Consider the following 576,716-nt stretch of genomic DNA (forward strand, 5'->3'; position numbering starts at 1 on the left):
ATATACCGGGGGGCAAGTAACACACACATTGTAGTGGAAGGGGAAAATAAGTTACTGCCAAAGTGATTTGGGGGAAAATTCCTTCCCAAACCCACATATAGTGATTTGTTAGGTCCTGAGCATGTGAGCAAGTATCAGGCAGACAGCCACAATGGTCAAGAACTCTTGGCATGATATAGATACTGTGGCAGAACTCTGACTTTGTCCCCATGGGTCCCACGCTTCTAGGCAGTTTATGCTAGCCTCAGAGGCTCACTGCAACCCTCTACATAGCCCTTCTCTCTCTGGGGCCAGGGAATAGTTTACTGAGCCCTTTTTCATTATAAGCCATCAAGGAGGTTGGTGAGAGACTGTTGTCCCTAGGGGCTTATTTCAGAACAGTTTAGCCTCCTGTCCTGAGAGGGGCCTGTTTTCCCCTCCCAGGAGGTGTTTTTGTAGTGGTGGGTTGGGGGGAACCCGGGCCCACCTTCTACCCCGGGTTCCGGCCCAGGGACCCTAATGGTGGCAGCTGACCTTTCACTGCCAGAGTTGCTACATTTCCCTAGGCCACTTCCCCACAGCTCTCCCGCTTCTCTCTTCTTCACCCTTACCTTAGGGCTCCCTTACTGATGGCTTGAGGGTGTCTTCATTAACCAGCCCTTCAGCCACACTTCCTCTCCTCTGGTTCCCAGCTCTCCTCTGCCTGACTGGAGTGAGCCCTTTTATAGTATCAGAAGGGCCTTAATTAGTTAGGTGTTCACATTACCTTAATGGCCTCACCTGACTCTTTGCAGGCTAATTGGAGTCAGGTGTTCTCATTAGCCTGGAGCAGCCCCTGCTCTGGCCAGTCAGGGAACAGAAAACTGCTTATCCAGTGGCCAGTAGATCAGCCTTCGACTCCTCTGCTGAACCCGACTGGCCTGGAGGAAGGAGGGAGACTGCTGCTGCTCCTGGACCGTGGGCCCTTGCTGCTGCTACTACTGCCCCTGCTCCAGCTGCTCCCCTGGCCGGGCCAGATGCCATCTCCCCTTCCCGGTTGCTGGCCAGCTGCTGGACCCACCCACCCTTGGGTGCTGTTGCTTCTATTCCAACTGCAGCCCCTTGGGTTATTGCCGGCCTATTGGCATTTTAATAACAGCTTGTTGGAGGACGTGGGCTTCGTGGCATCCTTCCGGGAGTTCTGGTTGGCCTGGCGAGGGCAGCGACGTGCCTTTCCCTCGGCACGGCGGTGGGGGGACCTAGGGAAGGTGCGCGCCCGGCTCTTCTGCCGTGACTACACCCGGGGCACCAGCCGACGGAGGGATGCGGCGATAGGGCAGTTGGAACGGGAGGTCTTAGAGCTGGAGAGGCGTCTGGCCGCCAGCCCTGAGGATCCATCCCTCTGCGGAGCGTGCCGGGAGAAACGGGAGGAGCTCCGGGCCCTCGAGGACCTTCGGGCCCGGGGTGCTTTTGTTCGATCCCGCATCCGCCTCCTTCGGGAGATGGATCGCGGCTCCCGCTTCTTCTACGCCCTGGAGAAAAAGAGGGGGGCCAAGAAGCAAGTCACTTGCCTCCTCGCAGAGGACGGCACCCCCCTCACGGATCCGGTGGAGATGTGCGGGAGGGCCAGAGCCTTCTACGCAGGCCTTTTCTCCCCGGATCCGACTGATCCTAACGCTTGCAGAGTGCTCTGGGACGAACTCCCGACGGTCAGCGCGGGCGACCGAGACCGGCTAGAGCTGCCTCTCACTCTGGCCGAGTTCTCGGAAGCCCTCCGCCGCATGCCCACCAATAAAACTCCGGGCATGGACGGGCTGACCGTGGAGTTCTACCGCGCGTTCTGGGACGTCCTCGGCCCAGACTTAGTTACCGTCTGGGCCGAGTCTCTGCAGAGCGGGGTCCTCCCTCTTTCGTGCAGGCGAGCCGTGCTCGCCTTATTGCCGAAGAAGGGGGACCTCCGCGATTTACGAAACTGGCGTCCCGTCTCGCTCCTCAGCACGGACTATAAGGTCGTAGCAAAAGCCATCTCGCTGCGGCTGGGGTCCGTGCTGGCGGACGTGATCCACCCAGACCAGACCTACACCGTCCCGGGCCGCACCATCTTCGACAACCTATATCTGGTCCGGGACCTTTTGGAACTCGGGTGTAGGGACGGTCTGTTGTTCGCCTTCCTGTCCCTGGATCAGGAGAAGGCGTTCGACAGGGTGGATCACGGGTATCTCCTGGGCACTCTGCGAGCGTTTGGCTTGGGTCCCCAGTTTGTGGGTTTTCTCCAGGTGCTGTACGCCTCCGCAGAGTGTCTGGTCCGGCTCAACTGGACCCTGACCGAACCGGTCAGCTTCGGGCGAGGAGTACGGCAGGGGTGCCCCCTCTCGGGCCAGCTGTACGCTCTGGCGATCGAGCCCTTCCTCTGTCTCCTCCGCAGGAGGTTGACGGGGTTGGCGCTATGGGAGCCGGAGCTGCGGCTGGTCCTGTCGGCATATGCCGACGATGTACTCCTCGTGGTCCAGGACCCGGGCGACTTGGCGCGGGTGGAGGCTTGCCAGGCTGTGTACTCGGCAGCCTCCTCCGCCCGGGTCAACTGGGTCAAGAGCTCTGGCTTGGTGGTAGGGGACTGGCGGCAGGCGAGCTCCCTCCCACCCGCGCTTCAAGCCATCCGGTGGAGCGCGGGTCCGCTGCTCTATCTCGGCGTTTACCTTTCTGCCACGCATCCGTCTCCGCCGGAGAACTGGCAAGGTTTAGAGGGCAGGATGACAGAGCGGCTCCGGAGATGGACGGGACTGCTCCGGTGTCTGTCCTTTCGAGGGCGGGCACTGGTGCTCAATCAGCTAGTCCTGTCCATGCTCTGGTACCGGCTCAACACCCTGGTGCCGGCCCCGGATTTCCTGGCCAACCTCCGGAAATTGATTCTGGAGTTCTTCTGGTCAGGACTGCACTGGGTCTCTGCAGGGGTTCTCCATCTGCCCCTGGAGGAGGGAGGGCAGGGCCTGAAGTGTCTCCGCACTCAGGTCCATGTCTTCCGCCTCCAAGCCCTGCAGAGGCTCCTTTATGGTGCAGGTAGTCCGGCATGGAGCATATTGGCGCACGCCTTCCTGCGCCGCCTCCGAGGGCTCCGATATGACCGGCAGCTCCTTTATCTCCATCCGAGGGGTCTTCCGCGAGACCTCTCCGGGCTGCTGGTCTTCTACCAGGACCTCCTCCGGACCTGGAAACTCTTTGCAGCGACCAGGTCTGTGGCGGCCTCCGTGGGGGAAGACCTCCTCGCGGAGCCCCTGCTACACAACCCCTACCTGCGTGTGCAGGCGGCGGAGTCCCCCTCGGTGCGCCAGAGGTTGGTCCTGGCAGAACTCACCAAAGTCGGAGACCTCCTGGACTACGACCGGGGAGACTGGCTGGATCCCCTGACGCTCGCTCAGCGCATGGGGCTCTCCAGACCTCGTACTGCCCTGCGCGTACTTCAGGAGGTGAGGGCCGCTTTGCCGCCCGCTGCTCGGGTTTACCTCGACCGGGTCCTGCGAGAGGGCGCGCCCCGCCCACTCTCCACCCCAGGCCCTCCAGACCTTTTCATCGGGCCCCTGCCCCGTGAACCCGACCGACCCCCCCCCCGCCCCTTCACCGTGAGCCAGCTGCACGATCTTCAGCCGGTCCGGTTCCAGACCGCGCCAAAACAACATCTCTACATGCTCGTGCTCCACACCCTTCATGTCCTCACCCTCGCGTCCCGCCCTGACACAAAGTGGCGGGATCTCCTGCCACCTCTAGAGGGTGAGGAGCCCCGGTGGGCCAGCCTCTATTCCACCTTAGTCCCGAGGCCCGCCGGGGATATCAGTTGGCGGCTCCTACACGGGGCTGTGAGCACGGGCGTGTACTTGGCGCGGTTTACCCCAATCCCGGACACCTGCCCCTTTTGCGGCGTGAGGGAAACCCTGGCGCACGTCTACCTGGAGTGCGCCAGGTTGCAGCCCCTATTCCGGCTCCTCACCAATATTTTATTGAAGTTTTGGTTGCACTTTTCTCCTCACCTTCTTATTTACGCACTCCCTGTCCGTGGCCCCACTAAGTCGCGGGACCTCCTGGTCAACCTCCTCCTGGCCCTGGCTAAAGTGGCCATCTATAAAACCAGGGTGAGGAGGTTGGCCGATGGAGTCTCCTGCGACTGCGGGGCCTATTTCCGATCCTCAGTCCGTTCACGCCTCTGGGCAGAGTTCCTCTGGGCGGCGTCCACCGACTCCCTTGACGCCTTTGAGGAGCGGTGGGCGCTGTCCGGGGTCCTCTGCTCGGTGTCCCCGTCCGGTTCCCTTTTTTTGATCCTTTGACCGCACTCCCGTTCCTGTTCTTCATTAGTTGTCCCACGTAATCATTTGGTTTCTAGGTCCTGTGGATCCCCCCCTTAGGCTGGGGGGGATCCTTTAGCAGTGGGCGAGCTTTGCCCGCCCACTTCCTGGATCCCAATAGGACTCCTCTGCTGAACCCGACTGGCCTGGAGGAAGGAGGGAGACTGCTGCAGCTCCTGGACCGTGGGCCCTTGCTGCTGCTGCTGCTGCTGCTACTACTGCCCCTGCTCCAGCTTCTCCCCTGGCCGGGCCAGATGCCATCTCCCCTGCCCGGTTGCTGGCCAGCTGCTGGACCCACCCACCCTTGGGTGCTGTTGCTTCTATTCCAACTGCAGCCCCTTGGGGGGGGGCTGCTGGCCCGCTCCCCAGAGGGGGGGAGTGAGGGACCCCTACCCCAGCCGTTGCGGCTACCGCTGCTGTGGATACCACCACCACCATCAACACCACCGGTGAGGGGTCCTCTCTACCTGCCTGGCCACCGGGCTGCTGCCTGGAGCTGCTGCTGCTGCTGCCTGAGAGCTGCCAGACCCCGAAGGAGGAGGGGACGAGGCCATCTGCTGCTGGGGGAGCGCACAAAGACTCTGTAGACCACCGTGGAGGGGGCCAGAAGAGCTGAGTGACTTTTGGACTGTGCTCTTGTGGTGGGGGTCTTGACTGTGTTTGCGGGGACACAGGGGGTGTGGCGTGGAGCCTGCCCCCTAGTCCATCAGTGTGTCCCCACCCCCAACCACCACCACCACCACCGTCGGCGCTGCCCCCTCCACCACCCCCAGCAAACACTCACCATCTGCCTCAAGCTCCTGCTTCTGGGACTCCGCTGCTTGCTTGGCCTGCTGCCCCCTTTCACCACCTTTGGGCCTGCAGCAGCAGCCAGCCCGCACTGACTTTTTTTCCTTTTTTGCAAGCGCACGTGGGCGCACGTGCCCCCCGCCCCATCCTGGACTGACCCCTTCAGCACCCCCCAGCTTTGTCCCTGGCTCCCTGCCCCATTTTCCCCTAGCAGCCTTTCTGCCCTCCCCTTTACCCCAGCACCTGGCTGACTTCAGTTTGTTTGCCTGCCCCGCCCTTCTCCCTCTGCAGCCCTTGCTTGTTTGCCCCGCCCTTGCCTCTGAAGCCAGCCCCTAGGCTCCCTGTCCTGCCTCCAGCCTGGTTCTCCCCCCTCCCTATGTGATAGCCCTACCCGGGTTGGCCCCTACTCAGTGCGCCCATGTCCCCTCCCATGCGCTTGTGCCCTTCCCCTGTTTGAGTTTGCCCCAACCTCACTGCACTCCCCGAATGTTGTTCTGACCCCCCTCCCCTAGTGCAGCTAGAGGAGCCGGTTTTCTACCCCGAGTCGGTGACTGCCCCCCACAAGCCCTTGAAAGCCCCCTGTCCAGCCCATCCCCTTTGGCGCCCTCCTCCCCTGCCTGCAGCCTAGTGGGGAGGAGTGGTTGACCTGCCTCCCCTTTCCCCTCCTTTCCTGGTGTCCTTCCCTCCCTCCCTACTCATTATGGCGGGGGATACGACGGGTGGGGCCCCTCCAGCAGCCCCAGATACCCCTCCCCCGCCTGCCCCTCCGTCACCCCCCCGAGCCTCTACCTCAGCCGCCGCTGCCGAACCACCTGTCACCGCCCCCGCCAGGGCGCCGGCAGCAGCGGGCACCGGGGTGACCTCCGTTGCTGCCATGTCCCTCCCCCCCTTAGATTCTGGGGGAGCCCCCCCAGCCGGCGGGAAGGGCCAGGGTAGGAAGAAGGGGAAGGGCCCTGCCAAAAAGTCCAGGCCCTCCATGGCAGGGACTGCCCTTACTGCCGCAGCCCCGCCACTGGACGCGGCCTCCCACCCCGCTGCTCCTTCCACCAGCTCTGCGGGTGTCCCTCCCTCGGCCCCCAGGGTGTACGCCCAGGTGGCGGCAGCCCCCCCGCCCGCCGTTCCATCATCTCTCCCGCCCGCCGCCTCCGCTACCATCTATAGCGGCCGGGGCCCCTTTTCCACCATGACCAGGAAGCACGGCGTCCGTTGCCTCCTGGTGCCCGCCTCGCCCCACGTGGAGACGTACGTGCGGGCGTTGGCGAGGGTGGTGGGGCCCACGGCCATTGTGGCGGCCTCCAAAATGTACGGGAAGGTGGTCTTCTTCCTGGCATCGGAGGTCGCCGCCCAGGAGGCGGTGGAGAAGGGCCTGGCGGTGGGGGGCGTGTTCGTCCCCCTCGAGCCGCTGGACGACCTGGGCGTCCGCCTGGTCCTGACTTCTGTCTCTCCCTTCCTTCCAAATGCCGCCCTGTTACCCACCCTCTCTACCCTGGGGAAGCCCATCTCGGTTTTAAGCCCTCTCCCCTTGGGCTGCAAGGACCCCGCCCTCCGTCACGTCCTCTCGTTCCGCCGGCAAGTGCAGCTGCAACTGCCGCCGGCGGCACGTGACGGAGAGGTGCTTGAGGGGTCCTTTTTGATCCCCTACCAGGGGGCCCAATACCGGGTGCATTATTCTATGGGGGAGGCCCGGTGCTACCTCTGCCGGGCGACGGGGCACGTCCGGAGGGACTGCCCCTTGGCCCGGCAAGGAGAGGCATCCGGGACCCCCGAGCCCCGGCAGGGCGCTGGCCCCGTCATCGCCAGCGCCCCTGGCTGCCCGGCGCCCGAAGCCGCCCCTCCTCCCACCCAGTCCATCACTGCTCCCGCTCGGGCCCAAGGGGCGCTCCCCCAAGCACGCCCAGACGAGCGGGAGAGCCCCGCCTCTGCTGCCTGCAACTCGGCGGGGCCCCTTGAGGAGGGTGCGGCAGGGATGCCGCCTAGCGTGGGAGAGGGCCCGCCCCAGGGAGACTCTTCCCTTCCTTTTTCCGCCCCACCATTGCCTCCCACAGTCCCTGAGCCATTATCCTTGGCCCCTGACCCGACCCCTGCTAGCCAGCCCCCCGATGATGCCATGGAGGGCTGGGCCCTAGTCCAGGGGAAGCGGGGCAAGCGGAAGGCTCGAGCTCCGCCCCTCTCCACCGATGCGGAAGCCCCCCGGAAGACCAGGAAGGGGGGCGTTGATGCCTAGCCCTCTGCCTTGCCCGTGGGCGCATACCATCCCCTGGCGCCGGCTGGGGAAGACGTGGCAGCACGGGAGGGCAGTACCGTCCCTCCCTTAGAGTCCCTTCCCCCCAAGGACTCCGATGTAACCCCACCTGCCCCCTTACCATCCACAACCCCTGTGAGCCTCGGGGCGAGTGTCGCCTCGGGCACTAGCGGGGAGACCTCCGGGGTGGTGGAAGGAGAGCTCCCCTCCATTTATGAGGAGATCGAGGCCCTAGGTCTGACCCCAGTCACCCAGGGGGAGGACGACCCTCTGCTAGCGGGCCTCGATCTGAGCGACCTCACCCCGGCCCCGCCTTCCCCATGTCCCCTTCCCCTAACCGCTACCTTTGCTCCCGCCTCCAAGGGTTCCCAGGGCTCCTCCATCTGCCCGGCCGTGGGTGGCACCACGCTGTTAGCCGCCGAGCCCACCGAGGCTACCGCTGGTGCGCTGCGGCTGGGACCCGAGCCCCACGGGTTGCCCCTCGAGGGCGTGGGGCGACCGATCTCTTCCCCGGGCGAGGACCCCACTGACGGTGCTGGGATCATTATGCCGGCCACGGCGCCGGAGCCCAGCAGCATAGAGGGTCCCCTGCCCCACCCCCACCCCCCAGAGCCTGATCGAGAGGGACCTTTTTCCAGTGGCTTGCCTCCTAGGGCCCTGGATTCCACCTTTGCCCCTCTCCCTGGCTCTGCACCCAACCCTTGCCTTGCCCTTACTCCAGATCCCTGCCCTGCCCCTGACGTCAACCCCGCCCCTGTTCCCCCCACTTCCCGTGCTATCATTGCTGCCCCTGGGGCCGTCATCTCCTCGCTCCTCGAGGATAGCCCCCAGGGAGCGGCTTCTGTATTCCCCAGTCCCGACTCACTAGGGGCTGCCACCTTCCCTCCGCCGCCCCCACTCGAGCCAGGGTTTGCGGGGGGCTGCGTGGCGCCAGCCCATCAGGTGCCACGTCGGGGGTCTGCCCCTTGTCTGCCCGTTTCGGTGGGCCACGGGGCTGTGTCGGCAATCCCTCCGGAGGACAGCCGGGGGCTAGTGGCCCCGGCCCCCCATACGCTGCGGGAGGAGCTGCGGCAGTTCCTTGAGGACGTCCGGGGCTCCCGTAATAAGGTGCAGCTCGCCCTGCAGCGATGGGGGGATTTCCATCTCATCCTCCAGGCCGCAAGGGCCCTCATGGGGGAGGGTAAAAGGACCGGGAAGCAGGCTGCCGCGACTTACCAGTGGGTCCGCCTCTTCCGTGACTCCCTAATTACCTACGGGGTAGGTCACGGATTGTTGCGCGGCCCGTCGGGAACCGCGAGCGTCCCTGCCGGTGAGGATCCCCCCCAGCCCTCCTCATGGAGCCCCTTACCATCGTCACGTTAAACACCCGGGGCTGTAGGATGGGTCTCCGCAGGTGCCAGGTACTCTCCTTCCTTCAGGAAGGGGGGTACTCTGTGATTTTCCTGCAGGAGACCCATACGGATCCGGCCGCCGAAGCTAGCTGGCGGCTGGAATGGGGGGACAGGGTCTACTTTAGCCATCTCACACTTCGTAAGGCTGGAGTGGCGACCCTGTTCTCCCCTGACCTACGGCCCGAGGTGCTGGGGGTCGCCGAGGCTGTGCCAGGCCGCCTGCTGCACCTCCGGGTCCGTTTGGAGGGGCTCGTGGTCAATCTTGTCAACATCTATGCCCCGACATCGGGCCCGGAGCGGCTCCGTTTCTTTCAGCAGGCGTCCGCCTTCCTCGGCACTTTGGATCCTCAAGAGTGCCTGGTCCTGGGCGGGGACTTCAATACAACCCTCGAGGAGCGGGACCGCTCGGGGACCGAGCAGTGCCCGGCCGCCGCAGAAGTCCTCCAGGAGATAGTGGACCATCACTCCCTGGTGGACGTCTGGCGCGACCACCACCCGGACGACGCCTCGACGTTCACCTTTGTCCGGGTGGAGGCCCGTCGGTCGCGCTACTCCCGGTTGGACCGCATCTATCTCTCACGTTTCCATCTTTCACAGGCCCACTCCTCCAGCATCCGGCCGGCCCCATTCTCTGATCATCACCTGGCCACCGTGACGGTCTCTCTCTGTGCAGAGAGGCCGGGGCCGGCCTATTGGCATTTTAATAACAGCTTGTTGGAGGACGTGGGCTTCGTGGCATCCTTCCGGGAGTTCTGGTTGGCCTGGCGAGGGCAGCGACGTGCCTTTCCCTCGGCGCGGCGGTGGTGGGACCTAGGGAAGGTGCGCGCCCGGCTCTTCTGCCGTGACTACACCCGGGGCGCCAGCCGACGGAGGGATGCGGCGATAGGGCAGTTGGAACGGGAGGTCTTAGAGCTGGAGAGGCGTCTGGCCGCCAGCCCCGAGGATCCATCCCTCTGCGGAGCGTGCCGGGAGAAACGGGAGGAGCTCCGGGCCCTCGAGGACCTTCGGGCCCGAGGTGCTTTTGTTCGATCCCGCATCCGCCTCCTTCGGGAGATGGATCGCGGCTCCCGCTTCTTCTACGCCCTGGAGAAAAAGAGGGGGGCCAAGAAGCATGTCACTTGCCTCCTCGCAGAGGACGGCACCCCCCTCACGGATCCGGTGGAGATGTGCGGGAGGGCCAGAGCCTTCTACGCAGGCCTTTTCTCCCCGGATCCGACTGATCCTAACGCTTGCAGAGTGCTCTGGGACGAACTCCCGACGGTCACCGCGGGCGACCGAGACCGGCTAGAGCTGCCTCTCACTCTGGCCGAGTTCTCGGAAGCCCTCCACCGCATGCCCACCAATAAAACTCCGGGCATGGACGGGCTGACCGTGGAGTTCTACCGCGCGTTCTGGGACGTCCTCGGGACGTCTTCTGGGACGTCCTTAGTTACCGTCTGGGCCGAGTGTCTGCAGAGCGGGGTCCTCCCTCATTCGTGCAGGCGAGCCGTGCTCGCCTTATTGCCGAAGAAGGGGGACCTCCGCGATTTACGAAACTGGCGTCCCGTCTCGCTCCTCAGCACGGACTATAAGGTCATAGCGAAAGCCATCTCGCTGTGGCTGGGGTCCGTGCTGGCGGACGTGATCCACCCAGACCAGACCTACACCGTCCCGGGCCGCACCATCTTCGACAACCTATATCTGGTCCGGGACCTTTTAGAACTCGGGTGTAAGGACGGTCTGTCGTTCGCCCTCCTGTCCCTGGATCAGGAGAAGGCGTTCGACAGGGTGGATCACGGGTATCTCCTGGGCACTCTGCGAGCGTTTGGCTTGGGTCCCCAGTTTGTGGGTTTTCTCCAGGTGCTGTACGCCTCCGCAGAGTGTCTGGTCCGGCTCAACTGGACCCTGACCGAACCGGTCAGCTTCGGGCGAGGAGTACGGCAGGGGTGCCCCCTCTCGGGCCAGCTGTACGCTCTGGCGATCGAGCCCTTCCTCTGTCTCCTCCGCAGGAGGTTGACGGGGTTGGCGCTATGGGAGCCGGAGCCGCGGCTGGTCCTGTCGGCATACGCCGACGATGTACTCCTCGTGGTCCAGGACGGGGGCGACTTGGCACGGGTGGAGGCTTGCCAGGCTGTGTACTCGGCAGCCTCCTCCGCCCGGGTCAACTGGGTCAAGAGCTCTGGCTTGGTGGTAGGGGACTGGCGGCAGGCGAGCTCCCTCCCACCCGCGCTTCAAGCCATCCGGTGGAGCACGGGTCCGCTGCTCTATCTCGGCGTTTACCTTTCTGCCGCGCATCCGTCTCCGCCGGAGAACTGGCAAGGTTTAGAGGGCAGGGTGACAGAGCGGCTCCGGAGATGGCCGGGACTGCTCCGGTGTCTGTCCTTTCGAGGGCGGGCACTGGTGCTCAATCAGCTAGTCCTGTCCATGCTCTGGTACCGGCTCAACACCCTGGTCCCAGCCCCGGATTTCCTGGCCAACCTCCGGAAATTGATTCTGGAGTTCTTCTGGTCAGGACTGCACTGGGTCTCTGCAGGGGTTCTCCATCTGCCCCTGGAGGAGGGAGGGCAGGGCCTGAAGTGTCTCCGCACTCAGGTCCATGTCTTCCGCCTCCAAGCCCTGCAGAGGCTCCTTTATGGTGCAGGTAGTCCGGCATGGAGCATATTGGCGCACGCCTTCCTGCGCCGCCTCCGAGGGCTCCGATATGACCGGCAGCTCCTTTATCTCCATCCGAGGGGTCTTCCGCGAGACCTCTCCGGGCTGCCGGTCTTCTACCAGGACCTCCTCCGGACCTGGAAACTCTTTGCAGCGACCAGGTCCGTGGCGGCCTCCGTGGGGGAAGACCTCCTCGCGGAGCCCCTGCTACACAACCCCTACCTGCGTGTGCAGGCGGCGGAGTCCCCCTCGGTGCGCCAGAGGTTGGTCCTGGCAGAACTCACCGAAGTCGGAGACCTCCTGGACTACGACCGGGGAGACTGGCTGGATCCCCTGACGCTCGCTCAGTGCATGGGGCTCTCCAGACCTCGTACTGCCCTGCGCGTACTTCAGGAGGTGAGGGCCGCTTTGCCGCCCGCTGCTCGGGTTTACCTCGACCGGGTCCTGCGAGAGGGCGCGCCCCGCCCACCCTCCACCCCAGGCCCTCCAGACCTTTTCATCGGGCCCCTGCCCCATGGACCCGACCGACCCCCCCGCCCCTTCACCGTGAGCCAGCTGCACGATCTGCAGCCGGTCCGGTTCCAGACCGCGCCAAAACAACATCTCTACACGCTCGTGCTCCACACCCTTCATGTCCTCACCCTTGCGTCCCGCCCTGACACAAAGTGGCGGGATCTCCTGCCACCTCTAGAGGGTGAGGAGCCCCGGTGGGCCAGCCTCTATTCCACCTTAGTCCCGAGGCCCGCCGGGGATATCAGTTGGCGGCTCCTACACGGGGCCGTGAGCACGGGCGTGTACTTGGCGCGGTTTACCCCAATCCCGGACACCTGCCCCTTTTGCGGCGTGAGGGAAACCCTGGCGCACGTCTACCTGGAGTGCGCCAGGTTGCAGCCCCTATTCCGGCTCCTCACCAATATTTTGTTAAGGTTTTGGTTGCACTTTTCTCCTCACCTTCTTATTTACGCACTCCCTGTCCATGGCCCCACTAAGTCGCGGGACCTCCTGGTCAACCTCCTCCTGGCCCTGGCTAAAGTGGCCATCTATAAAACCAGGATGAGGAGGTTGGCCGATGGAGTCTCCTGCGACTGCGGGGCCTATTTCCGATCCTCAGTCCGTTCACGCCTCCAGGCAGAGTTCCTCTGGGCGGCGTCCACCGACTCCCTTGACGCCTTTGAGGAACGGTGGGCGCTGTCCGGGGTCCTCTGCTCAGTGTCCCCGTCCGGTTCCCTTTTTTTGACCCTCTGACCGCACTCCCGTTCCTGTTCTTCATTAGTTGTCCCACGTAATCATTTGGTTTCTAGGTCCTGTGGATCCCCCCCTTAGGCTGGGGGGGGATCCTTTAGCAGTGGGCGAGCTTTGCCCGCCCACTTCCTGGATCCCAATAGGACTACTTTGTTTGATTTGTATACATGATTTATCCCTGTCATATGAGATAAACTCACATTCTAGGATCTGTAAATCATGGTTATTCAAGCCATATATAAGCAAATAAAAAATTCCTCTAGTTTATAGAAACTTTTTAATTTTAAGAATAACTGAAATGTACTATCAATTAAATTGAACTGTGCACCAACATTGGGTGGACCAGTATTACAGTAGGTGACAGTCTTAGAATGTTAGCCATAGTCCTTTAGTTCAAAAGGTCACTTTTCTCACCTTTGCCCTCGTGAAGTGAAGCAGGGTCAGAGATCCAAAGACTGGCCAATGGCATTTTCAAGCAATAAAATAGCAAGTGATGTCAGTCTCTCATCGGCCATCGATCGAAGATATGTTTTAATGATCCCTGAGCTTTTAAAACCTGTGCTCACCACCCATGAATGTGACCAGCAGTGTGAACAGAATTCTCAAGACTAGCCACACATTAGGAAAAGTATCCTTCAGCTCTGCATCATGAATGAATTGGAGAACATGAAGTGGCAAGTGCTTCCCGTGTGACAAAATATGATGGATGTTATCCAATTCAACATAGAGGTCCTTGTCATTGACGTCTAAATATTCCCTGTGTCAGGATCCAGTGAAAGTCTGTACAATTGTTCAAGAGTATTTTCCTATCCACTGGCAGCTTACTACAGTCATACAAAAAAAACCAGGTCTTTTCATGGTGCTTCCTTTGTCTAAACCTTTCTTCAAGGGACACTCGAGCTGTGTCAACGAGAGGGCAAAAAAACTCCATCTTTAATTTTTCTTCTGAGCTTCCCATCACCTCATCTCTGCCTTCATAACCAAATGGTCTCTTCTTACAATGAATGAGTTTCCTTGAAGCCAGGCTCAACTCCTAAGTTTTTTCCCATTTTTTTTGGCAGCAGCGATGACACCTTCAAATCCGTTGTCTCTGTAGGCCACAATGAAATCAAGGCAGCTTCTCATCAAAGTAGTAGTGGTCACGATGTCCATCAACTGAGTTTGTAATGTGGTGTTTACAAGGTTTACTTGGAACAGGATATTGTGACATACCACAATTGAGACCAGAAATTTGAAGTTAGTGATCTGGTTTGCCAGGCTTTGTGCCTCATGTCAGATTCCAGCCTCAGCTTTACTCAACTGTACCAGTTCCTTCAGAACATCATAAACCTCAGTCACTTGGTAACTCACTGGCCTGATGGTGTCAATGCGGCTCTTCCAGTGAATGTCACTTTGCAGCTTTACCATCAGATTTGTAACATTGTCTGTGAGGATCTTCCATTTGATGATTGATGCTGAAAACAGGACATATATCATTTGCAGTGCTCCGAAAAGAGATACTGAATCTAAAGATGGTACTGGGTCTGACACAACCAAGGTGATGGAATGACAGCCACAAGGCATGAAGAAAGCTCTTGGATTCAGTGCAAGGATCCTTGCCTGGACACAACTCTTTCTTCCCTTCATGTTGTCATTGTGTGGGCTGCGGCAGTCCTGAAGCTTTAGTTTTCATTGAAAACATTCATCAACAGTTCTGTTAGGCCTTTTCCAGTAGAGTCATTCACAGAACAGAAACCGATTTACTTTACTTGGATACAGCCATTCCCGTCATCAACAAATCTTACCATAAACAGCATAGTTTCACTGTGACTAATATTGGAAGTACAGTTCATTATTAGGGTGTACTACTTCATTTTGCTGAGCTGAATCAATATGTTATCAAGCACCTTCCTTGCCATAAGGTCAATGAATTTGTTTTGAATTGTTTTGCTGCTGTAATGGTCCATGGCTTCTTTACAAACTACTCGACATAGATAGATACTCACAGATGACATCATGTTTCCCAAGGAACTCTGCCAAACCAATGAAATTACTGTTATGTTCCGTGAACAACTTATCTGAGCCCTGGAAAGCCAAATTATTCTTTTCAAGGAAGAGGGTAATTGAGATCAGATATTCAAGCACATTCCTTCAGTGCTGGGTTTCTGCATTAATAATGTACTGGTTTTCTGGGTCTGTGCATTTATTCAGCTTGAACTTGGACTCCACCTCCATCCATTTGGAGTAGGCCATAAGATGGCCAAGCAACTTTTCATGTTGCTTCAGAGCATCAGCTAAATTATGCCAGTAATTGTATCCAGAAAGCGCAAGCAACAATTTGGCAATTCTTGTCACGTATTTGGCAACACAACCAAAATACTTTGTTTTGTTTTTGAGTAAACTAGCCAATGGTGATTCAGTTTCTCTCCATTCTTGAGCACTCTTTTGCAGTGCAACTTTGAGAAGGGTCGCTTCTGTTCATTTACTGGAAACGTCATATCTTCAATTTTGCCCAGCCCATTCAAAATTGTATGATCAATATTGGTAGAGTTTAGAATCACCAGCCATAAAGCAAGATCTGATGGCACACCACGAATCAATTTTTCTCACTGCTGTTTTTGTCATCATGCAATGTTGATTCTCCTTTTATCATTTCTCTCCTTTTCATGTGAGCCACATTCTTCATCATCAATCTTTTATGCTGCCACAAAAACGAGATGATTCTCCATCACTTTCCTCACATTTCTATTCCTTATCTTCAGGAAAATCTGCTAATTACTTAGTAAAAGGATTTCTATCATTTATGCTTCTCTCCTCGGTTTCTTCCATACTGGGACTATCACTGTGTAAGGCAGAGGTTCCCAATCTGTACAGCATGCCCCAAGCGGGGCATCAACGAATGTTTGAGGGACAGAGTTGGGATCTGGGCCAGCCCCCATGAGGGGCGGGGAGGGAGCACCACACTGCTCCACTCCTGGCATCAGTTGACAGCATTGTACCCGGGACCCCAGCTACAGGCTCCGCACCCGCTCTGAGCCAGGGGTTACATGCCCACCCCCAGCTGTGGCCCCAGCCTCGACCCCCCCCCCTTACTCCCATCCACAGCCCTCCTCCCAGAGCCACAGCCCTGATTACATAGATAGGAGTTCAATAGATATCTCTATAATATGTCCTTTATTAGTTGCTACATATGCTCTTCAAGTCTTAAAACACAAGTACACTTTCGCAATTATACAATAAAATGAGGTTCACAATATTGCAGCTGGGCTCTCACTTCACTTTGCTCTTATATCTCACCAACTGACTAACACCTGGCCCCTTATATACCCGTGAGGGCATGGCTGACAATGTTCTAGGAGGCTTGAGAAAAATGTAGTTCTCAAAGTCTAGAATGTTCCACAAGATTCTATAACTCCAAAATATTCTAGCGGCTTAGTGAAAAATAAATCCACATAAGGAATACCTGAAACATTTTACTTCAGACATTCTATTTTCCCTTTTGTTGCTAACAACAAAAACAGCACCCCAAGCCCAGTTGCTTGAGTCTCCTGCCCCTAAATCCGGCCCTGCTTATTGTTAGCTGTACACTCCACAGGTGTAATTCCTAAAGTCACAGTGGCTGAGAACTCAAACAGATGGCAACAGGCCATGAATCCCAGTGGTGATTCAACCTGGTGACATTCTGAACAAAGAGTCCTCAACCATGCTTGTAACTGTTTCCATTTCTTCCTACTGACTCAGACATTTTAGGCTCCAGAGTTAGTGACATTCCTGGAATCTCATTACATAGATAACCGAAAACAAACTGTTCTACACATAGCATGCTGGGTAAACATCATTGCCTTCATTTATCAAAATCAGGATCCTTAGAAATGTATTATACTGTATTTGGGGTTTTGTGATTTCTGGCTTTGTTTCTACTTCCTAAAATAAAAGGTCAGGTGAAAATGGAGATGAAGAACTCATTTCATTTTAATACAGGGGGAAGTATTTCAGACATAAAAGATTATAGTAGCTGTAAAGGGGCTTTTTATTGTAATACATGACACCAGTCAAGTGAATCTTCTATCCACTCCAGAACTTTTGTGTCCTCAGTTCAGTGAACTACATACTGGTACCTGAAATCCACTTTATATTTAGACTTCTTGGGCAAGTGGAGTCAAAGGAGGATGCTTTCTCCTTCCTGCAATTCCATGGAAACCCATCTACATGAGCACTATGTGCTCCATCATGGTGAGTATGTGGGAACGAGGCCGCCATTTGCAGAAGGGATTAAAAACCCAACCCAACAACTCTGTAACCCAAAGAAACATCTTGACACTCCCCTATTTACCAAGATAAGATTATGATATTCTTTGTACAATGTATGCCTTGTGAGGCATCGGTTTGAAAATCTTGATCTGTTGAACATTAATATCCTGTTGGATTATATGTTCTATCATTATGTGCAATTATGCAGTTTTGCTAGTGTATGTTACTGAAATATGTTGTGAAGTTGGAAACACCCACAACCAGCCTTTCAGGCACAACCATGGGGCAGCCAGACACTGATGATAGCCCATTAAGAGGGATATACATTCAGAAGGACTGTCCCATGTACAAAAGTCAATGGAAGACTTCTCAGAGATAGCACATAGGCAATGTAGACTGCTTGACTCACACCATAGCAAAGGATCTTTCCAGCAAGCTGGAAGAAGCTATAAAAGGTGAAAGTGACATCCTCATTTGGCCTCACCTCTCCCCCACAATTCAACACCTGGAAACACATTTGGAGAACAAAGACTGAACTGGGGAGGAGGTCCCAGGCTGGGTATAAAGGAACTATAACAGCAGGGTGAGCGCTGCTTGATTCAAATCCTGTCATTTATAGAACTCAGATTTCCATTTTACTTTTATTTCTTAGGTAACAACTTTGATCTGTATGCTTACTACTTATAAATCACTTAATCTACCTTTCTGTAGTTAATAAACCTAAAGCAGTGTATTTTGCTTGAAGTTCTTGGGGAAATCTACTTAGGAACAAGAGCTGATACATATCCTTTCCACATTGAGGGAGGGATGCGCTGGGTAATAAACCTACGCTGGTCAGGCTTCTGAGCAGGGCAAGACAGTACAGCTCTGGGGTCCTAAGCTGGGAAGCTGTGGGGAATTGGCTGGAGTCTCTCTATTGTTGGTTCATGAGTGGCTAGTGAAAGCATTAATTTAACACAGCTGGGTGTGTCCCTGCCCATGGATGTCTGTGTGTGCAGAACCTGGAGAGATTTGTAGCTTGCCACAGCATTACAATGTGAGAGGGAGCCCAGATTGGAAAGCCAGAGGGCTCAGCAGTATCCCAGTTCCAGGTTGCACTCCAGGGAACCAGTCACAACCACCACCACCCACACACACCATTAGTCAGAGTGGAATCACAGTGCTAGCACAAAAAATTGACAGGGTTTGGTGGAATTAGTTAAATAGGAGCTCTGAGTCAACTGGTGCAGAGGAGCACTGAAATCAGACAAAGATGTGCGTTAGGGATGTTAGTAATACAGAGAGAAAAGGAGGACTTGTGGCACCTTAGAGACTAACAAATTTATTTGAGCATAAGCTTTCGTGAGCTACAGCTCACTTCACTGTATTTTCCACTGAATGCACCACATTAAGTGAGCTGTAGCTCACGAAACCTTATGCTCAAATAAATTTGTTAGCCTCTAAGATGCCACAAGTACTCCTTTTCTTTTTGAGGATACAGACTAACATGGCCGCTACTCTGAAACCAGTAATAGAGGTATATTTATGTCCCATAAAGGATGGGACAGAAATCACAATGAACTGGAAGAGTGGCAGGTTGACATCACAAACAAAGTCTGGAAATATAACAGGGTGTCACATTAGAGAGTTAAGTCGAGTTAGTCAGACAGCCAACAACAGAAGTTATAAACATCTATATACCAGTGTGAGAAGCTTTAAAAAATCTAAGGGCTCAGTTGTTCCACCCTTGCTCACAGTGAGCTGAAATCAGCAAAACTGTATGTGTAATAAGGTGCTGTTCAATGGGAATAAGAGTTGTGCAAGTGGTATCTAGATGAACTAGCATGTCTCGCAATGAAAGAGACCTTGACACAAAAGACATTTTTGAAACATGGTGCAATGACATATTAGATATTGTAGAACTGGCAAACCATACAGGAAGGACAGATTTAGTCATAGAGGTGGAACTGGGGAGAGGACAGGATAATATTATACTTCAGATTCTATGGAATCTTTAATGAGGTAAAATTTCTCAGTGGAAAGACTCACACAGTGAAATATATATTCATCCAAATCACAATTTATAAGTGTAATACTATAGGCTTCCTCCACAGGAAAAAAATATTCTGTGACAAAATATTATACATTTGGAAAAGCTTCCATGTCAAAAGAGACTGAATAGAATGGGACTGTTAAGTGTGTAGAGGAAATTAATAAAAGGGCATTATGATAGCGGTGTACAAATTAATAAGTAAAGTAGGTGGTCCTATTTGCCCTATCTCACATATGAAAACAAGAGGACATTCAATACATTTGAAAGGCATCAAATTTTAGCTGATAAAAGGAAACTTCTCCCTCCGTAAAAAACAAAAAACCACCAATCAAAAATTAGCTTGTGCAATTGATTGCCACTAGATGTTGTTCAGGCCAAGGCTTGATTCAAAAGAGGATTAGCTATTTATCTACTATCACACCAGACAATTTTTTAAAGAAGCGTTATAAACCTCATGCTTCAGAGCCTGAAATAACTTCTAACTGAAGGAGGTTAGGAAGAAATCACCCCATGGGCAGATTATTTCATAATATTCTAGAATGGGTTTCTTGCATTTCCTCAGATGCATCTGGTGTTGACTGACAAATCAGGAAAATGTCTGTATTATTCATGACCATGTTTCCCTGTTCAATTTGATATTCTCACCTTCTTGAATGTCAAATCAAAGGAGGTTGTAAATGTGTGTGGGGGGGAGGGGGGGATTGTTAAGGAACCCAGGAAACGTAAAACAATGACACAGTGAAAGCAGTGAAAGACCCTGGAAGCAGGACGGCAGTGGGGAGCTTTTAACTGAGGCATGAAGCTACACATACCCTACACACTGCAAAAGCATAGACAAGGTGATGCTTGAGATTTAGGGTTTGCAGCAAGTAAACTGTAACCTCGTACCCAAGGAGAATGGAGGACACACAGGCTAAATCATATCTTCCTAGGGGCTTGAGGGGAATGCCAAGGATAGGTAAACAACATGCATATAAGTCTTTTATTTTTAAGTCTACTTCTCTAAGAACTGTGCACCATTTGGGCAAATAAATCATACTTTGTTGGGGAGAAACTGCTTCTTTGTCACTGCATACTCTAACTGTTCAAAGGCCTCCAAAGAAGAACTTTGGCAGGAGACAAACAGTTGTATCTGCTAGGTAGCACGGTTTGTATCCGGGGAGGTGTAATCTGGAGACCCAGTCAGAGAGTGGTTGGATAGTGAGATCCCACCCTGAAGAGCAGAGAAGGCATTAGCCTGCTACTTAAAAGGAGAACTGGAAAAGGGTCACAGAGGGGGCACTGTCAAAGACAGGACGCTGGACTAGATGGACCACTGATCTGATATTGTATTGCAATTCTGTGTCAATGATCCCCTGGCAGCTAATAGTATTTCAGCTGTCCCCCACCTCCAAGGACCTAACACTCCTTCTATGGCAGTAATTTCTACTCTGTGATCAGGGACGGCGAGTTATATGGGCTCATGGTGCCCGGGCTTCACCAATATTCAGGGCCCGGCTCCACCAATGTTTGGGGCCGGGTCTCTCTTCCAGCCCCCACTTGCTGCCCCTGCTCACCTCCCCTAAGTGCAGGGCAGGCTGCCCTTACCCTGCACTTCCTCCATAGCCCTGAGCCTCTCCAACGCCCCAAACCTCTCAACACCAGCCCCAGACAGAGCCCTCACATCCCCCTGCACCCTAACCCTCTGCCCAAGCCCTGAGCCCCCTCCCACACCCCAAACCCCTTATTCTCAGGAACCGCAGCCATCACCCCTGCACCACCTCCTATCCCCAAACTCCATCCCAGAGCCTGGACCCCTCACCCCTTCCTGCACCCCCACCCCTTGCCCCAGCCCAGAGCCTACACCCAAACTCCATCCCAGAGCCCGCACCCCAGACCCCCTCCTCCACCCAAACTCCCTCCCAGGGCCTGCACCCCAGACCTCCTCCCCACACCCAAACTCCCTCCCAGAGCCTTAGGCAGGTGGGGGGCAGAGTTGCAGGGGGGCAGGTTATGGGAACCACCACAATTTCTACAAACCTGCCACCCCTGTCTGTGATGTGTGCCCTCTCCAATGAAGGGACACAGGCACTATTGTAGGACAGTTCCTGAGACAAGCCAGAAAGGATAGGAATCTGGGGAGTCATGCAGAAGAGAAGGGTCTGTAGGGTTACAGCTTGACTGATATATAGATGTCCTCTTCCATGACATGAGCATAAGCCAGAATTTGCACAAGGTAAATCTCATGAAGCTTTATGGGTTCTCTTTCCCCTGAATGCGGGTTTTAAATGAGAACATTCAATATGGACTAAAATAAGAAGAATCTTTTATTAATAGGGGAGATGTCATGCATGCAGAATCCAACCTTAAAACAAGGCCTCCATCCCTACCAATCTAGCAAATAGTCCTGGAGCTGGGTAATATAGACTGCATTTGGTTTGCTTTGAAAACTAAATCAGATCTAGTAATACTTTTGAGACACACACAAATCCTCTTAATGTAGTCTAAGATTGAATTTGATCCCCTTCCTATTAATCTAAGTCATTCTGTACACAGATGAAAGCACACACACCCTAAACCAAAGAAAAGGTAGTTTTGAATTTTGGAGGAAAGCTATTTAACTTAGCTTGTTCCACACAGCAAAACTGCTCACCCTTCCTTCTCATTAGCTAAGATTTATTTCACTTCTGTAGCAGACATATTATAATGTGAGTGACGGAGACTACCAATTTACAGATGGATGGCATGAAAGGAGACACTTAGAAAGTATAAGGTAGGTAGCTAATGAAAACATTTTATGTTGTCATATTATTTTTAAGTAGTGAGTTTGAATATGTGTTTATCCTTAAAGAAAATCAATAGAGAGAGGAGAAAGTGGATCATGTTGCAATGCTTGTTAACACACCATAAAATGTACAACCATGGTCGGTGAACTGATTTCCAAGCAAAACAGTCATGGCTATTAAACACTGTGAGTCAAATCTCTCCAACCAAGATTTTCAAAAGTAGAAGTCAATGTTAGGCTTTTAAGTCCATATGTAGGAACCTAAACAAGCTTTGTCTAGTGGATTTTTAAAGTGCTGAGCATCCAGCATCTCCCCTGTGTATCACGTTTAAATTAAAAAAAAAAAATCAGGCCATTTTTAGGTGCCTGAATATGTATTCAAATGCCTAATATAGCCACCCAGCTTTGCAAATTGTGGCCCAAATCCCAAGAGCTATAGAGAGAACCAAGGGCAAGAAAGGAGGGTATTACTTCCAGAGACAGAACTATCTTTGGAGGAAGCTACATGATTCACACAGGACCATACAAGCACTGGTGAAATATAAGGCTTTGAATCCTGTAAAAATCTATAGTATGTAACCACAAGCTTTATCCTAGCTTGCTAGGCTTCTGCACGGTATCTAGTTTAGTCATGTGTTACTCTTTCACTTTTAATTACTTTGATTTTTCACTTTAGATTCCATTTCAAATAAACTCATATGCCATGGAAGTGAAATCACTGGGTATCTGCATAGCTAGAGAAAGAGAACTGAGTGCAAGACTGGAGCCTCAGTTACCAAAAAGACACTTGAACAAAACTCCTGGAAGAGAATCAAGACTCTTGAGTTCCATTCATGGTGCTACCATTGAATTAAAGTGTGACCATTGAGAATTCAGTTACCATTGTGCCTCCATTTAAAAATATGTACACCGGACCCTCGCTAGAATGTGGGATTTGGAATACATGCCAAGTACCGCGTCATAGCGGGGACCGCGTTAAAATGAAATTACTGTATACAGTAAATGTCACAACCATAAAGTATAGAAAAACCTTAGAAAATAGAACTCTTTTCTACTTGAAGGAAACAATAAATGAGAAAAAAAAGTGTTGCTTTATTAGAGATTTAAGGTAGACATTACAATAAACTAGTCTAGTTTTTCTAAAAAAAAATAATGGGTGAGTTGCTTTGTTTTGCTTCTTGCGGCTGTGCCGCTTCCGCTTAGGAAACTGCAAAAGACTACGTAGCTGCATAATTTTTATAGGCTCAACGTCTTGCATCTCAAACCATCTCAAAGCAGTCTCTAAGCTGGCTATGGTCGCAGTTGACGTTGGAATGACATCCACTTCCTCTTCCTCTCCTTCTTCCAAGGCGAAGGCCAATTCTTCAGCTTCTGTAATGTTGTTTGGTCGTACTGCCTGAAGAATTTGGTCATCCGTTAGACTTTCAGCAACCAGACAAATTTCTTCTGCTTCATTGTCGCCTCTTATCCAGGACTTGATATTTAGTGGCAGAACAGTTTCCCCGAGCCCGGACAGTTGCTGGCACAGCTCCTGCATTCACTCCATGTCTGTTCTTCCAACTTCCTCCTCTGTAAATCCCAAGAAGTCGAATTCCTCGTCAGACTGTGATCTGCTTTCTTCATTTTTTTCCACGAGCGGGTGCCCAAATGACTCTCTCAGTCCCACCATCCAACAGCGGTTTATTGTTTCAGCACGTAATAAATTCCAGGAATCACCACCAATGTAAAAGTAGTCTTTTATAGTCAACTTCTTCAGAAAATCAGTGACAGACAACTCGCTTTCTATCATTTGTCGTACCAAGTTCCGTCGATAGTGCTGCTTCAAAATGGCGAAACTCCTTGATCAAGTGGCTGGATTTTGGAAGTTGTGTTTTTAGGTAAGTATTCAACCCGTACTTTACCGTCATGGGTTCTGAGTCTTTCGGCGAGAGGCTGCGCTGGACAGTTGTCTAGCGAAAGAACGACCTTTTCTTCTAAACGTTTTGTCCGCAAATGCTTTCACACAGAAGGGACAAATTCGGTGAAGAACCATTGTTCAAAAATCTCTCTTGTCATCCAGGAATTCTTGGAGTTCTTGTACGAAAATGGTAGGCAATTCGCATTTACGTGATAAAAGCACCAAGGCATGCAAGACTTTCCAATGCACAATGGTTTTAATTTATGCTTGCCTGTTGCATTCACACAAAACAGTAAAGTAAGGTGATCTTTTGCCTGTTTATATCCTTCTTTCTTATGTTCATCTGTTCTGACAGCCAGGGTTTTATCGGGCAACATTTTATAATGAATTCCTGTTTCGTCTGCATTGTAAACCTGTTCCTCCAAGTAACGCTCTGCCTGTAAAATTTCCCTCAACTTCGCAGGGTATGATTGCATGTCGTCATCGTAGGCAGAGCGTTTTTCTCCCAAAACTGCAATCTGACAGATTCTGTGTCTTTTCTGAAATCGTCATAGCCAACCCGAACTCGCCTTAAAATCGCTGAATTCCCATTAAGTTTCCGGTCGAATTTTTCCGCTTGCATGGCTATAAGTGGACCAGAGATCAGAATGCATTTCTGCTGCTATTGTACAAACCACATGTACACCGCAGAATCAAGATCGGCATCATTCGCTAAATGGGCTCGTTTTCTTTGAAAGCCATGCTCTTCATCCAGGTTATGAATGTAAGTTCTGAGCTTGTCAGCATTCTTTAGCCATCCATGAAAGGTGGACTCATTAATGCCAATATCGCGGCTAATCTTTCACTGGGTTTCGCCATTTCTAAGTTGTTAGATAACGTCCAATTTCTCCTGCACCGAGTAAGCCTTCCTTTTGCCCGACATTTTTGACATCTTTCTCAAGATAAATACTGTACCTGTAAATTTTTATTACATTATATTTGTATGGCGTTCTAGGCCTACAGCAATCGTCTTAGGGCTTGTCTACACTACCACGTGGGGTCGATCCAAGATACACAACTTCAGGTACTTGAAAAGCTGACACTCTCCCGTTGACCGCGCTTGAGCTTCTAATTCTGGGGGAGTACTAGAGTCGACAGGAGAGCGATCAGTGGTCGATTTATTGTGTCTATGCTCAAAAAAATTGTACTGTACAGTACTTAAATTTGGGATCCATGGCCGCGACCGTGTTATATCTGAATTTGCGTTATATAGACTCACATTCTAGCAATGGTCCGGTGCAGTGCAAATATGTAATAGCAGTTTAAACCCACCTAGAGTTAACTAAAAGGATTGTGACATTAAAAGTAGATGTAGTGGCCAAGACCAGTGCGTATTATTTTATTTTATTTTTATTTTTTTGTTATAATGTGTGATGGAATGTATGGAAATAGGGCAGAGGGTGAATTTTAAATCAGACTCAGGATTGAAAGTAAATTAAACTCACCTCTGGAAGTGAGAGCAAAATAAAACAATGGAACACTATTATGAGTAATTAATTACTAACAAAAGGAGCAGAGGGAAGACATAAAAGATGTGGATAGGGAAAAAAAAAAAACTTGTGGGCAAGGAGGAGAGAAACCATAGCACACAGAAAGGTTAGTGTAACAAGAAAAGCAATGGGAATACAGTAATTATACAATGTATGGCAAGCAGTAGAAGCTAAAGTATTGGTGAACTAAAGCAGCAGAATGAAGGCACGGATGTATTAGGGGAATAACAAAACAAAAGCACAGAAGAGGTGCTAAATACAAACAAACAACACAAGGCTTTCAAACTTATAAACTAATGGAAAAGAAAGTGGATGGAGGAGGCATGCCAGCATTGTTCATGTGTTACATGCTGAGCTCTGACAATAAATACATGATACATCAGCATGAAACCAGCAGAAAAAGAAGATGTAACAATTGCCATTGTGCAGTGAATCATTGATCCAATGAAGAACAGCACAACTCAGTTGTTTTTTTGAAAACAAGGGACCAGATTTGCTGGTGTGCTCCACCAGGATTGTGTTATCAGAGCAAAGGGTCCAGGAAAGGTAGTTTAACTGGCCGGTCGAGGATTCCCTAGTCATGGCTACCAATTAAGCCAATATAGGAAGAGAACAACAAGACAGAAGGTTCCCACATAGCTATTATCTGAAACTGGCATGGTTCGCTTAAGAATAATGGTAGAATTCAACATCTGCTAAAGGCTCTTGATATTTCCATAAAATAACATGCAGTAATTCCCAAAGGAAGCAAATAGATGAATGAAACTTAACTTCATGCATACAGAAAGGATAGGTATAGCAGAATAAAAAGTGTTTGAACATACAGGTCACACACAAAAAGCACAACGAATGATCTTGAAATCCTCAGCTACTGTAAGTTGTCTCAGTTCCATCAACATGAATAAAGCTATGCCAGTTTATTCCAGCTGACTTTTGCTTCTGGAAAGTGGAAGATTCTTGAATTTATAGATGAGGCCATGTTTCAGTGAAAGCCAGGCTAGCCTGTTTCATCTAAAGAAACACTAAAATTTTTGACAATAGTTTTAAAAAGGCGATGCTCATTCCACTGTGAAGTGGGTGGTTGTTTTACATAGCACACCTGAAAATGTCCTCAAAGTAATTACAACTTGAAAAAGTCCTACATAGGAAAAAAAATTCTGCAATTTCATTTGGCCAATTCTTATTGTCCTTACTCATGCGAGTAAGGACATTGACTAATGTGGTCATCATTTCTGATAGTACATTGACAATGAAGTTTACTCCAAACCAGCAACCAGAACTGCTCCTTAACCCCTTCTGTGTCAATGTGAGATTCAAGTACCTCATTGCACCAATCCAGCAACTTCATTGGGGCCAGTATTTCACCATCAGACTACAAATATTTAATTCCAGAGGTAAATTAAATGGATTGAATGACAATATTGAGAAACAACTTTGATGGACTAAAAATGTAAAAACCCATGGAAAGCAGAAAAAAATATTTGTTTAGTTTAAAAATCAAACAGATTGAGCATAATCCTGGCCAGGATCTTCAAGAAATGATAGTGTTAGGATGACTGTTTTTGAATGTTACAATTATTGAATATTTTATCATTCAGAAAGTTCCCATACTGATACATCTTTAAGCAACACCAGACTATTCAAAAATGTCTAAATATTACCTTACTACTTAGATACACTGGTTACGCAGTTAGAAATATTCACAGATTTATTTTGGCCCAATCCTCTAATTGGTCTAGGTCCCTGTGTATCCTATCCCTACCCTCCAATGTATCTACCACTCCTCCCAGTTTAGTGTCATCTGCAAACTTGCTGAGGGTGCAATGCACGCCATCCTCCAGATCATTAATGAAGATATTGATCATTACTGGCCCCAGGACCAACCCTTGGGGCACTCCACTTGATATCGGCTGCCAACTAGACATGGAGCCATTGATCACTACCCATTGAGCCCAACGATATAGCCAGCTTTCTATCCACCTTATAGTCCATTCATCCAGCACATACTTCTTTAACTTGCTAGCAAGAATACTGTGGGAGACCATATCAAAAGCTTTGCTAAAGTCAAGGAATAACACGTCCATTGCTTTCCTCTCATCCACAGAGTCAGTTATCTCATCATAGAAGGCAATCAGGTTAGTCAGGCATGACTTTGCAGATGACACTAAACTGGGAGGAGTGGTAGATACGCTGGAGGGTAGGGATAGGATACAGAGGGACCTAGACAAATTGGAGGATTGGGCCAAAAGAAATCTGATGAGGTTCAACAAGGACAAGTGCAGAGTCCTGCACTTAGGATGGAAGAATCCCATGCACCGCTACAGACTAGGGACCGAATGGCTTGGCAGCAGTTCTGCAGAAAAGGACCTAGGGGTTACAGTGGACGAGAAGTTGGATATGAGTCAAGGGTGTGCCCTTGTTGCCAAGAAGGCCAATGGCATTTTGGGCTGTATAAGTAGGGGCATTGCCAGCAGATCGAGGGACGTGATCATTCCCCTCTATTCGACATTGGTGAGGCCTCATCTGGAGCACTGCGTCCAGTTTTGGGCCCCACGCTACAAGAAGGATGTGGAAAAATTGGAAAGCGTCCAGCGGAGGGCAACAAAAATGATTAGGGGACTGGAACACATGACTTATGAGGAGAGGCTGAGGGAACTGGGGATGTTTAGTCTTCAGAAGAGAAGAATGAGGGGGGATTTGATAGCTGCTTTCAACTACCTGAAAGGGGGTTCCAGAGAGGATGGATCTAGACTGTTCTCAGTGGTAGCAGATGACAGAACAAGGAGTAATGGTTGCAGTGGGGGAGATTTAGGTTGGATATTAGGAAAAACTTTTTCACTAGGAGGGTGGTGAAACACTGGAATGCGTTACCTAGGGAGGTGGTGGAATCTCCTTCCCTAGAAGTTTTTAAGGTCAGGCTTGACAAAGCCCTGGCTGGGATGATTTAGTCGGGGATCGGTCCTGCTTTGAGCAGGGGGTTGGACCAGATGACCTCCTGAGGTCCCTTCCAACCCTGATATTCTGTGATTATATGATTCCATGACTTGCCCTTAGTGAATCCATGCTGACTGTTCCTGATCACTTTCCTCTCCTCTAAGTGCTTCAGCATTGATTCCTTGAGGACCTTCTCCAAAAGTGGCATGCTGGGAATGAAAGGAAAGACACCCTAAGAAGAAAGGAATAGAATTTCTTGAAACCACCAAGCAGACCACTGAGAGCTACTGAACTATTTTAACTCTGTCAGGGTTTGTCTACATGATGCATTAGTCTGCACCAGAGGGGTCTAAATTCTAGTGCTCACTAGCATGTTGTGAATTTAGGGTGATCAGGATCCTGGTGGCTCCAGTCAGCACCACTGACTGGGCCATTGACTGTCTGGTTGGCAGCACTGGGCAGCGGGGCTGGCAGGCTCCCTGCTAGCCACCATGCTGTACGGCTCCCTGGAAGCAGCCGGCACAAGCTCATAGGCTTAGGAGTGGCCGTGGCGGGAAGGGTCCGCGTGCTGCCCCGCACCCCCGCCAGCAGGCACAGCTCCCATTGGCCAGGGCAGGAGAGGGGACAAACTAGCGCGCCTAGCAGGTGGCTGTAGAGGGGTCATGACGCATGCCTCTCCCATTGCCGCACCCCCCTCACTGCATCCTCCCTGTCCCACCCCCACCGCACCTCCATCCCTCGTCATTGCATCCCTCCCTGCCCCAACCCCCTCTCACACCCCTATCCCCCCATCATTTCATCCCTCCCCCCAAACCTGCAACACCTGTCATTGAATCCCTCTCCACCCCAACCCCCCCGACACTCCCATCCCTCTCACTGCATCTTTCTCTGCCCCAACCCCCCACAGCCCCATCCCCCTGTCATTGCATCCCTCCTCGTTCCAACCCCCCACACCCCAATCCCTCTCACTGCATCCCACCCCATCCCATCCCACACTCCCCCCACATCTACCCATCCTAGCCCTGTACCCCTTACAGCCTCTCCCACCCACCCTCTCCACCTCCCAGAGCCACCACTCCCATGTCTCTCACCCCTCACAGCCCTGCACCCCATTCAACTCCGTGCACTCCCATTATGTCCCTATACACCCCGTCCCTCCCATCCTCATGCACCTGTAGCCTTTTGCCTCCCCCTGAATCCACATCCACCCCACATACCCCCACACCCCCTCCTCTCTCAATTCACTGCCCCTCTCACCCTCACTCTGCTTTTGTCCTTGGCCTCTTTCCTTCCCCATCCTCTCTTCTCCACCCCCACCCATCTTTTCCCCTCCAGCCCACCCTCCGTCCTTCCTGCATGGGTGTCTCTGTGTAGTCAAATCTAGGTGTGTGTGCATGCATTGAATGTGTGTAAGAGACTGTGTGTCTTTGTGTAGGGAGGTGCGTGTATTACCGCATGTGTATATACCTGTGTGAATAAAATTAGAAGCCTAACTCTTTGACTTTTATTCCTTTTGCTTACTTATGCACAAAAAAATTGATGACATAAAATGTGTGTGTTCATTTCATAACAAGTTTTGAAAAGAGAAGGGAGCTCTAAAAGAAAAGTTTTATTTCTTAAAAAGTGAATGTTGTTGACTAGTAATTGGAGAAGAGCCAATGTACCATACATTTCTCCCCACCTTTGTCTAGCTACATTATAAACTCTTTTTATGTGTATGTCCAGCACCTACCACCCTGGAGCCCTGATTTAGTTGGGGTCTCAGGCACTAAACAACAATTGTAAAAATAAATAATTTGGAAGTATATGTGTTAGTTCATGCGAGATGTGTACACATGAATATAGGCATGCATTGGCATGTAGGTGTGGGTCAGTTTCTATAGATTTATTTATCTAGGTATCTGGACAGGTGTGCATTTCTGTGGTTGTGCTCTATGGGTTTGTATTTGGGCTTTAATGGACCTATTGCAGCTGTGATAATTTGTGGTCCTAATTACAATAACTTTAGCGAACAAAAAACTTGGAGCTGGTTACAAAAACATGAGAAGGGGGGAGGGAAAGAATCATGAAAACCTTTGTGAAATTTCATTTTTTTAAAAATTACCCTTTTTGACTGTTTTGCTGCCAGCTCTAGAGTCCTGTAACAAATACAACCTGAACGTAGCATAATACATCTGCCAAAACAATAAATATGCCTGTTTGGGCCTTGCAGTGAAAATGTGCATGTGAGTGAGGGTGGAGGAGAGCACGCGACGAAGGCAGGGGAGATGGAGTGAACAGGGGGCAGTGCCTCGGGGAAGGGGTGGGGCAGCGGTGTTAGTTTTTCTCGAATTAGAAAATTGGCAACCATATGTGCACTGACCCTACTCATGTGCACGAGAAGGCCCCTAAGGTGCATTGATGTAATCCCCTTTCCAAACATTACTGTATTAACATGCACTACAGAACTTTTAGTATACCCCAGGAGGGTCCGCATGGACCAGTTACTGCACAACATGCTAGTACGTATTAGAATTCCCACCTCTCTGGTACAGCCTAATGCACCATGTAGACAATTCCTGAGTGTGCTGCTAAGTAGGGTAGTGCACTTTGATTATGGAAATTTAATGTGCAGTAGCATGGTCCACATGGTCAGTTAGTGAGTGAGACGCTAGTGCACTGAAAATTAACACCCAAGTTTGCTGCATCCTACGTTTCCATGTAGACAAGGCCTTTTAAGCAATTCTCTTCTCTTCCTCTTCTCTGTGTTTGGACTGTTTTTAGCACTAGAATATGCTGATCCAGATAGAATATAGCCTTCTAATTTCTTGGGTTTGAACTCGTAAAAGGTTATGTATCCCTGACTATCAGTCACAGCCTATGATGATTTGTGTATTGTTTTTTTTAAACTCTGTAACAGGAAATCAAAAGAGGAGGGGAAGATTCTTAACAGAAACTCTCTATAATAAAGCACAGAAAGACAAAGGTGTTTTTAGATTTTTCTTGTTTTGAATCAACCGTTGTATCTGCACCCTGGCTAGAATTAACTTTCATACTTGCTGTCTACTTCAGTTAGGCCATAGAAATGAGAAAGTCAGGAGACACTGTTGCTAAAATAAATCAAAAAGCTCAGCAAGTCATGGCACCTGTTAATAGTTGAGTATGTCTGAGTATAGAACCGACCATAGTTGCTGATTTACCTTAGAAAGTTCAAAGAGTAGAGAGTATCTACTCTGAGTCAGATTCTGGGCCTGATTCTCCTCTTACTCTGATGAGAATGAAACGGGAATCAGGGCCTCAGTTCTCTATTACCCCAGTGTATACAAAGAATAATTCTTTTGAACTCCAGATCTAACACACCAACACATTATACCGCATAATCCTGTATTTTGTTTATGCTACATAGTTTAAAATAAGACTATGATTGAGAAAGTGTCAGACAGTTCAAAAAATTTAATTGTGATTTCATTGTTCTTTTCCAGCTATAAAGCCAGGTTCCCTTACTTTCTGTGACCCAAACTGTACATTATTGTTAAAACAAGATGATGCATCATGGTGGTCTAAACATTGCAGGAGAATGATTCAGTGCTCTGGAGATTTGCTAAAAGAGTGCTGAGGGATTTCCAACTGGACATTACATAACCAGCACTGACTGTTACAGGATTTCTTTGTGATTCCTAACTGTACAGTCCCCTCAGAGCTTCATTAGCATAACTGAAACCAGGATGTAATTAGTGCTTCTCAAGTAGTTTTAAAGGGGCTTATTATGTGCTGTTCCCCTTGAAGCACTAATTCACCCTTTCAGTTCATCAGGGCTGGGAGGTTAATTAAACAGCACCACAAACTGCACTGCTGTGGTTTGTCTAGGAAATGCCCCTATTTAAACTAATAAAGAATGATTGGACCATTTGATATGTTCTTAAATATTGATGAAAACTTCTGTTCTATTTTATTACTAAAATGTAAATAGTGAGTAAATTAGTGACTCTGGCAGATATGTTTATAAGAATCAGCTGGAATATCCTGCTTTTTTGGTGCTTTCTGTTTTTACTTAGTACTTGCACAAAATAATGTGCAGCAATATATTATGCTCTCATAATTAAGTAGTCTTAGGCCAATTGCTCTCCTAAATTTTAAGTGCCCGTATAGAAAAGCAGCTTCCTGTTATCCAGGAGTCCTCTTGTTCTCTCCTAGGATATGGGGGCATGTCTACACTGCATCAGGAAGTGATGCAGGTCCAAAGACTTGCACAAGCACTTTAAAGATAGCTGTGTAGACATGGCTTCAGAGCCTGAACTTCAGCCCAAGCCACAATATCAAAGCCATGTCTGCACAACTATCTTTAGAGCACTAGCAGAATTGCTGCTAACATGACTCTGGAAAGCTCAGTCCCCAGTGGAGTGTAGACGTGCCCTGAGTGACTTTCCCTGAAATCAGTGGGAGTTACCCATATTGCGTCAAACTCATCCATTTTGCAGATGGATCAGCACAAGGCCCATGCATTACTTAAGTTCTCGAAATAGGGCTTAAGTGGCATTAAAGTGCCGGTCTTCTGTGCTGGTCTTCTGCACAGGGTGAATGTCTCCCACTTTGCAAATGTGCAGTCAAGAAGGAGAATAGGGATCCCAATATGGTTGAAGGCACAAAATGTATTCAAGCACATGAAACAAGAGGGTAGTTTTCATAAGGGAGGGCCCTAGGGTTGCCATGCATCCGCTTTTCGACCAGAACTCTCAGTCGAAAAGGGACTCTGGCGGCTCCGGCTGTTAAAAATCAGGTCTGCGATGCAGTGGGCCTAAGGCAGGTTCCCTGTCTGCCCTGGCACCGCGCAGCTCCCGGAAGCGGCCAGCATGTCTGGCCCATTGGCGCAGGGGTGATCAGGGAAACTCTGCATGCTTCCCCTGCCCTCAGTCCTAGCTCCACAGCTCCCATTGGCCGGGAACCACAGCCAATAGAAGCTGCGAGGGCAGCACCTGAGGGCAGCATGCAGAGCCCTCTGGGCTCTGCATTTAGGGTCCAGGTATGCTGGCTGCTTCCAGGAGCTGCACCACCGACTGGGAGCCACCTGAGGTAAGTGCCACCTGGCTGGAGCCTGCACCACAAATCCCCTGCCCTAGGTTGGAAACCCCTCCCTCACCTTAACTCCCTCCCAGAGCCCACACCCCACATCCCTTCCCACACTCCAACCCCCTACCCCAACACTGAGCCTCCTCCCGGAACCCACACCCCATCCTGCATTCCTACCCTGTATCCCAGCCCTGAGCCCCCTCCCGCACCCAAACTCCCTCCCAGAGCCTGCACCCCCTCCTGCATTCCAAACGCCTTGGCCCCAGCTCGTAGCCTCCTTCTGCACCCCAAACCCCTCATCCCTGGCCCCACCCCGGAGCTCACACCCTACCCAGAGCCTGCACCCTCTCCCGCACGCCAACTCCCTGCCCCAGCTCAGAACTCCCTCCTGCTTTGAACTCCTCATTTCTGGCCCCACCCCATAGCCGGCACCCACAGTTGAACCCCTCACCCTCTCTCACACCCCAACCCCCTGCTCCAACCCAGTGAAAGTGAGTGAGGGTGTGGGAGAAGGAGTGACAGAGGGTGGGGGGATGGAGTGAACGGGGGCAGAACCTTTGAGAGGGGGTGAGGCAGGAGGTGGGGCCTTGGGAGGGGGCCTTGGATAGGGGCGGGGCAAGGGTGTTTGGTTTTAAGCAATTAGAAAGTTAGCAAACCTAGAAGGCCCATATTCAGGAAAGCGTTCCTATTCAGGAAGGGAGCTTAAATTCTACAGTAAAGATCAGCTATAACTGGATTTGAGAACATCTTTAACTTCTCTCCTGAAAATGGGCCTAAATATTTGGGACTTCATTCCTCAGTTAGTTACACACCTTTTAATACATGTGACATATAATGATTATGGCATGCACATCTCTTGAGTAATTTAGATGTGAATAAGTTCCAGAGGTTATTTGGGTACCACAGAGAGTCAGATGGAATATGGTTTATAAGGATGGGAATACTGAAGGAGAGAGATGAACTATGACTTGGGGGAAAAATGTTTTTTCATGAACAGAAAAAAAACCCAAGTACTATAGATATAGGTACAAACATTAGACAAGTTTCAGGCAAGTTAAGCCTCCTTTGCTAGCACTTGTCTGGAAAATAATCCAAGCTTTCCATAACAAATCAACACTGAACCATATCAGTCTCTAGGTATTAAAAAAAAAAAAAAAAGTTAGGTTTTGTTTTGGCCACAGGCTTTTGATAAGCTACCTGAGAAAGAGAGTCTCCACTTTGGGCCACTACCCACCAGCTAGCACTTTTCAATGGCAAGATAACTCAAACACCAACTGTACAGACCAGTGAGCTGCCTCAAAGAATTTCAGTTTTATGTGTTTTTTTCCCCTTGCCAAGCTTCTTGTAGCACAGATGGGGACTAGTTAAACTGAGTGTATTGATTTCCTTCCTCCCCTCCAAAAAACAAACAACAAAAGAGACTGTACAGTACATTTTTTGTTCCAATACTGAGCTTAGACTTTTAGTTCTCTAAGGCTCTTATGCTCATTCTCTGATTCTGCAATGTTTTGTTCACTGGCTTTCTGTGTGTATTGTTTTGTCCCTTTTTAATACCTGGGGGCTTTGTAGATTAAATTTCACATGTGATTAACCCTTTCTCAAGGCACAGTAGTTGTATCAGTGTGGTAGTCCTTTCAGCAGTCTGCTTTTTCAGTTTCTTTGTTTTAGCTCTCTAGGCCTTATGTTAATATACATACATATTTTAAATACACACACAGATTTACTCCTTTCACTAGCCTCCTTCCAATACTTGCGAAGCTTTTTTGTATTGTGGTATTAAAATAACCTATTTGCAAGTGTTGGCAGATACCATCCCAGGATGCCCCTTCTTAGTCTCAAGTGACCCTATCAGCACCCTTCCTCAGCTTCCCTCCAAGTCCCCAAAAAATAATTCCTACACACCTAGTGTCTTTGAAACAGTATGCCCCTCTCTTGAGATGGGTATCTAATATATACATATTAAGCACTTCTAGTTTCAGGGGTTATACAACTCACCTTTTCAGGACCTGTATTCCTAGTCCTAGCCTTCTAGGTCTATAGACATTCCCACTCCTTCAGGTTGAGAGGTTTCACAGCCCTCTTTCCTGGGATCTGTGTGTTCTGCTTTCAGTCCTGTCCTGTTGATCACCACTCAAGTCTAAGGTCTTACAGTCCTCCATCCTAGGATTGTGGGTTTCAGTCCTGGCCATCCAGGTTCATAACTCACCACTCAGGTCTAGAGGTTGCAAAGACCTCCTTCAGATGGTGTGTGCGGCTTGATTTCTTTCCACCACCAGCTAGCTTCAGCAGTTCCCCCCAGCTGGCTTTGGAGTCACCTGAGCATTCCAGGTGGCTTTAATAGTCACAAAAACCTGTCTACATTGGCTGGGAGAGGCAGGAGCCTGGCTCTGATCACTCTCCAAGGCTCCTTGTCAAAGGCCTTTAAAGTAACAATGGTCTAGGATGGCCCCAAACCTTTCCTCTCTCAGACAGTTACTATTCCCTGACACCACCTTCCTCTTTCCCAGTAACTATTGCTATTATTCTGGACACCTGAAACGGGATAACTGATCACTCAGACTACCTTAAAGGGCCAATACCCCATTACAGTAAGGAAAATATATTTTAAATGTTTCAACATTTGGTTTCAAGTTTCGTCTATTGCTTGCTTTCTAGCTTTTTTTTTTTTTTTTGGTCATTTAGCAGAGTAACTTACTTGGGTATTGGCCTGTTGCTTTTTTAAATACACAAAATAATCTGCCACAATGGGCCTCCTTTGTGTATTTTTTGTAAGATCTACTTGCAGGACAGTAAAGCCAAGATTTTTAAAACATTGCTGCCTAGTGCTAGGCTTCTAATTCCCTATTTAGGTACTTAGACCAGTGGTCTGATTTAAAAAAAAATTCTGAGTACCCAGAAGCTCCCATCAGTTTCAGGATTATATATGTTTTTATGCCACCTTTACTGGTCTTGTCTAGAGTAGAGGGGTGGAGAGAAAGGTGGGGTTTTTTTGGTCAAGTTAGTTTCATCTAGCTATTTTAGTAAGTCAAGTTAGAGCCACTCTAAGACATCATCCACCCTGTTTACATTGAGATAAGGATGTCAGACTGTCTTAGTGGGTTTTCAAATTAAGCTAGCTCAGTGGAGCTAATTTCAGTTAAGAAGGGATGTATTTTCCTAGTGTAGATGAGATCACTGAGATGAGATACTATCCCAGAATCCTTCAAACTTTTAGTTTTTAAACAAAATATACCCTGATACTATCCCACTCTTCTTTGATTTCCCAGACTGATTTTCAAATTCTAGTTCTGCCCTACTCATTCTCACTGGACTTTTCTAAATTTACATCCATGAAAATAAGAGCAGAATCAGGCCCTTGGGTTGTGTATAGTGGTTTTAATTCAGTTTATGTGGTCTTTTGACATTGTCAGGATGGTTCACCGGCCCAGGCACAAAAAGTCATTTACCCCACCTTCCCAGGAGAAGAGTAACAAATTAACAAGTAATAGTCTTCTCACCATGGAAATGAGGCCAGTGGTTAGACCACTGACTGCAGTGTGCACTGAAGAAGTGAGTTAATACCTCTGTGCCAAAGTAACTAGCACAAAGACATTCTGCATAAGATGAAGCTAATTTTTCGAAGCATGTGTATAATAAAAGTGTACCTTGTAAGAAGTCAATAAATTATTATTTTTTTCATTTTAGGATTCTATACAATGTTTTCTAGGCTTCATTCTATTTGAAAATGTTACTTGATGCTTTATTGGTATGGTTTTGTTACACCTCACTATCCCATCAATACAATTTCAGTTTTCAGTAGTGCCTACTATGGCTCAGATATCACCTTTAAAACCACAAGGAACATTTATAGGGAGAAGGCTGATTGACTGCGCATTTGACCTTCTCATAGTGAAGCAGCTCTTAAATAATGAGCCTTCTGCACTGATTTATACAAGGGCTCTAAACTGTCTTTATTTTAGAAAACATTACGCATCCATTCAGAGGAATATTGAGTTACACAGTTCAGATTCCTCAGATCTGTTTTGTTTGTGCTTTTGTTTACATTTTATACATACTCCCATATTCTGTAGATAGGGTTTGCTACCCTCAGTTATATACAAATGAAATAGAGGGCCAAATCCTAAGTCAGTTTTGACTCAGTTCTTGGCGAAGATGGGGGCATTGCCTGAGCACACATCTCAGGATTTGCCCTGCAATATATAGTATATTTGGCCTACCCCTACAAACGTAGTTAGGCCAGAGGAGGTGCAGAGTGTATGCCTTTAATCCCAGTAGTTAGAGCACTTGCCTGGGAGGTGGGATAATAAGGTTCAATTCCCCACTCAGGCAGACAAGATTTGAACTGGGGTTTCCCTATCTTATAGCCAAGTGCTGTAATCACTAAGCTAAGGGATATTCTGCTAGAGGTATCTCTCAATCTTTCCTGTTGATGCTCTTCCAGTTTGGCTAAATAATGAAAGAGTAGCTGGAGCAGGGGGGGACTAGAGCCTGTGGCTCCTACCACATTGGTGGGTGCCATAACTATTCGGCTATAAAATCACTCTCAAATCCCTTACATTCTAACAGCAGTGTGCCTCTGTGGAGCCTACAGATGTGAAAGAAATTTGGCTCAAAGAAGACCAGATCCAATAACAGACTTCTGCTATTATTTCTTCTTGATAAGACACTTCTACTAGATTCCATAGACTCTTCTCTGGCAGCCAGTTTAACATCCAGGGGGAAAAATATCAAATTAATAAATTTTGCTTTGGCTTAGTTTACTTATTTTGTGTACATAATTGTAGAGGGCTCGAGTGTCTGCATCTAAGCCAAAAAACAAAATAAAAAGGGAATCTGAGATTGCTCAGTGTTGTTTCATCATGTCTATCTTCTACTCTAGGAGAAACACTAGCTAGCTAAGCACTATGTAAAAACAAAATAACCTCACTTAAATGTGATATTGCAATTTACTCACTGCCACACTATACCATTTCTTTCTGTTCTGCTGTTTCAAGACCATCTATTACAAGACACAAGCCATGTGTCCTTTAAATTTCAAAATGCCTCTCCATCGTCTACTACCTTTAGTCTTGAGGCTTTTAGCTGGATTGTCTGAAACAAAACAGTTCCAAAAGACCTTCAGGCAAATAAAGACTTTAGACTTACAAAAACAGCAATACAGTATGATTTATCACATTTATGCTCCCAGAAATCTGGCAAGAAAGAGCACAAAGTAAGAACAGAAATGTAACCACAGCACAAGGTATTAGATTTCCATGTGAGTGGGTAAAACATGATACTACTGTACAATGCAATTGGGGAATAATAATTAATATGATGCTAAAATTCAGGAAACATTACTATAGAAAGATACATATCTTTTATCCAATAAAAAGACACAAAAAGAATAAAGGAACTGTTTTGCCTATAAAAAAGATTGTTAGTATGTTTTTCATCATTCAGCATCTTTGTCTTATAGTAAAAGATTTCTTAACTTGCCAGTATTCTGCTCAAGATAGTTAAGACGAAAGCAGACTGTGAAAACTAAGTAATTGGGCAACAAAATGGCAAATGAAATTTAATGTGGATAAATATAAAGTAATGCACATTGGAAAAAATAACCCCAACTATACATACAATATGATGGGGGCTAATTTTGCTACAACTAATCAGGAAGGAGATCTTGGGTAAAGAATGGTGTCCCTAGTCTCTGTTTGTCAGAGGGTGGAGGTGGATGGTGGGAGAGAGATCACTTGATGATTACCTGTTAGGTTCACTCCCTCTGGGGCACCTGGCATTGGCCACTGTCGGAAAACAGGATACTGGGCTGGATGGACCTTTGGTCTGACCCAGTATGGCCATTCTTATGTTCTTATGTTTGGTTTATAAGTGTAAGGAAAACAAAGAAAACTAGCTGGACATGCAGTAAGTATAGAAGTCTACTATTTTCAGTGTTAACCAGTGATTTTCCTGGTGACCATAAACTACCTGTTCTAAAGCATCTGAGAAGACTTACGTAGACAGGTTCAGTTGAAATACTGAATTGTCTTAAAAAGGGTTCTTTCATCAAACCTTCTGGCATGCAGAACTTTCCTATATTAAAATGAACTTCCATCTAAAGGGCCCAATTCTTCTACCTAACTGAGGAACACCTGACTCAAGTCTAGAGTGGGAGTTGCAAAGATGATTTTAGGTTACTTTTATGTCTCTGTGATCCTGAAGCCACCAAGAGCTCTTCTGGTGCCTGGCATAAATTACAGATCATCTGGTTGCAAAAATGCCTCTTTTCCTGATAATGCCCTCTGTGCTGGCAGGGGGTGGGAAGGTAACTCAAGAACCACTGTGGTTTCTATATACCATCTGAGCACACCTCAGGCTGTGGGAACTCTCCAGTGCTAGAAAAAAAATAGCCATGGAAATGGACCCCAGTGTATACATCACCTTTGATGAAAATTGTAATGTGTTGTCATATTATTTTTCCTCCACCACCTTCAACAACAGACACTAATATCCAGCAATCATGATGGATTCCTAAACGTTTTGCTATTTCTGCCCTTTCAAACTATATCCTGCACCAACTAGTATTAAAACCTATTTATGATTTAAATGGTTTGTGGTAATGTGATTTCAGTAGGCAGAAAGAAGCTCACAAAGAAACATTAAATACTGCAATAAGTTTTTTTTTTAAAATAACAACTGTTAAGCATTTAATCTTTATTCAAAATTTTGAAAAAAAAATATCTAGAGGTCCATGCATGAAATTAACCTAACATTTGAAAACAGAGGCATAGGAATGGAGAAATGAACATAAAGGAATGGAGAAGTAAGCTGTCAAAATAAACCTTAAAATATATACCTGACACTCAATTATTTCTATAATTAAAAACAATAGTAACAGCCACCTCAAAATGAGGAGCTAACAAGATATATAACCATAACTCATGATATTTTCACTGCCAGGGTTAACCCACATCATAAAAAATATTCTATACTATTCTGTTCTTCACTACCTTGCACTTTGTATAGTTATTTACACCTGGGCAAAGGGAGTGTAAATTGGTATAAAGCACTATGAAGTGTTTCTGCATTGGACTTTCAGAGTTTCCGTGGAATTCTTCAGTCTGCAGGGCTAAGGTTGGTTTCCGAAACCCATGAATCACAGATGAAAGAGCTTGGATCAGGAGCAGTACAAGTCCTGTGCTTTAGCACTGGCCTTTTTTTCTGGCCCTCTCTGGCTCTTTGTCAACATGACTACTTCAGGATGGATGCAGTAAAGGGCATCCTAAAAGCTGGTTTCCCACAGTCCCTCCGCTTCAACGAAGGGTTCCAAATTGTAGAGGGAAAAAGCAGGTCAGTTAACAATGACAGCATTCATTTACCTATAAAAGAGATGGATGTGATACAGTATCTGCAGCTGTCTCGCTAGCTCTAACCATGGCAAACCTCTCCAACCCCCAGAAGGATTATGCGGCATTGAGGGAAAGAGAGAATGGATAGTTCACAGGTGATACTCTATTTGCAGCTCTTCTGTGCCAGGATTTCACTAAATCCAAGTGTCCTCTGCATGTGGAGGCAGACGTGAAGATATGGCACATAGATTTTCTTTCAGCTCCTCTTGGCATAAGCCTGCCATTTCTAGTTTACTTGTGAAGTGTCATGCACACCCATAGTGCTGTACAAATAGTAACATCTTAGGGAGGGAAATGCTGAGCTTCAAATAGCTTCAAAAGACTGAAAAGAGAGAAACAGGGCAGAACTGTCACTGGACTATTTTATTTGTGATTTAGTTATTCTTATTTGACCTGTTTAAAAAGGTTAATGGCATATTCGGTTATAGCAGCATGTGATCTGGCAATTTTACAGAGCTGGCAGGGATAAATAATCTCTGAAAAAGGTAATTCTACATGCAAAAGCAAGATGTCCATCTAACTTCCTCATTCATTTGGCACCTGTGACTTTTGGCAAAGGCCTTGCTAACTTGCCAGCAGGCATCATGTCCTCTATTTTGTAGTTTGTGAGTTTGAAGAGACAAGAGAATATATCTGGACCAGAAATAATTTCAGAGAGTTCCATGATATACATTGTTCACTGTGCTCTGGCGGTCTGTCCAAAGATTCTGCAGACCCACTAATCCAGCTCTGAGCTGGATTAATTCTAAACATTGAAAATAATGCTCCTCTGTTGCTGTAAGGTTCATTTTTGATCCAACAGAGTCAGGCAAAGAGCTCCACAGGAGCAGATACTCGTTATAGAGAAGTCTTCCTCCCCTGTTGATTCTCTGAAAAATAGGACATATGGAAAATAAAGCTTGTGCAAGCAGACCGTGTTTTTGCTAAATCATTCAGCTGGATGTATGAGTCTGATCTCCCATTTTCTTTACTGCAGTTCCTTTATATTGAAAAAATATCTCAAATTACAGTGTCTGCAAAGCGATTGCCCTACACTGTATGTTGTAGCTCATTTTGAAATAAGTTTCCCTTGTTTTCAAAGTTCCCCGCACCTGTCTGCGTTCCCCCAGAGAGGGAGGGATGTATTTTTGAAATATATGAGTACCTCTGATGCAGTTCTAATACCATTTTCATTGTTACTCCAAAAATATTTTTTCAAGGAAACAGTCAGTAAAATTATGCATATTTCAAAGGTCTATCATATATCTAAAGTACAGTAATTTTGTGCCTGAATTGCTTTCTGTTTTCTATTGCTAAAATGTTCTCTGAAAGCTATTTGTAAATCAATCATCTTAGATGTTTCTTTAATATTTTACAGAAGTACTGTATATGGGATCACTTGCCTTTTTTTATAAAAATAGCTACAGAATCTAGTAGAAATTATATAAAAAGAGCCTCTGAAGTGGATATACAGACATTTAAAATTACTGCTTCGTTGGAAATTAGAGTTTAGCAGCAATTTTGGGTTTCCTTCTGGAACTGATACATCTAGAAATATTAAGTGATTATTTTAGTTTCAGTAGAAGGCAAGACCTAATTTGTATGCCTTTATGGCTGTTCCTAGGAGTTTATCCACAAAGCAATGTTGACATCAAGCCTGTCTGACATTCTCTCTTCCCAGGCTACTTGGTGTGTAATAACAGGATTGATCCTGCACCCATTGACTTAAATGGGGCAGGACCAGTGACAAAGACTCAGTGAAAGTCAGTGGAATGTAGGCTCGTAAGGCCCAGATTCTCAAAGGTACTTATAGCTCGATACACAAAGGGAGTTAGGCAGTGAGACATTGAGGGTATGTCTACATTACAAAATTAGGTCGATTTTATAGAAGTCAATTTTTAGAAACCGATTTTATACATTTGATTGCGTATGTCCACCCTCAGCGCATTAAGTCGGCAGAGTGTGTCCTCATTACTGTGGCTAGCATCGACTTACAGAGTGGTGCACTGTGGGTAGCTATCCCACAGTTCCTGAAGTCTCCGCTGCCCATTGGAATTCTGGGTTGAGCTCCCAATGCCTGATGGGGCAAAAACATTGTTGCAGGTGGGTTTGGGTACATGTCATCAGGCCCCCCTCCCTCTCTCCCTGCATGAAAACAATGGCAGACAATCGTTTCACGCCTTTTTTCTTGGGTTACCCCTGCAGACGATATACCACGGCAAGCATGGAGCCCACCTCACCGTCACTGTACATCTCCTGGGTGCTGCTGGCAGACACGGTACTGAATTGCTACACATCAGCAGCTCCTTGCCTTCATGGCAGACGTTGCAGTAGGACTGATAGCCGTCATACATCTCCTAGGTGCTCCTGGCAGACCTCAGGGAGGTCGATCAAGGGGCGCCTGGACAGACTTGGCTATTCTCCTTTTAGAACACCGAATGGGAGCCAGAGACTCCAGGTCATTCTCTTCTTTAAGTTTCGTCTCATGGAGATTTAGTCCTGCCTGGAATATCATGCGAGCTGGAGGCTTCTCCCTCCGGCTGCTCTCCCAGCCAGCAGCACCACATGGTCACACCTACCCAGCCTACCCCTTGCTCCCATGGCTCATGAAGCCTGGACAGTAGTAAGGAGCAGTTCAACTATAGGCTGAGCAAGTGCAGAATGGTGGTAGAATGTGCCTTTGGATGTTTAAAAGCTCACTGGCACTGTTTGCTGACTCGGTCAGATCCCAGCGCAACCAATATTCCCATTGTTATTGCTGCTTGGTGTGTGCTCCATAATATCTGTGAGAGTAAGGGGGAGACGTTTATGGCGGGGTGGGAGGTTGAGACAAATCGCCTGGTGTTTGATTTTGAGCAGCCAGACACCAGGGTGATTAGAAGAACACAGCAAGGCGCGCTGCGCATCAGAGAAGCTTTGAAAACCAGTTTCATGACTGGCCAGGCTTCAGTGTGACAGTTTTATGTGTTTCTCCTTGATGCAAATCCGCCCCCTTTATTGATTTTAATTCCCTGTAAGCCAAACACCCTCCCTCCTTCGAAAGAAAGTAACTATTGTTTTGAAACCATGCATTCTTTCTTTATTAATTAAAAAAAAATGAGATAATGGACAAGGTAGCCCGGGTGGGGTGAGGGAGAAGGGAAGGACAAGACCACATTGCTTATTGTAGCCACACTAAAAATCAAACTGTTTGAATGACAGCCTTCTGTTGCTTGGGCCATCCTCTAGAGTGGAGTGCCTGGGTACCCGGAGCCTCCCGGCCCGTGTTCTTGGGTGTCTGGGTGAAGAGGCTATAGAACATGGGGAGGAGGGTAGGCGGTTATACAGTGGATGCAGTGGGGGTCTGTGCTCTTGTTGGCTTTCCTGCAGCTCCAACAGACACTTCATCATGTCCATTTGCTCCCCCAACAGATGCTTCATCATGTCCGTTTGCTCCCCCATTAGCCTCAGCATCTCGTCCTGCCTCCGCTCTTCGCACTCACTTAATTCTTTCCTGGCCTCTGCCACTGAATGCCTCCATGCATTAATCTGTGCCCTATCAGTGCGGGAGGACTGCATGAGCTCGGAAAACATGTCATTGCGAGTGCAGTTTTTTTGCCTTCTAATCTGTGATAACCTCAGGGACGGAGATGATAGGGGGAGCGTAGAAACATTCTATGCTCTACTATTCTGGGGGGACAGCATGGTCACCTGTGCTGCTGAGTTCGCCACACTGACCAAACAGGAAATGAAATTCAAAAGTTCCCGGGGCTTTTCCTGTGTACCTGGCTAGCGCATCAGAGTTCAAAGTGCTGTCCAGAGAGGTCACAATGGAGCACTCTGGGATAGCTCCTGAGGCCAATACTGTTGATTTGCGTCCACACTACCCCAAATTCAATCCAGCAAGGTCGATTTTAGCACTACTCCCCTCATCTGGAGGAGTACAGAAGTCAATTTTAAGACCCCTTTAGGTCATAGAATCATAGAATCATAGAATCATAGAATATCAGGGTTGGAAGGGACCCCAGAAGGTCATCTAGTCCAACCCCCTGCTCGAAGCAGGACCAATTCCCAGTTAAATCATCCCAGCCAGGGCTTTGTCAAGCCTGACCTTAAAAACCTCTAAGGAAGGAGATTCTACCACCTCCCTAGGTAACGCATTCCAGTGTTTCACCACCCTCTTAGTGAAAAAGTTTTTCCTAATATCCAATCTAAACCTCCCCCATTGCAACTTGAGACCATTACTCCTCGTTCTGTCATCTGCTACCATTGAGAACAGTCTAGAGCCATCCTCTTTGGAACCCCCTTTCAGGTAGTTGAAAGCAGCTATCAAATCCCCCCTCATTCTTCTCTTCTGCAGACTAAACAATCCCAGCTCCCTCAGCCTCTCGTCATAAGTCATGTGCTCTAGACCCCTAATCATTTTTGTTGCCCTTCGCTGGACTCTCTCCAATTTATCCACATCCTTCTTGTAGTGTGGGGCCCAAAACTGGACACAGTACTCCAGATGAGGCCTCACCAGTGTCGAATAGAGGGGAACGATCACGTCCCTCGATCTGCTCGCTATGCCCCTACTTATACATCCCAAAATGCCATTGGCCTTCTTGGCAACAAGGGCACACTGTTGACTCATATCCAGCTTCTCGTCCACTGTCACCCCTAGGTCCTTTTCTGCAGAACTGCTGCCTAGCCATTCGGTCCCTAGTCTGTAGCGGTGCATTGGATTCTTCCATCCTAAGTGCAGGACCCTGCACTTATCCTTATTGAACCTCATCAGATTTCTTTTGGCCCAATCCTCCAATTTGTCTAGGTCCTTCTGTATCCTATCCCTCCCCTCCAGCGTATCTACCACTCCTCCCAGTTTAGTATCATCCGCAAATTTGCTGAGAGTGCAATCCACACCATCCTCCAGATCATTTATGAAGATATTGAACAAAACCGGCCCCAGGACCGACCCCTGGGGCACACCACTTGACACCGGCTGCCAACTAGACATGGAGCCATTGATCACTACCCGTTGAGCCCGACAATCTAGCCAGCTTTCTACCCACCTTATAGTGCATTCATCCAGCCCATACTTCCTTAACTTGCTGACAAGAATACTGTGGGAGACCGTGTCAAAAGCTTTGCTAAAGTCAAGAAACAATACATCCACTGCTTTCCCTTCATCCACAGAACCAGTAATCTCATCATAAAAGGCGATTAGATTAGTCAGGCATGACCTTCCCTTGGTGAACCCATGCTGACTGTTCCTGATCACTTTCCTCTCATGTAAGTGCTTCAGGATTGATTCTTTGAGGACCTGCTCCATGATTTTTCCAGGGACTGAGGTGAGGCTGACTGGCCTGTAGTTCCCAGGATCCTCCTTCTTCCCTTTTTTAAAGATTGGCACTACATTAGCCTTTTTCCAGTCATCCGGGACTTCCCCCATTCGCCACGAGTTTTCAAAGATAATGGCCAAGGGCTCTGCAATCACAGCCGCCAATTCCTTCAGCACTCTCGGATGCAACTCGTCCGGCCCCATGGACTTGTGCACGTCCAGCTTTTCTAAATAGTCCCTAACCACCTCTATCTCCACAGAGGGCTGGCCATCTCTTCCCCATTCTGTGATGCCCAGCGCAGCAGTCTGGGAGCTGACCTTGTTAGTGAAAACAGAGGCAAAAAAAGCATTGAGTACATTAGCTTTTTCCACATCCTCTGTCACTAGGTTGCCTCCCTCATTCAGTAAGGGGCCCACACTTTCCTTGGCTTTCTTCTTGTTGCCAACATACCTGAAGAAACCCTTCTTGTTACTCTTGACATCTCTTGCTAGCTGCAGCTCCAGGTGCGATTTGGCCCTTCTGATATCTTTCCTACATGCCCGAGCAATATTTTTATACTCTTCCCTGGTCATATGTCCAACCTTCCACTTCTTGTAAGCTTCTTTTTTATGTTTAAGATCCGCTAGGATTTCACCATTAAGCCAAGCTGGTCGCCTGCCATATTTACTATTCTTTCGACTCATCGGGATGGTTTGTCCCTGTAACCTCAACAGGGATTCCTTGAAATACAGCCAGCTCTCCTGGACTCCCTTCCCCTTCATGTTAGTCCCCCAGGGGATCCTGGCCATCTGTTCCCTGAGGGAGTCGAAGTCTGCTTTCCTGAAGTCCAGGGTCCGTATCCTGCTGCTTACCTTTCTTCCCTGCGTCAGGATCCTGAACTCAACCAACTCATGGTCACTGCCTCCCAGATTCCCATCCACTTTTGCTTCCCCCACTAATTCTACCCGGTTTGTGAGCAGCAGGTCAAGAAACGTTGACTTCCACGATTCGACGGTCCCTACCCAGGCCTTTTCCTTCCACGGGGAGGATGGACGAGAAGACCACTTGCGCCTCCAACTCCTTTATCCTTCTTCCCAGAGCCACATAGTCTGCAGTGATCCGCTCAAGGTCATTCTTGGCAGTATCATTGGTGCCCACGTGGAGAAGTAGGAAGGGGTAGCGATCCGAGGGCTTGATGAGTCTCGGCAGTCTCTCCGTCACATCGCGAATCTTAGCCCCTGGCAAGCAGCAGACTTCTCGGTTTTCCCGGTCAGGGCGGCAGATAGATGACTCAGTCCCCCAGAGGAGAGAGTCCCCGACCACCACCACCCGCCTTCTCCTCTTGGGAGTGGTGGTCGTGGAACCCCCAACCTCAGGACATCGCATCTCATGCCTTCCAGCCAGCGGAGTCTCCTTCTGCTTTCTCCCCCCAGACATATCATCTGGTCCACTCTCCGCAATGGTACCTGTGGAGAGAACATGAAAGCGGTTGGTTACCTGTGTCTGTGTTACTGGAACCCGGACATTCCGCTTACCTCTTCTGGAGGTCACATGTTGCCAAGCTTCTTCACTGGCCTCTTGGCTCCTCTGTGCAACCTGCTCTATATCTTTAGAGCTTTGTGCCCCTAGAAGCCTATCCTGTGTTTTGTCCAGAAAATCCTCAGTTTCTCGTATACAACGCAGGGTCGTTATCTGTTGTTCCAGACCTTCAGTCTTCTCTTCCAATATGGAGACCAGCTTGCACTTTGTACAGACAAAGCCGCTTCTGTCCTGTGGAAGAAAGACAAACATGGCACATCCAGTGCAGGTCACAACAGCTGAACCCCCCCTTCCATATCACCTACCTACTATGAGCTTCCTCAGAGACGTTTGCAAGACGTAAGCCTCACTGGGCTCACTCCAGGTGAACTCCCAGGCAAACTCCTGCTGTGAGCTGCTCTGCTGTCCCCGCTGCTCAGCTGGTTCGCTGCCGCTCAGCTGGTTCGCAAGGCTCTGGCTATTTTTAAACAGCCAGGCTTCCCTGACGCAAACAGACAGACACCCTAATGCCCGCCCCCTGCAGGCTAGCAGCCAATCAGACACTCACTCAGGTCAATGGAACAGGGTTGGTTGCGTGGACACAGTCATTTTTAAATTGACATAACGCACCTAAATTCTACCTAATCCTGCAGTGTAGACCAGGCCTGAGTGTCATAACACCCAAATTTTAGATGCCTAGAAAATCACAGGAACAACACTGTAACCCACAAAGCCTGAGTTAGGTGCCTAGGCTACCTATACAATAAATGGAGAGACAGAGTCATAAAATAACAGAAATATGGGGCTGGAAGGGACCTCAAGATATCATCAAGTCCAGCCCCCTGTGCTGAGGCAGGACCAAGTAAACCTATACCATCCCTGACGGGTGTTTGTCCAACCTGTTCTTAAAAATCTCCAGTGACGGGGATTCCACAACCTCCTTTGGAAGCCTGTTCCAGAGCTTAACTACACTTATAGATAGAAAGTTTTTTTCTTAATATCTAACCTAAATCTCCCTTGCTGCAGATTAAGCCCATTATTTCATCTCCAACCTCCAGTAGACATGAAAAACAGATCACAATAACAGCATTAAACGTATTTGAGAACTGTTATAAGGTTCCACCTCAGTCTTCTTTTCTCAAGACTAAACATGCCCAGTTCTTTAAACTTTTCCTCACAGGTCAGTTTTTTTTTAAATATTTTATCATTTTGTTGCTCTCCTCTAGAATTTCTCCAATTTATGCACACCTTTCCTAAGGTGTGGCACCCAGAATTGGACACAGTACTCTAGCTGGGGCCTCACCAGTGCCAAACAGATCAGGACAGTCACCCCCTGTGTCTTACATATGACACTCCTGTTAATACACCCAGAATGCTATTAGCCTTTTTTTGCAGCTGCATATATTGTTGACTCATCTTCAATTTGTGATCTGCTGTAACCTGCAGACCCCTTTCAGAAGTACTACCACCTATCTTGTTATTTCCCTTTTTGTAGTTGTGCATTTGATTTTTCCTTACTAAGTGAAGTACTTTGCACTTGTCTTTTTTTAATTTGATCCTGTTGAATTCTTCAATTTGTCATGGTCATTTTGAATTCTAATCCTGTCCTCCAAAGTATTTGCAACCCCTCCCAGCTTGGGTGTCATCTTCAGATTTTATAAGCATACTTTCCACTCAATAATCCGAGATATTAATGAAAACATTGAATACTACCCAGTCTAGGACTACCCTGTTGGACTAGATACACCATCCTTATTTGATGGGGAATCATTAATAACTATTCTTTGAGTTCAGTCTTTCAACAAGTTGTGCACCCACATTATAGTAATTTCCTCTAGACCACATTTTGCAAGTTTGCTTATAAGAATGTCATGTGGCACTGTGTCAAAAGCCTTACTAAAATCAAGATATATCATGTCTAGCGCTTCCTCCTATCCAATAGGCCAATAACCAATCAAAGAAGGAAATTAGATTGGTTTGTCATTTGTTGTTCTTGGTTTGTCATTATTTGTTCTTGACAAATCCATGCTGACTATTCCTTGTAATCCTATTATCCTCTAGGTGGTTACAATTAGATTGTTTAATAATTTGTTCCAGTATATTTCCAGGTATCAAAGTTAGACTTTCTGGTCTATAATTCACTGGGTCCTCTTTGCTCCCCTTTTTAAAGATAGGTATTATATTTGTCCTTCTCCAGTCCTCTGGGATCTCACCCAGCCTCCATGGATTCTCAAAGATAATTGCTAACTGTTCAGACATTGCTTCAGATAATCTCTGAAGTGCCTTAGAATAATTTTCATTAGGTCCTGCTGACTTGAATGCATCTAGTTTATCTAAGAATTATTTTACCTATCCTTTCCCTATTTTGGCTTGTGTTCCTTCCCATGGTTATTAATATTAATTGTGCTGAGTATATGGTCACCATTAACCAAAATAGGCCCGAAACACTTCAGTCTTCCTGATGTATTAGCTCTTCTTTCCCACTAAGCACAGGATCAATACTTTCTTTCATCTATCTCTTGCTGCTAATATATTTAAAGAATCTCGTCTTTCATGTCCCTTGCTACTTGTACTTCATTTAGTGCCTTAACCTTTCTGATTTGTATCCATGCATGCTTGTGCTAGTCTTTTGCACGTCTTCTTAGCAATTAGTCGATGTTTCCATTTTTTTAGGATTCCTTTTTGATTTTCAGGTGATTTCATAGCTTCTGATGGATTGATATGAATCTTTTACTATTCTTCCTATCTTTCATTCACACTGGGATATTTTGAAACTGAGACTTTAATATTGTTTCCTTGAGAAACTCCCAACTCTCCTGAACTCCTTTCTCCCTTAGGTTTTCTGCCCATGGGACCTTACTACCAGGTGTTCTTTTTTTAAAGTCCATTGTCCTTCCTCTGTTGCTCTCATCCCTTCCTTTGCTTAGAATCATGAAATCTATCCTTTCATGGTCACTCTCACCCAAATTGCCTTCCACCTTTAGATTCACTCCCAGTTCCTCCCTTTTGGTCAGAATCAAATCTGATTGGCCATCCCTCTGGTTACTTCCTCCACTGTCAGAAACTAAAAGTTGTCTCCAGTACATTCCAAGATTTTATTGCCAATTTTGCATTTTTTGCAACATATTACCTGTTAGACCCTGAAGCAGGAGGACCAGTCATGGATACCACCAATAAATGGGGTTGGGGGCAGAGGGCAGTGCAGTACCTACACAAAAGACAACCAGGAGCACAGGGAAACATAGGGCAAGTATGAGAGAGGTATTGAGCATAAACAGAAAACAGAGATGCATGGTTTCAGCTTCTAGGGCTTGGGCTACCTAACTCCAGGAGAGGGTTTGTGGCTGAGGATCCCAAAGAAGGGATGCACCTATCTCCTTTCAGTAAGCTAGGCACACCAGGTCAACCACTTAGGAACCTAAGCCCTTCTCCTCTCCCCACCATTCTCCCCAGCATTTCACCCCTGTCTACCTTGGACAAGTCCCCGCTCTCTCCATGTACAGTAACTCCTCACTTAATGTTGTAGTTATGTTCCTGAAAAATGCGACTTTAAGTGAAACAATGTTAAGCAAATCCAATTTCCCCATAAGAATTAATGTAAATGGGGGGGTTAGGTTCCAGGAATTGTTTTTTTTTGCCAGACAAAAGACTATATTATATATATACACACACACACACACAGAGAGAGTATAAGTTTTAAACAAACAATTTAATACTGTATACAACTATGATGATTGTGAAGCTTGGTTGAGGTAGTGAAGTCAGAGGGTAGGATATTTCCCAGGGAATGCCTTACTGCTAAATGATGAACTCTAGCAATTGGCTGATCCCTCAAGGGGTTAACTCGTTGTTAATGTAGCCTCACACTCTACAAGGCAGCAGAAATGGAGGGAGGGGAGACAGCATGGCAGACAGAGACAGAGACACACACCCTGTGTGTGAGAATGAGATGTGCATTTCCCCTTTAAGTATGCTGACCCACTCTTAAGTACACTGCCTTGTTAAGTTAATCAGCAAGCTGAGACCACAGCTGCTTCCAGGAAGCTCCCTCCATCCTAAGCCCTGTTGTGTGTCCCCCTGCTCTATGGAGATGGGGTAAGCGGGGTACAGGAGCAAGGGGAAGGGGAACACCTTGACATTAGCCCCCCTCCCTCTTCTTCCCCCCCCCCCCCAGCAAGCAGGAGGCTCGGGGAGCAGCTCCAAGGCAGAGGGCAGGAGCAGCACATGGCAGTGGTGGGAGGGACAGCTGAACTGCAAGCAATTGATAGCCTGCTGGGCAGCTGCTGCACAGGGAACTTAGGGGAGTGGGGAGCTGATGGGTGGCTTCCGGTCCACCCTCGTTCCAAGCCCCCACCAGCTAGATGCAATGGGCTGCTCTTCCTGCAAGCAGTGGACAAAGCAGGCAGCTGCCAAACGACGTTATAAGGGAGCATTGCACAACTTTAAATGAGCATGTTCTGAAATTGCTCAGCAACGTAACAACAAAACAACGTTAACCGGGATGACTTTAAGTGAGGAGTTACTGTATGGTTTGGGAGCCTGGCTGCCTAGCTCAGTGCTGAGGATTCCACTATGTGTCAGGTCTCATAGTGTGCTGCAATGCTGGATGGAGTAGTGTGCTGCAATGCTGAATGGAGCAACACCAAAAAACCTTTAAGGATCTGGGCCTAAGTCACTTTTGAAAATGGAATTTTGCTGTATAAATCGATGAGACCTAGAAATGCTGAGCAGAGCAATGCCTAAACACATTTAAAATTTGGGCCTGAGTGGAGCTAAGCAATTTATATCATCTTAGAATATAAAGAAGGACAAAGGTCATGATCCCATAAGCAACAGGACTCCACACAGGTGACTATGTGGATTCATTGACAGGATTGGGTCCTAAGCCCTTTTACGACTTTAAAGTCACCCAATCTTTTTACTTGTGCAGCTGTTCCCATACATTATTCCTCGGAAAGACTGATGCATAGACATCTCACATTTGCATGCCAAGGCCCTTATCACAATCTCCTTGTAAAATTAAAATCAGTTGGCTACAAAAGTAAAAGTCTAACAAAGAAGAGAAAACACAATCTGTAATTTGTTATACAGATTTAGGTTAGACATTTGACAGGGCTCTTCCCAGGAGGTGTAAAACAGATACTGCCAAGCTTCTGAATTGACTATGAACATCCTTCTAGAGGATCTCTCTTTGTCCAGCTTAGACTGTGATAGATAGCTATGATTTCAAGTGTATTAGATGAAGAGATACAGCCTTAGGGGAACCGTGCTGTATTCGTCATACACAAGCCTTTGAAGAAAGTAAGTACAAAAATAAATTATTTTAACTCGTTCCGTTTCATCTCATAAGAGTGCAAAGAACAATTAGTATAAAAAGATTTGTAATGTGTTCATACTATAATCTTTAGAAGAAATTTTAAAAGGTTAAAGACTACTTACTATGTATGAGTTTCTCTGTACTAGCAAATTAACTACTTATGCAATTAAACAATCTGCTCAGAGTTCTCACTCTGATTTTTGAAGTGCTAATAGGACTAAATTACTCAAATCCAGGAAAGAAATTAAGAGATGTGAAATGTTAATTAGATGCAGAAACTGCAGCGAAAGGGAAAGCAATGTAAAATGAGGATTAAACAAGAGAAAATAAATATTTCAGTTGGGAAAGAAAAAAAGAAATTAAATGGAAACAAATTAAAATATAGATAAATAGATTCCCTCCCCCCAAGAACCATAGAGTATAATATTTTACTGATTTTAATTTTAATGGCTTTTACGAGAGTTAGCAATTAACTGTCCCATTTACTATAACTGTTAGAAATTCTGGAAATCTTATTCAAAATCACTATGCCCACCAAATTATCATTCCCCATCTGCATATACATGTGTAGAGGGGAAGACAATGCTGTAATTTAGTGCAATTGTTTGGCCATATTGTTCCTCTGAACTGTGAGACCAAAGACACGTGGCAAAGGCAAAGTTCATGTCCTGAAATGATAGTTGGTTGGTTGTTGGGTATTCACAGGAAACCTAGCTTCAGCATTTAATGTGCTCCAGGGCTGAGCCCTGACACCTCTAGCCTTGGCAGTCCATAGCCCTGGCACCTCTTGGATTGCTGCATCAGTTATGAAAGTAAAAAAATTGCTTGAGCCCCAGTATCTCTTTCATTACAAATTAAGCACTGCCTAGCTCCAAAACTACACATCCTGAAGAAAAGAAAAAAAAGTATGTATTTGTTGTATTCCTCTCATCTGACCTTTCCATGTGCCACTGTAAGCTTTTGGGGGCCAGGCTCATATTTCAAATGTGTTTGAATAGCAACTAGAACAATGGGGTCTTAATTCTGACTGGAGCCTGTGAACACGACTGTAATATAAGTATAGTTACTCACACACAAAAAAACCCCTATGTTAAAGGAACATTATTAAGGTTGCAAAGTTGAGCACTCAAAAGTTAGGAAAGCCTAGTATTAAGGGAGCTTGTGCAACCTTAATTCGACTCTCTTGCAGGTATCTATGGTGATACATGAGCAGAGACTATTTTTTCAATGAGACTTCTGCCTCATTCAGTGCACAGGCTGGATAGTGCTCACTTAGTGAGCAGCTAGTCAATATTTTGTTTTCTTTTCATTGTTCAGTGTGTGCCCCAAGTCCTTATATAGAGCACACTATTTAAATCTTACTCTGAAGATGGTTTTATTAATTTCCTCATGGACTTTTCTTGGTTCTTATCAATATAGCAGCTCATTGCTTCACAAATAATAACATATTCACTTTCACAACACTTCCCTTGTGAGCTGAGCAGGATATTAACATCCCCATTTTACAGAAGGGGAAAATGAGACACAGAAGATTAAGGTCAAAAATATCTACTAATTTTGGGTCTCCAACCTGAGACATATAAGACCTGATTTTTCAGATTACTTAGCATCATATAGCACTTTATGAGTTCAAAGCACAGATTTCATTGACTTCAGTTGTAGCTTTGAGTGCTCAACACTTCTGCAAATCAGGCCCCAGAGTTTCAAGACCGGCACCCAGAAAATAAGGAAAATCCAAATAGTGACCACCTGTGAAAAGCTGGGTTTAAGTCACTTGCCCAGCATCACAGGAACTCTGTGGCAGAGACATGGATAGAATCCAGTTCTCCAGAGCAGCAATCAACTTTCTTATTCATGAAACCATCCTTTCCCTTCCTGCAGTCTTCTCCTTCATTCAGTGCACACTTTCCAGTGCAAGTAGTCTGGCATGGCGTGTCCTGGCACATACTTTACTCCATCATATCTGAGGGCTCCAATATGACCGGCAGCTCTTTTATCTCCACCTGTAAGGTTTCCCCTGAGACCACTCTGAACTGCCAGTCCCTTGCACAGACCTCATCAGGACCTGAAAGCTGGTTTTGGGGACCACGTCCATAGTGGCTGCAGAAGGGGAGGATTTCCTTGCAGAGCCCCTGCTACACAACCCCCGTCTACATGTGCAGGTGGCAGAGTCCCCCTTGGTGCACCAGAGGTTGGGTCTAGCTGGTATGACCAAAGTCCAAGACCTCCTGGACTCCAATGAGAGGGACTAAGTGGACCCTGTACCATTTAGCCAGAGCATGGGGCTGTCCATGATGCATGTCCCCCATCAGGTGCTTCAGGAGGTGAAGGCAGCCTTTGCCTCCTGCTTCTTTTGCTTTCCTTGATCTGGTTCTAAGGCAGGGAGCTCCCCATCCACCTCTCATCCCTGGATCTCTGAATCTTGTCATCAGGCCCCTGCCCCGCGAGCCTCCACAGCTGCCTCCAACACTCAGTCTGTTGTCTGAGCACCATCCAGTCAGTCCACCTCGGAACCATGCCCAGGAAACATCTGTACACACTCGTGCTTCATACCAGCCACTTCCATGCCCTTGTGTCCCACCTGACTCCAAATGGCACCAGAGGAGGGTGAGGAACACCAGTGGGCTTGTCTGTGCTCCACTCTGGTCTCACAGCCTGCCAGGGACATTAGCTGATGGCTCCTTCAAAAAGCCACGATAAAGGGCATGATAAAGGGCAATTTTGCGATATGGCCAGACTATTCCCATAAAAACAAGACTAAAGTCAAGTCAGTTTCAACTCAGACTCCTGCCAATTATCATGATGATGGGAAGGGAGAGGATCTTGGTATATTAATATAAAGTAAATGGTTCTGTACTTCTTGTGTTTTCAAATCATGGGAAACTTTTTTCTTGTTTTCTTTTTCTTTTTTTTTTTTATGTCCGACATGGAGTATGGAGTACATATGGAGTATCCTATGATTTGCTAAAACAATTAAGGCCAGAAAACAAAAATTAAATTTCATTTTGCAAAAAATATTGAGATTTTGAAATTTCTTTTTATTGTGCTTTTGAATGAAAATTAGACCTTTTTGTGAAAAAAATGAGAAAGACACCATGGAGCATGTGTAATGTGTTTAGTTACTGTTATTTGATATATGGGGTTGTAAAGAAAGTAAAACCTGTAATTGGACCTGGAACAGTGATAAAACATCTGATGCCATTTTGGTCGCGAGGAGTAGCCATGGAATGGCAACAGCCAGAGATGGGACACTAGATTGGGACGTTTCTGAATTACTACAAAGAATTCTTTCCAAAGTGCCTGGCTGATAGTTCTCGCCCACATATTGAGATTATAACTGATAGCCATGTTAGGCATTGGGAAGGAATATTTCCCAGGTCAGGTTGCCAGAGGCCATGGAGATTTTTTCCCACCTTCCTCTGCAGCATGTAGCACAGGTCCTTTGCTGGTTTGAATTAGAGTAAATGGTGAATTTGCTATAATTTGAAGTCTTTAAATCAAGATCTGAAGACCTCAGTAATTCAGCCAGAGGCTTTGGGTCTACTATAGGAGTGAGTCAGTGAGGTTGTGTTGCCTGCAATGTGCAGGAGCTCAGACTAGATGATCATGATAATTTCTTCTGCCCTTAAAGTCTATGAGTCAGAACCCTGGATCATGACACTTTGGTGGTTGCATGGGATACATCTGCAGAAAACCAAAACCCATCTCAGCCAAATATACATTGTTACATGCAAAAAAACAAAACAAAACAAAAAATAAACAAAAACATATGAACTGCTATTTGTGATTAAGAGAGGGAAATAACGCTGGATAACCATGAGCAACAAGTATCATAACCATCAACGACAAACACTGTAACAAGCAGCATAACCATGAGCATCAAGCATCATAACATTCCTATGGGGGGAATGTTACACAAGGAGGGCAGGGAGACTCCCCGACTCCCTCATGGTGACGAGGTACCAGCAGACCAGATTCTGAAAATACTCTGACCAGACAGAGGAATTGGAGAAGAGGGAGGTGACGGAGTTGGAGAGAGAGCAGTTGCTATTTGCAGATCATCAACTCAAAATGGATGTGGAAGAGAAGGAGAGAGACAGATGGAGCAAGCAAGAAATAGGAGAAGGAGAAATAGTGCATGAGGTGAAAGGGATGCACAATGAGCTTGTAACAGAGGCTGGAAGCAGATGGAACCCAAGTGTTACTCTAAACATACTGAGAGGAAGGGTATGAAAGCATTCCTCCAGTTTGAAAAAATCTGTGCAACTAAGGAGGTGCTGAAAGAGAAAAAGATCGGAATTGTGATGGCAATAATAGGAGGTCACATGACAAAAGTATTTACCCCTACAACAAGAGAGGATGCAAACAGCTAGGACAAATTTAATGCCAAAAACAATTTAACCCCTGAAACCTATAGAAAGAAATCAGGATGGATCTGTAAACAGAAGGGCGGAGTTTTTAAGGAAAACAGACCTTTCCTGCCGTACCCCTCTTCTCTCGCCCTCCCCCACCCAAATATTCCATCCTGGACCTGAGAAACTTTCCTGATGAAACTTTCATCCAAACACAAAACATTTTGGTTTAGAAGAAATGGCATTTTCAATGGGAAAAAATGTTTTGTCTAAACATTTTTGCCCAGCTCTACTCTTAAGGTATAATAGTTAAATTAAACAGGTGATATGAATGACAATATGCATGAGGTCCTACTGAATAGTGCTAACCTCAATAGTTCACTAAATCCTATCTGTCCTCTTCCCCCATGGGCTTTCATTTGATCCTGCATGGTCTGTTACATACGGTTATAGAGTCTTGGTATGCTATATATCTTCCTTTATCTGGAGATTCAAATGCATGATATAAATCTCCTGGCATTTCCCTTTTCATATAATTGCTCTTTTTTAAAAAAAGCAACCCGAAGGGAGCAATCAATCTACTGCTTAGTACTCAATATGGATATACAGTACTTGTCTCTAGATTCATAATATCATTGCATTCTTTAAGTAAATAGCTGCTCCCAGCTCATTACCCTGATCTTTCAGCAATACTGGAATTGCTAGATTTCTCTTGAGATTTGGTTGAAGCTACTCGATTATTGCTCTCACAAACTAAATCAACTTCACGTGTGGACGTGCAAGTATAACAAAAAGTCCAACCAAAATTAAGTTCTCTATTGCTTGTTCTTCTAAAGTGAAAGGAGGGGCGGGGATTGGCACCCTTTATATGGCAAACATGTTTTTCATACATGAATTATACATTTTAATTACTTTCACATTTGAGAAAATATAAAGTTTTCACAGAGAAATGATGGCATTTCCCCTTCAAAAAAAAATACATATATGAACACAATCATAGAAATGTTGGGTTGGAAGAGACCTTGAGAAGTCAACAAGTCCAGCCCCTGTATTGAGGCAGGCCCAACTAAACCTAGACCAGCCCTGAGAGATGACATTAAGTCAAAGCTTTTTTGCGCCTAAATAATTAACTTGAACACTTGGAAGGGGACAGTTTTAATGCATATTTTCTCTCTCTCTCTAAAAAAGTAACTAATAAAATAATGTACATTTACTATCTAAAGCTTTATAAGCTAAAGGTAAGAGGGACCATTATTATTTTGCAAAGCGGATGTACTGTTAAATAATTGATTTTCTTAATCTACCAATGAAAAGTGCAGAAAACAGTAAGACAGAGTGAACCCTATACTGCACAGTGAACCCTATACTCACATTTTGGATTTCCAGAGTTGATATGTATTCCTAACACCTCAAGGTAGTTGTGTACTCTATTGGGAGCATAACGGGGAATTATGAGTGTACCCTAAGCAGCAGAGCTCCTTATTCACTCTTCTCTTCCTTGCACACCTGCATGTTAGCATTAGGAGTGCAGCCCGTAATTTAGAAACATATTGGTGGGGAACATGGGTGGCGGATGAACTGTGGGCTTGGGGAACATAACCCCCAGCCCAGCCCTGCCAAGCCTACAGCCTCTCTTCCCTCTCCGGAGGTCAGAGAACCCCCACCCCCCATCCCCGCCAGCCTTGGGCCGCCCTATCATCTCCAGCCCCGGGTTGTGTTGGGTGGGCAGCCTGGCACCCTGCCCAGCCCGAGAGCATCGGGTGGGCAGCACGGACCCCAGTGCTGTCAGCCCCTGAGTGTCAGGTGGGCTGGCAGCATAAGCACCGGCTCCAGATGCCCAGAGTCCCTGGCTGCAGGCTGACCCCCACTAGCCCCAGTCCCAGCCTGGGGCCAGGGAAGAAACAGCCGCAGCACAGTGTGGCTGGAAGCAGGAGGGGGTTTGGAGGTGGAGCATGGGCAGGTCCATGTAGGGCCATTTGGGGAGGGTCAGCCTTTGATACCTGCCCCCTATGGTGGGGACTTAGATTAGATGGCTACATAGGTCTTTTACATTTCTAACTTAGGGACATACATAAACCTTTGTGTCTCTCCGTGGAGAGCACCTGCTGTATTTTCTGGAAGACTTCAACATGCTGACAAGGTCTCAGATGCAAACCATCAACTCATCTTCTCACTTGCCTCCCTAGGACTTTCTCATTTTATCTCCGGTGCAACTCACACAGTCAATAACAAGAGCTGGTTGGAAAATATTTATTTTTTGCACGGAAAACTTTTCAGCAGAATTTTCTCCCAACTCCACTAGAGCAATGTAATCTAGATATAGAATCATAGAAATGTAAGCTGGAAGGGACCTTCAGAGGTCACCAAGTCCAGCCCCCTGTGCCGATGCAGGACTAGTTAGACTATCCCTAACAGGTGTTTGTGCAACCTGTTCTGAAGAACCTCCAATTACAATGATTCCACAAGCTTCCTTGGAAGCCTATTCCACTGCTTAACTATACTTATTGTTATACACTTTTTCCTAATATCTAACCTAAATCTCCCTTGCTGCAGATTAAGCTCATTACTTCTTCTCCTACCTTCTGTGGATCTGGAGAACAATTGATCACAGACCTCTTTTTAACAGCCCTTAACATATTTGAAGACTTATCAGGTCCCCCCACACTCTTATTTTCTCTGGACTAAACATGTTTTTTTTAACCTTCCCTCACAGGTCAAGTTTTCTAAACCTCATTTTTGTTGCTCTCCTCTAGATTCTGTCCGACTTGTCCCTATCTTTCCTAAAGTGTGGCACCCAGAATTGGACACAGTACTCCAGCTGAGGCCTCAACACTGCTGAGTAGAGTGGGACAATTACCCCGCCCCATGTCTCACATACAACACTCCTGTTAATATACCCAAGAATGATATTAGCATTTTTTGACAATTGCATCACACCGTTGACTCATATTCAATTTGTGATCCACTATGATCCCCAAATCCTTTTCAGCAGTACTCCACCTAGCCAGTTATTCCCCTTTTGTAGTTTTGCTTTTGATTTTTTAATCAAAGTACTTCGCACTTGACTTTATTAAATTTCATCTTGTTGAATTTAGACCAGGGTGGGCAAACTTTTTGGCCTGAGGGCCACATCGGGACTGCAAAACTTTATGGAGGGCCGGGTAGGGGAGGCTGTGCCTCCCCAAATAGCCTGGACCCCTCCCCCATCCGCCTCTTCCCACTTCCCACCCCCTGACTGCCCCCCTCAGAACGCCCAATCCATCCAACCCCCCTGCTCCTTGTCCCCTGACCGCCCCCCCCAGACCCTCAGCTCCATCCAACTGCCCCTGCTCCCTATCCCCTGACTGCCCACCAGGACTCCCTGCCCTTTATCTACCCCGCCCCCCCGCCTCCTTACCATGCCGCTAGGAGCAGCAGGAGCTCGCAGCCCCACCGCCCTTCCCGGCAGGAGCGGCGGGCCAGAGCTCTGACAGCACAGTGAGCTGAGGCTGCAGGGGAGGGGGGTCACCAGGGGAAGACTAGCCTCCCCGGTCAGGAGCTCCAGCCTGTGGGCCGTAGTTTGCCCATCTCCGATTTAGACCAATTCTCCAATTTATCTAGGTCATTCTGAATTCTAATAATAAGACTCACTGCTAAATATCATCATCCAAGTGAAGAGAAACTCTTTTTATTACCATTTTTAATTATCCATCCACCGGGCATAGCTACTACAACTAGGATATTGCATCCTTTTACCAGTTTCATTAGAATATCAAATCATGCTGGAGGGCAAGTGGCAACTGCATAGTTGATGGCAAGGCCATTCTGAATTACAGAGAAATGACAGTTTTCAAAAGAGTACCATAGAAATGGAAGTCTTTGGTTTTTGTTTAGTTTAGTTTTGTTGTTGCAAAAGTCTGTTATTTTATCTGTCATATTTTTTCATTGTTAAAGTTATACCTGGTTTTATACAACAGACAGGCATGTAGGACTAGGACCAAGCCTGCACATTGTTAATATAATGTAATACCATTACGCAAAGGTAAAATTTATGCATGATAGCAAGACCTGACTGATTGCCTCATTCTGGACTTTCAAAATACCAGTATCATGACTCAGTAGAGACCATTTATGGCCTGTGGAAGTGCCTGTTGCATCCAGTCCCAGTTGTCATCATGACCATAATGAGGTGACAAGAAGAAATCATTACTGGCACAGGGGCTTCAGCGGGAGAAGGTTTACAGAATTACGGTGTGACCCAAGAACCCCTTAGTTCCAATTGGCAAGAATATCCTATTTCTGGAATGTACAGTTTGATTAGTCAAAAAAGGCCATGTGAGCTCCGAAACGAAAGCTGGGTTCACACTGGTCATGAATATCTTTATGAAATGTATGTACAGATGCTATTTAAGGAGTTATTTATATATATATTGAAAATACAGTTTTAAAGTCTGTATGAAAACAGGTTTTCATCTAGACAGGAAGTAAGAAATGTACCTCTCCCTGTCAGGATGTTAATTAAGCATTGTAAGCTAATACAATAGTTGCCCAGTTACATATGGGAAGTAGCACACAGGAAAAACGAGCCCTGGGTGCCATTCTGAATTACAGAGAAATGGGTACAGAGGTGGTTATCCTGCCTCTGAGTACAGATAATGAAATTTGGAGGCATACGTAGGAGGCAAAGTAGATTCCACTTCATCCTACACCTAGGAAGTAAATGGGCAGCATGTTTATATTAACAGAATTGGGATCTCAACCAACCTTTTGTTGAAAACACTGCAGAATACTGTATGTGATATGCACTTCTTTAGCCAGGAGGTTAACCTGATAGCTAAATTTTATCTCTGGAAAGCATGTTATAATTTTGTTTGATAGGTAACCATTTGTTTCCAGTATTCTTCCTCACTATCATTTGAATCTTGAATACTTGATAATAAACTTATTCTTGGTTTCACTTTAATGATATTTAAGTGCTGTGGTGTTAAGCAAAGCGCTGCTCCTGAGCTGAATCTTGCAAGCTGGAATTCACATTGATTCTTTGGGCACAACTGACCTGGTATTTCTGTGAGCAGCCAGTGTCAAGGGGCTGGATGAATGTTCCAAAGGGAACTGGGGAGTTGGGTGCACATATTGTTAACCTGCAAGTTAAAGTAAGGGCTGTCAGACCCCAGAGAAGAATGTGTGAGTGGCTAACAGGCTGGTGGCGTTAGATAGCTCACACCCAGCTAAGCATTAGCAAGACTCTTTCATGTTGGTGACAAGGTGACTCACAGTCCTGGATACACTGAGAACCATCACAGTGGCATAGCTGGCTGGATAATACACCCAATTTGATTGTTAGTAAATGTTCTCTCTCCAAGCATTTGTGTACTACTTTATAATCACAAGTGAGAAGGTGGGAACAGGAAAAGAAATTGCTATAGTTTGTTATTTTCTGATTGTTTATTTCAGGTAAGGAAAACAGAATAAAAGACAGTATAAAATGAGCAAGTAGGGTAAATGGCCAAAAGATCAGACTAATTCAACAAAAGGGCCTGAGGGCAAATGGGGTGAACCTGTGAAAAACCACCTGATACAGCCCTCAGCAAAACAGCCATGAAGTTGGAGCTCAGTACGATGGAACTAACTAAAGCAGAAAAGTAGCAAAAGCCCTGTGGGTAGGAAGCTGCAGACAAAGCCAAAGAGCAAGAAGCAGAGAGAGAGAGCAGCCATGGAAGCTGAGAAGGAGAAAGAGGCAGCAGAAATAGCAGCCCACTAGAGAGCCCTAGAGCTGGAAGAGTGAAAGCATATGGCCAGGGAGCATTAATGCAAGATGCTGGAGATGTGGATACAAAACCCTCAAGCAGCAAGCAATCCTCTCCAAGAATCACATGGCTGGGACAAATTGTATCCTAATTTCAGGGAAACTGATTGCACTGACGGGTATTTGACCACCTTGAAAAGGATCTGCGGTGTACAGAACATCCCTGCGGGCCAGAGAATGGCTGTTTTGCTCTCCAAGCTGACCAGTAAAGCATTACAAGTATTTAATGATAGGGATATAAATGAAGCCATGAAATATGAGGTTTTTTAAAAAATTTCTGTGGTAAAAAGATTTCAAATTATACCAGAGGCATATCACCTCAAATTCAAGAACCTTAAAAACCTTTATATGTTAGGTCATGGGGGTTACTGTGCATAAAATGGGGTAGATTAAGAGTAAAGGGGCAGGCACCAATGACGATTTGGTGGATTTAATAGCTTAAGAGTAGTTCTTTGAGATTTGCACTGAAGAAGAGAGAACTACCTTATGAGAGAAAATGCCTGTATCTGTAGAAGCAGCTGCAGAAACAGTTGACTTGTACATCAAGCAAGGCTATACAGAGAACACAAGTACCAGAGAATAGGGTGAAAACCTGCCATAAAAGTGGGTCCCCTGTTCTTCCCTGTGAATAAGGAAAGGGGTGGGGCAGTGAAGCCCACACCACCTGAGTACCAGTCTCGTCCTAGTGTCCCTAATTATCAGACCCCCAGCACAAGAAATGGGCTCAGAAATTGTTACTTATATGCTTCTCTTGATCATATGAAAAGGCAGTGTCCTAAGAATGAGGGTCCCAAGTTCATTCCCCAGTTGGTTCAGCTTAATGCATCTGGCCTGGGGTCAGAAACTTAAGTGATGACAGAGGGAGCTCTGGTTAACTTATCAGGTCTGACCTCTTGGAAGTAGACAAAGAGTTTATAAAAATGGCCAAAGAAAATGGTAAGGTCTGCCAAATCTGGTGAGAAATGGGTGCTCAGATCTAACTATTCAGTAGAGATAAGAAAAGGAGTACTTGTGGCACCTTAGAGACTAACCAATTTATTTGAGCATAAGCTTTCATGAGCTACAGCTCACTTCATCAGATTCTGTAGCTCACGAAAGCTTATGCTCAAATAAATTGGTTAGTCTCTAAGGTGCCACAAGTACTCCTATTCTTTTTGTGAATACAGACTAACACAGCTATTACTCTGAAACCTATTCATTAGAGATGTGATTCAGGACAGTTGGATGCTTTCTGGAGAAGAGATGGACCTGCTAGGACACATTAAAATGATGGTGCCTTTAGCATCCACTTAAATTGGAATGGGGAGGTTTAATGGGTAATTTAAAAGTGGGAGTACTTGAGAAATACCTGCTGAGTGGTAATGACTGGCTCTCACTGCAAAAAGCTGGTAGTATTGTGACCTGTGGTAAAAGAAATATGTCTCTGAATTCCCAGAAGTGAACTCTAAGGAAGGAAAGGCAGCTGTTTTGGTGCAGAGGGATTATCACTTTATCAGCAGAAAATAGCTTTGCATATTTGGAGAAGGGGGATGGGGAGCCTCCCTCCGTACCTTAGACAACTCTCCTTCACACCTAGTGTAGTATTAACATCTGGGGGCATGACAAAGGGATGGTGCTTCCTGAGGCACAACATAGCCCCTTTGGGAATGCCAAGTAGACCAAGTTACCAGTGTTTATTCCTTAGTCCTTATCCAATAAATCAGATATGCATGTATATGAATAGTCTCATTAACTCAAATGCTTTGCTGGATCAGGATGCGAGTGGAAAAATTGACAGACTTGAAAATAATCACTTGAAACAATATTATTGCTTTTATTTTCCAGAAGAGAAGGAGAAGGAGAAGGGAGGCATCATTTTGTTTTATAACAGTGCGATGTTTCCAAAAAGAAAAGGAGGACTTGTGGCACCTTAGAGACTAACAAATTTATTTGAGCATAAGCTTTTGTGAGCTACAGCTTATGCTCAAATAAATGTGTTAGTCTGTATTCGCAAAAAGGAAAGGAGTACTTATGGCACCTTAGAGACTAACATGGCTGCTACTCTGAAACAAGTGCAATGTTTGTTACTCCAGGCTTTTTTGTGGGAGAGAGGAAAACTATAGCTTCCATGAGCATATTTATATCTTGGTTAGAATTAGCTGAACGCTTCAGTCTCTGGGCTTGTCTGTATGCAGGCCTGTCAACAGGGAGAACAAAGGGGGCAATTGCCCAGGGGCCTGGGTGGAAGCAGCAGCAGCCACTGGGAGCCCCGGGCCCTAGCCTGGGTGGGCCGCAGGGCTCCTAGGCGTGTGTGACCGCTCCAGGCCCCGCGCTCTGGGGGGCTCGATGGGCTGGCGCGGTTGGTCATGGATGTAAGAGTGTCCCGGAAGTGATGAATCATCATTTCCGTCCCAGGTCCTGCCCCGTCCCCAGGGAGGGCCCTGACCCTGGGCCCTAGAATTGCAGTCAGTGGGCCTGTCCGCATGAACACTTACTTCATGACAAGCAGAGGTGTAAATCCACACAGCACTGGCCTGCCACGCACTAAGTGTCTGTGCAGACCCTGATGCTGCACACTAAAAGTTCCCTTGTGAACTTTGATTTACCATACTTTGACAGAGGAGTAGATTCAAGTGAACTTGGGAAGTTTTAGTGGGTGACAGCAGGGTCCACATGGACCCTTAGGGTACGTGTACGCAGCAAAAAAATACCTGCTGCATCAAGTCCAGGAGCCCAGGTCAACTGACTCAGGCTTGCACTGCAGGGCTAAAAGTACCAGTATAGACGTTCAGTCTCAGGCTGGAGCTCAGGCTCCGAGGCACTCCACCCTCATGGGGTTTAAGAACCAGGGCTCCAGCTCAAGCTGGAAAGTCTACTTTTTAGCCCCACAGCATAAGTACTGGAAGCCTGAGTCAGTTGACCTGGGCTCTGAGAGTCTCTGGCATGGGGATTTTTTTTCCTGTGCAGACATACTCTTTGTGATGTTTCACTCCATATTCTTTATGAAAATATGCTTATGATATGAATATGACATAACTGAGATATACTTTATGCAAGATGGCTCATGTGAGATATCATTGGAAAGGTTATGATTTACTGAATGTGATTAACCAATTTGTATGCCTGTATCCTTTCTGTATCTGAAGTTAGGAATATTAACTATGTATCTGTATTTCGAATATGTTATTTTGAGCATCACCCCCAACCAGTCCTTCAGGTATAACAACGGAAAAGCCAGACAGAGCTAATGGGCCATTAGCAGAGACAATGGACTATGAAAGAGCTTAGTCTTCTTGTGGATGCTGGAGACAGCCTACGACCAATGGCTGCCACAGCCATGCAGAGACATGGGTCCAAGTCACCTGGTACTGGATACCCCTTCCCCCATTTTGGAATGCCAGAGGTTCTCCACTGGAAGACAGAGGGTTCCCGCCTTACACAAGAGCTATATAAGGCAGGGGAGTGACATCATCATTGTTCTCCTCTGCCTCCCTGCCCAAAGAGACACTGAAAAAACACCTGGAAGCAAAAACTGAACTGAAGGAAGAAGGGTTGAACCCAAGCTGGAAGGGCGTCTAAATTGTGAGTAATAATACCTGAGGTCTCAAGGGGGAGACCAGTGCAGCTGCCTTTCAAGACTTTCTGTAATCTTCCTGCAACAATATCTAGGGTGAGAAATTACTATTTGTAAACAATTTCTTTAGTGAAAGTAGCTTAGTTTGCATGTTTGGTTTCATTTGCTTACTAATCTGCTTTGTTCTGTTTGTTACCCTTTTTTCCACGTAAAATCTGCCTTTATAATTAATAAAATTTGTTTTGTTTATTATTAAACCCAGTTGCTATAATTTCTAACTGGGGTGGCAGGGGGCAGGTGGGAATTGTGCATACCTTCCTCCACACTGAGGGCGGAGGCGGATTTCATAATATACCTTTGGGTCTGCACTGCAAGGGAGGTGGACACCTGTGTGCTTGGGCAAGTCCCTTAAGAGGTGTCTTCCCAGAACTGATCTCAGTGTCTGTTTCATTCTGCAGTTGGGTGTGGCGCTGCCTGTGGGTCTGTTGGAGGAGGCTTAATAGCCTGACTCAGCAAGACAGGTAAAAAGGGTGCCCAAACTGGCATAAAGGCGGGTTCAATGGTATCTCAGCACATCAGGTGGCATCCTAAGGGGGGCAACTTGTCATATCCTTAGTGCACAACAGGATAGTGTGGGATAGATTTATACCCCAGCTATCTGTGAACTAAGTGTTCATACAGACAAGCCCTTAGTGCAATTTTAAAAATTAAACAAATATTTATCCCATAAAACTTTCACATAGCTTTATAATTTTACAAGATTAAGGATGAGATTGTGGTCATAATGGGAGTTTTGCCATTGACTACAATGAAGCCAGGATTTCACCCCCCCAAATTAATTGTACATGTTTTTAACTGTAGTCTCCAAGCTTATTTTCAAATATTGTAAAGGGAAACAGGGTCATTAAGGTATTATTTATCTTCTGGGCTGATATGAACTACTATATATTTCTCTAAAGCTAGTGTCCTTTTCCATCTGGAAATACTGAAATATCCTTGATAGTAAAATATTTGCACGGGCATAAAAGCTTTGGGCCTGATTCGTCAGTCTAGATTTATGCTGGTGTGACTCCATAGACTTCACCATGGAAAGTCAGGGCCATTAGTTAGACTAAAAGACATAATACTATTATATGGAACCAAAAACAAAAAACAACCAAATAAAAAACCATAAAAGCTACATTACCAGTCCTATGACTTTCATAATATTCAGACTCTGGTAATGAAACTAGTTGCCAACAGAGAAATCCTTGCCCATTGAGATCAATGCCCAGACTTCCATTGATTTGAATGGGACTAGTATTTAACTGTCAGTGTTTATTATTAATGGGTCAAAGCTTAACATATATAACAGTGTTATATACTTCAGTAATGTAAAAAAAAAAAAAGAGAAATCAAAAAAGCATGAGTCATGCCCATGTGCCATTCTTTGTAATAAAAGTTATTCAGAGAATTGTTCTTAAAACAAGACATATGCCAAAGTACCTACACTTGACTGATAAAGATACTTGAAATCCACAGGTGGGGATACAGATGAACAGCAACATGTTAGGATTCAGGTCCCCTCAGTATTTGCTTCTGTCAGTACTCAGTTCATTTGCACTCAGACAAAGAGGAGTGTCTGTCTGAGCATACTGCTATTAAACAGTGGGGAGTAGAGAAATCTGGCTTCCTCCCTGCTGAAGAAGCTACAGTGCAGGACTGGATGAAGAGAGTGTTCAGAGGGACAGAGAATGGAGTTCTGAAGGAACACACAGTTGGTCCCAACTCTTTCCTCACTCATCAATCTTACAAGCTGCTCTCATATAGAGTCAGGACACTAATGTCAATCGAGGAAGCCTAATTTCTTTGTTCAACAGCAGTGAGGGCAGTTAGAGGAGCTGATATCATTCTCTAGTTGGCTTTCATGCCCCAGGGGTAGGCCTACTAAGCCTTGCCTCTTGAGGAAAGGTCACCAGGAAATCTGGATGAAAAAAAACACCGGGGTGGGGACATTTTCATGAAAACTTTCATTGAAAAAAAAATATTTTCAACACAAAGAGCTATTACCCCCATTGTACAAATGGCAAACTGAGGTATGGAGTGACTAAGTGACTTGCCTAAGGTCACACAGGAAGTCAGTGGTAGAGCAAGGAAGTGAACCCAGGTCTATGATGTCTTAGGTTAGCAGCTTAACTAGTGGAGCATCCTCTCTCTCAGGATTTTTTGCCATTTACTTTCTCCCTGGAGCAGGAGCAAACAGGTGCAACAGTGAATTATCCCCACTTATGGTAGATCACAAAGTGATGATCTCAAGTCCTAAAAAAGTTAGGCTATGAGTGTTGGAATACAGTTTTATAGAATATCTTGCTATACAAGACATTGGACTATATATAGGAAGGACCCCAATGAGGTTACAGCTCAGAACTTCAGAATACCTTTAGCTCCATACTTTTCCAAAGGAAGTGACAAGCTGTTAATGCTTTGTGATGTTCACTTTGTCATATTTTAGCTTCCCTGGCTTCCTCTTTCCTTCTCCAAATTGGAAATAAGTCAGAGGATTTAAGTTTAAATTTAGTATAAAAGAGTTTTCAGAAAAAAGACTATTATGGTTTGAATTTTACAGCTATTTTCCAGGCTCCAACTAAGGTGGAGAGGTAGAGAAAGTCAACACTGTTGCTAAACAATACATAGAAAGAAAAATCTGGAACAAAGTTAAACTTTAGGATTCAGTGGAGGGCCAGCTTGTGCTACTTTGTAACCTTGAAAGAAGCTTCAGTGAAATATTGAGCAAGGTGCTGTCATGAAGTGTGAGGGAGTCTGGCCCCTGCACCCCTCTTCCTGGGATTCACTGTGACTCTCAGCCAGCCAGTAAAATGAAAGGTTTATTGGACATTAGCAACACAGTCTAAAACAGAGCTTAGGGGTACAACCAGGACCCCTCAGTCAAGTCCTTCTGGGGGGCAGTGAGCTTAGACCCCAGCCTTGGGGTTCCCTGCGTTCAACCACCCAGCCCGAAACTGAAACTCTCTCCAGCCCCTCCTCCTCTGGGCTTTGTCCCTTTCCCAGGCCAAGAGATCACCTGATTCCTTTGTTTTCCAACCCTTTAGCTCTCACCTTGCAGGGGGGAAGGGCCAGGACATCAGTTGCCAGGAAACAGGGTGCTGGCCATTCTCTGTGTCCAGACCCCTGCACACACCTGCCCTCTAGGGCTCTGCAATGATCATACACCCTTATCCCACCACCTAGATACTTAAGAACTGCATAGGGGAAACTGAGGCACCCACACACTATTCAGAGAAAACATTAAGAACAGTCTCACTTCATCACAGGTGCCAATCTCATTTGCAGCAAAGCTTCAGGTAATATTAATAGACTAGTATGAATATACACATTTCCTGGAAATTAAAACTAACCAAACAATTATATACAGATTTCTTTTTAAAAGGCCTGATTTGTGTTGGCTTCTGCTAGTACTGATGGAAAAATGAGGAATGCTGTTCTGAGTACAACTGTTTTATGGGACTCTAGGATTTGCAGCTATACATTGATTTGTTGTTGGTTGTGATGGAAGTGTAGAATTAAGAACAAGTTATTCTATTATTAGTATTGACTGTAAGAAGAACTAATATCAATGTAGTTAAAAATATACAGGGTAGACTTAAAGGGCCAGATCTTCAGCTGCTGAAAATTGATATAGTTCCTTTGACTTCAGTGTAGTGCTAATTTACACTAGCTGAAGATCTAGCTCACTGTGGTTACTGTTGCTGTTGCTATGCAGACGGTTCTTTTTCTCTTTCTGATTGAGAGGTTTAGTAGCACAATGTTCCTTGTCAAATCAACCCACGCTCCATCCCTCTTGGCCAAATAAACAGTAAACAGAGTATATTCAAAGACAAAGAACCTTTATTGAAACAGTTAATGTTCTAAATACATATCAGCAATGGCATATGTGAACCTATCTGAATCTCAGTTACCTAGAAAAGTGTTCTAATATTGTAGGATTGAATAAGGTGAGTTCTTACATTGCTAGATCCTGAGACACCCAAATAGACACTTCCCTCTGATCAATATATTGCTGTTTATCATTACCCTTATTTACAAATCTTATGATGTTTTAGAATTATAGAATCATAGACTTTAAGGTCAGAAGGGACCATTATGATCATCTAGTCTGACCTCCTGCACAACGCAGGCCACAGAATCTCACCCACCCACTCCTGTAACAAACCCCTGACCTATGTCTGAGTTATTGAAGTCCTCAAAACGTGGTTTAAAGACTTCAAGGTGCAGAGAATCCTCCAGCAAGTGACCCATGCCCCACGCTGCAGAGGAAGGCAACCCCCCCCCCAGGGCCTCTGCCAATCTATCCTGGAGGAAAATTCCTTCCTGACCCCAAATATGGCAATCAGCTAAACCCTGAGCATGTGGGCAAGATTCACCAGCAAGACACCCAGGAAAGAATTCTCTGTAGTTACTCAGATCCCACCCTATCTAGCGTCCCATCGCAGGCCATTGCGCATATTTACCATGAATAGTCAATTAGTTGCCAAAATTAGGCTATCCCATCATATCATCCCTTCCATAAACTTATCAAGCTTAGTCTTGAAGCCAGATATGTCTTTTGCCTCCACTGCTCCCCTTGGAAGGCTATTCCAGAACTTCACTCCTCTGATGGTTAGAAATCTTCATCTAATTTCAAGTCTAAACTTCCCGATGGCCAGTTTATATCCATTTGTTCTTGTGTCCACATTGGTACTGAGCTTAAATAATTCCTCTCCCTCTCCAGTATTTATCCCTCTGATATATTTATAGAGAGCAATCATATCTCCCCTCAACCTTCTTTTGGTTAGGCTAAACAAGCCAAGCTCTTTGAGTCTCCCTTCATAAGACAGGTTTTCCATTCCTTGGAGCATCCTAGTAGCCCTTCTCTGTACCTGTTCCAGTTTGAATTCATCCTTCTTAAACATGGAAGAGCAGAACTGCACACAATAGTCCAGATGAGGTCTCACCAGTGCCTTGTATAATGGTACTAACACCTCCTTATCTCTATTGGAAATACCTCGCCTGATGCATCCCATGACCGCATTAGCTTTTTTCTCAGCCATATCACATTGGCGGCTCATAGTCGTCCTGTGATCAACCAATACTCCGAGGTCCTTCTCCTCCTCTGCTACTTCAAAGTGATGCGTCCCCAGTTTATAACAAAAATTCTTGTTATTAATCCCTAAATGCATGACCTTGCACTTTTCACTATCAAATTTCATCCTATTACTATTACTCTAGTTTACAAGGTCATCCAGGTCTTCCTGTAGGATATCCTGGTCCCTCTTTGTATTGGCGTCCGGGCACGTCAGAAGGCAGAAGGCGTGACTGATCACTGCAATGTTGCACAGATAGCCATACGAGGGATGTTAGCACTGTCCTTCCTAACCTTTTGTTTTCCTCTTGTATTACTCACCTGGCAAAGGTCTCTGAACTCGCTGCTGCCACCTGTACTTTAAACTGCCCTCACAGAGCTAAATTAATCTTTCTTGGCTTATATCTCCCTCCATTCTTACATTGCTTTCTCCGCACTTCACCGCTATCACAGAAAGAGACAGAGCAACTGGAAAAAACAAATAATCAAAATGATTAAGGTAAAAACTTCACTTTAAATAATTCCAGCAAATTAATAATTTAAGCCTTCATGAATGCAACAGCTGAAGATACTCTTAACTTTCTTGAAGATATGGTTACCATGCAAAAAAAATGCCAACTCTGCCTTTTACTGTAACCACTAACTAATCTATGAAACATGGCTTTTTCTTACTTCTAGACAATGCTAGTCTTAAGATAAAAGTAACATGAAGAAATGGAAACAGCCTTAAATCAATTAAATTAATACAGCAAAGTGGGCAAACCATTTAAAAGGGATTTTTATCAATTCTTATTAAAAGTTTTAAATGGAAATGTAACAACTTGCTTAATTAAATATTTAATTCCTTTGTTTACTTGTTTTTGTTTTTCAAAAATGCATTCCTTTAATATATTTAAGTTCTTAATGCCTTATTTTATATAGTTATAAATGAAATTTTGGCACCATTCATCTTTAATTGTAAGTTTGTGAAATAAGTCATGTATACTGTCCTATGTTGTGGGTGTCACATGAGTAATTTTGTTTTCATTTTGTTGCATCAGAAGCCAGTATTCTCATTGCTTTATTGCTGCTTATACAGTTTGTTAAAACACTTAAAAACATAAGAAATGCCCTCACCACTGCTTCATATATTAATTTGGAAAAGGTGTCACCTTGACTATGACAATCATCAAGGTGTTGTAGCCTGATCTACAGATTATGAATAAAAATTCCCAGTTATCACTTTAAGGGTAGTCAGGTTCTTGTCCCAAGATCAAGTATTAAAATTACTGTGTAGTTGGAAACCCTGATGTGCACAGGTGCAACACTCACACTATAGGAACTCTTTTATATTCACAAATAAATATTATATTAATACATTTAGGAAAGTCACACACACTCTAACTCAGCAAAGTAGACAGAGATAATACAGAAAGTACATCTGAACATCCATACTCACACCATCCCTGGCAGAACAACCTGAAATGTTAGCCTCATCACCATCACCTGCCTCACCTTCACTAGTGGTCCCCATTCTGGCCCCTCCCAGGGCTACATCTCTCTCCTTCTCCTACTGCTCTGGGATGCCACTTTTATAATATGTTATGCTGATGTTACCATTTCTAATGCATATTCAGTAGGGGTTTCTCCCCTCTTTCTTCTTTGTATTTCCTCCCCTTATCAATGTTAAGGTGTCCTTTTTCTATAGGTTAATATATATGATTTCACACCATTATCATACACGTCAATTTGTTTCCATGGCACTCTTGAGGTTGGATGTTCCGTCCAAAACATTTCAGAGGCTGGTGTTAGTTCATGTTTCTATGGTTCACTGATGTCTTTACAGACAAAATTCTCCCTCACAATCTGCTTCCAGCTCCCCAAAACGTACGGGTTACCTACGTTTATCTATGCCAAAGTTCATAGGCCTCAAGCCTCATGTTAACTGCTGAAGCCAAAGTCTTACAGGATACAAGCCCGCAGGTTGCTTGCATTACTGTTGAATATAATAAAGCAAAATGTAATGCAGAGCAGAGACTATAATAGAGGTAACCTAGCCCACTGGGCTACAGTGTCAAGCAGTGGCCTAGTGACTATATATATTCTGGCTAGCGTGTGTTTGTGTGTATATATAAAATGTATGTATGCACTAAGTACCAATAACATTAAGCACAAATATTATAACAGTGATGTAGCCTAAATTGCCCTTTAACATAATCCTGTTCACTTATACTAAATATCTCATAACACCTTGCATTTGCTGTAGTAAGCATTTGGCATAAGCAGATAGGAAACTTGTCGAAATCAAGATACATTCCTTCTATGTTTTAATACAAGATAGGGAAATACTTTCACGGATCAGTACCTAGAATGCTAGTATGCAAAACAAAGATAAGGAAGGAACAGAACCACAAGTCTGGGAACTGGGACAAACTGATGGGCTGGATCTTAGTGATGTGTAACCTGTAAAATCACCATATAAATAATAAAAGCTAAATGTGTAACTTTGGAAGCACACCTTCTGCTTATGGTGAATGAAACATCGCTGCGCAAGATGGCTTCCCAGAGATTTATTGTATAGAACAGTTTTCCTGTACTGATATTATTATTGACTTAGAGCAATAAACCTGACTGAAATTATTTGATCTCTTATATAATTTTATAATGAACCAAGAGTGGTGAAACAATTGACTATACAATTTATCAACAGGTCCCAAAGTAATATCTTTAAAGCAAAGGTATCTGATTATACAGAGGGTATGCACAACAAGCTGGATCCTGGCACCTTTGAAAGTCAATGGAAGTTTTGCATTTGACTTCAATAGGAGAAGGATTAAATTCATTATGGACATTGGCTGAGCTAGGAGTTAATTGTACTATAGTTTTATAGAGGAACTAAACTTCTAGGGGTGACTTTCAAAGACATAAATGGCATCCCCAATGAATTTGGCACCTAAATACTAATTGTGCTTTTTGAGCATCTTCTCAAGAATTATTAGCCTTCCATGGGGAAGCCTAAATGAAGTTCAAGCTTTCTGTATCTCAGTAGAATTAATTTGAATGGCCTATGACAATAACTGAGAGAACAAAAGAAAAGGCTTCCCACACAATTTCCTTCAAATTCCAAAACAAATTTGGATGTGGCTGTTTTTTTTGGTCAGTCCTTTCATGTTTCTTTGCCATGAGTACGTGAGCCTTCATATGAAAAGTTTGGTTATTGAAATATAATTTTGCAAATTTAAACGTACAATTCAGAATTTGAAATATATGCTGTTTTTGCTTGTTAAAGAAGTCTTCAAATCAGGAAACAATATCCTGTGACTTTTGTAGCTATTCTGTTCTATTCTAAACAGGTTCTTATATCACTCACCTCACTGTAGTATCTCAATACCTTCCAGTAGTTAATTGACATGACTTTCCTTAATATTCACCTGTGCTGCTAAAAGTTTCAATATTAAATATTCAAGCTATCTTTATAATGGATATTCACGAAAATTGCAAATAATCCTACATCATCATCATGATAAATGTAATGAATATCATGACCTTGTGATCATTTAAGCACCAGAAAAAAAAAAGTGAAATTGATGGCTTCTTTACTGATTGCAAATGATTTGCTGAGCTCTGCTACTTGCTATTCAAATAGAATTCCTCAGCCAAAAGTACTATTTGCTGAAGATGTTTATTGCACCCTAGACATCCTGCTATAAATATTTATGTTGCTATGGAGATAGCTTGAAAAGTCTCCATATTGACCAGAGAGAAGTGCAGCAATCTAATAAATAGAATTGACATTTGACAGAAACACCCTTATAATGTGAGAGAGTCAGGTCAAGTGCAACTGGAATTAAATTAAAGGCAGTGTTTATTTTGCAAGAGTTTTGAAATCAGATAATTCAAGATGTGATGATTCAGACAGAATATTCAAACTGGGGCGAGAGTTACATGTATGTCAGTAAGCACCAAACCTTGAGTTATACTAATACTAATCAACAGGAACAAGTGCAGAATCAGAATTTGCACAAGCCAGGGTGCCTGGTGAAATAATGTAATAACCTTCTTTAATATTATTGTGCAGTATCAGGGTTTAAAGCTTTGGTTTCTCGAGAAAACTGTTTCATACAGATGCTATTATTTAGGGGGCGCACTGAAAAATATGTCATGTACACAGAGTTAGAAGGAAGGAAATTCCAGTGTTTCGAGTGCCAGTCTTAGACTCAGAAACCTTAAATAACTCACTTAGCCTCTTTGTGCCTCAGTTTCCCCCTCTGGAACTTGCAGAGAATAAATACAGTAATGATTATGAAATGCTAAGTTACTCTAATGTTTGGGACCATAAAAGTATCACAAATAGAAAAGAATGTGTATTGGTTCTAGGTGTAAAAGACTTGTCATGCTGCAGGTGGAATTTCCAAGTTGCTGTAGATTAGCTCTTTGAAACCCCAAGCTCGCCACTCAGTTGTTGGTTCTGGATATTAGATCTAAAAATTCAGAGTTCACGGTTAACTCCTAGGGATCAAGAAATGATAGTATAAAAATAAGCTCATGTATTTACTTATACATACACGCAACAATACTCATGTTTAAAAGAATATTATTGCAAAGTCAAGCACCCAAAAATAAGGAAATTCCAGAATTAAGGTTGCTTGTGCACCCTTAATTTGGCTCCCTTGTGTGTACTCATTATGATACTGTCTTTAATTACCTGATCACATATTATTTTTTCCACCGCACCCCAGTCACTTTCACAGAATGGGCCTGCTCTGGGAATGTATCAAGGTTGTTTGGTAAAGGAACAGGGCCGGATCTAGGATTCTTGCCGCCCCAAGCAAAAAAAATTTTGGCCACCCCCGCTTTTTTTTTTTGTCCCCGGCTCCACCCCAACTCCCCCCCTTCCCAACCCGTTCCCCAAATCCCTGGCCCCGCCTCCTCCCCCCACCCGGGGCGTGCCGCATTTCCCCCCCATTGCTTCCTGAGGCCCCCCCGCAACCCCGCACCCTAGCTCACCTCCACTCCGCCTGCTCCCCTGAACACACCGCCGCTCCGCTTCTCCCCGCCTCCCTCTCAGGCGAGGGAGAGGCAGCGACTTCAGGGGACCAGGCAGAGTGGAGGTGAGTGAGAGTGGGGGGGAGCACAGGAAGTAACGGGGTGGGTAGGGGAACCGCTTCCCACCCCAGCCGGCCATGCTGCCCCAAGAAATGTGCCCCCGCCGCCCCAGCTCGCCTCCGCTCCACCACTGCCGCCTCCCCCGAGCATGCTGCTGATCAGCTTCTACTCCCTCCCTCCCAGGCTTGCTGCGCCAAACAGCTGGAAAACTAAGTTGCATCCCATGAAGTGAGCTGTAGCTCACGAAAGCTCATGCTCAAATAAATTGGTTAGTCTCTAAGGTGCCACAAGTACTCCTTTTCTTTTTGCGAATACAGACTAACACGGCTGTTACTCTGATACACCCACCTTGGAAAACTTTAGCCAGAATGGTTAAAGTTTAGCAAATTTTAAGCAACTGAAAATAGGGTCTTATAATGGGAAGTTTTGGGCAACCTTTATAATAGGCAGTGCTACCAGCCACACCTATAATTAAACCTTGTATCATTATAAAGCAGGAACACAGATTCCTAAGATACGTATGTGAGATTTTACTGAGCAGAATTAAGAATGCTAGCCAAAAAGGGAATCAATAAGTGATGGAACAGTCGACTAATAACAGTAGACTGGAAATTAATACAGAATTCAGCCAATTGAGAAAATCATAGGATGTGGTGACTGAGGAATGTTAAAACATGAAGCTAGAAGTATAAATTTAGAAGCCAAACATAAAGACCATGTGGAAAATAAAATATAGTGTAACGCTTATTGGCTCAATCATGAACTAAACACAGAAGCTTATGTTTCCAGAGTGGACAAAACAAATAAGCTTTCCATTCTCTGGCTCTAGTTGAGACCCCTCCATTGTGCACCTCCTCCACAGAAGACAAGGACTCTTACAGCTGTGGATCCATCAGCCCCACTCATACTCCTCCATGGCCCAACAACCCACACAAGAGGTAGGGAGAAGAGTAGAAGGTGTCCATACATTCCTGCACCACTGTGAGGAGGCTGGACGGGGGCACCAGCTGTACCCCTTTAAAGAGTAGCAAGGTTGGTCCTGCCTCAGACACCTTTGGAATCTCATGAAGACTAAATAATGTAATTTGGACAACATTATACAGATGTGTGTGTTCTCCAAAACAGACAGTTTGTCTATTTAGACTACATACAATCTAAAAACACGTGACTGAGGTAATATCTTTAATTGGACCAACTTCTGTTGGTGAGGGAGACAAGCTTTTGAGCCACAGAGAGCTCTTCTTCTTCTTCTTCCTCCTGTAAGGCTCAAAAGCTTGTGTCTCTCACCAACAGAACTTGGTCCTGTCAAAGCTATAACCTCACACACCTTGTCTCTCTAATATCCTGGGACCACCATGGCTACAACAACACCGCTTACCACAATCTAAAGAGACAACAGTGATGCATGAGTGGGAGAGAGAATGTAACAACTTTTTAAACTCATTGCATATTTTCTCCTATTCTATTTCCTCCCAGTCTTCAATCCTTGCCTTATCTTTCTTTCTTTGACATCTTTTCTTTTCCGTAATTTTATTACCAGCCTCTGATATTTCCCCTAATTCTCTCTCATTCATCCATTACTTTTAACTCTCTCACTTTGCTCTATTCCCCCACTTCTTTTCCTCTGCCTTGTTGTGGTAACTCTCCACCATTCTTTTCCCCAGTGATTCCTAGCCTCCCTTCTCACCCCCACATCTACCAACAATAGTTCTCTTTCCACAGCTCAGATATCCTCTGCATACACACAGAGCTCATAGAACAGTCTCATGTGTAAGTAGGGTGTAAGCAGGGCACAGGAAGGTGGCTGATGCTTCTGCCTATAAATAAACGCACACAGAGAACTGAAGTCAGCCCTATCATCTCACATACCTCAGAATCAATAAAACCATGATCTCACTGAGAACATTCATTTAGCTTTGAGCAGTCTGTTGGCTCAGCTCTCCCACCTGGAGCATTTGGAGTTTTACAATGGCCCCGTTAGCACTACTTTTGGAAACTTTTTTTTTTCTTGAAATACCAAATAACCACAAAACCATTTCAGCGTTTTCTACCAATGAACTCTTCAGACGTATTACGGAGTTAGTTTCAGCTTGACAAGAAGCCATAAATATTTCTGTTTCCTGGTGCTACTCTGACAATTCTGTATTGCAGTAAATATGTGTGAAATGTTTGCAGAGTATAAAAAGAATATAAGTTTGCAGCCTGTGGTATGGAGCCATGGTGAGTTGCCGAAGGGAACAAGATATTTCAAAGTTTGAAGATCTTTAGAAGACCATGCCATAACAGAAGTAGCTTGGGATACGTCTATGCTACAAATGTTACTGCAGCAACAACACTGCTAAAGTACTGTAATGGTGACACTTACTACTGCAACAGAAGGGGTTTGTCTGTCACTGTAGCAAATCCATCTCCTCAAGAGGTGGTAGTAATTCTGATGGAAAAATTCTTCCATTGACTTAGCTGAGTCAACAGTGGGGATTTTTCACAGCCCTGAGCAATGTATGTAGGTCAAACTAAGCTTAGCTGTAGACCAGGCCTTGCTCTTTGAGGGCCAGATCCTCAGTTGTTGTAAATTAACATAGTTCCAATAATGTCAAGGGTTCACTTTCAGCAGTTAAAAAATAATATTTTTGTCTCCAACACACTAGCTAGCATCAATTATTCCTTACCATCATCAGCAACTGTGCTCCATTGTTAACCTGAATTTTCCCCTTGCCATTTCTCTTTTTCTGTGTTTGATATACTTTGAAATCAAAGCAGCTCGGATAATATAAATATTGATTAATAAGTTATTAACCATCATTTTATTGATGCACACAAGAAGTCAATGATTCAGAATCTGACCTTGATAGAATTGTAGCATAGTTCACTTTTTCCATATATATAAAAATATAGTCATCCTCAGTTTGAAGATATAAGGATATACTCAAAATTCTTTTTAAAACATCTTAAATAGCTTTATGCAAATAGTACTTTTGGCCACTTTAATCTTAAAATTTTGCTTGGATAGATGACCACAGTAAGATGAAACATAAAACATGCCCCTTAATTATGTTCCTTTGATGTTCTGACATCCTCATTTTGCCTTAACTGCATTACGAAGCTCAAAGCCACCGGTTGCATGAGAATAATACAAAAATGAGCTATGGCACTCACACTTAAATCTCTTTTCTCCTAAATGAAAAGGACAGGATTTTTTCATTTATTTTTCAATGTCTATATCTCATGAGGGCTGTAGAAGATAAATGTCTCCAAAGTAAACACTTTGTTATTGGTTTTATGTTTTAGGCTTAGCCAGTGTGACTCAGTATTTTCTACAGATTCTAAATAATTTCATGTACATAAAAAATAAATTGCTTAAAAAGTTTAACTGTTTAAGCTAAACAATGCAGGATAATATTACACATTAAGAAGCTATAAGCCAGAAACTCACCTTACTCAAGGAAGTAGTTCCACCAGAGAGGAAATAAATGAGTTCTCTCAAATTCTGCAGTGTCAAGTATCAGTAAATGACATGTCAGTAGACTTTTTAGTGGTGCTAACAGCATACAATATGGGCTAAGGTTCAATGCTAGGAGATAGATTGTATCAAAATGTTTTCTTAGAGATATAAATCAGAAAAAAATATCTTCCCCTATTTTGCATTTGATAATAAGTGTTTGTCTAGTAAACATAAGCCAGTGGATTGTTACATAAGAATATACTGGGTCAGACCAAAGGTCCATATAGCCCAGAATCCTGTCTTCAAGCAGTGGCCAATGCCAGGTGCCCCAGAGGGAATGAACAGAACAGGTAAACATCAAGTGATCCATCCCCTGTCGCGCATTCCCAGCTTCTGGCAAAAAGGCAATATGAAATGATATGATTGTTTTTAAATTAGATTGATTGTTGATTGAATTTTCATTAATTTTGTTATGGTTTTTTTGAGGATGCTGCAAGTTAGCTTGTTGATGGTGATGCTAATACAGTCTCTGTGGTTGTATGGGTTGAGAATATCTCAATTTTTATAGTTTGTAGTACATTAGTCTACTTGATCATTCCTCAAAAGTATCAATGAAACATATAAAACATATTTCAGCACTTGTGTGATGGCCGCTATCTTGGCTAATACCAGAAATTGAAATGGGAACCTCCAGAGCTAAAATCACAAATTGCTACATATTGAGCTAAAGAGACAGACTTTGGAACAGGGGGAGAGATGGGGTGTAACACTCACATCCTATTTGGTTAAAGCACAGAAGAAGATATGTAATACTTACTGACTAGTGGATTACTCTTGTGCTGTGGAATAGCACCCCCTCTGTATTCATAGATGTAATACTTTTCTATTCCCTTCTAACAGTATATAGATGGTACAAAAAAATTTACAACTGAATACCCCAGAATCAGCAATGAAATGGTTTGCAGAAGGGCTAAATCTGCTATTAATAAGAAATCTAGGTCACATAGAGCCAAAGGGTGAAAATAAGATTTGGCATTCATGAAAGGCTTTAAAGGAAGGTGTTACAAAAACACTGAAGAAAGGTGCCGTGGAAGTTGCTTTTTTCTTAGAACACTTAAAGGGCTGGTTCTGCTGCATGTTTCTAGTCCCCACCCTCTCAGATGGACGGCTGCTTGGGCTAGTTTAGAACCTTTCAATATAATAAAAAGTTGAACATGCTTCACAACCTACTTTATAAACAAAAGGCTTCTATTTTCAAAAGTAGGCGATGAGTTAATTCAATGGAATGCTGAATCACTAAACAGCCAGGAGCAGAACTGAATTTATTTTTAGCTGCTGTCCTATTTTCTTAAAAAAAAAAAAAAAATCTACCAAAGTGCCTACTGTCACTGGAAGCTATTGTCCAAAGTGGAAAAACTATAGGTGTCAGGGATTCCCATATGTTGTTGCCATCTCCCAGATAGCTGGGCCACATGTCCTGTATAGGACATAAAGAAGGTATTCTGGGGACAAGGTCTAACCTTATTTCTTCTTTCTGTTCTATGCTCACCTCCTGATTTATTTATTCTCAATATTCTATGCTTTTCTTTTCCTTTTCTTGTTTTCTCTTCTTTTTTTTTTTCTTTTTTTCAACCTAAGCCTGTACCAGTTGATGGTGATGGCTAAATTCCTAGTGAGTTCAGTGTGTACAGAATCAGGTCATTTTCACATTCCTTCTCTGTGTATCTTTCTCTATCAATTTACAGATCTTTTTTCCTTTATGGCCTACCGCCCCATACATTCCTGACTTGTGTTCCTACTCTCCGCACCACCAATCCACATACATTCATCCAGTCTCCCATACCTACGCAACCTCACTTCTTCTCCAACTCTTTTGCCCATTTTTTTCATCTTCCCAACAGCAGCCCCCAGTTCCTTGCCACCCTCCTCTTTTAGGCATGCTGCCTTCTAGTACCATGCAAATATGCTGGGAGCAAACCAGGGGATAGCTTCTCCCTGCTCAAAGCAGCTACTTCTTGCTTTTTCCATTCATTCCATTCTCACCACCACCACCACAAAATTAACTCTCCCTAGATCTCATCTCTTCTCCTCGTCCCTTCCTGCAACTTCACCTAGCTCCACATGATAGGTGGCAAAATTACTACTTATTGTTATACTCTGCAAACATCTCATATATATTTCCTACTATATTGAATTGCCATAATAGCATCAGGAAACAGTAAATATGTATGACTTGTCTTTAGAAGAGTCAAGTTAAAATGATTCCCTAATAAGTCTGGACAAAGATTTAATTCATTGAGAATAAAATTCAAAATTATTTTGTTATTATTATGTTTTCCAAGAAAACCTAAATTCAGAATTTATTTCTGCATATGAATTTGAAATAATTACAGTACGGACACTCCTTCTTGCCCATTCACCTATCCTTCAGCAGACACCTCCTTCCACCATTATGGGCTTCAAGTACCCTGGCAGTATAAACCCTCACTCCCACTGACCTGTCAATCTGAAGTGGGGGAAGAGGAAGTAACAGCGTGATTCTGGCTCGATATAGGTCTATATCAGCCTGTTGAAGTGCCTACTCCTTTTGCCTGCATTTAGCAAGGTGCAGACCCTGCTTTTGAGTTGTTAATCTGAATTGGACTTTCAGATTCTTGTCTTCCTTGTTGCCCACATCTCATAATTAGACTCAGCCTCACAGGAACCCCATAGTGTCAGAAGCTGGTACTGCAATGCAACCAACCGTTATCCAAGATCTACAGTGTACCTTAAAAGTTCCATTACTGTCTCTCCTTCAGGGGGCAGAGCTGCTGAAGTTTTGGGACTGCTGAGATACTGACACTGGGAGTTGAGCAAAATAGCCATCATGAAAGACAAGGATCAACCGCTCAAGGATAAGAGTGTCCTCATATAAGGGTTAGAGGGTGTTTTAGGGATCCAATAAGCCAGAGGTTGAGGAGCAAGCTTAGAATTAAACATATTATTGGCCACAGAGGAGAACAAGCAAGGAGAGAGGGAGAAATTAAAACTAACAAGATTTGGCAGCTAGCACTGTAAAAGGAAGAAAATCAGACAGTTCAATGTCTGCCACTGCCCCCCTTAAAAACAGAGAGAGGGAGAAGAAATTGAGAGAGGAGATACACAGATGAAGGATTTCCACAGTATAGCATATATTAGTAATTCAAAATCTGCCATGCTGAATTATTAGATCTATGAAATATGCAGGGCTTGGAAAAGGTACTAGATGACTGCCAGTGCAAAGTTTGAAATGGCTCCCAAGAAACAGATATGGAAGAGGAGGGTGAGAAGGAAGGATGCCATGATATGAGAATGTCATTCTTCAAGCTGCTCAGGGTGCTGTATTTTTTATATCAGCACCTGGTTGATAAGTGTCTGATCATTTGGAAGCCTCTTATCCCCCTCCTCTGACCACTACCTCACCTATCCACTACCACTGCCGGCTGGAAGGAAGAAGAAAGGTCTTGCTGTCTCTTCTGCAACCCCTATCTCAAATCCTCTTGACACTCTTTTTTTGGGAGGAGGAGGTTACTGTTTATAAGTACCTATATGGAGACGGCATAGAGGGTATCATTAAACACCTTCAACCATAACTCAATGGGGACCACATCCTGAAAGAATTCTTTCCTGAACCACTTTTTCTGGCCTTCAAACAACCCTCCAAGCTAGCTAAGCAAGCTCCCCACAGATCAGCACCCACCAACTCAAAGGGGTACCAGACCCTGCCATAACAATAGATGCAAAACAAATTGACACTACTACAATGATCAATACCGCCTACAACACATCTTTCAAGATCTATGGGTACTACACATGCTTATTACAACATGTGGTGTACCTCATCCAGTGCACTAAATCCCCCAATAATAACTATGTGGGTGAAACCAGACAATCAGCATGCTCTGAAATGAACTCACACAGAAAAATGATAAAAGACAAAAACACCCTATAACCCACAGGTGAACACTTTTCACAAAATGTTCACTCCATATCTGACCTCTCAGTCCTTGTCCTCAAGGGAAACTGCACAACACCTTCAAATTATGAGGCTGGGGGCTTAAATTCATAACTTTGCTAGATACTAAATATCATGGTCGTAATAAAGAGATTGGATTTAAGGTATATTACAGTATATTACAGTAATCTGTAACCCACTAATCTCCCTTTTTTGGCCTCTCACTGTAGAGTTGTTAACAAGCCACTTCACCTTGAATTGTCTCCATAAAATGTGCTAATTACTTATGATAAAAAATGTGTTCCATCTTGAATTATCTGTGATGCCCTGAATACCTTTTCCAAGTTTGAAGAAGAGCTCTGTGTGTACCCAGCTGTACACACACTCTTTTCTCAACCTGTGTATTATATACATTTAACATTAGCTTTAATACAATATTTAAATCGATTGAAAATTTGTCTCTTTCACTAAGAAAATTTGGTTCAATAAAACATATTATCTCATGATCTTTTCCTCTCAAGGAACTATAAAACTTTACACCAGCTGAGGATCTGACCTCATGTCTTCATAAATTGTATTTGTGTCTGTCATATGGTGAAAAACTTTATATACATGTAGGTGCTTATGCAGGATATTAAAATGTGCTAATTAAAATTATTCAAGAAATGTGATGCACTTATGTGTGTGTTCTGTGATTAATGCTCAGTTGAAAAGAATTTTACTTTTCTTGCACTGGAACCTGGCAACACCTAGGGAGGAAGTAATAATCCTATATCCTATGACACAAGGGCAGGAGCGACTTTTGGTTTTTGGTAGATTGAATTTTTTGATAAACTTGCAATTGGGTCAAGTTGGTGAGAAAGGGAGAAGAATGCTAGTTCTACATAGAAGAAAATGGTTTGGGAGACTTTGTGCTAGGAGACAGGTCCTGTAGTTGCATGTAATTTATTATAGCATTTACTTGTGCTAAAGTAGAGTATATGAATTGATTCCCCCAGCAACAATTTTCATTCTCTTTACCTGCATTCCTCTAGAGTACTCATTTTATAAAATGAAATCACATTTATATTTTCACAGAATCTGAAGTTTTAGCATATCCTTCTGAACACCTAGAAACTTTTCTCACACCTATTGCTTAAGCTTAAACACACATTGACTGGCTCCTGGGGCAACAGCAGACTATGATGTTCCAACAAAAATATATATCAGGACAAACACAGCACATATTTCAGCAACTGTGTCATGAATTATGTATTTCTTTTATAAAAAAAGGAAAATACATGTTAATGTAATTGTTCTTTGAGCCTCAGTCTGCATTGCTTTCTAAGTTTTAGGAATGTTTGCGGGGCCGGGGGAATAATTTATTATGAGATAATATATCATCTCCTCAGAAATAAGAAAGGTTTTTTAACTTCTATCATCTTTTACCTTAGATTTTTGCTATCAGTTGGAAAGGAGGAGGATGCAGAAACAGCAACCAGTCACAAAATAAGTACGTTAAATAAACATCTGTTTGTCTCCACCAAATTTAAGGACCAAACCTTTCCTCCCTCTCTCCTCCTCCAGAGAAAGGCACCCTGGGAAGAATTTACTATAAAAGAACAAACCTGAAGTGGGAAGGGTCAGTATGGACCCGCTAGCTATAGAAAAAGGTGCTTGTTACTGTGATCTGAAAACAATGTAATTGTGATAGACCTTCTAAGATTGTGACTAGAACTCCCATGAACACTCTCCCACACCGCATATCTCCTTCCTCCAGGCCAGGTAAGGTCACGAAAGAGCAAGGGGCTGTGTTCTGTTTGGAGGCAGTGGCCGCATGGCTAGCCAGGAGCTGGAGAAAAGCTGAATTCCGAAATTTTCTTGCTCTGTTCTGTTTTTCTGGCTGCTTCTGGAAACCCCCAACCCCAGACACCCTGACTAACACCAGTCTCTGCATTTGCATTCAGTCCAGTCTTTGGGCAGCAGCTTCTGTTGTTTCCACTGTCACTAAACAATGGGGTATTTAATTGTTCTCTCATTTAGATGGAATGAACAGCAGCTAGCATGCACCGATAGCTTCAGCAAGATCTGTGACTACCTAGAGAGCAAAGATGGGAGCCACCCAACCTCCAGCATCACAGCATGTTCAATTTAGGGTTTTTGCAGTTCCAATTTAATAGAGAATATGCAAATCTCTGCCCTTTTCAATTCTCCTTTCTGTACATATGTGTTTGAATGACTTCTGTTCCTGATTCCCTCAGATTACCAAAGAATCATGTCCTGGCTCTTTGATCTAATATTGAGCATAAGTAACTGTTGATGTTCTGCTGATTTATAGTGGGAATGACCAACAAGACACTAAGTCATTGTGACGCTAGGCACCCCTGTGTTTAGACCCAATGCACTACTGCAATGGCATTTGTACAAAATATATGACTTTTGAGAGATCATATGAAAACTAATAACACACTGGTCCACAGTATCATTGTGCAATGTATGTGACGGTGCTGTGTGTGTGGACTTATGCATACTCACTGATAGCATGCTTTAAAGACTGTGACTAAAATGTATTTAAACCAGGCACATCATGGGGTGTTGATAAATAGGTTTTTCTCAAGGCAAAGAAAAGAAGCCAACACCTCAAACCAGGCGTGGCCAAATTCAATAGGTTATTCATTTGCATCAGAAATTTCAGGAAGAGAACATTTACATTGTAAAATTGCAGATGAAGCATCACATTGGAACATACCATGAGGCACTTTAATCGAGATGGAGTTGTCCCCACTCCCCCTGAGGATACAGGAGACTGAACCCATGGGGGATCAATTCGAACCTGGAAACAAAGGCCGATTTTGAGATATAAGAACCAACAGAAATACTTTGGATTATCCTTCTCATAAACAGCATCTTGGACTCTGTGGCGAGCTCCCAGCCGGAGAGGCTAGCCCCGGCCCCTCCCCTGCAGCCACAGGGGCAGCCGCGGGGGCAGCGCTCTCGGCAGCACAGCAGCGTGTCTAGCTCCGGCCAGGCGGCGCGGCTGCCAGACATGCTGCTCTGAGCAGCATGGTAAGGGGACCGGGGGGCGGTTGGATAAGTGTGGGAGTCCCGGCGGACCTGTCAGGGGTGGGGGTGTGGATTGGGGTCGGGGCAGTCCGGGGATAGGGAGATGGGGGGATGGATAGGGGTGGGGGCTCCCGGGAGGGGGCGGTCAGGGGACAAGGGGGGAGGGTTGGATGCGTCGGGGTTCTGAGGGGGACAGTCAGGGGATGGAGGCCAGGCTGTTTGGGGAGACACAGCCTTCCCTACCCGGCCCTCCATACAGTTTTGCAACCCCAATGTGGCCCTCGGGCCAAAAAGTTTCCCCACCCCTGGGTTAGAGCGCTCTACAATTCATACCCCCATAGTCCAGACAGCAGCTCTGTGTTAGGATACGGAAGTAAAATGATAAAACAACAAAAATACACATACTGTGGAGGAGGGTTTTGTGTGTGTGTAAATGTAAAATAGTTCTCAAAATATTTTAGTTACTAGTTATAATTTGCAGTAGGACCCTTTTCTTGTTGGTGTTGTGGGAGGTGGCTAGTGGCCAGGTTTTCTGTGGCTTGGAGGTGGCAACCCTATATTGTGGCTTTCAGGGGCAACTGTGAAGAAACTTTGTATATGATTATAAATTTAAAATATGTCCCTTGAGCCATGCCCTAAGACTTTAAAATAGAAGTGTTTTGAGTCACACCTATTACTACAGGGAGGAAATAGGGGAAGGGGTGCTAGCACAATTTTTTCAGTGAGGGGGATGAGACACATTGACCCAAACTGTTAACCCTGTATGTGATGGAAACCACTTCTAGCTATGGGGTGCACCAGCACCCTTAGTTCCAGCACCTATGAATAGTGGGCCCTGCTTTTCCAATAGCCTCCCATACTTTCCCCGGAACCCCATGCACAGCTGCACTCCCTTTTCTGCTACAACGGCTCAGTAGTTCCCAAATGGCCCCCTGCTGCACCACAGAGAGCTCTGGCTGCTCCATTGTCTCCTTCCCTGCTGGGAACCCCACAGAGCTCATCTGGCTTTGCTTCAGCCTAAAGGAGCACCTGGAAATGGACAGATCCCCTCCCTCTCAAACAACCCAGGAGAGAGGAAAAGAGAAGCTCAGACTCAACAACCAGTTATTGCTCCCTGACTGTCTGCTCCAGCACCAGCCTGGCGGCTCCTCTAACTTGCACCAGTCCATCTGACAATAGCTCCCTATGGCCCATAAGCCAGCTGGTAAATTGCCAGATCATAACACAGCCCACCCACTCTCCCGCTGTACTCCTAATACACACTATGGTTGTGGAGGAAAGTGTAGGAGTAGGTTATGCCACCTTTATGCATTCCTGTGCCAGGGAATTCCCTCAGAGGGGACTTCTGGATGGTTTCCACTGCCTTTGTGACCCAAACTACTGATTTTTGGCCCCTTGACTTTTTGACTGTACAGAGCTCTGGCTTGACATGATGTGTGTGAAAAGATATATCAAAGAGATTTGCCAAAATGAGCCACTTGTGGATTGTGGGTCATTATCTGTTAGTAACCCACCTAGAATCTGTGGGCAAGCAAAGTGTGGTTTGCAGTGTAGAATTAGATTGCTACTTGATGTGTTGTGGGATAGTTCAGTTTTTAAAAAGAGTAGTTCACCAACACAAGAAATAAGCTTTCCCTTTTAATTCAAATCATGCTGTTTCACCTTTGTAGAATGAGTGAACAAGAATCTCATGTGCCTGCAGTAGTTCTTTTGCCAGAGTTTTTGCATATTTTACACTTAGCCATATTATCTTCTGTGGCAGGGTTATTGCTTGGCTACAGTAGAGCATTTCGGGCTCTAATCTTACAATTATCAATGCCCACATGGGCACTGTGGATTATGCTCAATATTTCTGACCTCATGCGATCTGGTATTCTGACATAATGTCCTTTGTGAAGAATCCCATTACGACCTCTTTATGGAGTAATTCCATTTCAGTAGCCCCAATAAAATGTAAACCTTAAACATACCTGGCCTTTTTTCTATTGGCCATCCATCTAGAATTACTCTCAAGCTATTTTAAGGCTGGGTCAAACTTATTTCTACATCGAGCTTGTCAAATTTTGTTTCAGAAATGGGTTGTAGTACGGTCATATTTACTTTGAACTCCTTTTTCTTCAGTTCCTTTCTTGCACTGTTTATAGGCACTTTTGAAAGCACAGCCTCTTTAGGAAAATCCTTACCTGTATTTCACATACATTTTTGCAATATCATGATATTTTTCTGAAAGGAAGTGCTTTGCACAACCATTCTGTAATGGGGTTTCCAAGGATGAAACAAACCTCAAGCAGAAACATTTGCTAGCATTTTGTTTTAAGTTTGATTAGTTCTCTTCATAGTTTTGACAGTGTTCTGGAAGCATATACCACTGTGTGAACATCTTGCAAAAGAACAGCCCTTTAACTCACACAAGCTTTTTGCCTGGTTCGTTTCTGACACCATGCAATAAAGGTGTGATATAGACAAGGCCCTCAGAAAATCAAGGATTTTTTTTTTTAAATGTCACACCAGTATCATAAGTAAAAGTTCACATTTCATAGGCTGTGCAAGGCTGCTGAGCCCCCCGGAACTGCTGTAATTTCTCCAACAGCAGGTAGGCAGAAGCTGGCATCTCAGCTGAGGCCATGGCTGCTCATAAAGGGTACTGGGCCAGTACCATCCTTGAGAGAGGCAGGGAGGTAGCGGGCCAGTCCTCTCCCACAGGCTGTAGGATGTCTTATCACATGGTTCTGGCCAGCCCGGCCTTGGACAAGGATTGGGGCTCAGCTCACTGGATGTGGTGGGTTATGGATTCTGGTCTCAGCTCCGGTGGTGTCTCCGCAAGGCCTGCTAGGAGCTACGGTGGAGTGGGGTGGGCCAGGGCTTCTTATTGCCACCTTGTCAGCCCTGCCCCCTTCTCCCTGGTAGCCAACAGGAAGCAGCAGTGGTGGCCTGGGCCGAAGCTGAGTGTGGAGTGAGCTGGGTCCCAATCCCAGAGCCAGTTCCTTGTGGTTGGATACTACCTCCCCATGCTCCTCGGGATAGTTCCATCCTGCCACTCCCTGTCCTCTCCTGGATGTGACCAGCTCACTTACCCCCCACAAGAAGTCATAGCCTCATTGGGGATGCCCACTTCTGGCTAGCCACTACTGGGGGAAAAAATCAAAGTATTGGGCTAATTTCACTGTTTCCAGGCAGTCCATGAAATAGTGTTATATAAGAGGACCTTACATATATAGAGGAGGGCTGGTAAGAGATGGCTCTTTATTGCCTGTCCTCAGTCATATGACATGGGTCAGACTAACAGAAGGGTTATACAAGCCGGAGTCAGTATCCACTGAATCCAACAGCATCTATTACACACGGCAGAAGGCTTCACAGCTGCCCTCTTTATGTCAATTTAGTCCTTGTGCAGGGTGCTTTAAAAAACATTTTTTGTTTAGCATTATGTAGTATTACTAGCCACATCTAACTAGAAAAGAATAACAAGTTCCTTTTTTGCTTTGAGGAAACTTGCAGTGCAATGATGTGGCAGCCTAACTTAATCTATTCATGATTGCAATATATTGCAGAGAAGAAAACACGTTAAGAATAAATAATATGAAATATAAGAACACTGCATCTGTAAAAGCAGAATAAATTGGCTCTAGGTTGGTACCTTCAGCTAAAACAATTAACATGCCAAAGCATGGCTGTTAGACCAGCAAAAAGAGAAGGCAGCCCTTAGAATAGCGTACTTTTCTGGGATGAGAAACATTCTTGTGTGAATACACCTTCATAGGAACATTTTTTTTAATAGTAAAAGTGGAACAAGAAAAACTGAAGCAGAAACTTTTTATCCAAATCCGTACAATCCAGAATGGATTTGGGGACAAACACAATGGATGTGGCAGGAAAGATCCTTCAGAACACATCTTGAGAGAGCAGTGTCCAATATGACAAGCCAATCACATAAAAGAAGCCTCAAATGAATCAATGAATAACAAGGCTGTGAGTCAGGTACAGAAAAGGATGACAGAAGATATCAAAAGCCAAAGACTACATGTCACTCAGGATGACCTGCCGAAGGATTAGAGGAAAGAAAGAAAGTGATTTTCTTTTTAATTCAGTGTAACTAAAACTAAAGGCCCAGCTTTTTAGAAATATTTAGATGTTGATGTATCAGTGTCGCAATGTCTAATTGATTTAGGAGCTTAAATTTCATTTTCAAAAGGGATTTAGATACTTAAAAGCCAAAATCCTGTTGACAGTTGAAAATCTGGGCTAAAATGACCTGATATAGATTAACTTTGTGGAGTTTCAGACAAGACGGGTTATGCATATGCCTTTGTAGGTTTTAATGTTCTCTCTATATATTCTTAACTAATCTTTGACCAGATCGTTAAAGTAAACATCACTTTGACTTATATGGATTTGCATTAGTTTACCACAGCTTTTGATCAGGCCCCTAGTTTTAAATAGATAACTTCAGTCATGGATCACTTGAGAGGACATGAGGCACCTGAAATGCAGTTCCCACTGTAGCAGCCCTGGCAGGTGGATTTCAACATCAAACTGAACCAAAACAAACTGTCTGAGCTCAGTTCAACACACCAAAACAAAATGTTTAGATATTTCCAATTGAATTTTTTGGGACTTTCCATTCTGCACAAAACTTTGATATGAACTTTTCAGCCTGATTTGTGATGAAAACAGGTGTTGAAATACCAGAATTTCCAGTGGGACAGAAATTTCCAATTTTTGACCAGCTCTACTTATGGCCTTTGGACATACTCACATTTAAGAGGCTTACTGAGTCAAATAACCCCAGGTAAAAACATGAGAAACTATTCTTCATAAATTAAATAATACATTTGCAAAACTACAGAACTGAAACAAGCATATAGCTGCCATAGTACTATTTCATGTGTTGTGTCTATGGTATTAAATACCATGGATTGTCTTAGTCTAGCAAAGTGTAAATAGGAACATACCAGTCTCATTTGTTATATTTCTTAACACTAAAAAGAACTGATATTTGGTTAGCTTCAGAAGGTCATTCATCCCATCTTTTTAGCAGAGAACTGTTTAGCTAGAAATAAGATAATTTACTGAATGATTACTAGATTACTAGAAATTTTGGGTGAACAATTCACAATGAATAATATTTTAGCAATTTCAGCCTCTCTTTCTCTTTCTGAATTGTCTCTGAACAAGCTGTGACTTTCCTGATGTTATTTCTCATACAGATATATTTGCTGAATAATTATTGAGCAGTGAAGTTGTGGCAGTATGGGCTAGATGCTTGAGTACATAGGTACCTAGGTAGTGAACCGGATAGGCCTGTATAGAACATGGTGCCATGGCTTCATTGTTATTGTTATTTGAGCTAGCTAGATCAAAGCTAGCTCAGGTATGTCTACACATACTGCAATCTGATTGCAATGTAGACACGGAGGCAGTAATAATTAATACAGATAGTTTTATCTTAAATCCTAATCTGGGAGACAATTTTTTCATGTTAAACTTTAAATTTACCTGGGAGGCAGTTCAGCTATGCATTCCCTTAGAATACTTTGATCTGTGAGTATGTTAAACACACACAAAACAGAGTTTAATAGAATCCAGAGAGCACAGAGATAAATACATGGCGCTTTCTCTTCCACAATATCTTCACCATCTGAGCGTCAAAGCAGGTGTTCACTCACCTGAGCAATAGGCTTCTAGAGCTTTAATAGCCATGCCAACTCAATATCTTGAAAATGCAACCTCTGCTAATTTAATACTGTTATACTGTATATCAAGGCATCACTTACACTGGATCATTAAAAGGGGATTTAAAAAATATTTTTCTAAAAAAAAAAGGGATGAACATATAATTCTTTGCACAAAACATTAGAAAATACTGTGATATTTTATTATTAAAAATGCTGCTGAAAAGTTTATACATATGTGTCCAGCCATATATATCTTCTATCATTACTTAAGGCAAAAACAAAAAATTGCAAAACAATAACAAAAGAAACCATTAAACCCTGCGTGCCTCTTAAGGTCAAGACTATAAGCCTGGGAAAGTTCTTGTTTTCTTTTCTTTGCCAAGTATATTTTGTTATCATTATTATAGAATTCTATGAAGATTCTATAAATCTTTTCCATTTATAAATCATACGTCAATTCAGATGTATTAAATTATTAAATTGACTTGATCATAATTATTTTTAAAAGCTAAAACCATTCACTAACAGGAACTTTTTTACCCAAATGTCACAAGCCTGACACATTACTGTACATATTGCTAGCAGAAGACAATTGGAAGTACTCAACAAATACTGTAATTCACATTACAAATATACCCAACTGGTTATGATGCCAAGCATCACTGCCTTTTTTTAGGGTCATGAACTACTGCATCTCAGCTGAGGCAATACATAGGTTGTAGAAATGGCCTGGTAAAGAGTCAGCTTTAATAAACTTTATGGGATGGATCAGTGAAGAAGAAATTTTTCCATTTGCTACTAGATGCAGGTTGGGACTGTTGCTTCAACACTTTCTAATCTGTATAACATATCTGTCTTCTTATGTATAAAACATGATTGGTCATATGATGCATTTTTACTGTATTAAATCTCTTTTCATTTCTCTCAGAACCCACTTCTCTGCCATGCACACACAGCAAGGAGTTGTGCAGTGCCCACAGATTTTGTTATCATTGTCTACAATATCATTTCATGGGCTGGTTATTCCAAAGTAGAAGGCATCTTGTGTTAGGTTCTGTATGGGACAGACAATATGACGGTGCCGTGCCCAATTTGGTACTGAAATAAAAATACAAAATACATCTGGGATAATCATGTTCAAGTGCAGAGCAACTTTGTTCAAATATCTTTGGTTACTATCTCTTGATGATGCAGTCACTTTCTAAAGACAAAATATAAACAACCTTCATCTGTTAATAACTCATGTCTAGCTTTTCACACTTGAATCAGCTGTTTAAATGAAACTGCTGAGCCCCTTGTGCGATGGCGCTGTTTTGCCCTTAATTCCCCAGTTAAGGGAGGGCAGGGGAGAATAATAATTTAACCTTTTACTGACAATGAAGCTGTCCAGAATTTTCATATAAATTCACACAGAGCACATTTAGCTACCTCTCTTTTTAGCTCTCAATAATATTGATTGGTTGCGTCACTGCTGTATAATTAACTAGCAAAATTAGAGCTTTCAGACAGGTGCACTCTTGATCACAATAACGGGATACTGGGTGAAAAAGCTCTTTGCATACAGATCAGTCATGACCGTTCCACTTTTAAAAACCCAAACAAACCACCCCCACCCCCTTTCCTCTGTCCAATTTCATTTTGACTCTGTTTGACAAAGCTGAGTGGGTGCTTCCTCAGCAAAAACTCTTCTGCAGCTGCTGGTGAATATTGAGCTAGTTTTCCTCATAAACAACTGACCAAGAGGCAGGTTTTCTTTGCGTTTGTCAGGGCACTAGATTGTGAAGCAAGTCCTCCTAATGTATTAAAATAACAAAGAACTACGAAACTGGACTCATTGTATTGTTGTTTCTTTGCTCAATTGAACAAGCTTAAAACAATAATCATGATTTCCATTTTCTGATCCATCTCTGTGTTGCAATTTAATGACGGCTAACACAAAAATAAAAGGAAAAGAAAAGAAAAGAAAAAAGATCTAAAAAACAACTGTCTCCTAAGAATGCTTTAACATGCACTTCTGCAACCCTTCAGGGAAAATACGCAGGCCACACAGACAACTGTATTCTGTGTATGACACCATGTCCTCCTATAAATGAAACATGTTAGAAAAACCTCATGTCTTTTTTCACCACTAGTAATTAAGAAGAAAATCCTCCTTTTGGTCTGGAGGAAACAGAGGTGATATGACTAATGTATATACACATAGGTCACAACTGAAAGCACAATTTCTAAAAGTTCTTTTCAAACTGAAAACGTCAATAAAAGCTTATTTTTTTTAAACTCACAGCTATGTACACTTTTTACAAAGTTTCTTTAAATATAGTTCAGGCCGGCAAGTCATCTCTTTGCACAGAACTATACGTATTTTACTGCATAGTCCTCTTTTTTTAATAATAAAATCCTATTTCCCCCTTCTGGTTACAGCTTCTTATGCTGGATAAAAGCCCATGGTGATGTCTTTGTTTTAACAAGGGCCCTTCATGGTATGGCACATAAAGAACTGGTGGGTTTTTTTAATTTCATATATTAAAAAAACTGTACAGTCACTGGCTCTGTGTTCCAGAAGATTCTGCTTGTTTGTTACTCTCAAAACATCCTTTCAAGTGATTTCTTCTGGCATCAACTTTCAATCAAAGCGGCTGAGATCTTAAAGCAGTATCATAACAGCAATGTACATGTTTCACATTTCACAGGGTTTGAAGCTGATCTTTAATATCAGAGAGTTTCTATGGGCAGGATCAGTAAGAAAATAACGACTGCCCTTCACGTTTACTTTTTGTCGTTGTTTTTAACAAGTTGTTCAATGGTGAATGCTCTTTTCTCTACTTCTTCTTTTTCTTCCAAGTGGCTTGTGGGGTAAGAGGGGGAAATGGCAGAGCTATACCCTAGTGGTGGAATGTCCATGGGGTAAATTAGTACTGTTTTGTCCTCCACTGAAGGTGTTGAAAGTATGCAAAGGTTGCATTCCTGTTAATGTATTTGGAATCATGGTTATGGTGTTGGGTGTCATTAGTGGAATGTCATCTGGAGACCTCCTCAAAGTAAGAGTGTAGTCAGGTGGGCAGGTTAGTCTCAGGGTGTCATGTGCCTGCAGCGATTCACACTCATGATCATGCTCTAGCTGTTTCATCTGCAATGACATAATCTCTTCATTTTGTATGTGCGCTATATCATTGGTTGTGTTCCTCTGAGGGCTGGGGCGCCTGTGTGTCTCGTGACGTCGCTTGTCTTTCTTGTAATACAATGCAGCAAAAGCTAAAATGTTGAGGAATAACAAGGATGCCCCAACTGCAATGGTGACACTCAGTTCCGTGGAGTAATCTCGTTTGTTTTCTATCAGGACAGTTGTATCCTCTGGGGCTGTTTTGTGGGTGTCCTTTGAATGTTTAGGATTGTTGGCTGGTGTCATTGCTGGGCGTTTGGTCGCTGGCCACAACTTTCCAGGAGAACGTCTTGTGACATAAGGAAATGAGGTCATATCAGGAGGTGGCACCTTAGTTGTTGTGGAAACATACTGAAATATTTCATTTAAGTTGTGCAAGTGTGGTACAAGTTCCAACCAGAAGGCGACTTTTGTTGCTCGATAGTGATCCCGAACTCGGGGTTTCAGACCAATGTGCAGATAGAGCTGGTCTTTAGGGTTATACTTAGACCAGGCCACTTCTTCAAAACGGTTGGGTTTTGTATGGATGAACTTTGTGTCCTGTGGAACAGGCTGGTTTGGATCTCTACAATGGTAAAAACAAAGCAATATTACACTCAATCAAGAAATGAACTCTGTTTTATTCGACAATAATTAACAGAAACTGAAGACAATTAGCTAAATGTAACCCTGCGGCAGTGCCATTAAAAAAACAAAAACATTTAATATACATGAAATATGAGGTATTACAGTAGTTCTCTATATAGAGAATAGAAAATAGGACCTGATCTTACTCCCTCTGAAATCAGCTGAAGTTTTGGCATTGGCTTCAACGATTAGGCACTAAAGATGAATTTTTGAGAGGTACTGAGCACTTTCAGCAGTGGGAGTTGTAGGTGCTCAGGATGACTCAAGATTTGACGTTAGCTGCAGGGCATCCGGTAGCACTGTGTGGTTTTTAAAGATTGACTTTTAACGGCACAAACCCTTTAGGAATAACATGCATGTTCCTTCTTTTGAAACATGAACGTTACACCTAAGTTTAACAGCTACTTAGATATTCCATTTTGGGGGGGGGTTTCAGCCTTCAGAGGGCAAAGAATATTGTCTGTGCTTTACAATATATCATACTAAAGTATATAAAGTATCTTCTATGCTTTATACTGACATTTCTTCTCTCCATTCCCATATGCATTAGTTTTTCTTTTTCAAAAATCAATCTAATCTTTTTCCTTTTCTTCTAATGTGCTCTTATCTAAGTTCCAGGAATTCCCTCATCCAATATTACAGTTTTAAAAGCTTTTTTGTTTTCTTTTTTAAAATGCCCATGAGATGATTATATGTTTCCAAGGTTCTTTTGTTTTTTAAAAGGTGTTATTCCTTAGTGCTAGATCTACACTGGCATTTAGCTTTAATAATCTAAAGATGCTTCTATTCACCTGCTTACCAGGGGGAATTTACCCTTGAATTCAATCAAGTAAAATACAATTAAAAAAATATTCTTAATCTAGTTTTTGTTTGTTTGTTTGTTTGGGGTTTTTTGCATATTATTCTGTACCACATCCCTGCCATCCGCTGAAGATATATATTCGGTATTCCAGAATTTTTTAGATTTTATTCTTTTAAATAATATCTACGAGCCACAATTTGATCCCATATTGTTACTCCTTGTCTGAAGCTAAGGTAGAGCTTTCCCTTTCCAAGCAATACTACAAGAGATTTCAATGTGCTGCCACTCTGAGGAATTCTAACATGTATTTGAAAAGGAAATAAAGTATTCCTTTTGTTCTCAAAGAATAGAGAGGAGGATTTGGCAAATCCAGACAAGTAGGCATTGGCTTGATGCAATATATCTACTACAGTACTTTTGGACACAAGACAAGAATTCTAAAACCTGGATAAACTTACACAGATTATAAAAGCACAAGTCATTTTTCCCCATTAGACACTCTAAAGCCTGGAACAGCTATAGCAGGAAATTAGTGTCATATTTTCTATCCTCTTTGTTAAACACACACTGTTCCAATTCATAGCCCTAAAAACCCTGGGCCATGTTCTGCAGTGTAGGTGCAGAAAGTATATAAATTAAGCCAACAAAGGCAAATTAGTTGTGCTCAAAGAAATAAACCCAAGGGACATGAGAGCACTCAGTACATCTCATGAAACACAGGATCAGGATCATGGGCTGGATACGTTTACTATTCTTCTTCCACTCCATCCCACCCTCTATGTATGTAAATGAAGACACATTCTTTTTATGTGACAAGAAAGTGAAATCCTGACTGCTTTGAAATTAATGGAAATTTTGTCATTGAATTTACATGGGCCAGGATTTTACCCATAAAATTCCAAAATGTCACCAATGATAACTTTACCTCATAGTGTCATATCTGAGGTAATGTTATCATTGTGTAAATGAGCTAAGCTGGCATGTTTTTAGATTTCACTAACCATTCCTTTCCTCACCCCTTCACCCTCCACGAAGAGCTGGACTGTATGTTCAGTAAGGGGAAAACTCCTATACTATCCTCCAACTCCGAATGAAAAGGGTTGGGGAGTATGTAGGGGAGTATTGCCCCTCTCTATAGGAAATCCTTACATGCCAGTGTGAAGGACTCGGGGCTGGGGATGGAAGATCTGTTAATATGAGTATACTCTTGCCCATATCATAAAATAGTCTGAAATAACCTTTGTGAAGCTATTCCGTAGGTTTGGATGGTGGACACAATATCACACATGGGCATAGCTCATAGATCTGCATAGTTGGCTTCACCTGGCAATTAGCCACTTGACTTTGGACCTTTCACTTGGCACTGTCCCTCCACTTCCGGTTTTGTAATTTTAGCCTTTCATTTGACCTTTTGGCCTATAGAAATTCTGGAAGTTCATCCATGTCTTTATGAAACAAAGAAAACTACTGGAATGCTTTGTGAATAATGCACATAATAATGTAATAAAAGAAGAACAATGCTTTTATGCATTTCTATACTTTCTCCAGCCAAGCTCTCAGAACACTTCAATTAATTATGGTTTACAACATCCCTCTGAGTTAATGGTAAGTTATTATCAGTATCCCCGGTGTCTCAGCTGGGGAAAGAGAAGCACGGGCAGGCCAAGTGACTTGCTCCAAGTTCCATACAAAGTCTGTGACAAAGCTGGGAATTCCAGGTTCCCAATCATGTGCTTTAGCCTAGACACCATTCTTCTTTTCATACAATTGCTAGAATACAATTATTGATCAGTGTTTGCTCTCTACTAATGATGCTTATTTTTAAGTGTTTTCACTCTAAATTCTTTCTACACCTAAAATGTTCTCCAAGTGAATCTCTGCCACCAAAGTACCTTCAGGTCAGTATCTGAGAATAGTCTCTCTTGTACCGTCTAGCCATTTTCCTGGAGTCACTGACTCAAACTGTGAACCTTTCCAGAGAGAGAAATCACAGAGAATTCATCCACCACTCTCTTCCACTTTCCTTCTTTGTGAGCTGTGATTCATGCCTTTATGCCCCAGTTATATACGGTAGCTCAGTGATGCTCAACCTACAGTTCTTGATGCACAGCTCTTTAAAGTGCCTCCATGCAGCTTGCTTCTCAAGTGTAGGATGACCAGATGTCCTGATTTTATAGGGACAGACCCAATTTTTGGGTCTTTTTCTTATATAGGCTCCTATAACCCCCCAGCCCCGTCCCAATTTTTCACATTTGCTGTCTGGTCACCCTACTCAAGTGTTATAAAATAAATGTCCTTGCAATGATGTGATGGCTGATTCAGGAGCAAAATAATAACACATGCACACAAGTTGAAGCTCTGGCAGCCAGTTAAGATAATGGAAGGCTTCACAATGAAACACTACTGAATGTCTCTGGGTATTAACACCAATAGAATGAGAACTCCGCAGGGAACCCCATTTCTCACTGAGCTCTACATCATGCTGCTCAAATTGTAACCTTTATCTAGCAGTTTTCATGAATACATTAACTGTTAGCATAATAAACTTATGACGGGCACTTTTATATTCTAAAAATGTTTCATTCTTTTGTGGCACTTTGTGACTTTGCTGGATGACAAAATGCATTTCTGCAACTGAAGTTCAGTGCCACTGTTGCAGTTGCACATACGCTGCAGAAATACTGCACTCTCTTTGTTAATAGAAAAGCAAAAGGCACCCTTGAGAGTGTACTTCCTCTCAACAATGAGTTTTGCTGCAAGTATGTGTGTGTGAAAGAGTTTACTCTTTACACTTCAGATTTTTCCTGTGCAACCTCTTAATAATATATTGTGACAGCTATTGTGTCTGTTTATGAAACCAAAACAATAGTGATTGTACTTTATTTCAATACCACAGACCTGGAATCAACCAATATCTTCAAACAAAGAGAGAAATGAAATATTAGAGGGTAAGCAAAAGATCCAGCCACCTTTTGAAAACCTCCAACAAAGGAGCTACCAAGGCAGTCTTTTCTATTGTCTTACTCTTCTTACAGTTAGAAAGTTTTTCCTGAGATTTAATCTAAATCTGCTATGCTGTAGTTTGAACTCATAACCTCTTGTCCTGCCCTCTGTAGCAAAAGAGAACAACGTTTCTCCATCTTTTTTGTGGCAGCCTTTCAAGTTTCTGAAGACCACTATCATGTCCCCTCTTAATCGCCTCTTTTCTAAACTAAACATACTCAGTCCCTTCAGCCTTTGCTTGTATAGCTTCCATTCCATCCCTTTGATCATCTTTGTCGCTCACCTTTGGATCCTTTCCACTTTCTCTACTTATTTTTTATATATTAGTGTCCTAAACTGGACATGGTACTCCAGCTGAGGCCTTCCCAGAGGCGAGAGGAGTAGTGCCCAGGAAAGGAATGATGTCCCTCTCAGAAACCAACTCAAGCCCTGGTTTCCCACACAACTTCTTAGTACAATTTCAACATTCAGAAAATCCCTCAAAGTAAGACAATTCTCAACCCCCTCAAAGTACAACATGTTAAAATAGAGCAGTCCTCCATCCCCACTTCAGTGTCACCCTCTCCAGGTCCCTCACTTGACAGCCAAAAAGACACTTCATTCCCCTGTTCCTCTTCCCCTATTCCAGGACTGTAACCTCTGGCAATTCCCAGTGCTGCTTGCAATCGTTTTCCTGAAGCCCTCAACTGATAACTTATGCAAGAAGGCTCCCTGTAGTGTTCCACTCCTGAGGTCCCTGTGCCTGCAAGCTCTGTGCATTCTCATGGGAACCTCCAGAATCAACCCTCTAGTTTTCAGACTTGGTTTCCAGTGATTGAGCTGGTTCTTCCCTTTCACCTAGGGTCCTCTTCAAGAGCCTTCTACATGGTTCCCCAGATCTGGCCAGTTCTCTCTGACTGCTCTTGTTCACAGCACTCCCTAAATAGCTCTCATAATCCTGGTCTACACTAGTAGGGGAGAATCATTCTAAGTTACGCAACTTCAGCTACGTGAATAACGTAGCTGAAGTTGACGTACTTAGATCGCCTTACTGTGGTGTCTTCACTGCGGTGAGTCGACTGCTGCCACTCCCCTGTCGACTCTGCCTGAGCCTCCTCACAGTGCTGGAGTACAGGAGTCGATGGGAAAGCGCTCGGGGATCGATTTATCATGTCTAGACTAGACACGATAAATCGATCCCCGCTGGATCGATCGCTGCCCACCGATCCAGTGGGTAGTGAAAACATACCCATACAAAGAAAAGGAATACTTGTGGCACCTTAGAGACTAACAAATTTATTTGAGCATAAGCTTTTGTGAGCTACAGCTCACTTCATCAGATGCATTCATACCCATACTGTCTCTCTCTGCCCCAGTTCTCTTCACTACCAGCTCTCAACTGCAGCTCTCTCGGGTCTCATGTTGCTTCTTCCAGATCCCTTTTCTGAACTACTTCCTGGATCTTTTATAGAGGCCAGATGCCCATGACCAGGCCCCACTGGGAGGCAACTAATTAGTCACAGGTTAATTGGACCCATTCCCTCTTAAAGGAACCAGTCACCTATACGTTCCTCTCCACTAACGTAAGTAGAGAGAAGCAGACAACTATGAGCTGGACAGGTAGGTAAAAATGGGGGGTTCCAATGCTTGTTCCCTGAGGACTCTCCTCTGTGTCATATGTAGTAGGTGGAAATAGTTCCTGAGGGCCAAGAGAGGGCTGCTGGGGAAGGCAGGAGGTAGGCAGTATCACTCAGCAGAATGTGTCCCAATGGATCTCAATCAGCCAATCTGAATGAATATCCTCAAAGAGGAGTACTTTCAGCAAGCTTCTGGGAGGTACCCAAGAGCTCCATGCCTAGAGCTAGGAGATGATTCTTCTTTTTTTTTGCAAATAGTAAATTCATAGAATCATAGAATCATAGAATATCAGGGTTGGAAGGGACCTCAGGAGGTCATCTAGTCCAACCCCCTGCTCAAAGCAGGACCAATCCCCAATTAAATCATCCCAGCCAGGGCTTTGTCAAGCCTGACCTTAAAAACTTCTAAGGAAGGAGATTCCACCACCTCCCTAGGGAACGCATTCCAGTGTTTCACCACCCTCCTAGTGAAAAAGTTTTTCCTAATATCCAACCTAAATCTCCCCCACTGCAACTTGAGACCATTACTCCTTGTCCTGTCCTCTTCTACCACTGAGAATAGTCTAGAACCATCCTCTCTGGAACCACCTCTCAGGTAGTTGAAAGCAGCTATCAAATCCCCCCTCATTCTTCTCTTCTGCAGACTAAACAATCCCAGTTCCCTCAGCCTCTCCTCATAAGTCATGTGTTCCAGACCCCCAATCATTTTTGTTGCCCTTCGCTGGACTCTCTCCAATTTATCCACATCCTTCTTGTAGTGTGGGGCCCAAAACTGGACACAGTACTCCAGATGAGGCCTCACCAATGTCGAATAGAGGGGAACGATCACGTCCCTCGATCTGCTCGCTATGCCCCTACTTATACATCCCAAAATGCCATTGGCCTTCTTGGCAACAAGGGCACACTGCTGACTCATATCCAGCTTCTCGTCCACTGTAACCCCTAGGTCCGTTTCTGCAGAACTGCTGCCGAGCCATTCGGTCCCTAGTCTGTAGCGGTGCATGGGAGTCTTCCGTCCTAAGTGCAGGACTCTGCACTTGTCCTTGTTGAACCTCATCAGATTTCTTTTGGCCCAATCCTCCAATTTGTCTAGGGCCCTCTGTATCCCATCCCTACCCTCCAGCATATCTACCACTCCTCTCAGTTTAGTGTCATCTGCAAACTTGCTGAGGGTTCAATCCACACCATCCTCCACATCATTTATGAAGATATTGAACAAAACCGGCCCCAGGACCGACCCTTGGGGCACTCCGCTTGATATTGGCTGCCAACTAGACATGGAGCCATTGACCACTACCCGTTGAGCCTGACAATCTAGCCAATTTTCTACCCACCTTATAGTGCATTCATCCAGCCCATACTTCTTTAACTTGCTGGCAAGCATACTGTGGGAGACAGTGTCAAAAGCTTTGCTAAAGTCAAGGAACACCACGTCCACTGCTTTCCCTTCATCCACAGAACCAGTTATCTTGTCATAGAAAGCAACTAGATTAGTCAGGCATGACTTGCCCTTGGTGAATCCATGCTGACTGTTCCTGATCACTTTCCTCTCATCTAAGTGCTTCAGAATTGATTCCTTGTGGACCTGCTCCATGATTTTTCCGGGGACTGAGGTGAGGCTGACTGGCCTGTAGTTCCCAAGATCCTCCTTCTTCCCTTTTTTAAAGATGGGCACTACATTAGCCTTTTTCCAGTCGTCCGGGACTTCCCCGGATCGCCCTGAGTTTTCAAAGATAATGGACAATGGCTCTGCAATCACATCCGCTAACTCCTTTAGCACTCTCGGATGCAACGCATCCGGCCCCATGGACTTGTGCACGTCAAGCTTTTCTAAATAGTCCCGAACCACTTCTTTCTCCACAGAGGGCTGGTCACCTCCTCGCCATGCTGTGCTGCCCAGTGCAGTAGTCTGGGAGCTGACCTTGTTCATTAAAAATGCATTTTGGAGGGGCACTGAAACTATTCACAAATCTGGGTTGAATTCAGCAAATAGTTTTGTCTGAAGAGAAAAAAAAACTGAAAATGGCAAAATGGTAAATTTCAACCATTTTGAAATGAAAAGTTTTGTTTTGACCATTCTAAAATTAAACACTTCAACTTTTCATTTTGAAACAGTGTTTTGTTAATAAATTTAGCTAATTTTAAAAAGTGAAAACCAGCTAACCATAACCTAAAGGGAATAGAAACCAATGCATATTTTGTTTTGGATTGGACAAAATATTTTGTTCAGCCTGAAATGCATTTTTTTCTCATTTCAGCAATTAAAAAAAAATAAAGTTTCAGTTCAAACCAAAATGATTTCTTTTTCAGCATGGCGCCTAAACTAAAATATCAACTCAGCTCCATCCATGCCTCTTCTTTGGCACTGCCAACCCTTCCCTGCAGTGGAGCATTCAAAGAAAACTCAGGAAGCTTCTGTGACCTATGTGGTCATTTTCTGCAATATCCTGGGCAAACCTTATTGAACTAAGTTTATGTATCTTGTGAGTTCATTGTATTATAAACTCAAATGCTGATGTATTATTATGGGACTGTATGCAACTTCTTTAAGAGGAGAGATGACTAATGTGAACCCTGGGAAGAGTAATGAGTTTCAAATGACTGTTTTAAACAATGGGTCAGAAAATAATGATTTTTTAATTGAGTGGGTTTCATAAGAAATACTTGGGAGAAAAGGAGTGCAAATTTCTTCTACTGGATCCAAACTTTTGAAGCTATACCCTAAGGAGAAATCCATTGTCTATGAATTACCTATTCCCAAATCAAAGACCCAGGCTGTCTAAAGGAGGCACTAAACTTTTCATTAGTGTTCTTGTTCTGAGCAAAACGTGTTTTGAAATTGTAACCACAGAAAAACCCCTGTGTGGGGCAGGGGGATTGAAGACTATTTACTGACCACAGTCTTTGTTGGAGTTGGAGTGATCTCTGGTATGCTTATTAGCATGTGGGTAGGTTGCTGTATATTTCTTTTCATGTTTTTTCTATAATACTTTTAACCTAAGAATAAAAGTGCTTGCTTAGAAAGAGGTGTGCAGTAACTTAACTATGGTCAATTACAGTGTGTATAGGCTCTGAAGAGAAGGCAAAGCAGATCTGCTTAAGCAGTTTGACTTACTGGGGAATTCACAGTGTAGTGAGGGAACTGAGTAGCCTGGAAGTACCCGGTCAGGAGGGAGGGAGGGAAATGCATGTCTCCACTCAGAGAGCTGATGGCTGAGGAGCCAGAAGCATGAGAATAAGTGGTTTATGGTGGACCATAGAGAGGGAAATAAAGGTGTAGGCTATGCCAGGATCATCTTACAACAATTCCTTTGCCTTCTATCCCACTCCCACTGTTCTTACAGTGGGAGGATGTGATAAAGCCTGAATAATATGACTGATTCCTTTAATATGTAAAATTCCCACTAAAGTTAATGGGAATTCTGATTGTACAAGGACAGCAGGATGAAGCCATAAAAGGAGATCTTAAAGAAAATCTCATGCAAACTGTTTTATATATATATCTTTTATACTGTGTAAGTTAGTTAACATAATATTTAATTGTGATCCCCAAACAAAGCTTCTTGCATATATTCCACAATGCATTCCCCCCACCCCCATTTTTAAAGGAATGTCTTCAGTAAGAGATAGCTTTGGTGAGTAGATTCAGAGGCCAAGATGATGATGAATGAAGGCTAAAAACTATAGTCTTAGCACTGAAAGGCAAATGGACCATCAGAAAACTGCAATTTCCAAGTGTTCATTTCAAGCATGAGCCATTCAACACAAAACAGTCACTTTATTTGTCACTTTTTGTTTTCTAGCTTCAGTTACTGACTTCAAAGTAAAATACAATAAAAGTACAGTGCCTTTCATTGTGTCTTTGACACCTAGTGATTTTACAGGATTGACCTGCCCTCCAAACCTAGCCTTGGCAGTAGACCCATTAAACAGTGTGTGTGTGTTTTTAGCAGCAGGTGGTGTGTGTCAATTAGAAGCTCAGCACAGCCCTTCAGAGCGCTGCACTAACTGAGCAGTAATAGTACAATAAGTTCCTAGATACTGCCTCAGTGTGAGAGTCATCCAGGACTGGAGGAGTGTCAGAAGTTTTTTTTTTTTTTTAAACAGGCTGCAGTTTTAATGTTTAATGTTCAGCTATAGAGAAACCCGCAGTGTTATAGTCTCACAAAGAATACATTTTCAATATCTGTTGCTGTGGGCACAAAAACAAAGCAGCCAAATAATATCAGGATAAAGCAGGAAAACAATGACTGAAAAACAAAAACCTGAAACATATCAGGTGCTTCTGATGTATTAGGCCTGACTGTATACCTTTGTATGTGGGAGGGTGGATAGGAGACTAGTTACCTAAAATAAGTCCCTACATAATCTCAGTTTGAGGTTCTATAGCCTACAAGATCCTTTTTTTCCCTGCCAGAGGAAATTCTCCTTTTTATTTCAGTTGGATGTGTTGGAGGTGCAGAACAAATATAGTCATAGAGCTTAAGATTCCATTTATTCACCAGGAAATTTCTTGTTCTAAAAGGTGGATTCTGTGGAGTAACATTTCTGTTAAAATGAAACAAAGAAGTTCCCCTTCTGCAGGACACCTGGAATTGTATAGCTACAGGGCTGTACTTATAATCCATTTTTCAGACTGTTTGTAAAGGAGCGAATCCACAATGGAATAGATCTTGTATTTTAGTCTCATTTCCATTTACTAAGCATATTACCAGTTGGGTGCTTTGGAAATGATTAATGACCCTTCTGAAGCATTGGTGCACTCTTTAGGAGGTACAGTATGAATCTAAGTCCACAGCCAGAGGACTGGACAATGGTATGCATATTCTGCTAAAATCAGCTCTCCAGCAGCAGTGCGTAGCAACTGCCTTGAAATTATGAGTAATGGTGACAGATGGAGCAGTGAGGAGCTCTTGTAAGGCTTAAATAACCACAAAAGTCTGATTTGTTTGCATTCTATGGAAATAATAATAAAATAATTATAAATAATAACCACACAGACAGGTCTTGACATCCTACATAATAATTCTTCTGAGGTATTTTTCTAAGGGTCTGAATCCTTATATGTATGTGGGCTGTTTTATCCACACTAATAAAGATCTAATCATCAAAAAAATCTGCTTCTGAGCCCTGTCACAAGTTCATGCCATGCAGTGTTCAGTATAGCACACCATCATATAGATTACACAGTCAGTTAAGTCAGTTTTCCCCTTAGTAGCCCATCTATCCTAGTGCCAGTGATTTCTTGTTGCCAGATACACCTTAAATATTTTATCACCTATTCACTGTCACCACAGTTCTGCACAGTCCACACATGCAAAAACATCTGTTTGTCTAGTGAACACTGCAACAAAAGGTTTTGTCTTGTCTTAGCCAGCAAAGCGACCTGAATGCAGCATTTTATTTTTGACTCAGTTCATGCTCCACATTTTTGTTAAGACTGCAAAAATTGCTTTCCCCAGCATGTCATTTGGATTCATTAAAGACCGCCAGAGCTGCTAAGCCGCTGAGTGTTAGAACACTAGGCATCTCTGAGCCTTTCCTATATTGCTGCAAACGGTGCACTGCACTGCAGTAGAATTGCAGTTTCGGGAAACCAATCCTGAATGTTCATTGGAAAAATTTAGAGTGCCACAAGTAGCTATATTTTAATTTAGTACCAAAGAGTCAAAGTTAACATAAAGAGCCTTTGTTTTTTAACTAAAATACTGAAATATTCTTTAAAAGAATGCTACAGGGAGAAGGCTTAGTGCACAGGATTTATTGATAGCCTCTTAAATTAAGTTGCTTTGAAGGTCCTTTCTTCAGTGTTTACAAATGTAATATCTGCATAACGTTGATGCGTTTTTATGTTCTAGTAACCAGCCTTTTTTAAAGCCCTTCACCCCCCCCCGCACCTAAACAGATTTGTGTGAGACTTTTCTTGATGGCTAGATTCCAGTAAATTAACTTTTATTCCATTTCTGACTCCCAAAGAAAAAATCTTCCCAATGGACATCTTCCTGACCCACTTCTCCAATAAGTTCCCTTCCCTTTATGAAAAACCAGAGAATTTCTTAGTGAATAAGTATGATCTACATCACAATTTCTTCTTGCAGTAAAAAAGACAATTCCTCTGATCTACAGCATGTTACTGAGCTCTTTTGACTCAAGGACATTTACCTTTATACTAATTGCCCCATTTTAATAGAAAGTACATCATTCTTCATGTACAATTAGTTTAATAGAGAAAATATTAGTTTAAAAATATATTTAATATAAATAAGCCCTTTTTACAGCAGTATTCTGCATTAGTGATTCCAATTAGTGTTGTAACTCTATTGTAAGATGCATCATTTGGGACCATTACAATGGAATACTTCAGTATTTCAGAACAATCATATGAATGAAAAAGGCTATAAGATGCAAAACATACCCAGTTTTGGCGAAATTTGTCCAGTATGTCATAACTACTGCACTGAGCATGACGTCATTTTTGGAGAAGTTGCAGTTGAACAATTCAGTGGGACCAATCATGGGAATGCCAAATACATAAGGAACTTCATCACCATGCGCTGAATCAGCCCAGCTTGGTTTCATTTCACTTTGGCAGTGGTGATAAAATGCATAGAAATATGTTGGAGAGCCATACTGCGCATGCAGGTCAGCTGTAGCAACAGCTGGGGCAACCCACTGGTGGTCAGTAAACAGAGCTACCAGAGTCTTCCTTCGTGTTTCAGGGTTTTCTTTATCTGCCCAGTCGGTGTACATGAATTTAATGGTCTCTCGGAGTGTATCCTTCCCTTCTGGATAGCCATACAGATTGTCCACAAAATTGGAGACGGAAAAGTCAAAGTCATTTGGGGAAACCCCATCTTCATTGTCCACAATGCCATCCACAAATTTTAAGCCTTCCCCTTGGTTCACACCTAGCATTATGTCATAGTTAAGGAACTCTCCCTGCTCCATTAGAATCTGAGGGTCATCTGGAATCACATCCCCATCAATCACAGGCCCAAAGGCAATGTGGTACGTGGCTGGAGTGATGGTCTGCTGAATGAGTTCTTTGTAGTTCTTATTCCGAAGGCATTCAACTAAGTCAGTGGTATCCAGCATGTCGCAGCCCACTTTATCTGCCAATATCCGAGTGTATTTGGCAGGCTGGTAGTTCACTGCCCAGCTGGACAGGGCTGTTCCACTCTGTATGATTGCCTTTTGGAACAAACCTGCAGGTGCAAATTGTTTAAATGCAAATGAAATTACATATAAGAAAGCTGCTTTTACTAAGCAAAGAATACTTTGATTGTATGATACTGAAAAGATGCAGATTCCTGTATTTCAGTTCTATTTCCACTAATTTAACTTTTTAAATTTAATTTAATTTAAATTTAACTAATTTCTTCCTTTTCACTGTAGCTTTGAATAAGCTTCTAGTTAAAATCTCCCTGGTTCTTGATGGTCATACATGTAAAGCATGAAAGTTTTAGGTTAGCATTTCAAGGACAAAATATATTTTTCACAGTAACCCTACACCTTCAACAAAAATACCCCAGTTTTAGCGCAGTGGTAGTTCTTTAACATTTTTAATCTTTTAAGGAGTGCCAGATACAAACAATCATATACTCTTGTGCATTTAAATGACTCACATAAATATGTTCTTCACTAGTTTAAAGGTCAAAGGAAAATTATGCACTCTTTTTTCCCTTTCACAGAATCCAGGCATCATATAATTTGAAAAAAATATGCTCAGCTAAAATCAGTTTAATAGGCTTGATTTCCAGGATCCTTCTGCACTGACATAATTTTTCATTACCTGCTTACATATATTTTCCTGTTATCATTGACTATTCTGATAAATTAGAATATATTTGCATTTTTCTGAAACGATTTGAAAATACTTGGCGAGATTCACCTGGTGCAACCACAGACCCGGATTTAATGCTGCTGTGTGCCATAGCAAAGCAGTTGAGAACACCAGTGAATCTTCCCCTTAAGTTTTTCTGTTTGCTTGATTGGGTTTTTTTGTTTTGTTTTTCTTCCTGGTGGGAACACTGAAGGGTCCTATTTGAATCTCCAGCTTAAAATGCCTTGTTTTAAAGGATCCCTTTTTACCTTTATTTTACCAAGAGGATTGTTACCTTCTGAATAATGAGATAGTGTTAGCAGACTAACACAGGATGCGCCTGCTCCAGATCCAAAAATAGTAACTCTTTTTGGGTCTCCGCCAAAGGATCCAATATTTTCTTCAATCCATCGTAAAGCTTGGATTTGGTCAAGTAATCCATAATTGCCTTTTGCAGCTTGGTCTCCAGTACTTAGAAAACCTAAAAGGCAAAAGAGACAATTTTAGTTCATCAGCCACAGAATTAGCAATGGGATATTCACATATTCACAACACATATTCCCTTCTTTTCTCCTTCAATTTATATTTATAAAAGGTCATAGTCCTAACTAAATGTCTTCAGTGCAAACGTTAAAACCACAGAACATTTTTCCCCTACTGTAGATGCCATGTGTGATGGTAAAAAAAAATTAAAAATTCTTTTTTTTCAGAATAACCCAATATCCAACAAGCAATGCAGGTTGAAGGTTTCACAAATTTGATAAATCTTTATGTGAGTAACATAAAAAAACCCTCATCCAAATGTTCTGATTGTACTGTGCATCCACAACACACAGGAAGAATTAGGACATCAGTTCTTTCATTGAGGACAATGATCCCTTACACATTCCTTTGGATTCCTTTTGGCATTGCCCAAAATAGTCCAGTACTGAGCAGTTCTGCAATTTATAATCATTGTACAGTACAGAGACAAGTATGTGGCAACAGTTAAAATAAATGAAAAATAAGTAAAACAAAATTGAAAACCCTAACAAAAATTACACTCAAATCAATTCTACAAAGGATATTTACAAGAAAGATAGCAGGTCAATCCTCAGTCATTCAACCCTGAGCATCCAGACTTCATCTGAACAAATTGGATTCCAAATCCTTCCTTGGAGATGTTATGAAAAGTTGTTTTGCTATTTTTTTTCACACCCTATACCATAGTTATTAGATTTTAGAAATAAAGCATGTCATATTTGCTACTTGTCTTGAAACTTAGAATAACATGAACTAAAAAAATAAGGCTCTGATTAGTTTTGCATTTCTGAAATTAGCTTATTCGAAACATCACACTAACCCATGCTGACTGGAACAATTTGGGTTCAAAACTATGCACTATGTCCATATTACCATGGATAGTCATTCATTGCTTTAAAAAAAAATTGCAGAGAGCTTATCCTATCGTGTGACTGGAAATCAGAATTCTAGAATGAACGCTTTAGAACAGCTGAACATTTTCAAGTGGACACCATTAATTTAACACTAACTTACATCAATTCAAAACTGTCCTGAGTTTAAAAAAAGAGTAACACATTGCCATTTCTAAGCTAATAATCAGGGCCAGTTCAGACAATGCTGCCAAATGAGGGCCACAAACCACTGGAGGCCCATCGCCCAGGGACTGATTGAAATGATGAACATTCACCACTTATGATCCAGAGCCCCCTTGGTGTGAGATAAGAGTTGCTGTCTGCTGATAGAGAGCTCTGTGGAGAAAGTTTGAGGCCCCTAGGAAAAAAATAAACACCAGTTTTGGACACATTCCCCGTTAGGCTCACCCTGTGGATCTACAACTCTTGGTCATATGATATGGCAGAGCTGAGGAGGATAAGTAATTCTACTGAATCATGGGCTTTGCAAACATGGCCCATTTGAACTGCTTTGCCAAGGGAGCACAGATATGTTTGTCGTGGCTCTGACTGTTACTTAATTGTCCAGAAGATACTTCTAAATACACATGGCTAGAATAATAACAAAAACAACAACAAAAGAAATTAGACAAGAAATGGCAGTGTTTAAACTCAGTAGCACTTGTATTTCCATGTCATGGTCTATCGTAAAATTCCCAACTGTGTACAGAAAATCTATGTCAAGATTTAAAAGCAACATCACATAACATACTTGAGAGGAATACATTTCAAAAAAGGGACAAAACTCCACATTTAGGTTATATAATTTGAATTAGGATGTCATAAAGGCTGATAATGCTAAAGCAAGATTAGCTACAATTTAGTGCAATGCACTCTCACCAAAATCACTTTCTGATATTTTATTAGCAATTACTAATTAGTATTTAATGCCAACAAGTGCTTTATAAGCACTTGCATTCATCTTGAAACAGTTGCTCTAATTTACTACAAAATGAATCATATTGTCATTGCTAAAAAAGATCCTTTTGTGTTGACTTATTTATGAAAACTTTAGTCAGGACAGGCATGGTAGTTATTAAAGTAGCACTCTCTTTTCTGTTCCGTTTAACACTGAAGAAAGAATCTATTATCCATAAATTCCGGAACAATTTTTTTCAACACCGATCTAGTTCTTTTTTCACACCCCTTTATTATCTTTTTTGGGTTTGTCAAGCAAAGAATAAACCTTGCTGGTTTTGTTTCTGCAGTCCATTGCAAAGGCTCTATAATATTCTGTAATTCATAAGCCTTTATTAAATCAGAACTATGACCTCCCTGGGAAAAAGTGACTGTTGTAACCTTTAAAACAGCAAGGTAATTAATATGCAGAGCCCAAACACATTTTAGTTTTCCTAGCAGCATCAAATTAAAGCTGGTTCATCTTTGTGATTTTGAATTCTTTCTAAATGTACTGAAAGGTGACTGAATGAAACTGCCATCAACGAATATCTGATGTTTAACATATAAAGATTTTTTTTTGTTTCAATAGTTCTCTGCTGATCCTCATTAACTTAAAGAGCAAGGTTTCTTAATTTAAAAACTAATCATAAAGGCAAAACAGCAACCCCCTATGACACAAAATGAATGAATAAATATGTCTATTCTTGATGAGGGTATATATCCTTTCATGCTTTGAATACCAGATCATAATATTTGCCCAAAGCCATTTTTAGATTCAAGGCAAGGGATTATCTGTTTGTACGGAACTGCATAAACCAGCTCAGTTCCTTCTGTGTGGGCTAGTTTATAGATTTCAGAGGGATAAAGTAAAATGTCACTAAATACTCCTTAACATAGATGACTGTGCTTTTGTTTCAAAGATGGGAATTTACAGTGGACTTTCAGGAATCTGGTATATTTTTAAAATGCATTTTGATTTTTTTCCAAATTGCTTTATGACTCTTTTAAAAAGACACTTTATGGGGTTTAGAATACTATGGGTTGGAATTTTTGATAGGATATGGAGGCTGGAACTTTGCAAGGTTCTCCCATCCCTATTAATGAAACAGATGGTTGGAGTGTCTAAAGCTCAGAATAGTAAACACAGAGCTCCTTTCATTTAAAGGCACAGAAAGAAACCAAACTGTAATATTCAGTTCCTGTTTTCACTACTGTTTTTCACCCCTCTAAACCATGACTTCATTAAAAATAAAAAAGTCTCCCATATAATTCCAGGATAACGGGAAGAGCACATAAAGACCCATTGTGATTTGTTATACTATGCAAATTGCAACTGCACACAGTATCACATTTCTCAACCTCTTTTTTAAAAAAAAAAAACCCAACAAATATAAATACATCTCAATGGTCATTATAGTAAAACTGCCTTAAAATAAGGCTTCTAAATTTATATAAACTAAGTTTTCAGCTGTAATTTCTTTGGATCTGCTATGTTTGTGTGAATGGAAAAAGTTTTTCTTTAACATACCAATGGAGCTGAAATCAAGAAGTAAAAATAATATATTATAAGGGGAACAGATTGGGATTTGTCTGCTTCCATAAACTTTTTAAATGAATGTGCTGGGTACTTAGACCCATTCTGTCTGTTTGGTCCATTTTATTGGTGCAGTGCAACCATAAAGCCATGTCAAACAGTTCCTTGGGGATTCAGGTAGTTGTACAGATGGCATACATATCTCTGAAATAACCCCTCCCACCCACTATAATTGGGTACATGGCGAAGGCAAAGGAGCTGTGGCTGGGAGTGTTGCTGCCAGAATGACCCCCTTAGGCAGAGGTCCCCAATTTGTGGGGCACGCCCTTCCCCCCCCCCACGCGGGTGCTGAGGAAAGTTGGGGGGGAGAGGCTTGGGCCTGGGCCATCCCCCCCGAGGGGGCAGGAAGGGAGTGCCATTCCCTTCTGCACCTGACCCTGGCTCTGGCTCCGTGCCTGTGGTCCCATCTGCTGGCCTGGCTGCTGGCCCTGCAGCTGAGGCTCTGCTCCTGGCCCCAGCTGCCGGTCCCATGCCTGGGGCTTTGGCTGCTGGCCCTGTGCTCCGGGTCCAAGCCTCTTCCCCCTTACCCCTGTCCGTATCCCCTGCTCCTGGCCGCAGCCCCAGGGAGTGTGTAGGTGGCTGGGGGGGGGGGAAGGGAGGGCAGACACTACAGGGGTAAGAGGGGGCATGTAAAAAGTTTGGGGACCACTTACCTTAGGGTATTGGCAGCTGGTTGCAATTGGGGAAGCCTGCAGGGGTTTTACCACTAATAAAGTTTGCAGATAAACACAAAGATTGGGAGACTAGTAAATAATGATGAGGACAGAGCAATCTGGATCACTTGGGTGAAAGCAAACACTATGTGTTTTAATACAGTCAAATGTAAAACTATATTATATATCTAGGAACAGAGAATTTAGATCATATTTACAGAATGGGAAAATCTATCCAGAGAAGCAGTGACTTTGAAAAAGACTTGGGGGTCATGGTGAATTATCAGCTAAGCATGAGCTTCCAAAGCAAAGCTGTAGTCAAAATGGCTAACATCATCCTTGGACATATAAACTGGGGGATTTTAAGTAAGAGAAGGGAGGTTATCTGACACCAGTGCAATTGCTACTCGAATACTGTGCCCAGTTCTAGTGTCCACAATTTAAGAAGGATGTTGATAAATTGGAGAGGTTTCAGAGAAGAGTCATAAGAATAATTAAAGTATTGCAAAACATGCCTTATCATGATAGACTCCAGGAATTCAGTCTATTTAGCTTATCAAAGGAAAGATTAAGAGTTGACTTGATCACAGTCTATAACTCCATACATGGGGAACAATAATTTGAAAATGGGTTCTTCTAACTAGTGGACAAAGGTATAACAAGATCCAATGGTTAGAAGTTGAAGCTAGAAAAATTCAGACTGAAAACAAGGCACACATTTTTAACTGTGAGGGTAATAAACCATTGGAATAATTTACCAATGTCCATGGTGGAAGGCCGAGGGTGGATTATCAATCACCAGCAATTTTTATCAAGATTAGATGTTTTTCTAAAAGAGATGTTCTAGTTCAAACAGGAATTAATTCAGGGAAGTTCTATGGCTTTGTTATCGAGAAGATCCGATTAGATGAGTACAGTGATTCCTTTTGGCCTTCAGATCAATGAGGTTTCTCTGAGTTGTGCCAGGGGCTGAAATGGCTTCTTGCCAAGCTGAGAATCAGACAGCATAAATGACATATAAAGCCATCTTTGTGGCCCTCTACTCCCAGCTCAGCCTTGTAAAGTGCTGATGCAGCTGAGGATCTGTCCCAATGAGTATATGTAATTCGGAAGATTTCTAAAGGAATATAAAGTCTTTCCCTTGGATGATTTATTGAAATCTCTTCTAGGTTGGTACTGAGCACAAGCTGATAAGGTCTGACAGCTAAAAAAATGTTTATGTGAACCGAGTTGGTGATTTCAGTCCTGTTTCTAGTTAATTGAATTAAAACTTCAAGAACCACTGCCACAACAGGTACTCTGATTGGGAGTCTTAGCAGAGAACTGCAGGCCTTCATAGACACAAAGAGTAAGCGTCTCGTTTCTAGAGGTGGTCTCTCTGGCCCAAGAGAGAGACACATTGGCAAGCAACAGGCCAGAGCGGAGTCTGTTATAGAGATGTGAATACTCAGTAAATCGATTGACTTCGCTCCAATTATCCTGGATGTACCCCAGTGTAAATGTGGGGAGTATTTGGCTCAATCTGCGGAAATTTTCACTGCTACTGTTCATTCTGTGTCAGACCTGCAGATAAATAGAGGACTTCCCTTCTCAGGTCTATTAGTCTGTCTGTTTTCATGAGCATTACATTCACTTTATAAAAGTATTTATGAACAATTACAATATATGCATTTTGGGAACAGTAAACCCCCCCTCAGAGGTAATATTGTAGTTCATGTCCAGCCTCCAGATCACTGTAGCCTCACCCTTACCAAAAAGCCACAATTACTAATATAATTTGCAACTTGCATTCATTTAATTCCTAAGTTTACATGTCTCATTCTTTTTAAATCATTCCAGTAACAAACTATTATGACAACATTCTCTTGCCATTTCCCAAATGATATAATCCAGTATTTTGTCACTTTTGAGGAACCTATTCTTTATCTTCATGTTATGGCCTCAAAGCCAAATCCATGTCAAATCAATGTTAAGATTGTCTGAAAGCCCAAATTCCAGCTGTGAATAGCTCTTCAATGCTTTATGCTCTTTGTTGTCCTTTATCACGACCCAGAATGATAGACTCCAAACTAAATATTAGTAAGAAACTACAAATTGACCTGTAGTTCCATGTTAATCCCTTTTTGACTGCTTCCTTACTGATCCCTTTTCACAAGTTCCAGCAATGGCATTGGGCAGCCTAATATCAACACCTGCTGTGAATGATAGAGAGCAGCAGCCAACTAAAACAAAGACATATGTGACTTAAGTATGAGGCGAAAAAGCTTTCTGCATTACCCCTGGAAAGCTTTGTCATGACCCCAAGTGGTGATCAAGTAGCATTTAAAGTGAGGAATAGAACAATGCGAAGAAATTGTTTCACTTAACATCGCTTGCACTGCTTGCATACACTGTACTATTTTTTTTAAAATATGGGGAATGTGTCCTATTTTCCTTTTTTTTGGCTCAAATATGAACTGCTGTATGTCAATTTCATCCTCATCTTAAAATCATCCTGTCTGGTACACACAGCCTGCATGATCACAAACATAACCCTTTGTATTTGTGCCAAGGTATAACAGACTTGAAGCTATGAAAAAGATAAGTAGAAGCTAGGGACACCTTCAAATGCAAAGAGTCCTTCTGTTGTGATGTCTAGCAGGTGGGGTCCTTTAATAACCCGTCTGGCTTGAAGTGAAATATTTCCCATCCTGATCTGAAGGACAAATGCTTCCACACACCCTATTAGCCTACAGTTTCAGTTCTTTGTTCTAAATATATATTGTAGTGGATACTGTAAAACCTCCTGCTGCAAGACAAGAATTATGCAGCGTATATAAAAAAGCTGGCATTTTGCCATAGTTTCAAATATCACAGGCATTACAAAATAAAACAAAAGAAAAGTCATCTTTCTTAATAAACTGTATTGAGTTCCCAGGACTGTAAAACACACACACACACACACACCTTAAAATGTAGAAAAGGGAAAGAGGAAACATTTATTTTCCCAGAAATACAAGAACAATAATTTCTAAAACTGAACAATAAATTAGTATAGCACATTTAGTAAAGACCACAATTATACTTCTATTTTTACTTATTAAAAATAAAATTTATTGCACAAGATATTTTAATGGGCACTCTAAGATCTAGAGATCTTTTAATTCTTGAAATCAAATAACACCCTCATCCTTGTTTCTTATTCTCTTCTTGCAGCCTTTTTAAAGCTTAGGTATTACATTCATTACTCAGGAAATGACCTTTCCATAAAGACTAACGTCCAACTTAACAACCCATGCTGAACAGCCAAGACACCATAGTGAGAAATCAATCATCAGGAAATCTGTAGGATAAACAGGCAGACTAGTGTATTTTAGTCCATTTTCCTCCTCTTCTAGCTGCTGCAGTATTTCTATCATCTTTCTGCTTCCATATTGCTTCTGTCTTTATGCCTCTTCACACCTGCTACACAAACCTGCCTTATCTACTGCAATTTGTTTAGAAAGCAAAATGCTCACAAAAATTAACTTGTGCAAGAGCTGACCAGAAATATGACAAAGACAAAAAATAAATTGCAAGAGTCTATGTTCTATGGCATGCTCTTGCCTTTTTGTTTGCATTTGTGAAATGCCAGAAAAGATTACTTTTTCAAAACAACGAGCAGAAAGCATGCATACAGCAGTGCCTTCAAATTTTCTAATGGGTTTTTTGTGTAAACGTCCCATACATGACTTGAAAATTGTACATGGGTTGGTTCCACTACTGAACTCAAAATCCTATCACAGTGTTCATACATGAAATTAAGTGTTTACTTCAGTATCTTATTCATGCAATTGAGCCTGTGCTTAGCCAAGAGCGCCTGCCAGGGGGTAAGTGGGGAAGGGCCCCGAGATGCCAGTTCTGCGGGGAATCTAGACACTAAACTGCTGCCCCAGTTTAAGGAGGGAGGGGATATTGATGCCTACCTCACAGCCTTTGAAAATGCTTGTGATCTGAACCAGATTGACCCCACAGGCAGGCTCTGCTGTCTAACCCCCTGCTGGGTCCCAAGGCCATAGAGGTGTTCAGCCAAATGGATGGTATTGAGAGGGAGGATTATGACATGTTCAAACAGGCTTTGCTGCTGAAGTTTGAACTGACCCCTGAGGCATACAGGAAATGATTCTGGGGTGTATGCAAGACCTCAAGCATCACCAATAGGGAGGTTGCCAACCTGCTGGGGGAATATCTCCGCAAGTGGGGAAAGGGCACAGGGGCCATTCCTGACAGACTATTGTGTACTTTTTTTTTTGGGGGGGGGGGGAGGGGAGAATCAGAATGCCCATAGTCAAACTTTTAACATGAAAAGAATACTGCTGAAAAAAGTAATAGGAAATTTCACCGTGGATGTCCCATGTACACCCTGTTGTGCCACCTGAGCTCTGCCACAGACCTATCATGTGAGTGCATGGTTGCAGGAGAAGAAGTGTATTGGGGCCAATGAATCTCAAAGGCACTGAGGAAGTAGGCTTTGCAATGGCTGTGAGTAAGCTGATGCAGAAGGGCTGTTGGGATAGATCATGGTCAATTCTATCTCCATCGCCAAAGTGAGATAACCAGGCTTATCCCATCTCTGCAAAGTGCTGTGATATTTATGGACAAAATGTGCTTTATATGGCAAGTGCTAAGTCTTATTATTAATATCCATCTTTTTCCAATCCCTGCATAGAGGGCATGGCTGCTATTCTAGTCCATAGGCTGGAGAAGTCGTTATAGAGGGGCTGTGCTTCAACCCCATGATCTTGAGCCTGTGCAACCCCTACAGAATCCTCCATACTGAGGCCTTATATTCATTACAAAAAGGTATACTCTGAATATGAGTTATCTAAGGTGTGTGCGTGCGGGGGGGGGGGGGGGGGGGGAGCAGGGGTAAGGACTATGGAATGGGATCCAGTTACATTTTTAGCTCATTTTTATAGACGTTTTCTAAATAGCGGGGCAGATCCTTAGCTGGTATAAATCAGTAATGTTCCATTGACACAAACAGAGCTATGCCAAATTACTCCAGCTGAGTATCTGTGGTATTTCCACAATAAAAGCTTTTTAATACATGCATAAGGAGAGCTTGTACAAAAGATGTTACAACATCCTTGTAAATATGCATCATTCAACTTAATGTGCTCTTAGAATAGCAGCAGAAATATAATGAATGTAAGATCAGACTGGCGATAAGAGACAGTGCTATAGGTACTATCTAAAGTAGAGCCCTGTGTGTGGCTACTGTGGAGACCTGAAGTGGGACTGGGATCCTGCCGGTCCTACAGGACCCACTGCCATAATAGGGGGAGCAGGTGGGAGCGGGATTAAAGAATAGTTCCACTCAGGGCTCTAATATAAAGTACTGGAGCCTGGGAGTAGGCTTGGCAACAGGTTCTATCACATTTATGCACCTTACCTCCAAAATAGTCCAACTGAGTAAAGTACTAGTCCTTGTGACTAAAGGTGACAGAGTCCTACCTTTGGATAGAAGAGGACACAACAATTTAAAATTCATATGCACACTGGCCAATCCATTGTCTTTTTTGCCTACTATATACCAAATACTCTGAGATTACACATCATTACACCCCCTTTGTACAGTCCTAGGTTAAATCTGTCAGATATGATCAATATCACAGAAGAAGCAACAAGAACGATCAGTGTACCTTGTGTTATAAATTCCCTGATGAAAAAAACAAGCTAAAATCCATCAGCTGTAAGTGTCATTGACAGGAAATAAAGAAACTGTATTTTGTAGATACCTAGTCTATTCAATCCACCCACATTTTTAAAGCACCCATCAAGGTATCTAGTGCTCACATCCGTGGGCTGGGAACATTCAGTGAATGGAGAGTGCACTTTGACCACAATGCCCTCTGCCATCAGTAGCAGTATGGCTTAGAACTCCATTTCAAAAGCATTTGGTCTCCCATAGAAGTAAATTATGAATTGCTCATTTTACATTTAGTGGAATGTGTTTAATTGTTACAGGACAACAATTGGAGTGAATGTGTGGTGAGAACCTTTTGAAACCTGTAAGCTTAAAGCTAAATTCATAAGTCACTGATTTGCAAGGTAATGACCAAACCAGAAGGGAAGAAGAGAGCATCCTTAGAAGGCTACCATTAATAGATTAATAACCAAGTATTAAGGAGGGCAGCATATTTATTGTGAATGCAGAATAGTCCTGTTTATCTCTGATTTCCCCAAAACATAAAAGGTTAACCTGCAAGACACAAATGGCAACCAGTTGTAGAAACAGTGAGTCGGTTTTGACTCTAATTATTAGCTTCAAGGAGAGTGGAATCTTTTGAATAAAAATATTATTGAAGATTATTCATATTGCCAGATGACATTTTTTTCTTATGAAAAGTGCCATAAGTGGCCGAGCAAAGGCAATATTATTACATTAATGTACAGTCACCACGTACCACATATTTAAAGTGAGGACTGAAATGGGTAATAAAGCCCCAGCTTGACTCACTGATGAGAAACTGAGGAGGAGACTGTCTAGGTAGAAATGAGCATCAGTACTATCTAGCCTGCAAATGACTGCTCACTGGTTTGATAGTGTCTAATGAAAATCCTGGGAGTGAAAAATAAAGTTAAAAGGAGGGACTGTTATTAATTATCCTCTTTACACTACATACTCCAAGGATTTCTTGTGAAAATGATTGATGGGAATAGTATACATGTATCTCTAGAAATTTCTTGCAGTTGTAGTAGATGGTTTCTAATCTTGTATCTTAATCCATTGCTTTTTTAGTACCCGACACCTTCATTTGGAAAGCAATGCATACAGGCAGGATTCTGCAAACTCGCTCTGTGTCAGGGAAGGTTTGCACTTCTCTCTTGGTGCAAAGCTGCCCTAAAGGCAGTGTACCTATCCTGCAGAGGATCACCCACCCAACAGGGGGATCACCTGAGTGTAGGAGGATTACTAGATGGTAGAGAACTAGCACAGGGCTCTTATGCTGTTCTGCCATCATACCAGGGAAAAGGAACATGGCTGGAGAAAAATGGATATGCCAGGGACACTCCTCCTATGCCACACCAATTCTGGGCTGCATCTTTGCCCATTATAAATATTTCAGTCCAGCATAAGTCAGAGTAGCCCTAACACTGCTTAATATTAATCGGGGGTGGGGAGGGAGCAGGGATGGCCACACAGAAAACAGCATTACCAATCTCCCTATAGAAGGTGCAGATTATTTGGCCTGGGGAAAGAAGCCCTAGTGATCCTCAACTGCCATAAAACCTCCTTGGAAACACAAGAAATTACAGCAGCCAGGGAGTATTGCCCTGGCATCAGTATCCCATGCTCGGGGAGCTCAAAGGAAAGTTAAAATCATGTCTGCAACCTCCCAACCGGAGCAGCAATGAGTGTTCCTCAGAAGCAGCTGTATTTCTGGCCTTTACATTTACATTCTTCTTGTGTGTATCCATCACGCTCAGGGTAAAACTGTGTATGTGTTTGGTACAAGGGAATGCAGCAAGACTAAACCAGTAATTAAGAAACAGAGGACCAACTAAAATTACATAGGCAACATATCACATAAGAAATCTCATTAGAAGTAATTGATTTCTATTTGTTTAGTTTAAGTGGACTGTTTGTGAAGGTAAATGACTTTCAAATGCTAAGGATGAGTACAAGAGGATGCAGCAGCTAATGAAATACAGTGAAAACTTTTCCTAATAGCCACCATGGGGCTACTTTTTTCATGCCATTATAAAAAGTGGGCGCACACCACACTGGGACTTCAGATGGAAGAATTCTCATGAGGACTGAAATTTTAATGAGCCTTTGGAGGGGGCTGCAATTATCAGGAGACCATTAGCAAGTGTTCCGCCATAGTTCACTCGTCATCTGCTCCATGGAGCTATGTTACCATCTTACACTTTATAGAGCCATTCTCAGTTATAAGAAGACATATTAAACAAAACATTGGCAGGCTGCCTCTCTTGTACCTCATAGTGCTGTGCTGTTCTCCAGTGATGAAGTCCATAATTTTGTCCTACCAAACTGTACATAGCATTTAGATAGCTTAGCTCGGGGTGGGCAAACTTTTTGGCCCGAGGGCCACATCTGGGAATAGAAAGTGTAGAGTGGGCTATGAATGCTCACAAAATTGGGGTTGGGGTATGGGAGAGCGTGAAGGCTCTGTTTGGGGGTGTGGGCTTCAGGGTGGGGCCAGAAATGAGCAGTTCAGGGTGTGGGAGGGGGCTCTGTGCTGAAGATGATGAGTTTGGGGTGTAGGAGGGTGCTCTGGGCTGGGACTGAGGAGTTTGGTGGGTGGGAGGGGGCTCAGGCAGGGGGTTGGGGCATGGGGAGAGGCTCAGAGGTGCAGGCTCCAGGCGGCGCTTACTTCAAGCGGCTCCTGGAAGCAGCAGCATGTCCCCCCCTCCAGTTCCTATGTGGAGGCGCGGCCAGGTGGCTCTGCACGCTGCCCCATCTGCAGGTCCCGCCCCTGCAGCTCCCATTGGAGCACTGGAGGGGGCCATTGGAGTGGGGTCATTGGAGCATGTAGGAGCAGGAGGGGGGCCATGCCGCTGCTTCCAGGAGCCTCTTGGAGAGGCCCCCGACCCTACTCCCTGGCTGGAGTGCCACAGCAGGGCAAGCCCTAGACCCCGCTCCCCAGCAGGAGCTTGAGGGCCGGCTTAAAATGGCTGGTGGGCCAGATCCGGCCCACAGGCTGTACTTTGCCCACCCCGGCTTAGATTTTAAATTTTGAACTGAAATATGCTGTTAGGACAAACACACATTTTTACGTGAGAAAAATAAAATACTAGTGACCTAAACTTGTGTCTTAAATTCCTTCCAAATCAAAATGTCGCACCTTTACTGATGCATTTAAAGCATGCAAATGAGTGAATCATAGTGCTAGAATAGATAATAAAACCTAACTGTTACATAGCACTTTTCCCATCGGTATATCTCAAAGCACTTCACAAGCTTCAAATGTATTTATTCCAATACCCCTGTGAGGTAGAAAAGTATTATCTCAATTTTACTGATGGGAAACTGAGGCACAGAGAGGCTACGTGAAATGCCCAGAAAATCTGTGGTAAAGTAGGGAATTGAACACGTTTCTCAAATCTTGTGTTAGTGTCCTAACTACTAGGTCATCTCTACTCTGTTAGAAACTCAGGGAAAAAAACTATTTGCAATAGAAGACAAATTTGAGATTTTTAAGGAAGCCAAATTGTATGAAGTCAACCAACTACATCACTGTCCAGGTGGAATTATTCTTATTTAAAGTTATGTTTCAGTGTACTTAAGTTAAGGCACAGAGAGAATACAAATGCTTTGACATCTAAAGCACCTGAGACCCTTAATAGGGGCTGCATTTCAACCATTAGCTTGTGTAACAGACAAGTAAGCTTTGTTCAGTTACCAATAAAGAGCTCAGACCTCCTCCTCTGTATCTCCCACAGACCGTGCTGTTATTCTACCAGCTTTTTTCCCCCCACAGAGAAAAATAAATTACATAACTGTAATGCAGTGACTCTACCCTGGCAAATGCACCAGACATTATTCACTCAACAACACTTGAAAGCCAGAAGCTATTCATTACTGCCAGTTAATCTGTGATGAGAGAAGGTGCCAGAGTTAGACCCAATTCTTTTAGGAAGGTGTTATTATGTTTATCATATTTGGTTGGCATGAAGCCTGGCCTGGAGGATCATTGGCATTCATGGAGAAACGGTCAACTGGCTATGGGTCAGTTCTAGATATTGACTTCAACACTGATTTTGAACACTGCTGGGAGGGGCTGAGGGATGCCCGCTGTCGATAGGTAAGTATTTAGAAAACAAACAACTAGTACCAATGTTACAGAATAAAAAGCAAGAAAAACTTGGCATACTCTTAATATAAATGGTGCACTATTTCTCTATCTTCCACTGTAGTTTTAGTCCCAACAGTTTATGCCACATTGTCTGTTTTAAGACTAACAGTCAGAAACCTTGACAAAAAAGGTGTACAAACAGTGGCAGTAGAATTTACAAACATTAATAAGATAAAAGAAAGATGTAAAATGTAATAAACCATGCTATGCAAATAATAATAAACCTGTAAAAAGTCTGACTTATTAGCATTACATATAGGTTTAACTAAGGACTTCTTTGCCCGGCTTACTGTGGGGCTTTAGATCATTTGTGACTCCAGATGGAAGATTTATTATAATGAATAAAGGTTAAACTTACTGTACTGCTTTAATCTTAATGTGGTAGCAATAAAATGTTAATCAACTGCTCAAAAAATGTATTGAACAAATGCTGACTATCCAATGACCGTATACATATTTGTTTGCAATTAGATAATTTTGTGATGGAGACAGTTTCATCCTATCAACAAAATGCACTGTAAAACATCAACACAACAGGGTCACAACTACAACTGGGGCTTGCTGAATGCTTCCCTAACAACAACATACAGGCTCCATCCTGTTAGCTGATGGCATGGTTGGACCTCTGCGCCTGTCCAGAGTCAGCTACAGGAGGAGGGAATAAGGTGGCTACTATATCAGGGACCATAATTTCCAAATAGCTCAGCATCCACAAGTAGGTCAGAATGGGAGGTATCAGGTAGCGAGATCGTCTGAAAATCTGGATGTTTATTTAGATGCCTAATTGGGAGCCATATCTTTGTGAAAAAACTGGCCCCAGTTGTGGATGCTGAGCACTTTAAGATCTACCCTGAGCGCCTTTGAAAATTCGAGTCTAAGTGAATATCTGACTTTTTAAAATGTTATCGTGCTAAATTACCGTACAAGTATCAGTGAATGTATGCCTGCTCTTATTTAATAATGACCATCAAAAGAGATTCAGTTTCTCTGGTCATTATGACTTTCCCAGACAAATCACGAATTGGTGATTTTTTTTTATTACAGAATGCTGTTTGAAGTCCATGTGATACACCTTATCTTCACAGAATGCTTCCCCCACCTTGTATTTCATATGTGTAACGCCAACAGACCCTGGTTGTTGTTGACTGGGATCAAACTTGGAACCTCTGGGACTTACCGCATGTGCCTCTATTCCATGAGCTAAAAGACTCATCTCATTTAGGCAAGGCTGTAGCAGGCTCTAGGTGGTCTACCTACCACTAGAAGGGGCCAGATGCCACACCAAACAAGCACCAGTAAAAGAGTTCAAATCCTGGGACAAGATCAATAATATTGGTATGCCAGTGGTGTTCCAGGAACTGAAAGAGTTCTGGTTCTTTAGCACTAAGATATTTCCCTCTTTGGACACCATTAGAAGTCCTATTCATCACTAGTGGAAAAGGAATAAAGCAAGTTGAAATATTATCCAATAAAACGGAAACAACCATCAGGGTGAGAGCATGAACATTCATGGTTCATTTTAAAATTTAAGGAAAAAAACAATAGACTTCTATGGCTACTTTTCAGAGGACAGCACTGAAAAAAGCTTAATATGTAACTTGTTTCATTAGACACCTGTTGTACTGAAAGCCCTGTATTCCAATGCATTACAGTCTAGTCTTCTGATATTGCCTTTGTGAAATGAAAACCCACTTGACTGTACAGTATGATTTTCTGGGCAACACTGCTCTATTGATAATATCTGACTAGATTCTCTAATGTCCTAGATGCACTCCTAAATGTCTGTCTCATTGATGGGGCACTAAGGAGGAGACTGTCTAGGTAGAAATGAACATCAATACTATCTAGCCTGCAAATGACTGCTCACTGGTTTGACAGTGTCTTTAATGAAAATCCTGGGAGTGAAAAATAAAGTTAAAAGGAGAGATCGTTACTAATTATACTCTTTATACTACATACTCCAAGGATTTCTTGTGAAAATGATTGATGGGAATAGTATACACGTATCTCTAGGGAAGGCACTGCACAAATTTCTTGCAGTTGTCGTAAATGGTTTCTAATCTTGTATCTTAACCCACTGTTTTTTTAGTACCGGACACACTCCTACAAAGTTTTTTCTTGAACACACCCAGACTGTAAGACATATGTTACAGTTGGGACCTCCATTACCCAGTGTTTTTTGTTGATGTAGGCCAGTTCTGTTCTAATTAAAGGGCTAAATAGGGTGCTCTGGAGTCAATGAAGAAAACAGAAGATTTCACAAAAGATAGCCTTATTTCAGTCAAAGTTCCCGTGGCATTAATTGTTTTAAGTGGTCCTGGAAAGAAATCAGATATTTTCTACCCTTCTAGTTCTTGTGTTTCTGTTCCTTTTGGACATGTCCCATGTTGTGATCAAGCCCCCCTTATGTGTAACCCAAGTTAATTGGCACACAAGACTGCAAACTGTATCATGCATATGAGTTTTATCATCAAGCTGGTCACATAGGGTTAACTTATTGTTCAAATGGTCCCCACCAGTCAGATAGGACAAAGGGAAACAGCAGCAAAGTTGGATGGACTTTTGCTGATGAAACAGAAATCAGACTAGAATAAAGGCACCAAGGTTGTTGAATTAATTGAGCCCAATTTTAGGGTCTGGTTGATCTGTGCTCAGAGCAGGATCTGGCAGGGGAGTGAGAAGGGGTTAGGTGCCATTATCCCAACTTTACACCCCCTGCTCTCTGATTTGGGGTTAAGTGGGGCTAGTTAGATAATGATAACACTTATAGAAGATTTGGGATTGCTTTTGCCCAGCTGCAACAGCCTCAAAAGGCCATTCTGGCAGTTGAGGCTTGCCAGAGTGCAGCAACACTCCAACCATGTCCCCTTTCCCCAACTAAACTGGGTGACTAGGCTAACTAATGTATCCAACAAAACAGCTGGAGTGGGGGCCAGAATCTAACCCAGGGTGTTGTAATTTTGTCTTTGTTTCCACCTGCTGTCAGAAAAAATCAAATGTAGCGACCTGAACTTATTCAGGTTTCAGAATAACAGCCGTGTTAGTCTGTATTCGCAAAAAGAACAGGAGGACTTGTGGCACCTTGGAGACTAACCAATTTATTTGAGCATAAGCTTTCATGAGCTACAGCTCACTTCATCGGATGCATACTGCGGAAAGTATAGAAGATCTTTTTGTACACACAAAGCATGAAAAAATGGGTGTTTACCACTACAAAAGGTTTTCTCTTCCCCCACCCCACTCTCCTGCTGGTAATAGCTTATCTAAAGTGATCACTCTCCTTACAATGTGTATGATAATCAAGGTGGGCCATTTCCAGCACAACTTATTCAGTAATGTTGCAGCAATTGCAATTATACATTTCTATAAACCTTTTTAATAGGTTAAAAATACTGATTTTATTTATTTGCCTTCTGCTATTCATAGAAAAAAATCCTCTCTGTACATTGATTTTTTAAGGTGCTTCTGACAAAAGTATCGGTTCTAGGTCTTTTGCACATTCAGCCTACAGACAATATTAAAATAGATTGTCTCAGATTAGTTTTGCACATCGTGAATCCCCTGTGAGAAATAAATGGATTTAAATGATGTGCTTCAGCTTTCACAGTTCTGCAGGCCTGGTAACGAAGTGATCCAAATCAATTCTCCTGCACATTCACACATGAAATATTTTGAGTCAGTATTTCTAAGGAGGAATTTGAAATGACTGTAGAATTACTTTTTTCCATAATTATGTTTTCTAAAAAAATAATAAAAATAAAATAAACCTCTTAATGGCTTATGTCACACAAATGAGTTCAGCTTGATCCTCAATATCTGGAAATATATTGTTTCACTACTGTGTGACCGAGACATATGACAAACTATAATGTATATGTCAAGCTACAATGTTTACCATCTCCTAAAGAACTTGTTATGAGTCATGTTTTTAACTCAATCTTTCATTTGCTTTTATGAGAACAAAACATTACCTTGAAAATATATGTTGCAGTTGATCATCAAATTGTGACTTTTGTTTTAACACCCCAGTTCATGGGATCTTAATGAGGACAGGAACTGGTGTAAGGTGGTGATGACCAGCCTACACTTCCTATATTACTATAGATGTTTCAATCTTCCTGCTATCTTGCCCCAGAATTAACCAACATCTGGTGCATTAAAGGAAGTACAAATTCTCATAATGTACCCACCAATTTTGCAATTCTAATTCTTGAACCAAATTTCCTGATGAGAGATTAAATCACCACATCCAATTAGCCCTATTTTAAAACTCATTATAATTTTCATGGAGTCATAGAAAGAAATTAGAGATGGAAAAATACGTATTAGGTCAGCTAGACCATTCCACCTGCCTGCTCAGGACTATTCCCTACGATATTTATTTTCTAGGGAATAGTCACTATTTTGAATTTCTATTTGTTTCTCCAGTCCTTCTCTTTCAAGTTTTTGCCCTTATTAAAGCTACAATAACAGTGGAGACAAAGTTAAAAGTTAAAAATATGTTACAGGCACATATATCTAAAATTTAAACATTACCAGTAGCCCAGGTTATGTTGAGTTGTAGTGGTATATCAAGTCAAATTTCTTTTCTCAAGTGGGATATAGTGGCTTCCTAACAGAATTATTCTGGGGTCTATGGAGGAACTGAATCTTAAAATGGACATAGTTCATACAATCGCAAAATTTAGAGAAGGAAATGGCTAATAGATTATTTAATCCGTTCCTTCTGAAATGTAGGATTTTTCCCACCAATGTGTTAAATGGTTTGGCCAGACCAGTTTTAAATAACAGAAGTAATGTGGCTACTATCACTTCCCTACTTTAACACTTACACAGAATTTTTTGAGGATAAAATTAGCAATGTTTCTAAAATTCTTGAAAAGGTAAAACACTATATAAATACTATTGCTAATTATTACAATTGTTCCCTACAGAATAGAATTCAGCTAAAAAAATACCTTTCATGATATTGACCCTAAATTTTCTCACCCTTTCTCTTAGTATCACGCCATTCGGCTATCTTATTACCTCTTGTGATGGCAGTGAGCTAGATAAACACTCCAATAAATAATTTTGCCTAGAGAAAGCCTGAACCAAAACTCCTGCTGCTAAGTACCCTCAAATATTGGATGGGCAAATTTGAATCTGGATTCATATTCATTTTCTGGAGATCCCGTGTGACTCTCTTCAAGTCCACAGTCAGTGTTGCTAAATGCTGTGTGGGGCTTCCACTCTTTTGAGCTCTTTAGGGAACACACTGGATAGTTCCTTCCTCCCATTGCTTCCTTAGGAAGGTTGGCAAATTGGTCCACAAGGTCCATAATCCCGTAGGGCTTTAAGGGGTGGAAGTACCTGGCCTGGCACAATTACATACATATAGAGCAGTAAGAAGTAGTATAATGGGATCTCCACTGCTATTGCTATCCACTGGAACTACAGACTCCAGAAGCACGTGCACAATTAGGAAAATTCACAAGGACATCAGGGTTTGTAATTCCTATGAGTGGTGCTAATAGCAAGAAGGAGACTCTACTTTTCTCACTGCCCTGCATGTATATTGGGGGAAAAACCAAGGTAACTGCTGCCATAACCCCATTAGATTTCACCCATCAGCACCCTCCAACCCAAATGAAGCAGTGTGTGTGTGCTGTTGGGGCATGAATGGCAAACTGTTTCTCCTTGAAGAGTTTAGGAGATGGGTCGGAGTGAGTGGGCCTGCTCTGAGAAAACAGTAAAGCCTAACTGGGACCCTAGAAAGAAGGTTGCTGGCAGGGATAGGAAAAATGTGGGCACAGGTAGTAATATCACAAACAGCAATTCTCACAACAATTTTGACCCAAATTTGCATCACTATTTGTGTTCATATAATGGATTTCTAACATCGCAGAATCTGCCCAGCTCTAATTTTGATATAGTTTCAATCAACAGATCGAGCTCTTGATGTTTCCACACTGGAGATATTAGCAGGAAAAGAAGGCTAGAACCTTGACTAATTTCCACACCGAAAGATCCTCAAGATGCTCTTTTCTGATGTTCAGTCAGACCCACTATAAAATCAGCAAGGATATCACACCCTAAATCTTCAGAAGCCAGCAAAACAATTCCAAGGAGAATATCATAATTATCACCCTACAGTACCTGCCATAAATGATAAAGGAAGAATTCTATCTTCAGCTAGAGAGAAGAAAGAAATCTTATATAAAGGCACTGCACTTCATTTTTTCCCCTTAGACTCTGGCTTGGTTAGTCAGGCAGGACAGAGAAAGTTCGGTCTGTTGAAGTGATTCTTTATACATAAAAATGTCCCAAGAAAACCTGGTTTACCTAGCTAAAATCACACTGGATTATAATAACAAAAATATACGTTTTCTGAGATTCTTCCTTTGCCTTCAGGCTTCTTAGAACACTGAAGGTAAAGGTAAAGGTAAAGGTTGAAAATTCTGAAAATGGATGTGGGAGATGCTTACAGCTAGTTATGTTAGGTAATAGTTCAGCCACAATTGCTTCTGGTTTTACATTTTTGTACATTAAACAGTATTGAAATGAAATATATTTTTATTGGTGACATTGCTTATATTGATTTTTATTGATTAATGTACACACTTCCATTGATCATTGTATAGTACTTGTTAGTTACACTTAGATACTATATATATACACATATATATACACTTAGATACTATATATATACATATATATACACTTAGATACTATATATATATACATGAATTATTATTTTTGTTGTGCTTGATGGGTACTGGGTACATTTGGAGTAAAATGCTTACACTAGATTGTTGGTACTTTATGAAAATTCTGAAAATCAGTCATATTGCTGAGCAATCTTACTTAAAGTATTAACAAATATTGGACAGCAAAATGTTTATCGGAGGGGAGGGGGCACTAGACTTTTTTGTGAGAATAGGTATGAATATTCACTATTGAAATGTATGGCAGCCAAAATCAGGAAGCAGAAACTATACCATATGACTTAAGTCACCAGTCATAGGCCGTGATTCAGGAAAGCATTTAATCACAGGCTTAATTTTAAACATGTGCTCATGTCCCATTCAACTGTTATGCCTTAAGTGCTTTCCTATACAGGAGCCACACAAAGCAAATACAAATAACAAATAAGATGAAATTCATTCTTGTTTGCAGAATCAGCACAAAGCCTATCAACCACTTAAGTCTACTTGTTAACTACTTTGGGTGCTTAAGTGGGACATAAGCCGTTCATAGGTTTTGTGCTGGTTCTATACCCGGGGTGAATTTCACCCATAATGAATACTCAAATCAGTGATCAGAGCAAATAGTTTATTGGAACATACTCAGAGACCATTAATCAAATTATGAACACATTTATAAATAGTGAAGTGGATTTTTAGAAATTGTGCAAGCTAAATAAGGAGTTGACAACTTTTCAACACTGGTCATCATTAACCATCTACTCCTCCCACACATATAAGTGTATTTTTGTATAGAAAGAAGAAGTCTTCTATAAGTGGGAGTCTGTAATGTGAAGATTCACTGGAAGTTTTGGCTATCTATAAGTTTTCTTTAAAAAATATTTTGAATATTTCCAAATGTTGTTTGAAATGCTTGTTCATTTTGTATTAATATATTATTTCCTAAAAATAGTACTCTCTTTAGGGCAACAGCACTACTGGAAGTCTGAAGACCCAGGGTTCACACACTACAGCTTTTGTTTTGATTCTGGATATTGATTTTCATGAAAAGCTTTAAGAAGAATATGTTAAACAGCCTCCCAACCTGAAGCAAATACTCACCAGCAACCACACACCACACAACAAAACCACTAACCCAGGAACCTATCCTTGCAACAAAGCCCGTTGCCAACTATGTCCACATATCTATTCACAGGACCATCACAGGGCCTAATCACATCAGCCACACTATCAGAGGCTCGTTCACCTGCACATCTACCAGCGTGATATATGCCATCATGTGCCAGCAATGCCCCTCTGCCATGTACGTTGGCCAAACTGGACAGTCTCTACGTAAAAGGATAAATGGACACAAATCAGACGTCAAGAATTATAACATTCAAAAACCAGTCGGAGAATACTTCAATCTCTTTGGTCACTCGATTACAGACCTAAAAGTGGCAAGTCTTCAACAAAACAACTTCAAAAACAGACTCCAACGAGAGGCTGCTGAATTGGATTTAATTTGCAAACTGGATACAATTAACTTAGGCTTGAATAAAGACTGGGAGTGGATGTGTCATTACACAAAGTAAAACTATTTCCCCATGTTTATTGCCCCCTCCGTCCCCATTGTTCCTCACACGTTCTTGTCAACTGCTGGAAATGGCCCACCTTGATTATCACTACAAAAGTTTTTTCCCCCCCGCTCTCCTGCTGGTAATAGCTCACCTTACCTGATCACTCTTGTTAAAGTGTGTATGGTAACACCCATTGTTTCATGTTCTCTGTGTATATAAATCTCCCCACTGTATTTTCCACTGAATGCATCCGATAAAGTGAGCTGTAGCTTACGAAAGCTTATGCTCAAATAAATTTGTTAGTCTCTCAGGTGCCACAGGTACTCCTTTTCGTTATACTATCCTCTGATTCATGAAAGTATTTGGCTGAATTGCTGGGAGGGGAGAGTAACAGCATTAATACCAAAATATCCTGTCATTACTTTTGCACCCAGTTAGACTGAAAAATACACTCTAGGAACACCCCAGTGAAATCCTGTCCTCAATTAAGTAAATGGGAGTTTCACAATTGACTTCAACCAGGCCAAGATTTCAACCGAAAAATTTGACCTTACCCTAGAAAAGTGCCCCCAGCATACACAGAGGCTCAGAATCCCTCAGAGTGGCCAAGTATACATAGAAATACATAACATAATGTCAGCTATTTTCCCCTCAACCTAACAGGCTGGTATGCAATACTGTGAGCACATTTCTGTACAATGTTAAATAACCTAGAGAAAATATTTGTCATGCATTCGTTATATTGCTTGTTAAAGTCAGAAATAACTATATCCGATCTCTCTACCTACCACTCTGACAGGAATAAAACTATCCTTTCCAGCTATTAGAACTGCAAGGGTAACTTCATGCGAGATGCCTCTTGCTATTATATTGCCAGTGGCAGTTGTAAAAGTCATTTCCATATATTATGGCTGTACTTTCTTAAAATTTCTTAGTAAATTTAATTCTTACTGACCTTTAATTCAAGAGAAATTCCCTTAGCCTTTTTACAGGTAAACCAGCCATGTATCCCTTCTGCTATATGTGCCTTTTAAAATTATGGGGATTTCTTCTTGCCCTTTTCTATTACTATGGAATCAATTTTGATGTTGCTCTCGCGCACACACACGCACACACACACACACACACACACTGCTTGAGATTGCTAATACTCATGACCAAATGAGGTGATCGCAGATGAAAATTAGTAGCACTTACCATACTACTAATTTGTTTTTATTATTTTAAGTTGAAAAAAAATTGTAAAGTTATTTTTAGATTTAATTTTAAGTTTATGTTGTATTTATAACTGGGATACAATTGGGCTGGATGATTGCAGTTCTATTCTTTTGTGGCTGCCATTTTGTGCTCCAAAATCTAACCTGTCATGACCCATAGGTCTCAAATCCATAGGGCTCAAGGGAGCAGACACACCCAAACCCCCCACCTGGCAGCCTGCTGACAATGGCTTACCTGGCAGCCATGAAGCCCAGCCCCCATGTGAGGCTCTGCCACTGAGATCTGATTGGCAAAGTCCCAAAGCAGCTGATTGACCAACTTCCTGGCATCGCAACCCACCTTGACTCCTGGCATCTGATTTGTGATTCCTGACCTTCAGTCCTGCATCTCACACTCTGGTATCCTGACCCAGCCTGAATCTGGTTCCCAACTTTAGTTTCTGATCTTCAGTTTGTCTCCTGTTATCCTGATCCAGCTGACTCTTGACTACTCTCTCATGACTGTGGATTCTGATTCTGACAATTAGGTCTGGTCACTCACAACTTGGCCATGACAGCTTGTTTGGACCAAAATAACACTAAGGGACCGAGCCTGGCTTGGGAAGGATGGACTAAGCAGCACCATCACAGCCACCAGAATCATCAGACTCACCCAAATGGGCCCTTTGTCTCCAGGTGGATAATCAAGCGGTGCAGGCCCAGTTGTGCATGTGACCTTGGACAACCAGTGGCTGCAGGAGCAAGCAAGGCAGCTCAGCACTGAGAATACCGTGCTGAAAACATAGCCTACAGTGCATTGTCCTGAACAGGAGGAGCCTGAGTACCTCTTGCCTGAATGGTTTGACAGGAAACACCAACAGTTCCAGGGTTTCATGAACCAATGCCATCTACAGTTTCTGATGCATCCCCAAATCTATGCCTCTGACCAGGCCAACATGACCTTGGTAATCAGCCTGTTGGCAGGAGATGCATTCGACTGGGCCTCACTCCAGCTGGAAGGGCATAGCCAGTCGATGTCAACCATCTTTGATGGTCCACACTCAGCTGAAATGACTAAGGCCGCTCTGAGGAGACTCTAGCAGGGGCAAGGCACAGTGGCCTCCTATGCAGCACACTTCTGCCTCCTCACAACAGATAAAAAGTGGAACAAAGAAATGCATCTGTATGAGGTCTGATAGGGCTTGCAGGAAGAAATCAAAGATGTACCACCTCACACAGAGATGACTGTGGGCCTAGATGACATTGTGGACCTTACCGTTCTCATGGATGCGAAAACAAAGTGAAGATAAATGAGGTTCCCTAATTGTGTACTGTGACCTCTCCTTCCTTATCGCCCTCCAAACCAATGCAAATGGATCTGGCTCATCACAACTCACACCAGAAGAAAAGGAGTGGTGCCATCAGTGCCACCTGTGCTTCTACTGTGCTGAACCAGGCTACAGCATCTCAGTCTCCCCAGTACGAACACAAAGGAATGCAGGAAAACAAGCCAGTCCAGGCACAGTAGGAGGAACTGGCCTGGGCCTTGAGACAAGAGATCTTCCTTGTATTCTAGCCCTCACTGAGATGCACCCTGAGCCCATCCAGAGGCTGCCAACTTGCAGGTGCCTATCCAGCTGTGCATCCTAGGGGACCCCAATGGATTCCCCTCCAACAGGCCTTCATCGACTCAGGAGCAGTGGACAATTATATGGATGCAGTTACAACTTTGGCCCTACAGATTACCCTGCTATGCAAGGCTGTGCCAGACACAACTGAAACTATTGATGGTTTTCCGCTGTCTTCAGGTGGAGGAGACCGTCCCCCTAAAAGCTGTTAATCAGGGACACAGAGAAATAATACAATTCAGAGTGATCTTGGCATCTCCTGGATGACCCTTCATGATCCCCACATTCAGTGTTGAGAACAGAAGGTCACTTTCCCATCAGAATTCTGCCAACGGAATGGCCAGGGATCAATAAACATTGAACCCAGACCCAAGAAGGCTCAACTAGGTATAGTTGCCCACTTTGAAACATCTACTGGGGAAACTATGGAACTTCTCCTCAGGTACCATGACTACACTGATGTCTTTGAAAAGAAGAATGCAGAAAGCCTCCTTCATACCAGGACTATGATTGCCCCATAGTAATTCAGCCAAGGACAAAGATACCATTTGGGTGGATATATGTAATGTCAGAGTATGAACTGGCTGCATTGTGAGAATATCTCCAAGAGAACCTGGCTTAAGAATTCACCTGGAAGTTGACCTCACCAGCTGATGCCCCAGTCCTTCTTGTAAAAAAGGATGGCAGCCTCCACCTCTTTGTGGATTACCATCCCCTAAATTGGATAACTATCTGGAATTCACTGGATATTCAACTGAATCTCCGGGGCATTTACAATTTTGTCCATATCTAACAGGGAGGATGAATGAAAGAGTGCCTTTTGGACCTGCTATGACTAAGACTAAGTTTTAGTCATGGATATTTTTAGTAAAAGTCATGGACAGGTCACAGGCAGTAATCAAAAATTCATGGGCAGTGACCTGTCCATGACTTTTACTATATACCCCTAACTAAAACTTGGGCAGTGGGCTGGGGTTGCTCGCCGTGTGTGCTGGGGTGTGTGGCCTGGGACCGCCGCTGGTGTTAGGGCAGTGGGTGGGTGGCAGAAAGTCATGGAATCTGTGACTTCCATGACCTCCATGACAGACATGAATATTTGAATATTTAGCTTTGAATATTTAGCTTTGCCATTCAGACCGCTAATGCCCCAGTGACATTTCAGCACTTCATTAACAATCTGCTACAAGAACTACTGGACCATTTTGTCGTGATACATTGATCTTCTCAGATGATCTGGACCAATACACCATTCACATCTGCACAGTCCTGGAGAGACTACAACAATAGAATCTCTACACTAAACTTGAGAAGTGTGCATTGGATCAAAACTCATTCAAGTTCCTGAGTTTCATCCTGTCCCCAAAAGGAATCTAGATGGATCCATACAAAATCCAGGCTGTCTGTAACTGGGAAGCACCCCCACAATGTGCATGACCTACAGCATTTTTAGGCTTTGCTAACTTTTACTGTAGGTTCATTTCAATTTTTTCGAAACAAGCTGATCTCCTCACCACGCTACTCCAGTAAAATGTGCAGTTCGATTGGTCACCGAAGCTTGCCTTCATCACTGCTCCAATTTTGGTCCACCCAGACATGACACAAGCTTTCACTGTGGAAGATGACACCTGTAGTATGACGATTGGGGTATTCTTCTCCCAAAGACATGGGTCTAAGCAAATACTGCAGCCCAATTGCCTACTACTACTTGAAGAAGCTTATCCCTGCTGAGCAAAACTACAAGGTCTTGGGCAAGGCAAGAAACTGCCTTTGAAGAGTAGTAAGGGGCCATCAGCTGGTCCAAGTGTTTACCAATCATAAGGACTTGGAATACCTATGCAGAGCCAAGGCCCTAAACCAAAGGCAGCTCCTGTGGGCTCTATTCTTCTCCAAGTTCAACTTTACATTGACCTACCATCCTGGAATAGAAATGGAAAGGCCAATGTCTTGTTCTGAAGATATGGATCCAACCCAAAAGGCCCCAGTCCAGAACCAGACCACATTCCCAAGTACCATGATTTTCTCATTGCGACTCACCACCAGGACCCACTAATGCTCATCCATTCTGCCTCTGTCTCTGAAATTCAACCAAACAGTTTGTTCATTATCAACCAAGAACCACACAACACCCGGGAGGGGATCACGTTCACAAAGAACAGCATCTATCGTCCTCTAGGAACTGTGAGAGTGGCAGTTCTTCATCTATGCCATAACTCCACCCTGGTTCTTCTGCTGATACCATATGGTACCTCACAATTGAGACCTTTGTCACTTCTTGCCAGGTGTGTGCCTGCACCAAGATTCCATGCCACCAAGATCCCATGCCAGAAACCCAGTAGTCTCCTCCAAACTCTCGGTCATGGGAGGCCATGTTCTTGGACTTTGTGATGGAACTACCAGAATCCAGTGGTTTCATGACCTTCCTGACAGTGACAGATTGCTTTTCTAAGATGTCCCACTTCATTCCATGGACCGATTTATCCCCCATGGGGGAAACGGCTGTATCTGGATAAACAATGTAGTCTATCTTCATGGCCTCCTGCACCATGTCACCTCCAAGTGGGGGCTACAGTTTACTGCTCGCTTGTGGCACAAAGCCTTACATTTATTAGGAATCTACATGCACCTGTCCTCTGCCAACCATCCTCAAACGGCCAAATGGAGAGAATCAACCAGTTCCTAGAACAGTAGTTATGATGCTACGTCAAACATCACCAGTGACTTGTTTTCACTGTTAACAAATGCCAAGTTCTCGTACAATAATGCAGACCATAACCCCATTTTTTGTCAACTCTGGGTACTACCCTCACTTTCACACTCAACTACCCAAATCCTCACCCAGCCCATCTGCCTCAGATCTAGTGCAATATCCATTACATCCAAGACGTAGTGAAGGGAAACATGGAAAAAGCAAAGAAGGACTATGAAAAGCATGCAGACAAGTACAGACAACAGAGACCTGCCTACTCTGTAGGACAAAATATATGGCTTTCTAAAGAACACCTCCACATGGACAGACCCTCTCAGAAACTAGATAACCAGTTCCTTGGCCTGCACTAGATTTGGCAACAAATCAGCCCAGTCACTGATGAGCTCTAACTCCCTCAATCCCTTAGAGTCCAACCTGTATTCCATATCTTACTTCTAGAACCATTCACAGAGAATACATGTCCCCCAAAAGCCCTATCACCGCCCTCACCAGTGCACAAATAATGTCAGGAAGAATACATTGTTTTGCATAAAATAGATACAATATAACATTCCAGGGGTGGGGGAAGGAGAGAAGAACACCGCAGCATCACAACATGGTAGCATTTAATTAATTTCAGAAAGGGGAACTACACACAAATGAGGAATTTATTTAAACAGAAATTAAAAGGTACAGTGCCAAAAGTGAAATCCCTGCAAGCTGCACTGAAACTTTTTAAAGACACCATAATAAAGGCTCAAATTAAAAGTATATCCCAAATTAAAAAAAAAAACATAGTAAGAGAACCAAAAATGTGACATTGTGGCCAAACAACAAAGTAAAAGAATCAGTTAGAGAAAAAAAGACATCCTTTAAAAGTGGAAGTTAAAACCTTTTGAGGAAAATAGAAAAGAGCATAAGCTCTGGAAAGGGAATTGTAAAAATATAATTAGGAAGGCCCCCCCCAATTTTTTTTTGAAGAACAGTTAGCCAAAGACTCAGAAAGTAACAGCAAACATTTTTAAGTACATCAGAAGCAGGAAGCCTGCTAAACAACCAGTGGGGCCACTGGACAATCAAGATGGTAAAGAAGCACGCATGGGGGGAAAGGCCATTGTGGAGAATCTAAATGAATTCTTTGCATCCATCTTCATGGCTGAGAATGTGAAGGAGATTCCCCAACTTGAGACTTCTTTTTAGGTAACAAACCTGAGGAACTGTTCCAGATTGAGATGCCATTAGAGGAGGTTTTGGAACAAATTGATAGGCTAAACAATAATAAGTCACCAGGACCAGATGGTATTCACCCAAGAGTTCTGAAGGAACTCACATGTGAAATTGCAGAACTACTACCTGTAGTTTGTAACCTACCATTTGAATTAGCTTCTGTACCAAATGACTGGAGAATAGCCCAATTTTTTAAAAGGGCTTCAGATACGATCCCAGCAATTACAGGTTGGTAAACCTGACTTCAGTACGAGGAAAAGGTTTTGAAACAATAGTAAGGAACAAAATTGTCAGACACATAGATGAACATAATTTGTTGGGGAAGAGTCAACATGGTTTTTGTAAAGGGAAATTGTGCCTCACTAATCTACTAGAATTCTTTGAGGGGGTTAACAAGCATGTGGGAAAGGGGGATACAGTGGATATAGTGTACTTTTCAGAAAGCCTTTGACAAGGTCCCTTACCACAGACTCTTAAGCAAAGTAATCTGTCATGGGATAAGAGAGATTGATGGATTGATAACTGGTTAAAAGATAGGAAACAAAGGGTAGAAATAAATGGTCAGTTTTCAGAATGGAGAGAGGTAAATAATGGTGTCTCCCAGGGATGTGTACTGGGACCAGTCCTATTCAACATATTCATAAATAATCTGGAAAAAAGGTATAAACAGTGAGGTGGCAAAATTTGCAGATGATACAAAACTACTCAAGATAGTTAAGTCCAAAGCAGACTGCGAAGTGTTACAAAGGGACCTCACCAATCTGGGTGACTGGGCAACTATATGACAGATGAAATTCAATGTTCATAAATGCAAAGTAATGCACATTGGAAAACATAATCTCTGAGTCAAGCAGCAGAGGATATAGTGCTGTTACGGTGCCCAGTTACAGAGCTTTTCAGCTCAAGCTGTAGCAGCTCATGCTTTTAGCACTGGAAGTCCCCAATTTAATCCCTGGTATGCTGGGCAAGAGGGGCGATTGTTTCATCCCCACACCCATTAAAGATGGCCCACATTTCTTTCAGGATTAGGTGAATAGTACAGCTAACCATGAAAATACAAAGTACTCATTACAGGGGACCTTTAACACTCTGTTAGAGCCAGAATTAAATATCCCATGAAACCATTCATTGTAATCAATCCTTTTAGTAAAGATTTAAACTCTGTGGTGCCTTGGAAGCGTCTTTTCCTGTAAGGAAGGGAATTATACTTCTCCTTTCCATGCTGTTTGTACATTAGAATTTGACTCCTTTCTTTTGTATCCACATCTTTCCTGGTAGATATTCTTGTTTCCATAAACACCAATAACTACTATATTGGGGTGCTAGGCACTGGGAGATATTCAGTTCTGCTTCCTGAATCGCACTCTTCTCAATGGAAGCAGGGGAGCAAAATGACAGTGACTCTGCATTGCTGCTGTTTAAGGCACAAAGAGGGAGCTCCTTGTGCCTCCAACCCTCAGCCCCCTTTGAGCACCTGCGGAGCACACAGAGAACAATCTAACCCTTCATCTCATTCTGTGCTGTCGGTATTAAGACAGCCATTCAGTTGGTCTCCTCTACAACATTAAATCAACACTTTCAGAAAAAGGTGAGCCTCTCAGAACATCTTTAAGAAGAGTGATGTACGAGCTTTCATGAATATTGCAACAACAGGAAACAATAGCACCTCTTCAAATGAAAAAAAAAACAAAACTGAAGTAGTGTGCAAAGCTTGCAATTTGTGATTTTTTTTGTGCTCATGATTTTTCTCTAGCTAAATTTATTTGTTTTACAGGTATCCCAGCCTTGCACATGTCAGGAGAATGTAACTTGCAGGGATTTATGCTACTCGCGACATTCATGATTACAAATAGTATTACTTTAATATGAAGGTGTTAGAATTCAGACAAAATAAATAATTGCTCAAATATAGTGGAAAAATTGTAAGGAATAAGTTTATGACACATTCAAAACCCTTTTTGTTTCATATAAGTTATAAATGGTGACTATCTAATTTTTAAAAAATCAAGGTTTTTTTTTTTTTTTTTTAAAGAAAAAAAGTCATTTTAAGTAACAACAAATACAGGAAGTGGAAATCCAAGTACTCTACCAGTGTGACCTGAACATTTGTGTTTGCATTCTCTCCTAATCAAGCACAGCCTCAAGGCAGGAAACAAACTAAACATATTCTGCATATGAATGAGAACAATATCTGGGAAAGAATTGAGAAACAAGAGTAAACACTAAAATCCCTTTCATACAATATGAAATCCTGATGACCATAACTAACTAAACCACACCACGGAATAAGAACATACAGTCCAAATCTGCATCTTAAGTAGGATTTTAGCTAAGCCATTGTGGTGGAGCAAAGGATATACACATACCATGAAGTGAACAACAGGAAAACAGCAACACAGCTGTAAATAACATTTGAAGTATCTTGTTATTAAATTCTAAGGTAAAAGCACAGAGCAGTCTAATATGTCTTTTTTTTTTTTACCAAGCACAATGGCATATGCATATGTTTGCCTATACATTAAACACTTTAAGATGTTTATAAGGAGGAAATTGCAATGAGAATGCAAAGAAATCAAATTGAAACAAAGCAAAACACGAACAAAAAACACCAACTCACTGGTGAGTTCACAGCCATCCTGCAGGAAATGAAAGGAAAATTTGAAAAATTTTCAAAATGATAGAAAAATGAAAGGAAGAATTATTCTAACTCTACTGAACTAATGTGGCTTAAGACAACAAGCTTTTTAAGCAGATATGCGCTAAATGCCTAATTTTTTTTAAATTGATGCATCTGAATAATTTTGCATATGTGAGTAGGTTCACCGATATCGATGGACATACTCATGAACATCGGTATTTGCAAGATTAGGGCCTAATATAGCCTGCACATCCTGTATGAACCATTTCCTTGGTATAAAATCCAGTAGTTGTAAATTTAATTTTTACCATCTGCCAACACAGTAGGCTTTATTTAAAAATACCAAAATGCAATGCAGTTTGCACTAGAGGATTTTTTTTTCTTATTAAAACTAAATGACATGAAAACAAGATTGTCTTCTCCAGTCACAACTTGTGTTCTGTATTCAAGGGGACATATATCCCACAACAGCAGTCAGTGTGTCAAACTCCAAGGTGCAGGGAAGCAGGAGGTACTGTTCCTCCAGAAGTAATCAGACCTATCAAATTCCAGGAAGATCTCCTCAACACACCTTGTTTCACCCAGTATCAGAAAAAACTGCTCAGAGAGATGATATCATGGGAATTAAAGGGTAAAAAAAAAACAAAAAAAACCCCAAAAACAAAAACAGAAAAAGAAATCTAACCAGATATTGAAAGAGAATTAACTCAATATGCCTAAGAGGGTGAAAGTTCCAGACAGGAAGCACAAGTGAAAAAAGCCACCTGCAACTCTCAACTATGGAGAGTCCTCAGGAAGGGATAGAGACTAAACAAAGACTGGAGATGCCAAGTATCCATGAAATCCTAAAGATCTACCATTACCAATAGTAATAAAATTCCATTGGGAATAATGAAATTCTTTCAAGCAATATCAGAAAAGCATGTTTCTGATGTCCACGCAAGACTTGCCATTTCAGAGATGGCTCTGTGTTCATGCATGTGTGTGTGTACCAAGCAAATGAATACTTACAACTCTCCCCACTAGCAATAAGATTAGATTTTCTTTACCACATGTATTTATTATTACAGTATTTTTAGTTCAGTACTTGCTGTTAAGCTCCAGACAGAACAATGAGGAAAAAGGGAAGTGGAAGCAGAATATTCTATGTACAATTTCTTTCAGGCAATTTTAAACTTTATCTATCAGTGTTAATGTCTTTTTAAGATGGTCTCTTTCACCTCTCTCTTTCCTCCTAATGTTGTACCCCAAGAGGTGGCGACAGGGTAACGAAGGGAAGGCAACAGGAAAAAAAATGTGTACCTCCAACGTGTCAGTGATGAAAATGGAAATAGAAAATGTGAGGAGGAAGTTTTCATTCTCGTAATAGTCATCTGTGCATATAACCATATTTATTTCTGTTAAAGAGGTCATGCAATCTATTGAAAAAAGATTTTTTCTCTCAATCTATAGTGACTGTTGCTGCTTCTATGGTATCTCTCGTTACTGTTTTTAATTTATTTATTTTTTCAAAATGTATATGATTAATCTGAATGTAAAGTGTGTCTCTTCATAAAGCTCAGAAAAAATATAGTAATAACCTGGCTATGTCACAAGAACAAGTAAAGGGAACAAAATGACTAACAGGAGTACTGATTAAAGACAATGTAATACTGCACAGAAAACTTGAAGCACTGGCAAACTTTGCAAATCTGTCAATATTCCTAGTTTAGGTAGAACAGTGGTAGGTGCCAACATAAAACCCTAAGACACATTGATAGGTTTTCCTACTAATAAAACTGGAAATGAGATAACAGAAAATGTTTCTGGTTCATGACATTCTCTTCCTGATTTTGAATGTCCTATTCATATCTCTAAGGTTTACTGATATTCTCAAAAAGTCTTCCTCAAATTCCTCTGTCTTTTAAATATACAGTTTTCCTGATTGTAGTAATAGCATTAATGATACACACAAGAGGGGAAAGTACTTCTTGTTTTAAGACCAGACCATAAGTTTCTGCCTGTCCATTATGAGTCTTGCTAAAATTAGATTAGATAAGATGGCAATAAGATTTTGTTCTGTGATCATCAGACTAAGGATTTCTTGCCAATAATAGCTGATCATGATGGATTGCACTGTTTTGTTGTTAGGTTTGTTTATTATTAACAGTGCTTTTTAGATCATTAAAGCTGATATGCCAAAGTGGTAGGATGTTGTTGTTCCTGCTTTCTTTTCTGAAATCTAAGAAACCAGAAATTATAGTTATCTAGGAGAGAGGGAGGGACGGAGAGAGAGAGAGAGAGAGCGCCATAGAGGCTGACCATAGCAAGCCCATTACACTACTCTGGTGCCCAAGAAGAAATGAGGATCAGGCTGTCAATATCCTGAAGGTTTATCTTTATTTATTTATTTTTACACATGATGATCTGAGGTTTTTTTGAAATTCTAGTTAATAGTTTGTTCTTTCTTTAACAACCCTTTTGATCTGGAAGATTTAAGGAGCTATGGGACAATTTCTGAAAACAAAATACTTTAAAAATCTACAGGAAGAAAGTGAAACTGTTTATTAATCAGATTTAATTTTGTTAAAACATATTTTACATATAAATTCTAGAAGCAGTATCACTCTGAAGATCTTTCTCTGCCTTGTCTCCTCAAAAGCTGTAGGAAGAGCTCTTTCAGACAGTGAGGATACAGTATTATGCATGGTCATGACTGGAAGCTGAGAGGGAATTCTTTTGGATAGATAACAGAAAGGATCTCTCTCATAAAGGCATACTGGAATGAAATCCTGAAAAAAGCAATCAGTGTAAGTGATGTATTTAAGGAAAATTGGGTGGAGGGAAGTGTCTCCATCCCATAATATAACTGAGTAAAAAGGAATAGCAGAAAGCATGGTTCCTCTGACAATGGCAAAAAAATAGGTATTAATGGGCACACAGTGTTTTCCATCCTTAGTTTGTTTGTTTGTTTGTTTTTTGTATAAGAGTGATCAGTTTGATAGAACAGTTAAAGTCACAAGACATTAAGAGGCCCATAATCAAAAGTGGTCTCTAAATGTGCATACCCACATTTAAAGAACTAAAAACTTGAATGTCCAAGGTTGCTCGGGAGGACATTTTGAGGACAATGCACTTAAGCCTTCAAGATCGCTATTTCTGGAAGCTATGCATTCAAAGTGTTGGATACATATGAAGAAAAAGGTGTGAGATGTGCAATGCAAATGAAAGCAAGTAAAAAGTAAAATGGAGTATGACAGAGCGCCCAATGTATTATAAAGGTGGCAGTGGCTCTGCATCAGGATTCTACTACCACCAGGCTACTAAAACCCCATTGAACTACCTGTGTTCTATCAAGTTTCCACAGCTCTGAGACGATGAACACAAGAAGGAGCTGCTTTACACAGTATGTGCCACTAGAAGCAGGAGGAAATAGCACTGGAAATCCAGCTTTAAGTCCCTGCTGGAGAGGAACAGTAAGTCATGAGGAACAAGCATTCACCCATTTTAAAAGAAAAGACACCGAAGACACCCCATAATCACAGTGTCAATTATGTGCTAACTTTGAAAATCAAAGAATGATTATTAGTGTTTTATTTTTCTAATCAGCATAAGTAATCCGAGGGGCACAACTAGCTGTATACTACTAGTTAGTTTACCAATAAGAGATACTCTTTGGGGAGAGTAGTAAATACACTGTTCCACTAGACTGTAAAGACATAGAACAAAACAGCTTGAGAATTCCACAGTAAATCTTATCAGAGCAGACTAAACAGAGATCCAGGACTGATTCAGGAAAGCACTTAAATTAGATTTGTTCTTAAATGCTTACCTAGAGTAGTGCCACAGATTGCAGCTTTATAATCTACCTTAAGTAAGTGTTTCTGCATAGTTTCACTGCTCAAGCAACAGACCAGGGACTGAATTGTGACTGAGTTGTGATTCCTACCCTGCTCCTCCCTGTTTCTGAAGAAGGAGTAAGTTACTTCATCACTTTTCTTGGAGCAGTTACTCCACCTCTCCCTCCCCCCATTTACCTAGTAAACTAAATTAAGTTGGCTAGGAATAGGGTGGGGGCAGAGCCCTGGCTCCTCCCACTCCTTTTCCCTCCCATGCTCTTGCTTGCAAAGTGTAGTATCAGTATCCCCAGTGCTCCCCCTCAGCGGTGGAGTCACACGCTCAGCAAAGCCATGCAAGGGGAACCTTGCTCCCTTGCATGACTGAATGAAGAATGTGACAATCAAGCTCAAAATAAAAGTGTGAAAGCCTAGAAAGGGAAAAGAAATCCAACAGGGAATTCAATTAAGTACCAACGTGTAGGTACCATGACATAGTGCTGGAAAGTAAAGTAGGCAATTTGATAACGCAGATAATCTGGTGTCACAAATAATGGGCTAAATTCTGACAGACATGGGGAAAGGGTGTGTAAAGTACAGAGGGTTATGCCATAATCTCTTTCTCACTTCTGACTGTTTAAAATGATAGATAGATAGATAGATAGATAGATAGATAGATAGATAGATAGATAGATAGATAGATAGATAAAATATTACAGAGTAACAATGTTTATGGACCTTAATTATTGGGGCAGGGAGTGGATATGTTACCTTCACGTCTTTCCCCCCATTTTGAATATCTTCAAATACAGATTATGTTTTATTTATTATTGTTATGTGCAACAGTTGTACCACAATTGAGATCCAGACCCCTGTGGGCTAGGCACTGTACAAACACATGGTAAGAGGAAGTCTCTGTACTGAATAGCTCAGAGTCTAAATAGACAGGACAGAGAGAGAACGTAAGTATTATTGTTCCCATATTACAGATGGAGAACTGAGGCTTACAAAGAGAGCAAGCAAATTACCCAAGGTCACAGAAAGTCGGTGGATGTTGGGAATTGAACCCCGATCTCCCGAGCTCTCATCCAGTGCCTTAACCCAAAGACTAGTCTCCTTTTCTAATGACCCAAATGAAAACCCATTCCGGTCAATGGCAAGACTTCCATTGACTTGAGTAGGTTTGGATCTGGGGCTCCACAACTTAATTCTGCAGTCCTCACCCAAGCCAAACTGCCAGCGAAATCAATGGCTGATGCTTAGTCTGTGTAAAGAACTGACCTTTGAAAATGACTGTGAATCTGGGCTTTCACACAGGAAAAGTTTATAACTATTACTTAGCTCTAGGTCTACAAAGAGTTACTGTATATTTTGTACCACTCTAGTCCTTTCAAAATATAAAAATTAGAGCTTTTAACACAGTCAGTTCTGTAACATTTTGTAGAACACTAGATTTCATAAAAGTCTGCACAGCCATTTACATAAGACATAGGAACGAAAAGAGCTAAGTTTTCTACACTAAAATGTCAATGTCAATTTGGAGTCACATTAACATTGGAAAAGTCTTTCTTTGCCATGCATATGTAAAAACATGTCTGTCCAAACTTTAAGTGGATGTTAATTTGTTCTCAGTCATTACTCAGGAAGGTGTTTTTACTGAAAACACTTTCCACAAATCAGATGAAAACCATATTTCAAATTTATTATACATTTTGGAAGGACTTATTCTTTTTGAACCTGACATTTTTGGTTCCCCTCCAGCCCTACCTACCTCTCTTATGTCTAACATATAGAGAGGAAATAAGTTCTAGTCATGCTGGTCTGGGACTTTGGAGATTTAGGTTCAATTCCTTGCTCCATCATGGAGTGTAGGTAGGTCACATAGTGTCTCTGTACCTCAGCTCCTCATCTCTAAAATGGGAATAGCAGTACAGTGGTGTTGTGAGGTGCTCAGATACTAGTAATAGAGGTGGACATCTAGAGATTAGAGTACATTCTCAGTGTGAGGACCGTAAACCGTAGCACCCAACGTTTCATTATTTGTTCTGATGCTAGAAGTTGTAGAAGTGTGATGGGCCAGATTTTGAAAAGATCTCAGCTCCCAGTTAGGCATCAAAATAATCAGCCTTTCAAAATAATCAGTTCTTTCCAAACATATAAATATATCACAACAGTTGCTGATGGGTGCTGAACACTTTGCAAAATCTGGCTCTTATTTAGGTGCCTAAATGGGCGATGAACTCTTTTGAAAATCTAGCTCCCATTGTGTGTGCTCAGCACTTGAACATCCAGCCCAATGCCCTCTCACCTGGAGACAGGACAGAGGACAGATTCTCTGAAGGTTACAAGGCTCCAATATTTTGCAACTGTTGCTAATGGATCAGAGGGCTCTTCTAACATGTGGGGTCACCTAGGGGCAATGGCCATTTCCTTTTGCTATACCCCTATACTCAGGGCCAGGAACAAGTGATGCATAGCTGCCATTATGCTGATCCTAAACCACTGGAGGATTTCACTATGCTGGAAGAGTCCTCCACTAGCTAGTTAAAATGGACAATGCAGCCTTAAGGGACTGAAGAATCTGGACCAGAAAATTTCAATTCATGATCACTCCTGCCCCAGCCATGTCCAGACAACCTGAGAAACACAAGTTGTAAGATCAGGAATTAAGTGTGTCTCCCTTATAGCTGTGGTTAAAAAAAAATCATCTGTACCACTTGCATGAAAATGTCAATCATATTTTGACAGATTTGTGGAATGTGAAACATGAAACTTTTAGGAGTAAATATTTGCTTTGGAGAAAAGCAGTTTTTCAGAGAGGACATAAGATTGTTTCACCTTACTTTATATCCAGGGGGAAAAATTCATGAGGCCTGGAAGACAGAAGAAGAATAAAATGAACAATTTTAAAAATAACATTGTAATAATACTGTTCATCCCAAAGGATTCCAAAGCACTCTATAATCTATGAACAGTATAGTTGAACAACACAGGAATCACTTCATACACCAGTAAAATGTTGCTACTTCTGATGAGGATCATAAGAGCAAACCACAAATAAACCACAGAAGACCCATGCTCCACCATGGCTCACCTATGAGAACTGGCAAGGGTGAAGTTCCACTGAACTGGATCTGCTCATTTCTAGTTAGAGGGAAGGATCTCCACTTGTCTATGTCTCCCCAGCTTCCTGGATGCTGAGACTGGGGTATGTTTCTCTGCCCTCGCTTGCTCAGCTTTCTGTGTGCACAGTGTCTGCAATATTTACCTCTTTCTCATGCCCCATTTTTTAGTCTTCTCTAGCAACTAACTCTAGTGGCTTTCCTGTTACCAACATTAGTATTTCAAGTAATAGGAGAGTGAAATTGATCATGATTCTGATCAGCAGCAGTAGAAATTGACAAGACTCTGGTCAGTTTTCATTCAACTGAAGATTGAAAATGCACTGAGCAGCAGGAGAAGCACTGGAGATGTCTGTCTGAAGACTTAGTAATACAACAATGCTTAGCGACACTCTCTTCACATCTAGAATGTTATTTTTGCAACAATGAAGGTAGAATTTTACGTAAGAAAGAAAGAAAGAAAGAAAGAAAGAAAGAAAGAAAGAAAGAAAGAAAGAAAGAAAGAAAGAAAGAAAATCACCATCCCCACAGCTCTGTTGGTGCCAATGCCACTGTTGTGTGACTGTGAGGCAGTAATTATTCATCAACTTAAACTCACAAAGCATGTCTGCCACCTCATGAAACAGGAAATGGTTGCCAAGTTGAACCTTTTACCAGCAAGTGGGGCATCTGTAAGAGCAGAGAAATGCACTGGTAGCAATTTATGCCCATGGGCCCAGGGAAGCACAGACAGATGCCAGCCTCCAAATTGGGCTGGTCTGCACTTCCTCTTCCCACCTTAAGGAAGAGTGTGCTGTTGCTGCAGCAGCAGAAAGGGTGGTCAGACCATTTTTGTTACTGACAGGTGACAAAGGATGTGTGGCTAGCATTATCAGTTAGCTGTAACCCACCTTTCCTGCCTACCGTCCAGAGCATATTCAAAGCACCTCATTAGTGCAGTGTGGCAGACAACACCAGCCTGGTGGAAGACACTGAGATCATGGCTGGTGAGGAGGGAGAGGAGGACACAGCTCAAAATATTTGTGAGCAATAGGTCCCCTTGGGGATCGACTGGAAATTGAGAGAAGTTGTGTGAAGAGGCACACCTCCCCCCACTTAACAAGTGTACTGGAACCAGGGATGCTGGGGATGCAGCAGCACCCCTAGGCATGAAGTAATAATAGCAAGTGAGAGCTCACAGTTTTGTTCAATGGCTTTCAGCACCCTCACTATAAAAATTGTCCCAGTGCCCCCTGCCCTTTTACTTGCTTTGCTCCAACTAATAAGGAAAAAAACAACTGATTTTGCAGACGGCCTGATGCACCATTAGAGTCTGTTCATATTTCTGGGTCTGCTTCTCATAGAATAATTCTACACAGAGATTTTTTTCTCATCTGCTCTGGCATCGGTTTCAGTGAAGAAGCCACAGTGAATGAGGTGTTTGGGTGGATCCTAAAGGGGACGGATACTAGGAAGATTTTGGTAAGGCTGGTGGCTCTGGGATAGGGACCTTTGGGATAGGGACTGCTGGGTGCCTCTTCCTCAGGCGGGACCAAATTCACCTTTGTGCATTTGTGACTGGGAATGCTCTTCAGAGTGTTGGCAGGCAACCACAGTTGGCGGTACCACCACCATTACAAAGTGCTTCCATGTGGTCGAAAGGTGCTTCAGGGAGCAGAAAGGGGCTCCCTCCTCCACCTTCCACACCTCACTCCCACCCAAGCCTCCTCCCCCTATCTGCCATCCTAAGGTGTTCCTGTATTTATTTATTTATTTATTTATTAATGTCAGACAGTCAGTCCTATCTTCAATACCTAATCACCAACTTTCTTATCACCCTTCTGTGCCCTGACTAACTGATTCAATGAACATTCAACTAAAACTGGCCACTGGTGGACTTCAAAGCATTTCGTTTTAACAAATGAAAAGTGTCAAAATGAAAAAAAAAATGTCTCCAAAAGGATTTGGGTTTTTTTTCAGAATTTCAGTCTTATGAAAAAAAAATTCAAAATTTTGACTTTCATCCTGATTTGGGATGAAACAAAATATCAAAATAGCAACTTTTCCAATGGAACAGATATCACTTTTTTTTCTGGCCACTTTTTTTCTAGCTAGTTAAGAGAGTCTGAATCTTCTCATCTGTGGCTGTTCACAAAAGACGTATTAACCTTAAAAATAATCACTTTAAATGAGGGCCGTCCATAAATTATTTAACACATTAAGGGGCGGGTGAGGGGATCCTTAATTTTGCATGTTTGTTCAGTATTACAAGGCAGTGGGTGGATCCTTATCATCACACAAAAAACACGTGTTACATAATTTATGGACATCCCCATATTGGTTTATTGATGTCAGTGTCTTTAGCAGTGGTTTTGATAAGAGGTACTGATGCCAGGGCTTGAAGTGGTCTTAGATATTTCTTTCACCCATCCTCCAAGTTCACAGAGTGTTAGACCATATTACAATACTTTAATTTGGTATTTATATATATGTTTAATTTTTTTAAATATTTGCAGAGCTCAACAATGATTCTGTTCAGGTTCAATTTAGAGCTGGAAGCAAATGTTTGGACCAATTCTTATTTTATGTACAGTGGGTTGTCTATCACATAGAAATGACCGGCAGTGAGATTATTTGTATGTTAAATTTAATTTTATAGAAAAGAAGAGAAAAGAAGGAATAACGATAGGCTTTGCAGGATTACAGTAAAATGGTTCTTCTAGTAGAACTGTTATGCTAACCTGGAATATGTACACACTTGTAACTGTTAAATGAAAATAAAAAATGTAAACCAATTTTTAAATTCAACAGATGGCAGAGAAGATACTGTTTCAATGGGGTTGTCCATTGTTTAAGCATTTGAATGCATCTCAAATATTCCCTTCCGGTGGAGACTCAGAGTCTCCTAATAAAATACAAGCTGGGGCTCACACAATGTATTGCTGAGTAACATTTCAGAGCCCACAGAATGTCACCAAAAGCTGTTTTGGCAATTTGCTCCTTTTGTCAATTATATATTTTGAACAGATGCTACAGTGCCTGGATACCTAAAAATTGGAGGGAAATGACAACTTGTAATAAAATATGCACTTGAAAGCAGATTACAAATCGCAGCATCATTTCCATTTTTATTATTCCCATAAAATCAACCACCATTGCATGTTTCTCAGAATAGATCAAAATAGCAAGAGATCAAATCAGACCCCTCAATACAGTGCTGTGATAGAAAAGGATGCATTAAAGAACCCTATCAAAGCAAGGATAAAATTCATTGTGTTTGACAGTAGGCTAGGAACGACTGCAATTGACAGAATGAGGCCATTTTGCTATGGAAAGAAGAGATTAGATACAAGTGATACAGGATAAACTCTATTCAATTTATTTGTCTCATTCTTATGCCTTGCTAGCATCTAACCTACATATAGGTACCAGATGAATTTACTGCATTATAAGGGATTATGGAAAGGATAACAATAGACTTGCTACCAAGAGACATTTTAGGCAGAAAACTACAATTCATCCATGCCTTTTATATGATTTATTACATAAAATAAACTGTTTTCTTTATTTTTGTGGCCTCTCTATAGCTTTATTTTTAGTCTAGCTGAAAAATATGTTGAATAAAGAATAAAGAAACTGCATGTTTGACTAACTTCACATGCCACAAAAGTGGTGAATACTGGTTTGTTTTTAAATAGAAAAGCTTTTTAATGGGTCTTGCAGCTCACAAATGTAAAAAAAAAAAAAGAAGCTTTGATTACAGGTGAGCAGGGTATCTAGATAAATAGATGGAAAAATTTCCCTGTGCTTTCTTGATAAGTTACATTATCTCCTTCCAATCACCATCTATCTTTTCCTACCTTATCTTTTTTCAAAGGTATTCCACTGCTAGCATGCTTACTCTACCATCATGCTGCAGTAAGTTACCCCTACTGGAAGCAATATTTCTTCTTATCGATTAACAAAGGGAGTGAGTTTTAAATGGAAAATATCACTAAGAAACCATCTGACAGAAGAGGGGAGCGTATTCAAATACATTTTTAGAAAACTTTTCAGGAACAGCTCTTTGGTACAAAGGTATATATATAAGGCCAAATTCTGCCTCGGATGAGTGCAAGCAGCTACTCTTGAAGTCAATGAGAGCTGCCCACACACCATCTGATGGCAAAGTTTGACCCCATATATTTATAAATATAATACTAAAAGAAAGAAGCCTTGTCCTGAGATAAGAACTTATGAGTAGATTCAGAAACACATAGATTTCTAGTAGTTATGGGCAACAACACTGCCAGCCACTCGGGGTGGAGCTGAGGTAAGACCATCAAGGCAGGTCCAAATACAAGACAGGGAAAGGAAAACAAAAATTCTGATATCAGTGTTAGGAAAATAAAACAGTCAGGGGGTGGATCCTTTGTCTACAGCTACTCAAAGAAAATAAAATAAACAAAGACCAGTTTCTCTTTACCAAGTCCAAATGCACCTAAACAAACAGAAACTGTCTCTAGTCATCCTCCCGGCCCTCCAGTTAAGAGCAAGGAATTAATTTCCCCGGTTACTCCCTTCCTTTCCCTTGTCTGGATCTGGGGCCTCCTTAACCAGAGACCAAAAGCAAGCAGCTATTTTATTCCCAGGAGTACTCCCCCCACAACCCTCTCTGTCCCCTTTTTACAGGTTCCCATCAGTGAAGAGGTACAGCAGTCCTCAAAAAACAAAGAGTCCATGTCATGTCAGTTAATGCCATGTCAGTCTCAGGACCCCAAATAATCCTTTTCATCAGCTTGATCCTTCATATCAAACTGTACTTCTTCACTCCTACTCTGCACTTCAGTAATATTCTCTGAATACTCATGATTTATTCAGACATGTTCCCCAAAGCTGGGTGCAATAATCAACACTCCAAAACCAAGTTCCTGAAACCACACTTCTAATCTTGATGAAATCTTTTTTGTTTCTCTTGGAGAAGGATTAACAATCCAGAAATAGAATGATTGTGGGTTTATGATATAAAATTGATTCCTGTTTCTTTGTAGCTTTCAACAGGGAACAGCAAAATTATTTATTCTGCAACTGAAATGCCTTGTTATAACTACGATAAACACTGGAGTGATTCTAATGAAAATTATTCCACTTGATTTTGCATTTGGAGAATTACTTTTAATCAATTTAAAACATCCCTCTGAAATTTATTTTTCAGGTTTTTTCTCCCCATCTTTGATCACTTCATTCATGGCTAGAATAGATTTCTTAATCATGTCCTCTGGGAATATTATGGTTTCGTACAGATCCCCCACCTGGATTCTTATTTCATCAAATTACTGGGTTTTCTAGGAAATCCTCTCAGTGCATCTAGTTTTGGATTAACAATTTGTACTACATTCTGTATGCAAAGGGTGAGGGAGGGGTTTTGGAGTGGGTAAGGGCTCCTTATTTCCAGGAATGAGTACTGTGTCCCAAAACAGGGTCAGAAGAGGGTGAAGCCAAAGCCTTTTCCTGCAATGAACCATCAAAAAGATGTGTTCAGTGGGGAGCAAGCAGGAAAATTCCTTCCCGACCCCAAATATGGTGATCAGCTGAACCCTGAGCATATGGGCAAGATTCACCAGCCAGATACCCAGGAAAGAATTCTCTGTAGTAACTCAGATCCCACCCCATCTAACATCCCATCACAGGCCATTGGGCCTATTTACCATGAATAGTTAAAGATCAATTAATTGCCAAAATCATGTTATCCCATCGTATCATCCCCTCCATAAACTTATCGAGTTTAATCTTGAAGCCAGATAGGTCTTTTGCCCCCACTGCTTCCCTTGGAAGGCTATTCCAGAACTTCACTCCTCTGATGGTTAGAAACCTTCGTCTAATTTCAAGTCTAAACTTCCCGATGGCCAGTTTATATCCATTTGTTCTTGTGTCCACATTGGTACTGAGCTTAAATAATTGCCATTAACTAGATCTCATTCTTTCCACGGTATTTTCTGGATCCAAGTCTTTATATCTGACATTAGAAGACCGTCTTGTGAATGCCACATTACTGCTTTAAAGTCACGTTAAAAAAAATCTCTTTGTCAATATGTCCAGGTTTGGATGCCTATGGAATTGTTGAACACCCTCAAAACCTCCATGGAAATAATTATGCAAAATACCAACTGGAGTGGGAGGAAGGAAAACCAAGAACATATGAACACGTCACTCATGTCCAGCTGCCTGTTGGCGTGTGTCATGCGAAGGAAATAGTAACTAAGTCACCCCACTCTGAGAGATCATTTTTATTCCCTGCATTTAAAAGTTAGGGAAACAGATTTTTGTTAGACATCAAAAGCCAAACAGTGGGGCTGTGCCTTCTGTCAAACCGCTAGTGCTGTTAGGATGTCTTCCATGATCTTGAATTGAGGTACAGTGTTTCTATTATAGGTTGTATATATTGTTCCCTGGGTCTGGTGTCAGCATTCACCTTACTGAGCTTGTCTTGTATTGTAATTGACACTTACCAATGTGTATGCCATTCTGCAACCTGTATTTGGTGTTTCACACATGTCACTTTCCTGTCCAAAATGTCTATTTCATATGACATTATTGATCCAAACTATCCCTGGAAGCATGTACAGTTGAAATGGCAGACAGTGAATATCAGATATAAACACAAACACGGGTGGGCCTTTGGAAACCCCATTCAACCATGGCTTACCAGATGTGCCAAGGGGTAAGAAGGGGGGAGGCTAACTTGTCTTCAAAATATGCTGCTACGCAGTGCTTATAGTTTTTGGTATGAAAATGACAAATACCTTGATAATATGCATTTTGATAAGGCATCACCATTATTTCCCGAGATGGGCCCAGACTAAAACACTAGATCCAAATACAACAGAACTAAAAGAAAAGTCCATATCTGCACCCAAATTGTGATTGATTCTGACACATTATACAGACGGGGGCCAAAATCCTCACACACAAACCTCCAAATGTTGGGAAAATTCAGACTAGATCCAAAATGTCTGTCTTACGACCATCTCCAAGTATTTCTAAATTGGAAAGGTATGCACAATAGAGAGAGTGTGTCTGCCCCTCCCTTTTATGTCTCCCAATCAGCCATTTTTTTACCAGTGTCCTGCCCTCCTGCTGGGGATTCTGACTGGCCTGTTGTTTCCAGTCCTGCCTCACTGTCTTCCCTGAACAACTGAACAAGGGGGAGGAAGAAGATTTTTTCCCAGGGACAACTTGGTTCCCGGAATCCTGCAACATAAAGTTACTAATTTAATTGAACTCTTTCAGGCCTCACGGAGTCTTGGAATTGAATTATACTTCATGATAAAATGACCTGAAAACTCCAATGCTGAAGAAGAATGATCTTCAACCATTTTTTCATAGCTCTAGTTATCAGTTTGTTAATATCCTTGCACTATGTTTTGAACAAATATACAAAGCACCTTTCTTTTTGTTTGTTCAGCACAATTTTTGTGTGACCTCTGTCTTCTAATGTCAAACTATTAACCCTTCTCTGTATATTTTAATGGTCAATTTCTTCCACATTTTGTCATGGATTACTAGTCTCCTGTCAATCTAGCCAATTATACCATTTATCCATTTTTGAGTTATTTGAGGTCAGAAAAGGTCACTTTTTTTAAAGTACCAAAAATTTCACTTTTACATTCCTGTGACTTTAAAAAAATCTGAACTCTCAGAAAAATAAAATCCCTCTGAGCTAAAACCATGCATAAGATGTTCAAATGGAAGTATTTCTAAAAGTTATCAGTTACTGCAAAGAGAAGCGTAGAATAGAAAATCCTTCTCAAGTTAGTGTTTGAATGTGGCAGATGTCTTTGGACATCATTGTCACCCATGAAAGAGATACAAGCCTCAGAGATAACTAGAAAGATTGGGATTGATTCTCTTTTCACTTATACCAGTATAAACATTAAGTCAATGTAGTTACACCTATGTGATATTGATACAAGTAAGAGGAGAACTGGTACCATTGTTTTAGAATTTCCTAATTCTCTCAGCCTATCCATATTATAAACAACATCAGTAAAAACTAAACTGACACAGTTATAAGTACGCAGTGTTTTATATTAAAACACATTCCCCAGAGCCTTTCTCTAGATTCCATGACAGCCATTTGGTTATAATATCAACTTGTTAAAGGAATATACATAAGTATGGAGCCATTTACATTATACTGTGGAATACCAAAATTGTTATAAGTAGGGTGACCAGATGTCCTGATTTTATAGGGACAGTCCTGATTTTTGGGTCTTTTTCTTATATAGGCTCCTATTACCCCCCCACCTCCGTCCCGATTTTTCACATTTGCTGTCTGGTCACCCTAGTTATAAGAATGTAATCATTTTGTTGATGTTACTTGATGTTAAACGTAAAATTTAAAGTGGAAAAAATGGGCTTGTGACCTCTTCTAGTTATTTTTTTTAATTTTGGGTAAAGAAAGCCTTAAATGAGGGTGGGTTAAAAAAATTTCCATCAAAACTGTATTTTGATGGAAAATAGGTTTCTCTGATAAAATTTTCTGCATTCTATGAAAAATTTCAACTTTTCATTTAAAAATGTCCCCAAATTGATTTTCTTGGCCAAAAACCTAAATTGATTAAGAAATACCATCATAATTTCTCGTGAGAGTTGTAGTTGGAGTGTCTCATGCCCCCAATCTTATCTATGAGTCCCCCAGCCAGACTACATCTCCCATGAAGCACTGTAGATATTCAGCATGAGGGAACACCATGGTTCATCATGTGAGATGTAATACAGCCAGAGACCTCAGTTCATGGAGGAGTCTGGGGACATGAGGCACCTGAACTACAATTCCCATCATGCACCCCAGCACTATTTCCAAATCAAAAGTTTTACTACACATTTTTTTCAGATTTTTACTTCCCAATGAAAAAAGTCAAAAACTGTCTTGGGAAAATGTTGATGAAAAAATATATATATTATACATATATATAATTGTTTTTTAGCAATTTTTCCACAGCCAAAAGAAATAGACAGATCCACCTTAAAGGTTTTGGGGATTTATAAAGGTTTGTTTTTGTTTTTTTTTAAAAGACATTACACTTTCAGATCCTGTATAGGCAGTCCATGGTCACTGGAAGTCTGCTTAATATGCTCTTTTAAAATTAATGCTCATTTAACTTTAATGACTAAGTAACATTCTAAACAGGGGAAGACTTTGTTAAAGATTTAACACTTTCAGCCCTTCAGTTAAGATGATGATAATAATCATGCACACAAATTATTCCCTTGTTTGCCAGTGCCTTTTAAAAACCCAGGGAAAAACAGATTTCATATTCCTGATATTTCTAGCTAAAAAGACAAGTAGAAAACCACCTCTCCTTTTACACAAAAGAGGCTCCAAGGCCAATCTTTCCAAAATCCTTTGCAGATTAAGGAGTGGAATTTTAGGTAAAAGTACACCCTCAATGAATTAAGCTGTTATAAAAACATAGTTTTTTACAACAAACAGTTTTATTCACTAGTGCATTTGAAGCAAATGAAGACTTATTGATAAGTTTAAAGTTAAGCAAATGCTTAAGTGATTTACTGGGTCAAAACCTGACTGATCAGCACACATCTGGATAAAGAATTTCTTCAATGATTTGAGATTCAGGGAGTGTGCAATTTGCCAAAAAAAAGTTCCATGAGTGGACCATCTGGTATTATTTTTCAACATTACTATCTAGGAAACCGTCTTGGGAACCCTAAAAGGCTCAAATATGCCTGTTTTTCAAATAGATTATATCACTGTGATTTTTATCTTCTTCTGTTTGCCATCCTACTTTTTTCACTCTGAAATCTTTCATCTTTCTGTTGTTTGTGCATCAGTTCTTATATCACTACTTTCGATAGATCTTTCAGATTTTGTGCCTTCCAATTACCACCTAAAAGAGTTTCCTCCCATTATGCATCATTTACATAAAACCCACTGAAGACAATGTTAAAATTCATGTTGATTTCATTGGGTATTGGATTAGAGACGCTTCATGTTTAGACTCTTTCCTTTTAGCATCTCCTTTAAAAACATCTTTTTAGGGTTACTCCAGGTGTTTGTCAAGTGCAGCCTGGTGGCAACACACCTCAGTGGGAGAGGATAGTTCTGTCCATGATAGTGGGTGGGGGTGGTTTGGTCCCATAAACAGTGACTGAAGGGTAAAGAGACTGCAAGGTTATTTTCTCCTTGCAATGAACTGCTTTAAAACACCTAAAGAATAGAATTCCTTAAAACATGGTTTATTAAAAACAGAAAGAAAATTGATTTAAAACAAAAAGCAAATTGTTTTTTTAACAAATCTAGATTCCACTTCCCATCATCTAAACTAGATAAGGCATCTCAGTTTAGTCAGAGAAAGTAAAATCTTTCATGTACAAAATAGAAGTCCTGCCTCTGACTTCCTTGTCAGAATTCTAGCCCAACTCTGTGTTGAGAGAGCGAGAGAGAGAGAGAGAGGCCCCTTCCACATCCAAGGGTTAGAGTGTATTATATTAATATAATAATAATAAAATAAAATAATAATAATAATACTTAGCCCTCACCTAGCACTTTTCAGCCATAGATCTCAAAGTGCTTTACAAAAGAGGTCAGTATCATTATCGTATTAGGTGGGGTCACCTTTCTTCCCCCAAGCTGCTGTTTAACCCCACTGAGCTGTATCACCTCCTTCCAAATGAGAGCTTCCTTATTTCCCTAGCATTTCACAGGCTGGTGTATGAACATGAGCCTGATCCATCACTTTGTTTGTTTTTTGCTGGACCTACCAATTGTTCTTGGGGAGGATTGCTTAATCTGGCTGTGTAGAGGGTTTGTTTTTATTTTTATTTTTTCTAAAACTAAAACTCACTTCCTTCTTCCTTCAACCCTGGCAGAGTTCCCCCTTTGTGGTCAGACACAAGACTGCAAACTCTAGATTCCCCAGGCTCTAGATTGGACCCAAACTCTAGATTGGACCCAAACATTAGATTCCCCATGCTTCCAAGATTACAAGGCCTGGGCAACATTCAGATACTGTCTCTTAGTCTGGCCTCGTTAGCACACTCCCTGGGTACCCTTGCCTGAGTTGTGGGATACCATAGTCCAGCCCCAAGATCAACAATGACACCCAAGTCTCCACAATAGCTTTAGCACACCCAGGAGCGGCTCTACCTATTTTGCCGCCCCAAGCAGTCTCTGCTGAATTGCCGCTGCCGCGACAACGGCCGAGCTGCCGCCGAATTGCCACCGCAGCAGGAAGAGCGGTGGGGCTGCTGCCGAATTGCTGCTGTGGCACACGGACTGCCGCCCCATTCTCATTGCCACCCCAAGCACCTGCTTGGAAAGCTGGTGCCTGGAGCCGGCCCTGAGCACACCATCCGCAGAGCTCCTTGTGGGTATTCTGGTTTACAGTTTAACTTTTTGAGGACTACATGCCAGTTAAAACAAATAACACATGGCTTTTCCAAAGGAAATTCTTAAACACACATTCTTTACTCATAGAAAAGCATCAGCGTGATAGCTCTAGGCAAAAATAGCAAACTCCTTCACACAAGACCCTTTCTCAGTTTTCCTGAAAGCACCTTTAGATCTTGGCCAATGTTCTTCAGAGAGTTCACCTCCACACCCCTCTCCTCCAGCTCAGTCTTCTCTTCCTGGTGATGGTCTGTCCCTTGTACATGAAGCCCTCCTGCTTATAAGCCAAGTCTTGGTCAGGTATCCTATCGTGAAACCCCATGCCCTACCCATGCTGCATTCACATTCACACTCTCTTTGTTTCAGTGAGTGTGGTGGAGGTGATAAGAGTCATTAGCAAACAAATAGTCTTTGGGACCTGGCTGGATGACTCCTCTTGTGTTCAGAGTGGTAGCCGTGTTAGTCTGTATCAGCAGAAAGAACGAGGAATACTTGTGGCACCTTAGAGACTAACAAATGTATTTGAGCATAAGCTTTTGTGGGCTAAAGCCCACTTCATCGGATGAATGCACAGGTGAGAAAACCCTGCCCTGACCCAGCCTTGCTATGCATACACCTGTTTAAGCTGGCTCTCAACAAAACAACTCTCATATACAAAATAGACATTCTAATCTACAAAACAGTACAATCACAAATAATTGTCACAAAACCAAATTAAATTCAAAAGATGACATTTTCTCCAATTTGTCACACTTGGATACCATGTAGTAATTTATTGACATACCCGAGTCTGTCACTAGTATCAAATCTTTCTTCTAAATGTCCAGCTTTTCTCTTCGTGATTTCTTTGATGCACGCTCCTATTACAATTAATTACTGTAGTCTATTCTGCTTTATGTTAAAGACTGAGATTTGATTTTAAAACGTAATCCTCACTAAGTGTCTGCACTAATCAATAAACATTAGACAAGGATTTAATAAGGCAATTCACATTAAAAAGGGGAACAAAGAGGACCCGGGGGATTATAGACTAGTCAGCCTAATTTTGATACCTGGAAAGATATTGGAGCAAATTAGTAAACAATCACATTGCAAGCACCTAGAGGATAATAGGGACGAGCCAGCAAGAACAAATCATGCCCAAATAACATAATTTCCTTCTTTGAAAGAGTTCCTGACCTACTAGATAGGGGAAGCAGAAGACATGATATATCTTGGTTTTAGTCCCACATGATATAAACAAAGGCAAATGTGGTCTAGATGAAATTACTATAAGGTGGGTGCACAACTGGTTGAAAGAGCAAATCAAAGAGTAGTTATCAGTGTTTAGCTATCAAAATGGGAGGGTGTACTTACTGAGGTCCCTCAGGGGTCAGTCCTGAGTTTGGTACTATTCAATATTAACTAAAGACAGGAGCATTGTACGTAAGACACGTGAGGTAATTGATGATGCCTTGGCTGGAGTATTGTGTCCAGTTCTGGGTGCCACACTTTAGTTAAGATGTGGACAAACTGGAGAGAGTCCAGACAAGAGTAACAAAAAATGATAAAAAGTTTAGAAATCCTAGCCTAGGAGGAAAGGTTAAAAACACTGGGCATGCTGAGTCTAGAACAAGGAGACTGAGGACCTGAAGACAGTCTTCAAATATCCTAAAAGCTGCTATAAAGAAAATGGTGATCAGTTGTTCTCCATGTCCACTGAAGGCAGGACAAGAAGTAGCAGATTTTATCTGGAGCAAGGGAGGTTTAGGTTAGATATTATGAAAAACTTCCTATCAGGCTAGTTATGCTATGGAATTGGCTTCCAAGGGAGGTTGTCAGGAATGGTCTAGATGTACTTGGTCCCGCCTCAGCACTGGACTTGATGACCTCTTAAGGTCCCTTCCAGCCCTATATTTATGTGGTTCTGTGATTCAGCATGTCAATTAAATATTTATTATTGACTGAAAAAAGGGCATTTATTCAGGTTCAACAAATTCGAATCCAATGGCCTTTAATTTGATCAAAACTACAGCAAACAAACATATATCTTCATAGATCCTCAGCCACAGATGAAGAGGAAGGAACCAAGGCATCTTTGTGCTCCCTCAGTCAAGGTATTACCATAGCTTGGCCTGTGTAGCACTTTTACAGCTTATGCATGTGCAATGAGGTCATACGCTCACTGTGGGGACCTCAACTTTGAATTTTCTGTCTTTTATGCATTTAGAATTTCAACATCACATACTCACCAGAAGTTCTTACTCCCCCCCACCACAAACACACCCTGCAGAATTGTCCTCCATTTTGCCCCCTGAATCTTCAAGATTTGCTCAGACATTGATGTGATGGTGCTTAGTACTGAACACTGATCTGGACCCCTAAATGTGTTGTATGCATATGTTTCCTGAGATGGTGTATTGGAATGTCAGGGGGAGAAGACAGTTTCATCATAATTGCCCATAGTTACAAGACCTGTGATTGCAAGTCATTAAGGCTGAATGGGTGCTCAATTGTTTGGCAGTTAGACCCATTATAGGACATTGAGACTTAAAGTAACTGGGCTCACTGCAAGTAAGGCCTTAGGAAAAGGGAGTTTCTCAGAGAGAGGAACAAACACACTCACTGAAAGAAAGAAAAGGGACACCAGACTGAATCCCAAGAGCTCCTTGGCTTCCTAAAAAAAAAAATCTAAGTTGGGTCCATTCAGTTCCTGTAACGCAAGAGGGAAGCCCATCTAACTTAGCTTATAGTGAAGTGTAAGATTAGATGAGTCTAGGTATGCATACAGGCTTTCATTTTGAAATAATTTTCTCTAATGCTCTCTTCCATTTGCTAATAATCTGATTTGTTTTAAGAAGGCTGTTTGTCACCATATAATACTGGTCATAAGCTCTAAAGGAAAAGATGTAGATGATGCCATTTGGATCTGTACAATAATAAGTGGTTGGCATAGATAGAATGTGGTGCCCAGATCCCAGTCTAAGAGAGGAGAAATTGAAAAATTCCATCCAAGACAGTTAAGTGCACGAAGCCTAACACCTGAGGGGTGCACACAGCAAGACCAGAAAGGGTACAGAGGTGCAAGCATTAGCAACTGAATTACAGTCCCGTGGCAAATGCAAGCAGCTCCGTAACCATAACAGTTGGGATTTTAGAGTTTCATCTAGGGCTGAGGTGCAATATCAGAAGAACACAAAGTGAATCTGGGCCAATGATTGCCTTTCTTCTACTGCTCATGCCTGAAACTAGCTCCCTTATTCAGTTGGACATATTTCTAGCACTCTCTCCTTCAAATCCCTCCTTATAAAGCCTTGGTTCTAAAAGGCCTATACAACAGATTTTAGAAAATCTTTAACAACTTTCCAAACCAAATTCTTGGCTCAAACAGAATTCCATTACTCCATCATTTTGTTTATTTTTGTATACTGCCTACTTTAGGCTCAGTGCTGCAAACATTACAGTCTTTAATGAGACTATACCTATGCTTAAAGTTAATCCTGGGCAAAAAAAATGTTTGCAAGACGAGGGACTTAGATAGTAAGCTCTTTGGGGCAAAGACCTTGGCTTTCTTTAAAATAGCAAGCATACCGAGGGAGCTGCATAAAATATATAAATACTAATATATTACACAAGAAGGGGCATTTACCATGACAATCAACATTTATTGTACTTAAAAGAAAATTCCTCATTCTACTTTGCAAAATGAGTAGCACACTGTTCCACATATGCAACAAACATGCTAAAAGGCACTTCTGTTATACATATCTAAAATAGGGGATACAATTCACTTCATTTTACCATGCATCTAAGTTAAAGTGTTGTCTATCTAGAATTAAAACTAGAATTTAAATTTGAAGATATAATTTAGCATCTAACAGAGAAAATTACAAACTTCAGAAACAACGTACATCCCTCGACACTTGGCTACATTTTAGTAAATGTGCAGAATAGTTAGGGATGTAAGCATCATGAGCCTGAGGTACTTCTTATTCAGGAAAGATTCAGTGAGGAGATATATTCCCATTAAAATTCAGTGAGAGTTTTCCTGAGAAGGGAATGCAGAATCGGACTCATACTATTCTATCTAGTTATACCTAACACCATACCACTCCTTTCATTGAGTACTTTTAAAATCACCTATTTAAAGTACCCCTTCCCATTCAGAATACCCAATCTTAGGTAAAAGCATGTTTTCCCCCAAGACCATAATCCAAATTCTGCACTAAGAAGCTCCCATGCATATCCCTTCACTTCACTGAGAATGTCAAGTGGTAGAATTCCAGTGGTAGAATTTGCCTTAAATTTAGCATCATAGCTAAGCAGGAAAATGCCAAAATTCACTGTAGAAGGTGATCAGTGACCATGCATATCAAGTATTTGGAGCATCTGAAAGTGCATGAATACAGTATGTTTTTATCACAAGCGATTTGTATGGGGTGGTGTGTTGGTACCTACACTGCACCAGGAGCAGTGCATGGACAGAACTGTGCTTCAGAGAGGGGTCTATTGGCGCACACCCAGTGGCAAATCATGACCGCTGTTGCATCAGCTGATGTGCTGTGGAGGCAGAGCCTTGCCTTTGCTCTTTCCCTGCTTGCCCTCACCTAGACTGCAGGGAGAGTAGTGGGAGCACAGTGACTGGTTCCCTCTGCAGATCAGAGTCTAGCATGGGTGTACAGGAGTATAAGGAGAAAACTTACTCCCCATTTACACCCTGCATGGGCACGTAGTTGATTTCACAGTCTAGCCCACAGCAATGAACATACATAAGTTTACTAGGTATATGGACAAAGGGAGAGTTAACCAAATACAGCATGTACTTGACTAGTGACAGAGATGATGTGTGGCAAAAGCCAGGTTATGTGCACTTAAGTTTCAAAATATTAATGTTAGTATGTATCCAGAGCAACACCACACACAACTTTCTACAGGAGCTGCTTATTTAGATTTTTGTCAGCATCCCTAAAGTACCCTGATTATTACATTTTGAATATCTTTATCCAAGGAAGACTCAGAGGATTTCAGAAGCTGACACAACAATCCTCATATAAAGACAGATTTACATTTTATAACACAGTATAATTAGAAAATGAAATGCAGGCCAAAGCCGTCAGACTCCATTGTGCACTAGTCCAGAAAAAGGATTAGCTATGTAAAGACAGATAAAAAACTAGAAGAGTGTGTAACCTGTCAGCCTCACTCTCTCTCCTTTTAAAACTGCTGTACTGAAGATAAATACAGTTTGTATATTTATTCTGATAATGAAAATCTCCTACTGAGTCAGGCTTCTGAGGTCAGGTTGTTTTCTTAATAGTCTAGTCTGTCAATCACAGGTCCAATGCATTTGTTATGTAAGTTCACAGTCCTCTCGGTGCTACCTGAATATCAGGGTACCTACACTTACAAATGATCAGCCCTGCATAATCTTCATTCATTTCTACAGTGTTCACCCAAGCTGTCCTGAATCAAAATAAGGTACTGCTGCATGCAATGCCACTGATGTTTTACATAATTCAGAAATAATTCCAAACATTTAATAATTATTGTTATGGATGGAGTTTCATTAATTTGAAGCCTCATGGCCAAATCCAGCCTGAATCCATCAAGAGAGTATCCTCTCTCTGATCTGCTCATGTCTGCCTTCTCTTTCACCTGCCTTCTGGGTATTTTATCCACTACAGAAATTCAGTTTTGCTCTCTTTTCATTTTGATTTTGTTTTGCCAATCAGCCACTTGAATGCAAAACTCTGTCCAGGCAGTTCATGTGAGAAATACACAGCATCCTTCAGGAGATGATTCAGGGCACAATGTGCATGCAGTCCTTGAAGCCACATCAAAGGTAAATTTCAGCCCTTATATCCTCTATCACTATTCAAGAAATGGCTGATGCTCATGCATACAAAGAAGAATCAGCCTCTGACTAAAACATGTGAATTTGATTCCTAGCTCACCAGAAGAAACAAAAGGTACAGTGTGTAAATAAGAAAAATACAAGAAAACATTAATCTCTAAGGAAATATGACATTTTTATGACCACATATCAAAGGTTATCATATCATGTAACGGGGTCAACGGAAAGTACTAAGCAGAGTTTTAGAAAGAATTCTAGTGGCTTAAGACAGCAAAGGCGCTTTTGTGGTGAGACAGCCTTCCAAACTCAAATGAAATACAAAACAAAAATGTACAAGTCTAGAGAATCAGTTTCATAATGCTCTAAAGATGTCCTGGCATTTTTGCAAAGATCTGTCTTTATGATTTGGTCATATTTGAGTATTCAGCTTCTGAAAGACATCACACTTAGTTTACTGATCACCTTTAGCAAATAATGAGCATCATACAGAATATAACTAAGGAAATGAAGTAAAGACATCATATAAAATCAATACTATATATACGAACACCTGTATGCCCTGGTCTTGCAAACAGACCTAGGTGGGCAGACCTTTGTGCCCATGCAGATTCCCATTGACTTCAAATGCAACAATCTATTACCATAATCCACGTATTGCCCACATGGATCTCTCTGAAGGCTTAAGGCCATTAGAGGGAAATTTAATATAAAATACAGATACACACATATACTTTATGATGAGCATAGAGACATAGGCTAGTCATTACGTGAGAAAGCAAAATATTTTAAAATAAAGAAACAAATTCAGCCTTATGATAATAGCAGTTCTGAATATACCTTGGATTAAAGAAAAATGACAAATGATTAGGTATTAAAATTCATAATAGTTACTTAACAGTGAATTCCCACAGTACTACAGGCTGACATAAAATTAACTAAAATAAAAATAATGATCTGTAATTGCACATCAGTCACACACACTCACACTCTCTCTCACACACAGACACAAAGGAAAAAAAAAATTCTGGAAATTGAAATGTGAGCAAAGTTAGGCCAGTGCTGAACGCTTTTGAAAATCCTACCCATACGCTGCTGCTGGTCACTGGGTAGTATCAGATTAGGATCAAGTGGGGAATCAGAAAAGGAATTTTGATTCTGAACTGCTCCTTACAAAGAGTGAAATAAGAAAATCTCAGTCTAGCCCAACACACATTTTCCTTCCATACAATTCTTTTTCAGGAAATAATATTGTACTCAAATCAAAAACCCTCTACCTTCAAAGTCATTAATCATTTCCTTTTGGCTTGAGTTATACAGACAAAATTCATGACAAAAATGCACCTTCTAACTTTTAAAAAATATTGGATTTATGTTACCATTGAACCTTATTGTAATAGAAAATCGAGGAACTATTATAGAATGTCAAAATAAAACAAGAAGCTAGAGGCATGTTTTTAGAAAGAATCCCAAAGACTCTTACTATTGAAAGAGGTGGATTATTATTTTTCCTCTAAAATAACTTTCACTAAAGAACATTCAAAAGTATTCCATCCATTCACTCCTTTGGAACACTTGGTAAGCTCCAAATATGAGCATTACAGCTTTTGACACTATTCTTTAATGTCTCAAATTTGCAGTGTAACAAAATGTTATCTTAAATAAGAACACCAGATGTCTCAATCTTTAAAGTGTTATTTTAATCAAGAATATCCTATTATAAGCCAAGGGGAAAAAGTGAGTGCCCCGGAAATACTTCCATCTAACAAGAATTTTCTTGAAACAGATGATGTTAGAAATGATGCTTGACTTCATTGCCTTTTTAGTCAACATTATACTGTAATTTCCAGTGTGTGGGCTTTATCAGTCAATAAATAGATAGAAAAGATTGGGTACCAGAGAAATACAGGAGGGCACTTAAACTCATTAACCTTTTCAGTGCAGGTCCTTCACCATGTTTCCTGTGCTGTGTCAGTTATCATTTCAGTAAATTAAAATGGACAGAATGGTTGGATTTATTAAATCTGATGTACCTAACACATCCATTCTCCCTAGCTATAGCTGTCCTGCTCCAGCAGTGTTAAACAGTTACAAGGCTTGCAAGGACCAAAAGAAGATTTATTATTGTCTATCTAAAAGTAATAATTGTGCATTTTCCAGACGTAGCGAGGGGACTATTTACTAGCAAATAGAGTGTTTACTAAGAAATTATACATTGACTAGTTCTATAATTTCTGTAAAATATGGTGTTTCCACTCAAGACAGATAGTTGTGAGTGCCTAATATATTTATAATGAATGGATCTGTTTGTCTAGAAATGTTGTAATAATTACATGTTGTTTTCTATTAAATTTCTTTTCAAGTTTCTAACTCACAGTTAAGGATGAATTTTCAGCATACCTGTGTGTTAAATAAATATAATTCTATTTTTAGAAGCAGCTCATGAGTTAACACTTATAAACTTTCATAAATCCTGGAACATGAGACCCTTTGAAAGGAAACCATAGTGCATCTCTTCCAACTGTGCTGAAAAATTTAATGGAGAATTTAACTAACTCTGTCCTTACATGCAACGGTGTCATTTGCTATAGGGCAAAGGGGGATAACTGCCCCCCTCAAACTTGGTTTGTCCCCACCCATGACTATGCTACATTATGTCTTCCACTTTTTGGCACCACCCCCAGACTTTTCAGGATATAATATAATTGCATATAATGTTAAATATGGTGACACAACTATGCCCACCCCCCTCAAATTTGTCTGAAATGACGCCTCTGTTTACATGCTGACTGCATCATGGTTTAAATCTCTGTTGGAACTAATATTGAATAAATAATGTTACACATAAGTAAGGCTAATATTTTGTCATGGATATTTTTAGTAAAGTCATGGACAGGTCATGGGCAATAAAGAAAAATTCACAGAAGCCCGTGACCTATCCCTGACTTTTACTAAAAAATATCCATGATAAAATGGGAAGGGACTGGGCAGCTGCAGGTGGCTGGGAGCTCTGGGGCCACTACCACCCATGGGGGCTCAGAGTTTCAGAGTCCCCCTGCCCCCCATGGCAGAGAGGAGCTGCAGGGTCCCCCTTCCCCCTCCCCAGCAGTGGGGAGGTGTGTGGGTCCTTCGGCACCACCGCAGTGTGAAGCTGTGGGGGTCCCCCTGCACCCTGGTGGCTGTGGGGTCCCCCTGCCCCCCTCTGGCAGTGGAGAGCTGTGGGGGTCCTCCTGATGCCACCATGGTGGGGAGCTGCGAGGGACTCCCTGCCCCCCCATGGCGGCTGGGAGCTGCAGGGGTCCCCCGACCCACCGTGGTGGCTGAGGAGCTGCAGCGGCCGGAACTTGCAGGGTACCCTCCCTGCCTGTGGTTGCTGGGAGCTGTGGGGTACCCCCATTGCCCATGGCAGCTGGGAGCTTGGGGACCCGCCTACTTTACAGCTCCCTGCCACTATAGGAGGCAGCAGGACATTCCAGCTCCCAGCTGCAGGGGCTGAAGTCATGGAGGTCTTTGGAAGTCACAGATTCCGTGACTTCTGCATCCTCCATGACAAAATCGTAGCCTTACACATAAGCAATCAATTTCATAGTACATGGAGTGATATACTACGCTCATTGAGCAGTGATTGTGTGGGCATTTGATTAAAAACAATCCAAAGGCATATTTACAGTTCTCCTGTGTGGTATAACATTTGTCAATCACTTAAAAAACTGCAGAGGTACATGTGCAATAGCTTTACAAATCCCTAATGCTCTGGGTTTTTGTGGGGGTAAATCTTAATACTGCAGTTTCACAAACGTACACAAAAAGGAAACAGGTAAATTTTACCTGCAAATTATTCTCTATGGACCAATTCCACCAAACCAGCATTGACAGGCATTCCCTCAAGTGAACCTGCCAGTGGACCTGAATCTGTCAGATATCTTGTAGGTAATGCAGACCCTTATCTCCTATACCTAGAGCCTTCTCATCCTGGAGTCCTTTCTGGTCTGAAAAGTAGGAACGTCCCCTCTGATGCTGGTAAGCCAAGTGCCAACTCTGGCCAAAGCCACAGGTATCAGCTAAGAACTGACCATCTCACAGCTGGAAGCCAGACCAGCTCACTTGTGTGTTAGTATAGTTCAAAATAGATGTTACAATGTATAAGAATGTGTTTAATGTTTAAACTCCATGAAGAACTAATGGGATGTTGCATGCGTTGTTTTCATTTATCTGTACTCTGTTATCATGTAATAGCAAACATTTGCATTGTATGTAACTAAGTAACCCATCAAATGAGAAAGAAGCCTTGTGTAATGCAAATGAAGAACTTTAACAGGAAAGTGCTAATTTCTGTGCATGGAAAGCAAATAGTCATTGTGTGTGAGGACAAAGTGCATTCCTCTCTTCCCATCATGAAAGAAAGGATTTATGTGGGGGCCATCCTGCTAGCTTGCTTTCTGTGAGAAAAAGCTATAAATATGGACAAAAGGAAAAATTCTTCATCTCTGGACTGTTTGGATTCTAACATGGCAGAATAACCCAGTGAGAAGAAGGAGGTTCCTAGAGTTCCTGGGTAGTGCAGAGAAGCTAGCTGGGGCTCAGCTCTCTCCTGGGTGGCAGGGAACCACACCACCTAACTCCCTTTGGGAATAGCTCTTGTGGGGAATTAGTCCAGCTGCAGGAGTCTTCCTCTACGGCCTTGGTGCAGGTACAAATAAACACAGTGAGCCCAGGCCCTGGGTCAGGGCGGGGCAATGGTGAGTCAGAAGCTCAGGCAGGGCTGAGTGACAATGGTATAGTAACAGTAGGCCCAGGCCCTAGGTTCCAAACGGCCTGGGAGATGGGGAGACTGCCACCCACAAGTTGGGTGGCAGGGGGACACAGGCCCTCCCACTCCACTGCGTCTCAGTCCGGGGCCCTAGCAGTGGCAGAAGACCCGCTGCTGTGTCAGTGGAGATCCTGGGTGCAACACACTGACATGGATTCTGGCAGTGCTGCAGCCAGACTCGGGTCAGCTGCCCCAGGGCTACTTCCAGACTCCCCTTCTTGAGGTACCTGGGTCAGGGTGGTGGTTTCAGGGGGGTCCAGCATTATGGGTTCCTCCGGATAGCTGGCCAGGGGTAGACTCGGCAACTCCTTCTGGTAGCTGGCATGGGGCAGGTTCGGCAACTCCTCTGGGTAGCTGGCGCAGGGCAGGCCGGGCCAGTCCTCAGGTCTTCCGCAGGCCACTGGGCTTTCCCACTTGCGAGCTAGACCGCAGGCATCTGGCCTCCCCGGCGACTGCTTCCCCAGTGAGCCCTGAGGTCGGGTCTTTATACTTCTGGGACAGCGCCTGACCCTCTGGGGGGCTGGGCTGAGTTCTCTGGCTCCACCCACTATGGTGTCTGGAGGGACTCGTCTCTCTCCAGGGCAGCAGAGAACCACACCACCTCACTACAGTAGCCTTAAAAGACTTTTGGGAAACTGGAAGTTTACTACATCTCTGTTGCCTTTCGAAATTATAGACTGTGACTCACCTGTTCATCTACTTTACCTGCTTTAACCTCTCAATAACTCTCATTCCTTTCTCTTAGCAAATAAACCTTTAGTTAGTTAGCTAATTTACCATAGAATTGGTTACCAGTGTTGTCTTTGGTGTGAGATTTGGGATCCAAATCGACCTAGGTGAGTGAGTTGTCTCTTCGGACTGGGTATAACCTAAATATTTTGTGATTTTTGGTGAAAGTGACCATTTATCACATAGCCCGGTTTGCCTGGTGGCAGGATAGACTGGAATGTCTAAAGAGACTTTCTGTGACTCCATTATAAGACTATTCGACTGCTTTTGGAGTTCACATTTGTTACTGGCTTGGTAACATCTAATGATAGAACATACCACCAGTTGGGGAGGGGGATGCCCTGCTTTTGACAGTCTGCCCTGAGGCAGGCACTCACAGTCATGAGCCACTCCAGACAGTGTGACATCTCTAATCTAGTCAGCATAATTCAGAAATGTCTCCTTCTGAGCTGGCAAAATTCTGACAGGGAAGATAATCTGAATTTACAAACCTTTCAGTAGATGGGTTGAATAAAACCTTGAATATTTGGTTTAAAAAAGAAAATACCCTAAAAGTAAGATAACTAAAGCTTCACCCAAGCTATACCTTATTTTATTAATTGAGCACTGAATTTTATGGGCAAAACAATAGCCATTTGATATTAGTCATTTACTTACATTGTAAGGTATTTGGGGCATGGGTTTCTTTCTTTCTTTCTTTCTTTCTTTCTCTCTTTCTTAACTCTGCCTACCACCTTGCATGTTTATAGTGCTATATAAATAATAAAAGTATTTCTTAATAATGCCTAGTACATAAATAAAGGAATTATTAGTAATATTTTACCCTTCCAAAACACTTTTCCCATGCCAATGTTAAAGCACTTTATAAACATTCAATAACAACTCAGTTATCAATAGCATATAGTACCCCATTGTCCGTCAAACCTATACATAAACAATCCACCAACTGAAGGCTTCTAAGACAAAGCTGAGGAGTATCTGAGCTAATCTGGCAGTTGCACAGAGAAGACAGTGAACAGGCAAGAAAAATCAAACAACCTTTATCACTGCATCATAGTGCATTCATCAGCAAATGCTTCCATGGGATATTAATAGCACTCCCTAAAACTAAGTCATAAGGAATTCTAGTATAAAAGCTGTAGGGGAGAAGAGGAAAAAAAGACATTTGGAATCCAGAAGGGAATACAGCTCCTATCATTTAGTGACCTTTAAAGATACCTCCTCTATTCTGGATTCAAGCAACAAAACTCCTAACATTTACAAAATATCTAACCAAATAATTTATCATTTACATATTGCATTCTTAAAGAGAACTTAAATATTGACAGCTTAATTAAGTGCTGTTTGACAGTAGGGGCATCCAAAGCATGGTAAAATCTCCAGCCCAGATGATGCTCTTAAGGTTACTTTGTCATGTTCATTTATATATTTTGTATTAGTCTGTTGCTGAGAAGTATCAATGAAAAAGCACAAAGCATCTGGAATAATTAGGAAAGGGACAAATAATAAGACAGAAAATATCATATTGCCTCTATATAAATCCATGGTAGGCCCACATCTTGAATACTGTGTGCAGATCAGGTTCCCACATCTTAAAAATGACATATTGGAATTGTAAAAGGTAGAGAAAAGGGCAACAAAAATAATTAGGGGTATGGAACAGCTTCCATATGAGGAGAGATTAACAAGACTGGGGCTTTTCAGCTTGGAAAAGAGACGACTTTTGATGGAATATGATAGAGGTCTATAAAATCATGACTGGTTTGGAGAAAGTAAATACAGAAGTGCTATTTACTCCTTCTCATAACACAAGAACTAGGGTCATCAAATGAAATTAATAGGCAGCAGGTTTAAAACAAACAAAAGGAAATATTTCTTCACACAATGCACAGTCAACCCATGGAACTCTTTGTCAGAGGGTGTTGTGAGGGCCAAGACAATAACAGCATTCAGAAAAAGAACTTGATAAGTTCATGGAGGCTAGGTCCAACAATGGCTATTAGCTAGGATGTCCATAGACTCTGTTTGCCAGAAGCTAGGAATGGTCAACAGGGGATGAATCACTCGATGATTTTCTGTTCTGTTCATTCCCTCTGGGGCATCTGGCATTGGCCACACTCAGAAGACAGGATACTGGGTAGATGGTCCATTGATCTGACCCAGTGTGGCTGTTCTTATGTTCTTAATTGCTTAAAATACAAATCATAGTACACAGTACACATTGTGGTCTGAATATTGCTATGGCACAAGCCAATTTTGCAATTTTCCTTAGAAGTGAAAATATCTACTTGCGAAAACTCTGACTTGACTACCAGAATGCTGATTGGTTTCTAAATCATATAACTGTACTCTTGAGCATAATAACTTCCTGTGGAGACAGCCTGTTTAAATTGGATTGTTTTATTGATGGTACATCTCACTAATAAATGGAATAAGTCAAGGACTCTCTCAGAAGCTTCTCTCTTTGTGCTCTCTTGTTTGTTTATACAGGCAACAATGGCACAGTTGTCCTATTTTACCAAAACATGGTGACTGCAAAGTTGTTTCCTAAATGAGATGATGCTAATATGACCATGTCAGTACCTGATAAATTGATGAGAATGCTCAATAATCCTCTGATCAATCCTGCCTTCTGTTCTGTGTGGGGTCTCTTATCAATTCCCAATGCCAGTGATTCATTACTATTCCCAAAGCAGATTCCCTTCAGACCTTCTCTCTCTCTAACCTGTCAGTTTAGATTCCTGTAGGCAGGGACTATCAATCTGATGTATACTGTGGATGTTTGAAAGGCACTATGTTCTAAATCAATTGTTTTATATCAGTGAGTTGAAATGGGACTACATGAGTGAGACCTGTCCTTTGGGATGACTTGTCCTTTTCAGTCTGTGTATATAAAACTTCTCCCTTGAGATGACATGACAATTGTTCCCAGGTATAGGAGTCTTTACGATACTCTTCATATTTGTTACCATCTCTGTGAAAGTACTGACAGACTTTCACAGCTCTGACAGTTTCTTTTTCTGGGCATCTTGACTAGCCAGATGAATAGGTAAGATAACATAAAACCAAGACTGAAATATTTCTTTGTCTGAATTACAGCATATGGTTAACAAAAGAGGTTCCGGGGTGGAAGACAGTAGAATTGGGAGCCTACTACAGCTATTACCTGTGTAAACTTAGAATGCCAAGTTATTAAACCAGAAGACATCCGTGCCATATGTCTTTTGTATTGTATGAAGAGATGAACCAAGAAAAAACTGTAGTGCAGAACTGGTGCTTTTTGATGGAAAGCAATTTGAGGGTGAAATCCTTGCCCCACTGGAGTCAATAGCAAAACTCCCATTGACTTCAGTGGTGCCAGAATTTCATCCTGAATGTTATGTATATGTGTCCTAAAGGTTTGTAGAGTTCTTGCTCCATTGCCCAGGAACAAGTTCTAGGGCTCCATAATGAAAGATATAATAATATTAATGACAAAATCCTGACATGGCTGGTTCTGCAGCAGGTAGAAAGGAAGTGAAGTGATCTTCTTCTTCAGAATCCTGTCAGCCAGGGGATGACTCCACTGGAAGTGCCTGGGAGATGTATTCTGCATCAAATAACCACTATACATAATATATATGTACACTATATATCAGGGTTTAGATCAGGGTTTATCCATATTCAGATTTCTTGAGTTGTCTTCTATCCTACTCAATGAAAGCTATAAGAAAATAATTTTGCTGTCTTTAAATCCATCACCTATGATATGGGAATTATTTTCTCAATGGATGGATGGAGGAGAGTTTTTTTGTTTTTCTTTTTTGTTTTGTTTTTAATGCAGACCATATTCTTAATATCTGGAAGAATGCTCTGACCTCTATTACCTGTTGAGTCTGGCTCTTTGACTGACAAGTAAATCAGCAACAACTACAACAGTAGATCAGGCCTATCCAATGGTCCTGTCTGGTGAGGCACAGGTATAGCTAGCAGCCCGTCGTAGTCACTACCAAGCCATCAGTAAAAGTAGTTCTCAATTCAACTGAGTCTTAGCTTAAATCACATGAAAATCAAACAGAGACAATACCTGCCCTTGTTTGACAAGAACCACTTGAAGAGGTTTTTCCTCCTTGAATAGCCCGGTCATTTTAAGGGAGCTTTTTTGGTGGGAAATGAAAACTCCCAAACACCTTGGTGATGATTAAGATGAAGTGCCTCAAAAAAGACAGAGGATATTTTAATATTAGCAAAACCACTGGGATTACCTTGCAAGATAAAACGGTAGGATACTATTCTATGGGGGGCAGACTGACAGCTCTTACTCTGACATGCAGGGAAGTAAAGTCTGTCTTTCTTCCCTACTTCATTATTATTTATATTACCGTAGTACCTAGGAGTAGAGCTGAGCAAATAATTGATTTTTAGTTCAGTGGCCAAACCGAAAAACTGAAACCAACCAACCAAAAAAACACACTTAGAGTAGAACAAAACATTACATTTGACAAAACAAACAGCTGAATGTGACCTGCATTCGCAAATAGTTTTGGTTTTCCCAAAACTGCATTTTTCAATGAATAAACTAAAACTCCCAGCTCTATCTAGGAGCACCAGTCATACCTGGACCCCATTGTGCTAGGTGCTGTACAAATAGAGCTCAAAAATACAGTCCTTGTCCCAAAGAGCTTACAATTTAAGTTGCTTGGCCCTGATCAGATACTGACTCTGCTGTATGTCTACATTTGAGCAAGGAGGAGCGATTGCCAACTCGCATATACATACTTACTCTAGCTCTTGTTGAGCTAGCGTGCTTGAAAGAGAAGTGGACGGTAACACGGGACTACTATTTTTAATGCATTAAGTCAGGTAGAACTAGTGCAACTACTTTTACATGAGCTGGGAATCATACTGGGACACTGGCAGACCAGGTGCCTCTTGCTAAGGCTTTAGGCCTCAACCGAGCACTGGCAAATTAAGTGTTGGAAGCCAGACTGTTTAACCTGTGTGTTCATGTGGTTAAGATGGATATTGGACTTATAACCATGTGTTTAGATTTTATGAAATGTCTGTAAATTGCAGCATGCATTACTTTCATTTATAATTCTTTATCACATGCTATAAAGTATTACTTAAGATTTGCTTTGTAACTAAAAATCTTTGCTCATCTCCTGCCCATTAAGGCGGCCTGTCAAAACTAAATGGGCAATTGCGGGACATCAAAATACAAAGACTTTGTGAATTGCCCCTTTCCACTGATGAAGAATCTACATGCACTAGTGCTCATCCCATGTGCTTGAATTTTGGAAGAAGGAAATAAAAATAGCTGACAAGAAATTTTTTCATCTCTTTTGTTGTTCAAACTCTCACAGGGTCAGAGCTAGAAAACAGAAGCAGAGATTCCCAGGGTCAACCTGGGTTAGCCCTAAATGACATTCAGAGGTGGCAGATTACTACAACTCTGTCACTTTTTGAAACCATAGACTGTATATATATGTTTGCCTGCTTTAACCTTGTAATAACTCTCTAATTTATTTTCTTAGTTAGTAAAACCTTAGATACTTTACTATAGGATTGGCTACAAGCATTGTCTTTGGTGTGAAATTTAAGGTACAAATTGACCTGGGGTAAGTCACTGGTCTCTTGGGACTGAGAGCAACCTGAATATTTTGTGATCTTTGGTGTACAACAATGATCTACCTAAGTCCAGCTTGCCTGGGTGGCAAGATAGACTGGAATGACTAAGAACACTGTCTGTGACTCCAGGGAAAGACTGCTTCAATGCTTTAGGAGGTCACACTTTTTACTGGGTTGGTGAAATCTAATTATAGAACATACCCCCAGTTTGAGGTCTCTGCCCTGCTTCCTGACAGTCGGCTCTGAGGTTGGAACTGTTGGTCATGAGCCAGTCCTGACACATACCTCTCAGCGCAAATGTAAATGTACCGTGGCTGCACTGGAGAGATTAGGGGCTACACTCCCACTCTGAGCAAGTGGATGGGGAGGAATGGAGAGAGGGAGTGGCTCTGGAGGAGGAGAGGATTAAAATTCAAAATGATCTGGACAAACTGGAGAAATGGTCTGAAGTAAATAGGATGAAATTCAATAAAAACAAATGCCAAGTACTCCATTTTGGAAGGAACAATCAGTTGCACACATACAAAATGGGAAATGACTGCCTAGGAAGGAGCACTGCGGAAAGGGATCTGGGGGTCATAGTGGAATACAAGCTAAATATGAGTCAACTGTGCAACAATGTTGCAAAAAAAAGCAAACATCCTTGTGGGATGTATTAGCGGGAGTGTTGTAAGCAAGACACGAGAGGTAATTCTTCCGCTCTACTCCATGCTGATTAGGCATCATCTGGAGTACTGTATCCAGTTCTGGGCACCATATTTCAGGAAGGATGTGGACAAATTGGAGAGAGTCCAGAAAAGAGCACCAAAAATTATTAAAGGTCTAGAAAACATGACTTATGAGGGAAGATTGAAAAAGATTGGGTTTCTTTAGTCTGGAAAAGAAAAGACTGAGAGGGAACATGATAACAGTTTTCAAGTGTGTAAAAGGTTGTTACAAGGAGGAGGAAGAAAAATTGTTTTTCTTAATCTCTGAGGATAGGACAAGAAGAAATGGGCCTACATTGCAGAAAGGGAGGTTTAGGTTGGACATTAGGAAAAACTTGCTAGCTTTCAGGGTGATTAAGCACTGGAATAAATTGCCTAGGGAGGTTGTAGAGTCTCCATCACTGGAGATTTTTTAAGAGCAGGTTAGACAAACACAGTCAGGGATGGTCTAGATCGGGGTAGGCAAACTTTTCGGGCTGAGGGCCACATCTGGGTATGGAAATTGTATGGCGGGCCACTAATCCTCACAAAATTGGGGGGTGGAGGGCAGGAGGGCTCTGGCTGGGGGTGCAGGCTCTGGATTCGGGATTAGGGGTTGGAGGTGCAGGAAGGTGCTCCGGGCTGGGACCGAGTGGTTCAGAGTGTGGGGATGGGGATCAGGGCTGGGGTAGGGGGTTGGGGCATGGGAGGGGAGGCAGGGGGGCAGGCTTTGGGTGGTGCTTACCTCAAGCAGCACTGCTCTGTCCACAGGCACTGCCCCTGCAGCTCCCATTGGCAGTGATTCCCAGCCAATGGGAGCTGCGGGGGCACTGCTTGGGGCGGGGGCAGCATGCTGAGCCCTCTGGCTGCCCCTACGTGTAGGAGCTGGAGGAGGGACATGCCGCTGCTTCTGGGAACCATGCGGAGTGGGGCAAGACCCCTACCCAGCTCCCCGGCTGGAGCGCCAGAGCGGGGCAAGCCCCAGATACTGCTTCCCAGCGGGAGCTCAAGGGCCGGATTAAAACATCTGGAGGGCCGGATGTGGCCCCTGGGCCATAGTTTGCCCACCCCTGCTCAAGATAATACTTAGTCCTGCCTTGAATTCAGAGGACCTCTTGAGGTCCTTTCCAGTTCTATGAATCTATGATTCTATAATGCCATCCTCCCAATTTCCAGCCAGAGTAGCAATGAAAGCTAAAGCTCCACCCACCCACACACTGCCTCCCACATACAGAGACATTGAAGTAACTTACTCCCTCCCCAGAGGAAGGGGAGAATTGAATTTGATGACTCTGCATCACACTTTGTTCTTTGCTCTTGGAGCACAGCAGCTACACGCTTCCCCTTACTCAGAGCATGCTGTATTCACAATCTAGCCCTATGTGCTTTACAAAGCCTATCCAAATGCTTGGTGAACGATAGTTAAGTGTTTAGATTGTGCTGTTTGTCCATTACCTTTTGAACAGAACAAATAGTTCTTCTTTTTGAGAAACAAATGAAGACTCTCATATTGATATTTTTCTTAAAAGGGAATTTCAACAGGAACATAAGTTTCGAAGGGTTCCTATCAGTTATGCTCTCTTGCTAGGTCAAACAATTTTCCAGTGAATGCACCAGGCCACAACTGTGTCCCATCTGCTCTCAGGTTTTCTAAAGGCTACACAATTTTTTTATTATCTTTTGCATGGATTTGCTCATATCCCCAAGAGAGTATTTAGTTTTAGACAAACTAAATATTACAAGTCACAGAACACTTGGGAAATGGAAAACAACTGACTAAAAATGGAGCGCTGTTAACACCCATTTTTGCCATTTTGCGCTGTAACACCCATATGTGCTAAGCCTGCATACCTTTCCTTCCTGTAATCTTATGACATCCTTCATTACTAGGCACTTTCCCAATCAATCTAAACTCTTAATGAACCACCACTACTGCGGGATTCCCGGCAGTAATATGTGCCTAAAGAACATCATTTTGATCCCTAGATGGACATCATCATTTTCGATTAGGAAGCAGAAATGAAGAGATGAAAATTGATGACTTGTCTCAGTTGCTAATCTTTACATGCAGATATCAGCTGAAGAACCCATTTACATCCCTCACTAGGAAGAGCCTCAGTTTACTCAATATCCCCAGCAATCCTAGATAGGCTGTAGGAGCTAACAAAGCAAAAATCTCATTGTCACACCTAAAACTGAAACACTCAAAAGCTTCAGCAGGAGACCACCTTTTTGTCTGATGTTTGACGAATGCCTAGCACAATGGGGCTGGGTCTTTCCAGCACTGCCACAAAACAATAAAACAACTACTACTACACATGGCACCATTTAATTTGTGTGAAAACAATGAATAGTTTATAGACACATTAGTCATAGTTAGCTCATTTAGGCCCCCATTAATTCTTTTGGTGTCATAATAATTCAAATAGTTTGTACTTTTAAATCTTGGAAAAGACTATTTAGAGCTCCATTTAGGCAACATAATGATCATATTGATGGCGCCTTGCAATAAGAAGGCATTAAACACATACTGAAATCTTGGCCCCATGGAAGTCAATGACAAAACTCACATTGACTTTAGTGAAACCAGGTTTTCACCCATAATATTTCTTCTGGGTCAAACAAAAACATTACAAGCAATATAATTAAATATTGGCCTTTGGTTCTCTCTCCTGGGTCATATTTCAACCTGGTGCTTCCTGGAGAAAAATAAACCTTTAAAAACTTCAAAAGCCTGTAAAGATATTTAGTTCAAACCCATCCACAGACAATGTACTGAAATAGTGGCTGGCTTTTTATATTTCCTCTGCACCTTTTGTCATGTAAAGTACTTTAAAGCCTTTCACTTCCTTTGACAGTTGTGAAGCCAAATTAAAATTTAACATTTCAGTTCAGTTCTCCTCATGATCCAGTCTGACAAGAAAAAAATATGTATACAACAAAATAAAAGGAACAATGAAGGTAAATAACAGATACTATAGGCAAGATTTAGCAAAATTAATGGAGCTGTGTTGAATTACGGCAGCTGATGATCTGATGTGAAGATCAACAGAAATAATCATGCAAGCCCATTGTAGTGACTGGCATGACTCTCCCAAAAAGTGCATACTGGTGTCCTGATTAGAAAAACAGGGATTTCTTGCATGACACATGAGCAGCAGCATTACAGAATTTTTCTATCCCCGAGCGCTAAAGATTTCCCATATTTTCATTCACTCTTTGTTCCCTTCTCTTTCTGAAGTCCTGCTGAGAAGATTAAAACTCCTTAACTGCCAAATATGAATATAATCTCTGGTTTTGTAGGGGGTATCTTTATTAACATCATCATCATCACCACAAGACACAGCCAAGTGAAAACCCAAGCATCCCTGCTGCAGCTTCTGATTGCAATAAACCCTTAATAAGGAACTGACAACTGCCAGCAAGCCTTTACAAAATGTAGTTGGAAGTGTGCTTACGTGAATGTTGCTGCAAGCTACCTGTCATTTTCAAACACAAGTTTAGCTTTACATGCCTTATGGCTCTATGTACTCTAGTGTGCCCTCCAACCTCTGGTAAAATCCCCAAAATTGCAAACTTTAATCAGGTTATTTCTCATCAAGAGGAAAAAGAAATCATAATTACAAGAAAAAAATAACATTGTGGTTGATAAGTTCTAAGTGAATGCCACAACATTTCCTGCACTGCCTCCTGGTCATCATAGGCTTAGATAAGCATGAAAGGGAAATTGACAAGTGGATGATTTATAAGGTCTTTCTTTTCTGCAAGATTACATTTTTGAGAGACGCACCGGAGTAGGCCAAGTCCTCAGAAGCATGAGTAATCAGTAACTCTGTTTTTTGCCCCCTAGAACTGATGCTGAAATCCTGTAGTTGTGAAAAGGACACGTATAACTCCAGGTTTAAATACAGCTGCCAACAGCAAAGAGGAAATGGAAGGTTGTATAGCAGAAGTATTTTTTCTGTTTCAGTGTTACATATCCTGTATTAGCCTTGATAAGCAGGTTAGAGTAAGTTTTATTTACTTGAGCTTTTAAAGTCCTTTTCCCAATAACTTGTTAGCTCATTTTATAGTCATAGTAAGGTAAGTTCAAAAGCTTTTTTCTTTATTACAATTCTTTTATTACTGATTAACATGATGACTGTAAAACCGTTCTTTTTGATTTATAGCAGGTTTTCACGGATATCAAGACAATTCCTGAATACACTGGGGTCTGGTGAGAATGAAACTGCATTTTAAGGACTATATGCGCTGGGGGTGATATAGACCAGTGGTTCTCAAAGCCGGTCTGCCGCTTGTTCAGGGAAAGCCCCTGGTGGGCTGGGACAGTTTCTTTACCTGCCACGTCCGCAGGTTTGGTTGATTGAGGCTCCCACTGGCCGCGGTTTGCTGCTCCAGGCCAATGGGGGCTGTGGGAAGCTTGCAGGCCAAGGGATGTGCTGGCCGCCCTTCCCACAGCCCCCATTGCCCTGGAGCGGCGAACCGCAGCCAGTGGGAGCCTTAATCAACCGAACCTGCAGATGCAGCAGATAAACAAACCATCCCGGCCCGCTAGGGGCTTTCCATGAACAAGTGGCGGACCGGTTGAGAATCACTGATATAGACTATGTTTTGAGTGGACTGCCTGCACTATTGTTTGTTAATAAATTATGTTAATGAGCCTGATAATCAGTTTCCATGGAATTACTAGGGACTCAGAAGGGCAGTTGAGGTGAGGAGCTACCTGTAGGGATGCCCGAGGCCACAAGGAAGCACCAGAAAGAAGCCATTTGTTTACAATACATGTGTATGCTCACACTTATATATCTATTAATATTTATGAATAGCTGGAATTGATGAAGGAATTTTGTCTAATATGGTTTGAATCATGCAAAAGTGTAACATGCAAAACTGTAATAAATTTGGATAACACTGAAATGGCCAAATAATGCATGAGTAGCAGAGCCTTGAGTGAGCTATATTATCTTATCAAAAGTATTCTTAATATTTTCACCTGCCATCATTTGTATAAAACATACCACAGAACATAACACTTTTTTAGACAGATAACTGAATGGATATCTATCTATCTGACTGAACTTTGATAATCTTTTTGCAAAGAATGAATGTTGGAGGGCTGGAAAATTTCATGAATATCAGAAACAGTGGGCCAGATTCTCACTTGGTGTAAATCAGCATAGCTCCACTGAAGTCAATGAAGCTGTGCTAATGTACACTACCTGAGCATCTGTCCAGTGTATTTAAGAGGATATGCTTTTTTATGCAGCACACATCCATTCTTATTTCTGTAGCATGTCATTGAAACAGTGTAGATATCAACCTGCATCAATACTCCATACCCATATACTCCTAAACTTTGAGGGAAATTAACAGGGATCAAAATAGCATACCTGGACATTTGGGCTGAAGGAAACCCCCAGGTCAGAACAACCCCGAATGCAACCAAAAACTAAATTTTGCAAGGATTTTTAAAACAGTTGGGGCATTTTATAACCCTTAATAATATTTATAGTTAACCTAAAGGCACAATATGGAACCCATTGAAACCAAAGGCAAAATTACCAATCATCAGGCCTTTAGAGATTACACCAAAAGCAATTACAGCTGATGAATCAAGTAAGAGATTGACTGCCTGAATGTGGCAGGTATATTATGGGTATTGTAGAGTGCTAGAGGCAAGATATTTATTAAAAAGGACCATTGCTGTGATCCAGTTTGTCAAACATATCTTCAATGCTAAATAAATATATTATTTGAAGTTAGGCTCCTCAATCCAGAGTTGGGTACCTACATAAAAGTGGTTTGCTTTTCAAAAGTGCTGAACACCTGCAGCTCAGCCCTTCAAAGAGATTTATGGAAGCTGAGCAAATCAGGCCCCCTTTATGTGGGTACCTAAATATTAATTTACAACTGTAGCTTTGGGCACCAAACTTTGAAAATTGTGGCCTATGCATAGAAACATCTACATATATAAAAAAGTAATAAAAACCACACTAAGACTGTTTTGCTACTTACAAAAGCTTATTGAAGGCATAGCAACAGATTTTCCTTTATACAGCATGGAAAGAAAGAAAATGTGAAGAGAGCTAGAGACAAGAATTAGTGTGTTCAGAGACATATATAAAGGAGCTCATAGTGTACCATTCAACACTGAATTGCCACAGTCCAGATTCTTTGTCTATTGTTCATTCTAATGCCAGACTTTCCACTTCATTTGACAGACGTCTGTGAAAGACTCCTCTTCTGGGAGTGTGTTTGGCGTTTTGTTGTTTTTAACTCTAACTGGCATGAGTAGCTGGACTAGTTCACTGTGCCTGGAGAAAGTAGATTTGGCTGCACTCAGGTATGAGGACCTTCAGCCAAAAGTTCTTGATCAGTGCCAAGTTTGATAATTAGCTATTCAGAACCAACCAAGCAATTGTGTGAAGGTTTTCAAAACTTGTCAGGAGCATTAAAGCTTTAAATGGTTTTATACCCTACAAGCTAAGCCATAGGAAAATGGAGTACAGTGACATGTGCTGCTAGAGATATATTATTCTGCTACTATACACTTACTATGTGAAAGGAATACCTGTGGTATTAGAAACCTTACAAATCTATGCTCAGTACCTGTTGTTACAGTAACTCATGCTCATGCTGCCTCTAAATTTCACAGTGCCCAGCCCTTTCAGTAAAACAAATATCAGGAAGCCAAGGGTTAAGCAACAGGACATTTCAAAGCTACAGAACCCAGGCATCCAATGAGGTAAGAAGATGATTCGGTGCATTTTGTACATCACTAATTTGTATGTTTGTATATTGTAACCAAAACATGAAAACATGATTCAAAAGTCCATGAACATAGATCATTCCAGCTAATGATAATGGAAGTTATATCATGAACCATCAATACGGATTTACATCATCAGTAAGAATGCTTCAGTTAGAGTATGGAAGTAGACTTGTGGTATTGCTTCAGGTCATAAAATAACCATGAAAACTCGCATTAACTGACACCATGAGTGGCACTCTCATAAGACAGGCCAGGGACTGAAAAGGTTCAGAGTCCTCCAGTTTAGAGCTGAGGAACATCAGTGAGGCAGCGCTAGACTCACCACATTGCCATCTCTGCGCCACCTTCAAATCCCTCCTCAAAATTCGGTTTTTGCTGTGATGCCTACATAAAATTTCACAACCGGTTAGCCTGCTCATATGCAGAGACCACTGCTTATCATGCTAATATTATCTCATTGTTTACTTGTAATCTTCCATCTGTCTGTATCCATCTGCTGTCTCTTGTCTTGTACTTAGATTGTAAGCGCCCTGAGTCAAGGACCATCTTTTTTATTCTGTGATTGTACAGCGGTAGCACAATGGGATCCTGGTCCATGATTAGGGCTTCTAGGTACTATGGTAATACAAATAATAAATAACTCATCTTAAAACAACCTGCCCCCTGTAAGGGGTAGCATGGAGCTGTGCATTCCCACCACATTGCTTGCTCCCCTGGGGTGGTTATATATCACTGGCCCATAGCAGTTCATTACCCAGTTCCCTGTACCAGTTCAGCTCTACCCACTTCCAGAGTGAGGGAAGGAAGATGACATAATCAGTCTGATTATCCCTTAACACCTGCAGTGGAGATATAGGAAGGCCATAGGATAGTGTGTAGGGAAAGGACCTTCCTCCCTGTTAAAACCCCAAGACCTGGTCTACTCTACAAAGTTTTTCTGGCGTATTTGTGTCACCTTCAAATCACACCTCCTAGTCAACATAGCTATGCCAGGAAACCTCCAGTGTAGATGCAGCTATGCCAACAGAAGAGTACTTCTGTCAGCTTGGCTAATGTCATTTGGGGAGGTGGTATTACTATGCCAACAGAACTCCTTCTGTCAGTTTATGCTGGACCTCTACTGGGCTGGGGTGAGGTGTGGGGGGCACTATGCCAGCATAGGCTCTGTAGCGGAGACATGGCATTAAGTGGGCATGCAAATCAGGCCACAATCTGGGCCTTTGAAGACAAACTGTAGACAGTACTACAACCCAGCTCTCTTCAAAAAAGCGACATTCACTTTTAAAGGGAGCACGTAACCTCTACTATTCTTGTTCTCTCTCTTTCTCTCTCTCTCTTCAATCTGAAAATTCTTAAAACTCTGAGTAATTAGCTTTAGAACAAATGCAAGTCTTGAATTAAAGAAACTCATAAGGAATCTGCCCAAAAGGAATAACAATTATATGTGTTAAATGAAAAAGAAAATGATCTTAAAAGTAAGTCTAACACACCCTAGAATACTGCTTTGAACCTGTCAGCAAAAAGGAGTCTGCTCTGCTCTAGATGTAAAGAAGATTTTAAGAACTTAGTGCATATAATCTAAGTTGTGCATTTTGGCTGGTCACTGGAAATAAAAAGTATTCTTGAAAAGAAGATTCAGGCTCCTTTGTGAGCACTGCTAAATTGGGCAGTTTTCTGAAAGCATACCAAAGAGGATCACTTCCAGAACATTCCTTCATGAACTAGCATTATGCAAAAGAGGTGCATGAAATGGCATGTTATGAGCTCCCTATATGTAGCTATTCAATAATTATTTGGGTTTGAAAATCTGAATTTTACTTTGGTCATATGTATGACTTGGGGAAAATGACCTTCCAAATTTCTACAACATACTATTTGTAGCAAAGTAGAATTGTATTCCAGTTTTGTCTCAGGAAACCCATTAATTTGTCAGTGGCAATAGATGGGAGCTTCCCTTCATCTATCAAAATAATCATTGTACTTCTCTAAGGACCTGATTCTTTTTTATATATATATATATATATATATATATATATATATATATATAATCTCAGAATGGCCTAAAACATTGTACTTCCACATTTTACAGGCTACATGTATTCTTTGGTTCAATCAGTTCCTAAATATGGTAGAACATTGACCATTCCAGTGGACTGAGACTTGAACTTAGAAACAGGGCACTTACTGAGAGCTGAGGACACTCGACAGCCTGGTAGAGTGCTGAGTAACATGCAGGACCCAAACATGGTTTATTTATTGTTGTCTGTTAATTATGGAGTACCATGATTGAATACTAGTGAAAAGGAAAAGGAGAGCGCATTTACAACTGAAGAATAAGACAAAAATCAGGAAGAGAAAAGGCAGGCTACTCTTCTCTGCATGTTTTGGTGTGTCTTGGGAAAGGAAATGTAAAACTTTGAGTTGCTTTTGGAAATGTGAAATAGGATTCATTATTTCCAGCTCTGAGCATGTCTTATTTATCACATTAGGCATTTCATTAAATGATAGTTTTCAGAAACCCATTTCATGTTCCTAGAACACAAGAATTACAGGTCAGTCTTTCACACAAACACTACATTTACATTCGTGTATATTGTCTTTTGTGGATGGTGCTGAATATTTTTGTTTCCAACCAAATGAAACCATTGCATAGACCGTCTCTAAATTAAATTACACAAAAATAGCTCAGACAATTCATCATTTTGTTAATGTTACGTCTCTTTGGAGCTCACATTCACTGGAGCTCATTTCCACTGTTTCACAAGCAAATCTTGGACTTACCATGTACATGACTCACCACAGGCTAATTCAGGTCATTCCAAAATAAAACAATAATAATAGTAATCCCTGCTCTGTCCATATCTGCTCCATGTAATACTGAAAACAAGTCACAAACACAAATAGTTTGTAGGTAGGGAAGGGAAATCTTGTTTCTTGTTAAAGCAAAACATTCATAATATAAATAGGAGGAATCAATTAAAATTAATACATCAAAGTCCAGATTTATTAAATCTTAATATCCAAACTTCCACATTTACTGAACTTCTAGTATGTCGCTGATGCAACAGTGCCAATGCTAAGCTGCTGCTGAGCTCCATTTTGCCTTACTCTCCTGATACACTAAATTCCTGATTATCCTAAGTGGTTTGCAAAATTCGGATTCAACTGCAACTCTTATAAAGGCAATATTCCTTCTGATCTAAGTTGAAGCAAAGGATGAGAACACAGCCAAGCTGTTTTCTATTTTATCATTTCTGGGTACTTCATTGGGGTAGATTTTGATTAGCCCAAAGTGACCTCAGAGAGAAGTAAAGACCTCCTAATCACAGCACAACTGCATTAGGGCTGTTCACACTGTGGCTCCTCGTACCCTATGGAGTGCAGCCTTTACACTACCACTGCTCCCCACGGTGATCAAGTGGGGGCAAAACAGGGGTAGGCAGAACCTTGGCTCCACTCCCCAACCTGCCACTAGATCTACCTAAACACAAAGAGGGGAAGTAAGCTACAACCTTTCCACGGCTGCAGTAATCTGCTTTCCTCAGAGAGCAAGAGGCAGAAGGGTGGAACTGTGACTCTTGGGCCATACTTTTTCCTGCTGTTCAGATGGGGGCACAGCTTCTACAGATCACTTTCACTCAGAGCTGAGCCTCGCTCTCAACTTCTTAGAGAAAAAGAAAAGGATATTTGTCTCACAAATGCAGTAATGAGGAGCCCTGTCTTCATAGGGATTATGGGTTCCTGTGACCCAACGACTGAATTTGTTATACAAATGAAGTTTGCATTTTATCCACAATGGATGGTTTCTGGCAACATGAGACTTAAAGAATTACCACTTCACTTGTTTAAAAGGTGGGAAATTGTAGCCAAATAAGCATGCAGATTGAAGTCTATGAAAGACACAATTCTTTCCCATCTGCAAGATTATCTTACCCATATTTCTGGAATCCTAGGAGCCTATCATGCATATAAAGTAATAAAGTTTCCTGTTATAAGGGTCTTCTCCACAGCTTATGACCTTTAAAAAAAGAGACAGAGCAACCACAGATTTCATGAACCATTCTTGACATATTTCAGTGTGGTGGTTATCACGCAGGAATTCATCAATGAGGCAGTACCAAAGTAAATGAAAATCAGAATGCAGTAAACCAAAAGTCTCTGTTGTTTAAGATAGATAGACAGAAAGACATGTCTATGACTTTTGTTGGTATGCATATTTTTAGAGAAAAGACAATCAGGTAGATAATGTAGTTCCTATATGTCTTTTTTCCCTTTCATTTATTAAAAGGTTTGATTCAAATACATAGATGCATAAACACAAATAATCTCTACAATGGATTTTTTTCCCCAGAACCATTCATTTTGATGAACTGGGATTTGTCTGAGTTATATTACAGTATATTATCCATATCATCCATACTGACATGTATTTTCTTTTTCTTGCATTTGATGGCATAATACAGATTAAAAGAAAAAATAACCATGGGGTGAGAATTTTAGCAGTTACAAGTACAAATTACATTTCTGTAACATTCATCTGCCATGGGTGTATCCACACAGAAAAACCTAAAAAAGTACTAAAACAGAAGGGGGGAGGGGCAGGAGGAGAGACATGAAATTATTTAAGCTGCAACTGAATTAAAACTCTGGATCCAAATACTATCCTCCTCCCAAATTTGGAGCCATCCAACATCTAGATCTGTTGTATGTAGCAGGAACACTTTTCTCAAAATAATTAAAATGAACTCATAGTGTTTTCCTGAACACTTTTGAGATTAAAAAAAAAAAATCTTAAAACCTCCTTTTTAAGTTGTTGGCACTTATTATGGTATTTAATTCTTTTTGTTTTAACTCTATCTTTGTTTTGTTACTGAACATACATTTTCTATCAGCTCATTTATTTGAAGAAATGCAGTTTCTCTCTTTTGTTTCTCCACACAATATTCTCTCAGAATTCTCTAGAGTGGGCCTAACATCTTCCATTCCAAATTGTTGTCCATCCAATATGTTGCCAATATCCTCTCAGGGGCTATAGTCTGATTACACAATGGCACAAGGAGAGGGAAGGGAAGAGGAACAATTTGGTTTTGAAACATTTCCCCCTCTTATTTGCTTTCTGAATGTATCAGGGTGCTATACACATATTCTGAATGGACCTTTTGCCCTTTTAATTCAAACATGGGCCCTTTGGAACCAAGAATAAAATCTGTAGCATCACAACGCTCATATTTACTGAGGTAAAGAAACAAGTTAAAATACAAAGTTCTATTTTTGCAAACCCTTTAAATTCCTCATAGATATTGTTTTAGATTGTCATACGCATGAATTGCTCCTCTAAATTAAAGAAAAAATGAACCTTTTGCCTGTATACCAAGCTAGCAAGGTAAAAACACCTTCTCTCATCTCTCTTCCATCTAATACAGACAACAGGAAGTTGTTATAGAGGCAAATATGGCAGATTCTTCCATTTCCTCACATTAAGATACATTTTTAAAAAATATTCACAATCATTTTAATCCTTGAGTAATCTGACTTGTAAGAAACAAAGCAAAACACTACGAAGAAAGCTTTTTAGTCATTCCTAATTCCTTTCAAGGGGAAACCCATTGCCAAGGATTAGGTGCATGGTTTGCATCCGCTCTGTTTAACATACACATGTGCAGTTAAAAGGAGAGCTGCATCTCCACAACTGTGCACTTGTTTTCTTGCTATTCTTTATGCTTGAATTAGGTTTTGTGCTTTTATGTCCCTCAACTGTATTGCGTATGTTCACTGAAGCCTTTTTGACAAATCATGGCTTTAAGTTTTAATGCTGCTTCTGATGTTAAGAAACTGTTCTTTCATATTTTAAATCACAGAACAACAGATTGGGTGAGAGGGCATGGGGTAAAGTTTCCATTATTCTGAGTAGCAGGGGATTTTTTGTTGTTCATTTATTTGCTAAATACCTTAACCATATCAATAGTACAACAGATGAACCAGTAAAAGAACTTCCTGCATTCCACACTGAGGACATATTTACACAAAGCTGAGGTGCTAGCAATATATACATAGTAAAGATTCCAGTAAGACCACACCTAGAGATATCGCTGTGACTTACCTTATATGGTCACAAATGCTGAAGATATGCATACTCTAGGAAAAATTACGTATCCATAGACTACATTCTTCATTGTTTGTATTCAAATGGATTTTCTAGGCCTGATCAAGGAGACTACTGGCATGAGTAAAGGTTTGCCTTAATTTTACATTGAAAAATGGAATATAGTCCTTGCATTAGGAGCATAACATAGTAACAGAAGGCAGAAAAAGGAAAATTTCGGAGTTTAGTAATATTATAGCTCAAAGGAGCCCATTTAATTGAATCTAACATTTAAAAATGATGCCACCACATTGGGCAGGCTGCTCTTGCCTGTGCTGGTGGGCAGCAAAAGTAACTTCACTCAACACATTAACTCAGGTGCATGGAGAAATCATTCTGTGATATTCACATAGAAAAAATATATCACTCCTTGACATTATAGACCTTTTTTCGCTGCAACAAACTCCACCAAAGTGAACATATTCTGTATTAGTATAAAATAATAAAAATCTCCACTTCTGCCAAAACAAAACAAAATAACCCCAACAGCTAAACACCCCTTATATCCTTAACACAGTGTTAGAACTCTGATGAGTGATACTTTTTGCTGAATTCTCCTCTTCTTTATATGTGAAACGGAGGAGATTTTGTATGAAAACACATACAACTCAGAACTGGTGAAGTCACTGAGCCAAGAGCAGTAAAATGAGGTTATGGTGACATTCTAGATTTATAAGACTATAGTCCTCCCTTTCCCCCCCGCACACACACACACACACACCACCACCTGACCCCACCCAAAAAAAATCCAGTCATTTTTGTTGAAGGTGACAGCAGCTGTTTATAGTAAGGGAAGAATCAGCATAGTTCAGTTACCAAAATATTCACAAAATATCACAAGGGGTTCAAAATTAAATCAATGCAAGTAATAAAATTAAAATGGGAGCTATGCACCCACAAGTATATTCTCTTTTACAACACAAAATTGGTCCAAATATTCTTAAAAGAAGTTGCAATAGCTCAATGGATGCACTCAACAATAATACATTTCAATCAAATTAGCTAGTTAAATGGAAACTCCACCTAATTATTCCAATGCATATTTAGTGCTTTTCTGTTTAAGAAATGAGTCACTTACCTAAAACCCCCAGCCTGTAGTTGAGGGTTACAACGATGACATTTCCATAGCTTGCTAGAATGCTCCCATCAATCATGTTGCCAGTACCCTCCATGTAAGATCCCCCATGGATGTAGACCATAACGGGTTTCTTGTTGTTCTGATCATGAATGTCTGGAAAAAAATGCAAGTAAGGAAGACACAATAAAGTAATAAAAATATTGAAACAAAATAGGTAGTTGCTTTTTCACAAAAGTCTAGTCAAATAATTTCTTTTCCCCATATTTTCAATTTTATCTACAGCTCTTCAGTCAGCTAGCTTTCCTCTGTGCTTTTACTTACGCCATTTCAGAGTGATCTACGTCAAACGCCCAGTGGGTTTAGAAGCTGAGAAATTGTTTTTGGTACTTGTTTGTCACTTCCAAGTATAGTTTCATAAGGAATATTCTCAGAACACTGGGAAAGCACTATAGTGTGTAAGAAATTTAACTGTAAACTAAATGAGAAGCCTCAGTAGAAAATTAAATTGCACAGTAACTGGGGTCACTATTAGAATATTCACAAGATAAAATTCTAACTAATCCAGATAAACCAATACATTAAACCATAAAATGATACCATTGATCCAGTCTTCCCATTCCCTCAGCAACTGAGAGACATCTTTGTGGAAAGTATAAAGCTGAATTTCTTACTGCAATAACAGACAACATCTTAATATTAAATTAGCCAACTAAAAATTAAACATGGCAAATCATCTCCTGTTCAAACCTGTCTCGGAATTAACAAATAGGAGTAGCCCAATACTAAACATCAAGATTTTGTTCCCAAACAAAATTAAGCCTTTAGCGTCATGTAGTGCCTAATTAAAGTGACAAGGTGGATGATCTTGTTGGTAAAGAACTAGGTTAAAACTCAGGAGCTCTCTGTGCTAGTCTATATCTAAACAAAAGCACATAACAGAATGATGAATATTGTACTCTGCTCAGTGAAGTACTGGAAAGCGTATTTGATGACTATTGCACAGGCTCAGATTAGCCCTTGAAATATAACAGATAGTAAAATGGTTTCTATAACAATGGAACATCAAGAACTGCTCTAAAAAGCACCAAACCTTGTAAAATAATGTGTTTTATTTAATCTTCTCTTATTATCAAGTGTTACCTAAAGGCTTGATCTTACACCATTAAAGTCAAAGGGAGTTTTACTATTTGACATCAATGGGAGTGTGACTGGACCAAAATGAAGGCACTCAGTCCATCAGACTCTATTAGTCACCTGTTTATATCTAAAGTGACAATATATTTTTAAAACAATGAACGATTTATTCCCTCTGTTGTGGACTTTAGGATACTACTTAGCCTTAGAATAGGCATTATGATTAATAAAACAATTATTGATCAAAATATAGTATATGTCTACCTTTCATAAGTAAGTAGAAATTATTTTTGTTTCTTCTAACTGGTTATACAATCTGGTGTCACAAGACATGGTACTGTCAGTTAGAAATTCATTTCTTGTATCAGTTATAAAAGAGAGGATGATATCTGGGCACTAGTGAGGCTTCTTTTAGAGTGCTCTGCACAGTTCTGGTCCCCTTATTGGAAAAAAGTATATTACAGCAATGAAGAAGGTACAATGGAGGGCAACTGATGTGATACAAGGGCCAGAGATTTGAGTTACTGTACTTTAAAAGGTTAGAGTAAATACAACAGGACTGAACTCTCAAGAAAAGAGGAGATTAAGAGTGACTTCACTGTGGTGTACACGATTCTAAACACAACTATTTGAGCTGGTGTCAGATATAAGAACACAGGAACAAGATAGGAAATAACACTTAGAAAAGGCCAGGTATAAGGAATTTGGGCTAAATTTCTGTACTCTATTACATCTACCAACTATTCTCAAACTACCAAGGGCTGTAATGTGAGCCCTAGCTCAGAGGTAATTAATGTAACTAATTCAGACATTTTAAAAAATCTGATGAGCATTTAAATGAAAATGGATAGTCAGTATAACTTAAGAAGCAAGGATGAGTACAGAGAGAAATATTAGCACTTCTTTCCATGTTTAAAAGATCCTAAAAAGCTTTACTGCCAAAGAAGGAAACAAAACTATCTCATTGTAACACTTGTTATGATATTTCCTGTGAACTTTAGCATTTCCTTTCAATGAATCCAATCCAACTTTCCTGGAGGTCGTTGAAAAGATCATCACTGATTTCAATGGGAGTTGGGTCAGGCTCAGATAAAATATGGCCTAGAAAACTGGCTAATTATAGGAGAAAATAGTGAAGCATCATCAATAGACTTTGTTTATTTTTGTGCCCTAGAAATAAAACATATGCCAAGAAGAAAATTAAATAAAAACACCACAGATGAGTTTCAAAGCAATTTCATCCACCATATAGTTTGTGCATCTGGGGAGGGAAAGAAAAGTGGTAGAAATAACAAGTGCTGTTTCATGAGTTTCATAAAGCAAGGTGAACTTACACATGCATGTTTTTAAATTCCATTTTTTTTTCCTATGGAAGAGTGAGGGGTGGAGGGAAGCATTTGGTTCCAAATAATATTTATGCATGTTACTCACTTCACACATACTTAGGGATAACCTTTATTCTTATCTCACAAGGGAGCTACAGTCATCTATATGCTAATTTGGGTTTTAAAAATAAAAAATAAAAATGGTTTCCAAACAAGAAGAAAATAAAGAAGCACGCTGAAGTGCACTTTTGTCAACTAAGGGGGAAAAATCATGTTGAAATAATAATAATAAAAAGAAGAAGTTTATGTTCATGCATCAGGGTCGAGCTTGGGAAAAAAAATACCTTGATCTTCACCACGATCATTATTGGTTATATCATCTGCGCTTTTCTTTGTGTTGGCTCCTGGGGTCATAGTGAGGAGAATAAAGGGAAAAAAGAGAATTCAAAAACAGCAGGTTCTCAAAAATTAAAAAACAAAATCTAACTACTAGCCCCCAAAAATAAAAAAAAATTGAAAAATGTAACACAAAAAGTGAAAATCTGTTACATTTGAAAAAAAAAAGATGCAAACTGCACATAAACATAAGATGTCAAGAAGAACAAATCCAAAATATTATTTGAAAAAATATATGTATATCTCTAGTAAATCCTGTGACAATGAAGCTATTTTGGTTAAAAGGCATTGCTGCAAAAACAAAATTAATGTGCAATTAAAAAGTAATATAAATAAAAAATATTAAATCCACCAAATTATCAGTTTTTCATAAGAAATACAGGTATTTTTATTTATTTCTGTAATCTTGCAGAAATTACCACCTTTTAGTCACTATCTGAATTAACTTAATACTTGAGTCATTCTGATTATGATTTATTAAATACTTTAATGAAAATACAATTATGTATGAGTTTTATGTAACACTTGGTCTGGATCGAGACAATCCAGAATGCCCTTTATTCTTTAAATCCAATTTCCTAGGTAAGCAAAAAGATATTAAAAACACCAAATTTGAAAAACTGAAGAAATAAATTGTGAAAGACTCGCTCCAAGCTATGGAATCAGCCCGCAATTAGCCCTGACTCACATGAAAGCGCATTGAATGGCCTTTACATAGTCAGAAATTAACTGAAAATAGTTACTTACCATGACAATAAAACCATAATTATTTATCATAGACTTACTTAATAATAATAAACACTCACGTGTATTCATCATATTATATATTTGTCTTGTGCTCAGGAGAAAAAGATGCAATGGTACAGATAGTTATAAGGCCATCTCTCCCCATCCTCAATTCTGATAATGAGTCTAAATCTTTTCTTTAAAATGTCATATAACTATTCTGGTGCTAGGCATCTGATCATGTATTGCTAACTGTACAGCAAATAGTTCACTCTAATGTGACCAGTTATCTGCTAGAGATTAAAATAAGAATAGAAAATTAATTTCCTCTCTAAACACAGTTAGAATTGAAATGTGTCTTTAAAGATGAGTGATTAATGGGCTAAATCACCAAGCTAACTGGTATATGTCTTTATTGTCTTTACTGGGAAGTATATTTTCTGTTCAGATTGAAGTGGAGCTACATACTTTTTTATACAGGCAAAACATATATCTCACAATGAAACATATGGTAGGATCTGCTATAACAATATGTTTTCTTTTACAATTTATGCTGACTCCATAGTTGGCTCAATCCTCCTCCTATTGTATTCAGTAGCAAAACTCTTACTGACTTGACTGAGTTCAGGATAAGGGCCTATTCTCTGTAAATCTCACTTGGTAACTTTAGTTTCCATATTGACATTAAATTACTTAAATATTTTGATGTACTCACAGGTTTGTGTTCAAAAACTTTAAATGAATGGAGTTGAACAAAAAAATTAGTCTATTGTGTTCTGAATTTTTAACAAGTCTCAATTTTCCATAGAAAACTGTCACTTTATTTTTCTTCTACTTTTCTATTTAAAACTAAATTAGAAAAAAACACCACTAATTAAAGGTAAAATATTCCAAGACAATACAATGGTCAGTGCAAATAAGAATGGAATGTACTAAAAAAATTATTAGTTCAACAAGTGGTGTTGAAATGTGTCCTGTACATCATTTTGCTTTATGCTACCATCTTGACAAGAAAGCAGTGCAGATTTTATATGTGAACATTCAAGGAGAGCTACTCACATAAGATCCCTATAGCTGGAATTTAAAGCCAGATGAATTCAAATTAGAAATAAGGCAAATAAAAAAACAGTGAGGGAGATTAACCATTGGAACAAAATACTAAAGACAGTGGTGGATTCTCCATCTCTTGATGTCTTCAGATCAAGACTGGAAGCTTTTCTGGAAGATACGCTTGAGTCAAACACAAGTTATTGGGCTCAAAACAGGAGTAACTGGGTGAAAATTCTGTGTTACACAGGAGGTCAGACTAAATGATCTGATGGTCTATTCTGGCCTTAAAATCTATGAATTTATTAGGTTGATCTCAGATGCAGAGCAGAAATTCCAGGCACCAAACAGGGATTTGTGCCACCTAGTCTCCAAAAATAGTCTGAGTAAGCTTCTGGAAAGGTGATTCAGTCAAAAGAGAGGAGTGTTGCCTTAACAAATCCCTTTCCAAATGCTACCTAAGGAAAAAAAAGGTTGTGGTCAAATGTAAAAAGTTATTCCACCAGTGAGGTGGAAAAACTATGAAGCCTAAAGGCAAATGGATGAATCATACATATCCACCTATACTATACCTGCTAGGGTCAAGATTGTACACCTATAGCAGCAATCCAGTACATACTGATGTTAGACCTCTCCTGGAGGACATTTCCTATTATACATACAACAATAGACGAAAATCATGTGTCAAATACAAATCTGCCATATAAACCACAGGAAATTGTTTTCATGTCACTAATACAAATAAAGAAATGCTACAAAACATACATCCATTAAAATGCTATCTGTACACTTGTAATGTCATATACAACCATTCAAACCATCATTCATTCTTTTGGGACCTTTGAATGTGTGTGTGTGTGGGAAACAGATGAGGCTAGATTCTCCTATCATGCATATGATTGATCACATACTATAAAAAAGAGCAAGGGACATGGCCATAAGGTAATGGTGAGAAACTGCAGGTAAAAATTATTTTGGATGCAGAACATCCTGGAATACAGTCAGCTGTAGTGGCCCAGGATAACTAGTGGGCTATATGAGTAATTCACATGGTACTATATAAATAAACCTTTGATGAGAGTTTACTACATTTTTTGATATGTTCAGGGATGGTTCAGACAATGCAGCCAAAACTTCAGTTTCCAGATATTGTCAGGGAAGCTCAACCCCACCAAGGACTAGCTGAATTGTTAGAGCCGTACTGATTTCCGATTCTCACATGCTGTATGGGGTGACGTGTGTACAGTCTGTGATGACAGAACTCTGTGATAAGAGTTTAAGTACCATGAAGGGAAGCAGGATCTCTCTCCCTCTATCATAGGACACAGCTCAGGTTTCCCTTTTCTTTTAAAACAGAAAACTTCCATCTGCTGTTCCTCTAACTCACTGTATTCCCTGCACAAATATACATATACACCAGTTCTGGACACAGTACCTATTCCCCACCCCACAAGGCAGAACACCCTTGTCCAGATGGCAGTGCATAGGGTTTGGGACATACTAAGATAAGGTAGACAAATGCACACCACAGCTTGGGCTTTGCAGGCAGGGAGCAGTTATCTAGACAAATGGTTTTGTGGAAGGCTTCAGATTTGCTTTAATATGTCATAGAGATGGTAATGATTAAGCTTCTTTGACCAGATAAGAAACATGCAAGGATATGAAAGATTTTTTTTAATTGTCTATCTGGCAATCATTGAACTAAACAGTTAGTGCTGCCTTCTTCACATGCTCCTATGCATTCCAGGTACGCATGCAACAAGCAAATTTGGCGGTCTATCAATCATCTTAACGGGAAGATATGTTTTTTTCTCTTTTAATTCTTGATCCTGAGCCCACTAAATAATTACTTCAGTGTAACATCAGTCCCTTACACAGGAAGTGATAAATATTGGAGTGATGGTGGAGTGATGGAGGATTATGGTACCAGTAGAGCTAGAATTGCCTATCTGGGAGCCAGGCTCACCCTCCCTCATGTAGTAGCAACAGCCCAATGGTTAGTATTAGGGTTCTGGATCTGGAAAGCATGCAGAAAGGCAGTGAATATCAGCAGCCAGACACTCCATTTTGCCCTTTTCATTTTGTGTGTCAGTTTAAGATAGTTAAATTTGATATCCCTGAATAAAATGCCTGCTGTCTATTTTGCAAAATGGTGGTTAGCCACCTCTACTTCCAGCACACCCCGAGAAAAGAGAATTTAGGAACTCTAAATTAGGTATGATGAGATGCAAACACACTCCAGTGCACATAACAGGACTGCAGTACATGGGGGATGTAAAGGGTATGGAATATGACTTTGCAATGTCACACATTATGCTTTTTATTCTTTACAGCCTGAAGGAAGAATCATGGACACACCTGTGCCTCTATATAATGTAACATTATTTTCACATGTACTTACCTATTTGTTGAGTGAATAAATTGTTTCTCTTTTATTTGCTATATTTCATTTGCTGTGAGATGTTTTTATTGTTAATTAAAAGATAGTGTCTGTAGTATTTTTTTTTTTGTAAGCTTAATCTACTGCATCACATACAACAACCTTGAAGTCATGGTCAAACGATTCTGACCACACTGTCTTTCCCACATTACTAAATGAGGAGGGATCCTAGATAGATCAAAGGGAATTCCAGAGTGGCTTCTGGAATGGAATCAGCTGATGACCACTGATGCACATTATTAGAAGTATTAATTTAGACAGTGCCATAAATTTACATGGCGCTTCACAAACAGAATAAGAAATAAAAGGGAATTGAAGGTCTGGGCTACCAGGGCCAAAATATTTATGTGAAACATGTAGTATTTTAAAACGTGCATTAAATGTGCTTCAGATAGTCTTGGTTACATTTAGGATAATATTTCTATGAAAGTTCAGGTTTCTGAAGATGTTGGCATCCTGTTCTGTACATGACAACTGGAACAAGGTATCAATTAAGGATACATCTGACCAAATGCTGGGTGATGTCTTGGCTGGTGTTCTGGAATACATCTAAGAGGCTGAGCCAAAACCTGTTGGAATGGCTCCCAATGACTTTAGTGAGTTCTGGATCAGGAATTTTTCTCAGTCAGAAAACTTTTTATTGTTTCTTTGGTATTTGTGGTCCTTCGTTGTTGTTGTTTTTTAAATTTCCTCTTTCTGAAATGATATCACATGCTACTCCTTCAGGCACTCAGATCCTAATTCTGTATTCACTTAATTTCACTTGTCTACAAATATCTGTGGATTAGGTTCAGGTTAAATCAGTTTCTCAAAGCAGACTGTGCCTCCCCTGTTCATTCTACATAGAAGCTATCATATATTAAGGAGTCATGTCACCTCATGTAAGTCATATATGCATCAAATGATTCACATTCTCCTTGACTATGAACAAAAATGTCATTCAGATATAACATTTCTGGAGTTGGGGCACCTTTCAGATTTATGCACAATCTGTTGTAAATCCACTATCTTCTTCATCCTCCCATGTAAAAGCATTATCTATCTGTCTATCTATCTAAACAGTGCTGCTTATTGGGATGCGGTATATAAAGCCATATCAGCATGGAAGGGGTTAAGGAACAGTGGTCCCACCCCTTCACACCTGCAAATCATGCCAGGACTGGAAAGGGGGTTAAAAGGAGGGAATTTCACTCAGATGGAGGGCTAACCCAGGGAAGGGAGCAGGCTGTTGAGCTACCTAGCTCACAAAGAGAGGTCTGACAGCCAGCAGAGCCTCTACACTCAGCAAATAAGGACACAGATGCTCTAGGCCAAGAAGGGGAAAGAGACTATGACTTGTACTGGAGACCCAATGATTTCTGTGGTAGACTGAAATTCTTGCACAACCTTCGTAAGTGAGAGAGGCCAATATCTTCACTGATGCCACCTACAGGTTTCTTTTCATTTCCATTATGATTTTATTTAACCTTGTTTCCTGTGTGTGGACTGTTTTGTTTGTTTTGGCTGGGACCCTAAGGGTATGTCTACACTGCATTCTGCCTGGGCTTTTACTCAGGTTTGAAGCCCCCCTTCCATCTACACACAAAATCATTCTGACTTAGGTCAGCAAGCACTCAGGACCTGTGTCATAAATATAAAGGGAAGGGTAAACACCTTTAAAATCCCTCCTGGCCAGAGGAAAAACCCTTTCACCTGTAAAGGGTTAAGAAGCTGGGAGTTATCTACATCTTGTCCCAGCACAGCTGGAGGAAACTTCCAGATTCAGCACAGCTCTCTGATCCATCTGCACCTCCTAAGGCAGCATATTCATAAGGCAGCAACTCTCCCATGGTAGTACAAGAGCCGTGCTCACAGGCTGTCCCTCCAGATAATTTCACCTGAATAGAGGGCAGCCAACGTAAGATAAAGTAGGTCAGATTTATATTAGGCTTGAGAATCCCCATGGTATTAAAGTTGAATGACATTACAAACAGTGACTCCAGCACCTATCGTGCAGTACACCTGTGGGTAGACTTTGGAAGGGTCAAGGTAAGGGGAGAGAATGCTGATGATCCTGCTTTTTCAATCCCCATCCAGGATTGACCTGATCTGACTCCCATCCATATGCATTTGTGTATTGGACACATGTTCAATGCTAGCTTATGCATTAATTATTAAATTAGTACTTGCTGTTGTCTGTTGCTGTATGAAATTATTCTGGAAAAAGGGTTTATAGTCAAAAGAAGAAAGTTTGAATCAAAGGAAACTTTTATAACAATTGAAATAGAATGTCTATATTCAATGCAAAATAAATAAAGAATATTCAGTTGTTAGAATTTTGCTTCTGTATATTTTCTTTCTTTCTTTCAAATGTTTCCACCCCTTGAGCACAGCCTCTGTAATTCCTCTAACAGTTGCCTTAAGTGATTTCAAGGGGATCTTCAAACACAAATTAGATGCCTCTCATCTCTCCCTCTTCTAATTGACAACAAGGCTTGGATCTCTATTGTCCTGACTAATATTTAATGCTGAAGTCAATGTCAAGATTTTTCACTCAGAATTTTACTGCAAATGTTTCTGATTTAATCGAATGGATGCATTTTTTTGAACTACAACCCTGTCACTTAGTAACCAAAAACAAAATTAAAATGGTCATCATTTGATAGGAACCACACAAAAAATTGCTTTGTATTCCAACTGCTATCTCTGTATAGAAGCAGCATTTAACTAATGGACACTCAAGAGAATTGAATTTGTGTTCCTTCACAGTAGCACTTTCCGAATGGCATCAGCTGTAACAGTTTGAAACTCACTGCAATCCCAGACCGCAGTCACTTTCAAACGGCTGCTCTCAGCACAGCCAGGAAAATGCTCCTGTCCAGGATAAGAGACTTAATTATGTCAAGTGACAATGTTATTGGACATTCATACTTGGCTGGACTGAATAAATGCAGCATCCCTGAAAGTTCTGTGCTCAATGCAGAAGAGAAAGACACCAACAATATTAAACATTATTTCATATACTCCTTTTACTAATGGCTGCAAGTGCACAGTCAGCTCTCTGTGCTTATATATTGTAATAGTCTAATTATATGGCCACATCCTCGTCTTTCAGTATTATTTCTTACATCATTCAAAGCATGGATTAATCAATAAATAAAAGAGGAGTGAAACATGTACCATATTAGAAGAGAAGGGTGAACACTGAATAATTGCATCCCCCAAAGAGCAAGGAAGGAATTGTTACTCTTTCCCTGTGGTTTTGCCACACTTCTCAATTGTTTATGGTAGTGAATACACTGATGTACTGCCCCAGAAGCAACCCAGGAAGCAGACTGTGACTCAGAGACAGTTTCCTGTTGCTCTAAGCAAGGATGTACCTAGCACCATATACATGGTACAGCATGTGTTCCTTGGAATGCCTAGGCAGTTACACTGGCCAACATATTTGAGGTGTGTGGAATCGTTCGGTGAAGGATGGAGGTGTCATGGAAGCAGCTGTCCTACCACTTTCTGTATAGTGTATGGGAGATCTTTGTCCTGAGTGCTCCCCCTGCAATGGCACTCAGAAATGGCCTGGGACCCAGGCACGGAGGAGGACTGCTACATTTGTGGATATGCAGAGCAGTAACAAAGCACTTTGAAAAAAATAATACAATAGAACCTCAGCATTACTAACACCCTGGGAATGTTTGTAACTCTTATATGTTCATAACTCTGAACAAAACGGTATGGTTGTCCTTTCAAAAGCTTACAACTGAACATTGACTTAATACAGCTTTGAAATTTTACGGTGCAGAAGAAAAATGCTGCTTTTAACCATCTTAATTTAAATGAAACAAGAACAGAAACAGTTTCCTTACCTTGTCAAATCTTTTTGTTTAAACTTTCCCTTTATTTTTCTAATAGTGCATTTTTAATGCAGTACTGTATTTGTGGGGGTTTTGTTTTTTTCTCTGCTGATGCCTGATTGTGGACTTTTGGCCCAAATGAGGTGTGTGGTTGACCGGTCAGTTTGTAACTGCAGTGTTTGTTACTCTGAGGTTCTACAGTACTTCCATATGTAGGACTTGATCCTCAGCTAAACTGACTTAATCCTTGAACTGTAAGAGTGCCAGACTAGGAACTATCTTTATGGTACTTTTTATACAGTGCATAGTCCAATCAGACCCTTATCTCTCGTTTGGACCCCCTAGCTGCTACTGCAGCAGCAACAGCAAAATGATTAAGCCCCATAAGCACATACAGAGCTATGCAGAATTACACCAGCTGAGGATCTGCCTGTATTCACATTGATTCGTTTCTCTTTCCTGCTGGGGGCTGGTTGCTATTAACTTGTGCTACAAGTGAAATTCAAAATCTGAACATTAAACACTGTGAAAGAGACCTTTTGATCATTAAAAAGAGAAGGCGAAAACAAGCTTGGCCATATGTGATGCAACTTCGCAAGCTGGCTTTAAAACAAAAACCCACTGCAGACTGTGAGTCTGTGAGAATGCATCCTGCTCCACTCCGTCTAAACAGTGTAATGTGTTAACAGCTCTACTGGCTGTTGAAAATCAAATGATTTATACTCAGGTTCTTTTAAGCACCTTGCTGTTCAGAGGTTTTGCTTTGTGATTAGTAAGCCAAAATAACCCAAAAGAGCTGGCAAGGCACCTTGTGATTTCAAAGCATCTGTTAGATAGACTTCTCTCTAGAATAGGGCAGTCTGCTGTAGTGTTGATTCCACAGCAAGTGTCATAATGAATTAATAAGTAACTAAGTATATAATGGGCCAAATTTTGCCCCCCTGTTCCACCTGTTCTACCTTGCTCTAACAGTGAAAATAGAAAGTTGACTTAACCACCCCTTGTAGCTTTCCCCACTGTGGGGGATCTCCAGGTGATGCAGAACCAACATGCCAAATTAACCCCACCTTCAGTGTTGAATCAGGCTGATGGCGTGGTCAGAGCAATGTTGTACTCCACCAATCCTCAACTGATGAAGCTGCTCACTGGAAGACATTATCAGCAAGTGCAATTTAGAGCAGCTGAGGAATAGTTCTAAGATCCTGTTTATGCACAGTTTGTGGCCTGATATAACCAGATTGGTTTAGGAACTGATTTAGCACCCCTTGACCCAGAGTGGACAGAGTGTAACTGCATGTGTACACTAGACCTAAAACACGCTGAGTCAAACAGATCAGCCCAGATTGGCCAACTCCCAAGACTCGGTCATATTAAAAGGAGGCATAACGCTGCCTTTGCCACTCTCCTTGGCTGTGCTGGTTGGAGTTCGGTCACAGATGAGCATTCAGTCCAGTGAGTCTCAACCAGAATCACAACCGTAAGGTACAATGATTTCATGAACTTAATTTGTCCCTAAAGAAAATCACTTTTAATTTTCTTGGATTATCACAAGTTAAGCACTTTTCTTCAGACACTCAGCATGGTGGGCCCTTGTCAAGGTTCCTCCCCCACTCTGAACTCTAGGGTACAGATGTGGGGACCTGCATGAAAAACCTCCTAAGCTTATCTTTACCAGCTTAGGTCAAAACTTCCCCAAGGTACAAAATATTCCACCCTTTTGTCCTTGGATTGGCCGCTACCACCACCAAACAAATACTGGTTACTGGGGAAGAGCTGTTTGGACACGTCTTTCCCCCCAAAATACTTCCCAAAAACCTTGCACCCTACTTCCTGGACAAGGTTTGGTAAAAAGCCTCACCAATTTGCCTAGGTGACTACAGACCCAGACCCTTGGATCTTAAGAACAATGAACAATCCTCCCAACACTTGCACCCTCCCTTTCCTGGGAAATGTTGGATAAAAAGCCTCACCAATTTGCATAGGTGACCACAGACCCAAACCCCTGGATCTGAGAACAATGAAAAAGCATTCAGTTTTCTTACAAGAAGACTTTTAATAAAAATAGAATTAGAAATAAGAAATCCCCCCTGTAAAATCAGGATGGTAAATACCTTACAGGGTAATTAGATTCAAAACATAGAGAACCCCTCTAGGCAAAAACCTTAAGTTACAAAAAAGATACACAGACAGAAATAGTTATTCTATTCAGCACAATTCTTTTCTCAGCCCTTTAAAGAAATCATAATCTAACACATACCTAGCTAGATTACTTTACTAAAAGTTCTAAGGCTTCATTCCTGGTCTATCCCCGGCAAAGACAAAATGTAGACAGACACACAAACCCTTCATTTCTCTCCCTCCTACCACCTTTTGAAAGTATCTTGTCTCCTCATTGGTCATTTTGGTCAGGTGCCAGCGAGGTTACCTTTAGCTTCTTAACCCTTTACAGGTGAGAGGAGATTTCCTCTGGCCAGGAGGGATTTTAAAGGGGTTTACCCTTCCCTTTCTATTTATGACAGCCCTAGACAGACAACTAAGGCCTAAGACCTGCAGAGAACTCTGTGCAGGTGGAGCTCCGCCCCCAGATGGAGCCCTACTGTCTTACATGGTGCTTTGTGTGGATGCAAGGATCCAATTGCCAGATCGTGGCCTAACTCCTGCAAACAATGCACAGATGGGATATAATGTTACTCCTAAATCGGTGAACTAGTTGTTTCAACATTTCCTTTTTTAGCATGAAACACGTAAGGGAAACTCTGAAGGTGAATGACTGCCATTTTACACCCATTCTCCCCGCCCCCAACAGAGCCCATCCCTTTTTCAAAATAGGGAAATGTTTCATGAGGTGATTTGTGGGAAGTTCACAATTTTGCCCCTTCTGAAATCTCCCCACCTTTGCAATAAAAAAGCTCAATCATTAGTAAAAAGAGGCAAACTGCATCATGGACCAAATTACCTATTTTTTTAAAAACACTTACAATAAATTCTAGCTTCTCCTGAGAATACACATGGAGGGACAAATCCCCTGTAGAGGGTCACCTGGCAGCACAACTGGTCAAGTTCTGCTCTAAAAGGGAAAGGGGCAGTGTGGGGACAGGGCATGTTCAATGCTGGGGTTTAGGCAGGGCCTAAGGATCTGCTGATAAACTGTTCTCTGTAGGGTCCTCATTGGGTGGAGCTGCTGTGTAAGGGACTAGGAAGGCTAGTCCGGCCATTTGGCTGCAGTAATCTATGCAAAGTGATACTGAACCTGGGGAGAGAGCTCCTACCCCATTCTATCTGCCTTTCACCCAGAGCTGGCTACTCAAGAAGAATGGTGCTTTAGGAGTTTCACTGTGGTGAAATTAGTCTTTTTATCCACAGTTCTTTTCTAGGTGCTCACCCTACCAAGAATGATACTGGGTGAATCATCCACCCTCAGTGTTGCCATATTTTTCAATTATATAACAAATCTTCATGATAGCAGGTGTTTTGTTTAAAGCTCCAGCTCCAGGAGTCATGTCATTACATAAAAATCTTAGTATCCATCCCTAATGGTTGCAGAGAAAAACTGTATAAATGTGACCCAAGAGTACACTAAGTAGTTGAAAACCATCAGGATTTACTTATTTTTTTTAAATCTCATTATTTTGTGGCCTGCCTCGTAATTTTTGAACACATGGAGTTGGCAATGTTGCACCTGTATTCAGATACCAACAGCACACATGCACTTGTACACACACACACTCTCTTTCTTTCTCCAATCCAAAACACAAAGCATAGATTAGTATATCTCTTGAGATGTTGAAAATATAACTCCTTATGTCCAACTACGGTTAATAGTCCTGTCAACATTCTCTTATTTTAGTAGGTCTAAATCAAAACTAAAAAAAGCAAACATACATTTGCCTGAAACTTGGCATTCAGACCACGGACTTTATTAGTTTATTTATGTATCTTACATATTTAGAGGAGGGAAAGGGAGAGGGAGGAGAGAAGTCAGAAAAGAAACTGCTGCTCTTATGCTCTGGTAAAATGTTCTCTGATTCTACCATGCTCTCTCCTTTATGATGACAAGATAGAAACAAGTAGCCTAATTCTGCCCTTACTTCTCTATGAGCCATATGAAGTCAAAGGGAACAAGTTAGGGAAGAATGTGGCTCATATAGCTTTAAAAATTCCTCATTTTGTTTATTATTAAAACTTTAGGTTATTACAGCTAAAAAGATGTGAACTTCTGCCATTTATTTTTCCACTAGTCGTGTTTGTTTATACTTGCATTTCACTCATCCTGGACAAGGAGATTAGACAGATCAGTTTCCCTTTTGATTTCACCATAGTCCATTTCACCATTGGGCTCTCCTGAGCCAGAATAATGTTGTTGTAAATGGATTCACCACAGAGCAAAGGAAATGTCTTACCTATCTAAAACAAAAATAGTTTAAATGTTTTTTTAGATATATGCAAAAAATTTCTATTTAGAAATACTTATTTAAAATGAAATCAAATTTTGAATATAAATTACTGAACAGTGTGCTGTTTACGCCAGTTCCATTCTTTAAAATGTTTTTCTGGTCCACTTTCCCGCTGTAAGGATTGTAGTACCTGCATTTTGTTTTAATTAACCAGGCCAAGCCATTTAATATTGAAGTGAAACAGATGTGCAGTGACAGTTTTGATAAGGATTTTTTTATACACGAGTTGCTCCACATGAGCGGATCTAGAGCTTAAAAGCTTCTAAATGGAGTACCTTGCTTTGATGTAACAGTCTCTAACAGCTCTGAAGAAAGAAGCCATTGTGAAGTCTATCCTGCCAGTGACCCTGGCCAATAAAGGGAGTGTCTGAAACACTACCCACATTACTGAGTCTGCTCTTTTTGACTTGGGGCTGAACTGAGCATGGAGGGCTTGTTGCGTGAGTCGTGAAACATGTTAAAATCTACAGATCTGCCACACAGATATACACTTTAAGTCAAACAGAAGCAAAACTTTTCTCCCTGCAACTGGAAGAATACTACTCATACAAAACATTGGCAGCAAACTCAACCAGCCCACGCTCCTCCATCTTCCTGGCGTTTCTACGGCAGGTGCAAATGCAAAAAATCATGTTAACATTTCTCAGAGCAGAATTTTACTATGTCAGGGCACAGCGTGAGTAGTTTGCTTGCTAATATTGCTTGCACCCACCTCACCATCCATAAAGTCCTTTCAAAATTTGGGGAAGATAATTTATTAAAGGTTAAACTGGTTCCAGGCTTGTTTTTAATCAAAAATTTGACTGTCAGTTTCTAAATAAAAATGTTAGAATATGCGCTTATTTTACTTTATGCCATTATTAATTTAAGGCTCCGCCCTGGAAAATGCTGAGTACTCTGGCCCTATCTAGCAAAGCACTTATGCACATGCTTAACTGTAAACATGAGTAATCCCATTAACTTCAAAAAGACTACTGGTTTGCTTAATAATCAGCAGCAGTGTGCGTAAGTGCTTTGTGTGATTGGATCTTGTGGCTTCAGTCACTAAGAATAGTGATATCAGTGAGTCTCCACGTGGTGATAGGGTTCTTCAATACATAATTCCATTGATGTTTGAACCACCACAAAAAACAAACCAACAAAAAAACCAACAAAACCCAGTTCTATTGCAATTGATTTCATTCCTGTACAATGGTAGCTTATACATGGAACATTCTGAAGCTCAGCTGACTAGTTCTACCTAGATACCTGCCACATTTATAACAGAAATATTCTAGTGGTGGAACATACACTAAAGTTTCAGAGAACTGTAAATACTCTACAGATAAACAATGAATGTACTGCAGTAGAAAACCAGCAGCTATGGGATATATATTAGATAGTTACATATTAGTAGAGAAGCTAGATAGTTGGTTATTTCAGTAGATTCTGCGAGAAGTGGTTCGTTCAATTCTGAAGCATAACAGGAAAATTTGGAACCTTGCGAACTTGTAACAGAAATGTTAATAATAGCTATGGTATCTCATCTTTGCCTTGGGAATGCCAAATTAAGAATAGAAGGGTAAACGTTTTGCTGGAAGTTTTGGTTACATAGGCAACTATTGTAACCATAAGTGAGTTATATGATGCATGTTTTTCCATTTTTAGAGAACTGCAGAAGAAATTTAACTTACTCAATAATCAGTAACCTAAATGTTGTCAACTGATGGATTCATAGATTCCAAGGCCAGAAAAAGGGCTGTGATCCACTAGTATTGCCCCATGTATTACAAAGGCCATAAGACTTCCCCAAAATAATTCCTAGAGATCTTTTAGGAAAAAAATCCATCTTTATTTAAAAATTAAAAATTGAGATTACTTCACTCAGCTGTTCTTCAGATATCTGCTGAAATTGCCTGCTTTGTCTTTCTATGGCAACTGCCTCTACGCTCTGCAATTTACTTATCCCTATCTGAGTGAAGTTACATTTAAACAATGAAAGTTCAAATGAGAAAGAGTTAAGATGAAAAACAGTAGGTTAGTAGTCATAATTTTTACTAACAGTATTTCAAGGAAAGCAAAATCCTACATGGGACATGATTAAGGCTGCAAATCTGTCACAGAAGTCACGAATTCCGTGACTTTCCATGACCTCCGTGACTTCTTCAGCGGCCAGTGCTGGCTCAGGGGCTGCCTAAGCCGGGCAGTCCCTGGGCCAGTAGCAGCAGTTTGGGTGTGTGGGAGGGGGCTCAGGGCTAGGGGCTAGGGGCTAGGGGTTGGAGGATGTGCGGGGGCACCTTGGTCTGCAGGGCTCCCTGGCTCCCACTGGCATGGCCCTGCAGCTCCTATGCGGGGGAGGGGCTGGGGGCTCTGTCCACTGCCCGCGCCTGCAGGCCCCATCCCCGCAGCATTCATTGGCTTCAGTTCCTGGCCAATGGCAGCGGTGCAGCTGGTGCTTGTGGTGAGAGCAGCGTGCTGAGCCCCCTGGCTCCTCCTCTGCCTAGGAGCTGCAGAGAAACACAGAGCCGGATAGGGAGCCCCTGCCAAGCCCACCCCCACCCCAGCACCAGCGGGGGTCCTGGGCCACACACCACTGCCTGCCCCCCCCCCCCAGCACCAGCTGGGTCCCAGACTGCCCCCCCCCGAGCACCCACGGTCCCTCTCCGAAGTTTTACTTAGGGGTATATAGTAAACGTCATGGACAGGTCACAGGCCGTGAATTTTTGTTATTCTGCCCGTGACCTGTCCACAACTTTTACTAAAAATATCTGTGACTAAAATGTAGGCTTAGACATTATGGATAACCTCATGTCTTACAAAATTGTAGATTGAACAAATCTAGTACTTGCCAGAAATGCAGAAGAAAATGCTACACACATCGTATGGACTTGAACCAAAAGTTAACAGCACTAAAGCTGAATAGTGCATGATAATAAAAGGAAGAAGAAGGTGATAAGCTTCAGCTAAATATTTTATTGTTCATAATTATTTAGTATTATAGGTGTAAAACTCAACAATAGAATAAACCTGCTAAAGTAATAGAATTCTTGCCTGAAAGAGCTTATGATCTAAAATGATATGTGTTTGGATGTCAATTCCATGGGCTTTTAGAAATGGAAAGATACAAATAAAAATAATAGTTTGAAAGCAGAAAAAAGAATGCATTCCCTTCCTTAAAGATGTTAATCTGGAAATAATTTAAGCCCACAAAATCCTCAGGAACAGGCCAATTAGCAGCAATGAAATATTGTGAATTCTATGAAAGTATTGTAAGACAGATAATTGCAGCAGTGAGGAGGTAATTTACTACAACCACTGTCCTAGTGAAAAAAAAAAATCTTAAACTGTAACCTACGCAAAAACAGAACTTGGGAAAGAAATGAGAGCAGATGTAGACGAAAGCAAATAGATAACTTTCAGAGCAAGAGGAAAATTGCACCTACAAGAAGTATCCATTAATATTATAGACATAAGGAACTCTCTAGGGTCAAAACAGCAGTCATCCCTCTTAGTGTGACACAACACTGTGATAAGTGATGACATTGTCTTCTACCCAAAGCCATTTTAGGGTTTTGATTCTCATGGATCTAACACCACTAACAGTGACCCAATGTCCTTTAAAATCAGTCAGCCCTTATTTATTACTGAATTCAGTGTACATGATTTCTTCCATCAAACCATGTTCTAACCACTTAAGATTTATAGAAATATTCTCTATATTAAGGTGAGAATGAACAGGGCAATCTTACCTTCCCTTGGTTTCCTTAATCAATATTATTGAATGTATGTTGGTTGATGATGTTCTGCTATCTGTTATATGTATTTTACTGACTACATTACAAAATAAGAACTCACTTGCATTGCATTCAATTGTAGAGAACACAATGTATCTTCATCTCAATCAACTAAAATGTACAATTTAAATCATATTTAAGGAAATTAAATGCAACTGACAGTTTTGTTCAGGAGAAGAAAGTCCTGGGACGTAAATCTACTCAAGGTGTTAAAGATCACTTTCAAAGTGAATTGGCAGGGGTGTGAGATTCTGGAGCTGACATCAGTTATAGCTAACACCTAGCTCTATGTTGCATCAGTAGGCTGTCACTTTTATGAACACTGAAATTCACTTAGAAAAATCAAAACAAATACTATCACCCTGGCCAACATCATTCCTTCTGCTATCCTCCAACTTCCTTTTTACCCATAAATAACATAAACAACAACAAAATAGCATGTTTAAAAATACAGAACAACAAATTTGTTTGCAGATGATAGAAAATTACTCAAGATAGCTAAGTCCAAAGCTGACTGTGAAGAGTTACAAAGCCATCTCACTAAACTATGGTGATGGGGCAACACAATGGCAGATGACATTCAATGTTGATAAACACAAAGTAATGCACATTGGAAAACATAATCCCAACTATACGTACAAAGTGATGGAGTCTAAATTAGCTGTTACCTCTCAAGAAAGAGATCTTGGAGTCATTGTGGATAGTTCTCTGAAAACATAATCTCTGTATGCAGTGGCAGTCAAAAAGGTGACAGAATGTTAGGAACCAGTAGGAAAGGGATAGATAATAAGACAGCAAATATAGTGCTACTATAGAAATCCATGATATGTGCACATCTTGAATACTGCATGCAGTTCTGGTCTCCCCATCTCAAAAAAAGATATATTAGAATTGCAAAAAAATATGAGGAGAAATAAAAATGATCAGGGGTATGGAACAGCTTCTCTACGAGGAGAGATTAAAAAGACTGAGACTGTTCATCTTAGAAAAGAGACAACTAAGTGCCAGGTACATGATAGAGGTCTATAAAATCATGAATGTTGTGGAGAACGTGAATAAGGAAGTGTAATTTACCCCTTGAAATAACACATGAACTAGGGGTCCCCCAATGAAATTAATAGGTTGCAGGTTTTAAATGAGCATAAGGAAGTACTTCTTCCCACAACACAGTCAATCCATGGGACTCACTGTGAGGGATGTTGTGAAGGCCAAAAGTATAACTAGGTTCAAAAAAGAATTGGATAAGTTCATGGAGGATAGGTCCATCAATGGCTATTACCAAGGTAGTCTGGGACTCAACCCCATGCTCTGGGTGTCCGTAAACATCTGATTTCTAGGACTGGACGACAGGGGATGTATCACTCAATAATGACAGGTTTCAGAGTAACAGCCGTGTTAGTCTGTATTTGCAAAAAGAAAAGGAGTACTTGTGGCACCTTAGAGACTAACCAATTTATTTGAGCATAAGGTTTCGTGAAGTGAGCTGTAGCTCACAAAAGCTTATGCTCCAATAAATTGGTTAGTCTCTAAGGTGCCACAAGTACTCCTTTTCTTATCACTCAATAAATGACTCTGTTCCGTTCATTCATTCTGAAGCAGCTGGCACTAGCCACTGTTTGAAGACAGGATACTGGGCTAGATGGACCGTTGGTCTGACCCAGTATGTCCATTCTTATGTTCTTATAACATCTTTTGTAAATCTCTTGGGCTATTTTATTTCAGTTTTTCTTCTGATACCTGTGAAGACTTCCTTTTTAAGCTTAGTTCCTTAAGCCCCACTGATCAAGACTAAATGACGTAGCAAGCTCAACTTACCCTGTGACCTTCAGCTCTCCCCTTCTCTCTGATGCACAACTCTTCATTTCAACTGAACAAAAAAAAGCAGTTTCTGCCAGTGCTTTTCACCTGAGGCAAAGTTTGAAAAAGTACCAGGTGAAAGGTGATTTTTTTTTCTTTTTTGTCCTTTTGGGAAACAACCAAAAGGCAATTTTCATCTCTTTCACTGCACGCGTGACATTTGTCATGCTCTCTCTGTTCTTCTAAAATTTTCTCTTGGCCTTTTTAACGATACAAAAAAACGCCAAGAGAAAATGCAGTGCTCTCTGTTTTATCCTTCAGCCCAATATTGAAGTGGGGTAATTCCTCATGTTTCACGGACAAAGTATGATAAAACTGTCAATGTGGACTGAAAAAAACCTCAATATCTGAATAGTTCTGTTCTCAAAGAAACAGTAAAATCCTTGCCAATATAGATCTTGATTTTTTTTGTATATGAACTATTTTTTGGTCCATCTTCATCATAAATTTAGTGTAACAGCCTATTATATAATCTCACTGATGTATAGAGATAAAACATCAAAGCTTGTCATGGTATTATCAAGAGACATGGTTTGTTTTTGCTTACATTTTGAAAAAAAAAGTCTCGTTTTTGACACGCAATTCATTATTCATGCAATGTAAGGATGATGGCTGTATTTGAAGGATTTACATCGTGAACCAGAGTCAGAGTCTTGACTTTGAAAATTGGTTCCAAATCCATTAAAACTAGCATTTCAGTACAAAACAAATCATTCATATAATTGATGAGCCTCCTTCTCTGACCATTAGCTCACAGATTTCTTCAATGAGATGGTGATATCATCTGACAAGGGCTCTTGCCCCTATCTCACCCTCTCCTTCCTTTTTACTCCTCCACACCCAACATCATCATCCCTTCACCCTGTTCATGACACAGAGATGTGTCATACTTTCTGTTGCCCTGCACACTGCTCTTATCCTCAACCATTTTTACTACATTTCCTCAGTCTTCAGACCTACTTTGATATACTGCAACACTACAATTAAATCTTCCTCCACCATTTTTTTGCTTCTATAGCTACTGACCTATGTTAGGGGGATACCCCAAAAGAGTAGGTAATAAAGATGAGCCATTTTCAAAGAATGAAGTATCAAAAGAGGGGGGACTAGAACAAATAGATAAAGAGCAACAAGTCACCAGGCTCAGACTGCACACACCCAAGAGTTCTGAAAGCATTTAAGAATGACATAGCTGAGCTGTTGACAAAGTACTGAAAGTCCTAATTTAATCAGCTGATATACCACAAGACTAAAAGCAACATATATTATAACTAATTTAAAAAGGCACTAATTTTATTATAGACCAATAAGCCTTAGTTTAATACCAGGAAAATAGTTAAAAATAAAATAATAAAACATATAGATAAACATGACAGGATCAACACAAACCAACCTGGCTTCTGTAAAGAAAATTTGTGCCTCTTTAATCTATTAGAATTCTTTGGGTATTTCATCAAAATAGTAGATAAAGGAAACCAGCTGATATTTGTTTGGACTTTCCAATAAGTCTTTGATAAACTCCCTCTCAAAAAAGCTGTTAAAGCAAACTAAATTACTCAAAGAGTGAGAGGTGGAGTAGTTTTATGGATTAGAACGTGGCTGGAGACAGAATATGTCAAAAAGTAATCAGAGGTCAATTCTCAACATGGCAAAAGATTAATAGTGTAGTGCCCCAACATTTCATACTAGGCCAGTGTTTTTAACATGTTGTTAATGAAATGGAAAAGGGGATGAACTATGATGTGTCAAAATTTGCAGATACCATTTGAGGTAATCAAGATAAAAGAGACTGTGTGCATCTTCAGGGAGATATTATAAAACTAAGTGAATGGGTGGCACAATGGCTGATGACATTTAATGTTTACCAGTCCAAGGCAATGAACGATAGCAGAAACACTCATGCAGATTACTGGGTTCTAAATTATCTGCAACCACTGAGGGAAAACAAGACCTGGGAATCACAGTAGACAGGTCAATGAGAATCTTAAAAAAAATAAAGCAGCAAATACAATGTTTAGAATGTCCAAAGACTAGTATAAAATAATTCTGAAAATTTTATAATGCCATCATATAAGTCAATGGTGTGCTCTCACATGGAATGCCGTGTTCAGTTCTAGTATCATTATCTCATAAAAGATAGAGTAAAAATAGAAAAGGTCTAGCGTCTGCATTTTAAATGATTGGAGGCATGGAAAAATATTGTCTGAAGAGAAATTTAAATGCATGGGATGAAGAATGCTGAAGAATAAGAAGGGACATAACAGAAGTATAAATATTGCATTGTCCATTTCTACCACATATAGGGTTACACTTGGATGACCCCTCTATAGAAAATGTTGAAAAAAGATACTCAAACATTCCTGGTGTAACAAATGCTATTTGTCTTCACACATAATACAAGAACAAGGAGACACAAAAGAAAGAAAGAAAGAAATTCAAAACTCACAACAAGAAAATAGCTTCTTTTTTATCAACACATTTATAATAACCTATGAAACATTACAAGATATTACTGAGACCAACTATTCAATAGGAGTAAAACAAATAATAAGTAAGACATTTATAAAGATAATGAGAACACTTTCAGTGACTTTAGATAAGAAGAAATGTAAGGATATGGAACTTAAAACTACAAAGTACTTAACCTCTGTTCCTTATCAAGCAAAATACTTAAGTACATACTTAACTTGAACCATGTGAGCAGTACCAGTGAAGTCAATGGTACAATTCACATCCATAATGTTATGCACATGCTTAAGTGCCTTGCCGAACTGGGGCCTGAGTGCCCAGTGATTTACAGGATTGAGCCCATAAGCCCTCAGGCTTCAGAGGCCATGTGTATTCCCCAGCTTGTATACACATACTCAAGCTAGCTTGATGAGAGCTAGCATGAATATAAATAGAAGTGCAGCTACAATAGCATAGGCAATGGCTACAGCCGCATAGGAATGTGTACCCACCAGTTTCAGGCAGGTGTGTACTGGTCATGACTGAGCTGTGCTCTGATTGAGCTAGCTCGAGTATACGATATGTACATGAGCTGGGGAATCACACCCTTAGATTGTAGTATAGACATAGCCAGAGTGCATGGCAATCACTATCTGGGGTTAGGAAGAAATGTCTCATAAGGTCTAGTTACTCCATAATTGTCCATTCCACTGTAAGTTTTCTTGTACCTTTCTCTGAACCATCAAGTACTGGCCACTGTCAGAGACAGTATATTGGGCAAGATAAACCACTGGTCTGATCTGGTACAGCAATTCTATGTTCCGAATTCTGTTCTCAGTTGCATCATTATAAATTGACTCTCAATCCAATACAGTTACTCAGGACATAACACCAATATATCAGAGCAAAAAAATAGACCCTGTGCGTTTTGATTGAATTGACTAATTTAGAGCTAGATTTAAATTTAACTCTATATCAGACCTTTTAAGATGTGGAGCATTACCAATTCAGGAAGAGCCCAGTATAAGAAATTACAATGTAGGAATCACAATTCCTCTTCTGCTCCCAACCTTGCTCGGGAGAGCATAGACGAGGAAGTGACTTCCTGCAGCCCTGAAAAGGATACAGCTTATTTACCCTTCCATACCAGCTCATCCCTGCTGATTTGCATGCTGGAGGCAGATCTTCTCTGCCCCATCCCTGCATACTTCCTTGAAGGTGGCACCAGGCACACAGACTCCTGCTTACCTCACTTCCATACTCCTCCCAGGCACCCAAACCACAATGCAAGGAGTCCTAACTGTGCATGGGGCATAGTTTTTTCTTCACTTCTGAGTCTTAGAATATAAGCTCATTGGGGAAAGAACTGTTTCTTTCTGTTTCTTTTTTTTTTTTTTTATGGTGAAGAAAATTTTCAATTAACATGACAGAGGAATGACAGCTTCACTACAGTTAAGGTTGAGACAAGCTTACTCGTTAACATAGGCACTGTATTTTATATTGAAGCTACAGTTAAAAAAAATAAAATAAAGCAGCAGCTCCCTCAGAGTCTCTGAATTTTTGGTAATGCTAACTAATAAATGGAGTGACATTACTTTATCTATAAGTGTGATATTCTTTTCCAATTATCCTAAAAGTAATAGTATAAATATTTGCCAGAGGATAAAAAAAATTACATGAATTTAAAAGAAATTATGCATGCTTCATAATGCTCTCAAAAAAATAAAAACCAACACAGGAATAACTGGTGCAATTTATATTCTAAGGATGATATATTTTGCAGTATGAGTAGGCCTATTTGCTAATGACAATAACAACTGACTAAGAAATTCAGAATGTATGTAGTAGTAAAAGTCACACGCAAATGATCTGACCTGCAGGCAGCGGTGAGGACAAAGAGAAGCTCTGATCTCTTCAGACCTATTGAGTCCTCAGGGACTCAAAGGCCCCTCTGACCTGTACACAGCAGCAGGAGGGACAGGTATAATCCATCTAAAAACAGCAACACCTCTAGAAAATATATTTATAGTTGTAATGATAAATGGGGTAAGGGGAGGGATTCCTTCACGGCCCTTTTCACATTTCAATTTGCAATGCAAATTTAAGTATTTCAACCACTGAAATGTATTTCCGTGGTTAAAGATTACCATAATAAATCATGTGCACCATTTCAACATTCAAAATAGCCTTTAACTGCTGTGTTAAAGTGACTTCTTTAAATCAGAAAACTACTTATGGTGGCACTTAAAGTGGGAGGAAAAACATTTGCAGCCATCGTGAAGTAAATACATCATAACAGCTATCTATTGTGAAGGACTCCTGTAGTACATTATGATTGCTTTGCCTGTAACATCACTTTGGAATTAGAAGGGAACTTGCTCAATTTAATAATAGTGTAGGTAATTAATGAGTGGAACAGGAGTATCCACACGTAACCGAAAGAGAGAAAAAAGTATTGCTGTTTCTTTAAATCTCCAATGTATCACGACGCTTACATCATGCTGCGTTGGGTTACATCATGTTACGACCAGTGATGTAACCCGTCGCAATGCAATGCACACATCGCACTCTGTCAGTGACTTTAAGGAATAGCACTTTTATATTATCAGCTTGTCCACATAGTCATTGCTACCAAAGATAAATTTTGTGTTGTGTTAATAAAGACATCATAATTCTGGGATTACATGAATAGAACTTTTGTTTTTAAGGAAAATGGGGGGGTAAAAAATGCACCATAAATACATTTCAAAATACATAACAAATGTGTACATCATGCAAATATGCAGCTCCACTCTTGAAATGTAAAGCTCATCCACCCACACAGATACACCAAATGGCATACTTAGGAACAAGTAAGTCAAGAAAGAAAATGTCAAATTCTGTGCTTTCACATCTTCATTATAAATATGAAATATGTCTTTATGTTCTGTAATGCTGGCATTTAACGTAAAGTATGATGATAGTGTCTTAGAATGAGGGTGGAATGTATCCATTTTACTATATGTAGGGGATATTGCTGTGCAAATCTGTACTATCAACCAATATAGACTTACAGTACACTATATAAAACATTATATAGTAGTAATACATGACTGGATTTGTGATGGGGGGGGACATGGATTTCTTTCATTTCAAAAATGTCAGATGTAAAATTGAAGTAGAAGTTAATGAAAACTCAGACTTAGATAATTTAAGTATAAATTTTTATTTGTTAATGCAACACCCATTTCAGTGATCATCCATAGCTCATTTCCCACTATCCCTTTCTGAGAATACAGTCTTTTAATTGTTTCCCAACTTTGGTTTTCCTTTCCACCCCAGGGAAATAAGTTTTCTTTAACTTTGATAAACTCTCACACAGTGGTGTGGTTGTAAACAAAGAAGTGGGTAAACTAACCCACAATTAAACTCCATATTCCCCAAATGAGAAATGGATAAACTCTGTTTAGCCGTGTTTACCCTTGACTACACTACTGCACTCACACAGAATCTTTCAGTTGGTTGAATAAAGACACACACATACACATTAATTCTTTTACTCATTTCACACTCAGTTTATTTATCCCAAGATGCACTGTTATTTAGAGCTAGACTGTGCCTACACAATCTGTCTCCAGCACATTAAAATTACTAAACTTCCCCTCAAGCAACCTCATTGAGTCACAATCTCCCTCCTGATTTCCCCACTGCTCTGGTGGGGAGTAAACAAAACTGGGGCTGTACACAACATACCGTATGGTCTCTGGTGCCCTGGTCATGTGTAGCCAAGGCTCCACCCTTTCCCAAGCCCCTCCTACCCATGTACTCTCAGGGGGATATATTGGCTCTGTGAAGCCTGATCCCCCTCCAGTGCTGCTCCACTTAGTATGGGAACCACACACCAGAGAATAGTGGGGCCTCCTTACTCTCCCTTGCATGGCTATGCAAGCCAGGTCATGATTCAGACTTTAATTACGTATCCTTTTTAATATAAATCTTAGAAATGCTTAGGCAGATGAGCAGTTATTAGTATAAGAGCATACAAAATGAGAAATTAAGGTTGGATTGAGAATTTGCTGGACAAGAATAAACATACTGCAGTCTCTAACATTTCTCATTATACAGTGCTGGAAAATTAAATGTTTTAGTGACATCAGGAAACAGGAGCTACTAGCTATAAAATAGTAGAAATCAGGAACTTAAAAATAAAAATAAATTTAAAAAATGATTAGCCCACTCCAGAGCTTCTCAACCATTCCACACTGTGATGCTGTGCGAAAAACAGAAAAATCTTTCACAAGCCCCCAACTCATACTTTCTGGACCCCTCTTTCATCTGCCATAAGGAATGGGAAGGTGGTCATGAGGCCTCTGCCCCTGTGTGCAAATCTCTCTGGTGTATCTAAAAATACTAATTAAGGTCCTGATTCTGCTGCCCTGAGTCACACTGAGTGAGTAGCATTCCATAGTCTGCAAGTAGTCCCATGGAAGTCTGTAAGGCTATAAGCAGAATAAGCACTACTCAGCGTAAGGGTAGAATTGCATCCTACATAACTGATTGTAGAAAAAAGAAGAAAGCCATCTTCTCTGAACCAAGATGTACAGCCAGAGAAAATGGAATTAAATTAATGTAGAAGGTTTATGTGGAGAACCCAGAAGGTGTCTTAGAACAGCAATTAGAATATCACCACTGCTCTCTATATAACAAGCAGCAAGATTTCGAAGCCATGTGCAAAACTGTGGTCTTTCTAAACAAGTTATTGTGTTCATTTTATTTTCAAGCAGTAAGGGCTACACTGTACATCAGAATACAAATTTGAATCCTCTCCACAGAGTTATAATAGGCAGAAAACCTCCTACCCCTTATGGCCCTGTGTATGTTGTCCAAATCTTGGGTCATGTGTGCTATGGTACCAAATTGCTGCATCCCTGAAGCAAGAGTGAATCAGGGAGGGAACTGTGCTTCAAGGATGTCTCTGAGGCGCAGTGCCTTCCAGCGCTAACCTGGGGATAGTGTTAATTATACACCAACCCTCTCTCATGGCATTTGCCTAAAGGTACAATCTTGCCATAAGTGATTATTTATATTGCCTCTGGCACAGACTGATTCTTTTCAGAAACAAAACTGTCTAGTTAAGAATCATGTCAGGCTCCAATGCACATTAAGCAGGTTGGAAAAATCTCTCTACCTATATTAGGCAAAGCCTTTAAAGAGGAATCGGGATTTACGGGTGCATTTCTTGCTCAAAGTCACACATTAAAACTTCTAATTTCCCTTTTAATTAGTGGAACAATATATTCTGGAATTTTCTACTGTGTGCAAGAAAAGTCCTGTGCCCTATTTCCACCCAAGCAGCAACAAATCATGATGTGACAATCTAAGTAATCATAGCCAGACTTCTGTTAATGAGGGTTAAATATAGTATAGTGATATGAAAATTTCATCTGTTTCATTTGTCACCCACAAGTAAAGTCATTAGCAAAATGTGGTTTTGTCTTTTGATGTTGTAGCATCATATTTCATATATGTAATGCAAAGGGGGAAATGGCATAATTGTCTGTTCTCATGGTTGTGGTTTTTGGAGTGGAAGTTCAGAAAATGCAAGCTGGCATATGAAAATCAAATGCAGGCAGAGACAATACGCAGTTTCAGGGACAGTTGTAGATTAGCAACATTAGTATATTTACTAGCTATACAACTTATGCATGTAAGCTACCACAATGTCAATATTCTCTGCAATTTAAAATGAAGTACAATGGCTGAGAAACAGTAGGAGCATCAGGAGCCTTTAAAAGCACCAGTCCCATGGAGTTTTAACCCCAGGATGAATTCCCTGCAGACCATTATTTACTGTCTCCAGGACCTTGGAGATATGCTATTTGTATCTCCTGTAGTCTTACTGGGGACACAAAAAATAATATATCTTAACTCATCATATTGTGAGTATTTTCATTTTTGCAATATAGAACCCCTCACTTCTGCCTTAAAAGAGACAGTACTGCTATTTATTGTGTCCAAACACATGCATCTTAAACATACGGAAATAACTATTGACACTAGATAGCCAGAGATTAGATTCATTAGCATTATGAAACAATATGTCTGGTTCCACATAAAATAGCATGGTCATTATTATAGCATTGCGCAGATGTAATGAGTTGAAGAGTATTTTTAGCATTTATTTGCTGTAATAAGATGACATCAGAGAGTAAAAAGAAAAGTCTCCATCAGATTGGAGAAAATGAACCAGAAGAGGCCAGACCTAGAGATCTTGACTAATGCTGACAATTCTGCTTCTGCATAGTAAAGTTAATTAGCAGGCTCGTCTCTGTAATACATTCAACTTTGTGCACAGATGTGGTAACAGTGAAATGTTGTGTCCTGAAGCGTAGACTCCTACTAAGGATGGAGTGAGGGCAAGAGACACATACATTGTGGTTTGAGAAGCAGAGTAGATACACCCTTTTTTCCCATCTCTGATTTTCAGTTAAACTCATTAAGTAATAGTTTTGGCCTGTACTTTATCCTCAATATGCATATGTATATACAGCACACCATTCACCAAAAGTTTTGCCACAGAAATCTTTTATTTTATTTTATTTTAGCTTGAGTTATAGGATAACATACCAAAACACAACTCACTCATTAAAATACAGGATAGAAGTGCATTTAGAAATGGTAAATAAACAACGACCATTTTTACAATATTTTCTTCAATGACTTGAGGGATGTTTTTGTGCTGGTAGCTTATATGTTTTTAGCGAGAGGGGCCATGTTTCATATGTATTTGTACATCACCTAGCACAATAGGGTCTAATTGTCATTGGTGCTACAGGATGCTACTGTAATATAGATTAATTAATAGAGTCACAGAGTTTAAGGACAGAATGAACCAGGTACATCACATGCCTCCTTCTCTATATAACGGGCCCTTAAATTTCACCCAGTTACTTCTGTAGTGAATCCAGTAATTTGTGTCTGACCATAGCATAATATATATATAAAAATAATAATGTTAGAATGAAACAATAAGTCTATGTCCAATTGTTTCACTGACATGTGCACACCCTGCAAATGGGAATTTGTAATTTATACATGGGAAGGGATAAATTTAACAAACGAGACCCATATCACCTCCTCCATTCATTAGAATTTTAAAAAGGGACATATGCACATTGATTGAACTCAAAAAGGCACTATGGTAATTCTGCTGAAAAGAGCGGCTATTAAGTATGCTCTCTTGCCATCAACCCACCACCAGTAGCCTATCAAAACCAGCAAGTCACCTGGAGATAAATGCAAATTAGAGAACACAGTATAGTGTAATTGGGAATGGAATTAAGATAAAGTCACTTTAACAGTGGATGTTGTCCAAGAAATCCATAGCAATTTATGTCACATTTTCCACACAAGCCTGTTTCAGTAATAACTCCCAGTCCAAAGTTTCTATAAGAGCCCAGAGAGTAGAAGTGCATGCAGCAAGCAGGGAGCCAGCCACTGGGCACCACCAATATGAGTAGCCTAGAAAATGATAAAGAAAAGTCACTAGGAAACATAAGATGTACACCTGAAACCACAAAGGGGATCTGTATTATCATTTGAGAGGTAAAGAAAATGACAAATGCCTTATGTATTCATAATTACCGTTCCATTTCATCCTAGTGTACTGTCCATACAAACCCTAACAACATCTCACATGAAAGACAGATTAACTTCAATCCTGTTCTCCTGGGGATTCATTCCAGAAGTAGCATGATGGTAGTGGGACAAATTTGTAAAATGTTAATCTAATGAACAGGAACAACAATCAGGAAGCGAACTCCATCCATTAAACAGAAAAAAATATTTATGTAAAAACATTTCTGCAATACCTTTCATCCCAAAGTTCTATGCAGGTTATGGACCAAATTCAGCAGTGAAGCTAAGTATGCTCTGAAGGAATCTGAATTGGCATAATTAGGCACAATTATGCCTGGCCCCTTCCACTTGTATGTTGTACCAGTTGAGACTCTCTTTAGACACCCAGGGCCCAGTTTTGACCTTAGTTACAAAGAACTAGAACAGAGATTACATTAGCATAATGGAAGATCCCCTTTATACTTACATAGATTCACATTTACTTATTAACATGCAATTTATCCCATTCCCTTACACATCACATCTGAATTTGGCTCATTGAGTCCAAATGAGTGTTAGGGCCCACTGAGTCCATGATGAAGTAACATCAAGGGACCAAAAGGAAGGAGCAAAGCAAGAAAAGCAAATAATAAGAGGGTACAAAAGGATGTAAGGTGAAATAGGTCAATTCCTACTTTAATATATAACCTACATGACTTCCGGCTTCTCACTTACATCAGTTTTTACTCCCTCTCACACATTGCTAGACAGGTGTAAGAAGGTCTAAGGAAACCTAACTGAGTGTAAGGAGATTAAAACTTACACTACCCTAGACCTCACCTCTGAATTTTGCTCTTAGGTAGAATGAACACTGAAATGCAGCCAACTCTCAAATGGAATCTTGGCAGCTGTTTTCGAATAGTAACACTAGATAAGTCTTTTGGGGATAAATGAAAAATAACTTGTGCAAATGAAATTATAAGGGGAGTTTAGGCAGACTGAGCACAATTGTCTAAATGGATACAGATAAAGATGAACAAAATTATATTATGTGAGTTAATCTTCCACATAATATATTACACATGCTTTTGCAAGTGTATCAGCATGCTAACTATACAACATGAGATATTCCCCAAATAATCATTCACTCTTTGGTTCTCCTATCCTTAACAACTGTGCTTAAGACTTTTCATATAATTGCCTACTGTAGGATGAAATTCACCTATGGAGCAGAGGGTCAAACTACTTCATCTCTGAGTTAGGGCTACATAGCAGGACCTTATAAAAAATTGGTCACACAGGAGATGTGCAGAAGTTTAGAGGGCCAAGACTGAAGCAGACCAAGGAAGCTACCACAGATTTGTTTGCTTACGTGGAACCAGTGGTACTAATGTCATGTGTGAATAGTATGAAAACTATGGGTGGTTACTCCAGTTTGTAGCTACTGTCCTGGGCTCTGCTGCAGCCCTGAATCCTGCTCTCAGGGCTTCATGGAGGTGAAGTGGTTTTCAACCCTAATTAAAACAATTATTAAAAAGTAGACTGTTATCCTTACTCACACTATGTGGCAACTTACTCTGCAAATAGCTCCATTGATCTGAAATTCGAACAGAATTATTCAAGGAGTAAGTCATTAACTATGCAGATGAGGAGAACTGAGCCCCAATAGTTTATGTAAACAATAAAGGTTTGTCTACATGTAAAGTTGTACCAGTTTAATGGGTGATTTCAATCCAATTTAGTTAAACCAGAGAAAAAGGCTATGACAACCTTGGTTTAGTTGACTAGGAACAAATCTACACTAAACTAAAATAAGCTTAGTTGAAATAGGAGTATCCACACAGGGGTTTGTACCAGTTTTATTAAATTGCTTTAATTAAATTGGTACAAGTGTGAATGTAGATAATGCCTAAATTCAACTTCAGAAAAATTAGTGTCATACAGAAACACCAAGAGCTCTAATCTCTGACATTGTTCAATATTAATTCAAAACATTTTCTGGTCAAAATTGTATGTATAAAAATGGGGAATGACAGAAAACATTGCATCCCATTTTTATAGGGCATTTAAAATGCTTAGCCATACTTTTGTCAGCACAAATTGTACTTAAAGAAATGCCTCACAATTCAACTGCAGGCACAAATCTTCATACTTATGCATCTATCCGACTGCAAGCACATATCAGGAAGTAAGATATATAACTACTAAAATTTGCACCTGAAATTCATTTGCAGGCACAGCTTCTACCTTCAAATAGGGAGCTCAGGCTGAACATTTATTTTAACCTTTCAGGATGAAATCCTGCCTCCATTTCAGTAATGGGAGTTTTGCCATTGACTTCAGTGGGACTACAATTTCATCCTCAAATTCTGAGGGATCTGTGAGCCCTTAAGTGTGAGTGGGTATGTAAAACTTTCATTCACTGAAGTCAATTTAACAAGGTTTTCTTTTCTTCAAATAGTTCAATACCTTTTAAAAACATGGATCAAATTTTAAATAAAATCCTTCATATATTATAGTGATAACAGTTGAGTAAACAGTGAAGCCAATGACAAAAATTTAAAAATTATATAACTACATCTGAGTTAGCTTTTAGATAACCATCATAATTATGAGACATAAAACTTTATTTTAATAAATACTCACTAGGAACAACATACAGGAATTTCAATTATGCGGGGGGGGGGGGGAAATAATAAGACTTCAAAAAGTCACTGAAGGATTAACCTCTTACATTTAGAACCAATTTGTATCATCTTATTTCTCCAAACTGTCCTGAACTTCTGCTTGAAAAAAACAAGTTTATTCCATTTATACAATAAATCATTTTAGCTGAAATAATATTTATCCTCAGATCATAAATTGATCCCTTTGTCTTGGTTTAATCTGTGTTTTGAGTATTTACCAGCAATTTGGTACTACAATGGGAAGGTTTGTGGTTTCTTGGTTACACTGCCTTAGAAAAATCATTTTATGTGGCAATTTGTTAGTGTATTTGTATACATTAAATTTAATATACTCACTGAGGCAGACAGGACTAGTTAAAAATGCAGGACTAGTTAAAATAACAAGTAAAAAACCTTGGACTAGTTAAAAATCTAGTTCAAAAAGGACTAGTTAAAATGCATAGGAATAAAAGAACTCAGTTGCTGATTACTGTGCTATGCAGCTAAATGAACAAGTGACTTTACTATTTAAAAAAAATTAAACTATTGCTTTGACCTATTTCATTAAATAAATTTTTATTTTTCTAATTATTGTTAACAGGAAAATTGTCATCTGACTTTAACTCCCCTGTAGGAAAGCAATACCAATAATTTATCTCACAGAGCTTCCCCGGTTAAGATCAAAACTTACAAATTTAATACAGATCATGCCTCCTCCTCCTAACCTAAAAGAAGTGACACTGTCATTATGTTGATAGATCATATAAATCTCTCTGAGCTAGCGTACACTAAAATATGCACATATTGCAGTATCCTGAGTTTCTGCTACAATTTAGACCTTTGATGTAAATTGAAAAGCTAAATTTATGTTTGAGAGACAAGGTGGGTGAGGTAATTTATTTTATTGGATCAATTTCTGTCGGTGAGAGAGACAAGCTTGTCTCTGTAATATCCCGGGACCTACACAGCTACAACACTGCTTACATTTGTTTGGCCTTTTTGGTTTTTTGATTGAAAAGCACCTCAAACATGCAGGCTAACACATTTTAAATCACCTCAAAATCTTTTTTGTATTCCATAAGAGAAATCATACCAACTCCTTGTACAGCTTCCAGACAGGAGTCTCTGAAGCAAACACACAGTTATATATAAAGATACTCTTCATAACAGACTTTCGAGATGTTCAGTAAAGGCCAAATTCTTCACGCTTTACAGCCATGAAACCAAACTGAAATGCTCCCCTAAGGGATCTCCGAACCATGTGCTTCTCCACACCTGTCGGCTTTCCCCCAACCCTTTCGTTTAAAAACTGCTCTACGATCTTTTTAATGTTAAGTGCCAGCAATCTGGTTCCATTTTGGTTTAGGTGGAGCCCATCCTTCCTGTAAAGGCTCCCCCTTTCTCAAAAGTTTCCCCAGTTCCTAATAAATCTAAACCCCTCCTCCCTACACCATTGTCTCATCCACGCATTGAGACTCTGCAGTTCTGCCTGTCTAACTGGCTCTGTGCGTGGAACTGGGAGAATTTCAGAGAAGGCTGCCATGGAGGTCCTGGACTTCAGTCTCTGAACTACCAGCCTAAATTTGGCCTCCAGAACCTCTCGTCTATCCTTCCCTATGCCACTGGTACCTATATGTACCATGACTAAATAATGATGATGATAATGATGATAACCTTTGGTGAGATGGTTCTTATAACTGAAATGGCAATATAGATGGATATAAATAAGAGAGACGAGGTGAATGGGTTGTCACTATGTGTAAATAATAGTAATAATAATAATAATAATAATAACAATATTTCTTATGCCTACCTCTCAGCTGTATTGTGAGGCTAAATGCATTGTTCACAAGGTGCCAGGATACTATTGTCATTAGTACCATAAGAAAGCCAATAAGCAATAAAAGCATTTACATATTGAGTGAGCTACTGAAATTGTGGTCGCAAAATTCATTAAGTGCATAAGAAGTGAAAAACAAGGAAGAAACAGACATGGGCCTCTGGTGGACTCAAGACTGGAGGAAAGTGAGAACAAAGAATTCCCAGCCTCCTTTAGCCTTTATACAAAGGAAGGATTTCGGAAAGGAGGTTGTCTCCCTGCTGTACCAGATGTTAGGAGCTGTAACAGGTTGGGAAGTGGGGACGTCTAACAGCAGCCATTTCCAAAAGAGCTGGAAATGGTTATGGGAAAGATGCACAGTATAACTCCTGCACAGTATAACTCATTTCTGGGTATTTCCCAGATGAGTTAACAAAGTTGCAGCCTAATTAAACTACAGCACTTGCATCTTGTCTTTCTTCCTGCATGTCTGTGGCAATAAGGAATAGGTTAAACATACTGAAGCTGTGCGGAAGTATTCGATTTCAGGAAAGCATACTTGGGGAGAATTAAGAAATGTAGGGCTTGTCTACACAAGAAAGTCACACCTCTATAACGTTAATAGGTCTTTTAACTGATATAATTCAACCAGTGCAAAAAGGTGTGTGGGTGCTCTGATTTCAGTAAAGGAGTGGCTTACTGAAGTTTACTTAAATCTGTTCGTAGTCACTTTAAACTAAATTGAAATAAGCCACTCTTAACAAAATAAGAATGTCCACACCACTTTTTACATTGGTTCACTTATATATGTTTAAATTCACACTAAGTTATGCTGGTGCAATTTTATGATATAGACAAGCCTGATCCAAAAACTATTGGAGTCAAAAGTCTTTGTATTGACTTAGTGGATATTTTGAAATAGGCCCCTGGTCATTAAGGCATGAGTATGGAATCCTAAAAACATAACATTACAATGTAGATTACAATTCCTCCAGAAAACAAGAACACAAGTAAGCAAAACTGCCCAGTGCGGCTTCATAAAGTACTGCTCAGAAATCTGTACAAGAACTAAGAAATGGAGGGAGCAACCTAACATGACTCCTCGGACTAAAGAATAAAGACTTGAAAGAAAAAACGCAGACTGGATCAATACAGGCCAATGGACTTAAAGAGACTAAGGAATGTGTCCGAAGACTAGTAATAGTATTATAATGAAAACCAAACTGTTAATAATTCATAAAGGCAATTAAATGAATGATGACTCAGAAATGGCTGAGACACTGAACTCTTTTTCTGAGTCTGTCTTTAAGAAAGGAAGGAAGCTTGGACACTAAGGAAGGACTACTGTGAAAAAATAGTTATTCATAAATGACTATTGGTAAATGGAAGCTATACAAATCAGCTGATCCAGATTCTATACAGGCATTAAGGGAATTAGTACTGAATCTGACACTAATCATTATAACCTGAAAAATAAACCACTGAAAACTAAAGAGGTTCCAGAAGAAAGAAAATCATGAGCAGTACAAAGAATAACTGTAAAAGCCTTGACAGACAAAGAGCAAGTTAATGAAATTCTATAAACTGCTATTAAACTTTGAGGAGTTACAAACACCTCTGATGAATGCTTAAAAAAGAACAAACAACAACAAAAACAGACACACATACAAAGGGACCAAGAGAGAGCAGAAATACAGCCTGGGCAGAAATAAAGCAAGATTCTTTTTTCTCACAGAAAGATCCTCTGATACCATGCAAGAGACTGCCAAGCAAAATACTTCCTTTTAAGAGACTAAACAACTACATGGAGAGGAAAGAAGAAAAATTGTTAAAATAGAGTTTAACTTTTCTGTAAAGGGAAAAGCAATTCAAATGTTTATTTCCATGTATAATAAAGCTTTTAAAGTATTTTTATGCTGTGATTGCTATAGTAAAAACAAGCCAAATCATTCTACATAGACCACTAGTAACTGGTTCATGTAGTAACATAGGTTTAAGTGTATATATCCCAACACGAGTAGCCTAAGCCAGCTGGACCCCAGGGTAACAACTTTTGCAATAGATGAAAAACATGTTTCCACAGTATACATGGAACCAGAGCACCACTTTTCAATCTCTCATGAGTCAAAGAGTAGTGTGTCTTTGCACTGCCTCAGGAACAGCCTGGAAAGCAGATTTACTCCCCTATTGTCACAATGAGTCACAGAATCTTAATCTGCTGAGGGAGGAGGAGAACCACACTGAATTTATACCCACCGCAGCATACATCACCCAGCACACCAACGTAGATATCCCGGCCAACACACTGGGGGTGGGATGGAGTCCAGTAATTCACTCTCCCAGCTCATCTGTGTAAAGTAGGGGTGAGAGGGAACTAGCAGTTTTGTGGAGCCTGCTTCTTCTTCTGAGTTTCAAAATGGTACAGAGTGCCCATGTCAGAAAGTAAAAGGACATCTTATTATCCCTTACTCCCCTCTTGGTGACAAGCATGCTTATATATTATTATATATTATAATATATTATTATTATTATATTATGACTTCACAGTGAGAATTCAGAGTATGTACTATCTTTCCAGAAGTACAAAATATAATGGATATTTTGTGACAGCTGCGTCAGCCATACAGGTGCAAATATAATCATGGATAAGTTTACGCATTAAATTATAGTTATTTTGCCTCACAACTACCCTACAGAAATCATAAGGCTTTATGATTCTGTAATAAAGCTTAAATGTTCAATAAAGATCCCAACGGTTTAGCTGCAGTCTTGTAGAGGCATTTGATTTGACTACTTTTCCAGATGGTTATAAGCAAATGATATTTTAGCAAACTGTAACTCCTCCCCAACCTTAATTACATTAAAATTATATTGGAAACAGAAATGTGCTTAACTAGTTGATTTTTAGGGGTACGTCTCAAAGTAGGATTTCTTGGAGCCTCAAACTTCTGAACATTGCTATCTTGATTTTTCTATCACCTAAAGGGGCTGAACAAGTTTGACTGGCAGATGACATATCCTCATATTTTAAGACAGGTTTATTAAAGCCTTGCAGAACTCCAAACAATCCCATTTTGGAGTTACCTACAGTACAACCTACAAATTTGTTCTTTCCTTATATCCAACTCACATTTTATGTACACCATATTGTGAAAAATCTTATTTCAATTTGATAACATATTTCTTGATTATAGCCTTCTGGCAAATTTGCCATACCAAATACTTCTTACAGTTCTCAGAACTGATGCCATTCCTAAACCATATGGCTTTATTACAGTGCTACTAAGGAAATTTATCATCATAGGATAACTGAAAATAGGAGGAAACTTAAGAACATCCCAAATATGTTTCTTTGAATTAGCAATCCTATCCTAACACTGTAGTTTCCGCTAAAAACCTCACTCTGTGTACTGTACATTATTATATACATTGTTTTCAATCATGCCCGCAGTTAGTAAACTCTTTGGGGGCATGAACCTGTTAACTATTCAACACAGATTAAAGACTTCTTCTTTTGCATACATCAATAATTTCTCTGATCTTGTACACGTTTTAAAATGTCCTGTTGGCATGTTTTCTTTAGAACTTCCATAGAGCTTTACCCATCTGTCAATATCTGAATGCCCTGAAATTCTGTTCTGGCATGGTCCTGATTTCTTTTCCTATGTCTTCTTCCTCTTGAAAGAAATGTATGTCTGCCTTCTTGTCTCTGGTCCCATTTTGTGAACACAGAGAGTAAAGGATTCCATTTAATTTTGTTAGCAGGGTTTACCTCTTCTGTCAGTAAATCAGTCAAATCATCCTTTAGATGCCCCAGTTTTAAACCTTACTTCTGAATGCTTTAATTTCTTCATGGTACAATGACTCCTAAATCCATTGCCCTCTGGACCTGCAGGATCTTCACTTAGAGGTCACAAACATCTAACAACAAAGATATGTGAATTGCTGCCTGTGAATGGGCTAGAGAGACAGAGAGGAGGCAGCCTATAGAGAGATGGTGAACCTAAATGAAAAGAGGTGTGAAGAACCTTGTAGTTATTATGAGGCATGGAGCGTAACCTGGGGTGAATTGCTAAGTAGTTCTTCATTTTAGAGCCTACTATTTTTATTTGTAGTACCTAGAGGTCCTACTTGACATGTGCATAGTCAGAGACATTTCCTACCTCCAAGAGTTTATAATGTAAGTAGACCAAGAGCGAAAAGAATTATTCTTTGCCCCATGGTACAGATAGGTAACTGAACCATAGAGAGATTAAGTGATTTGCTGAAGCTCACACAGGAAGTCTGTGGTAGTCCCAAGAATTGTACCCAGATCTCCTCAGCTCCAGTCTAGTACCTTAATCACAGGACCATCTTTTCTCTCTATTCCTGCCTATTTAATTTCCATTCTTATAAAGTTATAACCTGTGGGGATTATAAATAACAATGAAGACAGAAGTTACCTTGTGTATATGCCAAATATTGGTGTGAATACCATTGTTTCAGAATAAAACAATGTCACATCCTCTTTCTGAGTCTTTAAAATCTATTGACAACTTTTATTTGTAGGGCCGTGTGTTTGTTTACAGAGAAGAGACTGATGAAAAATGTATCAACAACAGTTCTTGGAATAGTCCAGTTCAACATGTTCTGAGAGGAAAACTTCAGGAACAGAAATTAGAGAAGTCATTCTGACTTAATTTCTTCCAAAGATTAAAAACTTAACTAAACATTTGATACTAACTGGGGGCTACCTGCAGCTCATTTTAATAAGGAATGGGTTTACAAAAGACAGCAGTAGTTCATGTTGCAAAAGATTTAACGAAAATTAATTTGGAGGAAATAAAGAAACCTAAGTAAGCATGGGGAAGTGGGAGAAAACATTGAAATCAGCAAGAGTGAAAGAAGGTTGGGGCTCCTTAAAATACACCACAATTAAGGCTCAATAGCCTACAATTCCTTTGAATTGTAAACCTTGCTAAAAGAGAAAATTAAGGAACAAGAAATATTCAGCATTGCTTCACAGTGGCAGTACAAAGAAGAGAAAAGAAACCTGCACAGAAAGTGGCAAAATCAGGAGGTAACTGAACAAGAATATATTGTGTTATCTCAGGTTTAGGAGGAAAATGAAAAGGCAGAAAAACTGCAAAAAGAGTTACTGCTAACTAAAAAGGCTAAGAGGAAAAAAAAATCTTCCATTAAATATAGTGTAAAAAGGAGAAAGACAATATGAAGTAGATCCATTAATAGATAAAGAGGGAATTAACTTAATAATTCAGAGATGGCTGAGATACTGAACTCTTTTAAATTTTAAAGTTAAACTTTAGTTGTTTCATTTAGTAAGGAAAACTGATAGGGACAACTAGGAAGCAATGGTGACCACATTATTATTCCTGTTGATAAAAAAGCAGGTAAGAGAACATGAGAGAAAAACTGAATATGAATCAGGGATATGAATAATCCTTCAAGGGAATTAGCTAATATCAAACCACATTATTTTCAAAATGTAACAGAATGAAAGGGATACAGAAGTCCTGGGAATAAACAAATATAGTAGTGATCTTCATATAAGGTAAAATGGAGCAATTTTGGAAGATACCTGATATATTTAACATTACTTATTAGCAAAATAATTGAACAGAGATTACGTAGTAAAGGACAGATTTTCAAAGGTATTTTGGTGACCAAAAGATACAGAAAGAATCATAGAATCATAGAATATCAGGGTTGCAAGGGACCTCAGGAGGTCATCTCATCCAACCCCCTGATCAAAGCAGGACCAATCCCCAACTAAATCATCCCAGCCAGGGCTTTGTCAAGCCTGACCTTAAAAACCTCTAAAGAAGGAGGTAACCCCTTCCAGTGCTTCACCACCCTCCTAGTGAAAAAGTTTTTCTTAAAATCCAACCTAAATCTCCCCCTCTGCAACTTGAGACCATTATTCCTTGTTCTGTCAACTGCTACCACTGAGAACAGTCTATATGCATCCTCTTTGGAACCCCCTTTCAGATAGTTGAAAGCAGATATCAAATCCCCCCTCATTCTTCTCTTCTGCAGATTAAATAATCCCAGTTCCCTCAGCCTCTCCTCATAAATCATGTGTTCCAGCTTCCTAATAATTTTTGTTTCCCTCCGCTGGACTCTCTCCAATTTTTCCACATCCTTCTTGTAGTGTGGAGCCCAAAACTGACACAGTACTCCAGATGAGGCCTCACCAATGCCGAATAGAGGGGAATGATCACATCCCTTGATCTGCTGGCAATGTTAGTACTTATACAGCTCAAAATGCCGTTAGCCTTCTTGGCAACAAGGGCACACTGTTGACTCATATCCAGCTTCTCGTCCACTGTAACCCCTAGGTCCTTTTCTGCAGAACTACTGCCTAGCCATTCGGTCCCTAGTCTGTAGCAGTGCATGGGATTCTTCTGTCCTAAGTGCAGGACTCTGCACTTGTCCTTGTTGAACCTCATCAGATTTCTTTTGGCCCAATCCCCTATTTGTCTAGGTCCCTCTGTATCCTATCCCTACCCTCTAGCATATCTACCACTCCTGCCAGTTTAGTATCATCCGCAAATTTGCTGAGAGTGCAATCCACACCATCCTCCAGATCATTAATGAAGATAGTGAACAAAACCGGCCCCAGGACCGACCCTTGGAGCACTCCACTTGATACCGGCTGCCAACTAGACATGGAGCCATTGATCACTACCCATTGAGCCCGACAATCTAGCCAGCTTTCTATCCACCTTATAGTCCATTCATCCAGCCCATACTTCTTTAAATTGTCGGCAAGAATACTGTGGGAGACCGTATCAAAAGCTTTGCTAAAGTTGTTGGATCATATTAAAGAAGTTCTGTATTAAAATCACAAATGAGTTTGATTCCCCATAGTTTAAATTCCAGGGTATTACTAATTAAGAGGTCTCTTGGTTTTTGGTACGGTTTCTCTCCCTCTCTGTGTGAAACTTGCAAGCTGCTAATTGTGTTAGTACATTCTAAGACAGAGTCTGTTCTCAAAGCAATACATTGTAACAGAAACAGCACACAGAGATTCCCTGCCCTTTTGTTGTATTTATCTTGCTTTGTTAACAATTGTGATTAAAATAGAGATAGAGGATGTATGTGGATGGATGCTTGCTGTGGATAATAAATGAATGAGCAGGGAGGTGCCAGCCTAAGAATCCAGTGTCCATCGGCCAAAGAAGGCGTCAAGTGGAAACAACCAGATGACCCCCGGAGGGCAGACTGGAATCCACCCAACAGCCTCAAGGGTGGGAGAACCGAAGAACAAGATAACATCTGGCAGCATGGAGCCATCAGGAATGTGCCATCTGCTGATTGATTCAGCAACAGCATGATGAAGCAATTCCCATAGACTGGCATAGGAAGAAATTCCTATAAAAATGGACTCTAAAACTCATAACTTTGGGGTCTGTTTCTGCAAACCAACTTCCAGGAGCGTCAGATGTGCATCTGACAAGGCCCTGCTCCCTCCTCATGTCCAGGCCACCTGGCCAGTGGCTTGGCATGAACAACTCTAAGTCTGGTAACTATGAAAACAACCTTGCAGAACCTGTCTGTGTGTTTATGAATGAATGTGTGAATAAATATGAAATTGAATGGAATGTTATAGCTATAACTAACTGCTTACTATGATTCTTTCTGTATTCACAATAAATGTAACATTTTGCCTTTTCCCTTTAATAAGATCCTGCTGGTTTTTATTTTATTGGTACAACAAATCAAGGAATAACACGTCCACTGCTTTCCCCTCATCCACAGAGCCAGTTATCTCATCATAGAAGGCAATTAGGTTAATCAGGCATGACTTGTCCTTGGTGAATCCATGCTGACTGTTCCTGATCACTTTCCTCTCCTCCAAGTTCTTCAAAATTGATTCCTTGAGGACCTGCTCCATTATTTTTCCAGGGACTGAGGTGAGGCTGATTGGCCTGTAGTTCTCCGGCTCCTCCTTCTTCCCTTTTTTAAAGATGGGCACTACATTAGCCTTTTTCCAGTCATTCGGGACCTCCCCCGATCACCATGAGTTTTCAAAGATAATGACCAATGGCTCTGCAATCACATCCACTAACTCCTTTAGCACCCTCGGACGTAGGTACTTTTGAAATTACATCTAATGTGATTTCAAAAGTACCTAAGCAGGTTTGGTGTCAAAACACAGTTGGGCCATTCTACTGGAGTTTGACATCTTTAAATCAGCAGGTCCAGATAACTTGCATCAAAGAGTTTTATAATAGCTGATTGAAGAGCTCTCTGGACTATTAATGTTGATTTTAGTAAGTCTTGGAACACTGGGAAAGTTCCAAAAGACTGGAAGAAAGCTAATTTCATACCATGATTAAATTACAAGTTTGGTTGATAATGTAATAATGTTGATTAAATATACTGGGACATGTGTACAGTATTTGATTGGTACCATACGACATTTTGATTAAAAATTAAAACAATACAAAATTAACATGGCACACATTAAATGGATTAAAAAGTGGCTAACTGATAGCTCTCAAAATGTAGTTGTAAACAGGAATCATCAGAGATCAGGTGTGTTTCTAGAATGGTCCAACAGGGATTGGTTCTTGGACCCATGCTATTTAATGTGTTGGGTTTTTTTAAAATCAATGGCCTATAAGAGAACATAAAACCATCATTCATAAGGTTGCAGATAATAAAAATATTTTGGGAGTGGTAAATAATGAAGAGGACAGGTCTCTGATGTAGAACAATCTGGATTGATTGGCAAACTGGGTGCTAGCAAATAATATGTGTTTTAACATGTATAAATGTAAATGTATACATCTAGGATCAAACAATGTAGACCATACTTACTGGGTGGTGAACTCTATCCTGGAAAACAGTGATACTGAAAAAGATTTAGGGGTCATGGTGGATAATCAGCTGAACATGAGGTACCAAAGTGATGCTGTGGCCAAAGAACTTATGTGATCCTGGGGTGCATGAACAGGGGAATCTTGAGTAAGAGCAGAGGGAGTTTACCTCTTTATTTGGCTCTGGTGTGACCACTTCTGGAATACTGTGTCCAGTTCTGGTGCCAACAATTCAAGAAGGATGTTGATAAATTGGTGAAGGTTCAGAGAAGAGTCACAAGAATGATTAAATTATTAGAAAACATGCCTTACAGTGATCAACTCAGAGCTCCACCAATTTCTCTTAACAAAGAGTAGGTTAAGGGGTGGCTTGATTACAGTCTAAGTATCTACATAGGGAACAAATATTTAACAATTGGTTCTTCAATCTAGTAGAAAAAATGTATAACACAATCTAAGGACTGGAAGTTGAAGCTGGACAAGTTCACTCTGGAAATACTGGAATATGTGAGAGTAATTACAGTAATTACTTTTTGAACAATTTACAAAGGGTCATAGTGGATTCTCCATCACTCTCAAATTTTAAATCAAGACAGAATTGTTTTTTTTTTCTAAAAGATATACTCTATGAATTATTTTGGGAGAATTTTTAAGGGCTGTGCAATACAGGAGATCAGATTAGATGATCATAATAGTCCCTTCTGGCCTGAGACTCTATGAAATTGTTCCAGTGGTTAATTACCCTCACTATCAAAAATGTATAGCTTATTTCCATTCCAAATTGTGATGTCATCTATGATGTCAACACAGCTAGGAAAATACATTTTGCTAGGTACTTTGTGCTCCCTCAGTTGGCTGTATGGCACCTCTTAGTAAAAAAATATTGTGGCATATTATATATACAGATTCCATGATTATTTACAATTTTTCAGCAAGAGATTTTTTTAAACAGATTTAAAATTCAAATTTGTTTCATCAAATAAGGTGAAATTTTAAGTCTTGTAGTATCTGCTTAAGACCATCCTTAAAGACGGGTGAGGTGCAAAAGTTACTAAAATCTTTTACTTATGGGCGATTTGAGGTGCTTTTAATTTCCACTGCTGTACATTTACTAAGTCCTACTGATAGATACTCATGATTTCCAACCAGCACTGTATGTAAATATAAAAAATAATTAATCTTGTGGCCACTGGACAGATAACAGAGTGGGTTCTCTCCATTAAGCATGTCATATTTTGTCAAGTAAAAACCCACTTTAAACCAAACCAGCAATAAAGAGCATTTCTGAATAAGACATAACAAAAGCTGTTTATCACAAAAACCACACCTTTGTATTGTAAGGAGCTGATTAAGCATTGCAAATATATTTATTGTTTGCTATGTATTTGCCTGCAGTGAGCTCATTTATAAGACAAAGTTTCCTTTTGCTATTGTTTAGATCATGGATTTTTAACACATCAGAGCAAAATGGCTGTTAGATCTGTTCATTTCCTTGGCTTTGTAATAATTATTTCCATCCAGTTGTCTGTCTTTTTGAGCACTGAGAGCAACATACGGGTAGATGTTAATTGTACATGAAAAACACCTACACGCTAAGAATGCAAATCCATCTGTACTTCCATGCATGATACTGATGTAGAAACAAATGCCCTATTGTAAATCTAATGCTCTTTCCTTACTCTTTTATTTGGATAGCTACTGTGTTAACACCACAAAATTAGAGTGTTATTTCATCAGTGATATGTCACTCTTTGACTATTAAATCTAATTCAAGTAATGTGCAATGTAGGAGAAGATGAAAACACCCATATTAATGGTACTCTTTCATCTCAAAAAGGAGCACCAGTAAAATGGGATAGCATGGATCAAGCTGTTCAGTAGCATTTAGTTCTTAGGGCTTGATTTCATTTTAATGTAATTGGTGGCTTCTTCATCTGGATTTCTTTGAAGAGGAGGAAGAAGAAAAGGTGTGTCTTCATCTTGTTTTAAATTTTTCACTTATTTCATAAATACATAAAAATGTATGGAACAAAACTGAGCTCATATGGTTCACACACCACTTACCTCTGCAGAATTGTTTCTGACAGTGTATTTTTAATTCTTTGTTCAATCTACTTTGAAATGACCCAAGTAATGGAGTTTCTTTTGTTTCATTTGGGAGATTATCTCACAGTTTAACAGATCTCAAGGTTACAAAATGTTTAATTCCCAAGCTTCCAATAACTAAAGAGGATGAAAATTTCCATTTGATCATGTCACAGATGTGGTGTGAATTTGATTTATCACATGATGTTTGATTTACAGCTCTTAGTAGAAAAAGAGGAGTACTTGTGGCACCTTAGAGACTAAAAAAATTATTTAGGCATAAGCTTTTGTGGGCTAGAACCCACTTCATCAGATGTATGAAGTAAAAGACACAGGACCAGGTATAAATACATGAAAGGATGTGGGTTGCTTATCAAGTGTTAGGTCAGTCTAATGAGATAAATCAACTAACAGCAGGATACCAAGGGAAGAGAGATATAATTTGAAGTGGTAAGAGAGTGGCCCATTACAGACAGTTGACAAGAAGGTGTGAGTAACAGGAGGGAGAAATCAGAATTGGGGAAATTAAGTTTAGGTTTGTAATGACCCAACCACTCTCAGTCTTTATTCAGGCCTAATCTGATGGCATCTATTTTGCAAATTAATTCCAGTTCTGAAGCTTCACGTTGGAGTCTGTTTCTGAAGTTTTTTTGTTGAAGAATTGCCACTTTGAGGTCTTCCCTCAGCCATTTTAACAGAGGTCAGTTGTGATTCAAGCTACAATTGTTGCAATGAATAAAAGAATAGGAAAGCTTTGGTTCAAGATTTCCAAGAAGCTGAAGAAAAAATGGGGGGATGAGAAGTAGATAGATCTATGGAAGATTGATTTTAATTAGCAATACAGATTCATAAAATCTGATAGACCACTGCACTTATGTAGGCAAAGGGCAGTCAAACCTGATGCATATTGGGTGGAATGAAGCAGAGATGACATCAGAACTCACACATCATACTGTTTGTTGTCCCCAAGTCTGTGGAAGTCTCCCTTGTATGGGGTATGTATGGGCTCAGTTCCCCCTAGTTTGGGACTAGCTGTATTGATGGGGAGCCAGGGCACAGATGAACTGAGAAAAGGGAAGGTACATCCTCCTTTGGACACATAGGAAAACTATATGACAAAAAGCATGAGAGATTAACACTGGAGTAGGAGTTGTAAATTTAGTAAAAATCAGAGATTATTATATTTACCATGACTGCTCCCTGATTTTGGATAGACATCCCCCATCTCCTCATCCCACCAAGGGAGCACCATCCACTCACAGCAGCATCCTCCACCCCTGGCACTACAACCCTAATCCCAGCCTGGCATCAAGGGGATGCTGGAGGTGGGGAGCAGCAAGGCAACCCTGTCCTGCACTCACTCTGGAGTGGAAGATCCTGTTGCTCCTGTTTCCCATGAAACTGGGATTGGTACCCCACTCCAGGCATTGTGACCTGACACATCAGGCCACACCACTGCTCAGGTTTGCCCCTGCCCCCTCCACAACCCCACCCCTGGCCCATGAGAGAAGGTTGGGTGGGTCAAACCTGAGCAGCGCTGTGACCTGGCATGTCAGGTTGCACCACCTGTACTGAAGTTTGTCTTCCCCACCTCAACTCCCCGCTGCCCATAAATGGTGCTGCAACCCCATGTGACAGACCACAATGCTCAGAACAGCTAGCCCCACCCCTTGGGACAGGAGCTGCCACAGTACAGTGAGTCAGGGACACAGAAAAAAAGTCACCGACAAAAGTGAAAATCACCCTATCAAGGACATTTTTCCCCACTGTGATAAATGTTCAGCACTAATCATAATCAGTGGAACTGGAGTCAGAGGACCCATGTTCCTGGAGGAACCTTTATTGATGGGGCACCTGGGAAACAGGAAATACAGGGAGTTAGGCTGAAAGGAACAAAGCCGCATGGATAGAGGAGTCCAGAGACTTTAATAAAATTCCACATGTTCAAATGTAACCTGAACGTTGAAACAGGACTAGCTCAAAATACTCAAAGGCAGTGGTTTCAACCATGGGTATGTGTACCCCGGGGGTACACAGAGGTCTTCCATGGGATGCATCAACTCGCCTAGATATTTGCCTAGTTTTACAACAGGCTACATAAAAAGCACTAGCAAAGTCAGTACAAACTAAAATTCCATACAGACAATGACTGTTTATACTGCTTTATATACTATACACTGAAATATAAGTACAATATTTATATTCCAATTGATTTATTTTATAATTATAAGGTAAAAATGATAAAGTAAGTCATTTTTCAGTAATAGTGTGCTATGACACTGTTGTATTTTATATCTCATTTTGTAAACAAGTAGTTTTTAAGTGAGGTGAAACTTGGGGGTACTCAAGACAAATCAGACTCCTGAAAGAGGTACAGTAGTCTGCAAAGGTTGAGAGACACTGCTCTAATGAACTATTCATGTGTATCAAAAGGCTAGTGCGGGGTTGAGTTACAACCTAGGTTGCTGTGATCTAAATTATTTGGGTAGACAAGTTCTTAGACTGTACCTGTTCTTTGTAATGTAGAATGAGTGCATAATGCAGCTCATAGAGAATGTGACTTGAACTAACCTGAAAAGTATCAGAGAAACAAGGTGGGTGAGGTAATATCTTTTATTAGATCAACTTCTGTTGGTGAAAGAGGAAAGCTTTTGAGCTTGCACAGAACTCTTCCTCCAGTCTGGGAAATCTACTCAGAGTGTTTTCCAGACCTGAAGAAGAGCTCTGTGTAAGCTCAAAAGCTTGTCTCTCTTACTAACAGAAGTTGGCCCAACAAAAGATTTTACTTCACCCATATTTTCTCTCTAACATCCTGGGACCAACATGGCTACAACACAAAAAAGTAACAGAAAGTACCAACTGACATTTGTGGTGGTGGATGGTAAGAACCTTAAGAATGCTTTGGGGGAATATAGCAATACAAGCCAGGATCTTATCAGAGGGCAGTGTCAGAATGTTATAGCTGCAGTGCAAGAAGCAAAAGCGAGAGTGTCACAATTCAGGGCAACTGCACCTGTTTTCCCCACTTCTGCTTTACCCTGAGCACCAACTCCTGCCTCCTCAGCCATCACCTCTCTTGGGGATGTCTGCATCTCTCTCCCCCAGTTGTGGTTTTTCCAAGCTGCACAGTTGCCTAGCTACACTCTGATATTTCCAGAAAGCCAGAATGCTTAAACAGGCCAGTGTATGGGCTTTGCTTTCTCTCCAGTGGCTATGAACAGCATAATTGCCCATAGTTACAAGTTACCACACGGCTATTTCTAATTAAGCACATTTATTCTTAAAATGAAACCATTACAGAAAAAAAATATTAAAATAATTAAAAAACCCTACACACATGCTAATGAGCTTACCAGAAGTCACCCATCAGTCTTATTCTAGTAGGTCAAGTCCTTCCAACCTTTCTGCAAGGATTGACCCTTGACACACCTTGGAGGGAAACTCCTATTCATTTTTTGGATCAAAAAGAAGGTTTTGAGTCAGTATAAACTCAGTCTATTTATCCAAAAGTCCTTTCTTTGTATGTTGGTCTCTGGAGAATCCAGTTTGAGCTGGTATATGTGAGCCTGCCCAGGAGATGATATTTCCTGGGGAGAAGGGAAGGTTGGTTACAACTTGGCTGATTTGTCTTTACTACCATCCACTATTTTTAGTAGGAGGAGCTGTGGTTGCCCTCCTCCATGGTGTCAATTAAAATCATACATAAACCATTCATTTAAAACAATGGACCCCAAAGATACTACACAGGGTTGGAATATCTGTCACATCTCCTCTTTGGAGAGGTTGCATACAATCCCGGTCACAATAATGCATAAACTTAATAGAGTAACAGCTCTCAAAGATACTGCAGGAAATTATCCTTTGTGTCAAAGGGATTCCCATGGACAATAGAGACCATTTGAAAAGCATATGAGGATGTTTTCAAAGGTATCGGGTGCCTTAAAAAAAACCTGCAACCAAAAGTAGCACACTTGTGCCTGTATGCTTACAACAAAGAAACATTCCACTGGCATTACTTAACTCAGTATGCAAGGAGCTCTTAAGTCTGCAAATCAGGATATCATAGCATTTGTAGAGACCAGTATAGGGTAAACAGCATGGTGGTGGTACAGAAGCCCTCAGGAAAATTATGCATCCAAAAAGACACTGAACCAGACACTAAAAAGATGTCATGATCCACTGTCCACAATTGATGACATCTTGCCAGAACTTTCCAATGCCAGAACCTTTATGGTCCATGATGTGAAGAATGGGTTTTACCACATAAGCCTGGATAAGGAATCCAGCATGCTGGCAACTTTTGCAACACCATTTGATCACTACATTTTGTGGTGTATGCCAATGAGCATAAGCCCAGCACCAGAAGTATTCCAGAGAAGACTCATCCAAGCATCAGAAGAACTACAATGGTGAAATTAATTGCAGATGATATCATCATTTTAGGTGGAGGGTGCAATAATATATAAGCTGAATGAGACCATGAAAGAAAACTTACAAGATTTTCTACAAAACCATAAAACTCAGCCCTGAAAAAATGCATCTCAAACAGCATGATGTTACATGGATTGGACATCTGCACCCAACAGAGGGACTGAAAGCAGATCCCAACAACATCTAGGCAGTCAGAGAGGTGCCAGCTCCCATGGATGTGAAAGGGGTATAGCACTTCTTAGGAATTATACAATTCTTGTCCCAGTTCTTCCACACTTGGCTGTAGCAGCAGAACCCATACATCAGCTCACAAAGCAGGATGTTGAGGGGGAGTGAACAAGTCCTCAATGGCAAGCATTTAACTGGCTGAAACAAATTACAATGGATGCCTCTTTCCTGAATACTACGAGCCAGGAGAGCCACTGACATTCTAGTGTGATGCACTGGAGATATGACTGAGTTCCACTCTTTTGCAGGAGCACCTAGTCACTTATGCCAGCAGAGCCCTGTCAGAGACAAACAAACAAAAGAAGAACTTCTGGCTCAAGTATTTGGAGAGTAGTCCATAAGTACATCTATGACCACCCAGTAATAATTCAATGAAACCCCTAGACACAATCATGGTGAAGCCCCTTCTTAGTGCTCCAAACAGATTGAAGCCCATATTGATGATCCTCCAGTGCTACCAGGTAGAGATCAGATATCATTCAGGACAATTACTGTTGTCAGCTGACACCCTGAACAGGGCCTATATACCCACCAACAGTGAGCTGGGGGAAGGGAATCAGGACATAGTGTAGTATGTTAATGGATTCAATATCCCCATTTCAATAGCAAAGCTGATAGAAATTAAAGAGGCTACAAAAATGACATCCAACTACAGGCATACAGGAGAGCAATACTAACAGGGTGGTGAGAAGACAGAAAACAAGTACCAGTAGGAGCAGAACCATATTTTCAAATTAAAGATGAACTGAGTGTGTCATATTTTGAGCAGAGAGCTGTTGTCCCCAGCTCATTAGGTAACGACACGATGAAAAAAATACATGCCTCACACGTGGGCATTGACAGATGCCTTAGACGGACTCAAGAGTGTGTTTATTATCCAGGAATGAATACACAACTTTGCTCTTTGATAGAAGGGCATGACATCTGCCAGTCATAGGATAATAGCCAGCAGAAAGAGATTCTGTTACCACATAAGCTGCCCACAAACCACTGGCAATGATGGGAACAAACATACTTACGTTCAATGAAAAGTAGTACTTGATTACAGTAAAATATTATTTATGTTTTTGGGATGTTGATGCTATGTCTGATAATAGCAGCAAGCCAGTAACTGGCAAAGTGAAGGGCCACTTTGCAAGATATAGCATTCTGGACACTGTATTCACTGAGAACAGACATTATTTTTTTTTTGCCTTGGTAAAAATTCAAGGACTTAACATGCAAATGGGAGTTTGACCAACATACCGCTTCCCCAACATTACTCACAGAGTAATTGTAAGGTGAAATACACTGTGAAAACAGCTAAGTGACTGTCACACAAGGCTGTTTCTTCTCGTTCAGTCCCTTTGTTACCATTTTTGGCACACAGAATACTCCATCACAGGAATGTCAAAACAAGACAGAGCAGGCACTGATAGGATGAAGGACCAAAGCCATGGTAGCAATCAGGGGAGACCTGTTGCAGCCAAAAGGATAGAGACATTGCCTAGAGGAGATGGCCAACAATCAGAGAAAGCAGACAGTAGAGTACAACAGGACAGGCAAGGACCTACTAGCCCCGGAGGCATATGCTTCTGTGAGGATACAACCATTAGAAGAGATGCCAGAAGGAGAGGTCTAAAGCAGTCATGAGGAATGAAATGGCATCAGCTTATATGAGGTGACTAAGCAAGAGAGAGAAGTGATGTGAAGGAGCAGGAGGCACTTTTCAGCTAGGAGACACAACACCAAGAGAGAGCTTACAGAAATACAGAGATCATCACAAAATGGAGATACAGAACTATCTGACGGCCAAACCTACAGGGAGGGAGAATATTCCACAGAGAGATAGTTTGCTAGACTTGGAACAAGTGACAAAGAAATAGAGACAGGTGAATCCCAGTGTGGTCACATGTTGAGGAGACCAAACTACCTCAAAAAATATGTAACCAGATGTGTGTGTGTGTGTGATAAAGACAAGACACCAACTTAGCAGTGTGATAACAACTGGCCAAAGGGACACGGGATGGAGGGAGTCTGGACATCAATTATCTGATTTTAATATTTCAATTAAAACGTTTGTAAAATAGAGGCGATGTATCATGATCATTGTAACTAGAGTCAGAGTGCCTATATTCCCTGAAGGGCAGTTATTGATAGGATACCAGGAAACTTAGGAATGGATGGAGCAGTCAACAGGGTTTTATTAAAATACCACTTGTTCCACTTAACCTGCATTCAATATCATTCACTGTGAACTAACAGTTGCGGCTGTCTATGATCAAATGAGCTACAGCTAGTCTGCAGGTTTGGACAGTGACCTAGACCTGTATTTCTCTTGCATCCTCCTCCAAGTGGCACTGCTTCTACTTCTGAGACACCACCACTTAGGCTAACTGAAAGGATCATGTAGCAGCAACACCACACTTTGGGGCTGTCTACATTACCCGCTGGATCGATGGGCAGCGATCAATCCAGTGGGGGGTCAATTTATCATGTCTAGTCTAGACGCAATCATTTCACTGCCGAGCACTCTCCCATTGACACCAAAACTCCATCAGGGTGAGAGCGCAGGCAGAGTCAATGGGGGAGCGTCAGCTGTCAACTTACCACAGTGAAGACACCACAGTTAGTAGATCTAAGTACATCGACTTCAGCTACATTATTCACGTAGCTGAAGTTGAGTAACTTAGATCTATTTCCCCCTTCCACCCCCCTCCCAGTGTAGACTAGGCCTTAGATAACCATAGTTTATTAGGGATTTCCTTCCCCCCCACTCCTTTTCAGCAGGACATAGTGATAGTGAAAATACAATGGAAAGTCTGCCCATATTAGTTAATGCCAGATACATAGTCTCAATTTGAGTTGCTGCCAAAGAGAACTCAAGACTTCCCATTGTCGCCCTATAATTGATTATAATGGTGCTAGGAATGAATTATTTTGAACCCTCTCTACAAGGCTCTCTCACATATTACATTCCTGAAACAGCCATTTGCCCACAATCCTACAAAGTGCCTGGGAAATTGCAACTCTTAGACTGAAGAACAGTATTTGGAAATCAGCAGGTAAATGTGAGTTCAGCTCTAAGGATTTGAGAATTTTATTTTATCTAGGTTACAGTCCTGTTCTTTGGTGTCAGAAGGTATTTCTGACTGTTAAAAGCAAGAATGAAAAATAAGGGCCTGGATTACCTGGCTTTATCCTGCTAGGCTCAGGGTTCATTGTGGAAGTCAGCCATATGCCTTCTTCTTTTTCACAGATGCTGCAGTGTTTCTGGATTAGGAGCAAGTGATTTATTGGACCCTAATATTGGTGGGGGGGAAAGGTGACTTCAGGGAACTCATTTTATCATTTACCTTTCACAATGGAAACAAATTTTTAACTCCTCCCTTAAGGTTCCTGCCACTGAGTGTGTTTACTAGGGATTTTATGTTACAAATTCTTTGTTATCACTTTGTATTGTAATTGTTATCTGTTATTAATCCTTCTCATATTGGAAAGCTGTATAAGTACTTTACCACAGGATATGTCTTATTGTCTTTAATTTTGTTAGTGATGTATAATGTGAGATGACAAGCTACTTAGAATCATAGAATCATAGAATCATAGAATCATAGAATATCAGGGTTGGAAGGGACCTCAGGAGGTCATCTAGTCCAACCCCCTGCTCAAAGCAGGACCAATCCCCAATCAAATCATCCCAGCCAAGGCTTTGTCAAGCCTGACCTTAAAAACTTCCAAGGAAGGAGATTCTACCACCTCCCTAGGTAACGCATTCCAGTGTTTCACCACCCTCCTAGTGAAAAAGTTTTTCCTAATATCCAACCTAAACCTCCCCCACTGCAACTTGAGACCATTACTCCTTGTCCTGTCCTCTTCTACCACTGAGAATAGTCTAGAACCATCCTCTCTGGAACCACCTCTCAGGTAGTTGAAAGCAGCTATCAAATCCCCCCTCATTCTTCTCTTCTGCAGACTAAACAATCCCAGTTCCCTCAGCCTCTCCTCATAAGTCATGTGTTCCAGACCCCTAATCATTTTTGTTGCCCTTCGCTGGACTCTCTCCAATTTATCCACATCCTTCTTGTAGTGTGGGGCCCAAAACTGGACACAGTACTCCAGATGAGGCCTCACCAATGTCGAATAGAGGGGAACGATCACGTCCCTCGATCTGCTCGCTGTGCCCCTACTTATACATCCCAAAATGCCATTGGCCTTCTTGGCAACAAGGGCACACTGCTGACTCATATCCAGCTTCTCATCCACTGTAACCCCTAGGTCCTTTTCCGCAGAACTGCTGCCTAGCCATTCGGTCCCTAGTCTGTAGCTGTGCATTGGGTTCTTCCGTCCTAAGTGCAGGACCCTGCACTTATCCTTATTGAACCTCATCAGGTTTCTTTTGGCCCAATCCTCCAATTTGTCTAGGTCCCTCTGTATCCTATCTCTGCCCTCCAGCATATCTACCACTCCTCCCAGTTTAGTATCATCCGCAAATTTGCTGAGAGTGCAATCCACACCATCCTCCAGATCATTTATGAAGATATTGAACAAAACCGGCCCCAGGACCGACCCCTGGGGCACTCCACTTGACACCGGCTGCCAACTAGACATGGAGCCATTGATCACTACCCGTTGAGCCCGACAATCTAGCCAACTTTCTACCCACCTTATAGTACATTCATCCAGCCCATACTTCTTTAACTTGCTGACAAGAATACTGTGGGAGACCGTGCCAAAAGCTTTGCTAAAGTCAAGACACAATACATCCACTGCTTTCCCTTCATCCACAGAATCAGTAATCTCATCATAGAAGGCGATTAGATTAGTCAGGCATGACCTTCCCTTGGTGAATCCATGCTGACTGTTCCTGATCACTTTACTCTCGTGTAAGTGCTTCAGGATTGATTCCTTGAGGACCTGCTCCATGATTTTTCCGGGGACTGAGGTGAGGCTGACTGGCCTGTAGTTCCCAGGATCCTCCTTCTACCCTTTTTTAAAGATTGGCACTACATTAGCCTTTTTCCAGTCATCTGGGACTTCCCCCGTTCGCCACGAGTTTTCAAAGATAATGGCCAATGGCTCTGCAATCACATCCGCCAATTCCTTTAGCACTCTCGGATGCAACTCGTCCGGCCCCATGGACTTGTGCACGTCCAGCTTTTCTAAATAGTCCCTAACCACCTCTTTCTCCACAGAGGGCTGGCCATCTACTCCCCATGTTGCGATGCCCAGCGCAGCAGTCTGGGAGCTGTCCTTGTTCGTGAAGACAGAGGCAAAAAAAGCATTGAGCACATTAGCTTTTTCCACATCCTCTGTCACTAGGTTGCCTCCCTCATTCAGTAAGGGGCCCACACTTTCCTTGGCTTTCTTCTTGTTGCCAACATACCTGAAGAAACCCTTCTTGTTACTCTTGACATCTCTTGCTAGCTGCAGCTCCAGGTGCGATTTGGCCCTCCTGATTTCATTCCTACATGCCCGAGCAATATTTTTATACTCTTCCCTGGTCATATGTCCAACCTTCCACTTCTTGTGAGCTTCTTTTTTATGTTTAAGATCCGCTAGGATTTCACCATTAAGCCAAGCTGGTCGCCTGCCATATTTACTATTCTTTCGACTCATCGGGATGGTTTGTCCCTGTAACCTCAACAGGGATTCCTTGAAATACAGCCAGCTCTCCTGGACTCCTTTCCCCTTCATGTTAGTCCTCCAGGGGATCCTACCCATCCGCTCCCTGAGGGAGTCAAAGTCTGCTTTCCTGAAGTCCAGGGTCCGTATCCTGCTGCTTACCTTTCTTCCCTGTGTCAGGATCCTGAACTCGACCATCTCATGGTCACTGCCTCCCAGATTCCCATCCACTTTTGCTTCCCCCACTAATTCTTCCCTGTTTGTGAGCAGCAGGTCAAGAAAAGCTCCCCCCCTAGTTGGCTCCTCTAGCACTTGCACCAGGAAATTGTCCCCTACGCTTTCCAAAAGCTTCCTGGATTGTCTATGCACCGCTGTATTGCTCTCCCAGCAAATATCAGGAAAATTAAAGTCACCCATGAGAACCAGGGCGTGCGATCTAGTAGCTTCTGTGAGTTGCCGGAAGAAAGCCTCATCCACCTCATCCCCCTGGTCCGGTGGTCTATAGCAGACTCCCACCACTACATCACTCTTATTACTCACACTTCTAAACTTAATCCAGAGACACTCAGGTTTTTCTGCAGTTTCGTACCGGAGCTCTGAGCAGTCATACTGCTCCCTTACATACAGTGCTACTCCCCCACCTTTTCTGCCCTGCCTGTCCTTCCTGAACAGTTTATAACCATCCATGACAGTACTCCAGTCATGTGAGTTATCCTACCAAGTCTCTGTTATTCCAATCACGTCATAATTCCCTGACATCACCAGGACCTCCAGTTCTCCCTGCTTGTTTCCAAGGCTTTGTGCATTCGTATATAAGCACTTGAGAGAACCTGCTGATCGCCCCTCATTCTCAGTCTGAGGCAGGAGCCCTCCCCTCACAGACGTTCCTGCCTGTGCTTCCTCCCGGTATCCCGTTTTCCCACTTACCTCAGGGCTTTGGTCTCCTTCCCCCGGTGAACCTAGTTTAAAGCCCTCCTTACTAGGTTAGCCAGCCTGCTCGCAAAGATGCTCTTCCCTCTCTTCGTAAGATGGAGCCCGTCTCTGCCCAGCACTCCTCCTTCATGGAACACCATCCCATGGTCAAAGAATCCAAAGCCTTCTCTCCGACACCACCTGCGTAGCCATTCGTTGACTTCCACGATTCGACGGTCCCTGCCCTGGCCTTTTCCTTCCACGGGGAGGATGGACGAGAATACCACTTGCGCCTCCAACTCCTTTATCCTTCTTCCCAGAGCCACGTAGTCCGCAGTGATCCGCTCAAGGTCATTCTTGGCAGTATCATTGGTGCCCACGTGGAGAAGCAGGAAGGGGTAGCGATCCGAGGGCTTGATGAGTCTCGGCAGTCTCTCCGTCACATCGCGAATCTTAGCCCCTGGCAAGCAGCAGACTTCTCGGTTTTCCCGGTCAGGGCGGCAGATAGATGACTCAGTCCCCCGGAGGAGAGAGTCCCCGACCACCACCACCCGCCTCCTTCTCTTGGGAGTGGTGGTCGTGGAACCCCCAACCTCAGGACATCGCATCTCATGCCTTCCAACCAGCAGAGTCTCCTTCTGCTTTCTCCCCCCAGACGTATCGTCTGGTCCACTCTACTTGAGACAGAAGAGAATTATAAACCTGAATTTTTTTTTCCAAGCAAACCGAGAACTGAAGAGGGTTAGAAGGGTAAGAGGTTAGCAAACAGAGAAGCCATTGATAGACTCTGTGACTTAATTTTAGACTGACTATACTATGAATTTTAATCCATGCTATATTTTGTAGGTTTTTTTATGAAAGGTCATGCTAATCATATATTGCCTGATAGATATATATAGTCAATTATACCCATGTATGTATGTAAATACACACACACACACACACACACACACACACACACACACACACACACACACACACACTTTTCTTTATACTTCAGTTTTTTTTTAAAACTTAACTATTAAAAAAGTAATAAAACATGAAGGTAAAGATTTTAACCGCAGAAAAATATGGAAATTCAAAGTTATGATTCCTATACAAATTATAAAACCAGTGCACATGTGCAAGAAGGTACAAAAGTGAATACCTTTTGAAGACATGCAAAGGTAAACAAATACAAAGAGTGAGGTAAATTGATTCTGAATTTCCTAAGGCTATTCAATTATATATATATATATACACACACACCTAAACAATGAGTTAGCATCATTTTGATATCTGCTTAAATCTAAAAGTGGTGAATAAATAAAAGTGTGCTAAACATGATGGTGAGAATACTTGACAGATGAAAATATGTAGCTATTCAAACATGAAACTATGTATAGGCTATGAGTATTTGTATTAACTCTTAATTTGGAAGAAGAAAGGCTGCTATAGTCATCTACTTATACTTCAACTTCCCAGTTCAAATAAAGGTCTGTCATTCTGATCTCAGATCTGCACATGCATGTTACCAAAACATGAAGTACCATAGGTATTAAAGGTGTTATTCCATAGCACTGTATAAAAGTAGGGCTACTATCCTTGAAAAGGTATGCATGCTCCAGTGCTCCCAGACCCTGAAAAAGAGTCATGTGAGAGACTTTAATATTGTATACTTACATCCATGTCACTATTTTTCAAGTTACGAGTAATCCAAGGTTAATTCAATACATATTACTAATATTCATTTAAACTATAAGGCAAGATCCTCAGCTAGTGTAAACTGGCATAGCTCCTCTGATTTAATGCACACCATTTGTGCATCTGGTTTACCTAAGCCATTCAGAGCTTGTGGCTTCAGCCAAAGATTAGCATGATGCGCAAAATAAGCAATTTTAGTCATGTGCTGGCCTACATTATAGGAGGTAAAGAAGTCACTAGGAAGCTCATTTTTGATTGGACCACTGGAACAAGAATAATGATACCTACACACAGACACACACACTCACACACAAAATCCCAGCAGCCGGTCAATGGAAAATCAGATTTGTTATGAGTTGTAGTCATAGACTAGTTATGAGTTAAATAGTATATGTGTGTGAAAAGAATGTATAAAGAAACCACAATGCACAGCTAATTGTACGCACACAAAGATCTGCCAAATCTGAAATAGCAGTATACAGTGCAAACTATATTTCTCTTATAGCAAGCATCTTATTCATCCCTTATTCATCTACTTTGTGTAGTCCTTATTTTTTTTTGTTTGTTTGTTTGACCAAAGGTAAATATATAGCCTTCAGACTCTTGCACCTTTCTACTAGACTGAACTCTGCTGCCTCAACCAAGGGCTAATGTTGATACTCCTGTTTTATTTTAAAACATTTCCTAATACTCTGCATTAAAATATTTTACTCTGTTTACAGATTATCCTCTGTTCCCTTTCACTGATGAAGAAATTCTGACCTCACTCATCTACCACTGCAAAGTGTCATGGCCTCTTGTGGTTTTCTGTGGCTTTGCATCTATTTACTGTGCCCTAAATGTTTCAAGAGCCTTCAAACCAGTTTAGCTGAACTGAGAGTAGTTACCAACAATTTGTGGTCAAATTTGGAGGGCATATCTAGTGGCGTTCTGCAGGGTCTGGTACTATTCAATATTTTAATTAATGACTTGGATAATGGAGTGGAGAGTATACTCATAAAATTTGCAGATGACACCAAGCTGGGAGGGATTGCAAGTCCTTTGGAGAATAGAATTAGAATTCAAAACAACCATGGTAAATTGGAGAATTAGTCTGTATCCAACAAGATGAAATTCAATAAATGCAAGTGCAAAGTACTTCAGTTAGGAAAGAAATATCAAATATGCAACTACAAAATTGGGAATAACTGTCTAAGCGGTAGTGCTGCTGAAAAGGATCTGGGATTTATAGTAGATCAGGGATGGGCAACCTTTGGCATGCGGCCTTTCAGGGAAATCCGCTGGCGGGCCGGGACGGTTTGTTTACCTGCAGCGTCTGCAGGTTCAGCCAATCGCAGCTCCCATTGGCCGCAGTTCGCAGTTCCAGGCCAATGGGGGCTGCAGAAAGTGGTGGCCGGCACATCCCTCGGCCCTTGCCACTTTCCGCAGCCCCCTTTGGTCTGGAACAGCAAACCGCGGCCAGTGGGAGCTGCGATTGGCTGAACCTGCGGACGCTGTAGGTAAACAAACCGTCCCAGACTGCCAGCGGATTTCCCTGCATGCCAAACGTTGCAGCTCCCTGAACTACTATAAACCCCAGATCCTTTTCAGCAGCACTACCACTTAGACAGTTATTCCCAGTTTTGCCTATCTCTGTAGTAGATCATAAACTGAATATGAATCAACAGTATGATACAGCTGCAAAAAAGACTAATATTCTGGGGTCTATTAACAGGACTGTCGTATGTAAGACACGGGAGCTAACTGTCCCACTCTACTTGGCACTGGTGAGGTTTCAGCTGGAGTACTCTGTCCAATTCTGGGTGCTCCATTGTTCTCCATGTCCACTGAAGATAGGACAAAAGAAGTAATGGGCTTAATCTGCAGCAAGGACAATTTAGGTTAGATATTAGGAATACTGTTCTAACCATAAAGATAGTTAAGCTCTGGAATAGGCTTCTGTGCTGTGTTGTTCACCCCACACCACCCTGAAGTGTTAAGTGTTAAGGTGGCTCAGAAGGACTAATTAACCATTAGGCTGCACCTGGGAGGAAACGTAGGCTTCACTAACAAACACTAATTGAAGATGAAGCCCATGTGGGCAGGACTAGACGAAGGTTTGTATAAACCCAGGAAGTGAGAGCAGAAGGTGCTGCAGTGTGGAGGTCTATAGTCACTCTCTGGTCTTAGTGAGGTGAGAAGGTAGAAACCCAGGGGGGAGCAAAAGCCCTGGAATGCTGACCCGGAGGGAAGGGTTTACCCAGAGGTGTGGTGGTGAAGGAAGCCTGCAGAACGCGGAGTAGGAAAAAGCCCAGGAAAAGAGCAGTAAGAGTTGAGACAGTTCAAACCTTGGCTGTTGATTGTAGGATCCCTGGGCTGGGACCCAAAGTAGCAGGTGGGCCCAAGCCCTCCTATCAGGCACTGGGAAAGTGGAACAGTTTGGAATCAGAAGACTGCCTGGAATGGTATCCTCACAGTGAGTCCAGCAAGACATTGTTACCTCAGAAGGGGAACACAGTGTAGTGACGTGGCCGCAAAGCCAAGCCATGAAGAGGAAACTGCAACTCCTGGAGGGCAAGAGGGGCCATGACATGACTGAACGGAGCTGATCCCCCAACACAACCAGGAGGGGGTGCTCCAATAGTGAATGAACCTTTCAAGGGGGTGCTGTGGAATCCTGATCATCAGAGGTTTTTAAGAACAGGTTACACATCTATCTGTCAGGGATAGCTTAGGTTTACTTAGTCCTGCCTCAACGCAGGTGGCTGGACTTGATGACTTCCTGAGGCCCCTTCCAGCCTTACACTTTTTGATTAGATGATTTTCACACCCCAAAGATGTTAAGTACTTTTAAAATTAATCCCTGACAAACATTTAGCTGTTTAGTAGTTTAACACATTTTGAAAACTCACTTTGTTCACCATACAACACATAATTTTGAGTGTATGTTGGTACTTTTGACCATACACAGAATAAAAATGTGACTCCCCCCGCCTTTTTTTGGTCTGAAGAAAGCAGTATTAAACCAGAATGAAGGATTTGTTGATGTTGCTTAAATAATGTTTTAATCTGGCCTTGATATAATGCAGTTTTTATGGTTCACTTGCAAGAAACCAAACTTGTTGGTAGGTTTTGTTTTGTTTGTTTCAGTAATTATGATAGCAGGCTGCAATCCCCTTTACAGCATGCACAGATTCAAATGATAAAGGCTAGGGATTAAGCACAGCCGATTAACAGTCTGTGTCCTCTACAATCTAGCACTCCCACTGTAGCTAAACCCATATTCAGACTGAAGTTATCATAAAAAGACTGTCCTCAATATCATTTCCCTAGCTGACCTCCTCAAAACTGTCATTCATGTATTCTTGCGGAAAATTACAGGTTCTAGCAATCAGAGACGAGCCAAATATGTCTGTGTTTATATTATACATGTGTTTTTGTGTATTCAGAAGCTGAAGTGAGATACCTACAGCTGCTGTCTAGGTAGCAATTTGAGATAAAAAGCTAACTTTTAATGCAAAATATACAGCTATATTTTGAGTTGAATCATTTTAAATAGCATAAGTAGATTTGGCGTTCAAACCACTATTAGAAAGAAAAGCATTTTACTACTGACATCTATGTTTACAACTAGCATCCATCAATATTGTTAAAATCACCACGCTGTTAGTATTCAGATCCATCATGAAGATACAGAACTGTAATGATACTCTTCCTCTCTTCTTTTCTTCAAATGATGGGCAACAAAATCCAAGAGAATTTCCCCAACTCTTGCAGTCTCTAATTGAGGCATTATTGTTATGAATGAGTCAGTACACATTAAAGGGCCACACAGAAAATGTCTGCATGGACAGATTTCAGAACTAGTCTGCTAGATATTTCTCTTTGATTTGATTCCTACAGGCTACTCTTCTCCTGAGGAAAAAGTGTATTATTTTTGGTTGTGGGAGAAGGGGAATAAAAATTAATCTTTACGAATTAAACTGCTTGGAATGTTTCTAGAAAGACAATTTCAATTTAGAGAGGATTTTCCATTGCTATTCTGCCTGCTATTTTCAGAAACATTAAAAATATAGTATCCTGTGATTAGTAATAAATTGTAAATTCATTCTCTCTGGCAAGATTTAAATTCAATGCTGTAGTTAAAAACCAATACATTGTAATTGAGCTTTTTAAATTATTTACCTAGCTACACTGCCTACCTTTTAACTTCTATAGATTTTATACATTTTGATTTATTGAATCTCTTAAACATTTCAGCAAAAGTTATTCAAATTAATTTATTATTAATGAATAATAATATCTGCCCAGTTCATGGGCCTGATTCTGGTCTTACTCACATTCATTTTACATTGGTGTAATTACACTGAATTCAGTGGGGTTAGTCCTAATTTACATTAATGTAGATGAGAGCAAACCACAACCAAGCCTTGGTAAGCTTTGCAATTCTTCATTCCAAATGCATAATCAGAGTAGAGATTGCTGCGTTTGCTGAATCAATCTACACAAGAAGTAAATGACAGCACACGCAATGTAGCCAAGTTGCAAAACTGAGCTGCATTTTGATTAGCAACTAGTATTGGGTTTGAAGGAGATGCAACATCACACGGGACCACAGTTGATGCATTACAGAAGCACAGCAGTTTCTTTTCACTGAAATTGTTAAAAAGAGAGACACAAGATTATTCAGATATGTTTCAGTCTCAGAGCATTAATTGAGTTTAGATGAGTCTGTCCATCTTTTCTTACATACACAAAAAGTCTCAGGGAACTTGTAAAGAAATCTGTACTTGAGAAAGGATTGAAAATGTGAATTTAACTCAGTCATTCATTTTCAGACCTCTACTTCAAAAACTAATTTCATGGTCTGTCTCCATAACAACATAGCTTTTTTCTGTCAACTAAGATTCATATAATGAAGTGTAATGTGTTTAATCAGATTCTATGGACTACAACTTAAAGCAATTTACCTTTAGTATGATTTGGCGACAGGCTAGCTTAGAAGATAGGTCAGTTCACTTTAAACATGTTTATGAGCAGTCAGTTGCATATTTACTAAGTGAAAAACATTGAGTTAGATTTAACTAGTGATAATTAAGATAAATGGTACACATTTTTTTTTAAAAATGCATGTATTCATTTTAGAATGTCTGACTCTTCTCACAAGCTTACTGAAAATACCTGTCATGATGCACATGAATAAGTTCACATACAACTCAACAGAGAGCAACAAAGGTGTATTGGATGCTGCCTACTCACTGTCCCCATATGGTGGCATTTTTTGGTGGGAGGGAAGGTTTGGACTCCTAATAGCCATCCTTCTTAGCACTGGAGTCTAGTCCCAATCTTTGTATAAAAATGCCATTTTTCCCCACAGAATTAAATGGGCATAAAACTAACCATTAATAAACTGCTACACAATGACATTTGGGGGTTCTTCCACTTTATGAGGTAACAACAATATACTTGGTTTAAAACCTTGCAAGATCAGAGGCTGAGTAGTTTATTAGTCTAGGGTTTGATTAGGATATAGTGGACATGCTCGATTTTATTATTATTTATTATATAGACATTTGAATTAAATATTCAAATTTTAAAAGAGAAGAATTCAATAATATGATGTGCCAGACTGCTGAAAGGTAAACAGGCTTAACCAAAAAAGCAATACCATTGTTGACCTTTGTTTTCACACTTCCTATCTTTCCTCCTGGTTCCTTCACATGAGCAAAATTCCTCTCTCCAGAATAACTGCAACAACATATTTGCCTACATTGTGCTTTAAAATGAGATTGGGACAGAAGGACTGGGGGGTTCTTCCAGTATGAACAAATAAGACCTTGTCTTACAGCCCTGACTTACAGAGTTGTCCTATTGACTAATTAAAAGCTGCAGGATAAAACCCACAAAATAAACAAACACATGAGAGTTATTCTGAAGACATTCTAGTCAGCTGCTGGAAATGGCCCACCTTGATTATTACTACAAAAGGTTCCCCCCACCCCCGCACTCTCCTGCTGGTAATAGCTCACCTTAAGTGATCACTCTGGTTACAGTGTGTATGGTAACACCCATTGTTTCATGTTCTCTATGTATATAAATCTCCCCACTGTATTTTCCACTGAATGCATCTGATGAGGTGAGCTGTAGCTCACGAAAGCTTATGCTCAAATAAATTTGTTAGTCTCTAAGGTACCACAAGTACTCCTTTTCTTTTTGCGAATACAGACTAACAAGGCTGCTACTCTGAATTCTGAAGACCAGGATGCATCTGGACATCTACGAATAAGGAGAGGGGTTTGGAGGAAGGAGGGAAATAAGAAGAAATGTTCAGCTCCCTGCAGACACATGCCTTTTCTTTTAAGACATTTTCCCTTTCAGTAACGCAACTGTTTTTTTCCTTTCACTAGTCCAACCCCCTCCCCCCCCCAGTATCTTATGCGGTTTTTTAGTATTCTGCTTCAGCTGAAGGGAGTGGGAAAGTAAGGCAGTATGTTTATTGCTGGCAAACAGTTTGGAAAATTCTAAGTACAGAAGCCAATCAGAGCAGAGGGATTATGGTAGCCAGAGTACCAAGATTTGAATGTTCAGAGTACGCTTACTGAGAAAAAACAATACCATGATTATGCAAATCAACCCCCCCCCACAAATAGAGAAACGGATTTGCATATCTGGGGGAAATCTGTACAGTTATTCATCAGTAAGTAACTGCAGTGGATAAAACAATTGGCTTCAGCAGAATATTATTATCGCTCCCTTGCAATTATTCCTTATCCTGTAATACTGAACAAACATTAGTGAGTTGGTGTTTGGTCAAAAGAAGCCTTGTCTTCAATGGGACTTGCTGTCACTCAACACTTCTCAAGAAACATTCTGTGCACCTCACAAAAACAGTGAGAATAAGGAGGTTCACAAATTTGTGTTACCAAAGCAAACATTTGTTATACTGATGACTGGTGTAGAGTAATAATCTCAGAGTTTTTTGCTGAAGAGTAGATGAGGGTAAAAAAGCGCATTTTCATAGGATGTTCTTGCATAATATATCCAGTGATTGCTCCATTTTATATTTAGTGAATGAATGATATAAAACTTGACTAAAAATGCTAAACAGTCACAGAGTCTTCAAGTTGCAGAACTTGAGCAATCCTTTGCTGATTAAAATCAAACAAATTTAAATGTAATTTCAGAAGGTATTATAATAAACCAAAGAGAAAGGGAAATTTCTATAAACAAATTGTTTTCCTTAAAAAAAAATTTGTAGTAGTATTTGTATACTTCAGTTGTGTGCTAAAATTATATTGTTTCTAGAGGATTGTTTTATTTGTTTGCCATAACCTTTGGGATTGTGACCCATTCGTACACTGGCCAATGCCTGCAAATAAAACTGCAATTTGGTGACACAAAGCTCTATAAAAATGAATTCATGCAAGCATGCTTAATTGATATAACATTTGCATCTAATGAATATAAAGAGAAACAGTTCAGTTAAATAGATAACATAGAGGAAGTAGAATAAAGTATAAAGCCAGTATTGAAGCTACTCATCATTTGCACAAATAGCGGGCGGGTTGGTTTGTGATTGAATAAAATACTTACCATCCTCAGTGGGCACATAGATATTCAAATAAAGGCAATCTTCATTTTGATCTTGCACGTATGTCACAACGGTATCCAAATTGGCAGTAAACCAGACCGGCAGCATGTCGTTGAGCAGTGACCTCTCATCCAGGTACTGAGGGCAGACGGCAGCAAACTGTGTGGCATTCCGAACGCCAGTCCATGAGGAGGGAGGTTCTGGGGGCTGGAATCGCCTCTCCCCAGTTGGAGGGGAGGCATAAGGAACTCCCAGGTACTGCTCCACTGGGCCGAGGATCTCATTGGGCAAAGGTGTTCTTAGGCCACGTATTTTGCCATAATTTGTGGTAACAACAGGGTATTGTGCTTGGCCATCAATGAGGGTAAATCTTATAGCTAGTGCAGTTATCCACAAAAGGAAGTTAGAATTCAACATGACACAGACTGGGGTGAAGATCAAAGGCAGCCATAGGAGTCCCATTGGCCTTGACATTGTTTATATCAACATCAGCAGGGCTCTGTCTTCTGCAGCCAGGGAGACAAAGGGAGATGAAGTGAAAGGCAACACGTAATATTTTCAGGTAGTGAAAAACCTAAGGATGAGTGTGGTTGGTGCCTCAGTTGATTGACCATAGACAGATTCCAACGTCAGGACAACCAAGGGAGTCCTCGTCCCTAAGGCCCATCCCCAGGCTCCAATGCTGGTTTAATCCTGGTGGTACTTCCCAGCACGCCGAGAAGGAGAATGTGGTCAGCAGTCACTCTGCTTCATTGGCACAATGATTCCTTCCAATAGATTCCAGCTAGATCAATCAGCCTATAGCCAAGAGGAAGCAGACAATTTAAATTAATACATTTATTAACCTTGATCAAAACTGCAATATTTTTTTACACTTATACAGTGTCTTTCATACCAGCGTTTCCATGTGTTTCATGAATTTTAATTCTCATGAATTCTCACTTCTATGAGAGGAATATTACAGTAAATCCCTTTTGAAGATGGAGGTAAAGAGGCTTGCCCAAAGTTACAGAGCAAATCAGTGGCAGGACTGAGAAATAAATCCAGCTTTCCCAATTTCCAGTCTCTTGTCCCTGTCACAGATTCTCAGCCCCCATCAAATCCAAACATGCCTTGACTGTTTCATCAAGGTTACCTTCCATGCACGTGCCAGCTCTGCAACATTTGCTAGCCTAGACAAACTGGAAAATGTGCATCCCTTCGCACTTCCACTCAAATAAAGCATATTTACTAAACATTTTCCTGCACTAGATAATCTCCTTCTTTTTTCCATGTTATGGTGATTAAATGTGATTACTTATTATTACCTCAAGGATGAAACAAAGGAATATAAAGAAATAAGGTATACCTGTAATTTTTATTTATAAGGATAAACAAAATTGTTGACAAAACAAATTTATCTTCCACAGACATATTAAAAGAACAGCTGACATACAGCAAGGGAATACGGCAGAGTTCAGGCAGTATATGATTTGAGTTGCAGTAGGTCAACATATTGTTTTTTAAAATATAATATAAAGGTTTTTAAATTATTCTGTATATCCCATTTCTCTGAAACATAAGCAGCACTATACAGAAGAAAGCTGAGAACCTAGATGCATGATTCGGCTCCCACACTGGCTTTTCTGCTAGTGCAACTCCATTAGCTCCATTGGAGTTACTCTTGAGTCGCACTGATGGATCAGAACCAGGTGCTGGATCATAAGAGCATAAGAACAGCCATACTGGGTCAGACCAATGGTCCATCTAGCCCAGTATCCTGTCTCCAACAGTGGCCAGTACCAGAGTTTCATGGGAAGTGTACAGAACAGGGCAATTATCAAGTGATCCATCCCCTGTTGTCCAGTCTCAGCTTCTGGTAGTCAGAGGTTTAGGGACAACCAGAGCATGGGGTTGTGTCCCTGACCATCTTGGCAAATAGCCATTAATGAACCTATCCTCCATGAACTTATCTAATTCTTTTTTGAGCCCAGTTATACTTTTGTCCTTCACGACATCCTCTGGCAATAAGTTCCACAGATTAACTCTGTGTTGTGTGAAGAAAAACTTCCTTATTGTTTGTTTTGAACTTGCTGCCTATTGATTTTATTTGGTGACCCCTTGTTTTTGTATTGTGGGAAAAGGTATATAACACTTCTCTATTCACCTTTTACACACCATTCAACAACCATAACAAACCTCTATCACATCACCCTTAATCATTTCTTTTCTAAGATGAACAGCCCTGATCTTTTATTAGTCTCTCCTCATATGGAAGCCATTTCATAATCTTGATCATCATTTGTTGCCCTTCATCTTTATAAGTGATGATCACTAGTTACCTCAAGATATGAAAGAAAGAAATACAAAGAAACAGGGCACACCTGCATAGTGTATTACAATTGTATTTATCTTTAATGAAAAGGTAGTGTCCAAATATATATGCAAACAATTGCTGAGATGAAAGAAACTCATACAACATATTTGAGGGGTTTTTTTTCAGAAGATGTTCCCTTCCAGTGTTAGAGAGCTATGTAGCTATTAACATTGATTGTAAATCAGCAACAATTAAAGAGCTATCAGTGTAACTGCCTTTGCATAAAGCAAGAATTCTGAAAGGAATCTCATCCCTTCTTTAGAATATCCATCTTTAATGAAAGGTAGGGGGAAACCCACCAGATTAAGAGGGAACCATAAACAATTTACAGTTCAAAAATCTGAGAAGTAGCTGAACACCCGGTACAAGATATGTTCAAGACAGAGTTGTTGCCAAAGGGCTTGCAATCTAAACATGCCTTTTCTAAACATTTTTAGAAAGAAGAATCAATGACAGCCCTAAGCAAGAGCCTAACCAGAAATTCCCGTACCTGTGTACTCTCTCCCTCCCTGTTCTGCTGCTCCATGGCTTTCTCTTTGTTGTAACAGTGTGCAACAGCAGCACCTGTGGATACCTGCTATTGCTCCCTCACTCTCTCTTAGACTGTTAATTTCACAGCCCATGCAGCAGGCAGCAGAGCTATCATCCATAGACTACTGCAGCTTGATGCTACATTCAGAGAGCAGCAGCAGCTCCTCTTGCCTAGGCCCTGCACTGGGAAGGTCACTGGCATAGTTACAAGAACAAGAAGGGGGACTTGCAACTGGGGAGAAATAGTAACAATGGGGATACTGAAGAATGGAAAAGTGAAAAAGACTTGGGTGGTAACAAATGGACAGACAGGAAATCAGAGTTGGGGTGGGGACAGAGACAGAATGAGGGGCAGAGAGAAAGACAAAATAAAACAAGAAAAATAAGTCAGGGGGCATAATGAACAAGAGGAAGGGAAACAATGCCATGGAAAGAAATAGAACTAACAGACAACTTTAAAAATAATGGGGCAAGATCCTCAGCTGCTGCAAATCAATGTAGAGATACTGAAATCAATGTATACCATTTGAATAGCTGGCCTAGTAAATAACTATATATCAATTTTCTTCTCAGGCCTGGAGGCAGGAGCACGAAAGGATTCCTCGCCTATCGCAGCAAAGCATCTAAAGCTGGTTCTGGATGTTCTGAAACAATAAACAGAAGGTCTCCCCACCCCCCTTCTGTTTTGTTTTTCCTTTTGAGTAGACGGTAGGAGTAAGTATAGAATGCATGTTTCTGCTATGCAAAAGCTTAGACTTTAGAGTCCAATTGTATACATACACATGTGTGTGATAGCTACTGTCTTGGTCAACACACTGGATATTGAATAGGGGAACTCCAGAGCAGAAAGCATGAACTTCTACAACTAGAGCTAAAGAACCAGACCCTGAAGCTACGGCTATAACAGATCCACATCCTCTATGGAATGGGCAAAAAGTTGGACAAGCTACACATAGCGACCACAGTGTTACACATATACACCACATAAAAGCAATTATAAGACAACGAATTGACACAGTAAACCCACTATATATCTTGCATGCTGTAGTTGTTAAGCATTAGCTCTATTACCTTACTAAAACTGCAATAGAAGCAGAATTCTTTTTTTGTACTACATGACTGTCACATGCAACTCTACCTAAGTTTAACCCCACCCCCCACAAATGATTGTTTATTAATGACTTGTTATGCTATATTTAAATATTAAGAACCTTTTGAAGAAGAAGCCTATTTAAAATATGTTCAGGATAGTTTTATTATATTATTTTAAATGAAGGGGGTAAATCCCACACTTTTCAACGTCTGATCTTCTGGATTTCACTGTTATAAGAAATACTGCTTTGGAAGCCTGATCTGCTAGTAATTAAACTATTTGCTTCATCGAATATAGCATCTTTCTTTTTTATATTATTTAAACAGCAGAATATTTTTCAAAAAGAGTATAAAATGATCACCCTCCAACATACACAGGAAAACACATATGCTAGTTATATTATATGCATGTAATAAATGTATACATTTACACTTTTAAAGAAGCTAGAAGTTCTGAATGAGTGAGAATTGCAAGCTGTATTTATCTTATTCAATGCAGAACTGCACCTGAGGGTAAAAGGCTTTCTTTTTATCTGGGATAAAATGATTTTAGATATTTTACCATAGGACAAATCAATCAGAGGAATGACTATAAGCATGGGATTGACTGTTTAATATGTCTGCCTGCATACATACAATTTAAGGAAAGAAAAGAATATGTTCTTGTCATTATTTCTTATTACTCTTCTTAATTATTTCCTTTGGGGTAGGTCCTTTGAGCCACAGATATGGACCAGACCCAGGCAAGGCATTACAGACAAACAGAAGAAAACAAACAAACACACACACAAAAACAACACCCTGGCCCAAAGAGCAGCAATGGCAGTGGGTCCCCTTTCATCCCATCACTGAATGCCAAGGTGGGTGAACCGGGGAAGGTTTCTTCTTCTTAAACTGAAATAATGTATTACTATTTGTTGTATGGACGACAATGATGACCATTTGAAGAAAAAAATATGGGGATAGCTGTGGGCAGGAAAGAAGTATGGCTGGCTATTGTTACATTTACTTCACTCTAATTATAGATTTAAAAATTAGTCTAAGACAGCGGTTCTCAAACTGTGTGTTGGGACCTCAAAGTGGGTTGCGACCCCTTTTGAATGGAGTTGCTAGGGCTGGCTTAGACTTGCTGGGGCCCAGGGCTGAAGCTCAAGCCCCACTACCCAGGGCCGAAGCCAAAGACCGAGGGCTTCAGCCCTGGGTGGCAGGACTCAGGTTGCAGGCCCCCTGCATGGGGTTGAAGCCCTTGAGCTTCAGCTTTGCACACACACACACACACACACACACACGCCCACCCAGGGGGTGGGGCTTGGGCAGGTTCAGTTTCGGTCCCCCCTTCTGGGGTCGTGAAGTAATTTTTGTTGTCAGAGGAGAGTCGTGGTGCAATAAAACTTGAGAACCCCTGAACTACATTAGAAACAGTAACACCTCTAACATTCTCTCTGAAATTGTATTAAATAAAGGCAAAAATTGATTAAGCCTAAATTGCATGGAATTCTGATTCAATTTCCCCAACTTTTACCCCCCAAAATTTTATCAGTATCAGAAAACACAGCATACTGGTATTAACACAGTAACTATATATAGTGTAGGTTGTTTTTTTCTGTAAATATTGAAACCTGGTAATTATTACTCTAATCACTTGTTACATTTTGATCAATAGAGAATAAGATTAACTATTCTTTAAAATATCAGATTGTTATTTCTTCCTTCACTTTTCCAAGTTTTTGTCTGTTTGTTTGATTTATTCATTTTTATCTGCACTAGAGCTTGCTAAAACAGTTTCTCGGAGCATCATTTGAATATATTTAACTCCATGTCAACACAGAGTGGGGTTAAGTTTTATTCTGTGTCAGTATAGTGTAAAATGCTGGCTGCTTAAAGATGATCAGACCAGTCAGATGAAATTGTAGTGAAGAGAAGCACTGAAGGAAGTAAATCATATATGATTATATAGCAGTTCCTAGACCAGAGTATTCAGAGGTTAGTGGGAGGGCTGTTATCTGAAACTGGCAAAATAAAATAATAATAATAATTCTCAAAATAAGTATTTGTATGCATTTTGCTACCTCTTCAACAGAACTCAGTTCAAAATTAGGACAGAAAAAAAACCCTGCAGGAAATTATTCCTATAGCGACTTCAAATTAGTTATCAAAACTAAAAAACAAAGCAATTCCTTTAATTTCTAGGGCTTGATAAATAATTTCAATAAATTCAAGCTACAGCTACCTGCAGTATCTTTTGTATGATAATTCTCGGGATTAAGCAGAGAAATCCAAGGTTTCTGCTTGTGAATTTGTAAGGCATTGTCACAAAATTCCCCTCACATGGAGCATTCCAGTGGTGCAGCTCAGTTACTTACCCTTCCCTTCCAAGCGGGAGCAGCAGTGCATCCTAGCTTCCTGAGGAGTAACTGTGAAAGCAGCAGTGATCTGCTTCACTCCTGGGTTGCTCCCCTGCCTAGATTTTGCCTCTGGTGCAGCCCAGCTGCTTACTTGTCTCTCTCTAGCTGGGAGCAACAACACACACCAGCTTCCCAGCAAAGCAATAGTCCATGCTCATCCTCTTGATCTATCAGTCACCTTTCATCATCAAACATGCTATTCTTGAAATATTGTCCTCCCTTGACTTCTGTGATTCTGTCCTCTCCTGGTTCTCCCCCTAACTCTCTAAATGCTCCATCAGAGGATCCTTCACATGCATACTCCAACTTTCTGTGGGGTGCCTCAGGGCCTTTGTCTCTTTCTTTTCTTCTTCTACACCTTCACTCTGGATAATCTCATCCACAAATACAAATTTAAGTTCCATCTTTATGGAGATGATTCACAGATCTGCTTCTCTGCTCCAGAACTGTCTTCTTCTGTTGAACATAAAATCCCAGCCTGTCTCTCTGATTTCTCCTTGTGGATGTCTAGCAGTCAACTCAAGCTCAACATGGCTAAAATGGAGCTCCTAATCTTCTCCTCCAAGTCCTCCCGGTTACTTTCTTTCTCAATCACTATAGACAACACCACCATCTTGCTTGCCACTCTGGCCTGTAACCAGGGTGTTATCTTCAACTTGGAAGTCTCTGTAGTCCTTACATCCAGGCTATGTCTAAATCAGTGATATTCAGACATTAGTGGTTCAGGAGCCAAATTAGTGATCAACATTACCCAAAAGAGCCACATTGGTTGATAACCCAGTAAAAGCATCCTGATTGGTTAATAATTAAATCACACAGTGTTTTAATATCATGTACTGCAAAAAAGCCATAGGAGACACATTAAAGAGCCACTGGCAGCTCGTGAGCCTCAGTCTGAGTATCGATGGTCTAAATCTTGCACATTCTTTCTGCATACGATCTCTGAGACACAGCCTTTCCTCTCCATCCACACAGCTAAATCTCTCCTCCAAGCTCTCATCATCTTGTGCCTAGATTCCTGCAACATCCTTCTCTCTGGATGTGAAAAATGCAGTCTTCCCTCACTCACATCCATTCAGAATGATGCTGTAAAGGACATTCTCCTCACCCCTCTCTTTGTATCCCTCCACTGGTTACCCCTTCTCTACCACTTCAAATATAAAGTTCTTGTATTTGCTTTCAAGGCCCTCCATGGGTCAGTCCTCACCTCCCTGTTGTTTCTCATTTGCTACTGAGTTGTAAACTCTTGCCTCTGATCAGCCCTTAATGCCAGTCTCCACTTCCCACATTTTAAATTGTCAAACAAGCACCTTCATGCTTTTTCCAACCCCCCATCCCTTACACATGGAAGGCACTCCCCATAAATATCTGCAAAGCTACCTTTCTATCTGCCTTCAGAACTCTCCTTTGCCACAATGACTACAAAAAGCTTTACAATGACTAGGCTGCTGATGTGCTGAGACTACAACCTAATATGCTAACTCCTTACACTGCCCCAGTCTGTCTGTCTGTATCCATCTGTTGTCTCTTGTTTTCTACTTAGATTATAGGCTGCTTGGGTCAAACTGTCTTTTAGTTCAGTCTTTGTACAGCATCCATAATCCTTGTCTATGACTAGGGTTCCTAGTGGCTGTGGTAATTAAAAATATTTTTTTTTACTTATTATTTGTCATATCACAAATTCAGCATTACCAACTTCACTGAACGATTACCATGAACACACATGTTGTTCAGGTGACTTCACATGCAAACATCCAGTCAAGTATGTACATGGGGAATAATTTTGCAAATCAGGCCCTAAACAATAAATAATAAATAGAACTAAGCTTCCCTGTTTGAACCATAGAAATGATCAGTCAGCACCAAAGTCAACTGAGCTATACGAGCTGATGATCTGATCCTTATTTCTACATACAGGGTCTGATTCACCACTGCATTCCCCCAGTTCTATGAAGGTGTCACTCCATTTGTTTTTCTATGGGGTTTTAAAAAAACATATTTCTCTATTTACTTTGTTGTTCACCTTTTAGCTGTGCAGATACAAAAGAAAGGGCTGATTGCCTATCAACAGTGCATATGGAAGGCTATGGAGCTAGCAATGTACAGCACTTATTTTTAATGAAAAAATGCAACAACAAAAAATAGAAAATCACTAAAGACTCCATGATAGGTTTCAGACAGAGCTATAGTTAGAAGTAACTAAGGACAAAAGCAGGACTTCCATGCACTCTTTCATTACAAGAAGGATTTTCTAGAAATTCCAGAAGAAAGTAGCAATATTAATTATATACATTTCATGGTATAGTTAAATAATTAATTATTCCAACCTATGTGCTAAGTTTACACAGGTCTAAGTGTACCTGGATAGTCTCTCAGACAGATTTTGACAATGTCATCAAATCTTTCCGGTCAGAAACTATAGTCATCATTTACTTTCCACAAATGGACACCTATTTATCTCTCACACATTTTTATTTCAATGGCTCCTGCCACCAGCTACAACTCATTCTCAATTTCTGTGTCTCATACATTATCTAAAAGAATGGTGTGATTATGAAGAAAAGGGCATACAGTCACCCAAACTGTTTTCAAGAATTCCAGTTTTCTCAATTTGGAAAAAAAAAATTGAAAAGCAAGGACCATGTTTATGAACCACTCCCTCTTTTAGGAAAACAAAGGACTGATACTTTTAACTGCACCACAGACAATCAGTACTTTAGAGCTAAATATAAATTCAACCACCATCATGAATATACTTCTACATTTTTAATTTTATGTATTTAAAATATGCACTTCCATCTTTCCGTTTTAAAAATACAAATAGGTATTTTCTTTGAGACAGACATATGCAGCAATACAGTGAAATGGAAGACCCATGCCACATCATAGACTTACACATCCAGATGGAGGACATAATGCAGGACTAAAGGAGGCAGTCACACTTATCTTTATCTCTGTTTAATTTCAAGTCTTTTATCTTGTAGGAAGAAAGTGTGATAGCAATTCAGTGTCTAGGTCATCTCCAAATGATAAATTTCTACTTGTATTGATAATTTGATAAACATGCAAATAAAAATGAGATGAGAGAAAAGCAGCACTTATTAAAATATATAATATTTCCTTTTTTTTTCATTTCTTCCTAATTCTGAATAAGATAAAATATCTTTTGGACTCTTTTATACTCTTAGACCTTTTGACATGTTCTGTACAATGGTTTTATAATGATTCAGAATGTTGGAAAGGGCAAGAGAGCTTTTCTTTGGCAATTGTTTTCCCACCTGTATTAACCCCATTTCAACTAGTATCATCTCCCTGGGGGATGTCTGGTATCTTCTTTGAGTGACTTGACTTGTCTGTGATTTTCTAATAGGCAGTTAGTGCACTCTTATCAAAATCTAAACTTGACCATTAGTGATGGGAACGTGAGCTTCCCATGACTGAACAGATTCAGCAGCAACTCAAATGCCTCAAGCCTGCAGGACAGAGAGGTCATGACATAGTCTTTAAAATAATGTGACAACATGCTGCGCTTGCGAGGTAGTGTGACAAGGGCAGTGAGCCTTTTTTGTTCGGAAAGAGTCCAGTGCATAAATATGACTAGAGGCAAGCATCAGAACACAAATTTCTTGATTTGTTGGTATTTGGTTAATCCTAGCTGCAAAGCCTAAGCAAATACCACATTCATTCCAATATGTATTTTGTGGAAATACTGCTCGTCAAAACAAACATGCTTAAAGCATGGTCTAGCAGAATTCCTGAATTCTATTCCTGGCTGTGTCACTTGTGATGTGCCTTTGCAAAAGTTTTTTACCCTCTTCTATGCCTCACTTTACCCAGCTGTAAAAACAGTAGCATAATAATTATGTGCATTATTCCAGATCCATTTGTCCGACGCAATTCAGAAATAGCACTCCAAAAGAAAACACGATGTAGCCAAAAAACAGCGTGTTCACTACAGCACCCTGGAAATGGAAATGCTACTGTACTTAAAACCCACTTAAGCCTGGAACAGAAGAATTCAGTAATGAGTAACTAAAATGATAAAAATACATAAAAACCAAGATTGGTACAGAATGCATTAAAAATCTTACTAATTTTGCTTTCAGAATTAATCCTCTTAAATGGAGGATCACTGACCAAATATCCATGTGCCTCAGCAATTACTGTTCAAAGGTACGAAAATTAACTTTACCACTTCAAGTAGTAATGACATCTACATGTGATAGTGGGCAGCACATTAGATGTAAACTTGAAATAGGTTATGGCAGCTAAAAACTGCCAGTGGAATTTGGGGCTGTCCAGAAAGAGATATTGTACCACCCAGCAGGAAGGTAGTAATCCCTTCTCTGATGATTCTGGCCAGATGATGTCCAAAAATATTGCTTTCTTTCATTTCTAGGCATATCATTACCAGGCAGATTTTTTTTTTTTGACAAACTGGAGGGAGTGCAGGAAAGAGTGACAAAATATTATTCAGGGGCTGGCAAATACAGATGAGGATAGGTTAAAACAAGGAGGCAGGCACGATGAAACTCAAAGGTTAAGCCTGGGATTTTCAAAGACCTAAAAGAGTTAGGTGACTTTTAATGGGAGTTGGGTGCCTGACTGCTGGAGGATCCTTAATTAGAGTTTTGGCTGGGATCTTCTGGTATCAATGGGAGCAGAATCAGTCCCAATATAGGGAGTCTGGTTATTCATGGCTGTGCTAAACTGTGCTATTTATATACGGCTTTCAATTTGGGGTCCCCCAACAGGCAACTCAGGAAAGGACTATGTCAGGAAGGTACAATCCCTTCCTGAGCACTGTGGTGCACAGGCAGACTGCATACAATGCATCATCCTTTACAATGGTTCTCCTTTCTTCTCTGTCTCCCCACCACTGCCTGAACCTCAGGACTGCACAGGGGGAACAGTACCTCCAAGTTATTCAGTGTAGGAACTGCAACTATGGCTCTCTCCTTTATTTAGGGGTGCAAAGGGAGGAGGAAGAAGAATTATGAGTCTTTTTGTGTACTGTAAAATCTGGCCCTAATCTGGTACCAAAGATGGAGAGAAATATTTAGTATGAGGTAGTATAAACTCGAAAGCAATTAATTGAATTTAAGAAGAGAAAATAAAAGACTAAGTATCAGGAGAAGTGTCCCAAAACTGAAAATGAGATCTGCAAAACTGAGGAATAGACTACGAGTGGCAGACGCTCCATCCCATTAGGGCATTTAAAACTAGGCTGGACAAAGCTCTAAAACCAAACTAACATAATAGATTTTTTGCCTTATCTACTTGCTACCAAAAAGTGTAAGGTGAAGAAAACCAAAAAGTGTAAGATGAAGAAAATAGAAAGGGGTGGGGGAGGAGGATAGAAACAGAAATTCTATATTGAAAAAAATCTTTTTAATTAGATGGAACACACAGAGGACTTAGGTGCTGCCTTTCCACCCCCACCCCCACCCCCCCGCCCCCCCAAGGAAAAAAAGAACCAGATCAGGGGGGAAAGACTGTGTTTATTATTCACCACAAGTCCACAGTAAGCAAACATACTGTTTTGGTATTTTTCTGTTGTTAGTAACAGAGATAAACCTGTGAAAATGATTTGTTTGACAGCCTCTATCATTCGACCAAACACACAACATTTAAAATGTCATCTAGGGCTTGGTTAATTATATTTTACTGCATCAGTGAGCTTTCAGAATTTTAGCTCAATTCATCATCTTTGCTCCAGCAGTAAAGCAGGTCAGAAAGCAGAAAAACAAAAGAAAAAATTCCAAAATATGAGAATTTGTCATTTCTCCCTCGATTTGATGCAAGTTTTCCAACCAGTTCAAGCCAACAGCATAACCAAGACACCTCCCTCAATTTGACACACTGCAGTTCATCACTGAGCTTTGTTTATGAGCTTGTACTTCATTTTCAACAATGCTCAAAAACATTAGGTAATTCATTGTGAAATATTTCAATCAAACCTAAAGTTAGCATATATATTTAACAGTGATCATACAGGTATATAAGACTTATATGCATTGTTATTATTATTTGTAATGGTAGTATCCTTTTAAGGATTGTGCTAGGTATGGTGCGTACATATGGGCCTTGATCCTGCTATAACTGAAATCAATGACAAACTCCCACTGACTTCACTGGTGCAGGATCAGGTCCATAATGCGAAGATGGACCTTGTCCCAATGTGGATATACATGTATAATCCTTATTTTGCTTAGTCCTTCCTCACAGGTGAAAGATTCACATATATACACAGACTGTATATATATATACACACACAGTCTATTCCATGCAGGCATATCCCAAATCATTTTATCAATACTGAGAAACCCCAATACCATTTTAAGAGGCCTGCCTCAAAAATCCGGATTAAGATTTACCCATGATGGTTATGTTTGACCAAATCTTCAGTGATATTACACAGACAGAGAACTCAGTCATTGGATCACTTGAAATGAGATGGAATATATTTTGAATTATCTTTCAGAGCTAAAATTGTCAAGAAGTATATATTTTTCCCTGTTTTCTGACATAAATCCATTGGTCAGGAAAAGAGCACAAGGCTTTTAAACTGCAGTTCAACCACCTTTTATCATGACCTTCACAATGTCTCTGAAGCAGATTTGTTTTCCCCCCAGAATTAACTTCCATTCCTCTATCAACCTTTTTGTCATTTTCAAAGCATTACTCTATGGTATCTTCCCTAAAGCAGAGTCATATCTCACTGCACAAGGTTATCAGTTCATTTCCACCATCTCTACAGTTAGTCTTTACTAAAATATCACTGATAGTTCTGGGCAAAAACAATATTATATAAAGGATGCACAGTTATTTTGCTCTCTCCCTGAAGTGGACAGCAAACATAACTCTTTGCTGTTTGCAAGAGAGCTATGTTCCCCTAAACTTCCCTGGTTCAAAAACCACTATTTATCAGGGACCTTCGAATGGCCCGGTGTAGAATGATTACAGTTCATATTATTTAGAACGTTCCATCTGTTTTCACAGAACAACAAAAACTGCATGTGAGCTTTCATAATTTTTAATAGATGGTGCAATGAATCCTTAGGTATTTCATAGACTTGTCTGACCGTATATCACACTGTACAAAGAGCAATATTCACTGCCCTCTCATGGTGAAACAAACTACACTTTATGTTTCCAAGTGGTACAAGTCTCTGATTGTAGCTTACTTCTATTAGGTATTCAAAGCTTCTGAATTTCTTTAAGAGAACAAAGTAAATATAAGCACTGTGCAAAACATACACAGGCAGACTACATGATTGTGTGAGCAAAAAGTCTCATTGGTATATGTAACCGGGGTCCTAGTGGAGGCCAGCTATGGTCACCCAATTAGGGTGAACTGCAAAGACTGGGGCAGTCAAACTTCCGAAAGCTAGTGGATATTCCAATACTTAGATTCACCAAGCCAGCATAAAACAGCTTCTTTATTACCTTACTGGTTACTCAGAAGTCCAAACAACACAGTTCCCTTAAAGTGATCCAGCCTCAGGCCTCCATCCAGGTACCCACGTCAAATCTAATGAAAATTTTAGTAAATCTTTTTTCATCATATAAAAGAAAAGGTTCTATCAATCCCAAAGGATCGGACACATTCCCTCCCCGGTTAATGAATGCCTCAGATCTTACTCAAATACACGCTACGGCCAGTTCTTATTAACTAAAATCTAAAGGTTGATTTATAAAAAGAAAGAATGAAAGAAAGGTCAGAGTTAAAATTGGTTAAAAGAATCAATTACATACAGTAATGGCAAAGTTCTTGTAGCAGTGGCTCAGGCTTGTAGCAGTGATGGAATAAACTGACCATATATTGACTTAAGTCAAGTCTCTGGAGTACATCCACACCTTGGATGGGTCATTCAGTCCATTGTTCAGAGCTTCAATTTGTAGCAAAGTTCCTCAAGAGGTAAGAAGCAGGATTGAAGACCAAATGTAGAAGATGCAGCTGCCTTTTATAGTCTCTTACCATGAGGCCTGTGCTTCCTTTGTTTCAAACACAAGCTGCCCAGCACATGGCTTGGAAGCCTTAAACTTCTCTCCATAGGTATTTCCCTGCATGCCTTGCTGAGTCATAAAGTGTATCTGCCTTCTCTCAATGGGTCAGTTGTATAGCTGATGGTTCCTAATGGGCCTTCAAGCAGGCTAGGCAGTGCTGATGCCAAACTGTCTGGGGGTGTCACCCAGAAGCATAGCACAAGTTTGAAATACAGACATACATACATATCTATAACTCATAATACAAAGGTGATACAAACATATAAACAAGATTATCATATCGGGCAAATTATGACATTTTGCAGATATCTTACATGGCATATCTGGCTGATTACATCCTGGGCGTTACCCCAGAAGCAAACATTTGAAATCCAGGTATAGAGCCAATACTTATACCTTTAAATACAAAAATGATACATGCATACAGATAGCATAATCAATCTAACCAGCAAATCATAACCAGCATAATCATAACCAGCAAATTTCATAGACATCTTATTCAACAACCTTTGTACAATATTTGCTGCAAATATATACAAGTGGTTGCAACATGATCTATATGGTCATATTTTAATCAGATAAGTCACAGTATGATTTTAGAATATGACACAGCTCCCCTCAATTTCTCCTGCCTTCCCAAGACCTCTCTTATTTTTGTCTTTTCTTTCACCACAGTCCCTTCACTTCTTACAAAACCTTCTCAGTTTTCTCCATATCTGTCTTCTGTTCTCACTTTGTTTTATCTAATCCCTCAGTCTCTCTCCCACCTTCCACCCAGAACTGTCTCATTAATTCTCACCTACCTCTTTCCCAATCCCTTTTACTATTCTCCTTCTCTCCATTTTCACTTCCATTTGTCTAGGTTATTATAGGGCTCCCAGGTCCATGTTAAATGAGCACCTCCCAAATGTATATAGTGTACACAAAGCTATATGTTCCTCTTTCTTGCATTCTCTGCAGTCAGAAGGGATTAGACTTAATTTACTATGGGGTTTTTTTGTTGTCTTTCCTTACACACACACACACACACACGTATGTATGGATGGATGGATGTGGTGTTACTGTGGAAAGGATAGAATGTAATAATTTTGTGACACACAGAGGAACTAGCAAGAAGGATTGATCTCTTTATCCTGGTCTCAGTTACCTGATATGGGCCAGGGTTGAAAAAGGTTAGACCCTGTCACATGGCAGAGGTCACTTACACCACTGGTTACTAGTACATCATCTCTTTAAAAAAAATCAAACATTACTAATAAACCATGATATAATCCAACAATAGCATGCACAAACTAATACAGTCAATTAATAAAACACATATCTAGGACACAGTCAGGTTGGCAACCTGAACCCTTTGACAGACAAGAGGATTATTCTCCATCTTATTGGACATCTGTCAGTAATTCCTATCTGTGTACCTTAGTCGCTGTCTAGCTGATCACACACCTGCTTCTTTTTTCTCAAAACAGTTCCTTCTGTAGTAGCCTCTGCTGAGGCAGAGGTGGATCCATCATCTAAAGCATTTGTTTTCTGCTCCTTATGTTTTTCATTGGCAGTGACTTGGTGGGCACATCATTAGGTCAGCAACATTCTGGATGGCCTTGAGAAACAGAGAACCAATGTCCCCTTTGTTTTTGTTTAGACAGCTGCTCTTCTTCCGGTAGGACTGCCCCCAGAAGGGATGGTATATCTGTCACCTGGGCAGGTTGCCAGCAACTTCCTGTTTGGAATCTAACATTTTCTTCCACTTGCAATGGGGATAACTGTCTGGCATTCTTGATGCAGTATTCCTCCTGCTCTGATTTCCTGACATATTGCTATTTTATAATGATTTAAACAATTTTTGTAACAATTAGCTTTCTTAGACGCTGGCGCTAAAATTGCTGTCCTTCTGCACATACAATTCTGAATGGGCAATACTGAAAATTTATTTAAGGGTGTTTTAATATTCCAACAATGCTAAATACAGATACTATTAATCTACCAGGAATTGAGCCCCCTTTGAAATGAGTCCTTTGCTATTTGTCCTGACTTTGCTGATAACCCGTTTGCCAGTGTATACTAAGGCCCTGACGTGGTTCATTTGAACTGATAAATAGATACATAAAACAACAACAATGTAACATTTAGTAGAGCTGCTTGAACTTTTCTGAATTGTGAATTTACATTGTTTTTGCAACATTTGTGACAAATTATCTCAATATTGATCAACTACAGAATTACTTGAAAAGTGTTGACATTTTAATGCAAAAATTTCATTGACATTTCAAATTTAGATAGGAAAAAGGGGATGATCTTCATTCTACCCTCCCCACAAAAATCTCAGTTTTTCAGCCAACTCTAAAATTTACATTGCAGTAGCATGTGGAGGCCAACTCAATCAGAAACCCATTGTGCTAGGTACTGCACAAACATTTAAATGTTCCAATCTTAAAAAACAAAAACAAAAAAACAAGGAAGTTGTGAAAATAAATCATTAGTAAATTTGTGGCCCTTATGTATTAATTCATCTCAAATCCCATGCTGAACACCTGTGATTTACAATGTGTGATCACATCTTTGCTTTATGAGTTGTGCAACAGTTTGACTTTTAAAAATGGTGAATAGTCCATTTTCCATTTCTGTAATAACCTTTGTACAATGATGAAGATCAATTTCATGCGTTTTCAGTGATTAGTTGCATTCTGTTTCCTGTATTTACTGGAGAATTCAAACTTAGGTACATTATCTTTGAGGTCACCACTCATTCCTGGCCAAAATACGACATCTCTGGCTCTGTTCTCTCACTTTTTAATATCCTGATTAAGAGTAATCACTACGCTATGCATTTCCAACCTCATGCTGCATTTTGACACAATGTAATTTGTACCAAATCCCATAAGATGATGCAATTTCTCTGTGGTCACACTAAGCTTTTATCTCTGAGGTGCCAAGGTTTTTCCTGTTGGCTATCCATTGAGTAGTAGCTTCTCAAGCTGTTATAAGATCGGGCAATTTTGATTCTGACTTGAGTTTGTCAAATTTTGGTTTGGAAATGGTCAGTAATTGTGTTGTATTTATTTATTCCTGCAGTTCTTTGCCTTTACTAAATATAAGAACTCTTGAAAGCATGTCCACTGTAAGAAGCTTTTACATAGGCCCATATTAAACATTTCTCAAGTACTTTTGCAAGTTCATTATCATTTTCTGAAATCCAGGCTGTGTTTTATGAAATGGTTTCTGTAATATATCTGACTTCCAAAGGTTTCAGTTCTTTTGCTGCCACTGCTGATTCTTCTGTCCATAAAGGTGTAGTGAAACCACTCACCACCAAAAACAACTGCCAGCATTTCTTTTTAACCAACACATGGTTCTCTTGGGTTGCAGTCAGTGCTTAGGAAGCATGTCTCTGGATGTAACCTTTCAGTCTCCAAACCATGTGTGTTTACATCACAGGTTTCATGTCAATCTCAAAATATAATAGTACTGGCACTTCTGAAACAACTGGTGTTGGAAGAAATTTTTTGGTCACATAGTAAAAAATACAGTTGCAGAGCAACTGAATCTACTTGCTAAATTTGGTGAATAGTTTCAGCTGAATTTAAAAAAGATTGTTTTTGTTGTTGAAAAAGTCAAAACAGTTCATTCCACCATTTTCAAAATGAACTGTTGTGACGTCCCTTGTAATTGTCACATTGATTAACATTTCATTTCAAAGCAACATTCATAGCATTGCATATTACATTTGACCCCACTATTTTTCCAGTTTTTTCTATCAGGTGAGTAAAAATAAAAACAACAAAAAACATCCCCCCCCCCAGGTTTTTTTTTTAATTTTCTTGTTCGACCACCAAACAAACAAAAAAAAAACAATTATTCACTCAGTTCTTGTGACAACTTTAAAAATTCCTTTTGCCAATCATCCCAGTGCCATTCCATACTGTTCTCAAACAACATTCTGAGTGGAACAACTCATGGTAACAAATTTAGTGATGAATTTGTTTTATATGTGAATGTGCCTATAAACCTACTTCTTTCATCCCAGGAAACATAGCATAAAGATCGGGTCGAGCCACTAGTGATGATAAAAAAGAAGTTGAAGTCAAATCTTCATTCATTCGTCGTATGATATTCCACTCTGTGTTCAAATTCTCTATTCTGCCCTGAGCACATGACAGCCCCATTGCTGGTAATGCCTCACTCCACTCAACTGTGGGTGTTTTATAGGACAGGGATCTGTAAAAGCTACATAGAGGTTGAGTAGAATCTAGAAGTCACTGTTGTAGATTTTTAAGAATCAAGTATGTGTACTTTTTCAGTTGTCTTAACAAACACTTCTTGTCCTCTTCACTTAAGGATTCAGTATAAATACCTTCAGTAGTAAACTTCTGGACTGAAGTCTTTGCTTCTTCCAGTACTTTTTCAATGGATAGCTCTCTGATTGATCCAAATGTAGCTTCTATTGCTGGACAAAGATCTACACTGTTGTAGCAGATGCCTGGATGGCATTGTTTAATGACCCAAGTGGTTTCAACAGTAAACTTACAAGAGAGAGAATGGCAATAGTCTTCTCTGAACATAGTAGCAAAAGTAATCCACCAGCCTCACTACTTAGATCCATCCCATCTTGGTAGATACTTTCCAAAGCGAATAATAACGGCTGAAGTAATTTTAAGACAACAGCCAAGAATCTTTCATGAGAAAGCCAGAGGGTTTTCCCAGGTTGGACTAATTCAAACTTCAGTCCCAGTGTATCTTCTATATTTTCCAAGATATTCAGTCTTTTTGGACTCTTGCTGAAAAAAATATAATGAAGACATTAAATTTATAGCTTTTTTAATGTCTTTGGAAGAGTCTACAGCTCGTACTAGCTCTAGTTGGAGTAGATGGCCTCTGCAGTGTGTATAGGAGAGATCAGGGTTACACTTTTCTCTGAGCAAAGCTTGTACTCCACCATGTCTTCTAGAGAAGTTTGCAGCTCCATCAAATGCACAAGCAGCCATCTGTTTGGGGTCCAATTGACAAGCATTTAACTCTTCTAAGATGTGGGTTGTCACATATGCAGCCAATGTGTCTTCTATAACTTGAACACCTAGAAATGTATCTACTGGCCTACCACTGACATCAAGATAATGTACACAATACTTGGTGCCCATTTGCATTGGTGCATTTATCAGCCATGTATGCAAATTTTTTGAATGTGGTGAGAAAGTTCTTCACTTTTTCAACTGTTGAGTCTTTCAGTGTTGCACCACATGCTTCTAGCCAGTCAGTTGAGTTTCTTGCAGAAAGATAGTGAGCATTTGCTGGTCTTGTTCAGAAGCAGTGTTCAACTTCAGGATGAACAAGTGATAATGCACTTAACATTGGCCTCCAGTTTGTAGTGTGTGGTATCTCTTGCTTAAATAGAAAGTATGATGCCACAGCCATGTTTGTTCGCATGAACCGTGTTGTGTCTCTAGCATTCTTAACAACCTCATTAACACACACCGGTGTTGTCCTTAGTCAGTGGAGACTCAGGGTTCAGAGGTGCTTTCACATGAGTTCACCTCCCAGGTGGGGGGCAAGAAGGCACCTTGCTTTTTCCTCCAGCTGCTCACTGTTCGCTCTGGCCACTGTTGTTTGTTGTGCCACTCTTCACTCCATCGCTCTGTTGCCAATGGTCCTGCACTGTCACCTTCTGCTACCACCTGCCACTGTGACCTCTGCGAGTTGGTCTCTTGAGGTTTCACCCAGCTCTCAGTGATTTCAGCTGAGCTCTCAGTGGGGGAATCCCGTTGCTAGTGCAGACTGGGCCATCTCTTCCACAGAAACACTGTCCCACAGCAGGTCATTATCAGTGATTTCAGCTGTAGTGGTCACTTAACAAAACAAAAGACTATCTATGGAGCCTAATCAGCTCTGTCTTTAAACAGTGGAGAGGGGCAGGTCAAACAGTACTTGTGACTCAGGCAGACCATCAAGCAAAACACCTGTCCCCACCCTCTCTCTTGATGCCCTCCATCAGCCCAGGCTAAGTACAGTTCTACTGCCCTTTACTCATACAATAAAAATAAAAATTCATTACCCCCAACCCCACCCCGCATTCAAGTGATTTGTAACTCACCCACAGCCAAAATCTATCACTTGGGCAACACAGTTCTGTTTGCTGGATACCTAGGTAGATTAGGTGTGAATGTAAATACAATCTGGTCCTGAAGCCTTTCCCCCCATCCCCCAGTTTATCACTAACTGTCAGGGAGAGCTCATTTAGACTTTGCTTACAAATCATAGTTTGAAATTATTAGGTAGGCCAACATCACTGACATGAATGCACTGACATTGTCATAAAATACAATAGCTGTATAAGGAAGCTAGTCTATGTTCATACTTTTCAAATCTATTATACTTTTTCAGATACATGTATTTTATCATATACTTTATATGCTTTTAAAGTATGTATTAATGTTTCAATTTCAATTCAAATTTCCAAACAATCACTAAATTGGCAACACTCCATGTAACTAGTTCACAAAACTGCGGGGGGGGGGGGGCGGAATTCAAGGGGTGTAGGGAAATCCCTGCTGTTAATCCAGTAAGCAGTGCCTGTTTTCACTTAGTACCATCTGATGTTACCATCCAGTCAAGTTCAGCTTTTCCTTTGTCTTACAGTGCTAATGGGATACTGTGTGGTATGCCTATTACACTTCTCAACCACTGGAAGATTAAATGGGTAACAGAGACCTAAACAATATTGAGCAAAGGAATAAAAAGCATAGCAGAGATTCATCAGCATGTTAACATACCTAAGAAACTTTGTCCCTATTTCATCACAATTTATTGCTCTATTCATCCTGTGTCTGAACTCTATAAAATCCCCTTCTCTCTTCGCCAAGTACTACCCTTTTCAGCCTTTTCCTACCAGACCACACATCCCCAACACACATGGACGGGGGTATAATGCCACCCCAATATCCCGGTTACATCTCCCAATCAGCCATCCCTACCTCTGGCTGCTCCTCTCTGCTGCTGGAAATAGGAAACTGATGCTTCAGAGCAGTTAAGTGTAGGCAGTGGGACTCACACTCATAGACATGTTATAGAGGCAGGTCAAGGTTGAGTTTGTGAAGGTTCACCACTGACTTAGCTGAACTCCATGGGGATGAGTCAGGTGGTTTGAAGAGATTTCCAGACACTGTAGGAACGGTGAAAGCTGCTGAAAAAGACAACCTGAAATCCAGAGTGTTTCACAAACAGCAGACTGCTTAAGAGGTATGATGGGGTGGTTTTGGCACTGTGCTAAGATCTATATCAGTGTGATGTATTATAACACGAACAAATCCAATCCCATGAAATACCTCATAGAATTCTTTAAAAATAGCTTTTGCATTTTGTTTAGTGGACAAATTATACATGGGCCTTCCTGTTCCACTACAGTATATCAAGTAGTATTTGTCCTTTTACAGATGTGCCTGCGTTTTTACCAAATGGGCACATTTAGTGCCCACTATATGAAAGAAGTTTAATTTACATGTTTAATACTAGACTACAATCACCAATTATTTTGTATACTCTTTCTGTGATTATGGTGTACTCAGCTCCAATATCTACACTGAAATTCACAGTTCAAATATTTCAAGTGTCACAAACCCATCTGTTGTAGCATCTTACTTTGTAAAATTATTAAGAGTCTCAACAAAGTTCTGTTTCTGTAACATCATCTGAAATTTGTTCTCTAGCTACATGTTCTTTAATTAATTTTTGTTTTTGCATTTCTTTGCAATCTGTGCTAAGCATCATAATTTTGCACCTTATTCTGCTGTATATCTTTGGATTGTGCTCTGTTTCCCAATGTATTGTAAATAAATTTGGTCTCTGCCATTGGTTTAGCCTTGTTATTCTTTATTAATTAGATGCATTTCACTGTTTGCTAACACTTCCATTTAAGAGGAATAGCTTGCACTAACCTTGCAAATATTTATTGACTATGGGGGTTTTTTTTTGTTTTTTTTTTGCAAAGTCTAGTTCATTTTTCGAAACCACCTCATTTTGACCTGTTTATCAGTTATACCCCAAATAATTCAGTCTCTAATTAGTCTATCTGTTAAGTATTCAGTCACATGACTTAGCATTATTATATAGGTCAATAACATAATAAATGATTTTTTAAAATTATTTTCTGAGTTGCAGTTAATAACACAGAATTAGAAATAATATTTTAAATAGTTAGGAAGGCAAATTCAATTGCAAGGGGAGGGGGAAAACCAAGTACATGTTTAACAAGAACCCTCATACAACATTGGTATTTGCAGCCATTTATTAACAGAAAAAAATACCATGAAATGAAAAGGAGTTTTGGCCCTACCCCTGTAGTGATCTCAAAAGTTAAGATAATGTTTTCCTACTTTCAGTTTATAGCTGAAGTAATTTGTGAATCAATGTCCTTGGATAGAAAAACAAAAACAGGTATGCATTTCCCTTAATGGGTAGTAGTCTTTAAATAGTTGTATGTAATATGCTTATTACCTTCTCACCAAATTTTATTGTTACCTTCTCTCTCAGCTGAGTATAATTCAAACGGGCCAAATCAGTTACCATTCAAAGGACAAAAGAAAGATTAAGGATTCCTCAGGAACGGTTTACTTGTCAAAGCAACTAAGTACTAAGTCTATTTAAGAACAAGTTATGGATAAACTAACAAATGGTTTGTATTCAATGTACATCCTGACTTGCTCTTAATCTGTAATTATTAGAGTAGGGAAGTTTTTTCAAAATGTTTATTTTACACATTGTTTAATGGTTTTACTTTTTTTTTTCCAATTCATCTTTCAGGATTCTTTATTCCTTTGTCAAGTTTATAGCACCTGTGTTGTTTTTGTTTTCTTCTTGGCTTGCCTTGTAACAGAATGTCATGGAAGATTGCATTTTCTTTTTTCTCCACTGCTTCAGCATCACTAAATTTAATGTCCTGTGGCATTTGGTTGAAGTCAGACAGTACAGGTAATAACATTTACATTAATCTCTGAAGTCAGTCAGAACAAAGTGCTTGTCTCACTACAATGCAAGTGATGTAGGCACAGTACAATAGTTTTCCCAAGGAATGTTGGCAACGAGTATGCAACAGCTCATCTGATTCATAGAACACATTCTAGCCTAATTCAGACAGGAAGTGAGTCCATTATCTGAGTTTGGCCAGCATGCAGATGAGCTTCAGGGAAGCAAACCTGGGCATGGAAATAACTTTTCCTGCGATAAAGACTGATTGCTATTTGTTGTTTTACTAATCTATAAAGTGCTATTTTACTGCACAATGAAAATAAATTGGTAATACAGAAATTAGCTGAAACTGGTGTGCTTTAGCTGGCAATTAATGTGTAGTGAGGCCTTGGAGCTGTCCCTATCTTCTTCTTACATGCATTTTTCTGGCCTTTTTATTTACATACAGTAAAGGGGGAAAGCTTCTAGAGAAAGGTCACAGATTGCTTAGCATATTGTATGTTCAAATATATTGAAGTATAAATATCTCAAAAAGGAGAGAAGAGAAATAATTTAAAACCTCTATTGAGATTATATAATGGAAAATGTAAAACCATACTGGTACATGTTTGCTTCTTTCTGAAAGGACATGTGCTTGCTAAGGCCCCTTTTAAATCACCATTTTAGTAATGGAGAAGCTTTGAGTTTCAGGTACATGTTTCAGGAAAAGTGTCCTTTGGCCTGCTGTCCTCATTTCATCTTTTGAGCAGCTAGTTATATCCTCATTGTTCATAGGTGATAAGCCAGGAGGATTGAGGGTTTGCTCCTTCTTAAGGTGACAAGATGTCCCGTCTTTTTCTTATATAGGTGCCTATTCCCCCCCACCCTTTCCTGATTTTTCACATTTGCTGTCTGGTCACCCTACTCCTTCTTATCCTGACCCTGGAACTTCTACACAGGTGAGGTAAACCTATTCTGGCACATAGTCACGCTGATACGATGTAAGATTTGCAGCAGCAGGCCTAAATGTGTAAGGCAAAGCAGCAAGCTTCACAGCTTTGGTACAGTATAACTATTGGATATGTGACAAAGTTCCGCTTCTGCCTTGGTGGGTCTTGCGCTTATTGGCGGATTTGCTCACCTCAGAGATTCATGGCGGCCCTCAGTTTGGCCACTTTTGCTAGTGGCTCAAACCTGCCGTTCACTCAGCTAATCTCATCACTGGCCAGCATGGAGAAAAGGAAGGAGAACAATCCCTGCAGTCTCTGCTGGTCCACCTAGTAGGTCGGGGACAGGCCAGGGACCTTCCCCTCTGGGACAGGCCAGGGCCCTATGGATCACAGCTCTCTACAGTGTTTCATGTAACACCTGTATGATAGCGACAACTCCCTGGGCTACTTCCTAATGGCCTCCTCCCAACACCTTCTGTATCCTCACCACAGGACCTTCCTCCTGATGCCAGATAGCGTTTGTACTCCTCAGTCCTCCAGCAGCACGCCCTCTCACTCTCAGTTCCTTGCACATCCCTCACTGACTGAAGTGAGGTCCTTTTTAAACCAGGTGCCCTGATTAGCTTGCCTGTCTTAATTGATTCTAGCAGCTTCTTAATTGTCTCCAGGTGTCCTAATTAGCCTGTCTGCCTTAATTGGTTCCAGCAAGTTCCTGATTGTTCTGGAACTGCCCCTGTTACCTTACCCATTGTTCTGGAAATGTCCCTGTTACCTTACTCAGGGAAAAGGGACCTGCTTAACCTGGGGCTAATATGTCTGTCTTCTATCACTCTCCTGTAGCCATCTGGCCCGACCCTGTCACAGATAATAATCTCACCTTGAAGCCCATTGATTGAAAACTAGATTGAAAGGGTGAAAGTCATTGCTAGTTACTGGAGTTTTGTTTCCACACTGATTTCCACCCTACCTACTCAAGGTTTTGAAAGTTTTAGCATGCACTTGGTGGAAGGTAAACAAGTTAATTAAACCACCACTTCTTTAGTGTAAGGAGTTAATAATGACAGCTGGTGTTGCAAAGTCTGGTATCCATTTTTACTACAGTAGAACCTCAGAGTTTTGAACACCAGAGTTACGAACTGACCAGTTAACCACACACCTCATTGGGAACCAGAAGTACGCAATCAGGCAGCAGCAGAGACCCGCTCCCATCCCCCCCTCCCCCAAAGCAAATACAGTACTCTGTTAAATGTAAACTATTAAAAAAATAAAGGAAAAGCAGCATTTTTCTTCTGTGTGGTAAAATTTCAAAGCTATATTAAGTCAATGTTCAGTTGTAAACTTTTGAAAGAACAACCATAATGTTTTATTCAGAGTTACGAACATTTCAGAGTAACAGACAACATCTATTGCCAAGGTGTTCATAACTCTGAGGTTCTACTGTAATATCTCTTACCAAATAATCAATCTTGTTTCACATATTTGTTAAAGAGATATTAGAATTTACAAAGATATCAGATAAAGATTCTTATATAATCATCCTAACCAACAAGTAACTATCTTTAGACCATATTTATGTGCTTCAATAGGTGCACCTAGATCAAAATCAAGGGAGTTGATTTACAACAAGAGCTGAATTTGGCCCTTTGTGGGGTATTGTCGTTAAAGAGACATGGTTAGTAAAATTTTCAAAAAAGGACAGAATGCAAAATAGACTTCACTTGACTAGTTTTATCTACACACAGGCATTTCTGAACAATCTTTCAGTTGGTTCATAGTAATGTTTGCACATTTCATATCAGAAATAGACTTCATTCCCCTTTTCTTAAGCTACTTCTTTAGAAAAATGAAAGGGGAAACAGTATATAAAATAAATGGATTTGCGTGATAATGCAAACCTGCAGAAAAACTATTTTAGGTGCATCCTGCATTTTTTTACAAACACAATGGAAATATACTGTAATAAATTCTGTGCACATCTTTCATGGAAAATCAAAATTAAACACTGCTTTAAAAATAAATAAATAATACTCTGTATCTGGGTCTAATTTACCCTCCAATTACATCTTTAAAACAAACTATTAAAAACTAAATTCAAAATCATACAATTATTTTCAGTTCTGACATGTTTTTACAACCTGTTTAGCTGCCTGCTAGCAAAAACATTTTAGTCTGTTTTATTTATTTTTTTTATTTTTGAGGGCGTGGGAGGGAGAAAATACCACCACCTTCCTAAACAGCTGTATCAATTTGTTTTTAGGGCACTGATTACCATATCTGTGGTGGATTGCCTGCATTTGGTATAGAATGGGATTAATCCAGTATGGCTCCTCACTTAAAACACTTTGCTGCACTGCTTTGCCCTAGCTACACTATTGGTCAGATTCTTAAAATTACTTAGGCACCTGAATATGTAGATTGGCATCAAGGCCTGCATCCTCAATGGTGTTTAGGCACCTAATTTCCACTGAAATAAGTGGGAGTGAGGTGCCTAAAGACCTTTGAGGATCTGGTCCCTAGTGTTTTTCAAAAAGCATTGAGGCACCTAGGTCGCAATGAAATAATTGAAATTTATTTCAATGAGAGTTAGCTATTTTTTTAAAATCTCACTGTTTGCTTATATAGGCACTTAAATACCTTTGGAGATTGGCCAAATCACAAAAGAACTTAGGCACCTAACTGCCAGTTTGGCCACCTAAATCCGAGAATCAGGCACTATGGGAATTCAAAAAAAACCCCAATCAGCTGCTGCTGAACCCTGCAGGCACCTAAACTTGCTCAGCAACTCAATTTTTGCAGTAAAAGTTCCCTAGGTGCCTGTATTTCTGCCTCTGCACATACACACTTCAGCCCCACCTTTGCATCCAAATGCCTAAGCCCCAGTGTGGTACGTGAACCAGAGAAGATAACATTCCTCCACCTGACTCACCTGCAGTGCCCGATCAGTGAGCATGTTCAGACAGACCTCACCTACTAGATTGGGCCACCATAGGCCAGCTCACACAAAATGGCCAGAAGCGGAAAGGCCCTCCTTCATAATGTTTAGCCTAGTGGTTAGGATATTCATTTGGGATGTAGAAGACCCCCAGTTCAAAACCCCCTCCACCTAAGAGGAAGAAGAGATTTGGACTGGGATCTGCCCCCTCAAGTATGTGCTCTAACTACATACAGTTCTAGGATGTTCTGATGTGGGATGCTCTCCATCGCTCCTGTTGAAGCTGGATAAATAATTTAAGGTTGTAATTGGAGCAGGGAGTCTCGATCCTGGGCTACAGAGTCATTCTCGTGCTCTGTCTGTCTGTCTCTCTCTCTGGTCCAATGAGTCTTTCATTATTTAATCTGAGTGCAACAGAAGAGACTGAGGGAGTCTCATCCCAGAATATGCCATACCTCCAGAGTTTGGAGTACTCTCCTGAAAAGTTGTAGCTGCCATTTCAAATCCCTTCTCTCCCTTGGTGGGTGGGGTGGAAGAGAATCTTGAACTGGAAATCTACTACATCCCAGCTGAGTATCTAACCACCAGACTAGAAGTTATGAGGGAGGTCCTCCTCCCCGTCCCCTGGCTTCTTGATAAAACAGTGCAGGCACCTAACCCAAAGAGAGGATTTGCAGCTGAGAATCCCAATCAGCGGGAGGTGCCTCCCTCCGGCCCAGATGTAGATGCCTATCTCCAAGAGAGGGATGGGGCAAAGGACACAACCCTTAGCTTGGCATCTTCCATTGACTAGCTTAGGTGAGTAGCCATCTAAAGTGCTGGCTTTTGTGGATCTCATTCTGAGGAGCCTATCTCTCCCCATGCATTTTATAGGGAGCCTAGGTGCCAAAAAAGGATTCATGAATCCTAGTGATTTTCTAGGCACCTAAAAGTCAGGCATGGTGACACTCAGCTTTACCACACCTAAGTTGCTTTGTGAATCTAGCACTAAGTGCCTATGTCACTTTTGAAAATGGGATTTTAAGAGCTTTTGGAAATTGCACTCTTTGTCACACAAAATTGTACAGAACTCAGGCTAGCTTGGAAGGCTGAAGTGGAAAGTTAGTTCTTCTGGGATCTGAACCTGAGCGTCCTGAGAATCTGGGTACAGATATTAAAAAAAAAAAAAGATGCTTATATTACTGAATCATTGCCTTATTACCTATAAATTGTGTAATTACCTCCTCTTTGTTCACAGATTCCAAGGCCAGAAGGGATCATTGTGTTCAACTAATCTGAGTTCTTGTGTAACACAGTCTATAGACTTCCCCCAAATAATTCCTACAGTATATCTTTTACAAAAACATCCCATCTTGATTTAAAAATGGTCAGTGATGGAGAATCCACCACAACCCCTGGTAAATTGTTCCAATGGTTAATTACCCTAACTGTCAAAAAGTTACCCCGCATTTCCAGGCTGAATTCTCTATCTTCAACTTCCAGCCTTGGATCATATTATACCCTTTCTCTGTTCGACTGAAAAGCCCGTTCTAAAATATTTGTTCCCACATAAATACTTACAGACTGTTATCAAGTCACCTTAACTTTGTTAAATTAAACAGATTGAGCTCTTTGAGTCTACCACTATAAGACATGCTTTCTAATCCTTTAATCGCTCTCATGGATCTTCTCCAAACCCTTTCCAATTTATCAACCTCCTTTCTGAATTATGGACATCAGAACTGGACCCAGTATTCCAGCAGTGATCACACCAGTGCCAAGTAGAGAGGAAAAAACAGCCTCTGTACTCCTACTCAAGATTTTCCTTTTTATGTATCCCAGGATCACATTAGTTCTTTTGGCCATGGCATCACACCGGGAGCCATATTTTGCTGATTATCCATCATAACTATTTGATCACAGGATGACTATGAGCCACCAATGTGATGTGGCCATGAAAAAAGCTAATGCGGTCTTGGGATGCATCAGGCGATGTATTTCCAGTAGAGATAAGGAGTGTTAGTACCATTATACAAGGCACTGGTGAGACCTCATCTGGAATATTGTATGCAGTTCTGGTCTCCCATGTTTAAGAAAGATGAATTCAAACTGGAACAAGTACAGAGAAGGACTACAAGGAAGATCGGAGGAATGGAAAACTTGTCTTGAAAGGAGACTCAAAATGCTTGGTTTGTTTAGCCTAACCAAAAGAAGGTTGAGGGGAGACAAATATATCAGAGGGATAAATACCAGGGAGGGAGAGGAATTATTTAAGCTCAGTACCAATGTGGATACAAGAACAAATGGATATAAACTGGCCACCAGGAAGTTTAGACTTGAAATTAGATGAAGATTTCTAACCATCAGAGGAGTGAAGTTCTGGAATAGCCTTCCAAGGGGAGCAGTGGAGGCAAAAGGCATATCTGGCTTCAAGACTAAGCTTGATAAGTTTATGGAAGGGATGATATGATGGGATAGCCTAATTCTGGCAATTAATTGACCTTCAACTATTAGCGGTAGATATACCCAATGACCTGTGATAGGATGTTAGATGGGGGGGATCTGAGTTACTACAGAGAATTCTTTCCTGGGTGTCTGGCTGGTGAGTCTTGCCCACATGCTCAGGGTTCAGCTGATCGCCATATTTGAGGTCGGGAAGGAATTTTCCTCCAGGGTAGATTGGCAGAGGCCCTGTGGGTTTTTCGCCTTCCTCTGCAGCGTGGGGCACGGGTCACTTGCTAGGGGATTCTCTGTGCCTCAAAGTCTTTAAACCAAGATTTGAGGACTTCAATCGCTCAGACATAGGTGAGAGGTTTGTTACAGGAGTGGGTGGGTGAGATTCTGTGGCCTGCATTGTGCAGGAGGTCAGACTAGACGATCATAATGGTCCCTTCTGATCTTAAGGTCTATGATTCTATGATAACTCCCAAATCTTTTTTTCAGAGATACTGCTTCCCAGGATAGAGTTCCCATTCTGTAAGTATGGCCTACATTCTTTGTTCCTATATGTATACCTTTACATTTAGACATATTTATGTATATAGTGTTTGCTAACACCCAGTTTACCAAGCAATTCAGATTGCTCTGAATTGGTGACCTCTCCTCTTCATTATTTACCCCCCCCCCTCAATTTCTGTGTTATCTGCAAACTTTAGCAGTGTTTAGTTGATAAAAAATATTAAGTAGCATAGGGCCAAAAATCAAATTCTACAGGACCCCACTGGAAACATACCTACTTGATGATGATACAATTACATTTTGAGATTAATCTCTTAATCAGTTGTAAATATATTTAATGTGTGCCATGTTAATTTTATATTGTTCTAGTTTGTTTGTTTTTAATCAAAATGTCATGTGGTACCAAATCAAATGTCTTACATAAGTCTAAGTATATTACATCAACACTATTACCTTTATCAACCAAACTTGATATCTTTTTTTAATGAGATTGCAAATTAATTTAACAGGATCTATCTTCAGCCCATGTTAATTAGCATTAATTACATAACTCTAATTCTTTATGAATTAAGTCCCATGTCAGCTGCTCTATTATCTTGCTCAGGATCAATGTCAGGCAGATAGATCAATAATTACCTGGGTCATCCCATTTAACAGTTTTAAAACTGGCACAGAATTAGCTTTCGTCCATTTTTCTGGAACTTCCCCAGTACTCGAAGACATATTGAAAACTCAACGTTAATGGTCCAGCAAGGTCCGCAGCCAGCTCTTTTAAAACTCTTGGATGCAAGTTATCTGGACCTTCTGACTTAAAAATGCCTAACTTTAGTAGCTTCTGTTTAACATCTTCCAGAGATACTAGTGGAGTGGAAAGTATTACCTTCACCACCACATGATGACATTATATCATCTGTTCCCACCCACAATCCAAAACAGAGATATATATGGAACACTTCTGCCTTTTCTGCATTATTATTGATAATTCTACCATTGCCATCTAGTAATGAACCAATATAATTGTAAGAATTCATTTTGTGCCTTTTTAATATATTATAAGAACTCCTTATTTCTAACCTTAACTCTGCTTGCCACAGATTTCTCCTTATGTCCTTTTGCTTCCCTTATCAATTTTCTACAATTCCTAACTTCTGATTTATATTCATTACTATCAATTCCCCCATTCTTTCATTTGTTAAATATATTTTATGATGATGATTATTATTTATAGCTGCCTTAACTTCCCCTCTAAACCAGGTTGGAAACAGTTATTGTTGAAACAGTGATTGTCACATTTTGGTTAATAGTCAAGTCTCGACAATGGTTTCCCCTTAACTTCTGCATTAAAATCAAATTCTTTGTTCTAGCCTTCAAGTGTCTATCCAACCTAGCACCTCCCTAAATCTCTTCTCTCTTTGGTTTTCATTTGTCTCCCCACCCCACTTCTCTATCTCATGCCTCACAATTAATTACCACCTGCTTGCTTTTCTCACATGCCAGTTCTTTCCATACGTTTTCCCCTGCGACTGGAACCCCTATCTTGAAATAGTCCAACACAGCTAAGTCCATAAAACACACTTCTTTCTCCCTGCAGAGAAATGTTAATTAATTAGATTAAACAAATTAACAACCCTTCTCTCTTCTCCCCCACTGTAATTGGTAAGATGCATGGAAAAGGTCACCATTCAGTCCAAACACTTTTCTTTGCATCTTTCAACCTTTCTTGTTTTTTGTATCTATTTAGAAGATGTTTGGTACAGCAACCCTCCATACTATTGGGCTATACAAATAAATAATAATACTTACAGCACAGTTAATTATTTCCTTACATTGATCATATTCATTTGTAGTTGTGTGCAATAGTATTCAGTCACACACAGATTCTCACATTAATTTACAATTCTTCTCTGATTCTGATCTTCTGTTCAGAAAGTCTAATTTCTGTTCTATTTTTAGGAAACACTCATTGAGATTTTCTGACTCCTTTCAGGATAAAAGGGCCTTTTGAGTAGCTGGCATACCACCTGTAATTGTTGCTCAGTATCTCCTCTGGTATATCATTCTAGTAAATGATATTTCATCTACAGATATTTTCCAGTGCATTTAATTGCAGGCTCCAGGGCACATAACAATAAGAAATCATTAATTCAACCATTATGGATACGAATTTAAACATGACTTGTGCTTTAAAAAAATAGATTGCAGATTAAATGTTGTGCTGTGAAGAAGTCACAAACCAATAGTCTACCACTTCACACGCAGCCTTTCTGAGATAGACATTTTGATCAGAAGATTAAGTAAATGCAGGGAGCAATCCACTCTCTGTGCAGCATTTCACAATAAAACAAGCTGTTGAACTTATGCAACTTCTGTGTTTTTAACATTCCAACAGCACTTATATGTTCAGCCCCAAATGTACTCCAAATTGATTCCTTAACAAATTGACTGCATTTATGAAGTTTTCTTGGGGGATGGGATGCCTGTCAAATTAATTTACTTGTTTATTTAAATGTAGGCACACTAGGATATTCACATGACGTACATGTCTTGTTCTGAGGAATATTTCAAGAGTCAGGAGTCATACTATAATATGCCAACATACTTCAACACAACACAGCACAAAGAACACAATGAAAAATAATCTGAAATAATAAATACTGAATAGATACAAAATGCTGAACTGGCTCCTGGAAAATGTACAGTAAAATGTTTGAGGCAAAAGTGATTCCAATATTACACCCGCAATTGGCTGTGACCTCAAAATTCTGACCCACTTTAAAAATAAAAATTACTATTTTATATTCACAAAAGTCCTGCTCCCAGGGATGTAACTAATCTATTTGTTGTGCCATATAAGGTTCATTCATTTTAAAAAAGGATATCAAACTGCATTTACTATGCAAATGTGTTAACCATGTCCAAACTTTCCAAATCTGAGTGGCTAAAGTCTCGCACATAAATCCATATTTAAGTACCAACATAAAGGTGAACAGATTTTAGTGTGCTCTTAATTCTCACATCTCCTTCTGAAGTCACCAGGGTCTGAAGGAGCCTAAATATCAATTTAAACACCTGAAAATATTTGCTCCAGTGCCTACAGAAGCAATTTTCAATGCAGGAATTTTCACTATAAATGATTATTATTATGCAAAGCTGGGGTGTCGCATCACAAGACTCATTTGGACTAGCTGTCCTGCCACAGACTCCGAATCACACACACATGCATAGAAATGTAATATTATGTAACCCACGCTTTGCCAGACACTGGGAAAAATTCTGTTATATTTCCTGACTTTGGGGGGCCAATTCAGCTTTCCCCAACCAGATTTCCTGCGGGTCAGGAGATGCTGCAGCTTCCAGTTTGGGAAGATATTGAAATGTCACAGAATATCTCCCCCTGCCCTAACCATGATTATTCTATAAACCAACATGTTCAAACCTTTCACAATGTAGAGAAGAGAGCTTACACTGGTTTGCTTTCTGTCCTTGTTTAACTGCATGCAAATGTGTGAAAGCTTTGGAAGCTGGATTCCAGGGGCCCAATTCTGCACCCACTGAATACAGTGGCAACACTGCCATATATGACCCAGATCATCAGCCGGTGTAAACAGATGTTGTACCACTGAAGCCAGTGTAGCCAATCTGATGTGGCACTTTGTGTTTAGTTGATATTGTTACAGCACTGCACTTCCGTTATACTTTTTTTCCCCTTTTTTTAAGGAAAAATATAACCTTTAACAGTTACTTTTTTATATAAGAGTTTTATATGATTATGTAACCTAAAATAGTTTCTGCTTGAGTGTTTTATTTCTGTTTATAAAACATTGCATAATTTAAGTGAATTACAGTGAAATTTGCCCATCAGCAAAATATCTATAATCCATCTAAACCCTCAAAATAGGGTTTAAGAGTGACTTAAGTGATGCGTAGGCATTCTACATGTGGTGAATTTTCTCCTCAATGTTTAAATTTGGCAAACTTTTAAAAAGACCAATTTTTGTACAATCTGAGGGTGTAAAAGTTGATAGAAACCCAGCAAGGACACTGGGAAGACTATTTAAGGTACTATTTAACAACCACTTAGAATCTGAAGTTGAGTATGCCTTTGTATTAAACAGTCATAAATAGGCTTGGCAAAATTCGATTTATTTTTATAATTTCAAAAATAATATTTATTTAAAATTTATTTTAAGCCTCTTTTTCTATTTCTATTAATTTAAATGTTCCCAGTTGCAGGAAATTTGGGGGATCAGACAATATTTAATTTCAGCAGACATTGAGATTCACAAAGTAAAAGTTTTATAACCATTAAAACACAAATGGTCAACGTCAGGTCAAAATATACAAAGTAAATATCCTTAAACCAAACTCTAATAAGTTCTCAAGCAATATGTTTTTCTTACTTTGCCTTTAGTAAATTTTGATTATTATTGATGGGAATATTTTTTCCATCACTTTGCGTATGGATGGTGAAATCAGTGTTTACCAACACTTATCGATAGTAAACTAATCCTTCCAAGCCTAGTCTTAAAGCACCTATACTATGAAGGTGAGGGAGAAGTCTAGTCAGAACCTGGATGAGAGCTGAAAAAAGGGACTCCAGAAACTCTTGAGCTGACAATTGTATTAAGGAAGGTTGTGTTCTGCCTTGATTTGGCCTAGAGAATTAAAATCTGATCCTTTTTCTGAAACTCCCAGACTGCTGCTGATACTATACTTACATCGGGAAGAAGACCTGGTCTTTACTTCTTTTAAAAGTGAAGTGTTTATTATTCCTGCAGAAGACATAATGTATTCCAAGATAAAAGGATTATGGAGTTCTTAGACCCTGAATAAGAAACTGAATGTGCATGGCCACATCCCAGAACCTGCCTGGAGTCCCACTGACTTCAATAGGGCTCCATGTGGGTGCACAATCAGTTGCCAGATTGGGGCCTTTGTCTAGAGCCCTATCACTGGAGTTGATGTATAGTTGTGAAATAACTGTAGATAAGAATAATGTTTAAGTTCAAAGAGCTGCATGTTTGTGTGATTTTATTGTTTCCATCAATGAACAACATATTGTGGTCTTTCAGAAATTAAATCCTATACACAGTAGAATTAGATGGCATAAGAATATTTACTTTTGTATTTATATTCATGGGTGGCGAACCTCCTACAAAATACGGGACAGGAATTTAAACATGAGAAGTCTGGATGGGAACGATAAGTGTGGGAAAAGGAGGAAAAATAACCATGAGGTGCCAGTCCTCTTTTATAGTTTTCTTTCTATAATACAAAGAGGTATAGTAAAGTAGAAGTCAGAGTGTTTCTATATCCAAGCCATGGCATCTAATTTGCACTTGTACTGACCCAGGGATTCACATTGTTCTCCCAGCTCATGATTAAAACCTGATCCCTATGACCCACCGCAAATATAAAAAAATGCAATTATGCCCTACACACTTAACTTTTCTTAGATCATTCACTTTTGGTCAAGCTTCTGTGCCATAACAACCATTGATGGAAATGCTGTCATGACCAATAACAATAGATATGCCTCACCTCACGTCCATTTCAGTCTGGGTCTTGCCATAAAAGACTCATCAGAATCACCCCACGTCCTTCCCTGATTGCTACACATAAAAGGTAACTCCCTAGCACTGTCTAGAGCATTTCCTTCTTCTACCCCTTTCACTTGCTTGAGGTTGGGTTAACTGAACATATATGAAACTGGACTGCAGGTACCAGAGAGAAAGGGGGCCAAAGTAAGGATGGAGTCATGGTTTTAATTCTGAATTTTGAAGGAGTTTGGGGTGTATTGCAGTCAGACACAACACATTAAAGGGTGAGATTTTCAAAGGTGCAAAGGAGGCACCCAACTCCCCACTGACCTTCAATGGAAGTTAGCCACCTGCCATTGAAGAGCTCCCCCGAGCTTTACTGTTTCAGTGTAATTTGTTCCTTCCGCTTGCCCCCAACCTCCCGCCTAACTTTGGTTTTATGCATATTTATTAAACAAGACCAACTATGGTGAAGATATTACAAAATCAAAGACTGGTCTCACACAAGTCTTCTTCAAAGCACTTTCAAGCAGTGCTTAAAGATATTTTGAGATGCACCTTAGTACCCATACATATGCTCAGTGCTTCCTTGAGACACTATTCCGGGTAGTTTCAACAGAAGACCACCTAAAACTGTTATGAGGTGCTGGGCCCAATTCTACCCACAAATAAATTCACTGGGAGTCTTGTCTTTGACTCCAGTATAGTGTCCATTACAGCTCTCATTTGGATTTATTTCACAGAAATTGTGTGTGTTCTTTGAAGATGTCAGGAACAGAATTTTAGTTTTAGTAACCAATATGAGATCAACTATGATCAGGATCAGCGTGAATTCTAAATTATTATGTGGGCTCATTTTCAAACAGTGCTTTTTATTAAATTACATTAAATTACAACAAATTGAAATGAATGTGGTTCAGTGATGCAAAGTCACAGGAGTTTTCAGAGCTGTTATTTTCTTCATCTGATTTTTGCACTTCACATAATGGTACCCTTGGATTTCATAACCAAACTGTCATACTATGAGTTATCAGTTATTCACAACTTTATCATCATGCCCGAGATATTATTATTCCTTCTTCTTGAGTTTAAGACACAGTGATAATATGAAATTGAAATTTCATTGCACTGCAGCCAAGGAAATGATTACTACAAAAGGCACATCTGCCTACAGCTCACAAAGCACACAATGTGCAAAGGAAGATCTATGGACCACAGTAACTATACTCTGGTCATTTATGAATATTTTTTCTATTAACAGGAGTGTCAGAGTCATTTAAGAGAAAAGGGATGGCTGGCTTAATCTAACATTTTATTATTGATTTATTTAACTCTATGTTATATGTGCATCCCTGTGGTAGCAATATGAAATATAGGGGAAACACCAATAATAGGTCTTTGTGGGATATCAAAGAATACCTCTCTCTTATATTGGTCTTTTCATCAGTAGATCTCAAAGTGTTTTACAAAGGTTACCCTACTTTACAGATAGGGAAACAGACAAAGGGATGGGAAGTGACTTTCCCAAAATCACCTAGCAGGCCTGTGGCAAAGCAAGGAATAGACCCCCAGGTCTCCTGAGTCCCAGTCCAGACACGAGGCCATTGGCACTTGATCACTTTATAAGATAAACATGTATAAAATATGCCTGCTAATAGTAAAAGAAAACAGCAGACAATGTTGCTTTCTGGTTACCAAAGTACTATTATAAGGGAAATGAGCGCACCACATTTGAAATCAGGGGAGGAGGGATGTTGTCTGGGCTTGCTGGAGGAAGAAGCAGTATTGTAAAGTGTGTGGGGCAGGACGGGGGGCGTGAGAAGGAGATCAGAAACTGTTGCAAAAAGGTGGGTGATAGTCAGCTGTGTGGTGCTGACTCACCCCCTGGGAATGTAAGGAGCCAAAGGCTTTAAAAGGCGCAAGTCCTGGTGTTGGAAGCCCTTTCTCCATACAGTAGGCAAAGCAGCACCCACCCTCCCTCCTCTTGAGGTGCGAATATCAGGTGGGTCAGGACCTGTTATGGGCACTGTGCTAGTTACTCCTTTTTAGGGGGTCTGGGAAGGAAATTTTCTCTCACCACCGTATTGGCTTTGGTGGAATGGGGATTTTTGCCTTCCCCACAGCAGGTGTCAGGGAGGACCTATTATGGTGAGGAGGAAGCGGGGTTAGGCTATATGTCACAACTTATTTGGTAAGTGTGGGGTGGATGTCCAGTGCAAGTACTCCATAGGGAAATCATCCAGTGAACAGATAAATGACCTGGTAAAGGATTTAAAAAGGAGATGCTGGTTAAAGGAACGGTGGCCGGGGGGGGGGGGGAGAGGGGAATGAGGATCCTGTGAATTGTAAGGCAAGGAGCCAACCCCTCTTTCTGATGGCCCACCTTAACCCTCCTACAAGGGAGGGGTGGATGAGTAAGGTCCCAGCCATGGGTTGGCTGAGGAACGTAGGCTGGTGGAAGTCCTGTGTAGTTATTTGAATGAACATGGAGTTGCCTGCACTGCACACTTTTATCTGCTAGGTAGTCCCAGGCATCTAATAATAAAGTTTCAGCCTGATTAACTCTATATCACGTGTCTCCTGTCCTTCTTTTGGGATAGCCAGACAATCTAGGCTTGCACTTGAAGCAAGAAAATCACAAATTGATTCAGATATCTGCTTTGACAAAAGAAAAGGCCAGAACTTTCAAACATAACTCCTAAATACATACATCAGCAGCTGGAGTGCTCTGCACCTTTGGAAGCTAAGCCACTTTTATTTATTTGCCTCAGTATGGATTTTGGAGTCTAGAGTTTGCAACCAAATTTAAAAATCTTGGTTAAAGTCTGTAAAGACAGTGCAACCTTGAAAACCCAAACTTTGAGTGCTTAATGTTAAAATATATACCATTAAGCATGGCTATTCTAACCACGGAATAATTGGTTATAGTTAGTTTTGTCTGATTTAAACAATAATGCTAAATCCATGCTTGTCACACAAAAACAGCAAAAAGTGTTTAGAACTGATTGCATTCTTTGTCTAATTGTACATCTGTATTGCAAATGCAGTATGCATCTTAGCTGGAAGTGTAAAGGCCAGAATACCAGAACATCAGCCACAGAGACTTAATCTTCATTTCCTAATATATAGTTGGATAAACTCAAAATTGAATTGTCATGAGCCTCTTGTTAACAGTTAACACTTACCACTGAATCGTGTTTTTGAGAATGCTTCAGAATCTCTCCGTGGGAGGCAGCATGTCGTCATTTTAGTTGCCACACAATTTTTCTCCTGTTAGACAGACACATGTTGTGCCTTTTATTAATACAAATGGTACTGTCATCTCAAAATACGTCACACTACTTTTTGTTTTTTATCCTTTTAACTTTCCGTAAAGGGCAGGCCTCCACACATACTAGTTTCAATTAGCTAAATTTCTCTCTTCTTTTCCCCAAGAACATTCTGAGTCAAAGTTAAGACAGAATAGTCAGTGTGTCACTGCTAAGTTTGGATTTGTTTATTGATTTAATTTATTTTTAAAAAAATCAAGCCATCTTATTACCCATACACACAATGATAATAGGAAAAAAGACTTTGCAAGGTATGCATGAGGCTACCAGTTTACCACTGATTTGTGTTATAATAATCTTCAGCACCGTTTCTGTACAGATCCGCCACTGACATAGAAACAGATTTTCAGCTCATTTCTAAGTTATTTATAACAAACAATAATTTGCAAAATAAATGAAATTGAATTTTAAAAATCTCCACATAATCTGTTTAAAGGCAGGCATTTTGCAATTTCACTTCAAGATACCAAAAATGGCACAATAATGAGATCTGCTGCATATAACATATTATTCTTTATATATTAGGTGCTTTGTAGTGATATGTAGCAAATGCTAATATGCCTGCAACCAAAAAGAAATCAATTTTCAGTGTTCAGTATTGTACTTAGAAGCACTGGCACTACTTGTACTATCCCTTTTGGAGCTCAAAGACATTGCAAAACATTAATAGGTTACATCAGCTCTCCTCTTGTTATCACTGAACTAATCAATAAAAACAAGCACTTTGTGTGATATATAAAACAGTAAGGGACGAAGGTGAGGCAACCTTGCATCCTCCTAGCTCTCTAATAAAACTGACATAAATAGTGTATTCAAGAAATCAGGTCTAATGCATTAGCCACAGGACAGCCCTTACTAATGCAGTACAAACAATTTTTCAATGTGACAACAATTATGCTGTGTAAACATATATTGCTTTCAAAGATCACTGCTTCCTAAAATCCAACCACATGCCCTTATCATAGGGAGCAGACACGACTTTCAGGTGGCTGATGAAGAAACGGACGATCATCCATGCACAATATAGATTTCTAAAGGGTATTAGAAAAATGTACAGTAACTCCTCACTTAACATCAACTGTTGTTTCATTGTTATGTCCCTGATCTATTAGAGAACATACTCATTTAAAGTTGTGCAATGTTTCCTTATAACGTTGTTTGGTCGTGGGGACTTGGAACCAGGGTGGGCCAGCAGCCTCCCACCAGATCCCCTCCAACCCCTCCCGCCCCCCAGCAGCCCTGCAGATCAGCAACTCCCCCCCTCCCCCTCCGTGCCTCCCTCCACAGCAATCAGCTGTTTCACGGGTGTTCAGGAGGCTCTGGGGGGAGAGGGGGAAGGAGCAAGGATGCGCTGGGTGGATGGGGTGAAGTGGGGGTGAGCCGGGGCCTGAGCACTCCCCGGGCAATTTGGAAAGTCGGCGCCTGTGCAGCCGTGCATGCGCCGTCCGGAGGGAGTGGTGTGCTCCAGCGGGAGAGTGTGGGTTCATCATCTCATTCAGTTTCCACAGGGAAGTGTTTGCAGCCAGAGCCGTGCATCTATTGTGTCTCCTCCCTCCTGCCTCCCTCGGTGCTGCCAATATCCTGGTTGATATCAACACAGTTGCTTTAGAAGGAGCTCAGGAAGTTCATGAGCAGGTCCCCAGACAATCCTCTGATTAGAACTTGTTTAAAACTTATACTGTGTAATGTCTTTTGTCTGGTGAAAAAAATTTCCTTGGAACCTAACTCCCGCATTTACATTCATTCTTATGGGGGAATTGGATTTGCTTAACATCAGTTCGCTTAAAGTCGCATTTTTCAAGAACACAACAACAACGTTAAGAGAGGAGTTACTGTGAAACCTATTTGTTGGCTGCTGTCAGTGAAAAACGTTTTTTAACAGCTACAATAAGGATGACAGCCTTTCGCCCACATTCTGGTCCCAGTGAGATCAATGCAAGTTTTGCCATTGTTCTTAATGGGACCAAGATTTGGTCCATAATTGCTATGTGCTGATTCCACATTGAGTAGTTCTTATTCCCAATGGGTTGTCCCATTGACTTCAGTCAAACGACTCATGTAAATAAGTTAGTGCTAGTCAGTGCAAGGTCTGAAGAACTGGTCCTCATTTAAATACAAAGATGGGGAATATCTACAAATACTGATGTTAGATACCACTGGATGGATAATGATGTCTGAATATAATGCACTTATGAAAAAAATATTGGTGCAGAGAATGACTACTTATTAATAAACAACTTGTGAAGTGTCTTCGCTAAACTGTGGAAGTGTCCATCTGGATATTTATTACATAGTTTGAGAGGAAGCCTAACGTTACAGTAATTAGTTTATACACACCCTCTGAGGAATCAGGTGCTGAAGATTAAGACAACTTTTATTCCAAGCTATGATAATGTTTCAAATCTCTCCATACGCTAGCATCAGTTTTTTCTGGAGATTTCAATGCTCACGTAGATTCTGACCGCCATTCCAACTCTTTAAGAGTAGTAAGTGATTAAACCTAGGATACAAGACATAAGGATATAAGGAATGGCTGGACAGTGAAAACCCACTAGGCCCAACATATCTTCCCCCTTTCAATATTTATTTTAACCTTGAACTTCCCTGTTTAGTCGCTGCATATCATTTAACTCACACTATATGCAGTAAGTGTATTTTAAATTCATTCATATTCCTACTTTGATAAGTTTAATATTTTTATTGCTGACTGAGGTAGTTCTCTTACAACTACCAACCTCACAGTGAACACTTAAATAATGAATACATTCCCTGTAATTTCCTCACCATTCCTCATCCTCATATTTTGGAACTTATACATGAGCCAAATGTGCGAACACCAGTCTGTACTGGGATTAACAAAACCTCGATATCCTTTTGTTGCATTAAATACCCTATTATTATAAATTGAAATCATCTTTACTGATATAATCCCTCTTTGGCAAACACATCCTTCCGTGGAAATGATGGTCAATACTGAACAAAATATTCTCAATGAAGTCTAGTGAAACAACAGGTTCACTTTTTAAAAACTCAATTTTTTTCTTTCTCTTGAATCCTCACAGGATCTTTATTTTAAAGCAAAACAACTCAGAAACCATCGTTAGCCATAAAAACAGATGATGATTTAAAAGATTTCCCTTTAATATTTTCTTACCATTTCTTTGATCAGTAGGATGAATAATTATTTAATTTAACACGCACGCTCTTATTTTAGTACATTGGCCTTACTTAATATCTGCCTACATTAAAATAAATATTTCACTGACTGGCCAATTCACTTAAAAGACTCAAATCCTTCCGTTTCATTTTTTTTATTATTATTAGATAGGTCTTTGGCATGTGGGCCAACTTTGATATCCCACAATCGATATTAATTTCTTGTGGTTGTAATCAGCAGACAAGACTGTTGAAATCTGCAGATAGGTAGGCACAGCTGGCATACAAAGATAAATTCACAACTTGGTGCATTACAATGCAATGAATAAATAGCAATGTTTCAGATGCAACACAGAGTAAGTAATGTCTAATATTCCTGGGCTAAGGAGCCTCCACCAGATGTAACAATTCAATAGCTGTGTGGTTTCCCCTTTCATGAGTTAGTTTTCCACTCCACAAGCTATTTTACTCCTGTGCCAATAACTACATATCTCTGTCAATTATATTTGATGCAGAACTTTGAAATAATTCTCATTTTTAAAAATCCAACATATATTGCATTTCCTTTGCGTCAAAGCCCACTGATACTTTGGATCAGACCTCAAGCAGTTTTTTGTGCAGTCCTTCCACGTATAGAACTACCATAGATTTTAAAGGTCACTATTTAAAAAAAGGAAGGGGAAAGGTAGAGTATGACTGATATTTCAGGTAGAGTATGACTGAAGTCTGACAGATTACAAATTAGAGGTGGATATGTTAAAAAAAAAAGATAAGCATGACCTTCTTTTAAGAGATCACAGGACAAGACCTCTAGACAAATTAGGCTTTTAAGAGTGTCCCCACAGTTAATCCTACAATGTGTTTGTTGTGTCTTTTGTTCTTCAAATAAATGACTAACGTAAAGGAATTGAGGTGAATGGAAGGCAAGCAGAGAATAGACAAAGTGTTCAAGGAAGAAATTATGGGGAAGGTGAATTTGGGGCTCTCAGTGATAGGCTTAAGAGTTCACATTTGAGGTGAACATTTGAACATGTGATAAGAATGGGATATGAACAACCAGCAAAGATAGCATGGGAGGAAGAGGATAGCAAGAAAAAATGTGGAAGACCGAGGATATGATGGAAAGGCTCCATCAAGAGAAGTTTGGAGAGAAAAGAACTGGAACTCCAAGACCTATGAATCTATGCTATGAACTGGAAGGAGTGGAGAAGAATTGTGGGTATCTCTGACCCTGTGTAAACAGGAAAGGGAGAAAGAAAGAAAAGGGAGACATAATACCAAGGAACCACAGGAGCACAGTGGGGGACTGTAAACAGGTGCCAGCCCAGGGTGCCCCCCTCATAGACTGGGATGACACTGCAGGCACCCTGCCTCAGTTTCGTTTTCAGTCCTCAAAAATAATTCACATACACCTAGAGTCTTTAAAAAAAATGTTCCCCTTCTCTTGGGATCTAATTTATTAAATGTCGTTCAGTCAAGTTTGTAATTTTAAACAATTTTAGATTATATTTTAAACTGTGTACATCCCTGCTTAACCTCTGTTGTCCATTTACAGTACTTGTTTAGACTTAATCTGCACGAGTTGCCACTGCTGTCTTTTCAACAATTTCTTAAATACAATACTTCCTCTCTCTGTGTTCTTTGGACGTAAGCAATTTGCAGGTTACATCAACAGGCATATAAAAGGGGGGCTTACAACAGATGCAAGACTGAGCAAGGAAGTCTTAAATCAGTGTTAGCCTGATAAGAAGTGACTGTGTGTTCTTCACTGTTCTCACAGCTAACTTTAATGTAGGATTTCAAATCTTAGGGCACTTAGCACTCCTTTTAAGTATGCTTTTCTGAAATCAGAAACATTCATTTCCTCCAGGACATAAGATTACCCTCATTGTGTATCTCAATGATTTGATGAAGTTATAATCACTAGATCTTTGATGTGCCTCAAATTCAGTTTACTTAGCATACTTGGTTTATTTCCTAGGATTAGATCAACAATAACCTCTGACTTTGAAGGTTCTATGCAAATGCAATGCAAATTCAAATGCAATGAAGACATATGTTCTATCACTATTATTGCATAGTTATCCTAGTCATTATTTGAGAAATAAACTCCCCCATTACTGAAGTCCTGGCTTTCTGACATGCTGTTCTTGACCCAGTCTATCCAATTGACCTGGAGGTCTCTAGCAATCCCCTGGCATCTCCAGAAACAAACCAAACACATTTAAGAAAGGATTTTCAAAATTGCTCAGTGATGTTCTTAGGGCTTGTCTCCACATGAAAGTTAACCTGGAACAAAGTAAAGTGGAAATTAAAACCAAATTAACTGTTTGTGATTAAACTCCATTCGTTGGGGTCTTATTCTGAAGTAACTTAATCGACTTCCAAAAGCAAATAAACTAATTTGGAATAAGGTACCCTTATTCAGGATAAAAACATCCATATATTGTGCTAATCAGTAATAGCTATTCCGGAATAACTCTCCATGCAGACAAGCTCCAACTCTGCTTCCATCAGAAACAATGGAAAGCATTCTTATTAACTTCAGTGTCAGCAGTCATGTCAATGCTGAGTTTTATTGAAAATCCAACATTTAGCATCCTTAAATTTTGCCCAGACTGTTCATTGAGTCAGTTACAAATTTTGTAAAAGTTTCCCTGTCAACTCAGTATCATCCATATTTAACATTAAAACCATCTTAAGTTATTTTGCTGATCTTTTTAATAAAAATCCATATTCTGGTATTTTATATCCCTGTTCATTTCTCTAGATCACTCTTGTCATTCCATTACTTTCACACTTTCCCTTGAAATTCTCTAAACTACAAGTCAGCAAACTTGTTATATGTATTGTTTACACTCATTCGGAGAATAGTGGTCTAAATCCACAGTTGTGTGTGGGCAGCTTTATGCTGCTCTCCCAACATAAGCAGCATTAAAGTCAGCATAACTGGCCACCAAAAGATGCCCTTGAATTGTTTTGTCTGCCAAAACAGAGTTTTCAGAATTCAGAAGGACAGAGAAAGCAAGAGGCAGGCCTCACAGTTGGAAAGGGAGAAGGGACATAACCCATGTCAACTGGGAAGGCATCAGAGATATGCAAATGGAGAGAGCTTGTGCCACTTCTCATCAATATTGGAAGGTAAAACACAAAGAGCCAGGTATGGTCATCAGCTAACTTGGGAGCAATTATACAGTATCAAGAATGAACACTAAGGAAAGGTAGTGCCTGACTGATGTTCTTAGAAACCAGACTGATTTGACTGGAATTCCTCCCACATCAGATATGACAGTCTGTCACTGTATGTTGTTTCCTGTCTGACAGTGCCATTAAGTCTATCGCTATGAATCTGTTAAGCCTGCCTGGAGAGCTATGACATATGAAACCAACCTATTACACCTCTGTTTGACTCATGCCCCGTTTTCAGACAGGAAACAACATTCAGTGCTAACTAAAAGGTCTGCTCATATTCAGGGGAGGAATCCCACTCCTGTGGTCTGGGGTGTGACACCACAGATGATCTCTCCATACCCCTTTGCTACAGCAGTTCATGAACTCCTGGAGAAGAGTGCTATTGGCCTCTAGTTGTGAGGCAAACATGCAGCCAAACTAGGGCTGCTTTCTCAGCTGCTGCGATGAGTCAGCACCCAGCCAACAATGAGTCAGTCTTCAGGCATACAGCAGCAGCCTATCACAGAGCGAAACCTGGGTCAGATGACCCCAGACTCAGGTATTTCCACAGCCCCAGTAGAGCTGCAGATCAGTCTGAGCAACAGTGTTACCTGGTCAGGAACTCTCCTGTTTCCTTCCAGTGCACGCGGCTCCGGCTCCGGCTCCGGCTCCGGCCTGACCCCAGTCCTTGCCCTGCTCTAGCCTCACTCCAGCCTTGTCGCCAACCTGCTCCAGCCTGGTCTCCACCTCCTGATCCCTCCTACACCCTTGGACTCTGACTGGCCAGCTTTGACCTTTGGCACTTATCTGGACTCTGACTTTGGTACTGACTTGGCTCGTCTTTGAACTCTGACTACCCGGCTTTGACTTCTGGCCCACACCTGGTCTCTGGCTATGGTTCTGACTCTGGTTTGTCTGCAGACTCTGATCTCGGTTTTGACCCCGGCCTGTCCCTGGATCTTGATTCCAGGAACACTCTTGGCCCAAGACCAACCTTACACCCAGCTGTGATCTGTGCTACAACTGCTAGGCCTGATTATTAAAGGCAGTGCCTGACATTAGGAACAAAGAATGTAGGGCACACTTACATGATGGGAGACTTTATCTTATGAAGCAGCGACTCTGAAAAAGATTTGGGGGTCATGGTGGATAATGAGCTGAACATGCGCTCCCAGTGTGACACTGTGGCCAAAATGACTCATGAAATTGTAAAGGGACTGTTGCCCCCTTACTAACATTCAGTGGGGGTGTTTTGGTTGGCTAGCTCCGAGTACTAAAAGGGGAAGGGTTGATGGGGAATCAGGACCCTGAGACTTATAGTCCCAAGGAACAATGGGGAGAGGCCAATGCTCCTGGTCAGCCTGAATGACAGGGCGAGCAGGCTAATCAGGGAGTCAGGAGGCCAGGGAGGTCCCATCCTCCCTGTGAGCTGGAATTGCCTGGGTCAGACAGAGTGGGGCTGTGCTAAGGAGAAAGCAGGGGCCCAAGCTAAGCTGGGGAGCAGAGCTGTGCCAGATCCAGAAGGACCAGAAAAGCAGCCCAGAGAGAGCAGACCCTGTCCTGGGGGCAGAGCTGCAGCCCCAAAGCCAGACGCACAGACCAGAGAGAGCAGACTTGCCCTGGGAGGAGAGCTGCAGCAACCAGAGCCAGAGGGGCCAGAAAAGCAGCCCATGAAGCAGGTCAGTACTGGGAGCAGAGTCACAGAAGCAGCCTGCAGAGCAGACCTGCCCTGGGAGCAGAGCTGCAGCAACCAGAGGGGCCAAGGAAGCAGCCCAGGGAGCTGGAGGCAGAGCAGCAGAGACAGAGTGGTGGAGCTGGGGCTGGAGCAGTCCGGAGCTGGGTGCGGTGAGCAGCTGGAGAGAGCAAGGGGGACCCTGGGCAGCGGGCCCAGCACAGGGAGACGCCTCAGCCAAGAGGCTCTGCAGGTCAGGCTTGGATCATAACCCCGACAGGGCGGGGATGACACTGGGAAGAAGGGTCCTACCACTTAGAGCCTGAGAGGGTGTGGCCACCACCAGAGCAAGTGTCCAACCCACAGCATCCCTGCAGCACAGCCAGGGCCTGAGAAGGAGGCCTGGGTCTTACAAGGAATAGACTGTGACCTGCCCGGACATTCCAGAGACACTGTTTGTGATTTCCCTGCCACAGAGCGGGGTGATGTGTTTCCTTTAACCTTTCCCATTTTTCCTTATTCTTTTTAAAATTAATTGTTGATTAAATAACTTGCATTTGCTTTAACTTGTATGTAATGGTCAGTGGGTCAGAGAAGTGCCCAGTGCAGAGAGAGTACCCTGGAGTGGGGACACCCTAGCCCCTGTCCTAGATGACCACAGCAGGGTTGGGGGTCGAGCCCCCCAGGAATCCTGGGCCCAGCCTTTTTGGGGTTATGAGGACTCTGCCAGACAGGAGAGTTGAAGGGGAGTCCTAAAGGGCAGGGAGGCCACTGGGTAAAGGAAGTGGGAGCGAGGGATCCTTTCGCTAGCCCACTTCACCGGGGTAGTGCAGAAACCAGGAAAGTTCCCCACAATAGCGGGACTATTCCCCCGCTTACACAATTGTTAGATGAACAAATAGGGGAGTCTTGTGTAGCAGCTGAAAGGTTATTTTACCTCTGTATTTGGCACCGGTCTGACTACTGCTGGAATACTGTGCCCCATGATGGTGTCCACAATTTAAGAAGGATTTTGATAAACTGGAGAGAGTTCAGAGAAGAGCCATGACAATGATTAAAGGATTAGAAAAAAATACTTTATAGTGATAGAATCAACAAATTCCATCTACTTAGTTTAACAAAGAGAATGTTTAGGGGTGACTTGTTTTCAGCCTATAAGTTCCTACAGGGGAACAGATATTTAATAATGGGCTCTTCAGTCTAGTACAGAAAGATATAACATGATCAAATGGCTGGAATTTGAATCTAGAAAAATTCAGACTGAAAATAAGGTGTACATTTTTAACAGTGGGAGTAATTAACCATGGGAACAACTTACCAAGGGTTGTGATGGATTCTCCATTACTGACAAGTTTTAAATCAAGGTGGGATGTTTTTTCTAAAAGAAATGTTCTCGGAATTATTTTGGGGGCGTTCTATTGCCTGTGTGATAAAGGAGATCAGACTAGAGCATCACAATGGTCCCTTCCAGCCTTGGAATCTCTATGAATTTTTACTATGCCTGAGTAATCAGTAGCACGAGGGCGCTGAAAACTACATCCTTATAGAGAGTGGATGAACTGGTGGGAAAGAGTGTAACACACTAAATAAATTCGGGAATCCATTGATACTCTTGCCTTCTTGTCTACTTGATCATAGATCCTTGACCAGGCTCAACTGGGTACTCTCTGGCTTGTCCACAGTTACCACAAACTTGGCACCTGATTGGCCTGGTTTCCTCCTCCCCACAGTATGACTGTGGGGCAGCGTCGCAGACGATAACTCATGTGGTGGAATGGTCCCCAACTTGACATCTGGAAGCAGTTTACAATGCCTAGCCTCTCTTTATACAGAGGCTATCCTCTGGATTCAGAATCTGGACATTGAGTTACAATGTCTGCATATGAGTAGAGATTTCTCCTTCTTTAGTTAAATAGGCATATATATACACCCACACATCAGCCAACATCACTGGTTTCAATGGGGAAACCATTTACCACATGGATTTTTGCTCTGATTGCTCATAGTTATTTCAGCCAAACACTAGTCCCATTTCAGATACTTGTGCTAGTATGTTTCTCTTCAGCATGAATTCTTGACTCCAATTGTTTGCTGTATCATTGGGTAAGGAATTCCAGCTAAGCAAAATGCTAGCAGTCTTTCGTGGAGGTTAGATATTGCAATATAGTTAGATTAACTAGACTAAATCCTTAGACCATCAGTGGGTGAGAGCTTCCAAGGTGACACACCACCCCTCCAAGTTTGCTGAGTTGGCTTTAGAGCTAGAGCATACCAACAGAGTAGCACAAAGTGGCCACAATGCAGAGGATCTATCTCTTAGTCTCAGTTATATCATCAGAAAACACCAGTCCAGAACTAAATAAATCCTCTGCCTCATTTCATAGTCTTAGAAATAAATTATTTTTGTTCTTTCTTCATCCATCAACAAAAATTCCATTTATGCTATCTCTCTAAATGAAGGAGGGTAACTTCTCTTTTCTGAACTCCTAACAAGCCTATATGTAACCTGATCTTAGATGGTCAAGAACTGAAATGAACTACCTATTGAACTTTGCTATTCTAACATAGACTTCAAAGTGACTACTCGTGGAGTAAGGTACTGGGCAACATGCAGTCTGCTCCTAAAATACCAGGTCAAACACTTAATTTGAAAATTATTGGTATTACTGTATTTTCCTTTCTGTGGTACCATGTAAATACTGTAGTTATACTGTATAATGACACATGAGTAAATAAAGTTACATGCTTTTTCCCTCCTGTTGTACAAAGGTGCTTATAACATAATCTGGACCTAGCAGGGATTACTGTGTATGAAAAAAACAGTTGCCATATTTATCATACAAGTAGAGTATCAATTGAAGTGCACTTTCCATGCAATTAAACTGTCAAAATGTATAATTTAAATGAAGGCACTCTCTGCCATGAAAACTGAGGCATTGGTTAAGTTTTTTTATTGGAGATGGTAGAAATTGTTAAGATAAAATGAGAACCTAAATCATCCCCAAAATTCCAGTTGAACTTGTATCAGACTTCTATTAAATATCAGAACATAACAAAAAACAAAAATTAAAAGATACCTCAGACTGCCATATTTTTTTTCTCTTCAGATAGTACAGATAAGGCTCTATAGCTACCAAACTTCAAGCTTCTTATCCCAACTGAATATGAGCCATGTTTTGGTTCATGCTTCATTAATTCTTATCAGACATAAATTGAAGTTTCTGAAATGAAGGTACCAAAAACTTAAAGCCTACAGAAAAGAAAGGTTGTGTTAGAAACACTTGAAAACTTTTAAAAAAATAATGAAAGAAACGTGAGCTAAAATGAGGAAAAACAAGGAACAAAATAACTTCTTGATATCAGGCCTCTTCACTTATATGGACATTGATAACCTGGATAAATAAATAAAAATTGTGTAGTGTAACAGTAGCACATCATACTTAGAAAATAGTAGAACACATCATACATCATAAAAAGGATGATTAGGAGGGAATGATGTCTTGGAGAGACAACACTGAATTGGGGATCAGTCAGCCTGGCTTCCACTCTAGTCTCTGCCATTGACTCATTGTGTAACCTTCGGCAAGTCATTTACCATTCTGTTCTCAGGTCTCCTTATCTGTAACATGAAGGTGGAAATGTCTGTTCAACCTTTGTGACGCCTTTTGACAATGGTGGATGACATTCACTACATACCATAGTGCTGAACATTACTTACTATTTTCTAAGTATGATGTGCTACTGTTACACTACACAATTTTTCTTGATGATCTTTCTCTCCCATTTTAATGGGTCATATTTCCCAACTATCGGCACTGCTCTACTTGACCCAATATTGCCAACCCAAAACATTTAAAAGCCATGCCCAAAAAATGAGATAAGGTTAAAATTGAGGTTTAATAATAAAACATGAATAGTAATAATAATATGTGTGGAGTTCTTTTTTATTTGTCTTTCATTTTTGAGCCTTTAGGACATGCTCAGGTTTTCTTGAAACCCCAACAGCTAGAAAATGATTAAATAAAAGCTGAGATTCTCTCACAATCTCTTTGTCCAACAGCTGGGACTTTAAGTAAAACACCAAATACCATGTATTTGCTACTCATATAAACCAACAACTGGTAACAGACATAGGTTTGGAAGGCATCAGAAGTATTACGGACTACACATGTCTAGATTATGATTAATATTACACTTACATCCATTATAAACAAGAGATTAAAGTTAGATGGAATGCAGGGCAGTGCAGTGCTCTGCATTGACCTTCTATACTTCCTCCCTGGCTTGGGAGAGCTCACTAGGCAGGATCATCTGAAGTGAGAGCAGCAGCAGAAGCTAGGACTTGGCTGAGGGGTTTCTGAATTCCAACCAGAAGCAACAGCAGCAAGAAACAGGAAAGATTTATTCCAGCTAGGTGCTCCTACCCAACTCCTCTCCTCTAAAATAGATATGTTTCCAAAGTGGTTCCTCATCCCCTTCAAGGATACTGGAGACAGAATGGGGAAGGAGGACATCTGCTGCTACCACTAGCTCCCTGTGCAATGACAGCCTTCAATTGTGATAAGCTTCCACTTTTCTTTGAATCTACTTTAATCATGAGATATACCTACATATACTTGTCTGTGATCCTGTCTCCTGCTTGCACCACCATGTGACATGCTGTCAGAACTGGCTGGATCCTGTTTCCAAATGGAGTAGAAAAGCTAGGAAGAAGCAAGAAAGAAGAAAGAGTAACTGACATTCCTCTGCAGTGAGAGTGGATGGGTTGGTTTTCCTCACCTATAAGCATTGGAGCAGTCATGAGAACAGGCCTGTGCTTTCAGAACCACACTGAAAAAGAAAAAGGAAAGGGAGTATCTAAGGTTGTAAGGGCTGTGAGAGTGAAAAAAGCCCTATCCCAGACCAGATACAAAGAAAAGCATCCAAACACACATAAAGTAAATCCGAATAAAAGGCCACTCTGCAGAGAAACTGGGCTGCCAACCAAGATTAGAGCAGCTGAAGCAATGAAGCCCAGATTTCATAGAAACAAAAAGGCAGGGGCCATCTCCATAGAAGCATGAAGAGGGATGCAAGCTTAAACGTAGAGGTGCAGCTGCAGGAGGCAGGGGTGGAGGAGATTTTTGTAAAGTAATGGTTTTTGTTTCCAATGGAGCTGAAGTTTTCCTAATATCCCAACACAAAAGATTATCTTTGCTAATAAAAGATATTAGCAAGTCCAAACAGGATGTGCAGTTTTGTATTGCATCAGGACTTATCAGGACTTGTGATGAGTACCAAGTCAGTTTCCTCATATGTGCCATGGGAGATGAAGCAGATGACAACTCCAGATCAAAATAACAGCAAAGAAACTGTTTCATTAGTAAATCTGAGCAACGTCTACAGAACGACAATGGGAAACCAAAGGATACACATTTCAACATAATGAGTTTCAACAACAGAAAAAGCTCAAAAAGAGATGCAAGGCAGAAAACCTGAGCAACTCCAGACCAAACTTTGGGGAAAAGAAGTCTGCTAGCAATGACTTTAGTCTCACTCTGTGTTAAAAAAAAAAAATTATTCCAGCTCACTGGAGAGCTTACAAACTGCTGCTACTGAAGTCAGGAAAAATAAGCTCACATGGGCCATATCCAACACTGAAGTGAGAGTAATAGAAATACTATTGACAAAGCTGCTGATGCAGAAGAGACTGATTTGCCTGATCAAGAAACTCTTAAGTGTAATCTATCCCCTCAGGGGAACTCCAGGCTAAAGAACGTGAAAGACCAGAGAAAGACAGTGAAGTAAAATATAGTAAAAGAGAAAGCTATAAAAAAGTTATGTCTAAGGTCAAAGAGAAGGGGGAAAAGGCTAGTCCAGAGTCAAAGGAAAAGACTGAGCCTAATGTCAAAGAAAAGAGAAAGGCCAATCTTGAGATTAAGGAGGAGGAGGAGGAAAAGGCCAAGCCTACATCTAAAGGATGGAAAAAAAATCAGTCTAGAGCCAAAAAGATGAAGGACAAACCTAACATTAAAGGGAGGAAAGCCAAGAAGGGCGTGGAGGACATGCTGAGATGTGTTGAAACTGAAAGAGAAACTGGAACAACAAGAGCTCTACAGAATCACCCACAGAGAGATGCCCAAGACTGTCATGGTATAGCTATCACAGATTGTCCATAAAGAGCCAGATGAATAGGAGGCAGAATAATCCTCTCCATGTCTTAGAGTTCAGGCAGTCTGCCCTATCCCCCACTTGAAATAGATAGTTCACTCTCTTTGGGGCTTTTAGTATTAATCAGTGATTCTGAAGCTAAGAGAGAAGAGATGGACTGAAAGGCAATTAAATGTTAGCTATTACAGCAAGGTTCTCACTACACTCAAACCAGTGTTGACTGTTTGTGTCACTTCCAGTTTATTACTACTAAAGCACTTACCTCTGTTGAAACCATTCAGGATTTATTGTGCACACCCAAGCTCCAATGGACATATTTGGCTTTACCCCATATGTCAGTTTTAAGAGCCTTCATGCACAGTATTCACAATACAGAGGAAATACTTTTCAAATCTGCACAGGTACTACTTACATAAATAATATTTAGCACTTGACATCTTCAAAGTTCTGTGCAATGACTGATTAATCACCAAGGCTCTAAGAGAGGTCTAATATAGCAACAATCAAAACCTGCTCTACTGTTTCAAGAAATGATAGATTTGTTTTAATTATACATACATTCTCTATTGTCTAAAATCTTACCTTTGATGTTATTTAAAAATATGTTTCTATCTATTCAGGTTGCAGAAGAACCTTCACAGTGTTGTTGTGATGAATATACAGGCAAGGTTTCATGCATTCATCTTCACTGGGCATTAATTTTAAATCCTAGTTACAGCCACTTCACCAACACTGCTGACTGCTTCACTGCTTAAAGGTGAGCCAAATTCATCCACAACTGATGCAACTGTTTATTGTCAGGCCAAAAAAGGGGGTTGTTGCTTCTTTAGAGCCCCCTCTTCAACTGGGTCATGGGGGAAGGGTTGGGGGGCTGTATGGAGCTGGGAACAACAGGAAGTAGCCAGACTAGGTGGGGGGACACTGGCCCTCCAGATGCCAAGGGGAAAGAAGATATTTTATACCCCAGACAGTTTCAGAGAACCCCTCTCTCACAGCAATTGGGCTAGCAGCACCCATTGATTCTGTGGTTAGGAAGGAATTTTTCCCTCACCACCAGATTGGCTAAGGCAGGGTGGATTTTTTCACCTTCCCCATAGCAGGTCAAAGATCTGGTAAGGTAGGTAAGGAGAGGAGGTCAAGATATCACAACTCAGTAAATTACAGGTGTGGCAAGCATCCAGTGCAGGTGCTCATTACAGAGGGGATATGATAAATTGAATCTGCAATGGGATTTAGGGGAAGGCATCCCTTAAGGAAGCTGGGCAAATGGGGCTGTGATGCCTAAGATTTAGTATAGTGAGTAGACAACCACTTCTTTTTTCAGATCCCTTAGCCCTCATATGAGGAGAGGATGATGGGGTCCCAGCAATGAGCTGACTGGGACCAGGTTGGGAAGGGGTAGGGCTGACAGTAGAACTCCCAAATAAGTGGGAAATTATTAAGGAAAAAATAACCTGTAAATGTACTGTAATGTATTGTCAGGTATTCCCAGATATGCTATGAGAATAAAGTTTTGGCCTAATTAACTCATATCCATTGCCTCCTGTCTTTCTTCCGGCACAGCCAGGCCAATGTCATAGACCCCTGAACCTGATCCAGCCAGGCCTTTATGCTTCATTTATCTGAAAGACTCCTGTTCAGACACATTCGCATAAGAGGAAAAGGCAGTTGAAAAAAGGAATTGGGTCAAGAAGTTTTGATTCATCTTTGAAGATCCATCAAAAATCCCCAAACATAAAAAGAAATCTTACAAAAAGCGAGCAACGCCAGCTCAATGAATTCATACTGAAATTCAGTGGGAGTTGGGCTCCTAACGGCCTAAACTTTAGTGAAAATCCTAACCTAAATTACTATTTGATCTGAGAAGACAAAAACATGCATTTTGTACCAGATATATTGGTACTAAAATATCTTAAGGGAGAACAGGAAGATTTCATTATGTTTGCTTTTGAAATGAATAACTAGTTGTTTTCATTCAGCAACTTAAAAAGAGTGCACAAAACGGTAGCCAAAATAACACACCACAGATTTTGGATTTTAAAATATTTTTAGAAATAAAAACATATATTTTTAAACCTTTAATTGGGGTGCCAGATGGTTCTTCTGAAGAAACCAGGTATTTTGATATTTGGTTAATTGACTCTGTGTGTGTATGTGTGTGTGTGATAGAGAGAAATTTAAATTGTAAATGTATCTAATTTAATTTCCACCACTGCAGTATCTAAACATTTCCCATATAAATTAAATCTACATGAGATACACTGAAGAAACCTGAATTTACTCCTGATTTACACTATCTACTACTGCTTAAATCGATCTAACTTACATCACGCAGGAGTGTGAAAAAGCCTCCCCCACAAGCGATGCAAGTTTTGCACTGTCCACACCAATGCTATTTTGTCAAGAGACAACACAGCTTCCACTTCTCACCGAGTGGAGTATTTATGTCGATGGGAGAGTGCTCTCCTTTCAGCATTCCCTGTCTTTAGCAGATGTGCCAGAGTGGCGCAGCTGCATTGGTGCAGCTGTGCCGATGTCATGCTGTAGTGGAAACCTGTCCTGAGAGCAGAATTTGGCCACAGGTATTTAAATATGGCCACAGATCTTTAAACTACACATTACAACATATCCTCTGAGCAGGACTTTTCTAGGTTCACTGGCAGCTCCTTATCTTCATCGCTAATATATAAAACAATGAAATATTGGTATATCTATAGCAACAACATGTTTGTATGTCTTAAGTGTGGACCGGTGCATCAAATACTACACATCAAGTGTACATTTTTGTATAAAAGCTATCTCCTACTTAAAACTCCTCTATCAGCATCCCCATTTGTATTGAGACTTTATAAACCACATATACAGACCTAGTCATTAATGTCTTCTATATGGATTAATATTAATTCATTAATAGAAGTCGCAGCCTCAGGTATCTTGTCCTGGCACACATGGGAACAGGTCACAGAACAGCAACAGGAATAAGACAGGGGACAATACGATTAGTACAAGATTAATAATAGCCACCAGCTCATATTAAAAGGAGTTTAATTGCCCCCAAACTACTCCCATAGGTGAGTGTCCAGTGCAGCTCTCAATATCAAACCCTTCTTCACCACCCCAAAATAAAAAAAAACAAACAAATACAAATCAAGTTTCTCCGCAACTTCCTCAAACAAGGGTTAGGGACACTGATGAGGGGGGTCCTAAATCTGTGCTAGATCTCCCCTCTCCCCACAAAATTGACAAGCCCCAGAATGCCCAATTTTGTTAAGGCTGTCTGGCTGCTAAATGGGCTTGCCAATTTTATAATCTGCTCTGGACTCTACTGCAAAAATTGACACAAAATCATAACGCGCAAATCCCAGGTCTCCATCGATAGTGTGTGAAATGATTTAGTGAACAATTGGTGAAATCCCTCAGAATTTCAGGAAATACAGCACAAAGAATGCAGCCACAAAGATATAACAGAAAGGGAAGGCAGAGTAGAAAAGACTAACAAATGTCACCAATCTGGGAGGAGCAACTGAACATCTCTAGAAGAGGAGGGGAGAAAGGGTGAAATTGTGGTCCAATAGCCCAATATCACCCTACTGCCCAGTTGAGGGCCATAGGCTGGGGCAAAGGGAGACAGACATGCCTCCATCATCTGCCAGCACTATAAAGAACCACCGGACATGAAATGGGGTAGGGAGGAGCCTTCACCCCCACTCAACCCAGCACCACAACTGTGGTAGAGAGCAAAAGGAGCCCTACCCCTTGCCTGGCCAGCTCAAACCCCATACAAAAATGCTCTGTTAAAAGCACATTAGTCACACTGCAAAGTCTACCACTTGAAAGTTAGGAAATTCCAGAATTAAGGTTGCCTGTCCAACCTTAATTCAGCCCCTTGTCCTTACATATGATGGTACAGTCTTTAACTACATGACCATATATTATTTTTCCCCTTGACCTCTTCACAATTTGTAGGTACAAGGTGGCAGAGGGCACCATTCCTCCTGAAGTTATTTTTTAGAGACAAAGCTAAGGCACTGACTGTGAATGGAACCTAGAAAATGGAACCTACAGGAAACAGTTATTTCATTCTGTGATGGGGTCACTTGGGCTTATTAAAGCTATTTTAATTTCACTGTATTCTAGCTAAATAGCCTAAATATGCCAAGGAATATTAAAAAGCTAAATTTCCAGTGAAAGAATGTTTTGAAGTTAATGGTGGTTTATTATCATTTGGAATTCCTCAGCCTCGTATCTTTAACCCCAAAGGGCATGTTGTAATATCTCATTTAAATGCTTCAGGACAGATCTCCATATGATTTAAATCTGTGTAGCTTCATCGTATTCGAAGTCAGTGGAGCTCTGCAGATTTACTAGCTGGGACTCTGGCCCCAAATCCTTTTGGTTAGCTGTTATAATATTAAGACTTTTGTGCTATTTATTTATATTCAATATTCTTCTTTGGTTTAAACAAAAAACAAGTTGCAAAAAGAAAATTAATTCATTAACTATAACTCAGCTCATTTTTTTAATTGCATTGAAGATTAAAAGAGCTATAGAAATACTAACATAATGAACAGTGTACTGAGCTCTTTGGATCAGGACTCAATGGTCAACAAAAGCAAAAGTCCTTACCCCTTGAGTCAAAGGAGTATCTCCTCCAGCTGTCAGTGGGTTACATGCTGTTATAGTCACTGGAGTAAACTATGATCAAACCCACTGAGTCTGTTAAATTCAGTAAAGTATTCTTATCCCTCTGTCAGTGCACGTCTGATTGTCATGAATCCTGTTATTTCCACGTTTTTTCTTTTGAAAAGGTTAAAAAGTCAAATCTTTTCCAGCCCCACTCTTGCTCAGTAGAACAGAGTGTGAATAAGATGTGAACATGGCAGTAGCCTCTATATTTTATTTCCCCAAGTCAAAGAAGGCAATGTTTGGGTTGAGAAGACAAATGTATCAGAGACTGATCTAAAGTCCATTGAAGTCAATAGAATCAAGCCTCCTAATGAATTCAATGGAATTTGGATCAGGCCCTCAGAGCCCAATGTCAATTACCTGACAGCTGACTCACCCCACCAAAATACTCTACAAACCTGTTTAAATTAAATAGTGACTTCAATCAGATGAGTAACACTGTGTACTTCAGTGGCGTATGCCATCAAAGAGTTATACGTTAAGCCTCGCAACATCCCTGTGAGGTCTGTAAATGTTATCTCAGTTTCACCAGTAAGGAAACTGAGGTACCTAATTTATACCTTGCACTTAACACAGAATGCTAACATTTTGCAGACGGCAAGGCAAATGATAACTTAGAACTGTATGTCCACAGCCTCTAGAGGGATATGTTTCTAAACCAGGATTGTTATTCGGGATCTAAAATTAGGCAACTAAAGTGGCCTGAGTAATCAGCAGCTCCCATTGAGATTAAGCCATTGCAGTGGTAAAGTCACAACACTTTTAAACTGCTCTACACTTTTGTGTGTGTGTGTGTGTGTGTGTGTGAAAGCCCCAAATGCTTGCTGATATGTTCAGTACCATCTCTACACAAAAGTAAATTATGTTAATAAAGCTGTGCAAAATGTAGTAATTATTTTCAAGGTAATGTGCATTCTCTAGACTTCCTTTCAATCCATATTAACAGCATATACAGCAGCATTGCAGCACTTACTACATTATGCAAGTATTTCTATAACCATTATCTTGTCTCAAGATGCCCAAAGTGTAGAAGTGCAGCAGAGCAAGACCATCCTTATGGACAAACAAATGATAAATGCCTTAGTCACTATAGCCATTAGCAGGTTTTGCTGTCAGTAAATTACTTGAATAATTAATTCTGCTCAGTATACAAGAGGATGTCATGGCAAAGGTGGGTTCATACATGATATATAGTTTAGTTCTGATATTTTCATGCTATATTTGAGTCCTGAAATATTTTGGCCAAGATTTTTAAAAGTCACTAGTGACTTTGTGCGCTCAATTTGAGACCCCTAATAGGGGCCAAATTTTCAGATAATGTGGAGCATCGTCCCTTTGAAAATGTGGCCCCTGTTTGTGATGTAGAGACCTGCTACTTATGAAATGGACTGAGACCACCACTTTTTGGTGACCTAAATGTAATGAAATGTTATTCTCACACCAAATCCTAATTGACAGGGAGCTGCATCCACATAACACACCTCCATAATTGACATTCCTATGGCAATGCTCAGCAGAAAAGCCAAGCATTCACTGGAAATAACCTGATTTGCCCTCACCCCAAGAGAAGGTCAGTATTTCAAATTTTTGAAGTTGTGTTTATTTCAAATTCATTTTCAAATTTTTTCATCATTTTTTTCCAAAAAAGATCCTCATACACAGAAATGATTGAATAGATTATCAAATGGTTATTTAAAATCAGGCTTTTAGCAAATGTAAAATTTCAATATCCACTTCAAATATCAAGGAACCACTTTTTTTTCTTTGCAAAAGGCAACAAGTTTTGGCAGCCAACAATTTAATTTTTTTTTTTCAAAAGAGGACTTTAAAAAAAATAGGAAAAAAAGAACTTTTCATTTGAAAAATGTTGACCAGCTCTAATATACAGGATTTAGAGAACCTTACACATTGTCACCACATCTATTTTACCTATTCTGTGAGTAAAGTAAGTTTATTAATATATCGTCTTACCTAAGGGCCATTGTGCATAATAAAATAAATATAAATTTTAAATCAATACAACTTTAAAAGCACAAATTAAAAAAAAACAAGATTAACTCTGACCTACAATTATTTACAAAGTCAAAATAATGATACATGAAAATAAAATATTAATTTAGGTCAAAAATAGTCTCTCCCACACTTTTTTCTTATTTTTTATGACCAACCAGACAAATAGGCTGACAACCTGTAAAACTGAAATATTTTCACTACATAGCAACTATTCTAATTTCTGAGGTGATGTGGTAAAGGGCACTTGGGCCAGGAATGGAAATAACCATTTATTTATTGAGTGGCAGTATTGTTCTGGCTTTTGTGGGGGACAGAAGACTAGTCTACAGGAAAGACCATCAGGTTGGCCATTTTTCAGGAGTGGTATTATTTTATAAGTGAAATGGAATGAAAATTATCGAAACAGTCAGATTTCCATAATGACATCATTTGCGCTAACACACATATATAAATAAAGGTATTCATACAGGCTTTCATTATAGCCCCTTGTTTTTATTCAATCATAACTTTTAAAAAATGGGTTAAGAGAGTTTCTGTGATAGTCCTGAAGCCAAAAGTGATTTTTATTTCCTTTTGAAAGCTCGAATTAAAAACACATTTTAAACTATCTTTGGGTTTACAAATGGAAAAAAATATACTTTTTCTGCTGCCTGGATTGGCCTGAAAGAAGGTCCGGTTATCAGTAACTCTCTCAGATGAGTTGATTGAATCATGAGGACTTTTATTAGTGTCTCAGCTGGGGTAATTGTGTAGCATATACACAATGACTTCAGCCAACAGGCTTCCATTAGGTGGCTAAATCTACTCTAATGTTTGTCTTTCATTTGGCACACACAGAAATCAGATAACTGATGGTGGAGATTGATCTCGCAACCCTCAGGAATAGGATGTCCAGGGCACTAACAGAGGATAATAGCTGTTGTTGAGCTGTTGACACTTAGCTGGAAAGGAAAAATCAGATACACTTCTTCACCAGAAGAGAAATCACAGAAATCCATGAAAAATTAGTCTTTGACACCATGATCAGATCCACTGATACAGGTGCAGAAGATCCACAGCATGAAAATGTATGATAGGCCACATAAGAGTGACCTAAACATCCAAAGTACCTATAAGAAACCCAGAAACAAGATTGAGCATATGACCAGTTCTCTGGGTGCTCTCCTTGATCCTCTGTGAGTTGACATTTCATTTTGCATAGCACTCTCAAGAATTAAGAGATAAGTGTTATTAAATACAGGCACCTTCTCTCAAGTCTTGTTACTCTGGAGCTACTGGAATAGTGCATGTTTCACAAGGGCAATGGCATAGCAGTCCTGCAAGGATTTTTCACCACCTACAAACCAACTACTGGGCAGGGCATATGAGTGGGATAAAGGTGAACATATTTTACACTCTGGATTTTCTTATTTTTCTGTCCCAATAGCAGAACTATTGAAATCCACACAGTTATGATTTCTCAGGTTCCTGAGGTCAGTAGAAGCATTCACTTGGAACAACTAAAATGGGCATATGATCCAGTTTGACCACCAGATAGGAGACAGTTCTAAAGTGATTGCAGTCATTCACATGTCTGGCAACCACAACATAGATCACTGGAAAACAATTTTACATGACTTCAACAGGTAGCTTTTCTAGGAATTTAAGCTGAAGCTAGGGTCATAGTTTCGAAGAAATACAGGTACTTCTCAACCTCTAAGAGCTTGAATGTATCTAGGAAGATCAAATATTTTGTTGCCTATAGTATAATCAAGAACAGTTGTGGACACTACCGTGTTGTATCCTGTCATTCCAAAACCCAAGAACTTCAAAGGCAGTTCAGTACTCCACATAGCATTAGTACCAACTCGAATGAATCTAGCCACCTGATCCCACAACATCATTCCTCAAAGTATAGCCTCCTGAATTTAACATCTCTGCTAAATTTATGATCAGTCACTTTATGTGTCATTAGTGCCTGTGGATACATTTGATCCTTTGTGGACACCCTGAGGCATCTGTGGATATTGAGTACTTTTGTACTGATTTGCAAAAGTCATAAGTACACTTAAATATACAGTGTGGAAATTACCATACATACTCATTCATAAACTGAATATTTTTGGTAAAAAAGTGATGCATCAAAGAGCGGGGGTCGGCTTATAAACGGGTCTACACCAAAATTTGATGATTTTAAACTGTATGAAATCATTGAATTGAATATCTAATACATTGTCGTTTTGTTTACCTGGAGCATCCGCAGGCACGGAGCCCCTCAGTTCCCTGTGGCCACGGTTCGCCGTTCCCAGCCAATGGGAGCTGCAGGAAGTGGCACCACTTCCCGCAGCTCCCATTGGCTGGGAATGGCAAACCACAACCACTGGGAGCTGAGGGGCTCCGTGCCTGTGACACAAAAACGTCCCGACCCGCCAGCGGCTTACCCTGACGGGCCAGGAGCCAAAGTTTGCCAACCCCTGAAATATAGGGTCGGCTTATGAAAGGGTCATACAGCTTTTACTATTTTTACCTATCCATCTTGGGGGGTCGGCTTATAAACGAATGGGCTAATGAACAAATATATACAGTATTTAAGAATACATCATTTGGCAGACATAGAAAAAACTGAAAATATGTCAAAAACTTTAAGGGAAGGGTGAGGTGGGAACACAAAATGAAAGGGAAGACCTTGTACTCTGTTTTTGTTTGTTATTTGTTCTGGCTGTATTTAGTACAGCAGAATGTGAGGGAAGTTAAATTTAAATTTTGTCCCAAAAGCTATCACACAGTTGCTTTTTTTAAATAATAAAATTGGGTTTTCCAATATTCTTGCATACTACGTTAGAGCTCAATATCATAAGCTAATAAGCAGAAATAGTGGAATCTATGCATATTTTAAAATTCATATTTTATGTCAATGCTTACTTTAAAGGAAAAATGAAGGACACAACACAAGAAGACTTAAGGCCATTCTTCCCTGAATTCTTACTCAATATTTTCCTTTCCATGGGGAAGCCAAAAGTTCTTAAACCAGGCCTGTGGAGATCGGGCTGGTTGTGAGCTCCAAAAGATCTCAGTTCCTTTTAGACACCAAAATAACTGGCCAGATTTTCAAAAGTCAAAATCTAGGTGATAAATGACCCCATGAGAACTGCGGGGTGCTGAGTACTTCTGAAGACCTGGAGTGAGAATCGGTGCTGTGTCTCAAAGCACTGCAGCACAGCTGGGAGGCAGGGTAAAGGAATTAAAGTGGCTTCAAGGTGGCTTTAGAGCCCTCCTGGTCCTGGACTGTTCCAAGAGCTGGAGCAGCCTCTGGCATAATTCAGACAATCCTGAGGCCTGTCTAAGTTAGAACAACCTCTTGGAGCTGCTATATGGGCCACAGCATGACTGGGAATAGCTGCAGCACTGTATGCTGTGTCCTACACCCCAACAGGCCTCTATTGCTCCCAGTTCTACCTCTAGCATTCCTCCTATACCAGGCCTTAAGCGGGGGATCCTTGGAAGACAGTCTTATGCCTATTTTCTGCAGTGACTGAGCCCTTCAAAGAACAGGGACTCCTTTCCTCTGCCCTTAGCCTCTTAACCAATGTAAAGGGGCTGGAGCAGGGGTGAGAGGTGCCTAATTGGAAGCTGAGCTCTTTTGAAAACTCGTTCCTAATTGAAGGTGCAGAGCACTGGAAAAATCTGGCCTAAGGTGTGTAAGGAATGGGATGGAAGGTGATCCTTAAGATAATTTCTGTATTAAAACATGGTCTACTTTATGAAAAAATGTGAAATCACTGGTGCTGCTATGTGTTATAACAGCTTTCAATTTAGGGAACAGAAAAACATCTAAAAAAGATTATTCCCCACTCCGAGCTGAACACAACCAAGAATAAATGTAATAAATGGTGATTTTTAAAAAGTCATTGGACTAAGGGCTTTCTAAATCAATCAAGGGCTTGGATACATCCATTTAACTTTCAACCCTTACCATTCAATTTCTGTATTTATTTTTATGGATCTTTGCAAACATTCATTCTGCACACTAATGAAGACAAAACATTCTTCTTCAAATTGAATTATCTTTCAACCAAACAAGGATTTTAGTTATTCTTTAATTAAAAAAAATACTCCTGAGTGTTGTTGGGATTTCTGTCTTACCTGAAATTCAGTGCTCATTTATTTGCAAACAGTATGTACTATAAATAATCAATCCTGATGCATGTCAGAGCAGAAAAACAGATCAGTAAAAGGCAATAAAATAGGTTGTTGTGGGAATTTTTTCCCTATTCAAATGTTTTTTTCATCCAACTACACATGAAACTCTTACCCAGATAAAAATGAAATGTGAATATATATTGGAAATTAGCTCACATTAGGAATTTATATAACTTAGAATAAGAATTTAAAACGGAAAAAGTTATCAAGAGGGAAAAAAAAGTGCTAGTATTTAATAAGGATTAGCCATGGAGAAAATAAGTTTAAAGAGAATGTATGCCTTGGAAAACTGATTTGATTTGTTTTATTGCAGAATTCTAAGCCTGTTTCACCATGATCTGCATTAAAATGGGTCTCATGCTTCAAGAATCAGATTTCCACCCCTTCTTGTCATTTACTTGTATCTTCGCCTTAACTTCCTATACTGAGTCTGTGAAAAAGGTTAGTGCAGTTACAGGAATTTTTGAGAGACCATTTCACTCACATGCACTGGGTTAAACATCTGGTTACTAAGCAATTTTAATGCACAGACTACAAGACATTTCCCTTCGCTAAAACGGAAGAGGTTTACGTCTGACAAAAGCACATATTACAAAATGAACTATGGTACTCATTACAAATGAAGAACACAAATAGCTTGAGGGAGATTTATGGGGCCTAAATGTCCTTTCTTAGCCCTATATACATTACATATATCTGCTGTAACTCCATTGGATTCATACTGGTGTAAAACTTGTGCAATCGTACAATCTGAGTGAGGCCCATTATCTTTTAAATACACAACTTTACATGTAGAGTGCCACAGCTGTTTGGAAAATTATGTATAGTTTACATTATGTGCAATCATATGTATAGGACAAATTCATTTGTTAAGGAAATGAACAAGAAGTTATAGGAAGTGTCTTCTACATTCTGAAAATGTCTGCATGAGTATTCCCCTACCCAGTGGTGCTGTAACAAGGGGTCCTGGAGGTGCTCCCACATCCCCTGGCTTGAAGTAATAATAACAAACACCAACTACATGGTTTCAACCATCAGCACCCCCCACCATAAAAATTGTTCCAGCACCCCTGCCTCTACCCACAAAACCTCTCTCCTGTGTTTTAAAGCAGATGCTTTTGGGTTGGAGGATGTGCATCAATTCTACATTGTTTAGAAAAGCAATAGAAAAAAAAAGCAGGCTTATAAATATGAAATAACGCATATGGCTTAACAGCTATGAGTGGTGTATGAGTGGGCTCAAGGTACATTTACTTTACTCTCGGTTTTATTTTCTCATTTTTCTGTACTGATGGCAGAACCATCAAAACCCATAGAATTTTAATAAACCTGCTCTTACATAATAAACGCAAATTTCCTCAGAACATATGCTGCATATATTTCCCATTTCCCTCAGTTGTTTTGTTCTACAGCTCATTTTGTCAGGTTGCAAATAATAACTGAAACAAAAGAACATAAAAGGTGATTTATTATACTTGTTAGCAAAAAAATGAGTTACAAGGAAAAACATTTCTAAACAGAAGCATTTTCAGTGATGAAACATTTGGAAGTTGCTTCATTATAAAAGAGGAAATACTTGTGTGGGAGTTCTGTGATCTTTTTTAAATAGGAGCTTTAGTTGAGAAGAAAAAAAATGCACTAAATCACTGTTCAGAAGAAAAATGGCCTCTATGGTTTCAAAGGATTAACCACGCAGCCAATGCTGGGTCCCTAAAAATCCTGTGGAGTTATGACGGCATTAAGAGTCATGTGCTTCCACTGATTTGTGTGTGGAACTACCATTATCAAAACTCATGTTTCTGTCTCATCTTAGCTACTGTAACATCCTCTTCTGGATTCATCTCCCACCGCAACCCAACATTCAGTTGCTAAGATAATCTTCCTCCATCACTGCCCTGCACACCACCATGTTTCCAGTCCTTTCTTAGGGTACATCTTCACCACCCGCCGGACTGGCGGGTAGTGATCGATCTATCAGAGATCAATTTATTGCGTCTAGATGAGACACAATAAATCGATCCCCGAATCGGCGCCTGTACTCCACCTCAGCAGGAGGAGTAAGCGGAGTTGACGGGAGAGCCGCCGCGGTCGACTCGCCGCCGTGAGGACGGCCAGGTAAGTCGAACTAAGATACTTCTACATCAGCTACGCGAATTGCGAATAGCGAATAGCGTAGCTGAAGTTGCGTATCTTAGTTCGAACCGCCCCCCAGTGTAGCCCAGATCTTAGGCTCCCTATGTCTTTCCATTCAAGATCCTTGTACTTACTTCTGAGGCTTTCCCCATAATTACATCCCATTGCCTGCCACCTCCCACCTCATCCCCATAGAATCATAGAAAATTAGGGTTGGAAGAGACCTCAGGAGGTCATCCTGTCCAACCCCTTGCTCAAAGCAGGACCAGCCCCAACTAAATCATCCCAGCCAAGGCTTTGTCAAGCCTGGCCTTAAAAAACTTCTAAGCATGGAGATTCCACCCATGCTCTGCTCACTTTTCTCCCCTTGACTTTTTTTCCACTAGAGAAATTTTTTTCCACTAGAGTGTACTACCATCCTACTGGGCTCCTTAACATGTCTGGAATACACCACCTGGTCACAGTCATAGAATCATAGAATCATAGAATATCAGGGTTGGAAGGGACCCCAGAAGGTCATCTAGTCCAACCCCCTGCTCTAAGCAGGACCAATTCCCAGTTAAATCATCCCAGCCAGGGCTTTGTCAAGCCTGACCTTAAAAACCTCTAAGGAAGGAGATTCTACCACCTCCCTAGGTAACACATTCCAGTGTTTCACCACCCTCTTAGTGAAAAAGTTTTTCCTAATATCCAATCTAAACCTCCCCCATTGCAACTTGAGACCATTACTCCTCGTTCTGTCATCTGCTACCATTGAGAACAGTCTAGAGCCATCCTCTTTGGAACCCCCTTTCAGGTAGTTGAAAGCAGCTATCAAATCCCCCCTCATTCTTCTCTTCTGCAGACTAAACAATCCCAGCTCCCTCAGCCTCTCCTCATAAGTCATGTGCTCTAGACCCCTAATCATTTTTGTTGCCCTTCGCTGGACTCTCTCCAATTTATCCACATCCTTCTTGTAGTGTGGGGCGCAAAACTGGACACAGTACTCCAGATGAGGCCTCACCAGTGTCGAATAGAGGGGAACGATCACGTCCCTCGATCTGCTCACTATGCCCCTACTTATACATCCCAAAATGCCATTGGCCTTCTTGGCAACAAGGGCATACTGCTGACTCATATCCAGCTTCTCGTCCACTGTCACCCCTAGGTCCTTTTCCGCAGAACTGCTGCCTAGCCATTCGGTCCCTAGTCTGTAGCGGTGCATTGGATTCTTCCATCCTAAGTGTAGGACCCTGCACTTATCCTTATTGAACCTCATCAGATTTCTTTTGGCCCAATTCTCCAATTTGTCTAGGTCCTTCTGTATCCTATCCCTCCCCTCCAGCGTATCTACCACTCCTCCCAGTTTAGTATCATCCACAAATTTGCTGAGAGTGCAATCCACACCATCCTCCAGATCATTTATGAAGATATTGAACAAAACCGGCCCCAGGACCGACCCCTGGGGCACTCCACTTGACACCGGCTGCCAACTAGACATGGAGCCATCGATCACTACCCGTTGAGCCCGACAATCTAGCCAGCTTTCTACCCACCTTATAGTGCATTCATCTAGCCCATACTTCCTTAACTTGCTAACAAGTCCCTAACAAGTGAACAGGCAATCACTTCACAACTTGAAGTGATGAAGAGTAACAGGAGGAAAATGCCAGCTCCATGGCCTTGATGGACATTACAGGTGAGCAGCCAGAAGAGAAGATGCCAGAGATCTTCTTGAGATCCCAGACCTGCTTCAGAGATTCCAAAGAACCTGGCAGAGCAGCATCCATACCAAATCAGGAGGAAAAGGAAGAATTGGAATATATAGGCCCTCAACTTCCAATGTTATATATGTACCAATCAGGGCTGAGTTTGCAGACTGTGGAGCTGGAAGAAACATTTTCAAGGTTGTAATGAACACCACCATTATTGCTGTGAAATTGATGTGCATGGATGCATGAGCATAGATTATCCCCTCTCCTCCAGCTTCACCATTCCTCCTCCCCAACAGCTGCTTCTGCCTGGGACAACTAGGTTTGTTCTCTCAAACTCTAGCAAGTTCAGCATTCCCTTAGCAAACCATCTCCATGGCTGGTTGCATGGTCCCCTGTTTCCTGCAAGGGGTGAAGTGTCCAACATAGTTAAATGGTAGATATCCAGTGTACCAACAGAAGCCACAATGCAGCAAATGTGAAGGATACTGACATAGGATACACTGGACCAAATATTTATGTTACATGTATCTGTCAGACCTTACACCACATCGGGACACCTATTTAATAACTTGTTCTTAGCTAGCTGCTTTTCTAGTCTATGCACTAAAAAACATTCTGAGGAAAATTAAGAGCAATATGATGCATAATTACCACATTTACTGATAGAGAAATTAGTATATATCCTATACTGTCTCTGGCCAACCACCAAATGCAAGTACTGAAATCAGGCAAACACATCAATTAATTATAGACCTAATTTTCTCTTCCATCACCCCCCTTCCTTGCCCATTCCCCCCCAAGTCCTGCACACTTTTTTTATATTTGTGAAGAAAGTCTAATGCTATGTCCTTACCCTTTCTAGTTCCAAAACGGAAGTGCCTTGCAACAAGGCATTGGAACAGAAATTTCTACTTTTATGATGTTCTTTAATATGATGAATTAGTCACTGCTATGGCTATTAACTCTTTAATTCTAAACGTTTCATTATGGTGATCAGTGTTACACCTAGTAACACCCAAAGCAAGCAAGGGGCCATGGGATCAAGGATGGTGAAACAGCTGTCTAACTTGAGGCAAGGACAAGAAAACAGAGAATATTATTTGGGACATGCAGTGGGAAATATGATAGGATCCTGATCATATGTTTGGTTTCTAGAGAAGAAAACCAAGACTGTTTTTGAAAGACAAGATAGATTTATGCAGGAGAAAAATTCCTTTAGAACAGTCTATTTCAGAAGCAACACGGAAATGAGACTTCAGATCCAACAATTCCAAAGAGAATGATTTAAAACTACACAAAGATGCAAATGAAGATGGCACAGGTGCCCCAGCAATAGGCCCTTACACCTATGCTTGCACCAACGGGACAAAATAATGTGGATGCAGGATAATGGCACATGTTGGTATGCACTATCTGTCTAGCTCCTTCTTCTGCATTCCAACAATGTTCCATCCCTGCACTTAGAACTGAGGAGATATATTTTCTATGAGCAAAACATCCATTTTACTTTCCTGTACTATACAAATCTTACTTTCCTTCTAATTTACTCTGTTACCTTAGTTACACAAGCCAGTTGGCCTGCATGATTGTGTCTCTAATAGATAACTTGTCAAAATACAATTTGTGTAAATATTACATCAAAAATGCTATATTTCTATATCAACAAACATAATTATTTTCTCTTTCAATGCCTTAATCCAATTCATACAACACACATATAGACTGTGGAGGAAAAGCATAAGAACTGCAAAAAAGTCTTAATACCATCAATAAAGCAAACAAAAGTATTTCATAACAATTGTTAACTCTTAACATTGCATCAATATATCCAAAATATTGTCCACTGTAACTCCCTCACCTTACAAATTATCATCATCACAATGATCATATAAATAAGCGTCTATCTACCAAATGAGCCATCCCCAGAATGACAGTAGTTTTCAGTGGTGCTAATCGTGAATATTTGCTCTGTCAAAATCAGTGATCTGCATCATCCATCCCCCAATTCTCCACCTGCTCTTTGGAACTCTGTGCACTGAGCAGTTCTAATTTGGGCAGCAGACCTACTGCAGGCTGTGTTAATATAATTTACAGCCTCCCATGCCACAGCTTGTCTGTCCACCTGTGCATAATTTGCCGCAAGTCCTACTGCCTCCTCACTCCACCGTGTATTGAGACCTCATCTTTGCTTTCACATACATGACACAAACTGGAACAGGCAAACATTATAATCATTACATTCATAATGAGCTGCTATTGCCCATCCCAGGCCTGGAGCACAACTTTGTCCTACCCACTCAATGGTTATATATATGATTTACAGGAGGCACACAACCTGGTTAGCATGATCTTGAAGTACTACACAGAGCCATTTATTGAAGATGTTGGGTCATAGAAACAACTATTGCAGCAATAAATACACTAACTGCTGGTGTCTCATTCTCTGGTTCTTCAAGAATACTGACACAGTGCCCTTACTGCAGATGCCTGAGATATCTCAAGTCCCAGAAGCTGAGCAGAAACTGTGTTAAGCAAGGTGTGACCTCAGACTCTTTGTTCTTCATTTTGATAAAAAATAAAATTGGAAATGGCAGATATTGCCAGATTCCTACGGGAGCTTCACCTCTTCTGCAACAATTTCTCTGGGCTGCCAGAAAGTTTTTCAAAATTTCCCTCAAGCTACTGCTCCAATAGGCAGCCACTGTGGAACTGGGTACCCAGAGGGCAGTGCAACATTGTAGAGCAGCTCTGGTATGAATGTAGGTCACAACTGGCCCTACAAAACCACAGCTAGTGTGAGCATTGCATCAATGGTTCAGGTACCAATTCAGTTACCACTAATTCAGTTTCCAGTGGTTCAGGTCTCCAGGGTACACACAGGTTTGGTTTTGTTTTAAACAAACCTCAGTAAGACATCATGCAAAGCTATGGTGTTTGCTGAACAAATGTTTATTATTCATACTAGAGCAACAAATAACAAAAGTCTTGAACATGGATAGAGGATAATATACGGTCCTAAGCTTTTGAATCATCAGTATTCTGCAGGCTAGTGAAATTTATGGCTCCCTACACTTTCACATCCTGTTCATTTATAATAGCTTTCCAAAAGAGGGATTGATTTTGCATAAATGAGCTTTTCAGGAGAACAGAAGTTTTCTGCTGTTTAAAAAGATGGATTTGGAAGCATTTTAATGAGCACAGATTAAAATCCAGGCAACAAAGTCCCTCTAAATGGGACCCTGTATATTTCACTCAAATATTGCATATTCCTCATATGGTGCCTGACTCAGGGTCCACTGTATTTTCCAGGAGTCTTTCCATTGACTTCACCGGGCTTTGGATCATAATGCTAATCTTAATTATGTTGATGGACTATGATACATCCAGTAAAGAAAAGAGTAGGGCGTTTGTTGTGCGTTAGTTGGCTAGAGATGTGACTGGCACCTATATATGGCTATACATAAAAGTGAAATACTGGCTGTGCTTACTGGAAACGTTCCCACAGCCATATCGACAAAGGCACAATCAAATGAGAGAATCTGAAGGAAATTTTATCCCTCTGTAAAATGCAGCTATCTGGCAACATTTTGTATTTATTCCCATGGTGCTTTAAAAAACAACACCACCACACACTCAAGCCCTAAAGAGGTGTACAGACAAGGCTATAGATTTGTAAAGAATTTAAATGAAGGCATGGGAGGTAAAGATGGATATTTATTCATTTATTCCAGAAAAAGAATTCTCAAATGCACAATTACTACAATATCTGTGATTTCAGAGTAAAACTGAAGTATAGTAAAGAATACAACTGCCCTCTACAAGCTGCACCCTGCAGCCAATAAGTTTTACTCCTCCTAAATAAATTAATCTGCAACTTTTCCTTTGCAAGTTGCACCATTATTTGAAAACAAGAAGTTTGGTCTTAATATCTGTATCAAATGAACATAAAAAATAAACCAGAAACATGTGTGTCCATTCCAACTTGTTTATTTGACAATGCAGCTATCAGTTTTTCCTCTAACTTATATAATATTTTGGCATGTCTAAAACAGGACTTTTGTATTTTAGGGTAGCAAATTTATTTAGGGTATCAATCATTATTAATTTGTAAATCATCAATAAGTGTGTGGCGCTAAGCAATAAACACATCAGTAGTCTCTATCTTGGAGAACTTAATGTATTGTACGGTTATTAACAAGTGTTCATTTATGGAACAAAGGAGTTAAAAATTAGTGAAAAGTCTATTCAGGGAAACTTAACTCATGCTTTAGTACTTACCAGGTATTTCCAGATATGGTATATATAAAGATAGGGCAATGCCTCATAGAACTGGTTAATTGGCTTTTCTCATTTTCAGAGGGCCCAGATATAACTTCATGCAATAGTGCAAGTGAGTTTGGTGGTGTTAACCCAGTACCTTGTGTGGCACCTATTACACAAAACTGCCACGTGATGGCAACAATCAACATGGCCTGATTTGGCAAGACCATTGACAAGAATAGCATTAGAGTAAGGTCTATATATGATTTGAGCAAACCTGCTGACTTCATGCCCACTTTATGCCTGTGCCTGACTTAGCACCCAGATACAATGGGGATGAGTGATTTTAAAATGCTTAAATATTAGATGGCCTAAACAAAATCTATAATCATGAGGCGGGAAGGCTTTGTTTTGATTGATTTACTGGCCTTGTGTATTCTTTGGGTTCGGGATTGAAGAGCCATATCTCCATTTGTACCAAAAGGGGGGAAAGGGTCACTATTGTTGGAGGAGCAACAAGTTACATACTTTTTTTATTGCACATTTATATCCAACAAATGCAAATCTGAATCAAGCTCCTAGAGAAATCTACACAGCCACCAATTTATGGTAATACAATCATCTCTAAAATTTTAAGTACTTGCTATGCCATTGATTAGAATTAATAGATAACTAAAATGCCTGTTTCATTGATTATTATAATTAATACTAAAGTACTTTTTTGTTATAAATAAAAACAATTTAAAGAATTTAAAAGTTGTTATACAGAGTAGTAAATAAAAGATGAGTTATGTCACACTATGTAATGTAGAATAACATTTGTCAGATTAATAATTTCATAATTAGACATAACCAGGCATCATTTCATTTCCAAAAACCAAAAACGGTAGTTTTTTTCACTATATGCCCCTATTAATCATGTCATTATAAAAATTACTATATTCTGCCTAATATTTCCATCACTTTTCAATATGGCCTTGGTACATTCTAACCAAGATCCCCAAAATAGTTCCATTATAGTCACAAAAAAATTGATACCTTTTAATAAAGTCATTTTAATAATGGCAGGGCACATGGGTTCTTCCCCCCGACCCCAGCCCCAGTTTGCAGAGTGAATTAATCAGTCTAGTATAATAGCTTCTGTAATATTTTTTCTAATAAGAGTTCCATTAATTTTCTTTTACAAGGTTCACCAACCCCAAGCTGCAAATCTCAGTGTGCACATAAAGTGACAATGGAGAGATGAGCATGGAAAGTCTTACCCTTTTACTTACTGAAGCTATATTCGGTTGAATACATTTGCTAAAACATGTCCTCACACTCAGAATGGTGTGTGAGCTCAACGCAGAACACAGCAGAATGTAAGAGCTGTACAAGGTGATCTCAATTATTACAACTCATTTTTACATAGAGTATGATAGTGTGCATCTGAACATTTCTCACTAGGTTTCATTTCATTATATGATCACATATATTCCATTTGAATAAGCCATGCTAGTGGTCAAACCCTTATACAGATGTAACTGGGAAAGGCAACATCTTCTGAAGAGGCTATTAATGTTCAGGTTTCAGAGTAGCAGCCGTGTTAGTCTGTATTCGCAAAAAGAAAAGGAGTACTAGTGGCACCTTAGAGGCTGTAGCTCACGAAAGCTTATGCTCAAATAAATTGGTTAGTCTCTAAGGTGCCACTAGTACTCCTTTTCTTTTTATTAATGTTCAGATCATCACACATGCTATGGTAATAAGTCACGAAATAATATTGTTCCATATAAACTTTCTTTTAAATCTAACAATCCAGAAATGTGTCCTCCCTCCGACCCCCCCAGTTCACTTATTTATAATTAAGGAGAGCTGATCTCTTTTTTTTATTACTACCTTCTTCAAAATTATATTTTTTTCCTATGAATTGTACCCATTGTTTTTTTTTTTTCCCCTATACATTTTAAAGTTTTCTCCCCCCTACTCCACTTTCAGGTTATGGAAAATGGACATTTATTACCTACCACTTCTATCATTTCGAGAAATAGTGCTAATAAAACCTTTTTTCTTTCCAACAGCAAGGATTTTTTTTCTTGAAATTCAGATCTGGGGACTACTAACCCAAACACAACAGAACTATTAAAATGTGACAGAGTTGAGTACATAACCCTGTCAGATGTAGGGATCAAAATGGCTTGGAGAATAAATGCTTTACAAACATTGCTTGAGCACACCTGGGCTGAACTGTGACAGAGAATAGCTGTGGTTTGAAATGAGAGTCCTGATGATCTGAGTGGCTTATTGCCAGCCTCATGTTTATGTTTTGGTTTTATTAGGTTTTCCTCTTTTTAGATTCAAAGTCTGGTATGAGTTTGTAATGAATTTTGGTCACACAAAAGAGATCTTGAACATTTGTGCTTTGTGACAAGTCTTCAAACAGCAGAATGACTAAATCCTATGCTGTTTACAAAGTGATGCTTTTCCTGTCCCACCCAGGTGGATCTGTTCCTTACATTGTGTGATTCAGCTGTCAAAGAACAGCATGCTTCTTTGAAAGGCCAAGTGGAGGCCATATTGAGAACCTGTCAAAAGCAGAAGTACAGACCTTTATGCAGCGTTAAATTACTTGTTCATGTTAAACAAAGCACTGTTTCCATACAATTTTTTTTTTAATTTCCAGTTTCTACCAAGCAGCTCTTCCTTCTGCCTCTTCCCTTCGTTTATAACTGACTGGTAATGACCTTCAGCTGGAATTTGCATATTAACACAGCCATTTTTGACAAACCCTTTATCACTATTCCTTTGAGTCAAAGAGCCTGTTCAAGATCACTTGTCTAACTAAACAGACTGAAAAGAGCATTTGTGACAATGAAGCTATGCATTTAGAATTTTTGGTAAATTATCCACTGTATCAGTTATCCTGGTTTAATCCAATCCAATAATCCTATTTTATTTAGAAGTTTTATTGAGAAGTTTTTCATTGTTGTGTATTTTCTAACAAGAATTGTCTTAACTGACCACTCTGCATTGTTGAACAAGGAAAAAATAATATCCCATGCACTTAGCATGAGGCTTAAAAGATGTCTGTGTTTACAGTGTACGTACTAGCATTTTGTAATATTTGACTTTGTGTTGTAATGTTACTATTTAAAGGAGTAGTAGGCAAATCATCAGTCTCAATTAGAAAAGTTAGCATTTTGAAATGTTACAAATCCTATGCAGACAACAAAATAAATTGTATGCACCTGATCTAAAGCCCACTGAAATCAGTGGAAAAGTTCCCACTGGTTTCAGTGGGTTTTGGATCAAGCCCTAGAGGAACAGCAGTATCAAATAAATATATTTTGGATGCCCAAACCACAGTTTCAGTTATGATACCTAGTATAGCCCAGATACAAACACACTGACAGTAGTTCCATTTGTGTGTTATCTATGCATGCTGAAGAGAAAAAAATAAATGTGACTTGTAAACAAAAGAAAAATAATTCTCAATTGCTAAGAACTAGTATGTCAGAATTAAAGATTCAATTATCATAAAAATATCTTGTCATGAAACGTACTGTTCTAATACCATCTAAATATTTTGCTTTCATAAATGACCTATTGGTAGGTCACTACATTCATAGTACCTTTTCACATCCATGGTATCTAATGATTAGTTGGAACAGGTTTATGACTAACAGTATACAACCCTGTCTCCGGCAGCGTAACTGAAAAGAATTACAGCAACCCTCCTGAAGGTAATAATATGTATAGACCATTCTATAAAAAATATTAACAAATGTGGCAGATATATTTTTCATAAGAAAATGGGGGGGGGGGAGGAAAGGATTAATTTTAAGTATGAAACTAGCCCACCTACGTAAACCTGAGCTTTTTATCCACTGAATTACAATTGATGAATGTAATGATCAACTCTCTAGGGTAACACAAAAAGTTATTTTCTTCTATTAATAGTAAGAAAGGATTTTAAATGTCTTATAACAAATAAATATAATTTGTAGTGCATGGGATGTAAATTACCACCCTTCCATGAATCTGAGATGATTTAAATTTGCAGAGAAGTCCATACTACACTGATGTGTGTGTGTGTGTATATATATATATATAAATTTACACACACACGCACTGGAGATTTCCATTCAGTGTACCTACTAACAATTTCATCCATTTGCCCTTGCATTTTGAACACCTTTCCTCTACTTACAGGAACACACTCCTAACACTATTAATCATTTGGGATCAAAATACAGCCTAGATTTAAGGATTTTTCACCCCAAAAATTGATGAAGCATGATTATGAAGTCAACAAATGTTTCCTTACTTTTTAAATACAAAGGATCAAAAGATGAACATTTGTTTATATCATTGTGGTTACAGTAAACATCAACCCCCAATAAAGCCTATGGACTCAAAAAGTTAAATATAAAGCATCTAATGTAATAAATTAAATGGCCACATCAGTCTCTGCCTCTGCTTATTGAATTACCAGGACTGCTACAATTTAATCCAGAAACTTGATCTATCTAATAAAATATAGATAGGGACTTTCACATTTCATTCCATTAGCCATCCTTTGACAGAAATTGCTGTTGCTTATCTCATACACATCCAGATTCTGCACTTTTTTGAAAACTTTTCCTTAAAACCTTTCTAGTTCCCTTGCTTCTGAGGACTGCGCAAAGGAGGGAAGCTGGAGGTAGGAAATGCTTCCTGGATGTTAAACCATTTGAAATCCAACATGATTTTGTAGTTTTAAAACATACATGCAGTTGGGCTTTTAAGATACAGAGGTAGAATACATGGAAAAAAAACATTTCAAGCAATTGACCAAATCTCAAAAATAAAATTAAGTCACTAGGAAGTGTCCACACTACCACCTTGTGGAATTTTCTTGCAAGAACAGCACCTGCTTGTTTCCACAAAGTTTTTTTTTTTTTTTTTCCCCTGCCTAATATTAAAATTAGTTTAGTTTCAGGGATAGATAAGGGTTCTATTATTACTAGTTTATTTTATGAAAACAAGGGGTAGGCCCACAGCTCAGATGATTAACTTATCTCTTGGGTTTCTTGATTTTCCTCTCTCTTGCTCTCTCTAAATAATTGCCCTGGTTCTAAATGATGAAATAATCATAATAAATTATAACAATAAATCAAATGTAGCCTTGTCTCAGTGAACCCCAGCACCGGGGGAGCGGAGAGGTGGGGTGGGATCTTTCCCGCAAGAGGAAAACAGTAAAACAACCACTTGTGAAACCTGCCGCAGCCAGAGCGTCTGCTGGGGACAGGAGAAGGAAAAGAGGATCCAGTTTCTTCCAGCTGAGCCAAATCCACTGAAAGTAAGGGCACTGTTACCCTGAGGGGGGTGTGAGCCTCTAGGCCGTCCCCTTGTGGTGTCTGGACTGGGATAGCTGGTAGGAGAAGTCCCAAGGACCCAGGCCGCTGCAGGATGCTTGCCCTGCCTTATACCCCCTCCCAGGGGGCAAATGGAGCTCTGTGCAGTCAAGGCCGGCGCCGGGCACCGGACAAGTGGCTGGGGTGAGGTTGAGGCGGGGAGAAAGGCAGCTCAACCCGACGGACAGGTTGCCCTGGGGACGTTGGGCAGCCCAGGCTGAGGGACTCCTGGCCAGGAGGAAGGAACTTCCTGGCATTGCAGCTTGTCGGAGAGGGAGCTGAGCTGCCGCGTGCGGGGCGGCCGGGGGAACTGGGGATGTTTGCCTGAGGCGTCCCCATCACCTGGATCAGCTAGATGAGGGCTAGGCGGTGTAACCTGGGGAGGGCCAGATTGGGGGGGGGGATGTGTGCTTGGGGCTGTTGAGTGGGCAAGGACCGTGTCTGCAGCACGGACTGCTAGACAGTGGCTGCAGTGAGCAGGGGAAGGGGAAGCGCTCTGCTATACCCGCCCGCTCCAGAAAAAACTCCTCTTGCAACTGGGACCCCAGCGAGGCTCAGCCTCCCCCCCGGGGCCAGCAGCTTTCGCCGGGCGGGGGCGGCCCGAGGGAAGGCGCCTGGCGGCAGGTCTGACAGCGGGGAGAGGGAGGTAGAGGTTCAGCGGCTGCTCTCGCTGCGCCCCCCCCCCCCCCCGGGGCTGATGGCTGCAGGAGGGACAGATCATCAATCACAGCACCCTGCAGAGGCAAAGTGTGGATGTGGGGGGGGCGCTGCAGTGCAGGAGGGGTGGGCAGGCAAGGGCAGCCCCGGGGGACGTGGGCACGGGGCTGGGCAGCTGGGGAAGGGAGGGGGAGCCGCTCTGCGGTGCCTAACTTCCCCCCGGAGAGCGGGAAGGCGGCAGGTTTGACACAGAGAGTTGGGGGGGGGGGGGGGGCAGCAGCAGTTTCCCGTGGGGAAGGTGCAACCCGGGGCCAAGGAGCGCGGAGAGGCTCCACATGAGGCACCCTCCCCCCCCCCATCCCACACACAACCCCAGCACTGCCCCCTAGCCGCGCGCCAGCCCCAGCTTTGCAGAGAAGCCGATTCGCCCCCCCCCCCCCGCGAGGCTTCCTCTATCCCCTTTTATTTCTCTCTTTACACTCCGCTTTTTTTCCCCTTTTGTTTCCCCCACCGTCGCTTTTCCCTTCGCAAACACCCTCCTCTCCCCCCCCCCCCCCCCCCCCAGCTAGCCAGCCACCCTCCCTCGCGAGTGCCGGGCTCCAGTCCATCACGTGTGAGAACCCATGCATCACAAAAGCAGGCATTTTACCCGAGCCCAGCCGCTGAAGAAGAAAAGAGGGTGAATCGCTCCATAGAAGAGCCAAGCTGTGTGTTTTGTTGTTGTTGTTGTTTTAAAGGAGGGGAACACAGCGAGGTTAACCCAAGCCCTAAGTGCCGGATCTGTAATTCCCTCCACACCACCGGCGCACACAGGAGGTCCTGCTCCTTCCACTGCCTCTGATCTCGTTTGCAGGAAACTGTAGCTTTGCTCTCTTTCTCTCGCCCTGTACTGCAGATATCCCCCCCCCACACACACACACACCCTTCCTCCTCCCGCGCGCACACACACACACACACTTCTGTTTATTTGTCTGTTAGGCAGAGCTACTTTGTAAACATCTCACACAGAGCCCCAGAGCCTTTTCAAATAGCTGATTGCAGCAAAATGCCTCCAAACAAATGATGGTCCAGGAGAAGACAAATTCTAGATCTATAGCTGCACAGATGACATGAAGATAGTCTAGGATGGGGAAGAGGACAGAAAAAGTATCGCCTTAAAAATGATGGGGAAAGTAAAAGCATAAACGACTGCAGCAAACTGATCACCCTCTGCCTCAGAACTCACTGCAACCCCCGCAAAAATGAACATGAACACACAAACCTTAAATCTAGTATACCTACCTTAACAGTGCGAAAGCTGCAGCTGCACGGAGGTCCCTTTTTTACTCAGCCAAATTCTTCCAGGGAATCCTGACTGGATATCAGACAACAGGAATTATTCAAACAAGGCTCCCCTCTGTTTTTTTGGAATCCAACGCGATTTTCTTGTCCAAAGGAATGCAACGACCACAAAAAATAAAAATAAAAAAGCAACAACAACGCTGGATTTGGAGGAAACTGGTGCTTACTGTTGTAAACGACCTACATTCAGGAAGAAAATTCATTACAAAATCAGTGCAAGAGGGAGAGTTGGGTTTGTGAGTAAGAGCTCTGATTGCCTATGCGGAGACACAGACAGGGAGAGAGACTGATCTGCAAGGAAAAGAGAGATTGAAGAGGGAGAGAGGTCCAGACTGTACCAGTCTCTCTCCTTCTGCTATTGGACCAAACTGAATGAAATTTACAAAGCCAGCAGCCAATAGATCTCTGCAGTCTGCCCCATCACTGCAGAAACCATATCTACATCTACAACCTAATGCAAAGAGTATCTAATCCTACTGCAAACCAGCTGTAACAAAATTATCAAGGGTACCTATATGATTGAACAGGTGGGCATTTTACACATGTAGAAATAAATGTAGAGAGGCAAATCACAGCGATACTTCCATTGCTTTTTTCTATTCCAATAGCTTACACAACAAATCCATGCTTTTTTAACCCATTAAAGCCAAGATTTCTATAATGTTGAGCAGTGTTTAAAGTGGCAGCGGTGAACCTCTTTCAGTGGTTATCAAACTTACCAATATTAACTTATGTGATGCATGGCTAGAAAGAGTTAAACATCCTGCAAAATAAATAACCCTCAAAAGACATGTGGGGAGATAATGTTTGGGTATTTACATATGTATGAGTAGAGTCAACAATGTAATCAACAGTCCCTGTCTATGCTGTATTCTGATATCATTTAAATGAATTGTAAACCCGGGATATCTTGGTATTCATTTCTCTTTGAAATGTACTGTGAATGGTGGAGGAACAAGCAAATGGCCTTATGTTAATTAGTATAGCTAAGTACTGGTCATGGACCTCCTTCAAAGTCATGCTAATTACCTTTTGTTCCTCAAGGAACTCCAACTTGTCAAAAAGACATGAAATTGTATAAAAGATCCTTGGGTCCTGATTCTGTCATCTCAGATCTGCTTAAGCTCCGTCAAGGAAGTTTGAACTCTTTGGAACTACAAAGATCACCATCTCTGCTATGAATCCGAACCTCAATGGACTGAACTCATGTCTGTCTGTATATCCATCTTTTAACCATATTCCCTCTCTTTTGTTTCTTAATAAATTTTAGTTTAGTTAATAAGAATTGGCTGTAGCGTGTATTTGGGTAAGATCTGAAACATTCAATAACCTGGGAGGGAATGTGTCCGATCCTTTGGGATTGGTAGAATCTTTTCTTTTATATGATGAAATAAGGTTTACAGAAATTTTCATCATATTCAACATGGTTACCTGGATGGAGGCCTGAGGCTGGATCACTTTAAAGGAATGTGTTGTTTGGACTTCTGAGTAACCAGTAAGGTCATAAAGAAGCTGTTTTATGCTGGCTTGGTAAATCTAAGTATTGGAATATCCACCAGCTTTATGGGGATTGTCTTCCCCTTTCTTTGCAGTTCACCCTAATTGAATGACCATAGCTGGCTCCACACTAGGACCCTGGTCACAACTTACAATGATTGGAAGGAATAATATAATGGAATAACAATCACTGCCTGTTTTAGGTTCCCCTATCTGCTACCTCTCCAAATTAAAACAGCACAGTGGTGACTTGCTCAGTCACAACTATTTAAATATATTTCCATGTAAGAAGGTGTAACGTGCATGTTTTGATTATCAGAAATATCAGTTTGAAGGTCAAGTCCAAGGGCTGGATAAGTGGCAATGTAGTTAGTGCTGGTACAACTATGAGTCTCGGATTCACTTCCTAGATCTCACTTTTTAGGCCATCAAAAGGACAGTGTTGTGCAGAAGGTGCATGCTCAGTCCTGGAAACACATATGCCATGCTTCACTCTGCAGTGACTCCCCCTGGTCAGTATAAGAGTGGCACAGAAGGTTGACCACGATATGGAGCCTTGAAGGTAGTAACGGAAATTGAAACAAGATGACATCTGGGAAGATCCACACTGACCTCTGGAACAAACAAAGGACAATGGGGAAACAGTGTCTTGATTTTTTTTTTTCGTACATTGAAACAAAAAGTGAAACACACACCTGGGAGAGGTTTCAAATCACAAAACAAAGCTAGACTTTAGAAACAGCAAATACACTTGACACCCTAAAATACTGGAAAATCTGTTATTCCTTTAGTTACCTGCTGGATCTCCAGTTCAGGACTTTGTTTCTTCTGGCATAGCTGACTATATCAGACTATTAAACTAGAGCAAAGTGTGTCCTGCTTTCTCAAAACTGGAGTTTGTCTGTGATATTGGCTTTAACATTCCTACTCCTTCACAGTTTTAAGTGACAAAGGGATATATAGAATCTTGAATTCAGGATCTAGCAGAAAACAGTTGGCCTACTTATGCGTCTGTTCTGCACACACAGCTCCTGCAGCATCACATCATAAAAGGAATATTTTGTTTTTAAATGTACTTCCAATTAAAACTAAGTACAAGTATATTCATATTGACTTGAACAAAACATTTTAACGGATACGGTAGCCACATTAAACTGTTAACCAATTTGTGCACAGAAATCCTGTTCTTTCCTTTAAAAATCATTAATTTAAATGATTTCATTGTATTTTGATTTACAACTTTTAAGTGACTCTTAACAGGTGTTCATACAAGTGAGTTGTACTGTTTGGGTTATTTTAATAAAGCATCCAGGAATGTAACACCAATCACATTGCCTGATTAACTAAAAATGTTTGACACATTATAGAAAAGATGTCATCTTGTATTTCCATCTGTCCCAAATTTTGCAAGACGGTCTTTATTTTGATAGTGATGTCATCCATCATACAAGATAAATTTGGAGGATATTTATGCAGTATTTAATCTAATTAATGATCTCCCAACATATCATGAAGAGATTTATTATATATGTTACCACAGGACTAATTCCTAACAGTGACAACTCTGCATCCTAAAGGATCCACAAGTGCATTAATACTGGTAAGCTTTCTATAGATTTTAGATTTACACAAACTTTACATTTCATGCACCCTCAATATACAGCAACTCCTTAACATCAGACAACAAAACTACATAATGGTTTAGGCCAGAAAGAAATCTCCCCCCACCCCTTGGAAATTGCAGAGGGAATGTAAGTGGACAGAATACAGTTACTGAAGTAGAAATTTGACTAAAACAATTGGATTAAATTCGTCCATTTACAAAAAATTGAATGGATTCTTAATAGTTGGAAGATGGCATCTTCAGCAGAAGGTTGATCTTTAGCAGTGTTCAGAGGCACTGGAGTATTGATAAGTTGGAGACAAGGGCACCATCTGTGTTGCATGGAGGTATGTAGCCTTGGATTAATTTAGCGTGCAAAATTACACAATTCACCAACAACAGGTTCTTTACTGAGGCAGCTCCGTAAGTTTATTCTTAAGAATGATGTTGGGGGTGAGAGACATACAGAACCATAAAAGCTTTATTTACCAACCAAATAACTCCAAACATAAGCATTAGCAAAAAGAAAATAGATACACAAACTGTAACAACCCCCAATTCTGCCATACTCATAACATTGTGGAAACAAAGAGAGAAGAAACCTGTAAGTTGATACCATCATAAATGGATGTGAAGCTCAGGCATCCACATTCTTGTCACCCTGATGAACCCACTAGAGCAGTGGTTCTCAACCTGCAGCCAGCGGGCCGCTTGCGGCCCATTAAGCACACACCTGCAGCCGATATGACATCCTCAGAGTCGCATACGTGGCCCACAATAGTAAATAGGTTGAGAATCACTGCACTAGAGGTTAGACATACACCTTATTTCATATCCCTTGTCCCATATAACCTGTAGCCTACAGAGATGATGTGAGTTTATGCTGAGGCCAAATAGAATATGAGTTAATGAAGTGAGACAATTCAGAGGCAAAGTAGCCCCAGGTCATGTTGTAAACAAGTTTTGCTCTTAATTGGTTTTTATAAGTTTTAGATAAAATGTTAATGTTTTGGAAATGCTATCAATATAAATAGTTAGTGGTATGGCATTTATGTTGATGTTAATTAAAATTATGCTTAATGTTAAAAGGCCAATGAGAAAGCAGAAAATTTTAATTATGATAAAAAGGTGGATTTAATGCTAATTAATTAAAGGGTGTTGTTATGATTAATTATAAAAAGGGTAGAAGGCTGATTTTAGATGTCCATCCACCACTGATGGATTATATCCATTCTTCCCATCCAGGGACTGATCCCCTGGATGCATCATTTCATTTTAGAATGTGAGTATAAATGCAGTGTATGGTAATATTGTAATGCCTGTTTGCTGTAACTAACCACTTCATTTTAAATAATGTCTTTAATTTTATTACTCATTGTGTCATTCAGAGTCTTCCACTAAATTACATTATCTGTAACCGCCCTGAAGGCTTGAAATTTAAAGAATTCAGCTGGGTTTTATTCCTTACCTTTACACTACTAATTGGGAACACATAAATAAAAAGTTTTTTTTCTTTTTAAATACTCAGTTATATTTTTCTTTTTAACTATATATATAAAAAAGGCCCCAACTGCCCTCCACTGCTGTCAGGTAGTTTTCAGTGTGATGCCAATGCCTGGATTGCCCATGGAACCATTCATAAGCCCACTTCACCAATTCTCCGTTATAAGAGCTTTTGGGGGAAGGGTTCTTTGCCCTGGAGCTGCGACAGCCTCATTCACCCTCTGCTCTGCCCCTCTGTCGCTTGTTCAGGATGCTGCCACTTGTATGAGAGGTTCTTCCAGATACTGGACAAGAGCCTGTGCCTTGGCTTTCAGCAACCCAAATCCAACGGTCTCTTTTGCATACCTGCACAGCAAGAGATTTGCCACCTACCCATATCCAGTGACCATGTTTAGATTACCTCCCAGCCCCCTGTTCACATGTGGCATTCAAGGAACCATAACTGGGGTTCCAATTGCTGACATAGGCTATTTGCATCAATACATTTCCCAATATTTCCAACACATTAATGTCTTTAACCTCATGGTTATATGTTCAAAAATCCCCTAGAAATCCATTATTTCAAGCATGTTTTGTTCTTGTGGTTTACTTGTTTATCCCCAAAAATACATATTGCCAAAAGCCCCTATAACTTTAGAACGTAGGTCAAACACTCATGCCAATTTATAATAACTGCTCATGCTTACTAGGCATCTTGCGTATAGCAAAGCTTATTTTCAAAAAACATTTTAAATCATATGTTCTCCAACTTGCATAGTAGAGTGTTCTTAAACAGCTTATCTTTTCCTATCAAATAAATGATAACACAAAAGCCTCTATTTAAGGAGTTGCAAAAGGAGTTGTCAGGGGTCAAAGGTCAACATAGGCTTTCTGTCTAAGTACTAAGTTAACAGCTTGATTCTACTTACTGGCAGATAGCGAAGTCGTTTATCTATTATCTTGTTAGACTTCACAAAGACCATGGGCCATATTGTGCTGTGTTCTATCACATGCAACCTTAGTTTGTATGGGTGAAAATGAGGGCATAATTTGGTCTTACACATCCAGTCACAATAAGTTGTCTAACAAATTCTCTTTTTAGGGCTGTGGAGCTATCTGTGATAATGATGCTTCACAAATAAAATAGTAACAAGTAGTTTCATTAATTTAACTTTTATTACCAACATTTTTGCCCATATTTTCAAAACGGAAAAATAAACTGGTGGAAGAAAATATATATTAGCCTTGCTGTCACTATTAGAAATGGACAACAGTAAAAAAACCTAGGATAAAAGCAGGAACTTAGAACCCATTGTCAACTTTAATTACATTTGCCTTTTAGTTGAACAAAATGTAAATACCCAAGCTGACTACACTTTCTATGGTAAAAATACAGTTATAAAATAAAGATAACAAAAGCAAGCTTGGGAGAACGGTGCTCTATAATTTCCTTCAAGCACATTGCATTCTGAGTTCTCATAAGAGGCAAAGGCTGTGGATAAAAAAATCCATACAGAAAGGGCAGGAATGTGGGTGGCTTGCAAGGGAGACAAAGTTAGGTGTGAAAAACCTGAAGATCTTCAGTCAAGGGGGAAGTTGGAAGGCCAGTGCATCTAACAGAGATATATATGTCTTAGTCCAGCAGACCACCTACAGGAAAATACCAGACAGATCCATGGAGCTTCCAAAATGTTTATAAGGAAGAGTAATACAAACACATTAGATATTTTGTACAAATTAATATAGCAATTAATTTAGAAGTCACAATGGAAATGCCAACGGTAGATCAGATAGGCTTTAAGGGACAGATTCTTGATTGTGTCCAAGCTCTGCTTGGCAGCAGGGATGGGGAAGGCAGGGAGGGAACTGGTTGTGGCTCCGTTATGATGAACTTGTTACAAGTTTCAGAGTAGCAGCCATGTTAGTCTGTATCCGCAAGAAGAAAAGGGGTACTTGTACTTATTTGTGACTAACAAATAAATTTGTGAGTCTCTAAGGTGCCACAAGTACTCCTTTTCTTGTTACAAGTTAGAGCTTTAAGGAATGCCCCCTCCCTGCCTCTAACATGCTTTTCCTTACACTGAAGTTTGTGAGGAGTGGCTGGCACAAGAAGCAGCTATGCTGACAAAAAAAAATCCCTACATGGGGTGAGGAGAGAGGCAGGGTGACCAGATGTCCCTATTTTATAGGGACAGTCCCCATTTTTTTGGGTCTTTTTCTTATAAAGGCTCCTAGTAGCCCCCACCCCTGTCCCAATTTTTCACACTTGTTGTCTGGTCACTCTAAGAGAGCGGGCAGAGAAAATCATCCACTGGCAATCTCTGGCCACCTTAAATCTATTTTATGCTGCTTGCACTTACACACTGTAGGGGACTTCATATACTGAAGAATCTATCTCTAAACCTCATCTTGATAGAAGCAGATCCATAAAGCAACTCCTCTCTTATTCCTACTTCCTTCTGGCAGGCTGTGTGCTCCACCCTGTCCATATTCAGAACTACAATCATATTGTTTAATTTAAAAAGTGTGTTTTTATATATATATATATTCCTAAATTCTAGCCCTTGCATATGTAAATAAAATGAAATATTTGGTGTGGTACTGTTTACATTACATGCAGTATAAATGACTATTCTGTATCAGAGTCCCACTTGTTTGGGCAGTCTGATTATTTCAGAATAATATACTGTACTGAATAAAAGTGGAGCTTTTCAAGTGTGTGAAATTTTGAATTGTATATGTGAAACTATTTAGTTAAATTCTAATTGTATTGTCCATATAGCTCTCACTAAAACCAAAATAATGTAATTTACCCCTCTCTATCAAAAAGACTCATGACACAGACACATGAACCAAAGACCATAGATGGTACCTTTATATCAGTGGCTCTCAACCTTTCCAGACAAATGTATCCCTTTCAGGAGTCTGATTTGCCTTGCGTGCTCCCAAATTACACCTCACTTAAAAACCACTTGCTTACAAAATCAGACATAAAAATACAAAAGTGTCACAGCATACTGTTATTGAAAAATTGCTTACTTTCTCATTTTTACTATATAATTATAAAATAAATCAATTGGAATATAAATATTGTACTTACATTTCAGTGTACAGTATATAGAGTATACATGTTTTTTGTATGAAAGTTTACTTTGTACTGACTTCACTATTGCTTTTTTATGTAGCCTGTTATAAAAATAGGAAAATATCTAGATGAGTTGAGGAACCCCCTGGAAGACCTCTGTGCATCCCCAGGGATACATGTACCCCTGGTTGAGAGCCACTGCTCCACATGGTAAAACATTTGAGCAAAAAACATGAGTTCCCACTTTGTATAGCTTTCTTGAATTTATCCCTCAACCCGTGGAATGTAATCATGGCTCTACTGAAATCAGTGGGAGTGTTGCCACTGACTTCAGTGTAGTCAGGATTTCACTCATGGATTTCAGGAGATCTATAGGAGATAGTTGCTCCGTTTCCTGGATTCCCTTTCATAGATCCATTGTTTTTAAGGCCAAAAGGGACCATTACGCCTGTCTAGTCAGACCTCTTGCATTACACAGGCCAAAGAATTTCACCAAATGATTCCTGCATCAAGCCCATAACTTCTGGTTGAGGTACATCATCACTTTTTTAAAGAAAACATGTCATCTTGATTTTGAAAGACTAAGTGAGGGAGAATTCACCAAACTCCCAGGTACATTTTTCCAAGAGTCAATTACTCTCACTGGTAAAAAAAAAATTGTACCCTATTTCATCTTCCAGAAATTGAATCTTGCTGTGCCTTTGTCTGCTGAATTAAAGAGTCTTCTATCTGAAACTTCTTACAGTACTCCTTTCCAAAATGCAGTCCCACATCCATTAAGCATGACCCACTCTCTTGGTTCCTCAACGTAGGACCTTCCATTTAGGTATATTAAGACACATATTTGCCAGATGAGCTCAGTTTACCATGCAACCCTGATTGCTCTCTACAGCTGACTAGTCCTTATCATTTTTTACTTCTCCACCACCAATGTGAGTCATTTACAACCTTTACATCCAACAATTTTGATTCTTTCTTCCAGATCATTGATACCAGTATTGAATAGAATTGGGCCTTAGTTGGCTGTTTCCCTTGGAAAAAAAAATCTTTTGTGAGGAACAGCCCAGCCCACAAAGGGTAATGTTGACTGGTCTCGCCTTATCTTGCACCAGAATTCCTGGCAGGGTGGGCAGGGACGACTATATGAAACTCAGCTGACTCCAGTCGCTCATCACCCTCTTCCTTCTTCATCTGTGTCACTCAGGCAGGTTTCACTGTGCTCAAATTTAAAAATAAACGAACATAGTTATCTGATCACACTTTTTAAAAAGTTAATATCTGACAACAGTACTTAACATTCCTAACGTATTGCACTTAAGCCTTCAAATTTTTTACAGATGCCCAGTTAACCTTGATGATAATTACCTGTAGAGCAGTGTATATTATCTCTTCTTCCTTCACTTTTCTTTCCATTTAATTTATTCCCTCCTAACTGAACCAACACATTAAATAAAATAAATAAATAAATATGGTGCTAACATGATGTTTGCCACCATCACATTGATTGCTCTGCTTGTGTTATTCCCCTATCCTCCACCCTTTGTCTGTCTATTTAGTTTGTACGCTCTTTGGGACTGGACTGTCTACTACTTTTTGTTTGTATAGGGCCTACCACAGTGGGGCCCCATTCTTGATTGGTCCTTAGGCACTACTGTAGTGAACACAATTAACAATAACAAAAGGAATCGCTGGTTTCCATATTATTTCTCAGACAAATAGACAACACTGTCTCCATAAATAATTGACCTAATTATTCCCTGTTATATTAACTCAACTTTCTTTCTTTTTTTTAATAAAAAAGATTACTATTTCAAATCTGATGAGAACCTTCACTGGGAATTCTAATATTTTTTTTTTGTCTTAGATCCATAACAAACCTGGTTTGAGCCTGACAAATGTGTTTTATAACTTTCCCTGGTACCAAAAGCTGAACTAGCCAGAAGCCTAGTTACCCATCCCTGCTCCCAGTCACTCTTATATTATTATATTATATTAAGTTCAGAGATAAGTGCCTCTGAGACAGTTCTTACTGGCTATGTGTAATCTCTTTACCTTTAAACAGATACAGAGACTCACTAGTTATAAATAGCAGAAGTTATTTATAACCCTACGTAAAGATTACCGAATAAATGGGCTGTATATAACACTATATCAGAAACACAATTGAAGTTATTGATAAATACACAATCACATGTTAAGTCTTAACTGGGCTTGGACAGCACAAAAGCCTCTTACAAAAAACATACCAGAAATACTGTTAAATGAAAACCCACAAAAATAATGTTGAACACCTAGATACCTCATAGCAATACTATGATCCACATTCACTTCCAAGTCAACTCTCCAACTTTTCAGGTTTCCTCTATAACCACAACATTTCAAGATGTGGACTTTCAAAACCAAACCTAATAGCCACAGGGAAAACTCCTTTCGTAATCAGTGATCTATAAGATGCTGCTTACAAAGTCTTGGATTTCTAATACTGTAGTTCTGAGCATTAAAAGGCAAGTTCCCCCACAAACATCACTCATGAAACTTCTTTGAATATCTCATGCATTCAGGGTGCATAGAGAGAGCTGATTAGAAGAATATAAATATTTAAAATACTGGTATTCTTCTTCATTTTAGCTATTACACTGCTACCCACAATGCAATTTCCACAAAACTGAACACATCCATCTTTCCTCATATAAATGTACTTTCCAGTTTGGGGGTTGGAGAGGACCAGGAGTACAAAACAATGCCTGAACCAAAGGTCATTGAAGTCAAGTTCCCATTGAATTAATTGGGTTTGGATCAGGCTCAATTAAGGGCTGTGCACTTGAGCACAAGTCCAGCAAAGCACTTAAGCATGTGATAAACGTTATGCTCCTGAGGAGTCCCATTGAAGATGACTCCTGGGATTACTCATGTGTTTAAAATTAAGTATGTGCTGAAATGCTTTGTTGGATCAGGATCAGAGTGTCCACACTTGGTAGGATCGAACCCTTAATGTTTTATCACTGGATTCCAAAAATGTCAAACTATTTAATGATGAGGGAAAGGTAAAATTTTCAAAAGCACCTAAGTGATATAGGAGCTTAAAACCCATTTCTAAAAGTGACATAGGCGCTAAATTTCATTGCAGGTCAACAGGACTAAATTACTTTGGAAAATGGGACACAAGTCTAATATGAAAATACAATAGATTAGTCAGTATAAGAAGAGGTTTAATGGGTAACTACATGTAAACAGACAGCTGAAAGGAAATGAATGGGTTAAATTTGTTATGTCTCTCTTCACTGCCAAATCTTCAGCTAGGGAGAAGATGTTTATTGGCAATTTCCTGAATGGAGAGGAATCCAATGATAAAATGTGAGCCATTTGTCTTCCCGGCCATTAAAAAGATATCTCACTTTAAGGATGTTTGGAGTGGCTGCTGTTGCTGCTGTGCCTGTTACAATTTATCAGCATATCTGCTGGTAGTATTATAATCACTAGGGGCTCAGGTGGACTTCCATTATCGCTATCAAAGTCCTCATTGGGAAATAGTGCACTGACCCAGACAGGGGATCTATTACAGCATTTAAAATCTCATCTGCCCTGGTGTTTTTTGTGCTAATTATTTTGAAGTGAGTTTCTAACGTGATTCCTCAAGATAGGTACGCATGGAAAAAGCAGCAATAACACCACATGCAACAAACAAAATTGTGCCAATCATCATCACACTCATTTACTTGTAGGTCATAGCCTTGTTCCCAAACAACCCTTCATCTATTTGTCTGACATTTAGAATGTAAACTCTATGGAGCAAGGATTTCCAGCACCTACCACAAAGCAAAACCTGACCTTGATACAGGCTTTTGGGTACTGTCATAATATAAAAGTGTTAAATGATAATATATGGATACACACTACATTATACATAGAACTACATAACAGCACCCAGTTCACCCCGCGTTACACCAGCTTTATGCCAGCGTTACTTGATTCAATAGTGAAGTCATGCACTACAAAATCAGACCCAAAAAGTATACTATGTATTGTCATGGTAACTGTAGAACACTGATCCCTTAAAACTTAACTTTGCTCTGACAGGCAGGATTGTAGTATATGGGCATTGCATTAGACTATGTAAAAGGATGACTGTATTTGCATATGTAGGAACCCCACACTAGGCACACACTTAAAAAAAGAAAAAAAGAAAAGAAAGATAAAAGGCCTAGATATCTTCCATTTTTGTATGCAGTGTAGTTGTACCAGTGTGGGTTCCAGGGTATTAGAGAGACAAGGTGGGTAAGGTAATAAGTTGGTCCAACAAAAAATATTACCTCACCCACCTTGTCTCTCTAAAAGGCCTAGATGGCAATTGAACGAGGAGAACCTAATGGCAGGAGTAGGGTGACCAGATAGAAAGTGTGAAAAATCGGGACGGGGGGTGGGGAGTAATAGGTGCCTATATAAGAAAAAGTTCTGAATATTGGTCACCATAGGCAGGAGTATCAACTGATTGTCCCTCAAAGTCCCAAATCCATTCTGACCCTACAATAATAAGTATTATATATTTTATATATAGGATCCCATGGTGCTACGTGCAAACACATAACAACAAGACAATGTCTGCCCAAAAGACCTTACAATCTAAGTTTAAGATGAGAGACAACAGGTGGATACAACACACAGAAGACAGGGATCACAAGGTAGCAGAAAAACAGTTCTGAGGTGTGCAATAAACAGTTGTCACAGCAATCACCTGTACATTTACTTATAAAGAAAAGCATGTTCATGGCTATCTTTATTCTGTTTCCATGCATATCATCTCCCTCTTTAGCACTTCATGTTTGCTAACATGCTACATGATGGTCCCATATCACATGCATTTCACATAGCCTCTTTGAATGGATTCAGTATGTCGAAAGATTGAAAAAAATGCAATTTGCATCTTTATCTCCCTTTAACATGGTACAATCTGGCATGCTGGATAAAAAGATGCAATACTGCATTCAAATGCTAAATGAGTGCTCATCTAATTATTTGACACATTTTGAATTATTTAATGGTTCAATATTTAAGCTACGCCAATCCCCTACTTTACTAATGTGGTTGCTTCTTTAAGATGATAAATTGTACAAGCAATTGTTTGAACCTCAGGTGCCTTGAAATGCAAGGGAACAGCTAGCTCAGCCAGCCTTCTAGCCCTGTTTCTCGGGGCATTGACCCATGTAGTTTGGAGAAGTGCAGTGGATACAGTAATATTATTCTAGCACCATATGTTAGAAATGTGCATTATCATTTCAATCATTTGGATGCATTCTGAAGAGAGCAGTGGCTTAATTCCCAATAGACTTCACTATTACTCCAACATAAGATCTTAAATGATCTCAGTGTAGTGTTTAGGTGTTTACAAGCATTAAAAAAAAAACAAAAAAAAAGCGAGTCACAGTGAACCCCTGAGGATGTTTAGGAGTATGAAGTGAGGTGTGATCTGATAAGGTCACAGAAAACAAAGTTGCATTTGAATTCATTTGCAAATTTTGTTTGGATGAAGCCACTTTTCAAAGACCAACCAAAAAAATTAAAAAAGAAAGGAAAAAAAATCCCATAACGACAAATCCATCTTTTTATTTCCATTCATCTCTGAGTACGGAAAAAAGCTGATTTCTAAGTTATTTTGCCCCTCTGATATTCCCTTTGTACTACTTCAACAACACAATGGGGACTTAAACTTGTCTTAAGGCAGCAACAGCAGCTGAGAATTCCCTTAATGTACTGCCAGCTCTGTGGCAGCCTTTTCTTCCCTTACCCGAGCACAAGGGGTGTTCTAGGGTGGAGATGTGGTTTGTCAAAGGCAGTGTGTCAAAGGAAGGAATGTCTGTTAAACTGCTTTAGATACAGAAATCTTGGCCCTATTGAAGTTAATGGCAAAACTCCCATTGACTTCAATGGGGCCAGGATTTCAACCAGAATCTTCAATAGGAGTTAGGACTATTAAAACAAAAACTTTCCTTTTAAAAAAAAATCTGCAAAATATGAGGCATATACAGAATATATAATGGCATTACAATTAATTATTTGTATTGCAGTTTTATCTAGAGTGCATATTTAGGATTGGGTTTATATGCTGGCGGATCTGATCACAGCCTGGAACAAACAATTGAGCCAGTTCAGTTGCAGTCCTTTCCTCGGGGCTCTGTTTGTCCTTTAACATAAAAAGAAAAGAAATGGGGAATGTGGAACAATAACAAACCAAATAATTAAAAAACTCATGTTCTTGACTGATCCCATGAGGCCACCTTAATGGGCTGGACCTTCCTCCAGCCTAGGGGAGCCATAGGTCTTGCCTCCCCTCTTGCAGCCTTCTGGAGAGTGTACTCCCCAAACTTTCCCAGTCCCAGTTGCAGCCTCTCTCACAGACCCTGTTTTATATCCCTTGGCTAGGAATTCTCATCCCCATTCACTAAATGCTGTCCAGCTAGGTCAGCACCTGTCCGGATTCCCAGCACCTGCCTGAGAGGCTGTTCTCTAGAACAGCAGTGGTTGCTCCCTGGCCCATGTGGCCCTTAAAAGGGCAGACTGACCTGTTAAAGGGATCATATTGCTCAGCACTGTACATGCATAATGAAGAGACAATTCCTGCTCCTGGGAGTTTACAACCTTAAATCCTGGATCAAAGCTTTTTGAAATCAATGGAAAGACTCCTATTGAATTCAGTGTGCTTTAGATTAGCCCCTAAGAAGGAATGGCACAGCGTGGTATGTATGATAGTCTTTTTGGCATGTTTTAAATGACCTGTATAAATCACCTTTGTCTTTGTCACTCCTGAGTCATTAAGTAATGCTATTAAAAAAATTTAAACTACTTCATATACTTGTGACGGGATCCCCCCGGGGTGCAGCCTGGGACTGTGAGACTGCTGTGCCCCCTTAACTCTCTCCAGCCTGGGCTGTCTCTCACAATGCCTTGCTAGTGACCAGCAGCAAACCCCTCCAGGAGCTGTGATCATTCAGCACAACAGCATGTGGAGCCCCACACCCAGCTATATTGCATGAATGCTCCCGGAGCCACTCATGAATCACGCAGAGAAAGGCACCAGAGACAAATCTTCCCAGCTCCCAGCACTGTACCTCAAGAATATACCGTCCTGCACTACTCAGACAAGCTGATGCAGATTTATTAATTGGTTTTCCACTTCATCAATGGAAAGTGGACATACACCAGCCTTTGTCAAACCTGAGCAGATTTGCCACACTTCTTACAAACACACTGGTAAAGATAAACAGTTAAACAAATGTATTGACTATAAAAAGTAGATTTTAAGTGATATTAAGTGATAGGCACAAAGTCAGAGTTAGTTACCAAAAGAAAATATAATCATGCAGTCTAAACTCTCAACCCCATTAGACTGGGCAACATCTAGATTAAGCAGTTTTTCTCACCCCACTGGATATTGCAGTCCTTCATACACAGGTTTGTTCCTTAAACCTGGGCCGATATCCTGTGTTGGAGTCTTCAGTCTTCTTCTGAATGTACTGGTTGCTTGCAGCATAGGTGGGGGCAGGAGAAAGGCCCAGCACATGGCCTCTGTGTCTGTTTTATACCCTCAGTCCATGTGCTTGGAAAACACAAGTCCAGGCATGTCTGAGGCATTGCTGAGTCACCCAGCAAGGTTGAGCAATTCCCCTTGTGCGGCCTCATGCAGATGAGTCATTCAATTGTAGCTCCCTTGCTGGACAATGGTTGTTAATGGCTTGATTGATACCCCATCCAGGTATCGGTTACTTACCTTTCTGTTGCCTCTGGGGAGCTAATAACTGGCTGATTCCCCAACCTACAGCATGCTTTAGTGACCACCACACAACACAATTCTCATAACTTCATATGCATTAATGATATACATATATGGATAGAGAAATGACTTTCAGCAGGACATAACCTTTCCCCTGCTACCTTACACGGCATGCTTTATATGTCAGATTACAATTATATGAAAATGAGGAATATGAGGGTTCCAGGATGCTTCCCCAAGATATAGAATGTCATAATACTATCACATAATTTCTTGTTCTCTCTGTCAAAAATCCCACACACTTTAAAACAAAACAGAAGATGTGTGTTATATATAAATTCCTGCAGGCACATGAATATGTTGTGTTATACATTCATTCCTATGTACATATGTGGTAATATTTTCAATATATGATGGTTTATTATTGGTATAACAGTAGTGGCTAGGAGCCCTAGTTGTAGATCAGGACCCCATTATGCTAGGTGCAGTACAAACACAGAACAAAGAGCCTCCTCCTCCAAAGAGCTTATAAACTAAGTATAAATAAGAGAAAACAAAGATACAAGATTGGGGAGGTAATATCCTTTATTGGACCAACATCTGTTAGTGAGAGAAACAAGCTCCTGAGCCACACAGAGCTCTTCTTCAGGTCTGGGAAAGGTACTCTGAGCGTCACAGCAAAATGCAATGTGGAACATATTGTTTAGCATAGGTAGTTAGCACATATTGTAAGGGACCATTCAATACAGAGTGGTCCGTTAACACCTCTGCAGATATAGGACAAAAAGAGGGGGTTAGTAGCTTACAGATTGTTGTAATAAGCCATAAATCCAGTGTCTCTGTTCAGTCCATGACTTTTATTGTCTAGCAGAGTTATGAATTTAAGCTCCTAGGCTCATCTTTTGAAAGTGTTGTGCTGGTTTCCTTTGAGGGTGAGGACTGATAGGTCAGATATAGAGTAATAAAAGCTTTGTGAAACGTGTTCACCCACAGGTGATGTGGTGTTTTTGTCTTTTGTCATTTTCTTGTGTGAGTTCATTTGAGTGTAGTGATTGTCTGGTTTCATCCCCTCCAAATCATTGTAGTGATTGTTTGGTTTCACCCCCTCCAAATGCACATCCCTCGGTGTCACCTACCACCCCAGACTGGAACCCATACATGGTATTATTAAACAATTACAACCCTTACTCGATGGGGACCACCACACAAAGGGTCTGCTTCCTCCAGGACACAATTGACTTTCTCCACCCAGAGACGACCTGTACATGCTGATAGTGGGGGAGGGGGCAAAATGTAAAGGTTCAGGCACCCCAGAACAGCTCAAGTCATGCCCTCCCCCCGCCCCGCTCCAGGCAGGCTGCCCCCCTTACATTCAGTCTCTCTTCCGGGAAAGCAGCGATCCCTCCTTCTGGCTCCCAGCTGTTGCTCCTGCCTAGCTCTCCAGCTCTGGCAGCTGCAGTGCAGCGAGGCGGCCCAGCCACACCATGTGACCACGTAGGGCTGGCAAATCCTGCAGAAATCTGGGGGGGGGGGAAGCTGAGGGGACATGTAACCCCATGTACCACCCCCTTCTTCCCCCCATCATCTTTGGTTCCACCTTGTATTTAGCTGTGAGGCTCAGAATACCTTTCGCAGACCTGAAGAAGAGTGCTGTGTGGCTCAAAAGCTTGTCTCTCTCACCAACAGATGTTGGTCCAATAAAAGATATTACCTCACCCACCTTGTCTCTCTACTATCATGGAACTGACACAGCTACAACCAGCTACAACTACATTGCATACAACAGATGGATACAGGCAGACGGGCAGTACCAGAGACAATATTGGTCAACATGGTAGGCTGAGGTCTCAGCTGTCTGTTTTTTATATATATAAATATATAAAACTGCAAACACTCAAGGTTTTGTTGTGGGGATTGTATTTGTTTTTTAGAGACGTATTTACATCCTCCCACCCCCTTCGGCAAAAGCACAACAGACTTACGTCAAACTAACATTCACTGTAGGGACTTGCTGTAATAACTCTTAATATGAGTGACATGTTGTTCGAAAAGGACCTTTACTATAGGTATCCCACCTTGGAGATTTTAAATAGCAGAGAGAATACTTTAGGGCTCAATCCTGCAGCCATTATCCATGAGAGTAGTCGAACTGGACTGCAAAATGCAGCTCTTAGATATCTGCTGCCCTCTTTTTTCTCCTCGGGAGCCTCCAATCTATTTTCCCACTTTCATTATCTTCTCTGGTTCAGACAAATGAGCACTGTGATTTTGTATGATGCATACTCTTACAACAACAGGGCCTTTACTCACCTCAGATGCCAACTGGCATACAAATAGTATATCTTGATTGTATATATTTTTGAAATAAATAATTTAGTGTGAAATTCATCCTTGTACATAAGGCCTGCACAAGGTGTATGTACCATTTAAATCCTACTTATGCTCTCAAAAAAGTGCTGTGTAAGCCTTGAGCTGACCCTGTGCACAGGGGTGAATTTCACTCATAAGGAATCGATATCCACTGTAAGACAGGACAAAAATGTGCTTATGTACAGAAACTTTTCTGGGTGAAATAATTTCAGGTAAGATCAGATGGAAATGTAAAGAGTGGATTCAAAACAAAGAAATGCTGGACTCAGTCCAGGAGTCTCTCCTCCAGCTTTGTGTTGCTAGGGCAGCGCAAAGCATCCAGAGAGCTGTCCTAAAGGGGCAATTGAGGATTACCCCAACACAGGAAAATCCTGGGGTGGCACAAAGCTGGAGTATGCCACCCTCCCACCCCCCTTTGGTGAGAGCAGGGTGGGATGCGAAAGGATTATGGCACAGCACATGGCACTCTGCTGGACACCTGACTGGTGCTGTGTCTGGCTGCAGCAGGGGTAACTTGAAGCATCTTCAGGGCTGCTCAAAGTTATGGTAGAGGCCATTGCAGCACCCCACCAGACCTCTCCTGTGCTTTTGTTGGGAATTGAGCCCAGTGTCACTTACCAAGTCAGGATTGATAGTTTTAGAATACACAATAAAAATTTGACATAGAAAAGCCAATTTTAGCCTGCTGAGATCACACAGCAGAGTTGTAGTGTGTCAGATCTCTGTCGCTAATGGCCTGAAAATAAAATACGTAAAATGTCTTCCACTGGCTTCCCATGTGGCAGCATCACCACACTATTTCATTTCTATCACTTCAGCTATTGGCATCTATTCATTAGCTCTCACAGTTAAAATGGGGCACATTTATAGAGATAGGTATGTTTTTACTGCCACCAGTATTCAAGAAATATTTTGGATGTCATTAGTTTTCCTTGCCAAAATGTCCTCAGTTGGAAAATTCAGAAATGCCGAATGGCTTTTTATGACATCCTTTTCTAAATGTTTCTGGAACTCAAACTTGACCAATAAACATATTTCATTTGCTATTCTTAGTCCTGAAGCAAATACAAATGACCTTTTTAGATGAGTAGATGTTGAGTTTTTCAATCTGCTTAATAGCTTTGGCATTCCTGATAAAAGCATTGTGCATTTCACTAAAACTCAGACAGATTAAATCAAATTCTTCCAGTTCAGTTTACTTATTGTTACTTGGTTGTATATTTTTTCCCCTTATGAAAATAAAATCCTGCATCTTTTGTGAATTACCATATACTGTCACTATATATTTTCTGTTGAAACATTTAAACTGAATTAAATATCCAACCAGAAAGAATGTTTACATTTCATAATTGTAACACTGATAGTTGTCAAACATTGCCTGAAAGTGAGTAGTATAAGGGCCCTACCATCAATCAAACCCTGACCCCGCCCCTTGACCCCTTAGCCCCGCCCCTTGACCTCTTAGCCCCACCCACCGGAAGTCCCACCCCATGGGTTATTACTTCCGGGGTCAAGGCTGCCACATGACCGGAAGCAAGGTGTGTCATGTGACACCCACCCCACCCCTTGACCCCTTTAACCCCACCCCTTGACCTCTGCCCCCCCCACCCCACCCCCACCGGAAGTCCTGCCCCATGGGGTATTACTTCCAGGGTCAAGGCTGCCACGTGACCGGAAGCAAGGTATGTCATGTGAACCCTCTAACAACTCCTCCCACTGCCCTCTACCAATCAGGATGGGTTTCGCCCCGTAGGACTTCCCCCCCAAGAGGAGCTTTGACCAATCAGGGCGAGTTCCGGAGGGGGGTGTCCTCTCCGGAAGTGGGTCTTGTGACCCCTCTAACAACTCCTCCCCCCCCCCACCACCAATCAGGATGGGTTTTGCCCCGTAGGACCACCCAGAGAGGAGCTTTGACCAATCAGGGCGAGTTCCGGGGTGGGGGTGTCCTCTCTGGAAGTGGGTCTTGTGACCCCTCTAACAACTCCTCCCCCCACCCCGCTACCAATCAGGAGGGGTTTTGTTCCGATAGGACCAAGAGGAGATTTGACCAATTAGGATGAGTTCCGGGGGCGGGGTGACCCGTCCGGAAATGATTCGTGTGACCCCTCTAACAACTCCTCCCACCAACCTCTACCAATCAGGCCGGCCCGAGAGCAGATTTGACCAAAATAGGGCAGGTTCTGGGATGGGGTGAACCACCCAGAAGAGGGGCGTATGACCCCTCTGCCAATCAGAGCGCAGCACCATCACCCCATAAGGCCCAGCGTCGGGCAGAAGAGGCTGTCTTTTACCAAGAGCGCGTGTTTTAGAAATCGTGGAAACATGGACTCCTTCACCACCCCCGTGAGAACTTCGGACTTTGTTTTAGCCCCGAAGGCCTTTGGACTTGTATGGAGAAAGCGCTACATCAGCGAGAGTTCTGAGGAGGGCCCTTTGGCCCAGCCGTTGATGACACACCGGAAACCGACCCCGAAACCCGGCTGCTTGTGAGGCCCCACGATGAGCGTGATGGCCTCTTGTTGTCCACCCCCCGAGAGGTGGAAGGTGATCACGGCTTGGGGGAGTTACGGGCGGACAAGGTGAATGAAAAAGACGTGGCTCAGGTAAATGAATGTTTAAGAAGTGACGGTCGGGGTGGGGGTGTGTAATGGGGGTGGGGGGGGGGAGGGCTAGGAACCAGGGATTGTGTAAATCAAAAACCAAGCAGTGGTGTGCTTACGCTGTTTCTTTTTTGAAAAAAAAAATCTCTCAACAGCTCGATGATGCCTTTCTGGAGGCCTTTGAGAACTTACACATCGGTAGCCCTGTGGGAGTAAATGTATCATGCGTCAGCTGTTTTTGCTCATGTCTGAGACACAGATCTCAAGAGGAAAAGGACAAAATGGAAGAATGAACCAGCACAGACACCCTCATGTTAGGAGTCATGGCGTCCATTTTTACAGGCGGTTGTAAAAGGTTGTGTTAAACCAGGCGATTAATAAAACTTATTTAAACGTGTTAATATGAATGTTGTCCCCCACCCACACTTGTGTTAGTAAAAGATGGTACCAGTAACAGTCATGTCTCCACAGGCGGCTCTTTTAAAGAAAATATATTACACCCCCGGGGAAGTTGGGAGCTTTGGCGGGGTGAACCCTCTTTTTCAAGTGGCCAAAAAGCATAGTAAAACTTTAAATAGAAGACAAGTAACAGCTTGGCTTTCAGACCAGGATGCTTATACTTTACACAAACCGGCTCGAATACGTTTTAAAAGAAACAAGACCATTGTTTCAGATGTGGATGCGCAATGGCAGGCAGATTTGGTGGATATGCACCAGTTCTCCAAACAGAACAGCAATTTTAAGTACATCTTAACAGTGGTAGACATTCTATCCAAATATGCCTGGGCCTTAGGCCTAAGGGACAAGACGAGTGATGAGGTATGCAAGGCCTTTAAAGCTATTTTTAGCGAAGGGCGTGTGCCTCAAAAATTACAAACCGATCGGGGGAAAGAATTTTTAAACAAACCCTTAAGCAGATTGTTAAAACGGCATGGCATTCACCATTTTGTTACTAATAATGAAGTCAAAGCAGGGGTTGTGGAGCGGTTTAACAGAACTTTAAAAACTAGGATGTGGAGATATTTTACAGCCCATAACACCTTTCGCTACATCGATGTGTTACCTGACTTTATAAAGAGTTACAACCAGAGCTTTCACAGAACTATACATACCAGACCCGCTGATGTTAACCCTTCAAATTCTCTGAAGGTATGGAAAATGGTTTATGGAGATGATTTTAAAATAAAACCGGTTGTTGCCCCTTTTCGAAAAGGCGACCACGTGAGACTATCTAAAACCAAAGGAGCTTTTGAAAAAGGTTATGAACAGACATTTACCGATGAGATATTCATAGTGGATGAAGCCTTAACCAGGGGTCAGAGACCTGTATACCGATTAAAAGACTACGAGGGTGAGACAGTTACTGGATCTTTTTACCCTGAAGAATTACAAAAAGTAAACCCCAAACGAGACAGGATTTACAGGGTTGAAAAAGTTCTAGCGGAGAAAGGAAAAGGGAGAAAAAAGCAACTACTGGTAAAATGGTTGGGGTGGCCTGATAAGTTTAACAGCTGGGTGAAAGCTTCTCAACTCTGTGACATTTAGACGCAAACAACAAACAAACAAAAGTTATTCCTCCCCGCAAAGTCAGAGAAGATGAGCGACGGCGGGTTTTACATTACTTTGCCCAGCAACGCCAGCACTGCAGTTTTTCCCCAAAACACCAGCTCGAACTTTACAATACGGCTAATTAAGCCCTTGGATCTCCGGGGTGCCTGGGAGGTGGGGTTAGTGGAAATACAATACCCGCACAGCTGGAACACTATCCACGAAGACACCCCTTTTGAAGTCACCTTTGGAGATATGGCATGGAGTTTCATCCTACGACGAGGTTATTACGCGTCCATACCCGAATTACTGGATCATATGAACAATATCATAGCTCGTCACCCCGGACCGCCTGAGATGGTCATGAACTATGACCCTGTGGGTAGAAAAATTAGACTTAAATCCGCCGCTTTTACTTATATGTTTTCTACCAGCGGGGAGCTAGCTAACATTCTGGGCTTGGGCCCCAAACACAGCGTCCAAAAATTCCCTTTCTCGGCAGACATTACAGGGGGTTTTAATTCCTTGTATCTGTACACGGATATCGTAGAACATCAGTTTGTGGGGGATTTTTCTGTTCCCCTGTTACGTTGTGTCCCCGTCCAAGGAAGGAACAACGAGTTTGTCACCATCACCTACGATAAACCTCATTACGTCCCTATCAGTAAACACCACATCGACACAATTACCATTGAAATAAAGACAGATCAGAACAAAAGCGTCTCATTTCGCTTTGGCAAGGTGATCATCAAGCTACACCTGCGCCCCCGGAGAGAGCGAGTTTTCTAAAAAAGCAAAACAGTATTATGGCGATCCTAAAAAATTACGGCGACCCCAACGTCTACAGAAACTATTACAAAGCCCAGGCGGGATACGCCCTTCCCGGATATCATGGGGCCCCCGTGATGTATGGGGCAGGCGTGGGTGGAATATTCCGTAGCCTCTTTCGAAAAGCCGTACCGCTTTTGAGGAGGGGGCTAGAGATTATTAAACCCCACGTAAAAACCGCCGCTCAAAACATAGCTAAAGACGTGGTAGGTCACGTCTCCCGCGCTGTTCTGGAGAAGGTGGGGAACACAGCTTCACAGGAAGGATCGGGGCTGATGTACATTAAAAGGAGGAAGAAGAGAAAGAGAAATGCGTCATACCCGCGACGCGCAGGTCCCCCGAAACCCTTTAAAAGAAGGGCTTTGACCCGCAGGGTCGGCCATAAGCGAAAGTCCAAGAGGAAGCCTGGGCGAAAGAGGAAACACTCGCCGGCTGATACAAGAGATATATTTTAATCAACATGGCTTTCATTCACTGCGGGTCTGAAGAATGCACCAAATCCGAACTAGACTTGTTCCAAATAGCCCCTACGCAGACCAGCATTGAGAAAAGCATCTACATCGAGGTGCCACCTCTGTCGGCCGTTACGGAGTCTGCCCCCATTGACTTCTTTATAGCAGGGAATGGCGTAGATTATATGGATTTAAACAACACACTGCTGTACCTGTGTTGCAAGATTGTAAAAGGAGACGGAACTGAACTCAACGCGGGTGCCGAGGTGGGCCTGGTGAATTACCCAGTGGCCTCTATTTTTAGTCAGCTGGATGTCACGCTCGGAGACCGTCTTGTAAGCCAAAGCAACAACTGTTACCCTTACAGGGCCTTTATAGAATCGGTGCTCAATTACAGCAACGACACCCTCGCCACGCAATTTTCCGCTGGCCTCTTTTACAAAGACACTGCCGGACAACAGGAAGACACAGACTTGGATGGCGAGAATCTAGGGTTTGTGAGGCGTGCAAAGCTGACCGCTCAAAGCAGAACAGTAGAGCTTCTGGGTCATCTACACAGCGACCTGTTTTTTCAAGAAAAACTATTGTTGAACGGAGTGGATGTGAAAATTAAACTGACGCGCAGTAAAGATCCTTTCTGTTTAATGGGCAGCGGAACCGAAGGCTTTAAACTGCGCATTCTATCAGCATCCCTTTTTGTGAAGAAAGTACGTGTGGCCCCGAGCGTTCGTCTGGGGCATGCCGAGGCCCTGCTTACCGCTAATGCCAAATACCCCGTGGACCGTGTGGGAATGAAAGTGTTTAGCATCCCTGCGGGCAGCAGGGTCAGTAACCAGGAGAACCTGTTCTTGGGACAGTTGCCCAAAATGCTTGTCCTGGGGTTCGTGGATAACGATGCCTTTAGCGGAAGTTACGCTAAAAATCCCTTTCATTTTAAGCATTACGATATTAATTTTGTGGCCTTGTATGTGGATGGTGAGCAGATACCGACCAAGCCTCTGCAACCAGACTTCGAGGCAGGACGCTGCGTGAGAGAATACATGAATCTGGTACAGACGGCCGGTAAACACATGAAAGATCGTTCTCTGTTAATCGACCGTGAGGAGTTTGCACAGGGTTACACCATGTTTGCCTTTGACCTGTCCCCCGACCAGGAATGCGCCGATCACTATTCCCTGATTAAAACCGGGAACCTGAGAGCAGAAATTCGTTTTGGGAAGGCTTTAACCATTACCGTCAATATGATCGTGTATGGGGTTTTTGACAACGTCATAGAGATAAATCAGAGGAGAAATGTTCTGTTTGACTACATGTGAACATGGACACCGTGCAGCTCTCACGTGTCTTATCGACAGACCCTTACACGAAAAAGAATTTCTTAGACGTGTTTCCCTGCGATTGGCTCCCTGGCGGCAAGCTGTCTCAGAGACCCCTAGGTTTGGTGGTCAACACACATCCACACAGCCGACCGGGTGAACACTGGCTTGCCGTGTATCTGGTGGAGCGTAACCTTGGAGAGTTTTTTGACTCATACGGGCATCCCCTGAACAGTGTGTTCTTTCCTAAAAGCATTATGAAATTTTTAAACAAAAATGCCACAGACATTGTGTTTCACAACAGACAATTACAAGACCCCAGCTCCGTTGCCTGCGGCTATCACTGCGTGTTTTTCTTACACCATCGTAGCAAGGGTTTATCTTTTGACCGGATTTTAAAATTGTATTCTAATGACTTAGTGCAAAACGACCGGATGGTGATGAATTTTGTAAAAAATAAATTTAAATACTTGGCCATGCCTAGCCTTGCTCAAAGCATGTTTCAACAAGCCCAGACATGCGTATCTTGCAACGATTTTCATAGTCATGTTACCCAATAAAGCACCCCAGGTGGGGAGTTTAAAGACAATCGATGTTTGGCGTGGTTTTTTTTAAAAAAAAACAAAACACAATGACCCAATTCAGAAATGTTTTATTTAAAGCAAAACATTACCAGTTTTAAAAAAAAATAGAACGTGAAAAAGATCACAAACTGAGCCATTCGGCTCTTTTAGCCAATTTTCGTTTTTTAGATGGCAAAAAAGGGGTCACTGTTTCTTGGTCCACACCGGTGTCGGCGATTGAGGCCTTGAGGCGTTCCAAAAGATCTCTGTTGGTCGCGTTGCCCATGATGGAAGATGGCATGTTCAGTTCCGCCATGGCATTCATAAACACATCCCATCCTTTAGGTACATGTCTGCTAGGAACAGAGCGCGTCTGGGTGACGGCCCTGACTAAGTCGAGCATGTTAGAACCATTAACCACAGAGCCTTTGTACACAAAAGACCCTTTATCGGTCCATGAAGAAATGTTTTTATCTTGGCTCAGCTTATTTAGCAATACTGATGCATTTTTCTTATAACGCTTATTCACGTTATCCAACACCTCCTGAGCAACAGAGTCTGAGGTCTTTGGTGTTTCGGAGGGTTTGGCAGTCACACTCTCTTCCTGTTCTGGTAGAAACAGACTTAGTTTTCCTTTGTCCACATCGCTCTGCTTCACGTACGTTAGGTACCTTTGAAGCACGGTGCTGTAAAGTTTAGCCTTTTCATATTCACCTAAGTCAGTTCTTTGAAGAACAGATTTCATTTCAGCATCCAGTAAGCGAGTTGCAGTCGTTCTGATATTTTCCTCTGCCGGAGGGGGAGCACTTAATTGCTCCAACTGCCGGCTGGGCACCAGGTACATTTTTTCTGCATACTCCATTATCGATTAGTTAAAAGCCCCGTTATCAGAGGGATAGCAAAACTTAACAGGGGTCCTATAAACCCCCCAGACTGCTTCACCAGACGCTTCTTTCTTTTAAGTGAAACCCTTTTATTACACAAAGTTTTTATAAGCTTGTGTTTCTTTTTCAGCACACGCACTTGCTTCGGTGTTAAAGGTACGTTTCCTTTTAAGGTGTTGAGCGCTATTTCTGAGATGGCTGCTACTAGATCGTCAGAGGCCGAGCACAGTATAGCCCTCCTTTGCTGTGGGGACGATTTGCTAAGTAATTTTAAAAGGCCCAGGTTTCTTTTCACGCAGCTAGACATGTTTTCAGTCAGCAACCCCGGCTGCTAAAAAGGGACCTGCCAATAATTCATCTCTTTTTATACAGGGCTGTTGTTCTTTTTAAAGTATAAACTGCCGGCCAGTCTGGAGGGAAAAGACCAGTTCTTAGCCTATAAGCTTCTGGTGTGGAAGCATTTAAATCCACCACCAGGTAGCCATAAGGCCTTTTGGTAGCATCCTCAAAAGCTTCTAGAAAGAACTGAGCTTTGCCGGGGTACATTTGCCGAGCGAGTGTAGCAATTTGTAATCTGTCCCTGGGGTTTTTGAACAGAACCATGTATTTTGTGTTTAGGTTAATAGTGCGACTCTTCTTTCCCTGGCAAAATACGTTCTGAACTATATACATAATGCTCAGGTTCCTGTGATGCACGTACTTGGTAAAGGCTTTCTCGATTTCATCGCTTTCACAAGCGGAGTTCATCAGATCGTCTATGATAATCATGTTCACTTTATTGGTAGGAAACAAACGGTCATCGTCAAAAGCATCAGGCAGACCCTCCACAAAATTGATAAAGGGGTATTTACAGAGCAGTTCTTTATACAAGGGTTGCCAACAACTGTAACACCACACAATATTCTCAGGCGTAACAGACAATGTTTGTTTGGCATTATCCAATACATTTTTTATAAAGTAACTTTTCCCGCAGTTGCTAGGCCCCGCGAGAATTGCAGAAAAGGGGTGTCTCCACCTCGTATCCATTTTTCAAAAACCGTAGGGCAGGGTTTTAAACCCTTCTCCTAGGACCCTCTTGTTGTAAACGACTTTCTGTGTTTTTTTAAGGGTTTTTGTCTCTATTTGCCACTGATTTTTGTTTCTTACAATAGAGGGTTGCTGCACCTCTATCTTTTTTGAGGGGTTCTCTCACAGACCCGTGCAATAGTCCAGGACTAGATCTTTCAAACTGTCAAAGTTGATCTTTTCACAGTTTGCTACGTTCAGGGTAATACCTTTGACCTTCATACAAGCCTTTCCTCCCGACAGTTTGTACCCGTATGTTTTTGGGCCTGCCGACACAAACTCGGTGATGTGTTGATCTGGTGGGATCTCGCTCGTGAGGTCCCCTAAATAATCCCCCAGAGGGGGATTCCAGGCCCCCTCCCTTTTCACAAATATCACAGAGTCAGTGTCGTGGTACAGGCACCGCTCTTGCAATCCGTCTAGGAGGTTGTATAGTTCTAAGCGGGCATAAGCGGTGGTGAAACAGGCTATGAAAACATTGGTATTGCCAGAGACAGAATAACGGTCTTTTGCGTGCTTCCAAGATACGCACGCTGTTTCATCGTCGATAAACTCACAGGATGAAACCTCGTAGTTGGGGGAAAATAGGTACTGAAAGAGTTCGTCAGGGTCTCTCACGATGCTGGTATTGGGTAGGTTGGTTCTTTGGCCGAATTTACCCCACAGAGAATTTAAAAACAGTTTAGCAATTTGGCGTTTAGCGGGGTTTAGCCTGATCTCGTGTCGGCGTAAAAGCACGCCTTCTTTCTGGTAGAAATCGTTAACATACTTATTTTGTTTGTCTTCGTCTGTGCACCAGCTGGGATACCCTGAAGCCTCTTGTTTCTGGCGGAGGTGTAATTTTATGTACTCCGAAAAGAGTTTATCAGATTTTTCATTAAAATGCCAGATTTCATAGATTTTAGCCACCACGTACCCCTTCGCTATGGCTGCATTCAATTCCACAGTGCACCAAGTCCCCAGGATGGCCCTCTCCTCGTCAGTGTGGGTGCACGTCTCCCGCTGCACGGTTTCCGCGCAGGTTCGGCATAGCGGGAACATAAGCTTGCCGCCCACTCTGACAGGTAACAATGGGAAAAAGAGGCCTCGTGGGGGGTACACTTTAACTTTTGCAATTCCAAAATAATTTGCAAGGGGTCCAAATTTGTCATAAACTATATCGGGGTGCCCGATAGGGTAGTCTTTCGTTTTGTTTACAAAAGGGTACAAGCTGGTAAAATCATAATAGTGGATTTCTTCCCCGGGCTTAGGTTTATAATATAGACGGATGGCGTTCGTCCTCCCCCCAAAAAGAGCATCCCTAGGCATGAGAGGCTGGGGTAACTGGGCTCGGTTTAAAAAGCTCGCAAGCTCCCTGTCTGTTTCTTTCATCACCACCCACTCGTGCTCCCAAAGAGTCCTCACTACAAAACCAAGCCGTTTTAGATAGTCGGTCTTGAGCTGCGTCTTGTAATAAAGAAACCCAAAAGTTGTCCCCGTCATAGGATTTTGTGCTTTTTCACAATGACAGGCGACACAGCCGTGAAAAAAACACCCATTAAACTCAAAGGCTATGTGTACCCCGTCAATATTGGCATAACCGTCTAAAAAGTAGGGGCCTACCTGTAGTTCCCCACCCTGTAAAGCGTGCCGTATTTGTATATGTTCTTTTTGAGAGATATACAACAGCCACTGGATAGATGGGGTCGAATATCTCTTTTTCTGTCTGTGATAGTTGTCTGGAGGGAGAAGAGCTACCGTGTTAGGCTCCAAAAACATAAACCTGTACATAGCCATGCAGACGGATGCCAGCGTTATGTACCGGAACGGATCTATACACAGTTTTATCTCAGTGAATTTACCGGGTTCTCTCTCTACTAGATCGACCTTCTCCGTCATATTCATAATTTCTTTTCTGTATAGGATACAAGCCTGTCTCAAAATTTTTACATCCTGCTGGCAGTAATACGCAAGCTCTTTCTGCAGGTCAAAAGTCTCAGAGCTGTGGTCTTGATACCAGTCGAGAAACTCTGCTTTTTCCTTGGGCATCATGCTTTCTACACCGTAGTGCTCCACACCGGGCATAGGCCCCACATAATTTTGATTTTCTAAAGTGTTAAAAAAATGTGGAAAATACCCTTTGCAACCTTCAAACCCCATCGCCTGTGGGAGCTTGCTAAGCTTCATGGGCAAGAAGTTTAAAGAGTCTATAAAACGAATGCCAAGGGCCTTAACTTCCACACACATTAGTTTACTGCCCTGAGTGATCAGTTCTATGCACATCTTTTCCTTCAGTAACTGTCTAACGCAGAAATACGCATCATAACCTTTGGAATTGTGTGCTAGGAACGTGTAGTCCCGGAACTCTTTGCCAATAAAGGTCTTAACAAACATAGAAAGACATTCGTCACCCTTAAATTCCCAGGATTTTTCCGGCTTTAGGGACATTGCAAAAATATAATTGGGAGTGTGCAACCCAGTCTCCTGCATGCATTCAAAATCATAAAAAATATACTTTTCTGATGATTCGGGCTTTCTAAGGCTGTCCATAAAACAGAGGTGAATGTCTACATCTCCAACGATCAAACCCTGACACTGCTTACAGCGCCTCCCTTTACACCTGTGCTGCTTGTCCACGTACGCCTGACACTTACCGCACAAAGTTTTAGACAGGCATTCAACTTGGTTTTTTGACGCACAGTTGACATGTCTGTCTAAACACTCTTTGGACCGACAATACAGTTTACAGCTAGGACACCTCAGCTGCACACCCATGTTGTCAGAGCATGTTGCGCTCAAGCAGAGACGGCAACGATACCTGCAAGAATGGTCGTGACTGTACACCATGTGGCAAAACTCACAGTAATTTTTTGCTCCAAACAACTTTTTCACATCCAGAACCCCATAGTAATGTTCATTGTGCAACAGGATGAAATAAGTCTTAGGGTACACGGGGCCCCCCGTTTTAAAAAAACCCCAGCCACCTTTCACCGCATACAGCACCACGACCGTCACTTCTTAAGCATTCATTTACCTGAGCGTTCATCTTGTCCACTAGTGACTTCCCCGAGCTGCGATCACCTTCCTCCTCCCGGGGGGTGGCCAACAAGAGGCCATCACGCTCATCGTGGGGCCCCACAAGCGGCTGGGTTTCAGGGTTCGGGGTATCCATCAATGGCTGGGCCAAAGGGCTCCCCTCAATTGCCCCCTCCTCCTCCTCGGAACTGTCGCTGATGTAGCGCTTTCTCCGCGGTTTGTTGAAGGCCTTTGGGGCTAAAACAAAGTCCGAAGTTCTCACGGGGGTGGTGAAGGAGTCCATGTTTCCACGATTTCTAAAACACGCGCTCTTGGTAAAAGACAGCCTCTTCTGCCCGACGCTGGGCCTTATGGGGTGATGGTGCTGCGCTCTGATTGGCAGAGGGGTCATACGCCCCTCTTCTGGGTGGTTCACCCCATCCCAGAACCTGCCCTATTTTGGTCAAATCTGCTCTCGGGCCGGCCTGATTGGTAGAGGTTGGTGGGAGGAGTTGTTAGAGGGGTCACACGAATCATTTCCGGACGGGTCACCCCGCCCCCGGAACTCATCCTAATTGGTCAAATCTCCTCTTGGTCCTATCGGAACAAAACCCCTCCTGATTGGTAGCGGGGTGGGGGGAGGAGTTGTTAGAGGGGTCACAAGACCCACTTCCAGAGAGGACACCCCCACCCCGGAACTCGCCCTGATTGGTCAAAGCTCCTCTCTGGGTGGTCCTACGGGGCAAAACCCATCCTGATTGGTGGTGGGGGGGGGGGAGGAGTTGTTAGAGGGGTCACAAGACCCACTTCCGGAGAGGACACCCCCCTCCGGAACTCGCCCTGATTGGTCAAAGCTCCTCTTGGGGGGGAAGTCCTACGGGGCGAAACCCATCCTGATTGGTAGAGGGCAGTGGGAGGAGTTGTTAGAGGGTTCACATGACATACCTTGCTTCCGGTCACGTGGCAGCCTTGACCCTGGAAGTAATACCCCATGGGGCAGGACTTCCGGTGGGGGTGGGGTGGGGGGGCAGAGGTCAAGGGGTGGGGTTAAAGGGGTCAAGGGGTGGGGTGGGTGTCACATGACACACCTTGCTTCCGGTCATGTGGCAGCCTTGACCCCGGAAGTAATAACCCATGGGGTGGGACTTCCGGTGGGTGGGGCTAAGAGGTCAAGGGGCGGGGCTGAGGGGTCAAGGGGGCGGGGCTAAGGGGTCAAGGGGCGGGGTCAGGGTTTGATTGATGGTAGGGCCCTTATACTACTAAAGTGTATTAGGAGTTTCTCACTTGCAAAATAATGGCTCGTTTACCTCCCATATCCTTCCATTATTTAAAATATGCAAGAACATTGTTAGTGTTTACATTGTGCACAAATTAAAAGCAAATAGAAGGCACTTTAGATTCTGGTATCCTTCTGCAGCTGTATCAAAAAATAAGATGTTGAGTCTTCAATTTGCAAAGTGGATTAGCGAATCCATAGAATGTTTTTGATTTCTAGTTCAGAATTATCATCCCAGAGCCCCCAGCAGCAGCCTTGTCAATGTGGAGTCCTCACTGGTACATCAAAATATTACAGTACGAGCTCCTGATGAAGTGAAGTAACTTCTTCAAAGGTCAGGCATCTAAAATAAATACTAACTTTGCGTGCCAATGACCAGTACCATATAATAGGCAATTCAGGGTATGTATTTTATTTTAAAAAATGTGCTCTTTGTCTGTCTTATCTGTCGAGACTGGAAACTTTTGGGTGCAGGGACCATCTCTTGTTATGCATTTTGTACATTGCTTAGGACAATAGGATCCCAATCTTAGTTGGGGACTCTAGGTGCTATTGTACTACAAATAATAAATAAAACCCTTTTAGAGAAACATACCCAGTTGCGTTATTATTTATTCATATTACAGTACCACCTAGAGCCCCATGTAATGGATCAGTTCCGCAACATGTTCAGTGCTGTACAAACAGAATCTGTCCCAAAGAGCTTTATAACAAGTTACCCAGAAGTACAGACAAAAAGTAATTGCCAAACAACATATCTGAAACTTGTTAGAAGTGTAGAATTTCTTTCATTTCTCTCCCTGCTCCACAGTCCAGTTTCATGCCATGCCCATCCTACAGTGCCCTACATTTATCTTTCACCTTTCCTATCACACAAAAACAGTTGCAGGGACAGTCTGAGGACAGGAGTGGAAAAATAATATCTAAGCAGCAGTCTAGAGAGTCTAAATGTCTGTTTGCATATCTTCTCTCTACCACCCATCGCAGGAGGGGTGGGGTAATTCCTGGTGGGGTTGCGCAAGAGAAAAAGCCCCATATGGAAGGCCCCTTTCCTGGTAATCTCCGGCAGTGGCTCACAGTTGTTCCACCTACCTCACCATGCTATAAAGGGATGGGTCCTCCCACGTTCAAGAGTTGTTATATCCAGAGCTTTCAGGTTATAATATAACTACTCCTGTTCCTTGTGCTGGTATAGAACTGAAGAAAGGAACTGACTGTGTACAAATAATCCATGTACAAATAATCTAAATAAGCACTTCATTTTGACATATAGTCCTAGGTATGTTAAGGGGAATTATATATATAATGAAATCTCTTTAATTTGATTCTTTTCAGAATAAACCATTTATATTTTTACATTTCTAAGATAAATATTTAAAGAGCATGTTACATCAATTCTCACAACTTTCTCTCTCTCACATACATCTGATCCTGAAAGGACAATCAATTGCATTACCCAGCATTTGGGGTGTGGATGAGAGCTAAATGGCTGAGACTGACTCCAGATAAGACTGAGATGATGCTGATTGGTTTGGGGAGAAAGCAAATGACAGGAATTAATTATTAATTCCCCTCAGATTAATGTGTCTGCTGTTGGTTGCTTGGACCTACCTATCTCAGAGACCACATCTGTTCTGCATGACATATTGCCACAGCTGCAATCAGCAGGGTTGCCCCACTTGTATATATGAAAGGAGGTAGCTGGCAGGACATTCTCTGCAAGACTCTCACATCTTTGGAATTTATTCCTTCTGTTGGTCTGGGGCCACCAAAGTTGTGTCACTAGCAGCAGGTGAGAGCAGATCCAGTGATTAAAACCCCTGTATCCACCAGCAGCCTGTCTTCACTAACATTCTCATTGTTACTACTAATACAGGTCTACCAGTGTATCAGTGAATGGAAGGATGAAGAAAAAAGTCTAGTGTAGACAAAGTTACTAAGCCCTGGTCTACACTAGGAGTTGAGGTCGAATTTAGCAGCATTAAATCGATTTAACCCTGCACCCGTCCACACGATGAAGCCCTTTTTTTCGACTTAAAGGGCTCTTAAAATCGATTTCCTTACTCCACCCCCGACAAGGGGATTAGTGCTGAAATCAGCCTTGCTGGGTCGAATTTGGGGTACTGTGGACACAATTAGATGGTATTGGCCTCCGGGAGCTATCCCAGAGTGCTCCATTGTGACTGCTCTGGACAGCACTCTCAACTCAGATGCACTGGCCAGGTAGACAGGAAAAGGCCCGCGAACTTTTGAATTTCAATTTCCTGTTTGGCCAGCGTGGCAAGTTGCAGGTGACCATGCAGAGCTCATCAGCAGAGGTGACCATGATGGAGTCCCAGAATCGCAAAAGAGCTCCAGCATGGACCGAACGAGAGGTACAGGATCTGATCTCTGTATGGGGAGAGGAATCCGTGCTATCAGAACTCCGTTCCAGTTTTCAAAATGCCAAAACATTTGTCAAAATCTCCCAGGGCATGAAGGACAGAGGCCATAACAGGGACCCGAAGCAGTGCCGCGTGAAACTTAAGGAGCTGAGGCAAGCCTACCAGAAAACCAGAGAGGCGAATGGCCACTCCGGGTCAGATCCCAAAACATGCCGCTTCTATGAGGAGCTGCATGCCATTTTAGGGGGTTCAGCCACCACTACCCCAGCCATGTTGTTTGACTCCTTCAGTGGAGAGGGAGGCAACACGGAAGCAGGTTTTGGAGACGAGGAAGATGATGATGATGAGGTTGTAGATAGCTCACAGCAAGCAAGCAGAGAAACCGGTTTTCCCGACAGCCAGGAACTGTTTCTCACGCTGGATCTGGAGCCAGTACCCCCTGAACCCATCCAAAGCTACCCCCCAAACCCGCCAGGTGGAGAAGGGACCTCCGATGAGTGTACCTTTTTAAATAGTATACATGGTTTAAAAGCAAGCATGTTTAATGATTAATTTGCCCTGGCATTCGCGGCTCTCCTGGATGTACTCCCAAAGCCTTTGCAAAAGGTTTCTGGGGAGGGCAGCCTTATTCCATCCACCATGGTAGGACATTTTATCACTCCAGGCCTGTAGCACGTACTTGGGAATCATTGTAGAACAAAGCATTGCAGTGTATGTTTGCTGGCATTCAAACAACATCCGTTCTTTATCTCTCTGTGTTATCCTCAGGAGAGTGATATCATTCATGGTCACCTGGTTGAAATAGGGTGCTTTTCTTAAGGGGACATTCAGAGGTGCCCGTTCCTGCTGGGCTGTTTGCCTGTGGCTGAACAGAAATGTTCCCCGCTGTTAGCCACGGGGAGGGTGGAGGGGCTAGCCACGCGCTGGGGGAGGCAAAATGCGACCTTGGAACGAAAGCACATGTGCTATGTATGTAATGTTAACAGCAAGGTTTACCACGAAAGAGTGTACCCATTGTTCTATAAAATGTGTCTTTTTAAATACCACTGTCCCTTTTTTTTTCTCCACCAGCTGCATGTGTTTCAAGGATCACAGGATCTTCTCCTTCCCAGAGGCTAGCGAAGATTAGAAGGCAAAAAAAAAAAAAAACTCACTCGCGATGAAATGTTCTCTGACCTCACGCTGTCCTCCCACACTGACAGAGCACAGACGAATGCGTGGAGGCAGACAATGTCAGAGTGCAGGAAAGCACAAAATGACTGGGAGGAGAGGTGGTGGGCTGAAGAGAGTAAGTGGCGGGCTGAAGAGAGGGCTGAAGCTGAAAGGTGGCGGCAGCATGATGAGAGGAGGCAGGATTCAATGCTGAGGCTGCTGGAGATTCAAACTAATATGCTCCAGCGTATGGTTGAGCTGCAGGAAAGGCAGCAGGACACAGACCGCCACTACAGATATTTGTGGAGCGCACAGCAAGCAGTAATAACAGTGGGAATATTGGTTTTGCTGAGGTCTAATCAAGTCAGTAAACTGCGCCAGCATGCTTTTAAACATCCAAATGCACATTCTATCACCATTCTGCACTTGATCAGCCTATAGTTGAACAGCTCCTGACTACTGTCCAGGCTGCCTGTGTATGGCTTCATGAGCCATGGCATTAAGAGGTAGGCTGGGTCCCCAAGGATAACTATAGGCATTTTCAACATTCCTAACGGTTATTTTCTGGTCTGGGAATAAAGTCCCTTCCTGCAGCTTTTGAAACAGACCAGAGTTCCTGAAGATGTGAGCGTCATGTACCTTTCCCGGCCATCCCATGTTGATGTTGGTGAAACGTCCCTTGTGATCCACCAGTGCTTTCAGCACTATTGAAAAGTACCCCTTGCGGTTTATGTACTCACCGGCTTGGTGCTCCGGTGCCAAGATAGGGATATGGGTTCCGTCTATGGCCCCACCACAGTTAGGGAATCCCATTGCAGAAAAGCCATCCACTATGACCTGCACATTTCCCAGGGTCACTACCCTTGATATCAGCAGATCTTTGATTGCATTGGCTACTTGCATCATAGCAGCCCCCACAGTAGATTTGCCCACTCCAAATTGATTCCCGACTGACCGGTAGCTGTCTGGAGTTGCAAGCTTCCACAGGGCTATTGCCACTCGCTTCTCAACTGTGAGGGCTGCTCTCATCTTGGTATTCTTGTGCCTCAGGGCAGGGGAAAGCAAGTCACAAAGTTCCATGAAAGTGCCCTTACGCATGCAAAAGTTTCGCAGCCACTGGGAATCATCCCAGATCTGCAACACTATGCGGTCCCACCAGTCTGTGCTTGTTTCCCGGGCCCAGAATCAGCGTTCCACAGCTTGAGCCTGCCCCATTAACACCATGATCTCCAAATTGCGGGGGAACGTGGTTTTAGAGAAAAGTGTGTTCATGTCCTCAACACTCTCGTCACTGCGCTGACGTCACCTACTTGCCTGGTTTCGCTTTGGCAGGTTCTGATGCTGCATATACTGCTGGATAATGCGCGTGGTATTTAATGTGCTCCTAATTGCCAAAGTGGTCTGAGCGGGCTCCATGCTTGCCATGGTATGGCGTCTGCACAGAAAAAAGGCATGGAACGATTGTCTGTCATTGCCCTGATGGAGGGAGGGGCGACTGAAGACATGGCTTACAGGTTTGGCTTACAGGGAATTAAAATCAACAAAGGGGGTGGCTTTGCGAGAAACAGAATGGCCCCCTCAAGGATAGAACTCAAAACTGCGTTTAGCAGGCTGTTGATTTCACGGAGGGAGGGAGGAGAAAATGAATACAAAACAAATCTGGTCTATTTCTTGTTTTGAGCCACTTCATCTATCTTTATATTGCTGGCAGCAGACTGTGCAGTACCACCGCTAGCCATTGTCATCTCCCAATCAGCAGCTCAGCAGAAGACGGTGCAATATGACTGCTGGTCATCATCTTCTGCTGGCTGCTGATTAAAAGACTGCCGGTAGGACTCAATCACCATGAGACAAAACTTAAAAGGGAAATGACCTGGCTGAGTCACTCCCATGTTTGCCCAGGCGCCCCTGACCTCATCGAAGTCGGTAAAAAGAGCACCTAGGACTAGGTCGACGACGGCTACCAGTCATACTGCACTGTCTGCTGCCAAAAGGCAATGAGCTGCTGCTGTGTAGCAATGCAGTACCGCGTCTGCCAGCACCCAGGAGACATATGGTAACGGTTAGCTGAGCGGGCTCCGTGCTTGCCGTGGTATGGCGTCTGCATGGGTAACTCAAGAAAAAAGGCGCAAAACAATTGTCTGCCCTTGCTTTCACGGAAGGAGGGAGGGAACGGGGGCCTGACTATATGTACCCAGAACCGCCCGCGACAATGTTTTAGCCCCATCAGGCACTGGGATTTCTACCCAGAGTTCAAACAGGCGGCGGAGACTGCGGGGACTGTGGGATAGCTACCCACAGTGCAATGCTCTGAAGTCGACGGTTACCTCAGTACTGTGGACACACTCCGCCGACTACATGCACTTAGAGCATTTGTGTGCGGACACACACAATCGACTGTATAAAAACTCTTTCTACAACACCGACTTCTATAAATTCGACCTAATTTTGTAGCGTAGACATACCCTTAGTGTAGACCTAGTCAAAGATGTAACTGCATTCATATCACAGCTGAAGTTCTAGAGATCTCAAATACTATGTTCAAATACTTGTACAGAACAAGTAGTATTAACTAGTAGAAGGTCTAGATGTCTCTCTTTCTCAGGTGTATATACACCCAGAGTCTGAAACTCAGCTATGCTGAGTAGAATCTCACTCCACAATTTCAATATCATACACCATTAATGGAGTAAAATACTATTCAATGTGAGAAAGGGTATCAGAATCTATTCCATAGTGATTTTGACAACAAGAAAAGTCAAGATTACCAGAAGTATGAAATGGTTTTAATCAACGCTAAGAAAACCATAATATTGTAAAGACTGACCACAAAAGGACCTGAGCACCTAACTACCACTTTAGGTGCCACTGAGATCTTCAAAACCCCTTACACACCTCCGTTCCTGCTAGTGAGCATGTGCACAGGTATCTATCTCATGCATAAGCCACAGCAGACTCAAACTAGGTTTTCCCCTGCTTAGCTTGCCTACGGGTCTGATCAAGTAGGCATTTTTAGAGCACCCTACACCCACACAAAATGGCAGAGGAAAAGGAAGAGGTGGTGATGCTGGCACCCCCCTTCTAACTTTTAACCAGCTACTTGAAGCACTCACCTGAGATGTGCACTCACCCTGTCTGATGTGCAGAAGGGGTTTTAACGTGGAGCAGCTATTAGGTTCTCACATATATATTATCAGTCTTATTCTTAAGGCCCTTAGAATTGACGCTACGAGTCTTAACACTGCAAATGTTCTGAGGGCTACTGAATGACTCAGAAATATTACTCTTCACAGACAAGATTCTGCCTTAGCGTAGTCTGTATATCTCCTCCATCACCAGTGTGTCTGAGCACCTTGAGAACCTTTTGTTATTTACGTGTTTTGTTAACTAAATGTTGTCACTATATAAATAATTTCAGTAATTAACATACAGCAAATAATCAACAAAATACAGAGATTAGAAAGTCAGTCTGTGAGATTAGTTTCATGTTCACATTAGTAAGAGGTGAAATATAGACAAATATATATTTTAACCAATAATTTTCATCTCCACGCTAAAACTTCAAAGGGAGGAGATTTAAAAAAAAATGCAAAAGGAGGATGGGAAAGAGCTAAAATCTAGCACTGGATGTTTCCAAACCATCAATGCCTTCCCTTACAGGTTGGCCCCTCTTCACCATGGGAGGGGGAACATGATGAGTTGTAAACAGATATAATTTCATTCTATGGAGTAGACTGAGGAAGGGAAAGGAAAAAAAGAATGTCACCTGGAAAATGACAAAAGAAACAGAAAAGAATAGTTAGCCAGGCTGGGATGAGAAGAGGTCCAGATAATAGAATGACTGACCAATAATCAGTTCATGATGAGAGACAAGTAAAGCTGGTTGAAAAATGGTAAGTATACTTTATGAAAAAAATTGAATTTTTCAGATTCAAAAATAAAACCACAAAACACTGAAGGAAAGGTATTTTTAATTTCCTCATACCTATCTCTCTTTTTGGGATGCAAACTTACAGCACAAACTCTCTCATTCTCTTGTTATGCGGTGTTATGCACCTCTCTCCCCCTTTGAACAAGGGATTAAAGGAAGGAAATGGGCCAAATCATTAAATCCATGCTTATGCAAAGCTCCCATTGGCTACAGTGGGAGCACTGACCAAGAAGGGACTAGGTGCTCAGATATTATTCTGATGAACATAGTATGGAAACATACCATAGAGAAAAACAGATATGTTGCCATCCAATGTCCTGCTTTTAGCACAGAAGATCAGTTTAGATAGATAGGGTAATGCTATTCCTGGTTTTGACTTTGATGCATTTTGTAGGTGCTAAAGGGAACAGCTGCAGAGAGGTTCCTTTGAATATAAAAGAGTTTCCTCCCATAGAAATATTCAAATAATATTTCAGGATATTAATAAATCAAGACAGAATTAATTCATTGCAGCCGACAGTAAGTGAATTAGCTGGAACCTGTGGTCAAGTTTACATATCCCAGTCTTAGACAATAGCCAGTTTATGCATTTGATGATGACTGCATGCCTGTCACAAGTTGTCTGTATCCAGCTTCAAGAGAAAGCCAGTTTGCAGACTGGCTTACTTGATATTTAATGCTAGCTTCTGTGGTAATTAAAAATTAGGTGATATCTTCAGGAAAATCAATTAATTATGCATGCAGAAAGCATCAACTAAATTTGGACGCACAATTAGAAGACTAATCACAGTTTCAAAAGGTGGAGAAAAGCAAGTTGCACACTTAAATGGATGACTTTGTCCCTGCCCCACCCCAGATGCATGTGCTTTCTTCTTTAGAGGATCAACAGTTTATTCGTTATTGAGAGCCATTTGCTGGATGGCTCATGGAAATTACAGACACTAGTATTAACAGCCAATCAGCTCTTCAAAGAAAAAAAATCTCCTTTTTGGGCTGACATGTGGTGCAGTATTTGACTGCCCAAGCCTGAATGTGGAAAACACTGAAATCCGTAATCCATAATGCCATTCCTGAAAGTACTGCCAGTGAAAACAATAACGTTCAGAAATTATATCATGTGGACTGGTCAACACTGATGCATAGATGGCATTCCTGAGAGTACCACTATAAAGGGTGGTACTGCCCACAGTGAAATCACAGAAAATGGTGGCCTCTGTTGGCCTGGGGGTACTGGTATTTTGGGAATTTGTAGGATAGAGCCTGGTAATTTGACAACTTCAGCAGGTGACTACCTAGCCACCTGTACTTGTGAATATTACATATTGGACTATTTACAATTGGCAATTGCTTCCCTTAAGCAAATACTTAATCTCCCAATGCAGTTTCTCAGCACAATTTTATTTGGCTTTTAGGTAAAGGTCAGTTCTACTACACAACCAATTATAGTTGGTTGGTTCAAAGGCTGTTTAAAATGTAGTATTTTTAGTAACAAATATTGTATTGAGTGAAATATTGTATTTCTCACTGTTTACTAGTGAGTGTGAAGATCAAGGTGCATGAGGAATAAGATGCTTAGCACTTAAATGACACTTTTCAACCAGAGATTTCAAAGTGCTTTTAAAAGAAGGGGGAATTAACAGGTTATACAACAAGACAGCAACAGAGGTGGGAATAGAATCCAGGCTTCTTGTCTCCCCATCCTGTGCTTTAGCCACTGAACCACATAGGAGAACATAGTGCTCTCTCTCCCACACTACAGCAAAGTGTTATTAAGTGATTATATCAAAAATATAAGTGTAAAATAGCATCTTGCTTTAGCACAGTGCTTTTAATCCAATGAAATCCTGGAACACTTTACAAATTAGAATAAATACTACTTCACTCATCAATGAAATGCAGTTACCCCGAAGATAAACTCTGCAGTTGTTTAACAATGAATAGCTATGTTATGCAATAATTTGAGTAGAATGTGAAGGAAAAATATATCCCATTGAAACTCAGTAAGAATTTAGGTGGGCTGAACAAAATTACGTGGGTTTAGCAGTTAGCCAGGACACTAGGATTAACCTCCTCATTAACGTGTTTTCCACTGAAATATAATGGCCTGGTCATCTGTGTTATGTCTCATCTAGAGGAGGAGCATTAACATCATGGGCCACATTATTCTGCCATTACTCTCACTGAATAGTACCTTACTCTGCAAAAAGTCCCATTCATTCCAGTGGAATAGTCTGTGGAGTAAGATACTAATTCATATGAGTAAAGGTGGCAGAATCAGGGTTTATGCAGGAATACTGGTACAATATTGCTTCTGTACCAGATTCTGATGCCCTCACTCATGGTCAATCAGAACCTATCCCCCGGTAATGCAACGTAAAGAGTGCTCCTACAGTGTCACTAACATCACTTATCACTTATCACTGAGGTGTTCCTGAAGGTATTTGGTCCAAGGAATGATCCATTACAAATTTAAGGTCAGATTCTGATACACTTACTCACTCTGAATGATGTGCTCCCTCACAAGTGAAATCAGTGGGACTGCTCAGTAAGTAGGATGCTACAAAACCAAAGTAGAGATATAATCATCTTGCCTCTACTTAGTTTGTAGTATCTTAAGAGACTATAGGCACGTACTATGCCCTCAGACTAAGGACTAGATTCTGAATCCCTTACTCACACTGGATTGTGCTTTATTTGGTGAGTCATCACATTTATTTCAATGGGATACTCAAGGAGTAAGGTATTGCTAAACATAAGTAAGGGTTCCAGCATTTGACTCTTAATGCTTTGCCAGAAGCTCTATCATTGTGCATTCTTTATTTAAAAACTCATCTCTAGTGATTTTTCACACCTTGAAAAAGATTCTAAAAATAACCCTCAGAATTATGTAAGTCACTTTGCCATAATTGTATTGCTTTTACCAACATCCAGACTGATAATACCCTAAGCTATTTCTGCTGAAAGCAATATAAAAAGATATATTGCTCCACAGACCCTTCTCCTTCATTAAGTCCCACACTATAGATGTTCCTGGGAGTTATGATTTAATCTCAACTATCTTGGCAGTGCAACTCAGGCACTGGTTTAAGTTGTAAAATCAGTGTTTCAGTGTTCACTACTCTAACAGTAAGGTGTAAATGTTTTTCCTGCACTTATATGGCCCAGATGCACAAAGAAAGTGAAAGCCAGCCTATACTTCTGGCGTTGTTATAGACCAATTTAATGTCAAAGCATAAGAAATAGAGCTGCAGCGAAGCATTCATTCAAAGGGGCTAGGGTTCCCTTTTAGGTTGCTATTGATGAGGTCTGAAGTGTTTCATCCCAAAAATGTATTTTATAGGACTGCCTGGAAGACTCAACATCTGTCACATATCATCATCGTTAAAGCATTTTCTTTCAAATAGTTTTATTTTTTATTGAAGGAGCGTATTCAAAAGGTGCCAAATGGCAACAATAGAATCTCAAGTTTCAATTCATTGTATTGTGGTTGTATAGTACACTTAAAACATGAATATGAGCACAATGTGTAGTCAAACCTCTGATTGCAAAGCTCTTGGGTGTACTCGGGTTGCTCTAAACAAGTGCATCTCCTTTTCTTTTTCCAGGGATGCATTAAGAGTTTATACTGTGTCTTTTAATCCTGTAAATGAAATCTTTATGTACACACACTATCAATTAGCAGATCAGTCTCTCTATTAGCTAGCACTGTTAAGTAAATAGAGTTTTCATTGCAGCATGTCTGTCAAATGATGAACAAAAACATTAGCATGTGACAGCCCCCAGTTCAGAATGTTAACAGTTATCTTAAATATTGCACAAAAACGTACTTCCAAAATAAAACATTTGGCAGACATTCAGTTTCTTTATTAGTGTCATTGATACAGACTCTTCCCAGAGGTTAGCACTATTCAAAGTCTGGCAAGTGTAAGGTATACAGCTCCTACAAGATTAAAAAAAGAAGGGTACCAGGTAGTAACATAGTAGTTCCATTTATCTTGTAAGCAATGTGTCAATTTTTTCCATAACCAGCACATCCCACATTGTGTGTGTCCACTCAGTCATTGATGGAATTTCTGTGCTTTTCCAATTTCTCACAATGACACTTTTCTGTGCCATAATCACAGCTGACAACAGAGGTCACAGTGCTGGGTCTTGGTCAGCAATTTAAGGGATATCAAAATAAGACATGTCAATTTGTGTGTTGATGGGGGCATTTTATTTTTGTTTGAGTGGCAAACTTTTGGGATAAGGCCACCCCTGGTGTGTTGCCACAAACACAGAATAATTTGCATTGATGATATTTTATTTTTAGGTATGACATATATATGCATTACCAATTCCTTTTGTGTATCCCTTATTGAAAGAACAGTTACACATGTAACATACAATTTCCAGATTCATTCTTGGGGAGTGGGGGAAAGATACTCACCAGTTTCTCTTTCCTTTTCTCCAAGATTGTGAAATGAACCCTTGAAATATAAAAACAGTTTTGAGGGTTCCCTTATGGTTCAATGTCACCAGTACCTGTCTTTCCATATCAGTATTTGCTGGGAGACATTCCGTCATGTCAGGGCAAAGCAGACATCAGCCATACCTACAGAGCTCTTTTCCAAATACAAACAAAGACTTCCTTTTTCCATTCTTTTTCGAGTTAGGACAGCCTGTTGTTGCTTCAGACATTTCCAGATCAAATCCCACACTTCTCAAAATGAGAAAACCAAAGAAACAATGATTTACTTGCCCTTTCTTCCAGGGGAGACCTTCAGCTCTCTCCCACCTGAGAGAAGGCAGGGTTTATATAGGTCCTTCATCCAGCATGTCTTGCCTCAGCCCAGGATTATGAACTGCTGTATGCAAGTTCATTCTCAGAAATCCCTAGCTCTAAGGAGATGGGGAGTTCAAACCTGCCCACCTCTTGGAACCTAAGTGAAATTAGCCATTTGAGTTTCTCAAGCCACACACTGCTACTCTAAGACCACATCCTCTCCCTCTGCATCCATGTCCATTCTCCTAGAGGAATGTTCCCAGAGAACAACTCTGAAACAGGTTAGAGCGGGCTTTGGAGGATTTTCTAACCAGCCTGATACAGGAGAGATGTGTCACTGAATGTCTGCCAAATGTTTTATTTCAGAAGTATATTTTTGTGCAATATTAAAGTAACTGTTAACACTCTGAACTGGGGGCTGTCATATGCAAACACCATCACATCCACCTTATCAGATGAAGTCAGGAAATTCCTATTGACAAGTGAGCCTGATTAAAGTTGTGATGCCATTTTAGTTGCTTGAAGTATATAATTATTAACTGGGGTATAAAATATAACTGTTTGCACAAAAATCTGTTTTCTTTTGTAAAATATCCCAGATATTTCCTGACTGTGCAGAACATAATTATCCAAATTTAGCTTAGCTTCATGGAGATGAGGGAGTCTAACTATCTTTGAGCATATCATCCACCTCTAAACAGGCATCCTTGAGACTGTTCCACCAGTATATCTCTATAATGCTATATGGGAGTAATATAAATTTTAAAATCCACATGGGCTACTCATTCTGTATGGCTGGGGCCACAACATTCATTAACTTATCTGTGATTTTTACCCCCAATCTCCAGACAAAATGGCTCTCTAAAGTCTCTTTTGGAAGGCCACAGAAATGACATCAGTTCTTCAGTAGGAAAGGTAGGTAATAAGTTTTCCCTTGAGACAAGCATTATCAGCTGATCAGGAGAGATTTCATTACCACAAATTCCCAGCATGATACCTCTCCATCTCCCTTTCTAGTCAACGGTTCAACAAATCCATAGAACAAGTGATTCCAAGCTACTTCCAGACCAAGATTTCCTATGCCAACCTTGCAGACGAGAGACAAAGCCACCAGGCTGCTTTCTAGTGCTCTGTGAATCTACTGTTCTTCATTCCATGAGTGTTTGTGAGAAATGTGAAATCTTCAGAAACTATTCCTGAGATATCACAAATTATACTCAGGTTACAATTTTGCTTCTTCCAAGGCAAATGGAATATGTACAATATGTATCAACTGGCTGGAGGATAGGTAATGTGACCCCAATTTTTAAAAAGGGCTCCAGAGGTGATCCCAGCAATTATAGGCCAGTAAACCTGACTTCAGTACTGGGCAAACTGGTTGAAACTATAGTAAAGAACATTATTGTCAGACACGTAGATGAACATAATTTGCTGGGGAAAAGGCAATATGGTTTTTGTAAAGGGAAATTATGCCTCACCAATCTACTAGAATTCATTGAGGGGGCCAACAAGCACGTGGACAACGGGAATCCAGTGGATATAGTGTACTTAGATTTTCAGAAAGTCTTTGACAAAGTTCCTCACCAAAGGCTCTTAAGCAAAGTAAGCTGTCATGGGACAAGAGGTCCTTCAATGGATTGGTAACTGGTTAAAAGATAGGAAACAAAGGGTAGAAATAAATGGTCAGTTTTCAGAATGGAGAGAGGTAAATAGTGGTGTCCCCCAGGAGTCTGTACTGGGACCAGTACTATTCAACATATTCATAAATGATCTGGAAAAAGGGGTAAACAATTTGCAGATGACACAAAACTACTCAAGATAGTTAAGTCCAAAGCAGACTGCAAAGAGCTACAAAGGGATCTCACAAAACTGGGTGACTGGGAAACAAAATGGCAGATGAAATTCAATGTTGATAAATGCACAGTAATGCACATTGGAAAACATAATCCCAACTATACATCTAAAACGATGGGGTCTTAATTAGCTGTTACCACTCAAGAAAGAGATCTTGGAGTCATTGTGGATAGTTCTCTGAAAACATCCACTCAATGTGCAGCAGCCGTCAAAAAAGTGAACAGAAAGTTGGGAATCATTAAGAAAGGGATAGATAATAAGACAGAAAATATGCCTCTATATAAATCCATGGTACGCCCACATCTTGAATACTATGTGCAGATGTGGTCGCCTCATCTCAAAAAAAGATATATCGGAATTAGAAAAGGTATAGAAAAGAGCAACAAAAATTATTAGGGGTATGGAACAGCTTCTATAAGAGTAGAGTTTAATATGATTGGGACTTTTCATCTTGGAAAAGAGATGACTAAGGGAGGATATGATAGAGGTTTATAAAATCATGACTGGTTTGGAGAAAATAAATAAGGAAGTGTTATATACTCCTTGTCATAACACAAGAACTGGCGGAGGGGGCGGTCACAAAATGAAATTAATAGCACAGGTTTAAAACAAATCGAAAGGAAGTGTTTCTTCACACAACGCACAGTCAACCTGTGGAACTCTGCCAGAGGATGTTGTGAAGGCCAAGACTATAAAAGGGTTCAAAAAAAGATCTAGATACATTCATGGAGGATAGGTTCATCATTGTCTATTAGCCAGGATAGGCAGGGATGGTGTCCCTAGCCTCTGTTTGCCAGAAGCTGGGAATGGGTGACACAGGATAGGTCACTTGATGGTTACATGTTCTGTTTATTCCCACTGGGGCACCTGGCATTGGCCACTGTTGGCAGACAGGATACTGGGCTACTTGGACCTTTGGTCTGAGCCAGTAGGGCCATTCTTATGTTCAAATAATTTTTTTTTCTAATACAACCATATTATGGCAAAATTCATGCATTTTCCTGAATTTGTCACAGGGCCAAAAGTCACAATCTTTGCAGTAAAAAAGCAATAGCGGACGGAAACTGCCTTCCAATTTTGTTGAAAGCAGCAAAAAAATGTGAGGCAAACCTATGCACTATCACCATCTGTGATAACGCGGGGACAGCAGCTTTCAGGTTATCAGAGTGGCAGCATCAGCAGAAAACTATACTAAGGCAGTTCATTCAATTCTCTTACATCATAGAAGACCAGTTGTTGCCAAGTCACACATCTCACATGTTTTCCCAAAATGTTCTGCTCTTACCAAGGACTGTTAGATTGCTACTTCCTGCTTCTGTGTTTTGCTTCTTTTTATCTCGTTTGAAATGCATGGACAATAGAGTGGCAAAGAAAACGAAGTACTGCTTATAATACTAGAACCAAGAATAATGTTAATTAGAACACAAGAGTGCCCTGTGCTCATCAGCAATAAACATTTAAAAAATTCCAGGCTTTAGACCACTGGATCTGCTTCACCTAGAGATAAAGCTGTTTTACCATACAAAAAAGACTTAAGTTCAGCAAATATTTGTTGCTAGACATAGCAATTCTGCATGCAAAGAGGGATTGTTAATACTCATTATGAATCCAGGATGCTTTCCCTGCTTATACAGCTTTCTTATAGCTATGTTCAGTTTCAATTCTGTGAAACAAGCCAATAGATTAGGGAGCACTTCCATGTGAATGACAAAGGACTTCCTCAGTGGACTACCCCTTTTTAACATGCTGAAGGTACACCATCTAAAGCTACCATACAAGTAGGTTTCTCAAAAGGGCGTGTGATTGTGACTTAAGGAACTGTAGGTGCTATAGGTTCCTTGACTGAATATTGTTTCTTGGATGGGAGGGGGAGAATGGATTTAAAACACACTGTTATTAAAGTCTCAGGAGAAGATCTGGCTGCAAATGGGAGGGGAGGCAGTGCGTATGTGGGGGAAGTTGATCTTTGACAACAGAGAAGTATGGCACTTGAAATTACAGATATTGAAAACATATAGCATTCCATCCCTTAAATCTTTTATCCACACCTCAGTGTTATCTAGGTACTGCAACACAGAAAGAACAGAAGGCTATTAATATAAGCAAAGGCTATGATTAATTTGACGTTATGAAAGGTCTATCTACAGCCACCAGGTGCTAGTGTCCCTTTAGAAGTCTATCAGATCTCGCTCTCTCTCACACACACACACACACAGTAACAAAAGACTGTGTTTCAGGTTGATTTTAAAGAGGATGTTTTTAAAAAGAGTTTGGAATCAGTTCTACTTAAATAGGAACCAAATGAAATTCACAAGCAAGAAAGGACACTGGAATGGGTCTGATTTCAGTGCCATGCTGTGCCATGATTTTTCCCATTTCACTTCTCTTTCACTCTTACAGACTTAAGGTACATATTATTTTTAATGCCAATTAGCTTTTAGGATACCACAGTCCCACTTAAGCACTCCATTTTGGTAATAGCTGGTACATTTTCAAATCACCGTGAAGGGTTTTAGCTAATAGTCACAGCTTTAAAAAACTTCCCCCGTCTCCCAGATGTTCACTGCCACGCTTTCTGATCAGCATCTACAGATAGATTCTTTGGAATCGTACATAATGTTGTAGTTTTAGCCTTTAGATCCACATGATAGAAGAATGAATGTAAAAGTACTCAGTATGCATGTACTTCCTTGTCGTTTATTAATGACAGCATTTTTCTTCTTAATATTCTGCCCATGTTCCTGTTCACAGGAAGGCTGAATGATGTAGACTGTTTCATGAAGTCTTTGCCTGATGATTTTTGCTTCCTTTATCCATGTCAGCATGTGGTACCATCAAGAAATAAAAGCCTGTCTTTGAGATATTGGTAGCAAAAGCAGAGTGCTTCCCACCACCACCCCTTTCATTTTTTCTCCTTTTTTTTGGGTGTGAGTAAATGATGATTTTTTTGGTAGGGCTTTTTTGGGGAATCAGATTGAATTCAGCTTCTTTTTCAATGTATGTGTGCAATGCCTGCTGAAGCGAAGTCTGCACGTACAAGTCAGCCTCCGTCCAAAGTTCAGTTCTTCCCTTTGTGCTTTGTGTAGAGCTTTGTTCTTCAGATTCATTTTCTGCACCATCTTCCTAAAGCCCTGTCCATTTTTATCTTCCTGTGTTTCAGATATATCATACATTTGCTGGTAATATTAGATCCTCTAGATATTTTACTATTATTTCTGATGTGCAGGGGTGTCTGCATTTTATATTATTACTTCCCAGAGCATGAACCAACTAGGGGGCTTCACAAACTTCATGATTTTCTGTATTTTCAATTAAAAGTTTGCGTTTCCCAAACACAGTCTGAAAGATCTGGCATAGTTTGGAAGAATATTTTAGACACAGAGAAACTAAGCTACCCTGTCACTGGGGCATTTACACCCTAGGCAAAACAGAACCACTATCATTCATTAAACATTCAGCTATTCAATAGATAGCCCATAATTTAAATATAATCAGAATTTTTCTGAAGTTCTTAAGGGATTTAGGAAAAATCAATAGGGTTTATGCTCCTAAATCCCTTAGGCCCATTTGTAAATCTCCCCCTATATTGTGGCATTTAGCCACAGCCCTGCATTTGGGCAGTGAATTTCTGTACTACCCCACTGGGCCCTCTGGAAAGGCACACACTAATGCCTCAGAGATCCTGGGGAAGATTTTGCTCCAATTTTAAAATAGGCCAAATCCTTAAATGGTGTGAGTTGGCATAGTACCTGTCATAAATATAAAGGCAAGGGTAAACCCCTTTAAAATCCCTCCTGGCTAGAGTAAAAACCCTTTCACCTGTAAAGGGTTAAGAAGCTAGGATAACCTCGCTGGCACCTGACCAAAATGACCAATGAGGAGACAAGATACTTTCAAAAGCTTGGGGGAGGGAGAAACAAAGCCTCTCTCTCTGTCTGTGTGATGCTTTTGCCAGGGACAGAACAGGAATGGAGTCTTAGAACTTAGTAAGTAATCTAGCTAGATATGCGTTAGATTCTGTTTGTTTAAATGGCTGAGAAAATAAGCTGTGCTGAATGGAATGGATATTCCTGTTTTTGTGTCTTTTTGTAACTTAAGGTTTTGCCTAGAGGGATTCTCTATGTTTTGAATCTAATTACCCTGTAAGGTATTTACCATCCTGATTTTACAGAGGTGATTCTTTTTACTTTTTCTTCTATTAAAATTCTTCTTTTAAGAAACTGAATGCTTTTTCATTGTTCTTAAGATCCAAGGGTTTGGGTCTGTGGTCACCTGTGCAAATTGGTGAGGATTTTTATCAAACCTTCCCCAGGAAAGGGGGTGTAAGATTTGGGAGGATTTTGGGGGGAAAGACATTTCCAAATGGACTCTTTCCTAATAATAATAATACCGGTTAGATGTTTGGTGGGGGCAGCGAAAGTCCAAGGGCAGCAGGTAAAATAGTTTGTACCTTGGGGAAGTTTTAACCTAAGCTGGTAAAAGTAAGCTTAGGAGGTTTTCATGCAGGTCCCCACATCTGTACCCTAGAGTTCAGAGTGGGGAAGGAACCTTGACAGTACCATTGACTCCAGTTGAGCTGTTTAGCTTCACATGAACCTAGGATCTGGTCAACAGAGCCTCCCCTCCCCCCTGTCAGACCAGTCAAGCTCGTTAGTGAAAGCGCAGAAGCAGGGCTCTCCTCTTTTCAGAGGCTCTCTCACACACACACATACAGAATCCTCACCATCCCTGATTCAACAGTGAATGCAAATGAGATATCTTCAGTCATGTTCTCAAAGGGAAATGTTTGCATTGAGTGTTTTCTCTGAAGTAGTCAGGAAGAAAAACAAATCAGCAATAGCAGCAAGGAGCATGGTGAAGGCAAGTAGACTGTTTATTCTTGCACATACTCCTCACCAGCTACTCCTTTGGAGAAGACCTAGAATTCTTCTGAGGAGGAGATGAGCCATGGGAGAGTTTTAGGGTGCAGGAATAATGTTTTTATATAATATTTTGCTTGAGCAAAATTGTGCAATTACTAGAGAAGCAAAGGACCTGATTCTACAGTGTTTTGAGCCTTGTGTGGTCCTTCATAACTATTCAAAGCAAATGTAAAATGCTACCCTTCTGTTATTCTGATTGTTGGCATTTTATACCTACTTTGAACAGGTGGTAATGAACAGGATGGGGAAGGAACTGGAAAATCAGTCCCACGTATTTTTGATTTAATTAGGAGTAGCTGAGTATTCTACTATGAAGATCACAGAATCATAGAATCAAAGAATATCAGGGTTGGAAGGGACCTCAGGAGGTCATCTAGTCCAACCCCCTGCTCAAGCAGGACCAATCCCCAACTAAATCATCCCAGCCAGGGCTTTGTCAAGCCTGACCTTAAAAATTTCTAAGGAAGGAGATTCCACCACCTCCCTAGGTAACGCATTCCAGTGCTTCACCACCCTCCTAGTGAAAAAGTTTTTCCTAATGTCCAACCTAAACCTCCCCCACTGCAACTTGAGACCATTACTCCTTGTTCTGCCATCTGCTACCACTGAGAACAGTCTAGAGCCATCCTCTTTGGAACCCCCTTTCAGGTAGTTGAAAGCAGCTATTAAATCCCCCCTCATTCTTCTCTTCCGTAGACTAAACAATCCCAGTTCCCTCAGCCTCTCCTCATAAGTCATGTGTTCAAGTCCCCTAATAATTTTTGTTGCCCTCCACTGGACTCTTTCCAATTTTTCCACATCCTTCTTGTAGTGTGGGGCCCAAAACTGGACACAGTACTCCAGATGAGGCCTCACCAATGTCGAATAGAGGGGAACGATCACGTCCCTCGATCTGCTGGCAATGTCCCTACTTATACAGCCCAAAATGCCATTGGCCTTCTTGGCAACAAGGGCACACTGCTGACTCATATCCAGCTTCTCGTCCACTGCAGGTCCTTTTTTGCAGAACTGCTGCCTAGCCATTCGGTCCCTAGTTTGTAGTGCTGCATTGGATTCTTCCATCCTAAGTGCAGGACTCTGGACTTGTCCTTGTTGAACCTCATCAGATTTATTTTGGCCCAGTCCTCTAATTTGTCTAGGTCCCTCTGTATCCTATCCTTACCCTCCAGCGTATCTACCTCTCCTCCCAGCTTAATGTCATCTGCAAACTTTCTGAGGGTGCAATCCATGCCATCCTCCAGATCATTAATGAAGATATTGAACAAAACCGGCCCCAGGACCGACCCTTGGAGCACTCCACTTGATACCGGCTGCCAACTAGACATGGAGCCATTGATCACTACCCATTGAGCCCGACAATCTAGCCAGCTTTCTATCCACCTTATAGTCCATTCATCCAGCCCATACTTCTTTAACTTGCTGGCAAGAATACTGTGGGAGACTGTATCAAAAGCTTTGCTAAAGTCAAGGAATAACATGTCCACTGCTTTGCCCTCATCCACAGAGCCAGTTATCTCATTGTAGAAGGAAATTAGATTTGTCAGGCATGATTTGCCCTTGGTGAATCCATGTGACTGTTCCTGATCACTTTCCTCTCCTCTAAGTGCTTCAGAATTGATTCCTTGAGGACCTGCTCCATGATTTTTCCAGGGACTGAGGTGAGGCTGACTGGCCTGTAGTTCCCAGGATCCTCCTCCTTCCCTTTTTTAAAGATTGGCACTACATTAGCCTTTTTCCAGTCGTCCGGGACTTCCCCCAATCACCATGAGTTTTCAAGATGTTCTATCTGGCTTCTTCACTGCATGCTCTTCAGCTATATGTCTCACTCTATATGGTCCCAGGGTAAGAAATTCTCCCTGGACCATTGAACAAGATATAACTACAGAGCTCCTAGAACAGTTTGCCACACAATTCTAATTTCTTATCACAAAGGCTATATTAAATCACATAGGTGCTTCAGAGAAACAGTCAATGTCTGTCTTCAAGATCTTAGATTTTTCTCTAGGAAAAAATACAACTGGTGGATCTGATTTGTAAAAGCTATGCAAAAAGAAAGTGAAAGTTTACTTTGCTCTATTTTTTCCTCATCTCATCCTACAGAAAACCAACTTCATATGTTGGGAAACAGAGTTCTTATTCAAACCTATTATTAATACTGTATGATATCTCACTGGATTTGGCCATATAGACATAAAGTAGAATTACTTTAAAGTGCTTCTGAAGTACAGACAGCCTAGATTTTAAGGCTTCCATAAGGACTACAGGGATACATAATTCAAAATGGTGGTCCCCCTGGATGCCCAGGAGTCCTTTAAATCTGCCTGTTGAAATACATGTTTTAGAACATACTGTAGGCACTTGTTGGTATAAATATTTTCCCCACAAAGTCCCAATATAGAACAGGTCAATCTCCCTCCTCATTCATCCTTTGATTTCAGATTTCAGTCTTCCCAATGGATCTGTGGAATGCAAGGAATTCAGCATCAGGCCTATGGGTGCAAAATTGTATCAGCTATGGTGGCAGTTTTGTGAGGATTATTTTAAATTTTCTGTGTTTGTTAATACCTAGAGTTCTTGATCAGGGTCCCACTGTGGCAGGAATTATAAACACATATGATTGAAAGACCCTCCACCCCAACAAGATTATAGTCCATACAATTGTGATGTGGACACACATTATCAACTGTCTGCCATTGCTCATCTGGTGTCTTAGGAAGGGAAAGACTTCTATTACTAATTTCCTGTTTTACCACCTTTATAAATATTGTTGTCCCTTTGACCTGAGCGGTCAGCCAATATTTGGGGCACTGCAGTGTTGTTTCTATTAGAATGTGAAACTAAGGGTACAATTCAGGTATTTCTTTCATGCTGAGCTGTTTGTTTACGAAGAATGTACATGAAGTCCTGTTTCCCTGAACACAATACGAACAAAACAGCCGGCAGTTTGTTTGCTCACAATTCTCAATTTTGCTGCTCCAGAGAGTTCTGTGCTCAAGGAGCTGTGTCTCTCCTCTTCCACTCGGGGTCATGCTCAGTGCTACTTCTCTCATATTCTACCACTCAAACACACACAACTTGCCTAACAAACACCAACCCCCATCTTTGCAATCAGCAAACCCTTCAGCATACACAACTTTGCTTGCAGTCCTATGCCTTGGGCGGTAGCTTCTGTTGTTTCTAGCTCTTTCATTACTAGAGTGATTGAATAACTGATTTTTGGTTTTCTAGTAGTTCTGAATTTTATTTTATTTAGTTTTTAAAAAAAGAAAATCAGGTCAGGTCAAACTAAAACCAAGATTTTTCATAATTTTTGGCAAATGAAGAAGTCCAAAAATTTTCATTTGACCCAGTGTTTCATTTCCAGGAATTTTCATAAACATAAAATAAAATGAGAAGAAATGAAGGGATACATTCACAAAACTACTGCTACCCTTATACCCAATAGCCCAGTGCTTAGGGCACCAACCTAGAATGTAGGAGATCCAGTTTCAAATCCCTGCTCTGGAGCAGGGACGTGAAACCCAAGTGTCCCCAGTTCCCAAGAGAATGTCCTAACCACCAGTCTACAGAATCATTCTCTCTCTCTCTGGCTTCTCAAGTATTTTATTCAAAGTGGAACAGCTTCAACAGGAAGGATTAAGACTCACACCAGAATACCATCTCTTTCTCCTCTGGTTTAGTGAATGGCACTTCAAGTCCTCTTGTGAATCTAGCCTGGTTTTGTTTTGTTTTGGCTGAAAATATTCAGCAAATTCATTTCATTCACAAATCTTCATTTTTTGGCGAATAAACTTTGTCAGAACAAAATTTGCCCAGCTCTATTCACTACATAAAGGAGCTTAATTGCTCCTTCCATTTAGCGTGAAAGAAGGGTGCCTAGCACTATCAACAGCTTTAACCAGGTCTGCAATTGTCTATAGATCTAAGACTCACTTGAAAAAAGCCATTAACAATTTCCAGCATAACAATATAAATGTGACTTTGACGTGTACAGAAACGCACACACACATCAGCTTTCAAAAGGGTTAGAGACATGGCCACAGCTACAGCACTTTGAGAAGATACTAGCTTTTCCAAATAGACTAACAGGATCATTTTACTGTGTTTTGTCCCCAAACCCCTGGTGGATGTACATAAAAAATACATGCATTCCTTTTTTTATACAAACTGTTCAAAAGTAGCACTTATAAGCACGGTTGCAACATGTAGAGCTCCTTATGTGCTTAACAACTAACTGTAACAAATTAAAATGTTAGGCAAACACAAATTTGACATCTAACAGCTGGGAAATAGTCTCTTTTGGGACATTAAACCAATAAGGCAATTAAACCATTGCAGTGAACTCAGACAAGCACTTAAATACATGAATGACATAAAAATTTTCCAGATAACCAGATAGCTCCTTGCTTTAAATGTATGTATACACACACACACACACACACACACACACACTTAAAGCAAGGAGCTATCTGGAAAATTATATAAGAAATCTGCAGCTGGAAGAGCATAGAGTGCAAGTGAAGTTCTAAAAATATTACAAATCATGTTCCTGCAGACTCCATACCAGCCACAATCATTCTCAGAAAGCTCTGCTCAGAGGCTGCAGGCAGTTAGTGCAATTTAACAGCTTACATTTCAGGAGAAAATCATTGAGAGGGCATCAATGGCACTCGCTTGAGCAACAGCAGCAGTAGTACTAATGGCAGATTTTGACAAAGTGGGAGAATCACTGGGAACAGCAGCGGCACTGTTTTGTACTTTTCCGTTTCATATCACACACACACACACACACATACACACAGACACACACACACAGGTGTAAGCTGGAACAGCCCAGGAATTGAAGCAAACATGCCACCCAAGTCCTTTTAAGGCCTAGGACACGATTTATTGTTCCAGAACAAAAGAAATAAATAGGACATAAAGGTATTCAACTGAAAAATGCTAGCTACAATCCCAGAGGTTTCTCCCTGACTTCCCCTCTTCCCTCTGGGCCCAGCTTCCTCTTCCTCATGAACTCCGTCCAGCCATGTGATAGGCAGGGATACCTTAAACCAGTGGTTCTCAACCAGGGGTACATGTACCCCTGGGGTACATCAACTCATCTTGATATTTGCTTACTTTTATACCAGGCTCCATAAAAAGCACTAGTGAAGTCAGTACAAACTAAAATCTCATACAAACAATGGCTAGTTTATACTGCTCTGTACACTGAAATGTAAGTACAATATTTATATTCCAATTGATTTATAATTATATGGTAAAAATGAGAAAGTAAGCCATTTTTCAGTAAGAGTGTGCTGTGACACTTTTGTATTTTTATTAGGTCTGATTATGTAAGCAAGTAGTTTTAAAGTGAAGTGAAACACAAATCAGACTCCTGAAAGGGGTTCAGTAGTCTGGAAAGGTTAAGAGCCACTGCCTTAAACCTTTCCAGGCTTCTGCTTTGCCTTGTCTCACTAGTACAGGGAGATTTCAAATGCTGAGATAGAAGATTATTGTTGTTGAATATATATGCTTTGTATTTCCTACCTTGGTGAGGCTCCAGGCCCCTAATCCTCTTCCATCGTTGTGGAAAACAACACAAATGGGTGGACTAAGTTCCGTATTTGCTCCCCCTGAACTCAAGGATGTGTCAACTCAGCACACATATGGCACAGTAAAATTGGGCATGGCCAAGGTAAAAACCCCTTTATGGTAGCCACCACCTAATAACAGGTTGGTAAAGACCCTGCAAAGTGTAAAAGGGGAGCGAGTATAGTAAAATAGGGACTATATTAGCAGATGGAACAGTTCCAAAGAAAGAAAGAAAGAAAGAAAGAAAGAAAGAAAGAAAGAAAGAAAGAAAGAAAGAAAGAAAGAGCAGACTGGCTGCGTAGTAGTCAGCATGCAATGTTGTTGTAGGTGTGTCTGTCCCAAAATGTTAGAGAGACAAGGTGGGTGAGATAATATCTTTTATTGAACCAACTTCTGTTGGTGAGAGAGACAAGCTTTCACGCTTACAAAGAGCTGCTCATTGAAAGCTTGAAAGCTTGTCTCTGTCACCAACCAAAGTTGGTCCAATACAAGATACTACCTCACTCACGTTGTCTCTGTTGTAGGCAGTAGACAATTGGAAGGAACAAAGGAATTGCCAAAGGAGTTGGGGGTTGGTCCTGCTTTGAGCAGGGGGTTGCACTAGATGACCTCCTGAGATCTCTCCCAATCCTAATCTTCAATGGTTCTATGATTCTACGATACTGAAATTGCCCTATTGGATCAGACCATCTAGTTCAATATCCTGTTTCTGATAGCAGCCATCATCAGATGCAGAAATAGGAAATGATCACAAAGAAGATGGGAAAAAGGGAGAATGGGAAATCAGAGCCAGATGGCTGCAGCACTAACCAGTGATACTATTCTTGCTGTAGCTGTCTGCGTCTGCATGGATCAACAGCTTACTGCCTAGTGGCTGAATGGCCCTGGGTTTTAGTTTTTCCCATCCTTTGAAAATTTTTGACAGTTCAACTTTTTTCCCAGTGTCATATTGGGTCAAAAACTGAAACTTCAAAAATGGTCACAAAACAAAACAAAAAAACAAAACAAAACAAAACAAAAAAAAAACAAATTTAGTTCAGGGTGATCAAAAAATTTTTTTTCAACTTTTTTCTATTTTAGTCTAATTAGCTTATATTTATAAATAGAGTTATTTCAAATCAATAATAAACACATTTTTAAAGAAAACATTGACATGAAATATTTCAACAATTTAAAAAAATTCTACCTTTTTCAACTCAGATGATTTGTCATAACCGATCCTGATTTGTGAACAGGTACAGTTTTGACAAATTGACATTTTTCAACCACAACAACCACCAAAATAAAAGATTCTGAACCAGCTTTACTCCCGATATCGCTCCCAGCACATTCTACCTCACAGACAAGGTAAGGAGAGAATTGGTTCATTAACTGCTACTCAGTTCACACCAACCCATATCCTGCCCATGCCAGCTCATCTTTGGATGTGTCGTTACAGAATTAGCCTGTGTGATTCCTACCCATGTTAGCTTAGCCCACTGCAAAGCCAATTCATGTTACTGTGTCCTCACTACTGCTGTGCTCTCTCATGTGTTTCACTGCTGTAGTAAGCTGAGCTACTCTACAATTCTTTAGTTTCCTGGTGAACACCTGGGGGGAATTGTGGGAATGCATTGGAGGACTATGAGCCTCAAGTGATTTAGTCTGCATTCTCACTTCAAAGTGGGTGGGTTGCCAGCCACAGTGAAACCAGAACCCAGGCTCTAATCATTAGTTTCAAGATGAAAGCATCACTGAAATTGAGTGAGAGGTCTTTGTGTGTGGCTGGGAGGGGGGTTAAAAGGCAACACCTGAGTAAGAGCCCAGACTAACTATGTAATGAAGAATTTCGGAGTAGCAGCCATGTTAGTCTGTATTTGCAAAAAGAAAAGGAGGACTTGTGGCACCTTAGAGACTAACAAATTTATTTGAGCATAAGCGTTCGTGAGCTACAGCTCACTTCATCGGATGCATTCAGTGGAAAATACAGTGGGGAGATTTATATACATAGAGAACATGAAGCAATGGATGTTACCATACACACTGTAAGGAGAGTGATCACTTAAGGGGAGATATTACCAGCAGGAGAGCAGGGAGGGTGGTGACCTTTTGTAGTGATAATCAAGGTGGGCCATTTCCAGCAGTTGACAAGAACGTCTGAGGAACAGTGGGGGGTGAGGGGTGGAATAAACATGGGGAAATAGTTTTACTTTTTGTAATGACCCATCCACTCCCAGTCTCTATTCAAGCCTAAGTTAATTGTATCCAGTTTGCAAATTAATTCCAATTCAGCAGTCTCTCGTTGAAGAATTGCAACTTTTAGGTCTGTAATCGAGTGACCAAAGACATTGAAGTGTTCTCCAACTGGTTTTTGAATGTTATAATTCTTGACGTCTGATTTGTGTCCATTTATTTTTTTACGTAGAGACTGTCCAGTTTGACCAATGTACATGGCAGAGGGGCATTGCTGGCACATGACGGCATATATCACATTGGTAGATGTGCAGGTGAACGAACCCCTGATGGTGTGACTAATGTAATTAGGTCCTATGATGGTGTCACTTGAATAAATATGTGGACAGAGTTGGCATCGGGCTTTGTTACAAGGATAGGTTCCTGGGTTAGTGGTTCTGTTGTGTGGTGTATGGTTGTTGGTGAGTATTTGCTTCAGGTTGGGGGGCTGTCTGTAAGCAAGGACTGGCCTGTCTCCCAAGATCTGTGAGAGTGGTGGGTCATCCTTCAGGATAGGTTGTAGATCCTTAATGATGCATTGGAGAGGTTTTAGTTGGGGGCTGAAGGTGATAGCTAGTGGCGTTCTGTTATTTTCTTTGTTGGGCTTGTCCTGTAGTAGGTGACTTCTGGGTACTCTTCTGGCTCTGTCAATCTGTTTCTTCACTTCAGGAGGTAGGTATTGTAGTTGTAAGAATGCTTGATAGAGATCTTGTAGGCATTTGTCTCTGTCTGAGGGGTTGGAGCAAATGCGGTTGTATCTTAGAGCTTGGCTGTAGACAATGGATCATGTGGTGTGGTCTGGATGAAAGCTGGAGGCATGTAGGTAGGAATAGCAGTCAGTAGGTTTCTGGTAGAGGGTGGTCTTTATGTGATCATCGCTTATTAGCACCGTAGTGTCCAGGAAGTGGATCTCTTGTGTGGACAGGTCCAGGCTGAGGTTGATGGTGGGATGGAAATTGTTGAAATCATGGTGGAATTCCTCAAGGGCTTCTTTTCCATGGGTCCAGATGATGAAGATGTCATCAATGTAGCGGAAGTGGAGTAGGGGCATTAGGGGACGAGAGCTGAGGAAGCGTTGTTCTGAGTCAGCCATAAAAATGTTGGCATACTGTGGGGCCATGCGGGTACCCATGGCAGTGCCGCTGATTTGAAGGTATACATTGTCCCCAAATGTGAAATAGTTGTGGGTGAGGACAAAGTCACAAAGTTCAGCCACCCAGTTTGCCGTGACTTTATTGGGGATATTGTTCCTGACGGCTTGTAGTCCATCTTTGTGTGGAATGTTAGTGTGGAGGGCTTCTACATCCATAGTGGCTTGGATGGTGTTTTCAGGAAGATCACCGATGGATTGTAGTTTCCTCAGGAAGTCAGTGGTGTCTCGAAGATAGCTGGGAGTTCTGGTAGCGTAGGGCCTGAGGAGGGAGTCTCCATCGCCAGACAATCCTGCTGTCAGGGTGCCAATGCCTGAAATGATGGGGTGTCCAGGATTTCCAGGTTTATGGATCTTGGGTAGCAGATAGAACACCCCTGGTCAGGGTTCCAGGGGTGTGTCTGTGCGGATTTGTTCCTGTGCTTTTTCAGGAAGTTTCTTGAGCAAATGGTGTAGTTTCTTTTGGTAGTCCTCAGTGGGATCAGAGGGTAATGGCTTGTAGAAAGTGATGTTGGAGAGCTGCCTAGCAGCCTCTTGTTCATATTCCGACCTAGTCCTGATGACGACAGCACCTCCTTTGTCAGCCTTTTTGATTATGATGTCAGAGTTGTTTCTGAGGCTGTGGATGACATTGTGTTCTGCACGGCTGAGGTTATGGGGCAAGTGATGCTGCTTTTCCACAATTTCAGCCCGTGCACGTGGGCGGAAGCACTCTATGTAGAAGTCCAGTCTGTTGTTTCGACCTTCAGGAGAAGTCCACCCACAATCTTTCTTTTTGTAGTCTTGGTAGGAAGGTCTCTGTGGGTTAGTATGTTGTTCAGAGGTGTGTTGGAAATATTCCTTGAGTAAAAGACGTTGAAAATAGGATTCTAGGTCACCACAGAACTGTATCATGTTTGTGGGGGTGGGGACATACCCTCTGACCACTTCTAGATCAGTGCTGTGTACAGTGACAAAGGATGCATGGAGCAGCACATCTCCTTACAAGCTGCTGTGCTATCCCAGTTATCAGTGGGTCATATATGGATTCTGTCAGTCATGCACTTGTAACCGTGGATACTTTGGTTTGTGCTGCTCTGTTAGTTCCCTTGCTAATTTTTTGAGGAACTGGTAAAACATAACAACCATACAGAGATCCATGGTGGGCTTCATGCCTTCATTTGGGCAGGCTGTGCCATTTTTATTCCAGTAATAGAAGCACATGGTGTTATTTACATTTATTTTGGGTGGCAAAAAAAAATTCACATCACGCAAATTGGACCTAAGCCTTTTGTATTGTTTTGTTTGCAATATTTCATGTTGCTCATATTGTTACACTAATTGCAAGGATGGGAGCCCAGAATTCTACAAATTTGGATCTCACACCAGAGTTACACTCATCCAATCAGGAAATAAACAACAAAATACCATGTGCCCCTGTGTCCAATCAAATCCAAGTGACAGAGGTTCAATTTTGATTAGATACTTGACATTAACTGAGTGCAAACCATTTATATACCAAGAATTCTACATCAGAATTTTTGTTTGAAACATTTTCATTAACACATTTTAGAAAACAGTAAGATTTCTATGGAAATTCATGAACAGGAAAAAAGGCTGTGTTATTTATTGCTAAATAAATAATGCTAAAACATAATAGCATTTTTACTGTGCATACACAATGTCCTACTTTTACAATATCATAATTTGGCCATATCAAAATAATTAATTTCCCACAGGGACTATTTTCCACCAGATTTCCATTTTCTAAACCCATCCAGAGGTGTCTAACTAGATCTGTTAAAATCAAATCACTGCATGATTTTTAAGTTGAATTATAATGGGAAAATAACATTTGCCAAAATATTCTCAAAAACAGCTGAAACTTTTTTGCTCAAACTTACTAAAAAATCCAGTCCCTAGCAAAAACCAGCCTTGGGAAATTTCAGCATGAAAGATCAAAATCTTGGAGCGTTATGATCAACTGAAAAAAAGGGTCTTAGCCTAGAAACTCTCATTCAACCTTAACTTTAGCTGCCCCTAGTAGGTCTGGATGAAATTGTACAGACAAATAGTTATTCATCAATAAATGCAGTTTTGGATTGACCAAAACTAATTTATGAATTTGTATTGAATGTGCTAAATAGTTTGTAAATAATTAATACTCAATTTGTAAATAATTGCTAACCAGTAATTAATCCATACGCAATAATTAAAAAGCATAATTATAATTACACATTCAACAAATAATGCTTCCTTGAATTTAAATCAGTTGAATAGTTAGATGAGCTTGAGTTAGTTTTGATTAGCTTTATTAGATAATCAGTTCAACAGTACATCACAGAAAGAGGTATAACTCTAGCTACTACCGATCTGGAGAACCAAATCCCCACAGTTGTCTGACAGTCTGCTCCCAGCCCATCCTGGTTCTGATTGCCTATTTACAGCTTCTCACGATTATACCCCTAGTTTTTTAGGTTATGTCTACACTACGAACTAGGGGTGTGATTCCCCTGCTTGTGTACACAAACTTACACTAGCTCTCATCGAGCCAGCATGAATATAAACAGCAGTGTAGTCACGATAGCATGGGTATTGGCAGGAAATGGACAGTTGAGCTATATCAAGTACAAACCTATGTGTACTCAGCACAATTCAACCATGCCTCTGCTGAGGCTACGCTACAATTTATACTCACGCTAGCTCAATGAAAGCTAGCAGGAGTATGTGAATATCAGCCAGGGAAATACACCCATAGTTCATAATGTACTCATCGCTTTAGGATATTTGCAGTTTCGGTTCCTAGTAATTCTCTTGTTCTGACCCAAATATACCTTGTTTTTAAGTGCATTTCCATCAGATTTCATAAATTTCCTAACTGCATAATTAACAGCTGTTGCTTACTCATTATTTTGTTTTTGGTACATTATATTTAGGACTTAGAGGTTCACTATGGATTTACCATGTAAGTACTGACCAATATGGCTTTTTTTGAAGGATTAGATGAGGTCACAGTACTAGCTGGTATGTCTGCAGGACCTACACAAGTTTCTAAATTTTGCTAAGTCAAAAGATCCAAGAGCAGAAAGGTTTTGTTGTTTTAACTAACGTCTTTTTTTAAAGAGCTCTGCAGATATTTATACTACCCCAGTTATCTGAATTAACTGGACCTGATATTTCTTATCTAAAATCATATCCAACATTCATCATCAGAACCCCTTCAGTGAAAAAGAATGCATAAATATAAAGGTTTATGCATATGCAACATACATAATATGCATTACACAGTATGTGGAGCCTACTAATACAGTGAAACCACAATTAGTTTGATATTAAACTCTATTAAATTGATTGCTCAACAGAAGAAGCCACAGGGTTACTCACAAACACCCATTTTCTAATACAGTTTGTAGCTGCACCAGCTAATCTATACCTCTTGAGAGGACACTGGGAGGCTCCCCCAACCCCGTCTATACCAAACCACTCTATCACTGTGAAACTTTTGTTCCCACCAAAAACAACACTTTTTCATAAGTATAATGACTCTGCCCTTGTCATTATAATCCTCTGTTTTCAGCAGTCTTCTACCTCCCACAAACCAGGAAAGGTCACAAATCAACTCAAGCATCCACAAATAACAGCTATAATAAAGAAAGATATATCATTCATCTTTCCTGCCTAGGCATGGTTCTCTCTACATCTACTTCAAACAAATCCAGGTGACATGAAAATATCTAAAAGTATAACAAAGAATGTTTTTCCTCAGAGAATTCTGCTGTTAGATAAGAGATCTCCTAAGTTACAGTGAAGTACATAGCATAAATGATCCACTCATTAAAAAATGGATTGAGAGGTTAATTTCTTATTCATCCCTTATGAATAGAGTGATTTGGAGCTACGGATTCAGGAAGCATCCAGAGTGCAACAGTTTGGCTGTTATATGTGCCTGTACATAAGTGCTCTGCGGAATCTGACACAGTTGAGTATGATTTCTTGATTTGTAATAATATTTAAAAATTATTTTGCTTATTATCACCCTTGTATGTATCCTAAGTATACAGTACCCTCACTGCCACTTCAGGCATAATATAGAGTATACTTAAACTTAGTTACATGTGACTCTTTAGCAATTATTTCATACACAACTGAAAAGACCAAACAGTGCACAAAACTAAGGAAATAGAAGAAGCTGCTGAAGTTTAAGCAGTGGTTATAGAAAGAATACTGTAAATGTGCACAAATGAAATAGCCCATAGCACGCCTGCCATTTTTACTATTTAGAAAGCTTTGAGCCTCATTCACTCCAGTTTTATACCAGTGCATTTCCACTGAAACCAGTGGGCTACATTTCCCAGTATGTCCTGGCTGCTTCACATTGCTGCCACAACACAAAGTGCCATAAACCCAGCATACCCAGCTATGTACACTGTATCTATGGCTACCTTGCATCAGAGCAGCACAATCTGTCCTACAAGAGTTATACCAGCATAAAACTTGAGTCATGCAATGATGAATCACGCCACAAACTTTACTAGGAAAATACAAACAATATTTTAAGTTTCTTTTCACACTTAAATTAATTATGCACATAGTACCCTCCCTTGGGAGAATGTCTGTGGATTAGATTGTGGACCTTCCTGCACACCTGTGTAGGGGAGTAAAGAGGAGTAAGGCATATTATGCCTATATGCCGAGTCATTATGTGGAGAAGGGTGTAAGCAGTCAGGACAGAGCTGCTAACCTCCAACCCATGCAGGTGGGTAGGGAGTGAGCTGCTGGATCAGGAAATGGGTGGAGCCTTGACATTACTCTTGCATTGCTTTGGACAGTGCAGTTGTGCCAGAGGATATCTGTGACTGTAGGTTAGGTCTGCATCCAGGGATAGTCCTGTGGCAACTGCAACAACACAGTGCACATTAATCAGGGCTTGCAGCAAAGCCATGATTGAACCCTATAGAAATTAATCACTTGATTCTCCATTTGTTTATACCAGTGAAACTCTACTGACTTCACTGGAGATGTTCCTGATTTACAGTGGCAAGTGTAAATGAAAGAAGATGCAGGCTTATTCTTTTCCAATTCCATAGTACATGATTATCTCCTTCTGTTTTGTTAGCCCCCTTCTTCCTGAAATTGTTCCGCATGATTTGTCATTGTGACAAACTATTCACAACTGTCCTAGTGACATTTCTTGACTCTTTATGAAGTTGGACCAATCACTACAGAGAAAACAGAAAACGTCAGAGGACAACCAAATACGGATGAAGAAATTCTGCTGGAAAAAAGCTAATCACTCACACACCAAGATATTTTTAGCACTGAGTGGATCATTAAATAAATAAATACATAATAAAAACAAAACGGAGTGTACCATAAACCACGCTAAATTACTAACTATAAGTATTTAAAATGCAAATAAAGATCACACTGAAATCATAAGGACTAAGAGAGAAGACAGTGTGACGATACTGCACAACTTCTACTAAAACTCCTAGTCAACTCTCTGAAAACTCAGCAGAATGCTCAACTAATTTACATGCACAAGTGAATTAAACAGCATGAACCATGGGACTTGATTATTTAATCTGACAATATGTTGAGGATTCTCTTATCTAATTATTACAGGGTATATATAACACACACAACCACCCCAATCACCCCAACCATGAGCCAGTTTCTATATGGCTGACACCTTGCATTTATTTATATCTGCACAAATTGACATTATATCATTTAATCTTGTACCATTACACCCATCTTCCACAGATGTAACTGACTACACAAGGTATCAAGCAGACAAGAATCACACTCATCCCCTCTGAACAGCTCTTCTGGAAGACAACAATACAAAATTTGCCATTAAAAATTTCTTAAACCAATGAGCCTACCCTGAAATAATAGGGACTTGGGATGGACATAACACCACAATGAATAAAGGTAGTATCTGCATATTGTTCTGTCAGCTATTGTGCAGTGCACTGAGGGTCAGATCCTCAGCCGGTATAAATAGCTACAGCTCCAATGACTCTACTGATGGCAATTCAGGATCAGGTCCCAAGCAGATGTAAATTGGTTAAGTCAGTAGATTTATGCCATTTTACTTCAGCTGAGGATCTGGCCCTGAGATGTGAACATGTTGGATCTAATTAAGATACCTCCTGTCTGTGACCAGTCACTTTTTTTTCTAGGGGAAGTTGAACTAAGTCATTTTCCTGCTATTTCTTCCAAAAGAATCTTGAGGTTAATTTCCTTTCAACCACCTCCCTCCCAACATCCTGTGTGCCCATTCAACAGATGCCACCATGTATTCTATTTATATTTTAGGGGAAATAAACACTGAACTTGAAGCAAACCTTTAAGGAAGGACACGTTGCAGTCATCCCTATTATCATTTAGATAAATCCACTTAATGGTGCTTTGTTTCTGAAATTTTGTTTGATAATTTTTATCCTTTTATGGCAAAAATGCTGACATAATGTTATCAAATCTCTAATTCTTGTTAGCTTCTCTCAATAGTAGAGATTCAGCAATAAGACAGGAATTTTACAAAAGCAAGTGTACTTCCACAGTTTAAAAAAAATCACAAAGAAAATAAAACAAGCAACCTCCCCTTTAAAGCATAGGATTTTGAAATAAATCTTTGTGATAATAATTTCTGGATTATGGTCCTTATTTAGCAAGGTATTTAAGTATAGGGTAGATATAAAAGGTATTTGGGTGCCTGAGTCAAAAATTTAGATCTTCAAAACTCCTGCTCAGTTGTTGCCTAACCCTGAAGGCACCTAAAGTCCCCTAGGTGTCTTAAAATCTCCACTAGTAATGTTCTTGAAGTACCTAAAAATCTGCTGCTGGGAAATCTTACAGCCACTGCAGTCCTGTTGCCTGGGCACCAAGCTCACATCTAAGCCCCAGCAGGCTTTTCAATGCTTATCTCACCTGTGGGGCTCAATCTAGTAGTTGTTCTCAGAGGCTCCTTACCAGATTGGAACCCACAAAAACACAGTCGTATGAGTTGGAGGAGGTAGTGGTACCTCTCCCACCCCTCATATTCAATATCCCAGTGGTTAGAGCATATACCCATGATCAACCCCTCACCCCTGCCTCCTTTGAAGTAGGGATTTGAACCCACTTCTCCCTCCTCTCAGGAGACTGCCCTAATCATGGACCTATGGAATATTCTGCGGTGGGTGTTTCTCACAATTTCTCCTATTGAAGCTCTTCCACTTTGCATAAACAATTAAATATTAATTGGAAGAGGCACTTGAGCTTGGGTTTCCCAAAAACTGGGTGAGTGTTCTAACCACTGGGCTAAAGGTTATAAGCTCCGCCCTCTCCCCACCTCCTAGAGAGATGGTGGCTGGCTTTGGGCAAGAAAAGGCTGAAGCAGCAGACTCCAGGAGAAGGTTCATAGCTGTGAATCCCAACAACAGATAGGCACCTCCCTCTGACCTAGACTTAGATGCCTAAATCATTTTGATCTCATTCTCAGAAAAAAACTCACCATTTTTACTTTAACTTTCCAAAAGAAAAATTCAACTTGAAGCAGACCCAACATGGAAAATCTCAGTACAAATAGTTAAAGTTCAGGAAAGCCAAGAACTAATGAAAACAGGAATCTAAAATGGAATAGGTGTCACTACTAGTTCGGCCTATACAAAAAACAAAAAACAACAACAACCAAAAAAAAAAACAACAGTTCTGCAACGGAATTTTACAGTCCCTAATATTTACACAGATATCTTTGTGGATCCTTTCATGGATTACAATTACATTAAATTGGGCAACACTGTACCTTTGCAATCTGCCCTGAGTAAAGAGCAACATGTAACTGATCCATCCCAGGAGTAGACCAGTCAGCCATGACTAAGTTACAATTCCTCTCTTGCTCTGGAGCAGGGAGCATATTAGCTCAACCTTTTTGGGGAGCAGCTTACTCCTCGCATCCTGTTCCTGTCTATTTGACCATCTACTAGCCAGCAAGAAGTGGAAGCATCACATCCAAGGCTCCTCCCATCCATACTGACTTACTTAAAGCAGAGAGTTTGGAGCAAGGAGACCTCTTCCTCTTTTCCACAACCAGAGGTGCAATCCAAGTAGGGAAGTAAAATGAGGGATTCACTCCCCTGTGTGGCCTAGTAAGAACTGTGATGATCTGCCCCTTTGAGACTATGTGGCTAATATATCCTTTCCTCAAGGCCATACTTTAGCAACATGGTAACAGCTAATGGCTGTAGCAGCAGATAAATGAGTGTTCTGTCCTGAACAAAACACCAGACCAGCAAATTTGCTATTCATTAGCACAGTGCAAAACATGGTGACTGCACTGAGATTTTTCCTATAAACCGGCAGGAGGTACATACTGAAAAGAACAGCGCTGACTTTTTCTTGTAATTGGACACTATAAGCACAGAATCAGTCCCATAATTCAAAACAGGTTAACTCATTACATAATTTGAAATGGCTTATTTAATTTTTATGTAGCATTTATGTCTGCACTTATTTTAAGGATGAATGGCTTGTTAAACAGGTATAACTGGGCAACAACTACTACCAATATGTTTATTTTAAAAGTTGTTTATTGCCTGATAAGTAATTTACTGATGCTTCTCTAAATCATTTATAATAAAATATGTAATCTTTAAAACTGAGCAAATGAATTTGCAGCAGTTCCAGGTGTTTTGTAACTGTCATGTGCTCTATGTATTTACACCAGTGAGGCCCATCCAGGTAATCCGGTGGCAGGCCGTGAGACAGTGTTTACATTGACTGTCCACAGGAACGGCCAACCCCAGCTCCCAGTGGCTGCAGTTCACCGTTCCCGGCCAATGGGAGCTGCGGTAAGCGGCAGCCAGCATGTCCCTGTGGCCCGCGCCACTTCCCTCAGCTCCCATTGGCCTGGAACGGTGAACCACAGCCACTGGGAGCTCTGGGCAGCCATGCCTGTGGACAATCAATGTAAACACGGTCTCGCAGCCTGCCAGCAGGTTACCCTGATGGGCCGCAGGTTGCCCACTACTGATTTACACCCTAGCAAAGGCAATTTATTCATAGCAAACCACTAAAATTAAGCATTTGTGATTTGTTAAGTAGCTTATGCAATGGTAGATTGTCTAGCCACTAAAAATTAAAGCTATGGATACTGTATCCACATTATTTCAGACATTTATGTGAGGAGGTTCAACTTTCACAGCAAAAATAAAAGAGAAAAATATAATAAGAACTAAGAATGCTTACCAGCTGAGAAGATGGAGGCTGGTAAGTATCCGAGTGTGTGTGTGTGTGTGTGTGTTTGCTTGCTGAGGAAGTATCCGAGCGTGTGTTTGCTGGGAGGGCAGTGAGAGAGCCTGAGTGAGTGTCTGATTGGCTGCTAGCCTGCAGGGGGCGGGCATTAGGGTGTCTGTCTGTTTGCATCAGGGAAGCCTGGCTGTTTAAAAATAGCCAGAGCCTCGCGAACCAGCTGAGCGGCAGCGAACCAGCTGAACAGCGGGGACAGCAGAGTAGCTCACAGCAGGAGTTTGCCTGGGAGTTCACCTGGAGTGAGCCCAGTGAGGCTTACGTCTTGCAAACGTCTCTGAGGAAGCTCATAGTAGGTAGGTGATATGGAAGGGGGGGGTTCAGCTGTTGTGACCTGCACTGGATGTGCCATGTTTGTCTTTCTTCCACAGGACAGAAGCGGCTTTGTCTGTACAAAGTGCAAGCTGGTCTCCATATTGGAAGAGAAGATTGAAGGTCTGGAACAACAGATAACGACCCTGCGTTGTATACGAGAAACTGAGGATTTTCTGGACAAAACACAGGATAGGCTTCTAGGGGCACAAAGCTCTAAAGATATAGAGCAGGTTGCACAGAGGAGCCAAGAGGCCAGTGAAGAAGCTTGGCAACATGTGACCTCCAGAAGAGGTAAGCGGAATGTTCGGGTTCCAGTAACACAGACACAGGTAACCAACCGCTTTCATGTTCTCTCCACAGGTACCATTGCGGAGAGTGGACCAGATGATATGTCTGGGGGGAGAAAGCAGAAGGAGACTCCGCTGGTTGGAAGGCATGAGATGCGATGTCCTGAGGTTGGGGGTTCCACGACCACCACTCCCAAGAGGAGAAGGCGGGTGGTGGTGGTCGGGGACTCTCTCCTCCGGGGGGCTGAGTCATCTATCTGCCGCCCTGACCGGGAAAACAGAGAAGTCTGCTGCTTGCCAGGGGCTAAGATTCGCGATGTGACGGAGAGACTGCCGAGACTCATCAAGCCCTCGGATCGCTACCCCTTCCTGCTTCTCCACGTGGGCACCAATGATACTGCCAAGAATGACCTTGAGCGGATCACTGCGGACTACGTGGCTCTGGGAAGAAGGATAAAGGAGTTGGAGGCGCAAGTGGTGTTCTCGTCCATCCTCCCCGTGGAAGGAAAAGGCCTGGGTAGGGACCGTCGAATCGTGGAAGTCAACGAATGGCTACGCAGGTGGTGTCGGAGAGAAGGCTTTGGATTCTTTGACCATGGGATGGTGTTCCATGAAGGAGGAGTGCTGGGCAGAGACGGGCTCCATCTTACGAAGAGAGGGAAGAGCATCTTTGCCAGCAGGCTGGCTAACCTAGTGAGGAGGGCTTTAAGCTAGGTTCACCGGGGGAAGGAGACCAAAGCCCTGAGGTAAGTGGGAAAGCGGGATACCGGGAGGAAGCACAGGCAGGAATGTCTGTGAGGGGAGGGCTCCTGCCTCATACTGGGAATGAGGGGCGATCAACAGGTTATCTCAAGTGCTTATATACAAATGCACAAAGCCTTGGAAACAAGCAGGGAGAACTGGAGGTCCTGGTGATGTCAAGGAACTATGACGTGATTGGAATAACAGAGACTTGGTGGGATAACTCACATGACTGGAGTACAGTCATGGATGGTTATAAACTGTTCAGGAAGGACAGGCAGGGCAGAAAAGGTGGGGGAGTAGCACTGTATGTAAGGGAGCAGTATGACTGCTCAGAGCTCCGGTACGAAACTGTGGTAAAACCTGAGTGTCTCTGGATTAAGTTTAGAAGTGTGTGCAACAAGAGTGATGTAGTGGTGGGAGTCTGCTATAGACCACCGGACCAGGGGGATGAGGTGGATGAGGCTTTCTTCCGGCAACTCACGGAAGCTACTAGATCGCATGCCCTGATTCTCATGGGTGACTTTAATTTTCCTGATATCTGCTGGGAGAGCAATACAGCGGTGCATAGACAATCCAGGAAGTTTTTGGAAAGCGTAGGGGACAATTTCCTGGTGCAAGTGCTAGGGGAGCCAACTAGGGGGGGCGCTTTTCTTGACCTGCTGCTCACAAACCGGGTAGAATTAGTGGGGGAAGCAAAAGTGGATGGGAATCTGGGAGGCAGTGACCATGAGTTGGTTGAGTTCAGGATCCTGACGCAGGGAAGAAAGGTAAGCAGCAGGATACAGACCCTGGACTTCAGGAAAGCAGACTTCGACTCCCTCAGGGAACAGATGGCCAGGATCCCCTGGGGGACTAACATGAAGGGGAAGGGAGTCCAGGAGAGCTGGCTGTATTTCAAGGAATCCCTGTTGAGGTTACAGGGACAAACCATGCCGATGAGTCGAAAGAATAGTAAACATGGCAAGCGACCAGCTTGGCTTAATGGTGAAATCCTAGCGGATCTTAAACATAAAAAAGAAGCTTACAAGAAGTGGAAGGTTGGACATATGACCAGGGAAGAGTATAAAAATATTGCTCGGGCATGTAGGAAAGATATAAGGAGGGCCAAATCGCACCTGGAGCTGCAGCTAGCAAGAGATGTCAAGAGTAACAAGAAGGGTTTCTTCAGGTATGTTGGCAACAAGAAGGAAGCCAAGGAAAGTGTGGGCCCCTTACTGAATGAGGGAGGCAACCTAGTGACAGAGGATGTGGAAAAAGCTAATGTACTCAATGCTTTTTTTGCCTCTGTTTTCACTAACAAGGTCAGCTCCCAGACTGCTGCGCTGGGCATCACAGAATGGGGAAGAGATGGCCAGCCCTCTGTGGAGATAGAGGTGGTTAGGGACTATTTAGAAAAGCTGGACGTGCACAAGTCCATGGGGCCGGACGAGTTACATCCGAGAGTGCTGAAGGAATTGGCGGCTGTGATTGCAGAGCCCTTGGCCATTATCTTTGAAAACTCATGGCGAACGGGGGAAGTCCCGGATGACTGGAAAAAGGCTAATGTAGTGCCAATCTTTAAAAAAGGGAAGAAGGAGGATCCTGGGAACTACAGGCCAGTCAGCCTCACCTCAGTCCCTGGAAAAATCATGGAGCAGGTCCTCAAAGAATCAATCCTGAAGCACTTACATGAGAGGAAAGGGATCAGGAACAGTCAGCATGGATTCACCAAGGGAAGGTCATGCCTGACTAATCTAATCGCCTTTTATGATGAGATTACTGGTTCTGTGGATGAAGGGAAAGCAGTGGATGTATTGTTTCTTGACTTTAGCAAAGCTTTTGACACGGTCTCCCACAGTATTCTTGTCAGCAAGTTAAGGAAGTATGGGCTAGATGAATGCACTATAAGGTGGGTAGAAAGCTGGCTAGATTGTCGGGCTCAACGGGTAGTGATCAATGGCTCCATGTCTAGTTGGCAGCCGGTGTCAAGTGGAGTGCCCCAGGGGTCGGTCCTGGGGCCGGTTTTGTTCAATATCTTCATAAATGATCTGGAGGATGGTGTGGATTGCACTCTCAGCAAATTTGCAGATGATACTAAACTGGGAGGAGTGGTAGATACGCTGGAGGAGAGGGATAGGATACAGAAGGACCTAGATAAATTGGAGGATTGGGCCAAAAGAAATCTGATGAGGTTCAATAAGGATAAGTGCAGGGTCCTGCACTTAGGATGGAAGAATCCAATGCACCGCTACAGACTAGGGACCAAATGGCTAGGCAGCAGTTCTGCGGAAAAGGACCTAGGGGTGACAGTGGACGAGAAGCTGGATATGAGTCAACAGTGTGCCCTTGTTGCCAAGAAGACCAATGGCATTTTGGGATGTATAAGTAGGGGCATAGCGAGCAGATCGAGGGATGTGATCATTCCCCTCTATTCGACACTGGTGAGGCCTCATCTGGAGTACTGTGTCCAGTTTTGGGCCCCCCACTACAAGAAGGATGTGGATAAATTGGAGAGAGTCCAGCGAAGGGCAACAAAAATGATTAGGGGTCTAGAGCACATGACTTATGAAGAGAGGCTGAGGGAGCTGGGATTGTTTAGTCTGCAGAAGAGAAGAATGAGGGGGGATTTGATAGCTGCTTTCAACTACCTGAAAGGGGGTTCCAAAGAGGATGGCTCTAGACTGTTCTCAATGGTAGCAGATGACAGAACGAGGAGTAATGGTCTCAAGTTGCAATGGGGGAGGTTTAGATTGGATATTAGGAAAAACTTTTTCACTAAGAGGGTGGTGAAACACTGGAATGCGTTACCTAGGGAGGTGGTAGAATCTCCTTCCTTAGAGGTTTTTAAGGTCAGGCTTGACAAAGCCCTGGCTGGGATGATTTAACTGGGAATTGGTCCTGCTTTGAGCAGGGGGTTGGACTAGATGACCTTCTGGGGTCCCTTCCAACCCTGATATTCTATGATTCTATGATTCTATGCTCTGAGTCTCCCTCTAAACCCAGTTGCAAAATGGCTGCAGCTTTCTTCTCTCCCAAATTTAAAGGGTCAGCTACCAGAAAAGCATGCTGGAGAAATTTCCTCTAAGTGGTTGTACCCTAATTTGAAAATTAAATGTCAAGCAAGCAGTCACAGAGGAAGATTCTTCAACAGAAGGGAGTGAATTCTTCCCTTTTTTACAGGGCAGAAAACTGACAGAAAGCAAGAGTAGACAATTTTATGGCTGAGTTACTAGGCCTGGACTCAAGACACCTGGGGTCCATTCCCTGCTCTATTACTGGCTTGTACTGAGACCTTGGGCAAGTCACTTAATTTTTCAGTACTTCAGTTGTCCCGTCGATAAAAAGGAATAATAAAACTTCTCTATCTCTCAGTGGCATTCTGAGAATAATGTTTGGAAAATACTTAGACATGTTTTGGGGGCTACATAAGTACCTAGAGAGATCCCTAGAGCAGATGGGCATTTTGGGTCAAGAGGATAAAATGAATTATTTTAATTGTTGGGCAGTACTATGTTGGTAATGGGGATTTATATTCTGCTGTATTACTTGATAGATAGAGTCACTTAAAACAAGAGTGCCTAAAGGCCAGGCATAACAGGGTACTGACCCTCAAGTACATACAGGCCACCCAGCATCCTGCTTTAAGGCTCTGGCTGAGTCAGGTGACTAACAGTCATGTAACAGTATGGAGGCAGTACTTCTTATAAAAGGGAAACTGAACAGTCAGAGAGACACCTGCAGGGGCACTGGAAAGGGGCTCTCCATAACAGTTAGGTGGAACGCCAGCTGCATATATCTGCTGTATAGGTAGTGGCAGAATTCTTATACGGAAAAGGATTTAGTGGCAGCCAGCCAGCAGAGCCCAGTTTATCTGTTTTGAATGGAGTTGTACTGTTTTGTTTTAGAAAATAAACCCAATGCTGAAGAAATGGACTGAAACTCTGCTGCTGTTGGGTACTTTATCTGACTTTGCTGACCCGTGAGTGGCCCACTGACTTAAATCAGACTAACATTGACCATCTCTTAAATATTTGTATAAAGTGAATTAAAGCAGATTAATCAAACTGTTCAGATTCAGTCAGGTCCATATCTCACTTTAGGTCTCTTGGCATTTCCTAGTCAGCTAGAGCTGTATAATCTGAGTGACAGGATAAAGCAAAGGCAGTGATTCTTGTAAAGTTTTATCATAGGAGGGAAGGCTGGTGGCTGTTTGATATGTTACATACTAGGTTTTAATATGAGAGAACTGCATTCCTGTTTAAACAAATCTCGATTTTTTTTTAAAGCAACTCTTTACAGAGCTGCTCTAATTACAGCTTAATATTCATCCCATCAGCAAAAACACTGACTTCCTGCTACCTCTTCCAAACTCTTCCCTGTTGTTACCTATACTCCTCACTCTAGGTTTCATGTAGGCTGTTACAGCAGGTTGCTGCCCTTTACTAGGTTTCAGAGTAACAGCCATGTTAGTCTGTATTCACAAAAAGAAAAGGAGTACTTGTGGCACCTTAGAGACTAACCAATTTATTTGAGCATAAGCCCTTTACTAGCATCTCAGACCCGGCTCTACAAAGTGACTTAGATGTTGCAATATCTAACTTTTACAGTGGAATTCACAAACTGTAGATTAGGCACCCAGGCTCCCTATAAAATGCATGGGGAGATGGGTGCCTAAGCATGGGGTCCACAAAAGCCAGCATTCCAGGCAGGGAGCCACCTAAGCTAGCCAGTAGCAGATGCAGAGCAGAGAGGTGTGGAGTCAAGCAGCTAAGCAGTTAATGCAACAATGACAGTCTTGCATGCCTACCTCCCAACAAAATGGTCATGGGGGGAGGAGGAGGAAAAGATGACAGTTTATAAGCTTTAACCCAGTGGTTAGGGAACTCATTGGGGATGTACGAAATGACAGTTTAATTCCCCCCACTATCTCCTGAGGAGAAGAGATTTAAAAGATGTTTCCCACCTCTGAGGTGTGTTCTCTAACCACAGGACTAGAGAGTCATTCTCTCTCTGGCCTAATTGTTATTGCACAGTAGAACAGCTCCAACAGAAGAGATTGAGAGAGCCCCATATCAGAATGTCCTAGAACTCTGTGGTTAGGGCACACACCTGTGAGGTAGAAAACCTCTATTCCAATCTTTTGACCTCATCAGGTGGGGGAAGGAGGGGGCAGATTCATAGAATAATAGAATCATAGAATAACAGAGTTGGAAGGGACCTCTGGAGGCCATCTAGTCCAACCCCCTGCCCAGAGCAGGACCAATCCCAACTAAATCATCCCAGCCAGGGCTTTGTCAAGCCTGACCTTAAAAACTTCAAAGGAAGGAGATTCTACCACCTCCCTAGGTAACGCATTCCAGTGTTTCACCACCCTCCTAGTGAAAAAGTTTTTCCTAATGTCCAACCTAAACCTCCCCCACTGCAACTTGAGATCATTACTCCTTGTCCTGTCATCTGCTATCACTGAGAATAGTCTAGATCCATCCTCTTTGGATCCACCTTTCAGGTAGTTAAAAGCAGCTATCAAATCCCCCCTCATTCTTCTCTTCCGTAGACTAAACAATCCCAGTTCCCTCAGCCTCTCCTCATAGCTCATGTGTTCCAGTCCCCTAATCATTTTTGTTGCCTTTCGCTGGACTCTCTCCAATTTTTCCACATCCTTCTTGTAGTGTGGGGCCCAAAACTGGACACAGTACTCCAGATGAGGCCTCACCAATGTCGAATAGAGGGGAACGATCACGTCCCTCGATCTGCTGGCAATGCCCCTACTTATACAGCCCAAAATGCCATTGGCCTTCTTGGCAACAAGGGCACACTGTTGACTCATATCCAGCTTCTCGTCCACTGTCACCCCTAGGTCCTCCTTTGCAGAACTGCTGCCTAGCCATTTGGTCCCTAGTCTGTAGCGGTGCATTGGATTCTTCCGTCCTAAGTGCAGGACTCTGCACTTGTCCTTGTTGAACCTCATCAGATTTCTTTTGGCCCAATCCTCTAATTTGTCTAGGGCCCTCTGTATCCTATCCCTACCCTCCAGCATATCTACCACTCCTTCCAGTTTAGTGTCATCCGCAAACCTGCTGAGGGTGCAATCCACACCATCCTCCAGATCATTAATGAAGATATTGAACAAAACCGGCCCCAGGACCGACCCTTGGGGCACTCCGCTAGATACCGGCTGCCAACTAGACATGGAGCCATTGATCACTACCCATTGAGCCCGACAATCTAGCCAACTTTCTACCCACCTTGTAGTGCATCCATCCAGCCCATACTTCTTTAGTTTGCTGACAAGAATACTGTGGGAGACCGTCTCAAAAGCTTTGCTAAAGTCGAGGAATAACACGTCCACTGCTGTCCCTTCATCCACAGAACCAGTTATCTCATCATAGAAGGCAATTAGATTAGTCAGCATGACTTGCCCTTGGTGAATCCATGCTGACTCTTCCTGATTACTTTCCTCTCGTCTAAGTGCTTCAGAATTGATTCCTTGAGGACATGCTCCATGATTTTTCCGGGACTGAGGTGAGGCTGACTGGCCTGTAGTTCCCAGGATCATCCTTCTTCCCTTTTTTAAAGATGGGCACTACATTATCCTTTTTCCAATCTTCCGGGACTTCCCCCAATCGCCATGAGTTTTCAAAGATAATGGCCAATGGCTCTGCAATCACATCTGCCAATTCCTATAGCACTCTCAGATGCAACGCATTCGGCCCCATGGACTTGTGCACGTCCAGCTTTTCTAAATAGTCCCAAACCACTTCTTCCTTCACAGAGGGCTGGCCACCTCCTCCCCATGCTGTGCTGCCCAGTGCAGTAGTCTGGGAGCTGGGATTGAAGAGGGATTTCCCATAACTTGGGTAAGTACCCTAACTACTGGGCTAACTGTTATAAGGGAGGCCTCCTCCTGTCTCCCTGACCATTTGATGGAGTTAGGCATACCCACAGTCCACCTATCAGATCGGGCCGTTCTGGTAAAACAGGCAGTGCCACACCGATCTTACCTTGGTTTAAGGATTATACTGGGGTTTATATGTGAGATAAGGCACCTGAGGCACCAATATGCATGTCCAGAGGCAGAAACGTACCTTGGGAATTTTTACAGGCAAGGTTTAGGTGCCTACATGATTAGGCAGCTGCTGAGCAGGTATTTTGTGGATTGCAGTGGCACCTAAATCTACACTGCAGCCTATACCCATGTAACTTATGTCACTCAAGGAGGTGAATATTCCTCCCCGTTGAGTGTCAAAAGTTACACTGGCATAAGCACTCACGTGCACTGTGCTATGTTGGCAGGAGAGCTTCTCCAGCCGACATATCTTATACTGCTCATGAAGGTGGCTTTTTTATGTTGATGGGAGAGCTCTCTCCCGTCAGCATAGAACGTCTTCATCAGATGCGCTGTTCATCTAGACATGGCCAAAATTTGGGCTTTAGGTAGCTAAATCCCCTTGTGGATCTGGGTCTCAGTCACCCAGGACAAGGGATTCATCTGGCAGACCATATGGAGCTCCACTGATGTCAGTTGACTCACAGGTTTCCCTACACAAAGCTGTTTGAGGACTGGGACAGAAGTGAGCAAATACATGTTCAGGGTAGAACCTCAAAGGAGTTTATCTCTAAACAAACCCGAGGAGATTAGTGAGCATACAAATTTTGATGTGTTAACACTCCTCTGAGTTATGAGACAGAGCCAGAAATCATGCAGAAAATCCAATCTGCATATCTCTTGCTCAGAATGGATTTTCTGTTAAGCCTTTGTGTCTAGTGCCCTGCCAAAATTAGGCTACCGGGGGCCAAATCTATGAGGCTACCCCCACTATGGGAAAATGTCATAAAAATGGTGGCTTTTCCTCAGGGGTGATAGCATCACCACAATTATGAAAATCTTGAAACAACCTAAGCTATGTCTCTTTCTAAAAACTCACTACTATCAATCTCAAGCATTCAAAAATCATGAGGCAGGACCCCCAAAATCATGACATTGGTTTAAACTATAATAAAATTAAACTATACATATAAATTCAGGTTCCTGGCTTTTAAGCCTTCAGGTTACATTCAGGTAATGTTTTTGAGCTCACTGGCTGGACTACTCCAGAACCATGAGGGCTATAAACATACTATTATTTTAAGGAAAATTGAGACTCTCAGTGAATCCAGGAGCAATGGCTTTAAGAAAAACACCAAATATTGTGAGACACACAATACAATTAAGAGACTTACCAGTACTGACAAGTGTTTTGAAAATTCTTTCTTTATTAAAGCTGGTCAAACATTTTCTATCAAAATTATTTTTAGACAAAAAATGGGCTTTTGACAACATGTATTTATCAACTTCTGGGAAGAATATTTATTGCAAAAGAAAACAAGAGGAAATTTGCTTAAAATATTTGAAGGGAAAGAGCAAGATGCTGCAATAGAATCATAGAATATCAGGGTTGGAAGGAACCTCAGGAGGTCATCTAGTCCAACCCCCTGCTCAAAACAGGACCAATCCCCAATTTTTTTTTTGCCCCAGATCCCTAAATGGCCCCCTCAAGGACTGAACTCACAACCCTGGGTTTAGCAGGCCAATGCCCAATACTTTGACAGTAGTGTAAAATGGACAGTATGGTTGGAGCAGATCAAATAAGCAATTTTCAAAGTAAAATAACATTGCAGCTATCATTTGGTTTACAATGTTTTAGCAACTGCAAGTGCTGATGTTTGCCTATAAAATTAGAACAAGTGTTGACAGAAAACATTGCTGAATTTTTATGTTTATTTTCACAAATTAGAAATAGTTTTTATTTACCAAACAGATTGCAAAACAGATTTCCTAGACGTAGAGCTCTTGAAGCTCTTTTTTAAAGCAAAAATCACAGCTGTAACAGAAAGAATTTATGCTATAGATAGTTCAGGGTGGAAATAATTCCTATAATGTTTGTCACAGTTAATCAGGGGGAATGTGCCTCATCACCCTCTAGCTATTTGATGACATTTCTTCTTTGACCATCTTTAAAAGGAAACGTTCCCCTTCTAACCTTTGAAATATCATCCTTATGCAGCCGTATCCTACAGCAGCCCTCTAGTTGTTGACTTCTATAGGCTGTTTGTAAAAAGACCACCCCAAGAGAGTTATTTTTACTCTGAAAGAAAATTCCTTTAATGGACACTGGCCCCTTCCAACCCACAATTTCCTCATCACTTAGACCCAGATTCTCAAAGATATTTAGGTGTCTAATTCCCATTGATATAACTAAGAGCTAGGTGCCTAAGTACTTTTGAAAATGTCATAGACTTTAAGGACAGAAGAGACCATCTATGATCATCCAGTCTGACCTCCTGCACATTGCAGGCCACAAAACCTCACCCACCCACCTTGGTTCTCACCTTCTGCAGAGGTACAGGAAAGGCTTTACAGAAAACTTCTACATGTTGGGACGGAGGTCTATGACCACGGCACAAGAAACAAAATTGTACAGCAATTCCGATTAAAACTCTGGTTTAGTGGAAGTGTGCATCATCAAGCAACTTCAGTCTTTTACCTCTGAGGTAGAACACTACAAGTAGCCCTCTATTCTGTATATTGTTATATACATGCTTTACATGAGATGCCCCATTAAAGTAAATGAGCCTAACGTTAAGGATGTGCATAAGTGTTTGCAGCTAGGAATTTAACCTGTAAATCACTTGTGGGTTTTTTAAGGATGAAAGGTGCTTTATAAATGTTTGCTCTCAGGTTTGTCCTTTAATATTCTGTATGATTTTCCTTCAGATCATCTATAGTGAAAATCTTAGCAAAAGCTGAAAAGCAGGAGCCAATTAAGTTAATCTATAAATACCTTCAGTGTCTGAATGACCATCCTTTCAGAGACTGAGGATCAAGTTTACTGCTTTTGGGCAATGCCCTTAAAGTCAATAAAGTCAGGCCAACAGGAAATTTGGCCCTTGGTTATCTACCAGTACTGAACCAAAAACAACAAACAAACAAACAAAAACACAATAGACAGTTGATCAGTTCTACTAAAACCTGAGCTTTAGTATTAAAACAGGATTGTTCAGTCCTACCCTCACTAAAATGCAACTGTATGATGGTTAATATTGCAGTCAATGCTAGCATAAAGAGTCATGCTAACAAATGGACTGTGCCAAACAACAAGTGAAATTCGGAATTATTATTTAAATAAAAACAAACAAACCATAGCTCCTCAGGGCAGGGAGCATGCCTTATTGTTCTTAATTGTTTGCAATACAGCAGTGTTCACAGGACCTAACTGAGATCAAGACTCCATTGTGCCGGGAACTGTTCAGACAAGTAGTAAGAGACAATACCCACCCTATATTCTAAATAGACAAGCCAGTCAAAGAGTGGTAAAGTTATTTGGCCACACCATGGATCAGTAGCAGACCCAGGAATAGTACCCGAGTCTCATATGTCCCCAGCTAGTGCCCTGTCCACTGGACCATGTTACCTCTCATATGTTCTCCTATGAGTTTTAACATGGCTGCTACTCTGAAACCTATGAGTTTTAAGTATGCCTCGCACAATGGAGTCCTGTTCTTGATTGGGAATCTGGGCATTACCACATTATAAATAAGAAATAATAATTCATCTTCTTTATTAAATGGCTAGGGGTGTTCATAGAAACCATACACCACAATAATGAATGTGTTAAAATATTTGCAAGTCACTAAACTATAGTCAATTATGTTTCCAAGTTGCTTCCCGCTGAGAGTGGAATTTGATACATTTTTAGGAAGCTCTATGGACTCTTGACCTACTTGTTTTCTTCATTCTGATTAGTGAGGAAAGGAACATGTTGAAAGGAAATGTAAAAGCAAAAAATCAATAGGAAAAATGATCATTGAAAGAGTGGCGCTGCCGTGCTGCAGGCCCCTTGGCACAGCCCTTCTCTCAAGCAGCAGCCTCAACACTAATTTACAAATAACAAGGCCTGCAAGCACAGAGGACCCTTACCAGCACTTCATCAATGGAATGAATAGAAGTCAACCGGGATTAACCTGGGATGTTGCATGAGGAGGAGGCCTGGGTACAGCGCTGAGAGCAAGTCACGAAAACAATATGAGGACTGAAATAAGTCTGTCGCTAATAAAAACATGCTACACTGTTCTACAGAATGGGAACCAGCTCCACAGACTTTCTAGGCAAAAACACTACTTCTGTTATTTAATGGGAGCACTGAAGGTAAAGACTATGCCCTACGATATTCAGTGACTGGGGCCAGTCCTGTGGAAGATTATTTTTTACAAGGGACAGCATAATGTGAACCAACGTAATGTTTACTAAGTACATAATCTTTACAGTGATGTTAATCAGCTTTACTTACTATGGGTTACACTCATTCCTGTACAGATGGCTCAAAATAGGGAGGACTTGAGCAGGGCATAGGCCTTGTGCTGGACCTCTGCATAAGAATGAATTTACCCTAGATGCTCAGTTCAAGGATGGGCTTGTGTAGATGTGGATTTGTATATGCTATTTAAGTTCTCATATAATCTTCTGCGCAAACACACACAAAAACCAGACCCTGGAGAGCAGGGAATATGGTAGAACTGTGACATTCTACCTGGGAAGAGGTAAAAGGAAGAAAATAGTAAAGGGTGTAATTTATTCTGTTACCATATTAAGCCACATTGGCCAAATTTGGTAGAAAGTGAAACGTGTCAATTTAAGTCAGATATTTAACCTTTACTCTAACCTTTTTTTAGTTAATATTTCACGTTGATAGTTTGAATGACAGAATTTGTAACCAACCCTAAGCTATTAATATGAAGCAGATCATCTCAAGATAATTTCAAATGCACCTATTTGCACTGACCATAATTTGGTACATGTTTTCAGATGAGTTTTAATTATGGATGTGAAATATATTAAAGGCATGGGAAATGCTCCCTGCAATTGACCAGATTAAGAGAAAAAATGAACTACAGAGACATGTTGTGGTTTTTTTCTGTTGATTTATGTCTTGGATACATAAATCTGTACTTTTTAGCATTTGAGTTATAGAGCTTGCCTATAATTTATAAAAGCTAGCTAATAAATCTTATACAAAGTTTTTGATTTAGAAAGTATTTTAAACATCAGATCTAGCTAAAACATGTGGCTTCATAAGTCAGTAAAATGCATTTCCTAAAAGGAATTTTAAAATCATGCTAATAAATCTTAAATACAAAGTTCTCATTTACAAATTCTTACCTTGCACTTGGAATACAAGTGACAAATTTATAAATCAGGGCTTTAAAGCTGTGCGATTATGATGAGCATTGTAAACCCTTATCTTACTTGAGTATGACACTCCAAAAAAGTGTCTCTGGAGTACTACCTATCATGAGTCACACAAGCAAGACACTGTTTAAAACAGACACTTAAAAAGCACCTGTTTTTCAGGTGAGCACTCCAGGAACACTCTGTATATGTAAAATGAGGCATAAAAACACTCATAAAACTGAATTGTTTCCTTTCCAATTTGCTATCTTTTAGAAGAATGCTAAAAGCATGGAAAATTCTTTAGTATAAAATGTACTTTAGATAGTACAAAAGTACACTTCAGATTTTCAGCAGCTGTTATCATGCGAGATGACAACTTAGAAGACTTGTGAAGAATGTGTTGAGGGCTCTATAGAGAATCTGCAGCTGCTTAGTTCGAGTTGAGTACAGGGATGACTTTCCACTCTGGGCCAGTTATCTGCAGTGGTGCAGCTGTGTTGTGTCACATTGCCACTATAAAATGCTTTAAAGCCAATGTCACCAGCCTAGGGTGCCAAGATTACATCACTATGGGACCACCCTTACACTGAGGAAAAGTTGGCTCCTATGACACGCGCTCCCTGCTACTAGTGTAGAAAGGAAAATGGGATGTTAATGGAACACCCATATGCTAATTTGATCATCCACCTTATTTTCAGCTCCTTGGGGTTGCTCACAATCAATATAAATTAGAGTAGCTTCAGGGATGCTTTAACTCAGAACAAACGTAGTGGCACTATACAGGAGGATCAGTGGAGTTCAAAGGTGAGCTTTAAGCCACTTTCAAACACAAACCTCCCTACCTGTGTTGTAAGATAGTAAGATATATATGTATACATACAGATAAGTTGGAAGTTGCCATACAAACTGTGAGAGGCTAATTAGTTAAGATGAGCTATTATCAGCAGGAGAAAAAAGCTTTTGTAGTGATAATCAAGATGGCCCATTTAGACAGTTGACAAGAGGGTGTGAGGATACTTAACTTAAGGAAACAGATTCAATTTGTGTAATGACCCAGCCACTCCTAGTCTCTATTCAAACCCAAGTTAATGGTATCTAGTTTGCATATTAATTCAAGCTCAGCAAAACACCTGCCTGGCCACTATGGATGTAGAAGCCCTCTACACCAACATTCCACACAAAGATGGACTACAAGCTATCAGGAACAGTATCTCTGATAATGTCACGGCAAACCTGGTGGCTGACCTTTGTGACTTTGTCCTCACCCACAACTATTTCACATTTGGGGACAATATATACCTTCAAGTCAGCAGCACTGCTATGGGTACCCGCATGGCCCAACAGTATGCCAACATTTTTATGGCTGACTCAGAACAACGCTTCCTCAGCTCTCGTCCCCTAATGCCTCTACTCTACTTGCGCTACATTGATGACATCTTCATCATCTGGACCCATGGAAAAGAAGCCCTTGAGGAATTCCACCATGATTTCAACAATTTCTATCCCACCATCAACCTCAGCCTAGACCAATCCACACAAGCGGTCCATTTCCTGGACACTACAGTGCTAATAAGCAATGGTCACATGAACACCACCCTATACCAGAAACCTACTGACCGCTATACTTACCTACATGCCTCCAGCTTCCATCCAGGACACACCACACGATCCATTGTCTACAGCCAAGCTCTAAGATACAACCGCATTTGCTCCAATCCCTCAGACAGAGACAAACACCTACAAGATCTCTATCAAGCATTCTTACAACTACAATACCCACCTGCTGAAGTGAAGAAACAGATTGATAGAGCCAGAAGAGTACCCAGAAGTCACCTACTACAGGAAAGGCCCAACAAAGAAAATAACAGAACGCCACTAGCTGTCACCTTCAGCCCCCAACTAAACCTCTCCAGTGCATCGTCAAAGATTTACAACCTACCCTGTAAAACGATCCCTCACTCTCACAGATCTTGGGAGACAGACCAGTCCTCGCTTACAGACAGCCCTCCAACCTGAAGCAAATACTCACCAGCAACCACACACCACACAACAAAAACACTAACCCAGGAACCTATCCTTGCAACAAAGCCCGATGCCAACTCTGTCCACATATTTATTCAAGTGACACCAACATAGGACCTAATTACATTAGCTATGCCATCAGGGGCTCGTTCACCTGCACATGTACCAATGTGATATATGCCATCATGTGCCAGCAATGCCCCTCTGCCATGTACGTTGGCCAAACTGGACAGTCTCTATGCAAAAGAATAAATGGACACAAATCTGACATCAGGAATCATAACATTCAAAAACCGGTAGGAGAACACTTCAACCTCTAAAAGAAAAGGAGTACTTGTGGCACCTTAGAGACTAACAGATTTATTTGAGCATAAGCCTTCAACCTCTGTGGCCACTCAGTAAAAGATTTAAGGGTGGCAATTTTGCAACAGAAAAGCTTCAAAAACAGACTCCAACGAGAAACTGCTGAGCTTGATTTAATATGCAAACTCAATACCATTAACTTGGGTTTGAATAGAGACTGGGAGTGGCTGGGTCATTACACATATTGAATCTATTTCCTTAAATTAAGTATCCTCACACCTTCTTGTCAACTGTCTAAATGGGCCATCTTGATTATCACTACAAAAGCTTTTTTCTCCTGCTGATAATAGCTCATCTTAACTAATTAGCCTCTCACAGTTTGTATGGCAACTTCCAACTTATCTGTATGTATACATATATATCTTACTATATGTTCCATTCTGTGCATCCAATGAAGTGAGCTGTAGCTCATGAAAGCTTATGCTCTAATAAATTTGTTAGTCTCTAAGATGCCACAAGTACTCTTGTTCTTTTTTCAGATACAGACTAACACGGCTGCTACTCTGAAATCTCATATCTGGCCGTTTGGTGTATAATGTATGTGCACATGAATTTAAATTATATGTCCATCAGAGAAGGATTTTGTTATCAGTTTCACACACTTTATTGTAAATTAATTTGAATGCTTATGGCACAATAAGTAGTAATAATCATTTTTAACAATAAGATCCTTGTTCTCACTTTATTTATACAACTTGTTCTTTCAGGATTTTCTGTCAAAGAAAGAGTTAAAGATGGATTGTTGACATTTGTGTGGTTACAGTCAGAAAAGTGACTGTTTAAAAATGGACCTTATCACTTAACATATTAGCAACTCATTGTGTAAATCATAACTACTTCCCTGACAAAAGCAAACTTTCAATATTGTTAGCACTGCAGAGCTAATTCAGCTATGGGAAGTGAGAGCTGGATTCTACTCAGCCTGGTGTAGCTGTTGATGATAAATTCTAACTGAGGAATCTTTATTACTGATGATAAGAATCTACTAAGAGACAGAAAGAACACAGACTGCTTTTCTAATCTCAGATTGAATTTGCAGGTTTGGCAGAAAAAAAATTAACTGATATACTGAGCAAATTTGCTATGGAAACCATTGAGAATAAACAAAGAACCCAGTGGTGTTATGGCCTTGTGTACACTGGGAAATTCAAGAAAGTTAAAACAAATCAACAAGAGGTGTGAAGTTAATACATGTAAATTAAAGCATGTTAAACCCTCATGTGGATGCTTCCATTTGAGAGTAAATTGGAATAAATTTGCCGTGGCTTAATCCTCCTATAACCACTATACTCCTGAATGAGAGCACCTACATGAGACTTTAATGAGCTTTAATTTATGCACATTAGTTTCACATGTTCTTGTCCTCGTGTAGACAAGCCCACAGTCACTACCCAACATATAGTCATTTCCAAGTAAACATAAGATTAAAGTTGAGAAAAGATAAAACAGCTGATTTATCCACGTTCCCAATGTTAAATCCCAAAATATGTATATAAGGTCTGATTCTGTAGCTCTTACACATGGGTAACTCCCATTAAATCCAGAAGAAGTTTGCCCTTGTGAGGACTGCAGAATTGAGCCAATAGAGCAGTGGTCGGCAACCTGCGGGCCGTGAGACAGTGTTTACCAGTAAAATGGCATAAAGGTACCTTAAACTAGGAGTAAACTACATTTCTGCCCACTGTAATGCTCTTTTACACTGCCATGGAGATGCAAAGGGGCTTTCGTATAAATGAAAATGAAGTCCTAAAAGAAAATCAAGCCTGGATAATGTTCATTGTAGCAAACCAATCAACCAATCATCAAAATATATAGTTTTAGAATCAGCTTTTTAAATAATAATAATAGATTCTGTTTTGGTTCCCAATGGAAATTACCATTCTAATCAATACATAGAAGTGGTTTGTTAATGAATGCTTTATAATAATTAGCTGCTCTGATTACCTCACCAAAAATATCAGGAAACAGTTACGAATACGAAATTCCCATGGTAGAATAGCGTTACAAATCACTTGCAAATATATCTATTGTTTTTCCTCCAAGATCAGTCAACATTCAAGTACCATCAACTAATACAGTATTCAGAGCCACTTACTCATCCTTCATTTAACAGCAGTGATCATCAATCATTTCCACTTCAGAAGATTTGATGTATCTAGCTAGCTAGGCTCATTTCAGACAACCATCACCACAGTATCTTAGCACCTTACAGCAAACAACCAATACAAGACAGGACACAACAAGTGGACTGTATTTGTCTCTCCTTTTTAAGATGTTAGAATCCCCCCCCCCCCCACCCTTCTTTCAATGTACTTCTGCATGTGAGTTTCTCTTCTTTCCCACTCTGAGTCTTTAGTTGTTTTTTGTTATTGCTGCTGTAGTTTTGGGGAGGCGAAAATAAAGAATTGTCTTGCATTCTGCTCTAAAGGCAGTGAGGTCTGTGGTCTTCTTACCTCCCTAGTCTTGGGTCAATTGCTGAGAAAGTTCTTTTCCCCATTTTCATGAGTTTGAACTTTGTAGTTGCAGTTTCTTCTTTTCTGTGGAAGGTTACTGTTGAGGGAGATCTGGGACCCTTATCAAGAGGTATTCTCTTAAGTAACTTTATCCATTGCTATGGAAAGCATTAAAGATGAGGACCACGATTTTGAAATCAACCTGGTGTTCTACAGGGAGCAAGTGTACAATGTTCATGGTAGTGAACAAGATGTAACATAATTATAATCATAATGTGGGGTACTGCATTTTGGACCAGTTGGAGCTTTCTTGTGATTGATACACTCATTCCAAAGTACAGTGAGTTGCAATAATCTAGCTAGGAAGTCACAAAAATACAGATCACCATGGTCAGGTCATTATACAGCAGTAGGGTATGCGGTCATTCTGTCAGTCACGATGAAATAAGTCATTTTTGGCAGCCATAACTATTTCAATATCCAGAAACAGTGAGGAGACCAGAAGATCTCTTAGCTATGGCCTGACTCGACTACTTGAGGGTGGCAGATACTATGGTGGTGGCTAGCTCTTGTAAAAGTTTATTTTCCCACCAGCATTGCCTCTGTCTTGCTTAGGTTTAAATTTCAACCTGGTTACTGCCTTTCATCCACTTGGTGGTCTCAGTCAGATGTTGAGATTATTGGTTGATACTGCTATCAAGCAACAAGAGTGAGTAAGAGTGAGAGTTTGGTGTTGTCTGCATATTGCTGACATTTGAAAACATGGTGTCTCTCATGAATCCCCCATGGTTTCATGGTATATGTCAAAGAGGATAAGTGATATCAGAGAGTCTTGAGGATTGCCATAGGTATGTGATCTGGCAGCAGAGGAGAAGCTGCCCATCACCACAATGATTGAAAAAAATAAGGTTCTCTTCCAACTGAATGATTAGCCATTAACCCCTGCAACTTCTGCAAGGCAGGAAAATCATTTACGGTGGTCAGTAGTACTAAATGCTACAGAAATATCTAGGCATATGTGAATAGATATTCTTATACTGAAAGTGGGCAAGAGGGAATTATCCATCATTGTGATTAATATAGTTTCCATTCTAAGTTCTGGCCTGAAGCCTGATTGGGAGGGACATAGGATCTGGGTGGTGAACAGACATAGTTAAAGATGGCTTTTGTTTAGATTCCTCTCTGGAGAGAGAGGTTGAATATTGGGCAGTAATTTGTTAGTTTCATAAGGTCAGGCTGGTTTCCTGAGTAGTGACCAAACTACTGTGTATTTTAGAGTGTGTGGCAGATTTCTCTCTTCAAAGGTGGCATAGTGTTAGCCGATGGCCAGGGATGTTTGGTGAGGTGCCAGCTATGCCCGTTTATACCATCCGTGACTTTAACCGCTAGGACGCACTGTCCCTTCGCGGCGGGCAGCCCGGGCTAGGCTGACGGATGCCCCAAGGTCCTAACCACCCGTGACTTTAACTGCTAGAGCTCAGAGCTCCTTCGCAGCGGGCAGTCAATACTGACTGACAGGTGCCCCAATGGCAGCACTAAGAGCCTCTCCACACCCATGACTTTAACTGCTAGAGCTCAGAGCTCCTTCGCAGCGGGCAGTCAGGATTGACTGACAGGTGCCCCCAAGAGTTTGCCCCGTGGAGGCGGCACAACTCAACGCTAGGCTCTTAGTACTCTCACCTAATGGCCAGGCTTTACAGCCAAAACGGCTGAGGTTCTTTAATTGTGTTGGCTGCTTCACAGTAAACCAGAGAAACAAGTCAGGCTTATGCATAAATGGTTACCAAAATTTATTAAACTAGATTCTAATCATGTGGTTACAAAATTGCTAGTGCCTACTTATTTAAGTGTAGAGATGTTACACACACAAACAAGTTACAAAACTGAAGCTACAATCCCAAAGAAAGAAAACAAAGTATAGAGCTCTATTTCAAAATATGTGTACACTAAAGATAGGAGATCAGGTGTGGGTGCTTCTTACCCTCCTTGCATCTCTCGATTCCAGCGGTGCCAAGCCAGGATCGGTCACTCAATTCCGCGGAAAGACGAATAAGGGACAAGGCTTAGGGACCCTCTTAGCTGCAGAAGCCTTGGGAGGCTGTCACTTATCTGACCAGCAGATAGATAGTGAAAAGCACTCAAAAATCATGGTGCTGTAGGTCCCCTACTTATACCTCTGTACTCCTTTATTCTCTTTCTCCTTTCTATGCTAAATTGGGGCTGGTCTGTCGGGGTGACGCCAGCTCTCGCAAGAGTAGTTCACACTTGCAAGGGAGAAACAATAAGTTTCGACTACTGGACACTTCTTTTATCAGGGTAAATATTTTCCCACCTAGGATGTTGGTGTGTGTGCATCATGCTGTTTTAGTAGGGGCTAAGAGCCATGTCTGTCACAGCGCCTCTGCCTGCTGTGAGCCCAATTGTTGTATACGTTCCCAGAGGCACATTGTCGCAGCACACCTGTGCTTCTCTCAGCTTCAAAGGCTGTGCTGGAGTGCCCTGGTGTTTTGGCTCCCATGTGTTTCCAGCAATGCTGGTCTGAGGGGGGGGCTGGCTGTCTGGCTACACATAGGTCCATCAAAATATCATGCTGTCTCTATATAAATCCATAGTACACACACATCTTGAATACTGCATGCAGATGTGGTCGCCCCATCTCAAAAAAGATACATTGGAATTGGAAAAGGTTCAGAAAAGGGCAACAAAAATGACTAGGGGTGTGGAACAGCTTCCGTATGAGGAGAGATTAATAAGACTGGGACTTTTCAGCTTGGAAAAGAGACAACTAAGGGGGGATATGATAGAGGTCTATAAAATCATGACTGGTGAAAGTAAATAAGGAAGGTTTCTTTTTACTCCTTCTCATAACACACGAAGTAGGGGCCACCAAATTAAATTAATAAGCAGCAGTTTAAGCCAAACAGAAGGAAGTATTTCTTCACACTACATACAGTCAACCTGTGGAACTCCTTGCCAGAGGATGTTCTGAAGGCCAAGACTATAACAGAGTTCAAAAAAGAACTGGATAAATTCATGGAGGTTAGGTCAATCAGTGGCTATTAGCCAGGGTGGGCAGGGATGGTATCCCTAGACTCTGTTTGCCAGAAGCTGAGAATGGGCGAAAGGGAATGGGTCACTTGATTATTACCTGTTCTGTTCATTCCCTCTGGGGCACCTGGCATTGGCTACGGTCAGAATACAGGATACTGGGCTAGATTGACCTTTGGTCTGACCGAGTATAGCCATTGTTACGTTCTGATGTAAGAGTTTCTGTCAGGAGAGTTCAGGTAATCAGAGGTCTCTACTAGCCCTTGGAGCCATGGGTCTCAGTCACATGGATTTCTTGAAGAACTTCAGGTTTGTCTTATTTTGTAAACAGGCTGAGGTGTGTGAAGGGTTGAAAGATATATCTTAGTGAATGGTGATTAGTTACTGATGTCCAAAAATGTCAATCCAGATTTGTGTGCTCTCCATGAAACAGGGTGGCAATTCTTTATAGGTACTGTGCTACTGCTTTTAAGTTAGTGAAAAAAAGCATTCAGAGTTGATGATGTGATTTACAATCCTAAATAGTTTCACTAGTCATGATTTAATGACTGTAGTGCCTAAGGAGAATAATTATCTCTGCTTCAACTGCAATTGTTGACTAGGATTAGAGAAAATTGTATTGGTGTATGTCTACTTCAGTCTTGGATTAAACTATCAAGGCTCAAGTTTCCTTCTCTTCTGCTTCTTCTGTCTCAGGCCATCAAAGAAATATGGTGATATATGAGGGCAATGTTGACAAAACTTGTTTAGGTGCCAGTGTGTCTATGGCTGTACTCACTGTAGGTTCATTTTTTCTCCACAAGATCTACTCTCTTAAGCATTTACTTGGAGTGGTTTTGTCTGAGAATGGTCACAAATAAATGTGTCCATTTACGGTCTGCTATATCAAGAGAAAGAAAATACAGACTGTTCAGACATAACATGCTACAGACAGAGGAGGAGGTTTGGGGGGGTCTTATTTTTAAAAATGACATTTTTGACAGATAAATATACATTCTAAAGATGGAGACCAGCTCCCTGAAAGAGAGAAAATCATAGAAAGAAAGAGAAGGAGGAAATGTAAAAGCAGAGGTGATGCAGAATAGCCCATGTAGTGGTCTGGTGAATGGAAACATTGTGGGTGGAGGGCAGGAACCTGATCATTTTCTAGCACATAAGGAAGGAAAAGAAGGGTCCTTTGTTCACCAATACATCATAGACCATACATACCAAGAAATAAAGATCATATTTTCTCATATTGTTTGAGTCCCTTTGCTTTCTCTTTTGAGACTGGACAGTTTAGAATCAAAGCTTATTGAAGTAAATTGATAGGTTCACCGTCCCATAGTGTCTTATATTAGTTCCATGCACAGGGATAAGGATCCATTTCTGCTGTAACATCTTGTTAGCCAAACTCCACATTTTGCTAACTATGTAGTACATTGGCCTTTTATGGGCTTCAAAATCTACACATCGTATTCAGAAGATTTTGAGCCTAAGATACAGGAGGCTTCACCAGATACAGGAAACTTCACTGTGATGTTTCCAGGCTGTTTCAAGCTGGAACCAAAAATGAACCATTCCCACAATTTGGAATCCAACCTAGGTGAAAACACCGAAGGGTGGGTCTTTGTGTGGGCCTTCAAATATGACTCCCTGCCCACTTCACCCAGAACTGAGAGGTCACTGGATCTGAAATACCACTTTGACCCATCTCTTTCTAACATAAAATTTTATGAATAGCAGTAGAAATAATAAAAAATATGAATAAATGAAACACTTAAAGGGCAATATGAACCAGGGCATATTTTCAAATTAACAAGTAGGATGGGCATCTAACTGTCAAGTGTGCTGTCAAATATAAAGGGAAGGGTAACCACCTTTCTGTATACAGTGCTATAAAATCCCTCCTAGCCAGAGGCAACATCCTGTTACCTGTAAAGGGTTAAGAAGCTCAGCTAACCTGGCTGGCACCTGACCCAAAGGACCAATAAGGGAACAAGATACTTTCAAATCAGGGAGGGGAAGGCTTTTGTTTGTGCTCTTTGTTTACGTGTTTGTTCTCTCCTGGGACTGAGAGAAGCCAGACAGAAATCCATCTTCTCCAACCCATCCTAATTCAAGTCTCCAATATTGTAACCAGTATAAGTAAGCCAGGCAAGGCAGATTAGTTTATCCTTTTATTTTATGTGAATTTTCCCTGTGTTAAGAGGGAGATTTATTCCTGATTTTTGTAACTTTAAGGTTTTGCCCAGAGGGGGATCATCTGTGTTTTGAAACTGAATACCCTGTAAAGTATTTTCCATCCTGATTTTACAGAGGTGATTCTTTTACCTTTTTTTTAATTAAAATTCTTCTTTTAAGAACCTGATTGATTTTTCATTGTTCTTAAGATCCAATGGTTTGGGTCTGTGTTCACCTGTACAAATTGGTGAGGATTATTATCAAGCCTTCCCCAGGAAAGGGGGTGTAGGGCTTGTGGGGATTTTGGGGAAAAGACGTTTCCAAGTGGGCTCTTTCCCAGTTATATTTGTTAGACGCTTGGTGGTGGCAGCAATAAAGTCCAGGGACAAAAGGTAAAATAGTTTGTACTTTGGGGCAGTTTTATCCTAAACAAGTAAAAATAAGCTTAGGGTTTTTTTCATGCAGGTCCCCACATCTGTACCCTAGAGTTCAGAGTGGGGAAGGAACCCTGAGATGTGCCTTTAAAAACAACTTTTCCAGACTTATTTTTTTTATCTGAAGCTGTGATTTGGCACCAGAACGTCTACCAATGAACTGTGGAGAGTAATGTGATTATACATTGCCCTTTTTGTCAGAGATCATTTTTTAAATTAATTGTCTGAGTGGTTCTGAAAAAAAAAAAAGGGCAAATCCCATTGATTGCTCTGATTTAAAAAAGGAACAAGAAGAAAAGAAAACAAGTGCCTGAATAATGCAGCTCTCTAAAAGATAGGGTGATTTCTTTTTTAGTTCCAAGAATGCCAACTTTTGGACTACTTTACAAATGATAGTTTCTAATTTGAATACTTACTAGTAGACCCATTTTGTTGTATAGGAGTTATACTTTTGAGCAAACACAGTTTAGGCCATTTCAGTAATGCTATTTATGCATGTCTTATAAGGAGTCTGACTTTCTAAAAACAGGGAATAAATCATTAGACTATAATTTCTAATTACAGAGGAGCATTCTGGATAGTGTATGCTTAAAATTGTAATGATGCATTACTGTAGTGATTGTGGAAGAATCTGTACTTTGCTACTGGCTTCAGTGATCCCATTTTTAACTCTCCCTTCTTTATTTTATTTAATGCCACCTCTCTGCCAGCACCAAATAAAATAAACTGATGTTTTCATAAATGCTTGGGGACAGGGAATTTATTTCCACCTTGTAATTTTGCATTTACCGATAATTTTACTCCTCTAAGGCAGTGGTTAAGGTCTGTGGTCCACAGACCCCTTGGGGTCCACAGACTCTGCCTAAAGCATCTGCAAAAGGTTGTATTTACCATAGAACAGTGGTTTTCAACTGGTGGTCCATGGACCCCTGGGGGTCCGCAGACTATGTCTAAGATTTCCAAAGGGATCCACACCTCCATTTGAAAATTTTTAAGGGTCTGCAAATGAAAAAAGGTTGAACACCACTGCCCTAAAGCAGTGTGATAATATCCAAACCATATTTTATTTTGCATTTAATTGCTTGCATTTACTATGTATGCAATTAATTTAGTGCTAACTAAGCACAGTCGAGTGGATGGTGCATTTTGAGCAAGCTTTACTGAGTTCACTCTCTTATCTAAAGATGAATATTCCACCACAAGTTAATTTATCAGCTACCACCCCCCACCAGTCCTCCAGCTGCATTAGGCTTGGGGATTTTTCAATGCCGGTTGCCTCTGCAAGGTCAGGAAAAGCAAGAAAGACTCTGGGGCCTATATCCACTTCTGAACTTTTTTTATCCACAAAAAAGTTCAGAGAGGTTCATGCCTTTGGGGAGTGGCAAAAATGCACTCCATGTTCCCCTCCCGCAGGCTGAGCAGGCGAGAGTATGAAAGAGGCAGAGTACAGACTACTGAGAGAGCAGTAACCAACCATAGGTGGTACGATCAGAGTCAGATCCTACAGATTTTGGACTTTATTCACACTGCCTAGCAGGCTACAGATGCTCCCTGCCCTCCACACAGCACCAGCAGTGGAGCCCAAAAGATTATTATGCTGCGATTGGCAGGCCTGGTGCATATGCATCTCCCTTCTGGAGCTGTGAAGGCCCTGAGGCTACAGTATCCCATGATGCATTATCAAGGTAATCTGCCTTGAGTGGGAAACAAGAGAGTGGGGTTCAGCCATGCTAAGCCAGGTGCCAGGATAAAAAGGTCAGATCCAAATCCCATTGAAGTCAGTTGAAAGAATCCTATTGAATTCGAATGGCTTTGACTCAGGCCCCAGAGGGATAGGCAACATGCATCTACATTTCTGGGACTGCTGTGGGCCTGAGTCAAAGCCCCTCAATGCAGGTTAGTACAATGGCAGTGGTTGACCTGGCTGCAATGGCTCACATGGGGATAGTAGGACCACAGGAACAATTCAGACAATCCACCAGCCCTCCCGGCAAAACTTTCCTGTTATGCCTCTGGATAAGGGTGGTATAGAGACTGTTCTCGGGGTGGGGGTGGGGGCTTGATAGATGCAAAGAGGTATAAATTCCCCCTATTCACAACCACACAGACCTCAGCTTGTATGCTGCAGAGGGAATAAAGGAAACTATGTGCTTGAGGATGCTGCTTTTCCTTCCTCGTAACCATTCAGCCACAGCTTTACAACATTTCAATTATTTTTCTTTCCTCTGTGCTGAGCAGAGCAGGGTAGTTCAGGCCTTGGGGCTGAGTAGACCAAAATAAATGAAAAAAAAAAATTCAGTAGGAAGCAAGAATTTCAATATGGTAAATACCATGCTCCATAATTCATACAATACTTTTTAAAAGTGCTTTTCTTGTATATGAATGGCCATCAGACCAAAGGTCTATCTAGCCCAGTATCCTGTCTTCTGAGAGTGGCCAATGCCAGGTGCCCCAGAGGGAATGAACAGAACAGGTAATCATCAAGTGATCCATCCACTGTCGCTCATTCCCGGCTTCTAGCAAATCGGTATTCATTGTTTGATTCTATTTATTTTATATATAATATTTTATCCTGTATGTAGGAGGATAAAATTTGTGACTGTGTCTTATTATGGTGTGGCTTTCCTTTAGAAACACTCTGCCTCAGTTTCTCTCCTTTCACATAACCCACATAGCAGTCAGCACATTCAGTTGGTAAGGTGACTTTGTCCTCCAGCTGAATTCTAGAATCATAGAGTGGAAAATTAGAATAACAAGATGGTGTTTGGAGTCACGTGGGCACATAGGAGCCAACTTCATCTCTGCCCGGTGGGTGCTCAGCCCGTGGCTCTGCCGCTGGCCCTGCCTTTTCCCGCCCCTGTACCGCCCTCACCCCTCCCCATTCCACGCCCTTCCCCCAAGTCCCCGCCCCTGCCCTGCCTCTTCTCCGCTTCCTCCCCTGAGCTCACTGTGTCCCCGCTCCTCCCCTTCCCTCCCAGAAAGTCCTAAGTGCTGCCAAACAGCTGTTAGGTAGCCGGGGGGGAGCACTGGGAGGGAGGGGGAGGAGCGGGTATGAGGCACCTTGGGGGTGGGGGGAGGAGGAAGCAAGGAGGGGGTGGAGGCGGGGGGAGCTTGGCTGCTGGTGGGTGCGGACCACCCGCTAATTTTTCCCTGGGGGTGCTCCAGCCCTGGAGCACCCACAGAGTCGGTGCCATGCATGGCAAGTCACATGTCCATGCATGCTTTCACTTAGTCATAGTATAGGCCATCACAGGAAAGTCCATTAAGTGTAGATAGGCATCTCCATGGTCCATTGTGAGTTGAGTGTTCCTTGATGTGCCACTTGAATGGTCCCTTCAAGATAGGCAAGCTAAATACCTTGTGGGTGTTACCATAGAAAAAAATATTTGAAATCCAGGTATAGAGCCAATACTCATAATTTCAAATAAAAAATGATACATGTATACAAATAGCAAAATCATATACAGCAAGTCATAACCTTTCCATAGACACCGTACTTAACCTACTTTGTACAAGATTTGTTACAATTATATAACAGTGGTAGCAACAATGATTTACATGGTCATATTTTATCAGATAACATCACACTAATGTTGCCAGCAAGAATAAAAATGCTGACAGTAAATTTTCTTTGGATTGTCCACTAACATACTATAGAAACACAGCATTTGATACTGGGATAGCAGAAAGATGTTGACAGTGTATTATCCATTGAAGAGGTTCAAGCAAAAATTAGTCTGTTATATCTATTGTTATAGAAATTATATAAACAGGCAGGTACAGGCAGCCTTCTAAAATCCCTTAGCAGTACTTATATGCTTTGTCCAATAGGACACCTAGGCTCTGTTCCAAAGAAGCAATTACTGTCAGAACCCAAGGTCCACAGCTGTGGGGAGGCACAGGCTTATCTGCATCTTCTCCCAAAACTCATTACATGATTTGAGCTTTCTGCATTACACTCCAATTTGTGAAGGTGACTGATTTCCCTCTAGGAATATCAGCTCCATAAGTCTCATCACCCCTGGAAGGTTCTGGAGGCATTCCCCTCCTTACATTACAAATTTGATTTTTCAGAAGGACTCAGGATATTTAAAACCTTTAGAAAATGTGGATTTAATGTCACCAGAAGGACCAGCCAACAGGCTGGTAAAAGGCTCTGGATTCTCAAGAAGACATGCTGAATGACTTGCAAGCTGGCCATTTTCCAAGATGCCATCTTTATGCCTGGTAACATACTCTACCAATGGTATAACTCCACTTCACCAAATATGGGAGAGATGTACATTTTGGTTTATCAGCATTTCGTAAGTTTGGATTTACTATGGTCTTGATTCAAGAGAGGCCTTAAGTGCATACTTAAATTGATCCCCATTCAACACAACACTTAAATACATTCTTGAGAAGGTAAGCGCTTGCTTTAGTGTTGTCCTAAGCACAGCTGTCTCCTAAATTAGAGCCTACTGATGACAAGGACTTCCAACCATGTGATCAGTGCACATCCTTAACTAATCAGCCTTAGCTCTTAACCCATCCAACCAAGGATCATCGGACTGACTGGACTGTATGAGCAAATCCCTTCACAGTGTCAGCAAAATGCTAGCTCCCTATTGAAGGTCTATGTTTTTAAATAAACAAACAAATATTCTATAAGCATACAGTGGCTACAGGAAACTACTCAGAAATGTACAGTTTCAAGCATTTCTATTGGGAGTGTTCTTTACTGTTTATAATTTCTATGTGATGGGGAACCATCTGCTCCAGAGACTCCACCTACCTCCCATGGGTATGGTGAGGATCAGTTATGGTTTGTACAGCACTTTGTAATTTTAAAGCTCTGTATAAGTGTATTAGTAGTCTTGCAGATTCAACATATTGTTGACCTTCAAAGGAAGAAAGATTAGTCTGTTTACTGGGGGGAGGGAAGGAAGGGAAGGAACCTCTCCAAGGAAAATAGCTACACTTTTTTTTTTTAAATAAAAATCTGAAGAATTTTGTAGTTACCAAAGTGTGTGAAGTATAAAGAATAATTAAAATAAATAGTGTGGTAAACCACAACAGAGGAAATAAAATGTAACCGTCCAAAGTGATGATTTCAAAGCACAACCAACTAATAAATACTAGAATATAATTAAAGGCAAGAAAAAAATATGGCAACTGCGAATGGAATCAAATTTAAACATGCAGTTTAACATCTTAATACTTGGTGCTCACCTCAGAAGGCCAGAAGAGAAATACAGAATTATTCTGGGGCAAATGTGGATGCTATCACTGTTAGAAACTAGCAGAAAGGAACCAGCTTACCCCTTTCTCCCTCCCACACACATTACTTACAAAATCCAGTGCAGGTTTACTCCCAAAGGAAAAATGTCTTATACTGTGCTTATTTACAGAGGAATGGCTGTATAGTTCTCTAGAGAACTCAGCACTTTGGTATATTGCCATCACTTCCCAGATGAACAAAAGGAGAAGGATAGAGGGGTTACATGCCAGATGACATAAAGAGCTGAAGAAAAGGAAAGTACAACTACAGAAAGACTCTTGGGGGAAAATAGCAAGGGAGCCAAAGTTGAAGGACATACAATCCCAAAAGCTAAGACAGCTGAAGGCAAAGATTGGAAGGACAGGATAATGAATACTCTGAAAGGTTAGTCCTCTAGAGATTAATCATTAATTACTGGACATGTTTAATTAATCAAAATATCCTCCAGCAAATAAAAATTCCTTCCAATTCCATAATTGCAAATCAATACATTCTGACAGCTAAAGGAAAGGTTTTTGGGAATGAAAATGTTGGAAAAGATCCCAATGAACACAAATGAAATGATCTTTTCTTACATTTTGCCATTATCCATTATTACATCAATGAGAAAGGCCTTTGTTGTAAAATACTTTAATGGTGTCAAACAATGTCTGTCAGACCCAGAACTGCTGCTGACTATAATAATGGCAGGCAGCATTTGAGCTTTTAGTAGTGAAGGTGTAACTAGAACTGTGGTATCAAACATTAGAGAATAAATGCCCATCATTTTATAAATGGTAAAAACTGGGTTTTCAATAACACATTAAATTTTCCTCTGGCTATAAATTAGAGATTTAGTCATTTAGAAGCAGCAAAGCAGATTGACATCTGGTTTGTAACAAAGCTAAATTTGTTTTCATTTTATGCTGGCTGGATGCCAGTGAGTCATCAACCCATCATGACACTGTTATGCAAAAACGGGGTGTGACACTGAGCCAGAAAGGGCTGAGCAACTAACAGGCTAAATGGCCCACATGAAATCTTTAAAGACGCATTAGAAATGTATATACATGATAATTAGGGCCATTCCTTATAAATAGCTAACAAAGCCATAATAGATGGACTAGAGCTTTGAAATGTACATTTGTATTGTTAGAAAATTAGCAGAAGAAAGTGATCGTATTTGTCTGTGTTTACCTATATCTTGTTAGAGGTTAACAATGATTCAGAGATCAAAAGGGAATATTCAACATTTAGATGAAACTTGTGTGTAATAATATCCTTGACTATAATTCTCCTTGAAGTTTGTCATATACTATCTATTCTTCACCCAAGGAATACCTGCTGTCAAGAGGCTATAGTAGCCTGCCAGAGATCTATAAAAGAACTTTAGGACCTGATCCTGTTATCTCAGATCTGCTTAAGCTTGGTCAGGGGAACCTTGGGTTGCAAGACTGAGGTCTCCAGCTCCAGTCTGGATTACCCTACTACTTATCATGGAAGAATATGAACAAACTCTATATATGGACTGCCTATTTGGACTGTAACCTGATGAACTGAGTCTGGAAAGAATTTTTTGCAACTCAGCAGCTCAGCAGCTCACCATCTCTACTATGAAACTGACCTAAGAACTTTACTCATATCTGTATGTATAATGATCTTTTAATCAATACTCTCTCTCTTTTCCTTTTAAAATAAATCTTAGTTTAGTTAATAAGATTTGATTGTAAGCATGTTTGTGGGTAAGATCTGAAATATTCATTGTCCTGGTAGGTAATGTGTCTGATCTCTTGGGATTGGTAGAATTTTATATATGATGAACAAGATTTTCAGTAATCTTCATCATATCTGACTTGGCTGTCTGGGTAGAGCCCAAGGCTGGGTTGCTTTAAGGGAGCTGTGCTTTTTGGCTACTGGGTAACCAATAAGGTATGGTTGAAGCTGTTTTTTGCTGACTCGGTGAATCTAATGATTAGAATAACCACCAGTTTGGAGGATCGTCTGCCTCATTCTTTGCAGTTTGCCCTGGTTAAGCAATCTCAGTGTGGCTTCTCCAGTGACCACTGTCACACAGGGGCAAAAACCATAAATTAGATTTCCAAAGTGAACACACTGTCTAGGGGAACAAGTAAACATGAAAAAAATCAATGAACTTTCAGTAATTGGTTTACCGTATGAATCAATTATCAATATTGGGTCTGATTCTCTTACTGATGAATGTAAGTTGAGTTCTCAGCATAGTCCCATTGAAAACAATGAGTCTAGTTGCCAGCGCTGGTGAAAATGTTTCCATCAAACTTTTTTCTTTGAAAATTGGGTTTTAAACAAACAAATAAATTAAAAGAAAGCAGATAATTTCCACTAATTCATCAGAAAACCCAACCTGGTTTGGCGGGTGGTGGAGGGGACTTTTGGCAGCCTTTGACCAATAAATCATAGAATATCAGGGTTGGAAGGGACCTCAGGAGGTCATCTAGTCCAACCCCCTGCTCAAAGCAGGACCAATCCCCAACTAAATCATCCCAGCCAGGACTTTGTCAAGCCTGACCTTGAAAACCTCTAAGGAAGGAGATTCCACCACCTCCCTAGGTAACCCATTCCAGTGCTTCACCAAAAAAATTTCCATTGTCAAAATTTTAAACAAACAAACCAACCAAAATGGGATTTGGGGGTTTCATTTTTTTAATGAAAACTGAAAATATTCCACAGGCAAAACAATCCCATTTTCTAGCTGAAGAGTAAGATACTACTGTGCATGAATAAGGCTGGTGGATTCTAGCCAATTATTGTAAAAGTACATGGGGGTGAAAGTAGAAAATCAAGTAACAGAATTTGTGCCTTTTTTTATGCCAGCCTAAATCTGCAATAAGAGTACTGTGGTGTTACAGCACCTACGCCTCTGCCACAGTTCTGAAAACGCTTCTCACATGTGCAACCGCATCTCTCTTATGTACTGGGGATCCTATGGACCTAAATTGGCAGGGTTTTTGAAAAAAAAAATTACACCCAGTTGAGTTTTTACAGTTGAAAGTGAGTAGCCAGTGGGTCAAACTTCAATTAAAATTGAAGCTAAAGTCAAGGGTTTGGATCGGAGGCTCAGGCCACCATGCTCACAGCCACCTTCCAAAGCCAATTTATGGTTTATGAAGCAGCATCACAGCACTGCTAGGATGATGCAGATCACAAATCCCATGCTGAAGCATGAGGGCTGGGGACAAAGCATTCTCAGTGATGGGGATCCAGTTATGGAGATCAGGCAAATACATAGACTGACCATCTTTAGAAAGTGCTGCAAAAACCTTCCCTTTCAAAAAAGTTTTCATCATAAGAAGAATGCTCACAACACTGACAACCTCATCTATCGCTACACCCTACCAACCAAAAAAACCTGTATCCCAAGCAGAGTATTGACCCTAAAAAATGATGTGCTAGAGACTCCATGAAGTCCACTTGAGGCTTCACTATTGCTATTGGAATATTTTTCTTGGAAGGTGCTCAGATACTATGGTATGAGTCGCAGTATAAAAGGAAGGAAAAGAAATTTATTTTAATAGATCAGGCAAGTTATGGGGAAAAGTTAGTTGTTTCTAGCCTTCTCTCTATTTTCTTATAGATGTGTTCAAATTGGTTGGATATTTTTCATACGTTGCCTCCCTTCAATTTCTATCTTTTAAACTTTTTTAAATTGTAAAATGAAAGGGCCATGCTCTAATAAAATAAACCATACTAGAATGCACATTAGACATTTCTTGGGTGGATAAATGCACCAAATTTTCAGTTTTGTGCCTCACAACACATCCAAATTGTAAACCTATAGGCTATTAATTCACATCCTGGTGGTGATTTATTGCTAGAGTGAAGGATTAGCACTATGAACAAAACTCTGTGGAAATTAAATCAGCATGTCTTTCTCTGATGGATCATTTTGAAAGAAAATGTATTAAAATTTTATGTACATTAACAGAATGAAATGCAAATATATTGCAATAATGTAAGTCTTGCATACCTTTGGGTATTTGAAAATGGAAAATAAATAGTTTTACAGAGGTTATATCAGAAAATGTTGATAATAACAGAGCAATCTAGCACTGAAAAGAAGGATGGCCAAGTGGTGGCTGGGAAGAGCCACCTATTTTTCCTATTAATATTCCCAAACAAAAAAAATACCACTTTATTAATTTAAAATTAAGATTGCTAAATGCCATAACCATTACAAAATCTACATAGCAATGAAGGTTAAATCTAAACATTAAAGATATATTATCTTAAGTTAAGAGAATATAAAATCATTAATTATGAATATTCTCTTAAAAGCATACATTTATAAACATCAGATATAAAATTATTTCCTCACTTCTGACCAAAAAGTCATATTCAAATACCATGATCATGTGTTGAGTAGGGTGAATAGTGTATGAAATTCATCCATGTGTGGAGGGGTAGCACAAGCTCTGTACCACTTGTGTCTCGCTTAAACCCTCAAGGGAGTTGGACATAAGACATACATTGCGTACACTCATTGCACTGGAAAAAAAAATTGATGTTTCATTTTTGGATTTTTTTTTTTAAGGTTTATTTTTTCCAATGCAATTTTGGGAAATTCCTAAACAAAATATCTTTCTGAATCAAAAAAAATAAAATAAAAGCTTTTTTGTTTTGGAAATGCTGAAATGAAATTTAGACTTTTGATTTTTAATTTTTCTTTAAACAAACCTATTTGTTGAAATTGACTCAAATTAGTAGACAGTTTCGATTGCCCTGAATCTGAATTTTTCAGCCAAAAAAAAATTTTGCATTAAAAAAATTGCCCAGCTTTTGTTATGGATATAGTATATATCCATGCATTGTGCTAGATATTCATTTTTCAGTTATACAAGTACAGATTGCAAAGAATTAATGCTTGGGGTTTCAAAGAGCCTAAATGAGCTGCGTGTCCAAATCCTGTTTAATTTCAACAGGATTTGAACCCCTAAATCCACTTGGCTCTTTTGAAAATTCCATTAAAATACAGATGAGTCACTGAAGAAATTTTAGAGTATTTATCCTGCCTTGGAGCCAAACCATCCCAAGGGATCGACTGTGCTGATCTGGCTCCAACTATGAGCCAGGTCCAAAGTATAGCAAACTCAATAGAAATAACCCCATTGATTTCAATGAATTGTGGATCCAGCCCTAAAAGTGAACTGCTAAATTTGAGAGGTCTGGGTCTAAATCTGCAGTTATTACCCAGGAAAGGTTTTTTTTTTTTTTTTTTTTTTTAAATCTAATATAATCCTCTAACAGAGTGAGATATGTTGTGATTATGTTGGAAGGTTTAATTAATAGGGGGTTAATTTAAATTTATTATATATATGGATAGTTTATGTTTTTCAATAAGTTTTTCATAGGTTTTTTTGTTCATTAAATATTATTTTTAAATTGCCAAGTAACCTACAATTTGAGATAGGCATTGATAAGAAAAAATAATTAATTAAAGTGTTCTTATGAAATAGACATACCATTTCATAGTTATTCATCCAAAAGTTCAAAGGGAGCAAAATTAAGGTCATATGCTTAAATGAAAGGAAATAGAATGTATGAACTCTAAGTATTGCACTCTCAGGCCCTGATCCTGTGCTGAACTTTGAACATGTGATTGGTCCCATTCAGCTGATGTGTGTAAAGTTATTCATATGCATAAATCTTTTCATGCTCAGGGCCTTTATCTACCTGGTTTGGGGAGGGGGTGGAATAAACTGGGAGGAGTCATTGCGAAATGGTCCCAGTTACTCCTCCATGCTTTGATCTATTGTCTAAGTAGCTCACACAATGCTGTGAACAGTGTACTTACTCCTTCTCATGCTACTTTATGAGCACCGAGTCCAAGTCCCAATAACAAAAAGCTAGAAGAAAATATATCAGAAGAGGTACAGTATTGGCAGCTGTTTCTGGGATGAAATCTGATAAGACTCTGGGCCTGGAAGGGGATAAATAAATTTTTAATCAGAATGGATTAACTGGGCGACTGGCAGCTTTATTTAATGCTGCACTTTATTGAGAGGGGCTTGAAGAGTCAATGAAGGTAGCAAATATTGGAACTCATTAAAACAGGAAATGAGCTCACTGCGTGCCTCATATTCTACATCCTTATTAAATAAATATGCTAAAATATTCACTAAAGTACTAGCCAACAGATTAACTAAGATTCTGCCCTCCTAATCCATAACGATCAAACAGGTTCACTCAGGGCAAGTAGCAGTCAGATAACTTATTTTAGGGTCTTGGAGTGCTTTAGTCAAGCCCACGAAGGAATAGATTTTAACCTATTGTCAGATGCAGAGAAAGCATTTGACTGTGTGGAAAGGAAGTTCCTGCTGGTTATTTTATCAGAAACTTGGATGGGCCTTAGTTTTCTGAAATGGATAGTGTGTGGCTTCATCCTTGTGCAAAGGGGCAGCACAAGCTGTGTACCACTTGCATCTCACTTAAATACTCAAAGGAGTTACATGAGATGTAAGTGGCTCATTGTCATCATGCTGGCTGTCTCAACATGGATGGGTTTCATCCAAAAATCTTTGTATGTCCAACCAGTTGCAGTATTAATGAGTTAATGACAGGTTTCAGAGTAACAGCCGTGTTAGTCTGTATTCACAAAAAGAAAAGGAGTACTTGTGGCACCTTAGAGACTAACCAATTTATTTGAGCATGCATCGTATGCACCCGATGAAGTGAGCTGTAGCTCACGAAAGCTTATGCTCAAATAAATTGGTTAGTCTCTAAGGTGCCACAAGTACTCCTGTTCTTTTTAATGAGTTAATGGTCACATTTCTAATGCATTTAATCTGTACAAGGGAGCTACACAAGGCTGCCCTTTTTTGCCTGTGTTATTTGCTCTGGTTATGAGGCTATGTCCACACAGTCTAAGACAACAATATGACAGGAATGCAAGATAGCAACTATTCAACATAAAATAACACTCTATGCAGATGTGATTTTTGTCTCTCTCAAAATCATAAGATAAAAAAAATAATGAAACGTAGGTTCAAGGCTATGACTGGCTGCAACAGGGGTGGCCAATGTGTGGCTCTGGAGCCACATGTGGCTCCTTGTATAGGCACCGACTCCGGGGCTAGAGCTACAGGCACCAATTTCCAATGTGCTGGGGGGTGCTCACTGCTCAACCCATGGCTCTGCCACAGGCCCTGCCACCACTCCACTCCTTCCTGCCCCCTCCCCTGAGCCTGCCATGCCCTTGCTCCTCCCCCCCCCCCCCAGCCTCCTGCACGCCACGAAACAGCTGATGGGGAGGGTGAGGTGCTGATCAGCCATGCTGCCAGTGGATGGGAGGTACTGGGAGTGGCGGGGAGCTGATGGAGGGCTGCTCATGTATTACTGCCAAAGAGTCACAATGTACATTGATAAATTTTGGCTCCTTCTCAGGCTCAGGTTGGTCACCCCTGAGCTAAAAGCTAGCTCTCTCTAACTCTGAAATGCTGGATATAAATTTACCTACAGGAGTTAACTGAAATTAGTAATAAATTCAGACAAATCAACAATCCTTAAAATACGTGAGGGTACAGATTACAAGTAAACTGGGAAAGCTTTTGATTCTTAACTTTAAAAAACTTGGAAAACTTGCCCACTACACTTGTAGAATTGAAGTGTTTAAGATTAATGGTATACCCAGATTCAGATCTCCAACCCTCCCAATCATCATTCTCAATAACATTTTGGAGTCATGCAAAAAGACAAGCCATGTGTTATTTTTAGGAGCGAGGTAAATATTAGTAGGCCTATGCATCATATAGCTAAATAGAAAATCGTTAACAACAGCTAAATTGGGAAATAAATTGGTGGGTTGTCTGTGGAGAGGTTTTATCTGAAGACTCTAGTTTTGAGAATGCTTGGTGAAGATCTTGTAGGTCTGTCTGGAGCATTTGCTCCAACCCCTCAGACAGAGACCAACACCTACAAGATCTTCACCAAGCATTCTCAAAACTACAATACCCACACGAGGAAATAACAAAGCCAGACATGTACCCAGAAGCCTCCTGCTGCAAGACAAGCCGAAGAAAGAAATCAACAGAACTCCACTGGCCATCACATACAGTCCTCAGATAAAACCACTCCAACGCATCATCAGTGATCTACAACCCATCCTGGAAAACGATCCCTCACTTTCACAGGCCTTGGGAGGCAGGCCAGTCCTCGCCCACAGACAACCTGCCAACCTGAAGCATATTCTCCCCAGCAACTACACACGGCACCATAGTAACGCTAACTCAGGAACCAATCCATGCAACAAACCGATGCCAACTCTACCCACATATCTACACCAGCGACACCATCACAGGACCTAACCAGACCAGCCACACCATCACCGGTTCATTCACCTGCACTTCTACCAATGTAATATAGACCATCATGTGCTAGCAATGCCCCTCTGCTATGTACATTGGCCAAACTGGACAGCCCCTACATAAAAGGATGAATGGCAATATACAAAAACCTATAGGAGAACACTTCAATCTCCCTGGACACACAATAGCAGATTTAAAGGTAGTCATCCTGCAGCAAAAAAACTTCAGGACTACACTTCAAAGAGAAACTGCTGAGCTTCAGTTCATTTGCAAATTTGACACCATCAGCTCAGGATTAAACAAAGACTGTGAATGGCTAGCCAACTACAAAAGCAGTTTCTCCTCCCTTGGTGTGCACACCTCAACTGCTAGAAGAGGGCCGCATCCTCCCTGACTGAACTAACCTCATTATCCCTAGCCTGATTCTTCCTTGCATATTTATACCTGTCTCTGGAAATTTCCACTACATGCATCCAATGAAGTGGGTATTTACCCACGAAAGCTTATGCTCCAATAAGTCTGTTAGTCTATAAGGTGCCACAGGACTCTTTGCCATTGTTATATCAAGAAAATTCTAGAAACAAATTAAATGCACCCCTGCTAGCCTAAAGTCCATCCATAATTAAGTTCCATGTTTTCCTATTTTGAAGATTTAAATGCAGCTTAATTGGAACATAGTAATTGTTCTGGCCTTCTACTCGGGGCTGAATTTCACCCCTTATGGCCACTCTTAGAGGGACATGGAGAGAAGAAGAGATTTCATACATCAGGTTGGAGTGCCCAGGATCTTTTCAGCCAAGGTCTTCTGAGGTAATCTGTCTTGCTATATGTCTGTACAGTGTCTATAACAATGCGGCTTTGATCTGGCTGAGGCCTTTAGACACTATTACATAAAAATAAATATGAATAATACACATTTATGAGCTGACAGCGAAAATAAAATGTTGCACTTTGCATAAAGACTCTCTGGTAAACTTACTAGATATGCCATTCAACAATTCAGCTTTTGAGAAGCACAAGGGATAAATTTATCATTGCTCATAATTTGAAGAATTCACTTATATAGCCTATGGAAAGAAGAAAGATATCTCCCTCCATTTCCATTGTAGACAATCTGTGAAATACTTTCAATGGAAAATTTAACACAAGAAATAAGTATGCAACAAAATAAGAAGGCTGAAAAGGAACTTACATATCTAGTTCCCCCCACTTTTTTTTGTTTAGTCAGAAAAGAAAAATTCTCTTGGTATATATATATATATATATATATACACACATACACACACACACGCACAGAGATAGATAGGAAGGAATCTGACAGTAGACAAAAGGTTTGGTATATCAAATGTTTGTTAGTAGAGTAGGATTAGGGTGAGCAGACATCCAGATATTATCAGAACTGTCCCAATATTAGGGGTTTTGTCTTATATAAGCAACTATGCCCCACCTCCCCGGGAAAAAAAAGCGTCCAGATTTTTCACGCTTTCTATTTGGTCACCCTAAATAGGATTTGAACAACATATGACAAAGGTACACTACAGAAAATAAGGATTGTCTTTATGCTTAGTGTCTGAGTTCAGCAACCTACCAAGACCTATATCCCAGGAATATAGTTTGTAGTCTAGATCATTTAATTATGTAATACAAATTGATTTGACCAAAACATTGTGTTATGGAGAATAACATAGTGAAATATCACGTGCCTGTTTTAGGCTAGTTCTTTAGGCCTGTGGCACAGACCTTTTCTCATTTCAGCCCTCTTAGTTATTTTTATTGCTGTCCTCTGGATTATATCAAATTTGTTGTAATGTTTCTTGTATAGAGATGCCCAGATAATGTACATCTGAGGTCATAAAAAGGTTATATTCCCTTCCTCATCTGTTATGCAATTCCTCATATGCAACCACAAATTTCAAAGACTTTTTCTGCTGATAGTATAAACTCTATTACAAGTATATTAATATGTAGGATTCTGTAGTGTCCACTATAAACCCTAGATAATTCTCTAGACTCTGTTGCATTGCAAATATCTCCTTCCCTTTGTTATCTGTGTTTTGCATTATTTTTCTCTACATTTATTATCTTATATATTCAAGGTTAAATTTCATTATCTCTTGCATACATGCTAATCTCCACAGGTCACTTGGTAGTGTTAGTTTGACTGTTTTCCATACTGGAAAACTCACTGTTTTCCAGTATCTTCCAATTTATTATTGTCTGTGAATGTAATCTGTGTGCCTTTTTCCATTTCTTCCAGTTTATTAAAAAAGATTTTTGACACAGCCAGACCTAATACTCATCTCTGTAATACTGCAGCACATTGCTTTTTAACTAAAGTCTTGCACTGTAATACTACACAATAATGTAATATTGGTTGAAATTTTCAAAACCAGCCAGGGTATTCACACACAGATCTTTTATTGAAGCTAATGGAAGATGTGTGTAAATCCCCTAAACTAGTTCAGAACTTTCAGCCATTAATCTAATGATAATCCAGAGTATACAGATCTAATTATTAAAGCTTGGTTTGGATTCAGGCACAAAAATAAAAGTGGTTTGATTTTCAGAGGTGTTGAGCAAAAAACAACATCCATTGACTTTACTGGGAGGGGTAGCAGTGAAAGCACATGGAACTGATAATAGTATTTACTGAGTCTTTTGCCACCTCTCAGCCCTCATTCCATATATTTACTCATACCCATATTTGAATAATAGATAGCACAAGGAAAGATATTGTAGTGGAGTGTCAGAAATCCTGCAATGGCCCCAACATTATTTTCAAGAACAAGCCCAATAGGGTACATCATGGAGCGAGGTGAAGTTATTCAGTCAAATTATTTTTCTGCCAAAAAATGCAGATTTTGGTCTACTGAAACAACTCAGAAATGTGTATTGGTTTTGCCAAATTATTCTGGCAAAAAAAAAAAATCTAAACATTTTATTTTGACATTTTAAAATGTTTTGATGTGAAATAGCTTTGTTTAGAAATGTTATTTAATTTTATTAAAAAAGAAAGGAAAAGGTCACAGATTAAATTAAAAGTTTTGTTTGACCTGAAACAATTTTATTTTCCATATTTTTTTGAACTGTCGGCAAATCAAAAAATCAGTTATTCACCCAGCTGTAGCATATTGTCAATGGAATCTCCGGTAATATACCATACCGACTGTTTTCTTTTTTTATCAAGGGTTTACTAAGCAACATTCACCAAATGGGAAATTCAAGGCTGTGATATTTTAAAGCATAAATAAAACAATGTTTTACTCCCTTTCTCCTGCTAGGAACATCCTATAGAGTATTTTAGTAACTTTGTTTTATTTCAAAGACTTGCTTTTCCCCTCTTAGTGTCTGAGGCCTTGAATCAGATCATTATTATTTGTAGCAGCCATCCCATGCTACTCCTCAATTTTATATATATAAAACAGCTAGCCACTTAGCTTTTTGGGGACGGGGCTAATGTTAGGTCATCCATATCAGAGACAACACAACTCTTGATGGTGGGGAGGGGGCACAATTTTAATGTTCGGGGAGGCGGGGGCACATGATTGCCCCACATGTCTCCCTTAGGCTGAGGAGCAGCAGAAGAGCCAGGAGTGCCAGGGCAGTGGTGAGTGAGTGCCTCGGGCAGTGGCTGGCTCCTGGAGGCATCAGGGGGAGAGGCAAGTGTGCATCAGGGTGCAGCTTGGAGCTGCCTGGGGAGTGCCTGGCCGTACAAAGACAGTGTGGCTTGGGGAGCAGGGCAGCGAGGGCTGACAGCCTGCCAGCACCCTGGTTCCCACAGTACGGAGACCCAGGGGACTGAGTGGGTCAGGTGGCTCCCAACCACTTCAGATCCCCCAGCTCCTGGAAGGAGGCAACGATTTTCAAACTGTTGGATGTGCCCCGGGGGGGCATGCCCCACAGTTTGAAAACCTCTGTGATAAATGGAAGACAAACATTGCGGGGGGGGGGGGGTGGAGAGAAGAGACACACACGTCACCCCACATGCTCGCCCCCATGTGTCACCCCTATCCATAATTACAATATTTCTCTACTCTTTTTTTCCCCTCCATTTCCCTTTCATCAGTTATTACCTACGCTCTAAAAATAATATTTATAGATTTTTAAAGCCTTCTTTGGTCTGTCTTAACACTGCTGTCAATCTTCCTCTTTCCTGCAGTGCTAAATTAACACCTCCAATTGCTATTTTGTCTTGTCACTCATGCTTCCAGGGGTGCTGATACAATGCAATGGGACATGTGAGCTCATGGTAGTCAAGAACTGAAAAAAAAAAAAAAAAAATCAAATGAACCCAAAGAAAGTTTCAAAACAAAAACAAGCCAAAAAACCCCTACAGAATATATTTAGAGTGGGAACAGAGGCAGGATACCAAGAGACTTAATACTATTAATAGGCTGACTGATACTAATCCTGCTACTAACTGTAACTTTAAGAAACAGCTGCACTGGCTTTAAAATTGGTTAAGTATACACTTAATAAAAATATACTAATTTTAGTCAAGATATCTACAAAATATACCAATAGCATCTGTGTCCTGGGATGGACTACACTGCCAATGACAGACTCAAAGCAGACTGCAAGAGACATGGCAGGCAATTCCTCAAAATTGGTGGTTCATTCTATAAGTAGATTCACCAAACCAGTATCAAAAGAGCTTCTGTAGTGCCACACTGGTTAACAAGAAGCCAAACACAGTCCCTGTCACAGGGTCTATGCCAGCACTCCCACTTTTGTGCATGCACCCTGTGTCTAGGCTGGTATAACAAAGAGTCCCACCACCTTCTTCAGTGGTTTCACCTTTGTGTCTTTATTTGCAGTGTTCTTGGGCAGTCCCAATTCCCCCAACAACAATCACACCACAGGCCCTCCGCAGGGCCTTCTAACCCTTGAGGCTCCTTCCAGTAGGTAAGGAGACAGAGAAACAGCCCTCCTATCTTCACCCAGGCCACCCCTTGCTAAGGTTTTCCCAGGGCTTTTATAGCCCTCCAAGTCTTTAGCCCAGCTGTTCCCACTTGGCCCAGCTTGTTGTTCTGAGCTAGCCCTCATTAGGGCTTACAGCTGGGCTCGCTGCTGCATACCCATGTCTCTCTACCTGGCCTTTTGACCAGAGAGCCGTCTGCAGCCAGCATTTTGGCAGGGCTTTAAAGGGGGTTTTACCCCTGCCCTGCCACAGTCCCCTTTAGGCATTCCAGCCCTCAGCTCCCATCCAGAAAAACTGATCTAATACAGTGAGAGGTTAGTGAAAACCCAATTCACCATATATGAGGGTCTACTAATCCCAAAGGAACAGACACTTACCCCCCAGTAAATATATCTCTCAGATCTTACCCAGATATCACACTGTCAGCCAATCCTTAGTAAACAAACTAAAGAATTTATGAATAAAAAGAAAAGAAGAGAGTTATTGAATGGTTAAAGAATCATATACATACAAATGATTTCCAGATCTCATAGATCAGGATCATAGCAGTGATGGAATAGACTGCTGGCTTGCAGAAGTCTCTCTGGTAACTTCCAAAAGATTGGAAGGTCCTCAGTCCATAGTTCAAAATACTCCTTTTAGCTGTAAATCTACAGTCCAAAGAATTGGAGTAGGAATGAAGCAAAGCAGTGATGTCACAGCATGCAATTTATAGCCCAGCTCAGGTGCGTGGAAAGTTACTGGCCCAATAGGGAGTCCAGGGGTCACATGAGCATGGAAAGTTACTACTAAAAGTGGAGTCTTAGGTCACATGTCCTCATCTTATGTTCTTGCATTGTTTGCTGAATCACAGGGGTGGCCATAGCCCCCATGCTGTCTGAAGGATTCACAGGAAAGGCCTACTGGGCAGGATAAGTATCTTCAATGGCCTATTGTGAGAGTGGATTGTCCTTAATGGGCCATAAACACATAACTATCTAGTCCTGATGTAAAGGCAGTGGTTCTCAATCTATTTATCAATGTGGGCCAGGAGTGAAGACTTGGGGAGAGGGGCCGGTGGCAGGGACCCTGGACCTTATTGTGTGGGGCCGGGCAGCAGCCACAACCCTGTACCCGGCTGCATGGGGCTGGGTGGTAGGGCAGTCAGGCAGCAGCCCAGATCCCGACCCTGTGGGGCCGGCCGGCAGCCCCGACGCAGACCGTGGAGCCTGTGGGACTGGGTGGCAGCCCCAGACCCCAGACCTTGCAGGGCTGGTTGGCAGCCCTGGACTCTGTGGGGGTGGGTGGCAGCCCTGGACCCTTTGGGGCTGGGCGGCAGCCCCGTACCCTATACCCTGTCGGGCTAGGCAGCAGCCCCGACCCCAGCATGCCATGTTGGGCAGCCCGGACCCCACCACACTGAGCAGCCAGGCAGCCTGGAACCCAGACTCCACTGCACAGTGACCTTTAGCATACAGCTGGGCCACAGCTGTGTGGTAATTGGGACTCATGCAGCCCAAAGGCCATGGGTTGAGAACTGCTGATCTAAGGGGTATCACCCAGGAAAAGAACACGTTTGTGATACAGATACCATAGCCAATATTCATAACTCCAGATACAAAGATGATACATACATAGAAATAAGATTATCATACTTAGGAAAGCATAACTTTTCTATTGATACCTTACATGACATGCTTTGTACAACATTTATTGTAACATTGGTGACTGTATTAGTACAACTAGTCATTTTTATACAGCATCCTTCTATAACAGGGATAATATCTGAGCCTTTATCACATGTACATCAGGCAAACTGTAATAAGTGTGATATAAAAGCCAATGTTTGCAAGTTTATGTGAAACATAGTCACTGGTTTTTCCCTGGGTTAAACTGCCTCGGGTGATGTCTCCTAAATTCCATTAGCCATTTTCTGAAGAACTCTTGTTGCCTCAGTCAGAAGGCTTGGGAATAATTATGGACCTGAAGTCACTATTTCAAATAGAACTGTAAATGGACACCATTGGCTCTATATGGAGGCTGTCAATAAGAGACTGGATAGGAAAGCTGGGAGGGCTTAAAATGAATAGTTAATCCCCAAGAGATTACATGTCTAGCCATTTTAAATTAGGGATATGTGGGTTTTGTTTTTAAGAAAATAGAAAATTTATTTTTCAAAAAATTAGAAACTACCCCCATCATTTAGAGAACATTTATTGGGCACTCAAAAATCAGGAGTTGTTGAAGCTAAATATGCATACAGATCAGTAACTTTGTCCCATTGTATATGTGCATTATGATTCTCTTTGCTTACATGAACACATAGAATTTTTCAAATACAGAAACAAAAAAATAATTATTTTTTTTCCCCTACACATGTCTAAGGAGCATTTCTCAAAGTTCTCAGTGAATGAAGAAAGCTGGGCATATATAGAATAGTTTGCCATAGCACTGCAGTATGGCACCTATAAGTATCTAAAGTTATGGAAAAATAGCATTATTATAATATATGATTTCAGATATAACTTTACCAAATACAGATTGGTGAGGTGAATGCACCTTTAATTTCTTGACTTCGCTCTGGCTTCACCAAGTAACCTCTGACAAAAAGAAGAGGACGTTTTCTCTCTGTTGTATTAGATCAGTGGGATTTCTAAAAAGGCTTAATTGGTTTGGTTAAGTCATTGACAGCAGCCAGGCTTCACGGGAATAAACCCTTCTTTCTAGGTAGAGTTTATTATCGATAAAGCAGCATTTAATTATCCATAAAGGTTCTTTACAGTATTCAAAACGTTCATTTTCTCTTTTTGATCTCATAGAATGATAGTGAGTTTTCTAGAAAAAACTTTATTGCCCCCATAAAAATATGTTTAGTCATGTACACATACATGCACACACACACTTACTCCCTAAATCAGAATTCTAACTCAGAATTCTGTAGTAAATACTCAATTGCAAAAATTTCATTAAATGTATAAGAATTCTAACTCAATTAGCGAAGATACATACCAAAAAGTATAGCCTTGATTAATGGATGCAAGAGAATCAGAGATGCGAGCTTGCTGAAAATCAGATTGAAATTCATTAAAAGGGTTGGCATCATTAACACACTTGCCACATCATCCCTGGTTCAGAGATCAAAGTCTTGGTAGAAAAAAGTTCAGAGTGCAATCCAGTGTGTGAGTGGATTGCCTTTTATTTTCCCGTTTAGCTGCATGCCCGGCAGTTGCCATCTAGATTTCTAAAATATTGTCCCTGGAACACAAGAGATGGAATTTCTCCTACATTTCAAATCCTTCCATATTGTAATTGGTGTCAAAGTAAAAGCAAACATTTTTCCTTCCAAGAAGTTATAACCAACCTGAAAGGCAGATAATATATATGTTCTTTCTGATTCATTAGCTCCATCATACGAAGTCTAAATACTTTGGTAAATAAACCTTGCAGAAGTATTTCTGTCTCTAAACATCCCTTGTCTTGTCAAATCAATATCTGTCCATGGGTTTATTACAAGAAATTGAGATAGAATGGCATGTCTGTAATTGAGAAATATTGACGTTCAAATTTATATGACGAGGGGAGAATTTTTTTCTGGTATTAGACCTCCAATAGCCCTCTCATTTGTTTTACTTCCTAAGGGATGGATGAATGTTTTTCATGCCTATTGGCTGAGCAAGAGGATCCTTACTGTTTGTGTCTCCTAGCACCTTTCTTTTCTAGGGAGAAGTCTTTCTCACAGGAATACTTTGAAAGCCCTTTCAGTTTCAAAGTATCCTCACTTCTGTCCCTTCTATGAGCTTACTCAAGAGAGCTTTCCCTCTGCCAGAAACCATGAGCTGGGCCAAGCCACTAAGGTTTTATGATCTGCAATGCTGTAAATTATTCAGGGACACTGTTTTCTCATGCTATATTCTTCACTGCACTCGTGATGTTTTAGAAGATACTGGGTAGAACCTCTATTCTCTTCCATTCAGGTGGTTATAGTACTGATATCACCATGATCCCTGTAAGCTTTCAGACATCACAACATTCAAAATCTGAATTAAAAAATTCATATAAATGACAGGCTTCAGAGTAGCAGCTGTGTTAGTCTGTATTCGCAAAAAGAAAAGGAGTACTTGTGGCACCTTAGAGACTAACAAATTTATTTGCGCATAAGCGTTCGTGAGCTACAGCTCACTTCATCGGATACATTCAGTGGAAAATACATTGGGGAGATTTATATACACAGAGAACATGAAACAGTGGTTGTTACCATACACACTGTAAAGAGAGTGATCACTTAAGGTGAGCTATTACCAGCAGGAGTTTTTTGTAGTTATAATCAATGTGGGCCATTTCCAGCAGTTGACAAGAACGTCTGAGGAACAGTGGGTGGGTGGGGGGGAGGATAAGCATGGGGAAATAGTTTTACTTTGTGTAATGACCCATCCACTCCCAGTCTCTATTCAAGCCTAAGTTAATTGTATCCAGTTTGCAAATTAATTCCAATTCAGCAGTCTCTTGTTGGAGTCTGTTTTTGAAGGTTTTTTGTTGAAGTATTGCCACTTTTAGGTCTGTAATCGAGTGACCAGAGAGACTGAAGTGTTCTCCAACTGGTTTTTGAATGTTATAATTCTTGACGTCTGATTTGTGTCCATTTATTCTTTTACGTAGAGACTGTCCAGTTTGGCCAATGTACATGGCAGAGGGGCATTGCTGGCACATGATGGCATATATCACACTGGTAGATGTGCAGGTGAACGAGCCTCTGATATTGTGGCTGATGTGATTAGGCCCTATGATGATGTCCCCTGAATAGATATGTGGACAGAGTTGGCACTGGGGTTTGTTGCAAGAATAGGTTCCTGGGTTAGTGGTTCTGTTGTGTGGTGTGTGGTTGCTGGTGAGTATTTGCTTCAGGTTGGGGGGCTGTCTGTAAGCAAGGACTGGCCTGTCTCCCAAGATCTGTGATGGATCGTCCTTCAGGATAGGTTGTAGATCCTTGATGATGCGTTGGAGAGGTTTTAGTTGGGGGCTGAAGGTGATGGCTAGTGGCGTTCTATTATTTTCTTTGTTGGGCCTGTCCTGTAGTAGGTGACTTCTGGGTACTCTTCTGGCTCTGTCAATCTGTTTCTTCACTTCAGCAGGTGGGTATTGTAGTTGTAAGAATGCTTGATAGAGATCTTATAGGTGTTTGTCTCTGTCTGAGGGGTTGGAGCAAATGCGGTTGTATCGTAGAGCTTGGCTGTAGACAATGGATCAGGTGGTGTGGTCTGGATGAAAGCTGGAGGCATGTAGGTAGGAATAGCAGTCAGTAAGTTTCCAGTATAGGGTTACCTTAAGTGATCACTCTCTTTACAGTGTGTATGGTAACACCCATTGTTTCATTATATTTTGTGTAATGACCCATCCACTCCCAGTCTCTATTCAAGCCTAAGTTAATTGTATCCCATTTGCAAATTAATTCCAATTCAGCAGTCTCTCCTTTGAGTCTGTTTTTGAAGGTTTTTTGTTGAAGAATTGCCACTTTTAGGTCTGTAATCGAGTGACCAAAGAGATTGAAGTGTACTCCGACTGTTTTTTGAATGTAAAGTGGCAATTCTTCAACAAAAAAAATTCAAAAACAGACTCCAAGGAGAGACTGCTGAATTGGAATTAATTTGCAAACTGGATACAATTAACTTAGGTTTGAATAAAGACTGGGAGTGGATGTGTCATTACACAAAGTAAAACTATTTCCTCTTGTTTATTTCCCCTCCTACTGTTCTTGTAAACTGCTGGAAATGTCCCATCTTGATTATCACTACAAAAGGTCCCCCTCACCCCCCACTCTCCTGCTGGTAATAGCTCACCTTTCCTGATCACTCTTGTTACAGTCTGTATGGTAACACCCATTGTTTCATGTTCTCTGTGTATATAAAATCTCCCCACTATATTTTCCACTGTATGCATCCGATGAAGTGAGCTGTAGCTCACGAAAGCTTATGCTCTAATAAATTTGTTAGTCTCTAAGGTGCCACAAGTATTCATATAAATGAAAGAGTATTAATAATGACAAATCTTCTGAGTGCCTGTTATAAAGGGAGCACCTGCTTGAAATCTCTTACCTTCTATTGAGAATATTCACCCTCAGGCAATCAAGGAGGTAAACAATCTTGGTATCAGGCTACACTTAGGTTCAGAGATAATAATAGTATTGAAAATGTCCCTCTTCCCTTTTTGGCTAGCCTGGAGATTCCATCTATTCCTCTGCAATGAAAACTTAGCTGCTATGATTCACACCTTCATAACCTCAAAGTTGCATCACTGCAACACATTCTGACTGAAGCTGAAGGCCATATGGGAACTGCCACTCATGCTATATGAAAAAATCTACCTTTTTAAGAAAGGAAGACTGATGAGAGTACTTCACATCAATTCTTCACATAGTTCATGGACTCTATTTGGTTGCAGAGTTGCTTCTTGGTCATGATCCTAACGTTTAAAGTCCTGAACTGGTTAGAGGCCTACCTACCTCAGAGATCACCTCTCAGTCCACAACCCACTAAGACAACATGTTCAACAAGGACACCGTACCTTGGGAAGCTCAGGTTGAAACTTTACCAAGAGGGAAGGACAAGGCATTTTTATTGGTGTGTCCTTGATTGTCAAATGCTTTCCTGCAATAGAACAGCTCCAGATTCAACATTTTCAGAGAACAATTGAGTTTTTTGACAAGACTTCTCTCAATAGGAAATGGTTGAAACTTAAAGCAACATAATTTCTTACAGAAACATAATGAAGATAGAGAGAGAGTAACAACTGAATTAAATAGTGGCGGAGCTCTACAGATTTTACATACATCTCATTTTCACATCTACTCCATGATAACACATTGATGGGAGCTTTAGAAATGCTTAATATACAGAAAGAGAAGGAAAGTGAGTTCATATTAATCAAGTTTAGTGGCAGTTAGGTAATGAATAAATCAGAGACCTGAATTAAAACCACATGGATCACAGAGGAAACTAATGGCAGTGAGAATAAAAAAGCAAACAAATCCCCTTCTCCTTTCGATGATATTATCTTAATAGTCACTGAAGGAAGGTGAAAGCTGACTAGCCACTGAGCAGGAACAGAAGTGGAGTCATAGATAGATTAAACCTATTTCCATTGTCCTCCACATTACCATGTTATCTGAGTGACACGCAATATTTAATGTATTTATCATTACAATTTTCCTGTAGTGTGGAGATGTATTATCTCCATTTTTCATATGGGGAACTAAGCCAGAGAGAGTCTAAGGGCCACATCCACAACGGCACTTGGATGCCCAAACCTGAGGCTTAGGTACCTAAGTTCTGTATTTAGGCACCACTACCTAACCTCACTTGACACCTAAAGTTTTTTCAGTAAAAGCTTCCTAGGTGTCTATGTTCCTGCTTCTGAGCATGTGCACTGTTGTCACACTCTAGGTGGCCAGGTGCCTATCTCCCAGCATGACCCACAAACCAGAGCAAGAGTGGTGTTACTCTGCCTATCTTGCGTGGGGGGCCTGGCATGATCGAGTAGGCATGCTCAGAGGCTGCCCAATTCTGCACAAAACTAGAGGAGGCAGAGGAGGAGCTATGGGATGTTCTGATGTGGGTCTCCCTCAATCTGTCCTGTTGGAGTTTGTTCCACTTTAATTAAATAATTGAATACTTAAATATCAGTTAGGCCAGAGAAAAAGTGAAACTCACTTCATAGCCTAGGAGTTATCCTCACGAGAGGTGGAGGATACCTGTTCAAATCCAGGTGTAGTGAGAGGGGAAGAGAAGGCTTGGACCAGGTGAGTACCCTGATCACTGAACTAAAGGTTATAGGAGAGTTCTTCCTCTTCTCCCCGCTTCCCCCCGCAGCTATTTTGTGTGGAGTTAGGCAGCCTCTTAGCATGCCTACAGGATCAGGCCCTGCATGTAAGTTAGGCGGAGGAGCACATATTTTCCACTGGTTCATGGATTGCTAGTAGAGAAAGGCATCTCCCTGCAGCCCAGATTTAGGCATCTATCTCCATGAGAAGGGTGGGGCTTAAGACACACCCATCTTGTTGGCATCTCCCATTGGCTAGTTTAGGCGATTCCCTGCGCTGGCTTTTGTGGATCACATTTCGGGGTGCCAGAGTAGCAGCCGTGTTAGTCTGTATCCACAAAAAGAAAAGCAGTAGTTGTGGCACCTTAGAGACTAACAAATTTATTTGAGCATAAGCTTTCGTGAGCTATCTCTTTCCATTCATTGAATAGAAGCTCAAGCATCTAACTCAGGCTTTGTGTATTGCAGTGGTGTTCCTGTTATTTTTCTAAGTGCCTAAAAGTTAGGAGCTGCAACACTCAGCCCAAATCCCTTTGTAGCTCTAGGCCCACATGAATTGCCTGAGGTTACAAAGGAAGTCTGTGGCAGAGTTGGGAATTGAATCCCAGGTGAGCATCCTAGCCACTGGACTATCCTTCTAATAGGTTTATAATAATTTAGTCAGAGTGGAAAGATACCCAGTTTACTACATCAGATGCAGATAAACAAATTAGTGAAGAACTTGGTTGATAATTCTAACGTGTGAACTAATGCTACAGATGTCAATGGAAAGATTACCACTGACTTTAAAGGAGGTTGGACTGGGCCCCTAGCTGGAAGTGAAGTTGAGAAAAAGATCTGCTTTGACGCTACTGCAAACCAAAGACAACTGGGCTACAGAAAGGATGTGAAATTGATCAGAAAACCTTTCACAGGATTAAGATGCTAAATTGAATAAAGTAAAATCACGGTAAATACAAGTGAAGCTCCTATAGTTAACGATTATTTTTGCTATACCTTTGTAGAATCTTCATTTAACATGAAAGAGGAAATACTTTCTTTAATAAATGAGTGGCACTAATACTAAATAACAGTCAACAATCAATTAGAGGCCTAAAAGAATCTCAGACAAAGTTTCATATACTTTAATTGCTTGTGCTTCTTCTCTATAATCACTTTGCATCAGTTTCTCTTTCTTTCAAGTGCCTGAACATTGTGTATACTCTGCTGGGAAATCTGAAGCCAAATTAAATTTTCAATTATAAATACAAACATCTGTGTCAGAAATATTTAAATTACATGGTAATAAAAAACTCAGGATTTACTGTTTATGTCTTATTTTTATCTAAAAATAATGCAGAAATTTTAGAGACCAGTTAAATGAAATTTTACAGTGTTTCCATCTTATGCCTCAAATTACCTTGCATTTGAATTGGGATTGGCATGCCCAAAGAATTGTATATATGAAAATCACAAGAAATCATACTTCCAAAGTTTAATAAATAGCATACAACAAGCCAAGTTTTTACAAGAGGTGATTAAGGGGATGCATGATAGCAGTCTTCAAATACTTGAAAAGCTGCCACAAAAAAGAGGGAGAAAAATTATTCTCTCTTTCTCCAGCAACCCCCCTCGCCCCAGTGACCTGTCAGCTGGATGATGTTTTAAATGTAACGAGCCGGGGCATGTGAAGGTCAACTGCCCCAAGAACCCCAACAGATTACAGTTCATTGCACCAGAATCACACCAGAGGTCCTCAGGCCCAGAAACCTCCCAGATACCCTTGGAGCGGAGGGAAACTGTGAGTGTGGGTGGGAAGAAGGTCACCGCGTGGAGGGACACTGGAGCACAAGTTATCCATGCTTCCTTAGTGGACCCCAATTTAATCAACCCAGAGATCCAAGTGATGATTCAACCCTTCAAGTCCAACTCTTTCAATTTGCCTACAGCCAAGTTGCCTGTCCAGTACAAGGGCTGGTCAGGAACGTGGACTTTTGCAGTCTATGATGATTATCCCATCCCCATGCTGTTGGGGGAAGACTTGGACAATCATGTGAAGCGAGCCAAGAGGATGGGAATGGTCACCCACAGCCAGGCTAAACAAGCCATCACGCTTAGCTCTGTTCCGGAAACTTCTACCAGGACCCGGTCAGACGTGATGGACCCAGACATCAGGACAATGTCTGCAACAGCAGTAGTGGATCCAGTCTCAGAGACCCAGACAGAGCCAGAACCAGAACCGGCGGAACAACTAGCACCAGACCCATTGCCAGCACTGAATCCAGTACTTGCAACCCCAACACCAGAGGGCCCCACCGAACCTGAACCAGCAGCAGCCGATAACCCTACACCAGAGGCTCAGCCGGAGCCTGAATCCCAACATAGTGCACCAGTGGAGAGCGGTTCACAGTCAGCGGAAACAGCCTCATCCCCTACATCGCTTCCAGAGGGACCAAGCATAGGTCCACAATCCAATGAGGAACTGATGTCTCCAGCATAAGGAGAACAGTTCCAGACCGAACAGGAAGCAGATGAAAGCCTCCAGAGAGCTTGGACGGCGGCACGGAGCAACCCACCGCCTCTCAGCTCTTCTAATCGATCCAGGTTTGTTGTAGAAATAGGACTTTTATACAAGGAAACTCCTTCTGGTGGACACCAGGAAGACTGGCATCCTCAGAGATAGTTAGTAGTTCCAACTAAGTACCGGGTCAAGCTCTTGAGCTTAGCCCACGATCATCCTAGTGGCCATGCTGGGGTGAACAGGACCAAAGATCATTTGGGGAGGTCATTCCACTGGGAGGGAATGGGCAAGGATGTTTCTACCTATGTCCGGTCTTGTGAGGTATGCCAAAAAGTAGGAAAACCCCAAGACCAGATCAAAGCCCCTCTCCAGCCACTCCCCATCATTGAAGTTCCATTTTAGCGAGTAACTGTGGATATTCTAGGTCCTTTTCCGAAAAAGACACCCAGAGGAAAGCAGGACATACTGACTTTCATGGATTTTGCCACCCAATGGCCGGAAGCAGTAGCTCTAAGCAACACCAGGGCTAAAAGTTTGTGCCAGGCACTAGCAGACATTTTTGCCAGGGTAGGTTGGCCCTCTGACATCCTCACAGATGCAGGAACTAATTTTTTGGCAGGAACTATGGAAAGCCTTTGGGAAGCTCATGGGGTAAATCACTTGGTTGCCACTCCTTACCACCATCAAACAAATGGCATGGTGGAGAAGTTTAATGGAACTTTGGGGGCCATGATATGTAAATTTGTAAATGAGCACTCCAATGATTGGGACCTAGTGTTGCAGCAGTTGCTTTTTGCCTACAGAGCTGTACCACATCCTAGTTTAAGGTTTTCACCATTTGAACTTGTATATGGCCACGAGGTTAAGGGGCCGTTACAGTTGGTGAAGCAGCAATGGGAGGGATTTACACCTTCTCCAGGAACTAACATTCTGGACTTTGTAACCAACCTACAAAACACCCTCCGAACCTCTCTAGCCCTTGCTAAAGAAAACTACAGGATTCTCAAAAAGAGCAAAAAGCATGGTATGATAAACATGCCAGAGAGCATTCCTTCAAAGTAAGAAACCAGGTCATGGTCTTAAAGGCGCTCCAGGCCCATAAAATGGAAGTGTTGTGGGAAGGGCCATTCAAGATCCAGGAGCGCCTGGGAGCTGTTAATTATCTCATAGCATTCCCCACCTCCAACCGAAAGCCTAAGGTATACCATATTAATTCTCTAAAGCCCTTTTATTCCAGACAATTAAAGGTTTGTCAGTTTACAGCCCAGGGAGGAGATGACACTGAGTGGCCTGAAGGTGTCTACTACGAAGGGAAAAGTGCTGGTGGTGTGGAAGAGGTTAACCTCTCCATGACCCTTGGGCGTATGCAGCGACAGCAGATCCAGGAGCTGTGCACTAGCTACGCGCCGACGTTCTCAGCAACCCCAGGACTGACTGAATGGGCATACCACTCCACTGACACAGGTAATGCTCACCCAATTAAAGTCCAACCTTACCAGGTGTCTCCTCATACGAAAACAGCTATAGAACGGGAGATCCAGGATATGTTACAGATGGGTGTAATCCGCCCCTCTGGCAGTGCATGGGCATCTCCAGTGGTTCTAGTTCCCAAACCAGATGGGGAGATATGTTTTTGCATGGACTACCATAAGCTAAATGCTGTAACTTGCCCAGACAAAGATCCAATGCCACACACAGATGAACTTTTAGAGAAACTGGGACGGGCCCAGTTCATCTCTACTTTGGACTTAACCAAGGGGTACTGGCAGGTACTGCTAGATGAATCCGCCAAGGAAAGGTCAGCCTTCACCACCCATGTCGGGCTGTATGAATTTAATGTACTCCCTTTTGGGCTGCGGACTGCACCTGCCACCTTCCAAAGACTTGTAGATGGTCTCCTAGCAGGATTAGGAGAATATGCAGTTGCCTACCTTGACGATGTGGCCATATTTTCGGATTCCTGGGCAGAACACCTGGAACATCTACAAAAAGTCTTCGAGCGCATAAGGGGAGGCAGGACTAACTGTTAAGGCTAAGAAGTGTCAAATAGGCCTAAACAGAGTGACTTACCTTGGACACCAGGTGGGTCAAGGAACTATGAACCCCCTACAGGCCAAAGTGGATGCTATCCAAAAGTAGCCTGTCCCAAAGTCAAAGAAACAGGTTCAATCCTTCTTAGGCTTGGCCGGTTATTACAGACGATTTGTACCGCAATACAGCCAAATCGCCGCCCCACTGACAGACCTAACCAAAAAGAAACAGCTAAATGCCATTCAATGGACCGAAGAGTATCAGAAGGCCTTTAACCAGCTTAAAGCGACACTCATGTCTGACATTCTTAGTAGACACTCATGTCTACTAAGGGCCCCAGACTTTGACAAACCGTTCCTAGTAACCACAGATGCGTCCGAGCGTGGTGTGGGAGCAGTTTTAATGCAGGAAAGACCGGATCAAGAATTCCACCCTGTGGTGTTTCTCAACAAGAAGCTGTCTGAGAAGGAAAGCAACTGGTCAGTCAGTGAAAAAGAATGTTACGCCATTTTCTACGCTCTGGAAAAGCTACGCCCATATGTTTGGGGACGGCATTTCCACCTGCAAACCGACCATGCTGCGTTACAGTGGCTTCATACTGACACGGGAAATAACAAAAAACTTATTCAGTGGAGTTTAGCTCTCCAAGATTTTGATTTTGATATCCAACTCATCTCAGGAGCTTCTAAAAAAGTGGCTGATGCACTCTCCCGTGAAAGTTTCCCAGAATCAACTGGTTAAAATCATCCTTGAGATGTGGAAAATACTGTTAGTCTTTACATACTTGGTAGTATATTTAGAGGTGCATATGTCTTATTAACTCTGTTTTTTCCGGGAGCTCCAGGAAAAAATCCCAGGGTGAAACGCTGCCTATCTGTGATTTGGGGGGGCGTGTCATAAATATAAAGGGAAGGGTAAACACCTTTAAAATCCCTCCTGGCCAGAGGAAAAACCCTTTCACCTGTAAAGGGTTAAGAAGCTAGGATAACCTCGCTGGCACCTGACCAAAATGACCAATGAGGAGACAAGATACTTTCAAAAGCTGGGGGAGGAAAAATAAAGCCTCTCTCTCTGTCTGTGTGATGCTTTTGTCTGGGACAGAACAGGAATGGAATCTTAGAACTTAGTAAGTAATCTAGCTAGATATGCGTTAGATTCTGATTTCTTTAAATGGCTGAGAGAATAAGCTGTGCTGAATGGAATGGATATTCCTGTTTTTGTGTCTTTTTGTAACTTAAGGTTTTGCCTAGAGGGATTCTCTATGTTTTGAATCTAATTACCCTGTAAGGTTTTTACCATCCTGATTTTACAGAGGTGATTCTTTTTACTTTTTTTTTCCTATTAAAATTCTTCTTTTAAGAAACTGAATGCTTTTTCACTGTTCTTAAGATCCAAGGGTTTGGGTCTGTGGTCACCTATGCAAATTGGTGAGGATTTTTATCAAACCTTCCCCAGGAAAGGGGGTGTAAGACCAGGGAGGATTTTTTGGGGGGAAAGATGTTTCCAAACGGACTCTTTCCTAATAATAATACTGGTTAGACGTTTGGTGGTGGCAGCGAAAGTCCAAGGGCAACAGGTAAAATAGTTTGTACCTTGGGAAAGTTTTAACCTAAGCTGGTAAAAGTAAGTTTAGGAGGTTATCATGCAGGTCCCTACATCTGTACCCTAGAGTTCAGAGTGGGGAAGGAACCTTGACACAAGCCAAGTTTCGACAAGAGGTGATTAAGGGGATGCATGATAGCAGTCTTCAAATACTTGAAAAGCTGCCACAAAAAAGACGGAGAAAAATTATTATCTCTTGCCACAGAGGGCAGAACAATAGGGTTGAGTTCAAATTAGAGCATTGAATATTTAGATTAAATCTCAGGAAAAACTTCTTAACTGTCAGAACAGCAGGACAGTGGAACAAACTGCCTAGGGAAGTCATGGAAGCTCCTTCACTGAAGGTTTTCAAAAAGCGGTTGGATAGCCATCTGTCTTGGAGGGTTTATACACAACAAATCCTGCATCTTGGCATGGGGTTAGACTAGATGACCCTTGTGGGAGGCAGGGTGACAGCAGCAGTCCCTGGCAGCCAATCAGAGAGCAGGAGACAGCCAGGCTGCCTTCAAGCAGTCTCTGACCCTGTGCAGAGCCCCAGATGTCCAGGAAAGCAGGACAGTGGCTATTAATTCACCTTCAGAGTAGCAGCCGTGTTAGTCTGTATCTGCAAAAAGAACAGGAGTACTTGTGGCACCTTAGAGACTAACAAATTTATTTGAGCATAAGCCCACTTCATCGGATGCCTGTAGCCCATGAAAGTTTATGCTCAAATAAATCTGTTAGTCTCTAAGGTGCCACAAGTACTCCTGTTCTTTTTATTAATTGTCTGGATTTCCCTGCATGTGGCAGAGACCATTTGTGGAGTGGAGGGGCAAGAAGGTCTCCCTACATCCGGCCCGCACAGCACTTCCCAGCCCAGCAGTTGGCCTGTCTGTGACTTCAGCCTTCAGAAAAGCCTCAGGAGGGGACGATATGTTCCTTCTGTCATCAAGAGGAGGAGACAGCCTGTCTCTCCCGCCATCGCCTGCTGCCTGCCTGCCCTGCAGTCAGCGCACACCAGGTCTGAGATTTTGGATCCAGAGACCCGCCCAGCTTAAAACTGAACCTGTGGGTTCCAAGCTTTAAAGACTGTCAGCCCCATTCCACAAGGGAACAGGTGGGTTAGTCCCGCTCCAGCAGTTCCCAGGGAGGACCTGCTTGTCTGCATCAGCCAGAAAAGAAACCTGAGTGAGTGCCCTGTATTATAGTTAAATATGTAGCTAGGGTTTGATTTTGCATCATTAGCATCTGTGAAAGAGATTTCATCTACCTGGTTCATCAAGACCTGCATTGCCAATTCCCAGTGTTTCTAACAGCATCTCCTTACAGGTCTGCAACGTATCTTCAAGAGCACCACCTGGGTACCTGAGATATAGAGGACAGCTGGAACTGATGGGGGGAACGTTTGATTAGGAGCGTGCAGTGATTTGGGGAGTGTGCAGTCACATGACCTAGTGTACTTACTGGCATAGCCTTAAATGATTAAAAAGCATATCTCTAATCACTTTAACAATTTAATATTTTTACTCATTGTGTATCTCTCTTTAATCAAATCCTTGCATAAAGTTTCCAGTTGTTGTTTTTAATTTGTTTGCTTGTGTGAATTTGAATTGCTTATGAGTTCAAGTGTGGTAGCCACTGACTTCAAGTGGTTAACCCCTTGTCTCTCTGGAGGTAACATCAAGTAGCTTTATTCTATAGCACCACACTAGGAGGAGTCGGGCACCTACCAGCAGCACCACAAAATGGGCCCAGGTGACAGAAACTTTGGAACTGTCCAAAGACTGCACATCAGTTAGGTACTAAAACAGCACTGAAAGGGGCATTATAGGTTTGTACAGTGTCTAGCATGATGGGACAAATATCTGGTGAAGACCTCTAGGTGTTTCCACCATAAAATAAATAAATTAAAATAATTACAATAATAATTAATAATATGATATACATGATTTAGAATTGATCTAGAAGAGTCATCATTTGCATAGCCATAGAAAATGCCTGGGATGATCAGCCTCAAAAATACCAAGACAAGACAAGGTGGACAAGAACATGATCACTTCAGCCAGGAACTGAGCAGTAATTTTTACATCTAAGGAAACTATGTTTTATAACCACATCCCAATACTCACACACACTCAAACAAATCAAGTTTTTAGTGTGAGGCCTCCTTTATTTAAGGTCACATCCAAACAACAATGCTGCAGCACTTCATCAGATCACCCATCAGAAGATATTTGAACTCATAATGGTTTTATATTGTTACCCAGCCAGGTAACACATACTAAGTTCTCGTGAGCTGCAGCTCACTTCATCGGTTCATCCAATGAAGTGAGCTGTCGCTCATGAAAGCTTATGCTCAGATAAATTTGTTAGTCTCTAAGGTGCCACAAGTACTCCTTTTCTTTTTGCGGATATAGACTAACACGGCTGCTACTCTGAAACATACTAAGTTAGGTGTCTCGGCCATGACTGAATCATGGATGAGGATAACATTATTAGCCTCTGACCTTGCATTAAACAGGATAACTTGAAAAGCTCTCTTGACCTCTCTTTACCTCACTCCTAAAAAATGGAAAGTTGACATCTCTATCTTTGCCTAACAACCCACTATTTCCTAAGCCAATCTTCACAGACTTCTCACCTCTGTGGAGAAGAATAGTTAACATCCTCATACCTTTCATGCCCTGAGACCAGGTGATGGATGCTAGATCAGTAGGAGAGAAAAAAGAAGTCCCAACCCTGTGACTATTCTACTCTTTGTTTAAACAAGGCTTTATTAGCATCACATTAGCAAGTACAAATGACATTTCTTACAAAAGGAATAGATGAAAGCTTATGCCCAAATAAATTTGTTAGTCTCTAAAGTCCCACGAGGACTCCTTGTTATTTTTGCTGATACAGACTAACACGCTACCACTCTGAAACAAGTCTTTATAACTTAGTTAAATGACCAATGACAGCACTGGGAGAGATCCCATTGGAGTCCTACTCTGGGTCAGTGCCCCTTACAAGCCTAGTTTCCATTTATTATGTTCACATACTCTGCTTTAAAACCATTAGATAAGTAGAACAATGGATGCTCTTCAAGAGGCTGGTAGAACGTGCCCAAGAAACTACTATATTTTTGTAATATTCTTGGGTTATTATTACAGTGAGTAAAAGATTATCATCTGCTCTTTAGAGCCTGAAATAATTTCCATGCATGCAAAACTGCTGTTATGACCCTATAATTCAAGCTCTCCTCACCAATTTAATAGCTAAAGATTTTCCCATTATCCAATATCTCTCATTTTCCTTTTTGTGGTGCAAACATTTTAGAAAAGACTGTTGCTGTGCAGCTTCTGCTCAATCTTATTGAAAATCTTCCATTGGATAATATTCAGTTCAGTTTTTGGGTTAATAAATTATACCCTGAGTGACCATCGTAAAATGTATTGATCTTTATTCTATGCAAGTTGTGTCTGAGGTGTTTATGCAGTATCTTTCTCTTCTTTTTGATCTTTTGTTTGCCTTGATTATAAAATGCAATTTGACCATCTTCTGCACCTCGGTTTATTGCTTAATTTCCTCTCCACCCACCCCCATGTTCGACAATTACAATCAATTACAATTACAGTCAACTGATTGCTTTCAGTTCCCATTCCAGTTTTGTATATATTATGATAGAGGGACAAATTATTCTGTGATATTTCTTTCTTTCCTCTAGAAACTGAATTGTGATCACAAGCCACATTCCAAACTCGGCTTCCACCGATTTTGGGCTGGATTAAGACAGAGACAGATATTATAGACCTATGCTTTCACCTCCAGTTCCTACTGTCACATGTGATCAGAATTGCAGCTTTAATTTTAAAAAAAATTCTCTCTTGTGGATGGAGGAAATAAAAAAAGCAAGCTGGAAAACATGACCCAAATATAATTGATGTATGCCATCATGTGCCAGCCATGCCCCTCTGCCATGTACATTGGCCAAACCGGACAGTGTCTACCCAAAAGAATAAATGGACACAAATCTGACATCAGGAATCATAACATTCAAAAAACAGTAGGAGAACACTTCAACCTCTTTAGCCACTCAGTAAAAGATTTAAGGGTGGCAATTTTGCAACAGAAAAGCTTCAAAAACAGACTCCAACGAGAAACTGCTGAGCTTCAATTAATATGCAACCTAGATACCATGAACTTGGGTTTGAATAGCAACTGGGAGTGGCTGGGTCATTACACATATTGAATCTATTTCCCCATGTTAAGTATCCTCACACCTTCTTGTCAACTGTCTAAATGGGCCATCTTGATTATCACTACAAAAGTTTTTTTTCTCCTGCTGATACTAGCTCATCTTAACTAATTAGCCTCTCACAGTTTGTATGGCAACTTCCAACTTATCTGTATGTATATCTTCTCACTATACATTCATTCTATGCATCTGATGAAGTGGGCTGTCGCCCATGAAAGCTTATGCTCTAATGAATTTGTTAGTCTCTAAGGTGCCACAAGTACTCCTGTTCTTTTTGTCTGTTTATGGAGATTCTGAAGCAATGACTCCAAGAGGTATGAACTGCCCCATTTCATTTAAACTCTGTAGCCTACAGACATTCCAATAAGGTCAGGACCATTGAACTCAGATGTGACCATAGAGTGGCCATGGAGCCATAAGGACCTCATATGGCTTCTGCTTAGAGTCATGGATTGTCTTAATGTAGCCCTAATGTCAACTATATTTTAAGAGTGCTAAACTACATAGCCCCGACAGCTGAAGAATAATTTCTAATATGTATTTTCTACGTATCATACAGTCATTAGGTATTGATTACAACATAAAATTTTTCAGTGGATTATTGTAATTGGCAGCTAGGCATAGAGGCTAATCTGGGAGTTATTTATTCAAAGAGTCACTGGATTGAAAACACACTATACAGTTTGTTAACAAGATTTTAAATTTTTGTAGTCTACTCACCTCCCCATCTAAAGGCTATCTCCCCGGTTGAATAAACTGTAGTTAATCTTCTTCATATGGCTGATGTAAACGTAGAGCAACAACTATAATTTTACATTTAGATGTTTAAAATGGATAATCGCGTCTGGAGTAGCACAGTGTATTGCTGTGATGCCTCCTTTGTATTTGTGAATCGGGCATTGAGTTGTTGTATGTTTTATGGCAGGGGTCTCAAACTCAATTTACCTTAGGGCCAGTGCCAGTCATCAAATCCTCCCAGTGGGCCAATAATGTCACTGAACATGGTGTTCAGAAAAGAAAATGTTTATAATGTATTTTTTATTTCAAATTTCATAGAAATAATAAAACTGTCGTACAACTTTATACAATTCTTTGCCTGTCAGAGAGTTTTTAGTGTTTTCCAGACACCTGGGAATGCTTCAGTTCTGTCAGTTTGTTGATGTTTGACCTCAGTGACTGAGCAGTTGAAACCTTCAGGATTGCAGCAAGGTTTGCATCAGATAGTTGTGTTCGGTATTTTGACTTGTTTATATTAATTGTGGAAAAAAGTGACCCTGTCTCCATGGCTGACTCTGCCCAGCAACTAGTGATGGTATCTTTGTCCCTCTCCCCCAGCCAATGGGAGCTGCGGGGGACTGCGCCTAGAGCCCACATTACCGGCAGCGTTTCTGCATGTGTCTCTCCTCTGCGGGATGCAGTGGGGAGGTTCTCAGGCCACAGATGACCCATGGGCTGGGACTTTGTTCTGGGTGACCACAGTGGCACACTGGAGAGTCTTTAATTTTCCATTTGTGCAGCAAGTATCTGCATCTGCCATGGTTTGTGTGGATAGAGTTTAGGGTTGCCCATGAGCTTTGTGTAAGATCGAAGCCAGGGATCTTCTGTGTCAGGTCTTTCATGAGGGTGTTTATTTGTGACTTCTTGTGAACTCCATTTGGCTTTCCAATCTTCATCAGGGTTGCAGTTGCATTGTTGAAGGTTAAATGTGTGGGACCAAAAGGGCTTATGCGAATTCAACCGGTGGTGAGGGACATTGTTAAGGTCCTAGTAGATGGGAAGATGTTCATTTTCCATGATCTTCTGGAATTCCCAAAAGGTTGCAGCTTCACAGTGAATGGATGGGGGAGCAATGTGACATAGCACTGGCAGCCAACATGTTGGGGTCGACTTGAGGGTTCCAGTGATGCACCCTCATTCCAGTGTTTAGTTTGACATCAACAAGTCCAGCATGGCTACTTCTGGTCCATATCAGTGTACAGTATTCAGTTACGGAATACATAAGGGCATCACTGATGTCTGTAACACTGATGCTGATTCTCCCCAGTTTTTGCTTCCCACTTTCTGAACCAGGTTGACCCTTGTCTTCGTCTTGGCAGCTACCTTCTTCAGATGGCTATGGAAGGTTAGCTTCACGCTGAGATAGGTGGGAGTGAGATCAGTGTTGCCACAGAAGGTCACTTTTGGGGTGCACTTAGTGTTTATGTTATCAAGATGGAATGCAGTGACTGTTGTTTTGTAAGGATTTAGCTTGAGCCTTCATTTCCAGAAATATTCCTCCATGGTGTTTAGATCCCTGTTCAAGGTGGATTCGATGTCGCTGAAGGTGGCTGCTTTCATTGCTAGGGCAAGGTCATCCACATATGCAAACTTGCCAGACTTTGTTGGAGGCATGTCACTTGTGTAAACATTGAAAAGCGATGGCGCGAGTACTGAGCCTTGTTCACTGTTGAGGAACCAGGTAGAACTGACTTAGTTGCCCAAGTGGACACGTAGCTGCCTATTGCTCAGCATCGTCTATAGCAGGCATAGTGTTTTGTGGCAGGGGATGATCCTTGTGAGCTTCAGCATTAGGCCTTTAATCCAGATTGTATCATAAACTGATGACAGGTCTACAAAGACTGCGCCAGTCTTAAATTTCCTCTGGAATCCAGCCTCACTGTGCGTTACAATGGAAAAACCTTGGTCTCAACAAGTGCGTTTAGGCCAGAATCCCACTTGTTCTTTGGGGATCACTGACTCGATGAGAGGACTGATTCTGCAGAGAATGATACGTTCCAGGAGTTTGTAGGTAGGGCACAGGAGTGATATCAACCTATAACTTCCTGGGTCATCAGTCAGCTTGCCCAGTTTGAGTATGGCAATGACTATCACTTCCTGCCAGGCTTTTGGGGTGCATCTGAATTCCATGGTTTTGGTATAAAGTTTTGCCAGCTATTGGAGTCCCCTGGGGCCTAGTTTATGAAGAAATTCCAGAGGGATACTATCTCCTCCAACAACCTTCCCTTTCTTCATTGCAGCTAAACCCTCTTTCACTTCATCTGTACTGATGGTGATGGGGCCTTGTGGAGGGATTGGTGTCATTGTCCAATGTAGTTGATGATGGATCTCTCACTTGGTGTTTTTGTCGACTGGTCCTTTTGTGCTCTCCACCAATTTGGAAGCTATAGAATTGAGCCAGACTTTTGTGGTCTGGTATTCTGTTGGATTAGTGGCTCCAAGACATAGTAGTAAGGCCCAGACATAGCAACTAGAGTGTGTGAAGTTCAGACCTTCAACTCACTCAATCCACCACTGGCATCTGGCTGAGTCTAGAGACTCTAACAAGGCCTTCGCACCCCGGGGGCTGCCCGACTGGTTGTACTGCCAGTGCAGGTCCTGGGTCTCTTTTGTCCAGCTGGGAGTGTATATTCTTCCCAGAAGCCCCGGGGGGATACTCTTCTTGGTGGCAGCAATAAGGAGGTCAATGAACTGACATTCTTGTGTCGCAGGGATTTGGATTATCACTTTTTCGGCAGCTTCCCTCTAGCAATCTCAGTCAGTTCTAGCTAGGTTCCACTGTGGGATTTGTTTAGACAGAATCACAGGATTTCCATGCCAATGCGGGTGACCTGTGTTGGCTGTTGGGGAAGTTGGGAAGTATTTTGCGGGATGCATGAAGCATAGTCCCGCTTTGCTCTTTGGAAATAATAGTGAGGTCCGGGTTGTAATCACATTGTCAGTGAGCAGAGTGGAAAGTTGATTGCTGTTTGGGATCAAAGATCAGTTGCAGATCTTCTGTGAACATCCAGTCTGTGAGATCTTCAACATTGGCTTCATTTACTTCATAGACCCACATATGGTGGTGGCTGTTAAAGTCACCAACATATAGGGCTGGGATTGGTGCACTTGGGAGTGCTGGCTTCGGCCATTTTGAATTAGAGGTTTTATACATGGTAATACGCAGCTTCTCTATCATGATAGAAGTGGTGTAGGTGACTTCTTTTTCAGTTGGGTTGAAAACATCAAAATCTGTGATGGTGTGCCTCACACATATGGCCAGGCCATATTTCAAATGGTAGTGGCTAGTCGTGAGGTTGCATCCATGGATATGGTAGTGGCTAGCCTGTTGATCATTGGAGACTTGGGTTTCTTGAAGTGTAAGGATGTCAATGTTATGCGTTGTTTCAGAGTAGCAGCCGTGTTAGTCTGTATTCGCAAAAAGAAAAGGAGTACTTGTGGCACCTTAGAGACTAACAAATTTATTTGAGCATAAGCTTTCGTGAGCTACAGCTCACTTCATCGGACGCATTCCGATGTTATGCGTCTTCAACATGTTTGTGAGATACTCGCACTTTGCCCAGGAAAGTCCTTTGATGTTAAGTTGGAGGATGCTTGTTCCAGAACCTATATGGTGTGTTACTTGACCCTGAAGAGGGCCATTATTGTGGCTTGAGTTGTTGCTCTGAAGACTGGGAGATCATTAATTGATATTCGGTCACTGACTTGATGGCGCTAGTCATGATTTCTCACATAACAGAATGGGCCATGTGAAGGCTGCCATCTTCCATTGCACTGTAGCTAATGGCAATGGTCAATAGGTTCTCTGTGGGTGAAAAGATGCTATCTAGTTGCATGGTGTGTTCATTCTGTCCAGACTTGCTATATTAGCTCATGGGCATAGACTTTGTTAGTTAAACAAAATTTGTTTTTTTGCAATGAAAGCCAGAATTTACATCAGCTAGAAAAAATAAAATTGCCTTTTTTTCTGAGTGAATGGAATGGAATTTTATATGCAAGTGATATCAACACAAGATGAGGCTCGTTCTGCAACATGCTGAATGCCTCCTAAGGGCTTACAGTCATGGAGAAAATTAAGACACACCCTGTTACAGTTCAGGGCAACTACATCTGTATTTCCCCTCAATGGTCCCCTCATGAGCAAGGACACCCATGCTCAGGCATCCAGCTGTTGTCTTTCATGAATGGAAACCCTTGTCACATTCCTTTCTGACCTTGGTATTTCCAGGCTGCACAGGTTTCTGCCTTCACTTTGTTGTTCCCAGCAGAGACAGGCTGCCCAAGCACACCTGTTTGCCTTCTCTTCAGAGACTGACAAGAGAGTGATGGTCAACAGTTATAAATTCCCACACTGTTCTTTCTATGCAAGCCTATTTCATTCTTAAGATAAAAGCAGTATAGAGAAAATATATTAAAGACAATAAAAGAACGTACATACATGCTAATAAGCTTATCAGAGATCACCCCAACTCTAACATGGGCTGTGGCAGGAATAGTCCTTCAACACCCCACCCAAGAGATTTCCTTTCTTATCACAAATTCAGCACAGCCTCAGCTCAAAACTAGCATACTCATAATTGTTTACTCCACCCTTTACACAGTTCAGGGATCTTTGATCTGATGTTGCCTGGAACAGGTAGTTCCCCCCCCCCTCCCCCCAGGGGATAGCTTCAAAAGGGTGGATTCTAAGGGGGTCACGTGCATTGCCCTTACCTCCAGATACTTCCTAGGAAAACCATTTCACAGGTATTGTTCCCAAAAGGCTTTGAAGTTCCTGATACCTTTCAGAGATTTTATTGTTCAGGGATTATTTACATTTGAAATGCTACAGTGGCACAGCTGTTCTCATCAGAAGAATTCTTCCATCAACCTAGCGCTGTCCACACTGGGTGTCAGGACAGTTTAACTATGGTGCTGAGGGTTTTTCACACCCCTAAGTGATGTAGCTGGGTAGACCTAACTCTTTAGTGTAGATCAGACCTATGTCGCCTAGACAATTCCATACCTACAGTTCCACAGTAACACATACACCATTGCATTTTAATACAATGCATCCGCAGATATTAAAATTAATTTAGTAAGGTTTAACTTAATTTGAAAAAGTTCATCAAGATTGTGATGCGGTGTCCGCCCCACACCAGCATGTAAGAAGTTAAAAGAGGCCTAGGGAGGCTGTGTGGCAAAGCGGCCAATAGGAGAGAGGCCCTGAGGGGTAGCTAATCCAGGCCCAGGAGGCCCATATAAGAAGAGCCACAGGGCAGAGCCAGGTCAGTGGCTTCTGGGAGCATGAGGAGAGAAGACTGTATCCTTAGTAGGCCGCAACTTGTAGCACCTTGAACAGATCAGTGCATACAGGGACCCAGGGAATAGAGAAGGAGCTCTAGACAGGCTGTGGGGCATGAGTAGGGTGCTGTGGCTGCGGGGAAGTGGCCCAGGGAAATGTAGTGGTAGTCAAGGCAAAGGAATGCAGTAAGTGACTGAAGTTCAGAGGGTCCCGAAGTTGGGAACCAGAGTAGTGGTTGGGCCTGGGTCCTTCCCATTCGGCAATGGGGAAGTGGCTGGACAGTTGGACTGCTCTACTAAACCCTGGAAGGGGGGAGCACAGATAGTGACACAACCGGAGGGACGTGTCATGAAGAGGACGCTGCAGTCCCTGGAGTCATGCAGGTCAGAGAGCAGATGTGACAGTGGGTGAGGCATCATTGGGAGAGGGTGTACCCACCTGTGGAGCTAATCCCCCAAATAGCTAGTAGGAGGCGCCAGTGTGGTGAGTGGAGCCCTGTCACAAGGATGTTGCAGGAAATTGTCAGTCTGTTACACACACAACCTCCCTAAAGGTGACCAGAATCTTAGCAGATTAGACCCATTGTTTACAGCTGCCACTCCTTTATGCATATGAGAGACTTTATAGCCCTATTCAACAGCCTTTCACTAACAGCAGCTATTTTAAATTATTCAGGGCCAGATTCTGATATCCTTACTCATGTTGGTTTCTTACTCCTCAAGCAGTCCTCAATCACACTGTTGTGAGTAAGAAGACACAATGTGGCCCTAAGCCTTCACTGAACAAATAGTATTTAACATTCTTACTGGTCATAACAGAATACACCACAGATGCATAGAATTTCAATGATATTGGTAGCTTTCCATACAATTAAGTGCATCATATATCGAACATTGCATTATGACTTATGGATGTACTGATTCCTGCAGATATTGATCTTATTCTCAGTATGATCTGTTATAACCTGCCCTAGCAACTATGCTAAATCAATGAATTTCTGAGCCATAACATATCCAGCACCTTAATTTGCTTGGGTAATGAAAAATACTTGAAATTGTAAAATACTCTCTCATTTATAATTAACACCACTTAGAATGTAAGACTTATCTGTGTATATTAATCTGTAGCAGGATTTTTTGTGTTGTGGCAAAGGAAGAGGAGTGATTGCATTGTAGAAAATATCTATTTAAAGAAAATCAAAGGCCAAATTCTGCTTTTGTTACACTGTTGAAACCCCTCCAGACTCAGATGGACTGTACTGCAGGACTGAATTTGACTCCAGTGCTGAAATTTCAATTGGTCAATAAGCCTTCTCCCCATCCATGCCATTATTGATTTTTAATAAATCTATATAAAATTATACATAATACAGAAAAACAAAAAGATATAGCAAAACAACCAAATACAGCTAAGCAATAAAAAAAAATCCAAACACTTTACAACCCCCCCCCATTCTTGTTTTTCAAACCTAAACTGGGCCCAGTATCCCTTGGAGCAGCTAAATCAGCAATGAAGGGAAGAGGAGCTGAGATGGTTCCTCAGCAGTGAGGCTATCCAGGGCCTAATTCAATTCTTGACCCAGTTTAGATCAGCCATGGGTTACCGAGCTGATTTAATGCAACTAGCCTTCTTCCAAATGGAAGATGTGAATGCTCTAAACTATTCCTGCCCAAGGGTGCTGGAACTATTTTTATAGTGCGACTGCTGAGAGCCATCAAACCAAACTGTAAACCTATATGACGGAAACCACTTCAAACCAGAGGGCGCGGCAGCACGCCTAGTTCCAGCACCTATGTTCCTGCCTAGCTATGTGCCCTCCTCCCCCAGGAATGCCCAGGATGCCTCCTACACTGGGGCTGCAGGAGAGGGGATCTGGAGTAGGAACTACTATGCCACATACAGACTCATTGTATACCAGTGGAACCACTCATGCGGGAAGATCTGGCTCTTTTTAAGTCCCTTTGTGGACAGCAGTCTGGGTCAAGACTGAGGACTGAACCACTAAACCACTGAGAAATTCTTTCTATAGGCTTCAATGGGAGCACAGTTAGGCCAGTGCTGAGATCTTTTGAAAATCCCACCCAAAATCATTGACCAAAACATTTTATTATTGCCACATAATATGGCAAAATAAGGTATGTCAAATTACCAACCCGATTTCCACACAATCAGCACTCCCTCCTGCGAAGTAGATTCCATATTAACAAATATGTAAGAGGCTAATAAATTCTTGGCATTGATTACAACAGGATCATTAATGATCGACTTTGGTGTAAATGAGATCAGAAGCAGGTCCTAAGTCTAAACTATAGAGCAATGGGCCTGTCAGCTCATGGGCTTTCTCACCAGCCCAGAAAGAACCAAAACAATGTCTGACTCTGTTTCAGGCCTTTGTGTCAGGACATAATTGACTGGTTAAACAGACAACTCAAGAGTATCACCAAAACAAAGCAATTCCTTTATCCAACAGGGCCTTCAGTCCCAGTCCTCAAAGGCTTTTCCCTAGCCTTTGAGCCAGCAGAAAACAAACACTCCCCTTCTCTTAAACCCACTGCTGGGCCATGTGAGGAGCTGGGAGCCCATAAGCCTTTCTTGGCTGTTTTAACCAGGACCTGATTCATCACACTGTTAGTCCAGTTTTACGACAGTGTAGCGCCACTGAAAAAATCAGTGGAATTATGCTGGCATAACACTGGAGTTACAGAGGTGAATATGGTGCAAAATGTGTTTTTATTCAAAACTGGTGTTGCTTCAAGAGTCTAGTATTTACAGAGCGGGCTAGATTTCCAGGGAGCTGACAGACCGTATTAGCAAAAATCTTGACTTACATCAAAGGTTTCTTTCATGTAAATCTTGATTTACATAAAAGAAATAATAATAATAAATAATAATAATTAATAAAGCACAATTATTTACTTGACCACTGTTTTAAAAAACCTACAAATACAAGTAAGATTGTATATCTGATTGTTTCCCCATCTCCTTCTATTAGTATGTTGCTAAACTTCAATTGTGAGATCTTCAGAGCAGAAATTATGTGCCTCTGTGTTTGTACAGCAACAAACACAATGGGGTTTGTCTCCTCAAAAAGGCCTCTGGTTACTATCATAGTGTAAATATTTAATGCTACTAAAAATAATGATCTATTTTGTAAAATAAATCTGTCTCAAAACATGTATAATATGAATTACCAAACTATGTATTTAACTAGGAAAAGAATATCTCTTTGAAATGTATGCAGCCTCTCTTAGCTTATTAATAAACGTTGAATCCTACTCTTGAAAAGGGCAACACATTACCAATTAGCTTGAAAAATCTGCTGTTGTTCATGCATGTGTAAACACAAGAGCTGATTTCCCAAAATGCACGGTCACATACACATGCTAAGTACAGCATATCCAGAAAAAGCTGGTACTAAGATGTATTCACATAATCCTAAATAATATTTTAATGAGGTGCCTTTTTGTTATGATGAATAACAAATTCAGTCCATCAAAGATGTCAGTACGGTAAATAGGAATATTATTCCATAATACAGTGAAATAGATACCCTGCAAGATACAGCAAAGAAATGGCATTATTATTATTTCACAAGAACATAAAATTGGCCATACTGGGTCAGGCCAATGGTCTAGCACAGTATCCTGTCTCTGACTGTGGCCAGTGCAGATGCTTCTGGCAGTTGGAGGTTTTGGGCCATCCAGAACATGGGGTTGCATCCCTGATCATCTTGGCTAATAGCCACTGATGGCCCTATCCTCCATGAACTTATCTAAAACTTCTTTGAACCCATTTACAGTTTTGGCCTTTGCAACACGCAGTGGCAGTGAGTTCCACAGGTTGATTTGCAGTGTGTGAAGAAATACTTCCTTTTGTTTTTATAAACATGATGCCTAGTGTTATGAGAAGGGGTAAAAAACACTTCCTTATTCACTTTTTCCATACCATTTATGATTTTATAGATCTCTATCACATCCCTGCCTTAGTTGCCTCTTTTCTAAACTAAACAGTCCCAGTCTTTTTAATCTCCCCTCATATAGAAACTGTTCCATACCCCTAATTTTTGTTGCCCTTCTATGTACCTTTTCCAGAACGACACTGGATTTACATAGTGGCATTATGATATTTTCTGTTTTATTATCTATCCCTTTCCTAATGGTTCCTAACATTCTGTTAGCTTTTTTGACAGCCACTGCACATTGAACAGATGTTTTCAGAGTATTAGCCACAATGACTCCAAGTTCTTTCTTGAGTGGAAACAGCTAATTTAGATTCCATTATTTTGTATGTATAGTTGGGAATTTTTTTCCAGTGTGCATTACTTTGCATTTATCAATACTGAACTTGATATGCCATTTTGTTGCCGAGTCACCCAGTTTTCTGAGATCCCTTTGTAAATCTTTGCAATTAGCTTTACTTTACTAATTTGAGTAATTTTGTATTGTCCGCACATTTTGCCACCTCATGTTTTACCTCTTTTCCCAGATCATTTATGAATATGTTGAACAGCATTGGTCCACTACAAATCCTTGGGGGATCCCGCTATTTACCTCTTTCCCCATGAAAAGTTACTATTTATTCCTACTCTTTTTAACCAGTTACTGATTCATGAGAGGACCTTCTCTCTTATTCCATGACTGCTTAGTTTGCTTAAAAGACTTTGGTGAGGAAAGTCAAAGTACACTGTATTGACTAAATCACCCTTGTCCACTGTCATAAATATAAAGGGAAGGGTAAACCCCTTTAAAATCCCTCCTGGCCAGAGGAAAAATCCTCTCACCTGTAAAGGGTTAAGAAGCTAAAGGTAACCTCGCTGGCACCTGACCAAAATGACCAATGAGGAGACAAGATACTTTCAAAAGCTGGGAGGAGGGAGAGAAACAAAGGGTCTGTATCTGTCGGTATGCTGCTTTTGCCGGGGATAAAACAGGAATGGAGTCTTAGAACTTTTAGTAAGTAATCTAGCTAGGTATGCGTTAGATTATGCTTTCTTTAAATGGCTGAGAAAAGAACTGTGCTGAATAGAATGACTATTTCTGACTGTGTGTCTTTTTTGTAACTTAAGGTTTTGCCTAGAGGGATTCTCTATGTCTTGAATCTAATTACCCTGTAAGGTATCTACCATCCTGATTTTACAGAGGTGATTCCTTTACTTCTATTTACTTCTATTTCTATTAAAAGTCTTCTTGTAAGAAAACTGAATGCTTTTTCATTGTTCTCAGATCCAAGGGTTTGGGTCTGTGGTCACCTATGCAAATTGGTGAGGATTTTTACCAAACCTTTCCCAGGAAGTGGGGTGCAAGGGTTGGGAGGATTTGGGGGGGAAAGACGTGTCCAAACTACGTTTCCTAGTAAACCCAGTTAGAGTTTGGTGGTGGCAGTGGATATTCCAAGGACAAAGGATAAAATTAATTTGTACCTTGGGGAAGTTTTAACCTAAGCTGGTAAAAGTAAGCTTAGGAGGTTTTCATGCAGGTCCCCACATCTGTACCCTAGAGTTCAGAGTGGGGGAGGAACCTTGACATCCACGCACTTATTGACTCCCTCAAAGAATTCTAATAGACTGGTGAGGCATGATTTCCTTCAAAAGCCATGTTGACTCTTCCCCAAAATATCATGTTTATCTATGTGTCCAATAATTTTATTCTTTACTATAGTTTCAACCAATTTGCCTGGTACTGAAATTAGGCTTACTAGCCGGTCATTTCCAGGATCACCTAAAAAAGGCATTATATCAACTACCCACAAGTCATATGGCAGAAAGCCTGGTTTAAGTGATAGGTTACATACCACAGTTAGTAGTTCTGCACAGTTAGTAGTTCCTTCAGAACTCTTGAGTTAATACTATCTGGTCCTGGTGACTTATGTTTAATTTATCAGTTTGTTCCCAAACCTCCTCTACTGTCACTTCAATCTGGGAGAATTCCTAAATTTGTCATCTAAAAAGAATGGCTCAGGTTTGAAAATCTCCCCCACATCCTCTGCAGTGAAGACTGAAGCAAATAATTCATTTAACTTCTCCATAATTGCCTCATCTTCCTTGAGTGCTCCTTTAGCATCTCGATCGTTCAGTGGCCCCACTGGGTGTCTGACTAACTCCCTGCTTCTGCTGTACTTGAAAAAAAAATTGCTGTGAGTTTTTGTGTCTTTACCTAGTTGTTCTTCAAATTCTTTCTTGGCTTGTCTTATTATACTGTTACACTTGACTTGCCAGAGGTTATGTTCCCTTCTATTTTCCTCACTAGGATTTTATTTCCAATTTTTAAAGGATGTCTATTTGCCATTAACCACCTGTTTTACAATTCTGTTTAGCCATGGTGGCATTTCTGATCCTCTTACTGATTTTTTTAAAATTTGGGGGTGTACTTTTAGTTTGAGCTTTATTATCGTGTTTTTAAATAGTCACCATGCAGTTTGCAGTCATTTCACCCTTGAGGCTGTTCCTTTAAATTTCAAATTAAATGCTACTGTGGTGGATTTGTCTGACATTTCCCCCCATTCCCCACAAGGATGTTAAAGTTAATTGCAATATGGTCTCTGTTACCGAGCAGTTCAGTTATATTTATCTCCTGGACCAGGTCCTGTGCTCCACTTAAGACTAAATCAAGAATTGCCTCTCACGTTGCAGGTTCCAGGACAAGCTGCTCCAGGAAGCAGCCATTTATGGTATAAAGAAACTTTATGAGGTGACACATACCCATTCAGTATGAGGACAGTTGAAATTGCCCATTATTATTGTGTTTTCTGCCTTTGTAGTCTCTCTAATCTCCCTGAGCATTTCACAATCACTGTAACCATCCTGGTCAGGTGGTCTGTAGTATATATTTCTGCTACATTCTTATTGGTTAAGCACAGAATTTCTCACCATACAGATTCTATGGTACAGTTTGATTCATTTAAGATTTTTACATTATTTGACTCTATGCTTTCTTTCATATGTAGTGTCATTCCTCCACCAGTGTGACCTACTCTGTTATTCCTATATGTTTTGTACCCTGGTATTAATGTGTCCCATTAATTATCCTTATCCCATGAAGTTCCTGCAAGACCAGTTATCCCAATATCCTCATTCAAGTTCACCCATATTAGTATTTAGACATCTAGCATTTATATACAAGCACTTGTACATTTTGTTAATATTGAGCTGCTTGCTTTCATGTGTTATATTTAAATGGTACCCTTTACATTTGACTGTTCCTCTCTAGCTCCTACCTGTACTTTACCAACATCTTTCCCGTCCTCTTTATTAGGATATAGAAGTCCCATTTTAATAAATTAATCCCTAAGTGATGTCTCTGCCCGAACAATGACTATTGACTTTTCCCCACCCCTTAATTTAAAAAATCCTCTACCACCTTTTTAATTTTACATGCCAGCAATCTGATTCTGTTTTGGCTTAGGTGGAAACCCTACTTCCGTTCAGGTTTCTCCTTTTCCAAGGATCCCCCAGTTCCTAACAAACCTAAAACCTTTTTCCCTACATCGTCTCATCCACACATTGAAACCCTGCAGTTCTGCCTGTCTAATTGGCCCTGTGTGTGGAACTGGAAGTATTTCAGCAAAGGCTACCATGGAGATCTTGGACTTCATTTTCTTACTTAGCAGCCTAAATTTGGCCCCCAGCACTTCTCTCCTATCTTTGCCTAATGTCACATGACCACTGGCTCCACCCCAGCCCAGCACATAAGTCTGTCTTGTGAGATCCCCAACTTTTACCCTCTGAAAGACAACTTACTATGAGATTCTCTCAGTTATCACAAGCCCAGTTATCTACATATTTCTCACAATTGAATCCCCAGTTACTTTTACTTGGCTCTTCCTAGTAAATGTGTTTCCCTTCCCCAGAGGGATATCCTCAGTGTGAGAGGACAACATGACATCATCTAGAGGAAGAGTCCCAACTAGGGATTATTTCTCTCTGCTCCAGCTTCATGATCTCCTTCCTCAAGACTTTCATCCTCCTCAACAACACAGAGGCTATCAGACAGGGAGTGGGACCATTCTACTGAGTCCTTGAAAGTCTCGTCTGCGTACATCTGTCTCCCTGAGCTCCTCCAATTCAGCCTCTCTGACCTCAAAGAGCCCATACTCATTCTCTGCTGCTTGCACCATATGAACACATATATTATCTGCCCACGAGGCAGGTAATCATACATGCTGCATTCAGTGCAATAAACTGGATAACCACCACTGTGCTGCTGGACTGCTGCCTCCATTATTTTAACTCCTTGCATATTTTGTTTTGTTTTGTTTTGCTTTTGTTGTTGTTGATGTTGTTTTTTCATTTGTTTGTTTGGAGTGTGTGGAATATTGGCTTAAGTTTAGAACATGTTTATTAGGTGTCTCTGCCTCTCACAGTCCCTTTCTAAACTCCTCTGTTTACTGGCTCCTCTGGTTGCTTAGGAGCTGGCTTTTTAAACCCCTGTTCAAAGTGAGTTAGCTCTGCCGCCTTGTCAAGGGATGCTAAAGGTGTTAGGGATGAAAGAATAGCAGGCTAGAGACTCATCAGTAAGCTCACAGGCTAGCCTACGAGACCACTTGGCTCAGCACACAGCCCCTACAACACATCACACTAGTTATACAGAGCATTACAATTTGAAGGCTGACAAAAAATAGCCAACCAAATTCAAAAATATTTACATTAGACTGCCTTACATCCCCCTAGACTTCTCTACACAGTGTTAGATTCCCTTATAATCTGATTCCATTTTACCTATTTATACCCATTTACCAATGTGTAAGTGATGACAAAGGAATCTAAGATAGCATAACTTAGATGCTGATGAGCTGGAAGAATGCGCACAGTAAAACAAGGGATGGTCTTTACACCTTCATACCATCTTCTGTTAGCTGTTTTGTATGCTACACTGCTTTCTGCAGGCATCCCAAAATAGGAATTACCTAATTTGGACTTTATTAGATACAATGGTCTAAATTCAGAATGAGTGTGCGTGGAAGGCATTGGGCATTAGAAACAGCGTTACATTATTGAGTATGAGTATAAAGCAGTGTAAAGGGAATCTAAACTGGTTTAACATGTGTACACCTGTTCCCTAACGCACAAGTTACATCGCTTTAGATTGAATTAAATTTATAATTATGTTCACTCTGAGTTTGGCTCACGAGTCCCACGCAAAGAATCTTACAACTTAACAGTCCAGTCCTGCAAGATATAAAGCAATCCCTACTTCAGTTTTTCAGGGGCCTGATTCCGTTTCCATTGATGCCAATGGGATATTTTGCAATTGGGTACAATGAGAACAAGATCAGACCCCAAAATAATGGGAGTTAAGGACAGTAGGATCAAGCTGTAGGTTAGATAAAATGTGTATAACTGAGGGAGGGAAACAGGTAGTGAGGGAGAGATGGGAGGGTTTTTGAGTCAAATGCTACAAAGGAACAAAAAGTTTACCTGAACATTGTGCCTCATTCTCATTCTCCTGGAATAAGTACCTGGAATAATCTTTTTTTTTTCATCCCAAGATTTCAGAACAAAGGATGCAAGAATGACAGAACTTCAGAATAAGTTTTAAGGATCACATATATTATTTGCAGAAAAATTGTGAATACAGAATGCCCAAATCTTGGGCCAATTTCACATGCACTTATGCAGCAGCCCAGTCCCCTCCCCACCCCATGACAATATGGCTGCCTCAGTCAGGACTAAAACAACGAGGAGTCCTTGTGGCACCTTAGAGACTAACAAATTTATTTGGGCTTAAGCTTTTGTGAGCTAAAACCCACTTCATCAGATGCATGGAGTGGAAAACACAGGAGCAGGTATAAATACATGAAAACATGTGAGTTGCTTTACCAAGTGTGAGGTCAGTCTAACAAGACAATTCAATTGACAGCAGGATACCCAGGGAGGAAAAATAACTTTTGAAGTGGTAATGAGAATGGCCCATTTCAGACAGTTGACAAGAAGGTGTGTGTAGCAGTAGGGGGAAATTAGTATTGGGGAAATTAGGTTTAGCTTTTGTAATGACCCAACCACTCCCAGTCTTTATTCAGGCCTAATCTGATGGTGTCCAGTTTGCAAATTAATTTCAGTTCTGCAGTTTCAGGTTGGAGTCTGTTTCTGAAGTTTTTTTGTTGAAGAATTGCCACTTTTAGGTCTGTTATTGAGTGACCAGGGAGATGGAAGTGTTCTCCGACTGGTTTTTCAATGTCATGATTCCTGATGTCAGATTTGTGTCCATTTATTCTTTTGCATAGAGACTGTCCGGTTTTGCCAATGCAAATGGCAGAGGGGCATTGCTGGCACATGATGGCATATATCACATTGGTAGATGTGCAGGTGAATGAGCCCCTGATGGTGTCCCTTGAATAGATATGTGGACAGAGTTGGCACCAGGGTTTGTTGCAGGGTTTGGTTCCTGGGTTGAAACTCTACTGCCATGAATTTGCTAGTAGTGACTGCCCAAAACATTTGCAATGGGGGTCCCTCAGCATAGTGAGATGTACTCATGTAAGACACTGAGAGCTAGCTTATCTTGCATGTGGAAATCTTTATAGGTTTGGGGGGAGAAGGAATCCAATACTGAGGAGAGCATCTATCTCCCCACTGACCCTATTTCCTCTTGCTATTGTTGTGACCCTCCAGTCCCTGCAGTGTGCCTTTGGAGGACTTTCTGCAGTCAGGGAAAGGAGAGGGAGCAGCATGTCATTCCTCCTAGATCTATTCCATTTAGTTCCTCTCCACTAGCAGAACTGAAGAGCAACACAAGACTGCAGAGCATTGTTTTCCCTATAGATGTACTTTCTTTTTTCTCCCACACTGCATAAAGTTCTTTGTTGTGTGCTATTTCATTTAAACTGAGGCACTAAACTACTTTTGTATCTTTCCCATTAAGTAGTTTTAAATTACATTTGTCTCAGACTCTATGTATTTTCATCTTGGGGGTTTTCAGAGTGGCAGCCGTGTTAGTCTGTATCCGTAAAAAGAAAAGGAGTACTTGTGGCATCTTAGAGACTAACAAATTCAGTGGAAAATACACTGACTGCACCACTGAATGCATCCGATGAAGTGAGCTGTAGCTCACGAAAGCTGATGCTCAAATAAATTTGTTAGTCTCTAAGGTGCCACAAGTCCTCCTAATCTTGGGGCGGGGGGAAATTGTGTGTAATTAGACTGAGTAGAGAACTGAACCACTTTTGTCAATTGCTACTGAAAATTCAAAGGAGAGAGCCAGTTGTCACCATCTTACATAATCTGATCTTTTTGATTTTTGAGAAACAGGAGTAAATCCTGCATGGTTTAAAACACTTCATAGAGTTCTCTCATTTTCTTTTGAAATTGCACTTTTGCTTTTACTGTCCAAAAGGATTTCAGTGTGTTCTGCATCAGTATTAAAGCTCCTGAACACGAGCATGACAATATCAATCCCGAGAGAAAGAGGCTGTGTAGTTCATTTACCTTAGAAGTCTACGTTGCTTATTTCATTCAGAATTGATTTGTTCAAATATTTGAGGACATGGAATTTAAAAATATATAGAGAGAGAGACAACCTCTGCTGTTAATTATACAGGTGAAATACCTAGTAAAATCTGTAGAAATGTATCTAATGTAACTGAAAGAAGAATGTGAGCCACCAACTGTTAAACATTTGTTAATTTACATATGAATCACACCATTTAAGTTTATTGTAAATGAGTCAGATTTTCAAGAGTGCTCAGTACTTACAATTCGGAAGAAATTTTCAGAAGAGCTCAGATCCTAAATCTGGTTCAATATTATATAATGTCCAATTCTGCATTCACAATTTTTTTTTCACATCTGTATAACTCTGATTTCACTGGAGTTACTCTAGATTTAAGCCAATATGACTGAGTAAGAGTCAGGTCCTTATACCTTTATCTGTTGCTTCCATAATATTTAGCCAATTCAGTTAACTGAATTTACTATTTGTATAAAGTGCAAATCTGGAATGAACCATGTGATAGTTGTCGGCTCGACAGAAATCAGTGTAGCAGAATAAGTGTTACTTTTATTTGTTGTGTACCTTCCTAGTGAACTGACTTCATTTCGAAAGGTTGAAATTCATGACAAATGGGTGTACTGGAAAAGCCAGAAAAACCATGCCCCACTCCCCGCCTCTTACGTTACACTTCTTTTGTTGGCTTCTCCCATTTCATCTGTCAGAACTTATGGTATGTTTACATTATTAGTGCTCCAGCAGCAAAGCTGCAGCTATGCCACTGTATTGTGGACCCTTGCAACAGAAGGCAGTATTCCCATTGTTGTAGCAAATCCACCCCTTCGAGAAGGAGTAGTTAGGTCAACAAAATAATTCTTCTGTCAACATAGCAGTGTCTATACCTGGGCTTCGGTCAGCTTAACTATGTCTGATTTTTTCACACAAGTGGGCAACATAGCTAGGATGATCAAAGTTTTAGTTGTAGCCTAGGCCTTAGGTTCTAGACAAACATAGGGTATCAGATGCTTGTTCATCATGTTGATGATAATAAATCTGAGTTTCAGAATGGATTTGAAGGTGACATTTTATGCGAATGTACTACTAGAATGAATACAATTATTGTTTCCCTGATGTTGTTTTAAAACAATGCGAGTTTGAATATGTTTCAGAGTATTTTCTGAATACATATATACCCCTGCAGTGCTCTCCTTAACCCATGTTTTACAGTACCTCTCTAAATTTAAGATTCATTTGGGATATGCTTCTCTTTCTGGCTGCTGCATTCTCACATACAGGGGACAAGCAATAAATGCCAGTCTGATACCCTAACTCACAATGGCCCACAAGAGGTCCTATTGACCCCTGCAGGTTTTCTCATAAGATTTTCAGTATCGGCACTGTAAGAATTTTCACTAATAAATAAAGAGGACATGTAATCAACTTAAGACTCTGTTTTTTAAAAAATAATATTAATAAATACATTAATATGAACATTTGTGAAATTTAACCCGTTCAGTATATTTCTTTGTTTGGTTACAATGCACACTGTATTTGAAAGGATCCAGATAAGTAAAATAAGATCAAGGCTCTATGCCCAACAAGATTTACCAGAAGTCAGGGTTGGGGCAGTGATCAAATGAATATCTGTCTATTTGCCTGAGATGGCTGCACAAATGCTGCGTCCATCATCACAGCTACCATGGACATAAATGGTAGGAGTGTTACCACCTGGTGATAATCCTTCCTTTTTCTGTTCTCACATAATAAACAAATACAAAGGAAAAACACACAGATATCAGCGAGCTTGCATCATTCAGCTCAAAGCTCATTTGGTTTGGAAGAAAATCTCTGAAAACTGGCAAAGATTTTGAACATAAACCCAAAGTTAGATCTAAGTTTAGCTTACCTATTTTACTTTTACTTATTTTGGAAATTTAACATAGAGCTTAAAGAACTGATGATATGTTTGGAAGTCCTGTTCATTTCCAACATTATTTTATTGTTCCCGATTTTCAAACATATAATTTTATAGCTTGTCTGGCTTGCATGAATGCAGTCCCTAGTGCAAGCATCAGATGTCAGGGTCCATAAGTAAATCACATCCAAAATTTAACCTTGAAATTCTTTTGAAACGTGTTTGTTTATATTAGAAATTTTAACATAATCACAGCTTCTAAGACATCCTAACCACACTGCCTTATTAGTTGTTCTTCCAGAGTGTTGGGAATGAAAGTCTGCTAGACTTAGCTATTCTATTTTGAGTCTTTCAAAGTCTGTTTAACTTCATCCAGAATGAGACCTATTCTAAGTCATTTGTATCCAGCTATTGTTACTTTTAAATGTCATTCTTTAAAAAAAAAAAAAAAAGCGTTACACATTTAGATATTATCATTGGGTTTTATTAATACTTCTTAATACTATAAAAAGGTCTCCACATGCTGCTTACTTATATATGTGCTCATTTAAATTTTAGACAACCGATGGCACAGCAACCATTTAATTTTTCTGCAGATATGCGTATGTACATTAGAAGAAATATTAGTAAGGTCAAAAGATCTATTGACTTGAGCATGAGATAGAATCAGGAACCCACGTGTTCTGGTTCAAGCTCTGTCACAGATTTGTTATGTGCCATGCCAAGTTACTTTGGCCCCGATCCTGCAAAGAAACCACAAGGCTGTCTCCTGGGTGAAGTCAGTGAGGCTCCACATAGGCACAGGAATCTGTCTGCATATTTCTCTTTGCAGACCTGAGGCCTGAAACCTACATTTTTTAAAGTGTCAACTTATTTGGGCGTGTTAGCTTCTGGCAGTCCAATTTTGCACATGCAGAGCTTGATTTTCAGGAATACTGAGAACATGTTGCACCTGATAATTTCAGCAGATGGTAGTTGATATCTATACCCCATTTTGAAGCTGCAAAGTGCTAGCTATTATTATTTTTATCCTAACATTTTTTCTCAGAAGGTGATCCCTATAGTCTTTCCCCTTCACTTTAAAGATAAACAAGCCAAGAAATTATATTTTTGTTGTAACTACTTATTCCTTAGTTAGAAGGGCTGTAGAGTAAGGTGGTAGAAATTCCAAACATACCTAAGTCCCATTTTTCAAAATGATTTAGGTATGGGGGGGGTCAATTCACAGAGGGACTTAAGTTCCCTGCTGTCTAGTGGAATCCTTAGCACTGAGTTAGGCACCCTGGCTTCCTATGCAATACATGCAAGGCAATGTCTACACTTAGGGCAGCATGTAGAGTATGGGCATTACACACATAGCTACATACTGCAGTGAAAGCCTCTGGCAGCTGGGAGGCAGTGGGACACTACACTGCTAAAAATACCAGTGTAGATGTGGAAGGCACTGCTTGGACATGTAGAGAGCCTGGGTAAGTATATACAGCAAGGGTGCAGGTGCGTAGTGTACTCTACTTCCCTATGCCATGCCTCATCGTCTGCATTGCTACACTTGCTAGCTGGTCCGGCATTGTCTGTACTCTGCACACCACTGTAAGTGTAGACCTACCTTTTAAAAGTTATGCTCAGAAGCCAGGAAGCTCAACATGGAGCCACCTAAGCTAGTGAGTAGGAAATGCCAAGAGAGTCATGAATCCTCTCCTGGAGTTAGGCACACAAGCCAGGTCAGCCCTTTGTCATGAAAAACCAGAAAGACCCCCCATAACCTCCCCCCCCCCGAATTATAGCCAATAGCCCAAAGATTAGGGCATTCGCCTGGGCTGTAGGTGAATTGTACAAATCCCTGCTGTGCCTAATTTGGATAAGTTGAAGAGTAGCAGCCCTGTTAGTCTGTATCCGCAAAAAGAACAGAAGTACTTGTGGCACCTTAGAGAGACTAACAAATGTATTAGAGCATAAACTTTTGTGAGCTACAGCCCACTTCATCGGATGCATAGAATGGAACATATAGTAAGAAGAAATATATATATATATATACATATATACATATACATACAGATAAGTTGGAAGTTGCCATACAAACTGTGAGAGGCTAATTAGTTAAGATGAGCTAGTATCAGCAGAAGAAAACTTTTGTAGTGATAATCAAGATGGGCCATTTAGACAGTTGACATGAAGGTGTGAGGATACTTAACTTAGGGAAATAGATTTAATATGTGTAATGACCCAGCCACTCCCAGTCTCTATTCAAACCCAAGTTAATGTTATCTAGTTTGCATATTAATTCAAGCTCAGCAGTTTCTCCTTGGAGTCTGTTTCTGAAGCTTTTCTATTGCAAAATTGCCACCCTTAAATCTTTTACTGAGTGGCCAGAGAGGTTGAAGTGTTCTCCTACTGGTTTTTTAATGTTATGATTCCTGATGTCAGATTTGTGTCCATTTATTCTTTTGGGTAGACACTGTCCGGTTTGGCCAATGTACATGGCAGAGGGGCATTGCTGGCACATGATGGCATATATCACATTGGTATATCACATTGACCCTGCTGATATGCATTAACAGTTCATTAATGCACTTTGATCTAGTCCTTTTTGAAATGGGATTGGATCAAAGTGCACTAACAAACTTAAACTGCATCAGCAGGGTCCACACAACAGTGGAATGTTTGCATGAGTAGAGTCACACCCCAGCTTGCCACAAAGTAATTGCTGGCAAAGATAAGCCATCAGTCTCTCCTCTTGACGCTGTTCCAGTTTGTATAAATAACTGAATAGTCACTAGCACTAGCAGGGGCTTAAACCTAACTTTCTCACATCCCCAGTGAGTGCCCTAGCCACTGGCCCACAGAGTTAGTCAGTCACTCTCTGTCTCTGAGCTTCTCAGTGGCATCGTTACTTTGGCTTTGTGCACATCCATCAGCAAACATGTAAGTGTTGTGCGGACTTCAGGCACCTACCGCTGAGTGAAGGTTTTGTGAATGCTGGTGGGGCCTAAATGTTGGACTTCAGAACCTAACTGACTCTTTAGTCCCTTTGTGTATCTAATACTAAAGATCCTAATAGTAACTGAAAATAAATGGTAGGTTTCAGAGTAGCAGCCGTGTTAGTCTGTATTCGAAAAAGAAAAGGAGGACTTGTGGCACTGTGGTACTGTAGCTCACGAAAGCTTATGCTCAAATAAATTGGTTAGTCTCTAAGGTGCCACAAGTACTCCTTTTCTTTTTGAAAATAAATGGAGCTTAGGTTCTGGTTCTAGTATCAGAGTCACTTTTGAAAAATGAAACACAGGTACTTTTGAAAATTTTACCCAGAGACTACAATGTGCCTTGTCTAATACATTATTTTCATGTATAAATAATTTATCACATATACTGTATTCTCTACCCATCTCTGGGTTTACATTTTTCTCCCATATTGTTATATCTTTACAGTGTTTAAAAACAGTGGACCAAACCCTGAAATCCTTACTTAAGCCCTGGTCTTGTAAACTGCCCTGCCCATATGCCCCAATGGTCAATTGAATCCAGCCATGGAGCACTTGAAGGACATGGGCCTTAGTCCTTATTCTGGTAAAGCCTCCACCAAAGTCACAAAGAATTCAGTGAAACCTGGGTAAGGATCTGATCCAACAACAATGTAATTGCAAAGGAGCTAGTTATTGCCATTAACACTTCCGTCTAACTGGGTATTTTTAATATGTTTAAACAAGGTGTATTGATTTAAATCACCACTTTCAATCTGGATTTAAATCAGGAATCAGAAAACCTTGATTTAAATAATCACTTTAATTATGTTTTCCATTTTAATTTTCAGTTTGTTTCCCAAAGAGTTTGTTTCCTTCTCATTGGTTGGTATAAGCATTAAAGTATGTTTTAATGCTCATTTGCAACAAAATATAGCCTATATACTTGATTGACACTTTGCTAACCAGAAGAATATACTATAAATGTATACATTTATTATTTAACATACATTCATTCAGATAATTCATTTCTACGTTCTTCCATTTTGATAGAATATGATGAATGATCATTTTCTTAAAACTGTGCATATTTAGTCTGAAGAAAAGAAGACAGAGGGGGACTTGATAACAGTTTTAAAATATGTTCAAAGCTAATATAAAGAAGACGGTGATCAATTTTTCTTCATGTCCATTGAAGGTAGGACAGGGAGTAATTGGCTTAATCTGCAGCAATGGAGATTTAAGTTAGATAATAGGAAAAAATGTCTAACTTTGAGGATAATTGAATTCCAGAATAGGCTTCCAAGGGAGATTATAGAGTACCTGACTTTGCAGGTCTTTAAGAACAGATTAGTCAATCACTTGTGAAGGATGGTCTATGTGTACTCTGTCCTGCCTCAGTGAAGGGGACTGGACTAAATGACCTCCGGAGGTCCCCTCCAGTCCTACATTTCTATATTTCTATTTACAAATTAACACCTTAACTTTTTATTCACATTATGTGTCAAGTCGCATTGGGACACAAATTGGAAATCAATTTAGAAAAACCTCAAAAATAACATTTTAACTTGGTTTGTATTTGCTGAATAAAACTACCAGATTTTTCCTCAATTTCATATTAGTTGAAATAAACACTAAAAGTTACATTCTGAAGAATGCTAAATGACTTATAGACTTCAACAGTGAAAATAAAACTACTGTTACTAAACTGAAACCAAAAGTAATTAAGGCAAAAGCTTTTCTGCGCAACGAAAACTTTAGATACTGACATTTGAAAAAAGTGAATACTACTGTTCATTCCATTTTCAAGACCAAATATATTTAATGTCTTACATAAAGTGTGTGTGTGTGTAAATATACATATATGTGTATGTATATTGTGATAGACCCAGGCCAGTTGGGTACAGCAGAGTAGCCATATTGGGATCCAGGGATCCAGAGGATCCTGCAAAAGGATCCCGCCCCAGCCTAAGGGGGTGGTCCACAGGACCTGGAAAACCAAATAATTAAGGGGTTCAACTAATGAATAACAGGGACAGGAGTGAGGTCAAAGGGTCAAACAAAGGGAACCGGATGGGGACACCAAGCAGAGAACCCCAGACAGCACCCACTGCTCCTCAAAGGCGTGAAGGGAGTCAGTGGACGCCGCCCAGAGGAACTCTGCCCAGAGGCGTGAAAGGACGGAGGATCACAAATAGGCCCCACAGTCACAGGAGACTCCATCGGCCAACCTCCTCACCCTGGTTTTATAGATGGCCACTTTGGCCAGGGCCAAAAGGAGGTTGACCAGGAGGTCCCGCGACTTAGTGGGGCCACGGACAGGGAGTGCATGGATAAGGAGGTGAGGGGAAAAGTGCAACCAAAATCTTAACAAAATATTCATGAGGAGCCAGAATAGGGGCTGCAGCCTGGCACACTCCAGGTAGACGTGCACCAGGGTTTCCCTCACGCCGCAAAAGGGGCAGGTGTCCGGGATTGTACATGCCGTGCCAAGTACACGCCCGTGCTCACGGCCCTGTGAAGGAGCCGCCAACTAATATCCCCAGTGGGCCTCGGGACCAAGGTGGAATATAAGCTGGCCAACCGGGGCTCCTCACCCTCTAGAGGTGTCAGGAGGTGCCGCCACTTTGTGTCAGGGCGGGACGCGAGGGTGAGGACGTGAAGGATGTGGAGCATGAGCATGTATAGATGTTTCCTTGGCGCGGTCTGGAAACGGACCGGCTGCAGCTCGTGTAGCCGGCTCACGGTGAAGGGGCGGGGGGGGTCAGTTGGGTCCATGGGGCAGGGGCCCGATGAAAAGGTCCGGAGGGCCTGGGGTGGAGGGTGGGCGGGGCAGACCCGAGCAACGGGCGGCAAAGCAGCCCTCACCTCCTGAAGTATGTGCAGGGGAGCACGAGGTTTGGAGAGCCCCATGCGCTGAGTGAGCGTCAGGGATCCAGCCAGTCTCCCTGGTCGTAGTCCAGGAGGTCTCTGACTCTGGTGACTTCTGACAGGACCAACCTCTGGCGCACCGAGCGGCTCTCCCCCACCTGCACACGGAGGTGGGGGTTGTGTAGCAGGGGCTCCGCGAGGAGATGTTCCCCCACGGAGGCCGCCACGGACCTGGTCTCTGTGAACAGTTTCTAGGTCCGGAGGAGGTCCTGGTAGAAGACCGGCAGCCCAGAGAGGTCTCGTGGAAGACCTCTCGGATGGAGGTAAAGGAACTGCCGGTCATATCGGAGCCCTCGGAAGCGGCGCAGGAAGGCGTGCGCCAGTATGCGCCACGCTGGACTACCTGCACCATAAAGGAGCCTCTGCAGGGCCTGGAGGTGGAAGACATGGACCTGAGTGTGGAGACACTTCAGGCCCTGACCTCCCTCCTCCAGGGGTAAATGGAGAACCCGTGTAGAGATCCAGTGCAGTCCTGACCAGAAAAACTCCAGAATTAACGTCCGGAGGTTGGCCAGGAAATCTGGGGCCAGGACCAGGGTGTTGAGCCGGTACCAGAGCATGGAGAGGACTAGTTGATTGAGCACCCACCCTTGAAGGGAGAGACACAGGAGTAGTCCTGTCCATCTCCGGAGCTGCTCTACCACCCTGCCCTCTAAACCGTGCCAGTTCTCTGGCGGAGATGGATGCGTGGCAGAAAGGTAAACGCCGAGATAGAGCAGCGGACCCGCGCTCCAGCAGATGGCCTGAAGCACGGGTGAGAGGGAGCTTGCCTGCTGCCAGTCCCCTACCACCAAGCCAGAGCTCATGACTCAGTTGACCCGGGCGGAGGAGGCTGCCGAGTAAATGGCCTGGCAAGCCTCCACCTGCGCCAAGTCGCTCGGGTCCTGGACCACAAGGAGCACATCGTCGGCGTACACCGACAGGACCAGCCGCAGCTCTGGCTCCCACAGTGCCAACCCTGTCAACCTCCTGTGGAGGAGACAGAGGAAGGGCTCGATCACCAGAGCATACAGCTGGCCCGAGAGGGGGCACCCCTGCCGTACTCCTCGCCCGAAGCTGACCGGTTCGGTCAGGGTCCAGTTGAGCCTGACCAGACACTCTGCAGAGGCGTACAGCACCCGGAGAAAACCCACAAACTGGGGTCCGAAGCCAAACGCTCGCAGAGTGCTCAGGAGATACCCGTAATCCACCCTGTCAATTGCCTTCTCCTGATCCAGGGACAGGAGGGCGAATGACAGACCGTCCCTACACCCAAATTCCAAGAGGTCCTGGACCAGATAGAGGTTGTCGAAGATGGCACGGCCCGGGACGGTGTACGTCTGGTCTGGGTGGATCACGTCCGCCAGCACGGATCCTAGCTGTAGTGAGATGGCTCTCGCTACGACCTTGTAGTCCATGCTGAGGAACGAGACGGGATGCCAATTTCGTAAATCACGGAGGTTCCGAGTCACCTGAATCCTGATACAAGGACAGAGGGCTGCCTGTGTAGGCAGATGTACATGGGCAACTGAAGGGGAGGGCCCCGAGATGGAAGAGGGGTCAGAGAACAGTTCCAACCCCAACCTCACAGAGCCGGACGAGAGGGCAGAGACAGATCCCTCAGAGTTTGGGCTGATAAGCCCTGGGAGAGAGACTTTTGGATGGGACCAGGTGGAAGACCCAAGGTATGAGAACGCCAGGAAGCAGGTGGCTGAGATAGATGGGGTGCCTATAGAGGGAAAGGCCCGGGGGCCAGGGCCTTATTTTGTGATTAAGAGGAATCTCTTATACTGGGTCGTGCAAATGCAGGAGCAAGAGGTACACCAGCTCCTAGTACCCTGGAAACACCAGAAGGCAATATTAAGCCTCGCTCACAGTCACCTTTTTGGAGGGCACCTGGGAGTGGAGAAAACCCATGTGCAAATCTTATGCAGGTTCTTCTGGCCGGGGGTACATGAAGATATCTGGCGGTACTGTGCCTCCTGCCCTGAATGTCAACTGCACAGCCCTCGTCCACATCTAAGAGCTTCTTTGACACCCCTGCCGATCATCGAAGTTCCGTTCGAGCGGATCGCTATGGATCTTGTGGGGCCACTAGAAAAAATGTCCCGAGGCCACCAGTATGTGCTTGTCACCCTAGACTATGCAACCAGGTACCCAGAAGCTGTCCCCTTACGAAACACAACCTCCAAGAGCATTGCCAAAGAATTAGTGGCAATCTTTGCCAGAGTAGGGCTACCAAAAGAAATCCTCCCAGACCAAGGAACACCATTCATGTCCAAGTTGATGAAGGACCTGTGTTCCCTGCTTCATGTCCAGACCCTGCGGACCTCAGTTTACCATCCACAAACCGATGGTCTGGTGGAAAGATCTAACCAAACCCTCAAGGCCATGATAAGAAAGGTGGTAAGCAAGGATGGGAAAGACTGGGACAATCTACTACCGTACCTCATGTTTGCCATCCATGAGGTCCCCCAAGCTTCCACTGGATTCTCCCCCTTTGAGCTGCTGTATGGACGCAACCCTCGAGACATCCTGGACATAGACAAGGAAATTTGGGAGGAGGAATCCAGTGAGGGGAAGAACATAATAGAGCATGTGTTACGGATGAGGGACCGGATAGCCCGGGTCACTCCCATAGTGAGGGAGCACCTAGAGAAGGCTCAAGAGGTCCAGAGAACCTACTACAACCGTCAAGCCAAGGTTCGTCAGTTTCATCCCGGTGACCAAGTAATGGTACTCGTACCCACGGCCAAAAGTAAGCTGTTGGCCCAGTGGCAAGGGCCCTATGAAATAGTCGAACCCGTAGGGGAAGTAAATTACAAGGTGCGACAACCGGGATGTCGAAAACTAGAGCAGATATATCATGTCAACCTTCTGAAACCCTGGCATGCGCAGGAGGCACGCACAGTGTTTCGAGAAAAGCTGCACCCAGGGAACAAAATTCCTGAACAGGTGAGCGTGTCTCCTGATCTAACGACAGCCCAGAAGAAAGAGGTAACTGAGATGATCGCCCAATATCAAGACATATTCGCAACAAAGCCGGGTTGCACAACCGGGACATATCACCACATCTTCACGAACCCTGGGGCCAGAGTAACTATGAGGCCCTACCGGGTGCCAGCAGCCAAAAGGGAGGAAATAAAAGTGGAAGTCAGGAAAATGCTGGAGATGGGGATCATCGAAGAATCCCACAGTCAGTGGTCCAGTCCAATAGTGTTGGTGCCCAAACCTGATGGCACCACAAGGTTCTACAATGACTTCTGTTGACTAAACAAGATATCCCAGTTTGATGCCTACCCTATACCCCGCATAGATGAACTAGTGGACCATCTGGGGAATGCCTGGTACTTGACAACCCTAGACTTGACAAAGGGGTACTGGCAGATTCCCGTAGCCAAAGATGCAAAGGAAAAGATGGCGTTTTTTACACCAGAGGGTCTCTTCCAATATATGGTCCTCCCTTTTGGACTATATGGGGCCCCAGCTACCGTTCAGTGCCTCATGGACAAGTTATTACGCCCCCATGCCAGTTATGCTGTGGCCTACTTGGATGATGTGGTGATTCATACCCAGACTGGGAGACCCACTTGGAAAAAGTGGGGATGGTCCTTGATACCTTCAGGTGAGCTGGCCTTACAGTGAACCCTGTTAAGTGTGCTGTAGGGTTCACAGAGGCCAAATATCTTGGCTATGTGGTAGGAAAAGGTCTGATAAAACCCCAACTTAATAAGTTAGAGGCCATCCAAAATTGGCCACAGCCGAGATGTAAGAAGCAGGTCCGAGCATTCCTAGGGGTGGTGGGGTATTACTGGCATTTCATCCCCCATTTTGCCAAAAGGGCAAGTCCCCTAATGGACTTAGTGAAGGCCCGTGGCCCTGATCCAATCAGATCGTCTGCTGCAGCAGAGACCTACGGACTGCCCTCTGCAGTGACCCTGTTTTGATAGCCCCGGATTTCACAAAGGAATTCATCCTACAGACAGATGCATCCGAGGTGGGGTTAAGGGCTGTCCTGTCGCAGATGGTTGGGGAAGAGGAACACCCAATTCTCTACCTCAGTAGGAAACTCCTTCGGAGGGAACAAAAATATGCAGTGGTAGAGAGAGAGTGCCTCGCCGTAAAATGGGCCATGGAAATGTTGTGTTATTACCTGCTGGGGCATAGATTTATCCTTGTGACCGACCATGTCCCTCTTCAATGGATGCAACGGAACAAGGAAAAGAACACAAGGGTAACCAGGTGGTTCTTATCCCTCCAACCTTTCCAGTTCCACATACAGCACAAAGCAGGGAGTTGCCATGGCAATGCCGATGGCTTATCACGCATACACTGTCTTGTGTCCCAAGCTGCCCAACCCCTTGGTGTTGAGCAGGGGGAGGGATATGTGATAGACCCAGGCCAGCTGGGTATAGCAGAGTAGCAGAAGGCAGATATACTGGCCACTGGATGAACAGTTTTCTGTTCCCTGACTGACCAGAGCAGGCTCCAGGCTAATGAGAACACCTGACTCCAATTAACCTGCAAAGAGTCAGGTGAGGCCATTAAGGTAATGTGAACTCGTGACTCCTATTAAGGCCCTCTGATACTATAAAAGAGCTCACTCCAGTCAGGCAGAAGAGAACCAGGGAGCCAGAGGAGAGGAAGTATGCCTGAAGGGCTGGTCAATGAAGACACCCTCAAGCCATCGGTAAGGGAGACCTAAGGTAAGGGTGAAGAAGGGAGAAGCAGGAGAGCTGTGGGGAAGTGGCCCAGGGAAATGTAGCAACTCTTGCAGTGAAAGGTTGGCTACTAACAGCTGCTACTATTAGGGTCCCTGGGCTGGAACCTGGGGTAGAGGGCGGGCCCGGGTTCCCCCCAACCTGTCGTTACAGAAACGCCTCCTGGGAGGGGAAGACAGGCCCGTCGGGACAGGAGGCTAAACTGTTCAGGAATAAGTCCATAGGGACAACAGAGACTGTGGGAGTTCTCTCACCAGCCTTCTTGCTGGCTTATGATGAAGAGGGCTCAGTAGACTGTAACCCTGGCCCTAGAGAGAGAAGGGCTACGTGGAGGGTCACAGTGAGCCTCTGAGGCTAGCATAAACCACCTAGAAGCGCGGGACCCATGGGGACAAGGACGGAGCTCTACCACAATATATATAATAATTAGAAAAACTGAATTCAACAGATAAAGATGGTTTCCCCCTTATTTTGTATAAAAATCCTAATTTTAACTCAATAGAGTTTGAAGAGGGCTCATTGATTTGGCATAATCATTTTTTGTTTATGTAAATCATGTTAATAGAGTATGATAGATTTTCTGACAGTCTCTGTCGAGGCCTAGTTCAAATTTAATTTTAAACAAGTTGATTTTTTTTTTAAAGTAAACAAACTTTATATTAAAAATTGATTTTTTTAACTCACCTGTATTCAAAGTTGCTTATTAAATACAGGGGAGAGCAATGTGTTCTGTGATTATTCTTAGCAAGTTTTTCTATCACTCATTTATGTTCTCATCACTAAGAAAGTCAGACTGTTAACTGGAGCCTGCCATAACCAATTTGGGGGACCTGATGTATCCCTTCGGTGCCTGGAAATGAGCTGAAGCTGTCAGTGATATCTCTGAAGAATTGCTTGCTAGTTAAAAAAAAATGTAGATAGATAAAATCTGTTCTCTAGCATTTAAGTTGTCACCAATACGAGGAAAATAGAAGCATTTATTTATTTTTTTTTAAGTTTCATGGCATGGGAGTCATGTCAGGGAAGTGGAAATCCAACTGTGATGGTAGTCACCTTTCCTCAAGAGAATAAATATATCAAATTTTGACAGATCAGGTACTTTTTATTTTTATCTTTACAGCTTTTCTTTATGTGACATAATTATATACATATCACGTTCCTTTTTGTGGCATTGATCCTGCAAAAGATTTAGGTATATGCTTTAACCTTAAGCACTGCAAGTAGTCCATTGGTTTCAGTCGGACTACTCAATGTGCATTAATTTAAGCACATGCATGAGTCCTTGCAGCATCATGGTTTAGGAGATTATTTAGTAGTATTTTGATCAGCTCTAAACATAACTTTAATTTGTTATCCCTTTGTATAAATGTTAACTCTATTTTTGTTACCCTTTTTGTTTTGGTTCTTTCAAACCTTGCATATGTAGACAATTTATTCACAAATTACACTACAGGTGATCTGTTTTCTATACCTCTTGGAATGTTTATTTGAAATAACAATATAGTAATATATATACACCACTGGGACATAGAATCTAATGCGACAATACTGTGAAAGCATTCCAGAGAGATAGCATTTTGTGGTAGAAAGTGTAAATATTTCACATAAGGGTAATTTACTAACAGAACAAACGTAATTTATTTTACTCTCTATTAAAATTAAAAGATTCCCTAAATTGAATTCTGTGGCCAGGTGATTCAACAATTCATCACAGATTTCAACTATTGAGATCTATCAACAAAGGGTGATTGTGTTGTTGTTTTTTGTTGTGCATTTTTAAACTGGATTTTGATTGAATAATGAAACATATGTAATTATCATTCTTCATACAGCAGACAGAGTATTGTGAATATTGGATGACAGTCATACAAGCTGCAATGAACTACTCTGGCATATGAACACCAAGAAATGTTAATCTATGTGCAGTGGCAAAATAAAGTACAGTAGCTCAAGTAAACTAGAATTACAGGCCAACCCATCCCCATTAAAATCTATGATCCAAAGAAAGGGACACCCCTCCCATTGTGCAGTAATAAACTCACAGATTTCTCACCCCACTTGGGTAGGAAGCTGCACTCTTCTCTTCCTCCTATCCTCCCTTCCACCAAGACTAGAGCCTCAGAAAAATGAGAAATAAAATTTCCAGGACATATTCTATTCTACCTGAAACCTTTCCCCCAAAATAAAACATTTAAAAGAAACCTGAACCTCTTATTACCCTATCACATTTTCCATTAATTAGAGCACCCCCCCCAAAAAACCTCTTACGACAAACCCTTTTCATTCTCCTTTATCTAGCGTCCAATCCAACTCACTTAAATACAACACATGTCACTAGTATTGTAATCCTGATGGTGACAAATATGCTGAACCACAGTCAGCAAAAAAAATATAAAGGCAGGGGGAAGAATTGGTGTTGGATCATATTAAAGAAGTTCTGTATTAAAATCACAAATGAGTTTGATTCCCCATAGTTTAAATTCCAGGGTATTACTAATTAAGAGGTCTCTTGGTTTTTGGTACTGTTTCTCTCCCTCTATGTGTGAAACTTGCAAGCTGCTAATTGTGTTAGTACATCCTAAGACAGAGTCTGTTCTCAAAGCAATTCACAGAGAGAGAGACTCAAAGCAATACTCTAACAACAGAAACAGCACCCAGAGACTCCCCGCCCTTTTGTTGTATTAACAATTGTGATTAAAATAGAGATAGAGGATGTATGTGGATGGATGCTTGGTGTGGATAATAACTGAATGATCAGGGAGGTGCCAGCCTAAGAATCCAGTGTCCATCGGCTGAAGAAGGCGTCAAGTGGAAATAACCAGAGGAGCCCCAGAGGGCAGACTGGAATCCACCCAACAGCCTCAAGAATGGGAGAACCAAAGAACAAGATAACATCTAGCAGCACGGAGCCATCAGGAATGTGCTATCTGCTGATTGATTCAGCAACAGCATGATGAAGCAATTCCCATAGACTGGCATAGGAAGAAATTCCTATAAAAATAGACTCTAAAAAGTGAGAACTTTGGGGTCTGATTCTGCAAACCAACTTCCAGGAGCATCAGATGAGCATCTGACAAGGCCCTGCTCCCTCCTCATGTCCAGGCCACCTGGCCAGTGGCTTGGCATGAACAACTCTAAGGCTGGTAACTATGATAACAACCTTGCAGAACCTGTGTGTGTGTGTGTTTGTATGAATGAATGTGTGAATAAATATGAGATTGAATGGAATGTTATAGCTATAACTGCTTACTATGATTCTTTCTGTATTCACAATAAATGTGGTATTTTGCCTTTTTCCCTTTAATAAGATCCTGCTGGTTTTTATTTTATTGGTATAACATTGGGGCCATATAGATAGCAACTCCGCTGAAAGTTTTTTGTAGAATGGAAGGTGGGGAAATGGTGTTAAATTCTATCCTGGAAGAAGCGTCTAGCGTGACGTATCACTCATGGGCTTACCCTCTGGGAAGAGATGTCCCATAAGGGAGGCAATGGCTACAGGTTGTGTTATAATATGTAGCCTAATTGCTCCTCCAATATGGAAGGATGAGAGCAAATGTTCTACTTATCTGGACCTCTGACATATCTAACCATTGTACTTGAAGTATGTGTCTAGTGATGTACATTTTGCAAAGATTCCAGTAAGTATCTTGTGTCCTAATTCACATATTGTAGTATCCATTATATATGATTTTCACTAAAGGTTTTCAATCAATATATATTAAGCATTATGCATTTTTTAAAACATATTGCAGTATTTCAGTACAATCTCAGGACTTTTCTGTGCTTACTCCCAGGCCAGGGAAAATTAAAATAGCTCTAACATCAGACAGTTAAGTCTCATTCAGTTTTTGAAATAAGATATAAATTCCTGGTAACATGGGTCAAATTTTGATTTTTAGATACATCACTAGGATTCCTCCTTAAATCAGTGTGAACCATGCATGTGTATCCGGGTAACACTTGTTCCAAATAGGAGACTGAGTTTTATCCTATCAGAGTTAGAGAGAGTGTTGCTATTGACTTCAGTAGGTATAGGCTCAAACCCCATATCTGTCTGTCTATTTTCAAAATCATAAATTATAGGCCCAAGCCTGTGGCAGCAGGATTGGGCCTATGTAAAAATATCATTAATGTCATTTGGAGTAGGTTTGAGCCCTAGATAGCACAACATTGTTCTACTATTATTGTTTTTGTTTTTTAGAAATGCAATTCATAAGGTCAAAGAAGAATTCTCATCCATACAATAAAGGAAAAGTTATGGGTTATTTTGTGCTTCTGTACAGTACAAGGAAAGTCAGTTCATGAACCTCCACGTAGATGTACGTTACATAAATATAGGAAGGAAGCCTCTTTTCCTGGGTCACTGCCATTATTGGCAGACTACATGGCAGCTAGGGTTACTGCACTGCATATTAGAAGCACACACTGGAGCAGGAGGGCAGGATATTTAATTAACATAGTTCAGAATTTAAAGACTTCACTCCACCAGTCAATTAATATTTTGGAAAGATGCACAACTCCATTATGGTCATAAAAATAAGAAGGCGCAGTGGGTGAATTTGTGTGCAGTTGTCAAATGAAATTTTGCAGGCAGCTAAGAAAAAGTCACTACTTCATACAAAGATCTCACTTTCCATTGTAAACATTATGCCTGGCTTGTGGAAGATTTAATATTATCGCATTGATGACTTACATTTTTTCTTTTCGTGTGTTGTATTTTCTGGAGGGTCGACTGGATAAAATTCCACCACAAAAGTTTTTGAAGGTGAATTTTACCTGGAACATGGAGTTTTTCAAAGGCAAAAAAGAATCCGGGGATTGGGAGCTGCCTGTTTAACTACTGGCAACACATCACTGGTAATGTGTCATGTTTAAATTTGTGCAAATTAGTGTAGAAGGTGGAACAACTTATCTAAATTTTATGTAAGGTCTGACTTTTTGTAGTAATGAAAGATGACACTTAAGTATGCCTATCCTTCAAGTTTAGTGTTGATACATACATGATACTGCATTTGTAATATTTCTTTAAGCTGTCATTAAATTTATAAAGCTAGCAGAAGAAAAGAACATAGAAAGTGCAACTGTCTATTCATGAAATGAAATAAAGATAACTGACTTTTTACCATACTTAAAAAATAAAAGTCCAGTTGTCAGAGAAAATTTGTGGGGTAAAGATATAATGCAGTATGTAGGGAATGAGACAAGAATTCTCATTATTGTATATGGGAATTGCATGCTTAATTATCTGAGCACGATGCTGAAAATTTACCCTTAGGTTTGCAATCTAAATTTTACATGCATTCATGATTTAAGAGATTTGTCCTTCATTATCAGGAATTCTGACCTTGAAATGTAAATATCAAAAAACCTCTATAACAATTTATTTTTGTGAAGTATGGTACCGACTAAAGATTTGTTTATATCCATCAGAGGGTTTCACAGTCATTTCAGTGCTTTGGAATGAAGGATTTAAAATACTTTTCAGCTTCTCCATGGCATTATTCATTTGTACTCTGTAATAATCTGAAGCAGTTTCTAAAAGAAAATACAGAATACTCTTAATCATGTCTTGTAATTATCTGCAACATGCTGGCATATTGCATTCCAGAAATTAAGCAGAACAAAACAAACAAAAAAACCTGCTCATAACATTGTCCATGAGGGACATGAATTTGAATTTCTGTTAAAAAAATATTGATAAAATGCAGCTGTTACAATGGCATTTTTTAAGTTTGGTAGGGAATCAAGACATATTGCTGCACCAAAACAAGCAATATAGAAGAGCACCTTAATGGTGAGAATACATTGTATTTGAAAACCAATCCTATATGGTAAGGTAATGCTCCTTGCAGGGTGGGGAAGGAATGAGCAAAGGCACATTGGGGTCAACTGATAGGATATACAAACACTGCACTGGGCAACAAGGGGTTAAGGAGCTGCTATGGGTTCAGCCAGACCCTTCCCCCCGCCACACCTGCAACAGATTCACAGCCTGGAGGAGGAGCTGAAAGGGAGTGGAGCAGCCCTCTTGTGGGCAGGCCAGGAAAGAAAAAAGACCTTTTATCTTGCAACTCTTGAGGAAAGGTGGGATCTCTCCCATCAGCAACTGATTGAAGGTCCCTCCCTGAGGGAAGGGAGGTCCTGCCTCCGATAGACCCTGAGAGGGAGGCATTTCCCCCTGTCACGTACTAACACAGTTTATGCATGTTGATTCCTTGTGTTTTGTTTATGGATTACCCCTGAAGGAGAGAGACTTGGAGCTGACCTGGCTGGAGGGCCAAGGCATGAGAGGAAGCAGCTGCTGCCCCAAGAGACAGAGTTGCTATGCCATCCTTAGCTGCAAAGAGGCCTGCCAAGATGTCTGGGGTGGTTCTGGAGCATGAGGACCAATCTTAGGGCAGATTGTGAAAAGGCAGGGCACAAACCCCAAACTGGTGTGAGTTGTATACTTATATTTCACCAACACAGTAACAAATGTGAACTCCTCAAGCACTAGAACAGTGTAACCATGGAGTTACGGACAGTCCCTTTGGGCACTCCAGTCTACCTTGCCACCCAGGCAAACCTCCCTTTTTGATAGATGGTCCCTTACATCAAAAATCACAACAATATTCAGGTTGATCCCAGTCCCAAAGTACTCGTCACTCATCCCAGGTCAATTGGGATTTATATCTCACATCAAAGATTTATTTATTAAGAGAAGAAATGAGCTATTTATAAGATTTAAAGCAAATAAACATACACATAAATGAGTTACAGTCTTAGGTGGCAAAAGGTGATAGAAACTCTACAATAAGCAAGCTCTATATGTCCTTGTGGGCTAACTTGGGCCAAGCATGGGGCATCTTTTGCTTATGCTTAGTAATCATTACCCCTCAGAGTCCAGGCAGCGCAAAGATTCAGTTTCTTCCTGTCAGGGATTTTTGTTCCCTTCCCTAGAGTTCAAGCTGATGTGATGAATCCCCATGCATGTTTCCTCTTCATTGGAGTGTGGGGAGCAATCAGCAAAGTCGTTTGACCTCTGATGTTCCACAGTGGTTTGTCTGATTCTGTGGACCTTCTTTTGTTGGGCGGGAGATAACACTTCCTGTGGCAGACTAGTATATCAAACCTTGATAATTCTTCTCTCCTGACTGTGAGGGTTTACAGTTTCAAATACTTTAATATTACCTTGTAACATGGAATACAGATATATGTGAGATTAATGCATGCAGCAACTTATAAGCACTTCATAAAGTTTAAACACATTTTTATAAATCTAAATACCTATTTTAACAATATTAACACACGTGAGCCAGATTGGTTTCCGGCTATGCATTTGTCACTGTTTAGCTGAGGCCTATGGGCCTTGGTATGAGCTGGCACCTGGTGTGCCAGCGTCACAGTGCCAAGCAGTGAGCTGACGCCCTCCAAACTTTCCTGTGACAGACTGCAAACTTTGAACAATAGGGAATGGTAGAAAGGGCCCAGGGAAGGCAGCCCTAAGGTGCTCCCTGGGGTCAGACCCTTTTGTTGTCCTCACAGAGCCCTGGGCTGGAGCCTGGTGCAGTGGGAAGGCCTGGGCTCCCCTATCAGCCCCTGGGCCGCTGCATGCTGAAGAGCTGAAGCCCCTAACCACTTGGAAACATTCCCCAGGCATGAAGACCGTCAGCCTCCTATTGACTTCAATGATCTTTGGATCATTCTCCGGTGTCCTCATTTCTGGTTTACTCAGAACACTGCAGGAAGTGCTCACTAGCTCACAGGATCTGGCCCTTGGCATATTTTTTGTGCATATGCATAACGTAGTGCTGTTCATAATTATGCTTAGTAACAAAAAGATTAGCTGTTCAGCATTTACAGTAGAATCCCTATTTTACAAACTAATTGGGGATTAAGCAGTTCATAAAATCAAAATGTTCATAAAATGGAACAGCTCAAATTTACAGTAGGCTGCAGTACGGCATTCTGCATCACTCTCTTCTTGTCTTTTAAATCACTGCAAACTGCTTTCTCATGCACTGAAGACATTGGAATGTGAAAAGATATTGACTTGTTCTTCATTGACATTGCTTTCGTTGTGTGATTTCTCCCCGCCTCTCCCACTGGGAAAAATGGTTCATGTAACTGGTCATTCATGAGATTGGTGTTCATAAAAATCTAGATTCTACTGTGTGCCAAATGAAACGTTCACTTCAAGTAGATGGAAGGGTCACAAAGGTCTGTACCATAGTAGACCCACAGGGCTTTCCTAGTAAAAGATGCTCAAGCTCTGGGCCCTTTGAGTTAATATGCTATACTATAACTGAAGCAAAGATTCTTAGCTGATTCAACTCAGCTTCCTTCTCCCTTAAACTAGCAGTGCCGATTCTTAGCCCCCATCCCACCGCTTTCTGAGCTCCCCAGTTAGAAGAATCAGCCCAGTCTGATCAATATTTCTCCAAAATGTTATTTTTATACAGCAACTAAAATTATGCTATGTACTTAAAATTTCTTTTTCTTCTGTCAATATTTGAGTCAAACTTACAAGAGGAAAAACATTCTCTCCATTCTGTATGGTTGCAGTAAATGACTATGGACAGTTTTGGTAACTTTACACACACTTACTAAGGGCTTCATTCTCTTGCGTAGTCATTTCCACTTGTGCCAAGTGGGTGGCAAATGCTATCACTCTGATGTGTTAGCATTTTGTAGAGAATCAGACATGTAATACTGATGTAGATAACATTGTGAAACCCTTATTTACAATGCATGTCATTTTTCTCAAGGAGTGGGCTTATTGACTTCAGTGAAACTACTAATGGAGTAAAGTTCTATTTTTTTATGAATAAAGGTATCAGAATCTAGTGATTTATGTTGTTTGCTCTGTGAACTTGCCTCATATCACCAAAGTAATGCTCAGCACCCTTACAGTACAAATGAGTCTGACCTCTAAGTTTCATAAATGGTATTACCCAGGAATGCACACAGAGCTATATAAGAATGTGGTATCAGTTATCACTGATAAGCCAAATAACTTTTCCTGTAGTAGCTTTAATGCCCAAAGTTGTAGTCGTTATGCATTGATACCTCTACCTGAAGTAAAAGTGGGATTTGCTACGTAAGGAATTCTGGATCAGGATTTACCTGCTTAACTTTTCCAAAGCAATGTGACTTCAGGTAAAACAAACATCGCTAAAAATAAATGCATCTAAATTACTATCTATTGTGGTGTGCCATGTTGTTGTAGCCATGTTAGTCTCAGGAAATTAGAGAGACAAAGTGGGCGAGGTCATATCTTTTATTGGGCCAACTTCTGTTGGTGGGAGAGGCAAACTTTTGATCTTACACAGAGCTCTTCTTCGAGTCAGGGAAACATACTCAGTGTGTCCCAGCTAAACACAAGGTGGAACAGATTGTATAGCATAAGCAGTTAGTTCAGGGGGTGTTAGTGGGTTATAGATTGTTATAATATGCCGTACACATCCAGCGTCTCTGTTCACTCCATGATTCTGAGAGTCTAACAAACAGGAATTCAAGCTCCTAGGCTCATTTTTTGGAAGTGTTGTGCAGGTTTCCTTTGAGGGTGAGGATTGGGAGGTCAGATAGAGAGTGAAGATTTTGTGGAAAAGAGTTCCCCCACAGGTGAGACGGTGTTTTTCCTTCATCATTTTTCTGTACAAGTTTGTTCGTTAAAGAGCACAGTGATTGTCTGGTTTCACCCACGTAGTAGTTGTTGGGGCATTTAGTGCACTGGATGAGGTACACCACATGTTGTAAAAAGCATGTGCAGGACCCATGGATCTTGAAAGGTTTGTTGATAAGTGTAGCAATGGAGATACGTTTACAGATTTTGCATCTATTGTTCTAGCAGGGTCTGGTGCTGCTTTCTAGCACAAACAGGATGGTGTGTCCTGGTCCGTGAGGAGCTTGCTTCTGATGAGCTTGGTGAAATTGAGGGGTTGTGTCGAGGCCATAAGAAGGGGTTCATGAGATTTCTTTCAGGATGTGGTCTGCAACCAGTGTGGGTTGCAATTGTTTATGATATCTTATATGGGTTCCAGTGTGGAGTGGTAGGTGACAACTAAGGACATGCATTTGGAGGAGGTGAAATCAGACAATCACTACACCTTAAATGAACTCACACAGGAAAATGATAAAAGACAAAAACACCATGCCACTTCTGGGTGAACACTTTTCACAAAATGATCACTCTATAACTGACCTCTCACTTCTCATTCTCAAAGGAAATCTACACAAAACTTTCAAAACCAGAACCGGTGAGCTTAAATTTATAACTTTGTTAGATGATAAAAATCATGGACTGAATAAATACACTGGATTTATGGCTTATTAAACAATCTGTAACCCACTAACAACCCCATTCAAGCTGCTTCCCTCCCCTCTCCCCCACTTCTTTTCTCCCCTGTGACTGAAAGGGTGTTAGCAGGCCACTTCACCTTAAATGGTCCCTTGAAATGTGTTCAGGACTTCTATTTGCCCTAGAAAGGGGAGATTTTTTTGGTTTGGCCAAACCATTTTACCAGGGGGGAAATGAAGGCCTAAGGCATTTAGGCTCCTAACTTCCAGTGATTTCAATGGCAGTTAGGAACCTAAATACTTTGGGGATCTGGGCCTAAACTTGTCTATCTGAAAGAAGTGAGGCCAGTAAAAGTGTTACACATTGAAAAACCCCTACATTCACAGAATGTGAGAGAGGAGGTATGGTTAAGTTCTCAAAAGTCAGGGGCTACATTGGCATTTATTTTAGAAAAATGTATGGAATTCAGTTATCTGATAAGTAACATGTGATCATGTTAAAGGCCATATTGTAATACATACCCTAAAAGGGGAGGGATCACACATGTAAGCTTAACTTTGACATTTTCTGAGATTTCTCAGTTGTCTGGTCAGTTTTCGGTTTGTTTGTTTCTTTGTTTTTAAGCAATGAGATGGAAAAAACCTGGGCAAGATGAGGGTGGGAGCAGGGAAAGTATTATAACTCTCTAGGACGGGGGTCGGCAACCTTCGGCACGCAGCCCATCAGGTTATCCGCTGGCAGGCCACGAGACATTTTGTTTACATTGACCATTCACAGGCACGGCTCACCATCACTCCCAGTGGCTGTGCTTCACAGGGACGTGCTGGCTGCTGCTTCCCGCAGCTCCCATTGTCCGGGAACGGTGAACCGCAGCCACTGGGAGTGGTGGTGGGCTGTGCCTGTGAACAGTCAATGTAAACAAAATGTCTCACAGCCCACCAGCGGATTACCTGATGGGCCACGTGCCGAAGGTTGCCAACCCCTGGGCTGCTAGAAAGCTGAATAACCAAGGGGGACAGGTGCAGGTTTTATGAATAATCTGTATGTAAATTAGTCTGCAAGCAACAGACAGTATTTTTCCCACATGTCTCTCCATTAGCACAGTGTTCCCAGAAAAATAATTTTAAAAAAATACTTAAATTGCTCTGGATGGATTTATTTTGCAGCATTTAATCTTCAGAACGCTAGCATTTACCAACTCTCTAGACAAAATGAGTGCTTATGAGGATACATAAATGGGCCACTTCCTCAACTGGTGTAAATCAGAGTTGCTCCATTGAATTCAATGGAGCTATACCAGTTGTCACCAGCTGAGAATGAGGCTTATATGTCTGCAGCGCCAAGTAGTTAATATTACAAAGGCCATAAGTATTTGCAGAATACAGGATTTGTTTTGTATTTGTGCTGATGAGCAGCCAGTAGAGTGAATGAATAGTTCATGTTGACATACACTCCAAAATGTCTTTGGTTGTATTGATATCAATAGTACCTAGATTTCATGGAACTGATGATAGTGATGCTTCCTTGATGCTTGGTCTCTGTACCCAAGGCACTAAAAAGATGTCATCCAGTGTCCCCACTATAACATCAACACTAGATAAATACAAATGGTTGTGAGTTTCAGTTGATCTTTGTCAAACTATTTGTCAGAGTTTGAATTACACCCTATTAAATTTGTACATTAACATTGCCCCCTTTCCACTCACTAACTTACTTTTGCAGTGTCCTATTTGAATGTAAAGACTAGTCTGTAAAATGTTAGAGCATTCACTGTAAGTTCATGTATGATGTTTGTATGGAATGGAAATTGGAGCATCTGCTGTATGTGCATCTTTACACTTACCTTTTTTTTAAGTAAAAAATAAAAATTGAGGGCTGAGGGAGCCAGTTTTGTTTCTCTTGAAGCTGAGAAGGCAACTGAGGCCTTGGAGTGCTTTCCCAATAAGCTTTCTAAAAATGGGAGGACTGCCAAGTAGCATCTCCTAACACCTACATGGAGGGGATAGCTATGTGGCATGCTCCCAAAGAACCCCCTAAGGCTAAGAGTGAACAAACGGTCACTGGCCTTCTAAGACCTATGAAAGGATTTGAAGGTTTGGAGGGGGAAGAACCTGGAGCTGCTCTTAATGAACCTGATAGGCTTTGCATAATATGAGAACTCAGGGAGCCCATGAAAACCTTATTAAAGCTCAAATCAAGCAAGAGAATTTAAGGCCAGAAAGGACCATTATGATTGTGATACTGGTAGATCATCTGCCAGCTCTTGCCAAGGCTTTAGGCATCAGACAAATTCATAGCTGGAAACCAGACCACCTCACTTGTATGTTAGTATTATTCAAGATAGGTCTTAGACTTGTAAGGATGCACTTAGTATTTAGACTCTATAAAATGCTTGTAAGTTGCTGCATGCATTAATTTTACTTGTAATTTCTGTATCTCATGCTTCAAGGTTATATGTAAGTTTTGCTTTATAACTGTAAAAATGTCAGATCTGCACTTGTAAACCCAAGCAGGAAGAGTGGTTTCCCTGACCATCAGAAGGACTGTCAAAACTATATGGGCCATTGTGGAACATCATGATGCAAAGAGTGGGTTAATGGCCCTCTCATACCTGTGAAGATGCTACGTGCAAGAAAGCTCATTCCATCAGCTTGAATTCTGGAAGAAGGCAATAAAGATAGCTGACATGATTTTTTTTTTATTTCTTTGCGATTTGAACTCTTACAGGGCTGGAGCTAGGAAACAAAAGCAGAGATCCCCAGGATCAACCTGGGTTAGCCCTAAAAGACATTCAGTGTTGATAGATTACTACAACTCAGTCACCTTTTGGAACCCTAGAATGTAACTAATTTGTCTACATGTGATGCCTGCTTTGACTTGTAAATACCACTTATTTCTTTTTACTAGATAATAAAATCTTAGTTTACTATAATATTGCCTACAGGTGTTGTCTTTGTGTGAGATATGAGGTACAAATTTACCTGGGGTAAGTGACTGGTCTCTTGCGACTGGGGGCAACCTGAATATTTTGTGATCTTTGGTGTAAATGACCATTTTATGTCTAAGTCCAGCTTGCCTAGGTGGCAAGATATATTGGAGTGCCCAAGAGGACTCTCTGTGACTCTATGGTAAGACTGTTACAGTGCTTTAGGAGTTCACATTTGTTACTGCATTGGTGAAATCTAATTATACAACACACCACCACTTTGGGGTGTCTGCCTTGCTTTTTGGCAGTCTGCCCTGAATCTGGCACTCATAGTCATGAGCCACCCAAACAGCATGACAATGATGCATGCATGGTCTGCTTGCGTAGATAACAAAGGGCCACAGAATTTTGGAATTTCCCTAGTAAGTCCTGCCTCAAGCCCATAACTTCTGATTGAACGAGAACATGTCTTTTAGAAAAACATCCAATTTTGATTTAAATAATTCAGTTGCAAGAGAATCTACCATATACTTTGTTCATGGCATTTCCTCATTGTTTTTGTTCCGTATTGCAAACCCTGTCTTCAAAACAGGCCATGAGATCATGTTACATTATCCTTCCTGAGCCCCCAAGACTAATACACAATCTGGACTTCTGGATATCGATGTAATGATCCAGACAAAACTACATATGTTCCCACATCCTGGGAGAATTAAAAATTCAAACTTTATTTTGTGCATGCATTCTTATGTTTTAAATGTTCATTACTGCCTCAGCCAGCATAGTTCTTTGCTATTGGCTAAAATGTATTAATATGCATCATACTTTCCAAAATTTATTTTTGAATCTAATATATATATTTTAAATAAATATATTCCTTATTATGAAAATTTATTTTACTGAACCTTTCCTGAGACATATCTAAGATAGAAGCCCAAAAAAATTCAAAGTGGAATTTTATTTTAAGGAACATTAAGAAATGAGATTTAACTAGATGTCATTCAATACAGGCAGAAAAATGCAGCTAGTTGCTTAGTTTCATGAGACTTAATATAAACAGAAAACATCTTTGTTATGTACAGTAAAACCTGGAGGAAAAAGAAGGGATCAAAGTCTCAATTTTGTCCTTCTGAATACCATGCTGTTAGGATATAAATACTCAGGCCTGTCTGTAAAGGCCTGTACTCTAAGAATGTAGGTATATGTTTATCATTTAGCTAACAATAGAGGTATACAAGAAAGAATCTGCGTAAGGGCCTTCTCTCACTGTGACAGTCTGAGGCCGTGTTCTTAGGCCAAGGCCTTTGGCTAAGCAGCAGAGGCAGCCAGAAGCTGGGAAGCGACCGGTCACATCCTCACATTCCAAACTAGTCAATATGGGGCTGTTAGGAAGGTGATCCGATCTATCACCTCCAGAGAAAGGGAAGAGCCTAGAAGATGTAAAAGGAAATTTAGGTTGATAGTTTTCTGTCTGGTAAGAACTCACTTATCAATAGACACAGCTGGGAAACCCTTACATCTTTATAGATGTAGCTGTGAAATCCTCACTTCTGTATCGTTTTGTCATTATAGTTCCCACTTTGCTATTGTTTATTTGCATGGTTTCTGTCTGGTTCTGTGATTGTTTCTGTCTGCTGTATAATTAATTTTGCTGGGTGTAAACTAATTAAGGTGGTGGGATATAATTGGTTAGCTAATCATGTTACAATATGTTAAGATTGGTTAGCTAAATTTCAGTAGAATGATTGGTTAAGGTAAAGCTAAAAACTATTACTATATAAATTAGGGGCAAACAGGAAGTAAGTTGGGATTCAAAAAAAGGAACTTGGATTTAAGCTTGCTGGAAGTTCACCCCAATAAACATTGAATTGTTTTCACCTTCAGACTTCGGTTATTGTTGCTCTCTGTTCATGCAAGAAGAACCAGGGAAGTGGGAGAGTGAAGGAATAAGCTCTCTAACACATGCTATCAAGTGAAAGTGATATTGGCAATTGTATTATTCCCATAGGCACGTAAACATTTATTTGTTTTTTAAGATGACAAATAAAAGGCTAAGTATAAGTGAGGTTGAACTATATAATTCATGAGGCTAGGATTGCCTCAACCCTGGGCAGTGTGTGGATTAGGTAAATAACAAGGTGAATGCAAAACATATTATTCTGATATTCTGGCTCTGGTTTTCTTCTCACTTCACAAGTTTAACATTGGTGTGACTCCACTAATCTGAGCTGAGTAACTCCCAAATTTTACTCTGTTGTGAATGAGAGGAGAATCAGTCTTACTATACACAAATATTATATTTGCCAAAATGCTTCTCGCCAGAGAGTAAATCACCCATTTTTACTCCATACCATCCACCCCTCACACTGCCAACAGACTGCTTGAAGGTGAAGATGGAGTGCAGGAGAGAGAATTTGGAGGAAGAAAGGATCCTGAAAAGGGGCTTTCCTGAACCAAGGCCATGTTTGGCTGTCGTGTGGGCACTACAGGTCATAGATTCCCTGATTTAAGGTTAGGAGAAGTCAAAGTGTCAGGATGCTGTTTAAATAGAAGCATTTCATCTGATTCAAAAGCAAGTTCCCTCAAAAAGACAGAGGGGCTGAATAACCACATAGAAATATCAATTGTAGCCAGATGGCTACTCTTACTCTTGTCCTCCGAAGGCTTCTCTATACTAGGCAATGTTCCCAGTGCTGACAATGGGTAAATGCTAGTGTATTAGCAATAGCCTTATCTTAGTGCCTACAAGCCTCAGCCAGACAAGCCTAAAGCATCCTGCCCCACACTTGCTTACCTATGTATTGGAGGCTGTTTATGGGTCACCAGCTCTTCCTCTCTTTGCCTCATTCTAACTTGCCATAAGCTCCCATGCCCACCCATCCACCCACTTTTTCCCTTCTCGGTTTAGCTTTTAAACCCATATGCCCCCTTAGGCCCCTCAACATTATTTGCCATTAAAGAAAAATAAAGAAATAGAACAAAATAATCCTGCTCTGTACCCCTCACAGGCCTTGAAAGGGTTAATATGGGCATGAGATGCCATTTATGTTACCTGGAGGCTGTTGAAGGGAGAGCCAGACTTAATTAAACACGAGTCCCAGCTGGAGAAGGAGCTGAGTGGTTACTAAATAGGCAGGAAGTTCAGAGCAGAAGGTGGCTGCAGGAGGAGAGTTTGCAGGGATTAGAGAGTAGGGAGAGAGTGGAAGCCTGCCAGGAGGCTATAGGGTAAACAGAACAGCCACCAGAGTAGAGCAGACTTTGGTGGGAAGTCCTGACAAAAAGGCAGAAACCAGAAATCCAAGGAGAGAGCATTGGGCGGCATTCAGTCAGGAACAGAGCAGAAAATCTGAGATAGGTGTTGGTCAAGCCTAAGGAGTTCAGAAATGGGTTTACATTTGTGTTGTATGGTGTGGGATTTTGTTCAGGGATTCCAGGGGAGGGGCCTGAGTCCCAGCCCTGAGATAAGATTTAATCTAGAACAGGGGCATAAACAGGGATTTAAATTTGACTGCTCTTAGAGGGGCAACTTAAAAATCCACAAATGAAAGGTTTGTGTGATTTCCCCCACCACCACCACCAGATTTCTTGGGACACCTCTGGCAGAGGATGCCCAGCAGCGAGGAGGCAGCGTCTCCCCCTAGCAGTGGCACTCTCCATTTCCCTGCAGCCCCGTGGAGGAAGGAAGCAGCAAGGTGCCTGGCTGAACTCCTCCTCCTCCCACTCATACAGCTGCTGCTGCATCTCCTTCCCTGCTGCTGGAGTCCCAGTGCTGCTGTCTGCTTTTCAGACCCCCCGCCCCACTACAATGAGGTGAGTTGGGGGTGGAAGCAGAGGCAACACATGGGACTCCAGCAGCAGAGAAGGAGAAGCAGCAGGCTGTAGCTATAGGGATGGAGGAGGAGGAACTCAGCCAGCCCCCATGCTGCTTCCTCCCTACCTGGACTGCAGGGACACATGGAAATTTCCGAGGGGCTAATGCCCCTGATTGTCTCCGTTGCATACTCCCCTGACCTATAAGGCCTGAGAGAGACTAAGTACCCCAGGGAAGCATCAGCAAGAAGTTGGACTGAGCAGGCCAGCTGTTGATTATAGGGTCCCTTCGCTGGAGCCCAGGGTAGAGGAAGGGCCCAAATTTCCCTACCAGCCATTGGTATGGTAGTGTGAAGGCTCCTGAGAAGAGGGAAAGAAGGCTAAAATAGCAAAAGAATAAGTTAAAAATTACTTAGACCAGTTAGAGGTCTTCCAGTCACCAAGGCCTGATGATATGCACCCTGGAATACTCAAGGAACTGACTGAGGAGATACATGAGCCATTAGCGATTCTCTTTAAAAAGTCATGGAAGATGGGAGGACTGGAAAAGGGCAAATATAGTGCATATCCATAAACAGGGGAATAAGGACAACCCAGGGAATTACAGACCAGTCCGCTCAACTTCTGTACCCGGAAAAATAACGGAGCAAATAATTAAGCAATCATTTGCAAATATCTAGAAGATAATAAGGTGATAAGTAACAATCATCATGGATTTGTCAAGAACAAATTGTGTCAAACCAACTTGATAGCTTTTTCTGACAGAGTAACCAGCCTTGTGGATGGAGGGGGGGGGAAGTGGTAGACATGGTATATCTTGACTTTAGTAAAGCTTTTGATACTGTCTCACATGACCTTCTCATAAACAAACTAGGGAAATACAACCTAGATAGAGCTATAAAGTGGGTGCAGAACTGGTTGGAAAACCATTCCCAGAGAGTAGTTATCAGTGGTTCACAGTCATGGTGGAAGGGCATAATAGTGGGGTCCTGCAGGGATCAGTTCTGGGTCCGGTTTTGTTAAATATCTTCATCAATGATTTAGATAATGGCGTACAGATTACACTTAAAAAGTTTGCGGAGGATACCAAGTTAGGAGGGGTTGCAAGTTCTTTAGAGGATAGGATTATAATTCAAAATGAACTGGACAAACTGGAGAAATGGTCTGAAGTAAATAGGATGAAATTCAATAAGGACAAATGCAAAGTACTCCACTTGGGAAATTCAATAAGCACACATACAAAATGGGAAATGACTGCCTAGGAAGGAGTACTGAGGAAAGGGATCTGGGGGTCATAGTTGATCACAAGTTAAATATGAGTCAACAGTGTAACGCTGTTGCCAAAAAAAAGCAAACATCATTCTGGGATGTATTAGCAGGAATATTTTAAGCAAGACATGTGAAGTAATTCTTCCGCTCAACTCTGTGCTGATTAGGCCTCAACTAGAGTATGGTGTCCAGTTCTGGTCGCCACATTTCAGGAAAGATATGGACAAATTTGAGAAACTCCAGAGAAGAATAGCAAAAATGATTAAATGTCTAGAAAACATGACCTATGAGGGAAGATTTTTTAAAAAAATGAGTTTGTTTAGTCTGTAAAAGAGAAGACAGAGGGGAAATAACAGTTTTCAAGTTGTTACAAGGAGGAGGGAGAAAAATTGTTCTCCTTAACCTTTGAGGATAGGACAAGAAGCAATGGGATTAAATTGCAGCAAGGGAGGTTTAGGTTGGACATTAGGAAAAAATTCCTGTCATGGTGGTTAAGCACTGAAATAAATTGCCTAGGGAGGTTGTGGAATCACCATCATTGGAGATTTTTAAGAGCAGGTTAGACAAACACCTGTCAGGAATGGTCTAGATAATACTTAGTACTGCTGTGAGTGCAGGGTCTGGACTAGATGACCTCTCGAGGTTTCTTCTAGTCCTATGATTCCATGATTCGAAGCCCTGAGACAAGAGGGTGCAAGGACCACAGGGCCCAGCGTTGGAGCCAAAGACCCCTGCAACAATATCCAACTTTTTTCTGGTGGATTCGGTCCACCCCTTCTTGTGGAACAAAGTTGTGAGCTGGCCAGAGGGCTGAATCACAGCAAGAGAGACTACCAGAACGATCATTTGCAGGAGGTGGCAGATGCGGAGAGGTGCTATGCCATGCCTGGCCACAAAGGAGTGCTCCTGCAGTGAGCGAACACCTTCCCACTGGCATTCATTCCATCCAGTGGCAGTTTGCCATAAATAGGGGGAGGAAAAACCCTGTAAATCTGAATAAATAAAGTGTGCAAGTTTTATTTCTTTCTGTAGTATGTAACCTAGAGCTGATCCCTCCTTCTCTAGCTCCCTGAATGATTTCATCAATATCATATTTTGTTTAATCAATTTATCATGCGAGCCAAGTATTGAATAATCTCACTCAATTCTGGGTATTTTTAGATATTTTCTTAAGTGGATACATAGTGCTAATATATATATTCCAAACAGTCATGACTACACTTATACAGTTTCTCCATTTATGATTTCAGGGTCAAATTCACCTCGTACTTAAAGCCTAAGTAATTATGTTTTGTGAGGGCAGGAGTGGAGGGATGAGTTGAGAAAATGAAATTCTACCCCTCCAACTTAGGTTCAAGGTGTGGATCTGCATCAAAGTAACCCTTGCACTGCCAATGGCTGTTACTCTGGCCTGTGCATAAGTCTTGCTGACCCTATAAGAACAACAGCCCCAAAATGGGGGCCTACAAGGAATTGAGCTGGTTCTTTTGCACCAGGGGGTGACATTCATGCCACTCACAGAAGTCTAAGTATTCAGGATCTACGAGGGTAATCACCTGTATAAGGACAAGTCATGTGAGTAAGGTTTTGCATATAAAGGTTACTAGACTGATCTCTCACAGGTCAGAAATCCCTCTTTATAATTTATTTCTTGAAGTGGCATGGTATAAAATATCAGTAATCATTTCAATTCATAATTAAAATTAAACCAGTTTAGTCATTGTTCACCTTCCTTATTGAAAGGAATTTAATGTGAACTGCTGATGTGCTCAAAGTGTCCGATCTTCGTGTGAGCAGTAAATTGCTGAGGGTTGAAGGGGGACCTACAAATGTGGTATAAAGAAAAATGATATTTTTCAAACATATATAAAATATGTCCATGAGTGTTAAGTCCAAAAATTACAGCCAGATTTTTCAAAATTGTGTACTTAAAGTTGTGCACCTCAATCCAAAATTGCCCTGACTTTCAAAGAGATTTGTGGGTGCTCAGCATTCCTAAAACTCAGGCCACCTTATTTTCTTGCATAAATGTAGTTTAAAGTGGTTTTTTTTGGCATATATTAATGCTGAGTATTTAAGATAAAAACACATACGTAAAATTTAATATTGCTACAGCAACAGCAATCTAGATTCAATGCACATGTGTAGTATTTTATATTCTCATTATTCTGTCTACGGCTAAATTATGTATTGCTGTGCACAGATGTCTGAGAAAGGGAGAGAACACACTGATCCTTTTCTGCCAGCTCTAACATACCTATGCATGTGTATCCAAGCACGCTGGTGCACAAGTATGATAGACCAGATAGTAAAGCTCCATCCAATAACAGTACCAAAGAGCTTGGCTGAGGGAAGTTTTTTGGCTACATCTTTCTAAAAGTATAGCATAGGCTGCCCCTGCATTGTCAACGGTGTTAGGGTTTGCCTAGAGGGCTCCAGTTGAAAGACTGAGGCCCAAGAGAAGTGCCATACAAAGGGTAAGGGAGAAGGATAGCATTCTAGGCCCAGATGCACAAAGGTTTTAGGCACTGCTGTGATCCACAAATCACCCACTCTGCTGCTGTCTAATACTGTAAGTGCCTAAATTTTCTATGTAAAAGTTCCCTACGTCATACATTTCTGCCTCTAGGCATGCACACTGAAATCTTATGATAGGTAAGAAAGAGGTATCCAGGTGCCTAAGTTCCCATATGATCCAGGACCTGGGGGAAGACAGGTGAAGGGGCATCTATCTCATCCATGGGGCCTGATGCAGTAGAGGGCCTCTGGCCATGCCAACCGGATTAGATCCTATTCAAAATTGGTCTGGAGGCAGAGGTGCCGGTGCCCACCTTATTACCCAATGGTTAGAGCACTCACCTGGGATGTAGGATACCCAGGTTCAATCTCCTCTTCTCTGCCTGAGTTCTCTAACCGCTGGGATATCCTAGGTGAGAGCTCTTACCACTCGACTGGGAGTTATAAGGTTAGTGCCCCCTCATCATCCTGTAGCCATTTTGTATGGAGTGAGGCAGGCATCAAGCTCATTCTCACAAGAAACAATTTAGGTGCCTGAGCCACTGACTCCAGGAGAGGGGTTTCCAGTTGTGGATTGCAAACAGGGATTGGTGCCTCCCTGAAGCCTGGACTTTGGCACCTTTCTGTGAGAGTGGTGGAGCTTAGGATACATCCCCCTTATCAGCATATCAACTAGCTTATGTGGGGAGCCACCTAGCATACTGGCTTTTGTGGATCCCATTCTTTGGCACCTATCTCTCCCCATTCATGGTACAGGGAGCATAGACACTTAACTCAGGCTTCATACATCACAGTATCGTTCCCATGACTTTCTAGGTGTCTAAAAGTTAGGCGTTGTGATGCTCACCATTTCAATGCCTATGTCCTTTGTGGATATGGGACTTACAATAATTTTCAAACTGTATACAAAGTAGATATGGTCAATTTACCTTGAGTGTCAGATAAGTTATCAACAAACAATTACAACTACATCCTGAAAGAAATTTTTCTGAACCCCCTCATCTGACCTTCCAACAAACCCCCAGCCTTGTTAAATTCATTATCAGAAGCAAGCTCCCACAGACCACGACACACCAATTCAAAGCAGCCCCAGTCCCTTCTATTACAGATGCAAAATTTGCAGCCATATCTCCATTGTTGTTATGATGATCAATACGCCCCACAACACACCTTTCGAAATCCATTGGTCCTACACATGCCTCTCACAACATGTGGTGTGCCTCATCCAGTTCATCAACAACACCTATTTGGATGAAACCAGACAGACAATCACTGTGTTCTTGAATGGACTCATATGGTAAAATGATAAAAGACAAAAGACACTCCTGGATGGACAGTTTTCACAACGTGATCACTCCATATCTGACCTCTCAGTCCTCATCCGCAAATTGCACAGTATCTTCAAAAAAGCCTGGGAACTTAAATTCATGACTGCTAGACACAAAAAAGTGGAGTCAATAGAGAGACTGGATTTATATCTTATTACAACAAACTTTAACCCACTAGCTCTCCTTTGACCTATGATTGCAGAAGTGTTAATTGTCCACATCATTTTGAATGGTTTCTTGCAGTATGTGTAACTCCTTATGCTTAATAATCTGTTAAATACAATCTGCCTGGCATATAGCTGTGACCCTCTAATTACCTTTCCCAGACCTGAAGAAGAACTGTGTATAGCGCAAAAACTTTTCTTTTCACCAACTGAAGTTGATCCAATAAAATATATTACCTCACCCATCTGGTCTCTCTCATATCCTGGGACCAACCTTGTATGACAACACTATCAATCTCAAGCTAACAATCATTAATTGACTGATTAACTTTGCACCTAACCCTCACCAACTTGATCAGATTAATGGAAACTGTTTGTTTTTTTAAGAACAATGTTTAAAAATGGTTTCTTGACACTGGGAAATCTTACTCATGTCCTGCCATTTCTCAGCTGCAATTAGTCAATTTGCAAAGGCACAGTCTCCTATTATTAATTCAGATAAGTAGCCTTTGGATAATTGAATTGAAAGCACTACCTAAATTTCTTTGGGTGATGAGTAAGTTAATTAGTTTTCCTTCAAGAATTTAGTCTCATTATAGTACCCATTAGTAGAATAATTAGGCTGTATGTATTTTAATGTCCACACATTTCTAGTTCCCAATGTCAACTTATAAGATACAGTACACTTGACAATGAGCCAAAATTACAGCCCTTTAAAATTCTATATCCAAGAATATTATATCATGAAATAATTCATACCCAAATGAATTCACATCACAAACACACCTTGTACTTTCTTGAACTCAAGTAAAATGTTAAACCCTCCACAGAACAGGTACAGAATATTAGTATTTCTATGTTTGCATTCTGATTTTAGTTCCTATGAGAACAATGCCACAAACTCATTGCTACTTATACTGAGGAACTACACTTACATCTCACTTATAACATCCTTTAGCTTACTTACAAATACTACAAGATACCAGCACTACAGCATGGAACTTAATGGAAAATGCTATCGTTAAAAATCGCAAAATAATAATTCAGTGATCATTCAGTTTTTGCTTGCTCTTAATTTTCTAATATTAATAATTCCATTTGGGCTGAAAAGTTTGAGAAAACTGCATGTCTAGTCCATGCTGGCAGAATGTGGGTCTTTGTCCCCCTCTAGTGGCTGAACCATATAGATAGTTTTATAACTACTATGGTCTTGAAATAATAGGCCAAATACTCTATCTGAAGCAGTAGATTCTCATGCTTTTAGATTCTGATGTACGGGTTTCAGCTTCAACAGATGACCTGGGCATCATTAAATGTGAATAAAAAGCAGAACACTCTTCTGCTGTGTGTAAAGAGAAAACTAAAGCCCGTGCTGTCACATGCATTCACAGAGAAAACTCAGAAAATGCAGTTCCTATGAATCCTAATTAGGATACTTCCTATAAACACAGCTGACTGAACAGTTAACAGATATAAACATAAATCTTGCAGTGAGGTCCTGACCAGCTTAACTCCTCTACACATGGACTTTATTGCAGGATCAGTGACAAATTTAGCTTCTTTCAATGTGTTGAATGACTACAAACAGATTATAGTTTTCTCATATTTATTCATTATTTAAGTTTACTTTTTTTTGCATTTTTTAATCCGTGGATTGTGTGTGGACACTTTGTTGCAATTATTCAATCCTCAGTATCAAAACTGAAGATGTTAGCTAGTTGCAATTCATCATGTAATTATGTTATTGTCTCTCCTGACAATGGAATTTTTTCCTGTATTGAATAGTGGCTTATCCCATGTAAAATATGTGACATTGTTTGAGTATTCCTACATGTGAGCTTTAAATTAATTATTTTCATATACTTGAACATGCAAGCTTAAAATTCACTTTCTGCAAACATTCTTGAAAATAAAATTCAGTTTGCAGACAGGGTGAAATTCACACCCGTGCAAAGGGCTAGCATAAGACCAGTTAACTCGCCTTGCGCTGCATCACAGGAGTGAATTTTATGCAAAGTGAACCCCAATACAGTATAATCATAGATGAAGAAAACATGTTTAAATTCAAGAGAGCATTTCAAGAAAATGTTTTTCAGTATTCATCCAACTTTACCTGTAAATCCACCTCCAATCAATGTAATGGAATGGGCTTTCTTTCCCCAATAGCTTTGTTGCAGGTGGATGTGGTTTGAGAGAGGCTAGGAGAATTGAGAGTGAAGCAGTGTTTTGTTGGGAGGTGAAGCTACCAGTAACTAGTTAGTCCCTCCTGTGTAAAGGCTCTGGCAGAATTAAGAGGAAGCTGTACACGGATAATGAAAGACGGGCCTGCAGTTAGAGCCCTAGATTGTTTCTTAAGAGATGTGAGTTCAGTTCACTCTTCTACACTAGAATTCGTCTGAGCTTGACCAATTCACTTGTCTCTCTTTGCCTCAGTTTCTCATCTGCAAAATGGGGATAACAACCCCTAACTCTCAGGGGTATTGGGAGGATAAAGACTTTAAGGACTATGAAGTATTTGGATACTGCAGTTATGGGGCCACAAAAGTATCAAAATAAGAGATTTTGTTGTTGTATTCTTAATAATGTGGTCTTGCCTCATTTTTCCAGAAGCCTCTGATGCTACAGTATGGTCAGTATTTTTGGAAACATGAAACAAAGTGTTTTGTATAAAAATTCAGGTGCCCAGCAAGATTTATAAAAGACTTGGGTAGAGACAGATGGCTGAAGAATCAGAAACTATCTCAGAACGTGGTTAAATAAAATTAGTTTTGTAACAAGACTTTAGTAGGTCATTACCACTAATTTATCCATAGTGTTTACCATTGCAATCCCTTTGGAACACCCTGTTGTTCTGTGAACAGAACACTTTCCTCAATTTAGATAAATATATTTCCAGAAGAAAATGTTCTTTGCTAAGAATTTTCTTTTTCTAGGCTCTATTACTTGGTAAACCGCATGTCCCTTGAATTCTGACATAATGATTAACAAGGCAGAAATCTAATTTCTAATTAGGGCTCTTTGAGTCCTCTGGCATTCCAAGCCCAGCTTCTGCAGTAAGGTAAGCAAGTTGATTGTTAGATTACATTACATTTTGCAGTGCTGCTGTGGGAGAGGTGTCTGCAATTTTACACCCCCAGGATCCACTGATAGCTGTAGAATTCGAGAGCCTTAGCTTTTCACATATTGTTATGTAGTGGTGCTAAGTGATTGCCTGAATGACATCACGCTTAACTCTGGATGCCAGCTTAAATAGCTTTGCACAAAAGAATCCAGGATCCTGTGTTTAAAGTGCCTGATTTCATTTGAAGAGCTTAGCAGTGTCTGTGTGAGTCTTGGTTATTTGCTCATGGTTGCTTTATTTCTAGCAGCTATGTCAGTTTTAGCACAGTGGCCATAAAATTTAGGGTATAATTCATATTTTTTGCTCTTATGTATGTCTTTTTGTCTGTTATATGTGCAGTCTTCACATGTACACACACATTGTACTAGAGATGCATTATGGTGCAAGATACAAGATAAATGACATTGGGAACCATAATGATATTGGAGTTTAAAGATGGAATAAATAAGCCTCAAAATAGGGGGGAACTGAAATATAAAAAAGATTATCATCATAGCACTACAAAGAATGAGGAATGAATACTGATAATTGCATTTAGAATTATGTGAAACATACGAAGTAGTCAACACTTACCCATAGAAATATTGCATATTTTCCACTATGAAAGGATTTCAGTGATTGCAGAAAATTATCTTCCTTTCAACGTTAGTTCACCAAAGTTGTGTATTGTTCTACCATATGGAGACATGCCCACTGCAAACACTATTGTAAAAAAGAGTATGTATAATTTGTAGCAAATAGATACTCTGATTATGCTTAGGTTCCTTAATTATTTTTTTAAATCAATGTTGTATAACTTTTCTATAGGACTGATTGATAGTTTTGGGCTGAACTTCCTCAGTGGTATAGTGGAAAAAGGTATATTATTGCTTCAGAATTTATCCTTGGCATTTATCCTTGAGATTGATTGATCCTGGAAAGATTTTGACTTTTTTCAGTGAAAAGTTGGATTGGTAACATGTACAGATGGATTGTTGCTGTGGAGAGTTGATGTGTTGTTAGGGAGAGTTGAATTGGTATTCAAGAGAGGTGTTACATTTGTATTTTTTATATATAGCTGTAGTTGTACTATCTATATGTACGCCCATTACTGATGTTTAATACTCAATTTTGTAATCATACACAGGTCATTACTGTAGTCAGGAAGCAAAGGCAAAGATACTAGGTGACCTTTGGCAATCAGCAAGCTTACTCAGAATATATACAATACAGAGGATCAGGACAATGTTTATGCTCCACTTAAATCCCACTCAAGTCCTGTTGTGAGGACTGAATCAGGATTTAAGGGCTGTGTATGTCTTGTACCAATCTCTACCTATGAGTAGGTTTCACTCAGAGTGAATAGGCTATTGTTCAATGATCTGTTATTGAACTCATTATTACACCCCATGTAACATTACTGAATCCAGAATTTGGATGAAGGCAACAGCTTCTCTAGATTCCGCCGCCCTTTGGCAATGCTCTAAATATAATTCCGAGAGCAAAGGTACTGTTGGCCTGAACAACACTAACTCTCAAGTTTATTTCTGTTCTGTCTCATGGGCAGCATACCTCAGAGTGTACTTATTTCCTGAATCTTTCCCTTTAAGACCCAGGAGTTCTAACCTAGTAGAGGGGATGCCATGAGCTCTGTGAAGAAAACTGGGCTTTAGAAAACTTTGCCCCTCTCTACTCTGTGAGAGAGAAAGAGAGCATGTGGACCTTAACTCCAGGGACACAAAAGAAACAATATCAGTCAGTTTACAAAAGGCTCTAAAATGAGAAAGGGATAATTATCAGATGAATGTAAGAACAGTCATATTGGGTCAGACCAAAGGTCCATCTAGCCCAGTATCCTGTCTTCTAACAGTGACTGATGCCAGGTGCCCCAGAGGGAATGAACAGAAAAGGTAATCATCAAGTGATCCATCCCATCACCCATTCCCAGCTTCTGACAAACAGAGGCTAGGGAGACCATCCCTGCCCATTCTGGCTAATAACCATTAATGGACCTATTCTCCATTGAACCCTGTTATAATCTTGGCCTTCACAACATCCTCTGGCAAGGAGCTCCACAGGTTGACTGTGCGTTGTGTGAAAAAATACTTTCTTTTGTTTGTTTTAAAACTGCTGCTTATTAATTTCATTTGGTGACCCCTAGTTCTTGGGTTATGAGTAGGCGTAAATAACACTTCCTTATTTACTTTCTCAACACCAGTCATGATTTCATAGACCGCTATCATATCCGCTCTTAGTCGTGTCTTTTCCAAGCTAAAAAGTCCCAGTCTTAATAATCTCTCCTCATACGGCAGCTGTATGTCAGTCCTAGAGTGTCAGTCCTAACCATAGTGCCCTATCACTTTGAGGACTACTATTCATTGAAGAGAAGCCAAGAAACATCCTTTTCTACTTTTTATTTTTAATTTGATTTTTTTAGGAGTAAATATTTCAGGTTTGCTAATCCTTTGGTGACTACTCTGATTTGTGAGTGCCTCCGGGGATTTAAAACCCCAATATTGTATTAGGTTTAAAGAAAATAATTTCTTTGTAAAAGTGCTGTTTTAACAGATATTTTCATTTTTACTCAGGTCAGTGAAAAATAAGGGGAAATTAAATAGTTACTTTAGTGGATTATTCCCAATTTTTTTTGCTCTGAGATTAGATAAAGTGAAATGCTGATTGCATGTGCTTATTAAACCAAAGCATTCAGTTCCAACTTTTTATGAATTTTTACTTTTTAATTGATTTTTACATTAGAATACGGAGAGTGTCAACAATTTTATTGTTCAGCATTTTGCACAATTCATCATCAGATCTTGTGATGAGATTCTACAAGTGACCTAGTTGCCTAAACCAGTGGTTCTCAAAGCGGGTCCGCCTCTTGTTCAGGGAAAGCCCCTGGCAGGCTGGGCCAGTTTGTTTACCTGCCGCATCAGCAGGTTCAGCCGATCACGGCTCCCACTGGCCGTGGTTCGCTGCTCCAGGCCAATGGGGGCTGTGGGAAGCGATGTGGGCGAGGGATGCGCTGCCGCGCTTCCCGCAGCCGCCATTGGCCTGGAGCAGCGAATGACGGCCATTGGGAGCCGCGATCGGCCTAACCTGCGGACGCGGCAGGTAAAAAACCAGCCCGGCCCGCCAGGGGCTTTCCCTGAACAAGTGGCGGACTGGCTTTCAGAACCACTGGCCTAAAGAGATCACTATTTGAGACAGTGGACCATCAGCAAAGTTCAGTCAGAGATTTGCTGAGTCTGCCTACTTTCCTACTTTCTTCCGGGGAAAAATAGATTTACATAAAGATGACAGGATCCAATCCGATTAGGGGGAAAACCTGATTCTTCTTATTTTGATTCAAAGCTCTCCAGAAGAGGGGTTTGGCAGAGAAGAAGGTGTTTCCATAAATTCCATGAACCTCTAAAAGTGATGGAAGAGGTGACTTAATGTCCAGGCACACACTCATGTCACCTGAAGAGGCTTATGCATCCCTCCTATGGCAACTGATGACCATCAATAGGGTATTGAAACCCACCATTAATAGTTAACAGCTAAAATACAGGAAAGATTGGCAGCATCCAGGAGACCCGCTATCTAGCAAAAAGATCAGCAGAAGTTATAAAGATCATTTATGGCAAGCAAAATTCCAGGAAGACTTCAGAAGTCCTATAAGATTAGAGAGCTTTTATGACTATCTTAAGTACTCATAATTTATTTTTTACTTTCAGTTTATTTTTGTTAGTCAGGAGACATCTTGACCAAGCATTAATATGCTTTTTCCCACTATCCATAACTGGAAGAATGTGTATGTAATTAAGCCTCTGTAAAGCCTATAGATGGGTAGCACAGAAATAGTCTGAGAGCAGCACGAGTTAATATCTGTTGGTTCAGAAAAGACACCCATGTTCCTATTTATGTGTTAAGGGAAATTGTGTGTTGTTAAATATTTATATTATGGTAATGCCCAAAGGCCCCAGTTGAGACTGAGGCCCCATTGTGTAAAGTCATAGTAAAGAGACAATTCCTGCTCTGAAATGTTTGCAATCTAAAGAATACATTTAACCTTGAGAAACTTTTTGTTGCTTTTATCAAAATTCTTAGTTATTTCCCATTCTGCTTGTTGTTAATCTTAGATTTTAGTAGTAGATATCACTTTTAGACACAAGGAGAGTCATTCAAAATATTTATTAGGTTATTACAGTGAACTACCTTCACTGCTCCTGGACCAACTTTATAGTAATCCCATAAATTCAGAAGCTTCACTAAGTCTAACACTTTCAAACCACCAGCACTGAGAGTACCATCTAAATTCAGTCTTAAGGACAACAGCAAGTGCATCAGTTATGTGAAAAAAATTAAACTGTTAGACTTCACATGAAATAGACATTTCACACAGATGGAATATCATCTAGTTACACAATGTAAGGGTATTAGCTGTAGATTTCTGACAATAAAGTCATAAACATTAGAAATGGAAAAGTCCTGTTAAGCTATCTAGTCATTCCCCACCAGTGCAAGATTGTTCTTTACAGAATGTTGGCACTAATATTGAACCATGCAAACACTACATACTAAGGGATTTACTAGCACCACCCTTTTGCATGATTTGTACTCCTAAATCCCTTAGGTGTGTTTAATCAATTCCCCCCAAATACTACAGGGATCTAGTTTTAAATCATCCAAACAATTTGCTGCTTTGGGAATCTACTTCTATAGGATTAACAAACAAGATTGGGGCCAGTCAGAATTTCCTTTACTAACACCAGGGACAAAAAAATATCCTGCTGTCAGCAGAGGGTAGAATAAAGCTCCCAAAAACCTCTCTCTCCAAGTCTGTAACAGAGATCCATATATGCCCAAGGCTCATTCCAACTATCAACAAATATTAAGATTGGATATTGAAAGTCAGTCTCAAAATTTCCACTGAAATAAGTGAGAGAGACTTCTATTCATTTTAATGAAAGAAAAACATAATGATTCCCAATATATTTTAATACTGGCTACATCAGTGGTTCTCAAAGTCGGTCCACCGCTTGTTCAGGGAAAGCCCCTGGTGGGCCAGGCTGGTTTGTTTACCTGCCACGTCCGCAGGTTCTCCCAATCGCGGCTCTCACTGGCTGCAGTTCGCCGCTGCAGGTCAATGGGGGCTGCGGGAAAGGCGGCCAGCACATCCCTCGGCCCGCGGTGCTTCCCGCAGCCCCCATTGGCCTGGAGTGGTGAACCGCGGCCAGTGGGAGCCACGATCGGCCTAACTTGCGGACGTGGCACGTAAACAAACTGGCCCAGCCCACCAGGGGCTTTCCCTGAACAAGCGGAGGACTGGCTTTGAGAACCACTGGGCTACATCATTTTGCTCATGATGAAAATTTCTTGCCACATTTTACAATTCTACTTCATTGCTCCTCTTTACCATATGATCTTTCAGATTTATGCCTGTCTACTTCAATTTCTTCTACTACTAAAAAACCCAAAGCCTTAGCATTATAAGAAAAAAACAAGTGCATATTTGCATGTATACATTAGAGATACACAATTCTCACCACACCACAACAATTATAGTTAATTCTGCTGCTCATGTGGTATACACCAATGGGAAATTGGCACTTAACTTAGTTGCAATGTGGGCCACTCACAGATTTGAATTTGAAGCTGCTGCTGAAAGTAAACTACAAAAGGGATTACTAAGGGCCAGAAATTATATTATTTTGCTACCATAAGGACAAAATGATGCTTTATTTATGCCTGAACTAGTTCTGTGGCATAATGAGGTCAGAAAAGCACTACTGAAGTGTTGCATCATTGATCTCCTCCTTGTTATCCATATCAAAGTGTTGAAAATGTTCAATACTGTACAGAAGACACAGTAGGAAATATCCCTTACACCAATGAATTCACAGTCTAGGAAACAAACATATGTAAACAACAAAGAGTTCATGCTGGTATTTTCAGAAATGCCTAAAGAAGTTACGCATGCAACTCTCTTTGACTTTTAATGGGAGTTGAGCACCTAACTCCCTTAGAGAATTTCAGTTATCCCACCCCCAAGTTATTATCTGGGGGACTTTCCTGGTGGAGGAGCAGTACTGCATGTTCAGTTAGTTGGATGGGTTCTAATGAATCAGTGATTCAATGGTGTGAGGGTTTAGCACTTACACATCTGGTAAAGCAGATCTGAGGAATGAAGAAGGGATTGGAGCTTGCCTCATAGGAATGGGGAGTGTTCCAGGAGTTAAGGAGAAGAATGATAGAACACCTGGTGATAACAGTAGGAGAAAGAAACAAAAGGGAGCGATCAGGCCTGAAATGAAGGGAACAAGTGGGGGACAGGGAGGAACATTAAGAGGAATTTGGAGATATAAGTTGAAGCCTACATCTGTGTTGCCTTGAGATCAGAACAAGGCATTTAATATTGATATCATTTATTTACTTGGGACTTCTAAGCTTCTGAGACTAGCTTTAGTTATTTATTTCTATTAAAAATGTTTTTATTTTATAAAAATTTCATGGGGCCTGGGTGGGGATGAAACATAGAAAACAATTTATGCAAACAGTGAATATCACAACTAATAAAACACATTGTGCAGATTTTAAATATTTGTATTAATCATTTGGAAGAGAATCTTTCAGACTTCTGCTTTGTATCTGAAATTGTACTGTATAACTTACTGCTCATCAAAAAGATTTGAGGCATCTTGCAATCAAAACAATAAAAATAAATCTGTATTGTTACTGCTAGTCAGTCTCAGAGTTTCACTTTTAACTACAGCAACAGAACTATGGTTTTTCTGTTCATGTCTTCGGGGGTGGGGGGAGAGATTGAGATTCCATGCATCACTGAGATGTGCAAAAGGCAGGGCTTATTTCTGTCAGACTTCTGTCGGTGTTGTGGACTGAGGGAAAAGGCAGTTAATAAGTTAAAATCAAGGCTAGGTCTTGCTATTTCAACCAGCCAGTGATAGATCCACAAAGAGGACTCCGCATTGCAATGTTTAATGTTTAGATGCCCTGCCACCTGGTGGAATCATCATTCCTGAGTTAGGTGCCCAGGTTCCCTATACAATGCATGGGGAGAGACAGATGCCTAAGAATGGGGTCCACAGAAGCCAGCACATGTAGTGGAAAGCCACCTAAGATAGCCAGTAGGAAATGCTGAGAAGGGGAGTGTGGTCCTGCCTCTGAGAAGAACTTCGGCACCTAAGCCCAGGGCGGAGAGATGCGCCTACTTCTAGATGCCTAGCCTAAGGCTACAGAATGCATGCATGAAGGCAGATGTGTAGGTGCCATTGGGACTTTCTCTTTATCAGAGAAAACTTAGGTGGCTAGAGATTTAAGTGGCACCTAAGCAGGAGTTTAGAGACTCTGAAGCTTAGATTTAGGAACCTAAAGTTGCAGTTAGATGCCTAAATCCCTTTGTGGATCTAGCCCCTAGTGGCTACTAGAGGGAGGGATGAAAATTTATTTTTAAAAGTAATATGTTTTGTGCAGCAATCAGAGAAGAGAAGACATTTGATTGCATGTCTAATCATGCCAGGAATTACAACCATCAGGCCTTTCCATGATAATGCGGAAGTCCGCAGACCCATTTGGAACTCAGAAACTGAAAATTATGGGGTAAAGGGAGGGAGATGGGGTTACCTCACTGATAATATTCAACTAAATTTGCTTCCCTTGTAGGCATTGAACTAGTTACATTCCTATGATTGAACCTATGCCCTATTTTCTCAAAATTAGGACCATGCTTCTGTGATACAGCCTTTACACAAGTCATTGTACTACAACACACTATTCTGCATGGGACATTAAACCAATCATCTGTTCCACTCTGGCTCATTCAAGATACCACATCATTTTGAGAACAGTGGTGTTATTAGCAGTATGATAACAAATTGGATCTCGATACACTATCTTCCCAAGAATGGAGCCATTGTTATCCATTCAAGCATAATCCTGTTATATTTTAAAATCTATCCAATACACTGTTCTCCATTTAACAACTATTTTTGACAGGAGAAATCTTAAAGTTGTCTATTTCATATATAGGACTACCATTGTATAAAAATTGCTATTTATAACTTAACCTTGTTTCTAATAGTACTAGAGCTGGCTGTCAGTGACATGATGTTTTCGTTCTGTCTTGTCAGTACTTTAAAGGCAGCTTTTGAAATGAATCATCTGAACTTATATTTGAGAAATTGCATTTTCATTTTAGATTTTTTTTACAGGAATAGATGACAATGTCACCAGTGTTAGTTGCTTCCTGGAAATAGAATTCTTTAGCATTTCTGCTCTGGCACTCTTGATTCTTATATCAGTCAAATTATTTGTCACATTTGCTGGTAAAAATTGTGTTCTGGGCAAGAACACCATGGGTGAGGTGGGGAATGCCACCTGCAAGTGGACAAGATGTTATTAGAATGTAAAATCTCCACAGAATCCTTTGAAATATAGAAGAATTAATATGGATTCAAAGTATAGTTCAATTTCTTAGCTGAAGGCCTGATTCAAAGCCCATTGAAATCAGTGGAAAGACTCCCACTGACTTCAATGGCCTTTGGATCAGGCTCAAAAATGCAGATTTTCCACAGAGTGAGGAAAAGTGTTTGTTAAACTGGATTTCATCATACCAGTGAAATAAGGTGCCTATTGAAGCAGAGTTTGCCTGTGAGGGAAACTACTGTAACAGCTGTATTCTATATAATGCTCTCATCTGTGAATGAAATGCATTTTTGTTCAACTTAACATTGTTTTCTGTGAACAAAGTATAGCCTATCAATTATTTCATTGTGTAGGTGAAATGACTCATGTTAAATTTGTCAGCAAACAGCAATTTCACTTACAACTATAAATAACCAGAGATTTTACAGCTTTTAAAAATTAAATTAAATTAAAAAAATCACAGTTTTCTAGACTGCAGAGCTCCCTTGTACATACAATTCTTATTCCACATGGATCTAGACATCATTAATTAAAATCTATTCTGCAGTGATTGGAATAGAGTAATTTGTAAATATAAATTGTAATGAGGGGAAAGCAAAAACCAGCTGAGTTAGAATTGTACTACAAACACTTTCAGTTCATCTTTTTCTGACTATTTTTTGTTTATTGCTAGACATAGGAAAAATGTACTCTAGGAAAAATACACTTTTGAAAATGGCTTCTTATTGATACTCCATAGTGGTAGTACAGTGAATTAATCATGGTGTGTGTGTTGGTGGTAGGGGAGCAAACTTTCTTATTACTTTCCTTATGAAATGAGGAAAGGAAGGAAGAGGAAGAACATCATTTTATTTGATCCTTCTTCCTACATGTATTGAGGGTACAAGCACCATATTGGAAATCTCCACACTACAGAGCTCAACTTTCTATCTGCAGTGGTCAAAATTCTCAGCCATACCAGGGCTCTAATTGGGCTGATCCCTAAAATTGCTGAACTTCACTGTTGCTTTAAATTACACCCCTTTGTAAAAGTCCCTTGTTGTGCTATTATGGCAGCTAGGATTCACTAGAGCTCAGTGTGCTCTGACCACATCCTCTTCTATTATTTGACCAACCTCCTTATACTAGGAAGTGGGGGAAGAAGGGAGTGGCACAGATCTGGTTAGTGTGCCTAGAGACACAACATAATGGGGAAAATGCAATGGGGAGAGAATGGGGGCCACGATCTTGCCCTGTGGAGGGGCATGAGTGTGCGTGAATATGAATATACATATATACACAATGGTCAGTGTAAAAACTTCCCAAATACATTATCTTCAATAGTGCTATAGATAACTAAACAAAATGTCATCAGTGTTCTAGGAATTCTCTGCAGTTAATGTAGGAAAGTACAGTGCAGGGAACATCACAAATACTGGGCTAATTGCATCTATTTATATTAGACAAAACCAGGAAGTATCTTCTGCGTATTTCTATCCTATACACATGGCTAAAATGTCACTCTGGGTCAGAGCCCTCAGCATAAGGCAACATGGAGCTGCACTGAGCCAGAAGGAGCTGTCCCTGGTAGGCACAGTGTTGCCCTCTTCTCCCTTTCAGAAATTGCATCATCCACTCCTTTCTGCATATTGGTTGCTTTACTGGTTGTACAGAGAGGGAAACTGCTCCCATACGGGAAGGTTAGCAGTGCTGTAGGCAGGGACTGTAAAATACAGACAAACCAGCACATAAAAGGCTATCTGTAGTTAAACCATTGTGTCTTTAATATGAAATGCTATCCTAACGTAGCTGTTAACTATGTTGGAGTGCATTATTAAAACTGTATGATTCAGCATTGCCTCAAATTTACTTACATCATAAGATTAGCATTGTAAACAGAACGTGAAACTCGTCATTAACGCTAAAAACCTTAAAGTATAATCTGTTAGCGCAACCTGCAAAACTGGGTACATTTATTAAGTAGTCAGCTTTGTAGCACATTTACATGAGCCACCTGCTCCATCAGGGTTAAAATACAACTTTTCTGATACTCTCCTGATGTGGAGCTATATCAGCCAAATAATTCTTCTGCAGTAGAGATTAATTCGGTTATTTGTCATAAAAATAAGCTTTTCATCTTGACACTGTTCTAATTAGTCTTCTTGTTAAGAAGCATCTTTATGCTTGAGGTATTGAACCAGTTCCGGTGTGATATGAGGATTTATGTAATTGTCATCTTATTGTCCATTCCCACTTAAATAGACGGTATCAGCCTACAGGTAGTTCAATAACTAATTTAACCTCCAATTTAATGCCTTTGATGATGTATCAGTCTCATTGCTTTTAACTTCTGGAGTTGCAAGCATTTTCCCACAGCTTGGTATGCATGCTATTCCCTTAGAAGTCATTCCATTTTATTGTAAATATGCCCACAACATGTGGGCTCATTAACCAGAGGCATGGTGATCCACATATTTAGACCCAAACTTCTCCAGCATCTGGGGATGTGTCATAAATATAAAGGGAAGGGTAAACACCTTTAAAATCCCTCCTGGCCAGAGGAAAAACCCTTTCACCTGTAAAGGGTTAAGAAACTAGGATAACCTCGCTGGCACCTGACCAAAATGACCAATGAGGAGACAAGATACTTTCAAAAGCTGGGGGGAGGGAGAAACAAAGCCTCTCTGTCTGTCTGTGTGATGCTTTTGCCTGGGACAGAACAGGAATGGAGTCTTAGAACTTAGTAAGTAATCTAGCTAGAGATGCGTTAGGTTCTGATTCCTTTAAATGGCTGAGAAAATAAGCTGTGCTGAATGGAATGTAGATTCCTGTTTTTGTGTCTTTTTGTAACTTAAGGTTTTGCCTAGAGGGATTCTCTATGTTTTGAATCTAATTACCCTGTAAGGTATTTACCATCCTGATTTTACAGAGGTGATTCTTTTTACTTTTTCTTCTATTAAAAATTTCCTTTTTAAGAATCTGATTGCTTTTTCATTGTTCTTAAGATCCAAGGGTTTGGGTCTGTGGTCACCTATGCAAATTGGTGAGGATTTTTATCAAGCCTTCCCCAGGAAAGGGGGTGTAAGGGTTGGGAGGATTTTGAGGGGAAAGACGTTTCCAAGTGGACTCTTTCCCAGTAATATACCGGTTAGACGTTTGGTGGTGGCAGTGATAAGGTCCAAGGGCAAAAGATAAAATAGTTTGTACCTTGGGGAAGTTTTAACCTAAGCTGGTAAAAGTAAGCTTAGGAGGTTTTCATGCAGGTCCCCACATCTGTACCCTAGAGTTCAGAGTGGGGAAGGAACCTTGACAGGGTGTATGGAGCCAGAGCATCAGTCTGGAACCATCTCTCTCGTTAACCCACTTTTTTCATGAGATCGTAGTGACCAGACACAGCTGTGCCAGCCTCCACACAACAATCATCACATGCTTTTCCACCAAGAGAGCAGATCTAATTTTGGTGTCCTTGTGCCAGAAGGCAGGGGTGAGATCTGCACACAGTTCAGGGAAGGTGGCTTTGTGCATCCAGAAGTTCTGCAACCACTACTCATCATCCCATACCTGCATCATGATGTGATCCCACCACTCAGTGTTTGTTTCCTGAGCCCAATAGCGACGGTCCAACATGTGCAGCTGCTCCATGAATGCCAACATCAATCTTGAATTGTTTCTTTCCAAGGCATGCAGTAAGGCAGTCACCATGGATTCCTGTTCAGATTCACAGCTCATGAAATACTGCAGATTCAGTCATGTTGTGTTCATAATGCTCATCAGGAGAGCAGTGCAGGATCCATGCTTTCAAGCAGAAATAGTGGGTGCAAAGTTTACAGGGGCAGTTTAAAATTGCACAAAACATAGTCGGAAGCCCATGAAATGAAGGGATGGGGAAAATTGCATCCTGGGGTGGCGAGTCCACTCCCATGATGCACTGCGATCCATTCTCAGAACTAGCGGCAAAAGGTGGTGAGTTTCACAGTGGGATTGCTACACCGGTGCTCTGCCCTATCTGTCAGTGAGAGAGCACCAACTGTGGACAAGCTCTTCCAACACAAGGAGCCTTGTGTGAACATGCACAAGCAATGTAGTTACAGCAGTTTATGATCATCGATGTAACTTAAGTCAACTTAACTCTGTAGTGTAGACATGTTGTTAGACTGTAAACTCTTTGGGACAGTGTGATGGAATGAAAGTGGGCCTGAATGGTTCCCACATATCTGTGGGAGAGAGAAATCTAGGTTTAATTAATGATGAAGCCCAGTTAGGGGATGATTATAGAGCCAGGAAGTCTGCAGCAGAAAGGGGCTGTAGGGAGAGAGTGTGCCGTCACTCTCTGGGGGCTAGAAGAGGTAGGAAGTGGGAGATAGCAAAGAGTCTGAGAGAGTAGACCTTAGCTACCAAATACAGGTTCCCTGGACTGGAACCTAGAGTAGAATGTGGGCCTGGGTTCCCTTACCAGCCATTAGGAAGGTGGCATAAAGCCCCCTGACATAAGGGGATAAAGACATTCAAAGCTCTGAGCCAAGAGGATACACAATCCTTGGCTCCCAGAGCTGGGTTTGAAAATCGGTTGTAAGTCCATTTGACTGGTATTTGATACCCTAGAAGGGGAGAACTATATGGTGACTTGACTAGAGGGCCAAGTCGCAAAGAGGGAGCACCTCAAGTTGTGGAGAGAGGGGGAGGGGTCACAGCATGAGTGACTAATGGGAAGGAGTGCCAAATAGAGGCAAAAGTTAATTCTCAGTCCTGGCCATGAGGAGGTGCTCCTGCAGTGAATGAACCCCTTTACAAACAAGGACCATCTTTTTGTTCTGTCTTTGTAGAGAGCCTAGCACAATGGGGTCCTGATCTTTGACTAGGGCTCTCAGGTGGTATTTTAATACAAATATTAAATAATAATAGACAATGGCTGACATTAAAAAGTAAACATTTACAAACACACACGCTGATCATTCTGAATAGCATTTTATATGGAGCCCGAGTGTACTTCTCCAATCATTTAATTACTTGTAATTAGCTTCCATCTATGAGAGAGAGAAAAAAAAGAGGTATTCAGTGTTATATTACTATTATATTTTCCTTCTCAACTACTGAGAAGGATTGGATGTCTTGAAGGGCTTGCAGTCTGGCAGTGTTTCTACATGAGCTGTGCTATCCACAGGACATGAATGCAATGCTGTCTCTTTTTTCCCCCCAAAAAATTCAGGACATCAGCCATGTCAAAGAACTAAAAATGTGTCTGCTCTTGTCTAGGATGAGTATCTAATTACTAATTTAGATTATCTCATGTCACTTAACATTAATTTAAAATTTTATTCATGCCTTCTGTTAGTAAACTAAGATCTCTATTAATCTTCACCGAAGACAACATGAATGCAATTAAATTTACACAGTGCTGGTGGTGTGGTGAAAATATTTCAGCTTGGTGCTCACTTACACCAAAATCAACTTTTGTCATAAGAGGAAGGGTGAAAGTGAGCTGGTAGGGGCCGGTACTGCATACCAGTAAGAACCCGCACCGGCCCCTACCCAGCCCACATTAAAGCGTTGCCGCGGCAGCACTTTCACGTCCCTGCCCCCTTTTGCCTCCCCTGTCAGTGCCCTGCTGGTAGGGTCCGTACCGACCAGGCCACCGATGGAGGGGGGGGAAGGGGCAGCGACGTTAAAGCGCTGCCGCGGCAAAGGACCGTCCTTAAAGCGCTGCCGCGTCAGTGCTTTAACTTCACTGTCCCTTACCCCTGCCGGCGGCCCTGCCGGTCGGGTCTGTCCCAGCAGGGCCACCGACAGGGGAGGCAAAAGGGGCAGGGACATGAAAGCTTTAAGGATGGTCCTTTGCCCCTGCGGCGTTTTAATGTTGCTGCACCCCTCCCCTTGGCGGGGCCGCGGCAAAGGACCCTGCAGCGCTTTAACGTTCCTGCCCCTTTTGGCCCCACCGGCTGCTGACGGGCGGGGGGGGGCAAAGGGAGCAGCTGCCCTGGGGCCTACAATTTAAAAGGGTCCAGGGCTCCTGGACGCCGCTGCCGCTACGGCAGCAGTGGCGTCCAGAGCCCCGGGCCCTTTAAATCAACACGGGAGCCCTGGGCGGCGCAGGCCAGCCGGACTGGAAGGGCTGGCTGGGGGAAGCTGACCCCGCAGCCCCGCCCCTTCCACAGGAGGCCCCGCCCCTTCCACAGGAGGCCCCGCCCCTTCTGGGGGCCGGAGCCGTCCCACCCCGTCGCGGTAAGTGGCCTCAGTTACCTTCACCCCTGCATAACAGCAATGTAAAGAATATATAAGATTTGTCCTCTTGGTGTTGCAAGTCCTATCAAAACTAATATAAATGTTTTTGACTGTGAAAAGAAACTCATCTGCATGAATTCCAAGTACATTTTTAATACTGTACTATGATCACTACCTTGAATAAAGGTGGAATAATAGCAATTATGTATATGTTACTAAGTGAAAGTGTAAGATATCTCTCACTACCCTGAACATATATACTTCCTCATAATGCCCCACTTACTTTCCTTAATAGATATTTAGTCAATGTCTTTTACCAAGCCACTGGCTTGAGTTTGAATGAACACATTTCATTAGTCATGCTCAAAATGAGAGCAGCCCAATAATTATAAAGATGCATGAGGGGATTTAGATATAAATCTCTACATGCAAATGGGAGACTGCACTATATGCTCAATTCAAACAATAACACAACTACTTATGTTACTGAAGTATGGAGATATATCCTTCACTTTAGGCAGGAAGATTTCTGTAAGCTGGAACATACAATACAGAAGAGATGTCAGTGTACATTTTTCATCACAGAAGGAACCTAATCAGCCAATTTGCAGTCACTGAGATGATGAACTTTACTTATGCTGATCAAAGGGGCAGTGCTTCACACATAAACCTGGCATTGCGCTGAATGATGACATAAAAGTTAACTTCCTAGTGGTCATGAAGGGCAATATATCACCCACCTTTTTCTCCTTGTGAACTGCTGCAGAATAGCATTCAATCCATATCTCTGTAGCTAAGAGTCAACTGCAGTTTCTATTATAATGTTATAATTCAGTGGATTAAAGTTACACATGTGTCTGTGAAACTTTAGAGTGAATCCCAGAAAGCCAGGTTTTCAAAGTTGAAGAAAAATGAAGGGGGACAAAACGGAGCTTATCTCATCTCAGAAATGCCGAACAAAATCTCTTTAACAAATATTTCTATCTATGGTAAAACGTTGATGGGTTTTGGAGAGAGACAGGCTATCAGCTAAATGGGGCAGCCTTAAAAACTGAGGTCTAGCTTGCCGTCAATGAACTGTATGGGTCACAACATGTATTGTAAGAGTAACAGTATCCTTGGCCTAAGTTTCTTCTTTCAGCTATCATGCACCTGTCTGGTACAGTGTGTTTGCATGCATAAGCTCCAGTGTTACAGTGAGCTCTTTTCCACAAAGCCCACTGCAAGTTTGAAGTCTTTCTTCTTGGGGCCTACAGCCCATTTCTACTGAAGTAAGTGGCAAAACTCCCATTGACGTCTTTGGATATAGGCCCAGATTCTGAAGAGGTGTTCCCTGGAAGTTGTGGATCTCAGACTCTCTCTGACTGCCATGCTTGATTTATGCAGTTCTGAAAGTATGTCATCTTTTTATGTGTGCCTTGATTCTTTTTCTGCTGACACACACATACATCCTGATAGATGGGGAATTCATCCTCCTGTGTCTAGTGAGCACTCAAGGATGACCAATTTCTTCTCATAACTAAGGCAATGTTTCGTCATGGGTATTTTCAGTAAAAGTCACGGGCAAGTCAGAGGCAGTAAACAAAAATTCATGGCCCGTGGCCTGTACATAATGTGTACTATATCTTGGGGAGGGAGGCAGCCCGAGGGTGCCCCGGGTGCTCGGGGGGGCTGTGACGTGTGGTGATGCATGGCCTGGGATCCCCACTGGTTCTGCAGGGGGAGGGGTTGGTGGGGCTGGCAGGTGCTCTACCCAGCTCCATGCCTCCCTGGTCCTGGCGACATTCCTCAGCTCCTAGGCGGAGGCGCGGACACGCAGCTGCCTCCTCCCTGAGAACCAGCTTTGCAGCTCCCTTTGGCTGGGAATTGTGGCCAATGGCAGCTGCGGGGGCAGTGCCTGTAGGCGAAGGCAACGTACAGAGCCCCTGGCCATGCCTCCCCATAGAAGCCACGGGATGTCGCCACCTCCGAGGAGCCCCCTTGAGGTATGTGACATTTATGCCCCAATCCCCAGCCCTGAGCCCCCCACCCAAACCCTTGCTGCTGTTGGGGGTGGGAGGTGGCCTCTTCAGAAGTCACAGAGGTCATGGAAAGTCATAGAAACTCACAGCCTTACTCATAACCAAGTATCTCTTGTATTTTCCAGACATTTGAATTTTTTTCCACTCCCAGATTTTTTTAAAACTCAAAAAGGAAAAAACAAAACAAAACATGAAATCAGCCCCTTTCTGACGATAGCTCCTCCATAACTTCTGTGTTGAGCTAGAAATAAGGGAAATTCTTTGACATTTGGCTTCAGCAACAGGATTGTGATTTGCCTCCCAGAGTCTGTGTATGCATTTGCAAAGTAATTAAACCACAAATAATGAGACTGAAGGGATATATTCCACATTTTCAGAAAGAGGGCTGTTAGCTCCATTTCTAATGTACATCCCTGAACTCTGATAAATGGTGCTGGTAGAGGAAACATAGGGGAATTTTTGATAGACAAAACATGTTGCTCATTGCTCCCAGTGGCTAAGTGTAGCAGTCTGGCATATTTAGACTGCAGAAATGATTCCAATAGCCACTGGAGCATGGTGTTTGTATTGTATTCACACTGGGAAGTTGTGAAGCTACAAAATGGAGCAGGTGTAAGAATTCAAATACCAAACTACTAGAAAGAGCAGATAATTGGCAGACTTGGCTTTTGATGCTCAACCAACCAACCTATGGTGCCATTTCTGTAAATGATTCAGTAGTCTTACCACTAAACATCTCCATGCTGTTCTAGCTAAACAATAGTTTATTCAGTTTAATAATCTTGCAAATGACATGTGAAGAAAGCTAGACAGGCTCTCCCCATCACACATACACCAGAAAGCGATGGTGATAAATCTACTTAATTTCTACCATATAATGATTGTGCAGGCTGTCACCAAGGCAGAGAAACTAATGAAAGATTCAGGTAGCACTAAACCATTACTGTAGCAGGAACTGCATGAATTACAGCAAGCGGGAGTCTCCTGGAGATGAGGTGGCTCAAATATGTACAGAACAATGTCGGTGCTCATTTTTCTGATGATATTTTGCTGACTCACTGACCCTTTTCTAACAGCATGAAAGTTGTTCTTAAAAGGTGGGATTTCAAAAGAGTCTAAAGGATTTAGTTGCCAAACTCCCATTGGCTCCTTTGTAAAGTCCAGCCTAAATGACTGATCAAAAGACTCATTTGTTGATGATGGGATATATGTCCAGTTAAAATTTCAAAGTGGTGCTTCTGGAGGGGTCACATGACAGCATGATTGTTCAGCATACTATACTTGCAGGAAATATATAGTTCTAGCTAGAAGGGCTATAAATAACAATATAGAAAACAAAAGGAAATATTTTAGCAGCTACAGTAAGTTAAAAAAAGACACCTAAAGCTAAAAGGACAAGCTTTGTCTTAAGTTGCCCTCTTACACACATAGCAGGGAACCTGCAAAAAATATATAAAGTATTTGCTATATTCTATGATATAAGGTATCTATACTACCTGATTTCTCTGAAAAGTTGTGAACAGGGCTTTGAGGTGGAGCCCGGAGCTGGAGCGTGGAGCAGCTCCGGAGCAATGGAGCTGCAGGTTTTCGCCTGGAGCTGAAGCGGAGCTGGAGCACAGCTCCAAAGCCCTGGTTGCAAATTCACTTTACAAGGTGCCCAAGGCAATTGCCTTGGAAGGGTACAACAGGGTTTAATCACTGTTTCTGAGCATCGGGGGGACCAGGAGAGAGGAAGGAGGAAGAGGAATGTGTGCTGCACACATTTATAGACATAGCTGCCTTGACCTACCTATTACACATTATTATTATTTATTATTATTATAATAACACAAAGCTGCTCATACAATTTATTCCTACTCTTAAATGGTGCAGATTTCATGAGTGGAGTTTGTTATGGGCTGATCACCTCTTTTGCAGTTGTGATCTCAATAGAGGCAATGTGGCTGAAACTCCCATGACATATCTACCTTGTCTCTCATATCCTAGGACCAGCATGGCTACAACAACACTGCAAATAACAAAGAAGATTACAGATGGGGTCTTAGCCTTTGAACTTGCTCCGTCCTTGATCCAGAATAACAAAGATTTGTTTCTCTATTGGGCAATATGTGGCTCATCATTTATGTAAGGGGTTTGGAATGAGGATATTGTTTGAGGGGCCATTTTGGAAGAATGGGATATATTTCTTCATTTTTTTCTTTTGCTGAAAGGTCTAGTTTGTTGCCTCTGTATGTGGTGGAAGCAGAACTAAGTAAAAAGAACAAGATTTCACTGTATTACCAAGAGAAGAGAATCAGTTCCATGAACGTTTAACTAGGGCACCTGCAACGTGAGATAGGAGCCCTTGACAGTTTGTAAAAGTAAAAATAAAATAAATTAATGCTGTTTTTTGAAGAACATACTGACATGTGCCCATTCTTTGGAGGAAGAGGAATGACTATTGCTTTCTCAGTACTTTCTAGAGTCTGGCCTCAGATGTTTTACCTTTACAAGCAGCAATTTAATAGAAAATTAGGGGTTTATTTTTCTTTGTTGTTGGAGGAGAAGCTGCTTTGAAGCAGCATATTAATGGGAATCAACAAAGTCAAATAAAATCTGAGAACTTCCCACTTGGGTAACACTTTTAAACAATAATATTTTACAATTTTTTTATCTTTATAACTATGTATAACCAAATGGTTTGTGTCGGCAAAATCTCTAGAGACAATGCTATGCACTTTTACATGTAAGGAAATCAAAACAAAGGTGCTTTAGAAGGTCAGATGCTTTTAAAAGGGACTTGCTACACACATGAAATTTGCATTTTCTATTAACCTTCAGTTATACAATGGAGAATCTGTTTAAAAACGATGGAGGGCTCAGTTCAGTTTGGCTGTTTATAAATTTAACCAAAAACCTGGAAAGGAGCAATAGCTGAACCAAAGTCTATTGCTGACTCATTTAAAGAGGGGAAACCTGAAATTGTTGTTGACATTTGTCCAGCCTGAAGCTGTCACTAGACTGCATCTCTTAATTGGGCTACCCAAGCCCTCGTCCTCTCTCACCCAGCAGTCAGTCCATCCAGGCAACTGCATACATTTCCTGCTGCCAACACTTACCTGGATAAATCAAGAAGACAGTTTATAGATTTCCTCCTCCAGGGTAATTCACTTAGTTTTCTAGATTGCTGTGAAGCTTCCCAAAATTCTCACAACCATTTTTATATGGTTCAGAAAGGTAGAATGGTATTATTAGCTTACTGTACCAGCCTGGAACAATTCATTACTGAACAGTCCAAGCAATGAGTGCTAGGTCAAACCTGTTGTCTTATTAGAGGTGACAACCATAGCTACAAAAAAAAGCATGAAAACCAAATTCAGTTATCAGCATTTTACAGAGAGAATTGTGATCAGACATTGTACATAAAACTAATCCAAAAATATGAACTGGTGTCTTGGTGTATTTTTCCCCCCTCCTTATGTGTACACAATGTATGTGAATGCCTGCAAATGAAGAGTGTATGCGGTTGAGCCTTAGTATATGTGGTTAAGCCTTCAGGAGTTTGGTAAAATATTTGATACAAAAAAGTGTGTTTTCCCCCTCACAATTAAATGGATGCTCAGGGTAAGACAAAACCACGAACATCATTAGAAATGTTTGTTAAATAAGTGTTTTTTCTTGTTAATAGATTTGTTGTTCTGGTCTGCAAATTAAAACAAAAACCATGGCCAGTTGCCTTAGAGACTGGATAGCTTCTATATATCAATAAATGATGCCCCCTGGGGAATATGGAGGAACAACTGCAGTAGAAACACATTCAACATAAGTGTTGCTCCTCCAGAGTTCATTATTATGAAATGACATGATCCTGCCACACCTCCCCTCCACTTATCATCACTTGTAACACGACTCTCGATTGCTGAAAGATTAAGAAAAGAACATAAGAACGGCCATACTGGATCAGAGGTATCCAGTATCCTGTCTTCTGACAGTGGCCAATGCCAGGTGCCCCAGAGGGAATGAATAGAACAGGTAATCATCAAGTGATCCATCCCCTGTTGCTCGTTCCCAGCTTCTGGCTAACAGAAGCTAGGGATTTATATAGAGGCAATATGATATTTTCTGTCTTATTATCTATCCCTTTCTTAATGATTCACAACATTCTGTTCTCTTTTTTGACTGCTGCTGTACACTGAGCGGATGTTTTCAGAGAACTATCCACAATGACTCCAAGATCTTTCTTGAGTGGTAACAGCTAATTTAGATCCCATCATTTTATATGAATAGTTGGATTATGTTTTCCAATCTGCATTATTTTGCATTTATCATTGAATTTCATCTGCCATTCTGTTGCCCAGTAACCTAGTTTTGAGAGATCCTTTTGTAGCTCTTTGCAGTCTTCCTAGGACTTACCTATCGTGAATAGTTTTGTATCATCTGCAGATTTTGCTACCTCACTGTTTACCCCGTTTTCCAGATCATTTATGAATATGTTGCCCAGGACTCATCCCAGTAGAGACCCCTGGGGGACACCATTATTTACCTCTCTCCATTCTGAGAACTGACCATTTATTCCTGCCCTTTGTTTTCTGTCTTTTAACCAGTTACCAATCCATGAGAGGACCTTCCCCTTATACCATGACAGCTTACTTTGCCTAAGAGTCTTTGGTGAGGGACCTTGTCAAAGACTTTCTGAAAGTCTAAGTACACTATATCCACTGGATCTCCCTTGTCCACGTGCTCTTTACAAAAAAGATGTTGACTCTTCCCCAACGAGTTATGTTCATCTATGTGTCTGACAATTTTGTTCTTTACTATAGTTTCAACAAGTTTGCCCTGTACTGAAATCAGGCTTACAGGCCTGTAATTGCCAGGATCACCTCTAGCCAGAGCCCTGAAACCAAACACTCTGCCCTAGCCCTGAGTCCCTTATCCCAATCCCCTCATCCCCAGCTCCACCCCAGAGCCCTCACTCACCCCATCCTCTGCCCCAGCCTTGAGCCCCCTCTCACACTCTGAACCCCTCAGCCCCTCCCGCACCATACATCACCTCCATACTGATGCACATAACAAAATTAATTGTGCACACAGATGTAAAAAAAATAGAGGGAACAGTGGTTGAAAGTCTATTCTCTTCCCCGGCCTGCCAACAAGTAAGTTGTTCTGCTCCCTTTTCAAGCTGATTGTTTTTAATTGCAAACACTGGAAAAACAAATCTACTTCTGAAACACTGAGTGGATTTCACTGTGGTTTTTCATGGTAAGATCTGCATTATAACAAGACCATTGATGCTGTACTAAGTCTTAAGAACTCTGATCTGATATACTGTCAGTAGAAGTGTGACTAATATCTTTATCAGGCTAGATACATTGTCAATGGAATTCATTTTTCTGCCAAAATATTTAAAACAGTATGCCTCATTAAAATGCTTCAGTGTGGAATTATTTCTTTGTAACAAAGAAAAAATATATACACATTAAAATAAGACTCAATACAGCTCTTAGGTTTAACTACAAAAGATTTTGCATGTCCTAATTTAATCCAGGAATGCACCAATATTTGAACTAGCTAGATGGACAAATATCAAATTCAAAAGGCTGAAGTTCGGTTTGTAGAAGTATCTAATAACAATTCAAATTATCTACAAATTTGGCCTAAAAAATCTTGTAACTATAGGACTTCATTGTGAGACTTCCAATATTTTATACATTCTCATGAAACCAGAAATACACACATACCATCATTCTTGTAATATTACTCATGCTTTCAGACCATTGGTGCACAAAAGGGAATACATACTTATTTTAAGTCATTTAGGCCAATGTATCACCCACATTTTACAACAAGAACAAGATACAATGAAGGCCAAAATTATTATTTGTTTAAGGTGCCTAAGTCCATACTTAAACAAATGGCCTGATTTGCAAAAGTCCTGAGCAATCAGAATCTAACATTGGCTTTAGAAGCAGGGATATTCAGAAGTGCTCATCACTGGCCTGGCTTTGCTCCTATTGAAGTCAATGGGAATAGAGTTAGAGCAATGCTGAACACTTTAAATTCTACCACAGAAGCTGACATATGGATTTAGGAGCCTAAGTTTAGGCACCTATATTTGAACACTGGGACTTAGTTTTTATAAATCATTAATATTTTAATATCTTATATTTGAACTGATGGTCTTTTATCGATCCTTATAAGCAGTGAAGGTTTAAACAGATAGAATTAGGGGATGTATTACCATTTCAGCCTAAGACCTGGAATATTTTGTACTTGTGATTCCTTAAATGTATCTCTATTTGCATTCTTTTTCCTGTGGTCTGTGTTCAGACTGAAGACACCAGGATTACATTGACACAGACTCACTTTTAAATGAACATAATACTCAACTCAATCTTTGTCAAAGATCTTGCATGCAGATATTGCAAATGATCTCTCTGAAGCAGGCAAAAAATAAAAGAATACTGCAAAGTCTATTCAGGAGGGTAAATCAAGGAAACATTCATTCATTTTTTCAGAGGTATTAGATTAAAGAAAAAATAATTTTCCACCTGTAAAAAATAGTTCTTACATTCTCTACAATGCTATAACCTTTTTTCCTTTAACAAATAGCACATTCTAAATTAAGGGTTTTATGTTCAAGATTTAATTATTGCACCTTGTTCAACAACTAAAAGGTAACTGCAGAAGACACATTGTGGCATGTCACAATTAACCATGGATTTTACAATAGTGTTTTTCGCTCTATATTTTGTCTTATAATGATGGTAGCAATACTAGAAAGAGAAGTTTCCTTTAAATAGATGTGGCCAACCTTTAACACAGACAGCTTTCATCTTCTTAAATCAAATCTTTATGCAACTAGAGAATTAAGCATAGCACTACGTTTTCTTGGATATGAAAGATAATGACAGCATTATGGTGCCTAATACCGCAATCAAAGGACTTTGACTTACACACATGTACCTTTTTTATCATGGATCTTTTATGCCTGTGGAGACAGGTATGCTGACCACCTAAAAGCTTTTGCTCTAAATGCCTTGAAATTACAGTCACAAGCAGACAACTTCAGTGAATGTGTGTTAGCACTATGCACATCACCAATGGCACAGAGTAAATACACAGTCACTGGAAAACACTTCCTTTCCAGGTTTGAAAGTAACTTGCAATTTTGCTGTGTACATGATACATTTGAAGGACATACAAGATCAGTCTCTCAAGTTCATAGATACTAAGATCAGAAGGGACCATTACGATCATCTAGTCCGACCTCCTGCACAACGCATGCCACAGAATCTCACCTACCCACTCCTGCGAAAAAACCTCACCTATGTCTGAGCTATTGAAGTCCTCAATTTGTGGTTTAAAGACTTCAAGGAGCAGAGAATCCTCCAGCAAGTGGCCCGTGCCCCATGCTACAGAGGAAGGCGAAAAACCTCCAGGGCCTCTTCCAATCTGCCCTGGAGGAAAATTCCTTCCCGACCCCAAATATGGCGATCAGCTAAACCCTGAACATATGGGCAAGATTCACCAGCCAGATACCCGGGAAAGAATTTCTGTAGTAACTCAGATCCCACCCCATCTAACATCCCATCACAGGCCATTAGGCCTATTTACCATGAATATTTAAAGATCAATTAATTACCAAAATCATGTTATTCCATCATACCATCTCCTCCATAAACTTATCGAGTTTAATCTTAAAGCCAGATAGATCTTTTGCCCCCACTGCTTCCCTTGGAAGGCTATTCCAAAACTTCACTCCTCTGATGGTTAGAAACCTTCGTCTAATTTCAAGTCTAAGCTTCCTGATGGCCAGTGTATATCCATTTGTTCTTGTGTCCACATTGGTACTGAGCTTAAATAATTCCTCTCCCTCTCCGGTATTTATCCCTCTGATATATTTATAGAGAGCAATCTTATCTCCCCTCAACCTTCTTTTAGTTAGGCTAAACAAGCCAAGCTCCTTGAGTCTCCTTTCATAAGACAAATTTTCCATTCCTCGGATCATCCTAGTAGCCCTTCTCTGTACCTGTTCCAGTTTAAATTCATCCTTCTTAAACATGGGAGACCAGAACTGCACACAGTATTCCAGGTGAGGTCTCACCAGTGCCTTGTATAACGGTACTAAAACCTCCTTATCTCTACTGGAAATACCTCGCCTGATGCATCCCAAGAGCACATTAGCTTTTTTCACGGCCATATCACATTGGCGGCTCATAGTCATCCTATGATCAACCAATACACCAATGTCCTTCTCCTCCTTAGTTACTTCTAACTGATGTGTCTCCAGCTTATAACTAAAATTCTTGTTATTAATCCCTGTCATAAATATAAAGGGAAGGGTAAACCCCTTTGAAATCCCTCCTGGCCAGGGGAAAGCTCCTCTCACCTGTAAAGGGTTAAGAAGCTAAAGGTAACCTCGCTGGCACCTGACCAAAATGACCAATGAGGAGACAAGATACTTTCAAAAGCTGGGAGGAGGGAGAGAAACAAAGGGTTTGTGTGTCTGTCTATATTCTGTCTTTGCCGGGCATAGACCAGGAATGGAGTCTTAGAACTTTTAGTAAGTAATCTAGCTAGGTACGTGTTAGATTATGATTTCTTTAAATGGCTGAGAAAAGAATTGTGCTGAATAGAATAACTGTCTGTGTATCTTTTTTGTAACTTAAGGTTTTGCCTAGAGGGGTTCTCTATGTTTTGAATCTAATTACCCTGTAAGGTATCTACCATTCTGATTTTACAGGGGGGATTTCTTTATTCCTATTTACTTCTATTTTTATTAAAAGTCTTCTTGTAAGAAAACTGAATGCTTTTTCATTGTTCTCAGATCCAAGGGTTTGGGTCTGTGGTCACCTATGCAAATTGGTGAGGCTTTTTATCCAACATTTCCCAGGAAAGGGGGGGTGCAAGTGTTGGGAGGATTGTTCATTGTTCTTAGGATCCAAGGGTCTGGGTCTGTAGTCACCTAAGCAAATTGGTGAGGCTTTTTACCAAACCTTGTCCAGAAAGGGGGGGTGCAAGGTTTTGGGAAGTATTTTGCGGGGAAAGACGTGTCCAAACAGCTCTTCCCCAGTAACCAGTATTTGTTTGGTGGTGGTAGCGGCCAATCCAAGGACAAAGGGTGGAATATTTTGTACCTTGGGGAAGTTTTGACCTAAGCTGGTAAAGATAAGCTTAGGAGGTTTTTCATGCAGGTCCCCACATCTGTACCCTACAGTTCAGAGTGGGGGAGGAACCTTGACAATCCCTAAATGCATAACCTTACACTTCTCACTATTAAATTTCATCCTATTACTATTACTCCAGTTTACAAGGTCATCCAGATCCTGCTGTATGATATCCCAGTCCTTCTCTAAATTGGCAATACCTCCCAGCTTTGTATCATCCGCAAACCTTATTAGCACACTCCCACTTTTTGTGCCGAGGTCAGTAATAAAAAGATTAAATAAGATTGGTTCCAAAACTGATCCCTGAGGAACTCCACTGGTAACCTCCCTTCAGCCTGACAGTTCACCTTTCAGTAGGACCCGCTATAGTCTCCCTGTTAACCAATTCCTTATCCACCTTTCAATTTTCATATTGATCCCCATCTTTTCCAATTTAACTAATAATTCCCCATGTGGCATAGTATCAAATGCCTTACTGAAATCTAGGTAAATTAGATCCACTGCGTTTCCTTTGTCTAAAAAACTGTTACTTTCTCAAAGAAGGAGATCAGGTTGGTTTGGCACAATCTACCTTTTGTAAAACCATGTTGTATTTTGTTCCATTTACCATTGACTTCAATGTCCTTAACTACTTTCTCCTTCAAAATTTTTTCTAAGACCTTGCATACTACAGATGTCAAACTAACAGGCCTATAGTTACCCGGATCACTTTTTCTCCTTTCTTAAAAATAGGAACTATGTTAACAATTCTTGAATCATATGGTACAACCCCCGAGTTTACAGATTCATTAAAAATTCTTACTAATGGGCTTGCAATTTTGTGTGCCAATTCCTTTAATATTCTTGGATGAAGATTATCTGGGCCCCCCGATTTAGTCCCATTAAGCTGTTCGAGTTTCACTTCTACCTCAGATATGGTAATATCTACCTCCATATCCTCATTCCCATTTGTCATACTACCATTATCCCTAAGATCCTCTTTAGCCTTATTAAAGACTGAGGCAAAGTATTTGTTTAGATATTGGGCCATGCCTAGATTATCCTTAACCTCCACTCCATCCTCAGTGTTTAGCGGTCCCACTTCTTCTTTCTTTGTTTTCTTCTTATTTACATGGCTATAGAACCCTTTACTATTGATTTTAATTCCCTTTGCAAGGTCCAACTCTACTTGACTTTTAGCCTGTCTCACTTTATCCCTACATGTTCTGACCTCAATAAGGTAGCTTTCCTTGCTGATCCCTCCCATCTTCCACTCCCTGTATGCTTTCTGCTTTTTCTTAATCACCTCTCTGAGATGCTTGCTCATCCAGCTTGGTCTACAACTCCTGCCTATGAATTTTTTCCCCCTTTCTTGGGATGCAGGCTTCCGATAGCTTCTGCAGCTTTGATTTAAAGTAATCCCAGGCCTCCTCTGCCTTCAGATCCATAAATTCTTCAGTCTAATCCACTTCCCTAACTAATTTCCTTAATTTTTGAAAGTCAGCCCTTTTGAAATCAAAAACCCTAGTCGCAGATTTTTGTTAATCCTTCCGTTCAGTTTGAACTGAATTAGCTCATGATCACTTGAGCCAAGATTATCCCCTACAACCATTTCTTCTATGAGGTCCTCACTAAAACCAAATCTAAAATGGCATCCCCTCTAGTCAGTTCAGCAACTACTTGATGAAGGAATCCATCAGCTATCACATCTGGGAAAATCTGAGCCCTATTATTATTACTAGCACTTGTCCTCCAGTCTATATCTGGGAAGTTAAAGTCTCCCATGATCACGCAGTTTCCATTAGTATTTACTTCATTAAAAACATTAAAGAGGGTTCTATCCATATCCAAATTAGATCCCGGCAGTCTATAGCACACCCCAAGCACTATCCCAGGGGAGGCGCTAATAGTTTTCTTCCCCTATGTAATTTTTGCCCAGATGGACTCTGTCTTATCCATTCCATCGCTTCTTATTTCTTTACATTCTACCTCATCATTGATATACAATGCTACTCCACCACCTTTACTTCGGTCTTTCCTAAACAGCACACACCCTTCAATGCCTGTAGTCCAGTCATTACTACTATTCCACCATGTTTCTGTTATCCCTATAATATCTGGTTTCACTTCCTGCACCAGTAGCTCTAGTTCCTCCATTTTGTTACCTAGGCTCCTTGCATTGGTGTACAAACACCTTAATTTTTGCTGTTTGGCCTCGCTCACATTCTGTACCCTATTAGGCATGGTCATTCTACAACCAGTATAACCTATTAGACTGGTATCCACACTGCCCTTCCTCCTTATATACATTCTCCTTATATACATTACCCAGAGCTGTATCCTTTCTTACTTTGCTTTCTTCCCTCTCAGTGCTAAATCCGGCGTGGAGATTACCTGGACATCTCCCAACTATCTCCCCCAAATTCCTAGTTTAAAGCTCTCTTAATCAGTTGTGCCAGCCTCCATCCTAGAAGTCTATTTCCTTCCCTACTCAGATGAAGTCCATCCTGAGACAACTGTCCTCTGTCCATGAATGCCTCCCAGTGGCCATACATCCCAAAGCCCTCCTTATAACACCACTGCCTAAGCCATCTGTTGATAGTCATAATCTTGTCACACCTTTGTTGCCCTTCTCTAGGAAGAGGCGGAATCCCACTAAAGATCACCTGAGCCTTGATTTCCTTAAGCGTCTTCCCCAGCCTGCATAGTCTCCCTTAATACTTTCAAGCGAGAATCTAGCCGTATCATTTGTTCCCACATGAAGGATAATGAGGGCATTCTTTCCTGCTCCCTTTAGGATCCTTTTCAACCTCAGGTCTACATCCCATATCTTAGCACCTGGAAGACAGCATACCCTTCTATTCTCTGGATCAGCTCTGGTTACAGGCCTGTCTATTCTTCTCAGTAAAGAGTCCCCGATGACATAGACCTGCCTTTTCCTGGTGACAGTGCTCTTCTCCAGTCTATCCCCTGTTCCCTCTGGCTGCAAGTTCTTTCCATTCCTATTCTCCCTTGTAATCCTCCTCAACCCATCCTGTATCCTCCTGGGCTCATATTTGGTGTAATCTTCATTGACTCTTCCCCTTTTCCTATAGGACTAGCTGCTCTTCTCTTCTTCCTTGCCCTTCCACCTTCAGTGACTACCTGCTGAGCCCCTTCTTCATTTTCCAACTCTGCAAACCTGTTCTTGAGCTCTATTTCTCCTTCACTAGCCCATCTTTTCCTCTGCCTGGTTCTTTTAGTCACATGCTTCCACTGACCACTTTCCTCACCTAGTCTCTCCTCAGAATTCCTCAGTCCTGCTTCCATCCACAAGTCTGAACTTTTCCCTTCAGATACCTCATGTCTTTGCTCCATAATCTGCTCTAACCCCTTTCTAAACTCAACCAGACTTTCCACCTGCATCTCCAAACCTCAGATCTTTTCCTCCATCAGCTCTATCAGACAGCATTTCATGCAGACAAAACTCTTACCAGGTACCCCCTCCAGGATCATGTACATACCACAGCTTCCACATCCAGTCATCTTCATTGTGTCTTCCACTACATGAGTCACTCCCACTGCTGCCTCTGTATCTGTCATAGCCTTCCCACCTAAACCCTGTTAATCTGGGAAACAAACCACACCAAAACACCACCACCCACAGCAAAAACAAACCCCAAACAAGCACCACAAGACAAACTCCCCTGTTTACAGCTCTGTTTGCTGGCTCCTGTGCTGCTGCCTGACTGGCTGGCTACCTTTATAGAACCCCTAGTCAGAGAAGCCCCGCCCCCTAATCAGGGCTCAGCTTCTCTCCTAGCACAAAGCCCCTACAAGCCTCTACACATACAAGTAATACAAATACAAAACCAAATACAAATACCTTCTCCTCCAACAGAAGTCGCACTCAAACTCCCCTGTTTACAGTTCTGTTTGCTGGCTCCTATGCATTTACAGAGAACTGTTGCATTTAGTTAACTATGGTTACATCTTGCATGTTTTCCCTGCTATTGATGTTCTGTGGCTTTAGGGCTGACACTGATGCCCACAACATCATCACTAACACTTTGTAGCACAGGTCTGTCCAGGTGCAGAAAGAGGAATCTGTATTTTCTGTGACCAGAGGCAGAACTTCTGGTACAGAACACCATCATGTTCTACAGACAGCTATATTAATTATATAATTAAAATAAATATTAATATTATTCTATGGTATTACATATAGCTGACTGTAGAACATGATGGTGCCAACAGATACATGGAACACTCAAATGAAGTTATCAAGCAGTCAGGAGTGTGGATCTGGGTCATTACCACCACTGATTAATGGTACAGGAAAGGTAGATTAAATGTTTATGATCACCCTCTCTCAGAATACTTGGGTGAGAGGACATTAATGAATTTAAAATTGATGAAAGGATGGACTTTTCCCACAAACCGAATGATTAAACAGTTGGAACTCATTGTCAGCCTGATCATTGAAGTCAATGGCTTATAATGATTCAAAAAAGGCTTGGACACATATAACAGGGATATCCATAGTTGTTATAGTAACTATTAAACAAAATAATAGTTTGGGAAGGGATATAAACCTTCCTACTCCAGGACATAAGCAAATCACTAGCTACAGAGGATTTGGCAGAAATAATGCATAGGGGGAGTGTCATAAATATAAAGGGAAGGGTAAAACCTTTAAATCCCTCCTGGCCAGAGGAAAAACCCTTTCACCTGTAAAGGGTTAAGAAGCTAAGACAACCTCGCTGGCACCTGACCAAAAGGACCAATGAGGAGACAAGATACTTTCCAAGCTGGAGGGGGTGGGGAACAAAGGGTTCTCTCTGTCGGTGTTGTTGTTTTTGCCGGGACCAGAGCAGGAATGTAGGTCAGAACTCCTGTAAAAAGTCAGTAAGCAATCTAGTTAGATATGCGTTAGATTCTGTTTTGTTTAAATGGCTGATAAAATAAGTTGTGCTGAATGGAATGTATATTCCTGGTTTTGTGTCTTTTTGTAACTTAAGGTTTTGCCTAGAGGGATTCTCTGTGTTTTGAATCTGAGTACCCTGTAAGGTATTTACCATCCTGATTTTACAGAGGTGATTCTTTTACTTTTTCTTTAATTAAAATTCTTCTTTTAAGAACCTGATCAATTTTTCATTGTTCTTAAGATCCAAGGGTTTGGGTCTTTGTTCACCTATGCAAATTGGTGAGGATTTTTATCAAGCCTTCCCCAGGAAAGGGGATGTAGGTCTTGGGCGGATTTGGGGGGGAAGACATTTCCAAGTGGGCTCTTTCCCTGTTATATTTGTTAGATGCTGGGTGGTGGCAGCAATAAAGTCCAGGGACAAAAGGTAAAATAGTTTGTACCTTGGGGAAGTTTTAACCTAAGCTGGTAAAAATAAGCTTAGGGGGTCCCCACATCTGTACCCTAGAGTTCAGAGTGGGGAAGGAAGCTTGACAGGGAGTTTATCCCATAAACATCTACTGCAGGGTTGCTTGAACCACCCTCTGTTGGTACTGGCCAACATTGGTACTGGCCACTGCTGCAGACAGGATACTAGATTAGATGGACCAGTAGTCTTACCCTGCACTACAATTTCTATAGTCCTGTTAACCTATATTAGACACTCTAGGAAGAAAATAAGGAGAAAGGTCTATGATTTCCAATTAACTCGATGGAAGAAAAGAAACACAGAGCTTTTCTTTCACCATGATTCGATATTACCAAGGCAAACAATTTTGCAATTCTTTTGCCTCCTGTTCTTTCTTACTTCTCTTTCCCCAAAGGATATGTCTTCAGCCCTGCTCCTCACTCTTTCACAAGGCAAAGACCATCTCATATCTCTCCCACCCAGCTGTCTTTTGAGATGTTGCCTCTTAAGATCTTAGTCTTTCTTGCACATGCACAAACTTGCACCTGCATTTTGTAAGTGCCAACACCTGCATGAATACTGTGAGAATTCTAACACAAGCGTCAGTGGGTTTGGTGGGTGCAAATTTCTGCACCTGTTTGCAAGCAGGTGTTACAATATTTAAAAGGATCATGCATATATCACACATTTTTGGTCTGTGCGCACATGGAGGCTGGGGAGAGGCTTGGTTGAAAGTTAACCTCTCCCCAAACTCTAAAGGGCCCAAGTCACAAAGTTCAGATCAAACGCAGGTCCAGACTTTACCCAGCTTCCAAATAGCATGCATATATATGTATATATACATTTTCTCTTTTATTTTCTCTCTCCGTATTGGTATTCAGATATCTTTGGTAAATTTTCATAGATTTTTGTCCTGTGCTGTTCACTTTCAGGATCTATGAGGTTTTGATTGTTTACTTCCCAGCCGTTGTCAGCAATCCTTCAAGGTCGAGGATGATCTCTTTCACAGGTTTTATATTTCAAGGGTCCTTTGGTGACTGAGGAGTCCGATCCTTGAACCACAGGGTTGCTGGAAGACATTGCAGGTGGTGTTAGAGACAGGGTTGGGCCATGATTGCTGCATAACAGTTGTCTTTCCTTTCTTTTCTGGCATTTTTCTGTGACCAGGGCAAGGCGATTTTCCTCAAAAGTGAATGTTCCCTCTCTGACATGTCTTCGCCAGTTGTCCCTATCCTGGACTGCTGTCTCCCACTGTGTGGTGTTGATGCCACTTCTCTTGATGTTTATCTTGAGGGTGTCTTTAAAGCATTTCTTTTGGCCTCTCCATATCCTTTCTCTTTTGGTGAGTTGGGCATACAGCAGTTGTTTTTGTAAGTGTATATCAGGCACATAGTGCCCACTCCACTTAAGCTGGTGCTGGATAATCAGGGCCTCAACACTGAAGATGTTGGCCTCTGTGAGGACACTGACATTAATGTGATGGTCCTCCCACTTTATGTTGAGGATCTTCCAAAGAAAGTGCTGGGGCTAGCATTCCAGGTTTTTTAGGTCATCCAAGTCTCACAGCCATAGAGGAGAGTTGGGATTACAACTGCCTTACAAACTAAAGTCTAGTATGTGTTCTGATGTTGTGATTGTTGAACACCCGCTGAGACAGTCTGCCAAAGGCAAGGCTGGTACAGCAAATTCTGCATTGAATCTCAACATCTATGTCTGCTCTCTGTGAGAGATGGCTGCCAAGATAGGCAAAGTTTTCTACATTTTCCAGTTCTTTTTGTCAATGTAGATCTTCCTTGCTGGGTCTGATGATTGACCTGGTAGAGAACTTTTGTTTTGCCAATGTTCAGAGTTAGCCCTAGGTTTTTGTAAGCTTCAGAGACGCTATTACGGGCTGTTTGTAGATCCCCCTTTGAGTGTGCAACTAAATCACAATAATCTGTGAACTGGAGTTGGGTTATTGTTGCCAATATTACTTTAGTTCTGGCATGGAGATGAGAAAGGTTGAAGAGGTTGCTGTCAATCCAATATTGGATGCTAATGGGTTAATGTTTTCATAGCTGCTAAGAAAATGGAGAAAAGGGTGGGTGCCAGTATACAACCTTGTTGTATGCCAATTCAGATGACAAATGGCTCAGAGGTAGAGCCACTGCACAGGATGGAGGCAGTCATCTGGTCATGGAGGAGTCTTACAATGGTGATAAATTTGCTTGAGCAGCCAAACTTTGACACAGAGCCTCACAGTTGACAGAGTCGAAGGCTTTGGTCAGATCAATAAAGGCCATTTACAGCTCCTGGTGTTGTTCATGACATTCTTCCTAGATCTGCCTGGCTGCAAAAATCATGTCAATTGTGCCTCGTGATGGTCTGAAGCCGCTCTGGGACTCTGGGAGTACTTCCTCTGCAAGAGGGAGCAGGCGATTCAGTAAGATTCTAGAAAGAATCTTCCCAGCAATGGAGAGGAAGGCAATTCCTCGATAGTTGCCACAGATGGCCCTGTCTTCCTTTTTGAAAATGGCAAAGATGTTAGCATTAGTAAATCGGCAGGGATTTCTTCGGTGCACTAGATTTTGAGGAGCAGCAAGTGAAGCTTGATAGTCAGTGTTTCTCCCTCCACGTTCAGTTCTTCAGCTGGTATGCCATCAGGACCTGGAGCTTTATTGTTCTTCATTTGTTTAATTGCTTTGCAGACCTCCTCAGGTGTTGGTGGGTTGGCAAGAGTTTTCCAGATTGGGTGCTGGGGGATAGAGTCGATGGTGTCATCAGCCACAGTCGATTCTCAATTCAGAAGCTTTTGATAGTGTTCCTTCCAGTGCTGTTTGATGGATTCATTATCTTTGAAGGGTACTACCATCTTCGGACCTCAGAGGTGTGAAGCCACATGAGCTTGGTCCATACAGGGTCTTTGTCTCACAAAAAAAATCTCCGCATATCATGTCTGTCAGAGAATGTTTGCATTTCTTTTGCTTTGTCCTCCCACCATTTGTTTTTGATTTCTTGGATCCTCCTTTGAAATTCAGCTTTGAGTTGATGGAAAGAGCTCTAGTTGGTTTTGCCAGTCACAGAACGCTCTTCTCTTCTGTCCAAAAGGGCTGTAATCTCAATGTTGTTGTTGTCAAACCAGTCCTGATGGCAGCAGGTAGTAGTGCCAATGGATACCTTGCAAACCTCATGCATGGTCTGTTTTAGGGCTTCCCAGTTTTCTTTGACACTTGTGTTGTCACTTCCATGTGTGTATATGGCTAGGTTTTCGCTGAGGAATGTTTGGAAGTTCTCTTGGTGTACTGAGGTCTGAAGTCTTTGGATGTTGTATTGCTGCCTGTGTGATTTGGATTGCTTTCTATGTTTTGGTGCAATCCTGATGCACATGACGGACCTCACCAAGTGGTGGTCAGTTCAGCAATCATTGGCTCTTCTCATGACATGGGTGATTTGGACATCTCTTAGATCCTGTATTCTTAAAATGACAGTCTAGAAAATGCCACTGTTTTAAGCAGGGGTGTTGCAAAGTTGTTTTGTACTTCTTGCTTTGTCTGAAGATTGTGTTTCTGCAAGGTCATGCTCTGCACATTTGCTGAGTAGAAGGATGCCATTGGAATTGGACTTGCCCACTCCTTCCTTCCCAATGGTGCTTCTCCATATGTTGGAATCTTGGTCAACTCTTGCATTAAAGTCCCCTAAAAGGATTATCTTATCTGTTTTTGAACGGATTACAAAATTTTATCAAGATCAGTGTAGAAGGATTCTTTCTATTCTTCTTCAGCATCAAGAGTTGGTGCATATGCACTGATTGTAGTAGCAAATGACTTATTGACCAATTGGATGCAGAGGGTCATAAGGTGCTCATTGATGCTGACAGGTTTCTCACTCAGGAGGTTGACTAGAAAGTTTTTGATTGCAAAGCCAACACCATGTATTCACCTGTCACTTGCTGGTTTTCCTTTCCAGAAGAAAGTGTAACCACCACCCTCTTCCCTCAAGTGGCCTTCGTCTGCACATCTTGTTTCGCTGAGAGTTCTCAGGCAACAATTGCTGTTCTGTGTTTAGGACTTTCACTTTTTGATTTGGCTAGTAGGGTATGGACATTCCAAGTTGCAAGAAACATTTTTGTTTTTCGACTGCATTGGGAGTGATCCCTATGGATAGGATAGCCTATGTTTGGGGTACCTTTTCTAACCCCTTCCCCATATGGGGTGAGCAGAGGAGTTCCTAAAAAGGCCTCCTTGGTCATGAGTGTTGCTTCCAAAAATGCCCCTATCCCAACCAGTCGAGGGGCACATGATGACCATCTTGCGGTCACCCCCTGCACGTGGGTCTGTGACTAGGGACTCCTGGTGACCACTTCACCTATCCCCATCACCACTTGCCCATTGCCACAGGACTTTTATGGGTACAGGTGGGGAAAACGTTCTTCCTGTGAAAGAAGCCTGTGTATGAGTAGTTTAATGTGCGGGGAGCTGTTGCACTCTGCCAGCCACACAAATCTTGGCAGAAGAGGCACCTGCGTCCAGTGGCAAGGAGGTCCAAGACGGCATGGGGTTCTCCTCCATTGTAGCCTTCGGCCGCCTTTGCAGCCATTGAGAGGTGATCCGCTTCATCTGCCTGTTCTGCCATTGAGGTCTTATACTGGGTTGTGTTGTGCTGGGCTACACTTTGTCTGGTACCTCACCTTCGACCTTATTGCCATGGGTGACCCTACCAGGAGTACAGGACTCCAGATGGCATCGCTCTTAGGGTCTTAAATATATTCAAGCTTCTTCACCAGGTCAAGGTGGCAACCCAAGGAAAAGACTTACCACCAAGACACACATTGATCATATGATGGAACTACACGTTTCCATGTTTTATCACAGTCTGACTTGTCCTTTATTTTCTAGAGTACTGTGAAACAATAAAGAAGGATTTCATGTACCTACAGGGTTAGTCAACTGAGGACTGGTTGACCTCAGCTAAAGTCGAGGGGTGGGATGGGATTTTTTTTTCCCTGAAGATGATGTGTGTGACATGGTCCTTTTATGTCACAACTGGAAAAGTATAAAACCACAAGGAGGTCAGCATCTGAGGGAGCCTCTCTTCAGACCATACAGAAAAGGCATATTAATGTGTTGTAGAATGTTAACATCTCCATATGTGCTTCCGTTTGTTCCTCCAAGCGACCAGCAATATCATAAAGATATGTATCATGTCACCTTAATTGCTGAACCAAACGTCACGTGCCAAACCCACTGCAGTAGACTTGGCATGTTATCACTTCCTAGAACTCTTTCCAATTATTGAACAATTGCTTCCTCAACTGCTTAAAAGGAAAACAATTAACATATAGGAATTGCTATTTCAAGCAAGTTTCAAACTTTTACATAATTTTCCAGCTGCAGTCCTACTAGGGATCAAACTGCTGTGAAGGATATCACAAATTCTTCTTACCACTTTCTTTCACCTCGATACAGTACCTCCCTCACTGAAAGCACAAGTCAATATCTTTCATCAAGAAATAAATGACTTGTTAGTAACATTCAGAGTCTGATTTCTTTTTTTAGAAATATGAAACAGCAACGGTATAAAGGTTTCTAATGGGAATTCAGCTGCAAGGAAGTTTTGTTTCTTTTGAAATGGCACAATTTTAAAAAGGAAATAATTATACATTGTTCCTTTTTTCATTCCTTTTGCCAACTAGTTCTTTACAGAAAGATCATAAAACGAGACATATGTGAGAGTAATCCACATCCTTCAAAAAATCACGTATGTTTCTGCATGCAGGAAGCAACATGGTCCATGCATTAACCTGGAAGACATGAGCTGTGAATTCTGTTCCTGAGTCTAACGCTCATCTGTTGTGTGATCTAAGACAAGTTGCTTCACGTCTCTATCAGGCTTTCTCCACTCAAATTAATTCTTCTCTTCCTTTGTAAAGTAATTCCAGATCTACAAATGAAGAACTAAGTCTTATATAAATGTATAACTATATATACTACCACTATGATCAGTCCAAATGTTAGGTGCACTTAGGTGACCTTGCCTCCTATTCCAAGTAACAAACTCTGCACAAGCCCACATGCTATATATACAACTTTTCTGTTGGGATGGAGGAAAAATGGGAGAAGAGATAAGAACCAAGTCAGATAGATATTAAACTTAGTGTTTAATTTATTACATCTAGAAGGTCCTCTGGTACCCTGCTGATGGGCACAGCATGAGAACTTGAAAAGGATAAATTAAGTTATATATTGAAAAGCAATTATAGATTTTTTTTAAGGAGGTAGATAAAATATATTCATTACAGCTTTTTCCTTTTCCTCTGAGCCTATATATGTTGGAGTCATAGTACTTAATTTTCAGGCAGAGGCATACAAAAACTGTCAACAACATATATTTTAAGACTCCCTAAAACATACCTAAACTAGCATTTCTTCCAAATAGGTGACAGAATATGTGATGGCATGGAGTGATATAAAGGTTTTAAAGTAAGAGTTTGGAATTACCTGTATACTTTGTAGTTTTGTTGCTTTTGAATAATACAGCCATCATAAACCCATACAGCTCTACCACACCATCATGTTTATATATATATATATATATATTGGTGTACTCTGTGTGCGTGTATATGTAGATATGCTACACAGCACCAAAATGCAGTTGCCTATGGAATGGAATGTGGAGGCTACTTAATTGGCACAGGTGAGGACAGAAAATGATGACTACCCTACCTAACTCAAAACTGCTATAAATATTCATAACAGAAGATAACAATGCATAAAACTAAACTCTAATCAACATCACACTCCTCGTTAGCTGTAAATGACCCTGCATAGAAAAAGTAAATCATCCCCTGAATTGAAAACAAAGTTTCCTTTTATCTTGCTCATTTTTAGGCCCACTAATGATCACTAAATCCTGGGCAACTAATAGTGTGAAGCAATTTAAGTGCTAATCAGACGTCAGTAAGAGGAAAAAGCTTACTGCAAACCTGTGCTGCTGAGGTCTAATCTGCGTTCATTTATTATCAAATTCTACTGTGACTTTCCAGACTTGTCATTGAAAAATTGGGAAATCTCTCATGTGCAATATTAAAACATCATTTGCATTGTTTTGAGGGCCTTGTGCAAGATCAAGCACTAGAAAAAAAGAAGGTATGAGAAGAAATTAAGAGCTGGAATGTGTCCCTGCAGATTGTGCAACAGAGTTATAAAAGTTATTTAACTATAGTGTAGCTTTTCCTTCTATATATTGCCAATGTCTGATTCATGAGGGTCAATGTTAAAATTTTCAGAACTAAGGACAGAGGAACTCAGTTCTGAATCAATTTGGTATGAATTTCTTCTCACTCTTTTACTGAACAGCTTCATTCTTGACTCTCTTGTACCTTATGTACCCATTTAAACCTGTGGGAAGCATGAACAAAGCGAGTGCAAAATGTTACCATTCTGATAAGTTAGCATTTTAGAAAGACTTGACACAGGTGTAAATGACTGTGCAATGTGCCTGGCAGAGGTCTAATAGGGAGGGAGAAGTCCTCATGGAAGGGTAAGTCCAAGGTCAAGTTCAATGAAATCCCAGACAGAACTAGAGCTCCGAGGGAAACAGCACATAATGACTTTTTGAAAGTAACTTGAGTAGCGCTAAGTACGTCCTGCTTCAAGTTATTGTGTTTTAATGAAGCTGCTCTACATGGGCCCCAAAAAATCCAGTACCCATGGTACCGTTGATAGTTCCTTGGAAAATGCAACAGTGGTGGGTGTGGTCTGGAGCCCTGCACAGGACTTTTTAAAATCCTGCTCCCACTATTACAGCGGCAAGTCCTGCGGGACCTGTGGGATCACAGTCCCACTGCAGGGCTCTCTGCTAGTCCTGCACAGGGCTCTAGTGTGGTATAAAAAGCAGGACAGAAATGAACCAAACCAAGTAGTACATATTTTACAAGTCTCATTGCAACACTAACATCTGTTTTTAAAATCCAATAAATGCATTTTCCATGTGTGAGAAGTCAGCTCTGTGTAATTTGACTGATTGAGGACTAGACTGATTGAGGACCACGTTGTGAGGCTGAGGGCAGAGGGGAAGGCAGATGAGGGGCATGTTGGGAAAAGTATTCAAGGAGCTTACCCACATCATCCCCATCCCCTGTTATGGTTCACTCTTGATCCTATTGTGGACCCCCAAGGTCACACATCACTGTTTAATGGGAAGGGAGGAGGCAAGACCTAGGTCTTACCTCTTTCTGCACTGGCCCATAGAGTAGACACAATGAGAAGAATGGTGCAACCTGTGAAGTCTCATTGCATACTGAGCAGCTCAGGGAAGGCTGGTGACTCTGCACTGGAACCAACATGGTGCTGTGACTTAAAGGAACCCTATAGTACTAATTAAATAGGTCTACTCTGAATAACTCAATTTCAGACCAGGAGAAGTCTAAGGGGTCCATTTTTCAGAATTACATTCATTTATGTAAGTCATGGCGTTACTTCACAGTCCTGGAACTTCAGCAGCATTCTTCTTGCCACAGTGTTTTTGAGAAGTTTATATCAATTTCACTGTTGTTAATAGTAAAAAGTTAAAATCAATAAATACTAACAACAGTAAATGTATGTAGTGTTTAATATCCTCAGACCATAGACTGTGTGTTTCTCTGGTAATCCCAAAGTAGCCAATTTTTTATTTCTTAATAATAACTTTTATGGCAAGGGACACCATAGAAGTAAGAACACCTTTTTGTTAAGAAAGAACTTATTCTGGAGAGGGGAGAAAGCAGCATTTAGTCTGGTGTTTTCCTGGTTTGTTAATTTGGAGTAGATTGGGCATGAAGCAAAGGCCAATTGCCTGAGCTGAGGAATGCATTCTTATTATGAGTTTGGAATCTGAGTTATTGCAGACCCGGAGGCAGGCAATTTTGTTACTACTATAGATCTTCTGTCATTGGACTGGGGAGGGGAAAAAAAAACCCAAAATAAATGTGAGCGAGCCTTCTAATTTGCATATGCAAATTAATGATTTGGTACTTGACTTATCTTTTAGTACTTGTCTATCCTTTTAATACACTGGAGTGGTGAAGGCAGAGAGAAAGGGGGATAGGCGTGGCAAGAAAGGACAGAAGGAAAGGTAGTAGAAAGGGGAGTAGAGAACAATATACTTTGTTTTAGATATTCCCTGTGAGAATTAATATAACAAATGAATGCATTTGCACGGAAAAGATATGATCATTTTGATTGTGTTGTGCTACATTTTCAAAACGCCCGCATGTTCATTTGCCATCTGCAGCTGATATAAGCTACAGAGAAGATGGAGCGGTTTGTAAGTGAAGGGGATGGTTTAGTATTGTGACCATAAGGTTTTAAACACCTAGGGCAATATTTTGAAAAAAATTGCTGCCTGAAGTTAGGTTCCTAAATCCATAGTTAGGCACATAAATAAGTGGTCCTATTTACAAAAATGTTGTTTGCCCACCAGCTGCCAAAGATTTTAAATAATAAATCCCTTATTTAAATATTAGAAGCTTAACTGTAGGCATCTGTTTTTAAAAATCTTGGCTCTAGAGTAAACTACATCAGAACATTTTAAGGGAAATAAAATTGTTTACCATCAAGTTTATTTTATTGGGAGAGGTGAGAGGATGTTAGGAATGACACTATAAAAACATTTGGGACTAGATTCACAAAAAGAGTTAGGCATCTAATTGCCACTTTAGGCACCAAAATCCCAGAACCAGGCCCCACTGGGATTCATAATGCCTCTGCTTAGCTGCCCCCAAACCACGTAGGCTCCAAAAGGCACTCAGTGCCTATATTTTTGCAGTTAAAGTTCCCTAGGTACCCCCGTTTTCGCCTCTGAGCATGTGCACTGCAGCCCCATTCCTCGCACCTGGGTGCCTAAGCCCCAGAGTGGTGCACAGACTGGAAGAATCATGGAAATGTAGAACTGAAAGGGACCTCAACAGGTCATCTAGTCCAATCCCCTGCACTGAGGCAGGACTAACTATTATCTAGACCAGTGGTCTCCAAACTTTCTCAATCATTCCCCCCATACCCACTCTGTATCCCCCAGGAGTCGGGGCAGGTGTTGGGGGGTGAGTGGGACAGGACGGGGGAGGGGGAGCCATGCTTGGGAGTGGGGTGGTGAGTGGGGCAGAGCATGGGAGGGTCAGCCACTCTTTGGGCAGTATGGGGGAGCCACCGGTATCTCTCTTGCCAGAGCTATCCCTAAGGGCTCCTCCAGGCTCCAGCAGCAGCTGCTGCTCTTCTCACCCACTGGTGGCAGAGCCCGGTTACTGCGGGTAACTGGACTTTTAATATCTGGACAACTGGCTCTGGGACTGGGGCTGGAGTGGAACTGGGGGCAGAGCACGGCTGGGTGGCACTCCATCCCCATTCCCCGGGAGGGGGAGGGGGCTAGCCCAGACCTCCTGTGCTCCCCCCAGACATTCCTCTATGGCCCCCTAGGAGTGTGCACGCCACAGTTTGGGGACCACTGATCTAGACCATCCCTGCCAGGTGTTTCTCTAAAGCAGTGGCTCTCAACCAGGGGTGTGTGTATCCCTTGGGGTACACAGAGGTCTTCCAGGGGTACATCAACACATCCAGATATTTGCTTAGTTTTACAACAGGCTACGTAAAAAGCACTAGCGAAGTCAATATAAACTAAAATTTCATATAGACGAAATGAGAAAGTAAGCAATTTTCAGTAATAGTGTGCTGTGACACTTTTGTATTTTTATGTCTGATTTTGCAAGCAAGTAATTTCTAAGTGAGGTGAAACTTAGGAAATGCAAGACAAATCTGACTCTTGAAAGGAGTACAGTAGTCTGGAAAGTTGGAGAACCACTGCTCTAAACTGTTCTTAAAAACCTCCAATGACAGAGATTCTACAGCCTCGCTCGGTAATTTGTTCCAGTGCTTAACTACCCTCAGAATTAGGAGGTTTTTTTCGTAATATCTAACCTAAATCTATCTTGCAGCAATTTAAGCACATTAATACTTGTCCTGTCTTCAGTGGTTAAGAAGAACAGTTTATCATGCTCCTCTCCCGAGCAACCTTTTATGTACTGAAAGCTGTTATCTTGTCCCCCCTAAGTCTTCTCTTCTCCAGACTATATAAACCCAATGTTTTTCGATCTTTCCTTGTAGGTCATGTTTTCTAGAACTTTAATCATTTTTGTTGCTCTCCTCTGGACTTTATCTATTTGTCACATTTTTCCTGAAGTATGGTACCCAGAACTGGACACAATATTCCAGATGAGGCCTTATCAATGCTGAGTAGAGTAGAAAAAATATGTCTCGTGTCTTGCTTAGAACGCTCCTGCTAATACATCCAAGAATAATGTTTGCTTTTTTTTGCAACAATATTACATTGGTGATTCATATTTAGTTTGTGATCCACTATAACCTCCGTATCCTTTTCTGCAATACTCCTTCCTAGGCAGTCATTTCCCATTTTGTATTTGTGTAATTGATTATTCCTTCCTAAGTGTAGTACTTTGCACTTGTCCTTATTGAATGTCATCCTATTTAATTCAAACCATTTCTCCAGATTGTCAAGATCATTTTGAATTGTAAACCTGTCCTCCAAATCATTTGCAGCCTCCTTTGTGAGGGCTTGTCTTCACGTACAGCACTGCAATGCCACAGCTGCACAGGTGCAGTTGTGCCACTGTAGTGCATTAATGAAGATGCTACTACACCGATGGGAGAGCTTCTACTGTCAGCATAGTTAATCCCCTCCCCTGAGTGATGGTAACTGTGTCGATGGGAGAAGCTCTCTCATTGACATAGCGCTGTCTATACTGGGAGCTAGGTCAGTATAGCTAAGTTGCTCAGTGGTGTGGATTTTCACATCTCTAAGTGCCCTAGTTATACCGATATAAGTTTGTAGTGTAGACCTGGCTTGAATCCCAGTGATTTTCTAGGTACTGTGATAGACCCAGGCCAGTTGCGTACTGCAGAGGAGACCTATTGGGATCCAGGAGGTGGGCGGGCGGACCACTGCTAAAGGACCTCCCCCCAGCCTAAGGGGAGGATCCACAGGACCTGGAAACCAAATGATTCTGGGGGACGTCTAATGAACAACAGGGACAGGAGTGAGGTCAAAGGGTCAAATGAAGGGAACCTGACGGGGACAACGAGCAGAGAACCCCGGACAGCGCCTACTGCTCCTCGAAGGCATCAAGGGAGCCAGCAGACACTGCCCACAGGAACTCTGCCCAGATGAGAGAGAAGGGCTATGTGGAGGGTTGCAGTGAGTCTCTGAGGCTACCCTGGAAGCGTGGGACCCACTGGGACAAGGTTGGAGCTCTGCCACAGTACCTAAAAGTTAGGCATGGTGATGCTCATCATCACCACACCTCTGTTTCTCTGTGAATCTAGTCATTACTGGATTCTATAATTCCCATAGCAATTTTAGAGGAGAAATTTGGACTGTGTTAGTAGCTAATTTTTCCTCATAGAATATCAGGGTTGGAAGGGACCTCAGGAGGTCATCTAGTCCAACCCCCTGCTCAAAGTGGGACCAATCCCCAATTTTTGCCCCAGATCCCTAAATGGCCCCCTCAAGGATTGAACTGATAACCCTGGGTTTAGCAGGCCAATGCTCAAACCACTGAGCTATCCCTCCCCCTCCTTCCTGCTTAGTGCAATGTGCACTTCTGTGCAATGATTGTCTTCATAGATTCCAAGGTCAGAAGGGACCATATATAGTGTATGGCCTGTGTTATACAGGAGATCAGGACATGCCCAAAATAATTCCTAGTGCATATCTTTAAAAAAAATCCAATCTTGATTTGAAAATTGTCAATGATGGAAAATCCACCATGTCACTTGATACATTGTTCAAATGGTTAATAACTCTCACCATGAAAAAATTATGACTTAATTCCAGTCTGAACTTGTCTGTATTCAACTTCCAGCCACTGGATTGTGTTATACATTTCTCTGTTCGACTGAAGAGCCCATTATTAAATATTTGTTCCCCATGTAGATATTTATAGACTTTAATCAAGTCAGCCCTTAACCTTCTCTTTTGTTTAGTTAAATAGATTTAGCTCCTTGAGTCTATGATTATAAGGCATGTTTTCTAACCCTTTCTAATCCTCTCTGAACCCTCTTTCATTTGTCAACATCCTGCTTGAATTGTGGACATCAGGACTGGACACAGTATTTCACCAGCGATCACACCAGTGCCAAGAACAGAGGGGGGGGGAAAGCCTTTGTACTCCTACTCAAGATTTTCCTTTTTATGCATCCCAGGATCACAGTATTCCAGAAGTGGTTGCTCCAATGCTGAATACAGAGGTAAAATAAGCTCTCTACTCCGACACAAGATTCCTCTCTTTATGCATCTCAGGATTGCATTAGCTCTTTTGGCTACAACATCACACTGGGAGCTCATGTTCAGCTGATTATCCGCCATGATCCCCATATCTTTTACAGTGTTACTGCTTCCCAGGATAGAGTCCTCCATCCTGAAAATATGGCCTACATTTTTCCTAGATGTATATGTTTCCATTTAGACATATTAAAATGCATATTATTTGCTTTCACCTCATTTGCCAAGTAATCCCAATTGATCTGAATCAGTGTAACCTGTCCTCTTCATTAACTACCACTCCCCCAATTTTTGTGTCATCTGAAAACTTTATCAGTAATGTTTTCTTCAAGATCATTAATAAATACATTAAATGTTTGAGACCTATCAGATAGCCAGTTTTTAATCAATTTAATGCATGCCATGTTAATTTTATATTATTCTAGGTTTTTTATCAAAATGTTGTGGCATACCAAGTCAAATTCCTTACAGAAGTCTAAGTATATTAGGTCAACACTATGATATGATTTGATTTATCTATCTTTATCAACAAATTTGTAATCTCATCCGAAAAAGACATCTAGTCAGTATGACAAGATCTATTTTCAATAAATCCATGTTGCTCTGCATTAATTACATTACCCAAATTAAATTTTTTATTAATTAAGTCCCATATTAGCTGCTCCATTATCTTGCCTGGGATCAGTGTCAGGCTGACAGGACTATGATTACTTAGGGCATCCCATTTACTCTTTTTTTAAAAATTGGCACAATAGTAGCTTTCTTCTGGAACTTCCCCAGTGCTCCTAGAGCTATTGAAAATCAACCGTAACACTCCAGTGAGATCCTCAGCCAGCCTCTTCTAAAGTTCTTGGATGCAAGTTATCTGGACCTGTTGGTTTTAAAATGTCTAATTTTTACTATCTTCTGCCTAACATTCTCTAGGGATACTGGTGGAATGTAAAGATTGTCACTAGGGCTGTCAAGCAATTAAAAAATTAATCGTGATTAATCACACGATTAATTGCACTGCTAAACAATAATAGAATACCATTTATTTAAATATTTTTGGATGTTTTCTACATATTCAAATATATTGATTTTAATTACAACACAGAATACAAAGTGTACTGTGCTCACTTTATTTTTATAACAAATGTTTGCACTGCAAAAAAGAAAAAAATAAATAGTATTTTTCAATTCACCTAATACAAGTAGTGCACTCTCTTTATCATGAAAATTGAATTTACAAATGTAGAATTATATACAAAAAAACCTGCACTCAAAAATAAAACAATGTAAAACTTTTAAGTCCACCCAGTCCTACTTCTTGTTCAGCCAATCACTCAGATAAACAAGTTTGTTTACATTTGCAGGAGATAATATTGCCCACTTCTTATTTACAATGTCACCTGAAAGTGAGAACAAGTGTTCACATGGCACTGTTGTAGCCAGCACCACAAGATATTTACGTGCCAGATGCGGTAAAGAATCATATGTTCCTTGATGCTTCATTCACCATTTCAGAATGCATGCTTCCATGCTGATGAAGGGTTCTGCTCAATAACAATCCAAAGTAGTGTAGACTGACTCATGTTCATTTTCATCATCTGAGTCAGATGCCACCAACAAAAGGTCGATTTTCTTTTTTGGTGGTTCGGGTTCTGTAGTTCATCAGAGTGTTGCTCTTTTAAGACTTCTGAAAACATGCTTCACACCTCATCCCTCTCAGATTTTGGAAGACACTTCAGAATCTTAAACTTTGGGTCAAGTGCTGTAGCTATCTTTAGAAATCTCACATTAGTATCTTCTTTGCATTTTGTCAAATCTGCAATGAAAGTGTTCTTAAATTGAACAACATCTGATGGATCATCATACGAGACTGCCATAACATGAAATATATGGCAGAATACAGGTAAAACAGAGCAGGAGACATACAATTCCCCCCAAGGAGTTCAGTCACAAATTTAATTAATGCATTATTTTTTAATGAGTGAAGCTTTGAAAAAACAGAAAAAACTTGGTAAGCGTGACAACTGAATTTTTTTAGTTTGAAAATGCTTGAGTGAAAGTTTAGGTCAGTTCACAGTTTATCCAAAAGGTTAAATTCAGTTCTTATATTACCTAATTGTTTGGCCAATCTCTCACCTAGTCCTAGCGATCAAAGGCCCTGAATCTCTGTTCTCTTATTTGATTGTCAGCATTTTTCTATAATTCTTCCACATAAATATGCTCAAATAAATTGGTTAGTCTCTATGGTGCCACAAGTACTCCTTTTCTTTTTGCGAATACAGACTAACATGGCTGCTACTCTGAAACCTGTCACTTATCTCAAGTTATGGATTTTTTTTAGTGTGGACCAGAGGTGAGTTGCAGCAAAACTCGAGTTACAGTTTGAGCTAACAATGCAGTGAAGACAAGCCCTTAGTGTAACTTTTACAGACAATAGCATTGTGTCTTTCACTCTTTACCCAACAAAAATAGTATGTAAGATCCACATGGGCACAGTAGAGTTTCCAGGTAATAATGCTTATCAAATATAGCCAAATATGCAAGGTCTAGCTACATACAAATTGGCATTCCAGCTGGTTTCAGGAGGCTTGTACAACACAGAACAAGAGGACTCACAAACTATTTAAAGGGATACTATCTTCCTATGCACTATAAATACTAGTCCTTTGATATTTGTTGAAATACAGTTTCCAGTCCTCTCCATAAAATATTTCTCTCTCTCTCAAAACAACTATTCTTATGGGAGTATTTTTTATTTTCCTGTTTGGAAATTTTTTACTCTCCACTTCCCATTCCCTGCAAATAGGACAGGTCAAAGTTGTTTTCCAGATCAGGTAGCCTCCTTAGCATACCCATTGTTCTGCCAGAGCAGAATAGTTAAGGTAAATTACTTCTTTTGTTCATTCTGTAACTTATTCCAGATTGTGCTGGTGTTATAAAACAGGGGCCATGTCACCTAATGACTCACTACACGTTGAGCCATATTTCATAAAATTAATCAGAATTCATAACCAAAACAAAGAATCTCCAAATTGGCACAGTTTGTTTTAAAAAAATTAATTTAAACGTAGTTTTGAGTACTACACCAGGCACTGAATCCATCTGCCATTTTGCGGGTTTTTACAATTCTTTCTTTCTCCTACTGCCCTGTGAGAGACCCATACAAAGGACAGAGGAAACTGAGTGTAGTGTATATTGTGTAGAAGAATTAGTGAACGTGACTACACACAAAATGCTGTCAAATACAAAACAAACAAAAAAACAAACCTGAAAAGGTAAGGCAAGTTTTCTTCTCCAATCTATCACTTACTGTAATCTTATGCATTATTTGTAACAATAGTGTTAAAACATTGTCAGATAGAAGCGTGATTTATTTTTTAAGCAGATGGTGTTGTTAACAACATCTGGTTGTGTATTAATTTTCCTTAGATTGGTTGCAGAGAGGGTAGCAACAGTGGCACTGCTTCAGAAAGGAGGTGGTGATGGCTTTGGATCAGATTCTTCCTGTACCTTACTCTGAGATTAATGTAGTCCTATTGACTTCAATACTGATTCAAAGCTTGCTGAAGCCATTCAGTCAATGTATTCTTTGGGCTTTGGATCAGAGTCTAAGGGACTACGTACAGTGAGTAAGGGTGGCAAAATCTTGCCCTTTGTGATATGGTTGCAAAACTCTTAAGTCAAAGGTAGAATTTCTCTTAAATAATTATTATTAATAATAATTGGCAGCAAGCCAGGTCAATGTGCCCATTGTCTCAGGCCACCTGCTGTAGTCTACTCTGTACCATTTTTCAGTCAGACTTGTTTGCAGGAAACAAAACATAAATGAAACATCACCCACTGGCTTAACTTGTTAGAAAACTTAAAACTCAGTTTGTTCTTAAAAAATAATAAATTAAAATGTGCTAGCAACAGCAGTATGAACAGCTCTGTGTGCCTGCAGCACCTGCCAAAGCTGCATAATGGCTTTTACAGTCATACTGGCTTGCAAGGGAACACACGATAAACAGGTCTTGGCGATCTGCAATATGCTGTTAAACTTAAAATTCAGGTAGGGCTTTTTCAATAAGAGAGCTGAAAACACAATAAGCCGTAGCTACATCATGCACAGCTCTCTCTGCACCTGTTAGATCCCTCCCAGGACCTCTCCAGTCAAAGTCAGTTACACAATGGAAAGAGAAGCTGCCTTACTGAAATGACCTGTAATAAAACTTTAAATTCAGTTAGTGCTTTGTCCAAATATAATGGGTTTTTTTGTAAACAAACCATTAAAAGGCAATCTGGCAGTTGGCAAAGATAGCACTGAAGTGCCACCCACAGTGACTTTCCCACAAGTCCCTCTCCCCCTCACTTTAGTTAAGGCAGTCGGCCATTTCTATTCTCCTTTCCTTAGCTATGTACTGTTGAGTAATTATAAAGTATTTCAAAACAAGCCTGGATCAAGCCATCTTTCAGATGCTCTATGCAATGCTTTAAATATGCAATCATATCACCCCTGAGCTGTGATCTTGTCAGATATCATGACATAAATAGGACTGAGTTATGCCATACCAGAGAGAACCAGTGCTGCCAGGTATGGGGCTAGTGATCCAGGAAGTGGGACTCTTACCTTTGAACCAACGCTTTGGCATGATGTTCAGAGGCACTGTGAAGCTGGAGGTGGCATCTTTCAAATGAGAGGTAAAAATTTATGACCCCATGTGTCTGGAGCCTCAAAAATCCTATCAAACCTTTTGAGAGACTAGCTATGTTAGCCTAACCATCCTGGACAAATTCTATGCTGGGTACCCGCACTCTGCCCACTAAAATTGTCCCCTTTAGTTTCAATTATCTTACACTATTTTTCTTTTCCTCCTGCCCTACACTGTTTGTACTGAACAGGCTTTAGTGGTAGGTGAAGTGATCCTGTATACAATTTGTAACTCTTCTCAAAGCTTTTAAAGTACTTTAGACTTTGTGTAAATGCTTTTACCTTCTTGCCAGTATTAATGATGGGGGGATGGCTCAGTGGTTTGAGCATTGGCCTGCTAAACCCAGGGTTGTAAGTTCAATCCTTGAGGGGGCCATTTAGAGGTCCAGAGCAAAAATTGGGGACTGGTCCTGCTTTGAGCAGGGGGTTGGACTAGATGACCTCCTGAGGTCCCTTCCAACCCTGATATTCTAAGATGGTGATTGGCAGGGCCTCCAGCAGCATAGCTGAAAATGCCCTAGGCAAGTGTTATTATGTTAATGTTATGCCATTTACACTTATAAGAAACTCTTGGTATTATCTTGCTGTCTGTCCATTTTTTTTAGCGATCTCAGTACTTCAGGTGGATGGAGTGAGAGAGAAATTATCCTGACAGCTTTCCCTAAGCCTCATGATCACACATCCACAAAAAACATCTCCCAAATGTCTGATTTTTTTTTTTGTAAAGTGTTGAAGTTTTGATTAAATTTTGAATTACAGAGAGAAAGAGGAAAGACTAGACAATGCATGACATTTCATTATCGGTATGTTCCTGATATAGCGAGAAGGGAGAATACTTTGGAGACTCAGGACACTTCCAAAGTACCTAAAATAAAGCATGATTACAAAGATAGTCTCCTCACATTATGTATTATTAAAGGAACAGATGTATACCATGACTAATCAACAGAAAAAGGAAAGACAGGCAAACAGAACAAATGACAAGGCAGGGAAACTTTACACAAACAGGACAAGGACAAGTTAAGATCACAAAGACAAGCAAACATTCAGAGGGAGATTGACCACTAGGGGTTTTCAGAAGGAATCTGTCTACTGTGTGCGGACTAATGAGAATTTTTACTTGCATTATGTGCAAGTACAAGGGTTTAGGCAATGATAGTTGACTTTACAGGTGTATCAAAGCAGCATGACATGAAGAATGTTAGATACTCTTGGTCATTTAGTCTAATCCGCATACAGTGAATGGTTGCTAAACCTGAATCAAGTTTACCTGGTCAGATGAATGGTACCCTTTCAAATCCTATAATTTCCTCTAATACAATGTTGCTCCAGAGATTTTACATATGGAGTGTGAAAGTTTCTTGGTAGTCAGAGTCACTCCGAGGAAACATTTCTCTCATGACTGTTTAAGTTCTCTTTTACACGTGCTACTGGGTGGCTCAAAGTCAGGCTGAAGAATCAAGGACCAGATCTTGAGCTGGTATAAATTGGCATAGCTGCATTTATTACAATGGAGCTCTGGTAATTTTACCAGATGAGGATGTGTCTCAAGTGCAGAAATAAATAGATTATAAATAGAGTAAGCAAAACTGAGCATAGTGTTGAGTATGGATTTATGTCCTAGAGGAATAATTTACATTTTCCTAGGCCTTGCAATGCTGAGCTGAGCAATATCTAAGTATCTTTAAGGATCTGGGCCTAGATGCCTTCATTTTCATTAAAAAGAGGATCATTTAAATAACTTCAGTATTTGACTTACAAGTTTATGCCTTAACCACATAGTAGGACTCCCTTGCTCCGATAATAAATTTCCTCGTAGATCTGGTTTTCTAAACCTGTTATCATTTTTGTTGCTGTCCTCAGGACTGTCTTCAATTTGTCCACATCTTTCCCAAGGCGTGGTGCCCAAAACTGGCCACAGTGCTCCAGCTGAGGCCCTACAAAAATGCTGTGGGGGAAGAAGGACCTCCCTTACAACCTTTAGCCCAGGTGGCTAGAACACTCTCTTGCAATGGGGAGATCTAAGTTCAAATCCCTTCTCATCAGGCAGAGGGGAGAATAGAACCATGGACTCCCACATCCTAGAAGAATCCCCTAACCACTGGGCTAAAAGTTATAAAGTAACCCTTTCTCCTGCATTTTCCTTTGCCCTCCTGGCATTTCGTGACTCAAGGCTTTTGCTTTTCTGAAAATGCCTGAAATAGAAATAAAGCATTTTTTGTCAGGCTGAAATGTTTTGTTTTGACCTGGCTCAATTTTCTTTCTGCTTTTTCAATTCACTAATTTTTTTTTGAAAAGTTCTGTATTCATTTCAACCCAAACCCACTATATATTATTATTCACCAAGCTCTAATCTTAACACCCTCATATCCAGATTAGAGTTAGTGAGCAGTAACTGCTACAGTGAGTCAGTAGGGCTTGACCATGTCTTTGCCAGACCCATCGATTTTTGCCACTGCATCAATTGCAGAGGCACTGATTTAGCCCGTAGTGAGGTCAAGCCCTTATGCAGATACTTAACCTTATGCACTATGAATACTTCCATTGATTTCAATATAGTTGCTCACTGTCCATAAAGTTAAGTATGTGCATAAGTCTTTGCAGGATCAAGTCCCTAGTCACTGTCATTTAGAGAGTTCATGGACTCATATTGTTATTATATTCTGCCATGGTGAACGAATGTCAGAATTATTGGGTTCTTTTGTTTTTCTCCAGAATTGGAAATTTACCATTTTAAGACAGAAAATTGCCATTTTCATTGCAAATAAATAAAAAGAAAATGTAGCACCCACAAAAAACAATTACGTGATGAAGTGAGCAAAATAATGTCTTTTGTTTTTTGAGAACCTGTGGAAAGGTGATTGTTATTTATCTCTTGGCCCATTTGGCAAACAATGGGAAGTTTGGCACACAATGCATCTTTGTCACATGAAATGTGTCTCACCGATGCAAGGTTTTGCCTGTGAGGTGAAGGAATAGTTGCACCAGAAATGACTCGGTAACACTTATCCTGACTTGCTGATAAGCTAAAAGAAATCCCCTTCTGAGTTCTGCAGCTCTTAATTACCCACTTACTCCTCTAAAAATGAGCACTTTAGCGCAGAACCTGTTGAGCTCTTAAAACCCAGCTGAGATCATCTGAGTCATATTTTAATAGAATATTATTAAAAATTATTCCTGTCCAACTCTTTTATATTATAAATTAGATTGTAAAAGCATGAAAATGTACTACATGACTGTCACTGAAAATCCATGATTGCTAGATTAGATTTATTCTTTGTATCTGTTATGCTTTTATTACTAGGAATTTCCATTGAAGAAAACAATTTCTGAAATATGAGATTATTTTTACTTCTAGTTAAACTGTTGTGTCTAATAATGTCTACTGAAGACAGGAATATTTTTAATGTCATGCAGATGAGCACAGTTATCTAAGAGGTTTCAGGGTGGAGGGGATGAGATTAAATTACTGTATTTGGATAGTCTCCATCTTTGATACAATGGCATTAGATGAAACGGTCACTATTTTCTCTCTTTAAGAGAATTAAATATAAATATGCCCTGTGACATCCCCACATATTGCTACAACCGTTCAGATCAGCATGGTGCATCCATCTACCCCAGTGCCCTTTCAGGTACAACTTTTTATATGTTGTCCCTAAAGGATGCAGTCCCACAGCGACAGTCTGCTTTGCTACTAAAGGACAGATACAAGAATGAATTATTAATGTTCTATTTGGGAAACCATTGTAACTTCAGTGTTGACATCCTATTTATCCCTGTTGAGAAAAAATAAAGTATTTATGTGTATTTTGTGTATTGAAATGATGAATGATAACTGTTAAACAAAAATGTAATGCATGTGTTACAGTCACCTTGCAGACAAATTACCATTATGCTGCGTGAGTAATACTTTATAAATCCATTTGTCACACAGGAGAAGTGTCATATGCAATCTGATTCACTGTGCTTAATGTATTAAATGAAACTCACTTTGATTTTCTGCAAAGGATATAAAACAACAATAACCAACTTACATACCAGGACCAGTGACATACATTTTCTTTTTAAAATCTACTTGGTGCCTCTTGTGTATTTGCAAGGAAGAACCGGGGGGTTACATTTCATTTTAATTGGCATTAAGTGCTCTGATAGTTTCTAAGTTATCACACAAATCAGAGCAACTACCACATTATAGTTACCAAGTCAACACTGATTTCTAAACTTTAAATAAATACAGTGGGACAGATGCTCAGCTGCTATGAATCAGTGTAGATTCATTCAATTTCAATGCAGCTACACTTCTCTACAACAGCTGAGAATCTGGCCTAGAATATTTAGTCCCTTTATGTACAGTGACAGATCCTCAGCTGGTATATTTGGAATAGCTCCACTCAAGTCAATGGAGCTGCTATACCAATTTACAGCAGCTCAGTATGTGGCCCACAAGATGAATGTAATACACAATTGATTTTAACAACAGGAAGGATAATATTTTTCAAAAGTATCTAAGTGATTTAGGAGCTACTTTCAATAGGATTTATTTTGTCTATGGGCTAGATTTTTAAAAGGATCTAGATGCCTAAAGATGCAAATATGTGTCTACTGGGATTTTCAAAAGAGCCTATCAGGCAAACTGTCATTGACACATTTGAAAATCCCAGTAGACACATATTTGCATCTTTAGGCATCTAGATCCTTTTAAAAATCTAGCCCGAAGTCACTTTTGAAAAATGTGACTTAGGCTCCTAAGTCATCTGTGTGCTTTAGAATATTTCACTTACAATTTTTATTTGTGGGGAATAAAACAACATTTTTCACATGCGGATCATCACCCTGCCCTTCAAACGACAGCAGGCCAGCTGTCTTCATGCCCTCAAGAAAGTTGCTGGAGCTCTCTGTGAATAGTAACTATCATCTCAGCATTAAGGAATGTGAAGCAGACAATGCAAGAGTAGGCTACTTAGAACAGAACAGAATCATCTGGTGGTCCCAAATGGGAATAATAAAAGCAACACATAACTAACATACATACCTTTAAACAGATACAGCGGTATGAAACAAAATAACCATATTCTAAACAAAACCAA

At 41.3% G+C, this 576,716-nt stretch overlaps 1 protein-coding gene across 4 annotated transcripts; it reads right to left on the reverse strand.

The window, feature by feature from the left end:
- Nucleotides 1–92,453: 92,453 nt before the first annotated feature.
- On the reverse strand, nucleotides 92,454–338,243 carry NLGN4X (neuroligin 4 X-linked). 4 transcript variants are annotated; one of them, XM_074966338.1, is made up of 8 exons: nucleotides 337,877–338,243; nucleotides 297,309–297,393; nucleotides 258,439–259,234; nucleotides 194,391–194,450; nucleotides 191,588–191,740; nucleotides 109,852–110,037; nucleotides 108,150–108,939; nucleotides 92,454–96,251 (listed from the first exon to the last, which is right to left on the reverse strand). In XM_074966338.1, the coding sequence occupies exons 3-8, from the start codon at nucleotides 258,908–258,910 to the stop codon at nucleotides 95,402–95,404; spliced, it is 2,511 nt and encodes an 836-aa protein (XP_074822439.1). In that variant the 5' UTR covers nucleotides 258,911–259,234; nucleotides 297,309–297,393; nucleotides 337,877–338,243; the 3' UTR covers nucleotides 92,454–95,401. The 4 variants fall into 4 exon arrangements, with proteins under 4 accessions (XP_074822439.1, XP_074822444.1, XP_074822454.1 ...); XM_074966343.1 differs by lacking the exon at nucleotides 297,309–297,393; XM_074966353.1 differs by lacking the exons at nucleotides 297,309–297,393; nucleotides 337,877–338,243 and adding an exon at nucleotides 264,779–264,796.
- Between the last annotated feature and the right edge of the window lie 238,473 nt (nucleotides 338,244–576,716).

Source organism: Natator depressus, chromosome 1 (genome assembly GCF_965152275.1).
Source record: "Natator depressus isolate rNatDep1 chromosome 1, rNatDep2.hap1, whole genome shotgun sequence".
Taxonomy (NCBI): Eukaryota; Metazoa; Chordata; order Testudines; family Cheloniidae; genus Natator; species Natator depressus.

Coding starts and splice junctions, on each gene's coding strand:
- NLGN4X (XM_074966343.1), bottom strand. CDS start 258,910: ATGTCAAGGCCAATGGGACTCCTATGGCTGCCTTTGATCTTCACCCCA. Junction 194,451..258,438: donor CTATGTGCCCACTGAGGATG/GTAAGTATTTTA, acceptor CTATGACCCCAG/GAGCCAACACAAAGAAAAGC. Junction 110,038..191,587: donor CTACAGGCTGGGGGTTTTAG/GTAAGTGACTCA, acceptor TTTGCCTTTTAG/GTTTTCTAAGTACTGGAGAC.